At 42.3% G+C, this 576,716-nt stretch overlaps 9 protein-coding genes across 21 annotated transcripts; 6 read left to right on the top strand and 3 right to left on the bottom strand.

Annotated features, from left to right (window-relative positions):
• Positions 1-34,265: 34,265 nt before the first annotated feature.
• On the top strand, positions 34,266-70,860 carry SLAIN2 (SLAIN motif family member 2). 3 transcript variants are annotated; one of them, XM_081960151.1, is made up of 9 exons: positions 34,266-34,967; positions 39,100-39,248; positions 39,984-40,148; positions 40,740-40,898; positions 43,343-43,702; positions 49,044-49,181; positions 59,499-59,576; positions 63,750-64,038; positions 67,247-70,860. In XM_081960151.1, exons 1-9 carry the CDS (start codon positions 34,516-34,518, stop codon positions 67,311-67,313), a joined length of 1,857 nt encoding a protein of 618 aa, XP_081816277.1. In that variant the 5' UTR covers positions 34,266-34,515; the 3' UTR covers positions 67,314-70,860. The 3 variants fall into 3 exon arrangements, with proteins under 3 accessions (XP_081816277.1, XP_081816279.1, XP_081816278.1); XM_081960152.1 differs by lacking the exon at positions 59,499-59,576 and having other exon boundaries at positions 34,270-34,967; XM_081960153.1 differs by lacking the exons at positions 49,044-49,181; positions 59,499-59,576 and having other exon boundaries at positions 34,268-34,967.
• A 54,289-nt stretch (positions 70,861-125,149) lies between these two features.
• Positions 125,150-141,788, top strand: SLC10A4 (solute carrier family 10 member 4). The gene is made up of 3 exons (XM_081959841.1): positions 125,150-125,968; positions 129,032-129,242; positions 140,819-141,788. Exons 1-3 carry the CDS (start codon positions 125,508-125,510, stop codon positions 141,338-141,340), a joined length of 1,194 nt encoding a protein of 397 aa, XP_081815967.1. The 5' UTR covers positions 125,150-125,507; the 3' UTR covers positions 141,341-141,788.
• Positions 141,789-144,221: 2,433 nt separating this feature from the next.
• On the top strand, positions 144,222-151,539 carry ZAR1 (zygote arrest 1). The gene is made up of 4 exons (XM_081959168.1): positions 144,222-145,024; positions 146,981-147,073; positions 148,692-148,766; positions 150,646-151,539. The coding sequence occupies exons 1-4, from the start codon at positions 144,266-144,268 to the stop codon at positions 150,787-150,789; spliced, it is 1,071 nt and encodes a 356-aa protein (XP_081815294.1). The 5' UTR covers positions 144,222-144,265; the 3' UTR covers positions 150,790-151,539.
• A 5,710-nt stretch (positions 151,540-157,249) lies between these two features.
• On the bottom strand, positions 157,250-363,183 carry FRYL (FRY like transcription coactivator). Of its 4 annotated transcripts, none has more exons than XM_081959286.1 (63): positions 363,042-363,183; positions 277,736-277,935; positions 269,515-269,568; positions 265,850-265,989; positions 264,961-265,057; positions 264,530-264,609; positions 262,254-262,334; positions 261,645-261,813; positions 257,332-257,424; positions 256,802-256,900; positions 256,048-256,149; positions 251,210-251,254; positions 250,476-250,579; positions 250,250-250,358; positions 248,414-248,500; positions 246,914-247,085; positions 245,349-245,481; positions 238,624-238,731; positions 237,375-237,612; positions 236,331-236,516; positions 236,164-236,250; positions 232,062-232,330; positions 231,208-231,403; positions 226,545-226,669; positions 224,401-224,458; positions 222,519-222,610; positions 220,878-221,050; positions 219,428-219,588; positions 218,900-219,010; positions 217,242-217,396; positions 215,095-215,194; positions 213,626-213,794; positions 212,010-212,269; positions 210,890-211,030; positions 208,980-209,148; positions 206,567-206,648; positions 203,950-204,062; positions 203,395-203,545; positions 202,161-202,264; positions 201,585-201,770; positions 199,777-199,978; positions 199,170-199,291; positions 198,372-198,562; positions 197,189-197,283; positions 194,555-195,162; positions 192,531-192,628; positions 189,099-189,269; positions 188,423-188,563; positions 183,336-183,533; positions 182,302-182,463; positions 182,126-182,200; positions 181,687-181,863; positions 179,578-179,778; positions 178,495-178,665; positions 175,391-175,641; positions 173,186-173,390; positions 171,457-171,606; positions 168,580-168,678; positions 166,050-166,118; positions 163,322-163,339; positions 160,747-160,857; positions 160,067-160,266; positions 157,250-159,287 (listed from the first exon to the last, which is right to left on the bottom strand). In XM_081959286.1, exons 2-63 carry the CDS (start codon positions 277,853-277,855, stop codon positions 159,032-159,034), a joined length of 9,090 nt encoding a protein of 3,029 aa, XP_081815412.1. In that variant the 5' UTR covers positions 277,856-277,935; positions 363,042-363,183; the 3' UTR covers positions 157,250-159,031. The 4 variants fall into 4 exon arrangements, with proteins under 4 accessions (XP_081815412.1, XP_081815409.1, XP_081815410.1 ...); XM_081959283.1 differs by lacking the exon at positions 363,042-363,183 and adding an exon at positions 329,732-329,940; XM_081959284.1 differs by lacking the exon at positions 363,042-363,183 and adding an exon at positions 329,732-329,940 and having other exon boundaries at positions 231,208-231,400.
• Positions 363,184-375,612: 12,429 nt separating this feature from the next.
• On the top strand, positions 375,613-394,458 carry LOC309395273 (OCIA domain-containing protein 1-like). Of its 2 annotated transcripts, none has more exons than XM_081959317.1 (8): positions 375,613-375,814; positions 383,995-384,079; positions 385,085-385,138; positions 386,540-386,587; positions 387,689-387,803; positions 388,316-388,482; positions 390,557-390,697; positions 394,292-394,458. In XM_081959317.1, exons 1-8 carry the CDS (start codon positions 375,758-375,760, stop codon positions 394,327-394,329), a joined length of 705 nt encoding a protein of 234 aa, XP_081815443.1. In that variant the 5' UTR covers positions 375,613-375,757; the 3' UTR covers positions 394,330-394,458. The 2 variants fall into 2 exon arrangements, with proteins under 2 accessions (XP_081815443.1, XP_081815442.1); XM_081959316.1 differs by having other exon boundaries at positions 375,614-375,823.
• Positions 394,459-395,639: 1,181 nt separating this feature from the next.
• Positions 395,640-411,355, bottom strand: OCIAD2 (OCIA domain containing 2). Of its 3 annotated transcripts, none has more exons than XM_081959829.1 (7): positions 411,248-411,355; positions 406,066-406,168; positions 405,380-405,467; positions 403,455-403,508; positions 402,352-402,387; positions 400,063-400,165; positions 395,644-395,911 (listed from the first exon to the last, which is right to left on the bottom strand). In XM_081959829.1, the coding sequence occupies exons 2-7, from the start codon at positions 406,117-406,119 to the stop codon at positions 395,842-395,844; spliced, it is 405 nt and encodes a 134-aa protein (XP_081815955.1). In that variant the 5' UTR covers positions 406,120-406,168; positions 411,248-411,355; the 3' UTR covers positions 395,644-395,841. The 3 variants fall into 3 exon arrangements, with proteins under 3 accessions (XP_081815956.1, XP_081815955.1, XP_081815954.1); XM_081959828.1 differs by having other exon boundaries at positions 395,645-395,911; positions 411,156-411,345; XM_081959830.1 differs by lacking the exon at positions 400,063-400,165 and having other exon boundaries at positions 395,640-395,911; positions 411,156-411,348.
• Positions 411,356-419,808: 8,453 nt separating this feature from the next.
• Positions 419,809-444,411, top strand: DCUN1D4 (defective in cullin neddylation 1 domain containing 4). The gene is made up of 11 exons (XM_081959315.1): positions 419,809-419,949; positions 430,442-430,512; positions 433,954-433,993; positions 434,636-434,750; positions 435,515-435,606; positions 436,161-436,231; positions 437,085-437,176; positions 438,174-438,282; positions 440,196-440,300; positions 440,876-440,978; positions 441,106-444,411. Exons 1-11 carry the CDS (start codon positions 419,925-419,927, stop codon positions 441,159-441,161), a joined length of 879 nt encoding a protein of 292 aa, XP_081815441.1. The 5' UTR covers positions 419,809-419,924; the 3' UTR covers positions 441,162-444,411.
• A 1,192-nt stretch (positions 444,412-445,603) lies between these two features.
• On the bottom strand, positions 445,604-466,978 carry SGCB (sarcoglycan beta). 2 transcript variants are annotated; one of them, XM_081959312.1, is made up of 7 exons: positions 466,847-466,978; positions 460,017-460,226; positions 457,231-457,416; positions 456,075-456,266; positions 453,822-453,953; positions 449,867-451,058; positions 445,604-449,755 (listed from the first exon to the last, which is right to left on the bottom strand). In XM_081959312.1, exons 1-6 carry the CDS (start codon positions 466,895-466,897, stop codon positions 450,858-450,860), a joined length of 972 nt encoding a protein of 323 aa, XP_081815438.1. In that variant the 5' UTR covers positions 466,898-466,978; the 3' UTR covers positions 445,604-449,755; positions 449,867-450,857. The 2 variants fall into 2 exon arrangements, with proteins under 2 accessions (XP_081815438.1, XP_081815439.1); XM_081959313.1 differs by having other exon boundaries at positions 445,604-449,747; positions 449,877-451,058.
• Positions 466,979-473,945: 6,967 nt separating this feature from the next.
• Positions 473,946-510,468, top strand: SPATA18 (spermatogenesis associated 18; the record flags this gene model as incomplete). Of its 4 annotated transcripts, none has more annotated exons than XR_014175983.1 (13): positions 473,946-474,176; positions 479,418-479,523; positions 480,872-480,987; positions 483,514-483,632; positions 485,562-485,657; positions 489,077-489,211; positions 492,756-492,993; positions 494,335-494,493; positions 498,242-498,414; positions 500,983-501,098; positions 504,332-504,418; positions 506,850-506,895; positions 507,775-510,468. XR_014175983.1 is itself a non-coding variant. In XM_081960273.1 (13 exons), the coding sequence occupies exons 1-13, from the start codon at positions 474,090-474,092 to the stop codon at positions 507,780-507,782; spliced, it is 1,494 nt and encodes a 497-aa protein (XP_081816399.1). In that variant the 5' UTR covers positions 473,946-474,089. The 4 variants fall into 4 exon arrangements, 3 of the variants coding, with proteins under 3 accessions (XP_081816399.1, XP_081816400.1, XP_081816398.1); XM_081960273.1 differs by having other exon boundaries at positions 500,983-501,106; XM_081960274.1 differs by lacking the exon at positions 489,077-489,211 and having other exon boundaries at positions 500,983-501,106.
• Between the last annotated feature and the right edge of the window lie 66,248 nt (positions 510,469-576,716).

Genomic DNA, 576,716 nt, shown 5'->3' with positions numbered 1-576,716 from the left:
TATTTTAATTAGATTTCTAGACCGCCCCCTCTCCCCGAAGGGATGATACTATTTATTTTTTCAACACTGAAGAGTTGCCAAGTTTCATTCACCATTGCACAGTTGAAGCTTGTGTAATGGGTTCCTTGATGATCTTTATTTGATATTAAGAAAAACTCACTCTGAAAATGCAGGAGGTGGACATGCTTTTCAGTGTCATAGGCAAAAATAGTAAGAGGTGTGCATAAAACCTGAATTAAGTACTGTGTCTTTTCATAAAGACAGAGTACTTTTCATTATTGTAATATTAACTCAAATGAAATATGGATAATATGATTAGACTTTGTGGGAGTTATTTCTCCTACAGATCAAAGGTGCAGAAATTTTGATAACAAGGAACAGAAGCAGAGCCTTCGCAAGAGACTTGACACCTCGCTTCTGCAAGAAAAGAGAATATGGAAATTGGCAAGAGTATGGCTGACCTACATTGTCTCATTATAGGTCTGTGAGATGCATAAGTGTCTCATCTGAAAGTAACATTCATTCATAATAAATACTCAATACCGAATCTCTTTGATTCTTATTCCTTGGATTAACAGTTTACAATTCTGATTTTGAGGAAGGAAATATGACACTTTCCAGCTATCTGTTTCCTAATTTCTCCATTGTATTGCAATTTGCAAAACCCTTTTTGAGGTTGCCTGGAGTTGCACTGAAGTTGTTGTGGCAGCTCCCTTCAAGGGCCTGAGATGGTGCACTTCTGCTTCCATGGTTTGAATGAAGTCTGTGTTTAAAATAACAGCAACAGAGCAGCTTCCGATATGTGCAATGTGTAAAATATATTTTCTTGTATCAAACATAGGGGATACCGTAGTGATTTTCATTCATCTATTTTAGGAAGGCTTGGGGAGTTTTGTCTCTTTTCCACTGTCGTCTTCTCCTTTGACATTGATCCTTTCTCTCCCCACCCCACCCCCGCCCCATTGTTCTGATGCTATAATAATCAAAGGACTAGGAAATCCTCTGTGAGTCCAGGAAATGTCTATAGCAGGGGAAATTAATAGCTCAGCTTTTATAAAGTAGCCATGTCTCTACCTTGCAATTGATGATGATAGATAGATAGATAGATAGATAGATAGATAGATAGATAGATAGATAGATAGATAGAGTAGGTAGCAGTGGTGGGTTTCAAAATTTTTCAGAACCTCTTCTGTAGGTGTAGCCTGTTTTGTGGGAGTGGCTTGCCGGCCATGTGACCGGGTGGGAGTGGCTTGGCAGTCATGTGACTGGGTGGGCGTAGCCAACTTGTAAAATGTGGTGAAACTCACTTAACAACGCTCTTGCTTAGCAACCAAAATGTTGGCTCAGAAACTCTGGCATTTGAAACATGCAAGTCTTAAAGCTGTCAAGTTACAAGACCCTTGCACCCCTAACCCTTTAGAAAAAAAAACCCAGGGGTGTTCAAACTTGACAGCTTTAAGACTTGTGGACTTCAACTACCAGAATTCCTCCTCTCGCTCTTCATCTTTTGATGGGCGGATGGGCGGGGGGAGAGAGATGGAACGGCACTGTAGATTTGTGGAACCTCTTCTACAGAAGAGGTTAGAACTGGCAGGAACCCACCCCTGGTAGGTAGGTAGGTAGAGATAGATAGATAGATAGATAGATAGATGGATGGATGGATGGATGGATGGATGGATGGATGGATGGATGGATGGATGGATAGATGATAGATAGATAGATAGATAGATAGATAGATAGATAGATAGATAGATAGAGGAGAGAGAGAGAGAAGGAGAGGAGAAAGATAGTTCATAGCTGCAACAGATTTACAGTACACTGTTCCTCCTCTAGAAATTGTCACTCAAGCTAAAATAATGGGAAAGGAAGGAGGATTTGTACATGCAGGTTTTTATATAACAATGAAGACTTTCTCCGGATATACTTATATAGATATAGAAATAGATATAGAGAGGATGGATAAGGTAGGATAAGATAGGATAGTACAGGACGAGCAAGATGAGACAAGGTAAGATGAGATGAGACAAGGGGAAGAAATCTTTACAGGACTCTGATTAGTCAAGAAAGCAACAGGGAGCATGCTTTACCCATCTTGGACAGAAACGGAAAGGGATCCATCATCAGAAAGGGTCATTGATTTAACAGGCCATAAAGGGATCAACTGCAAAATTCCTGTAACAAAAAATAGCAAATGGAGATCCACAACTTCTGGAGACAAGTCATTCCACTGATTAGGGAACAGAGGATTGCTATCAGTGTTCAAGATGGAAATATGTAAGAATTCAGGAGAAATGTATAGCATCCTTATGGTATTCCAGGCCTGCTGTAAAGGACCTAAATTTTCCTCAAAATTCCAAATTATCTAGGGCTACAATTTCCCCTCTTCTGAAAGGACAAAACCAAAACCAAATAAAACCACCACAACCATCCAAACTAGGTTTATTACAGCAAATTTTTTGAGAGTAGTGAATGAGAGTTTATTAAGACATTTTGAGTCCTACCATTACAGAATAGAAATATTCAAAATTCTTTGAATATTGCTTGGTGGCAAGAGACTTCAGATTTCAGCATCAGTCTTACATTTGGAAACTCAAGCTCTTTGATTATTATTTGGGGTCATAAAGTTTTTAGTTTTTCTTATGATTTCAAGAAGACAAGAGTAAACAACTCAGGGTCTGTTGCACTGCATTTCAAACTGTAATTCATATTTCCATATTTAGGAGTGATTTGAGGGGAAAGGTTAAATTTCTCCTTAACACATGAAATAAAGGGCTTTAAACACGGGGCACTGCAAGTTCCACATGAACTGGACATGATATTACCTAAAATAAAATGGACACAAATAGATAGAAGTCTTCCAGCTGCATTCCTTAATTCACTGACTTTGAGTTTATTGGCCTGAGATTTGTTTTCTTGAATTCAATTTGTGTTATGCAGACCCTCTTCATGGTGCACGAGATCTTCATCTTAACTTTTTTGTCTATAAATGTTCCTAAATTTTCCCCTTCCCTTCAGTTACTAGCAAAGCGCTCTTTTTTCCTAAGTGCTTTTTGCTTCCATAAATCAAACACTTCAAGTGTACTGGAGCAAAACTTGTCAATGCAAGAATGTAAAGAAATTGGCGTTGAATTAGAACTGAGGCTCTTTCTCTCAAATGAAATTTTATTGATCAAACAGACGTTAACTATCAACAAACTGAAACATCTTTCTGATCAAAGAGCCATAAAATGTTGGCACCAGGAGATGCTATTCCTCATGATTCTCCTTAATGGCTAATATCTCCCATACAAATAGGAAATAGATGCTTCATATCTGTTCAAGCATCATCCTACAAATTCTGCCAGATTTTCTCCAAACTGAACTTTCGTAATACTCATGGGAAATGCTGCACCTACTGTGGGAAATTCTTGCCCTCCTTTCATGCTTCCACTAATAATCTAGCAATTAGATGTTGAAAGCAGCCAAGACATGCACATCGAGGTCACAGTTGGAGACGCCCATTTTTTCCTGGCATTACAGCCATCGATGTCATGTGTCTTTCAGAGTGTTAGCCAACCACACTCTCTTCCTTCTCCTCCCCAGATCCTGTTTCTCACTTTGGAGAAAGTAGGTGGAATGCAACCTAACCAGATAGACAAACCGCACCTTTCTTTTCCCCAAAGGCTGGTTTGTTTTCTCCTTGTTTTACACAAACTCATCTCTAATAGTGGGAGATCACAGGGATCTATTGATGCCACTTGGGAATCGGACCAGAAGATGATGAAATGGGGAAAAGTAATAATGGCAGTAATATGATGGAAATGAGATGGGAGGGTAGTGCATTCATTCTCACGCTACTTGATTTCTCAATGACTTTTGATACTATTGATTATGACATCCTCTGGAATGGCTGCAGGGATTGGAAGTGGAGGGCACTTTGTTGTGCTGGTTCATTTCTTCCTCTCAGATTATTTTCAGTCAATATTGATCAGGGGGGAGCGGTATGATCCTTGTTTTTTGCTTCTTTCTCTGCAATTGTTTAACACCTACATGAAAGTGTGGAGGGAGGTCATCTGTCACCTTGGCATCAGATATTATCAGTATGGTGATGATACTCAGCTGTACATCTCTGCCCATGATGAGTTAAGCAATGCTTTGTCTTGCCTTTTCCCTGTACCTGTAGGCTGTTCGGGTATGGAGGGGGAGCATTAGTCTAAAACTGAACCCTGGCAATATGGAGTGGCTCTGAGTTAGGGGCTCTTTGGCTCTTGGAGAATTATAATATTTGATCATGGAGGGGGTACACTGCCCAAGACTGACAGCCTGGAGGCTGATTAACCTTCCTCTCACTTTGTACTGCAGCATCTGTGGTTGGTTCTCTTATTAAACTGAGTTAGCTTCCTAAGGATCCATTTGTAATATCTGAAGTAGCTAAATAATGCTCATTATACAATTTTTAAGCACCCTTTCCCATTGTGAAAGTCTGGATCCTCTGCAAAATCTTCCATTCCCTGAAGAAAATGAGTTGTTCTTCTTAAACAATGAACCAGATGGTAGTGGAGAAAACTGATTCTCATAACAGTATGAAATAACACAGATGTGTCCAACCTTGAAAACCTTTAAGACTTGTCAGCCTGATTAGCTGAGGAATTCTGGGAGTTGAAATCCACAATCTTAAAGTTGCTGAGTTTGGACACTCCTGGAATAACATGTTACCGTACTGTAACTATACTGTAATTCTGTCCCCAGCCAGGAAATTGATCCTGACAAGCTCAAGGTTGTCTCAAGATGAGACAAGGGGAAGAAATCTTTACAAGACTCTGGTTAAGCAAGGAAGCAATAGGGAGCATGCTTTACCCATCTTGGACAGAAATGGAAAGGGATCCATCATCAGAAAGGGTCATTGGTTTAACAGGCCATAAAGGGATCAACTGCAAAATTGCTGTAACAAAAAATAGCAGCTGCCACCCAGCAGAGACCTTAGCAGCCTGGCAGCACAGGATGAAATGGCTGCATAGGACAGGAACCCTCCAATACAGAGAGAGAGAGTGTGGACCCTGCTATCAATCAGAGATTGTGGCTGCTGCCAGACAAGAGCAAAAGCCTGGAGACCATCTGCCCATAAAGACCAAGGCAGTTCAGGCCCGAAAGCATCCGTTTTGAATTTGAGCTGAGAAACACTGGCATGGGAGGTATTTGCAACAGACTGGGCATGGGTGGAAAAAGATGCCATCCATTCTTGCACTCAGGAAACAATCTGAAGTACTTGAAAGAAGGAAAACTAAAGAACAAAAAGCTAAAAAATAGTTCACACAAAAAATACAACCTGGAGGAAAAAACAATAACAAAAATTATGGAAGAACTAAAACAACATGCAATAGCAACAGCAAGGCAAATTGAAAGATACGAAGGACGAATAAAACAATATCGTGAAAATGCCCAGTTCAGAATAAACCAACACCTCTTCTATTGGTCCCTTGATGAAAATAGAATCCAAAATAATATTCATCCATGTAAGGAAAAAACTTGGAACTTTTAGAAAGAACTGTGGGAAAACCTAGTGGAACACAACAGCACTGCCCCTGGATCAAAGATATTCAACGACAAACAATACTAAACAAGATGGAAAATATTGTAATAAAAACTGACATGGTGGCAAAACAAGCAAAGAAGGTCAAGAACTGGAGTGCACCTGGCCTGGATGAACTGCATGGATACTGGCTAAAACACCTGATGAGCCTCCATCATGCATGGCCACTCAATTTGATCAAATGCTTCAAAATGCAACAAACGAAGAATGGGTAACAGCTGGTCGAACATACTTGATAATGAAAGATCCAGAAAAAGGCACAAAACCAAGCAACTATTGCCCAATTACTTATCTGCCAACAACGTTCAAACTTTTTATAAGGATACTGGCAAATTCAGTATTCAGTCATCTGATGGAAAACAAGTTTGTATCCAGTAGAACAAAAAGGAAATTATAAAAAATCAAGAGGAACAAAAGATCAGCTGCTCATAGACAAAATGGTACTAAAAAATGCAAAATGAAGAAAAATAAATTTAAATATGGCGTGGATTGATTACAAGAAGATATTTGACTCATTACCCCACAACTGGATTAACACCTGTCTGGAAAACTTTGGAATTAGCAAAAATATCTGTACATTTTTGAAAGGAAATATGCAAAAATGGAAAACAGTTCTAACAACAAATGGGGAGAACATTGGTGAAGTCAACATCAGACGAGGAATCTTCCAAGGGGATTCACTTTCACCACTACTGTTCAACATTGCATTAATTCAACTGACAATAATCCTACAAAACACAAAACTGGGATAGCAAATCTCAAGCCAACATGGCAAGATAAACCATCTACTATGCATGGATGACTTAGAAATATATGCGAAAAGCCCCACTGAACTGAAATCAATACTTAACAGAGTTCAACTGTTCAGCAATGACATTAAAATGAACTTTTGACTTGAAAAATGTGCTATATTATCCATTCGGCGAGGAAAAATGGGAAAAACAGAAGGAATAGAACTGGGAAATGGAAATATAGTGAAAGTATTAGCAAAGGATGATGGTTACAAGTACCTAGGCATATTGGAAGCAGATAACATCTTGAATGGAAAAGTCAAAGAGTACAGAAAAATTCCTGCAGGCTGTGAAAATGGAGCACAGCATAAAAACAACAGAAACAAAGGTAGAATATAAGGAAAAATAGCTGGATAACAGATTAAATAGATGGAAAACCAAAGCTTTGCATGGACAGCACTTGAAAAACATTGAAGGAAAATGTGATGACAACTTGACATGGACATGGCTTAAGATGGGAACTATCAAGAAAGAGACGGAAAGTTTAATACTGGCTGCTCAAGAACAAGCACTACAAACTAATGCTATGAAAGCGAAGATACAAAAATCCACTGACAACCCAAACTGCCAACTTTGCAATAACAAAGTCGAAACTGTTTCACATTTAATATGTGAATGCAGCAAAATCGCACAAACTGATTACAAAGCTAGACATGATTGAGTTGCTAAATTAATCCACTGGTCACTATGTAAAAAATATGATTTACCTGTATCCAGAAAGTTATGGGAACATAAAGTGGAAAAAGTTATCAAAAATGAGAAGGTGAAGATCTTGTGGGACTTTCGAATACAAACGGATTGTTATTTGGAGCACAACATGCCAGATATCACGGTTGTAGAGGGCCAAAGTGTACAGTTTAGTGATATCGCTGTTCCTGGAGTTTCCAGAGTTGAAGAAAAAGAACTAGAAAAAATCATGAAATATCGCAACCTGCCCATCGAAACTACACAGCTATGGATGAAGCATATAACAGTGATACCCATTGTCATCGGGACACTTGGCACCATGTCCAAGAATTTTACAAGATACATCAACAAATTGCAGCTTCCTGCAATAACACCAGCAGAACTGCAAAAAACTGCGCTACTCGGAACATCTTATATTTTAAGAAGGTACTTGATTGATACCTAGGACGCTGGCAGCAAACCGTATCAACCATTAGCACCAGTCAATTGTATTTGTAATGCATTTTTAAATGTTCAGTTGGCTGAGTTTCATGTTTAATGAATAAAAGAAACAACAATAACAATAATAATAATGGGAAGCCAGGTTTATTTAACAACCATGTTAATAATTTAACAACGGTGGCAAGAAAAGACGTACAATAGGGCAGGATCCACTTAACAGATGTCCCAACTAAAACATTTTGAGCTCCGTTATGGTTGAGGACCAGCTGTATTCAATTTGATTTAAATTCACTTTCAAAGATTAATACACTCGGGGGGCACCTGCCTCCCTTCCCTCTCCCCACTTACAATGATGTTTATGACCAGTCCCGGTTTAAATGGGGTAAATTGACATTGTGTCAGAGTTTGTTGCAGCACACACAATCAGAGAATTCAAAACGCCTTTATATACATAGCGACACATAAGGCCTACAATCCCCTTGTAGGTTTTTCCATGTTGTAGAGCAGAGAAATTGGAAGTGCAAACACAGCACACAAAATGGAAGTCCAAATGGAGAAGGCAAAATGGAGGACGGAGAAGCCTATAAGCCTCAAGCTTATAGGCAGAATGGTTAAGCCAGGCCCAGGTGGAAAGCCGCCTACCTTGTTCATGGCAGAATAAAGGAAGCAAATCTCAGACACAATGTGTTCAATTAAAGGCATCATGTCTTCTGGTTGGGCTCCCATCACTGCTTGTCCATAGCACAGAATCAAGGCTGTGCGAATCTGTCTCTCAGAGAGATTCTCCGAGTCCTGTCAGAACAAAGACGGTGTGTGTGTGTGTGTCAAACTATTTTCCAAAGCACCGGAAGACAAGACAAGAAGCAATGGATGGAAACTGGCAGAGATTCTTAGTTATCCAGGTCATGGTTTTTCCCTTGGATGACTGAGCCAGCCATGGAATTCTGGGAGTTGAAGTCTACAAGTCTGCAGTAAATGGAGCAGCTGACCTTGCAGGGTGGTTTTTCTTCCAGAGTTGGAAGAAATGCTTTCTCTCCTGAACACGAGGAACACAATGACTTCCGTCCTGTTATCATTCAGAAAAGAACGACTAAATGTCTTCCTTACAGTTCTGCAATGTTCAAATACAGGCAATCCTCAACTTATGACCACAAGTGAGCTCGCAATTTCAATTGCTAAGCAAGACATTGATGAATTTCCCCCCTTTTTACCACCTTCCTTGCTACAGTGGATAAACGAATCACTGTGGTTGTTAAGTTCCCCATGGACTGGTCAGAAGGTCAGTAAATCTGAATCAGTTACTAAGCGTCTGATTTCTGAATATTGAGAGTTAGCTGAGACTACCTAGAAATCATAGCTAGTGCATGCAGAACATGGTTGATCTCCACCACCATGGCCCTTCTGTTGCAGAAAATGACAGGCTTAGACTTCTCAGGATACAGGAAAGGTTTATTTGGCAGCCAGGTTCAGAAAGTTAGCACATGGCTAACATTGCAAATTCTGAACAACCTTCATTATCAAAGCACGCATTCTTATACATTCTCAAAAAGCAGCGCAACACGGAAATACTTAACTCATTTCTTATTGGTTATTTTGGGGGGAAAGCCTTATAAGTAGATGGGGGTCTTACTTCTCCTTTTGTTCTTGGGACACAGGTATGGACTACGTATCATTAACAAACTTTATTTGAACCTTGTGGTTCGGACTTTTGACATAGGGACGTTGGCTAGAACATATTGTGGTTAGAGGCTGGTGACATTTCCTTGTCCCTTTAAGCAAGTTTCTAACTGTCCCTTTTATGCCACATCTTCATTCCTATATTTTAATTCGTATTTTATTCTACTTTACTTCTTTGGTTTGGGGGCAAAAGGGGAAGACAGGAAGTTGAGTCTTGAGAAGATACTTCAACTAGAACACCAAAAGGAAGTGGAGGAAGAGAGAAAAGATGGTGAGGAAAACCATGGAAATGTTTAGGATTTTAAAAAAAGGTAGTCCTCTCCAGAAATGTATCATGAGAAGTGGTAGCATACTTTCAAGACCAAAGGTGAAGGGGCACACCAAAGTGCCATTTGGCTGGGCGGATGGATCCAGAGCTTTCGAGGAAATCTTGACTCATGTTTACCTCATCCTCCTTTCCAGGTGGATCTCCTATTGCTTTGCTCCATCAGGACTGCTCACCTGAGTTTGGGTCAATTGGGTTGGGTTGTCCGCTTTCTCAGCTGGCCGGGAAAATACCCTCTGGATGGTTTTGGTCAATAGCTTGGTCCTCAACTCTAAATCCAAAGGGAGCTTCGAACGGCTGCTGAAAGACAAGGAAAGATAGCCTGGAGCATAAATCCTTCTAAAGATGTTGGACTTTCCTTCCTAGAATCGCCCAGCTTTCTTCTGTAAGACCTTGCAACCCCATCCCTGGTCTCACTGTAAAGGGGGCTTTTAGTAGAGAAGGTCTCTTTGCATGCATGAAGTGTCCAAAATCTCTCAGGATTTCAGGGAGGTGGCAAAACGCAACCATGTCAATGGTTCCAGAGATTCCCTAGGGAAAGCGATGCTTGGAAGGAAACAACCAAGCTCAGAGAGCACCAAGGACCCCAGAAAGATGGAGGGCTCCCATTCACCCCTCTGTCAGTTTCTTCTTCAAATGAAAAACCTAGCAGCCTTTTCAGTTGTTCTTTCACTAGGTCCTACTGTCTCAGTTTCACCCCATAGTATTTGGAAAGGGAAATCTGAAGATTGGAAAAAGAATCTGTGAGTCCTGGGGAGCTTCACCAATGGGCCAGGGAAAGGAAGTATACAATGCATCTGCAAAAAATATTGGGGGAAAATAAAAGACTGGCTGGAGGAGATCACTACACACCAAATTGAATTTAAATCGGAATTATTTCTGTTAGGAATTATAAAGGGAAATTATGAGAAAAAATATTAGATATTTAATTCTACACATAATCACGGCAGCGAGAATCTCATTCACACAAAATTGGAAAAATAATTACATACCAACAGAAGAAAATGTAATAAAACAAATATTAGAAGGTGCAGAGATGGATAAGCTCACAAAAGAATCAAAAGAGAAAGAAGAATCTGAATATTACTCTATGGGATTTATGGTATAATTGGCTAGAGAAGGGTGGGGAGTAGGAAAGCAAAAAAGAAAAGAAGAAAGATCAAGAAATTAAGCTACAAAACCGGAAAACAAATAAAAGGTAGAATTACAAAAGAGACAGTAGCAAATAAATAATGGGAAATGGATATAAAATGAGTCAAATGTATATAAAGGTTGTTATATATAGATTGGAGAAAAAAGACATATGAAATAATGTGTGTGTGTGTGTGTGTGTGTGTGTGTGTGTGTGTGTGTGTGTGTGTGTGTGTTGTTATATAAGATTTACCTGGACAGATAAAAGAATCACAACAGATATGTAAAAGAAGTGTAATGTGTTGCAAACATGTTATGTTTTGCATAAACAAAATAAAAACATTTTTTAAAAAGGAAAAGGAAATATAGGACAAATTATTATCAAAAATTGACTATGTTTTCCCACGGAGCTCCTGTGTCCAAAAAAGTCAAGATGGCAGCCATACCTGCATGATCAAAATCTCAAGTCTTTTCAGGGGTGGGGGGGTTTCCCTTCTATGATCATAATTTGGTTTCAAAGGTTTACAGGAAGTCCTCGACTTACAACAGTTCGCTTAGAGACCATTCAAAGTTACAATGGCACTGAAGAAAGGGACTAATGACCATTTTTCAGACTTACGGCCATTGTAACATCTCCGGGGTCACCTTGATCAAAATTCGGAGGCATGAGCTTGTGACAGTTGTCGTGTCCCGGGTCTTTGTGATTTCGTTTTGCGACCTTCTGACCAGCAAAGTCAATGCAGAAGCCAGGTTCACTTAACGGCCCCGTGACTGTTCTCTTTGACATTGTGTCTAAGACAGGGGTGTCCAAACTTGGGAACTTTAAGACTTGTGGACTTCAACTTCCAGAATTCCCCAGCCAGCTGGCTGGGGAATTCTGGGAGTTGAAGTCCACAAGTCTTAAAGTTCCCAAGTTTGGACACCCCGGTCTAAGACAACTGCAGCCCTAGTTGGGCATTTGTTGGAGAGTTCTGAGAAGAAGAGACAGATTGAGATGGTTGGGCAATTCGATGGGACAAGCCTTCTCAAAGCGAAGAGAAAAAAAGGGCGTGTAGGGGCTGACCAGGTGGAGCCCGAGGGAGGGAGTCAAACATGTCATAAGTCAAGAGTCCCTTTGTGCCCGCAAGAGATCTAAGTCCAGCCCACCTTCAATGTGTTTCTTATCTCCCGTGTATTTCCCTTACCCAATGGGAGAACTCTCCACAGGACAATTCAACCATTTAATTTAATTATTTAAAATAAATTTTTAAAAATCATTTTAATGTTTGTCATTTATGCTTCATTCAATCCATCCTTTTGCATCCTTTCTTTCATGATTCTAGTCCGCCACTTCTTTGATATAAGTGTAACTCTCGTCCTGTATTGAGTTGGCCACGGAAAGTTGGCTGTGGCAAATTGGCCAGGGTGAGTTGGCCACAGCCGATTGTCTGAAACTCTTTCCCTTAATGGCGAGTTGGTCAGATTCTTGTAGCATTGAACAATAGGATTTAGACTTATATACCACTTCACAATGCTTTACAGCCCTCTGTAATTGCTTCTTCTCCCTCTCTTTCTCTCTCTCTTCCTCTCTCTCTCTCTCCCTCCTTCCCTCTCTTTCATTCTCTTTTTCTCTCCCTCCCACTCTCTCCCTCTCTTTCTCTTGCTCTCTCCCTCTCCCTTTCTCTCTTTCTCTCCCTCCCCCTCTCTCCCTCTTTCTCTATCCTCTCTCTCCCCATCCCTCCCTCTCTCTCACTCCCCCTCCACCTCTCCCTCTTTCTCTCTCTCCCTCTTTCTCTCCCTCTCCCTCCCAATCTCCCTCTCTTTCTTTCTCTCCCTCCCTCTCTCTCTCCCACTTTCTCTCTTTCTCTCTCTCCCTCCCTCTCTCTCTCCCGCTTTCTCTCTTTCTCTTTCTCCCTCCCTCTCTCCATTTCTCCCTCTCTTTCTTTCCCTCTCTCCCTCCCCTCTCTCTTTCCCTCTCTTTATCTTGCTCTCCCTCCCTCCCTCCTCCCTCTCTCTCCCACTCCTTCTTTCCCTCTCTCTCTCCCTCTCCCTCTCTTTCTCTCTCTCCCTCTCTTTCTGTCGCTCTCCCTCCCTCCCTCCCTCTCTCTTTCTCTCTTTCTTTCCCTCCCCTCTCCCTCTCTTTCTCTCTTTCCCTCCCCTCTCCCTCTCTTTCTCTCCCTCTCTCTCTCTCTCCATCCCTCCCTTTCCCTCTTTCTTTCCCTCTCTCTGTCCCTCCCTCTCTCTCCCTCTTTATCTCTTTCTCTCACTCCCCCATCTCCCTCTTTCTCTCTCCTCCTCTCTTTCTCTCACTCTCTCTCACTCTCTCCCTCTTTCTCTCTCTCCCTCTCTTTCTGTCGCTCTTCCTCCCTCCCTCCCTCTCCCTCTTTCTCTCTTTCTCTTTCCCTCCCCTCTCCCTCTCTTTCTCTCTTTCCCTCCCCTCTCCCTCTCTTTCTCCCTCTCTCTCTCCATCCCTCCCTCTCTCTTTCTTTCTCTCTTTCTCTCCCCCTCTCTCTCTTTCTCTCTCCCCCTTTCTGTCCCTCCCTCTCTCTCCCTCTTTCTCTTTCTCTCACTCCCCCATCTCCCTCTTTCTCTCTCCCCCTCTCTTTCTCTCACTCTCTCTCCCTCTCTCTGCCCCTCTCCCTCTCTTTCTCTTTCTCTCACTCCCTCCCTCCCCCTCCCCCTCCCTCTCTCCCGCTCCTTCTTTCCCTCTCTCGCTCCCCCTCTCTTGCTCTTTCTCTCGCTCTCCCTTCCTCCCTCTTTCCCTCTTTCTCTCTCCTTCTTTCTCTCTTTCCCTCCCCCTCTCCCTCTCTTTCTCTCTCCCTTTCTCTCTGCCCCTCTTTCCCTCTCTTTCTCTCACTCCCCCCTCCCTCTCTTTCTCTCTCTCCCTCTCCCTCCCCCTCTCTCTCTCCCCCTCTCCTTCTTTCTTTCTCTCGCTCCCCCTCTCTCCCTCTTTCTCTCTCCCTCTCTTTCTCTCGCTCTCCCTCCCTCCCTCTCTCTCCCACTTTCTCTCCTTCTTTCTCTTTCCCTCCCCCTCTCCCTCTCTTTCTCTCCCTCTCTCTCTCCGTCCCTTCCTCTCTCTCCTTCTCTTTCTTTCTCTCTCTCTCGCTCCCCCCTCTCTCCTTCTCTTTCTGTAGGGTTAATTGATTAATCAATAGTTGGCAAACAACATTGATTAAATCAGTCAAAATCCACATTCCTTCCTTCTTACTCCTTTGGCACTTAATCTCTTTTGCTTACAAAAAGAGACATTTATACTAGACATCACATTCCATACAGCAAAATATTAACTAGTAGAGAGTCGCGTATCTATATCATGAAGGGATCATGAAGTGTCCATGAGGTGTCCAACCAATCAGTAGTTGCCAAGTGTATCTTCTGTCCAATGAGCTTTTTCTATTCTAAGAAGTTTGATAATAAAAGGGAGCCCCGAACAATGTTCTGGGTGGGTGCCCTTTGGGGTGCCTTCCATCGGGTGGACTTCGCAGCACAACCTTACTCCTGTCTGCGTCTGCTTTTCTATGTCACCAATACTTTCTCTTTCCCTCCCCTCTTGCTCTCTTTCTCTCTCCCTCTCTCTCTCCGTCCCTCCCTCTCTCCCTCTTTCTTTCCCTCTCTCGCTCCCCCCTCTCTTTCTCTCTCCCTCTCTTTCTCTCTCTCTCTCTCTCCTTCTTTCTTTCTTTCTCTTTCCCTCCCCCTCCCCCTCTCTTTCTCTCTCCCTCTCTCTCTCTCTGCACCTCTCTCACTCTTTCTTTCCCTCTCTCGCTCCCCCCTCTCTCTTTCTCTCTCCCTCTCTTTCTCTCTCTCTCTCCTTCTTTCTCTCTTTCTTTCTCTTTCCCTCCCCCTCCCCCTTTCTCTCTCCCTCTCTCTCTCTCTCTCCTTCTTTCTCTCTCTTTCTTTCTCTTTCCCTCCCCCTCCCCCTCTCTTTCTCTTTCCCTCTCTCTCTCTCTGCACCTCTCTCTCACTCTTTCTTTCCCTCTCTCGCTCCCCCCTCTCTCTTTCTCTCTCCCTCTTTCTCCCTCTCTCTCTCTCCCTCTCTCCTTCTTTCTCTCTCTTTCTTTCTCTCTTTCCCTCCCTCTCTCCCTCTCTTTCTCTCTCCCTCTCTCTCTCTGCACCTCTCTCTCTCTCCTTCTCTTTCTCTCACTCCCCCCTCTCCCTCTCTTTCTCTCTCTCTCCCCCTCTCTCTCCCCATGTATATTCTGCAATATAGGGGCTCTCTCTGAGTCATGGTATATTGATTAGAACAGATGAACAATGACAGTGACTTGAAGCCCATCTAATCGGATATTCCGTTAATCTAGAGCTTCGGGTATTCATGGTCACAGCCTGCTTCTGTTAACGTGCTGAGGCTTGTATTTTCAATCAATGCTAATGAACATATTGAAATTGGTTGGGTTTCTACAAGCTAATGCTGAGCATCCACATTAAAACCAAATTTCAAAATCGAGCTGGTTACTTTGTAATCATATTTCACTTCACGTACAGGTAGTCCTCGACTTACAACAGTTCGTTTAGTGACCGTTTGAACTTACAACAGCACTGAAAAAAGTGACGGATTACCATTTTTCACACTCATGACAGTTGCATTCTTACATTCAGGTGCTTTACAATTGGTTCATATTTATGACGGTTGCGGTGCCAATGGATTTACTTAACAACCGTGTTACTCATGTAATAAACTGCTATGATTCACTTTAAAAATGTGGCAAGAAAAGTTGAAAAGTGGGAGAAAACTTACTTAGCAAATTTCTCGCTTAGCAACATAAATTCTGGGCTCAACTGGAGTCGTAAATTGAGGACAATTTACTGGGGGTATTGGAACTGTATAGTTTGGGAAATATAATATACAGCGTGCATCTTTACTGATGTATTAGATGTAACTAGTATTGTGTGAACTTTCCTGCTGAAAATACAAGACATTGCAATCAAAATTAAACCCGTAGAAGACTTCTTACGTGGATATGCTCTGCTATTGCATAAGGCCAGATTTCTATATCTTCTATAAAGAGTCTGAATCTCAATTACATACATGGAGCAAACTTCAAGCTTACATTTCCTTTACAGAACAAGAGAATGTATATGTCCCCGTTTCTCAAATTTGGCAGCCTAAAAGATGTGTCGACTTCATCTCCCGGTATTCTCCAAAGAGCAAGTTTAATCTATTAAATGAACTGGTCATAGTCTGCCCTCTAGTGACATTCCTGAGACAATTTAACTGCAGTTTTGGGTGTGTCCACACACTACAAGGTTTTAATTGTGTTTTGTTCAATTAGATACAGTTCTTGGCGTTCACCCATCATTATTAAGAGATCAACTGTGATATACTAACCACAACTATGAAGTTTGCACAGCAGAGGCAACAATCAAAAGATTGGCCAAATATAGCACAACTTTGTTTTTGTTTAAAATGAAGTTAGAAAAAGGTTAGAACAAGTGATTCTTGTTTATGTGTACTGTTAACATAAGGGAAACATAGGGAAATCATGAACAGTATCGCTTCTGGCATCATTTCCAAAGGCCGGAGGGATTGCTCAATTAGTTGGCATCTCCCTGGTTTTGGTGCCTCCAACGTAGGCAGTTCTTAGGAGAAGGCAGAGGTGAAATTCAGCAGGTTCTAACAGGTTCTGGAGAACCGGTAGCAGAAATTTTGAGTAGTTTGCTGAACTGGCAAATACCATCTCTGGCTGGCCCCAGAGTGGAGAGGGAATGGGGATTTGCAGTATCCTTCCACTGCCACACCCACCAAGCCATGCCCTTAGAACCAGTAGTAAAAAAAAATGAATTTCACCACTGGGACAAGGGGGTTGGGGGTATCGCAGGATCTGGAATACAGATATTCCTCAACTTAAAACAGTTCAGTTAATGACCATTCAAAGTTACAATGGCAGGGAAACAAGCAGGGTGGATAAAAATCAATGCTTTTTTAAAAAAAAATCTGATTAAAAAAACATTAAATTGGATTTTTTAAATTTAAATTGGATTTTTTTTATTTTTATCAAATTTAATAAAATGCATTTGGGGTAAAAAAAAATCTATCTAAAGATAGTTTTCTGTTGAAGATACATTAATAATTTAGTTTGTTCCGCATGAAATGGAGCTTAGTTATATAGCGTGAGGCTGCATATTTTGCAATATTGGGACTGTCGGTGAGTCAACAGCGGGTCACAGAAGGAGCTGCTGTGGGACAAAGATGACAGCTGCTCTTTTAAAATGATGGTTTAAATTGAGTTGATTTAAATCAAGCCTTTTTACTAGTGATTTAAATCGTTGATTTAAATCAACTCCACCCTAGAAACAAGCGAAGCAAGCAAAGTCAATGGCCCACTGTTTATATTTTGTCATTTTCCGAAGTCCCTCCTATCCAGATCTTATAATAACCAATGTTATCATGAGTTCCTGAGATTCCACTTAGCAGCAAGGCTGCTGTTCTTATCTTTAACCATGAGAGCTCAGCCTGACATAAATATGGATTTGATGAGTCATATGCAAGAACGTATTTCTGGAGAGTTGGGCGAAAACTGAATTCAGAAGAGGGCAGGAGTGTAAAGAGGAAGGAATTTAATGGTCAAGGTTCATAGCAAAGGCCCAGCCTTAAATATATTCAGTGTTCGAATTATAAAAATCATCAGTAGCATGTTGGTGTTCATTTACTGTATATGCATGCAACCTAATAATTTCTACATCCATCCAGTGGGGGTATTCTACCGCTTCGGAGAGGTTCGCCCGAACCGGTAGTGGAAATCATGGGGGGTCCTGCCCACCCGCCCCAGCTCTATGGCCTCCCATTTATGCTCTTTTTTCATCAAAAGCGCATGCGCGGAAGGCTGAGCTCATGCGCAAAGTGCTCACATTTGCGAACCAGTAGGAGAGGTAAGTGAATACTGCACCTGCTTCCATCATATAAACTACTTTAATCAAATTATTGAATCATAGTATAAAAATAAACAAAAGGGACTAATGGTTCCTCAACAGCATGCATATAGCTAAGGCTCCACATACTATATCATTGATGGCTAACCTTTTTCTGCTCCTGTGCCAAAAGCAGGGGGAGCGCAGGGGGGTCATGCGCGGGCTTGCCACACCCATAATGCTATGCGTGTAACCCAAAGTGCATGTGGGTGCGCATGTGCCCCCCCACTGCGTGCACGTATGCGCTTGTGACCAACAACCCCTACCCCACTTTTGGCACCTTTTTTTGTCCTCCTCAGGCTCCAGAGGCTTTCTAGGAGCCTGGGGAGGGTGAAAATAGCCTCCCCGCGGTACCGGCAGCCCTCCAGAGGCATCAGGAGTTTCCCTGAAGCCTCCGGAGGGCAAAAAACAGACCTAAGGGACCAGAAGTTCGGGAATGGTGACTTCCAGTTTGTCCATAGGGCCAATTTTCAACCTCCGGAGCCTTCAGGGAAGTCCATCCCCAAATTTCCGGTTTGCCCGTAGGGTCAGTTTTTTGTGCTTCAAGGAAGCCTCCGGAGGGCAAAAAACAGCCTCAAAAGAAGGCTGAAGTCAGCTGGCCAGTGCGCGCATGTGTGCTGGAGCTGACAGGGCAATGCCTCACGTGCCCTAACAAATGGCTCCGCGTTCCACCTGTGGCAAGTGTGCCATAGGTTTGCCATCACGGTACTATATTATACTATATACCAGGGATGGCGAACCTATGGCATGCATGCCACAGGTGGCACACGGAGCCATTTGTCAGGGCACACAAGGCGTTGCCCTGTCATCTGGCCAGCACGCAAGCGAGCGCTGGTCAACTGAGTTCAGTCTTTTTAAAGCCATTTTTCACCCTCCCCAGGCTCCAGAGGCTTTATAGGACCTTCTAGTGATGCCTCCGCAACGCTCCAGCTGCTCGCTGGGGCGTCGCGCAGGCGCTGTACGTGCCATGCATGTGCGCGGAAGCAACGAAGGCTTTAAAGGACAGGCCCTCCGGAGCACCTTACCAGAACGGTACCCAGTGCTCCGGGCAGGCTCCGGTACACCTGTACCAGGGTGTACTGCCTGCAACCCACCACTGGTCTGTATACTTAATAAGGACCTGAAAACGTAAAAAGGGATGTTTAAGAGACAACAGAAAATTAAGCACAAATATTGGTCACTAGCCCCTTAAAGTGAACAGTGGAGTACCCCAAGTTTCTGTCTTAGGCCCAGTACTCTTCAATATCTTCATAAATGATTTAGATGAGGGAACAAAAGAGGGACTTGTCAAATTTGCAGATAACACCAAGCTAGCAGCAATAGCCAACATGTCAGAAGATCGGCTCAAGATCCAGAAGGATCTCAACAGACCGGAACAGTAGCGCCTATCTAATAAAATGGAATTTGATGGTGAGAAAAGTAAGGTTTTACACTTAGGCAAGAAAAATCCAAATGTATGGAATTGGTGAAACCTGGTTCAATAACAACAACTGTGACCGATATCTTGAGTACTGGTGGACAGTGGGATAGTATCAAGATCACATAAAGTGTTAGTGCACTTTACGAAGCCTTGGTAAGACCACACTTGGGATATTGCGTTCAGTTTTGGTATAGGGTCTTTTGGGGGGGTAGAGCAGGGCTGTCAAACTCAAGGCCCAGGGTCCAGATCTGGCCCGCAGGGAGCTTAGATCTGACCCCCGGGGCCACTCTAGAAAGCGCAAAGGACCAGCCCACAGTGCTTATGCCAGTGAAAACGGAGCTCAGGAGGATCACAAGCGACCTTCCCAGGCTCCGTTTTCAGCTGCGACAGCCTCCTGCTGCCCTCTGCCAGTGAGAATGGAACTCAGGGAAGCGTGTGCTCCCCTCCCCCCCAAGATTCATTTTCACTGGCAGTGGGTGGCATGAGGCTGTCGCAGATGGAAATGGAGTTCTGGAGCCCATTTTCACTGGCAGAGCACTTGGGCTGCCAGATGCCCCTGACACGAGTGACGTCAAGCTAGCCATGCCCACCCTGTCCCCCGAGGTCAAACACAACCCTGATGCAACCATCAATGAAATTGAGTTTGACACCCCTGGTGAACAGGGTTGGACTAGAAGACGTCCCAGATCCCTTCCAACTCTGCTACTGAGTTGAGTGGAACTATTCAGCTGTAATCTTTCCCCCACCTTCTACAAAATAGATGTAAGTAATCAGATTGGAGAACTGTCATGGCTTGGGTTCACTATTGATAAGAAGTGTTGAGAAAGACCTAGCTACCTTCAATCAGTACTGAACTTCATAACCAGATAAACTGCATTCTAAGATACTAATGGAGTTGTGAGACACAGCCAGTTTTTTCTACTTTGCAGGATAGTGGTCTGCTCCTGACTACAATATCAGTACAGAGTAAAATAGCATTTAACAAAGATGGGTGGAATGAAGTCTTTATCATTAAATCCCATTACAAATGTAAAAGATTTAGAAGCCAGAAACAAAGGGGAAGAAAAGAATGTGAATAATACTGAATATTTACTAAAAGACAACATACTACTTGCTGATAAATCCAGAACATATCAGTGATATTTACTCAACTCTTTAAAGCATAATAATTTATTGCACCACATTTAACAAGAACTTGCTTGCCAGCTATTAAGCATGGTTGTATTCAATTCTAGTGAGAACTGATTTCCTCTCCTAGTAGTATCCAATGTTGTCTGGATAAATATAACATAAGGATGTAAAAAAAAAGTAAATGGAAACAATACCATTTTTTTAAAAGCCAGAATTATTATTTGATTCCAAAGCAAAGGCTCCCATGACACTAATTTTATAACTCATATAAGATTTCATCTAAAGGTTTAGCTTAACAACTGTATACCTAACAAGGCATGTATGAGCATGTTAAATCTCTAGAGCAGAGAGGCAACTGTCAATTGGGAAAAGAAATGTAAAGAGGATTGTATAAAGTTTCCAAGCATACTTTTTCCATAATTGTGTTTTTCAAAGATGTGTAGATACTTTTTTTTTCAAACAAAATTTTTATTGGTTTTACAAAAAATTTCAGGAAAAGGGATAGTGGATAGGGTTACAAATTTTGACAGCTACATTAGGCAGGAAATGGCACTCCCACCAATTCTCATAACTTTCACTTATTAATACATTAAGTTGTTACTACTTAGCAAAAGATGTGTAGATACTTTTAACAGCTTTTTACCTCAGAATCATCTACCTAAGAGTCAGCCTTTTTCTAGTTTTTACCGAGAAAGTTTTTGTGTGAAGTCTACATAGAGTGGGTGGGCCAATAAATTCAAATAATAATAAAAAATAGAATTAGATAGCTGTGGCAATGGAACCATAATTCTTGAATTGTAGTTTCTCAACCTCAGCCACATTAAGTTGTATGGACTTCAGCTTACAGAATTCTCCAGAGAACCCTTGATGACTGGAGAATTCTGGGAACTGAATTCCATACATCTTAAAATTGCCAAGGCTCAGAAGCTGCCTGTACATGAACTGTAGCCTAATCCTTTCCTTACATTTAACCAGGGGTGGGATTCAGCTTGTTAGATATTAACATATATCGCAGCAAGTCTCCTCTCAGGTCCGCCGCTAAGGCGGGAAACAGGTATCACTCTGATTGGTCGAGAGGCGTACCCGATCCCTATAAAAGGGGAACCCTCAGACCACAGAGCAAGCTGGATCACTACTACTACTAATAAAGAGCTGTTAAGTCACTACGTGTCCAGAGTCTGTTCTCTCGTTGCCCGAATCTAACATTGGCGACGAAGGGGGGATCGAGAGACAGATAGGACGAAGAAAGCTACCTTCAGAATCCCAGGATTCGATCCAGCCCAGGAATTCGGCAGTAATTCCGGCAGCCATCTCAGGCCATCGCAGCGCGGCAAATTCAACGCAGAGAAGATGGCGATGCACACTCCCCCCGCACCGTTCGACCCGATGAACGACCAATGGGAGGCCTACATGATTCATTTCGAGTGTTTTCTCGAAGCGAACGAATACACAGGGATAACCGACTCCCGAAAAAAGAACATCTTCCTCAGCTACTGTGGGCGTGAAGTTTTCAACACGGCCCGAGACCTCTCCGAACCTACACCAATACAAGCGGTATCATGGACGGCGCTACAACAGACTCTGCAAACTCATTACGCGCCAAAACCTTCCCGCCACGTTTGCCACCAGGAATTCAACACGCGGAACCAGAAGGCGGGAGAATCAATCAACCAATATGTTGCAACCCTACGTAAAGCAGCGACTCACTGCGAGTTCAGGGATCTGGATGAGCAAATCCTGGCAAGACTTGTTTGTGGGTTAAAGGACATTTCGCTACAAAAAAGGCTGTTGGCCAATCCAAATTTAACCCTACAAATAGCGCTAAACGAAGCAAAGGCGTCCGAGTCAGCGGAAAGATCGTCGGAAACCATACAATGCAGGTTCAACGCGAGCCAGCCAGCACCCAGACACGCCAGAGTCCACTACAAGGACACCAATCCAGACTTCGAGGATCCCGAGTTCGAGGACAGTCACCTGATGTGGAGCAGTCACATGAGGCCTGGGGGTAGATCCGGATTCCGTTTGCCACCCTGCGCAAGCTGCGGAGGGAATCACCCCCGGTCTACCTGTCGGTTCAGGAACGTTGTTTGTTCGCACTGCGACAAACTTGGGCACATCGCATGAGTGTGCTGGAGCGAAGTCCCTGCCTCCCCACGGCAGCCTCCAATGTACCGCCAACAGAAGTCCAACCCAGGGGCTTGGCGAAATCAAAAAGGGCGCCCAGAGAGAAACCCACGAGAGTTTACCCAGAGAGACAATTCCCAAAGAGCTGAAAGGGCGTATCCCCAGAGAGATTACACACACAGAGCTGAGAGAGCGTACTACCAGGACGCCCAACGAGAGTATTGCCAGGATACCGATGCTGAGATAGAGTTGACCCAGAGAGAGGAATTGCGAACCTATCTCACCACAATAAGTCAGGTCCGCACTAAGCGGCCTAAAAAGCTGAAAGTCACGGTCCTCTTGGAGGGCTCTCCTTGCGAGCTGGAAGTTGACACAGGATCGTCACTGACGATCATTTCATGGGCCTCCATGAAAAAGGCTATCCCTAGCCTCAAAAAGAGCCAACTACGCGCACCAGACATCCTGCTACGAGACTACCAGGGGAACCGAGTCCCCATTGTGGGCAAAGGCACGTTCCAAATTCGTTTCAAGGACATCGTAGCCCAGCTGCCCGTGACCATCGCCAGCGCACCGTTACAGAACCTTCTAGGACTAGATTGGTTTGAAGCCCTGGGGTTAGAAGTCACCGGGATCAACGCCGTGGAGAACAGCAGCGCTGAACAGATTTTTAAGGAGTTTGAGGATGTGTTCAGCCCCGGTCTTGGTAAGTATGTGGGTAAACCTATCTCATTCAATTTAGACCCAAAAGTGGCGCCAATCCGACTTAAGCCGAGACGAGTGCCTTTTGCATTCCGCCCAAAAATTGATAAAGAGATCGATAAACTAGTAGAGCAAGGAATCCTTGAGCCGGTGGATCACGCGCGCTGGGAGACTCCCATTGTAACCCCAGTCAAACCAGACGGGTCAGTCCGCATCTGCGCGGACTATAAATGCACAATTAATGTCGCGCTACAACAAAGCGCATATCCTGTGCCAGTAGTCCAACACTTATTGCACTCGTTGGGGCCAGGAAAGATATTTGCTAAACTAGACATGGCACAAGCTTACCAGCAATTGCCTGTGGATAGCACCACGGCGGAGGCCCAAATGATAGTGACGCACAGAGGCGCATTCAAATGCAACCGGCTACAATTCGGTGTGAGTATTGCCCCAGGACTGTTCCAGAGCGTCATGGAACGGCTGTTGCAAGGGATACCGGGAGTCGTCCCCTATTTCGACGACATCTTGGTGTCCGCTGCAAACGAGGAGCAACTATTAAAAAGAGTCAGAACTGTTTTGGCCAGAATCAGAGAGAAGGGTCTCCGCCTCAAAAAAGAGAAATGTCAAATTAACGTGCCTAGTGTAATAATAATAATAATAATAATAATAATAATAATAATAATAATAATAATAATAATAATAATAATAATAATAATAATAATAATAAAAAATTTATTTCTTAGCCGCACCCTCTCCCGAAGGACTCGGGGCGGCGTACAATAAAACACATAAAAAACAATATGGACAATACACACACAGAATAAACGAACACGCGTACATGGAGGAGGTATGAAGATAAGAAAAGACAGTTAAAACATAGTTTAAAATCCCCTAATAAAAGTCTAAAAGTCACAAAAATTAAAAAACCCGTCAGGAGCAGTGTGAACGAACTATGGTTGAGCCAGGCCAGCTACTTGAAATAGGTGCATCTTGAGCTTTATCCGGAAGGCGCGGAGGTCAGAGGTAGTCCTAATATCCAGGGGAAGGTCATTCCACAGGGCTGGGCCCGCAACAGAGAAGGCTCTACTCCTAGACGCCGCCCCCCGACATTGTCTGGTGGACGGCACCTGGAGGAGTCCCTCTCTGTGCGAGCGAATTGGTCGCAGGGATGTATGGGGCAGGATACGATCCCGCAAGTAGCTAGGTCCTGAGCCATGGAGCGCTTTAAAGATCGTTATCAAGACCTTGAAACGCACCCGGTAGACCACAGGGAGCCAGTGCAGCTCGCGCAGGAAAGGTGTCACATGGGAGTACCTTGTACTCCCCATAATTACCCGCGCGACCGCGTTCTGGACCAACTGTAGTCTACGAGTGCATTTCAAGGGAAGCCCCATGTAGAGAGCGTTACAGTAGTCCAGGCGAGACGTCACCAGCGCATGAGTGACTGTGCAAGGCATCCCGGTCCAATAGGGGGCGCAATTGGCGCACCAGGCGAAGCTGGTGGAACGCCCCCCTTGCCACGACTGTGACATGGTCATCCATGGACAGCCGAGCATCAAGGAGGACGCCCAAATTGCGCGCCCGCTCCACCGGGGCAAGTTGAATGCCCCCGATGGCCAGAGATGGAATTAACTGGTTGAACCGGGGGGCCAGAACCCACAGCCACTCCGTCTTGGAGGGGTTGAGCTTGAGTCGGTTGTCATCCATCCAGACCCGTACGGCTTCCACACACCGGGACATCATTTCGACGGCCTCGTTGGGGTGGTTTGGGGTGGAAATGTACAGCTGAGTATCATCAGCGTACAGATGGTATCCCACCCCGAAACCACGGATGATCTCACCCAGCGGCTTCATATATGTGTTGAACAGGAGCGGCGAGAGGACCGACCCCTGTGGCACCCCACAGGTAAGGGGGCACAGAGTCGACCTCTGCTCCCCTGTCAACACACGTTGCGTCCGGCCGGAAAGGTAGGAGCCGAACCACCGTAAAACGGTGCCCCCGACCCCCAACCCCTCCAGTCGGCGCAACAAGATACCATGGTCGATGGTATCAAAAGCCGCCGAGAGGTCTAATAGGACCAGGATAGAGGAACAACCCCTACCTCTGGCCCTCCAGAGATCATCCACCAACGCGACCAAGGCCGTCTCCGTGCTGTGCCCAGGGCGGAAGCCGGACTGGCGCGGGTCTAGATAATCATTTTCCTCCAGATGTCGTGGAAACTGATAAGCCACCACACTCTCTACAACCTTCGCCAGAAAGGGAAGGTTGGAGACAGGACGATAATTGGCCAGGGATAGGGTCCAGGGAAGGCTTCTTGAGCAAGGGTCTCACCACCGCCTCTTTCAAGGCAGCTGGAAGGGACCCCTCACCCAACGAAGCGTTCACTAGGCCCAGGAGCCAGTCGCGTGTAACTTCCCAGGATGCCAGTACAAGCCAGGAGGGACACGGGTCCAGTAAACATGTGGTGGGTCGCAGTCGTCCACGCACTCTGTCCAAATCCTCGATGGCAACCAAGTCAAACTCCTCCCAGATAGGTCTCTCAAGACTCGCCACGGACGCCTCTACAGGACCACTGGAAGAGACCCAATCCTTCCGGATTTGAGCGATTTTATCCTGCAGATATTTCCCAAATTCCTCTGCTCTACCCTGTAAAGGGGCCTCCCGCGGCCTCTGAAATAAGAGGGAGCGGGACACCCGAAACAGGGCGGCAGGGCGGTTCTCTGCGGATGCAATGAGAGTGGCACAATATTGACGTTTGGCCACTCTCAATGCCACAAGGTACGTCCTTAAATGGGCTCGTACCTGTGTCCGGTCAAATTCGGAACGAGAGGATCTCCAACGACTCTCTAGGCATCTCTTGCGGCGCTTCATCACCCTTAGCTCCTCGGTAAACCAAGGGGCCAGGGTGGAGCGTTGCCGCCGGAGAGGCCGCAAAGGCGCCACCCGGTTCAAGGCCCCGGTAGTCGCATTGTTCCACGCGACCACCAGGTCCTCTACCCGAGGGCGGGTCAGGGCCGCAGAAGGTGGCCCAAGCTCCATCTGGAACCTCTCTGGTTCCATCAGGCGTCTGGGGCGGAACCATCTAGTATTTTCCGGTTCCGCCTCCCCGCAGCGGGGGGTAGCACCAGGGAAGTCAAGTCGGAGGAGTGAGTGGTCTGACCATGACAGGGGAGTGATGGTTATGTCCCCTCCTCCCAGATCACTCAACCACTGGCCAGAGACAAAAACAAGGTCCAAAGTGTGACCTCCCTCGTGTGTCGGGCCCTGAATCAATTGAGTCAGGTCCATGGCTGTCATGGAGGCCATGAACTCCCGAACCCCCTCGGATGCTTCTCCCACCGATGGCAGGTTAAAGTCCCCCATCACTAAAAGTTTGGGGGTCTCAACCGCCACCGATGCGATCAGCTCGAGGAGTTCGGGCAGGGCTGCTGATGTATAGCGAGGAGCCAGGTATACTATCAGCAGGCCCAACTGTCTCCCAGGGCCCCATTTCACAACAAGGGATTCACATCCGGATGTCTGTGGCACAGTGGACTCCCTCGGCTCTAAGTCCTCCCGGATAATCACTGCTACCCCACCGCCCCTTCCCTGGGCCCGGGGCTGGTGAAATGCTCGATAACCTGGCGGGCACATTTCCACGAGGGGTAAACCTCCCTCGTGGCCCAACCACGAGGAATTCCTGGGATATAGAATCGATGGTCAGGGAAGACACCCCACTTCAAAGAAAATTAAGGCGATCCAGGACGCCCCCACACCACGAAATCAGACCGAGTTGCAGGCTTTCCTCGGACTACTTAATTTCTACGGGGTTTTCTGAGACAGAAGGCGACAGAAGGCAACCGTTGCTGAGCCATTACATCGACTACTCCAAAAGACAGCAACATGGAGATGGGGACGATCCGAGGCAGCAGCTTTTGCCGCAGTCAAGCGCCTGCTCACTTCCGACTCGCTGCTAGTGCAATACAGCCAGACGCTACCACTGGTATTGACTGGTATTGACCTGCGATGCATCCCCATTCGGCGTCGGCGCAGTCCTCAGCCACAGAATGCCAAACGGGAACGAAGCACCCATCGCCTTCTACTCCAGGACTCTTTCGTTGGCCGAGAGGAATTACAGCCAGATGGACAGGGAAGCGTTAGCTGCTGTGGCTGGAGTCAAACGTTTCCACGAATACCTCTACGGTCGCGATTTCGAACTAATTACAGATCATAAACCGCTGTTGGGACTTTTGGCGGGAAACCGCCCCACACCAGTCTCCCTTTCTCCATGCATGACCAGGTGGACTGTTTTCCTGGCCGCGTACTCATACAAGCTGATACATCGACCGGGCTCCACTCTAGGGCATGCAGACGCATTCAGCCGTTGCCCACTCCCGGATCTTTTGCCAGACCCCACTCCCGAGGTACCGGTTCTGTTAATTGACTGTTTGGACTCAGGACCGGTTTCTTCCTGCGACGTTGCCAGATTTTCTTCTAGGGACAATGTAATAAAGCAAGTTCAAACTTGGGTATGGAGGGGGTGGCCAAAAGGAAACGTGGGGCCGGAATTCAAACTGTTTTGGGCAAAACGGGATGAACTCTCAGTGTTACAAGGTTGTTTATTGTGGGGGGATTGAGTTGTTATTCCTTATGCGTTACATAGAAATGTGTTAGAAGCGTTACATGTTGGGCATCCGGGGATCGTTAGAATGAAGGCGTTAGCAAGGAGTTACGTTTGGTGGCCAAACATGGACAAAGAGATAGAGGAATGGGTAGCCATTTGTGATCCGTGCCAAGAATCTAGACCAGCACCCCCTGAGGCACCCACCACAGAATGGGAGAAGCCTAAAGCACCCTGGTCGCGAATACACATCGATTTCGCAGGGCCAGTCCAAGGTCAGACTTTTCTTATAGTTGTGGATGCATACTCCAAATGGCTAGAAGTAGTCCTAATGACTTCAACCACGGCAGAGGCAGTCATTAAGGTACTACGGCGACTTTTCGCCACTCATGGCCTGCCCAACCTCCTGGTCTCCGATAACGGGCCCCAGTTCACGGCCATGCAATTTGAGACGTATTTAGCAGGTCAGGGAATTCGGCATGCCCTCGTCGCGCCATTCCATCCAGCATCGAACGGACAGGCGGAGAGAATGGTGCGATCCGCAAAAGAGGCCCTCGCTAGGATGGGTCCAGGTGATTGGCAAACACGCATTGATCATTACCTCTTAATTCAGCATATTACCCCCAGCGCAACGACAGATAGGAGCCCCGCTGAACTACTCATGGGCCGCCATCTACGGTCTCACCTGGACCGTCTTCACCCAAATTACTCTGCCACATCGCCCCCAGACTCTACAAGCAAAATTCGGAATTTTAGCATAGGGGATTCAGTATGCAGGGGGGAACATTGTGGATGCCGGCAAAGGTAATCGGCATCACGGGTCCACGTTCATATTTGTTAGAGCTGGAAGACGGACGGAATTGGAAAAGGCCATAGATCAACTACGGGGTCGTCTGGCACACTCAGACCTACGAGCCGAGAACGAAGACTATCTGCCAGCACAAGGTCAGCCATCCGAGAGCCCAAACACAGAGGAACACGACACCTTTGAGCGCAGGATAGAACCAGCGGTCGATCGCGAACCAGAACTGCGCCAAAGCGATGAAAGCCTGCAGACCCCCGAACGCAAAGCTGAAAGAACAGGCGAAACCGATCCAGCAGCCACTCCCGTTCAACCCGAACTACGGCGTTCCACCCGGGTGAGACAAACACCCACTTATTTAAAAGATTATGTCACTAACAGGAATGCTCCATCTAAGAGGGGAGGGGTGTTAGATATTAACATATATCGCAGCAAGTCTCCTCTCAGGTCCGCCGCTAAGGCGGGAAACAGGTATCACTCTGATTGGTCGAGAGGCGTACCCGATCCCTATAAAAGGGGAACCCTCAGACCACAGAGCAAGCTGGATCACTACTACTACTAATAAAGAGTAGTTTGACCGGTTCGGGCAAACCAATAGTTCCAGTGAGTATTTGGCCCTGTCCACCTGCCCCTACGGTTTCCTGTCCTATATTTCCCTGTTTTTTTAGCTCAGTTGATTTGCATGGCACAGCAGATTGCTGCGTGTCAGCTGTTTTACTCACAGGCGCTGACATAGAAGGTAAGTTTTGAAGCTTTAAAATGTCATTTTTTTTTATTGCTGTACAGGCACAAAGCTAAAGTTAACTCACCAAACTGGTTGTTAAACTGGTTGCATCCCACCACTGCATTTAACTATATATATATACATCTTTGGTACATATTGATATAACCTTATTTATTTATGTACTAGCTGATAACCAGACGTTGCCCAAGTATTTATTTATCATAATCCTGTATTAGACAGGAAAAGCCCTGATTTCAGCAACAATTAGATTAGTTACAAATGTTTTCCCTGTGCCCCAGAAGCGTCAAGGAAAGTGATACCACCTTGTCTTGCTTGCCGATCCATGATCATGTGGTATGCTTTTTTTAAATTTTGATTTAGAAGCGGCTTCTTGTCCGTGACATTTGCACTAAGTTGCTCGACGTTGTAGTTCTTTTCTGGTATTTCTAATGTTGGATTCTCCACCCCCCCGCCCCATTACCAGAAGGAGCCTCCTTGTGGAGTACTGTGAAGCCGTTACCATGGCAACTCCACTGCACTGTACAGTAGAAACCATTTTACGGCAGTACGGTAGAAACCATTTGAAGGCACAACAGGCTGTATCTTAACAGAACACACACCCCGATAGGTGTTAGGGGTGTCTTACCCACACAATATTTGTTTCCAGAGAGTAAGTCATCTTACTCAATTTCAAGTTTGGTTGAAATAGTTTGAGGCATTCCAGAGTTATGCTGGATCACACACACACACAGTCACATACACACACACAGTCATTTGTGTGTGTGTGTGTGTGTGTGTGTGTGTGTGTATGATAGATTTAGTTATTTAATAACTCTATACATGTAAAGTGGTCCAATGAAGTCAGATCATGATGTCACATGAGATACAATCTATATTTTTAAACAACTGGTAGTTGGTTCCACATCAAGGAATTTTTTTGTAAAAAGAGAAAGAATGGTATGACAAAACTATTTGCACACCTTGGAAATTAGATGCAGAGCAGAGGCACAGTCTATTTACCTTTAGCAAATAATTTGATATGCTCAGTCAACTGTGACTATGTAGGCTATTCACTCCTACTATGCTATTAAAACGTAATTCAAGACATGGATTATTTATACTTAAGGTGTCTGAGTAGTTCACAAATGTTTTACATCATGCATACATTTTCGCTCTTGAGCTGTCGGTTTTGCGTTCTGCGAATAAGATATGCAGACAATTAAAATGGGTGATTCTATTGCAGTCTTAGCTGTTAAGAGGAATGTTCTTGGTTGAAAATTCTAGAAAACGTCATTGTGTACAGCTTTCAAGAGTATATATATATATTAAAATACAGTAGGTAGGTAAGGAGAGAGAGAGAGAGTAGGTAGGTAGGTAGAGGGATAGAGAGAGAGAGAAAGATAGAGAGAGAAATACAGGAGAGTGTGAGAGAGAGAGAAATACAGTAAATAGGTAGGGAGAGAGAGAAAGTAGGTAGGTAGGTAGATAGAGGGATAGATAGAGGGATGGATGGATGGATGGATGGATGGATGGATGGATAGATAGATAGATAGATAGATAGATAGATAGATAGATAGATAGATAGAAATACAATAGTGGGTAGGGAGAGAGAGTAGGTACTGTAGGTAGGTAGATGTTTCCAGGTGTATTTATCCATGTGCTGGAGAAGGAAATTGCTGACAATCTGAAGCAACTAAGACTTCGTTTCTGCTGCCACAGCACTTGATCAATCTAATTCTCATCAATCACTCTAACTAAAGAGCTTTCCAAAAGGAAAAAAAAGTTTTTGCACTCTGCAAACCTCCCCAAAATGGCCTGTTTTTTTTTCAAAATAAAAGGCATGAATAGCCATGGGGGGCTTGCAGTGTTCCTGGGGGGGGGGAGACGAGCAAAAAACTCCTGTTTTTCATGAAAACGGGCCCTTTTTACATGCATAGCCTTTAGGAAGCTTATAGAGTGTTGCTAGGGGACTGGGGGGGCAGAAAATAGGCCGTTTTTCACTCATTTCTGCCCTCTGCAGACCCCAGGAGCTCTCTGAAAGCCTCCATAAGGGTATGCACGGCCATTTTGGTGAAGGGGGCCAGGCTTTATTCGGTGTATAAGACGCACCTAGATTTTCAGCCTCTCTTTTGAGGCAAAAAGGTGCGTCTTATACTCCAAAAATACGGGAAATTCCCTCAATACTGTCAAACTATTCACTAAATCTACATTAGTATTAATCTTCTCATCATTCCTATCATCCTTCTCCTCCCACTTATGACTGTATGACTGTAATTTTGTTGCTTGTATCCTTACAATTTATATTGTTTCCTAATATGATTTGATTGCCTATTTGTACCCTATGAATATCATTAAGTGTTGTACCTTATGATTCTTGATGAATGTATTTATTATGTACCCTGAGAGCATATGCACCAAAGGCAAATTCCTTGTGTGTCCAATCACACTTGGCCAATAAAGAATTCTATTCTATTCTATTCTACTTGTAGTTATGATAGGGAAGAGCTCTCTTCCCCCCCCCCTCCTTTGAATCTTAGTGTTGACTCCTGGTGATTATCTAGATTAGTCCTCACAATTTTATGACAAGGTTTTTTAAAGTGGTTTGTTTCTTGTTTCGCTCTTGGAACTCCACAAAAGCTGCGGCTTTTTAAATATAAACTTTGACTCTCTACATCTACCCTTTTTCATCTGGCTCTTATTCTTGTCAAACTTGTTCTGGTCTTGGTCTCAATTCATATTTCTTCAAGTCAGCTACTGCAAATGGGACTGGGAGACCAGCCAAGAGAGCTGCTCCCCAGCCTATGGTCTCTTTCATTAGGTTAGCTATGGTTTGTACCAAAGACATGGCTCAGCATGTCAGAGAAACATGCTTATTACCTAAGCTCCTTCTAGAAGCCTTCAGACGAAACTTAAAAAAAAAGAAATTAGCTGAACCCTATTAGCTAATTTGCCCCTGAATTCATCAGAGAATGCCCAGTCGTTTGACTCAAATAGGGATTTCAATTCTTAAGATCTAGGATTTTTTATTTATTTATTTTTACATGGCTTTAACCTGATGGGAGGCCTTTCTTCCCCAGCCCAACAACAGGTAGCAGTAATCACAGGATTCTACCTCTGGGCATGAAAGATATTACTTACCTATGGAGTTTGGATTGTACCCACATTAAACGTAGCTATGATTGCTCTCCTTGCTTTGATAATAAAGAGCAATTATTTATGCTCACATTGCTGTCAGATGTTGATCATAAATGAAGATAACATAATAAGCAGTGCAACCAAATTGGTTAGAATAATGAATAATTTGGATTGGGCAACGTCTCTCAGAAATATAGAACTTTAGGCCTGGGGAGGCCTATTGCGTGCCATTTTTAAATAAATTCTATTGGTTTCAGGTAGTTCTCAACTTACGACCACAATTGAGCCCAACATTTCTGTTGTTAAGTGAGACCATTTACAACCTTTCTCATCACAGTTGTTAAGTGAATCATTGCAGTTGTTAAGTTAGTAACACGTTGTTAAGGGAATCTGGCTTCCCCATTGACTTTGCTTGTTAGAAGGTCGCAAAAGGGGACACTGCAATCGTCATATATATGAACCATTGGCCAAGCATCTGAATTTTGATCATGTAACCATGGGGATGCTGCAATGGCCGTAAGTGTGAAAAACAGTCATAAATCACTTTTTTTCAATGCCATTATAACTTCAAATAGTCACTTAATGAACTGTTTTAAGTCAAGGACCACCTGTACTTTATAAATGGGTAGTCCTTACGGTTATATTAAATAGAATATAATCTCGTGACTTCTTTAATATGTACAAAAAAAAATGGGATGAATTTCTTCTGTATAGCCTTGAAGGATTTCCAATGTATCAAACCATGATTGTTTTATAACAGAAAGTTCTTGCCTAAAATAAGCTTTGCACTGGGATGAAACACTACATTTTCAGGAATGGGGGTTCCCCTACCCACGAAACACCACGCAGGTAACCCAGCTTGTTCCCAGAGCAAGTCCTCCCAACCTGCCTTCAATCTCAAGTCGAGCTACAGGTAGTCGCCGACTTATGATCACAATTGAGCCCACCATTTTTGTTGTTAAGTGAGACGTTTATTAAGCGAACTTTGCCCCACTTTACGACCTTTCTGGCCCCAGTTGTTAAGTGAATCACTGCGGTTGATAAGTTGTCACCTGGATGTTAATAGAATTCTTTGTTGGCTAAGTGTGATTGGACACACAAAGGAATTTGCCTTTGGTGCAGATGCTCTCAGTGTACATAAAAGAAAAGATACATTAGTCAAGAATCATAAGGTACAACACTTAATGATAGTCAAAGGGTGCAAATAAGCAATCAAATCATACTAGGAAACTATCAATATAAATCGTAAGGATACAAGCAACAAAGTTACAGTCATACAGTCATAAGTGAGAGGAGATGGGTGATAGGAACGATGAAAAGATTAATAGTAACAGTAATGCAGACTTAGTAAATAGTTTGACAGTGGAATTATTTGTTTAGCAGAGTGATGGCATGGGGGGGACGGGACTATCCTTGTGTCTAGTTGTTCTGGTGTGCAGTTATAGCGTTGCTGTGAGGGTAAGAGTTGAAACAATTTCCATCCAGGATGTGAGGAGTTTGTAGATATTTTCTCAGCCCTCTTTTTGACTCGTGCGTGCAAAAGTGAATCTGGCTTCCCCATTGGGGTGTCAGACCGACCTTCCGACCATCTTGGCTTGTCAGGACGTCGCAAAAAGGGGACCCTACAACCGTCGTAAAGATGAACCAGCTGCCAAGCATCTGAATTCCGATGTAGGATCGGAATTCAGATGGTTGGCAAGCGATTCATCTTTATGACGGGAAAATAGGGATCACGCTGCAAAGGTGAACCGCGGCCTTCAGTCACTTTGATTCAGCACCCTTGCAACTTCGACCGGCCACTAAACGAACCGTCGTAAGTCGAGGATCACCTGGTCACAACGCCGGCAATAAACCAACCAACGGTTCCCACCGGCTCTTGGGGGAAAGAAAAGGGGCCTTTCGTGCCTTATCCTGAGGGCTGCTGCTGCTGCCGGTTCTTTCAGAGGGGCAAGACTTTCTCCTCACCGCCCCCAAAAAAGAAGCCGGACCAAACCGCCCCTCGTCTCACCATCAACCCGAGGACGGCGGCGCGCCTGCCCAGCCACGGACGGCACCCATCGCGGGGGTTTCCAGGGAGAAAACGCCCCACCTCCCGATTGTCCGGCCGACGACCGGCCTCCCTCCTTCCCCCGGGGGGCTCAGCCAGGCCCGCCGCCGGATCTACGTGTCGGTTCCCTTCCGCGGCGCGCGGGGCCGCAGCTGAGGCGGGCCCGGCGCCGCCAACCGACGAGGCGGAGGCGGAGGCAGGAGCGGCGAGGCTGCGCTTCCCCGCCCGGCCGTGTAGGGGGGGCCCGTCGGCCTCGGCAAGCGGGCGGCCTCGGCCTCTGAGGAGCGGCAGGCGCCGCCTGACAACAGGCCAGCGGCGGCGCCGCCATGGAGGACATCAACTCCAACGTGAACGCCGACGCCGAAGTGCGGAAGCTGCAGGAGCTGGTGAAGAAGCTGGAGAAGCAGAACGAGCAGCTCCGTATCCGCAGCGCGGCCGGGGCGCCCGGCGGCAGCCCCAAGCGGCTCCTCAGCGGCAGCGGAGGAGGAGGAGGAGGAGGGTCGGGCGCCTGCACGCCGCCTCCGCAGCTCTTGACGCCCCCCGCCGCCCAGCTCTCGCCGTCCTCCTCAGCGTCGCCCCCGGGGCCCGACAGCCGCGGCCTCAACTCCAAGGCCGGGCCGCGACGGCCTCCCGCGGACGGGGAGCGGGGCGCGGCGGCGCCGGCGGCGGCGGCGGCGCGGGGCCCCGCCGAGAAGAGCGGCCTGCTAGACGAGGTGGAGCCGCTGAGGCCCGACGAGCTGGAACGGCTGGCCGGCTGCGAAGAGGACGAGACGGGCTGGTGAGGAGGAGGAGGAGGAGGGCGGCTGGGGCCGATATGGCTGGGGGGTAGCGCTGTGGGGAGGGAGGCCGCCACACCTGAACCGGGAAGGAGATGGAAGGAAGGAGAGGGAGGGAAGGAAGGACGGACATGGGTAGAAGGAAGGAGATAAATAGATGAAGAAAGAAAAGAAGGAAGGAAGAACATGGATAGAAGGAAAGAGGTGAATAGATGAAGGTAGGAAGGACAGGTATAAAAGGAAGGAGATAAATAGAGGAAGGAAGGACGGGTAGAAAGGAGATGAATAGAAGAAGGAAGGAAGGAAAGATCCCCCTACCTCAAATACTGTGAGACCCTCGAAGACTGGCTAACTCTAGGTATCCCTGTGGGGAGCAAGGTTCCCCAAAGCTGGGAATCTCCCTACAAGAGTCTTCCATAAGGAATCTCCCCACAGCCTTTCCCTTCTTTGCAAATGTGCTTATGGGGAGCAGGAAAGATGGTTTGGGGAATATCCCTTGCTGGGCCTTGACACACTTGTTAACTGGGAAAAGACACAACTGTGTTGGGTGATGCCTTGAATCGGCCTATTTCTACACTGGGGTCTGGAGGGGATGGGTTGCACCTTTTCTCATTCCAATATCTCATACATATGAGTAATGGCAAATTCAGACCAGATGTTTAGAACTGGGGAGGTTTGTATGGTCTAACTCTGGTTGGACAATTGGATGGGTTGGGTTGAATTAGATAAGTGTTTTTCAGTTCTGGGAGTTGAACTCTTAATGGTCTTAAAATTGCCAATTTTGAAAAAAGATTGAATTAGATCATAGTGTCCTTCAGTGCCTTTTTCTCTCGGCCTTAAAGTTGCTAGTTTAGGGACTTGCTGTGGGATTAGAATCCTATCTCTTGAAAAGACACCAAAGTTGGGGGGGGGGGGAGATGATGTTGCATTATAGAACAATACTTGAAAGAAATATAGAATGTGCCATAAAGTTCTGGAAAACACATCAGCAAGAAAAGCCAATAGTCAATAAGGTTTCTTGAATTCTCTCCCAATTCTCTTTCACCTTATATTTGCTTGTATATTGCCTTCTATACATAGTCTCTCTCTCACACACACAAATAGGGTACATTTCAATTATTTTACGGTTATAGTGAGTCAGGGTGGATGTGTTCAATAGCGCCAAAATTAGATAATAGAATAAGAGATGATATATTAAGGATGAATGATGTCATTTAATTGTGGTAGTTTAAATGAACAAATCAAGACTTCTTCACTTAAAATTGAGGTGTGGAGCGATTTCATCCTTTTATAAGTATTGTTTGTATGATTGAGTACTGTAAATGCTTCTCCTCCCATTACATTTACTTCATTCTTGACAGGCAGAGCCCAAGTACATTTAAGTAATTAAAATATATATATTCAAGCATATATTTAAAAGCATGGGAACTTCTATCTCATTCATCTGCAGTGTGATTCATTAGGCTAATTTAACAATTGTGAACTCAACACAGATAAACTCGTTTTAAATTTATTTCTCTTTGATGGTACAATCATGTATGTACTTAACTCAGTATTAATTCTCAAATAAGCAGAATAAAATTTCCGAGTATAAATATTATCTTGAGGTCATTAGCTGCTGAATTGGTTAGCTTAACTCTTTTCCACATGTTTGATTCATTTCACTATTCATTCTCTTTGAAGCACAGCAAAACTTTATAAAAAGTGTCATTTTCTCTCCACAGCCTGATATTTTGCTATTGAGCTATTTACACTCTCCTGTAGATAATTTCCAGTGTTTTGATAATGGAAAAAAAGTTGATGAAGTATTTTCTAAAATGCATTATTTCCTTAATCAACTTTTCATTAATTCATTCTTAAATCAGTGAAGTTATTTTGGCAATAATATGGCTGTGGCATGCTCTTTTATTGTTTTCATAGTCCAGCCCATAGTCCAGCATTCCCTACCGCAGGGATGTCAAAGCTCAATTTCATTGAGGGCTGCATCATGGTTGTGTTTGACCTTAGGGGGCCAGGATGGGTGTGGCCAGCTCGATGTCACTCGTGTCAGGGGTTCCTGTGGGGACTAGAGAGTTTTGCCAGTGAAAATGGACTCCCAAGCTCCGTTTCAGCTGCAACGGCCTCCTGCCGCCCTCTGCCAGTGAAAATGGAGTTGGGAGTGCTGCCTGCGGCCTTTGCGAGCTCCATTTTTGACTGTGATGGCCCCATTTTTGCTGGCAGACTTGCTGGGCCGGTTCTTCACTATTTCCAGGGCGGCCCTAGAGGCCACATCTTAGCACCTCACAGGCTGTATCTGGCCTGCGGCCTTATGTTCGACACCCCTGTGTCAATCCAACCTAGATAAATTAATAAATAAGAAGCAAGGTTATTTATCCCATTGAAAACTTTAAATATTGATATATACTGTGTTCATTTAAAGTATGCATAAAGGTTTCCCCTGTTCAGTCATGTCCGACTCTAAGAGGTGATGCTCATGTCTGTTTCACAGCTGAGGCAGCAAGTGTTGTCCTAAGATGTTTCCATAGTCATATGGCCATCACGACATCATGCTGCAATGCAGAGCATGCAGTGAAACATAGAACACTGTTACCTTCCCACCTAAGTGGTGCCTGTTTATCTACTTACATTTACATGCTTTTGAACTGCTAGATGGGCAGGAGCTGAGGCAAGAATGGGTGCTCGCCCCATCACGTGGCGCTCAGGTCTCGAACCCATATTCTTAACCGCTGAGCCATCACGTCCCCATAAAGTGTGCATATGAGGATCCAGCTTGTTGAGGGGCAATAGGCTGACTCTGTAAAGCGCTTAGTGTATAAAGCACTGTAAAGCAGTATATAAGTGTAAGTGCTATTGTTATATAGGTGTTAAATATGGGGAATTTATATTTCATTCATAACTAGTTACAATTGTAGAATGAATGACAAAAAGTTACAAATATAATGCAGAATACAGAATAGCAATTCTGTATTAATTGTTTATGCCCACACTTTCAGTGAACAATGCATACAGTTCTTGTAATTCTTTTTCCTATGTTAGTTTTTTCCCATTCATTATTGAAATGTATAAGTGTTGCCTTGGAACAGACTCTTTGGAATAGGATGACTGATTTTGTGCTTTTTATTTTTCTAACATAATTATTTATTATTATTATTTATTCACATTTCTAAACCGCCCCCTCTCCCAAAAAGGGACTCGGGGCGGTGTTCCAACTGAAGACATTTTTATTAACTGAGACTTTAAACATATTTTAAAAACTGTTCGTTAAGTACCTGCCCATTCTGTAGATGTTGAATGTGTTTCATAAACTATCTGAAAACACTATTGAAGCTTTAGTGTCAAACCTTGAAATGTTTAAAGTATTAAAATACTTCAATATAATATTTTATCTTGCTGTTTATTTTACAAACAGTTTTCAATGCAGGTCAAATTATTTGGGCTTTCGGTATATTGTGTAAGCTTGATTTTAGACTTCCACTGTTTGACTTTAACTTCCCCTTTTCGTAATGTTCATCTTTCAGCTCTTCTTCACAAAGCAAATCTTCCCTGCATGTTGGAAGATTCACACACACACACATGCAAAAATCCCACCTCAATTTCCTAAACCATATCATTTCTGAATGTTTACTTATGCGCAGAAAAGGCTGGTGGATATTTAAGAGGCTGTTTTGTTGTATGAACTCTTTTGACAGTTCCAACTAAGTTCCAACTAAGCAATATAAAATAAAATAAAATAAAAACTTTGCAGTACGATAATGAAGCTAAAAGCTATGTGATGGTTCCGGAATCAATTCCCCAAGAGCTGGATCTTTACAACGCTCCAGAAGACTGGAGTATAAGTAGAGGGACTCTTATTGCTTCTGAAGATCATGTGCCCCAGAGGGGAGCCCTACGAAGAGCACCTGCCTACAGGTTTCCTTCCCTTGGTGTCTGGAGATCCCATGAAGGCATTGTCTGGGTTAGGTGGGCACCTTCAATCAGGGAAAGGCAGTTTCTCAATTTCCAGCATGCTGAGAAAAAATGCACTTAATAGAAAACTGTGTTGTCCTGTGCTTTTTATTAAAAAGAGCAATATACTGAAGTTCTAATTTGACTGTATATCCCTATGTAATGTTCGTGTGTTTTAATTTCCACCAGGTTGTATATGTCACCAAAGAAGAAAGTGACTCCAGTGCAAAAATCAATGAGTCCGCTCGTTTGGTGCAGACAAATACTGGATTATCCAACTCCAGACATTGAATGTGCTAAAAAGTCACTGATCCATAGGCTTGAACAGACCATGTCAGGTGAGCTTCTGAATTTTTTTTAAGTTAACTTGTTTTAAACAGGTAGTATTTTAATATTATATGTTATATGTTTTTTACTCCATTGTACGCCGCCCCGAGTCCTTTTCGGAAAGGGAGCGGCTAATAAATTTAAATTATTATTATTATTATTATTATTAATAGACTATTTTTTAAAAATAGTTATGTTCCAGTGAAAGTTAGCTTGGTTCAAATCCAATTTACATTAATAGGAAGATTATTATATGCTTTCTTCTATTAAAAAATTCAAGGGAGACAAGTGTCCAGCTATGTTGTAGTTATTGTCTAATAAGTATACCAGCATGGCAGCTGTTTTGCACAGTATCATTTTATTTTATTTTAAATGAATTGGTATCTGAGAAATGGCATGTAAAATAATAATCTACGATTATTTTTTGCAAAAAAAAATGTTTCAGAGGCATTAAATAACTGAAATAAGTGATGAGATTATCATTTTCTGGACAGTTATATTATCAAAATTTAATATTAGTGTTTGCCAAATTTAATTTAAAAATAAAAAAATTAATGGGATTGTACTGTAGAGAGTTTATGTTATTAACAGGGTGAAGAGATATGTATTTTTTTTAAAAAAAACCTTATTCTACTTTGTACCCACATTCTGTACCTCATAACATACTATATGATATTAAAATCAGAAATGCAATTTTAAGTGTTGTGAAATAGTATATGAATTTTCTTTTCTGTTTTTTCATACAGCTCTCAAGAGACACAGCCTGTATAATAATCCATTCAACACTGTCAATTACACAAACTCCTATAGCCACAGTGCTGGCAGTCCCTACAGCACTAACTTCAGTTCTCCTTCCCCGACACCAGCGAAAGCTCCTTTAGCAAAACAGCTCATCTATCCTAACAACTCAGGTAAGAGCCTCAGATCGAAGAGGCACATGATAGACATGAGGTCTGAATAATTTTGAGTTGTAATCCTTATATTGCTTTGTACTTTTCCTTCCTTCTTTCCTTCCTTCTTTCCTTCCTTCCTTCCTTTATCTAGTCAACTTCCTACTGAGCAGAGTATGCCCAAATCCTGGTCAAGGTATGCTAAAATGCATTAAAATTATTGTTACATTTATTCTATTTGGCATTTATAAATTCATCTTTTGCAGTGGAGGTATAATTTTGAGAGCCAGAATTATTTTTCCTTAATAGCAAAACATTGAAATTAAGATACAATTGTTATGAAAGTGGTGAATGGAGAGTTGCAGAAGTCTAAACAATAAAGAGTTGTTTCAGCTTTCCTTTAAAGCACTTTAAGAGTTTCAATATTTAGAAGTTCACTTAAATGCAACACCTTGTAGATTGATCGGTACCTAACTCGAAGAGAAATGACTTTTATTTCTCAACGTATTTGAATTCTGCCTTCTTTCTGCCTTCAGTGTTCTATAAATCATGCTGATTTATAGGGATGATAGGGATGTCTTTATGTATTAATGTGTTTTTCTTTTCTTATAGGTCATTTCAAAACTTCTGATCGAAATCCTCCACTCAGTCCACAATCCTCTATAGACAGTGAATTAAGTGCTTCAGAAATGGACGAAGACTCAATAGGATCTAATTACAAACTAAATGACTTAACTGATGTGCAGATTTTAGCCCGAATGCAAGAAGAGAGTAAGTAGTTTTCACATCATAACAAATAAAAATCGGAGGTTTTTTTACTGTTATTTTTAACATGTTTGCTTTTGTTGGTAAACTTCAGGGATTCCACATGAATGCCACATGTTAAGAAACAAAAAGGTTTGAGAAATATATTGGCCAAAAGAATTGGAAAATAATAGGAAAGATTAAGATGTGAACATAAAAATAGGGAAATATTCAACACTAAAATGTGACCATTTTTGTTTCCGCATAGCAACTCTTTCTAGATGCAATTTTAAATAATTGCTATAGTGCTGTGGTTATAAACTGGTAGTGATTTGGGAAAGTGCCACCTCCATCTCCCAGTACATTTACCAAGAAGGATGGAAAACTATATATATATAAGCCACCATTATATTGTTACCTTTCTGTGACAGACTGGGAATTAAATCAGAGTTAATACTATAATCTTTATGTTTCTTGGTTACAGTCCTCTTAGAGAGCTGCATTGGGGACAGCATTACCAGGCACGAGTTCAATTCAGATTTACAGAACAATTTTCCTTCAATGATTGCCATCAAGGCCACATAACTGAAACTAGTTTTATAAAAGGTTGTGACTTTGTGTTTGATGTATTTAGTAAGTTACCCAGAATAAAACAAGGGACTTGTGGGAATATTTCAACTAAAATTTTGTTTCTTAATGCAGACTTCACTTAAAACCTAAGTCTTCATTATGTCTGCTAGATAAAATGTAAAGCCGCATATTCATTGGAGAAAAATGTATCAATTATAATATCAATTACTTTGGCATTGTAATTATAGCGTGGTCCAACCTAATCTAAAGCCAAAGGGAAGAGGGACAAGAATTGGACAATTCCTGCAAAATATCTCTCCCCCCCCCTCCCAATAGAAGAAAGTACATTATGACATGTTAAAGTTAGGATCTTTATATTGCACGAGTCACAAAGAGGGCTGAGAAAATATCTACAGACCCCTCACATCCTGAGATAATCTATTTCAATGTCTCCCCTCAGGACGCCACTATAAGGCATTGTATGCCAAAACAACTACCATGTTTCCCCGAAAACAAGACATGGTCTTATTTTCTTTTGACCCCTGAAATAAGCGCTTAGCCATATTTTGGGGGAGGTCTTATTATTTTTGATGTGCAGGAGGCGGTGAGCGTGGGCACCTCATGGCTACTACTGTGTTGCAATATTTTGGGGATGGAGGGCATATTTTAATGCATGCGCTCAAAAGCTGATTGGGCTTATTATCCGGGAAGGTCTTATTTTCAGGGAAACAGAGTAGGCATAAAGATAGTTTTTCCCCTGTGCCACAACTCTGCTGAATACTCGGTACTGTCTCATTCTCATCTTTCCTACTATCTTCTATTGGTTTCTTATGATTTATCAGTGGTTGTTTGTAACTTATGATTAATGATTATAATTATGATTTATGACCTATTACTTGTTGTTTATATGTACACTGTGAGTGTATGCACCGGAAACAAATTCCTTGCATGTCCGATCACATTTGGCCAATAAAGAATTCTATTCTCTTCTATTTACATTTTGCCAGTAGATATTCTCCAGCTTTTGTTTGTGTCTATTTATTACATTTCTGTTTAGCTCAGTGGTCCTGTAATACAATTTCTCTACAGAATTAATCTTTCAGTATATAGTAGCATACAGTTAATACTGCCAACAGATTCTGGTTTGAGATGTTGTAGGCATAACAATCAAACTAGTGTGATGTTTTCTGGCTGGATAATGTGAAGGCATATTGTAGCCATTTGGCGTTGCGTGTCATTAAGATGTGAATAATGCCTAGCTTTGTCTTTCCATCTGCTGCTGTGGAAGCTGTGAAACATATGATTTCTGAGTTTATGAAGAGCTGGCCTAGTAAAGTGTGGTTAAATATTGACAAGAAAAAACGTAGTATTGGTTAAAATAAATTTGGAAGTGAGGTCAAATCCACATTGCTAGTCCATGCTTATCATTTGCTTTCAAATCTTGTCTGAATCCTGGATGCTAAGGTCTAGATCTAGAATATCTGGGGCGTAACTTAACTTTGGTTAATTGTAGATATCCCATGCTCCATTGGGCCATTGCTTCAGACCAAGGGTGTCAAACTGGCAGCCCGCGGGCCAGATGCATCATGTACAGGCCACGCCCACCCCGGCTTCACAAAGCCAAAAAACATCACGTGACGTGATCGAGTTGTCACCCGTGCTTCAGACATATTTCCTTACCAGATTCTTCAACACCTTCAGCAATGACAGCTAATAATGTACTGCCTTTACTGGAAAAGTTGAGATACATTCAGTCACGTTTCTGCCATGAAATCAGTCCCTGTTGAATTGTGTAGCACGGTCAAACATCAGCATGGGAATTGTTGTTTTATGACATGTTCCTTGTCTGTAATAATCAAAAAGGGGATTGTACTTTAAGCAATATTCTTTCTTCTCCTTAGGTCTTCGGCAAGAATATGCAGCAACTACTTCTCGGCGTAGCTCTGGTTCTTCATGTAGTTCTATGCGGCGTGGAACGTTTAGCGACCAGGAACTTGATGCCCAGAGCTTAGAAGACGAAGAAGACAGCTGCCACCATGCAGTGCACCCAGCTATGAATAGGTTCTCTCCATCACCCCGCAATTCACCCCGACCTTCACCAAAACAGTCCCCGAGGAATTCTCCCAGGTCTCGATCCCCTGCTAGAGGAATAGAGTACAGCAGAGTGTCACCCCAGCCCATGCTTAGCCGCCTGCAGCAACCCCGCCTTTCACTTCAAGGACATCCCCCTGATTTGCAAACCACCACTGTCAAAAATGAAGGTAAAAGACTTTGAATTCAGTTGTACGTACGAAATATTCAACTGGTGGCCGTGGGTGTGCCCCCAGTTGTTTGGGAGCATTTAAAACTCAGGTTGTGAAATCAGCAGCCCTGTAAATTATTCAAATATCATAAAATTAAAAACGTGCCATGCATTTGGCCTTACAGCCAAAGATACAAGGAAAGGTAAAATAAGTTTTGTAATAGGGTTGGGTTTTTTTTTTTCATTAGGATGATTTGAAATCCATAAGCTATGAAAATAATTTTGTTTTGTGGTCATGTAATTTTTCAAATTCTCATATTGAGAATTCCATCAAGAATGTCCATTAGGGGAAAAAATAAGGTTAACCAGGTCAAAATAGTGACAAACGACTATTGTAAAATTTTCCCTAAAGGCCATAGAATTGATAGTAAAATGAAAATTGTTGCTTCAAAGATGTAAAAGCTTTAAAGATATGTCATATAAAAAAACTCTTTGAGATGCTGAGCTATTGCAAATAGGATTAACTATTCTTAGCAAATATACATGAGAAAGGAAAAGTAAATTTCCTTTTCTGTAAGTATGCATGTATTCAATTTTCAGTTTTCAATTATTCCTTGCATGGTAGGTTATCTGCCATTATTTAAAAAAAATAAAGTGCTCATTCTTAACTTCAAACTTAACTTCCTTGATGGATGAAGCCAGAACTGTTTACTTGAGAAAAAAAAATCTAAATATTACATACCACAAAGTAAAATTGTTTGTGAATCAGTCAACATTAATTTGAAATAAACGGAACAAAGCCACTGGACTCATGAGAATATATGGAAGGGGGAAGAAAATACACATTTTAAAAGAACAACTGAGATTTTGATGTTTCTTCTATTAACATTTTCCTTTAAAAGTTAGCCTCTTTTTTTATGGAATTCAATGTGATATGTAAACTAAACTGTTGCTAAGAGACCACAAGCAGACTCAACACGGTTATTTTTCTGTTGTTGTTGGATGTTCCTGCCGCTTCCCAGTTCTTCTTAAATCTCTTAAGGCATGTTGCATTGCTAATTCTGCTTTGTGAAAGAGAACCTATCCAGACTGCACATTGTATAGCACTGTTTAAAAACTATTGCATTTCATCTTCCTGTTTGCTCCCTTTCATTGCTTGCTTTAAAGCTTTCTTTCGTTCTGTGTATCCTCTGCAGCAAGTGAAATTCCAGCTAACTGTTTTGTTGGCAAGCTGAATGTTAATTACCAGGTAGACGTAAGATCTGAGAAAGTTAAATGAAAGAATTCTATCATCCTTATCAACCAAACAGTTATTGGCATTTTGAAAATGTATTTTTTTGTCTTGGAGATTATGAATCTTGAGCTCTATGAGCAATTTGAACTCAGTCATTCTAGCACAGGGGTCAGCAACCCGCGGCTCTGGAGCCGCATGTGGCTCTTTCATCCCTCTGCTGCAGCTCCCTGTCACCAGTCGCCAGCAAAATTTTGAGAGGACCTTCCGGTCTTTTTTGGGGGGGGGAAGCACGGCGCACCAGGAGGAGACTCTATGACAAGGGATGGGTTTTCTGGTCAGCTCCACAATTGATAGGGCTTTCAGTTAGGACAGGTAGAGGAAAAAGGACGCCACGCTAGGAGGAGACTCTATGGTGGGGGGAACCGGACTTCGGTCAGCTCCAGAATTGAACAGGGGGCTTCCGGTTAGGACCTTTGTGGCTCCCGGTGTTTTCTGTGGGAAACAGGTTCAAATGGCTCTTTTGAGAGTTTAAAGTTGCCGACCCCTGTTCTAGCACTATAATTCCTGTTACCTCAATTCACAGAAGACTGATCAAAAATAGCAATACAGAATGTCTGGAGCATATATTTTTCTAAGCAGGTCTTAGTGTTTCAAATGTTTGAATAGACAGTAAATATAAATCAAGTGAAACAATGCATGACTTGTACCTTAAATGGGACAATTTCAAAAAAAAAAGTAGTGAACGTTTCTTCTAAAGTCCAACAGAAAATAATTTATAGTTCCCAGAGGAAGTGGATATGCCTGTTTGTCTGAAATATTCAGTGACATCTTGCCAATTTACTCTTTTGTGACTTGCACCTCCCCTTTTCTTTTCACATCCCTACAAGTAGTGTGGAAAATGCCAGACTGGAAAATACTCTATTCTGTGTTTTGTTGATGCTTGTTCATCCCCTGGTGCTGAACTCTGCTGTTCTCCTCACCTGTGGCTGTGTGCCACTAACTCTTAATTAGGATTTAATCTCAGTGGAAAAACTGTATGGGTGGGTGGAAACGGGAGCCATAAGCTAGATAGGCACTTGGAAAGGTGAGTAACAGCAATGATGGCACTCGGCTGGAATGGCATGTGGCGGCACACCTGTTCCACAAAGCATGTGACCAGGACCACTTTTGTATACAGTATTTGATTGGTTCTTGATAATCTCGCTGTAGCAAAAGTAAGCTGTGGCTGAAAACCTAAACTGTCCTTCCTTTTAAATTACGTTGGCATACCTCATGTTTCCCTGCATGCATGCACACCCTTGCGCCATGAGTGAGCAGTTGGTTGAAAGCAAAGGAGACTTCCTATTAGAAGTAGGTGGAAAAATTCCTAAAGGGGTCAGGAAAATTTGTCTGAGTAACTTGTCTATTAACAAATTAAATATATACATTGTTACTGCATCTCTTAGCTAGATTGAGGAATTATCTCATAAACCATCTATTTTCCTCTGTACCGATTAGGGAGCTGGTAGCTACTATAAGATTGATTTGCACAATAGACAAAGTCAAAATGGCAATAAATTATAGCTGCTCGTAGTGGTTCTATATTTTTGTAATTAAATTCCAGTCTCTTTATTATCTCACTGCTAATCACAGACTAACCATAATTGTGGGGGGAGTAATCCGATTATTCCCTATAGTAATTACTACTGTATGGGATTGAGGGATAGATACACAGCAGTATGAAAGTATGTACAGTATTTGTATATCAGACTAAAATAATGATTCTCAGCATAGTTCATGAGCAGGCGGCGCTAAACTTTATTTGAATAGCACTGTTCATCTTTATCCCCTATTTGCATTATTTTTCATCCTTTGATCTTTTGCTTTTGCTTCTCTTGCATTGATCTTAAAATGGGATACACCAACAAACAACAAGAAATATTCTCTAACTCAAAATAACAATAATAAAGTATATTATATGTTGTGTTCAGTGAAATACATTTTAAACCTATTTTTACTTAAAACCATGCATTCTGTGGGTCAAGGAAACTCAGCATAGTTAATTCCATTTAAGAAATTTTTTGCGTTGTTTCTTAGTCTGAATGCTGATTTGGTGACAGTTGAGAAAGTTAAGTTCACATGATTTATAGTATTACTCAGTCGAAGAGCTCAGGTTTCTATATTTTACAAATAAATGTAGGATTGCATTAGCCTATTACTTCTAGTTGCGCACTATTTCCAGTGCATATCCAAATTGTTATATATCTCAGTTTACAGTTCAATCTGGTTTCCAACAGTTTTTCAGACAAAATGCCAATTGTCATTTCATGCAGGCAACTGGCTCATAAATCTTTTTAGAAAGTCCCAAATCTGCTTTAAATCACAATGTCTTGCAATTATTACACTTGAGAGTGTTTCCTTTTCAAAGAAATAACAGGCAAAAATAATATACAGAGAACACCATTTGATTTTTATCACTAAAGAATGAAAAATTAAGATGATGCAGATTTGTTGGTTATATATTACATCAGCCTTCCCCAACCTTTGCGACTTGGCAGCCTGGCAGGGGTCTAGTGGCAGCCATGCAAGTAGTGGGCCGGCACACACAGCCATGCGCACAGAACTCGAGTTGCACAAATTGAGCTATATATATACACACACTGGCCTGCCGCTCACACAAGTTAAACTGTATGTGCACTGGCCCACCGCTTATGTGGCCCAGTTGCAAGTAGGCTACGGCCCAGTAGTGGGCCGAGGTTGGGGATCCCCCTGTATTACATCATAGCAGAATAAACAAAGTCCACAACACAATGCATTTCATATATTTTTTTAAATTTTAAAATTATATTTAATCTATTGGACTATTATACAGTTACAATGGATATCTCTATTAATTTTTTTTCTATTAAGGCTCAATATTGCCAAGCAAGCATATATTTTAGTTAATAAAGCTGATTTCCCCCCAAATCTGTAGTGATGATCATTCTATATGTAAACTACTGCTAGGATGATGGAGAAGAAATTTTGACTACAGGCCCATATTTGTTTAAAGCTCTGGAATCTGTTAATCTCCATCACTGTAGGATTTCTGAAAAATGCTAGTCTAAATTATTTCCCATTCTTTCTTCTTAAAATTATAGCATTGGTTTTCAAAATAAATAGTGATTGTACAATGGTGTCAGCTACTAAAAGCTGTTCCATCAGAAAACACGTTGTGAATTTCTGAATCCTCCTCTGTATTCTGTAAATACAGTATTAAATAAAATCAAGTTTGATCATCCACAACAGATTTGGGGCAATTATGGGAGTGTGAGGAAATTATTGTGAAGCCCCCCAAACTCACTAAATCTTTCTTTTCATCCAGTTTTCTATTGCTGGATTGTTTCTTATTTATTTTGGTATCACAATTCTGACTCAGAACTAGTTCTACATACCGTATTTTCTGGAGTATAAGACACATCTTTTTCCCTCAAAATAGGGGGTAAAAATCTGGGTGCGTCTTATACACTGAATACAGCATTTTGGGCCTCTTGAAACCCCGCCCCCTTTGCAAAAATGGCCGTGCAGAGCCTTCAGGAGGCTTTCAGAGAACTCCTGGGGAGGGCGAAAATGAGCGGAAAATGGGCCGTTTTTTGCTCGCTTTTGCCCCTCAGCCTCCAGGAGCACTCTATAAGCCTCCTAATGGGCTCATTTTTGGAAGGTCTGCAGAGTACAAAAACATTTTTTTTACATTTGCCTCTTCAAAATCTTGAAGAACGTCTTACACTCTGGTGCGTCTTATACTACGAAAAATGTGGTAACTTTATGCAGACACTGGAATTTTAAATTGATAAATAGGCTGCCATCTGTTGGATAGGCATTCACATTTTGACAGAATGGATCAATACACTAGACTGTTCTTTCTAAAGTAACGAATATCAATTAATTTTTGCTCTCTACGTTTTTTAAAACGTATTTTAGATAAAATATGTACTTTTTAATGCTTTAATTGATAATGTATTGCTTGTCAGCCAAAATATATGCTCTGAAGATTTGTACCTGGTTTTTCCCCCTGCCTCAGGGCCTCTGTACTCCAGGGTTGCTCTGGGTGGTAGAAGAGTGCAGTCCCCTGCATTAGATGGTATGTTGTTATCTTTCTTTAATACAGAAAAACTAAGGCGTAGTCTTCCAAACCTGTCCAGGACATCTAACATCCATGTTGAGTCTGTGAAAAACAGTAGAAGTGACTCAAACTTTCAAGTGCCAAACGGAGGAATACCTCGTATTCAGCCTCAGTCCTCAGCCAGTAAGTATCTTTACAGTGATGCTGTAAACGCAGCTTCTAAAAGAAGACTGAATATTGTAGCTGTGTGTTTACAGTTTCATGGTAAAGGGATTAGATGCTTCATGCGACTAATGCTCACCTAGCCAGATCTAATGTATGTTGAATGAATGAATTTTTTTTTTCTATCCCACCATTGAAAACATATATATGCCCTGTTTCCCGGATAATAAGCCCAATTGGGCTTTTGAGCGCATGCGCTAAAATAAGCCCTCCCCCCGAAAATAAGCCCTCCCCAAAAATATTGCAGCCCCATGAGGTGGCCATGCTCGCCGCCTCCTGTACCCCAAAAATAATAAGGCCTCCCCAAAAATAAGGCCATTTCGTGGGTCAAAAGAAAATAAGACCCTGTCTTATTTTCGGGGGAAACACGGTGTATATATATTGTCCCAAGTTGCTTTTTTTAATATTGATATTTATTCCTTTGTAGGTTTACACACAGAACTTTAGCAATTCTTTAAGCATCCAATATCATCAGCAAATAATGTCTATATTTAATTTATTATCACGCACGCATCCTAAAGCTACAGGCTTCTTGCAATTTGCAAGCTGTGATATCTTCCGTATAATACCAAACATATTGAAAAGCAATTTTCTTTTTGCAGTTATGCCTCAATACTATGTTTTGGGGAACAATAAGATAAAGATAGCACATTGTTCTATGTGTGGATTCTCCTAAACAGATTAAAAGTACAGTCATTTTCATTTCATACTTTAGTCTGGGTTCCTAAAATGTTTACCCAAATGAAGGCAAAGTTTAATGTTGCTGAGTTCACAAACATCTTTGTGATCTCTGCAGATCTTTATGTGCTGAGCTCTAAGAAATGAATTTTTCTGCAGTTAGAAACTGTCTTACAGGTGTCCCTGATCAACAAACTCAAACTGAACATATGCATGATTTCCATGCTCAGTGCATAGATGTCTGCAGAGGTGTGCAGATGTTTGGGGCAGGGCTGACTTGCTTTTTCTTGCCTTCAGTGCTTTTATGCTTGCATCTATCATCTACATGCCTGCAAAGAGATTAAAAGTAGCACAAAATGCTGAACACGATAATGTGATTAATTATGTAACCATTTGTTTGAGCATGCTAATTTGCTTTGCATCCATTTTGCTACGGCGTGTCCCCTGGGCTACAGGAGGATGTATTATAAAAATAAGGCTTTTGACTTCTCATAGAATGTTATTAATTGCCTTGTATATTAGGCTACATGTCTAGAAGGGGCAGGCGAACACAGACAGAGCTCTAATATATGGATATAAAATGCATACAGTATTGTAGAACTGTTTTTTTCATATTTGGAAGGAAGATGGAAACCTAACAGGCATGACCTTTTGAAGCTAAGGGTTAAATTACACTTGGTAGAAAATATGGAAGCTTAACATAGCACCGTGATGGCGAACCTATGGCACGCGTGCCACAAGTGGCACGCGGAGCCATTTGTCAGGGCACGCGAGGCGCTGCCCTGGCTTCAGGGACCGTCCCTGATGCCTTTGGAGCGCTTAAAACGACCCTCCGGGCAACCCGGAAGTCACTTCCGGTTTGCTCGGAGGGTGGTTTTAAGCGCTCCAAAGGCTTCAGGGACGGTCCCTGAAGCCTCCGGGGGGGCGGGGGAGGCTCTTTTTGCCCTCCCCAGGCTCCTATAAAGCCCCTGGAGCCTGGGGAGGGCAAAAAAACCATGTAAAAATGGGGGGGGTCGCACGTTGTGCACGCATGCACACTGGGGGGGTCGCGCGTTGCATTATGGGTGTGGCACGCCCGCACTCGACCCCCCTGTGCTCCCCCCACTTGTGGCACGTGAGCCAAAAAAGGTTCGCCATCACTGACATAGCATATATTGTTGCTTAACTGTTAAGTAATAGCTGTTCATTCAGAATCAGATCCATAGCACTTGTAGGGAGAAAGGATATTAATATCTTGCCTAGTCACTGATAATACATTTTCTTGGGGTTCATATGATCTTTAATTTGAAAGAACACATTTCCATCTGTCATCCCAATTGCCAAAGCAATTTGCAGCTAAACAAAGATGCACTTAATGATATTGTACAGTATGTGCCTACCATTGTATGTGGTTTGCCCCTACTGTATTCTTAAGTTTGATACTAAGTTTGATATTTAGAAATCTCGCTATTATATACTTTTTGGTGTTTGTAATTTACATTTCCATGTTTTCCTTGGATTTTCTTTTACAAAGCACCATCACATTATAGTGGCCTTTCCACTTCAAACTGCTGTTCTGGGCTTAACTTGACAAGGTTACTTTGATTTAAAACTATTACCTTTCTCATTCCACAAGTAAGCTTTCAGAAACTGCATGCCTACTATGTTAGTATTGAAAAACACATTGGAAATATATACATTGTATCCAAACTGGTATAAATGTCAGTATATACAAGTAATGGCAAACCTTTTTTTTACTGCGTGCCAGAATTGCGCGCGTGTGCGCTATTGCACGCACTCGCGTGCCAACTCAATTTCCCACCCAACTGCGCATGTGTACGTGACCCCCATGCAGGCGCATGCAACCACTCCCCAGGCTCCGGAGGCTTTCCTGAAGCCTGGGGAAGGCGCAAACTGCCTCCCCTGCCCCCCTAGAGGCCCTCTGGAAGTCAGAAACGAATTGGTTCCGAACTTCCAGTTGGCCAGTTGGGGCTGTTTTTTGCCCTCTCCAGCCTTTGGAGGCTTTCCTGAAGCCATTTCTGAGTTCTGGTGGGCTGGGGGAGGCTGTTTTTGCTTCAGGAGACGGTGGTTGTGAGCCTCGGGGCTCCTGGGCGGCCCATGTGTGCAGGGCACTATGCTGGCTCCGGTTGCAAAATGTCCTAAAATTCCCCATTTTGCAAGGCGGCTCTCAAAGAGAATGAAGAGGGTGTGGGTGCTTCTTCCATTCTTACAATGAGTAGTAAGGGAAGTGAGCGCCGGCCAATATCCCTGCCTCCTTCCTCCGAGAGCTCGCGTGGCAGCATTCGTGAATTAGCATAGACCCAATATTACTTACAGTGGTACCTTGGTACTTGACTGCTTTGAAACTCATCAAATGTAGTACTCAGTGAATTTTGATGTGAACATTTTGTCCCGGTACTCGTTTGTTTGGTACTCAATGCATAAGTTGAACTTTTCATTGTTGGCTGCCTTGTGGCTCATTTTATTATTCCTTTATGGGAGAAATGTGTTTGGTACTCATCATTTTTGATACTCATCGCGCTTTCCGGAACCGGTTGACAATGAGTACTACGGTACCATTGTACTTAACATTGTTCAGCTGCAGAATGAAACGGGATTCTAATCATTTTTGGCCATTTAGTGGTACACGGTAAAACAGACATCTTCTTTTCTTAAACATGAACATGTTAATCCTCACCTAGTCCTTTCCTGACAGGAACATAATTCAAACTCTTCCTCAGTGGACTGCTATGAATTTATTTGCATAATCAAAAGCAAAGAGTTAATACTCAACTCACACTGGCTTTGGTAGAAATTTACCTAACATCATTTTCATCTTCAGCAAAATAGAAAAAAATCTGTTTCCAGTTGTTCCCTAGAATTCTCTTCCCAAAAAGATCAGTGTTTACTCATTTTGGTTTCTTAGACAATTTTAATATCCAGTACATTTTTACACGAACCTTGTCCACAAAAGCTATACTTTGTTATGGGCTCCCAGCTTCCGAATATTTTTTTTCTCCATAACCAACAATTGTTCATCAATACTTTTTTGGGGGGGGATTCGTGAGAAACTTTGATTCATTAGCAAACAAAAGCAGTATTTTGTTACAGCAGAAAATAAATGGTGGAGGAAAAAGTAGTGCATAATGAGAAATTTCTTGGAAATATATTTTTGGGGATAAATACAAATTGGGAGAAATGATTCCAAGTGAACTTTCCTCCATGTTTTTAGTATAATATAATATATTTGATATCAGCTGACATTTCCAGGCTATATATTTGAATATGTGAGTAAGAGAGTGGTATGGTGGCCCAAAGGTGGAGCTCTTGCCTCACAATCAGGAGGCTCTGAGTTTGATCCTAGGTAGAGGGCGCAAAGAGAAAATATCTGCTGTGAGCTGGGCATAGGTGTCAGGGAGGGCATCTGGCCAGTAAAATCTCAGCTCCAATTAGTTGCCCTGACTCCACCCCCCAATGCAAGGGATTACAGAGTCATTAAAAGAAAGAAAAATTGAACAAGTAAGGTCTTCATCTTCAAGTGGCACAAGAAAGAACTTCAATCTCAATTTTTAACCACCTAAATATAATCTTTTATTATTATTAAGCTTTCTTCCCAGAATTGCTAAATTCCCCTAGACTGCTAAATTGGGCAACAGAGGTGAATTATTTGAGAAAAGGCAGACAAATAAATCAGGTGGCCACCGAAAGAATATGGATCTGAAAAGGCAAAAAACAAAACAAAAACAAAACAAAATTATCAGTGTTAAGAGAGGGTTATGGGTTTAAATCTAATGATATTTCAAAGTTAATGCAAACTAGGATTTTTTTAAAAAAAATTAGATGAGGGTTGATCTACTGAAAATAAAACATAAATTATATTTAGATTAGAATCAGAATCCAACTTCATCTAGACCAGGGGTGTCCAAACTTGGGAACTTTAAGACTTGTGGACTTCAACTCCCAGAATTCCCCAACCAGTTTCCATCATTTTTTGTCCTGCCCTCTGATGCTTTGGGAAATAAGTTGAACACACACACCCTCCTTGTTTGTGGCAGCCCCTCAAATACTGGAATACTGCTACCATGTCACCCCTAGTCCTTTAATCTAGTCCAGGGGTGTCCAAACTTGGCAACTTTAAGACTTGTGGACTTCAACTCCCAGAATTCCCCAGCCAGCTGGCTGGGGAATTCTGGGAATTGAAGTCCACAAGTCTTAAAGTTCCCAAGTTTGGACACCCCTGGTCTAGACAAATCATGAGTTTAAATTTTACTAGCATTAGGATCTTTTAAATCTAATTGAAATACTTTATAGGCTTTCCCTCTTAACTGAATATTGTGTATGTCAAAATGGCTATTTTGTGCTATTTTATATTTTCTGGAATGGGAGGCCAGAAGGGGAAAAAATCTCTCTTGTTTAGGGGCGAGCAGAGGACATAACTTTGTTTCAGTGAATAATTTTAAAGATATATAGGTGAAACTCAAAAAATTAGAATATCGTGCAAAAGTTCATTTATTTCAGTAATGCAACTTAAAAGGTGAAACTAATATATGAGATAGACTCATTACAAGCAAAGCAAGATAGTTCAAGCCGTGATTTGTCATAATTGTGATGATTACGATTTACAGCTCATGAAAACCCCAAATCCACCATCTCAGAAAATTAGAATATTACATGCAATCAATAAAACAAGGATTGTACATAGAACAATATCGGACATCTGCAAAGTATAAGCATGCATATGTACCCAGAACTTGGTTTGGGCCCCTTTTGCACCAATTACTGCCTCAATGCGGTGTGGCATGGAAGCTATCAGCCTGTGGCACTGCTGAGGTGTTATGGAAGACCAGGATGCTTCAATAGCGGCCTTCAGCTCTTCTGCATTGTTCAGTCTCATGTCTCTCATCTTTCTCTTGGTAATACCCTATAGATTCTCTATGGGGTTCAGGCCAGGCGAGTTTGCTGGCCAATCAAGCACAGTAATCCCACGGTCATTGAACCAGGTTTTGGTGCTTTTGACAGTGTGGGCAGGTGCCAAATCCTGCTGGAAAATGAAGTCAGCATCCCCATAAAGCTCGTCTGCGGAAGCATGAAGTGTTCCAAAATCTCCTGGTAGATGGCTGCGTTGACCCTGCACTTAATGAAGCACAGTGGACCAACACCAGCAGATGACATGGCTCCCCAAATCAACAGAGACTGTGGAAACTTCACACTGGACTTCAAGCATCTTGCAGTGTGTGCCTCTCCATTCTTCCTCCATATTCTGGGTCCTTGGTTTCCAAATGAGATGCAAAAGTTGCTCTCAGCAGAAAAGAGGACTTTGGACCACTGAGCAACAGACCAGGTCTGTTTTTCTTTAGCCCAGGTAAGACGCTTCTGACATTGTTGATCAGGAACGGCTTGACAAGAGGAATATGACATTTGAAGCCCATGTCCAGGATCCGTCTGTGTGTGGTGGCACTTGATGCATTGACTCCAGCCTCAAAGTCCCCAACACTTTTGAATGGCCTTTTCCTGACAATCCTCTCCAGGCTGCGGTCATCCCTGCTGCTTGTGCACCTTTTTCTTCCACACTTTTCCCTTCCACCTAACTTTCTATTAATGTGCTTTGATTCAGCACTTTGGGAACGTCCAACTTCTTTTGCAATTACCTTTTGAGGCTTTCCCTCCTTACGGAGGGTGTCAATGATGGTTTTCTGCACAACTGTCAGGTCAGCAGTCTTTCCCAGGATTGTGATTCCTACTGAACCAGACCGAGAGACCATTGAAAGGCTCAGGAACCCTTTGCGGGTGTTATGGCTTAATTAGCTGATTAGAGTGGGACACTTTGAGCCTAGAATATTGCCCCTTTTCACAATACTCTACTTTTCTGAGATTGTGGATTTGGGGTTTTCATGAGCTGTAAGCCACAATTATGACAAATCACAGCTTGAACTATCTTGCTTTGCATGTACTGAGTCTATCTCATATATTAGCTTCACTTTTTAACTTGTATTACTGAAATAAATGAACTTTTACACGATATTCTACTTTTTTGAGTTTCATCTGCATTTGCAACATAGTACGATTTATTGGGATGATTAAAAATTAAAACACCTATTATTGAGGTCAGGGAATAACTGAGCCATTTGCCAAATCTCATTAAACTAGTTTAAAATTAGATAAGTGCCAATTAAACCAAATGTAGATAATTATAGAGCATATTACCTAAGAGGAAGACTCATTGTAATTATTTGTGAATTTGGGGAAAGGAGTTGTGCTCAGAGGAATGGAAGAAAACAAGTGAATAGCAGAGATGCAGATAAATGTGAATTTTATGGCTATTTTAAAGCCTTCGAAGAGTTTGAAGTTTAGCTATTGCTTGGCAGATAGTTGTTTTGCCTGCTTAATTTGACCCTTTGTGTAATATCATTTTTTAATGTGTGCCAGTGTGCCAACAGTATAAAAAATGACAATAGAACAGAAGAGAATAGAATAGAATAATACAAACAGTGGTATTATGTGTGAGTGGCAAAAAGTGAAAAAAAGTGATCCATAACTGCAAATAGGATCGCTGCTCTGTCCTTTGGGAGAAAGTGTCCTCCCCTAAAATATTTAAACACATGCACATCCATTTCCTGGAGGCAGAAGGGGGAGGGGAACATACCCTATGTGGCGCACATGCACCTGCCCTCTGTGCGGAACGGCCTCGTGCAAACCCTAGCTACTGTGCCCCTTCTCTTAGTGGCGGCCGCAAAAAGAGCAGCAGGCCCAGTAACACTAGGACTGGCAAGAGTGTGCCAGAGACAGAACTTCTGGATCAGCTGATCCGCAGGCTGAGGTTAAGGCACCTCAAAAATAATAAGACCCCCCCAAAAATAAGGCCTAGCGCTTATTTCGGGGGCAGTCAAAAGAAAATAAGACCCTGTCTTATTTTCGGGGAAACATAGTAAATAATAAATAATCTATTCTCCTAAATGCTTGTCAGGCAGTTGATTTTTAAAATCATTCTCAAAATCAGTTTAATTATGTCCATCTGATCTGAGGTACAGTATGTTAAGAGTGGTCATCTGTTTAGAAAACAGCTGTTACGATGCAGAATTCTGCTTCTGGGGATGACTGTTGTACTGGGCAGACTGTAGTGGTTTATATGGGTCCTCGTGTATCAGCTTTAAAATGTGCATCCTATATTTTCTTTCCCTCTCTTCCATGTTCATTTCAGAGCTTCTTTACCACAGAGATTACTGTTGGTGTTTGCCTTTTCTGTATAATAGGCATGGATTGTTAAATAACTATCAGTGTAATGGTTGAGTAGCCCGATTTGGAATGAAGAAATGCCAGTTTGAAATAGGAAAGAGAACAGTTAGCAATTTTGTTTCAGAAATAAATATTTTTTTAAATGCACATACCAAAAAAGTCTGTGGAGAGCCTTAGTCATCCAGGTGATAGTTGTCCCAAAAGTGTTTTTTCAGGAGACAAATGGACTTTTCTTTTGAAGACGTTTTGCTTCTCATTCAAGAAGCTTCTTCAGCTCTGACTGGATGGTGGGGAGTGGAAGGATTCTGCAAGGAATTCCATTCCCCACTACCCAGCCAGAGCTGAAGAAGCTTCTTGGATGAGAAGCGAAACGTCTTCGAAAGAAAAAACAAGAAAGTCCAGTTGCCTCTGGAAAAAGCACCTTTTTCCAGAGATACTGCTCTTAAGAGCTGTCTGATGTGAAACTTTATAAACCTTTGGAGTTAAATGAGACAGTTGCCTTCTTTAAATTTAACCTTGCACTGATATGGCTTTGCATGATTGGCTGGTGGTTTGTTTTCACTTCTAGGTGTGCAGGTATTTATTATTAATATTATTTTGGCCTGCAAAAAATTCTTTGTCTGCTAAAACACATAATGCATTTTATTCTACACGTTTTCTGACAGTTCTTACTGCGGTGAGCATCACTTCTTTAAAATAAAACACTTCACTGCTACTGCTGCTACTATTACTGGAGCCATAACAGTTTTGGAAAGCTATTTTGCCATTTCTTTTGTTGATTTGTTTTCTAACTTTTTGATTAGATGAAAATTACAGTCTTAGAATCTTAAGTGAAACTTTGGAATGTAGTTCAAAGTTCTTGCCACCTTTGTTTAGACCAGCGGTTCTCAAATAGTGGGGCGCGCCCCCCTGGGGGGGCGCGAGGCTCCGTAAAGGGGGGCGCGAAGGCTCCCTTTCCATCTGGGTGCAACGGCGGCGGCGTGGGCGAGGCATAATATATCCCGCCTGGAAGTGGCAGCACTTCGGACTGTGGATTTTCATTGGAGCCGCAGGCTGGAGCTGTGCAAGAAGCCTGCTCGGGCGGGGGTGGGAGGGAGGGAAGCATGGCTGTCCCAGGCTTCCCTCCCTTCCCCCCCCCCAGCCCAAGCAGACTTTTTGCACAGCTCCAGCCCGCGGCTCTGATGAGTCTCTGAGCAGTCCCCAGCGCTGCCACTTCAAGCCGGGATATATTCTGCCATGCCCTCGGCGGCGTCTTTATGCAGGTAGCTCGCCTCCCCGCCAGCAGCTCCACCGCCAGGATTCCGTCTGGAAGCGGAAGCGCAACAGCCGCTGTTGGGGAAGGGACAAAGGGGTGGCGGTCGCCCGATCTTGCCACCGCCACCCCTTCGCCCCTGGGATGCTGGAGGAGCTGCTGGCAGGGAGGGAGGGAAGAAAGGGAGGAGGGAGTAAGGATAGACAAGCAAGAGGGAAAGAGGAAAGAAGGCAAGCAGGCAGGAAGGAGGCAGAAGGAAGGAGGGAAGAATGGAACTGGAAGGGAGGCAGGGAAGGAGGGAGGGAGAAAGGAAGGATAGGAGGATAGGGAAAGAGGAAAGAAGGCAGGCAGGCAGGGGGAAAGAGGAAGGAGGGAACTGGAAGGGAGGCAGGAAGGAAGGGAAGGAGGAAGGGAGGGTGGAAGGAAGGAAGGATAGACAAGCAAGAGGGAAAGAGGAAAGAAGGCAAGCAGACAGGAAGGAGGCAGAAGGAAGGAGGGAAGAATGGAACTGGAAGGGAGGCAGGGAAGGAGGGAGGGAGAAAGGAAGGATAGGAGGATAGGGAAAGAGGAAAGAAGGCAGGCAGGCAGGGGGAAAGAGGAAGGAGGGAACTGGAAGGGAGGCAGGAAGGAAGGGAAGGAGGAAGGGAGGGTGGAAGGAAAGAAGGATAGACAAGCAAGAGGGAAAGAGGAAAGAAGGCAAGCAGGCAGGAAGGAGGCAGAAGGAAGGAGGGAAGAATGGAACTGGAAGGGAGGCAGGGAAGGAGGGAGGGAGAAAGGAAGGATAGGAGGATAGGGAAAGAGGAAAGAAGGCAGGCAGGCAGGGGGAAAGAGGAAGGAGGGAACTGGAAGGGAGGGAGGCAGGAAGGAAGGGAAGGAGGAAGGGAGGGTGGAAGGAAGGATAGACAAGTAAGAGGGAAAGAGGAAAGAAAGCATGTGACTACGGTGGGAGACGAGGAAAGACCGGTGTGCTATGTTATGCAGAGGTGTACTTATAACAATTTTATAGACAAATTATACTATTTACAGTCGCGCGGGGGGGGGCGCGCGAAATGTTTTCTTCTTCCTAGGGGGGGCATGACAGAAAATAATTGAGAAGCACTGGTTTAGACAGAGATAACACGTCTTTGTTTCAACAGCTCTGCAAAAGCAGAAAAATTTGCACCGAGTTGCCTTCAAAACCAAACAACTACTTCATACTCCAGCTGCCAAAGGAGGTAATTAGCTTACAGGCGCTTAACTGAGCTCCAGCAAGTCAGAAAGTTGTTTCTTTTTGTGTTCAACTTTGCAGTTGATGTATTCACCAGGAGATATTAATCTTCAGTGCTCACACTTGCTCCTCTGTAAGAAACTCACTGGATTTTGAACTGTACATTTAGGACACAAGCTGCTAGCAGATACTGAATATTTGAAGCTTGGTACAAGATTCAGCCCAGCCAGAGCTGTCAGAAAAGGATTGACACTTGTTGAGGAGATTGTACAAATCAACTTCCTTCTTGCTTACTAAGAAGAAACTCCCATTAGTTATACTAATTGAATTTGGTTGTCTTTGCCTTAAGTCAACTCAGCATCCTTGGGTGGCGTTCTAAGGCTGTTTGATTGTCATCCTTTCGAGACAGAATCTACCATTGCTTCTTTGTTTGGCACTTAGGGCCATTCAGTCATCTTTGTAGGCTGCTTTAAGACAGCGGGATAAAAATTCTTATCGCCTGGGTATCTTCTTGGAAATCAACAGCTTTTTGTTTTTGAGTTTTTGTTTTGTTTTGTTCAAGTTTGAGACACCTTCACTGTGTTGTATTTAAGCAACACTGTACCAATTAATATTATTCAAGTTTGATATCTCTGAAATTCATGGTAGGGTGAAGGAAAGATACTTTTAAAAACGCATTATTCTCAACAAGACTAATTACTTTTGGTTTTCTTACACTGCTTTTAAAGAAGTCATGGGACAGCTATTTTAAGTAGTTTTGTATTTTTCTGCTAAAAAAAAGAATAGCTATGGAACTTATTATCAGGATAATATATGGAGTCTTTGAGAAAGATAAACTTAATCACAGTATTTTAGAAAAAGCCTTGGCATTTTTTTAAAAAAAAGCTTGTCCACATTATTGGAAAGCTCAGGATACCAAACATTGACTGACTTCAGAAATTTTAAGGAGTGAAGATTGTTCCAGTGTTTATGCAGATCTCACATACAAAAAACACCCAAATAATATTTACTAAAAGCTTTAAAGGTAAAGGTTCCCCTCGCACATATGTGCCAGTTGTTCCCGACTCTAGGGGGCGGTGCTCATCTCTGTTTCAAAGCCGAAGAGCCAGTGCTGTCTGAAGACGTCTCTATGGTTATGTGGCCGGCATGACTAAACACTGAAGGCGCACAGAATGCTGTTACCTTCCCACCAAAGGTGGTTCCTATTTTTCTACTTGCATTTTTTACGTGCTTTCGAACTGCTAGGTTGGCAGAAGCTGGGACAAGTAACCGGAGCTCAATCCGTTACGCGGCGCTAGGGATTTGAACCACTGAACTGCCAACCTTCTGATCAACATGCTCAGCATCTTAGCCACTGTGTCCCTACTAAAAGCTTTAGAAACCTGGTAGATAACTTTTGGTGAACAGCAGAAATCACGCAGTATAACAATCATCTATATGGAATAACTTTATTGTGGATTTCTGCTTCACACATACAAAACCAATGGCACGATTATTGCAACAATCCCAGCTACCTAAAACCTCAAAATCATATCACATTAAATATAGTTATTTTAGAATAACTTTTGCTTAGATTGAGCTTCAGTTTCTTTCTATAGTTTATAAATGACCTCAGGCGTCAAATTTAAAATGTAAACAGTTATCTGGAGTTTTGATTGGGGGAAAAAAGATACACATCCTTAATCATTGGCTTAATCATTGGCTTCTGCCACAGACTCTTAGGTAAAGTACATATCTATACTTTTCTAGGCATGCATCTAGTAATCTATTAGATCAAGAATTTGCAGTAGTTCATAATTAATATCTTTGATTTTGCACCCTATAGTAGAAGACCAGTTTCATTTCCTCAGTATACTGTATAGTTCCATCTGTATTTTCATGCAAGAAGTTAGAATTTGGCACTCATAAAATTAGCCTATTGCGTACTGAAGACTGGATATGTGTTGCATGCCCGTAAGGGTAAAGGTTCTCCTCACACATATGTTCTAGTCATTCCCGACTCTAGGGGGCGATACTCATCTCTGTTTCAAAGCCAAAGGGCCAGCACTGTCCAAAGACATCTCTGTGGTCATATGGCCGGCATGACTAAATGCCGAAGGGGCACGGAACGCTGTTACCTTCCCACCAAAGGTGGTCCCTATTTTTCTACTTGCATTTTTACATGCTTTTGAACTGCTAAGTTGGCAGAAGCTGGGACAAGTAACGGGAGTTCACTCTGTTATACAGCACTAGGGATTCGAAGCGCCGAACTGTCAACCCTTCTGATTGACAAGCTCAGCGTCTTAGCCACTGAGCCACCGCATCCCTCTCTGCATGCCCATATTTACATGTATGTACAACATTTTGCCTATTGGGTTAGTGTCGCTCAAGATTTCTACGTTTGTTATTTCTTTACTAGAGAGATTCATTTTTGAGGCACTGTTTGCCTTGAGAGATTCTAATTAGTGTGGCACCATTAAAGGGATAACATCTAATTTGTGTGCTGAATTATTGCTATTGGTGTTGAAAGTGGGTAGTGTGGTTACAAATAAACATCTCTGAACTAAAGATTTATTTGAGAATGGAACAAAGACCGACAGTCCATTAATACTTACATCAGACTGCAAATGATTTAGACCTAAGACAAAGCCAGGAGCCATGTGCTTTCTCTTGTAAAGGCCTTTTTTTGTTACTGCAAAATCACCATCTGTGGGCAGTTGTGTTTTGCAGGGAAATTAATTTTTTTTATAAAGTTTGGAATGCCTTGTTCATAGGATATCTTAGAGCAGGGCTCTCAAATTTCCGGCCCGCAGGGCGGATGCGTCATGCACTGGCCACACCTCTACCCGGTTTAGCGAAGGGGGGGAAGTCCCAATACAACAGATGACGCCACCGTGATCGACGTGAGTTTAATACCCCTGTCTTAGAGCATTTAAAGAGAAACTGATATGTTTTCTAAATGGCTCTTGGAATATTAAAACAAAAAGGGACTTTCATCCTTGTATTTACTATTGTGTTTTTCAGAAAGATTTCCCTACACTATGCTGGAATTGTGTTTATTTATTTATGAGCTTTCAGGATCTGTAGTTATATTTAATGCTTCTCAAATATCCCTCTATCGTTATTTAGATTTTGTAATTCGTTGTTGATCTTTTCAAACTGAGTTTGTGTGTCCCATTTTCCTCCCCCCCCCCCTCAACCCATTGTCTGCTCCTCAAAATGTCTTCACAATGCCACCTTGGTAATTCTCCTAAAAATATTCTTGACCGAAAAATCCTTTTGTATTTTAATAGAATCATTGCACAACATAAATGCATGAAGGATCAGAGGAAAAAGATTATAACAATCTGTAACATGTAACTCAACTATTAAGTATCAAATCTATCCATTTTCTTGAAATGTAATTCTTCCTGAATCTCTTAAACTTAAAGTGGCCTACATTGTTTGCATGATTACAGACTATAACATTTCTATTGGGGTACTTTATCATCATCTACGTTCATACTTTGAGTTATAGTATATTTAGTCCTTGAGGCAAGCCCATACTTACAGATTACACACTCTTTGAATGTACTTTACCTTGCAAATTCATAATTTGAATACGAGCCTCGTTTAATTGAAGTTAATACTTGTTAAATTTCAATCCAGTGCCTGCATACACAATTTAAAGTATTGTAACATAATAATTAATGTTGTTTTCGCTGTATATTGTACACCTGACTGGAAGAACTACATTCTTAGTTTGCTGAATATATTACCTTCATTTTCTGATCTCATAGAAAGGTAGTAATTAAAATAAATTTAAATTTGAGGACTCCTAAACTTCCTTTTTCAGTAAGGAATGACCAAAACTTAGACATACTTAATGCACGTCATCCATGAAAAGTACTGTAGTCAGCTGCTGAAACAATTAAAATGAATTAGCTACACGGTTACTTGTCATTGCAGCTGTTTTTATTTCAACTGCTTCTCATTGAGTTGCTCACCTTTTCTGGTGGAATATTGAAAGTACATTGTCGTTTAAACTTGACCTCTTTGCTTCTCTCAAAAACATTCCGAAATATTGGCTAGTGTGAAATAATAGGTGTATTGGCTGCTGTTCTACTACATTGCTGAGGCTCTTAGGCCTGGTTTTAAGCAGCGGCCATTTTACTGCCCTGAACCTTGAACATGACTGTCTTTTCTTTTGGTGCCATTCCAGTTCCATCTCCCAGTAAATTCCGGTCTCCAGCAGCGCCCTCACCTCTGGCTCTGAGACAGCCAGTAAAAGCATTTAATACCCATGGACCTAATTCTGTTCCCGAAGCCACGCAGCTGCCTTTAGCGGCTCCCGGTTCCGCCTCTGGAAGTCCAGCCAGCAGCATCAACAGTGCTACGCTTACCAGACCTGCAGGAACCACAGGGTTAAGGAGTGGCTTGCCAAGACCTAGTGCCCCCTCCAGCGGGGGCATCCCAGTGCCTCGCAGCAAACTCACACAGCCCGTTCGCAGGTGAGTCTGCCGCTTTCACTTCCTACATGGCAAAAGCCATCATTCGGGAGAAACGCTCATGTCTTGGGTAGGGTTATTTTGCATAGCCAGAATGGTTTGTCTCTTATGTGTTTATTCTGAAAACGAGACACTTTTTTATCAGAAATAATGTCTTCTCAGTGGTGTATTTCTGGTACCTCTGAGAAGCGGGTTGTCAGGCCTCCAGTCATATTCCTTTTAGGATAGTTGGCCTGCCACACACTCTCTTATTTTACTATGCTCTTTCATTAGTGGGGAATTGGGAGGGGAAATTGTAAGGAGTAGAATGTGTTGTTGTCAAAATAAAACATTCCTTTCTAGAAGCCCAAGGTCACTCTTTGTCTCTGCACCTCTGCACCTGACCAGAAGTGGATGGGTGGAGATGCCAGCGTGGCAATGGAAGATTGGACCATGTGATGGACTTGTGGGTGTGGGGCAAGTTCGTGAACTTTCAACTGGGTGGAAAACCCAGGAAGGTTTGAGATTCGGGTTTTCCACAGATGTGCCAACATGTCTCTCTTAATAAATTGGAAGTTTGAGGAAAGTTCTGCCTTGGACTCTGATTTAATTTTGGATGATATTTGGAACGCTGACATTAATTAACCCGAATTAACCCGAATCCACTTCCGGTCAGGTGACACAGGTAATAGAGAGGAATGTTATTTTGTGCGTCTACTTTTCTGCCTTTGGATAAGTATTTTGGGATAAGATGGGGGCGGGTATGGGTAGACTTGAAAGAGCTGAATGCTTTATGGACACTTCAGTTTTTATAGCAACAAAGGCGGAAAGTAATTTTGAATGCTTTGTTAGGTAGTTTGTGATTTTATGGCTGAAACATCCATTTTAACTTTTAAGTTTGTTACCTTTGTCTTATACGTACTTTTATGATTCAGATTTTGGGAGAAATTAAAACATTTTTACATTACTGCTTTTGAATGAAATAACTACAATTTTAAATAATCATCACCATGTGCACATTTTGACTTAAATCTATACTTGCAGTTTTCCTTTCTTACTCTATTGTATCATTGTCTTTCTAATTTTGAGGTTCTTTCTGGAATTCCTACATAGATTCTTGACTGCAAAGACATTTTCTGGCTCATGACAATCTTAGACTGCAAAACTACAAGTAGTCCTTGCTTAATGACCAGTCCTTAATGGCTTTTTAAAGTTACAGCGGACCTCCCAAAAGCCAATTCAGCACCCTCTCAGATGTCTGGCCTTACAACCGGTTGCAGAGACACTGCAATCCCCCCGTACACACCACCGGGTCCCTACAGGCCTTTTTACACACACACACACACACACACACACACACCCAAAACCAGGTCCCACACCTTCCTCCACATTTGCCTTTTGAAGAGTTCCAGAGGCTTCTGGAACAGATCACTTCATCACAAGGCCGCGCAGCATGATTCCAGAAGCAGCTGCCATGTTTCCAACCACCACATTGAATTGTCTCTGGGAACAATGTCTGCTTCCGGAATTGTGCCACGTGGCTGCACAACAAACTGCTGTGTTGTGCTTCCCTAACAGTCTGCGCAGCACTCCGAAAAGCTTTGGGGCCTCTGTGCTTTTTTTTTTTTTTTTGCAGTAGGGGAGGAAAACAGATCGCTTTGACATGCAACCATGTGGCGCTATTCAGGAAGTAGCCGCCATTTTCCCAGAAACCTCTTCTCTTTATCTTCTCCCACTCATTCTGCGCAAGAAATGTTATGAACACACCTGTAGGCACCCTTGGCTGAGTCACCTGTCACTGGATGACTTTTATCAATGAGTGAGCTAAAAATGTAAAATTTAAAATCAGTCTCAAATCAATATTGAGATTCCCACGGTGTTTCTTTAACCAAGAAATGTGCCAGATACACCTGCATGCTGTGATTTTATGCAAGAATCGGTAAAATTATTTCCCCGTCACAGAGCTCTTCAACAACATTCAACCTGCAGCTGCACTTTGGCTGCACAAATCCGGACAACCACTAGATGTCAGCCAAGAGATGCGACAGTTCTACCTCTTTACTGCCACTTCTATGTTCAATAGATAAATCAATCAATGTCTGTTCAGAAGAAAACGGACGTGGTCACCCTCGCAACCAAACACTTCTCACTTACATCTAAAGCAGGGGTGGGATTCAGTCGGTTTGGACCAGTTTGGGCGAACTGGATGCTAATTTTACATCTGGTTCGTTCGCTGAACCGGTAGTTAAAAGGACTGGCTGGCCCCTCCCGCCCCTCCCAGGAATCTCCATGCGGCCTGTTTTGGATGCCAGGTAAGCGCAGGTCCCACACGGAGGCTCTTGGAGGGCGAAAAACGGGCCTTCCAGAAATCTGGAAACAGCCCCTTTTCCAGCCTCTGGAGCCCGGGAAAAGGCCATTTTCACCCTCTGGGAGGCTTGAAAAAAACCTCCAGAGCCTGGGGAGGGCGAAAACGCTCTCCGCCTGCCATGGTGCACAGAACCAGTTGCTAAAATTTTTGAATCCCACCCCTGATCTAAACTCCTCTGTAGAAAAGCACTTGGCAGCAGCTGCATTGGGTTTGCACAGCTTTTGCTCTTTTGCTGCCATCTAGTGATTCCTTTAGGGAAAAGTAGTGGATGGACTGGAATTCCTGACCCTAACAGGCACAATTCCAGCCACATTCTCTATTGTGATAGGTAGTGGCTTTTCCACAGTTCAGGACCCTTAGATTTTAGCCAGAAAAATACCCCACCAATTGCTGGCCTTATTGTGTTGCCTGCAGGAATTACAAAGAGTAGCACAACTTGGCTATGTTCAAGATACACCTTAAGGGCAGACTGTGGGGGTAGCGTGGCAAAGCAGCTGTGCATTTGAAGGCTCCAAATGTGCACAGAAGTCAACCCTGAAAGGAAGCACAGAGCTAATCTCAAATTGGCAAAACTTAAATACCTGCTAAATTTAAAGAGTAATACAAAAATTATTATACAATAAAAGGCATAAGGCAGATGTACAAAAACATATTTATTATTCCAGACTACTGGAATAATGAGGGGACCGAAAGGAGGAATAAGAAAAGGCACTGTGGAATATTATTAAACTTTGTTGTCACGAGGAGTTAAACAGTACAGAATCTTTGATGGTTTTCATTTTTGTTCTTTACATCAAAAGAAAGAAAGAAAATAGGCAAATATCTGGAGAAACTTCCTGATGAATCTCATTTTCTCTGTTTCAGATCCCTGCCAGCTCCCAAATCCTATAGCAGCGCAAAAGACGAGAGCTGGAAGGACGGCTGCTACTGAACAGCAGAGCTTTTTAACTCAGCACGCCCGCCGCCTTCAGCAGGCTAAGCTACAGATCCACATGCAGACTGATGGAAAACACTTTGGGAGGGAGGGATTGAAACTCTCCAGATCTCTCTGTCTTTAATTAGCACAAGCTGGCAGAGATTATAAAACAGCACTTTAATGACATTAACATCAGATACTTGGTGATCACTCAAATCATTTTTACGTGAATCACGTATCATATCTGAAGCTTCCCTGCTTCCTAAAATTGTTACCAACGCTCACATGGCTACAAACAGCCCACACGGATACAATCAGGGCAGATATCTTAATATGCCAAAGATACATCCATTTTTGAAAAAGCAGCACGTAAAATGTTAAGCAAAAAAATAATAATCTTGAAAAGATCGCAACATTACTTGATTCTTAAAGAGCAAGGCTTTCTTTAACACGTAGAAGAGAAACATTATATGTCGATCAAAGCAAAAATTGGATTGTAAAAATGCTACTGGGCTTAGGTGAGATTGTGTTAGACAATTGTGGAAGAGATGTGTGAAGAAACTGAGTCACAGCACAACCTTGTCTCTGGAGTCTCGCTGTGGGAGCGGTAGGAGAGTCCGTACCATTTGTCTTTTTAAAAAAAAAAAAAAACCTGGGCCTCTGAGCCTTGATATGCATAGGTTGTATTTTTTTTTTATGTTGACTTTGTCATATCAGGTTTTGTATAATACTGCGATTGCCAAAAGGGCTCGTTTTCAGTTGTACAATCCCCCAATTAGCTGTTCCTGGCTCAGGAAAATAGCCTTTTTTCTTTTCTACCCCCCAGCGATATTTTTCAAACATACGAGCCCTTTTTTAGAGCAAACTTCCTGGAAAGAGAAAGGAAGAGAACGGATGAAGAACTATTGCCACGTGCTTAACCCCTGGAGTGCAACTGAACAGGCCTGTAGTTAACATGAAGGGAAAAACAACTATGCAGCTCTTGCCCAGAGGTTCCTAAGGAAATTGGTTGTTTGGCTGATACCAAATGCTTTATTCATGTGGGTAACCTTTCACGGTATGAGGGAGTCTTCTTTCTTTCTTTTTTAAAAAAACGATCAGCTTCCTAGAGGTGTGTTTAATTGTAAATACTTCCACTGAGGTTATTGCCCCTATTAATATTTTAACTATGTATTTTGCCTTATATTTGTATTTTGCATTGTTGGTAACAGTTTGAAAAAAAAAGAAAAGAAAACTCTGCCACGTATGTTTACAAAGTGGTTTTGTTCCTCTAACAGTTGTTGGCTTTTTCCCTCTTTTGCCAGTCCTTGTTGTCAGGGTATCCCCTCACGCGGTAGAAAACTATTAATACCCAAAGCCCCATCTCTTGCAGCTTTTCCCTTTTCACTTGTTTTTATGTTGGGAGTGGAAGACGGAAGGTAAGCTACTTGCCAGAAAGAAATTCAGAGTAAGTCAGTTGCAAGAATTATTTTTCTTTGTAAGGAAAGAAAAGGCAGTCACTTAGAATGACATTTCCTTTTGCTGTCTAAAATACGGAGCTTTAAAAAAAAAAGCTTTTAGCTAGGATGCCATTTTGGTAAGGACTGAACATCATCCAAACCCATCCTGTTTGCAGCTTGAAAACCTCATTCATGCCTGCCTCTTAAAGTAAGTGCTTTTGAATTTTACAAAAAAAAGAGTAAGTGGTGTTGGAGATTCCAGGCTTTGATTACTTAGGTAGCCTTCCTAGATTAGTGGATTAAAAGCCATGCAATTTTTACTTGAATTGGAAATGTGACCAAGGCAGGATAGGACTAGACATCTGTTCCAGCACTCAGGCAATTTTCCTTTTCCCCCCTTTTTAATTGAAAGGAAGGCCCTTCTGTGGTCCTGTGTAAAGGATGGGATTCTGGGATCTTTAAATGCTGGGTTCTGAAGGCACCATATAGACCAGCAATGACGACCCTTTTTTTGCTTGCGTGCCATAAGGGGGGGGGAGTGCAGGGGGGTCATGTGCGGGCGTGCTGCATCCATAATGCAATGCACGACGCCCCAGTGTGCATGCGTGCACTACAGGCACTTCCCCCCCCCCATTTTTTGCATGTTTTTGTCGCCCTCCCCAGGCTCCAGAGGCTTTATAGGAGCCTGGGGAGGGTGAAAACAGCCTCCCCCGCCCCTCCAGAGGCTTCAGGGACCTTCAGGAGGCTTCCCTGAAGCCTTCAGAGCGCTCAAAACGACCCTCCGAGCAAACAGGAAGTCCGTTCCCGAACTTCCAGTTTGCCCATAGGCCCGTTTTTTTGCGCTCCCGAGGCTTCAGGGAAGTTCATGAAGCCTCCCGAGGGCCTCCAGGGGAGGAGGGGGAGACTCTTTTCACCCTCCCCAGGCTCCTATAAAGGCTCTAGAGCCTGGGGAGGGCGAAAAATAGCTTTAAAAAAGGGTGAACTCGGCTGGCCAGCGAACACATGCGCGCCGGCCAGCTGACAGGGCAGCGCCTTGCGCATCCTGATCAATGGCTCCATTTGTGCCATAGGTTCGCCATCACAGATATAGACCTTTCAGACATACATTGTCATCTGCAGATAAGACATGGGCATCATGGAGACTTTGCAGAGTCCATTCTCTTCTCTTGCCGCTTTACATAGTGTAATTACTTGCACTTCTGTGAGTCACAAACACAGTGTGGGAAATGATTTTCCTTTAACTGGGAATGTTACTATGAACACATCCTAATTTACAGTCAAGTCAGAACAAAAAGAAATAAACTGGGGTGGTCTTCTTAAATCAGGGTAGCCGATAATTGTAGGAAGAGAAGCTAACAGAGCTGTTAGTTGCACTGTTAGCCCAGCCTATTTAAAGCGCCGAACAGAAAAAACGAGATATCTAAATATTTTTAGGTAACTTTTACCTATCCTAATTTTTAAAATGGGGCTCTAGCAAAGCGGATATTGCAGTCTTTATAAGTGGGAACATTCTCATTTCTACTTTTACTAGGGGGGAAAAATATTTAACTGAATATTTTCTTCAAGCATCCAGATGTTGCCTTTTTAACCAAGCTGCATCACCTTGATTTATAAGTTTGTTTTTATGACGCTCATCCTTGCATTACTTCGATAATGCATCAGGTTTTAAGGGCGTATCATCCCCCCCTGCTGCCACATTGCAATAAACATCCAGCAAATTTAGATTCCTGAAAAAGGTGTAGTTAGAAGAGACTTTGTCACGTTGCCAGTTTATTTGATTGCCATGACATCCTATGACTTTCTGTGTTTTAGAGGTTTGGGTATATTGAAGTGTGGAAACATGACTATGATAAACTAGTGCCTATGATTTACTTAATTTATGTTTGACAATAGTTGTTAAGGGTTTTATGAATGGGGGGGGGATTGTGTCAACAGCTCAGAATTGTTGTATGTATGTAGGCAGAAAACAAAGGAGTTCAGCTTCTAAAATTATTTAATTTTTTCCTCAGTGTTTGAATGTTTTTTGTAAATGTTAATAATAAAAAGTGTAAAAAGGAAGAATATAGGTATTCTTAAAACATTTCTTTGACTCCTTTTTGAAATAAAATATATATAAAACGAAATATTTGTTATTTCTTTAAGTATATTAAATACTTTGTTCATTTGGATGTGTTCAGAAACAAAAACTTGAATGGGAGATCCTGCCTTATGTTCAAATTACACATAATAGCAACAATCCTACTTTTAAACATAGCATATTATGAATCAAACAGGAAAAGGGAGAGTTTATTTTAAAAGCAAAAGAAAACTAGCCATAAACAAAACATTTAGCAACAGCATAATTTATATACCGTATTTTCCGGCGTATAAGATGACTTTTTAGCCTATAAAAATCATTCCAAAAATTGGGGGGTCGTCTTATACGCCGGGCATACGCCGAGCTGAAACTTACCAGTTCCAAGCTGGTCTGAATGCCATTAAGTACCGCTGCCGTATTGCTGTACTGAGCTGCTTTTTCCAGTTTCCACATAGTGTATACCACTATGAGCCAGCCTGCTCGGACTGTTTTGGAGTCAGGAAGTTGGGCTGATGATGTCACACACTCTGCCAATCCAAGCAGGCCTTGTATTCATTAATAGAAAATACATCGCTCGCCATGATTGGCTAGGCGCTGTATACTGGAATGGTGATACCTGACCTGAAGTATTACTGCAACGCACCGCCTGAAAGGCCAACAGTGTAGTATACAAATGGCAAGACCCCATTATGGCTCCACCAGCAAGAATAAAGTAATATGAAGCCAGTTTTAATTACCATATTGAAATCAAATCTGATGTTTTTTTAATTTTTATTTGGTGTGCCTCAGAAGAGAGGTAGTCTTATACGGCGAATATAGCCAAAACCCTATATTTTAACAGGAAAAGTAGGGGGTCGTCTTATACACTCAGTCGCTTTATACACCAGAAAATATGGTAACTTTTTGAATCTTGTCTACATAAATAATTTTGTTCTAATATAACCTGGCTAATTTTAGTCTTAATTTTATTCATATGAAATGCTCAAAATTTACCATGAGTGCATACTAGTTTCTTAGTTTTTCTTTCTTTTCAGATGTTCTGTTTTGTGTTTGGATTTTTATCAACATAAGCAATTTTTATCAACTTGAAAAATTTTCAGTGGATGAATTAGACCCCTAATTATAGTTCTTATAAAGGAAAAATACAAGTTTTGGTTAGAGAACTTCATTTGATCTCCAGTTTGAAAAAAAGTACCAGTTTTGCTCTTTTTACATAACTTTTTAAAGAAAGGATGGTCCTTTTAAGAAAGCATAAATAGCTCACGTAGCATCTTTGGCTGACATATATCTTTTTAATAATCACATTTCAAATTATGTGCTAATATAAAATGCTGTTATTCCCTCCACTGTTTATCTGTTTATCAGGCTGTTTACAGAAATAAGTTTTTATATAGATTTTATATAGATTATGTAGATGTTCCAGTTTAAGTACTATATTTTTTAGAGTATAAGACACAACGGAATATAAGACGCACCAAGGTTTTGAAGAGGCAAACTTTTTTAAAAAGTAGGTAGGTAGATAGAGGGATAGAGAGGAGAGAAAGAGAGAAATACAGTAGGTAGGTAGGTAGAGAGTGAAAGTAGTTAGATAAGTAGGTAGGTAAGTAGATAGATAAAGGGATAGAGAAAGAGAGAGAAATATAGTAGGTAGGTAGGGAAAGGGGGTAGGTAGGTAGAGGGATAGAGAGGGAAATAGAGATAGAGATAGAGAATACAGTAAATAGGGAGAGAGTAGGTAAGTATGTAGGTAGATAGAGGGGGGGAGAGAGAGAAATACAATAGATAGGTAGGGAGAGAGAAGAGTAGGCAGGTAGGTATGTAGGTAGATAGAGGGATAGAGAGAAATACAGTAGGTAGGTAGGTAGATGTTTCCAGGTGTATTTATCCATGTGCTGGAGAAGGAAATCGCTGACAATCTGCAGCACCTAAGACTTGTTTCTGCTGACACAGCACTTGATCAATGTAATTCTCATCAATCAGTTAAAGAGCTTCCCAAAGGGGGGGGGGGTTTCCTCTGCAAACCTCCCAAAAATGTCTCGTTTTTCATGAAAAGGCATGAATAGTTTTGGGGGGCTTGCAGAGTGCTCCTGGGGGCTTGGGGGGGCAAAAAACAAGCAAAGAACAGCCCGGTTTTCACAAAAACAGGCCTGTTTTTTGTCAAAAATATTGCATGCATAGCCTTATGGAGGCTTATAAAGTGCTCCTGGAGGCTTGGGGGGGGAGGAACAGTCCATTTTTGCTCATTTCTGCCCTCCCCAGCCCCCAGGAGCTCTCTGAAAGCCTCCATAAGGGTATGCACAGCCATTTTGGTGAAGGGGTAGGGCTTTGGGAGGCAAAAAATGCTTTATTTGATGTATAAGACACACCCAGATTTTCAGCCTCCTTTTTGAGGAAAAAAGGTGCATCTTATACTCCGAAAAATACAGTATTCCTTTCAGTTTTATTATGATGACATTCCTGCCATTTCCACTTACATTTCTATGTGAAAAGGGTCCTACAGGAAAAGGATATGGTGTTTCGGTTTGATTGTGACATCTTACAATTTGTGATATATGAAAGTTTTTCCCAGAACACTATTTTAATTAGTGCTGCTAATTTTCACAATAGGCTGAAATGTGCAAGAGAATGTCTTCACAATTTCTTGAAGAGCCAGAGTTCAGCCTTCTAGGAAACAACAACTTTCCTTTATTAAGTGATTAATTTTGGTTTTTGACCCCTGGTTCCCTTTCTACTTTTGAGATAAGACAAGAAGAACAGCAAAATTATCCACGCAGATTTTGGTGCTCACAGACAACTGGAATGTTGAAAGGATGTAAGAGATGAAGTGTACATTGCTAGCATTTTAGGCAGGGGTGAAATGCTCTGAAGTTTGCTATTCGTTCGCTTTGCTACCGGTTCACTTCACGCATGCAGCACTGATAGAGGAGGATTAAGAAGCCTTTTCTGAGACTGCAAAGGTAAGTAGAGCAGTGAGTGGGGGGAACAGCTGTGCCATACAATTTAGATTCACTAGACAGCAGGATTCTCCAAACCGGTAGTAAAAAATGCTACCGATTCGGACGAACTGGTAGTTCCAACGTTCAGCTGTGCCGCGTGATTTCTAAATCGCACACCACAGCTGACTGTTGCACAGCTGATCGTCGGAACCAAATCGGTAGCATTTTTTACTAGCGGTTTGGGCAAACCGGTCCAAACCGGTAGCATTTCACCCCTGATTTTAGGCTACTTCTATCCTTTTTTCCAAATTCAGCTTGTTTTATTCTTGAATAATGATGCTGTGGATGATCCACTTGTGTTTTGAATCATATTCTGCCCTCCAAATCTGATGATTTTTGGGTCTCTGCCATGCAAGCAGGAGACGCGTGCACATGCAAAGTGGGGTGGGGGGATCATGACCCTCCATGCCCTGTTTTTGGTTTCATGAGGCTTCGGTGAAATCTGCTAGGCCTAAAACAGAGTGCAGGGGGGGTTGACCCGTTTTTGGTCCTAGGAGGCTGGAGGGAGGCCTGCTAGGCCCAAAACGGCACGGAGGGGTCATGCATGCATGCGGGAGGGGGCGCATTGCCTTATGGATGTGGCCATGTGCCAGTGGGGGGTTCCGGATCCCGTTCCAACCAGTACGGTTGGAACGGGCCCAGCGGTGTCCACATGGAAGCGTGCAGTGAGCGTGCACACATGTGCAGCACGTGCATGCATCTTAGCGCCTCCGTGAGCCTCTGTGATGCTCCAGCTGCTCAGCAGAGCATCGCGCAGGCACAGTACACGCCGTGCGTGGAAGCGCCAAAAACTTAAAAGGCCTGTAAGGAGCTCGGGCGAGTGGGTGGGCCCTCCAGAGCACCGTATCAGAACAGTATCCAGTGCTCTGGGCAGGCTCCGGTACGGCTGTACTAGGGCATACCGCCTGCAACCCACCACTGCCATGCACACACTTTTGTTACATAAGGACAAAAAGATTAGCCATCACTGTTATAGGGTGTTCTAACAAACACATAAAGCTTAGCAACCCTCTATTTGATGGTGAGTCTTCCCAGACATACATTCAGGTTCGTTAGTGATCCATCTGCAGACTCTACTATAATCATGGCAAAACACAGTTTAATATATTTCAGAGCCAGGATAGTCTACAGTGGAGGTGTCAAATTCAAGATCCGGGTGTCGGTCCCATAACTGAGATTGAAAAAGTAGAAGGAGCCGTAGGCAGAATTGATAAAGAAGAAGGTCCGGTGGGCGGTGCAAATCTCAGAGAACGAGAACCCAGATCAACTAGAGCTATAAATCCTGTATATAAAGTGTTAGGAACTGGTGCGATTAAGCACTAGCAATGAACCCCAGGTCGAGGTTATAACAGAGCAACCCTGTAAAGTATACGCAGCGTGCGATAGATAAAGCAACCACACTGAATAATGGATAGTAAAGTAACAAAATAAATCTTTACTTTTTGAAGAATATAGCAAAATCCATAAACACAGCCAAAAAGTCATACACAGAAAAAGCAGTCCAATACTACCAAGATAACTTGGATACAAGTAGCAAATAACTTACACACAGTAAGTAGTAGCAACAGTAGAAACAGTTAGGCAGCAGTTATCATACAGCAATCAAGAGAGAGAGAGAGAGCAACAACATCAGCTGCAATTTAACGGCTGTAATCTACTAATTAGCAGAGCTCCTCTCTTAAAGATACATAACATGCCTTGTGCAATATATTGTCTACCCAACTTGTTGGTTACACCCTAACATAAAGTATAAATATGGAGGGGAAAAAATGATTTCAATCAATACAAATGGACTTAACTCAGAAATTAAAAGAAGGAAAATATTTCACAAATTACAAAAACCAAAATTTGATTTAATCTTCCTATAAGAAGTGCAAATTCAAAAGAGACATGAACTAATACAACCAAAGCTTGAGAAAATATTTACTACACTGGCGAATTGCAAGAAAAGAGGAGTGATCTTCTATATTAAAAATAACATTCCAGCGAAATTAATCTATGCAGATGAAGAGGGAAGAATTTTGATGGTGGAAATTATGGATAATATTAATGTTAGGGTGTGAATTCCACCCTGAATTAAGGAGGTGTGAATTTTGGCATCCCTTGTAGCATACTTTTGAAATAAGCGAAAAATAAATCCGAAGCAGGATCTAATAAAAACATTTTTAATATAAAAGAAAATAAAAATACAAACTTGCTAACTTAATTAATTACATCTTGGCAAAGCTATGTGCCTGCCTCCTTCAGCAGGTGAACAGAAGATCAGAAGAGAAAGTTAAGAAGGAATGTGAAAGAGCAGGTGCACTAAATCACTTGCAGATAAGAACTGTGACCTGCGCAGTAAATCTTCAGCGCAGCTAGCAAACCAATTAACGCAGAGACAATTAAAAAAATACTCTTAATTGGAATATATGCTCCTAACGAAAAGCAAGATGAATTTTATAAAAAATTGCACAGAAAAATCTCGGACTTGGACTATGTTGATATTTGTATGATGGGAGACTTTAATGGCATTGTAAATCAGAACATGGACTATAAAACACACAAAACAACAAAGTTAAATAGAAAACTGCTTCCAAAATCCTTCTTTAGGATGATAGATGAAATAAACTTAAAAGACATATGGAGAGAAAGAAATACTACAAAAGAACAATATACTTTTTATTCAAATAGACATTCATCATTTTCCAGAATTGATTTGCAGTGTACAAGAAATTGCATTTTCCAGAATTGATTTGCAGTGTACAAGAAATTGAGATTGAAACAAGCACATGGGTGGATCACAATCCAATTACAATTAAATGGAAAGGCCAAAGGATAAGATCTAGATGGACATTAAATAACATCATATTGAAAGAAAAAGATTTTATACAGAAAATGGAAAAAGAATTAGTTTTTTTCTTTAAAGAAAATAGAAAAGAAGATACATCAATGCAGAACCTTTGGGACACAATGAAGGCTGTTATTAGAGGTCTGATAATAGACTATACAAGGAGGAGAAACTTAAAGAAAAGACAAACGCATAAAGCCCTAGACAATGACTATGAAAAACTTGAAAAAGAGTTACAGAGATCGTCACAAAAAAAAGATGTTAAAATAAAAATGGATACAATCAAACATAAAATGGATCTACTGGATAAGGAAGAACTGGCACAAAAAATCAGAGGCACTAAACATAATTATTTTGAAAATGCAAATAAACCAGGCAGATGGCTGGCATATAAATTGAAAAAAGAGAGAGAAGTAAAGAAAATACTCCAATTAAGAGATGAGCAAGGACAAATCCATTATGGAAATGCTGAAAAAAAGAAAATCATACAAGACTACTATGCTAAGCTGTATCAACAAGAGAAAATGGAAAAGGGGGGAGTTAAAAAATATTTACAGGATGCTAATCTTCCCCAGATATCAGATGAAACTAGAATAATGTTGGAAAGTAAAATAACAATGATGGAGCTAATGGAAGCACTTAAAAAACAAAATAATGGAAAAGCCCCAGGTCCAGATGGATTGCCAGTGCAATTTTACAAAACATTTGAAGAAACCTTGTCCCTCCCACTTTTAGAAGTTATGAATGAAGTGATATCAGAGAGCAGAATACCTAAATCATGGTCAGAAGCATATATTGCATTGCTACCTAAAGAGGAGACTGATCTAACACAAACCAAGAACTATGGACCAATATCTTTATTAAATTCAGATTACAAATTATTTGCATCTATATTAGCAGAGAGACTCAAAAAGTATCTAAATAGCTTTATCCACTCCAATCAAAATGGTTTTTTTAGACAAATTAAAGATAATATGAGAATGATTTTGAATACTTTGGAATACTATGAGGCCCATCCTGAAAAATAAATGGCTTTGATGTTTCTTGACGCACAGAAGGCTTTTGACAACGTGAATTGGCAATTCATGTTTTTACAATTGGAACAGATGAATTGTGGTAAGAAATTTATCCAAACCATACAAATGGTATACCACAAACGAACCGCAAAGATAATGGTAAATGGAGAAATGACAGATTCTATTGAAATAAAGAAAGGTACAAGACAAGGTTGCCCATTATCACCGTTGGTGTTGTGTACTGGCGAGCCTGGCCAGCAGAGGGCGTTCATTCAGAGAAGCCCTCTGATTGGTCCAGGCGTGCCTGCCGGCCGGCGGGAGGAATACCCTGTTTCTATTGGTTCGCCGTCTGACAGGTGCATGTATAAATAGCTGTCAGACGGCTTTCATTCTTTGGTTCCTGTCAGTTCTGTTTAACTCAATAAACGTGTTAAAGTAACAGCTGACTCCGTCTCCTCAGTTCCAAGATCTAACAGTTACTTTTTGTCTTAACATTAGAAGTCTTAAATGGAAAGTTCAGAGAAAAAGAAGAAATAAAAGGAATAAAAATTAAAAAAGAAGAATACAAGCTACAAGCATTTGCAGATGATTTGGTATTTATTCTTGAAGACCCATTTGAGATAGCACCCAAATTGTTAGAAAGAATAAAGGAGTATGGAAAAGTAGTAGGCTTCAAAATAAATAAAGACAAAACAAAGATTTTGACAAAGAACATACCATCAAGACGAAAAACCTGCAACTATCAATGACAGGAAGAATGTCTACAATTAAAATGAACATTTTACCCAGAATTTTATACCTGTTCCAGACAATTCCAATTAGATTGGGCAAGGACGTTTTTGAAGGTCTACATAAAATAGTCTTGAAGTTTATTTGGCGAGGGAAAAAAGCAAGAATAAAACTTAAATTATTAGAAGATGCTAGAACAAGAGGATGATGGGGCTTACCTGATTGGGAGTTATATTATCAAGCAACAAACCTGATGTGGATTAAGGAGTGGGTAACACTAAAAAATTCCAGATTATTGAATATAGAGGGTCATGATTTACTGTTTACATGCTTTTTAATGGTACAAGGGAACTAAAGCACATGGTTATTTTAGAAGACATTATATAAGGGAGGCCTTGTTATTAAATTGGGAAAAGGTTAAAAGACTACTCTACTTAAAAACTCCAGCCTGGATTTCTACTATTGAAGCATTTTCATATCCAATAATATATAAAAGGGAACAAACAGTTAGATATGTTGAAATATTGAATACAGAGGGTGAACTCAAATCTATTCAAGAGTTGAAACAAGAAGGAATAGAAATGAATTGGTATTCATATTTACAGATACAATCTAGATATAATGAAGATAGAAAATCAAAAGGTATTTACAATGAAATGACTGAGTTAGATAAAATCTTAACAGGTACTGATGAAAAAGTAATTAAAAAACTATATGGATATCTATTAGAGACTAAATTACAAGAGGAACAAGTTAAAGAAACTATGATAGCTTGGGTGGAAAACTTTGGGCATGGGATAGATTTAGAGAAATGGCAGAAATTGTGGTCTCAAAATTATAAAATGACAATGTCAACTGCATATAGAGAAAATGTGTATAAGATGTTTTACAGGTGGCATCTACCCCCAACTGTTGGTGATGTAGAAATGAGGATCCAGACAGGAATCAGGTTGATGGGAAAAGGCACTCTGAGGGGAAGGCACACTCAGTATTTCCCCAGTGCTCTCTTTTATTGTCAAGCTTCTCAGAATAACAAAAGTTCATTGGAAAGAAAATCCACTTGTCAAATATTGATTGGTTTACAGATACATGCTCTCCTCGTGAACAATTCAAGATATAGATACGTGACTCTCTACGAGTTAATCTTCTGCTGTATGCAATGTGTCTACATGCAAATTCCATCGTACCTTCTTGTAAGCAAAGGATTAAGAGGAAGAAATGTGGATTTTGATTGATCCTGCAGTGTGGTTTGCCAGCTACTGAGTAACCAATTAACTCCACTTCTCCTCCTTTCTTTTATTTTAATTTATTTTGTTTTAGCAATTTGTACGCATACATTACGTCGCGTCTGTGAGGTTGAATTCTGGGCTGAAACATTGTTATTAATGCAGGTACACATTGAATGCAGCAACAGCAACAAATTAAACCAATTATTACCATGATTACAATGCATACAAATTCAACAGTCAGTTCTGTTAATCATTTTTGAAACATTTTGAACATCCCACAGAAAGCAATTTTGGTCCCAAAGTCCTTGTTCTGGAATGCCTTCATGTGGGGATAGCGTTGCCAAAGTTGGAGGGAAAAGACAGGTAAAAAGTATGCACAACACAATAGTGAGAGAATTCTCATTTAAGCAAGAAAAAGCAGCCACTAAAAAGTTCTCTGGTGTTGGCTCCATATTTTGATCTTGCAAGAGCTGACTGGCTTGAGCAGACAAAGCCTTAATTTGTCCCCAAGTTGGATTATGTTTCTTCCGAGATGCCCAATCTCGATCCGTTTGAGGATTCTGCAGGCTGAGGGAGAAGTTGGGTATCGGATTTTTCAATCCTTTGTGCCATGACATCTTTCCAAGGTTTTACACACTGCGCTGGAATCCACACGGGTCCTGTTGGAGCAAGCACAGCAGCATATCCTCGTCCCCATGTTAACAAAGGAACCGGACCATGCCATTCAGGATTAGGTAACAATCTATACATTACTTGTGGCTGAGGATGACTTGTTCTATGGCCCAAGTGATTCTCCACTGGAGTAGATAAATTTTTTATATTTTTTATATTAAGATAATTTAATGTAAATAGAACTTTGTTCAGCCATTCCTGTTTCCCAGGAAGGCCTACGGGGTTTCCCCCTGTTTGTTTATGTTTTTCCAAAGCTGATTTTAGGGTATGATTAGCTCGTTCTACGACAGCCTGCCCTGTGGAATTATAGGGAATGCCAAAAATGTGTTTAACTTGCCATTTCTCACAAAATTCAGCAAAGAGTTTACTACAATATGCTGGACCATTATCTGTTTTTAAAGTAGAGGGTAGGCCCATAACAGCAAATGTACAAATACAATGATTTATAACATGTTTTGTGGCCTCTCCTTTTTGAGGAGTAGCCCAAATGAAATTAGAAGAAGTATCAATTGTAACATGAAGATATTTCCAGGGGGCAAAAGGAGGATATCGGGTAACATCCATTTGCCAAAGTTCATTGGCTTTGTGTCCTCTTGGGTTAACCCCAATAGAAGGCGATAGGGTTACCTGTGAACATTGAGGACATTGTTGTATAATGGCTCGAGCGTGATCCAAAGGTATATCGAATTGTTTTGCAAGAGCCTTAGCATTTTGATGGGACATAGAATGGCTATCCCATGGAGTGACAGTCAAGACCTGCCGCTTGGTGGCAGCATCAGCAATAGCATTTCCTTCTGATAACATGCCAGGAAAAGATTGATGACTTCTAATATGTGCAATATAAAGTTGTGATGTTCGACCTTGCATTATTTGCTGCAGGGTCAAAAAGAGGGATAGTAAATTTTCATCTAACGAAGGAGTTACATATGCCCCTGGGAGAGAACAAACAACCTGACAAACATACAAACTATCAGAGATAATATTTAAAGCTATTTTTGGAAAAGTCTGTAAGGCCAAAATCACAGCTGCCTACTCAGCTCGCTGAGCAGATTCTTGTGGTGGTGTTATTTTAGTCACCCATTTCCCTTGTTCCATCCAGGCAGTGGCGCCCCATTGAGGGCTGCCATCTGTAAAGATGGTGAGTGCTTCAACTATCGGAGTAGATGAAATCCCTGATTGAACCTTAATGTCAACCTGATTAAAAGCTAGCAGGCGTGGATCAGAAGGTACATGATAAGAAACCCTTCCTACAAAATCTGTAAATGCTGCTTGCAATGCAGGAGATAAACTAACCATTCGTTCCCAATCTTTCAAAGGAAGAGGCACTACAACATTAACCGGATCTTGCCCTATGAGTATTTTACATCGCTCTTTTCCCTTGAATAGTAGTTCTGCATACATGTGAGCTGGTGTACTAATTGTATGTCCTGGACTATGTGAAAGATATAACCACTCTATAATTAATAAAGAACTTTTAGTCTTGCCCTGTAGCATGATTTCTTGAGCTATGACAGCTGTAGGTTGTTTCTGAGTGGGAATGAAGATGATAGTTAAAGGCGTATCTTCCTGACATCTATCCACCCAAACTAATTTTAATGCATTGTTTATTTGGTCAAATACTTCCTTCTGCGCTGTTGTCAATTGTATTAAATCAGAAGGATGATCTCTTAGTTTTAATGCACCAAATAAAGGGCTAAGTATACTGGTAGGAAGACCCACATATGGGTGTAACCAGTTAATTGAACCTAAAAGCTGTTGTAATTTAACATATGACAATGTATCCTCTACTTTTAATTGAGGAATTTGTGGGTGTGAATAAGTCTGTAATAGCTTATGACCTAAATAAAGAAAAGGTTCTTTAACTTGTACCTTTCCTGGTGCTATTTGCAATGCATAAACTGCAAGATCTTGAGTCAATTCAGGTAACCAATTTAAAGGAATCTGTGGTGCCGATACTAAAATATCATCCATGTAATGATAAACTACAGCCTGAGGATATCTTTTCCTAAAAGGTTCTAAAGCTCTAGATACAAAGTGCTGACATAATGTTGGACTATTCAGCATACCTTGAGGTAAAACTGTCCATTGCTATCTTTCCGTTGGCTTTTCTGAATTTATAACTAGGGCAGTAGAGGCAAAAAGAGGTTTGTTCTTTTTTGCATTTGGGACAAACTGTTTGTGGTCTGGCACCAGTGGTGGGTTCCTCCCGGATCGCACCGGATCGCGCGCACTCCCTTTCAGCGCTCCACCTGGCTTGCGCGCTCCCTTTCAGCGCTCCACCTGGCTTGCGCGCTCCCTTTCAGCGCTCCACCTGGCTTGTGCGCTCCCTTTCAGCGCTCCACCTGGCTCTCGCGCTCCCTTCCGGCGCTGAAACCGGAAGTACAGTTTTGCCCGGCCCTGGCGAAGCAACGACGCCTGTCTGCGCTCCACCAGCTCGGCTGGGAACGGAGATGTTTCCTCAGCGGAGCGGAGCGCCTGAAAAGTCTTTTCAGGCGCTCCGCTCCGCTGAGGAAACATCTCCGTTCCCAGCCGAGCTGGTGGAGCGCAGGCAGGCGTCGTTGCTTCGCCAGGGGCGGGGCAAGACTGTACTTCCGGTTTCAGCGCCGGAAGGGAGCGCGAGAGCCAGGTGGAGCGCTGAAAGGGAGCGCGCAAGCCAGGTGGAGCGCTGAAAGGGAGCGCGCAAGCCAGGTGGAGCGCTGAAAGGGAGCGCGCGCGATCCGGTGCGATCCAGCAGGAACCCACCACTGTCTGGCACCTTGCCCCCCCACCGGCCCATTACCTTTATAAGCGCCTCCACCTGGAGCTTGGCATTGCTGTTTAAAATGTCCAGTTTTTTTGCAATTAAAACAATTTCCTTTGGGCTTGCCAAAGTGCCCTTTTTGTAATGCAGCTGCTAATGCATCCATTCGAAATGCATTTGTGCCTATGTCTGAACATGCCTTCAGCATGTCCGCTAAAGTATATTCTCCTTTATTTATAATAGACATCAAAGCTTTACGACAGTCTGCATTAGCGTGTTCATAAGCTAGTCGTTTCATCAATTCCCCGCTAGCTTCTTCATTATCTATTTGCCATTGGATGGCTTCTTGTAATTTAGCAATAAAATCAGAATAAGCCTCTCTTGGTATTCTGAATCCCAAACTACATATTGTGTGGGTGTAAGAAGCATTCTAAACAAATCTTTCCAGTCTTGTGGGATCAACTGATAACCATTAGAAACTGTTTGTACCACTGGGAAGGCTTGAAGCCCTTCTGCAAGTTCTTGTCCTGTGAGGTTTCCTTTCCTTTGTTCTTGAAATCCTGCTCGGACCGCACCCATTGATCCTTATGAAGAACCACTTAGTATGGGAGCGGTCGGGGAACTAACTTCCCCCGGCTTCAACGTAGTTGGTGCCGGCAGAGCTAGTTGCATATATGGAGGGGGAGCAAATCCCTCCTCTGGGATTAAAGAGACCAGTGGGGATGGTGCCTTGAGTTTATGAGTCCTCACCTTCTCTATTATATCCCTGCATTTTTGCCATAACAATAAATGTTGAATAGGAGCTCGTGGCTCGGCATGTAATTGTATTCCAATTTTTATCCAGTCCCCTAATTCCCAAGTTCCTGCCTTGGGGTACCAGGGACATTGACAACCTATTTTACCTACTAAGTTTTATAACTCATGTAGACTAACTCCTGTCACCTCATTATATTTAAGTAATTTCTGCAGCTCTTTTGCATGAACCTTCTGCGGAGCTGACAGCCCCCCCCCCTACTCATGAAATATTGGGAGCGAAGTTTGCTGTGGTGCACCTGGGCTTGTGCGGCCAAATGAGTATGAGGGAATCACATCGGAGTCACCAGATTTGGTCACGTAGAAATGAGGATCCAGACAGGAATCAGGTTGATGGGAAAAGGCACTCTGAGGGGAAGGCACACTCAGTATTTCCCCAGTGCTCTCTTTTATTGTCAAGCTTCTCAGAATAACAAAAGTTCATTGGAAAGAAAATACACTTGTCAAATACTGATTGGTTTACAGATACATGCTCTCCTCGTGAACAATTCATGATATAGATACATGACTCTACGAGTTAATCTTCTGCTGTATGCAATGTGTCTACGTGCAAATTCCATCGTACCTTCTTGTAAGCAAAGGATTAAGAGGAAGAAATGTGGACTTTGATTGATCCTGCAGTGTGGTATGCCAGCTACTGAGTAACCAATTAACTCCACACCCAACGAGAATTGCAAGAATGTCCAAGAATAAATCCGAAAAGTGCTGGAAATGTCACCAGATATCGGGTTCATACTACCACATGTGGTGGACTTGTATTGAAGCTAAAAGATACCGGACTAAAATCCACATGTGGTTGGAGAACATGATACACAAACAAATAGACTTTAAACCAGAGATCTTTCTATTGGGAATCATATCAGAAATTTATAACAAAGACTTAAAATATTTGATTGTAAACGTTTTAACAGCAGCTAGAACTGTATTTGCAAAAAACTGGAAAAGTGAAATGATACCAAAACAGGAAGAAGTTATCTGAAAGATAATGGAGTGTGCTGAAATGAGTAAATTGACATTTGAAATTAGAGAATAAGAAGATGAGCAATTTTATAAGATATGGGATTTGTTTTTTCAGTGGCTGGAAAAAAGAACCTGGGAATGAAAAATGTTTTACTTATGTTTTAATTGAAAGAGAAAAGTAAGAATACAATAATTTTGTTAAATAGACTAATAACGACACAATGTTTTAATTGAAAGATAAAGGTGAGAATACAATAATGTTGTTAAACAGACTAATAATGATACAATGAAACACTGACATATATATATATGAATAATTTAGAATCTTTTGTTATAAAATGAAGGACAAAGATAATAACAAATTTATGTACATTTGATAGAGGATTGGTAATATAATGTATAACTCTAAGTGCATACTATAAAGATATCCTGTTGAAAATAGTGATAGATATATAAACACTTGGTAAACTCTTTTATACTGTAAAAATATCTAAAATGAGACAATGATTATATAAAGGTATGTTGTTATTAAGCAGACAATCAAGAATATAAGAGAATTAAGTTTACTGGGGGGGAAAAGAAATATTAATCGTAATTGAATATATGCTGTACAATGAAAGTGAGGTTTTTAGTTATATTAGATGGAAAATCTGTGATTGTATATGTAATTGAAAATACGGATGCAAAAACACTTGTAACCAAACAACATGCTGTATGTAATGGATGAAAATTTTTTAATGTTGTCTTTTATGTTGAAAAATAAAACAAATGAGAAAAAAAAAAAGATCCGGGCGTCGGATCCGGCCTGCGGGGTGCTTAGATCCGTGGGGCGGTCCTGGAAACAGTGATGGATCGGTTCGCAGTGCCTCTGCCAGTGAAAATGGAGCTCAGGAGCCCATTTTCACTAGCAGAGTGCTTGGACCACCACAGGCGTCCTCGACATGTGTGATATCAAGCTGGCCATGCCCACCCTAGCCACACCCACCCCAGTCCCCTGAGGTCAAACTCTGATGCAGCCCTCAATGAAATTGAGTTTGACACCCCTGGTCTACAGAATAGTCTGGCTGCCAGAAGTTGCTAGTTAGTTTAATTCACGCTGTTATGCTATCCAGGATGCACCACAAGAAGGCGAACTAGCTTCACACCCCTGAATGCCCAGACATTAGAATAGAATAACAGAATTGGAGGGGACCTTGGAGGTCTTCTAGTCCAACCTCCTGCTCAGGCAGGAAACTCTATACCATTTCAGATGGTATCCAACATCTTCTTGAAAACTTCCAGTGTAGGAGAATTCACAACTTCTGGAGGCAAGTTATTCCACTGATTAATTGTTCTCACTGTCAGGAAATTTCTCCTTAGTTCTAAGTTACTTCTCTCCTTGATTAGTTTCCATCCATTGTATCCTGCCCTGCCCTCAGGTGCCTTGAAGAATAGCTTGACTTCCTCTTCTTTGTGGCAGCCCCTGAGATATTGGAACAGCATTATCATGTCACCCCTAGTCCTTCTTTTCATAAGACTAGACATACCCAGTTCCTGCAACCGTTCTTCGTATGTTTTAGTCTCCAGTCCCCTAATCATCTTTGTTGCTCTTCTCTGCACTCTTTCCAGAGTCTCCATGTCTTTTTTACATCATGGCGACTAAAACTGGATGCAGTATTCCAAGTGTGGCCTTACCAAGGCATTATAAAGTGGTATTAACACTTCATGTGATCTTGATTCAGGGGTGGGTTCCTGCTAGTTCTAACCTCTTCTATAGAAGAGGTTCCACAAATCTACCGTGCCGTTTAGAACCGGTTCCAGCTCCCTTCCCCTGCCCGTCCACACATCATCAAGATGAAGAACAAGAGGAGGAATTCTGGGAGTTGAAGTCCAAAGTCTTAAAACTGTCAAGTTTGAACACCCCTGGGTTTTTTTCTAAAGGGTTAGGGGTGCAAGGGCCTTGTAACTTGACAGCTTTAAGACTTGCATGCTTCAAATGCCAGTTTCTGAGCCAACATTTTGGTTGCTAAGCAAGAGCGTTGTTAAGTGAGTTTCACCACATTTTGCAAGTTGGCCACACCCACCCAGTCACATGACTGCCAAGTCACTCCCACTGGTCACATGGCCGGCAAGCCACTCCCACAAAGCAGGCCACACCTACAGAAGAGGTTCTAAAAAAAATTGAAACCCACCACTGTCTTGATTCTATCTCTCTGTTGATGCAGCCTATAACTTTGTTGACATTGGACAACTTGTAAATGATCCCACAAAAAAGGCGCCAGGCTTTGAACTACCACATCAGCAATGTACAATCCTGAAGAGGATTTGCACTTCACATGGCCTCTGCTAGGACTCTGTATAAATGGGTCATAGTATCCTCCCCAGAGTGCCTGCAGGGTTCCACATCAAATTGTAGATCATATCGTGATCAGCTGTTAGGGCATATACCACTCTATTATCTGATTTTTATTTTAATATAAAGGATGCAGCACTTCAATGGTTAGATAGCCTCGACATTGATATTTGATCACAGTTCTTTTTAACGTTGATATGTCATTGCATTTTACTAATCTAGGTAAAATGTTCCTATATGTTGCTATTCCATGTATGAATAAATATCAGTTCAATATAAAAGCTTATGTTCATTCATCAGGTTCGAAAAGGAACTTGACATCTAACAGGTTGTGGGCTGTCCACGATGTGCCCACGGGTGGCTGGTAAGGCCTACATGGGCCCAAAATGTTCTGCCACTTGTCAGACAGACCTGTATGGGCACCCCAGTTGCACCATTTGCAGCTCCGGCTTTGCGGAGTTCTTGCTTCTCTTGTGCTATAGTTGTTCTTCTGTCCTCAGATGTCCAGCAGCCTTGGTGGATTAGCGTTTGCCATGTCGATCGGCCAGGAGGTGGTGTCGATATCCGGGGATTTGAAGGAGGCTTTCAACCAGTGGTGAAATTCAATTTTTTTTTACTACTGGTTCTGTGGGCGTGGCTTGGTGGTGTGGTGTGGCATGGTTTTGTGGGCATGGCAGGGGAAGGATACTGCAAAATCTCCATTTTCTCCATATCAGCTGGGAGTCAGGAGGCAGAGAATAGATGGGGCGGGGCCAGCCAGAGGTATTTGCCATTTCTCCAAACTACTCAAAATTTTCGCTACCGGTTCTTCAGAACCTGTCAGAACCTGCTGGATTTCACCCCTGCTTTCAACATGTCTTATAAAAGTTAAAATTCTGTTGATGATGTATAACTCCAGACAGGGTTAACGGTTAATTTTTTTTAGTGTAAGTAGGTCAACATTGCATAGTTTCCATCAATAAAAAAAAAAAACCCAACCCTATATTCTGTTAGTTTTTTTGATTTACCAATTTCCACATTTATTCCTCTGCAGATCCATAATGACAACAACAGAGGGAGCCATTGCTTTTCACCCAGAGTAGGATTCTGGCAACAGTCTACCCTGAGAAAGATTTTGTTAAGTCTGCTTCTTTATTTTCTTTTAAGTTGCAGGTGTGTGCATGTCTGTCTGTCTGTCTGTCTGTCTGTCTGTCTGTCTGTCTCTTTCTCCCTCTCTCTCTCTCTGTTTTAAATTATCAAAATAAAGTGACTGCTGTAAATGTTGCACCTGTGTTGGACTCCAGTTTTGCAGGCATTATTTTAAGGGACAAATTAATAAGGAAGGCGAGTAGTGCAGGTGGCATTGCTAAGGCCTTCTTCCTCTGAAGCTAAAGGAAGCTAAAGGAGTCATCAGGGCCCTCAATTCAACAAACATTTCACTGGAATGCAAGCAAAACCTTACAAGACCGTGCAATGTTTCCCCCTCGTATTGAATAAAATCCTATTTTATTTCTAAAGTCCTAGAGGAGATCAACCCTGACTGCTCTTTAAAAGCCCAGATCTTGAAGAGGAAACTCAAAGACTTTGACCACCGAATGAGAAGGAAGGACTCACTGGAGAAGAGCCTAATGCTGGGAAAGACTGAGGGCAAGAGAAGAAGGGGACAGCAGAGAATGAGGTGGCTGGATGGAGTCACCGAAGCAGCAGGCATGAGCTTAAATGGACTCCAGAGAATGGTAGAGGACAGGAAGGCCTGGAGGAACATTGTCCATGGGGTAGCGATGGGTCGGATACCACTTCGCAACTAAAAGCAAATTGAATAAAATAATAAAAGAAATACTTATCTGGGCTTGTCATGGTTCTCAGAACAAAGAGGTGTTGTATTTGCATGCAAACTGAAGTAAGTTAGCACCAGCGGTGGGTTCCTGCTGGTTCTAACTGGTTTGGTATATGAGGTTTCAGAAATCTACTGTACTGATTAGAACCGGTTCCTCACGGAGCGCCTGCTCCGCCCCCCTCACTTACTTTCCCCGCCTGTTTTGTCACTGCTCGCGGTGCAGCCAGCCTCCGCTGGACTTTGCGCTCTTCTCCACGCAAGAGTGTGAAGTCCAGCGGAGGCAGGAAGGTTCTCAGCACTCCGGGAAGCTGCAAAAGCGTCTGGGAGAGGTGCACGGCTTGGTTTGGAGCTCCAGGAAGGAGGAGAAGAACGTTTCTTTCGCTCCTCTTGCAAGGGAGTAGTAGGTGTCCAAACCAAGCCTTGCAGCTTCCCGGAGCGCTGAAAACCTTCCTGCTTCTGCTGGACTTTGCGCTCTTGCATGGAGAAGAGTGCGAAGTCCAGTGGAGGCAGGAAGCTTCTCGGCACTCCGGGAAGCCGCAAAAGCAGCTGGGAGAGGTGTGCGGCTTGGTTTGGAGCTCCAGGAAGGAGGAGAACGTTTCCTTCGCTCCTCTTGCAAGGGAGTAGTAGGTGTCGTTTTTGCATTCCGGCCTCTGCCGGACTTTGACCTGGAGTTTACCAGCCATCTTAAAGAGAAATGGACAGTCAGACCTGCGCGGCCCCGAGCGACGTGGCTCTCTCCAGGTAAGCACCCACTCTCCTTCCTGCTGCTTTTTTTTTGTCACCGAGGGGCAAAAGGCAGAGTGGGGCACCCCGTTTAGCAAAGTTCAATGGGGGGGGTAAGTGGCTCTCCTGTTCCTCCACCTCGTAGTGCCCCCTTCCTTTAAAAAAAAACAAACATACCTGGCTAAGAGGTGAGTGCTTCACTTAGGGGAGCTCTGGGGATGATGGGTCTTATGGAGGCGGTGACCAGCTGCCCTCAGGAGGGTGAGAAGAACCACTCTTTGCCTTTGTGGTGATTTGACTGGGAATGGCAAGCCTGGCTGAACTTTTAAGGGAGACGAGTCGCTGAATAGTTACGCTGGAAAAACATGCATAGAGTTGTGTGGTTGTACCTTACTTGAAAAGTACAAGATACAAAGACCCGAAATCAGCTGGGTTTATTCCTAAATAAGGTTCGGTTTTCTGTGAGTTGTGGAAAGTGGGAAGATTTATTCTGAATGCCCCCAAATCTTGAGGCTTGAGTGAGGAAGTAATTATTATTTCTTTAAAGGTTGGGGGGAAGAGGAAAATCTTCACTTGATTGAAAGCAAAGATAAGCTAGCAACCCTTGGCAGAGAGGAATGTGAGTATAGTATGCTATGTTGGTGGAATAATAATTCACCTTACAAAGCATTCCTGTTTGCCTTGGGTAAAACAATACACCTTAGCTCTGGAACAGGCAAGTCAGCTCAACTTGATTTAAGAAAAAAAAGCTTATAGTTGGACTTCTAAGTGTTGAAAGATAGTGCCTGCTCCTTCTTTGCGCATACTGAAAACAAATTTGAGTAGTTATGTGGATTTAATGTGATATTTTGCAAGGACAGGGAAATCTCTCATGAAGTCTCTGAACAAGAAAAATGTATTTGCATGTTAATGGAGGAAACAGTTGGGCTAATTATAATCTTAAACTATTTCTGACTTACTATACAGATAATTTAGTGGAAAGCTGTGCACAACAGTATTAGATTTCTGTGGTTTTATCTTCCTTGGTTAGTTTTGGGGAGAGCTATGGAAAGCTAAAACAAATGCTGTGTAACAAGGAAGAGTGAAACATTCCTTTTGATTCATTGGAGAATTAAAACCAAACTATTTCAAAGGAGAGAAGTTTCATATCATGCAACTTTCATCACAACTATTTCACATGCCCTTAAATCTTGGGGGGGGAGAGAAGTGAGCATCTAGGAAGTAGGGTAGTAGTGGCAAATAGAATAATATTGTGATGCAACTATTATAAATTGTTCAGCAATAATTTAACTAAAAGAATTGTGCATACTATATATAAATTGTTACTTCTTAGCAGGAAGCCCAATTTTTTTTTCTTTGCATTTTCACATTTGGCTGAGTTTTTCAGTACTCTGACATACCATTCTTTTTATTGGGGATATATTTATTGGGTTTCAGTCTCCCATCAGTTAAGAAGACAAGAACTGCAAAGCAGGTGGTTGCGCAAATATCATAAGTATTTTTGGAATGTATGTGTGATGCTACCATTGTGAATTTCTTGTTAAGAAAACTTATCAAGTTTTAATATTATGACTGTCTAACATATTTAGAGGGCGAGTGCTTGCTTGTTGCAGTAAAGTACAAATGCCATAAGCAAAATACCTGCTTACTCAGTTATATTCCAGCTTAAATTGCTTGATAGCAGTGCACAGAATTCAGCCGGTTCTATCCGGTTCGGGTGAACCGGTAGCGGTGGCGGCGGGAGGTTCTGCCCACCTGCCTGGATGACATCCCATCCCGTTTTTGATGCTCTTTGCATGCGTGCATGCTCACTTTTGCGAACCGGTAGCGAAAGTAAGTTGATTTCACCCCTGGCTCAGACACTGCGCTAAGATATTATGTGGTTTCATTGGCTTTGTGTTGTTTGAACCCAGCTATTAACACACTGCAGCCAGATTTACAAATGTAGTAAATGAAACCACAAAGCGCCTTATAAGACAGTGGTGGGAAGCTTTCATCTTTAATTTGCAGCTACAGCCAAAGAAATAAAGCTGTTGGTTGTTGTTGTTTTTCTTCCCTGTGCTTTATGTGCTTTTTAAAATAACATTTCTTGAGGATTACTGTAGCCTGCTTAATTTACGAACTTGATCATTCATACGGGGTGATTTTATTTTCCCCAGTGGAATTGTTAAAAAATAGCTGGACAGATTGAAAGAGCCTATACTGTAACTGCATGATCTTTGAAACAGTTGGTTCAAATGGTACTAGGAAGTGTATTTGGGAGCATCAATTTTTAGATGATTTAGATCATTCATACCTAATTATCCTGTCTCTCCACTGTTCCAAGGCAGCTTGCTTTCAGCGTCCATATTGTCCCGCTTATAGGAAGATGGATCACTTTGGTCATGGCTCTGGATTTCAGAGAAAGGATACAGAAAGGTTTTGATTTTATAGAAGTGAAATGGGGGAAAAGCTTTATTGGAAGCACAACCATAATCATTACATAAAAATCTTCTCTGTTTTTTTCTTTTTTCTTTTGAAGACTAGATCACAGGGGGTCTGAAACATAAAGGTTTAAGAAAGACTGTTGGTCTTAATGATAATTATGAATTATGATGATTTAGGATCCATGCAGGCATTAGGGTGTGGGCAGAGGTTCTGGAATAAATACTCAATGGGGGTGTGGGCAGGTTCTGGAATAAATACTCAATTTGTAACCAAGGTTAATTAAAAGAATTTTGCAGAAGAGTAAAAATTGAAGACCAGATACAAACAGTGGAAATTGTGAAGGTTGAAGGATTAGAAAGAGGGTGAGTGCAAGCTCATGGATATACATACATACATACATACATACATACATACATACATTAAAGTGAAGGGCAAAAAAAGCTTTCTGGTGTAGCACAATCTAATGTATGTAGAGTAGATCATCTAGATTTAGTTGAGTTTTGAAGATCTGCTGAGTTTAATACCACTTTTAAGGCCACACTTGGAATACTGCATTCAGTTTTGGTCACCACGATGTAGAAATGATGTGGAGACTCTAGAAAGAGTGCAGAGAAGAGCAACAAAGATGATTAGGGGATTGGAGACTAAAACATATGAAGAACGGTTGCAGGAACTGGGGATGTCAAGTTTAATGAAAAAAAGGACTAGGGGAGACATGATAGCAGTCTTCCAATATCTCAGGGGTTGCCACAAAGAAGAGGGAGTCAAACTATTCTCCAGGGCACCTGAGGGTAGAACAAGAAGCAATGGGTGGAAACTAATCAAGGAGAGAAGCAACCTAGAACTGAGGAGAAACTTCCTGACAGTTAGAACAATTAATCAGTGGAACAACTTGCCTCCAGAAGTTGTGAATGCCTCAACACTGGAAGTCTTTAAGAAGATGTTGGATAACTATTTGTCTGGTTTTTTTTAAGATACTATCTTAAATGATTGATTAGGGACATGTGGTATTTTGGATGAAATTTTCCCATTAAAAAAAATATCCTTGTTCTTTGGTTTTCCCGTCCATGCTTGGAACTGCATCATCATCATCATCATTATTCATCAAACGATGCCTCCATCCATACCTTCAAATGTCTCCTTGTAGCCTTCTGTTCCTTCAAGGGCTTTCGTGAATCATGGTTTTGTTTTTGTTCCCCTTTGCTTTTTGGATCTGAGCTTTGGGATGGCTCTGTACCAATTCTATTCAGAAGAGATTAAAGGGCCCATTCAGAGCATTTCCCACTCATAATCAACTGTAAGCATTTTCAGGCAGCATGTTTGATTAAATAGTTTTTAGAAAGGGACATTAATATGTTCTACCAAGATTATGCATATATTATTATCCATTTTAAATTGTATTTTATTCCAATTCCATTTTAAATTGTATTCATTTTATATTGCTTTTATCAAATTTTAGTACTAATTTGTTTCTGGAACTTTGCACTTTGATATGACCCAAGGGCTAATCAGTAAAAACTCAATGTCCTTGCATATATTTTTTAAAAAGTGTTAGATTGGGTAATGAAAGGCACAAAAGGCTAAGATAACAACAGCTCTTTATTTGGTCAAGTACAGGGATCCACTGAGTGAGAGGTCTGGCAGCTCCCTTTTTAAAGGGGAGCTGGCCAGCGCTTCAGCCAATCAGGTCTCTCTCTGTTCCCGCCTGAAAAGAGAGGACCTGACTGGAAACTACTATTGTCCTTGCAACAACTAGAGGGGGGTGTATCTAACAAAAAGGTAGTAAAATACAATTCTAAAATACACGTAGAAAGTTTACAGCATTTAAATGCATCCTGTGACATACTGTACGTAAAAAATCTGGGAAGTTGGCAGGCTGGCATATCCTTTTTATATATAGCTATGAACCTAATACCACAATTCATATAATTAGTAATCATTGAGGACCCACATTTTGAACATTTGCCCACAAAATCTATAGTACACCAAATGTATTATGTTCGCACACCATCTGATAAACCTCTTTCAAGCTAGGCAAAAGGTTAACATGAAAAACAGGGCCTGTTATTAAAACATACACAGAGCGAACAGAACAGCTCTTTAAAATAACATTATTAAAAAATCTTTGGGAGCACTTTCCCATACATCCAACCTAGTCATCATGTGATTCACTTGGTTTTGGTTTAAGGCAGGGGTGTCCAAACTTGAGAACTTTAAGACTTGTGGACTTCAACTCCCAGAATTCCCCAGCCAGCCATGCTGGCTGGGGAATTCTGGGAGTTGAAGTCCACAAGTCTTAAAGTTCCCAAGTTTGGACACCCCTGGTTTAAGGTAATGAGCGACTATGTGAATCTAGCCATTGCAGTTATTTGTGAATCAGGCCACTATGGCTAGTCTGCCAAGTCGGCCCTACCAATTTCTGGGCTTGGGGTGTAGCTGGTTAAGCTGGTTTCAGCTCAATAAACCATTGTAGCTTCTGTGCAATATGGCCACGTAAGCTACGGTGGTCTTAATTATGGCTGAATCTGCTCTGCTGCTGTTACATTTTATTTAAAATGCTGCTCAAAAATGTTTTGGTGCTATATAATCCTGAAATTGGTATGGATAGGAATATGCACACAGAAACTGCCAGCAGAGGCAAACAGGATTGTCTCTTGTATTAGTATCAGGAAATGATAACTCTCATGATAGTTAGGACTTAGGACAAAGCAGCTGTGGGTGCTAGAAAGATAATTAACGAGCTAATGGGGGGGGATCTAACTTCCCCTTTAAAAGAGTGTCCCAAAGCTGCTTTTTTCAAGAGGCAACTGAACTTTCTTTATTTTTCCTTGAAGACATTTAGCTTCTCATCCAACAAGCTTCTTCAGTTCGAGAACTGCTGTTCTTCAGTTCAGCCAAGAACTGCAGAAGCTTTTTGGATGAGAACTTTTGGGATAACCATGACTTGGATGACAGAGAATCTCTCCACAGACACTTTAAGAAAGGGAGAATTTCTACCAGGGCTAGTGCCTATGGTAGTTACACCTGCTGCATTTCCCTTTTCTATGTCATTATTTAAATAGGTAGAATCCTAACTACTACTTCATCATCATAACTTCCAATCCAACAAACTGACCAGCAGTGGGATTCACTTAACTTCCCTACCGGCTTGCAAAAGTGAACCTGCGTTCGCGCTTCACTCCTATGCGCAGTATCTGCACATGCGCACCACCTTCTGTGCATGTGCAGAAGGTCGTGCATTACGTTGGGGTGGGTGGGTGGAGCCTCTCGCAGCCACCGCTACTGGTTCGCCCGAACTGGAGAGAACAATCTGAATCCCACCTCTGAAACTGACAAAGCACACCTGTCTTGTTACTTCACTGCAGGGGTGGTTCCTGCTGGCATTACTATTGGTTCGGTGCCCAGTGCCCGTGTGCATTTGCAGGCGTGCAACATTATAAAAGGGGAAAAATACATTTTTTCAATGAAGATTGTTTTGCTCATGTGCAGAACAGAAAATCAAGATGAGGACCCCGAGGATAGAACCGATTCAGCCACGTGTCCACCGAGTTACTACCTATTTGGCTGAATGGTCCGAACCAGTAGGAGCCCACCTCTCTTCACTGTTTATGTTCTATATAGTCCTAAATCAGCCTAACCCATTCATTCCCACCCAATGAAAGCAGACTGGCCGCAACAATAAAAGAATTTAGGTTGGGCTCAACATCTAATTTAGCTTCAAACAAGCCAATCATAATATGGCCTATAATGCTATGGATTAAAACAATGGGTTGTGTAAGCCACGGTTCTGTTGATTTTGAGTGTTTTGTGCAAATACACTCATTCTTCAGAGAATAATCCTGAAGTACACTATGTTAGTTTATAGTTACAGATTATCTATTAGTAGCAACAGTTCAGCGGATCCCGTTGCAACTGGTACAGTGCAACGGGGCCGGGCGTCCACCACATGCACGCACACATGTGCTGTGCGTGCATGTGTACTTACCGCCCGCGATGCTCCAGCTGCTCAGCAGAGCATTCCCACAGGCGCCGTACACTCTGTGCACCTGCGCGGAAGCCTCGATCGGCTCAAATACTGGTAAGGAGGACAGGCAGGCAGGTGGGCCCCCAGAGGACTGTAGCGGAATGGTACCTGATGCTCCCAGCAGGCACCGGTACGCCTGTACTGGGGCATACCAGTCGTATCCCACCACTGCAACAGTTAAAACAGAGTTTCTACCCGTTTGCACTGGCTCAGGCAAACTGGTAGTGGTAATTTGGCCTGGATCACAGAATTGGTAGCGACCCTGGCTGGCCACGCCCCTGAACTGATTCCCCGGTCACCACTGCTGTTGCTGGCATGTTTTTCACTAGTTTTACATGTTCTTCACGCCTGCACAGAACAATTTACAGTGAACTGTGTACTGGCGCGTGAGGGAAGCGAACCGGTAGCAACGCCGATAGGAACCCATCCCTGAGTTAAAATATATGACTGTTAGAATGGCAGATCCAGGTCGCACGAATGTATATGAGAAACCTCCTCCACAGAAGCTCCCTATACGTTTGGTCACTGTGCTCTCATTTGTTGATTAATGGCACTATTAAAGAGGGGAAAATTCAGGAATATTTAGTACTGTTGCTGATGGAATTGAGAGTTATTGGAATTCTTAAATGTAGTGTCACCATAAATATTGCTCAGGAACCTTTACTCATTCAATTTCAGCTACCAACCTGAAGGAGCGAGGACTCCATTATATGAATACGTTATTGGCCAAGTGCAATTAGACAACCAGGAATGTATTTCTGGTGCAGCACTGTGGGAATTGGATGTTCAGTGGACTTATGGCCCGAGGGGGGAAAAACTCTACCTGTGTCTAATTGTTTTGGCATGCAATGGCCTGCAGCTGTGTCCCCAGGGGAGTAGTTGAAACAGTTAACAGTTTCTTATATTACAAATGATTTTTTAAAAGCCTGTCTCAATTATTGTTTCCTCTTGACGTTTGTGGGAAAGAAAGTAGACTAATCTTCTTCCACATTTATGCAACATCTCTCTGATGGCGAACTTATAGCATGCGGGCCAAAGGTGGCAAGCAGAGCCTCAGGTCAGATGTCTGTGGCGTTTCTTTTGTGAGCTTCTGTTTCCCTGCAAATGACAAAACAGAAGCTTACCTCTTGCCGTGCTACCAGTGTTGGGATGCCCTGTCTCCCACCGGGCAACTGGTCTTCGCGTCTCTGCTGCGCATGCGTGCATATCAATGCACATGTCTGTGCATGTGGTGAGATTCAAATTTTTTTTACTACCAGTTCTGTGGACGTGGCTTGGTGGGCATAGCAGGGGAAGGATACTGCAAAATCCCCATTCTCTCCTGATCAGCTGGGACTCAGAGGGCAGAGAATAGATGGGGGCGGGGCCAGCCAGAGGTGGAATTTACCGGTTCTCCAAACTACTTAAAATTTCTGCTACCGGTCCTCCAGAACTGGTCAGAACCTGCTGAACACCACCTCTGGTATGCATGCGTATGCACATGCACACGTGTGCACATATGCACGCATGCACACCTTTTATTTGGGGCATGCCGGCGCCCACAATTTGGGCACTCGGTATCTAAAAGGTTCGTCATCACTAAAATACCTAAATCTCCCCAGATTAACCAGTGTGGTCAATTACCTTAGAGAAAATTGCAAAAACAGCGTTAGAGAACAAAAAGAGAAAAAAGAGAGTCCGAGAAGAATGGTATCTTGCTGCCACAGAAGTGCTGTTCTTTGGTTACCTGCTGAGTCAGCAAACACATCGTTCCTAAATTCAAATTAATGAATGAATCTCTGACTGCATTGACCTGCTGGGTTATTTTTCCCCAGATCGGAGCATTTAAATGCTGCTTTTAAGATGGGGGCGGAGGGGACTGCAGAAATTAAAGCAGCTTGGGCTAAGAGAAAAGGGCATTGAAAAGGCTACATAAGATTATTCTTTTCACTGTCACTTGTCTGCTTTTTATGTTCTCTGTCTGGATTGCAGACTTAGCATGACAAGTCTTCGTCACTTCACCCTTCATATTCTCATATACAAAAGCATGGAAATGGCTGTAAAGTATTATTTATACCAAACATGTTTTTCAGACACAGAGAAGTAATAATAATTCTGCAATACAGTATTGTTGGAAGCTTGCATTATGGTGTAGGAAGTTAAAACCCATCCCTCTACTAGAAAATGAGATATTTTAGGAAATATTAAAAGGAAAGAATATTTCCTTTAAAAGGGGTGCAGAAACTCAGCTCCCCCCACTTATCAATGGACCATTAAGGCTTGAGCCAGTCTATTCTACATAACAAAGATCTATCCCCTTCAGGCAGACCCATCTAACAAAGAGAAATTCACCACAAGGCACCTGGGAAGATTACATCAGCCAGCAAGGCAAACAAGCTTGGGTCTCAGGACAGCCTGCAAAGTTAGCTAAGACCCCCGTCCCCTGGGAGTCTGACAACCAATCAGAATGCATTTCTTACACAGGAACAGGAAGATCTGTGGTGGGGCCCAACAGAGGGCATAAAACAAGGGCACGCTCAGCATCTCCTCCCTTTTCTGTTCAGGAGCTCAAGCCATGTGATCCTGTCCACCATTAAACCATCTTTCCAAGCAGCCTCCATGTTTCCAGCGTCTTTTCCCCCACTTGGAGCTGAACCCAGAAGGACATTTCTTCCAACAATGGATTAAACATTAGAGAAACAGAAACCTGAGTTTCTTCCAAAATAAAATGATCAGAATGTGAAAAGGTATTTGGTTTGAGTCTATGCAACATGTTGTTAAGCCATAGCTAATTTGAACCAGAATTGATTGAGTGTGATAGCTGGCTTCTTATATAATGCAAAACAATCAATCATAGTTTAGAAATCATGATTGCAAGTTTCACACAGCAACCTAGTTAAAAGTCAAAGAAAACCATGTTGTAGTTGTAGGAAGTTAAAATCCATCCTTCTCCTAGAAAAATGAAGTATCCTGGGAAATATTGAAAAGGCAGAATATTTCCCTGGATGTGAAAAGAAAGAAACATATTTTATATTGAGAATAGCTCCCTGCAGCTTCCTGCCCCCACCCACTTTGTCAATGGGCCTGCATGGCCCCATGGAAGTCTGACGACCAATCAGAAAACATTTCTTACACCGGAACAGGAAACAGAGAGGTGGGGCTGAACAGATCATAAAAAGCCCAGCAAGCCCCTTCCTTGGCGCTTCTCTTCTTCTCCACCCAACGTTGAAGCATATGATCACCTTTTCTGTTCAGGAGCTCAAGCCATGTGATCCTGTCCACCATTAAACCATCTTTCCAAGCAGCCTCCATGTCTCCAGTGTCTTTCTTCTTAGCCGAACCCAGAAGGACATTTCTTCCAACATAGTTTAAGAATATCAGAGGATCCTTGCTTAATTAACAGAGTGCTAGCCCAGCCCTCTCTATCCTGTAACAGCCAAACAGATGTATTCTGACATTCAGACAGCATTGGCACAACTTGTTGGTTCATCAGATCCCCCTGTCTGTGTCTAAGATCTCTTTTCTTCTTGCTGATATGTGACCTGTTCTCACTGGGTCTAGTTTTTTTGTGACAGAAGCAATATATCTTGCCTGTCACTTCTTAAATCTTCTACTCTTTAGCTTAAATATACTTTGTTGTTCTTGAGAATAAAATGAAACTATTCCTTTTTTCTTTTTTCTTTTTAAATGAACATTCCGTCTTTCCTTTTATATATATACAAAAAAAATTATTTTATTTAAACAAATCATACAGTCATCCTACTTAACATTTACTATCATTTTTAATATAATTTTATCTTTCCGCTGACCTTTACATTTCATTTACATTTCAATTCAGCTTCTCCCCTGTAAATCTGCTTCCCTCCCCAATTTAGTTTCGTATCTCTTTTTGTCTAGATTTATTTTCTATCCAGTGATTAAAAACTCCCCCAAGTATTGTAATACTCTGATTCTTCTTTGCCTTTAATTGCCAATATTAATCTATTCATTTCTATCTCTCCCTCTGAAGGGACCATGTTTCCTTAAACAGTGTGTCGTCTGGATACAAACATCGAAATTTACAACATCATTCACATTGATATTAATTCTCTAATCTTACAATTATAGCATATTAAACAGTTAAACATAATAAACCTGTTCCTTTTCCGTCTTAAGGTATCTTCTAATAAAAATGTAATAGTAACATAATAATCCTCACCTCCCTAATACTAACAATTATCATATTGCTTACATCTATATTTTAACATATTTTCTACTCTTCTTTAATCTTTTATTTCCAGCTTCCATTTTTATTCTCTAGCCATTGATAAAATAATTCCCATGTCATATAATATTCAGTCTGTTCTTCTTAATTGCCAATGTTAATCTGTTCGTTTCGGCACATTCTAATATTTTCCTAATCACCTTCTGATCAGTAGGGATCTCTTCGCTTTTCCAATGTTGTGCAAATACAATTCCAGCTGCGGTTAATAGGTGAATAATTAAATTTGTGTTCTCTTTACTGTAAGTTTCAGGTAACATCCCCAACAGAAATATTTCTTGTTTTAAATCAATGTGCAGTTGTATCATCTTTTCCAGCCATGTATGTCTTTTTGTCCAATATGTTTTTGCTTCTAAACATGACCACAACATATGACCCAGGTATCTGGTGGCACTTCCAACATTTAGCTGACTTATCTTTAAAAACCTTTGCCATAAACTATGGGAAATGAACTATCCCTTCCTTATCTGTAAATGTAACTTACAAATTGCAGTCTGGTATTAAGAGATATCTAACACACCCAACTTTTGCAGAATTAGCTATAGGAGAACTCAGGGGAAAATTTTTACAGATACTTAGAGTATACTCCTTCTGCCTCCAGAATCAACATGTTTGTTCTGACTTTTGGTTTTCTAAAGAAAATGTTGGAAAAATATTTATTTTTTTAATCAGTGGAAGGAAAGATCAACTCACCTTGAGGTCGAGTCCTAACTCCTCAACCCAAGCCAACTAGCTGGAAAATGACTAAAAGAGCTATGGCAAAAAATTGGTCAATGAATACAATTGAACACAAGCAAAAAGACATTATTGAATCTAGTTTTTGAGAGGGCCAATGGCAAAGCATTAATAGATCTCATCACTGAGAGCCATCCCAGAGATAGGCTTAATGTATGAGTTAATAAAGTCTGTTCTCTCAAGATAGTAATAAAATGGTTGAGTCTCATGTGCAAGGAACTTCAACCACACATATTTGCCTTGAAGTTGATTCCATTCTTGATATGGTTCCATTAAATATGTAATTGATTGGTAGGATCAGTTTCAGTGATGCTTCAATGAAAAGTTTGAGGAAGTACATGAAAGAATGGATTTCAATTATTTTTAGGTTTTATTCTCATCCTTTTTGATTACTAACATCAAATTGGATTTGGATTTGACTGGATAGTCATATTTTTTTCAGAAACAGCATGGTAACAGATAATGTCAGCCTCTATACTGCTTGCTTGCTATCGGCTGCCATAGTGACAGAGAGGGAGGGGGTTAGGGTATTTGGGAGGGGAATCGTGCTGGTAGAGACATCTCAAAAGAGGGAGCTTTGTTCTCACCATCTTCTACGCATGCTGAAGGTTCGTGTTGGGTTTGGTCAAGGTCAACCGTCCCTGCATACCAGTCCGATGAGACCACCTGAAGATGCACCCCACATGACACCCTTGGGGGTTGGAGATTGGCTATTTAGGCCGGGGTATCTGGGGGGAGGGATTTGGGTAAACATTTGATATGTAGAAGTTCACACTTTTTTGCCTCAGATCTTGCTTCACTTTCACTGTTTCCATTTCATATCCAGTAAAAGTACCTTTTCTCTAAATAAATGGAGTTGGGGGTTGAATGTTGAACGAGGCATGCCTGACAGATACTTTGAAAAATATTATTGTGTGGGTTCTTGTGATGGGTGGACCAGGAGAGTTTGAGAACAATCATCTACTTCCTAAGAGCAAAGTCTTGGAAGACAAACATTGGGACCTCAACTCCAGACAATTTGGGAAGACATTAATTATCTGAATCCTTTTCAATCTGGATACAAGCCCAGATTTCATATCTCAGTGGAATTGGTTGCCCTGATGGATGCCTCACTTTTACTGTTCTGGCACAAAACTTCCAGAACATTTTCTCCACATACTGTGATTAAAATTGATGTCACAGTGACTTAGTCATGCTTTTTCTCTTAGTTCGGAATTTAAAGTTGCTTTGTTTTGTTGAATTTTTATTGCCTTTATTTATTTATCACATTGAGAAACCACCCAGCTCCCTCAGAGAGGAACTCCTGGCAGTGTAAAACATACAATGTTAAAAACATTAAAACTGAATATAAAAATTTAAAACAGGGGCAAGGATGGTTAACATTTCATATTAAAAGGTAATTAAAAGATAGAGGAGGTCATCAATCAGCCACATAACTGCATGCTCCTCCTTAAGCCCAAATTGAGATGGCAGATCCAGGTATGTATGTATGTATGTATGTATGTATGTATGTATGTATGTATGTATGTATGTATGTATGTGTATGTATATATAAAGCACAAATCTAAAACAGTAAAGAAACACTTTCTTTAATGTTTTAGGATTGCATTAGAATAGAATAACAGAGTTGGAAGGAACCTTACAGGTCTTCGAGTCCAACCCCCTGCTTAGGCAGGAAACCCTACACCACTTCAGACAAATGGTTATCCAACATCTTCTTAACAACATCCAGTGTTGGAGCATTCACAACTTCTGGAAGCAAGTTGTTCCACTGATTAATTGTTCTAACTGTCAGGAAATTTCTCCTCAGTTCTAAGTTGCTTCTCTCCTTGATTAGTTTCCACCCATTGCTTCTTTTTCTACCCTCAGGTGCCTTGGAGAATAGCTTGACTCCCTTTTCTTTGTGGCAACCCCTGAGATATTGGAACACTGCTATCATGTCTCCCCTAGTCCTTCTTTTTCATTAAACTAGACATCCCCAGTTCCTGCAACCATTCTTCATATGTTTTAGTCTCCAGTCCCCTAATCATCTTTGTTGCTCTTCTCTGCCCTCTTTCTAGAGTCTCCACATCTCATTTCAACTTGCAATAACTCTTAACTTATTGCATTTAATGATTATTTATATTATTTTTACCATATTTTTACCATAATAGTATTTGTTGATGAAAGGAACTTCATATATAAATAAACAAATATGTAAAATAGGTTGCACAAAGGAGTGCTTATTTAAGATATTAATGATAAATGAAACAGAGAGGAGAAAGAAAAGAGAAATTGAAAAAAACAAAACCCAATTCAGATACATATAGGAAAGCAAGGCTAGAAAGACTTAAAGGCTAAAGGAATGTTATATAGAGGAAGACACTAAAAAGTATAACATAATTACATAAAGCACAATCAGAACGAAATGAAAACACTAGAAAAGTTAAGGGTAATGTATAATTTTGAGTTGAATCATCAAAAATGCTAGAGAAAAATATACAAGGCTTAATGGGAATAGATATGGAAATTGAGCAAAGAGAATGTATGTTTTTAAGATAGTAGAAGAGGAAGATGAGAACTATCAAAGAAAAAATAGAACAGGAATCTGTAAGATAAGACGTGATATTAGTATAAAATAAAGGATGTGAAAACTAATTAGGGTATAATCAAGAATACTGAAAATTCTGAAATAAGAGCTCAATAATCTAAGAAGCCAAGAGATAAAGTATTACTATTAATTGATATTAATAATGGAGGAGGAAAATTATTAGCCTGGTAGGTAATAAACCCATAAAAATAGAGAAATAAACACAGAAACTGCCAAATCAGAAAAAAGGATGAGAGCAAAATAAATAACTTGAAATCTAACCACTCACAAGAGGATGTGTGAATCAATCATTAAGACAGAGTGGAAATTTTACTAAGTGTTGAATCAAAACCAGATGAAACAAAAAAATAATCTATCTATATATAAATGGCTGTGTATGTGTGTGTGTATTCCAGCATAACTCTGGAACAATTTCAACCAAACTTGGTACACAGATGACTCACTCTCTGGAAAAAAATATTGTGGGGGTAAGACACCCCTAACCCCCCTCGATGTGTGTGTTCTGTTAAGATAGCCTGTTGTGACTTAAAATGGCTTCTACTAAGTGGTGGGTTTCAAAAAAATTTAGAACCTCTTCTGTAGGTGTGGCCTGCTTTGTGGGAGTGGCTTGCCAGCCATGTGACCGGGTAGGAATGGCTTGCCGGCCATGTGACTGGGTGGGCATGGCCAACTTGTAAAATATGGTGAAACTCACTTAACAACGCTCTTGCTTAGCAATCAAAATGTTGGCTCAGAAACTCTGGCATTTGAAGCACGCAAGTCTTAAAGCTGTCAAGTTACAAGACCCTTGCATCCCTAACCCTTTAGAAAAAAAGCAGCAGGGGTGTTCAAACCTGACAGCTTTAAGACTTGTGGACTTCAACTCCCAGAATTCCTCCTCTCGCTCTTCATCTTGTTGATGTGCGGACAGGCGGGGGAGGGAGCTGGAACCGGTTCTAAACGGCACGGTAGATTTGTGGAGCCTCTTCTATAGAACAGGTTAGAACTGGCAGGAACCCTTGCTTCTACTGTACTACTGTAAATTGGATTCTACTGTACAGCACAGTGTAGTTGCCATGGTAATAGCTTCACAGAACTCCACAAGAGGGCTCCCTCTGGTAAGGGGGAAAATCCAACATTAGAAATTACAATTGCTCCACACATTTCCCCCCTATAAATTAATACCTGGGCAATGCCGGGTTATCAACTAGTAATAAAATAAAATAGGATGATGAAGGATAATGCACATACCAGCTGAAACAAAAGGCCACAGTACAGGCCAGGAACAAATAGCAGAGTAAAAGAAACAGAACAACTTTTAATTTGCAAGCAACCATCTGATTTATGTTCATGCTCACATCATCCCTGCTAAGCAGGGATACTTTTGTTATAGTCAGTGACACTGACAGTGAAAAATAAAGCCTTCCCTCCCCACTTCCCAAAAAAAATAACTCCAGGCTAAAGACAAGAACTCAACACAGATTTTTGAAATTCCAGGCCAATTTTCTTATATGTTGTAATACACTTTTTAAATTAGATTTCTCTTTATACTAGCTTATTTGTAATTCTGTTAATTATATTAGCATGTTTATAATTATAAACCATCTTTATATTTAATTCATGCAAAGCAATAATCTTTCTTCATCTAATTTCTACCTCTTATCTCTAACCACTCGTAAAGTCTATTCCATGTTAAGTAATATTCTGGGTCTTCTTTGTCCTTTATTTTTAATGTCAATCTGTCCATCTCTGCAGAGTCTAATATTTTCCGAATTACATCCTCATCTGATGGAGTGTTCTCATTTTTCCAATATTGTGAAAATAGAATCCTTTACACTTCTTTTGTGTCCTTACACAAGAAAGTAAAATTAAGTGCATAAATACTGTGGAAAATAGATTGGATATTCTTTTACAAGGCTTTGACAAGTGTTACTTGCCCTCATAAATCAAACTGATCTATATCTGTCACAAACGAATGAAAAATGGTTGAAAATCTTGAGCTAGAAATCCAGTATTAACCAAAAAAAAAAATCCCAGAAATAATTGGTGACTTCTCTGTTAATAAATCAACAGCTTGTGTCAATTCATCATTCAACTTTCTGATCTGGAGAAAGTTTAGCAAAAATATAGATAGTCCTCGACTTACAACCACAATTGAGCCCAAAATTTATGTTGTTAAGTGAGACATTTGTTAAGTGAATTTTGCCGCATTTTAGGACCTTCCTTGCCCTAGTTGTTAAGTGAATCACTGCAGTTGGTAAATTAGTAACCTTGTTGTTAAGTGAATCTGGCTTCCCCAATGACTTTGCTTGTCAGAAGGTCGCAAAAGACGATCACGTGACCTTGGGACACAGCAACGGTCATAAGTGCGAACCAGCTGTCAAGCATGTGAATTTTGATCACATGATCATGGGGATGCTTCAAAGGTTGTAACTGAGAAAAATGTTCATAGGTCACTTTTTTCAGTGCTGTTGTAACTTTGAATGGCCACTAAATGAACTGTTGTAAGATGAGGATTATCTGTAACAGTGACTGAAGTGAGTGACCTGGTCAATCAAAATCCTATGCTTGCATACCCAAGGAAGTGCTTTGGTACTTCTTCCAACCTATTCTGTTTCCCCGAAAATAAGACCTCCCCGGATAATCAATTGGGCTTTGTGCTAAAATAAGCCCTCCCCTCAAAATAAGCCCGCCTCAAAAATATTGCAGCCATGGGGACCATGCTCACCGCCTCCTGCACCTCAAAAATAATAAGACCTCCCCAAAAATGAGGCCAAATGCTTATTTCGGGGGATCAAAAGAAAATAGGACCTGTCTTATTTTCAGGGAATCAGGTTACTGAAGTTATAGTAAATCAGATGGGATATTGGGGATGAATCAGTAAGGCTTATAACCACAAGAATTCTGCATGCAGAGAAAAGCATTATTCATTCTCCCATGTAAACGCATCTAATGTGGTTTTGAAGTCTGCTTGAGTTAGAATAGCTGCAGATCAGTTTCAGCCTCTTTTGTGAGGAATAAATGTGAAATCAAGCATCGCTATTTCATATTGCAAAAAGAAATAATTGCTCCCTGTGATTCCCACTACTACGAGAGAATTCGTGTTCGTTTGGCAGGAATGTCCAGCGCTTCTAGATTGCTGAAATGTGGACCATACTTAAGTTTTCACACTGGCACAGAAATTGAAAAGGAAGAGCATGTGCGTTGAGCTTGCATTGCTCAGCTGTCTCGCTCATCTCATAAAGGAGAAGCCTTACTCCAACCAAAGGCAATGCTACGATATGGGACAGTGAGGGCTCAATACTATTCAGGTTAACAGGCGAGAAGAAAGAGTAAGGATTTAACAGTAAGATCTTAATCCTAACTAATAAGAATGAAATGATTGAGTGGCTCAAAGTTGTAGGAAGTTTGGGGTAGAATGATCATGTCATACTAGAATTCGCCAGAATGCAGGCACCTGGCAACAGAACTAAGTCAAACCAGCATGATTCCAAAACACTTTTAAAGTAAACTAGCTGATAATCCAGCATTGCCCCGGTATTTATTTATTTATAGGGGGAAAATGTCCGGACCAAACGTAATTTCTAATGTTGGATTTTCCCCCTTACCAGAGGGAGCCCCCTTTGTGGATTACTGTGAAGCCATTACCATGGAAACTTCACTGTGCTGTACGGTAGAAGCCATTTTACAGCAGTACAGTAAAAGCCATTTTAAGGCACAACAGGCTGAATCTTAACAGAACACCCCTCCAGAGGTCACACACACACACACACACACACACACACACACACACACACTACACTTAGGACTTAAAAATTACCTTTATTCTAAGACAGGACCTGTCTAGACCAAAAAGAAGGACCTTTCTCAAACGTCAGGTGCTAATTCTCAAGAATTTATCCTCAGATGTGTGGAATTAAACTGCAATAAAGTGAAGACTTAAGTGTGCAGTTGCAATCCTGACATGTGAAGCTTAAGCAATGCTCCTGAGCGTTTCCACTAGAGATAGTCCGTCACTTACAACAGTTCGTTTGGTGACCCTTCAAAGTTACAACATCACGGAAAAAAGTGACTTGTGACTAGTTTTCAAACCTATGGCCATTGCACCATCCCCATGGTCACGTGATCGAAATTTGGATGCCTGGCAACTGACTCGTGTTTATGACGGTGTCAGTGTCCTGGATCATGTGATCCCCTTTTGTGACCTTCTGACAAGCAACCTCAGTGGGGGAATCCAGATTCACTTAACAATCGCTGTACTAATTTAACAAATACAGTGATTCACTTAAACAACTGTGGCAAGAAAGATCTTAAAACGGGGCAATAACCAGTCAAGGACTATCTGTAGTTCTGGAGGGAATAAACAGAGAAGGTTATCTTATTTATGCAAGTTATCCATTTAGACCTGCATAATCAGAGGTCTACATAAACTGGATAAAAGTTTAGGCTGCATAAACAGAGGAATAGAATCAAGATCATGTGAAGTGTTGATACCATTTTATAATGCCTTGGTAAGGCCACACTTGGAATACTGCATTCAGTTTTGGTCGCCAAGATGTAAAAAAGATGTGGAGACTCTAGAAAGAGTGCAGAGAAGAGCAACAAAGATGATGAGGGGACTGGAGGCTAAAACATATGAAGAACAGTTGCAGGAACTGGGGATGTCTAGTTTAATGAAAAGAAGGGCTAGGGGAGACACGATAGCAGTCTTCCAATATCTCAGGGGTTGCCACAAAGAAGAGGGAGTCAGACTATTTTCCAAAGCACCTGAGGGTAGAACAAGAAGCAATGGGTGGAAACTAATCAAGGAGAGAAGCAACCTAGAACTAAGGAGGAATTTCTTGACAGTTAGAACAATTAATCAACGGAACAACTTGCTTCCAGAAGTTGTGAATGCTCCAATACTGGAAGTTTTTAAGAAGAGATTGGACAACCATTTGTCTGAAGTGGTGTAGGGCTTCCTGCCTAAGCAGGGGGTTGGACTAAGAAGACCTTCAAGATCCCTTTCAACTCTGTTATTCTAAATTCTAAATTCTAGACCTGTGTTTGCCCCATCTTTTGCCTCAGCAATTCTCCAGCATCTCAGACAGGAAGCCTTCCCCGTGACCTGCTAATATGGAACATGCAGACTGTGACTCCAAAACTGACAAAGATGTGACCTTCCACCCCTAAGCTTCTCCCTGGCCCATATTTTTTTCAATCTCAGCATAGGTCCAAAGCTCATCTGAGCTTTTAATGTGTTTTATGCTTAAGGCTGTAGGCCACAGATGTTTGTAATGGGACAATTGTGTTGGATGTATAGTGGGGGAGGGGGGAGGGCTGGTGGGCTTGCTCCAGAAAACTCATGGCTGAACTTTTTCCCTCTCAGTGGAATTGCTTAAAAAGGAAGATTGTACAAACCACGGATAATAACTTTTAATCTGAATCACAGAATTGGAAGAACTATCTTGGCCACCAACTCCAACCATCCTTGTTTCCAAATAATTCGGGTTCTTTCCAGGGTGGGATTAACAGCCAGCATTACTGGTGTTGAAAATGTTTCTTGTAAAAAAAAAAAAGCTTCATAACTTATTGGGTTTGTAACTTCTCATTGTTAAAAACATAAATATGCAGTCAATTCTCATTATTCATGGTAATTACAGTTTTATAAAGTCACCATGGACACTAACACATAGTGGATCTTAAATTGATTAAATAATACTTGATCATTGGGTCCCATCCTACCATTTAAGTCCCCCCCTATAATTATTGCTGCTGTGGGGTATTCTGAGCAGCCAAGAATAAAATCTATGCTGTCCCAAATCTTGTTGATAAAATTATTCTTATTAAGTGGAGGAATATAGATATTAAAAAGCAAAATCTCCACCTGTTTAAATAAGAGTAAGGTAGTCACAAGCCATGGCTGGAAAGGTGGCAGTGATACACATTTAAATTGCAAGGATGTATTAACTAATGTCACAATACCCCCTTTAGCTCTCCCACCTACCTTGCTTGGGACAGCCGGGATTGAATTAGCCCAATAACCATTTAACTGTATCTCTGCGGAGGCCCAGGTTTCCTGTAAGAAGAGGGTTATAAGGGAGGGTGGGTCATCTTTTGCAGCTCATCAGGATACTTGATTTATACAAAGGGAAGTTGTTGGGTTGTTGCAATGGATTGAGGTGTCGTCAGGCATAGAATTGGCCTTCTCTAGAAGTAGGGGGAACCAACGTATGAAAAAGTCAAATTGATGAGAGTCGGTTTGTGTCATCACAATGGCAACAATGACACAATGACCACATCCTATCAAACTTTGCTGATCTCAAAAAACTAAGTAGGGTGGAACCTGATTTACTACTTGATGTACACCAGAAACTCCCAAATGTCCCAGAAGAAGACAGGGTGAAAACATCTGCAAATGACAAAAGAAGTATTTTGCTGTTGCAATGAAAATCCACCCGTTTTGCATGTGCATATACATGTATAAAATACAGGTAGTCCAAGACTTACAACCACAGTTGAGCCCAAAATTTACGTTGCTAAATGAAACACTTGTTAAGTGAGTTTTGCCCCATTTTACGACTTTTCTCACCACTGTTGTTAAGTGAATCGCTGCAATTGTTAAGTTAGTCACACGGTTGTTAAGCAAATCTGGCTTCCCCATTGGCTTTGCTTGACAGGTTGCAAAAAAGAATCGGGTGACCCCGGGACACTACAACCGTCATAAATATGAAACAGTCGCCAAGCGTCTGAGTTTTGATCACATGACCAAAAGGGATGCTGCAATGGTTGTACATGTGAAAAGCGGTCATAAGTCACTTTTTTCAGTGCTGAACTATAGTCACTATAAACCAGTAGTGATTTTTTTTTACTACTGGGTCTGTGGGCATGGCTTGGTGAGCGTGGTGTGGCTTGGTGGGTGTGGCTTGCTGGGCACGACAGGGGAAGGATACTGCAAAATCTCCATTTCCTCCCCACTCCTAGGGGAAGGATACTGCAAAATCTACATTCCCATCCCACTCCAGGGGAAGGATACTGCAAAATCTCCATTTCCTCCCCACTCCAGGAGAAGGATACTGCAAAATCTACATTCCCTCTCTACTCCAGGGGAAGGATACTACAAAATCTCCATTCCCATCCCACTCCAGGGGAAGGATACTGCAAAATCTACATTCCCTCTCTACTCCAGGGGAAGGATACTACAAAATCTACATTCCCATCCCACTCCAGGAGAAGGATACTGCAAAATCTACATTCCCTCTCTACTCCAGGGGATGGATACTACAAAATCTCCATTCCCATCCCACTCCAGGAGAAGGATACTGCAAAATCTACATTTCCACACCACTCCTAGGGGAAGGATACTGCAAAATCTACATTCCCTCTCTACTCCAGGGGAAGGATACTACAAAATCTCCATTCCCATCCCACTCCAGGAGAAGGATACTGCAAAATCTACATTTCCTCACCACTCCTAGGGGAAGGATACTGCAAAATCTCCATTTCCTCACCACTCCTAGGGGAAGGATACTGCAAAATCTCCATTTCCTCCCCACTCCTAGGGGAAGGATACTGCAAAATCTACATTCCCTCTCTACTCCAGCGGAAGGATACTACAAAATCTCCATTCCCATCCCACTCCAGGAGAAGGATACTGCAAAATCTACATTTCCTCACCACTCCTAGGGGAAGGATACTGCAAAATCTCCATTTCCTCCCCACTCTTAGGGGAAGGATACTGCAAAATCTACATTCCCTCTCTACTCCAGGGGAAGGATACTGCAAAATCTCCATTTCCTCCCCACTCCAGGAGAAGGATACTGCAAAATCTACATTCCCTCTCTACTCCAGGGGAAGGATACTACAAAATCTCCATTCCCATCCCACTCCAGGAGAAGGATACTGCAAAATCTCCATTTCCTCCCCACTCCTAGGGGAAGGATACTGCAAAATCTACATTCCCTCTCTACTCCAGGGGAAGGATACTACAAAATCTCCATTCCCATCCCACTCCAGGAGAAGGATACTGCAAAATCTCCATTTCCTCCCCACTCCTAGGGGAAGGATACTGCAAAATCTACATTCCCTCTCTACTCCAGGGGAAGGATACTACAAAATCTCCATTCCCATCCCACTCCAGGAGAAGGATACTGCAAAATCTACATTCCCTCTCTACTCCAGAGGAAGGATACTACAAAATCTCCATTCCCATCCCACTCCAGGAGAAGGATACTGCAAAATCTACATTTCCTCACCACTCCTAGGGGAAGGATACTGCAAAATCTACATTCCCTCTCTACTCCAGGGGAAGGATACTACAAAATCTCCATTCCCATCCCACTCCAGGAGAAGGATACTGCAAAATCTCCATTTCCTCCCCACTCCTAGGGGAAGGATACTGCAAAATCTACATTCCCTCTCTACTCCAGGGGAAGGATACTACAAAATCTCCATTCCCATCCCACTCCAGGAGAAGGATACTGCAAAATCTACATTCCCTCTCTACTCCAGGGGAAGGATACTACAAAATCTCCATTCCCATCCCACTCCAGGAGAAGGATACTGCAAAATCTACATTTCCTCACCACTCCTAGGGGAAGGATACTGCAAAATCTACATTCCCTCTCTACTCCAGGGGAAGGATACTACAAAATGTCCATTCCCATCCCACTCCAGGAGAAGGATACTGCAAAATCTACATTTCCTCACCACTCTTAGGGGAAGGATACTGCAAAATCTCCATTTCCTCCCCACTCCTAGTGGAAGGATACTGCAAAATCTACATTCCCTCTCTACTCCAGGGGAAGGATACTACAAAATCTCCATTCCCATCCCACTCCAGGAGAAGGATACTGCAAAATCTACATTTCCTCACCACTCCTAGGGGAAGGATACTGCAAAATCTACATTCCCTCTCTACTCCAGGGGAAGGATACTACAAAATCTCCATTCCCATCCCACTCCAGGAGAAGGATACTGCAAAATCTACATTCCCTCTCTACTCCAGGGGAAGGATACTACAAAATCTCCATTCCCATCCCACTCCAGGAGAAGGATACTGCAAAATCTACATTTCCTCACCACTCCTAGGGGAAGGATACTGCAAAATCTACATTCCCTCTCTACTCCAGGGGAAGGATACTACAAAATCTCCATTCCCATCCCACTCCAGGAGAAGGATACTGCAAAATCTACATTTCCTCACCACTCCTAGGGGAAGGATACTGCAAAATCTCCATTTCCTCCCCACTCCTAGGGGAAGGATACTGCAAAATCTACATTCCCATCCCACTCCAGGAGAAGGATACTGCAAAATCTACATTCCCTCTCTACTCCAGGGGAAGGATACTACAAAATCTCCATTCCCATCCCACTCCAGGAGAAGGATACTGCAAAATCTACATTTCCTCACCACTCCTAGGGGAAGGATACTGCAAAATCTACATTCCCTCTCTACTCCAGGGGAAGGATACTACAAAATGTCCATTCCCATCCCACTCCAGGAGAAGGATACTGCAAAATCTACATTTCCTCACCACTCTTAGGGGAAGGATACTGCAAAATCTCCATTTCCTCCCCACTCCTAGTGGAAGGATACTGCAAAATCTACATTCCCTCTCTACTCCAGGGGAAGGATACTACAAAATCTCCATTCCCATCCCACTCCAGGAGAAGGATACTGCAAAATCTACATTTCCTCACCACTCCTAGGGGAAGGATACTGCAAAATCTACATTTCCTCCCCACTCCAGGAGAAGGATACTGCAAAATCTACATTCCCTCTCTACTCCAGGGGAAGGATACTACAAAATCTCCATTCCCATCCCACTCCAGGAGAAGGATACTGCAAAATCTCCATTTCCTCCCCACTCCTAGGGGAAGGATACTGCAAAATCTACATTCCCTCTCTACTCCAGGGGAAGGATACTACAAAATCTCCATTCCCATCCCACTCCAGGAGAAGGATACTGCAAAATCTCCATTTCCTCCCCACTCCTAGGGGAAGGATACTGCAAAATCTACATTCCCTCTCTACTCCAGGGGAAGGATACTACAAAATCTCCATTCCCATCCCACTCCAGGAGAAGGATACTGCAAAATCTACATTCCCTCTCTACTCCAGAGGAAGGATACTACAAAATCTCCATTCCCATCCCACTCCAGGAGAAGGATACTGCAAAATCTACATTTCCTCACCACTCCTAGGGGAAGGATACTGCAAAATCTACATTCCCTCTCTACTCCAGGGGAAGGATACTACAAAATCTCCATTCCCATCCCACTCCAGGAGAAGGATACTGCAAAATCTACATTTCCTCACCACTCCTAGGGGAAGGATACTGCAAAATCTACATTCCCTCTCTACTCCAGGGGAAGGATACTACAAAATCTCCATTCCCATCCCACTCCAGGAGAAGGATACTGCAAAATCTACATTCCCTCTCTACTCCAGGGGAAGGATACTACAAAATCTCCATTCCCATCCCACTCCAGGAGAAGGATACTGCAAAATCTACATTTCCTCACCACTCCTAGGGGAAGGATACTGCAAAATCTACATTCCCTCTCTACTCCAGGGGAAGGATACTACAAAATGTCCATTCCCATCCCACTCCAGGAGAAGGATACTGCAAAATCTACATTTCCTCACCACTCTTAGGGGAAGGATACTGCAAAATCTCCATTTCCTCCCCACTCCTAGTGGAAGGATACTGCAAAATCTACATTCCCTCTCTACTCCAGGGGAAGGATACTACAAAATCTCCATTCCCATCCCACTCCAGGAGAAGGATACTGCAAAATCTACATTTCCTCACCACTCCTAGGGGAAGGATACTGCAAAATCTACATTCCCTCTCTACTCCAGGGGAAGGATACTACAAAATCTCCATTCCCATCCCACTCCAGGAGAAGGATACTGCAAAATCTACATTCCCTCTCTACTCCAGGGGAAGGATACTACAAAATCTCCATTCCCATCCCACTCCAGGAGAAGGATACTGCAAAATCTACATTTCCTCACCACTCCTAGGGGAAGGATACTGCAAAATCTACATTCCCTCTCTACTCCAGGGGAAGGATACTACAAAATCTCCATTCCCATCCCACTCCAGGAGAAGGATACTGCAAAATCTACATTTCCTCACCACTCCTAGGGGAAGGATACTGCAAAATCTCCATTTCCTCCCCACTCCTAGGGGAAGGATACTGCAAAATCTACATTCCCTCTCTACTCCAGGGGAAGGATACTGCAAAATCTCCATTCCCTCTCTACTCCAGGGGAAGGATACTACAAAATCTCCATTCCCATCCCACTCCAGGAGAAGGATACTGCAAAATCTCCATTTCCTCCCCACTCCTAGGGGAAGGATACTGCAAAATCTACATTCCCTCTCTACTCCAGGGGAAGGATACTACAAAATCTCCATTCCCATCCCACTCCAGGAGAAGGATACTGCAAAATCTCCATTTCCTCCCCACTCCTAGGGGAAGGATACTGCAAAATCTACATTCCCTCTCTACTCCAGGGGAAGGATACTACAAAATCTCCATTCCCATCCCACTCCAGGAGAAGGATACTGCAAAATCTACATTCCCTCTCTACTCCAGGGGAAGGATACTACAAAATCTCCATTCCCATCCCACTCCAGGAGAAGGATACTGCAAAATCTACATTTCCTCACCACTCCTAGGGGAAGGATACTGCAAAATCTACATTCCCTCTCTATTCCAGGGGAAGGATACTACAAAATCTCCATTCCCATCCCACTCCAGGAGAAGGATACTGCAAAATCTACATTTCCTCACCACTCCTAGGGGAAGGATACTGCAAAATCTACATTTCCTCACCACTCCTAGGGGAAGGATACTGCAAAATCTCCATTTCCTCCCCACTCCTAGGGGAAGGATACTGCAAAATCTACATTCCCTCTCTACTCCAGGGGAAGGATACTACAAAATCTCCATTCCCATCCCACTCCAGGAGAAGGATACTGCAAAATCTACATTTCCTCACCACTCCTAGGGGAAGGATACTGCAAAATCTACATTTCCTCACCACTCCTAGGGGAAGGATACTGCAAAATCTACATTCCCTCTCTACTCCAGCGGAAGGATACTACAAAATCTCCATTCCCATCCCACTCCAGGAGAAGGATACTGCAAAATCTACATTTCCTCACCACTCCTAGGGGAAGGATACTGCAAAATCTCCATTTCCTCCCCACTCTTAGGGGAAGGATACTGCAAAATCTACATTCCCTCTCTACTCCAGGGGAAGGATACTGCAAAATCTCCATTTCCTCCCCACTCCAGGAGAAGGATACTGCAAAATCTACATTCCCTCTCTACTCCAGGGGAAGGATACTACAAAATCTCCATTCCCATCCCACTCCAGGAGAAGGATACTGCAAAATCTCCATTTCCTCCCCACTCCTAGGGGAAGGATACTGCAAAATCTACATTCCCTCTCTACTCCAGGGGAAGGATACTACAAAATCTCCATTCCCATCCCACTCCAGGAGAAGGATACTGCAAAATCTCCATTTCCTCCCCACTCCTAGGGGAAGGATACTGCAAAATCTACATTCCCTCTCTACTCCAGGGGAAGGATACTACAAAATCTCCATTCCCATCCCACTCCAGGAGAAGGATACTGCAAAATCTACATTCCCTCTCTACTCCAGAGGAAGGATACTACAAAATCTCCATTCCCATCCCACTCCAGGAGAAGGATACTGCAAAATCTACATTTCCTCACCACTCCTAGGGGAAGGATACTGCAAAATCTACATTCCCTCTCTACTCCAGGGGAAGGATACTACAAAATCTCCATTCCCATCCCACTCCAGGAGAAGGATACTGCAAAATCTCCATTTCCTCCCCACTCCTAGGGGAAGGATACTGCAAAATCTACATTCCCTCTCTACTCCAGGGGAAGGATACTACAAAATCTCCATTCCCATCCCACTCCAGGAGAAGGATACTGCAAAATCTACATTCCCTCTCTACTCCAGGGGAAGGATACTACAAAATCTCCATTCCCATCCCACTCCAGGAGAAGGATACTGCAAAATCTACATTTCCTCACCACTCCTAGGGGAAGGATACTGCAAAATCTACATTCCCTCTCTACTCCAGGGGAAGGATACTACAAAATGTCCATTCCCATCCCACTCCAGGAGAAGGATACTGCAAAATCTACATTTCCTCACCACTCTTAGGGGAAGGATACTGCAAAATCTCCATTTCCTCCCCACTCCTAGGGGAAGGATACTGCAAAATCTACATTCCCTCTCTACTCCAGGGGAAGGATACTGCAAAATCTCCATTCCCTCTCTACTCCAGGGGAAGGATACTACAAAATCTCCATTCCCATCCCACTCCAGGAGAAGGATACTGCAAAATCTCCATTTCCTCCCCACTCCTAGGGGAAGGATACTGCAAAATCTACATTCCCTCTCTACTCCAGGGGAAGGATACTACAAAATCTCCATTCCCATCCCACTCCAGGAGAAGGATACTGCAAAATCTCCATTTCCTCCCCACTCCTAGGGGAAGGATACTGCAAAATCTACATTCCCTCTCTACTCCAGGGGAAGGATACTACAAAATCTCCATTCCCATCCCACTCCAGGAGAAGGATACTGCAAAATCTACATTCCCTCTCTACTCCAGGGGAAGGATACTACAAAATCTCCATTCCCATCCCACTCCAGGAGAAGGATACTGCAAAATCTACATTTCCTCACCACTCCTAGGGGAAGGATACTGCAAAATCTACATTCCCTCTCTATTCCAGGGGAAGGATACTACAAAATCTCCATTCCCATCCCACTCCAGGAGAAGGATACTGCAAAATCTACATTTCCTCACCACTCCTAGGGGAAGGATACTGCAAAATCTACATTTCCTCACCACTCCTAGGGGAAGGATACTGCAAAATCTCCATTTCCTCCCCACTCCTAGGGGAAGGATACTGCAAAATCTACATTCCCTCTCTACTCCAGGGGAAGGATACTACAAAATCTCCATTCCCATCCCACTCCAGGAGAAGGATACTGCAAAATCTACATTTCCTCACCACTCCTAGGGGAAGGATACTGCAAAATCTACATTTCCTCACCACTCCTAGGGGAAGGATACTGCAAAATCTACATTCCCTCTCTACTCCAGCGGAAGGATACTACAAAATCTCCATTCCCATCCCACTCCAGGAGAAGGATACTGCAAAATCTACATTTCCTCACCACTCCTAGGGGAAGGATACTGCAAAATCTCCATTTCCTCCCCACTCTTAGGGGAAGGATACTGCAAAATCTACATTCCCTCTCTACTCCAGGGGAAGGATACTGCAAAATCTCCATTTCCTCCCCACTCCAGGAGAAGGATACTGCAAAATCTACATTCCCTCTCTACTCCAGGGGAAGGATACTACAAAATCTCCATTCCCATCCCACTCCAGGAGAAGGATACTGCAAAATCTACATTTCCTCCCCACTCCTAGGGGAAGGATACTGCAAAATCTACATTCCCTCTCTACTCCAGGGGAAGGATACTACAAAATCTCCATTCCCATCCCACTCCAGGAGAAGGATACTGCAAAATCTCCATTTCCTCCCCACTCCTAGGGGAAGGATACTGCAAAATCTACATTCCCTCTCTACTCCAGGGGAAGGATACTACAAAATCTCCATTCCCATCCCACTCCAGGAGAAGGATACTGCAAAATCTACATTCCCTCTCTACTCCAGAGGAAGGATACTACAAAATCTCCATTCCCATCCCACTCCAGGAGAAGGATACTGCAAAATCTACATTTCCTCACCACTCCTAGGGGAAGGATACTGCAAAATCTACATTCCCTCTCTACTCCAGGGGAAGGATACTACAAAATCTCCATTCCCATCCCACTCCAGGAGAAGGATACTGCAAAATCTCCATTTCCTCCCCACTCCTAGGGGAAGGATACTGCAAAATCTACATTCCCTCTCTACTCCAGGGGAAGGATACTACAAAATCTCCATTCCCATCCCACTCCAGGAGAAGGATACTGCAAAATCTACATTCCCTCTCTACTCCAGGGGAAGGATACTACAAAATCTCCATTCCCATCCCACTCCAGGAGAAGGATACTGCAAAATCTACATTTCCTCACCACTCCTAGGGGAAGGATACTGCAAAATCTACATTCCCTCTCTACTCCAGGGGAAGGATACTACAAAATGTCCATTCCCATCCCACTCCAGGAGAAGGATACTGCAAAATCTACATTTCCTCACCACTCTTAGGGGAAGGATACTGCAAAATCTCCATTTCCTCCCCACTCCTAGGGGAAGGATACTGCAAAATCTACATTCCCTCTCTACTCCAGGGGAAGGATACTGCAAAATCTCCATTCCCTCTCTACTCCAGGGGAAGGATACTACAAAATCTCCATTCCCATCCCACTCCAGGAGAAGGATACTGCAAAATCTCCATTTCCTCCCCACTCCTAGGGGAAGGATACTGCAAAATCTACATTCCCTCTCTACTCCAGGGGAAGGATACTACAAAATCTCCATTCCCATCCCACTCCAGGAGAAGGATACTGCAAAATCTCCATTTCCTCCCCACTCCTAGGGGAAGGATACTGCAAAATCTACATTCCCTCTCTACTCCAGGGGAAGGATACTACAAAATCTCCATTCCCATCCCACTCCAGGAGAAGGATACTGCAAAATCTACATTCCCTCTCTACTCCAGGGGAAGGATACTACAAAATCTCCATTCCCATCCCACTCCAGGAGAAGGATACTGCAAAATCTACATTTCCTCACCACTCCTAGGGGAAGGATACTGCAAAATCTACATTCCCTCTCTATTCCAGGGGAAGGATACTACAAAATCTCCATTCCCATCCCACTCCAGGAGAAGGATACTGCAAAATCTACATTTCCTCACCACTCCTAGGGGAAGGATACTGCAAAATCTACATTTCCTCACCACTCCTAGGGGAAGGATACTGCAAAATCTCCATTTCCTCCCCACTCCTAGGGGAAGGATACTGCAAAATCTACATTCCCTCTCTACTCCAGGGGAAGGATACTACAAAATCTCCATTCCCATCCCACTCCAGGAGAAGGATACTGCAAAATCTACATTTCCTCACCACTCCTAGGGGAAGGATACTGCAAAATCTACATTCCCTCTCTACTCCAGGGGAAGGATACTACAAAATCTCCATTCCCATCCCACTCCAGGAGAAGGATACTGCAAAATCTACATTCCCTCTCTACTCCAGGGGAAGGATACTACAAAATCTCCATTCCCATCCCACTCCAGGAGAAGGATACTGCAAAATCTACATTTCCTCACCACTCCTAGGGGAAGGATACTGCAAAATCTACATTCCCTCTCTACTCCAGGGGAAGGATACTACAAAATCTCCATTCCCATCCCACTCCAGGAGAAGGATACTGCAAAATCTACATTTCCTCACCACTCCTAGGGGAAGGATACTGCAAAATCTCCATTTCCTCCCCACTCCTAGGGGAAGGATACTGCAAAATCTACATTCCCTCTCTACTCCAGGGGAAGGATACTGCAAAATCTCCATTCCCTCTCTACTCCAGGGGAAGGATACTACAAAATCTCCATTCCCATCCCACTCCAGGAGAAGGATACTGCAAAATCTCCATTTCCTCCCCACTCCTAGGGGAAGGATACTGCAAAATCTACATTCCCTCTCTACTCCAGGGGAAGGATACTACAAAATCTCCATTCCCATCCCACTCCAGGAGAAGGATACTGCAAAATCTCCATTTCCTCCCCACTCCTAGGGGAAGGATACTGCAAAATCTACATTCCCTCTCTACTCCAGGGGAAGGATACTACAAAATCTCCATTCCCATCCCACTCCAGGAGAAGGATACTGCAAAATCTACATTCCCTCTCTACTCCAGGGGAAGGATACTACAAAATCTCCATTCCCATCCCACTCCAGGAGAAGGATACTGCAAAATCTACATTTCCTCACCACTCCTAGGGGAAGGATACTGCAAAATCTACATTCCCTCTCTATTCCAGGGGAAGGATACTACAAAATCTCCATTCCCATCCCACTCCAGGAGAAGGATACTGCAAAATCTACATTTCCTCACCACTCCTAGGGGAAGGATACTGCAAAATCTACATTTCCTCACCACTCCTAGGGGAAGGATACTGCAAAATCTCCATTTCCTCCCCACTCCTAGGGGAAGGATACTGCAAAATCTACATTCCCTCTCTACTCCAGGGGAAGGATACTACAAAATCTCCATTCCCATCCCACTCCAGGAGAAGGATACTGCAAAATCTACATTTCCTCACCACTCCTAGGGGAAGGATACTGCAAAATCTACATTTCCTCACCACTCCTAGGGGAAGGATACTGCAAAATCTACATTCCCTCTCTACTCCAGCGGAAGGATACTACAAAATCTCCATTCCCATCCCACTCCAGGAGAAGGATACTGCAAAATCTACATTTCCTCACCACTCCTAGGGGAAGGATACTGCAAAATCTCCATTTCCTCCCCACTCTTAGGGGAAGGATACTGCAAAATCTACATTCCCTCTCTACTCCAGGGGAAGGATACTGCAAAATCTCCATTTCCTCCCCACTCCAGGAGAAGGATACTGCAAAATCTACATTCCCTCTCTACTCCAGGGGAAGGATACTACAAAATCTCCATTCCCATCCCACTCCAGGAGAAGGATACTGCAAAATCTCCATTTCCTCCCCACTCCTAGGGGAAGGATACTGCAAAATCTACATTCCCTCTCTACTCCAGGGGAAGGATACTACAAAATCTCCATTCCCATCCCACTCCAGGAGAAGGATACTGCAAAATCTCCATTTCCTCCCCACTCCTAGGGGAAGGATACTGCAAAATCTACATTCCCTCTCTACTCCAGGAGAAGGATACTGCAAAATCTACATTTCCTCACCACTCCTAGGGGAAGGATACTGCAAAATCTCCATTTCCTCACCACTCCTAGGGGAAGGATACTGCAAAATCTCCATTTCCTCCCCACTCCTAGGGGAAGGATACTGCAAAATCTACATTCCCTCTCTACTCCAGCGGAAGGATACTACAAAATCTCCATTCCCATCCCACTCCAGGGGAAGGATACTACAAAATCTCCATTCCCATCCCACTCCAGGAGTAGGATACTGCAAAATCTCCATTTCCTCCCCACTCCTAGGGGAAGGATACTGCAAAATCTACATTCCCTCTCTACTCCAGGGGAAGGATACTACAAAATCTCCATTCCCATCCCACTCCAGGAGAAGGATACTGCAAAATCTACATTCCCTCTCTACTCCAGGGGAAGGATACTACAAAATCTCCATTCCCATCCCACTCCAGGAGAAGGATACTGCAAAATCTACATTTCCTCACCACTCCTAGGGGAAGGATACTGCAAAATCTACATTCCCTCTCTACTCCAGGGGAAGGATACTACAAAATGTCCATTCCCATCCCACTCCAGGAGAAGGATACTGCAAAATCTACATTTCCTCACCACTCTTAGGGGAAGGATACTGCAAAATCTACATTCCCATCTCACTCCAGGGGAAGGATTCTGCAAAATCTCCATTCCCACCCCTTTCTGAGGCCAGCCAGAGGTGGCATTCGCAGGTTCTCCAAAGTACTCAAAATATCCGCTACCAGTTCTACAGACCTGTCAGAAGCTGCTGGATTTCACCCCTGCTATAAATGAACTGTTGTAGTAGATGACTTCTTGTAGGCACAGACCCTCACCCCTCTCCCCAAGATGCTCTCCGAGGCTACATCATAGCATTTTCCAAGAAAACAGCATGGATATATTAATCCAATTATTGCTCAGGCTTTATTTGTGTGCAGAATCTTTGGAACAGTTCATCGGTGTAGAAATATACTCTCCATTTCAATAGCACTCCACCCTGCACCCAGTGAAACACTAACTTAATGCCTTTGGCTCTTTTTTCTGAAACATTTCTTTCTTTAATTTGAAAGATAAATGCCATGTTGTTGTAGAAAAAAAATCACCATTATTTTTCATTGAGTAAATCAATAATTTCTCTATGCTATTTTTTAATAAAATGAGTTCTGATTGCTAAAGATGCCTGCATTTGTAAAAATTTCCAAATTACGGTACATATTTAGTTGAGTATTTCTTGAGTACAATTTTGGAGACACTTTTGTAACAATTGCCATGACATGCAATCACAATTAGTTTCCATGCCATGCCATGCTTTATCAAATGCTTTGCTGAACGTAAGATATATTATAGTTTATAGCATACCCAGAATTCATTGATGAAGCTCTCTGATTTTAAAAAAAGAGATTAAGTAAGATTTCTCCTTTACAATGCTATGCAAACATCTGGTAATTACTTCATTGACTTCAGTGTGCTTACAGATAAATCTCCTTATGAATTTACCTAGGATCTTCTCTTACTGATATCCAATTGAATACTTTGTGTTTTTTGGATCTTCCTTTTCCCTCTTTCTGAAAATAAAACCAACATTTGTTCTATCTTCCACTTCACAGGAATCTTTCAGGATTTGCAGAAAATCATTTGCAGGGTTTGGCCAAATCATCACTTCTAGAAGATACCATTAATCTGGTCCTGGAGAGTGGATCCCGTTTAAAATAGAGACTAACATTTTCTGATCTGGTTTCTATCAGGCTGAAGTTGCAGTCCTGCTCTTTCACAATTTCTTGGTGGAAGACAATACTTTTCTTTGTCACAGAAGATGGATCCAAAAGATAGAATTGCATTTTAGTATTGCCTCCCCCAACCCCCTTGAGCTGTTGGTATTAAAGGTAAAGGTTCCCTCAAACATATGTACTACTCGTTCCTGACTCTAGGGTGCGATGCTCATCTCTGTTTCAAAGCCGAAGAGCCAGCGCTATCCGAAGACATCTCCGTGGTCATGTGGCCGCCATGACTAAATGCTGAAGGTGCATGGAACGCTGTTACCTTCTCACCAAGGCTGGTTCCTATTTTTCTACTTGCATTTTTATGTGGTTTCGAACTGCTAGGTTAGCAGAAGCTGAGACAAGTAATGGGAGCTCGCTCCATTACGCAGCACTAGGGATTCGAACCACCGAACTGCCGACCTTTCTGATCAACAAGCTCAGCCTTTTAGCCAATGAGCCACTGGGTCCCATTACAATTGACATTACAATTGTTTTTTTCCCTCCTCTCTTTTAACTTTTTTTTGTATAAAGTTTTTTTTCCCTTTCAAATACATTCACAAATATACCTTCTTGTAAATACTATTAACATTTACCTATTAACTATTAATATTTATCACTATCTTCTTACAAATATAGAAAACACAGTTGGGGGCACTTTCTTGCCACACTACCTCCATCTTGTTTTGCAACACCCCTATTCCTTCCTTCTTCTCAACCTCCCTTCTCTCCCTTCTTCTTTCCTCCTCTTTCACCCACTCCTCCTCTCTCCTCCTTCTTCTTACCCTCTCTCCTACTCTTATTTCCCCTCCCTTGCTTCCTCTGCTTTGCTCTTTCTTCCTTTCCCTCTTCATTCTCCCTCCTTTCCGTTGTTGCCCTTGCTTGTTTTCTTTCTCTGATGGATTCTCGGGGTGGCATTCCAGTGATCCCGACTTTATATTTACATAAAAGTATAAATTTAATCTGATCATATTTGAAGAAGTTCTTTTTATTCCTTCACCAACCTCCGTTCATTCTCAGCAGTTCACAGTTCTGGGTTTCTTCTTGGCAACCTGACTCTTTCCGATAGCCATACTTTTTGTTTCAGAATAACAGAGTTGGAAGGGATCTTGTAGGTCATCTAGTCCAACCCCCTGCTCAAGCAGGAGACTCTACACCATTTTTGCCAGACGGTAGTCCAGTCTCTTCTTGAGAGCCTCCAGGGATGAAGCTCCCACAACTTCTGAAGGCGATTTGGGTGGATTGTTCTGTCAGAAATTGTTTCTCCCGGTTTGTCTCCTGCGTGAGCAGGGGGTTGGACTAGATGACCTCCAAGGCCCCTTCCAACTCTGTTACTGTTTCCCAGTGCTTCCCTAAGCCTTTTGGCTTAGCCTTTTCCTCAGAGCAATTCGGCTTTCAACAACTGCCCCCCCCTTCCTTTCCCCATTTTCTCTTGCTGTGAGACACTTTTTAATAAATAAATAAAAATGTAAACTCCTTTTTGAAGTCCAAGTTTGGCATCAGACACAGTCATGCTTCCTTGTGGCTGCCCTTAAAATAAATTTATTTATATTTATATTTTATTTAGCTTGTCACTCATGTACAAGATAACAGGAATAAGAATAAACATGAATGAGAACACAGGGAATGGGTGCAAATAAACGGGGACAGTAGGAAGGGGACGTTAAGGCTAAAGTTGTTTTTTTATTATCATTGTCATTGTCATTATCATTATTATTATCATTATTATTAGTAGTAGTAGTAGTTGTTTATGCTTCAATAAAGACGGTTCCTTTGCGCGCGGCTCTGGCTTTCCCTCAGAAGGCGCGGGGGCCTGGCTGGCTCCTTATCGGAGGCGCGCCCAGGGAAGCCAGAAATCCACCCTCAGACGGCGGAGTCGGGGGCTGGGCGGGTGGCGTCCGACGGCCTTCTCGGGGGCGCGCCCGTTGGAGAAGAACGGCGGCGGCCGCTGAGGCGACGGACGGAGCGGGTTTGGCAGGACGCGGCGTCTCCCCGCAGCCTCACATCGGAGGGGTTCGCCAGCCGCTCCTTCCCCGGCCGCTTCGCCTCTTTCCGGCTGCGGCAGGCTGGCAAAAGGTGCCTTCCCTCCCGCCCGTCTCTTCACTCGAAAGTGCCGCCGCTCAACGAGGCGGACGCGCCGACGGAAAACGCGCCATGGACAGCTCCGCCGCTGCCCCAGAGAACCGCACGGATGCTTGGCGCCTGCTGCTGCCTTTCGCCGGGAACGCCACGCCCGAGCCCCGTCCCGGTGCCGCCTCGGTTCCGTCGGCGCTGGGCTTGGCCCCTGCGGCCAGCGGCGTCGAGGCTCCTTTCTGGGACGGGCGGCTGAGCCACGGGCTGAGCGTCTTCGTGGGGCTGGCGCTGTGCGTGGCCATGCTGGGCCTGGGCTGCACGGTGGAGCTGAGCCAGCTGGGCGCGCAGCTGAGGCGGCCGCTGGGCTTGTTGCTGGCGCTGCTCTGCCAGTTCGGGCTGATGCCCCTGCTGGCTTTCCTGCTGGCGCTCCTCTTCGCCCTCGACGAGGGGGCCGCCGTGGCCGTCCTGCTCTGCGGCTGCTGCCCCGGGGGGAACCTCTCCAACCTCATGACCCTCCTGGTCGACGGAGACATGAACCTCAGGTAGGGCGGGCGAGCGGAACCGGGAAGGAGACGGCTTGGGTATGTGTGCGCGTGTGTGTGACGGGGACTGTTGCGCAGGGCGGACGGGCACTTCTTGCATTCGGCATCCAGTTTTGGTCACCACGATGTAGAAAAGATGCGGAGACTCTAGAAAGAGCGCAGAGAAGAGCAACGAAGATGATTAGGGGACTGGAGGCTAAAACATATGAAGAACGGTTGCAGGAACTGGGTATGTTTAGTTTAAGAGAAAGAAGGACTAGGGGAGACATGATAGCAGTGTTCCAATATCTCAGGGGTTGCCACAAAGAAGAGGGAGCCAAACTATTCTCCAAGGCACTTGAGGGTAGAACAAGAAGCAATGGGTGGAAACTAATCAAGGAGAGAAGCAACTTAGAACTGAGGAGAAACTTCCTGACATTTAGAACAATTAATCAGTGGAACAGCTTGCCTCCAGAAGTTGTGAATGCCCCAACACTGGAAGTCTTTAAAAAGATGCTGGATAGCCATTTGTCTGAAACGGTATAGAGTTTCCTGCCTAAGCAGGGGGTTGGGCTAGAAGACCTCCAAGGTCCCTTCCAACTCTGCTATTGCTCTCGGGCACCAGACATGCCACAGGTGTGGTGCTCTGGCTCTAGTCCAGCCCAAGGGTTTCCCGGCTGCTACCATGAGGATGCGGATCTTGCTAAGGGATTGGGAGGATAGCGGTGGCATTGGGTACAGGTAGTCCTCAACTTACAATGGTTCGTTTAGTGACCATTCAAAAAGTTACAACGGCACTGGGAAAAAAGGACCTTTCCAGCATCCTCAGGATCACAATGATCAAAATTCAGATGCTTGGCAACTGACTCATATTTATGACCGTTGCTGTGTCCCGGGGTCATGTGATCCCCTTTGGCGACCTTCTCACAAGCACTCAAGGGGATTAACAATCAGGTGACTAATTTATCAACCGCAGTGATTCACTTAACACAGGGGTGTCCAAACTTGGGAACTTTAAGACTTGTGGACTTCAACTTCCAGAATTCCCCAGCCAGCATGGCTGGCTGGGGAATTCTGGGAGTTGAAGTCCACAAGTCTTAAAGTTCCCAAGTTTGGACACCCCTGACTTAACAACTGTGACCAGGGGACTAACGTATCAACCGTAGTGATTCATTTAACTGTGGCAAGGAAAGTCATCAAATGGGGAAAAACTCACTTAACAAATGTTTCACTTAGCAGAAATGTCGGGCTCAATTGTGGTCTTAAGTCGGGGGCTACCTGTACAGCTATGTTTCAACATTATGACGGGACTGAGAAAGGTGACATATGGCCATTTTTCACAGGGCTGTCATCCCTGTGGTCGTGTGATTTATATTCGGATGCCTGGCAACCGGTTCGTACTTCTGACGGTTGCAGTGTCCTGACAGGGTCACATGATCACCTTTTGCGATCTTCTGATGAGCAAAGTCAATGGGGAAGCCAGATTCACTCAACAGTCGTGTTATTTAGCAACTTTGGTGATTCACTTAACGCAGGCGTGTCCAAACTTGGGAACTTTAAGACTTGTAGAAATCAACTCCCAGAATTCCCCAGCCAGCCATGCTGGCTGGGGAATTTTGGGAGTTGAAGTCCACAAGTCTTAAAGTTCCCAAGTTTGGACACCCCTGACTTAACGAATGTGTGGACAAGTCGTAAAATGGGGCAAAACTCACTTAAATAAATTTCTCACATGACAACATAATTTTGGGGCTCAGTTGTGGTCGTAAGTTGAGGACTACCTGTAAATGCTTTTCCCACATTTTTCAGAGGGGAAGTTTGGGAACAGGATGCCCGGGTGCTGGGAGTTTGGGATGAGTCTGTCCTAACAAGGGAAACTTCTTCCACAAGCACTTTCCAAATGTATCACCCATTGAATACCGGGAGCGTCCTGTCAAATATTGCCCAGAATTTCATGGATTTGGGTTTTTCAGACTTTATTTCTGGCCCTGAATAAATGAAGTACTAGTGAAAGTAAGGTGTCAATGCCCCAAATATATCCCTATATAGATAAGAAATCTCTCTTTTATTATCTATTTTTTGTGGATTGCTAAGATCATGCTTCTCTCTCTTTTCTTTCTCGCTATTGAAATGTTTTCCCTGAGTTCTTTCTGATGGGCCTCATTTTGCTAATGTGCTGTTATTGCTCCCATCTTATTTTATCCTTTTTGGAGGGGAAAACTAGGATTGAAATATCTTGAATCTTAAATGATTTTTTAAAAAAAAAGATTGGGAGACTTCCAATGTGATTGGAATGGTCAACCACGGACCAGATGAAAAATAATGTTTCCAGGGCTGGCCTCCTGGAGGTGATGAAGCAAAATTATTTTCTAAAGAAGAGGAGGAAGGAAAAAGTGAGAACTGGAAGCAGAGACAAATGTCCTTCTGCAACGGGTTGGCAACCTGCACCTCTGGAGCCACATGTGGCTCTTTTATCCCTCTGCTGTGGCTCCCTGTCGCCAGTTGGCTCCACAATTGGTAGGGCTTTCGGTTAGGACAGGTAGAGGAAAAAGGATGCCACACTAGGAGGAGACTCTATGGTGGGGGAACCGGACTTCCAGTAGGCAGAGGAAAAAAGGATACCGTGCTAGGAAGAGACTCTATGGTGAAGGAACCGGACTTCCGGTCGGTTCCAGAATTGAACGGGGGGCTTCCGTTTAGGACCTTTGTGGCTCTTGAGTGTTTAAGGTTGCCAAACCCTCTTCTGTAAGAACCTTCACCAGAGAGATACAATAGGGCAACAGACAATTCTGTTAGGAGGGCAAATATTAAGAATTGGTTTTGAGCAAAATAACACACACACCCCTCCAAAAGGCTGCCTCCTCTCCTTCGCAGAGCAGACTTGGGGTGGGCATTAGGTGGCATAGACTAGAGGGTGCACAGAAAAGAGAGCCCGAGTTCTGCACTACTAGTTAAATGCAGCTCCCTCTTGCCAGCGAGAGTAACTGGACCACTCAGGAAAAGTGGAGGAAGAGAAGAGAGGTTCTTGGATGCCACTTATCTTGTGCGCTCCACCCAGAGGTGTCTTCATTCTTTCCTTCCTGACAGCATCATCATGACTGCATCCTCCACCTTGCTTGCTTTGATCCTGATGCCTCTTTGTCTGTGGATCTACAGTCGCGCTTGGATCAACACCCCATTAGTGCGCCTGTTGCCCCTGGGGGCTGTCAGCCTGACCTTGTGCAGCACTCTACTCCCCATTGGTCTTGGGGTTTTCATCCGCTACAGATACACAAGACTGGCGGACATTATTGTGAAGGTAAGCTGAGTACACATATGTCTTCTCATAGAATGTATGTATGTATGTATGTATGTATGTATGTAGCCAGGGATGGGATTCAGCCGGTTCTGACCAGTTTGGGCAAACTGGATGCTAATTTTGCATCTGGTTCGCGGAACCGGTAGTTGGAAGGATTGGTTGGTCCCACCCACCCCTCACCTCCCAAGAGCCCATTCATCCTGTCAGGTAAGTGCAGGGCCTGTGTGGAGGCTCTGGGAGGGTGAAAAATGAGCCTTCTGGAAGTCTGGAAAGGGCCTGTTTCGGCCTCCGGAGTCTGGGGGAGGCTGTTTTCGCCCTCCCAGAGACTCAAGGAAAACCTCCGGAGTCTGAGGAGGGAGAAAACTGCCCCCTCCACCAAGGTGCAGGAGGCCCATGGCCTTGCCAAGTAGGCCACACACCCTATGGCCACGCCCATCCAGCAACCCTGCAGAGAACCGATTGCTAAAAAACCCTGTATGTAGCTCAGGGTTGAATTGTGTAGTCCTGACTAGGTAACGTTGTGTAGCATTGATGCTATCTAGGGTAATGAAAAGTCTGCAAGCAAACAACCAAGCTGCTGGAGCACCAAGGACACCAGAGGCCAGTCCTTACTGGTGCAAGAAAATGTCTCTGACCCTCTACTTGAGTAACTAAAGAAGCCTCCTCATCTTATACATCCCACCTGTCAGCATCTCTGTCAGCCACTCCACAGATGAAGGTAGAATCTCAGAATCTCATTTGTTAAATTTATTGAAGAGAAGAAACACTTTAATTACAGAATCCAAAAACCAGATCTTTTAGCCACTATTTATCAGTGAGTTTATTAAGGTAGTGCCTCTTCGATTCCCTTTCTAAATTGCTCTTCATAGAAGAGGATACCCCTCACTTGCCAATTAATTTAGCTTGGTAAGTTGAGTTTCTGATCTCATCACACCAACTTTCAGGAATTTCTGTTATTTTCAAGCTTCTTGGAATTTTGCTTCAAAAATATCCACTCTTCTTAGATATCAGTGTCAGACTGATTGATCTGTTGTCCCTGAATCCTCTTATATTTTTGAAGTTAGGTACAACAGGCAGTCTGCCCCAATCACCTGGTATTTCCCCCAAGATTTTGTAAAGATAATATATAAAGTTCAGAAATCATCAATGCACTTGGAATACTGTGTCCAGTTTTGGTCATCACGATACAAAAATGATGTGGAGACTCTGGAAAGAGTGCAGAGAAGAGCAACAAAGATGACTAGGGGACTGGAGGGTAAAACATATGAAGAACGGTTGCAGGAACTGGGTATGTCTAGGGCTAATGAAAAGAAGAACTAGGGGTTATTATTATAACCCAAAATAATAACCCAGAAATTTCCTGACAGTGAGAACTAATGAACCACAGTGGTGCAGTGGTTAGAATGCAGTACTGCAGGCTACTTCTGCTGAATGCCGGCTATTTGGCAGATCGAATCTCACCAGGCTCAAGGTTGACTCAGCCTTCCATCCTTCCGAGGTGGGTAAAACAAGGACCCAGATTGTTGAGGGCAACATGCTGATTCTATAAACCGCTTAGAGAGGGCTGTGAAGCGGTATATAAGTCTAACATTGGTGGGATTCTCCAGAACTGGTCAGAACCTGCTGAATACCATCTCTGAAGTCTAAGTGCTATTGCTAATCAGTGGTTAGCAATATTGAAAATATATCTGTTTTCCCTGACCATGTTTCTGTTAACTTGGGATTTTAAATGTGTCCTTTCATCTTGTTCCTTATAACTGCATGGTGGAACACATAAAATCTTTCAGGAGAAAACAGCCAAAATAAGAGTTAAATATTTTCATTGTTAAATGTCAGGGGGTTGCAGTCAACACTGAACACTGTGTTCTTTCATTTATTCAGAATACATATAAGTACTTTTTGCTTCTCTGACAACTTACTTATTTGTAGTTATAATACCCTGTTCTTCCTTTTATGTCCTACCTGTGTCCTTTTAATTTTCAGTTTGCCATCAAGTTTTTTGTAGTCATAATGGTGGTGGCTTATTTTTTCCAGATTTGAATTGCTCCTTTAAATTGCTTTAGTCTAACATTTTTAAAGGAATGCGCACCCCTATTTCCCATTAGGTTCTCATGCCATGGAATCCTTCATTTTGAAATTATTAAAAGCTGATTGCTTTAAGTCCAGGATGTGTATTTAGTTTAGTTCAGTCAGGTTTAGTTTTCTTTAAATTCTAGAATTCCAGAATTACATAGTCGTTTCTCTGTGACATTTCCAGAACTTCCAATTTACTCTTCCCTACTGATTAATATCAAATCAAGGACGTGTGTTTCTCTTGTGCCTTTCCTTTCTGAAGCATACCGTTGTTAGCAAGCCATATTCAGAATCACCTGCAGAGCTCATGCTTAGCTGAGTGCATCTCCCAGCAGATGTCAAGGTAATTAAAGACCTTGTTGTTCCATGTCTTCTTGAGTTACAAATTGATTTTGGAAAGCATTTATCTTCTGCCTGATGGAGTGATTGACAATAAACATCAGCCCTTATTAGTCTTGTTTGTCTACTTATTTTAAGCCAGGAATTCTCAAAGTATAATCCAACTATTTCCTTAGAAATTATGATGGCCTTTTGTTGCTAAATTCAAGTCATTAAAATAATGTTTTTAGTCATTCTTTCCTTAATCAAGATCTAAAGTTATCTATCTGTTCAGTGGTGGATTGCACATGTTGTTACTACCGGTTCGCTGCCCCCCCCTACTTCATGCGCACCTTCGGTGCATGCGCCCAGCCTCCCACCCATGTGCTTTGCTCACTCGCGCGCCTTCTGCACATGCGCCTGTCCTCAAAAACATGCCTAAATAGGATGGCATAGAACTGGGGTGGGTGGGTGGGTCCACCCACGATTTCCACTACTGGTTCAGCCAAACTAGTCCGAACCGGCTGAATACCATCCATCCATCCATCCATCTATCATCTATCTATCTATCTATCTATCTATCTATCTATCTATCTATCTATCTATCTATCTATCTTTATCTAGCTATCCATCTATCCATCTATCCTATCTAGCTATCTATCATCTATCTATCTATCTATCTATCTATCTATCTATCTATCTATCTATCTATCTATCTATCATCTATCTATCATCTATCTATCATCTATCTATCTATCTATCTATCTATCTATCTATCTATCTATCTATCTATCATCTATCTATCTATCACCATCTATCTATCTAACAATCTATCTATCACCTGAGGCCAGGACAAGAATGAATGGGTGGAAACTCATTTTATAAAGAGATCCAACATGGAACTAAGGAGAAATTTCCTGACAGTGAGAACAGTTAATTAGTGGAACAATTTTCCTCCAAACGTTGTGGGTGCTCCAACACTGGACGTTTTCAAGAAGAGACTGGACAGCCACTTGTCTGTGTGGTATAAGGGCTCCTGCGTTGGGCAGTGGGTTGGATTAGATGGCCCCCAAGCTTCCTTCCAGCCCTAAAGTTCTATGAGTCGTTTTCAAGGAACCATGTGAAAAGAAAACAAAGGCAATAAACTTTAGGAGCAGATTTTCAAAGTTTTCATTCAAAGGTAACAAGTCCCAGTATAGTCGCTCTTCTCTTAAACAATGGATATTTGAAATCTTCAGGGTTTTCACCCCCAACCTGTGACAGGATTTCATTTAATGATTTTGAAATCATGTTTGCCATGCTTTGACAAAACGTAACTCTTCCCAGTCCTTATAACTCCTCTTGATCCTGGAGTCATTCATTCAGAAAGTGTAGATCATGCTTCCTGAAACCAATTTTCTCTTGTTAATACAATGTCTTTAGCTATAAGGACATCACTTGCTGCATCTTTGGGTTCCTTCCCAAGTCTTTTAATGTGAATCCAAAGGGTAGATGAAAATTATATTCTCAACTGCCAGTTCTTGAGGTTCCTTCTTAAAACCATAAAAGTCTACCATAACATAGTTGCAGGTGCTCTGAGCAATCTATTTTGAGGATGATTTAGAGCAGGAGTGTCAAACCCAAGGCCTGAGGGCTGGATCCATCCTGTGGGATGCTTACATCTGGCCTGCGGGGCCGCCCTGGAAACAGTGAAGGGCTGGCCCACGGTGCCTCTGCCAGTGAAAACGGAGCTTGGGAGGACTATGTGCGGCCTTCCCGAGCTCCGTTTTCACTGGCAGAAGGTTGCAGGAGGCTGTTGCAGCTGAAAGCGGAGTTCGTGAGGGCCGCAACCGGCATTCCCAAACTCCTTTTTTGCTGGCAGAGGCTTGCAGGAGGCCGTCACAGCTGAAAACAGAGCTTGCACCGCAGGCAGCACTCCAAAACTCAATTTTTGCTGGCAGATGGCTGCAGGAGGCTATTGCAGCCGAAAACAGAGCTCAGGGGCCCCTTTTCACTGGCAGAGTACTCAGGCCACCACAGGCGCTGACCCAAGTGACTTTGAGCTGGCCGTGCCCACCCCGGCCACACCCAAACACAACCCTGATGCGGCACCCCTGATTTAGAGGAATAGGAAGGGATAATACTGAATTTGGAATTTATTCTTAGCAAACAGCCTATTTTAAAATCAGTTGATGGTTTCTGTTTATTTTTGTTTCTTATCTCATTATTTCATCCCCCCCTCCCCCAAATAGGCTATTCGCGAGTTAACAATTATTTTATCTTTAAAATACTCTCAAACTCAGAGAGAAAATTAAGCAAAAAACCTCAGTAAAAACCATTTTCCCTCGCTTCCTGCTAACTGGATTCAAAGCTGTTCCTCTAGACCTGATTCATGCTCATCTCATGTACACTTATGGGGAATTGGAGTAGAATTTGGATGGTTCTTCTGCATTTAATGCATTTAAGCTGACATTTCCTGCTGCTCTTTGTTCAAGAGGAATGTAACGTTAATTATGGAGCATTAATCAGGGACAAAAAATTAAATTGTGCCAGCAGGCATCCAGATTCATTGAGGGCATGGAAGGTTGTGTCATTAACTTTATCTCATTAATTAGTAGTTGCTGAGAAGCATGAGGACTACAACGTACCATAGATTGAGGTTTGAACAGATATTTCTTTGGACTAATGTACTAAGTAGAGCAAAATGTAATGTAGATCCAGATCCAATATTACAAGGAAGAATGGAATCCTTTGGGAGGGGAATTGTTCTTCTTACCTTTCTTACCTAAGAAAGTCAAAACAGAGGTAAATGAAGAATGTTGCACGTGTAAGAATTCTGTCCCAGCTTAAAATAAGATTCCTTATGACATTTTAAACCAACTGGTACCATTGAGATCAAGAAAGAATACAAGAACCAAATAAGTTTCGATAATACCGTGTTTCTCCTAAAACACGGCCCACCCCAAAAAGAAGGCCCAGCACTGTTTTGTGTGCATGCATTAGAATGAAGCCCGCCCAGCACTGTTTTGTGTGCATGCATTAGAATGAAGCCCTGTCCCCCAAATTTGGCCCTATTTAAACGCATGTGTGTCGGTCCAGGAAAGCAGCAGCTCGGCCACCAGGTGAGATGCGTGGGGCGAGTAGATTGCATCACTCACTCTTTTCGGGCACAAAAGGAGCAGGCCAGCAAGCTGCGTCGGTCACTCTTTTGGCCCGTGAAAGAAGCGGGCCGGCGAGGTGTATGGGGGGAAAATTGGAACACACCCCTCAAAAAGGCCTAGACATATTTGGGGGGTGGGTGGGTCAAAAGAAAATAAAACCCTGTCGTATTTTCGAATAAACATGGTACATGGTCTATTTATTGGCCAAAGTATACTTGTCTACTGCTACTTATGCTAGTGATTGTAATCATTATATTGCCATCAATAAATGTGCTGCTTTATAGAGTTTTGCATCTCTGGATAGTTATTGTATGACATGATCCAACTGGTAATAAAGTATATTTGGAATGAAGAATTCTTCCATTGAGCATTTGCTTCTTTCCTTTTCCTTTTTAAAAGAAAGGGTTACACCTAGATAACCATTCATTCCCCATAGACTCTGTAGTACCAATAATACCTATGTTCTCTTGTAGCACCAATACCTATCCAATGAATATTTGCATAGAAACTCTGCCTGTGACGAAGTGAAGCTTTCAACTGAAATAACCCATTACAGTACTTGGGAGACCCTGTTTGTTTGTGTGTGTATATGTGGTGTGTGTCTGTGTGTTTAAAGGAAAGAGGCAAATGCTCATGGGAAGAATTGTTCATTCCAAATATATTTTATTACAACTTGGATCATGTCATACAATAACCAACCAGAGGTGCAAAACTCCACTGATGGTCAGAAAATAACAACGTTGCTTTTTTTTTTTTTTTGAGTGATTTCTGGGCAAGACTATCAGGTGTGAAATATAGTGTCAGCCCTTTCTTTTCTCCTCCGCCATCATGGAGAAGGAAGCTTCCAGAAAACAGATGCATAACTTAAAATAGGAGAGACCTAAAGTTTGAATGATGATAAAATACTTTCTCGCGCTAGGGAACAGGGTCTCCTAAGTCAGTGGTCCCCAATGGGTGGGCCGTGAGAAGATTTTGGCAGAAAAAATATTTGCATTTTTTATATTGCACTAAATTAGGGGTCCTCAAACTACGGCCCCTGGGACGGATACGTGCAATGAATGTCTGTGTTGCTGCACAGAGTCTCCCCCTTCGGGGTCTTTTTGGGTGAGTCAGAGGGAGGTAGAAATTCCGACTAGAGGTCTGCTTTGGCCTGGTGTGGGGCTTTGGGCGAAGGCTGGAGGGAAGCGCCGCTGGTGGCAAAGAGCCGGAGGGCCTCGTTCCAGTGGGACAGCATCATGGCCTGGAACTGGCTGACCATCTCACCCTGCTGAGCCTCCAGGCGCCGGCACCTGGCCTTGCACTCCCACAGGTCTTCCCTCTGCTTGGAAAGCCTATGCTCGTAGTCCTCAGTGAGGTGCTTCTGCTGAGCCTCCTTCTTGGGTCAGATCCAATTTGAACTGAGCCAGCTGTTTTGCCAACTCTTTCTCCTGGGGGCTGCTTAGCTCCAGCAACTGCTTCCTGTTGGGGCTCTAAGGAGCCTGGGCAGGGAAAGAGTGGCTGGGAGGGGAGGGGCGAGTAGAGGCTGGCGAGGCATCCCTCAACGTGAGTGACATCAAGTTGGCCATGCCCACCCAGTCACATGACCATCTAGCCACGCCCACCCAGCCGGTCATTAGGCAGCTCATATTAGTGGTCCACAGGATTTAAAATGATGAATTTATTGGTCCCTGAGGTCTGAAAGGTTGGTGACCCGTCTTAAATAGTAGGTTATTCAGCTGAAGGCTTATCTTAGTTACAGGCAGAGTTTCTATGCCAGAGGTGTCAAACTTGCGTCATCATGGCAGAGTCATGTGTTGTATTGCAACTTTCCACCCTTCGCTAAACAGGGTATGGGTGTGGCTACAGTAAGTGACGCATCTGGCCCAGGGGCCACAAATTTGACACTCCTGTTCTATGCAAATATTCATTGGATAGGTATTGGTGCTACAAGAGAACATAGGTATTATTAGTACTACAGAGACTTAGGAGAATGAAAACAGCCAATGGTTATCTAGGTGTAACCCTTTCTTTTAAAAAGGAGAAGGAAAGAGGCATCTAAGTGCACACTTCAAATGGAAAATTGGAGACATTAAATTAAAAAAAAAAGTCTTAATGGAGTGGAACTTCAAAGTTACAGATTGAGAAACTATGGCCTGGCACAAAACCAAATTAAAATAAATGTAGGCAATCCATTTCTTTGGGGAGCACTTGGATTTCTTCACTAGATGACTCATGTCTCTAAATAACTTTGGCCAGAAAATGGCCAGTAAGATACTGATCTAAATTTTAAAAAAAAAGAGGCCTAGGGCTCAGAGGGCAGACTGAGGGTCCCAACTGATAGAGGACCTGGGAAGTTGGCTGTTCCAGGATATTATCATGATGACCTTGATTCAGAATATGTTGCAAGCATTTCTCAGAACTGACCCCATGCACCTAATGAGAAACAGAGGGTGCCAATCATTGCAACCTGATCAGATAGATAGATCTGCCCATGACAAAGGAAGCATTTCTGCCTCCCTTCATTATCCAGGAGAAACTCAAAAAATTAGAATATCGTGCAAAAGTTCATTTATTTCAGTAATGCAACATAAAAGGTGAAACTAATATATGAGATAGACTCACTACAGGCAAAGCAAGATAGTTCAAGCTGTGATTTGTCATAATTGTGATGATTATGATTTACAGCTCATGAAAACACCAAATCCACCATCTCAGAAAATTAGAATATTACATGTAATCAATAAAACAAGGATTGTACATAGAACAATATCAGATCTCTGAAAAGTATAAGCATGCATATGTACTTAGTACTTGGTTTGGGCCCTTTTTGCAGCAATTACTGCCTCAATGCGGCGTGGCATGGAAGCTATCAGCCTGTGGCACTGCTGAGGTGTTATGGAAGACCAGGATGCTTCAATAGCAGCCTTCCGCTCTTCTGCATTGTTCGGTCTCATGTCTCTCATCTTTCTCTTGGCAATGCCCCATAGATTCTCTATGGGGTTCAGGCCAGGCGAGTTTGCTGGCCAATCAAGCACAGTAATCCCACGGTCATTGAACCAGGTGTTGGTGCTTTTGGCAGTGTGGGCAGGTGCCAAGTCCTGCTGGAAAATGAAGTCAGCATCCCCATAAAGCTCGCCTGTGGAAGGAAGCATGAAGTGCTCCAAAATCTCCTGGTTGGCGGCTGCGTTGACCCTGCACTTAATGAAGCACAGTGGACCAACACCAGCAGATGACATGGCTCCCCAAATCAGCAAAGACTGTGGAAACTTCACACTGGACTTCAAGCATCTTGCAGTGTGTGCCTCTCCATTCTTCCTCCATATTCTGGGTCCTTGGTTTCCAAATGAGATGCAAAAGTTGCTCTCATCAGAAAAGAGGACTTTGGACCACTGAGCAACAGACCAGGTCTCTTTTTCTTTAGCCCAGGTAAGACGCTTCTGACATTGTTTGTTGATCAGGAGCGGCTTGACAAGAGGAATACGACATTTGAAGCCCATGTCCAGGATCCGTCTGTGTGTGGTGGCACTTGATACACTGACTCCAGCCTCAAAGTCCCCAACACTTTTGAATGGCCTTTTCCTGACAATCCTCTCCAGGCTGCGGTCATCCCTGCTGCTTGTGCACCTTTTTCTTCCACTTTTCCCTTCCACATAACTTTCTATTAATGTGGTTTGATTCAGCACTTTGGGAACATCCAACTTCTTTTGTAATTACCTTTTGAGGCTTTCCCTCCTTACGGAGGGTGTCAATGATGGTTTTCTGCACAACTGTCAGGTCAGCAGTCTTTCCCAGGATTGTGATTCCTACTGAACCAGACCGAGAGACCATTGAAAGGCTCAGGAACCCTTTGCGGGTGTTATGGCTTAATTAGCTGATTAGAGTGGGACACTTTGAGCCTAGAATATTGCCCCTTTTCACAATACTCTACTTTTCTGAGATTGTGGATTTGGGGTTTTCATGAGCTGTAAGCCATAATCATCACAATTATGACAAATCACGGCTTGAACTATCTTGCTTTGCATGTAATGAGTCTTATCTCATATATTAGCTTCACCTTTTAAGTTGCATTACTGAAATAAATGAACTTTTGCACGATATTCTAATTTTTTGAATTTCACCTGTAGATCACCTTTCTCAGTTCAGAGAACTAGATCCAGGGTGTTTCCTGCTTAGGGAATGGGAGCAGATATTACTTGATTGTTCCTGAATGGAAGTACTGAATAGAACCACTACTGAAAATAAAAGAATAGGCTGGCAAGCGAAATTCTCCAGCAACCAAAGAACCACAAAGGCTGAAATATAGAACAAATTGGTCCTTAATTGGGCCAATTGGAGCCCCACAGCACAGACTGTCCACAAAGGAGGAGACGACATATTCCTTTATCCCTTGGAAAACACCAGTTTCGTACCAGAACGTTTTAACCCAGCTTCAATCTTCTTCTTCTGCAGAACTCCTGTGCTCAGACAGATGCTCCACTGTGAGGACATGTCCTCAATGTATTTGGGGCACTAAAGGATAAGTTAACCAGCGGCCTCGGATTATGCAGGTGGCAAAATTAAAAACAAGATGCAGTGGCTCAGTGGCTAAGGCGCTGAGCTTGTCGATCAGAAAGGTCAGCAGTTTGGCAGTTCAAATCCCTAGCGCCGCGTAATGGAGTGAGCTCCCCTTACTGGTCCCAGCTTCAAAAGCATGTAATAATGCAAGCAGAACAAATAGGGACCACCTTTGGTGGGAAGATAAAAGCGTTCAGTGCGCCTTCGGCATTTAGTCATGCCGGCTACATGACCACAGAGATGTCTTCAGGCAGCGCTGGGTCTTCGGGCTTTGAAACGGAGATGAGCACCGCCCCCTAGAGTCAGGAATGACTACCACATATGTGAGAGGGGAACCTTTACCTTAAAATTAAAAAGGGCTATGAACTCTTGATTTCTCTGATTACCAGAAGACCAGTATCTGGGTGACCTTAGACTCATCACTTCACCACTCTGGCTCTCATACACACCTACCATGCAGTCAGTGGGGTCCGAGTTGGAAAAAAATGTGAAAATGTGAAGTGAAAATGTGAAATGTAGAGCATGGCAAGCAAATTCCATGTTCGGAATCATTAGGAAAAGGACTGTAAATAAATCTGACATTCTAAAATGACTTTTTAGGTTTTTCTAGTGCAGCTATGTATTTGTGACATTTTAAAAGGGTAGAGCTGGAAAAAGGACAGGAAGGGGCAAATAAATTATTACAAGGCTAAAACATCTTCCTTACAGCAAGAAATGCCCCTGGGATCTTTTAAAGCTAGAAATGAGGATAAAGAATTAGAACCTGTGGGGATTTAATGAAATTAAAAGATTTCTGGAACCAAACACAATCAAACACAACTGCTAAGATCATTTCTCTTGTCTGCGATTATAAATTATTTGGGGGGGGGGTATGTCTTTCCTTCTCTTTTTCTGAAAGTTTCCAAGGCATTTTAAGCAGTCTTGTCTGATTCCGATTGATGCAACTAAAACACAGCTGTAAGCAGTAGTTGGGGGTGGGCTGCTAGGGGCTCGGAAGAACCTCTAGCTAAGATTGTGTGCTTTTCGGAGAACCCCCAAATCCCACTCCTGGCTGGCCCCGCCCACCCCTCCCCTCCCTGAAGTTCCCATGTGGCCCATTTTGGATGCAGGGAAGTGCAGGATGCGCGCGGAGGCTCAGGGAGGGTGAAAAACAGGCCCACCGGAAACTCGGGAAGAGGGAGCCTAGGGAGGCTGTTTTCCCCCTCTCAGAGGCTCAAGGAAAGCTTCCGGAGCCTGGGGAGAGCAAACCCCCCTCCCGGCTATGGTGCAGGAGGCCGACTAGGCCATGCCCACCATGACCATGCCCACCCAGCAACCAGGCAGAGAACCCCTTGCTAAAAATTTTGAAGCCCACCCCTGTAGGTAGTCCTTGACTTACCACCTTAATTGAGCCAGTGATTATGGTCATAAGTTAAGACTGTGACCAATTTTACAAACTTTTTTTACAACCAGTCAATAAATGCCCCAAATGCAACCACAGATTTAATTTTCATCTCATTCTTTCTTCCCTAGATCTCTTTGTGGTCTCTGCTGGTGACGCTGGTGATACTTTTCATTCTCACTGGTACCATGCTGGGTCCTGAACTTCTGGCTACTATCCCTGCCACTGTATACATAGTAGCTGTGCTGATGCCCTTGGCAGGTTACGGCTGTGGCTACGGGATAGCGACCTTATTTCGCTTGCCCCCGCACAGCAAGCGGACGGTGTCCTTGGAAACTGGCTGCCAGAACGTCCAGCTCTGTACCGCTATCCTCAAGCTGAGCTTCCCCCCCCAGTTCATTGGGAGCATGTATATGTTTCCTTTACTCTACGCCCTCTTTCAATCGGCTGAAGCCGGACTGTTCGTACTGGCTTACAAGATATACGGAAAGGATCTGTACAAGCAAGAGCCTCTCGGAGGAGACAACGAGGAAGAGACAGATGTTTCTTACAGGAAACTGAAGGAAGAAGTAGTCCCAGAAATTTCTTATGGCACAGTAATTGCTGGGGATTGTAGTCCAGTGGTTATGGAGCCGACACAGACAGTCCTCTAGAGGAAAGGAAGATCTTTTAAAAAAAGAACATCCTGTGTTGAAATAAACTGGTCAGCCAAGTAGGAGAAACAACAGGGATCCTGAATATTTGTTGTTATGTTGGTTTTCTCACTGTGCTAGAAAGTGTTTTCACAAACTGCACAACTGTATAAATCTCTTCAACCTGTTGTCAGAATATGATGCACACCAGGGAAGGGAAGGGAAGGAGAGAGAGAGAGAGAGGGAGGGAGGGAGAGAGAGAACATATTGATGAATGTATTGATAACTGTAAATCTTTGGCATCAACTGCATTTGCTGTTTAAAAAACCAAGTTGTGTACCTTGTATATTATTCAGCTTCTACATTGGAAAGATTGAAGTAAAGTTGTGTGTACTTATGACTGATTAAATTACTTGCAAATATGACAAGCCATTAGGAAATTTATCTGAGACTGTCTGCCTCATCTACAGTACAGAGCTGCTTCTTCCATAGAAAGTAGAAGAGCCTAGACAATAAAAATTGTATGTTTTCTTCGGGGAGTAATTCTTTATGACAGATATTTGGGAGAGGAAAACTGATCCAAGGCAATCTTGTTTAAAGGGAAAAAAACACTGGTTTTTACTTTAACTGCAACCGCCGTCCAAGACCTCAATCTGAGTTTTCCTACTGGGGATATATTTTGAATCGCTTGGCTTGCTTCCACTCTGCAAAGCTAGAGCTGCAAATGCTGCAACAGTGGTGCCCGCACTTTCTGCCCGACATGTGGCAGAACATTTCGTGCCCATATAGGCCTTACCAGCCACCTGCAGACACACAATAGACACCCCACAACCTGTTAGATGTCAAGGTCCTTTTCGAACACAATGGACGAACTCCACCATCATATTTTGAATGCATTCTAGAGGAAACAGAGCTAGGATGGGGGGAAGAGAGGCCATCCAGACTATCAAAGAGGTAACCCCCAAGTACATGCCTCAGGCAAAATTGGTCTACTGAACTCAAGGGGATTATTTTTAAATGACAAACATGCCTGCCAGTTCAGGAATAAATTCCGTTGTTTCAAATCACTACAGTTTAAAAGGATTTAGGGTACAACCAAACAGCTGCTTAATATCTCTCAAACCTTCCTATTACTGTTATTTACAATTTAAATTAGAAGCAAAAGGACAATAAAATGTAAGGGATCTGTGCAAAAATCAATACTACAGCCCCCCCCCCCAAATCATTGATTGAACGAATCCTAAGTAACACCTAAGACTATGATGGCAAACCTGTGGGCCTCTGTGCCATCGCCCCAGTGCGCCTGCCAGCTGATTGTCCAGTTTCCAAGGTGCACATGCCTGCCAGCCAGCTGGTCATCGGGTTTCTGGTGCCCTGATGTGCCCGTACGCTCTTTCCAGTTTGGGCACTCTGTGCCTAAAAGGTTCACCATCACTGACCTAAGGTAAAGGTTCCTCTCGCACATGCATGCTAGTCATTCCTGACTCTAGGGGGCAGTGCTCATCTCCGTTTCAAAGCCCGAAGAGCCAGCGCTGCCCAAAGATGCCTCCATGGTCATGTGGCCGGCATTACTCAATGCTGAAGGCGCATGGAGCGCTGTTATCTTCCCACCAAATGGGGTTCCTATTTTTCTACTTGCATTTTTTACATTCCGTTGAACTGCTAGGTTGGCAGAAGCTGGGACAAGCAACAGGAGCTCACTCCATTACGCAGCACTAGGGATTCGAACCACCGACCTTCTGATCTACAATCTCAGCATCTTAGCCACTGAGCCACCACGTCCCTGATGCTAGGATACTTAATATTCTTGCACATAGTTGTCTATCTAGTTGTCATTGATTCAGTTTCCATTTGTAGCCACACCTGATCAATACGGACTTGAAACTCAATTCCTTTCTTCTGCATAAACGCATCAGGACATCGCACCCTTTCCCCTTTTTCATCCATGCTTGCCTAATGGGAATGCAAGATAATTAACTGAGATTCATAATGAACCGCCTTTTCTATTAATTAACTAACGGTATCCAAAAAAAGATTTTGATAACTGGATCCTGGGCGTGTTTGCCCAAAAGCAACATTTCACTTGTGTTTCCCAAAGCAAGAGTGCCCAGCAACGTGGCAATGTCAGCAGGAAACCCTGTTTAAACTTAGTTAAAGGTAAAGGTTCCCCTCGTACATGTGTGCTAGTCATTCCCGACTCTAGGGGGTGGTGCTCATCTCCGTTTCAAAGCCGAAGAGCCCGAAGACGTCTCCGTGGTCATGTGGCCAGCATGACTAAACTCCAAAGGCACACAAAATGCTGTTGCATTCACACCAAAGGTGGTTCTTATTTTTTCTACTTGCATTTTTATGTGCTTTCCAACTGCTAGGTTGGCAGAAGCCGGGACAAGTAATGGGAGCTCACTCTGTTACGCGGCACTAGGGATTCGAACTGCCAACCTTTCTGATCGACAAGCTCAGCGTCTTAGCCACCTTATTAAACTAGGTTAGGTTTGGGTTTTTTGAAACGCAGCACAATGGGATGGGCCCAAGCCTCTCTACAGGGACTAAATTAAACCAGGATATTGTGGCTTTCCTAGCGTAGGGTTTCCTGCCTAAGCAGGGGGTTGGACTAGAAGACCTTCAAGGTCCCTTCCAACTCTGTTATTCTATTCCATTCTATCCTATTCCTATTCTATTATTCTATTCCTATTCTTTTCTATTCCTATTCTTTTCTATTCCTATTCTATCCGCCAAGCGCAGGGAGAGTCGCCAGCTTCTTTTCCTCCCAGGATATCGTGGCTTCCCTCCCCAAAGCAGCGCCCAGCTGAGCCGAGTGCCTCGTCTGGGAGGGGGAGGAGCGGCGCGCCGAGCGCAGCCTCCCAGGCCGGGCCCGCCCCGCGGGAGATTTAAAAGCGGCTCGGGGCAGAAGGGCCACTCCCGGGGCCGCGCGCGCGACAGAGAGAGATGGCGACTTTGATGGACGAGGCCATGGAGAGCTACGCGTATCCCTCGTACAACCCTTATTCCTACCGTTACCAGCCGCCCAAGAGCAAAGGCGGGCCGGGCGCCTGGCGGCACCAACACCAGCACCGCAACAGCTACTTCTCCGGCTACAGCGAAGCGGTGGCGGCGGCGGCGGCGGCCGAGTACTTCGACAACTACCAGCGGGCGCAGCTGAAGGCCATCCTCTCGCAGGTCAACCCCAACCTGACGCCGCGGTTGCGCAAGGCCAACACCAAGGAGGTGGGAGTGCAGGTCAACCCGCGCCAGGACGTCTCGGTGCAGTGCTCGCTCGGGCCGCGGCCGCTGCTCTTCCGCGCCCGGGCCCGCGGAGGCGGCGTCGAGCAGGAGCAAGGCTGCCCGGTGAGCGGCGCCGCGCGGCACGTCCGCTTCCCCCGGACCATCGCCGTCTACTCGCCGGTGGCCTCCCGACGCCTCACCACCTTCTTGGAAGAAGCCGAGCCCCGGGAAGCGACGCCGCCCGACGCCGCTCCGACCCCGGGCCCCGAGGGGGACGCTGCCGCCGCCGGGAAAGCCGAGGAAAGTGGCGCCGAGTCCCAGGAGCGGAAGAAGTCGGCCGGCGGGGCGGCAGGGTTGCCGTCGAAGCCCCAAGCCGGCAGCGCGGCCTCGGAGGAAGAGGAAAAGGGCGAAGGCGGGAAAGGCGCCCCGCCGCAAGTGGCTCCTGAGGAAGCCGGGCCGGAGAAGGCTCGCGTGCGCTTCCAGGTGCGAATCCTCCACAGCCCCCCGGAGGCTGCCCCTCGACGACAAGGCCCCCAGGAGCCTCCCCGCAACCCAGCCGGCTTGTTTCAGCCAAGAGGCGTTTCACCCGGCAGGGCGTGGGCAGTAAGCCCAGAGGGCGGCCGAGCGACGGTGCGGACGCCCATCAAAAACGGTGGGGAAGTCGGCTCGTGCCGTCGCGGCCGCCCTACTAGGTCCCGTCCCCCCGAAACGGTCCGAAACCGCCTCTGTGTAGAGAGAAACTACACGGGGAGAACCGCTTCGCTCCCCCAAACACGGAACGGAGATTCCGACGACCAAGTTTAGGCGGTCCCGGGGTTGTTCTTTCTTTAAGACAATGTTTCTCAACCTTGGTGACTTTTAAATCCTGTGGACTTCGACTCCCAGAATTCATAGCTGGCTGGGGGATTCTGGGAGTCGAAGTCCACAGGATTTAAAAGTCACCAAGGTTGAGAAACACTGTTTTAAGAACTTGGCTTAAAATCCAAACCCGTTTACTTGTACAGGGGAGTTAGGAAAAGAAAGGGAGGTAGGCAGAGAGGGACTTTTTCCCTCTGGCTGAGGAAAGAATAAGCCAAGATTGCCTTTTTTAAACAAAAAAAAAAGCTTTTTATTTTAAAGAGAAGTTTTATTGCAATTTTTTCCCCCATCATACATACTTTATGGACAGTGTGGACCCCATCTTACACATTGTATTTATAATCATAGTTTCGATATATTCTAATCTTCCCACTTTTATCAATATTAATCTCAGGGGAAAGAAGCTTTTAAAGAGAAACCAGGATAAAGATTCAGCTGTTTCAGACAATACTGTTTCAGAGGTTAAAAATACTAGAAGCGATTATTCTCATCTTCTAGCTGTAGTAGAATCCCTGGTGCCTTCACACCTTATAAACTAAGTTTAGCAGACTTCCTGGTTTATTTCTAGGACTCTGTTTGCATACCAGAGTAAGCCATGATACGGGTTTACTCATTTGCTTCCTAGGTGTGATTTGTGAATCTAGCCAGTGTAGTTTGAACAGTTTCTCATGACATAGAATAACAGAATTGGAAGAGACCTTGGAGGTCTTCTAGTCCAACCCCCTGCTTAGGCAGGAAACCCTACACCACTTCAGACAAATGGTTGTCTAACATCTTAAAAGCCTCCAGTGTTGGAGCATTCACAACTTCTGGAGGCAAGTTGTTCCACTGATTAATTGTTCTGCCAGGAATTTATTTAGGGCGTTCAGTTAAAGCTGACAATCTGAAGCAAACGTAAAAGAATTATTAACTGAAATAGATGCTTAAGACGCTTGCAGCATCCCCACAATTATGTGTGTTTGATCTGGACACTTGCCTCACATTTACAAGAGTTACAGTTTCCTGGAATCATGTGATCACCATTTGCCAACCTCCCGACACACAAAATCTATGAAGAAGCTGGCAGGAAGGTTGCAAGTCATAGTCACTTAGCAACTGCTCTGCTTAACAAATTAATTTTCCTCTCCCAATTGCCCCATAAGGTGAAGGCCATCTCTTTAGTCCTCTTCAGAATGACTATCTTGTCCTGTCTTGACTACCTTGGCAACTTTGAGGTTTGGATTTTAACTCCCACAATTCTGGTGGAGGAATTCTAGGACCTGGAGTTCAGGCCTCTTAAAATTGCCCAAGCTGAGAAAGATTGCTGTGTTAGGTGATTCCTTTGGTTTGTTGTGTTTGGGGTTTTTTTTAGTGTACACTGCACAGAACCCTATTATGAGTTGGGCAGCCCTAGAAATCCAGTAAATAAAAAATGAATACAATATAAACTTGCATAAGAACTGCAAATTTTTCTATCTGGGATTTGAAGGAGTTCCAGTCCAAGGATCCTACCAGGTCATTGGGTTCAGAAAAGATTCTGAATTTAGTGAATTTAGTGGCGCACTTGCAGTAGTATTCTTTTTTAACCTCTGTGTTTTCTAGTTCCTGGAGCAGAAGTATGGCTATTACCACTGCAAGGATTGCAATATTCGATGGGAGAGTGCCTATGTCTGGTGTGTGCAGGGCACAAACAAGGTAGGCATTCATAACTACAATCGGTTGGGTTAGTATTGGGCTTCAGTGTTTAGTGATGTGGTGTAGACCAGAGGTCCCCAACCTTTGGGTTGCTGCCTGCTATTGGACTGTGACCCATTGGGAGTCGGGCTGCTGAAGTAGCGGGGAAGCGTGTGTAAACTTCATTTGCACACACTTGGGATTTAGGTTGTGTGTGTGAAGCCATTCCCCACTCCCCCCACTGCCAAAGCTGCTGGCAGTCCATGGAACCAAAAAGGTTGGGGGACCCGTGGTGTAGTCCAGCAGTCACCTACTGGTATGAATGGTCTGCGAGAAAATTTTAGTGGTCCATAGAAAAAGTTATTTGTATTTTTTATTTTGCACTAAATCAGGGGCCCTCAAACTACGGCCCGTGGGCCAGATATGTGCAATGAACACTTGTATTGCTGCAGAGAGTCTCCCCCTTTGGGGTCTTTTTATGTGTGTCAGAGGAGGGCAGAAATTCCCACTTGGGGTCTGCTTCGGCCTCCTGGTGCGGGGTTTGGGCGAAGGCTGGAGGGAAGTGCTGCTGGTGGCAAAGAGCCGGAGGGTCTCGTTCCAGTGAGACTGCATCAGGGCCTGGAACTGGCTGACCATCTCAGCCCACTGAGCCTCCAAGCACCGGTACCTGGCCTTGCACTCCCTCTGCTTGGAAAGCCTATGCTTGTAGTCCTCACTGAGGTGCTTCTGCTGAGCCTCCTTCTTGGTCAGATCCAATTTGAACTGAGCTGTTTTGCCAACTCCTTCTCATGGTGGCTGCTTAGCTCCAGCAACTGCTTCTTGTTGGGGCCCTAAGGAGCCCAGGCAGGCAGGTGAGGAGTTGCCCACTGGGAGGGGAGGGGCGAGTAGAGGCCGGCAAGGCGCCCCTTGACATGAGTGACATCAAGTTGGCCACGCCCACCCAGTCACATGACCACCTAGCCACCCAGCCAGTCATTAGGCAGATCATATTAGTGGTCCAGGGGATTTAAAATGATGAATTTAGTGGTCCCTGAGGTCTGAAAGGTTGGGGGACCCCTGGTGTAGGCAACAAGCATCCTGATGTTCCAGCAGCAACTTTGGCTGGCATCTTTAGAGGCAAGCAAAGTGGTCTGCAGATAATGTTAGGAAATCTTCTAAATCAGTGATGGTGAACCCTTTTCGGCACCGAGTGCCCAAACTGCAACATGTGTACATGTGCGTGAACCGGAAACCCAAAGACCAACTGGCCGGCGCTTGCATGCCTGTTTTTTGGCTGGTTTGGGGCTGGTTTTGGGGTTGTTTTTTGGGGCGTTTTCAGGCCATTTTTTCTTTTTTTGCCTGAAAATGGCCAAAAGCGGCTTGGAAAATGGCGAAAAATGGCCTGTTTTGGAGGAGTTTTTGGCTGTTTCCAGGTCATTTTCTGGCATCATAAGCGCCGTAAACCAGAAGAACAGCTGGCAAAGGCAAACGTGTCTGTAAGGAGGGCTCTGCATGCTACCTCTGGCACCCGTGCCATAGGTTCGCCATTGTGGTCCTAAATCCTAGCATTGCCCAAGGTAGACTTTGTTTGCTGGAGGGTTGCTGGGGGATCCTCCTGCCCTGGAAAAAGATTACCTGAATTTTCTCTTTCTTACCACAGGTTTACTTTAGGCAGTTCTGCCGAACTTGCCAGAAGTCTTACAACCCATACCGGGTGGAGGACATTACCTGCCAAGTAAGCAGAGCCATTTAAGGTCGGAGGCCCATTGGGTTCCACTGCCTGGTTCCTCTCATTGTTTAAAAACAAAGGTATTAGAATCCCTTCCTTGCGACCAGGCTTCTGAAATGAAACCAAGTCGGAAGGACTCTAGTGAGGAACCAAGCAGTAAGTTTTTGCTCCCAAAAGCAGCTGTTCTGGTGTTTTAAAAATTATTCATCTCACCATGTGATGCTCTTTAATTCCATTGAATGTAAGTCTGCAGATAAAAAAAAAATTCAGCTGCCCTAAAATTAAGGTCCATGTTGATGGCTCCATTTAGTTTGCTTGACTGCAGATGGAAGTAGTTTGCTCCCACTTTGTGGGATTTTATTACTTCCCAGGCAAGCCCTGAGATTTCCTAGTAACTTCTCACCCAGGTACAGATCTGGTTTTATCCTACTTAATTTTGGGAAATGAGTCAAGACTGGCTGATTGCTACCAACCACTGCACTTATGGGTGGAGTCAGCTGACTGAATCCACCAATTAGTGGATTGGCATGTGACTTAATTGGTGGATTCAGAAATCTGTAAAACAAAATATCGGTAGATTCTGGGCGTGTTTGTGGAAGACAGCTTAGAAATATTTTCATTTTGAAGGTGTATGGATTTTTTGCTCTGTGAAGTACATTTCTGTCCTTAAAGTATGTGCTCACATTTGATAAACCTGTGTTAATATCTCATTTGGTGGGAATTCTGTTTTTAATGAATTGGGAATGGATAAATTAATATATTCCCAGTTAACCTAGTTTTTTAGACTGGTGGTATGAATGGGACAACGGAAAGTTGTGTATATCAACTTTAATATGGGGATTTTGAGCTTTAGTGTATCATTGGATACTTTATAACTTTCCTACATAATAAAATTGAGGTAAATAGAACACCTGAAGTCAGACTTCCTTCTTTGCAGGAATTCTTGAATATAGGAAGTACATAGTTTAATCCTCTTTTCCATATCAGTTGGTTCTTTCTACTGCCACATCCTTGACATATAAAGGCTCCTTCCCTCTTGTTAGGCCATCTGAGAGCAGGGAGAGATTTTGAGCTTTGTAATAACCATCTAGATGAGTGTTTCTCAGCCTCAGCAATTTCCACATGTGTGGATGTCAACTTCCAGGTTTCCCCAGACAGCATTCTAGTTGTTGACATCCATACATCTTAAAATAGCTGAGGTTGAAGAATTTAGATCACCAGAACATGTACCACTTCATTGAACCAGATGTTCAACAACAACTACTACTACTACTACTACTACTACTACTGTGTTTCCCTGAAAATAAGACAGGGTCTTATTTTCTTTTGACCCCGAAATAAATGCTTGGCCTTATTTTGGGGGGAGGTCTTATTTTTGACGTGCAGGAGACAGTGAGCATAGTCACCTCATGGCTGCTGCTGTGTTGCAATATTTTCAGGGTGGGCTTATTTTGGGGGAAGGGTTATTTTAACGTATGGCCTCAAAAGCCCGATTGGGCTTATTATCCGGGGGGGGAAACAGGGTGGTGGTACTACTACTACTGTTTCCCTTAAAATAAGACCTCCCTGTGTAATAAGCCCAAACGCCAAAATAAGCCCTCCCCTGCAAATAAGCCCTTCCTGAAAATAAGGCCAAGTGCTTATTTCGGGGGTCAAAAGAAAATAAGACCCTGTCTTATTTTTGGAGGAACATGGTACTACTACCACCACCACCACCAATAATATGCAATATTAGTCATCCAACCAAACAGTATGCCTACATGCAGAAAAACTGACCTCAATCGTATTGTCCCTAGTCAAAATTTTGTTCCTGCAGAATTCATATACAGATCCAAGTCGCTTGTATTTTCAGTTACCCTATTGCGTTTTTGTATGTCGATTTCAGAGCTGCAAGCAGACCAGATGTTCCTGCCCCGTGAAACTGCGCCATGTGGATCCCAAGAGACCTCATCGGCAAGATCTTTGTGGAAGATGCAAAGGGAAACGGCTTTCTTGCGACAGCACCTTTAGTTTCAAATATATTATTTAAGGAAAGGGCGTAGAGAAGAGTCCTCGCTGTCAAATTGTACCGAGGAGAAATTTTGTTTGTTTGCCCAGAGAGGGAAGCCTGCCAAGGAAGCGGAGATGTAAGTCATGATGGAACCAAACGTCTCTACCTCATTTGTTATAATTGCATTAAGAAGCAGGGGAATCTGCTCGGTGTATCCTGACAAACTAAATTTTATTTTGCTGTGGCAGAAGCAGTCAAAGCAAGCTCAGTCTTTGTTGTTATGCGGGAAGGAAATCGTCGTCTTAATTTTTTCATAGGAGAAGTTGCTCTAGACAGAGGAATGCACTGTGAGTCAACCTCAGGCAAAATACACAACTGTTATGGTAATGTTTCACAGTGACAATTGCCAATGCGGGCAAGCAAACCTTATGGAAAACGTTGTGATAGCACACTGTCGAAAGAACTCAAGTTAGGATGGAAAAAGCAAGCACAAATTGCCAGAATTCAGAAGTACTGAAGCACTGTGTTGTCTTCCAGCTGTCTCCAGCTGAGTAAAATGGCATAATTGTTTGGGTGCCAGGTTCATAGGCATTATTATGGATATGGGTAGAAGGGAGCATGATCTCAGCAACACACCTATGAAAGGAATTATTTTGTTGGTCGGTAATAATGCATTGCATAGATAATGCATTATCTGAAGTTTAGAAACAACTAAGATTTCCTTTGTCAATATGGTAATTTCATTATTTTCTTGAGCATAGATCTCTAATAAAGTGACCCTGATTATAATTGTGCGTTATTTCTACTTTGCTTTCCCCACCCTCTTTGCTTAATGCTTATTATGCATGCCAGTCCTAAATAAGTCATTTCAAGTTTAAATAAGTCATTTAAAAGTTCCATATAATATCACTGATTCCTTCGGTGCAAGCATTCTATAACTTGGAATGGACAACTATTCAGTTTTTAGTTTCTAGCAATGCTCAATTTAAGTGTGAGCAGAGGAGAGGAGATTATTAGAGTTAGTAATCAATAACTATAAGGGTTAGTGTAAGGTTAATGTAGTGTAAGTGTAAGGGACGTGGTGGCTCAGTAGCTAAGATGCTGAGCTTGTTGATCATAAAGGTCAGCAGTTTGGTAGTTCAACCAAGACAAATAATTTAATCAAGAATGTAATGCAATGTAACTGTTACGAAGGATTTGCTATTAGAATAGCAGTTATAAAGAAAAAAAGAAACACGTAGAAAAAAAAGAGAAATACACAAATTATCATCATAGAAAAAACAAGATATACAAAAATTACCACCTTGTCAGTTAATACTTAGTTGGGTAACCTTTAGCATGAATTACTGCCTTACGTGGTCTTCCCATGGAGTGAACCAAGTCTTTTAATTCTGCAGCTGTTATAATGTGAAACCAAGATTGAATGATTGCTTCTATTCACTGGATTTTGTTGCTGGCTATATTTGGCTATAACTTCATAGAATACAGATAATTGAACAAACTTTGTTGCATTACATTCTTGATTAAATTATCTTTCCATTGATATATAATTTTATGGTACCACTCAAAAAAAAGTTGTGTTATTAGCCATCAAGCCTCAAAAATACACTTTCCCCAACAGGTTTCCACAATTTTGGCCATTGCTGTAGTTTAAGGTATACATTAATTGACATGATATAATCCTGTTATTGCTAGCTGATAGTCTTTCCTGTTCACTCCTGTCTAGGAACTGATGGGAGTCTAATCATCCATGGCCTCAAGGCTTAAATAAAATGGTATCCTCTATCTTCCTTTTCAGGCAGAAAAAAAAAATTTAAAGAGTTTGATTGTAAGGGAGACAGTTGCTCCACTCATACATTATGATGAATCTCAGAATATTTCAGAGTGATGGAACAGCACGTCAGCTTTAGAGAAGTTGTTTGTGTGCACCATCATGAAATGAGCAAGAGATTTACTTCTGGAATTGTCCAGGTGGCACAAAGGAATTTGGCAGAATGGACTGCTCTTCTGTTTGGCAAAGAAAGAGGAAGTGGCATGCCAAGAATCCCAGATTGGCTGCTGATGTTGGGAGCAGTCTTCATCGTCTAAAGCAGTGCTTCTCAACCTTGGCTATTGTAAGCTATGATGATTTCAACTCTCAGAATTCTGGCTGGGGAATTCTAGGAGTTGAATTCCATATATTAAATCTGCCAAGGTTGAGAAACAGGTCTGGGGGCTGCATGAAGCATTAATCAATGTGTTTTGTCACACTACAAAAAAGTTGTTGAGACTTTGAAAAAGTGCAGAAAAAAACAAGATGATTAAAGGCCTTAAGACTCATATGAAGAACAATTGCAGGCTTTGGGTTTGACTAGATCAGGGGTGTCCAAACTTGGTAACTTTAAGACTTGTGGACTTCAACTCCCAGAATTCCCCAGCCAGCAGAGCTGGACTAGATTAAAGGACTAGGGGTGGCATGGTAGCAGTATTCCAGTATTTGAGGGGCTGCCACAAACAAGGAGGGTGTGTGTGTTCAACTTATTTCCCAAAGCATCAGAGGGCAGGACAAAAAATGATGGAAACTAATCAAGGAGGGAAGCAATCTGGAATTAAGGAGCAACTTTCTAACAACGATTAACCAGTGGAACCAGACATTGTTGGTGCTCCATCACTGGAGGTTTTAAAGAAGAGACTGGACAGCCATCTGTCTCAAATTGTATATGGTGTCCTGCTTCAGCAAGGGGTTGGATAGACCACCTCCACGGTCCCTTCCAGCTCTTCAAATGTGCTACCAGAATGCAAATGAAACCCATCCCTCCACCGATTTTTTCATTGCAGTTCATCTCTCTGGCTGACCTACATTTTGACTCTTGTCTAGAATTTTTGCTCTCCTACTGTTAGGTAATGGTGACCAATTTTCCCACTTTGTTTCTGTATAGGATAGGTTCTTCTAATTATTTTTTTAGGGCAGAATGAACTTGATTTATATCAAGAGTTTTGTGCCAAGGAGTCTTGACTGTTGGCAACTACCTGAGGACAAGTCCCTATAGTTTTCTTGGCAAAGTTTTCAAAGTGTTTGCCCGTGCCTTCTTCCTGAGATTATGTGACTCGGCCAAAGTCAGCCAGATGGCTTTGTGCCTAAAGCAGGAACAGAACTCTTTTCTGCAGCTGATGGCGCAGGAGGGTCCAGGAGTGGGTTGTTCTATCCTTATTTGCCCAAGAGACTTGAGTCAGAATTTAAGCCACGCCTCCAGCTTCCCCTGCTGATATCCAATTCCGACTCAGTCTTGCCCGAAAAGAGATGTAGAAACTTTTGCTGTTAAGTGATAATTGGTTTTCTTTCCTAGAATAGTTTTTTTTTCTTCATTTCTTTCCATTAGTTTGATGTCACTATTGGATGGAAGGTGTTTGAACTTGGCTCACAGGTTCGTTCTTTCCACCTGCTTGTGTTAGAGTAGCAAATTGTATGGGCTAGATCCTGCTGGAGGTCCCAGGTTCCTCGCAGGCAAGCTACTGGCTGGGCCGGCCACCACGGCTGCAATCGGAGACGTTTGTAGAGCTGCAACGTGCATTTCCCCCTCATCTTTCATTAAGCACTATAGATTGGATGCGTTCGCATCTGTGGAGGCATCATTTGGGCATAGGGTGCTGTAAGGAGTACATGCGCCCTCAGGTACCACGAACCAGTGAGTTCCCGCCCTAGGGACTGCCACTTTGGTATGTCCCACTCCTGGACCCTCCTGTGCCATCAGCTGGAGAAGGAACGTTGGTCCTACCTGAACGTTCTTCTCAGCGTGGCGCAGGATGGTCCAGGTCCCACCCTGGTTATTGTTTTTGGTTAGGTCCAGGTCCCTGTGGGCTACTAATGCTGCGGGCAGGGCCTGTTCTTCTTTCGTTTCTCTAGTTCAGTGGTTCTCAAATAGTGGGGCGCGCCCCCCTGGGGGGGCGCGAGGCTCCGTAAAGGGGGGCGCGAAGGCTCCCTTTCCATCTGGGTGCAACGGCGGCGAAGGCGAGGCATAATATATCCCGCCTGGAAGTGGCAGCACTTCGGACTGTGGATTTTCATTGGAGCCGCGGGCTGGAGCTGTGCAAGAAGCCTGCTCGGGCGGGGGTGGGAGGGAGGGAAGCATGGGACCGCCCATCTTCGCCACCGCGTAGCTCGCCTCCCCGCCAGCAGCTCCACCGCCAGCATTCCGTCTGGAAGCGGAAGCGCAACAGCCGCTGTTGGGGAAGGGACAAAGGGGCGGCGGTCGCCCGATCTTGCCACCGCCACCCCTTCGCCCCTGGTAATGGCGACTGTTGTGCTGCTGCTTCCAGCTGGGATGCTGGAGGAGCTGCTGGCAGGGAGGGAGGGAAGAAGGGGAGGAGGGAGTAAGGATAGACAAGCAAGAGGGAAAGAGGAAAGAAAGCAGGAGGGCAGAAGGGAGGTGGAAGGAAGGAAAGAAAAGCAGACACGCCGGAGGGAAAGAGGAAAGAAGGCAAGCAGGCAGGAAGGAGGCAGAAGGAAGGAGGGAAGAATGGAACTGGAAGGGAGGCAGGGAAGGAGGGAGGGAGAAAGGAAGGATAGGAGGATAGGGAAAGAAAAAAGAAGGCAGGCAGGCAGGAGGTGCAAGGAAGGAAGAAAGCATAGATAAGCAGGAGGGAAAGAAGGCAGGCAGGCAGGGGGAAAGAGGAAGGAGGGAACTGGAAGGGAGGCAGGAAGGAAGGGAAGGAGGAAGGGAGGGTGGAAGGAAGGATAGACAAGTAAGAGGGAAAGAGGAAAGAAAGCATGTGACTACGGTGGGAGACGAGGAAAGACCGGTGTGCTATGTTATGCAGAGGTGTACTTATAACAATTTTATAGACAAATGATACTATTTACAGTCGCGCGGGGGGGCGCGTGAAATGTTTTCTTCCTAGGGGGGGCATGACAGAAAATAATTGAGAAGCACTGCTCTAGTTGGAGCTGCGCCTCGTCGGAATTGGGGAAGCTGGAGGCATGGCTTAAATTCTGACTCAGTCTCTTGAGCAAATAAGGATTGAACAACCCACTCCTGGACCCTCCTGCGCCACGCTGAGAAGAACGTTCAGGTAGGACCAACGTTCCGTCTCCCAGTTTCTAGCCTGATGCCTACACCAAACCGACTTAAAATCACTATTTTTTCCTTGTCCTAGTAAAACCACTGGATGTTTGCTCAATTATATTATACTTACCAGGAATAGAGACTTGCTTCAATGTTAGAAAGTAATCACTCGAGATACAATGTGGATATTTGCTTTTTATGTTTTAAAAATTGTGTAATTTAGGTCAGTGGCCCCCAATCTTTTGGACACCAGGGACCGGTTCCATAGAGAAAGGTTTTTCCACAAACTGGAGGGGATGTGATTTTGCATGCTGCCTGCATCCCATGGATGGACCTTTGTTCCTTTGCACGGCCCGATTGCTGGCATGCTACGGACAGGTGCCGGTCCATGGGCAGGGTGGTTGGAGGACCCCTGATTTAGGTCATTTTTATGCAGCACTTGTGCAAATGTTTGTGAAAACTGGTATGCTATTAGGGCAACTCAAATTTTGCATACACTGAAAGTGAGAGCAGGATTTGGTTTTGAACCCTTTCATGGTAAAGGTCTTGTTAATATGTTTAAAAACTCTGTAAAAATTAGGAGCAATGAAATTAGCATTCATAAGTGGCCAATACTACTCTGCCAATTAAACCATACAAATTCTATTTCTCACTGTTTTGCAGAAGTCTCAGATAGGAAATGGGCATCATGAGTCAAAATTACTGATCCAGGCAGCTGACACACTTTTTAGTCAGGGGGGGGCCTGAACCAGAGGGGGTATTCTGCCGGTTTGCCCCAGTTCGGGCAAACCGGTAGTGGTGGCGGCAGGAAGCTCCACCCACCCATCCAGACGTCATCAGGGACGATCTGCGCATGCGCAGAAGGTTCTGCACATGCACAGAAGGACCGCATGCAAGGGGCCACTCCCAGTTCCAAACCAGTAGCAAAGATTAGAGCAGGGGTGTCCAAACGTGGGAACTTTAAGACTTGTGGACTTCAACTCCCAGAATTCCCCAGCCAGCCATGCTGGCTGGGGAATTCTGGGAGTTGAAGTCCACAAGTCTTAAAGTTCCCACGTTTGGACACCCCTGGCTTATGAAATGTAATCCAGGAACATTAGAAAAATAACAATTTTGTCATGACGAATGATCAAGCTAGGCTCTCAAATTAACTTTTTTCTTTTAAAAAGGTTAATTCCTAAAAAGCCAAATATGATGTGAGGCTCCGGAAGCACCAATCCCGTTAATTGTTTTGGAAATGCTTCCTTCTCCACTCAAGTCCTTCAGCACCGACCACTGTTTTGCCCTAGGCATGTACAAGTCTCTTAAATGCCACGCAGGGACAGTCTGTCTATATGCATACTCCACGGTTAAAAATAAAGGTTTTAAAAATAAAGTATTAAACGGCATTAAACACAATGTTATATCAAGTATTCACCACCAGATTGCAACCCTTAAATTCTTTGAGAAAGTACACAAAAGAGTAGATTGACATTTTTATTTGAACAAGCCCCCCCTAAAAAACAAACACACACACACAAAGAAAGGAGAATGATAAAATATGTAAAAATTATACAACTAAAAACTACATGTATACTTGTAATGGGTTGTTAAATAATTAAGAACGCAACCTAAAGTAACACAGAAACTTCAAAATAATTCAATTTTACCAGGATAAAAAAAATGACTATGAATGCGATATATATATATATATATATATATATATATATATATATATCTTGTTAACAAGAGTTTTGAAATAGAACAAGAATTGTGTTATCCGTCCAACAGTTCTGTAAATAGAGAGTGCCTTCAATTAATGCATTTCAGCATAACTACATATTTAACGGGATCGATTTCCCCAATGAAAAAAGCCCACGCTAACTCTTCCGTGTTTTACTCCCTGGAAACTTGTTTTATTTTTAATCACAGTGCATGGAGAGAGACATAAAATATTGGGGATTCAATTGGTTTGAATAGAGGAATTACATTCACCCTTTTTGCTTCATTAAAATGTTTTTTTTTTAAAATGGAATTCAGTTACTTTTATGCTGCATGCTTGGAGAAGGAATTACAAAGCTGACTTTTGGGATCCGTAGGCTGCGTCCTCCCCCTGTCAGTCCCCGATGCCTTTGCTTAAAAGAGAAATCATGGAAAACATGCCTGCTTAAACTTTCTCTTGAACTCTGCGGAACAACAGATATAAACACTGTCCTATCTTGCCCCCCACTCCCTCCCTCCCTCCCCCCCCAAGCCGTGAACACTATTCTCAAATAAAACGTCATTGAACATTTATACAAAAAATACTGGTTTTTACACTATACAATTTCTAGAATATGTACAGAATAAAATAAGTTATTTTTTTTTCTAGTGAGTTCTGAGGGACAATAGGCATCTTTAATATACATTTTTAAAGTCTCTGCAAGCAGCTACTTTTTGGTTAGTTATCAGTTATTTTGTTATAAACACTGATCAGAAAACTGAGCAGCATTCCAAACCAGTTAGAGATATATTATTCCTTTTTTTAAAAAAAAACCTGGATAATTCCAGTTTTAAATATTATTAAACTCCAGAACATTTACAGACTAGGAATTAACGCTAAAAATATATACTTTTTTCCAAAAATAATTTTGCAGTGCTTTTTTTTGGCATGCTCAAACTTTATCAAACATCCATATCCTCAAAATATGATTGGATAGCCATTCATTCCTACTCACACGCATAAATTTTATCATTACAGGCAAAAATAGAATAAATTGTAAATACAATATTGATAAATCAGTGGATTTTGCAGTCTTTTATATTCCGGTATAATACAGCACATTCCTCATGACACTGTCAAAATTATGAATTCAACATTATTTGACTATTTACTGTCTAAAAGCCAGAAAGTTTTCACAGGTCTTTAGCCAAAACATCCACTGTTCATTTTAGCCTCATTTCACCTGCTTTAATTATCTCCAAGTTAAGAGGCTATTATTGCAACTCCATGTACTTTCTGTTTATGATGGAAAAAATGCATTTTATAGGCATTGCTTTTAGCCCTTTTCTCTAATGCAATTTTTTAAAGAGTTCATATTACTGATACTAGGTTAAAAAAAAAGCATTAAAGATGATGTCAGCTGTTTTGAGAACTGTTACTATGCTATGCAACTTGTTTCTAGAAAAGCTCTTCCCTGGAGAATAGAACAGTTTCATTTGATATGAAAGGTGCTTGATAAAAGGGACTCCCTCCCCATTTTTTAGTGGTCTTCTGAGGTTCAAAATCCTGTACTGAGATTTCTCACAGCCGTGTGTTTTGCAAGAAGCTGGTATGACTGCACCACATGCAGGGATTCCCGGATCTCTAAATTCAGTTCCATTAATTTTGAGCTGGCTTCTGACATATCCTGTTTTGAGCCAACTATTGCAAAACTGCCAGTTTGGCCAAGGGTCTGGTGACGGAAAAATATGTGCAAGAGGGTTTGAATCGGATCTTCTTCGGAATCGCCAAATATGTCATTGGGCCAAATGCACCTGGGGACACAGAAATGAAGTTATTAGTCACCGTTCTTATCAAGATCCAAGTTGATCATCTCTATTCCAAATTAATGTGAGGTTGACTCAGCCTTCCATCTTTCGATGGTGGGTAAAATGAGGACCCAGCTTGTTGGGGGCAATAGGCTGACTCTGTAAACCACTTACAGAGGCTGGAAAGCACTTTGAAGCAGCATATAAGTCTAAACGCTATTGCTGTCTAAGGTTTCCTATGGAGCTATAATTCCAGGCATAATTAATATGAGGCCCCTGCTAAAACCCACCCATTTTCCAAAAGTAGACGAAATGACTGCATTGCATATTACTTGTGGAGTACCTGTTGCACTCATTGAGATCACTGAAAATGTTACCTAGTTGGGTCATGAAACATCTCAAGAAAACAACCAAGCTCACAGAGTGTCACAGTTCAACCCCATGTTCTCTTCTATTGGTATTAAATGTTATCCTTTAATGATTCGATTGCTTATTTGTACCTTAGGATTATCATTAAGTGTTGTACCTTATGATTCTTGATGAAGGTATCTTTTATGTACCCTGAGAGCATCTGCACCAAAGACAAATTCCTTGTTTGTCCAATCACACTTGGCCAATAAAGAATTCTATTCTATTCTATTCTATTTCTATTCCTATTCTATATCATTATTTTATAGCGCTCTTCTATTCCATGGACCCAGATTTACATAAGTCCTTGGTTGAGACTCACTCCCAGTTGCATCCTTTCCAGGTAAGACATGTTAGCAAAAGGCATTTGGCAGTACCTGAACGCTTTGACCTGCGCTATAGCAGAGAAAAATTCCTTATTTCGCAAGGTTTCAATGAGCGAATGGATGGCTGTCTCTGTGCTGGTCTGAGAACCTTCTGGGATATCAGTGTCTTCAATACGGCTATAAGAAACAGACTCAGCCGCTTCTTTCAGGCAGGCTTCCAACTGAGCAAGCTCTTCTGACATGTTTATCACCTAGGGAAAAAAAGGAGTGGTACATGCATTTTTGATAGCAGAGGCAATTTCCCCCCTATTCTGTGGCAGCTTTGGGCAGAAAGTATGTTTAAATAATCTGTTTAAGCCGACATGAGAAATTCAGCTACCACAATTAAATATTGGTTTACGTTCTCATAAACACCTTAAGCGTTTACAGTGGATGCTTAGGGGCTTAACTGAAATCTGATAAAGCTGGATGAGGATCGAGTCTCAAACTGATTAACGTTTAACAAATTTTAATATGAATTTGTATTTTCCAACTTTCGATAAACTATCAAATTCTGTATTTTTACTGGTTATCAACCGCTTTTGAGTGCACACTTGAGCACAAAAGCAGAATGGATACAATGCATAGGCATCCTTATTAGCCTATTTAGCCTTTTAATTCAGCGATGTAATTTTTAGCCTTCAGTCTTGTAGTAAAAGCAAATCTCCAAGTTTCAGTGGCATTTTCTTTACCTCTGCCTCTTTTTTCACTACATTCACTTGGCTGATAAGTTTACAATAGGCTTGAAATAAAAGGAGCAGCTGGAAATGCAGCTTATACAGCCTCCGACACAGCTCTAATTCCTGTAAATAAAAATAAAATTGTCATCGGAAAAACAATATATTAACCAAAGAAGCGACAAAGGCATACAATTTGTAAAGAGCAGAATTTGCAATATAAAAATAGTTATTTGCTTACTGCAGAGAAGAAAGGTTAAGATAATAGAGGAGGAAGCTAATCAAGTGCTTCTAGTCATTGGTGGATTTTGAATTAAAAAAGTAAATATTTTCTTGCTAGCTACGTAATAAACTTTGGCATTTAAGAAGGGCAGCTATTTCTAGCAAAGAGGAAGGGATGTTGATGACATTTCAGAAATGCCATATTCTAGCAGGGAAAAGTTGTTTGTATTATTTTGGGGGATCTGTCACTTCTAATTTTAGAACAGTGGTTCTCAACCTTTCATTGCACATCTCATCAAGCATTCTATCAAATAACGTCCATCCTACTGATATCTGATCCCAGTTATTCCCCCCACCTCCCTGAGACTGGCATTCATTTATTTACAGGCAGTTCTGGATGTGCCACTTGGGAAATGGCACGCAACATTTCATTTTCTCCCTCCATCAGATCAGAAATGAAAATTCTTGCAGCCCTGACAGAGGAAGAGAGGAGACAAGCGAGCAATCCATTCAAGCACAATCATGATTTCCTTTCAAGCTTTCTTCCCATCTGTCCCAACCCCTCATCTACTATCCTTCCCTAGATCCCTCTTCAAAGCGACTTCCCAGTGGAGAAGAGGGATAGGAGAGGGGGGGGAAGAGGAGAGAAAGGAGGAGTGGAAAGGGGAGAGAGGAGGAGAGGAAGGGGAAGTAGAGAAGAGAAGGACGACAGAAGAAACGAGGTAGGGAGGAGGAGAGAGGGAGAAGAAAGTGATGGATAAGGTACAAATATGGTGTATGGAGAGCAGAAGAGCCGATAATTGTTTTTGGGAGTTGATGGTAAGACGAATTGATGTAAACATTTAATAATACAATATGATGTTGGCTATGTAATAGTATACATGTGGTTATATGTTATGAAAATGAAAAAATAAACTATACAAAAAGCGACTTCCCAATGGCAAAAGGCAAGAGACGTCTTCTTGCATGGGTCTTCTTTCCTCTATGGCAGCCATGCAGAGGTGGGCTGCTGCCGTTCGGACGAACCACTAATTCCAATCAGCGGATGGGCCCGCCCACCTGCTATCCCGTCCTATATAATCACTGTGTGTTTGATTCTGCGCATGCTCACATTTTTGGTTCTGGGCTCTTCGGTTGTTACATTATGTGATGCCCACCTCTGCAGCCATGGCTCCCAACAGGTCGCCTCCAATCAGGTGATCATGCACCATGGTTTTGGCCTTATGGCCAAGGCCTGCAATTACAGCCTGCTTGGCCAGGTGAGGAACACTTTCTCAAAATGGCAAGAAGCCGCTGTCTCAGATACAACCAACACACCAGGGCACTATCTCATGGGGAATGAGGGGGAGGAAAAGTTTTCATCCTGCATCTTCAAGCATAATGGATCTCGCATCTCACACATCTGTCCAGGTTGCAAGGCTGCACAACGACTTAGCCCCACCACAGAAGGTCAAAGGCTCAAATGGGACTGAAACCCATTCGCCACTTCGTTTCACCCGACAAATGTATTGAAGCAGAGCTGATGCTGGATCCCAGATCACACAGAGAACTATATAATAATTTGAAGTGAATCCAAGTTAGTCCCCCAAATGCATGGGGGCTGAAGACAGGTTGGGTGAGGACCTTCTTTCTCCAGGCATTAGGCAAATGAATAAAAAGGCCCAGGGATGCCCTGTCCAGTGCCTTGAAAACCAGGTTTTCTGGGACAGTTGGCACGTACACTGGCATATGTGGGCTCTGCCTTGCTATGAAATGAATTGCATTGGTTGAGAACCACTGCCCTAATCACATTTCAATCTATTGTATTGCAAATAAATATATTTCTATACACACACATAGACATACACACATACAGGATGTAGCAAAAACCAGGCCCTGTATATAATTTACTATATGAATTAAATGTTCAAATTGGTTGCCATTTCCTTCTAAAGGCTTCTTCACCCTTTTGACACATGGCCTTTGAACATCCCTTGTGACTGGCCATGAAGATTTTTGATGCAGTCTGTATATTCTTCACGTTTTGATTATTTTAAATAATAATTCAACTTCAAGGGTAATGAATTCATGGACAGAAGCGTAGTATCAACCTGTATTTGCATATTTAACTGCATTAGTGGGTATGACTTAATATGGATTTAAAATAAATAAGCAAAATTAACACTGGAATAATTTGCTACAGCTACAATATTCTGCCATCTAAAAAGACTGCCGAAGAGTTAGAATTATAGATAAGCAAAGCAATTGTTATTTCCATAATATTCTATAATGGAACACTGTGATATCACAAATGGACATAAGACAAAATGAAAGCCAGTTTGGTTTCTGGCATAGTTAGTTATTTGATAAATCAAGAGCCATCACTTACTGCTAGAATTTCCAAATGCTAAGCAAGAAGGTGTGCGGGTCACAAAATACAAAAAGGAAAAAGATCAAGAATTAGTAGAGAACTTCATTTTCCATGGGTCTCAGAATGCCCCAGATATAATTAAAGGGGGAAAAAACTTCCAAAGAACGGTTTAATGCATGTATAAAAATAATACAGAGTATTTCTAGATGATAGAACTGCTGGTTGTACTACTTGCTTTGTTATCATGCAAAATGACCAAAACATAATAGTGACAAGAAGGCATAGATTAAGTTCTGATAATGAACGGAGAGAAAAGAAAAATGGGGATAAATAGGTTCAAGCGACAACTGTGAAGGCAGGCATCAAACCTCATGCATTTAAAAGAACCCCATGAAAAGTACTCATATAGGACATTCCTGGAAAGATGTTAATTGCAATATCAATGTGCTGAAGTAGAAGGAATGGAAAAACACAGGACAAAATTTCTGCAAGGAAAAAAGGATCAAATTCTTACAAGAAAAAAAGAGAGTATGCCTCCCGATTGTTCTGATCATGGCTTCCCAAAAGCATGGAGCAAACTCCTCGTCCCGAAAAAAAACCCTTTTATTAATTGACTGTGAATTCTTCTCATTCACATCCAGCAAAGTCTTTCAAGGGAGGATTTACAGTCACAGACCTTATCTGGCTTGGAGAGCTGCCAGGCCAATATCTGCAGAACTTGGCAAGGAGTCTTTGGAGAGTCACGAACCAATTAAGCGAACTAATTGTCTCCACTCCTCTTTCGCTCCTCTTTTATTTCCTCTGGGAGGGGCCATTCATCATCCACCTGTGGCCTTACTGCTAAGTCGACCCCTGTTCTTTAGCTTCTTCCCTTCTTCTTGAAACTCTGCGCATGCGCACACTGGGAACAAACTCCATTGTTCGTCTGCCTCACTGATGTCTGAAGCAGCAATAATGTGGGGCTGCTTCCTTGCCTACTGTGACCCAATCAAGCAGGCCACGGCCCAGATCTTCCTAACGGTGGTTCTATGCTCAAGCTGAACAGAAATACGAACTACTTTTAGATCTCATAGCCTGAAAACAGAAGCTGGAACAGGGCTAGTCAGTATCCTAGAGGATGTCTAGCCCAGCTTTAAATCTTTTTGTCAGAGGGCTTCTATTTTATATCTGAGGGAGAGGGAAAAGAAATATTCCAGATTCACAGAAGTGGAACATGCCATTTATGCCAAGTCTAACAACTTCAGACAGTGCAAGAATCTAAACAGAAGCATGTTGGACAGATTACTGTCTAACTTCGGCACGAACACATAAAGTGCAGGGGGTCCCATTGCTTCTTCTGGGTCACTAATTTGAATGATCAAGTGCTCTTATTGCCAGAGAGCCTCCCCCACTCTGCCCACTCAGTATTCAGCTAGACCAGGGGTGTCAAATCATGGCCTACTGGCCACGCCTGGTTTAGCAAAGGGGGAAAAAGTCACGATATATCACGTGATGATGCTGTGATGACATGGGTTTGACACCCTTGAGCTAGACTCTGGACTCCTTGAAACGTACATTCTTTATCTGGGAAAGAAAAAAGCTATGAACTTCTGCATAAGGTCCTTTTCAATGTTTGAAGAGCACTACTACACTCTCTATTTTAGTCTTCTCACTGCTAAAAATGCCCAGCTCTTTTATAATATCTTCACTTGACTTAGTTTTTAAGTCCTCTGATTATCTTCATCCTTCTCTGTGTTACAGTTTCTCAGTTCAAAGTAAACTCTTACAGTTACTTTAATGGGTAGCTGGGAAAGGCAAGTGTTTCAACTTTCTACAGATTGTTACTTACTAGCATCTACATTACCAAGAAAAAAATAAAAATAAAATCTGTTACTGTTTAAAATTTAACTCTCTTCTTAGAGCCACCTTCCAACTTCTTAATAAAGAAAGAAAGGAGAGTAAAGTACACCAAAATCTAAATCTTTTCTTTAAAAAAATGTTTGCTTCTTTTCCAAATCTGGACAAGACAAATCTTCTTAGACGTAGTATCTGAAAATCTGAGTCTATCCACCATTCAGAATCAGTTGATTTTCCAGATGCAAAAACAACTCTGGGCAAAAACTTAAAGCAAAAAGAATATAACAGCTCCCATGGCAATGCTATTATAGTTGGCAATCAGCTTTTATCAAATAGTTTAAATCAAACCACCAATACCCTAGGAATAGCATTCGTGTAATCATTGGTTCTAAGAAATCTGTGTTTTCTACTATGGATAAGCTCTTTACAAACACACCAGATCAGATTTTCATTGTCCAAGTAATTATTTTTAATATTACTTTCCAGATAGGTCATAGGCATACAACCCAGGACTAATTGGATTTGAGGCAGCCTAGCTTCTGTGCCAGAAAAGCTATTTTATCCGATGAGCTGATAAGCAGAATTACCAAGTTTCTTCCTTGCAATAGCAGCTTCATAACAGAGAGAGGAGTCTTTGTACACTGATTCCATCTTTCCTGGTTATCTGTTCAGTGTTATTAGACCCAGACCCACAAGCTGCCTTTTTTTTTCTTTAATAAGAAGAATCCATTATTTCCAGGCCAATATTTAATATGTTCTAAATTTCCCGAGAGATATTTCCGATAGCTAAAATGAAAAATGTTACTCTTTAACCTGATGTGAACATTAGGACGTGTGCATTCTGCAGCATGTATGGTTTTATATTTACGCATGACATAAATAGACGCAGTGACTGGAAGCAGATTCCTACCTGAGCATCTGTAGTAGCTCCATGAATCCCATCATCTGTACCAAATGTCCTTTTGCAGTCTTTTAGCCACTGCAAAATAAAATAGAAGCAAGTTGAAAGAGACCAAGCGAAATCACTGATGCCTATATCAGCCCGAACACGGAAAATAAATTTTGCTTGAATCATAGAATGTTCTAATATAACGTATACCTTTAAAACTATTGCTTTCTATAATATACCTTGATGTGTAATTTGAAGTGATAAAAGAAAGCAACATGATTGAAATAGCAATACATCATCAAAGAGATAAAATCTACTCTCTTTTCTAAATATAGATTCAGGTATAAAGTCCAGTCCACCAATCACTAACATTTTTTAACCCTAATTCAACGAACAAGCTGTGATTTGTCAATTCGTAACACTCAGCCATTATGGGTGTGTTCTGATATCTTGCTAAACCTAAAGCAAATCACACTTACATGTAGTGTTGGATGAGAACCAGACAACTATGGATACACATTTAGGGACAGACAAACTATATGCTTATAGCACCTACTCACAGCCAGTGACAGACAGTGAGGAATGTGCTGTAATTCACAAGCTGTAATGCAATAAAACTTAATTGTGTTTTAGACCAAGTTGAAGGCAGCTCTATGCCAGCAGAATAATGAACCTGACTCATGATTATGACTTTTTTTTTAACCTCTGTACACAAGAGAACAAAAATCTAATTTTTCATCAGTATATTTAATTAGGGCTTTTAGTAAGTGAATTAGGACTGTGCATTTTCTTCAGAACAAATTCAATTTTCTAAACACCAACATGTCAATTAATGGCATAGAGCCCAACTTCCTTTTGATATTTTTGTTTTTGTTTTATTTGAAAAATAAAACAAAATGGATCCTGGATCTTCTTCATTTCCTCCTTTACCACTTCAGGTGTCAAGTGGAATCACAATAAATAACCCTGAAACCTGAGGCCAGCCAGTTACCCCTGCCCAAAGTATTCCAAAAGGACTCCCTGGATCCCCCTTTTATTCTTCTATACTTCTAAGAAGCACATGGGGGCAGGAGGGGAGAAGAGAAGCACCAAAGCGCTCTCCCTTTCATCACCTGTATAGGATAAGGACCGACAGGAGGTCAAATAGGGTTGAGTCTATAAATCTTATTATAGATTCACATTCACCCCAACTGTGGTGCATTATCAATCTTGCTCCTAATATCTGCTTCTCATTGCCCAGAATAAAAAATATTTTTGTCTTTCACAAATATATATTAAACAGACTGCAATTTCCCCCACAAGATGAATTAATTCTTATCTGTTGCTGTATAGGCAGTCCTCAACTTACAACAGTTCATTTCATGTTACAACGGCACTGAAGTGACTTACGACTGTTTTTCACACTGGCGACCATTGCAGCATTCCTGTGGGTCACCTGATCAAAAGTCAGGCACTTGACAAATGACTCATATTTATGACGGTTGAAGTGTCCCAGGGTCATGTGATCCTCTTCTGCGACACTCCGACAAGCAAAGCCAATAGGGAAGCCAGGTTTACTTAACAACCATGTTACTACCTTAACAGCAGCAGCGATTTACTTAACATCTGGCAAGAAAGGTTGTAAAATGGGGCAAAATTCATTTAACAACTCTCTCGCTTAGCAACCTACATTTTGGGCTCAGTTGTGGTTGTATGTCGAGGACTACCTGCATTCGTTTATTATTAGTCTCCAGAGTTGACTATAAAGGTGAAAATTAAATGTTAAGGGAGGGGGGACCATGTAGCCCACATGCTCCTTCAGGCAAGGGGGAAAACAAGTTTTTACTAGACCAAAGTAGAATCAAAAGAATAATAAGTTCCTGAAACAATTTTTTTTCTGGGGTTTATTGTACGTTATTTTGCTTTTGCATAGCATCCATTATTCAGAATACCAGAATATTGCAGTGCCACTATTTTTTTAAAATGCTGTTTGATGGACAGGCACTTTAATGACCTCTGTCTGTCATTCTAATGCAACAGAAACTCTTAACATGAGTTTTCTATAACAAAGCTGTCAAATGCTGCTTATGGTGACAGTTCTGTATTCAGCTTGTCTTTCCCTGCAGTATCTGTGAATGATTAGGGCAGAGCAAAGGTGTAAGACAGTTCAGAGCATTTTTCTGAGACAAAGGAAGCATTCAGGAGACAGCCATCCAAAGTCAGTTTTCTTCCAGAAAATCAAATTCTGATGCTGAAAATGTAGTTGCTCCACGTTTGTTATATTTGAAAAACCCCATCATTGTACCAGATTAATTCTTTGAAGTTGCTTAAAGTTCTATTCCTCTTGAAATGCTACTTTTTAAAAGAATTTTATTGTTTTAATGTTCATTTCTGCAGAAGTCCTAGTGGATCCATTCCATTTCAAATGTGAATATATGCCATATGGTCTTTGACCTCCCTCAATTTACACACCACTGTAGGACAGTCCAGTATATTATTTGTCATTTAAAATCCCAATGATCATTAACTTGTTCAATACAGTGTAATAGTATCCCCCCAAAAAATTAACTACCTGTTCAGCTGCCTCTCTTTTAGCATTGTAAGTATCCAAATGTTCTTGAAGCTCCAGAACACTGAATTTCAATGTTTCTAGTAAACCACAGGACATCAACTGTAATACAAAAAGAATGTTTAAAAACCTTATTAATTAATCCCATGTGAAATATAATATGTACTTATTTACATTTTTAAACATTTGCTATAACCTGACAATATCTACTAAGATTAATGAAGTAACTCTAAAGATTAAGGAAGTCACCGGAATTGTTTATATAATACAAATTCTATCCTTTGTTAATATCAAATCTATAGCTCTGCCGGAAATAATTTTTCTACATGGCACATGAAAATACAGAAGTGTACTTCTAAAAAAAGAACTATCTAGATGAGATGCATCCCTTTGCTAAGTACTGTTACTAAAGAATTATCTGTTAAATGATGGATTAAATATTTGCATGCCAAATATAAAAGATTCAATTCCTGTAATAACAACAACGCAGGATACTGAACTTGTATAGAAGCAAATACATAAAATGTTGATGTAATTTTTTTTCTCTTGCAGATAATCACTCTGCACAAATGAAAGTTTGCAGATTCCATGTAAACAAGCTGATAGCACAGCATGGGCTTGTTTGGAGTGCTAATGAGTAGCTTGGCAATGCAATGCAGGAACTGGAAATATTGCTCTATCATTTATTTGCCAGTATTTCATTGCCCAAATGCAACTTCAGATGTGTATCTGCTTTACAAACCTATCATTACCCTGAAGGTTACTGGAAAGCAGACTGATCTAACGCCAACCATCCCATGAGAAGAATCAAGACCCAGAAGTAATGAATAAGTAAAAGCCAGCTACTACACCCCCACCCCCACCAGATTAAGGTGCGTGTGCAAAGAATACCAAGCAATTTTGAACCTTTATTTTCTAGATCCATTTACTTGGCATCAAGGGGCAATAATTTATGTCAAGAGAGATAGGGAGAAGACAAGTCTGTTGATTCTCTTGATTTCCAAAATCATGTGTTTCCAATAGAAGAGAATATATGTAGCTCAGGATTCAACTGTGGAGTTCTTGATGCTCTCTCCAAATTTGGTTGTTGGCCTGGAGACATTTCATCATCCAGCTAGATAACCTCACCAGTGCTAGTGAATTGCTCTCTGTTTATATATGAACCTGCCAAGGTTGGTAGGGTGTAGTTTTCTCCTTGGTAGTTTCTTGATTAGGGTATTGTTTTCAGCTTGTTTGTCTGGTATAAATCCTTCTCTTAAAAGCAAATTTTAATTCAAAAGAATCGAAATTAAATACAGTGGTACTTCAGTACTCATCATTAATTGGTTCCAGGCAATGTGACAAATACTAAAAATTAGTATCAAACAAACCATGTGACCCTGGGGAGGACTTTTCCTATGTCAATGACCTTCCTGGCATGGCCGATTTCTTGTCTGTTCTCTGTGGCCAGCCTCTTCTTCCTATCACACGTTGAATACCAAATACACGACGAGTACAGGGACAACATTTTGCATCAAAACACATTAAGTACCACATTTGATGCGCTTTGAAGCAGTTGAGTACCGAGGTACTACTAGATATTCAGATGATTGTGAAATGAAAAATCACAGCTGTCTTAATCTATCAAAGGAACACTAAATATAATAAGCAAACAGTAATAAATTCAATTCGCAGAAATTAATTGTAGTCCTCCACTTGCATCTATCCATTCAGCAACTGTTGAAAGCTACAGTGGTGCTGAAAAAAAAATGGAGGTATGACTGATCCTCAAAGTTCTAGCTGTTGCAGCATCTCCATAAAACATGATCACCATTTGCAACCATCTCTGCCAATTTCTCACAAGCAGTCATTGGGAAAGCTGGCAGGAAAGCTTGTAGGTCACTTTTGGTAAGTTGGTCCCATTGTTTTTTCTACCACCTGCAGAATTCCCCCACATGCACACGGTCTCTGTCGGCCCCCTCAAGGTCTTCGGTGGCCTCCCCCCACCCTCCATTGCCTGGGACTCCTGCCTCTTCCTGCTTAATGACCTGTGAGGTCTGGGGTTATGATGGCAACCTGGACTGCCATCGCTAAGTGACGCTGTCAGGTGATGTCACACTTTACGACTGCATCACTTAGCAACGGCAATCCCAGCTCCAATTGCTGTTGTAGCTTGAGGACTACCTATAATCGTATGGGTACAATATTAAGGCTGTTTTTTATTTTATAATTTCCTTCCTTTCCAAAGTTCATAGGAAACTTTGCAGCCCAAACTGCATCTTACTTATTAACAGCCTTGGGAGAGAGCTAAATCTTTCAAAAATCTCTACTAGGAGAGAGGGGAAATTCCTGAACCAGCCAAGAGATGGAATTGACCTACTGAGTAGAAGCCATAGAGGGATATTCTGCACAATAACATTTTGTTGCAATTCTACTTGTGAGAATGTTTATAGTTTTGGATAAAAAAATTGTGTAGCTTTTTGAGCTCTAAGCTACTTGTGATATTATGGCTGAGAAAAACAAAACATGAAAATCTCAGAAGCAAAAAAAAATGTAATATTTCATTTACATTACAAAAACATAAATTAATAATTTTTGAAATATATTTAATACTAATGGAGTTAACAACTCAAAAAATTATTTTAAAAAATTATTAGAACAGATAGAATTTTGAACACTAGAGAGGAAATTTGATCTGTGATCTGGAGAAAACAAATATTTTTAGGGGGCTTACATATCGTATCTCCATTTTAAACTCTTTGTGTTGCAACTAATGATGTTTTTATATATATACTGTATATGATAGGAAATTTTCTTGGAAATGCCAAAATAAAGAACCTTTGTAGCTTACTAATAAGAGTCACTAAACAGAAAAGTTAGCATGTAGATATTAGATATTACCGTTTCAGCATCCACAAAAACAGTTGGGCATTCTGAATACGTTGTCATAACTTCCAATGAACTTTTAAATTTTGTTCCAATTCGTTGCAGATTCTCACCCAGAAAACTGACTGATTCATGTGTTATGGCTCCAAATCTCCTCTGAATCACCTAAATACAATAAAAGAGTGTTTGCGTGTGGAAAAAATTTACAGGGTTTTACTTATTTTATTGTAGATTCTTTAATATTTATTTTCGGCTTAGCAGCCTAACCCTAACCCTAAATTTTATTTTATTTTGCTTTGGAAGAAACATTTAAAAGAAATGAAAATTAGAATTGCACAAACTCTCCTGTTTTGCTCCTCTCCCACAAATATTTTATTTGGGCAGGAGGCTGCCCTATTCTATCATAACTGATGCTTTATACCTGAGACAAAATTCTCCTCTTCCATGTAACTCTGTCACATGAAAGTGAGGGCAGGGTTGGATGCAACTTTACACTGAGATCCTTTCTAAGAAATCTTCTACAAAATCTTGCAACAAGAAAAATCGACGTCAGTCTGAGTGTCATTCTAGCCTGTGATTTTAGAAATGGATATTCTTCTAATGAACAGAAGAGTGGAGGAGAAAGGTTTCCTATGTAATGCCCCCAATATAGAAAGAGATGTGAAAATCCTCACCCTGAAATTGATCCTTGAGGGATGATAGATAGATAGATAGATAGATAGATAGATAGATAGAGAGAGAGAGATACAGTAGATAGATAGATACCGTATTTTTTGGAGTATAAGACACACCATTCTTCCTCAAAAAAGAGGCTGAAAATCTGGGTGCGTCTTATGCACTGAATACAGCATTATTTGCCTCCCGAAGCCCCACCCCTTCACCAAAATGGGTGCATGTACCCTTATGGAGGCTTTCAGAGAGCTCCTGAGGGCTGGGGAGGGCAGAAATGAGCAAAAAGCGGGCCGTTTTTTGCCCCCCCAGCCCCCAGCAGCACCCCATAAGCCTCCATGCTATGCATGCAATTCATTTTACAAAAAAGGATCGTTTTATGCTTATTTTTGCCCCCCCCCCCCAGGAACACTCTGCAAGCCCCCCCCCAGGTTATTCATGCCTTTTTTTTTTTTTTGAAAAAAAAACCAGGCCCATTTTCGCGAAAAACAGGCTGTTTTGGGGAGGTTTGCAGAGTGCAAAAACTTTTTTTTTCCTTTTGGAAAGCTCTTTAACTGATTGATGAGAATTAGATTGATCAAGTGCTGTGCCAGCAGAAACAAAGTCTTGGGTGCTGCAGATTGTCAGCGATTTCCTTCTCCAGCACATGGATAAATACACCTGGAAACATCTACCTACCTACCTACTCTCTCTCTCTCTCTCTCTCTCTCTCCCTACCTACCTATTGTACTTCTCTCTCTCTATTTCTCTCTCTCTCTCTATCCCTTTATCTACCTACCTACCTACCTACCTACCTACCTACCTACCCTCTCTCTCTTCCTCCCTCCCTCCCTACCTAACCTACTGTATTTCTCTCTCTTTCTCTCCCTCTCTATCCCTCTATCTATCTACCTACTTTTTTAAAAAAAATGCCTCTTCAAAACCTTGGTGCGTCTTATACTCTGGTACTTCTTATACTCCGAAAAATATGGTAGATATTTTGAACAGGACTTTTTTTTAGAGCACTACAATTTTAACCATGACCATGGGCCATGTTAGATAGTTAAGAACTAACAATGTGGATGAAAAAGCATACCTGAAACAACCTAGAGAACACATGAAATGTATAGACAGCGGAAGATCCATCTGTATCTGTCAGCAGCTGATTAACATGGCAGCGCCAAGCCTCCTCTTCATCGTCGTAGGCCTGTGGTTGAAAAGCTGCCAATATGGCAGAGAGAAAAGGGGAGGGTGGGGGGGAGGTCTGCACTTCTGGAAAACCATCTTGTTCTTCATCTTGGCTGCAAATAAATAGCAATAGCACTTAGACTTATATACTGCTTTATAGTGCTTTTTAAAGCCCTCTCTAAGCAGTTTACAGAGTCAGCATCTTTGCCCTCCCGACAGTCTGGGTCCTCATTTTACTGACCTCAGAAGGATGAAAGACTGAATCAACCTTGAACCTGGTGAGATTTGAACTGGTGAACAGCAGCTAGCAGTCAGCTGAAGTAGCCTGCAGTACTGCACTCTAACCACTGCGCCACCCTGACTCTTGTACAAAGAGGAGGATACAGGTAGCCCTTGACTCACAACAGTTCCTTTAGTGACTGTTCGAAGTGACAATGGCACTACAAAAAGTGACTTATGACCGTTTTTCACACTTACAACCACTGTAGCGTTCCCATGGTCACGTGATTTTACATTCGGTTGCTTGACAACTGGTTCTCCTTTATGACGGTCTCAGTGACCCGGCGTCACGTGATCCCCTTTTGCGGCCTTCTGACAAGCAACAAGTCAATGGGGAATCCAGATTCACTTAACAACTGTGTCACTAATATAACTGCGGTGATTCACTTAACAACTGTGGCAAGAAAAATTGTAAAATGGGGCAAAACTCACTTAACAAATTTCTCACTTAGCAACACAAATTGGGGTTGTAAGTCGAGGACTACCTGTATTATCTTTCTAAGTCAGTAGTAATAAGTAATACATCAGTGGTGGGTTGCAGGCGGTACGCCCTGGTACAGGCGTACCAGAGCCTGCCCGGAGCACCGGATACCGTTCCGATACAGTGCTCCGGAGGGCCCACCCGCCTGCCCAAGCTGCTCGGCTGTGCACGTCCATGTGGACGCCGCTGGCCCGTTCCAACCGTACTGGTTGGAATGGGATCTGGAATCCACCACTGTAATACATATACTTTATTGAGAGAACATGGCTGCATTAACATGTCACATTTCAGGACAATTTCGGGATTATTGCGGTAGATGGATACATCCATTATGATTTATTCAACAAGCCAGGACTAAAACTCTTGAGATTAGTTTAATATGTGATCCTTCTCTTGTATAATGGTTTGTAAACTGGAGGTAATTATTCCAATGGATAATTTGGGCATACAATGTGAGTAAAGGAGCAATTTGGGATTGCTTGCCTATGAATTGAGGATCCAGTTTGGGACTGCAACTGCTGAAAAATGTGTCTGCTTTTTTGGAGATAGGTGGGCACTGACAGTATTCAAAACTGGGAAAAGGGGGAATTGTATCAAACAATTTCATTATTCCTGCACTAGCATGTTGGTGGCTTCAAATGCTAAATAGCAGTGGTGGGATTCAATTTTTTTAAAACTACTGGTTCTGTGGACGTGGCTTGGTGGGCGTGGCATGGTTTGGTGGGCATGGCACGGGAAGGATAATGTAAAATCTCCATTCCCTCCCCATTCCAGGGGAAGGTTATTGCAAAATCCCCATTTCCTTCAGATAAGCTGGGACTCAGGAGGCAGAGAATAGATGGGGATGGGGCCAGTCAGAGGTGGCATTTACCGGTTCTCTGAACTACTCAAAATTTCCGCTACCGGTTCTCCAGAACTGGTCAGAACCTGCTGAATACCACCTCTGCTAAAAAGGCTAAAAGCAACATTCTGCTAGGTAAAGGTAAAGTTTCCCCTCGCATATATTTGCTAGTCGTTCCTGACTCTAGGGGGCGGTGCTCATCTCCGTTTCAAAGCCGAAGAGCCAGCGCTGTCCGAAGATGTCTCTGTGGTCATGTGGCCGGCATGACTAAATGCCAAAGGCGCACAGAACGCTGTTACCTTCCCACCAAAGGTGGTTCCTATTTTTCTACTTGCATTTCTACATGCTTTCAAACTGCTAGATGGGCAGAAGCTGGGACAAGTAATGGGAGCTCACTCCATTACGTGGTGCTAGGGATTCAAACCACCAAACTTTCTGATCGACAAACTCAGCATCTTAGCCACTGAGCCACCGCGTCTCTCTATAACATTCTGCTAGATAAAACTTTTCACCTGGATAAACCAGAGAAGTCAGCTTCTTCTTCTTCACATCTTTCATCCAGCTCCTTCAATGCAAGAGTAACATCCTCTTCAAAGATAGATTCAGTAAAACTCTCGGTAGTCGGATGCTCTTGAATTTCAGGAGCTTCTTCCAGTTCTAAGGGTTCTTGGCAGACTAAGGACTCGAACTGTTCTTGCAGTGCAATTGATCCAGTATCTTCACTAGCGGTACTCTGTTCATCTTTCACTGATGAACTGCCATCCTGGAGTAGAAGAAACATTTTTTTAATATTTCATTTTGAAAAACATGTATAAGTATTTGAAAAGATTTGTGCATATGTTGTTCTAAATTAAGAAATTCAAAAAAGTATAAACAATGTTATTTGGTTCTGAAAATGGTGTCACTTAATGTTTTACAGTCTCAGGTTAAAAAGTCCTTCCTCGTTCAATATTTTTTTAATAATGTTATTAAACATTACAATTAAGGAGATAAAACTAATATGAATTAATTTAAAAAATGTTATCCAAATTTATGTATCAAATTTAGAAATGATTACCAGAAATGATTGGTATTTTAACCTTGATCAAATACACCAACATTATATTCCTTCTTTTAACTTTTAACAATCTTGATATTTAATCCCGTCAAACTATGTCCTAGAACTTGATTTCCCCCCCCCCTTTTTTTTTCCTTCTCACAAAGTTCTTCAAAATTTTTGAAGTCTCTTTTGATCTCCAGTCTAGGAAAATTATCCAGACTACTCTTTTGGTATTGGTATACCCCTTTTAATTAACACATCGGCTGGTTCCATTTGTGTATCCAGTATAGCATTTTTGCATATTATTCTAGTAGCCTGTCATTTAAAAATCTACTTTGAGATCAAAATTTTAGTTTTTTGGGGGGGGAAATCCTTTGTCAAAATTATTCAGTTCAAACATTGAATTCCTACATCTATTCAGAATTAAGCTCAACTTAATTCAGTGAGATGAATTTTTGATGAAAGAATAAAAAGAGCTAGAGCTTAAGATGACTAACTGTATATATAATTACTACCTAATCAAATTGGAGTGCTGTAGGGTAGAAACACTAAGAACTCTAAACCAAAACAGAACACAACTTGCCAGTGATTCAACAACGGTATGGAAGGCGATAAGCGTAGCAGTTGCTAGTTTTTGATTTTGAGATGAGTGTTAGGGTTGGGGAGGCACATTGAAATATGTCTCCCCTCTTAACTAGCCTTCTGGAAAATGCTGAAGATTCCCCATTTGACCAGATATTGGGAGTCAGAAGTTAGTAAGACCCAGGTGATGTATTGCTATTTTGAGGCATTTTAAATTCTTGGCTACCATTTCTTTTTCTTTGTTTTTATGTTGTGTTTTTTAAAATAGTTACTGTATTTATATTATTTTAAGTTTAAATTCTGTGTGCTTTGGAGAGAGGAGTGGCCCACATAAATAAAATAAAATAAATCCTCCTATAGCTGTCAGTGGAAATGAATCTATTAACAGTAGATACTGCAGGTCTAAATTTTCCTTTAATAAATCTTCTGTAGGTTTCCAAAGCTTGAATTTCAATATCTTGTATAAAGCACCTGCAGAGGACTACAGGGAAGAAATTCCAATATTTTATTTCTCCTGCCAAAACAGCCTGTGGCATGCTCCAGGAAATTAAAGATTGCTAACTTAATCCCTCCCTCCCCTCCCCATCTTTCATATCTCTACCTACACACACACACACACACACAATCTCATGGTTATTCAGTAAATGGAGGAAAATGAAGTATCTAAAGCATTAACTTTTGTGTTGAAAACTGTCTGAGATTTAATGTTGTTTCTTTAAATGAATAGTAATCGGCTGAATGCAAAGGCAACATAATAATCCTAAAGTATTTGGCATCTTTTGGCATCATACAAGATTACCTTTCCCTGCTAGCTCTTAAGTCATCATAGGTAATAGTAAGGGATGCCAGCAATTGGAAGTCCAGTATCTGGAGGTCTGCAGATTCTCCACTTTGGTTCAATGAAATATGTTTAGTGATTACATAAAGATCACAAAAAAGAACCTGAAGAGAACTTCAGGTTATGTGCCTTAATGCACGTACATAAAATGTAACAAACGCAGGCCAAATTGTATGGAATGCATTTATATACATTTGAAATATGCTTTGAATGATTTATATAACACATGTTATAGCAGACATAAGTCAGGAAGGGCTCACATGTTGCTTTTGAATTTTTCAAAATTCCCATTTTGTGCAAAATTCTATCCTAAATCTTAATAAGCTGAGAGTTCTCTTGACTACAGACTACAGTCCCATGATCATAATTCTATTTCAGGAAATGCTGATAATAACCATATTTTTTAAAAAATGTCTTTGAATAACATACACACATTTAGACCATCTCAAAATAAGAGCCATGGTACTTGTTTTATACTTCAAAGGTACTAGAGAAAAGGCCTATGAATGCTTAAGAATTGAAAGACTTAATTACAAACACACACACACACACAAACTTGAAAAAATGTAAAATGGGGATCACTGCTCTGAGTGTCTGATGGAAATGGTAAATACATACGTAACATACTCACTGATTTTTTTTTAATCAGCTGGGAATCTTGCTCATTCCAAGTATGTATTTCCATTTTTTTTAAAACATGCCACTGGCACACAGAGGGCTTGATCAAGAGCACTGAATTGACCAGCTGCTAACAAAGCTGGCCTGAGGTTCAAATCCCAATCAAAGCACCAATCACAAAGAGGCAAAGCAAGCATGAGAGGCAGAGGGAAGATCATAGAAAAGGAAGCATCACAGGAAGAAAATGGACCCAGAAAAGCATCCTGCTTATCAAATTGTTCTTCTGCACCCCACCAGTTCATTAAAAGAACTTCAAAACTTTCTTAACCTGTGCCGTGAACATCTTAGTCTTTTAACCAAAACAAAAACCACAACCATCTCCAGTAAACAAATTTTCAGGCACAACAACAGGTTAGAAATACTGAAGTTGTAATTACGTAATCAGCCTGATAAAAATTCTTATAGACAGAACGCAAAGCTTTCACACAGTGCTAGAAAGAGGACAGATCAGCCATGCTCGAGCCCGTATTTCTCCCCACCTCAGGCAGCGTGTTGTTAGCATTATCTAGAGAGGCAACCTCCAAACTTGGGGTCTCAGATCTGATTTGAAGCACCTCTTCCATTCCAACACTGCTAGTGGAATCTTGAGATTGCAGCAACAAGTTGATGTGATCTAGTATGGCATCATCGGCAGCCGAATCACTGTTTAGCTAGAGACAAAAAGGCACCCATTCCTGTTTTACAAAATAAAGTCAACTTGTGTTCATACATAAATGTGAAGCAGAATGCAGACACGAGGCTACCATTCCTATTCATTAGACTGTATCCTGAGTCTATCTGCAATGCTTAAAAATATTAAGAACAGGACTTCTCATAAGGGCAAAGATAATATAATAAATAATATTGATGAAGAACATGCATTCATCAGAAATACTGTTTTAGCATAACTAGTTTTACTCAACATATATGAACAGATGTCTCTGCTGTCCCAAATACTTAATTAACTATTTTTTTCACTGCAGAATCTCAGATTCCAAAAATGCAAATAATGTATCATCAGTATATTATTTACACCCAGAATAATTTCTAAATACTTTACAGGTATTTGTTAATCAAATTGCCCATCAGAAACAGCCAACTAGTTCTCCTTTTTAAATTTAGTTTAGCTAATCCTAACCCTAATCAAACTTGTGATTTAAAATGTAATTACTAATCAAATTAAATATTATAGTATTACACTTAAAACCTTTAAACTCTATTTCTTAAAGTTCGGGTAGATGTAAATTTTCTGTCCAGTTACAAAGATGACAGAAGTTTACTTTGAAATACCAACATCTTTCAAAGACATATTGGCACATTAGCTTCACACTGACATATATATATATTCAAGAACCTCCTTAGTTATGCTTTATTGATAAATACCTATTCCAAATCCCATTCTGCTCTATTTTATTTTACTAGAAGCAAGCCATTTAGGACAAGTGTCATTCACAGTTGAAGCCAACATTTCATTGGACAACAAAGCTGCCCACCCTTCCTGCAAATGAGAACCTAAGAGGCAGCCTTGAAGGTTAAATCTCAGGGCTGCTGTTGTAATGCAAAAAACCATCTGTGTGTTTTACCATTTGGGAGTGTGACAGTATCTGACTTGCGCTCAGGCCTTCTTCTTCTGAGGACTCATCCGTATCTTCTTGGTTGGTCAGGTTCAAGCTGGGAGTGCTACCTGAATACTGATACTCTTGGAGAGACGGCGTGTCCCCTTTCTCAATACTGTCCAGTGAACGTCTACGGACGCCCCAGTTGAAGTTGTCCATGCTCTCTCCCTGTAATGAGAAGGAAGTTTATTCCAACATGTTTGAGCTACCCCGAGTGCTGAAATGAACACAGCAAAACAAAGCCACACATACTGAATTTACTGAAAGCAGAGTTTCAATCAGCCCTTCAAGTTCATTGCATATTTATGTTTTATTAACATGGCTTTCCCTTCAAAATGTTTAAATGCATGGCAACATAATTTTTCTCAATATTTTCGTTCACAGATTTGCCTTCAGAACTAAACGGGCTTAAATATGGTCAACAACCATATATCCTTTGCAGTTACCAAGATTATCTGACTTTCAAGCACAGACAGACAAATACACTACAGATGACAACAGATGAAACAAGCCACTGCACCAGGCTGCAACTTACCTGCAGCTCCTGGTTCGCAAAAAGAAAAACACACATAATTAGAACGAGGACAAACACTTAAAGATACTTTTTAATGGAGGCTATTTTATATTGTATAAGCTTGCCGGAAGTAGAAGACTGATTCAAGCTCTGGAAATACTTTGTTTTGGTCAAGCCCCCTTATTATTTAATTGGTTTTAGAAAAATTGGTGCAAAAACGTTATGAGACAAACACTTAAAACAGATGGCTATGGCACATTTTTCAGTGTTAACATATATTAAAACTAATTTTGAGAACGGCTTGAAAGTAACTGCGGTGAAAATTCAAAATGGACTTTATCTACATTTGTTTGATTAAACGTACAATATGTAAATTGTATTCAGTGCAAGAAAGCATAAACCTTTGTGCTAATTTCGGTCTTGATAAGCATGTTTGGCTGTTACAGTTTTCATTCCTCTTTGGGTAACCTTCCCAGGTGCTTAGAATTTAAATTAGCTATTGATTCATTACAGGTACTTTATGGTCACAGAAGCAATCCTAATTTGTACTAACCCAAAGTCACCCAGAATGAGATCACTGGCTAGGGAGGGGAGGGGGTCTTAAACATGGTTTCACCATTTCCAGAACACCTAAAACACCCCACTGCCTTTGCCCCGCTCTTTTTTGAGTCAATGAAGCATAAGGGAAATGCTTCAGAGAAATGCTAAGCAGTTGGAAGTGTTGTGATGATTCTGAGATTAAAATGCTGACTGGATCACAGTTCTGGAAGTTATTTGGATTACTGGAGATGGGCGAGAAGACAACCTATTTCTTGGTAGAAAGAAAAACTTGAGAATTGCTAAAATTCCTCATCTACAGGAGTTTTATTTCCAGAGGTATAAAATATTTATGTGACTACCCTTCCACCTCCATAGGGATGGTGTCATTTGTAGGACAGTTCAGCTTTCCCCAATATCCATCCTTGGTTATTTCCATGCACTGCAATGGTATATTATAAATTACAGTTATTACATTTTACTATTTAAAAACAGAGAAAAATGCAGATAAAGATGATAAATGCACCATGAACCCAGACACAATATGAATGGCTGAAAATCAAATCAATTTCAACACACTCATGTCATTATACGCTGTGCAGTATTCACCGAGGTTTTGATGATACACGTACGCTATTCTTCAAATTTGGTATAGTTTCATTTGGCTTTCTATTCTCAATTATACATTGATGCACTCTTTAATTCACCATTAAGCAGGAAATTTGCAAAATGTCAGTTACTATTCATATTTTTACGCATCAGATTAGATCAAAGTAAAAAGCAAAGAGAGCAGCTAGTATGAACGAAAGAGCTCCTGATATGCCAAACAGCACAATATAAAATTATTGATCCAATGCTGGGTTTTTTTTTCAAGCAGGAAGTTCAAGAAATGGCATACATGGATTTTTTCAGTGCTTTGATTAACTATAGTACAAGCTTACAGCAAAAGGAAAGGACAGGATCTTAAAGTTGTTACTTTTTCTTGAAGAATAGGCTTGAATGAAGCTACCGTTATACAGTCTTACCTCTGCATCTTCCAACTCAACATCTAAAAAGTCAAAATCTTTAAAAACTCCAAACTGCTGTTCACTTGTGTTATCTTCTACAACCACTTCTTCTTCTTGAATTATTTCCTCTGTGGCTGAAATAAGACTCGTTTGCTGATCCCCAGCTTCTAAGTCTTCATTAGAAGAAAAGATAACCTACAGTTTCATCAGTAACAGAGGTAATAAGCGTGAGTAAAATTGGAGTACCAATATGGATGTTTACAGATGTTGCATCTTAGAGGACAGGAGCTGATGGAATTATATTTAAATGGCATTGATCACTAGCAAGACATTCTCTTATGATGTAAAAGCTTGCTAGTTCTTAAACTATCATGACAGTGATATAATAACTCAACAATGTTAGTATAAAACTTAATTGATGGACACATGCTTCTTTCAAGAATTTAAAACTACTCACAGAAGGGTTCTTGGGAATTCCTGATTCTGGACCACAAAGAGATAATACATTCATTAATTTCTCCCTTGTTCGTCGCTGGAAAAGAAATCAAAATACTTATAAATATTTAAACAATTCTTTCTTTTGCTATGTGCAAAGAGATGTTTTCTGAATTTAAGATGTATGCAATGGATCACCTGAGATAACTGTGGCCTCTTCCAGCTCACAGGAACCAAAGCATTAGAATTCGATCCGGAGGAAGTGGAAGATGTACTTCTTGTAACAGCAATGACTTTAGCTTTGCCATTCCTACCCGTTGCACTGTGCTGATCACCGTATTTGTTCCCAATAATTGGGGTCTATAAAGTGAAGAAAAAGTAGTTTTTCAGGTCAACATATTGTCCCATTTCACAAAGGTCTGTAAGACAGAGTTTGTTTACCATGCTGCGTGTACGGTGTGCAACAACCAGCAAGGCCCATATAACATGCAAAGCCCCAAACTATGATCTATAAATCATCATATCCAGGCTTGTATGACATATTAATGTGATAACTATTTGCAGTTGTGAAGGAAGATTGGTTTTTTTTGTCTTTTCCAGGGTGAGAACATTCCTTTTCATTCCTTTCATCAAGCTTCTCATTTTATCGGGCAGAAATCGCTGCTTTTTTTTTCCACAGCCAACTAATGATAAGGTGCATAAAGGAATGCTGGGGTCGGGAGAAGTAAATCAGCTGCTGTCAGTCCTTCATAGTTGGCTAGAAACAGACACTAGAAATACTAGAATTTATTTTATTGGCAAAGGCAATGATAACAGAATTTTGAAAACCTGAGAGCATTTGTTCTTCTCTTCCTTTTATACCTAATTTCATTCTTGGGATCTTGGAATGAAATGAAGGGAACAAGAAGTTTTTCCTCTGCTCCCACTCTTTCTTTCGCCGAAACCATTGTTCAAGCAGTGTTTTGAAATACCAAATCATTATATTGTTGTACTTTCTTCCATCAAAATGCAAGCAATTTGAAAGCCTTCTGAATGGGATATTTCATTTTGGGTTCCAAACAACCCATTTTTCCTCACATGTGCACATTTCTAATTTCCAAGTTAAGAACTTGTGGGGCTGCATTACTAGCTGTCCAGAGTCACATGCAGTCTGTGAGCCACAGGTTAGACATGCCTGACTTAGAAGAAAATTAAGCATGCAAAATCTTAAACCTTACTTAAAAACTCTTTACCTCTGATATGTCAAAATGAAAATCTAAGGTCTTCCCAGGCAGTTCTTTGGACACATTGTTAAAAATTTTTGTAAATGAAATTTCAGGCGAGTTTATGTCACCACCATAAGATTTCGGAATATCATTTGGTACAACAAGACTGGCTGAACGCGATACCACCAATTTCAAAATATTAAGCGCTTCCTTCCAGTAGGGACTCTATTAATAAAAACAGGGGGGGAAAGACACGTATACTCCAATTAATCAGAATAATAACTTAAAAATACAAAAACCTACGATAGCTGAAGTATTAATGTAAAGCTCTTACATTTCTATGAACAAGTCAACAAATGTTATTTTTAAATTTTAACATAAATACAGTTTAAATCCATGAAGAAAAACTTGCTTCACAGAATATAAGATGATGAAGTGTCTCTTTTTGTTGTTAAATAGGTGCATCTCTTTTCAGCTCCACACAGTTGCTTAAGGTTTTCCTGGGTTTTTCTGCATATGTGTGCATACACAGCTGCACCACTTTCTTACAAAGGTGCTTCTTATATACCCTTACATATTCCAAAGTATGTTTTTCAAAGAATATCTATAGGCCTACCATTTACCACTTACAAGTATGTGAATGTTAATTATGCATGTTAAAGTATTTAGCACTGTAGCTGGTACCTAGACCTTATTTACTTTTCTCATAGTTATTTTACAGTCACTTGATTTAAATTAACAGCAATTTCACAACAAGTAATTGGAGTAAGTTAATCTTGGGTAGAAAGGGTGTCAAACTTCTCTATTAATAATCAGAGGAATAATCTAGTTCTCTATTAATAATCAGAGGAAGAGGGTCACACCACAGGAAGAGAGTTGGCTAAGTATGTTAGCTTTATTTTATGATGAAATTCAAAACAATATATCCAATTGAAAGGTCAGAAAATGGGATGAGAAGAAAAATTTACAAAAAAGCATCAGCACAGCAGGTCTTGCTTTTAAGTTGCTGGGAGATTGGTTCCACTTGGTAAAATTTGAAAAAAGAGTTATCATTAACTGCTCTCTTTTATCACCACATGATTTTTCATAACAACAAAAATATGCCGTATCATAACACCATATTCAGATTAAAGTTCAATAATGAGCATTTTGCTCACAAAAAGCTCCTTCATGCGAACCTTACTCAATCAAGAAGTCTCTAATGGTTTAGTCAAAATGGAAAATTATGGTTACAGTTTTTAATAAACTATGAGTTTATAATCCTCTGCTTTTTCTTAAAAGTAAATTCAGACGTGGATACTTTAAATATCCTTATTTCCCTACTCACTAAAACCTGAAGGCATCTAGTATTTCTGCTTATTTAGATTTCATTTTTGCATCCTAACTACGTAGACTGCCAATGAACTCTATAGCCAAAGTACTGATTAAGAAGCAAAAGCCCCAATATAAAAACTTATATATATATTTGTTTTCGTAGATTTTCACGGGTGTAGGTATGCTGATCTTGTTGTATTTGGGTCTTTTCCCGTGTAAGATTGAGATTGTCTTGGCAATGTTTTGGCGAGGTCTCACTTGCCATCTTCAGGCTGGTGTTTTCGGCTTCGTGTTTGTGTGTGTAAAGCGTGGTCGGAGTTGCCGTCGTTCTATAAATCTTGCTGGGGTGTGTGAAGTGCTGGCTCTGTTTCAGTAAGTGGGTTGATTGGTTGTGTGGTTGTATCATGATTGGTAGATTGGTGCTGATTGGTGCTGGCTGTATGTCCGTTGTTGTTTTGTGTTGTAACGGCCTGGGTGGTGGGTGGGGGTTTGTTGACTAGGGCTGGTTTCCAGATGTCTGGTAGGCAGGAGGTATCGTCACATTTATTCATGTTGTGGGGGTGTTTCTTTATTTTGATACCTTCCATAATTATTCTCGTGTTTAAGTTTTTTTCCATAATTATTCTCTTGTTGAAGTGTTTTCCATAATTATTCTCTTGTTGAACAAGAGAATAATTATGGAAGCTATTGAAATAGAGAAACACCCCCACAACATGAATAAACGTGACGATACCTCCCGCCTACCAGGCATCTGGAAACCAACCCTAGTCAACAAATGAGCCCCACCCATCACCCAGGCCGTTACAACACAAAACAACAACCGACACACAGCCAGCACCAATCAGTACCAAACTACCAATCATGATAACACCACACAGCCAATCAATCTAGTTACTGAAACAAAGCCAGCACTCCACACAGCCCCACCAAGATTTATAGAAAGACGGCAGCTCTGACCACTTGCACAAACACGAAGCCGAAAACACCAGCCTGAAGATTGCGAGTGAGACCTGGCCGAAACACTGCCAAGACAATCACAATCTTACACGGGAAAAGACCCGAATACAACAAATTACAGTTGATGATATATATTATGTGTGTGTGCATGTTCCAGTATAACTCTGGAACGCCTCGAGCAATTTCAACCAAACTTGGTACACAGATGACTTACTCTCTTGAAACAAATACTGTGGGGATAAGACACCCCTAACAACACTAGGGGGGTGTTCTGTTAAGATACAGCCTGTTGTGCCTTAAAATGGCCTCTACTGTACTGCTGTAAAATGAGCTTCTACTGTACAGTGTAGTGAAGTTGCCATGGTAACAGCTTCACAGTACTCCACAAGTAGGCTCACTCTGGTAAGGGGGAAAATCCAACATGAGAAATTACATTTGGTCCGGACATTTTCCCTCTATAAATAAATATCTGGGCAATGCTGAGTTATCTAGTAACATATAAAGACAGGACATTAAAAATTTTCTAGATAATTAAACCTCGGCCATTTTTTGTAGTATTGTTCAACAAATAGTACCAATAAAGGAGAATATTTACAACTCAGAGTTGAAATGAGGGGTCCTTGGTGCTCTCGGAACTTTCGGCAGTACTTTGCTCTCCGAGTTCGCCTTTAGCTCTCAAATGTTTCATTACCGTTATCATCAGCGGGACTTCAGTAGAAGCATCTTGTTATGTTCCTCTTGAACTTATACATGTCTTGTGTGCCGGTGTGATAAGTTGGTCACGTGATTGGTCATTCGTTTGCCGCTATATTTAAATTCTGAGAAGCCGGTGGTTCCGTTGTTGATTGGTTGTTCGAATGGTCTGGTTTCTTAAGTGTTCACATGCTGTGAATTTATTGAAGCAGGGTATTCTACAAAAAGGGGTAATTAAGAAGCATATTGATTTAGATCCAGCATAAGAGCCCTTGAGAAATCGGACCATTCGAATGACCAATCAACAACAGAACCAATCAGCTCCTCAGAACTTAAGTAGAGCACCAAACGAATGGCCAATCATGTGACCACGTGAACATCCTGACACACATACCGGCACACAAGACTAAGCTTAAGAAGAACAGAATAAGATGCTTCAACCAAAGTCCTGCTGACGAGGTTACGTGTCCTGCCCCGTCGGAGTCTGAATCCAAGGGAGAAGACAAACAGCTGACAGAGAGCTGGAGAGTGGCTCCATTGGCTGTGGAGGTAAACTGGGGAAGGGCAAAGTCAGATTGGGCAGAGCAGGAGAGAGTAGAACAAGGAGAGGGTATTTAGATGAAGAACAAGACCCACCCCCTCCTCACCCTAGGGCACGCAAAGAAGAACGGATAAGAGAGCAATGTGGGTTGTGGGGCTTATGAGGGTGGTAAGGGCCCCGATTCCCTTCACAAGGCACACCTGGGGATGGAGTTTAAAGGAGAGGCAAATGGGAGGGGTGGTTGTTGGGAATAACATTGAGTTCATCTGGTGTTAACTGCTTATCTGAGTTCCTGGCATCCTCCCAGCTAGTTTGATTTACTGCCATACTACTTCACTTCTGGAACTCCTTATCTTGCTTGCCCTGCCAGATTAATTACCTTATCTTGCCTTGTTGGATTTATAGTTGGAGGTTTTCTGCTTACGCTTGGACTAGAGTGTTTTCAGCCAAAGGCTGTTACAGGTTTGTGGAAGAGCTTTTCTCCAGGCTGGAGAGTTGAAAGGGATGTTGGGGGCACAATTGGTGTTAACAAAGGGACTCATATCGGTTCTCTGGCTGTATTGCCTTTGTGTCATGCCTCTGGTCATCACATTATGTAGCCTGGTAATGAAACGTTTGGGAGCTAATGGCAAGCTCAGAGAGCAAACCACTGCCATAAGCTCAGAATGTACTAAAGACCCCTCAATGTACAGTATTAAAAATGGTAATAAAGTCATCTACATATGCTCCTGATCTTCTGAAAAAGCATCAGTTAACAAGCATAAATATCTGCCAGGGATTAAATTAAATGAACTACTTAGAATCCTTATTTCTAATTGCCACAGGATAAGCAGATTACTAGGCCGCTATCCATGTCCACATTTTGCTGCTAAAGAATTCTAGTAGCTGTTATCTATTTGGGAGAGAAATAATTCAAACACACTATTTGGTGCAAAGTTCATCTAGAAAAAAAATACACCATGCAGAAACTGGATTTATGAGTCACTCTCTTTTTAGAACTTTGTATTAATTTTAACTGATCACAACTAAAATGTTCCCTCCAGGTATCTTTTAATATTATTTGGACAGCAATTTGGTGTAAAATAAATAGGTATTTATGTGGAACCATACAGACTGGATAAAATATATCCAATAGTTAAATAAAACTGAAGTTTAGACTATTTATAAAAATGCTACAAAAAGCTTCTATTGCTATTTGCTCAGGGATACAGAAGGGGAGAGGCCTTTGAACTACATGCATTTTTCCAACATTTCTCTTCGATGTTCCTAAGATTGTAAAGATAAAAATGTGGCCCTTGTTGGTAGGGCATTTTCAAGGAACAAAACGTGCCTTCTGCCTTTAAGGTGTCCATTTCACCTCTTAGAACTGCCATCCTGACCCAAATCAAGCTTGCTTTGACTCATTACCAACATTGGGCATACATGGCTGAGGAATTCTGGGAGTTGAAGTGCACATATCTTAAAGTTGCCAAGTTGAAAAACACTGGCATAGATTAATGTACGCTGGACAAAATGTGGCAGTTGTACACCCTGATCCAGAGAACACCAAATCCATTTCTCTAAATGGAAAGAGATGATATTTTCAAATGTGTCCCTTTAAACTACTCACCTGTACATATTTGCTAATGATCTTTATGATCTCCAAATTGAACTGCTTCACTGGTGCTGTGGACAGGTCAACGTGGCTCAAAAGGCTATAAATGATTTGCAGCAAAGATTGCTGCATGCTGGAGATCCCTTTTTCTAACAGCTAAAAAACAGACGTGTAAAATGGATTATCCAAAATATCAAACGACATTAAATGCAAAGTAGTAAGCCATTAGATAACCTATGTCTTTAATGGACCTGCCCTCACATTCAATAAACTAAGTATTATCTGATGTATAACATTAGAAGTGTGTATTTGGAAGTTTAAAAGCCAATGTAGTATCAGAGGTGGTCTTCTACCAGTTCGGACCTGTTCGCCCGAACTGGTAGTGGAAATCGTGACTGGCCCTGCCCACCTGCACCGGCTTTATAGCATCCCATTTAGGTCCTTTTTTAGCCAAAAGCGCATGCACGGAAGGCTGAGCACGTGTGTGGAGGTGGCACGTGTGCTCACATTTGCAAACTGGTAGGGAAGATAAGTGAATACCACCCCTGATTATAATGGTTAAAGTATCAAACGAGAACTGGGAAGATCCATTTGGTAACAGTAAAATGTGAGAAAGCAAAATGTGCAACTTCAAATGGAGAATAGTATCCAATACCTGAAAGAGATACCCAAATGTACAAAGAATTATTACCTCTGCAAGGTATGTTATCAGATTAAAAGTTGTTTCTGAGAATGAGTCATGCAAATATCTGCACACTACGTTAATCCAATTAGAGCAGTCTCTGGAATAACTGTGTGTACTGTATAAACACATCATATGAGCCAAATTAGCAAGAGTTGGGGATTTCTCTTCTGTACAAACCTAAGAACAAAAAGACAAAATATTAGTTACTGGACTATCTATTTAAACATTTAATTTTAAAAGAGCCCTTACTTTATTACAACTTGTAACAGCCATTATGACTATAGATTTTGTCTAAGTTCAAAATCCCATTATGGAATAATGTGCTTTGTTTGGTTCTGGCTTAAGGTTATCTATGAACCCAGCTAATCGGTGAGTTAGATTGATTGGGTAAGCAAACAATGTGTGAAACCAGTGTTAGATAAAGCAGATTGGTTGAAAAGAGTTATTCATTTATTATAGTAAAGATTGTCTTAAAACCTAGTAACTACAATACATTTATTCTAAGTAGATAAATCTATTCACTTCAGTGCCCAGTTTGTGTGGCATTGCAGCATTTAGAAATCTGGGTTGAAAACTGGTGTCTGGGATAAAAGCATAAGAATCTAGCAATACTGTTTTTCTTAGCTGTTGCTTAGAGCTATGTAGGGACACATTCTAGTTGTCCCATCACTCCTGCTGGAGCTCTGGGCTACTCAAAGCATCCTGTATGCAACACTTAGATGCCAGTGTTTGGGATTTTCTCTATGCAATATAGCAGTGATGGCGAACCGGTGGCATGCGTGTCACAGGTGGCACGCAGAGCCATTTGTCAGGGCACGCGAGGCGCTGCCCTGTCAGCTGGCCAGCGTGCATGCACGCGCTGCCCAGCTGGGTTCACCGTTTTTAAAAGCCATTTTTTCACCCTCCCCAGGCTCCAGAGGTTTTATAGGAGCCTGGGGAGGGCGAAAAGAGCCTCCCCCGCCCGCCCGGAGGCCCTCTGGAGGCTTCAGGGACCGTCCGGAGGCTTCCCTGAAGCCTTTGGAATGCTTAAAATGACCCTCCGAGCAAACCGGAAGTGACTTCTGGTTTGCTCGGAGGGTCGTTTTAAACGCTCCAAAGGCGTCAGGGAAGCCTCTGGACGGTCCCTGAAGCCTTCGGAACACTTAAAACGACCCTCCGAGCAAACCGGAAGTGACTTCCGGTTTGCTCGGAGGGTCGTTTTGAGCACTCCGAAGGCATCAGGGAAGCCTCTGGACGATCCCTTAAGCCTTCAGAACTCTTAAAACGACCCTCCGAGCAAACCAGAAGTCACTTCCGGTTTGCTCGGGGGGTCGTTTTAAGCATTCCGAAGGCTTCAGGGAAGCCTCCGGACGGTCCCTGAAGCCTCCAGAGGGCCTCTGGGGGGACGAGGGAGGCTCTTTTTGCCCTCCCCAGGCTCCTATAAAGCCTCTGGAGCCTGGGGAGGGTGAAAAAAGCATGTAAAAATGGGGGGGAGGTTTCGTGCCTGTTGTGCGCGCATGCGCATTGGGGGGTCGCGCCTTGCGTTATGGGTGTGGAACGCCCGCACACGACCCCCCTGCATTCCCCCCACTTGTGGCACGCGAGCCAAAAAAGGTTCGCCATCACTGCAATATAGCATAACCAGGTTTCTGCTTTGGTAAAGACCTCCTGGATGCCAGCACTCTGGGCTTTCCTTAGGGGGTTTGGGCAGAGGTTTTATCATCCTCAATTGATTGTCACTGCCCAACCTTAAACTGTTGCTATCGGTATCCTTTGTTCTTCTAGCTATTACATTCTTATCATTGTTGTTAAGGTAAAGGTTCCCCTCGCACATATGTGTTAGTCTTCCCGACTCTAGGGGGCGGTGCTCATCTCCGTTTCAAAGCCGAAGAGCCAGCGGTGTCTGAAGATGTCTCTGTGGTCATGTGGCCGGCATGACTAAATGCCAAAGGCGCATGGAACACTGTTACCTTCCCACCAAAGGTGGTTCCTATTCTTCTACTTGCATTTTTACCTGCTTTTGAACTGCTAGGTTGGCAGAAGCACAAGTAACGTGAGCTCAATCATGTATGTTGCGCTAGGGATTTGAACCGCCGACCTTTCTGATCAACAAGCTCAGCATCTTAGCCACTGAGCCACCCTTTTTATCATTGTTGTTAGTATGGCTCTTATTCAACTTTAAATGCCACGCTTTTTCCTTTGTCACTCTATATCAGTTCCTTTCTGATCTTCCCAGTAACTTTGGCTTCATCTCCCTCCTTTTCCTTAGTGCCACCCCACTCTACTAAAGCGGAGCTCCTTCTTAAAGGGTTGGTTTTTGGCAGAGTGGAGGGAGGTTGTCAGTTCAGGCACTTTGCTACTCTAATGCATATCCATCCTTCCACAGTGAATCTAAATCTCTTGCTTGCAAGAACACTCAGATGTAATCTGTTGAATATAAGAACAGATTTTTCCAGCAGTTTCGTTTGAAGTACCACAATTAAGCTGAGATGAATAGTTCTGACCCTAAATACAAAAAATCAGAGATGAGCAAGATTGGACCATAGCCTGAACCTGGATTTCTGACTGACTGAAGGAATCTTTGTATTATGATCTGATCTACTTATTGCTAACCTAAAGTGGTAGTAGACATATAGTGGACGTTGCAAGTGAAACAACCCATATCACTGTGTCTAAGGTGTAAAGGATGATAGTGGGGATATTATGAACTCAGAGCCTCTCATAAAGGCAGAGGAGGCTTTATTTTTATGAAAGTTGACTTTCTCAATTACAACATCCACAAAAGGACAGCTATGAGAGCTCTGTTGATGAAATACTGCGGAACTTTAAAACACAAAAGAGAAGAATGATAGGAGAAAAATAGGAGTAAAAAAGGAAGAATGCTTATACCAGTGATGGCGAACCTTTTTGTAAAGGCGTGCCAAAATTGTGTGCGTGCGCTATCGTGCACATGCCCACACCCACAATTCAATGCGCCCCACTCACCTGCGCATGTGCGTGAGACCCCCGTGCATGTGTGCATGACCCCCCGTGGGGACAGGGGGAGTTTTCATCCTCCCCAGGCTTTCCTGAATCATGGGGTGGGTGAAAATAGGCTCCCCTGCCCCTCCTGAAGGCTGAAAATCAGCTGGTGGGCGGGCAGATGAGTGCCAGAGCTGACGGCTCATGTGCCAGCAAATACGGCTCCATGTGCCACCTGTGGCAGGCGTGCCATAGGTTCGCCATCACGGGCTTATACCAAAGGTAATCTGGATATTGTAATTCTAAGGCAGGCAGCCAAAAGAGATTTGAGGGAAGAAGAAGGAGGGAAAGATATTCAGGGAAAATATTAGTGACAGAACCTTTCATAGTCTATACAGGTTCAAACCTGTGTGTGGGAATGTACAGACAGCACATTTGATCAAATTGCCTTCACCATGAAAACTAAAAAAAGTTGAATTATTTCTGCTTATTACCTACCTTCGCTATTCTGTCAGCTGTTTCTTTGCAGAACTGACTTGGATTATCAAAATGTTGAATTAAATGAGGCAATAAACATAATATGTTAAGAGGAAATCCTGCATAGAAAAAGATAAAGTTGAATTTATCTGCAGAATTTAGAAAACTAATTTCCATCCTTTCTATAGGCAACTATTTCAAGGTGTACTACCTATACTTTTAATATCAGCAAAAATAAAAATGTCTAAGAAACCTGTCGTATGGAGGGTAGGCAATCTGGCTGTCCCAGTTGCACAAGACCTAAACAACGTGACCAGGAGTACAAATTATCAGGACACCAGGTTATCTACTTTGCCAGACACTATCAGTTTTACAAAGTCTGGCCTTTATTCTATGCCTCTACCAAAATCTCTTCTCTTTTTCAATCCAGACAAAAGAAGATTGTTTTGACAGATGCTTGTATCCAAATGTTTATCATCTCTTAAAACTTGCCGTGGTGTCCCCCCTGCTGATAAACACCCAGAAAATGGATTTGAAGGGCTACTGTTCTGATACCTAGGATATTTAATGAGACGTGGTGGTGAAGTTGTTAGAATGTGGTATTGCAGACTAACTCTGCTGACTGTTGGCAGTTCGAGTCTCTCTGGCTCAAGGTTGACTCAGCCTTCCCTCCTTCTGAGGTGGGTAAAATGAAGACCCAGATTGTTGGGGACAAGAGGCTGACTCTGCCAACCGCTTAGAGGGCTATAAAGCAATGTGAAGCGGGATATAAGTCTAAGTCCTATTGCTAAGTGCTATTTATCTTTAGTGCCTCACGGGGTTCTTATCTGGTCTCCTATTTGTTTAATGTGGAACTGCTGAGACAGAACATGGAATGCTGATAATACGAATTCTATTGCCTCTTAACATCTAATTCTGAAGAAGCAATAATTGCCTGTGAACGTTTCCTAAACTTAATAATGGATGAGGGAAAAACAACCCCGGAATTAAATCCAAACAAAACCGAGGTGCTATTGGTATGGAGAATGTTGCATGAAGGGATTGAAGCTAAGTCCATTTTGGATAAGGATGCATATCCCGAGAAAGAACAGGATGCCAATTTGGGAGTGCCTTTTGGCCTCCGGTTATGATGAGGTTTCCAAATAACAACTACAGCAGGGACACCCCATACAGACACCCCTCTGATGAGCCGCTGAGGCCAGGGAGCGGCTCCTGGCTGTCATCCTGCCCCTGAAGCTCCGAACTAATGAAATTCAGTAAGATTGGAATTTGGAATAGCCAATAAGTTGAATTAGAAGTAATTTAGAGTAAAATATTATGAAATTAGTAGAAAACCCTAGTGGAGAGATCAACAGACACAGCCAGTCCAAGGATAGGACTGAGTCTAAGCTGGGAGGAGCTAGCACGGAAGGCGTGACTTATCATTTGGTAGACTCAGTCCTATTGGATACTGACCAAGATAACCCATGTCTGGATGATGTCTCCACCTACTGGGAGAATTACAAGTATACAAATTGTAACTCTTCATGAGCTGGACAGCCTTAGCAATACAGCCCATCCGCAGCCTTTCTTAACTACTGCTTGGTGCATTTCAGGCTGCTCCTGAAGTGTCCAGAAAATGCAGCTAACACAAAATGCAACAGCAAGATTGAAAGTCAGAAGCTGGTAAATTCCTAGTGTGGCTTTACTGAAAGTTTTGCCCAGCACTGCTAGATACAGTTTAAGATGCTGACATTGGCCTTAAAAGCCCTAAATGGCTTAAGCACTATCTGAAGGGGAGGCCATTTTTAGGGTCCCCCTTTCAGAACCTCATATATCTAATAACATTCCTGTCAGGCCCTTGGGGAAACAAAATGCTTTTTAATTTTATCTCCTTTTAAACGGTAGCAATTTATGCTTTATAATTTCTAATTTTGGAAGCAGTCTTGAATAGGAAGGATACACTTTAAATCCAATAACAAATCTAATAACAAAACACATAAAACCATCCCTACATCAATTCACAATTCTGGACAGTCTAATTCCCAAAACATTTTAAAAAATACCTGCTACTTGGGATGGATCCACCAACATATGCTTGGAAACTGTAATGAGTTTGCTAAGTAAATGAACTGTCATTTCTTGGGTCGACACAGAGGTGAAGCCCTTCAGGAATAACTGCTGAAGGCCTGGAAAGTTATTCCATTTTAATTTACTCTGCATCTGTTCAATCCTCTCCCTGCTCTCAGGTTTATCCAGAGGCAAATGAACAAGAAGTTTATTGAGGAGCCTGAGAGCCAAGAGGTATTCATATTCATAATCTGATTCCAGCAAAGAGGCTGCAATCCAGAATATGGTGGCCATCAGATTGACAGGATCAGTAGTAGGTTGCACATCGTGCAATCCTCCCTCTTTCAGGGAGGAAAGGCTTCTAGTCCTTGCTAAGCTGTTGGAGTGATTTATTCTTCCATCCATTATATCCAGCGTGTTGCTCCTCCGTCGGTCATTCTTCCTTTCACCTATCAAACTCAGCCGCAAAGAATTGCTTTTCATGTGACTGTAATAGCCTACAAAGTTGCCAGAGTTACCACGACTTGTGCTTAGGTTTATCTGACCGGTGCTTTTTCTGTTTACTGCATATTTGTTCCCTAGTAATGGGTCATAATAGGAAGCACTAAAACGAAAAGAGAATATGGCACGTAAAAATCACATTCCTCACCCCAAAACCATTAAGATTAATAATTAAGAAAAAAGTTGATAACATCCCTCAGTTTCAAATACAGAGAAGTAACATTAAGGTAAAGGTTCCCCTCGCACATATGTGTTAGTCGTTCCTGACTCTAGGGGGCGGTGCTCATCTCTGTTTCAAAGCTGAAGAGCCAGTGCTGTCCGAAGACATCTCCGTGGTCATGTAGCCGGCATGGCTAAACACTGAAGGTGCACGGAACACTGTTACCTTCCCACCAAAGATGGTCTCTATTTTTCTACTTGCATTTTTACATGCTTTCAAACTGCTAGGTTGGCAGAAGCTGGGACAAGTAACGGGAGCTCACTCCGTTACACGGTGCTAGGGATTCGAACCGCCAAACTGCCGACCTTTCTGATCGACAAGCTCAGTGTCTTAGCCTCCGCGTCCCTAGAAGTTACATTACTTCTCTTTTAATCAAGAATGCTACACATTAATAATAAAAAAGATACACCTTTTTCACTTGTTTCAAAAAAGGGAAGGGGACTGACCTTCTGGGAGTGTTTTTCAGAGCTTATGAAAAGGTGTATTTTCAATACTTATATCCTCCATTTTATAACTATGACCACCTAAGGCCATTTACAAATAAGACTAGAAAATTGATAAAGCAGCATTGGTTAGCTGCCACTCTCAAGGACAGGAGTTCTGTTAAGAATTCTGAACAATGTAACAGGACTAAAACTCCAAAGTTTCTCCAAATATCTTTTTACTGACCAGTACGCATTTCTTGTATCTGTTGTACAAATGAGCTGCAAGGTTTTCTTAAACATGCTTTCTCTTCATCTTGAAAAAGAGACTCCCACAAAATGTAACATGGTAGGAGAGCTATGTTAACCCATGGTAGTTTAAAATCAAAAGAATTTGATGGCATTTTAAAAAACTTAGTAAAACACATTTATTCATGAACAGCAGCTCACATCATCATCCATATGGGGTGGCTTAACTGATGTAGAATATAAATGAGTTTAATGACCATTGTGATGTATTTAACAGCCATTGAAAAAATAAAGTTGGGTTATGGTCATGTGACGACTTGATTTATGACCACCCCCACTTACAATGAAAGTTCCAGTCCTGATTGTGGTTGTAAGTCAAGGAGTGCCTGTATTACCGACTAGGTACATATAAGATTGCAAATAATTTTTAGTATTCAGAAATTACTAGTTTTATTAAGTGGGTCTGAGTAGATTTTATTTAGTTCAGAATATATTGGTCAGAAAGAGGAAGTAAATATACTAGGAGAGTGGTCCCCAACTTTTCTGGCACAAGGGATCGGTTTTGTGGAAGAGAGTTTTTCTATGGACTGGAGTGGTGCTGGTCTCACATGCAATCTAGATCCTGTGCATGTGCAGATGAAGCTTTGCTTGTTCACCCACTATCTGCATGGACTGGTTCCTAACATGCCACGGACCGGTACCATCCAGGGATTGGGAATACTTGTACTGAGCCACTGTACAAAGCAAATAAATTTGCTTCCTAAAATTCATTAACTGCTTAAGTCATTTTTTTTTTACATTTTTGAACTTTCAAGTAGAATAACACAATGAAAAAAAAAGGAAATGGAAAAACTTAAAAATGGAATGTTCATGATTGGCAACTAAACTATTCAAATTACATATTGCATTTTTATTTAAATCATAGACATCTTATTTTTAGTAATGTCTGCATGACCTTGCTGCTTTCATTGTAACAAAAGTAGCATGTCAAAACGAGCTCCATTCCAGCATGTACAAAAGGAACATGACTTAAGTTATTGCGGCCACTGCTGTTGTCAACCTGCCACTCCTTGACCCTTACTGCAGACACTGGCATTTAAACACCCCACTTTAAATAGAGGCATGCCAATGAGTGAAAGGCGCATATATTCCCAATGATTTGAAAGAAAGTCTAGCCCAAATATTGTAAAAAGAATTTCAGATGCATACTACAGAAAGCTATCACAAAAAAGTCTTACTGGGAAAGTGCAGTGAGAAGATCGTAATGCTTCATGGTGTCTGCCAATGTATCCACAGCTGACTCCAATGTAAGAAGCAGTTCGATGACAAAACCCTATAAACAGCAAATCAGCACACAGGCAATTTATAAACCAGATACATTGAAAAGCATTAAAACTCAAGTAACCGTATTAATGTTTCATTGATAAAATACAATATTCAATATATATATTTCAACAGAACAGGCTGGCGAATACTCCTTGCCCTTGTGGCAATCCTGCCTAGCACCCATCTGTTTTCCTTATTTTTCTACAACTGTATGTACTCACAAAAGCATTCTTACAGATCTTATTCTATCCATCTAATAAGGTAGACACGGTCCACAAATGTTTATGTGAAAATAGATCGATCATTTCCAGGTTGATCTAGAGCAGGGGTTTCAAACTCAAGGCCCAGGGGCCAAATCTGGCCCGCGGGGTGCTTAGATCTGGCCCATTGGTAGGCCTCGAAATAACAAAGGATTGGCCTGCGGTGCCTCTGTTAGGGCATGAGGGTCCATGCACCACTGGAGGAGAGACAGGATGGATGCTTCCTGCTGGACAAAATGGGATGTATGTGGGGAACACACAGCCCCCCCCCCCCGTTCCCCATTTTGTCTGGCAGGTTGCTGCAGGAGGCGCCCATCCCGTCTCCCCGCCTCCCTGGCCAGCCTGCGGAGGACAACTACAATGCTGATCTGACCCTTGAAGAAATCCAGTTTGGTACCCCTGATCTAGAGCTTCTTTAACATTTTGAATGAATAAATCACAGTCTGAGAGTGGATTAAGTAACATGTACCTATAGGTAAGCTACCGAGAACTTGCTTTTTGTAATATGCATAAAGTTACAGTACAATTTTCATCCATTCGTGCCTCAAAAATGGGAGAAAGTCATGCTATTGATTTTTACCAGGCATCAGAGGCTCTAAGAAGCAGGAAGTAGGGAGTTTGTGTCTGTAAATCATTTTAGGATCACAAATTATCTGACACTAGTGCAATTATTTTTTTGACTGCAAAAAAACTAACAATCTATAACTTTTAAAAGTTCAAAGTGATTTGTTATGATGCCATGCTCTATAAATATGTAATATTCCCCAGGCATAAATCTTCATTTAGTGTTCAACTCAAAATTATTGGTTTGTAATTTTTTTGAAAAGCGAAATACCTGAGCTTCTTCTCCCGCATCTCCAACAGTTTCTACAAGCCTGGAGAGAATATCAGAAAGCGTATTTGCTGAAAGAGGCTGTTTCAGTGCTCTGAAAATCTGAAAAGACCTTCCAGCATAGTGTCGAGAAGAGCAAGAAAGTGCAGTCTGCAGAGCAACATCACTAAGATGCTGCTCCAGCTGGAATCCAACTGCAAGAAAAAATAAACATTAATAGTGCCTAAAATTAATTATCAATCAATCAAAATAGAGCTGGAAGGGACCTTGGAGGTCTTCTAGTCCAACCCCCTGCTCAAGCAGGAGACCCTAAACCATTTCAGACAAGGGGCTGTCCAGTTTCTTCCTAAAGACCTCCAGTGATGAAGTACCCACAAGGTCTGAGGGCAAGCTGTTCTATTGCTGAATTGTCCTCCCTGTTAGGAAGTTTCTCCTCAATTCCAGGCTGCTTCTTTCCTTGATTAGTTTCCATCCATTGTTTCTTGTCCTGCCTACAGGTGCTTTGGTAAATAAGTTGACCTCCTCTTTGTGGCAACCTCTCAAATACTGGAATGCTGCTATTATGTCCCCTTTAGTCCTTCTTTTCTCTAGACTAGTCAAACACAAATCCTGCATTATATGAAGTATGCATTATGTGTATTAGTGTATTATGACATTTATTTTAGCAAAATGTACAGAAACATATTGAACAGTTATTTTTATTTTGGAAGAGGAAAATCTAAATGAAACATGTTCCTTCTTTAAACTGCTAAATTTACAACATGTACGGATCATAGCAAATTGAAAGTTTTCAAAACATACCTGAACTTGACTGTTTGAATACAGAAACAACATGCTTTAGAAATATAGTTAACAGATCAGCACTCTTTATGCTTGGATTCTTTGCTGAAACATCTTCATGATTCCAAAGTGGCCCACGTTTTCTACAAATAGAAAAAAATAATCAAACCAGAAACTCATTTGTTAAAAATAATTCATTATCTGCATTGAAGCCTTATGTTTTAATTCCGATTATTTATCAAGCACCTCTTTTAGAAGAGTAATAGCTTTTCAAATATAAAAAACATGCTTGCTTTTACAAATAATCATAGATATTCGTTGTTACAAGTTAAATTGCTACATTATTTTCTAAAACAAACTCTGCCATTAAATTTAAGCACAGGATTCAAGAAGCCCTAACCATAATTTCGTCCTACAAGAAAGGTAAAAGTTTTACTTCTAAAATTTACGAAGTGAGGCAATCCATTCTTAACAAAATTCACTAAGATACCATTTCCATGGAACCAAAAGCTCAGTAATGCTGAATATTTCACAGTATTATGAAATTATATTGAGCAAGAGCTCAGCACATTTTTGAAAATATTCGCATTTCTATACAGTTGAGTAAATGCCATCATTTAAATGTTACCTTGAAGTAATAAACTCCATAAGTGACTTCATTTTTTCATCTTGTTCTCCTGAAAGATCAACTTCATTGAGAATGGTGCTTTGCATCTGAGAAATGGCAGCGCTTGTATTTCCTAAACTGATGCTAGAAGAGGTAGAACTTGAACTGAGTCCTGAGTCTGTCATTGGAGAGGGCTGGTGATCTGGTATAAAATCATTAACACCTAAATACAGAAAGACATAATTACCATTCTTAAAATCTTCACACTGACATTCCAAAAATTCCAGAACATATTCTGATTTCTTTATACTTCATTATTTTAGCCCAATATTAGCCCAGCTTAAGAAAACTGCTATTTCAAACTTTGAATATTTTAAATTTGGAGTGTTTCATGCATCCCTACAACATCCCATTGTAGGGAAGAAGCCCAATCTGGTACATTTTGTGTACAGCTACCCCAAATAAGCTTTTTGGGAAAACAGAAAGATGTAAGATCAGTCTTATTTAATACATATGAATAACATTAAAAAATGGACATACATGATTAACAATTCTACATAATTATATTTAATAGTGAGGTGCTGCCACCTGCTGAAAAATATTAGTGTCATGTACCAAAAAAGGATTGCAAAATGAAATAAATTTCTAGCTGAACAACCTATGAGCCCACTGCATCCCTTTCTATATTCACTATACAGGGAAAACTGTTTGCAATACTATTTATTAAAAACTGACTCTGAATTCATTACTATAAATAAAATATTTAAAAAATTGTTTGGAAAAAATATCCTATACTGGAACTGGGAATTAAGAATTCTTCAAACAATTCTATTAACAGACTATTAAATTTTTGAAACAGTGACGCTTTACTCTATTGCATTAGTCTGCTCTTCAAAAATAAAATGAACTATTAATTATTATGTGCAAACCTTCTAGTTGTATCCCTTGTGATGCCAATTCTAGTCTAGTTTTTATCTCCCCCTGTCTGTTCAATAACTCTTTGTATGTAACAATTTTTCCCGTGTTAATTAAATTTGGGTGTATGTATGCTTCCATCGTAGATAGCCAAATGGGTATTTCAGTATAGTGGGAGTATTTAATTTTGTTCCATAATAATAACAGGGACTGTCTGATGTAGTGCCTATAAAAATATTTATGTGCAGATCCCTTTTCATACCATAGGAAGGCATGCCATCCTGCTTGGAGGTCATGACCTTCCAAATTGAGTAATCTTTTATTTCTCAACATTATCCATTCTTTTAACCATGTTAGAATGGCTGCAGTATAATAAAGTTCCCAATCCGGTACGCCAAATCCTCCTTTTTCTTTAGTATTTTGCATAGCTTTGAGTTTTATTCTTGGTTTTTTTCCCCAGCCATATAAATTTAGAAACCAATTGATTCAAAATCTTTAAAAAACCTTTTTCTAATTTAATGGGAATGTTCTGAAACAGTTATAAGTGCGAATCCAGGTTAGCCAATGGCATCTTTTGTTGGAAACCAATAAAATTGCTGGAAACATCACAAATTGTGTTCATTTGACCAGAGGATGCTAAAATTGACTGTTGGCAGTTGCCAAGTGCCCAAATCGCAATCACATGAGTGCTGGGGTAGGGTAACAGTGGTAAGTATGAATTTTGGTTGCAACTGACTTTTTTAAAAGGTCGCTGTTAATCCAAACCGTTGTTAAGTGAACAGTGGTAAGTTGAGGACTACTAGTTTTATTTTCATTGTTATGCACACAGGGCGCTTTAAGTCTTGTTGAACTGCCCCCCCCCACCCCAATGGTCTCCCGATTACCATGTGCCCTATTTAGAAGACTGACAGTACCTGTGAAGACGCAATCCAAATGTGCTATTTGTTTGATGGTGAGCACCCGAGGTTCATTAAACTCCTTGTTCCTGAGAAGGATCGAAGCCACATCCTGGACACTGCTGTTAGAGCCCATCACTACCAACAAATGCAACAGGAGGCGTTTACAGTGTTCATATACTTCTGGATGGTGATGATCTAGACCTACATCCAAGGGGCAAAATGCATATAATCAAATTATGTATGTGTATGTTACTGTTGCTAATGAATTAAATGTTCATTTAAAAGGAACATGCCTAGTCCCATTCGCTATTTACTGTTGTCATACACTCAAGAGATAAGAATTCTTACAAAATTATTTTTCCTTACTTGTTACGGTATACTTATTTTTATTAAATATAAAAGCAATTGTTCTTCCTGAGACGTCAGTCTTTTAGGCCATTGCTATGCTGACTGAAAATTTGGGCAACCCTTGCTCTTCAAATTGGGTTTATTTTAAATAAAATTATCCCTGGGGTATTAAACATTTTACCTGCAAGACCATAAAATGTGGTAATTAACAATGCTTCCCAATTTTAATAGAAGCTTACTTACCTATAAAAATGGCATGAAGCAAGAGATGCAAGTAATTTCCCCAATCTACCTTTACACTATGGTCAATTATTAGGTCAGTCAACAGAATCACTGCTATGTTACACCTATAAACCAAAGAAGAGATATTAATTAAGTTAATGGGATGTGTGTGTCAGCGGAACGTATTGAAATGATAAAATACAATTTAAAAATCAGCATCATAGTTACGTAACTATTTACATTAGAATTGCTACTATTCAAACAAATTTGGTCCTCTTAGGACAGATTGACAATAATATTAAAAGATTTAAGGTATTTTAAGATATATATTATGGTAACTACGACAATGATCTGTTTCTCACTTATTAAATAAATAGATAGATGATAATAAAAGAAGTATTAGTTGTCTCAATAAAGAAGTAAAGATGCTTAATGCCAGCACAACTCAGAGCATAAAGAAATATAAAGCAAAACTGCCCTGCATAGTATGGCTGAGATGAAGAGGCTACTGTATGAAGGCATTAAGCAGGGGAAATAAATTATTCATATCTAGAGATACAGGAGGCACAACATTCAATGTTTATATAGTTTAAAGGTAAAGGTTCCCCTTGCACATATGTGCTAGTCGTTCCCGACTAGGGGGCAGTGCTCATCTCCATTTCAAAGCCAAAAAACCAGCGCTGTCTGAAGACGTCTCCGTGGTCGTGTGGCCGGCATGACTAAACGCCGAAGGTGCACGGAACGCTGTTACCTTCCCACCAAAGGTGGTTCCTATTTTTCTACTTGCATTTTTTACATACTTTCGAACTGCTAGGTTGACAGAAGCTGGGACAAGTAACAGGAGCTCACTCTCTTACGGGGCACTAGGGATTCGAATTGCTGAATTTTCAATCAACAAGCTCAGCATCTTAGCCACTACATCCCTATCTTATACAGCTTAGATCAGCTAATAAAAGGCCAGAAAAATAATAAGAGTCTTGTGGAAAGATTCCTTCTATACAAGTTACCAAAACAATTAAAAATAAAAAAGGCTTCTGTCTTGAAATACAAACTGTGAAGATTCCATTCTCAAAAAACACGGATAATTGGAAGCAGGATGAGTCATTTCCCCACAAATCTTATACATTTCTTAGAAGAAAGACACAACCTCTTAATTTCTTCCTTTCTTTTCCTGAAAGGAAAGTACTGTGCTACAATCTCTTTTAGGTACTTCATATTCAGAGGGATTTGGGAGTGTCTTATTTATATTGCTTACCTATGAAGAGACATGCCTGGAGATGATGTTTCGGGCAAATAATCCACCAACGGTGACCAACAACCCCCTGAAGGTGGAAAAGGTAATGGCTCTCCTTCATTGTGTTCCATCACTTTAAGTCGCCAGCTTGAATACAATGGCATCGAATCACCTGTCAAAAGTATTATTATCTTGAATTAGATATTTCAACTGTATATAGTTATATTAATTGAAATATATTATTTTCAAATATGCATGCTGTATTTTCTGTATTTCCCATACTTAGTTAACATTGTCTTGTATTCCAAAATTTTGGGTGTATTCAGGATTCACTACATAAAAATAGTATTTACATACAGGTATTCTTTGCCAAGTAACATAATAGTGTCCCCCAAAGTACAGTACAAAGAAAAATTAAACAATTCAGCAGATGGGCTTTAGCTGAATGAACATAACTTTCGTTGCCACAACACATAAATGATAATAGATTTTTCTACAAAGTTTATCAGTTAACAAAATTCGTGCATGTAACAGTTAAACCTTGGATTGTTTAAAGAAAATGAAAGATTGAACTACTTTTTTCTTCTTCATATGAGCCTCCTGAACTGCTGCTGTATCGAGATTCTAGCCGGTGATGCTGGCGGTTCAGATTACTGTTCAATCCACTATAGATATCCAGATGGATGTAGCTAAAGGAATAAACACAGTAATAGTGTTATCAAAGACCACATTTCTATTCTTCCATGTACCTAGAATGTTTATCCAATCAAACGTGTTATTAAAAATAATTTATGTGCCCTTTATTTCATAAAAACTATTCAGCCTAAACCGCAGATAAATGTACTACAGTATGAGAACCTAACCAGCTAGTAGTCAGAATGGAGGAACCCTAAGAAGTGAGCCTGCCGTGTCTTCCCTGTTCATAACAGTCCTGAAAATAACAAGAACCCAGAGTCTAAAAGAGAGTGGAAAACTAGTAATGTAATATCAAATCACAGATAAAGCCCCGAGATACAGTAGGAAACACAGAATCTCCAATTGCTGACTTGGTGGAAAATTTAGCTGAAGTACATTCAATATTTATAAAATCAAGGAAAACCCACAAAAAAAAATATGAGCAAGAAAACTCAGATAAATAAATCCAGCCGTTCTAAATTTATTGGTTTTATATAATGACTTGATTTTCAAAACATTGATTTTATTTACTACTTATATGAAGAGTTAGTAGCAAAAATAGAAGGCACAGTCGAAAAAGACTATCGTAGGCCAACAAGATATGGAAGGCTTGAGATCTCAGACTCAGAGACTGTCTGGGTCTTTAAACCCTGGCCTTTTTCCCCACTTTGGGGTAGCAGCTTGACAATTCCTACTGCCACTATCTATCTTCCAGAAGGTTCCTTCTATAGCTGTGATGGCGAACCTAAGGCACGCATGCCACAGTTGGCACGCGTAGCCATTTCTGACGGCATGCAAAGCGTTGTCCTGTCAGGTCCAGCGCGTATGCGCACACTGGCCATCTGAATTTCGGCCTTGATTTTCTGCCGTTTTTCACCCCTGGAGGGTGAAAAATGGCCCAACATGCAAACCGGAACTTTGGGAATGGACATCCGGTTTGCGTGTTGGGCATTTTTCGCCCTCCCCGGGCCCCTAGAAAGCCTCTGGAGCAGTGGTGGGTTCCGGATCCCATCGTAACTGGTACGCTGCAATGGAGCCGGGAGTCCACTACATGCGTACCCACCGCCCTGCGACGCTCCAGATGCTCAGTAGTGCGTCGCGCAGATGCCATACGCTGTACGCAAATGGCCCGTTAGTTTAAAAAGAGGTAAGAAACGAGGGTGGGCCCAATATAAACACCGTTCTGGTGTGGTGGCTGCTGCTCCCAGCAGCCACCGGTATGCCCGTACCGGGGCGTACCACCCAGAATCCACCACTGCTCTGGAGCCTGGAAAGGGCAAAAAACGGACCTACTGGTCCCACCAGAAGTCAGAAAATGGGCCGTTTCTGGCCTCCGGGGGGGGGGAGGCCATTTTCGCCCTCCCCAGGCTCTAAGAAAGCCATGCACAGGGTAGTAGGGGGGTCACGCGCTCATGCGCAAGAGGCGCGGCACAGGGGGGCATTAAATTATGGGGGTGGGCAAGCGAACATGCGCACATGTCCTAAAATTGTTGTGTAAGAGTTATAAGGTTCTCACATTTTGTTCTGCCTTTCTCATGATTAAAAGCTAAAAATGGAAAAAAGAAATAATTTATATAATATACCCTCATGTGTAGAAAGAAGCATGTGGTTAGCCATGCCTTTCCTTGCCGGGCAGACCAATTTCACATTAGATAAGCCAAATATTTTAAAAATATAATGACAAGAAATTATTATTATGTTTTATATATTTAAAAAGTAAATGTTCAAACTTGAAGGAGATAAGTACAAAGCTAGCAGTTCACAGTTTACAATTAAAATAATACAAAAGGCAAACAATATCCTTCTCTGCTAAAATAAAGCTTGCTGTCAAGAGAGTGTGTGCTTCAATTTCTTAGAGTGTGATAAAATTATAAATACATTTTATAGGTTTTATTGAACACATAAGATTCAACATTCCATGTTGTATGGAGAAACAAAAACATTAGATGTACACAGCCGTTAACCAGAATCCCTTTGAAAAAAATGTTCACACTATCTCAGTTACCTGGATGCCGGGCACACCCAAAATATAATCACAGGCAATATGGAAAAGCTTAGTTCCATGCTTTCTCCCAACTCAATTCCCACTCCTTCAGTTTTCTTAAACACCTCCCACCCACCCCAACCTTTTGGGCACCAGGAACTGATTCTATGGAGAGAGCTTTTTCCGCAGACCGAATGGGGCTTTGTCTGTTTATGCGGCCCAGTTTCTGGCATGCTGTGGCCCAGTGCCTGTCCACGGACCGTGGGCTGGAACCGCTGTCTTAAAAAGACAAGTCTCAAATTCTCTATTCCCACAATAGAGGGTAGGATCAGGTATCTCTTTTATCTACACGACAAAAAGCCAATTTGATAGGCTGGCATTCACAATACAAATACATACAGAGTCATTATCAGCGACTATATTATGCTGTCACCAACATCTAATGAAGTATCAGTTTAGGCACTATTAGTTAGACCTATGAAGGTTTTACTTAAAAAAAATATCAGCATTTCAAATATTATAAATCCTTCTTACCTTTCATCAATACTATCTTTTGTAAGCTTATTGTGATTACCATCTGTGGGTGCCACCATTGTATTGCTACTGGAAGTAGTTCCTGGAAATTAAGAGTGGTACATTTGCAATGAATGCAGTAATAACTGCAAGACAGAATTCCTGAAAGCTATTTGAAACTCTGATAAATCATCATAATTGCCACTACCACAGAACAATAATCCTCCCCAAATAATTTAGAGGTATTATACATAATTCTAAATAAAAGTACAATAATTTAAAAAGTTCTAAAATAATTTCACAAGGCAGGGTGTAATGGCTCTACTTAGCAGACTCCTGAAGTGATGTCTTCCACATGTTTTCAAAGACCAGTCCAGTGGTGGGATTCAATTTTTTTTACTACTGGTTCTGTGGGCGTGGCTTGGTGTGCGTGGCATGGCTTGGTGGGTGTGGCAGGGGAAGGGTACTGTAAACTCTCAATTCCCTCCCCATTTCAGGGGAAGGTTACTGCAAAATCCCCATTCCCTCCCGATCACCTGGGACTTAGGAGGCAGAGAATAGGGCCACTCAGTGGTGGTATTTAGCGGTTCTCCAAACTACTCAAAATATCTGCTACCGGTTCTCCAGAACTGGTCAGAACCTGCTGCATATCACCTCTGGACCAATCCACTGAGCAGTTAATGGTTCAGTGAAGGAATAAACCCTACTATTCAGCTAAGATGATTTCTGTGGTGTTGTGACCTGCTTTCTTTCATCTGTCTCCATTCTATGATTTCCATATGAACTCTGCTGAACAAGCTTCCTGCCAAATACACGTTATAGAATGAATTTTTGTCACAGAGTGATGGGGTTCATTTTGAATTAAAGGTATTTTTGGTTTGAAAGGTTGGCAATTGACCCAGCTAATCAGAAGGCTTTCACACTTTTCGCTCTTTCTTTTTTAAAATATATACAGTGAAGCTATTTATAACACAATTCAGGTGTCAGAATTATTTTTCTCTCTTAAGAGTCTATACCCCTCCAGCTGTCCTATTAACTGCTTTATTTCCTCTCCCTTCACACTACTCCATCCAGTTTCTGGGACTATCAAGAGAATAAAAATAAAAGAATATGCTGGATTACTGTTTATGTGTTTTGCCTGGATTTGCTCAATCAACCACCTTCTCCTGTGTTAAGGGAAGACCTTTTCTTTGGAAAGACCCTTTCTGCCAAGTCCTTCTTAGAGTCCAAGATGAAGATGTTGTCTTTTGGGGACTTCAGTTCCCTTCCTCCAGAGAAGGTGGCCACAGACTTTTCTTCCTCTGTCACCAGGAACCTACACCTGCTCTGCACATTCTTGTAACTTTACTCTCCAGCCACTCTTTTTCAGTCTCTCTGTGTCCACCACCACCCCTCTCATATATTTGTGGTCAGATTGGCAGGTAGAATTGAGAAGGTGGGTGCTCCCCTCAAGGCCTCCAGCACCTATACATCAGGTTGGACCAATGACTTCTGTGTCTACATCTCCCTATAAGAGCTCTGGCTAGCAGCCAGGTCAGCTCATTAGCCCCCACAACTGCCCTTCAGAGCCAGAACTGAAATGCTTCTCTTCTCTCTCCATTCGATGTCTCACACTGACAAAATAGGACTCATGCCAGGCTACTAAAAACCAAGTGCCAAAAGTTTATGTAAGACATAGAAGAAAAATTATAGTCTCCAGAGTCAAACAACTCTGCAATTTGCGCTAACTATTCCAACAAACTTTCTTTTTCTTAAATCGTCTCTTGTATGTCATTGGCTGTTTTACATAAAGTAAAGGTAAAGATTCCCCTTGCACATGTGTGCTAGTCATTCCCGACTCTAGGGGGCAATGCTCATCTCCATTTCAAAGCCGAAGAGCCAGCACTGTCCGAAGATGTCTCCATGGTCATGTGGCATGACTAGATGCCGAAGGCACACGGAACGCTGTTACCTTCCCACCAAAGGTGGCCCCAATTTTTCTACTTGCATTTTTTACATGCTTTCAAACTGCTAGGTTGGCAGAAGCTGGGACAAGTAACAGGAGCTCACTCCGTTATGCGGCGCTAGGGATTCGAACCGCCAAACTGCAGAACTTCTGATCAACAAGCTCAGTGTCTTAGCCACTGAGCCACCGCTTCCCCATCTGTTTTACATAAAGCATGCTAAAGAAAAAAAGCCTTGCAATGGCCAGCAGGAGATCGCTTCAAAGTTTAGACGTATAAACCAGTAGAATCATATACTGCTTCCTTTTTTTTCAACCATATATGGTAGGTTGCTAAAGCTACCTGCAACCAAGGGGATGGGACAGCCAAGCCCACTTTGAAATATTCATCCTGCTTTGGATCCAAACAGCTGGGCATCCCTGGATGTTACCCAAAAGCGAAGTGAAACTCTGTCCTGATAGGTTGAAAACAGTTTGATGTAATTGTCTCACCTGAGGTGACAGAAGGGATTTTGTAACTAGAAGTGATACGGTAATAGGGTGGATTATCCATATGTGTCACTCCAGAACTAACGGGATCAGTGAGCTGTAATTCGCTCACCAACTCTTCCAAAAGCTGCATGGTTTTATCTCTACCCAAGTAAACAATTACCTTCTTCACCTGCCATTCAAAGAGAAAATAAAAATCATTTAAGAATACTGTTAAATATACTAGAAAAATGGATTTTATATAACAATAACTTAATTTTACAAAACTGTAAATTTAGAAAATAATTGATTTTTTTATTGGCAGACAAATTATCCAAGCCGGTTCTTAAAGATAGTTAATAATTGACTTATAACTGTCTTTTAACTTATAACTAAAGAAACTGGACATTTGTCTAAAATGATACAAGGTTTCCTGCTCGAGCAGAGGGTTGGACTAGAAGACCTCCGAGGTCCCTTCCAAATCTATTATTCTATGTTCTATATTCTAATCATGTTTCATTATTTTTGAACCTGTGTTTGCTGGAAAAGCAAAACCATTATATCCCAACTTAATTCCGGTTGCATAGTTAAAGATTTAATATTTCACCACCTGAAATGTTTGATCATATGTTAATAGATTTCTTTTACACAAAGTTAATGAACGGTACAATTTTTAGAAATGTTTAATACTTAAACTTCTGCTGAAAATAACATTTTTAATAACCCAGTCTAATCTATATTTAACAGAGTAAATGAAGTAGAAGTCTGCATTTCAGTTTAAAAGTACCTTTACAGTTCCTAAATATTTCCTGACATGGAATTACTTTTGCTTAGAAATACTTAAAATGTTTGTATCCATTTTTAGACATGCTTATTTTTCAAACAAACATTCCAATGCTATGTAAAGACCAACATAAGGCCAAACATAGAAGGAATTGGCCCAGGATGATAGTGAGGTGGAGCTGGAATTTTACACCGTATATTCTCTATCTGCCCCCAATTCTTTCTTCCTTTTTGTCTCCCCCAAAGGTGCTTTTTTCAAGAAGCAACTGGACTTTGTTCTTCTTTGAAGACGTTTCACTTCTCATCCAAGAAACTTCTTCAGCTCTGACTGGATGGTGGGGAATGGAAGGATTTATATTTATATTTTCTCTCTCTCCTTTTTATACACAACTCAGGTGGTGAAGATATCTGATATTCCTTTTTCTTCCTATTTTCTCCACGACAGCCCTGTGAGGCAAGTTGGGCTGAGAGACAGGGACTGGCCTGGTTGCTCAGTCAATAGTCCTGTAGCCGGTTTTCCATCAGAAGTCCAGGAACTCAAACACCTAGTATGGTCCTTGTTGACCCAGGCAATGACTGCAGTTGGTTTTCTATATTTATGTCTTGTCATGGGACATTTTTATGGGAGAGACACTCTTTGTCTGACTCCTCTGATGTGACCTGTCCAGTACGGTTGAACTTCTGTCATAACTCTCATCTTCCTCAGAGCACACAAATCCCATAACCATGTTAAAGTAGTGCCTCACTGAGGGATAATTATTATAATAATTATAATAAATGGATGGTTCTATTTTCACTCTGCTTCAGCACAGACAACTACAACTAGTAACATGGTTAGACTAAAAGTGATTCTTAATTAAAACATTTATGCCTACTTACAGGTAGCCCTCGAGTTACAACCAGTCACTTAGCAACTGTTTGAAGTTATGAAAAAGGGGACTTATGACCCAGATCAAAGTTCTGAAGATCAGGCCCTAACGGCCACAGAAAAAATATAAAATTGGGTGGGCCCATTTTACAACCATTACGAATTATGACCATAATGCTGATAGGCTCCATGATAGTCATAAGTCGAAGACTACCTACATTTAATATATATGATTGCCCATTTCACTAGAGTGAGGAATAGGAAAATGTTCCACATAACTTACATAAGGCAAAAGGCTGGGTTCACTATTTACTCCACAAATGCTGATTAAAAAATGCAGAATTATTTTCAGATTCTTTGGCCAACTGTCTGCTAGAGTAATCCAAACGTTTTCAATCTCTGACCAAGCCACTTCATCACCATACTAGAAAACAAAGTTAAGATATGAATTATTTCTCTGTTTAATTATTAAATGCTCAAAGAGATATATAATGAAAACACTGGGCATAATTTAATGTATTTTATGCAGAAGGTAGTTCCACAATCTCAATGCTTTTTTCTCCCTAGTTTGCTTAAAAATTTGGTCTACTCTGGCTGCAATATTGCTTTTTCATGTTTAGTGCAACTTGCTGTGGCCCGCCAGCTGCCAGCAGAGCTGGCAACAGACTTGGACATTGAGGAGGTTGGGGAGGAAGTTGGGCCAGTTCTGGGGTCTGGGGAAGGCTCTGATGGATGCTCTGCGTTGGACGCAGAGATAGAGCCAGGGCCATCTGACATTTCCCAGCTACCAGAGAGGCAGCTGCCTTTGGAGGCTGAGGTAAGTGAGGAGGAAGAACAGCTGGGGCCTGTTCCAGATGCACATATGTGCAGAGCAGTTAGGAGAGGTGAACAACTGAGGACAAGGAGTCGACTTGGGAAGCAAAGCACACGTGGATGCTGAATGGCTCCTCCCTGGCTGGGGAATAAATAGAAGGAAAGGGGAGCGGTTGTCGTAGGAGACAACAGTTCATATTTCTGAAGATTTTGGTCATTATGTTTCATGAATCAAAACTTAATTTGCAGCTTTTCAGCTGGGAGTTCACTGCCTTGCAATTATTGCAAAGAAGTAATAAGGTCTGTTGCTGCATTTAACTCCTTGCAGGACTCTTGCTTTGACTTTTTGGTGGGTGAATGCCATTAATTCACAAGAGGTAAATAAAGAGGGTTTTTTCGTGACAAGGAGTCTGTTTCTTGCTTCTGCTAAGACTGGGTCAGAACAGAACTTAAATATACTTGTTTTTTCTTTTCTTTCTGTTCTCAAAAAATACAGTTTACACACATTAGCATTCCGCTAGTGACAAACTGAGGAAACAACAGCACTCTCAAAATAATCCATCAATTACCCAATGCTTGGTTCAATTTACCTTTGCTGTCATATACATTAGGTTGTTTAAAACTAAAGCAGTTGCCTGGGGTGATCCCCAACCTTCGCCTCTCAACCAGCGCCTGCTGTTCACCATCAGTTCTCTGTCTTTTAGAAGATCCTCTTCCTCTTCCTCTTGCCGTCGAATTGTGGGTAAAGGTTTCACATCCATTAATTCAATATTATTCATCCACGGCAGCAAATAGTGAAGCATCACCTGTCTTCCAGAAGGATGTGCTGTTTGAATTCTCTGGCTTACCTCTGTGTTTAATAATTTAAAGGTAAGAAAATATATATGTGTATGTTATCACAAAACTAATTTACTGGCAGCTATTTCAGCTTTTGGCCTTCCTGAAGTAACTATTGCTTTCATGTGAAAAGAAGAAAGAAAAGAAGGCCCTTTGTCAGATTGTGAGAAGAGAGTACGACCTTCCATTACAGGGTAAAGAGGCTAGAAGGAGATAAAAGGAAGGAAAGTCACATGGATTCTGATACCCGTATCTTTTGGATTGGAAAGTTGGTCTACAGCTTGATCCCTCCACCACCACTAATGCTACTGAAAATGGTCCCAGAGAAAAGAGAACTAGTCCAACACTGTGCCTCTCATTTCCCAATCCCCTGAACAGAGCTAGGAGGGTACCATGACTGATGGAAGTCAAAAGCTGCTAATACATGGGTGTCAAACACGATTTCATTAAGGGCCGCATAAGGGTTGTGCTTGACCATGGGGGCCTGGGGTGGGTGTGGCCAGGGTGGGCATGGGCAGCTTGACATCAATCATGTTGGAAGCGCCTGTGGTAGCTGGAGCGCTCTGCCAGTGAAAACGGGCTCTTGAGCTGTTTTCGGCTGGGACAGGCTCCTGCAACCCTCTGCCAGCAAAAACCGAGCTCAGGAAGGCTGCATGTTTTTGCTGGCAGAGGCACCACAGGCTGGTCCTTTGCTGTTTCCAGGGCGGCCCCACAGGTCAGATCTAAGTACTCTGCAGGCTGGATCTGGCACGCAGGCCTTGAGTTTGACACCCCTGCACTAAAAGATCAAGAAGAAACAGAATGCCAAAATTTGTAACCTTTCCCATACCTTTTCCCTTTGTAAAATATTAAAAAACCAATAAAACTTTGTTTAAAAAAAAAAAAAGAAGAAGAAGCAGAATGGATGCACAAGCATGATCAGGTTTGCCTCAATGCTACAAGCATGTTTGAATCCATACTGAAAGGACTCCAGATAATCATGCACAGAGAGCAATAACTACATATTAATTGCTTTAGAACAAGGCAGTATTATTAAATTGAGGATTATGTAGGATGATGCTTTGGTTTTAGCTTGACAAGTGTAACTTCACATTATATAAAAAGGCAAAGTATAGTTAACTGCTGACTGGTGGGCGAAGAAAGGAACAAAAGGGCAATGCATATCTGTACAGTGGTTACTTATAAGATGGGTTATGATTATTAGAGAATATAATAATTAGAGATTATGGATCATCACCATGGTACCAGTAATAGATATCATTTAGACCAGTGTTAAGAGAAAAAACTTGAAAATCACTATAATTTGGTTTTGATAGTACAATAATTCCAAATAAATATTAAGAAATATGCTTTTTAAGGAAATACATACCTGAAAATATTGCAAGAGTTAATTCTGGGTATGTTCTTGCTAATTCTTCTGAGAGCTGATAATAGGACACAGAATATAAATGTGGCAAAGGTGAAGGCTGACTCAATAGTCCATCAGTTCTCTGAACCTCCAGTTTATGAGCGTAGCGAAACATCTTAGGCTCTAAGATCTAAAAAAAATAAATGTATTCAATAAATCCAGATTACTAAACAGTATGAAATTACGGACTCACAGGGAGAGAGACAGAAAATGTTAACTATGTTAACTTTCTCACTTTTTTCTCACTGTGACTTAAAACATGAAATCAGCTTCTAAGTCTAACGCAGTCTAGGATAGGGCAATGTTTCTCAACCGTAACCACTTTAAAATGAGTGGACTTCAACTCCTAGAATCTTATCACCAGCTGGGGTTGAAAACCACTAGGATAGACACTTCCTCTATTTGACCATCCTGGAGGTTGCAAGGTACGTGGTGGAGAACGAGAAGGAACCATTGAGACTTTTTTCCCTTTTGATTTAGGATGAGCTCTGGGGAAGAATTTTATTTGAAAAGCTACATTTTTTTTCTTGCAGGAACATCTGATTTTGCCTCTGGATTATCTCCTTCCCCACAAAAAGGAAAATTTATATTTCTTTTTTTAAAAAAGAATTTTATTGGGTTTTTAAAATTTTGGGGGGAAAGGGGTAGGTGGATATACAAAAAAATTTTTTTGGGCAGCTCCATCATGCTAGAGGTAGGAATCTCTCCAATTCTCACAACTTTTTACAGAAAAAAAACAAAAGATAAAAGATAAGCAGAAACAGCATCTTATTATACATTGTATCAACCATGTGTTCAATCATCTCTTTTGCCACTTTCTAATATATCAACAATTAGAATGATATTCCAGATATATTTATTTTTGTGACCTGAGTCTTTCCCTTGCTGTTCCCTCCCCCCTGTCCCCAGGCGGAGCTGCAGCCCCTCCCTCCTTCATGTCTTGTGTGTTGTCGCCTTTTTCACTACTTCTTATATTTCCGTCCTCTAGGAGGGCACTATGTTTTTTAATGAAGGCCTCTGCCTCCACAACTGTGTTAATTCTAATTCTGTTTCCCTCCCAGAAGATCAGCATTCCTTCTGGCAATAAACATCTAAACCAAATTCCCTTATTATATAATTTCTTTGATAAGGAGGAATATTTCCTCTCTTATCTCTTATTTTTTATATAAAATGTATATTTCTGTGGGTTTTTAATTTTTAAGTCTCTGAAAGGCTGTTCATTACATTTTACCTCTTACGCACAGCCCAAATACAAATACAAAATACTCTAAAGGCTATGGAGAAGAAGAAAAAAACTATTCCCACTGAGCTAATCTGTGGAAACTTTCCTGAAATTAATTGCAGTGATACATGGTAGTATAAAACAGTTTTAAAATTTAAAAGCCTCAAACAAAAATACGTATGTACTGATAAAAACATTTCATACTAACTTGCAAAAGCTGCATAGCAACTTCATAGATAGCTCTAGAAGAATCAGCTGCTTTAAATAATATAAGATTGAGAAGAGTAACAGTATCACACTGGTAATCCCTATGAAGAAAAGAAAGTATTAATAGCCAAGTGGCTTAAAAACAGAATAAATGAAATACTTAAAAAATTTACAGTGTGAACCCATATATAAGGCTACTCAGAAAGCTGCTCTATTTCCAATAGCCTGATTAGCTCTGTTCAAAAGATGCATTTCATTTAGTTAATTATTAAACCAATCTAGGGCTACAAAATTCTAGCTCACAGTTCAATGGTAGCAAAAAGATTCAGGAAACTCTCTTTGCTTTAACGCAGGGGTTACTTGGACTTTTGCATCATAGATATAATAGTTATACTCCAAGCACTGCTTCCTTATCAGTGATTTTTGGTACTACGCAACCATATTAATTAGGTTCAAGCTAGAATATGGGGGAATACACAAGCATCCCCATATCTCCAGGAAATCTCATGAATCCTTGTTTCAAGAGAATCACAGGACCACTCTTCCCCATTGATTAGACCAGAGGTGGGGAACTGTGGTGTCATTATGACTTGTAGATTTCCAACTCCCAGAATTCCTGACCCTGCATGTTGAAGCCCACAAGTCATAAAAGGGCCATAGTTCTCCATCTGCTGTGGCCCGCCAGTGGCCAACAGAGCTGGCAGCAGATTCGGACAGTGAGGAGGTTGGGGAGGAAGATGGGCCAGTCCTGGAGTCTGGGGAAGGCTCTCTGATGAGGGCTCTGTGTCAGAGGCAGAGAGGGGACCAGAGCCGTATGCCACTTATCAGCTGCCTTCAGAGTCAGACATCAGTGAGGCAGACAAACAGCTGGAGCCTGTTCCCAGTGTGCGCATGAACAGAGTTGCTAGACGAAGGGAACAGCTAAAGAACAGGGGTCGACTTGGGAGTAAGGCCACAGGTGGATGATGAATGGCCCCTCCCAGAGGAAATAAAAGAGGAGTGAAAGAGGAGTGGACTTTGCAGAAGACAATAAGTTTGCTTCATTGGTTCGTGACTCTCCGAGACTCCTGGCCAAGTTCTGCAGATATCGGCCTGGCAGCTCTCCAAGCCAGAGAAGGTCTGTGACTGTAAATCCTCCCTTGAAAGACTTTGCTGGATGTGAATGAGCAGAATTCACAGTAAATTAATAAATGGTTTTTTTGTCAGGATAAGGTGTTTGCTTCCTGCTCTTGGGAAGCCTCGGTCAGAACACCATCCCTGGATTAGACAGTGAGCAGTGGTCGCAATAGCATGCGACACAAGAATACAGCACAAAGGAGGCATATTCTGTGGCTGTCAAGATCCTGCCAATGAATTGGCCAACTGGCGGCAGAATTCAGAACTGTTTCTCAGAGGACTGATTAGTCAGAGCATTAGAATTACCCTTCTTTTGTATTCTTACAATATCCACACAAACCAGCTGAGTGAGATAATCCTCACGTCTCCCACAGCAAATCAGATGGTGGTGGTTTATGTCACGTTTATCCTGATAGTAACCCAATTATGCATATAGATTCGTGGGGAGAATCCGAAGTTACCCACATGTTGAACTGCTACTGTCCTCACCATTAACTGTGCTTTTTAAGATGGATTATCTGTAAAATTTAGGGAGCCGTTGCTTCCCCACCATGGCACATACAATAGCAACTTCAATTGATTCCATTATAGCTAGTCCTTGACTTATGACCACAATTGGGGCTGGAATTCTGATTGTTGTTGCAGTCTTAAATCAAGATGCTCACATGACCAGACCCATTTTTCTGACATTTTTTTGTGGCAATTGTGAAGTAAGCCCCTCAAGTTGTTAAGTGAACCACGTGGCTGTTAAGTGAATGGCACTGTCATTAAGCAAACCCATTCTTCTGAATATTGCGCCTGTGGGATGCTTCAACTGGTTGTAAATGCAAGCCGGGTTGCCAAGTGCCTGAGGTTTCACTCATGTGATCATTGGAGGAGGGGGGGGGGGAGAATGTGTGCTATGACATTTTATAACAACCAAAAGTTACAAAGCATCTTTTCCAAGGCAGTCATAAGTCAGAACGGTAGTAAAATGACCAGTTGTTCGTCCCAGACTACCTACACCCATATTCTAAATTCTTCCTTTAATACCTGTTTTGGAATACGCTGGCTATGGCTTTAAAACATCCGGCTGCTACACGCTTCGAGCCTGTATAACAACGGTCTACAGCCCAATACATGAGGTTACTCTGGTCAGGGTTGAGCTCCAACAGCAACATAACTGCTTCACAACCAAGCTGATGCACCTAAACAAATGCAATATAAAATTCAAGTTCTGCCCTGTTGCTGTGAGGTACATTCTTTGTTTCTAGTAACAAATATGTGAATATGCATAAAGAGAAAAGACTTAATCTATAGAATTCCCTGAATTAAGCTATTATTAAATAGGGGAAGAAGCCTATGGGCCCATATGAATTTGCAGCCTCTAAAAATGGTGAAGGTAAAGGTTCCCCTTGCACATATGTGCTAGTCATTCCTGACTCTAGGGGGCGGTGCTCATCTCTGTTTCAAAGCTGAAGAGACAGCGCTGTCCGAAGACGTCTCCGTGGTCATGTGGCCGGCATGACTAAGCGCCAAAGGTGCACGGAATGCTGTTACCTTCCCACCAAAGGTGGTACTTATTTTTCTACTTGCATTTTAACATGCTTTCGAACTGCTAGGTTGGCAGAAGCTGGGACAAGTAACGGGAGCTCACTCTGTTAGGCGGCGCTAGGGATTTGAACTGCTGACCTTTCTGATCGACAAGCTCAGCTTCTTAGCCACTGAGCCACTGTGTCCCATTTTGCAGACTCTAGAGCAGTGATGGCAAGCCTTTTTCTTACGGCGTGCCAAAATTGCGCACACATGTGCCCACACCAACTCAATCCTCCCTGCCTACCTTCGCGCATGCAACCCCCTCGTGCCTACGCGCGTGACCCCTCCCCAGGCTTTCTTGAAGACTGGGGAGGGCAAAAATGGCCTCCCCCGGTCCCCAGAGGCCCTCCGCTGGCAACAGATCGTTCCCAAACTTCCGGTTGGCCCATTGGGGCAGTTTTTCACCCTCCCCAGCCTCCGGAGGCTTTCCTGAATCCTGGGGAGGGCGAAAAGCTGATGGCTGGCATGCCAGCAAATATGGCTCCACATGCCACCTGTGCCACGTGTGCCATAGGTTCACCATCACGGCTGTAGAGTTTCCCAAAAAGCCAGAACGTTTGAACTTTTTTAATGGGAGAGGAGATTGAACATTTTAAGAGACCTAAATATTCCAAAATTGGCTAATTTATTCCTGTTCTGGAAATTAAGAAACAAAATGGATTATAATCTAAAATCCCTTCAATTTTCAAAATTGAGAAAAGAGGGTTGTTAAAAGGAATATATGACAGCAATATTATTTGTATTATATTATTTGTATAGTTATTGCTTTTAATCTTGTAAACCACCCAGAGTTGCTTTGTGGCAAGATAGTTGGCAAACAAATTTAATTAATAAATACATTTCAAAATGTGGGTCTTATCCTCTCTAAACACATCAGGTCACCCTGTCTACTTCCTATCTCCTGGCACAGAAGTGCAGCTTCCTAAACTCAGTAATTGCATTTTAAAAAATCCAAACCAAAAAAAACAGATCTCTCATTCTGTTAGGATTAGATGTCCTGATTTTAATTATTTTTAGTGTATAGAGAGCTACCTTTTTCTCAGTTCCTCTACTTTTAACCCTTGATTATCTGACTTCAAGCAGAGATTTTAAGTTATCAATATTGCACACAATACCTTTTTATCCTGAGAATCCAAAATATTATCTAGCCATTTGTATAAATAGCCATCCGGTGAAAGTCCTACATTATCTGCAACTGGACCACAACACAGCACTGCAGACATTGCCTTAAAAAATGGATGAAAATATCAGACAAAATGGACTGTGTTTCTATTTAAATTAAACAAATATGTTTCCCCTCCTCTCTACCATATATCAATAAATACTATATATCATATTTATATCATAAAAGTTATATGATTATACTGACAGTATATCAGATTTATACAAAAATATATTTGTAAGTATTTATTATTTCATTCCCCAAGGACTAAGAAACTGAACATTCTTAACCCACCATTTATATTATTTATCAAAGATCATAATTATTTGGGGCAGTAAAGGATTCCATTTTGTGCAATTACTGTCCAATTATTTGGCAACCACTATAGAAGAGTTATGCTCATTCCAGACAATTTGTATAATCATATGTAATGACGTAACAACATTCTACAATAAAGGCTAAGCATGTGAGAGCTTATTACCTTTAATGCACAGTACTGATGCCTATTTATCTGCATATTTCTATCACTGTATCTGTCCAAAGGAGTGAACATGATGCTGAAAGGTCCAGCCCAGTGACTAAACAACATAAACAGACTGTGACGGAGGCTTTGCTGTGGAAAGACGCTCCTTCTCTGATGCACTGCACAACAGTGGGAAAATAACAGAGGAAACATTTTGTAACAAATGAAATTAAATTAAAACATCAGATACAATTGCTTATCGTTAAAAAAAAAATGAACTAGCCAAATATTGAGATTTTTGTCAGCAAAGTCCATGCGAGTGCAATAAAAGTCCTCTCCCCTTGTAATATGACCTTGATCTGTAATCAGATCAAACTTTCAGATCCTCACAGGTGAAAGGGCATCTCTGATGCAGGATCTCAGAACTGAGCACCCAAGTCAAGTATGCAAAATCTACTAGCATATTGCCCAACTGGAAAGAGGACTCCATCCCCTAAAAAAAAAAAACTGGTGGCGAGAGGGATCCGTCCACCAAGTATGGGATCTGTCTTACTTCAGACTGGAGACCCTGTTTGTGGAATATCTCACTGATACACTGATTTGTCGATGTAAATTACAGAAGACATGAAAAGACAACTTATTATTAGCTGCTCAATCTATTAAAAAGTTAAACTGTGTGCATGCGTGGCAGTGGTGGGTTCCGGATCCCATTCCAACCGGTACGGTTGGAACGGGCCCAGCAGCGTCCACATGGACGGGTGCAGTGCGCCTTAGTGCCTCCGCGAGCCTCTGCAACACTTCAGCTGCTCAGCAGAGCGTTGTGCAGGCACTGTATGCGCTGTGCGCATAAGCACCGAAGTCTTAAAAGACCGGTAAGGAGCTCGGGCGGGCAGGCCCTCCGGAGCACCGTACCGGAACGGTATGTGGTGCTCTGGGCAGGCTCCGGTACAGTTGGAACGGGCCTGGCGGCATCCATATTGATGCACACAGTGTACCTTTACGCCTCCGCAAGCCTCCGCAACGCTCCAGCTGCTCAGCAGACCATTGCGCAGGTGCTGTATGTGCGGTGCGCGTAAGCGTCGAAGTCTTAAAAGACCGGTAAGGAGCTCAGGCGGGCAGGCCCTCCGGAGTACCGTACAGGAACGGTATCCTGTGGTCCGGACAGCTCTGGTACGCACGTACCGGGGCATACCACCTACAACCCACCACTGATGCGTGGATATGCACATGTGTGTGGAGAAGTTCCTGCAGTTTTCTTAGAAATTTTTCAGAATTGGTTTGCTGCTGCCTATTTCTTATGGAAGAGCGAGATGACTGGAATTAAGAGGATTTCATTATGACCCGTAATTCAGCAGTTTTCAAGTTACATGAAGTAACACATTTCCACATGAAATACTTTGAGCTTGAAATATAAACAAAAAAAATGAAAGAAGGGGGGGGGAGGATAGGAGAGAAATATTGTGAATACCTGGAACGTTCTGAATAATATTTGCCACTAAGGCACTAAAATGGCAACGGATATCTTTAAGGGTGTCAGAATCCTTTTCATTTTCTGCTTCCAGCAGTTGTCTGGTAAGATCCACGTACTCCAATAAAGTATTGTTTAGGGAATGTGTTTCATTATCAAGGCCGCCACTTGCACTATAAAGAAAAGCACAAGCATTTGAATATAGACTTGTAAAAAACCCACCAAATTATCGCAAACTATAGGCAGATTTGAGAAGAGAAATGTTAATATTGTTAAATATATGAATACCATATGAATATATGAATACTTATCCTGAATACAATATAGTAGCAGTGATTTTATAATAATACTGTGCAATTTTTTTTTCAGTTTCATTCAAGATTCAATGGCTTATTTTAAACTGAAAATAGCTGTTCTGATATTTGTAGAAGTATTTGCTATTGTTCCAGCTATATATATCAGAAGTATTTCTGGCTAAGAACAGATGTTTTTAGAAGAACAAGCAGGCCCGTTTCAAGTCTAAGCCACTTCTAGAAACTGTTGGTCTGAATTTGAACATTTTGAACATTCTTATCCTATAGTTAAAACTGGGTATTGTATCCTGTCCTTAGTACTATGACAAGACGTCCAAACATGCTTTAGTATATGGTTCAAAATATGAATATCTTGTTTTGGTGAAGATAATTATTTTATAATTATTTTCGTTTGTGGGCAAAGAAATGTCCAAAATGCAGAGTTGCATTCTGCCTTTGTTAAGACTGAACCAAAACAGCACACAAAATAATTATTAACCAATTAATTATTATTGGGATTATTATTGGGATTTATATATAGTGGTTGCTTCTTAGGATTTATTTATAGTGGGAAGTCTCATCTTCACTTCTTATAAAATAAAGATTTGGGGCATTGTACTTTGGGTTACTGAAAGAGGCAATGGACCACATCACCAGTAAGAGCTGATGAATATCTCAGCTCTTATCACAAGCAATTCCTGAAACATAAATGCCTATGGGAGGTGGGCAATTGCTGTAGGAACAAACAGCAGCAATAGGTAGGGAGGAATTTTGAGGATACATATGTTAGTATAAACTCTTAGGCCATGTGTCACTGTAATTTTTCTGAAATGATACAATGCTAGATGAATTAATCCGTTTTTCTCAACCCTGAGAACTTTTAAGTTGAGTGGATTTCAATTCACAGAATTATCCACGCTTCTTCAAGTGGCCACAGTGGAGATACACTGAATCAGAGGAACTACTCCATAATTTTTTATCTATAATGCTGATATAATTCTACTATAGAGAATGTGCAAGTGAATGAAAGCCATTGTGGTTAAATTGACTAACATCAGGGAAATCACCCTTAGCTTGTTGGGTGACACTGGGCCCATCAGTGTGACTTAGTCCAACCTAAATCATTGGGGAGATTTGTAGGGAGAAAATTAGGGAGAAGGAGTATTGTACACACTGCCTTAAGTACCTGAAAGAAAGGTGAGATATAAATCAAATAAATAATAATGTCCTATGATCCTCTTCAGCACATCAGCACAGTATTTAAGGTAGTTTTCTGCAGACTATTCTTAGATAATATACTTACCTACGTTTTTGCTGGTGTGTGGCTAAATGAAAATTGATTGCTTACCTGTGACTAATGACACCAGCATCTGCCAACAGTTCAAATATTCGTACAAGTTGCACACGTAATATATCTCGCCGCCTACGTCGTTTCATATTCTGTTTTAGAAGTTAAAGGAAGCATCATGATAAAGCTACATTGATATTTGATATCAGCACAGTAACATGCGAGTTTGGACATTTAAATTCCATCTGTTTGCACAGATAAACAATATGACGCTTTGTTTTGGAACACTGATAATTATTGCACAAATTTGGCATTTTTGCAAAAAATGGGAATTTCAAAAGCTAAATCATAAACGTGTTATTTCCTGCCAGAACAATATTAGGGGTCTTTGGTGCTCTCTGAGATTGGTTGTTTTCTTGCAGACCTTTCATTACCCAAAGTAGGTAACGTCCTTGGTACCAATGATGTTACCTACTTTGGGTAATGAAATACCTACAAGAAAACAATTACACTTGGCAAGCACCAAGGACCGCTTTTCATCCCTGAAGTACAAATATTCTCCTTTATCAGCAAAACAATTTTAGACATGTAGACATATATATTTATATGTGATGCTAGACTAATCTATGCAAACTTTACCAAGATAAAGGCCTTATTTAAAACACAATGAACAGTAAAAGGAAATCCTATGCAATTCACCTGGATGCGGAAAAAAATTCTTTTAGGACAATACATTTAATTTTACCATAGAAACAAGTATTGTGCAATTCTTTTATTGGACGGACATGTGAAAATTTAACCATTTATATGTCAACATTAATTCTCACATGTTGGGTTTACGTGTGGCTCATAAAAAGTAAAAAAGAAAAAGCTCTAATGGAAACTTTCGAATCACAAAATGTGCAAACTCCCCATCCTATAATTCTGACCATGGTTAATGATTAAGATGGAAACAAAAATGTGCAAATCAACATTGGGCAACTCCACCAGCATTCTGTGATAAAGTAAAATCTACCAAATCACAGCTAGGTCAATAAAATTGAGGCCTTTATCATTTACTTGGGCAAGCCAGTCCTGTATGCTGTTACTGACTCTGACATAAGCTGCTCTCCTGCTGTATGCCTTCGTGGGCATCTTTATGCTATTTCCTTGGAATTAATACTGCCATTGATTTGCTAAGGCCATCTCCCTGGAGGCTTTTTCGGCTTCCAAACCTAGGCTGGGTATTCCCCTGCAGGTCTTCCACCATAGTCCTTGATTTATGACAACAATGGAGAGCAAAATTTCTGTTGTTAAGTGATTTGTTAAGTGAGTTTTGCCCTATTTTATGACCTTCATTGCCACAGTTGTGAAGCAAATCATCACTGCAGTTGATAAAGTTAGTGACCTGGCTGTTATCTGGCTTTCCCATTGACTTTGCTTGAAAGCACCTGAATTTTCATCACATGATCAATGGAAAGGCTTCAAAGGTCATAAGTCACCTTTTTCAGTGCTGTTGTAACATTGAATGGTCATTAAGTGAACTGTTGAAAGTCGAGGACTACCTGTACTGATTAGGCACAATCCTGCTGAATTTTCAATCCCCAGCTCCTGATGCCTGCTAGATGTCCTCTTTCCCCAACTAGGGGCTTTTCAAATATACTACTATTTCAAGGCCACTATGTAAAATCTGATTTGCCACAAATTTTAAGGCTTCTATTTAAGATTTAGAACTTAGAGTAACTTGTCACTCTGAGTGTACACTAATCGGCATACATTAAAATGAAATGTCGTGTATACAGCTCTCAAAGGATCACCACCTCCAATAACATAAACGTGACAAAATAATTCCAAAATTATGCATATATTATATGACACAGAGAAACAACACAGTCGACTTAAATTTAAATTAGAAATGCAGAAATTACTGGATACTCAACATAGTTCGCAAAGTATTTATTACCTCTGGCCTTCTTTCAAGTGCTTCTTTAATTATAGGATGCAACTCTTCTATTAATTCCCTGTGTAATAATTACACATCAGTTTGGTAATACGTTAAATTCAACAGTTGTATTTCTAAATATTACATCCATAAATATTTACATATCAACCTCATGGTCTCCCCTCCGCCCTCACACACACTTATGATAACCATAGAAAAGTATAATTTTAAGTATAGTTGTGTAATTTACTAATAGTATATAACAGGCATTATAATCCCTGCCAGCAAACAACTGAACATATTCAATTTCCCCCCAAAGTATATGTTTTTCATAAGAAATACTGTTTCCCAAAAAATAAGACAGAGTGCTATTTTCTTTTGACCCCTGAAATAAGCACTTGGCCTTATTTTCGGGGAGTTCTTATTATTTTTGAGGTGCAGGAGGCGGCGAGCGTGGTCACCTCATGGCTGCTGCTGTGTTGCAATATTTTCGAAGAGGGCTTATTTTAGCACATGTGCTCAAAAACCCGATTGGGCTTATTATCCGGGGAGGTCTTATTTTCAGGGAAACAGGGGATATAGGAGAAGAATATTTAAATAATAATTTTAAAAACTAAGATTCCAGCATTATGTTAGCAGCCATCAGAATGGGTGAGGTCATCCATTGGTAAAGTGGTGGGATTTTGTGACGCACATTACTTGCCTTTAGTTTTCCAGATCCTTAAGCCTCACTTACTCAAATACCCCTCATGATACACTATCTTGCCAAAAGTATTCGCTCACCTGCCTTTACTCGCATATGAACTGACTGTAAGTGACATCCCACTCCTAATCCACAGGGTTCAATATGACGTCGGTCCACCCTTTGCAGCTATAACAGCTTCAACTCTTCTGGGAAGGCTGTCCACAAGGTTTAGGAGTGTGTTTATGGGAATTTTTGACCATTCTTCCAGAAGCGCATTTGTGAGGTCACACGCTGATGTTGGACGAGAAGGCCTGCCTCTCAGTCTCCGCTCTAATTCATTCCAAAGGTGTTCTAGCGGGTTGAGGTCAGGACTCTGTGTAGGTCAGTCAAGTTCATCCACACCAGACTCTATCATCCATGTCTTTATGGACCTTGCTTTGTGCACTGGTGCACAATCATGTTGGAAGAGGAAGGGGCCAGCTCCAAACTGTGCCCACAAAGTTGGGAGCATGGAATCATCCAAAATGTCTTGGTATGCTGAAGCATTCAGAGTTCCTTTCACTGGAACTAAGGGGCCAAGCCCAGCTCTTGAAAAACAACCCCACGCCATAATCCCCCCTCCACCAAACTTTACACTTGGCACAATGCAGTCAGGCAAGTACCGTTCTCCTGGCAACCACCAAGCCCAGACTCGTCCATCAGATTGCCAGATGGAGAAGTGCGATTCATCACTCCAGAGAACGTGTTTCCACTGCTATACAGTCCAGTGGCGGCATGCTTTACGCCACTGCATCCGACGCTTTGCATTGCACTTGGTGATGTATGGCTTAGATGCAGCTGCTCGGCCATGGAAACCCATTCCATGAAGCTCTCTGCGCAGTGTTCTTGAGCTAATCTGAAGGTCTGCATGCCTAGCTACTTGATTTTATACACCTGTGGCCATGGAAGTGATTGGAACACCTGATTCTGATTATTTGGATGGGTGAGCGAAGACTTTTGGCAATATAGTGTATATCCTTACTCCATCCAGTTTGATATGCAGTCCTTGATATATCACACAAAGCCTGGAACAACCCATTGGGGGTAGAAATTGGACAAACTTCCTTTATGAAGGAAACTAGATGAAAGGGATTGAAAATGTATCTCTTTTATAAAACTGGATACTAAAAATATACTGGCTGTTTTTAGAATTGCCAATATTTCTTATCAATGTAGGAAGAAACTCCCACAATGTATAATTCTTGAACAAGAAATATGATGGGATCAAAAGGCGATAGGCTCTGTTGCTAAGCGATATGAATCGGCCACCAGAAAGTTCTGTGAACTGTAGGGTTTTCCCACTCACTTTACTGTTTGTATTTATTTGCATACTATTTAGCATTAGGAAAAACAACAAGATTCGTTTTACAAAAGGATGGGATTGTTGTGCTTTATTTTCTTCCAAGCCAGCAGCAAAAATAGATACTTTAAAAACATTTACCTAAAAGCCCCTGGGCTCGTTCTGCCAAGACCCAGCACAAGGGATTCTGTAATTTCCATGCTCTCAGAGCGCATCATTGGAACAATGTGCTTAAATAAAGATGAAGGGGATGGTACACCAATTATCTGGAAACAAAAAAGGCAATCCTTTTTACTTAGTGTCATAATCAGATTGGTGTTAGGTTAAACTGTAATAATGCTCAAGAAATTAAAGACAGGTAGGAAGAATTATAAAGCATCCCTACACGTACAAAGGTTCTGTGGTATACAAGGTTTCACAAGTTATTTGAATGTTACAAACATATCTGATATTTTCAATGTTTGCTTTAAACCTTGCTGTATGTTTTTCCTGGTACCATATGAATCAATTAAGCCCAGAAAAGAAATGATTTTCTCCCCAAAGCTAAACAATTATTACACTGTATATTTATAGATATAAGCCAAAAATTACATGCTGAGTTTGTTAGTTAATCCATATTTTATGAATAAGTGCATGGAATCTTGGTGCCATAAAACATTTCAATAAACACTTCCAAAGTCTTCAGCTTCAACTATTTTTCTTAAACAGCTTTTAAGAGGATTCTGAAACCCAATAACTTATCTATTTTTGCATTCAGCTATATGTCTTTTTGTAACGTATCTATTTCATCGATTCTAATTGCCTCATGTTTTTACCAAATTTTATTGTAGAAAATGACATCATATGAATTCTGTTTTCATTTTCAATCAGTTAAAAAATAGTTTAAAAAACTGCTTTTAGTTTACATCTTAGAAAAAAAGTTAGATTTCCTCGACACATACTCAATCCCATCCATCAAGCGAAGAGAATCTTCATAGATGCTCCTCCCACTTTAAGCTGACACATAACTGCAACAGGCATATGCAGAGTGACTGGACATTAGGAAGAATGTCAATCCTCCCTCTCTATTGGTGCAGGGTTTTCATGCATTTAAGATCTAGCCTCAAGCAAAGGGAAGGAACTGGGAGAGGTTTGGAAGATAATTTCAAGATAATGTACTTCAAGATCTGTTTGCATTGCCTATTGGTATTCAATGGTACACACACAAAAAGTCAAGGTGAAAGAAGAGACTAACTAGCCTTATTAGGAGCCTCCTTGTGTAACTGTTGCACTTCAAATGAATTGCAATGATTGTAACAATAGAAAATTCACTAATTACGATACCCTTAGACTTCTCATTCTCTTTAGAGATGTTTCTTTTTCAGTTGGTAATGAGGGCTCTGAGTAGTCTTCATGCAACTTGCAGACATTTTACTTCCTATCACTTCCTTTCCTGTCCTCCTCTTGTTTATTTCAACAGTCACTCATTTCTCCACATCTAAATTATGGACTGCAAATTCTTGGGGATTATCTGCTTAACTGTTTTTTGTGAAGCATGAGGCACACCTGTTAGTACTGTATAAATTTTAAAAAAATACTATTTCCCCCTATATTCTTTTCCTTGTTATTTTATGAGTAGGTACAGTTCTTTGGGTTATGTTAAAAATAAATCTGGGTTTTTGTGGCTCACTCGTAGCTGACTTCACAGTTTCATCTACGAAACAAATACAACTTCATCTCTGTGCAGGTAGATGTGGACTTAAAACTGGTTGTTTAACAACCATTTGAAGTTACCAAGGTCTCAAAAAGAATGCTTTATCTATATATAAAAAAGCCAAATACCAGTCGCTCATATGAAATCTCTAGAACCGTAAAGCCTACAAACTTGAAATTTGGCATGTACGTTCCTCTTGGCTTCTAAGTGCTCGCTAAGAAAGGATTTTTCAAAACGACCATCAGATCATTTGTATTTCTTATACAGTAATTAACAGTAATTGACCCTGCGACCAATCCACTCTCACAGAGAGGGACTTCTCCGGGTACCTTCCGCTAAGCAATGCAGGCGGGCGGTGCCCAGGAGTAGGGCCTTCTCTGTGATGGGCCCAACCCTCTGGAACGACCTCCCCCCCGATATTAGAACTACCGTTGATCTCCGCTCCTTCCGTAAGAAACTCAAGACCCACCTGTTCTGACTAGCCGGCCTGGCCCAATTTTAATCACAAGTAACATTTATTACTGACCTTCCTGGATGGCTTTTTAAATTTTAAATTTTGGGATTTTAAATTGGTTTTAGATTGTTTTTACTATTAATTAGTTTGGGCTAATATACAGACTGTATGTTTACGTTGTTTGTCTGGGGTTTCGTGTGGTGCTTTGTTGTTTTTATATATGTACTGTCTGTACACCGCCCCGAGTCCCTGCGGGGAGAGGGGGCGGTTTATAAATTTAATACACTCAAACTCAAACTCAAACATGCTCTGGTGCTAGGGAGTTCTACTTCCCCTCCGCACCTGATAAGAACTCTGTTCCAACTGCCACTTGCCTTATATTAACATGCTCTGAAGCTAACGAGTTAGGCATTCTACTCCTCTTCCCCACCTGAAAATAACTCTGTTCAGACTGCCACTTGCCTCACATTCCATTACCTCAGTTCAAGATGGCAGACTTCCACTCCTTCACTCAGGAGCGGTAGGGGACTCCTTACAGTACTAAAAGTCGGTACCTCACCAAAATGTCTACGCCTTCTACCTATGGAACTGCTTTCAGACTGAAGGTGTTGGGGGATATATTCCCTTATGTGTTTCAATCACCGACCACTACTGAGCCAACGGGTTGTGAACCGAATGTCTCCTGCATAGCCTGATCACATAGTTTCATCGCGAAGCCCGGGTATCCAGCTAGTAGATCATAAAGCACTTCTGGCCATTATAAAACGCTATGCATCCTCCCTCCCCTACATAATCAAATGACCATGATCTGGATGCTTGGCAACCTGTTTGCATTTACAACCATTTGCCAAGCCCCCTGTGATCATGCGATTGCCATTTGTAATTTTTCTCTGTCAGGTTCTCGAAAATGCCAACTGGCAGGAAATATGGCAAGTGGCTGCTGCCTGTTGTGAGGACTCCCTCTTGTATCTGGAGGTTGGCTGAAAGAGCTGCCTGCCGAGAGGAGCTGAACTCTTTTGGAGGAACGAAGAAACGGGAGCTCAAAACCTAGTCATTTCAGCTCGGCTTCTACATTGTAAGTAAGGAATTTTCTTCTGCAGTGGGAGGAAAGATGGCATCCTCTCCAAAACGGTCCAGAAACAGAGCTCAGATCCTGATGGTTGGTGACAGGGTGCCTCAGGTTGGTGAGGGAGGTGCTAGGAGGCATGGTGCACACTATACACAAGAATCTCTCCCTCCCTCCCTCGATTTGTTGCATGTTGTTTATATCTTATGATTGGAACAATGATTTATGATCTATGACTTATCACTTTGTTGTTTGTACGTGAGCTTGTGCACCAGAGACAAATTCCTTGTGTCTCCAATCATACTTGGCCAATAAAGAATATTCTATTTTATTTTATATGCTTTTAGCTGTAAAGTGCCCAGAGTCACTCTGTAAGTGAGATGGACAGTATACCTAAGTTTGATAAATAAAATAAATAAAATTATGGGATTCAGCTTTGACTATTTCCTCTGCAAAGACCAGCTTATCTGAGAGCTTGTGTATCCAAACAGTAACTCATTCATTTCTAATACAATTTGGAGCTTCACTAACAAAACTGACAGCTTAACTGACAGTCAAATGGAATGAGCTTAAAATCAAGGCCCTAGGGATTCTTTTATTTGATAAGGTAAAATAAATACGACAAAATGAAATTTCAAATAAGAAAAAAAATACAAGCATTCTTTTGCAGGGAAAACACATATAATAAATCATTTCTACGAAGAAAAGTAACAAGAGGTTTTTAAAAAAATTGTAGCTCTCCCTATGCTAAGCTTTCCCTATGCTGACAAATAACGTATTTTTGGAGTATAAGACGCAGCAAGGTTTGGAAGAGGAAAATTAAAAAAAAAGTTTCTGCAAACCTCCCCAAAACGGCCTGTTTTTCACGAACATAGACCCATTTTTTCCAAAAAAATGACATGAATAGCCCTTAGGAGGCTTATAAAGTGCTCCTGGGGGTTGGGGGGCCAAAAACTAGCAAAAAACAGCCAGTTTTTCGCAAAAACAGCCCTGTTTTTTTTTTAATCAAAAAAAGGCATGGATAGCCTTTAGAAGCTTATAGAGTGCTGCTGGGGGGCAAAAAACAGGTCGTTTTTTCGCTCATTTCTGCCTTTCCCAGCCCCCAGGAGCTCTCTGAAAGCCTTCTAAAAGCTATGCACGGCCATTTTGGTGAAGTGGGCAGGGTTTCGGGAGGCAAAAAATGCTGTATTCAGTGTATAAGATGCACTCAGATTTTCAGCCCCCTTTTTGAGGGAAAAGGGTGCGTCTTATTCTCCGAAAAATATGGTAGATCTTTTTTTTTAAAAAAAGAATGACATTGGGTTTCTGAATTTTATTTCCAATAATTGAACAAGAAAATGAAACACAATAGCCCAGGGGTGTCCAAACTTGGGAACTTTAAGACTTGTGGACTTCAACTCCCAGAATTCCCCAGCCAGCCATGCTGGCTGGGGAATTCTGGGAGTTGAAGTCCACAAGTCTTAAAGTTCCCAAGTTTGGACACCCCTGCAATAGCCGTACACTCTTGTAATACTTCAATAAGGAGAAAATAAATCCAAACTGCATAAAAGGAACAGAAATATAAATTGCTTAATGCACTTGATGGACATACTTTTGAATCAATGCCGTAGCCACTATCTGGAGTGGACGCCAGCGTCTCAGGAGGGGAGCACCTGACGGAACCTGTGGATGCAGAAGATGGCGTAGACATTGTGGCACTACAACAAAGAATCAGGTAGTTTCTCCAGAGTCCAATGTAGGAATCGCTGCTGATGGCAGTATTTACTTTCTTGGCATTCACAGGGCTGCTGTTAAGGGGGGGGGGGGAGAATGAAAGGTTTGAAGGAGAAAATGTTGCAATGCATTGAATATTTAAGGTTAAATGAGAATCAATGTTTAAGCAAAATATCACAACCGAGGTTTATATGTATATACTACTACAATAATTACTCTGGCCTGGGAGGAGATTTTAAAAGAATCTTTGTATTCCTAAAATATTGTTTCTATTGCAAGAGAACAACAGGGGTGGCTTGTTACAATTTCTCTGACTCCTGTGAAAATTCTAACACAGGTAGTTGTTTAGTGCACTTATAGTAGTGGTAGAAATTATTTTTACAGCCGATCGTTGCGTTTATGATTTTCGCAGGTCTGCAAAGCAAAGCTAAAACACACTTGCCGCTTCACTTACTGACTGCTTTGCAGTTGCTGGTTCCAATTTTGGTCGCTAAATGAGGATTATCTGTATTACAGTCAGTTATAAAGTTAGCAATTTAAGTTCAGCTATGTATTTAAAAACAATATTAAAATATGAATTGATAGCACTGCAAAAATAAGTTTACTTTAGGATTCCACATTCTTCTGAAAAATCCTACATTTTTCACTGAATTAAAATATAAGCTATTTTTTTTTTCAGCCTGTTTTCTCCATATACATGAAAGTACTTCGTTGTATTAAAGGGTGACTTACTTTATATCAACCTGGGGAGACAACAGTTGGAGCCTGGTATAAGCAAACATCCAAGCATAGCTCACGGCGGTGGGACAGTGCTTTGGAAGATTTTCCTGTTTCATCAAACTGGAAAGGCTAATAATCCAGGGGTCCTGACCCTGAGACACATGTGCAAATATCCATATATGTGATGGACTGATGACATCAAATTGGTGGCTGATAGGAGAAGAGCTCCAGTCAATTAATGTTTGTAAATCTATTGAACTGGGACAGTACAATAACATAGTCTGTGTATGGAAACAAAAATAGATTAATTTAGCTCACCGAAAATGCTTTAAAAATGGTATCTGAAGCTACGGGCACACATAAACTAAGGCTATTCCCATTGCAAAATGAAAATGACTTATGTGGAAAAACAAAAACCAAGTACCATATTTGGAAAAAGATGAAAATATTCTTTTTAGGTAAATTCAGTCAGATCACAGTTTACAGAGCAATAGACACATTTTTCTTATACTGGTCGCCTCTCCAACACAAATGCTCCCTCTTATTAGAAATTACTAATTGTAATTAGTAATCGTATTAACATTAGCAGAGGTGACAAAGGAACTCGGGGATTTTCAAAGAAAATAAGAAAAGGCTGGAAAACATAATTTTACACAATTAAGATATTGGGGTCATTACATCTCTGATGGTGAGAACACAAACAAGTGTCCAAAATAAGATTATCATTCCCTTAGAAGTGGGGGGAAAGACAGTAATCTCTAGCTGTTTTAAAACAATTTTTCTTAATGTACGGGGACTATAGAATGTTATCAATGCAGGTATTTCAGTACATGAACGAATTAGCCCTTCAGAAATAGCCCCATGCTGAAATAGCATATGGGTGGGTGTGGGTGTGTCTGTGTCTGTGTGTGTGTGTGTATTCCTTGCTAGAATGGTTGAACGGATAAGATTTCATCCCTGTGCTGTCAGTCCCTTTAGTCTTAGCTCTTATGTAAACTCTTTTCAATTGTAATTGTCTTTATGTTTATCATTGCATCATTTGTAGGCTTCCCAAATCATAGTGAGACAGGTTGCATATACATTTAATGAATAAAATGAAGACCTACATAGTTATTCTGAGATCAGGCTGGTTCAGAAAGATAGGTAATGACTTGCTAAATACAATTTTATTAAAATGTTACTTGTTGTCTATGCCAACAAAAATATCAGGGAACACTCATAAATTGTGAACCTGATGTTTCAAAATTAGTTAAATCCCAATTTCAGAGCCTGGCTTTCTACTGTAATTCTCTGTTTAGCTTTGATTTAACTTGTTCATTCCCAGGAGTCATTCACAAGCTTTAATTTAAAGTATGATTGAAACTTAAAATTGCAATTTTCAAAGTATCTTCAGATTTCAGTTTAGATCAGGGGTGTCAAACTCGATTTCATTGAGGGCCGCATCAGGGCTGTGTTTGACTTTGGGGGCAGGGTTGGGTGTGCCCAGCTCAACATCACTTGGGTTGGGGGTGCCTGTAAGCCCAAGCGCTCTGCCAGCGAAAATGGGCTCCCAAGCTCCGTGTTTGGCTGGGACGGCCTCCGGCAACCCTCTGCTGCAGTGGTGGGTTCCTGCCGGATCGCACCGGATCGCGCGCTCCCTTTCAGCGCTAAACCCGGAAGTACGGTCTTGCCCCGCCCCTGGTGACGCGACGACGCTTCCCTGCGCTCCACCAGCTCGGCTGGGAACGGAGACGTTTCCTCAGCGGAGCGGAGCGCCTGAAAGGGTTAGGGTTAGGGTTAGGGTGCCAGGCTGCCACCACTCCACTGAAGACATTGCTGAGCAGAGAAACGTCTCCGTTCCCAGCCGAGCTGGTGGAGCGCAGGCAAGCGTCGTCGCGTCGCCAGGGGCGGGGCAAGACCGTACTTCCGGGTTTAGCGCCGAAAGGGAGCGAGCGATCTGGGTTTAGCGCCGAAAGGGAGCGCGCGCGATCCGGTGCGATCTGGCAGGAACCCACCACTGCTCTGCTGGCAAAAACAGAAGCTGGCAGAAGCATCGCAGGCCAGATTTAAGCCCTCTGCAGGCTGGATCCGGCCTTGGCACCCCTGGTTTAGATGACAACAGCATTCTTGAGGCATCTCATTCCAGAGCTTGGATGATCTCTCAGTCTATTACAGCATAAAAGTTCAACCCTCTCTAGAGTCTACAGCAGGGGTCTCCAACCTGTGATCCATGAGGGGATTGTAAACAAGCCACGGAAATGGCCGGTGAATGCGCACACGCATCCTCACTTGTGTAAGCAGTGAGCAAGTGCATGCTCGCGGGCTGCATTTATGTTGAAAATGAGCAGCAACAGCTACTACATAGACAAGAGACACCCAAATTTTCAGTTTTAAGTGAGGACTAGGGATAGCATTGAAGAAAAGTAAATATTCCAATTTCATTTGCCAAAGTAAGCTGTCTATTATTCAGACTGATTATTTTATCAACCAGAAAGACAATCCTAAATGTAATACTTCATCAGCATCATCCTTCAAACAATACAGAAAGGAAGAAATATATAACACGGATAAACATTTGCCCACCTTCTCAGCCTACCAATTGCCAACTTCTACAGTACCCCCTCCCCCATATGTGAGCGTTGTACTTGTATTCAAGTATGTGCTTGAAGCTACACTTTAATAGCTATGCATTAAAACTATTACCTGTATAATAAACCACCCTGTATAACATTATTTCCCTACGTGCATATAGTGATCATTCTCTCTTACTCACAGAAGCAAAGAGACTCTTCCCTCCTTCCAGAAGAAAACCAGTAAAATATAAGGAAAAAACAGCATGTTGAGATGGGGAAAGGGAAGGGATAGTTGCACTAGAAGGGAAATGAAGAGAAAGTGATGAACCAAACTGATGAGGTGAGAGAAAGAGGCAACTAAACAGGGGAAAAAATACAGGACAGAAAAGGAATGAGGCCGGGCCCGGCCATTTCCATTTTTGAAGCCATGTCTGCAACTATTTGCATCTCCCACCCATTCAATCATTGCCAGCAGCATCTACTATTCTCAATGTCTATGGAGATTCTCAGTCATCCAGGTCATGACAGTTCCAAAGGTACTTTTTCAAAAGGCAACAGGACTTTGTTTTTCCTTGAAGAAGTCTTGCTTCTCATCCAAGAAGCTTCTTCAATTCAGAAAAAGTACCTTTGGGATTACAATTCTCAATGAACACCATCTCTCCATTCATGTAATCATGGGAAAGGGTCAATATTGCAATTAGGCTTAAAACACTGAGCTTAGGCTTATAGGCTTTTTGGGATTTAAGAAGTAGTGTTCAAAATTTATTTCAGTAGGTACAGGTAGCCCTCGACTTACAGTTCATTTGGTGACCATTCAAAGTTACAATGGCACTGAAAAAATGGACATATGACCGTTTTTCACAATTACGACCTTTGAAGCATTCCCATGTGATCCCGTTTTGTGACCTTCTGACAAGCAAAGTCAATGAGGAAGCCAGATTCATTTAAGAACTGGGTTACTAACTTAGCAGCTGCACTGATTCACTTAACAACTGAATCAAGAAAGGTGGTAGAGTGGAGCAAAACTCACTTAACAAATGTTTTGCTTAACAACATAACTTTTAGGCTTAATTGCGATCGTAAGTCGAGGACTCCCTGTACAAGGCTTGCTGTATTGGTAGTTCTCAACTTACAACCACAATTGAGCCCAACATTTCTGTTGCTAAACAAGACAGTTGTTTAGAAAGATGACCTTTGTTGTCACAGTTAAGTCCATCAGTGCAGTTTTTATCTAATTCATTAAGAGAATCTGGCTTCCCCATTGACTTTGCTTATCAGAAGCCATCTGGTCACAAATGATGATCACATGACTCCAGGAGAGTGCAACTGTCATAAATACATGCCAGTTGCCAGATGGTTGAATGATCCTGGGGATGTGGCAATGGTTGCAAGTGTGAAACCAGGTCATAAGCCTCTTTTTTCAGATAGTCCCTAAATGAATGGTTATAAGTCGAGGACTACCTATACATTATAATGTGCATTATATGTATTAAGTAAAGCAGAAAATTAATCCATCATTAAGCATTTGTTATTCTTCATGATTTCTAAAGAGTGAATCTTACCTGGTCAGCCCCAGTGAGATGTATGAAACTCTCCAGAATTGATGAACTCAATCTGTCCATTACATCTATGGCCAACTCATCATCACCCTAAGAACACAAATATCTGATACATGACAAAGTCAAGACCGCATTAAGATAAACACAGACACACATAACAATTTGCTTACCTTAGTCATGTCTAAAACGGTGAAGAGAGCTCTTATTTCCTTAAGACAACTGACAGCTAGTCTTCTAGTGGCAGATCTTGTGCTACAGAGGATAACCAACGCAAAGCCTTCAACCACATGGAACACATTAGAATAAGGGGTCCTTTCCAGGGAAAGGGTAGGAGTAGTTCCATTGGCTACGCCACGCTAAAAGGTGAGAAACAGAAATTACTAAAATCAATGGGATCTATTCATTTGTATTTATGCTTTCCAAATACATAGGGCCACATAATGGGCACTTTTACTGCCATGCAAACAAATGGGACAACATTTTCATCCAATGTAATAAGGGTCAGGCACCTTACAAGAACAAGACCAATAGTTGCACAGCTCAATCATCCATGTATTCACATATCTAACATAATGCCCACATTCATGGGAATTCATTACTCAATTAAAAGACATACCGCATTTTTCGCACTATAGGACGCACTCCCCCACCCCAAAAAAAGTGGATGGAAATATCTGTGCGTCTTATAGAGCGAATGTTGTTGAAGCCCCGCCCAACCACTGCCCCCCACCCTTTGGCCGTTTTCATCCTCCCGTGCCTCATTTTTTGCCTCCGCATGCCCCATTTTTTGCCTCCGCACATCCTGTTTTTGGCCTGTTCCAGGTGGTGGGGATTGCTGCCACCTATCACCACCACCGGCAGCAATCCCCATCACCTGGAACAGGCCAAAAACAGGGCATGTGTAGGCTGAAAATAGGACATACTGAAGCGGCGATGGGTGGCGACGATTCCCGCAGCCTGGAAAAGCTGATTGGCGGTATTCCTGGAGGCCATTCCAACTGCCAATCAGCTGCTCGTGCTAAACCAGGCTGCGATAACATGCTGGAGCTGAACAGGCTGTTTGCTGTAAGGATGCTAGCCAGATGAAAACTGATGGATGCTGGGAGGCAGGCAGATTTTTTTCTTGTTTTCCTCCCCAAAAGCTAAGTGCGTCTTATGGTCCAGAGTGTCTTAGAGTGCAAAAGATACGGTAAATTTATACAGTATAATTGTACCTGAGTTTCTTGGTTCTTGTTTTGTATTTGGGCTGCTTGTTTCCACTGACTGATCAGCTGCACTAACATCTTAACTGCATTGTCCAGGAGAGTAGGGTGCAAATCAGTGACTTCACGGACAATAAAATAAACAAATCCTGACAAAACATCTTCCCGCCAATCTGGAAAATCCAACATTAATGCTTGCAAAGTATTGAAAGCCAGTGCACGCAGTTCTTCGTCCATGTGAATGGTCAGCCTGTTGACAATGTTTTATTTTTTAGAAACCCATGAAGAATTAGCCTATTATAAAAACAAGTTAAGTCTGAAGAAGATGAAAGGCAATATACAGGGTTGGAATGGTAATTTGGCAATCCTTGCATTATGCATATTTAGCAATGATGCCTGGTACAGATACAGAACTTCAATTGGTTTAATTGTAATTAAATTATTTCTGAAACCAGAAGTAAATTGTAAGTTCACTCTTTTCTCAAGTTCTTCTACTCTCTGAAATTAACTCCTATCCTTTCACTATTTGTATTCTTCCTTATTACTTCAGAATTAAATACACTTTGTGTATCACTAGCATAGGTACTATTGATTTGCCTATAGCCATCCCAGATCAGCAGTCTACCAGATCTGAACCACATATCTGCCAGACAATAGATGAAGCTGTGATTTGTTTAAATCCAATTCAAATTCTAAGGTACAATTTGAAACTATAAAACTCTACCTAGAGCAGACCCATATAAATGAAGAGTTAAGTTCTCCTGTATGAACCTGCTCATTCATTGAAATCTACCTGAACCCAACATTTATATTAACTTTAATGAGTCGCCAATATTTGTAGATAAGCCTTGATCGTGGAATACCTTCTGCTAACTTTTTACATTTTAAGCAGCAAATGAGAATATTTTGTTTTCATCTTAGAATGTATATTTTAGATTGTATTTTAGAAGGTATTTTTCAGAATAGTTCCATAATTTCAAAAAATGATCTTTTGTAAATATCTGAGGAATCTCCAACTATTCATAATTTTGATTTTCTAAGACTATTTTATTTTCTAATGACAATCTGGGGGATAAAAGGAACTCTTGGAGCTAATGATGATAATGAAATATTCCAGACTCTCATTTTTTAAAAAATATAATAATTTCATCTTAAAAGTTTGACAAAGAGATAAAACAGAGATGTCTGAGGATACAATGGCCTCTCTAGGGAACTTGCTGAAGACCATTGTTCACTCCAGTAAAAACCAGGCTAGTCTTACCTTGCAAGCAGTTCAATAAGGTCATTTCTGCTCATTCCATCTGGTATCAGTCTTGGGATAGCAGCAATACAAGTTCTAAACAAATCAATTTTTGGTTTTCTCTCACCACTGTGAATGAGAATATCACATGGGTTTATTTCACAGTGACTACATGGATTGTATATCCACACCAACTGAAGTATTATATATTTTAACTGATCTACAGAAACAGATAAACAATTATATATATTTGGCGTATTCGGGTCTTTTCCCGTGTAAGATTGAGAGTATCTTGGCGACGTTTAAATGAGGTCCCACTCGCCATATTCAGGCTGGTGCCTTCGGCTTCGTGCTCGGCTTTGCTCATATATAAATAAAATACATATATAAATAAAATGATTAAGCCCTGATTGAAACAATGGCTTATTACACTAAACCAGTGGTGGGTTCTGGATCCCGTTCCAACCATACTGGTTGGAACGGGCCCGGCGGCATCCACTTGGACGCGTGCAATGCACGCGCACACGTGCACAATGCACGCATGTGTCTTAGCACTTCCGCAGCGCTCCAGCAGCTCTGTGGAGCATTGCGCAGGCGCTGTACGTGCCATGCGCTTGAGCGGAAGCCTTAAAAGACAGGTAAGGAGCTCGGGCGGGTGGATGGGCCCTCTGGAGCACCGTACCAGAATGGTATCTGGTTCTGAGTTGCCCAAGCCGCTGAGGTGGCAGCGCTTCTGGTCGAGTGAGCTGTCATCCTAGAAGGTACCTCCTTGCCCTGTTGTTAGATCGGGTAATGAAAGGCACAAAAGGCTAGCGATAACAACAGCTCTTTATTGATATAAGGACAGGCATCCACTGAATACATGGTCGGGCAGCTCCCTTTTTAAAGGGGAGCTGTCCAGCGCTCCAGCCAATCAGGGGCCTTTCTGTTCCTATACAAGAGAGGACCTGAGTGGAAACTACTATTGTCTTGCTGCAACACCAGGGGGGGAGGGAGTATCTAACACCTGTTGCATGTAGGCCAGTTTAATGCAAGCCTTCAACCATCAAGATATAGTGGAAGGAGAGACCTTCCGTCCCATCGAACCTGATGAAAAGAAATGAAGAGTGCTTCTCAACGACGAAAGGTCTCAGTCCACTTGATGTACCTGCGGAGAGTGCGCCTCACATCTAGCTTGTGCCAGGTGTGCTCTCTAGGATGCTGCGGGTGAGGACAGAAGTTAGGGAGCATCACCTCCTGAGACCTGTGAAACAGTGAGTTCACTTTTGGCAGAAAGGTCGGATCAAGTCTGAGGGTAACACGGTCCGTATGAATAATGCACAAGTCCTCACGAACCGAGAGTGCTGCCAGCTCCGACACCCTCCTAGCTGATGTGATGGCAATGAGGAAGACAACCTTCAAGGTCAGATGACGGAGACTGATGGACCTGATAAGCTCAAATGGGGTCTTGGTCAGTGCTCTGAGGACGAATGGAAGATCCCACGTGGGGAATCTGTGAATAACAGGTGGATCCAAGTTGGAAACTCCCTTTAGGAAGCTTTTCACCTGAGGATGCTGCGACAAGGAGACTGTGGAATGACTAGTCAAGACGGTGGACAAGGCAGCTACTTAGCGACGAAGAGTGTTGGGCGCCAAGCCTTTGTCCAGACTGTGTTGCAGAAAGTCAAGGATTTGTGGAATGGTAGCAGAAGCTGCAATCACACCTTGAGAGCAGCACCAGGAGTCAAAGGCGACCCAAGTGGCGTCATAGATGCGTGTAGTAGAGGGGCGTCATGATACCTGGATGGTAGAGATGACCTTGTCAGAGAATTTGTCCTTTCTCAAGTGGTTCCCCTCAAGGACCAGATGGCTAACTGGAGCCAGCCGGGATCTGGGTGAACTATGGCCCCCTGGCTTAGGGATAGAAGGTCCAGTGTTATCTTCCAGGGTCTGCGGACAGAGAGGCTGACTAGGTCCGCATACCAGGATCTCCTGGGCCAATGCGGAGCTATGAGAAGTACTTCTGCTCCTTCGTCCAGGATCTTCTGGACCACCTGAGGTATGAGGGGGAGCGGAGGGAACGCGTACAAGAGTCCTCTCGGCCAATGGCAGCGAAGGGCATTGATTCCTTCCACTTGTGGTGTGCTGTACCTTGAAAAGAATCTCGGGAGCTGGGCGTTCCCTGGGCTGGCGAAGAGATCGATCAGCGGAATACCGAACCGGAGGGTGATTTGATGGAATGAGTCCGGGTGGAGACTCCACTCCATGTTGTCGATGGTCGTCCGGCTCAGCCAGTCCGCTCACACATTGTCCATTCCAGAGATGTGGTCTGACTTGATTAAGGCCAGATGATGCTCCGCCCAACTCCCTAGAGATTCTGCTTCCCCCCTGAGGGTTCTGGATTTGGTGCCCCCTTGGCAGTTGATGTGGGCCTTTGTTGCTATATTGTCTGTGAGGAGCAACACATGCTGGCCCACAATGTCCTTCTGGAAGTGGCATAGTGCCAGCCACAGCTCCAATAGGTTGATGCTCTGTGTCGTCTCTCTTTGTGACCACCTCCCTTGCGTCACTTGCTCTTGAAAGTGCGCACCCCATCCCTGGAGACTCACGTCGGGGGTGATCACCAGTCATTCTGGTTCCCTGAAGAGGCAACCCTTCATCACTGCTTGGGACTCCCACCAACGAAGAGACCGCTTTACCTTCAGGGGAAGTTTGATCTGCCTGGGGGAGTTGTTGTCCTTCGCCCTTTGGATGGGGAGAAGAAGCCACTGAAGTTCGCGAGCATGTAGGTGAGCCCAGGGCACTATGTTGATGCAGGAGATCATGAGACCCAGCAGCTGGGTCAGGGAGACGATGGAACTCCACTGTCTGACTCTTGCCTCCTGGGCGCAGGTTGTGAGGTGGCGCAGGCGATCTGGCGAGAGGAAGACTCTGCAACGCTCCGAGTCGATGAGGGCACCGAGATGCAGGATGCGGGTGGACGGATGCAGTTGGCTCTTTTCTCGTTTACCGAAAACCCGTGCTGTTGTAGCGTGGAGATTGTGAGCTGGACATCTCTGATGGCCTGTTCAGACAACGTTGATTGAATCAAAATGTCATCCAGGTAGCAGAGAAGTCGTATTGGACGAGAGCGTAGATGTGCCGGCACCACCACCAAGATCTTCGTGAAGGTCCTTGGCGCCGACGACAGGTCAAAAGGAAGGGCTCTGTATTGGTAATGCCTGCCATCGTAGAAAAACCTGAGGAACCTTCTGTGAGACCTGCGTATGGGGATGTGCAGGTATGCCTCCTCCAGGTCTATCGAGGTCAGCCTGTCCCCTCGTCTGATGCAACTCATGATGGTCTGCAGCGACTGCATCTTGAAATGCTTGTAGGCCAGATGTCGGTTTAGAGCTTGAGGTCCAGAATGGCCCTCCACCCCCTGGAGCTTTTGGAGATCAGGAATAGAATAGAACGCCTCTCTTTCCTGCTCTACGGGGACTGCCTCTATCGCATTTATCTGTACGAGATGATGGATCTTGGCCTGCATGCGTTCCTTTTTGAGGGGAGAGGAGGGGACAGGACACCTGACAAACATTCTGGGAGGGAAGGAAAGGAACTCCAGTGTAAGGCCCTGCCTGATGGTGTTGAGGACCCAGGCGTCCATGGAGATCTGTTCCCAATGGGAGGCGTAGAGTTGGAGACGCCCGCCTATGGGAGCCTCCTGTTGGTGGTCACTTGGACCTGCGGTAGGAGCGGTTGTTGGAACCGCCACGAAAGGGGCGATGGAAGGGCTGTTGTTGTTGGCGTCCCCTGTCCCTGAAGGTGGATCTGTCCTGACCCCTGTCATTACCCTGGGGGTATGGTCTCTGATAGGAAGTGCCCGGGTTTGAAAAACCCGACCCCCAAAAGGGCTGCCTACGAAAAACGGAATTTCCCTTCTTCTCAGGCTTCTTAGAGGTGGTGGGAAGCACCTTCCTCTTATCTTTGGCTTCAATTAGAAACTTCTCCAAGGGCTCCCCAAATAGTTGGCTTCCTTTAAAGGGGGCAGATGCCAATTTCCATTTTGCCTTCATGTCTGCCTGCCAATGCCAAAGCCACAGCAGGCGGCGGGAGGTGATGTTAGAAGCCAGGGCACGGGAGGCAAATTTGGCAGCATTGAGGGAAGCATCAGCCGAATACTCCACAGCTGCAATTATTTTGTTAAGGTCATGCCTCCACCTAGATCCCAATGATGGGGGGTGTGCTCTCAGCTGTCTCAGCCACAGAAGTGAGGCTCTGGTGAAGAAGGAGGCCGAGGATGAGGCCCTAATAGACCAAGCGGCTGCTTGGTGAGTTTTATGACATGCCTTCTCTGCCTTTTTATCTTCAGCTTTGAGCCCCTTAAGGAGGTCGGCTGGCAGAACTGAATTAGATGTGAGAGAAATGATGGGGGTGTCCACTAGTGGCAACTGTAATAATTCATCCAATTTACTCTCAAACGAATAGAGAGTCTTATCAACTCTGCTAGGGTTAGTCAGGGAGCCTGGCTGTGCCCACTGCCGTTGGATTACGTTAAGGAACATGGTGGGAGCTGGAACCAGGTCCTGCGGGGGGGGGGGGTCTCATCAAAGAGACCCTCCTTCAGGTCCTGAGAGTCCGAAGTGGAAGCGGACCCTTGGTTGGTTACGCCCAATTGGGTCGAAGCCTTTGCCTTGTGTAGTATGGACTTGAAAATGGACAGGTGGAAAAGGCCCGTAAAAGCAGGTTTTTCAGGAGGAGGAGTCTCATCCTCAGAAAATTCCCGCTCATCAACATTATCATCCTCCAGGACTGAGGCCTCGGTGACTATAGAGGTGCCTGGAGATGGAGGATCAACAGACTGACCCTTTGGGACAGACCCCTTGCTAGGTTTGGCTTGAGAGTTTTTTGAGGCCTGGAGCTTCTTACGGATGCCAGCCTCTATGCCCCTTTCAATAGCCTGCTCGATTGCCCTCTGAATATGGGTTGGGAGATTGGCATCCACTGGGTTGCCTGGTGACTCCAATTCTCCCCTGATGGGATGTCCAAGGGGGAAAGGCTCCTCTTCAGGCTCATCACAGCCAAAAGGACAAATTTCCTCCTGGATAGAGGACGACTCTGGGTAACCCAGGGAAGCTGCAGGAGAAGAGGCCTGAAAGTATTCCCTCGGGCCCTGTGGGGAATTACACTACCCTGGGGATCCCTGAGGAAAAACCTCTTGGGGCTGGGGTCCCTGGATGGCTGCCCAGAGGAGATGGACAATTTCCTGACCCTCTCGAAGGTTTTTTCAAGGGCCTTGTGTCTACGGGCCTTGGCCTTAGACAAAGCCTTGCCACCTCTGGGTTTGGTATTCCCTTCCCCTTGGAACCCTTCATCTTCTCCACCACCAGTGAATCTGGCCTATTGCATTTCACCGTCTCCATAGTCCTCAGTCGCTGTTTTGGACTTCTCAGCCATCTGCTAGCCTTTACTCAGGAATCAGTAGACCAGGACCTGTAGGACCGTAATAGGCACGAGAGCTGCCTTCAATCAGTAGACCTGGACCTGTAGGCGAATGCTGTCTTCAATCAGGAAGTAGCAGACCGGGACCTGTAGGCCAGTAATAGGTGCGAGAGCTGCCCTCAATCAGGGATCAGTAGACCAGGACCTGCAGGTGAATGCTGTCTTCAATCAGGAAGCAGTAGACCGGGGACTGTAGGCCAGTAATAGGCGTGAGTGCTGGATAATGACTGTGCGCTTCTCAGATGCGTTCAATAGATGGGAGAATGCCCCAAGGGGTCAAACCTCTCCCAGGCCGCTGGTGTGATCTTCGTTGGAGTGGACGGACCTTGCCAGCGTCCCAACTAAGGCCAATCCACTCCTGCGGCATCTACGCGCTGAGGGAGAAGGCGCAAAACTAGAAACAGCCGCCAGAAAAAAAGTGCCAAAAACACGTTTAAAATGGTCACCGCGCCTCTCCGGAGTCAGCGGGAGCTGTCAAACAGCGCTCCGGGCCTCCACCGAGGTCTCCAAGCGGTCTTTCAAGTTAAACACAGCTGGGGGGTAAGGAAGCGTCCTGCTGTCCCCCCCCCCCGCGTTCGCCAGCAGCCGCCGGACAAACGCCCACGCACCACACTGTTCTACCAGTGATTCCTCCGGACTCCCTCAGCTGTCAAATTGCGATCTTCGTTAAACACTGTAATTTTGCCCTATCTAACAGACAAAAATAACAAAAATTCTAACTAATTTTGGAGAGTTCCGTTTATTTGTCCAAAGACTGAGGAACTCCCCCAAAACGCGTCGGAACTGGGCTGGACTGAGTTTTTGAACTGGCCCTCAATGAGGAGAGGAGGTGTGGCTAAAAGAATCAGTCCTTGGGCAAATAGACTGAATTTAACCCATGCTTGGACTCTCCAAGCAGCGCACAGGAGAATAAAGAGATCTAAAAGCTCTATGGAAGTCTGGTTTCATTGATATATCATTCTGTAGTCAGTTTTAAACTAAGTTGGCAGGTGACGTCCACATAGTTTCTAGAATATGCCTGGGTAATTCTCCACTATTTTTGCTAGCAAAATGTTATAACTGCTATAGTAATTATTAATAGTTATTTACTAAATTTATTATGGCTACCCACTTGAAAAGACTGGGCAGCTTACAACATTCGAACGTTAAATAGTTAAAACATAGCAGCAAAACATGGCAATCTAGACCAAAAATTAACTTTTTTATTAATAAAGATATCATTCCAATGTTAAGTAAAGTTTAAAATGACTCTGCACTGAATTGGTTGTACTTAATTTGCTACTTACGTGATCATATCTTCCGGTTCTTTATTGGTCATCTGCACACTTGTCATGCACATTGGCCTTCCAACTTCTTTGTCTAGATGCCTAAGTATGCTATCTAATGCTTTTCTTACTTGAGGATAGTATATTGACATTCCTGGAAGAATAAGTTCAAATCATTTGTTTCTTAAATGATTCTTGAATCTTATTAGATACAAGTGAAATCCTGTAAACATTACTTAAAACAAAATACCAGTTTTATTTGAGTTTTATTTTAAAATATTTTTAAAGTCATAAATTTAAATTGGGCATGTGCCTACTCAAATATTGATTAAACATTTAAAAATATTTATTCAATTTATTCTGACATTATTAATATCCCTGAATCCAGTTTGAAGGAACAGAACTGTATTACTTCTCAGTTTAAAAGTTGACGTTGAGAACAGAATGAGAAATAGGTCCTGCAGTTGGACTTCTGAAGCATTCCAGATTCAGGCAGAAGATCCAGGGTTCTACTTGTTACTACTAGTGCAATAAAATTGGGTGCAGGGTAGTCGGCTACAAAGTCAGAAGAAAAAAGGAGTAAACCACCTAATTCTTTCAAAAATCCTAATGAATTACTATAATGTAATTATTACAATTATCAGATTCACCACCTTCGGCTTGGCACCTAGCTGGCATCTTGCCTTCAATGAACCAGAGAAGGGAGGTGGAACAAATGGGCAATAAAAATGTATACCTCAATGGTGGGAAATTGGGAGGGGGGGAATGACAGCTGAGGAAGAACAGAGGGTTTGCGAATCTGCCGGTATCTTCAAGACCATTTACCCTGAAAGTGGAATTTCACCAGCCTAAACATCTCAGCGTTTCCCAAAATATGCCCGATTGGCTACACACAGATGGGCCATGTGGGGAGGGCCAGGGAAACTAAGGGGTTAGTTTTGTATTGATGCGCAGGAATTTCAGATTCCGCCCAACTCTACTGCACTGGGCATCTCTTAGTAAAAGTACCTTTCGCTTCAATCAAATGGAGTTGAGTGTTTTACTTCCCTAGAGGATCAGACTGGGGCAGGTCTGACAACAATTGTGAACTTAACAAATCCAAAGCTTGCCTTTCCTTTGTAATTTCCACTTATAATAGATGGGCTTGAAGGTTGGATGGGTTCTCTCTCAAATATTAACCACTCCAAGTGTCAGAAAATAATACAATATTTCATTGATATTTTGAGTTTCTGTATGAATGTGTGTAATGTTAGGAGAGCCTCCAGTCTTCCTCAAGGTAAAAAGAAGGCTTTCTCACAAAGTTAAAAAATACTTATGCAAATGTTTTTGGTGCTTAGAATATTTATAGATTAGTATTTCAAAACTTTACTTTTCATCTAATTTCAACTGAAGTGAAATAAAAATAAGCATATGAAGAACAAGGTCTTTGTTCAGTACCATTTAGTGCTGCTACCAAACATTGTAGTACTCAAAAGCATAAGCAATTAATGTGGTTAATTTGATTGTGCTTGAAAAGTTACTTTTCTATCATTTGCTATTTTTAATAATAAACACATTATTCCTTTCCCAAACCATAAATTACTCACCTATAACTTTTGCTTCTTCATCAGTCAGAGTTTTATTAAGAAAAATTTTCTTTACACGGAGAGTATTTCCTGATGGAAGGACAACCCCTGTAGTTGGCATAGGTGGCTCTCCATCCTTCTGCTGCAAACTGTCTGCTATCACAAGGAAGACTCTGAGACCTATATTCATTCTCTGCAGAAAAACAGAGGAACATCTATCAGGGACCAGCAAGGATTGCAACATACCACAGATTGATGTTGTAAAATGAATAAAGGTAGCCTCTCTCCATCCCATCTTCATCTGCCATATCCATGTTTAGTAGAATAGAGCTTTTCTTTTATAAAATATAATTCTCCCAAGACATGCAAATGGCATCTCACTTAAATTAAGCACTAAATGACTTTTTAAAATCTGCTTTAAACTGGACCAGTTCTTGTGTTTCTATTGGCTAAATGAATAATAAAATACTTTAAATGTCAGGTTTTGTTCTCTCAGCCAGCCTTACAAGGAGTCATTTATGTATGATTAGAATAACCTAGCCACCAATATCCAAGAAGAGGGAACATCACATGTCATGAAGTAATTTGTGCAACGATGCCAGGCCACACTATATTATTATGGCTATATTACAGAAACTGTTAAGATGGATTTTGGCTTTGTACAACATTAAACATCTGTTATGATTTGTAAACCGCAATTTATGACTTAGTGTGACATCTGAAGCCAGACAATTTTAGCTCATTCAGCAAGTATGGGAAGAATATATGGCTTTGGAAATGACACTCAAATCTATCGAGTCAAGATTTTTTCAGACACATATGCTTTCTTCCTCCTTTTTGCAGAAAGAAGAAATAGGGATTCTGTTTCACTTCAGCCAATTCCAAATGTGTTATTGTATTAAAATTCAGGATTTAAAATAAACCTTATTCAATTGCTAACACAAACATTACAAGTGTTACATTGTTAAGATGGTGTGTTGAATTGGTTCGTTATAACTGGAATAGTTAGTTTGCCTAGCACAAGAAAGGATTGGCCAAAGAGAACAAAATCTTGACTTATTTCTTCTCATAACTGCAAAGGCAGATTGGAGGAGAAAGGAGCTTATCCTTAAACACAAGAGTTTCCCACAGCTTTCCTTTTGCTCATCTTTGTGTGACCACAATCTCTAGCAAAGAATCCAAAAATGATTAAGATACCAGCATAGATAGTAAATAATTGGACTAACTAGGCAAAGTTTTAGAATTGAGAATTTGTTTTCCATTTCTTTTAATCTTTTTTCAGAAGTTGTTTACCAGTGCCTACTTCCTTAGGCAGAAAGAGACTAACTGGTCCAAAGTCACCCAGCTAGTTTTCTGTCTGAAATGGGATTAGAACTCAAGAGTTTTCCAGTTTCTAGCCCAATGCCTTAGCCACTATGTCAAATTATCTGTAGTATTTCTAGGAGATCCTCATTACAGTGTCTGTGTTTATAATCTTATTAAACACAAATTGCATACAATATTTTAATTTCTCTTTTTTACCTCTGGATTAATAGTGAAGGTTTTCGGGGATTTTCCCACACTGAGAAGATCAAAAATAATTTCTTTCATTGCAAAATCCAAACGTTCCTAGAAAAAAAAATCACAACTATATAAAACTTTTTATAAACATATGTTAAACCATTTTAGCAAAAATGCTAAACTTGACTTGCATGGTAACTGGTATAAATCTAATTAATTTTATTTATTTTTATTTATTTAAGAAAAAATGTATCTTCCCAAATTACTCTCATTTTCCCCATTTATTATGGTAATTTAAATTTTAATGTAAATTAAGGGGAAAACAGAAAATAAAATATTAAATATATAAGTATATTCAAGAGCGAGGTATAAAGGGGACGACGACATGATAGAATAGCGAAGGTAAGGGAATAAGAAATGATATTAAATTATATTAGGGTTGGCAGAAATACCATCCCAAGGAAACATAAACTGAGTTTTGAAATATACACTAACAATAATAGAAAAAGAGAGAGAGAGAGAGGAAGAGAGAATGAAAGGAAGATGGGGGAAAGAAGAAAGAGGTAAGGAGAGGAGGATGGAAAGGAGAGAAAGAGAAGGAGAGAGGGTAAGAAGGAGAAGAGTATGAGTAGGGGAGATGTAAGGGAAGAAGGAAGGGGAAGGAGAGGAGGAAGGAAGGAAGTAGAGAAGGGAGGGAGAAAAGAAAGGGAAAACAAAGTGGTGTTACAAAAGAAGGAAGGGATGGTAAATAAAGCAACCCAAACTGTATATTATAACCTATTAAATGAAATAATAAATGTATAAGAATGATAAATGTAAAGAAGAATAATAATGATGTGATGTATACTTAAAATGGTATGTAAGAGAATAAAAAAATAAAAAATTCTTTGGGACAAAAAAAGTTGTAATGTAAATTATTTAAAGATATTTGTACTATCATATGTTGATCAATGTCCCACAAAAATATGTGCCTAAATTTAAGATTATCTGAAGCTCAAATATTTTCTCCTGCCTAGGCAGCTACAAGCCAGTATTACATATTTTATATCACTGGGTTTCAAATTGTTGAAACTTTTTTTTATAAGAGGCTTATTAGAAATTTACCAGTGTAGAAATCAAAGTGGCATACAAACATTTCTAAAAGGAAACTGTATTTCTTCGCTGATTTCTATCCTTTGTACTCAATGGTGAGATCCTGCTGGTTTAACAACTGGTTTGGTGATCGCGCGATTTGTGCGCGCATGCGCAGTTTGAAAAAATCTTCACTTCTGGGGTTCATCGGAGGAGTAACATAGCTGATTCATGCGGCAATCTGCTCTGCCACACAAATCAGCTGAGAAGAAAAAGGTAGAAAAATATCACAGGCAGGTAGGTGGGCCCATCTGATCGTCGGGGCGAACCGGTTCGCTCCCAGCTGATTGTCAGAGCTACCGGTTCACCCAAACCTGTCCGAACCGGTAGAATCCCACCCCTGTTTGTACTGTATGTGCTACTGTGTTCAAAAATGACTGAACATCAAAAGTGGCTGACAGATTGATGTAAATAATAATCCAAAATCCTATAAGCAAGTCCTGCTACACGGGGGAATGTAACAATTTCAAAAATCAGAGTTATAGTATTTTTTAAGTATGGAAACCTAAATTTTAAGTCTTCTGTTTATTAACAGTACCTCTGAGTAGTTTGAGCAGATTCTCGTGTGTCAATTTAATATACATCACAGTTTTCTTAAGAAGGTTAAAAATATGTAACTTAAAACTTCTTGTAGAACATTAAGGTTTAGACAGGGGAATGAGCAAATTCTGAAATATTTCAGGCAATTATCACATTTGGGCTAAAGCTTTTATAAAGAGGATTTACCTGAGCAATGAACTGAATAATTTTTACAAATATGTTCAGAGGTGTGTCTCGAGGGACCACACTGCGAGAGCCTTTTGGAAAAAGTGCAGATACTATGCCCATCAGACGGCTGTACAGGGAAACATGTAGAAGAGAATATTGAAAAATCCCATTTTTCTACCAAAAGGCAGCCACAGCATTTTTTTAACATTATCAACATTTTAGCCCATTGAAAAAAATGGCTTACCTCTGTGTTACAGTGTTGCTTTCACATTTTATTCTAATAACATAAACCCATAATAATCTATATAGCGATTCCAGTGCAACTCGAGACATTTTCGGATCTTTATTCTGTTAAAAACATTTTTAAAAAAACTGTTACTATTGCACATAAGCCTCACTGCAGATAATTATTTAGTAGTAGCTCTAAGAACCAAGACATTCCTAAAATTATACTTCAAGTTCCTGCAATGGCAAAACACTGGGCACTCAAATTAATGTAAAGATATTAAAGTTAGTTAGAAATTAATTCTCTGTATTTTTTTTCATAAATGTAAGAACCATATCAATATTTGTAGTTTAAGTGAAGTGTTGTTTCAGACTGTGCTTTGTAAAACCTGTCCCAGAAAGAATCCAATATAATTCCCATCTCATTGCCCTGCCTATTGCAGAAAATGTCTTCCTCCACAGAATCTACATACGTCAGAAAATCAAAGCTATTTCAGTCTTTACTTAAAATGAAAACATGCTTTCTGTGATTCTCGGAGGAAATATTTAAAGAAAACAGTATCAAATAGTAGTAAGAAAAGTACGGTTAACAAGTATCTTTTCCCCACAAATAACTAATGTATAATACTCTTTTTGAGATACGTTAAAACAGAACTGCTTCTTCTAGAGAGTGAAATAAAATATACAATGAAACAACAGAAAAACATGAAGCAAAGCAATTTCTTACTTTACTATGACAGCATATTGACTCACCTGAAGTGTTTCTATTTGTTTTCTGATACTGTTGTTAGATGGGATCTAAATAAAGCAATGCAAGACAGCAAAACATAACAAACATGAGAATGGGAAGCACATGCATGTTAGATGAAAAAATAAAAAGGACAAACAGAAAGCTGTTTACTGGGGCTCCATTCAACAGAAATATTTTGACAGAGAAAAACTCTATTTGTATAAGCAATAGCAATAGAACTTATATATTGCTCAACAGTGCTTTATGACACTCTCTGAGCACTTTACAACATCAGCCTATTTGCCCCAATAATCTGAGTCCTCATTTAACTCGGAAGGATGGAAGGCCGAGTCAACCTTGAGCCTGTCAGGGTTGAACTCCAGGCAATGGGCAGTTAGTCTGTAATACTGCATTCTAACTACTGCACCACCATGGTTATACACATGATTTGGATATTACAGTACTGTAATTCAGTGTCCTTAATATTCTGTATGTTATTTACAATATCTCACAATCACTGTTTAGAAACTATGTGCAAAGATAGTCTACATCTAAACTTGGATTATATCAATGAAGACGTGAACAATTTTGTACATTTAAAAAATAGCTGCTAATATTCCATAGAAAATTGATCACTTTTAAGATTATCTATAAAGATTTTATTATTATTTTCTTTTATAATTCTAAAAAATGCAAAAATAATATTTTCCTACCGTATTTCCCTGAAAATAAGACAGGGTTTCATTTTCTTTTGACCCCTGAAATAAGCGCTTGGCTTTATTTTCAGGTGGTCTTATTTTTTTGAAATGCAGGAGGCAGCGAGCGTGGTCACCTCATGGCTGCTGTTGTGTTGCAATATTTTCGGGGAGGGCTTATTTTCTGGGGAGGGCTTATTTTAGTGCATGCACTCAAAAGCGCAATTGGACTTATTATCCGGGGAGGTCTTATTTTGGGGAAAACAGGCTATTCTCCTTAAAAGTCTATTTTCTTTCTTTCGTGGTTTACAAATATTTAAAACTACTCATATTTCCTTTATGACCTAAACATCTATTAAGCAGACTACAATCCTATGCAGTAAGGAACAAACTTTACTGAATTTAGTGGGATTAACTTCCAGTAGACATGCATAGGATTACACAACCTTTAATCTAAAGGTTGATCCATACACCCAACCTAGTTATTATCAATTCACTTAAACTCCACGATAAGAAATTGAATCATACATCGGTGCAATCAAATCAAAGTATTATGAAATTAATTGCATTAGGATAAAATCCCAAATATTCAATAACTGGAAGTTTTGAGTTGCTCATCCACATTTTCCTGTATTGAGGTAAGCAGGCTGATAATTAAAAGTTTTGTCAACCAGCATTCTGAGAAATATCTTAAAAGATACCTTATTAGTTCTGACACTTTATTTCTATAGGCTCTGTATTAGTTTTATTCTGAGTTGTGCTAACTTACTACTTAATGTTTTAAAACAATTAAAACATGTTAAGAGAAAATAGTAGAGAACTAGATTTACTTGACAGATTTGTTAGTTATAAAATTTGAGCATAATTATGATTCTATTGTAAAATCTCAGTATGTTGGATATAATGCATGAACTATTTTTTCAAATCTGTTTTTTAAAAATACTGTAATATTGCAGATTTTTAATAAACAAATTAATTTTTAAAAATTAAATAAAAATACTGTAATAGCTTTAGTACTTTCTATTGAACAGAGCCACATCATAAAATGTTATGTTGTTAGGGGAACAAAACTATATTAAAATATGTGATACATGCTATATGAGAACTAAAATCCCTGACAATGGAAGTCTTTATTTGCTCATTGTCAGCAATGTGATATTTCTAAATAAGAAAATTAAAAATCCCTTTATACCCCTTTATATTTAACACATAGCAACAACAGGTAGACAGAGACAATAAAAAGGGAGGTGTTTCAAAAGAGTTGCCATTGTGTAAAGAAATACACACAACTTTGACAAAGTAAATAGTAAGAAAAGGAATACTATCCTAACACATCCAACTGTTGAATTGTTGTTGTTACACAATTTAAAGCTAGGCAGTTGTGAATGCAAGCATTAACAGCAATATTATTAACAAAATCAATGAAGCATGTATATTATTCAAATGTTACAGCGACATTAATTAAAACGTGCTTTTAGATTTTCCATTAAAATTGTCTCCACACCTTATACAATGGATGGCATCATAAACAAGGCTATGAGGCACACTATACAGTACATTATTGGAATGGTGAATGTTCCACTACCCTACGACTTCAAACGGATATTTCCACAATAACAAAAACAGAACTCAAAAGAGTAAGCAAAGTTACATACAACATATAATACTTCTGTTCCGTCCTGTGATTCTAATAAATATGCAGACATAGGCATGGCTGTCTGCCACGACTAATTACAGAAATAAAACCACCCTTTGGCTAGGAGGCTAGAACGCTATCTTCAAGAAACCAAGATTAGACTTACAGAATGCTTTCTCAATGGCTAGTAAAATAGACTGTTGTTTCCTGCAAAGATTCCCCTCCCGTCGCTCTACCTATAAACTCTTTGGGAGGGGCCACAACCTTAGCCAGCTGTCCCTACTTCCTTCTATGATGTCTTTTCCACAGCTGTTCCTTTCTCCTCTCAGCTCTACGCACATGAACATCAGGGATAACCTCCCTGTTCCTCTTCACTGCTCCCTAACTCAGATGCCACCTGGTGGCCAACAGGCTTCTCTAGTTCCTGCTCTGACTCCAAACACCCTCCAGAGTCTTCTTCATCCTCCAGAGCACTCCCACAATGGTCTGAGCTGTCAGAGTCCATCGTGCTCAGCTGGCCGCTGCTGGGCACAACAACTTTGTTCTGATCTCTGATGCTATTATTGCTTTTCTATCTGCTCTTTCCCCCATCCTTCAGCTTCTGTGCACTTACAGGAGAAAGGGTGGGTTTTGGTAATAGATCATCTACATCAGTGATGAGCAACCCACATTAACATAAGGCTTCTCAGCCCTGTTACTGTATTTTAGAGTGTTTTTTCAGGTTATGCCACTGAAGCTCAGTGTTAACACTATTTGTTTTGGAATATATGATCCTCCCACCCACTTTTGTATAAGATTAAGAAGATAAGTATTTGATTTAAGATTCTGCAATCTTCAAACATCACTCCCCATACCCCCCTTTTGTTCAATCATGTCCGATTCTTGAAGACCCAGACAATCCCTGCAAGGTTTTTGGGGGCATTTTTTGTCAGAAGTAGTTTGCCATTGCCTCCTTCCTAGGGCTGAGACATACTGTATTTTTTGGAGTATAAGACGCATCAGAGTATAGGGTTTTGAAGAGGCAAATTTTAAAAAAAAGTTTTTGCACTTCGCAAACCTCCCCAAAACAACTAGTTTTTCAAAAAAATGGGCCCGTTTTTTTTTAAAAGGGCATGAATAGCCTTTAGGAGGCTTGTAGAGTGCTCATGGGGGTGGGGGTAAAGAGCAAAAAAGCCCTGTGTTTCATGAAAACAGGCCCGTTTTTTGGTCAAAAAAAGGGCATGGATAGCCCGAGGTACCAAGTTGACTTTGTGTCCAAGACAAGACTCAAACTCACAATCTCCTGATGTCTAGCCTGATGCCTTAATTGCTACACCAAACTGGCTCTCTTAGTGTCACTTGTTTGCCTTTAACCTCCCATTAAAATGCAAACGGCTTTGTTGTGGCCCGCCGGCAGCCAGCAGAGGTGGCAGCAGAGTTAAACAGTGAGAAGGTTGGGGAGGAACAGGGGAAAGTCCTGGGGGCTGAGGGAAGCTCAGAGGAGGACTCTGCATCGGAAGCAGAGGGGGAGCTAGACAGCAGTGAGGCAGAGGAACAGCTGGAGCCTGTCCCCAGTGTGCGCATTCGCAGAGCTGCCAGAAGACAAGAACAACTAAGAAAGCAGGGTCGACTTGGGAGTAAAGCCACGCCTTGGAGGTGATTGGTCCCTCCCACAGGAAACAAAAGAGTAGCGAAGAGGGAGGGGGTGTTTGCAGGAAACAATTCATTCTTTTGGTCATTTCAAGAGTGGAAAGTGCTGTTTGTGTCTATAACAGACTCTATGTCAAGTGTTGCCTTGCTCTAAGTTTGGAAACTAATTATCTGGCAGCTCTCTGAGCGAGATAAGGAATTCACAGTCGTGTAAATAAAAGAGGTTTTGCCAGGACCCAGACTCTGTTTCATGCTTGCTAAGGAACCCTAGGTCAGAACAGGCTTGATATTTTAGCATCCAACTTGGGGCAATAAAAAATGTAGAAACAACACAAAAAAAGTAAGGAAGTGCAGCTCCTGGCTGCAAAAATATTGCTGATCTTTGGTCAACATCAGAACTGTACTCAAGAAGGCTCTTGGTCTTAGGTACAGTTATCCCAAGCAGCTTCCATTGGAAAGCAATATTTGAAAAGGACTCATGAGCAAGTCCAACTTCCCCAAGGTAAATTTCTAAATAACTGGAATTCACAATGGATAAAATGAGCACAGGCAATGTGAAAAATCAATTTTGAGAAATATGCAGGAATAGGTTATTCTGACTTGAAATAGTTTCACATTACAAGCCTTATGAATAGGCATCAAATAGGTTCACAAGTTATTGTGAGCTACAAGCATTATATTCTTGCCCTGATAACGTTCCCTAATTGCAATCAAACCATTTGTTACCATCTGTAAACCACAAGCTCAGAGAACACCAAGGACTCTACCCTGTTCAATCCTGAGTTACAAACTCTTCTATTGGAGTCTTACATTTATTTTATACGGACATTATTTTGTGGTTAATCTAAATTGAGAATATTACTTACTAAATATGACAGGAGCATGATGAAACAGTCCTTACCTTCAAATGAGACAGACAATTCTGTAGGAAGATATGCCAGTTATTTAGAAAAAACTGCTTCTGACTGACACACAACAAACAGGTGATCAATGGATATAAAGCCTGTGACAAAGGAACAATTTGTTACAACTTTCAGGAAAAAAAAATAGCATGGCTGGTTTATTAAGCATGCAAACTCAGCCACTGTAAACTTGTGAAAAATGATTAATGGACCAATGAGCTGTATATATGTAACAAACTATGGTGCATTCAATAAAGTGTGGTTAAACGAACCACAGTTTGGCAAATATTTGACGGTATATGCGTTCTTACATTAGCCAGAATCCTGATACATAAATGAATCTAAACTGTAATAGCAATAGCACTTAGACTTATATACTGCTTCACAGTACTTTACAGCCCCTGGTTTACAGACGCTCAGCAAACAGCCCCACCCACATCCATTTTAAACCAATATGGGAAAACAGCTTTTCTCTTCAAACAAAACTTAACATAGGTTTGGCACTTGAGAAAAGTTTTCTAAACATCAGTTTACAGTACTGAAAATGCTTCCTTCAATTGCTAAATATATAAATAGAGAACCAGTCCATAATATTAAATAATTTGATTACAATTGGATTAAAATAACTTCAGTTTAAAATATCCTATCAAGAAAAAAGCTTGTCAAATTCTGATCCCAGATATTTGCTTTGTGACATACTATCAAATTGCATGTACTGTATCTTAGACAAAAATTAAACCATTTAAAAAATACCAATGAATGCTTCTTTCTTGAGCTCAGCTCAAAAGTTGTCTGATAGAGCATCTCCACAAAATTTTTCAGGCATGGCACATTCACTTCATTTTTAACAGCCTATAATAAAAAGAAACAGATCTACACTATATCTTCAAGGAAAAAGGCAGTAAAAGAGAAAATGATACAAATCATGAGAGTCATGTAATACTTTCTCACAGATTTAAATCCTGCTGTTAAAAATAATTCAGTTATACAACAAAACACTTAGTCCAATTCCAAACACTTTATAGATTTTTCGTTGAATTGTGAGAAGGTGAATTTTGCCCTTAATTTTACAAGTAAATCCCATAATGGATTTAAAAAAAAATAATCAAATATTTGGTTGTAAAAAAGAATTAAACTACATTTGTCATTATCTGTATGGCAAAATACACTCAAATACAAAAAAATGGGTTTTTCAGACCTGCAAACTCCATTTGAGGAGAAAAGGTCTCTACTTATGCATAAATACAATACACTGTATTTGTGAAATAATAAATTATACTTACAGCAGCAACAGGGATGAGAATTTCTACAAACAAACCAGCAAGCGAATGCTTTATGTCTTTATCTTTTACCTCCAAAAAATACTGTGCACATTCCTGCAAGAAAATAGTTATCAAATTTCTGTTGTATACCATCTTCTTCAGTAAGAATAAATGAAAATAACAGGAAAACAAAACCTATTGCAGATAAAAGACTTGATACAGGTAACAAAATAGTCCAGTTTAAACTGGAATGAATTTGGAAACCTTAAATTAGCAGCTCTTCAACGTTTTTATTCTATAAATAAGCTGAAGCTGATTTTGATATAAATATATTTTCTCTATGCAAAATTCCAAGTTTTGGAAAACATTACACCACTTCTGCTAATATTTCTGATAAACCAAATGATGACAGAGTGTTCAACTATTTGTATTATGCAGTTACACATATTAAGGTATTTTTTTCAAGTCTTGAAGACCACTGCAAAATTGATATTTTGAAGTCATTGGAAACAATCTTCAAAATAATGATTTGGTTAAGAAAAAACTGTCCAGAATTGGTACTGATTATGCTCCTGCACTGCCATATTCAAAAACATTTTCTCAGGATAAAAAATCCTATATAGTTTCAGCATGCAAAATGTCATACATAGCCAAATGTTGGCTTCCAAAATTTTACCAAGAGATGTAATGCCTCAACACTACTATCAAAGTGGTCAATTATGTGATAACCAAGTCATTATACTTCAGCTTGTTTGCTTTCCTTTCTTAAGATTAAGTAGACTTGACCACAATCAATCTACACTGATTTCAATTGTTGACAAAGAGAAAGATGTTGGGACAAATACCGTATTTTTCGGACTATAAGATGCACCAGTGTATAAGATGCACCAAGATTTCGAAGAGATAAGTAAGAAAAACGCCCCCGTTTCTACCTTGCCCCAGTCCTGCTGAAGCCTGAAGAGAGCTACTGGGGGCTGAAGGAAGGCAAAAAAGCCTCCGTTTTTGTGAGAAGTGTGGGCATTTTTGCCTTACCCCAGCCCTGCTGAAACCTGCAGAGGGCTGAGGGAAGGCAAAAAAGCCTCCGGAGGTGGCGCTCTGTATTCGGTGTATAAGACGCACCAACATTTCCATGCTCTTTTTGGGGGGGGGGGGAGTGCTCTTATACTCTGAAAAATATAATAGCTGAAGAAAGAAACTGTCCCTTTTTTGAAATATCATTAAAACACCAAATTGTTGAAACTTTCCAAATGATGGCTTTCTATCACTATTTTTGCTCCTTATGATGTAATTCAAGAATTAATAGCCAATCTATAGCTATGGATACATGCATTCAGGAAGTACTTCTAGAACTCAAGAGTAAAATGCTATTTGGAACTTATGAGAAATCAAGAATAATTTTTTAAAGTCAACTTCATCCACACATTCCCAGAGGACTACATATGGTTAACTTTCTTTGAATTTAGATTTCTCCATAGAGTGTCTTTCTGTTTTCCTCCTAATAATATGCCTATCATTCCTTTTTTTGGTGGATATTCATTAGTTACCATGCATAAATCATTAGATTATTAGTTGTGGTGGGTTATACGTTAACATTCTTTACAGGAAATAAATAATATATAAAACACCACGCAATTTGAATTTTATTTCAGATATGCTGGGATTAGAATTCAAGAATTCCTAGCCAACAGCTTTGTGCTGATAATCAGGTAGGGGAAAATTACTTTTCCAATTTAGGTTTAATCTGCTGGTTTTCTTTTAACCTTTTAAATGCTGAAGAAATTTCGACTGTCTAGCACGTCACACCTCTACCCTATGAGTTGCACTGGTTACCAGAATGTTTCTATGTTCAATTCAAAATGACAGTATAACTTATAACATCGTAGTTCCTTCTTAGAATGGAACTGGGTTATTTGAGGGACCACCTTTCCTGGGTCCCATTAGATGTTCTGATCCAAAGTGGTGAAAAGTACCATCTAATGAGGCCTAGGAAGAGAGATTTTTCTGTATCATCCCCCTGGAGATCAGACTGGAAAAACCAACTTAAACATTTCCATGTTCTTTTGTCTCTGTCTCTACTTTACTATCCTTTATTGTTAAGGTAATGATGATTTAATAGCTGGCCAGCTGCTGTAAGGCTGTAAACCGAGATGATGAAATGAGAATGAGTCAGCAGGGAACCTATATGTCCTGTATTTTGTCCCGGGTTGTCTCAAAATAGTAGTCACACTGTGCACACTCTGACATTTACCATATTTTTCTGAGTATAAGACGCACCTTCCCCTCCCCAAAAAGAGGGTGAAAATCTGGGTGCGTCTTATACCCTGAATACAGCATTTTTGGCCTCCTGAAACCCCGCCCCTTCACAAAAATGGATGTGCAGAGGGTTTGGGAGGCGTGTAAAGTGCTCCTGGGGGATGGGGAGGGCAAAAATAAGTGAAAAACTGGCCTTTTTTGCCCTCCCCAGCACTGTTCCCTCTAAGCTGCGCGCCTGCGCACATAACAAGAAAACACCGCGCAGAAGTTTCAAACTGCGTGCAGTGTTTTTTAACGTCTTAAAATATTACTGAAAATATCCCCCCTCCCCTCTCTCTGCACCGAACTCTCTCCTCCATCTGGTGATTGGTCAAATTAAGGAAACTCTGCCCGGATACTGATGACGCTGCAGAAGGGAGAATTCTCATTGGCCCTCTGGGGCTTCGTTGGTTCCTGGGAAAACGCGATTCGCTGGTTGTAGCCTGCGTTTCCCTGCACATCCGAGGTTTCTCAGGCATTGCGTCTGAAGCCCCGTTCTGAGCTAGGCAGCCTTTCTGAGATCCCTTCGCTTTGCAGAGAGAGGGAAGCAGCAGGGAATTGGACTGCCTGAGCCAAAGGGATGCACAGGATCTTGAGACTTGGTTTTTGAGCAGTACCATTCCACTCTTTCCTTTTCCCTTTCTGTCCTTCTTCTATCTTCCTTTGCTTTTCCTTTTCCTTTTCCTTTCCTTTCTCTTTTGCTTTCCTTTCTCCTTTCCTTTCCTTTTTCCTTTCTTTCTTTTCCACTTCCCTTCCTTTCTCCATACCCAAGTATTATGTATGTTCACTTTCTTGAGTTACCTATGAAGTAATAAAGGTGGGATAAAAATCTAATAAATAAACTCAAGTCCCATACCTTTCATCCTGTGATTTCTACTTCTCATGAATATGGGGCAAAAGTTTGAGGATGGATTGGTGCAGAGGCCAAATAAATGGTATTTGGGTTTTGATAATTGTAAATTGACAGCTCTCTTTAATGATGGAAGCAGAATCCTCATCTCTTTGGATTTTTTTTCAGAGCCCTTTTGATGTTGCTAGCCTAAGTCAGCTAATGTTAGGGCTTTCTGCTAGCTTTTTTTTTAATGCAGGATAACTGAGGAAGTGCTAATGAATCAGTACTGAGTGACTTGCACAGCAGATTGCTGCCAAAAATCCAGAACTTTTTTGTGTTTTTCTATAATGTCATGTTTTTTGTGTAGTTTTTGGAAGTGAACTAATCGGGTTCGTCTGCTCACTACATAGTGATTATTCTTTCTTCTGATTTCCTGAAGTAAAGCTCAAGAACACATCTTCATATTGCTCAGATAAGACACTCACTTCTGAAAGCCGTTCTGCAATCTATCACCCTGCTTGATTTTTTTTTGTTTCTTAAATATAAATACAACTAGACAGAGATGCTACAGTTGGTGTTAATTTCACTATGTAATTAATTAATTCACTAATTTCACTTTTTCCTTTCCTTTCTTTTTTCCTTTCCTTTCTCTTTTCCTTTCTTCTTTCCCATTTCCTTTCCTTTTTCCTTCCCTTTTTCCTTTCTTCTCTTTTCCCTTCTTTTTCTTCTTTCCCATTTCCTTTCCTTTCCCTCCCCCTCCCTTCCCTTCCTTCCTTCCTTCCTGGGGGTCTGAGGGAGAGGGAGGGGACCCTTTACCTCCTTGCCCCCCTCCCCAACATCTGCTCTGATGGCAATTATGGCTAAAAAAAGTCAGGTGCTCAGGCATGAAAATATGCCACTCAAACACTATACTTTTCCGCACACACTGAAAAAAAATTAGAGGGAACATTGCTCCCCAGCCCCCAGGAGCACATTGCAGGCCTCTCAAACTCTCTGCATGCCCCATTTTTCACAGAAAATGCAGAATGCAAACACATTTTTTTTTAAATTAACCTCTTCAAACTCTTGGTGTGTCTTATACTCTGAAAAATACGGTATTTCTTTTTTCTATTTAATTTTAGGAAATATATAGCAACAACCTGCATTTGTGTATTCTATAAAGTATAAACTAAGGAAGGATCGTAACTATTAATATAATGAAATGGCTCACCTGCATGAATTGAAATGATGCTTCAAAATCTTCCACAGGATACATTTTCACTCTGAAAAACTTCATCCCCATAATTAAGCTGATGATACTTTGTACCACATGAGGGCTCTGCTCCTTTTGCCTCAGTTCCTTTAATTCTGTAACAAATTTTTTTCTAACAGCTTGAAACCTAAGCCAAAAAATAGCAAGGTTTTCAAAAAGAATGGATAAAATTATTTCCCGTGAAAAGTAAAACAATTGCCCTTGTTTTAAAAGTATAGTTAGAACCATAGAAACAATACTGGGCCATATTAGATCACATTAGGGTATACGACATTAGGATATATAAAAGTCAATTTGACTTTTAGCAGTGACATCATCAAAAACATCAGAAACCATTCTTGTATGTTTGAGATAGGAAAGAAAAAACATTTTAAAAGAAAATATTCAAAAGTGAATGCAGTCATTAAAAGAGATACTTGCAAAACAATTTATCACTGTGACAATTGATCAGTAGATATTAATAGTTACTATTTGCTTTGCTAAATAATAGATTATCTGTGATCATTAAGCATTTGTAAACTTGTGGCAAAGAAAAAAAATTTAAATCTTGAAAAAGAAGTTGCTTACTTTGATTGGGCAAGAACGCCTATCACTTCTGCATATAAATCTGCAATGATATGGACATTTCCAGTGTTGGTACCTGAATACCTACAATGAAAAAAAAACCCACAAATTTGATATTAAGACACCATATTTCCCCGAAAATAAGACAGGGTCTTATTTTCTTTTGACCCCTGAAATAAGCGATTGGCCTTATTTTCGGGGAGGTCTTATTATTTTTGAGGTGCAGGAAGGGGTGAGCGTGGTCACCTCATGACTGCTGCTGTGTTGCAATATTTTTTGGTGGGGGATTATTTTATCGCATGCACTCAAAAGCCCAAATGGTCTTATTACCCGGGGAGGTCTTATTTTCAGGGTAACAGGGTACAATTTAACACAATGCTGTACATACAGGTAGTCCTCAACTTACAACCACAATTGGGACCTGAATTACCATTGTAACTTGCTGTGGTTGTGTATTATGAATCAGACTCAATTTTACAAAATTTTGCACTATTTCTAAAGCAACAAAAGAATCATGTACCGTATATACTTGAGTATAAGCCGAATTTTTCAGCCCACTTTTTGGGCTGAAAAATCCACTTCGGCTTATACTCCAGTGAACAAAAAAAAAAAAAAAAAAAAAGAACACCGAGGCTTCGGTGCTTCCGGGATCGCACCCACCCCCTCCGCCACCTTCCTGGCGCCCTGACTCGCCCTGCGCCGCCCTTTGCCGGACTGTGGCTCGCCTCGCGCAGCAGCAAAGTGTGTGCGTGTGTGGCCGGCGCTCATTTCCCTTCCTGCTCATCGCGGCTTGCTCCCTCGCCACTTTCAGCTAAGCAGGGCAGGCGGGGCCTGGGCTGCAACCAGCAGGGAGGGGGTGGTAATGCTCCTTCTTGCCGGGGCAGCGGCGGCGAAAAGCGGCGCTTGGAGGAAGAAGGCAGAGATGCTGGCTGGCATTCGCTTCCCTTACTTTTCGCCGCCACTGCCCCGGCAAGAAGGAGCATTACCACCCCCTCCCTGCTGGTTGCAGCCCAGGCCCCGCCTGCCCTGCTTAGCTGAAAGTGGCGAGGGAGCAAGCCGCCACTATCCCTGCCTTTTGCATGGCAACAAGTTGTGTGTGTGTGTGTGTGTGTGTGTGGCCGGCACTCATTTCCCTTCCTGCTCATCGCGGCTTGCTCCCTCGCCACTTTCAGCTAAGCAGGGCAGGCGGGGCCTGGGCTGCAACCAGGAGGGAGGGGTGGTAATGCTCCTTCTTGCCGGGGCAGCGGCGGCAAAAAGCGGCGGCGAAAAGCGGCGCTAAGCAGGGCAGGCAGGGCCTGGGCTGCAACCAGCAGGGAGGGGGTGGTAATGCTCCGTCCTGCCAGGGCGGCGGCGGCAAAAAGTAAGGGAAGCGAATGCCAGCCAGCATCTCTGCCTTCTTCCTCCGAGCGCCGCTTCTTTGCCAGCCTCTCAGCTGATCGGCCCCAGCCAGACCCCCATTACACACACGCACACGCACTCTTTGCTGCCACGTGAGGCGAGCGCTGCCAGGGAAAGCTCCCCGGCCCCGGCACCGCCTACCTCCCAGCGGACCCTTCGAGCTCCTCCTCGGGAGGAAGGCAGGACAACCCACGCTACGCCACTGGGCATAGTGGAGGAGATGTTATCCCTTGTGCCAAACAAGTAAGATAGAATGGCTTTTTCTTCCTCTCCTGTCGTTCTGAATAACTTCATTGGATGGAAAAGCTAGTCTCTGGATTTAAATTTACCGTGAGCTGCTGCATTTCCCAGCCTCGGCTTATAGTCGAGTCAATAACTTTTTCCAGTTTTTGGGGGTAAAATTAGGGGTCTCGGCTTATACTCGAGTCGGCTTATACTCAAGTATGTACGGTAATCATTATGCAGGAAATTTCCCACATTTGAAATCATCTAAGCAGAATATTAACCGTTGCTAATGTTGACGGTATCCATTCAGGGTTATTTACTAACTATTGTAACATTTTAGATATTCTTAAATCAGCATTTTAATATTTATTATCTGATTACTTTGCGATATAGGATTGGAAGTGGTGCTTGTATGTTCTTTCTTGTAGGATCCAGGCCTTTGCAGGCCTCAATTTTATACAAATTTATTTAGAAATAAATTTGAACAAAGTCAATGATATCCGTTAACTCATGATATTGTTTAGCAAAAAGTGCAAATAACAAGTTGAACTCAAATACATCTGCATTAGTGCAACTTCTCTGAGATGCTGGAATAGTCAGTACTCACTCATAAGTCAAAAATATTTAAAGGTATTTTGTATCCTAAATATACTTACCCTTCCTTGTGTTTAAAGTGCTTGAAAGCCAAATTTAGAACTTCATGAACTAAAGGGTCAGGCACTGGATGAACAGGTATCTGTAACAGAGAGAGCAGGTACTGTTTATCTTTATGGGTTAGATATTTTATTGGAATGTGAATTGTCACTGTTATTGGATAAACATATGTGCAAATATATACGGAAGGGCATATTTTTATTTGGGATCTGAATAAATTAAATAACATGTTATAATTCTGAACTCTTTTCACCCCACAGAAATATTTCATTTTAGTAGAACTATATTTTACAATGTACAATGTATGAAAAAAACCTAGATTTCTACTCCAGTATTATACTCCAATTCTAAGCAGAATACAAAGACATTAAGGCGTTTTTGTAAAAAAAAAAAAAAAAAAAAGCTTATATGTAGCAGAAAAAAAAGAAATTACCTGTTTCAGAACTTCTACTAAAACTAAGCAAAAAATAAAATCTACAGCTAAATCCCTTCGTTCAAGTAGATAATCTCTCTCTCGTTGCTGCTCATCTCTGAAACAAAAAAAATCAGATATATTTCACATAAGACAAGCTATTTTCTCCAAACAGAAATACATGCAACTTTTTGTGTATATGCACACAACCAAGAAAGTTACACAAAATCTTTCTACACCAATGCCCATCTTCCTCCTGGAATTCCATACTGCCCTTACAATCTGACAGGAGCAAAAAGGAAAAGAAAAAAGAGGAAAAAACCTATTAGGAAATTAAGTTCGCAGAAATATCCAATTGATTACTATTCAAAGCAAAAGTCAGGAACTGCTACTATATTTAACTGAGCAAGGAATTACAGTATATAATTTGCTAATTGTTCCTGAGTATCTGAGTTTAAAAGTTGCTAACATTTTCCTTCTGTAGCTATATCAATAATTGATCAGCTCTGACTGGCTATTAGCACGTACTTCTTTGTTGTTTTTAGAAAGCTTACAATCTTCCCTAAATTAATTTTTCCAAACAAATTATTTTTGGTCTTTTGAAATTTTAAGTTGCAGACTAGAATGGTCTGGTCTTGCATAGTTTACTTTATTCATCATAATATCATTTTTATTTCCATGCAACTATGACTACCTATGTGAATTATCTGTCATTTAAGTTTATCTAATTGTGAAGCTGAAGACTATATGAGAGTATGCACTGGGGTTGAATTTAGAGTTGACAGATGACAAACCTAATATGTTTAGACCATGTTATTAAAGCGACATTTATAAAATGTTGAATTATTCAAGGAATATGTAATTAGAGGATGTAATTACCCACAGGTGTTTATCACTGTAGCACACTCACCCCTTAGACTTTGTGCTGGACCGAGGCCTATATTCATAAGATTCATCTTCAGTTCCATTTTGGCGTTTGTACCAGTCAAACAAGGTGCGTAGTAAGGAGGGGAGACAGTGCTCTGCTACTGAGCTCATAGAGCTTATCAACTGTCAAGAGAAAATATTAAGGGTTTCCATAAAGTAATTAGTTTACATGCCGTATTTTTCGGAGTATAAGACGCACCTTTTTCTCCCAAAAAAGAGGGTGAAAATCTGGGTGCGTCTTATACTCCAAATGTAGCTCCACCCACCTGCTCCACATGTTGCATTTTTGGGGGTTCCATGCAGCGGGGATCCTCACTTTCATATGGAGCCTGATTCCCGAAGCAGCCCGGGGAATTGCGTTCAAAACCTTTTCAAAGAAAGCATTTTTGGGCGGCAGCACCACAATCCCCTCCCCGATTCAAAAAAGGGTGCGTGCAGAGGCCAAAAAAGTTAATCATGCTTCAGGTGGCAGGCGGTTCCACCATATGCTGCCACCTCAAAATGCTTTTCTTCCCAGTTGCCCAGTGCACATTGTAGAGTCGTGCACCCTGCTCCACCTCCTCTGCAGACTCGCCTTCTCTTACTCCTGGCCAGCACTATCGGCCAGGGGAGGCAGGGAGAAAAGTGAGAGGGCAGCACAGTCGGGTGAGGGCGCAGGAGGCGGGCGTGGACACAGGGCAGGTAGATTAGAGGCAGACGGCTGATTGCCGGCTTGCCAGCTCAGCTGCAGGCCACCTGGAGTGCGCAGGCAGCAAAGGAAACCCACGTTGTGGCCGCTGCCTCCTGCCTCCATGCTTCGAGAAGGCCGAGCAGCAGCAGCAAGGAGAGCGAAGAGGTCCTGAGTTGCGGGAAGCAGCTGCCAGCAATGCCCTCAGGGTGAAGACATTGAAAGCGGGGAGGGCTCAGCCCTATCAGGAGCCGTGTGAAATTTTTCCTGCCGGGTCCCAGGTCTGGAAGTTGCCTTCACCACCCCCGCCCCAGAAGATGTGCTTTGCGTGAAGGAGCACACAGTCAAGCTGCGGCCGAGGGGAGGATGCATCTCCTGGCCAGGGCTGATCGCAGGAATTGGGGTGTGGGGGTGCGAGGAAAAGGGGATCCCACCTGTTCCCCAGCCCACCCTCTGGAGCCGCCTCTGCTTCCTGCCCGCCCGCCACACTTGCCGGCATTCCCGCTTTTTCTTGTCTGACCACTCGTGCTCTTTACTCTCTCCTGGTGGCTTTCCAGAGCCCGCCCCAGCTGGATGGAGGGGAGGGGAGAGTCTGGCAGCTCCATTGCACATCCTTGCACGGTAAAGAAAAACTTCTTTACTCATGAGAAACTTTTCCTTACTGTGCAAGATGTTTCTCCGTGCACAGAGCACCAAAGAGAGAGAAGCGGTGAAGCTGCCAGACTTGGGTAAGATGCATGCCCCATCCCGTGCCACACCTGCCACCCCAAAATTGTGCCCATCTTACTCGAGTCCAGCTGTTCTGTGCAGGGAAATATCTCGCTGCTGCTGCTCGGCCTCCTCGAGGCACGTAGGCAGGAGGCTGCAGCCACAACGTGGGTTTGCTGCCTGCACACTCCGGGTGGCCAACAGCTGAGCCAGCAAGCTGGCAATCAGCTGGCTGCCTCTAATCTACCTGCCCTGTGTCTGCGCCCGGCTCCTGCACCCTCACCCGACTGTGCTGCCCTCTCACTTTTCTTCCTGGCTCCCCCGGCCAACAGTGCTGGCCAGGAGTAAGAGAAGGCGAGCCTGCAGAGGAGGAGGAGGAAGGTGCGTGGCTGGAACCACCTGCCACCTGAAGCATGATGAACTTTTTTGGCCTCTGCATGTACCTTTTTTGGAATTGGGGAGGGGATCGTGGCGCTACAGCCCAAAAATTATCACAGTTCTGAGGGCCACTACGGGAATCAGACTCTGACCAAGGTAGCAAAGACATTAATCAGATGAATACTGATGGATGCTCCTGGGAAAGAGGCAGAAAGGTTTTTTTCCTGATTTCCTCCCCAAAAATTAGGGTGCGTCTTATACTCCAGTGCATCTTATACACCGAAAAATACGGTAATATCTTTTCCAAAACCTTCTCTCTTAGATATTTTGTGGTTGGATGCAAAAAACTGTAGTGCGGCTATAACACCATGGCATCATCTGTCATTTTTATGCTGTATTTATTCAAACTTAAACACCAAATTTTCCACTAAATTATATTAGATCTCTATTCTCAAAGTCTGCACTGTGATTCTTAATAAATGAATTAGTATGACATATTCCATGATTTTTTAAAAAAATCAACCTTTCTTTTTTTGACAGAAACTCATGCTTCATTCCACATTTCTTTTTGATTGGTGTAGCAGCAACTGTAGAAAAACGTGTTTCACCCACTATGGTGCTTCCTCCAACAGAAACATTTCCATTCTGAAAGTCTCGACATTTAAAATAGTGAACCATGCTGATTTTACAATCCTGTAACCTTCTACAAATATTCTCCTTACTGATATATTACTAGAGCAACTTGTGCAGGTGCTAGAGACATAAAAATATTTCTCAGAAAAGCAATAATTTATACATCTTATAAATTAAAGAATATAAGATTCTTTATTGATAATTTATAATGTAGAAGTCTTTATATCTGATTTAAAGAATAGGTAAAGGTAAATGTTCCCCTTGCAAATATGTGCTAGTCGTTCCCAACTCTAGGGGGCAGTGCTCATCTCAATTTCGAAGCCGAAGAGCCAGCACTGTCTGAAGACATCTCCGTGGCGATGTGGCTGGCATGACTAAACCCCGAAGGTGCACAGAATACTACTACCTTCCCACCAAGACGGTTCCTATTTTTCTACTTTTTACATGCTTTCGAACTGCTAGGTTGGCAGAAACTGTAACGGGAGCTCACTCTGTTACACAGTGCTAGGGATTCGAACTGCCGACCTTTCTGATCGATAAGCTCAGCGTCTTAGCCACTGAGCTACCATGTCCCTGGTTTAAAGAATACTTGTATTTTAACAAAGAAAAGAAAGCATGTGGAAAAATACCAGTAACATAGGAAGACACAAAGTCTGAGTTTCATTACTCTTACCTGAAGCATTTTTTTTAAAAAAACTGTGGCTTCTTTCAAGAATTCTAAGTATCTCCCAGCAGAATCACAATCTACAGTTTGACAACTTCCAAATTATAGATTTAACATGTTATTCTATTGGTAGTTAACAATTAGGCAGTGATAGAATCCCAGGTTGGTATAAAAAATATAAGAAGATATAAGAAGGCATATGCACTCTTCATCATTTTCTCCAATAAATAAATGAATCAGCAAAATGTTTTTGACTCATTGGATTCTCTTTACCTAGTTACAGAATTTGTGCGGAGAACAGATTACATTTTAAGTAATACTTGTGCAGAGATACTTAAAATTCAAAAAGGTCTACAAACATTTCAGCACTACTGTATCTTTTTTGGTGCAACTAAAGACTTCTAAACTAAGTAAAAATTCTGAAATATTTCAAATATAAAATATCACAAAAACCTGCTTTTAACCAACTTGTGCAACAAATTCTGCCAACCAACTTACAGTCCCTAGGAAATGAACATAGTGGATTTCTACAACCTCTGCTATTTAAACACACTGTCAAACACAGGATTGTAAGTTTTGAAAAGAAATTTTTACCAACCTGATCAAACTGAAGATCTTCACCTCTCTGAAGAGATCTAGACAGGGGTTTTTCCTAAAATAGGAATAAGGCATTGAATTACATATAGTACAAGTATTATACATGTACCCAATATAAAATAATTCAAACTAGATTTAATTTTTGAAATATAGTTCTATGCTATATGGATATACATTTACCACATACAACATAAATCTTTAATGGTGTTGGAAAGAATGTTTATACATAGACCCATCTTATTTTGCAAGTCAAAAATAAAATGATAAATATAAAAATACCAAATTTCAACAAAAAAGTCAAGTTCATAGCATGAGAATATTTAATAACAATGTGTGATTAAATTGATTTAGTTAGTCCCAAGAGTACAAATAAATTTCAGAACAAATGAATATTTTAATGCAACAGTGATAATCAGATAAAAAAAATTATATTATGATTCACTAAAAAACCAGGACTGGAAACAGAGTGGGAAAGATGAAAATTAGTACATTATATGTAAGAAAAATTGTACACTGCCACTATAAAACACCAAATAGCTCTTTTAGACTTCTTGCCTTTTTTCACAGTGAGAAAATTCTTGCTGAAGCAAAAAATTTTAACCTTAACTAACTTTTAGAACTGATCCAACAAGATATACTGTATTAATGTTATATTCAATATCATATTCAATGTTACTAAAAGCTGCTCATAGCCTGAAAGAAACAATTGTTAACAGTGTATGTCTATTAAACCATAGCCTTGACTGCCAACATTTAATTTAATTTAATTAATTTAATTTAATTTATTAAACTTCTAGACCGCCCCCTCTCCCCGAAGGGACTCGGGGCGGTGTACAGATACAAATTTAAAAACCATATACTCGATAATATACATACGCCTCGCCCATTAAATCTAGTTAATTCATGTCAGCTAAAAATATCTGGATTTAAGGTGTTGTCCCTTCTCTAATACTTTACTAAATGAGATAAGAATATCTAGCTGGCAGTTATTAAGTCTCCTTGTTTCAAGAATTGTTTCATGATGGCAAAGATCATTTCTCTTAAAAAGTCCTATAATTGTCAGTTACCAAGGTAGGCAAAAATGAGAAAAACTGTAGTTTTGGTCTAAAATACTCTAGTTTACATTCTATGATTAAAGTTAGATTTCATTTGTAAGGCTTCTTCTAGATGTTACAAAGCCATTTTATTTAAACTAACCACAAAAAAAATCCTAAAGGCCCTCTCTAATATCCTTTTTTTAAAATGTACTTATGTTGCCCATAACCAAGCCTTCAAATATAGGCAGGGATCTGAGAAGACAAATTATTTCTTATCAAGAAATAAGAAATTTCCATTTGAACTGGAAATATTTAGATAGATTAGTGGTTTGTTAAACTGCAATTCAGGACTACAATTTGAATCTGTCCAAATCAACTGGTCAGATTGATTAATGAAAGCTATGTGATTTGAATGATTTTGATTGGATGATTCAATGGCTCATTTGCATGTGTATGTGCAAAAGTCCTCCTTTTTAAATTAAATTGACACTGATCTTTTTTTGGGCCCTCTTTAGACACACTGCCCTTTGGAAGAGCCATACTCTCACTACCAAGTACTTTTTAAATCATTAGTTTAGAATTAACTTTTAAAACAGGCAGCTTAGTGTGATCAAACTCAAATCCTATGTTTCTTTTATAGTCCTCCCAACTATTCAAGCATTACTCTTCCAATGGACAAAATCCTTATTGGTGTGTGTGTGTGTGTGTGTGTGTGTGTGTGTGTGTGTGTGTGTATGTATGTATGTATGTATGTGTATATATATATATATATATATATTTGTTTTTACATTTAAAACAATGCAATACCGCGGAGTCAGAGTGATCATACATTCACATTATGTACAGCTAGTTTCAATCACTAACAATTAATCTACTTAGTACATTGTCTGTCCTTCTGTTCAATCACAATATATACATTGGTTCCAGTCTTGTCATCTTGTCTTATACCAATCATAAAATCTATTCCATACCTCAAAATATTCTGATTCCCCTTTATTTTTAAGTTCAAGAGTGAGCCTGCTTCTGCACAGGCCAACAATTTTCTAATTATATCTAGCTCTGATGGTGTATTTTCTTTTTTCCAATACTGTGCATAGGTTATGCACGCTGCAGTTAGTATATGTATAATTAGATAAAGTGTATCTTTCTTAAACCCCTCCGGTATTATGCCTAGGAGAAAAGTTTCTGGTTTAAACATAATTTGTTCTCCCACCATTTGTTCTAACCACGACTGAATCATTTTCCAATATTTTTTGCCTCATTGCACGTCCACCACATATGGTAGAAAGTGCCTGGTGTTTTTTTACACTTCCAACAATTTGGGGCCAGATTTTTGAACATTTTGGAAAGCCGTGCTGGGGGGAGATGCCATCTGTAGAACATCTTATAAAGATTTTCTTTATACGCCGTAGCCAATGTTAGTTTCTGATTAAGTATCCAAAGTTTTTCCCACTTAGCCAATTCCACATTGTAACCAAAACTTTTCGCCCAGGCGACCATGGTTTCTTTGACTTGTTCTTCCTCTAGTTTATATTCCAACAAGAATCTATACAGCACTTTGATCAGTCTGTTTTCTGTCTGTATCAACAGTTTATCTAATATTGTGTAGTCTTTGGCAATACCTTCGTTCTTCCTATCCTGTGCATATCTTGATTGTATCTGTAAATAAGACCACCATTCTACTTGTACTCCTTGTGATGTCAATTCTGATCTGGTTTTGATCTCCCCCTGGCTGTTCAATAACTCTTTATATGTAACTATATTTTCCATGACCTTGGAGGTCATGGCCTTCCAATTTGAGTAATCTTTTATTTCTCAGCATTATCCATTCCCTTAGCCATGTTAGTATGGCCACAGTATAATAGAGTTCCCAATCTGGTACGCCAAATCCTCCCTTTTCCTTAGTGTCTTGCATGGCCTTAAATTTTATTCTTGGTTTTCTTCCCTGCCAGATAAATTTCAAAACCAATTGATTCAAATCCTTGAAGACACCTTTTTCTAATTTAATGGGAATATTCTGAAATAGGAAAAGAAATTTTGGTAATATATTCATTTTTATAACTGTGATCCTGCCCATCAGGGACAGTTGTAGGTTTTTCCATCTTTCTAGATCCTTCTTAGTTTTATTAATCAGATTAGTATAATTATCTTCTTTGATGGTCGCACACCTCGCAGATAAATGTATACCAAGATATTTAACTTTTTTGACAATTTGGATACCCAATTTCTTCGTTAACTCCTCTTTTGCTTTTGATGTTATATTTTTAGTCAGCATTTTGGTCTTTGTCATATTTATCTTTAGACCCGCTATTTTCCCATACTCTGTCAGTTCCTCAATGAGTTTCGTACCAGACTTCATAGGATCTTCTAGCACAAACACTAGATCGTCCACAAAGGCCTGTAACTGAAATTGCTCCTTTTTGAGTTCTAGTCCCTTTATCTGTACCTCTTTACGTATATTCCTGGCTAGTACTTCTAGGGTTAGTATAAACAACAGGGGGGATAGGGGGCAACCTTGTCTTGTACATTTCTGGATTGCAATACTTTGTGTTAATTCACCATTGATTATTACTTTGGCTTTTTGGTTTGTATAAATTGCTCTGATCGTGTTTATAAATTTATCCCCACAATCCATGTATTCTATTTGTTGGTGCAAAAATTCCCAATTGACATTATCAAATGCCTTTTGGGCATCGAAAAAGATTAGTGCAACCTGTTTTTCATTGTGCACTTCATAATATTCAAGAATGTCCAACATAATTCTCATATTGTTTTTAATTTGTCTTCTGGGAAGGAATCCATTTTGATCTGTATGGATGAATGATGTAAGAAAGTTTTTCAACCTTTCTGCTATTATTGAGGCAAAGATTTTGTAATCTGCATTTAGCAGTGAGATTGGTCTGTAGTTTTGTATAAACACCTGGTCTGTGTCCGCCTTAGGTAATAGTACAATGTTAGCCTCCGTCCATGATAACGGTGTCTTCGCCTCTTTCAACACAGCGTTATAGACTTCCAACAATGTTGGGACAAGTATATCCTGGAATTCTTTATATATTTCCGCTGGCAACCCATCCGGCCCTGCAGTTTTATTATTCTTTGGTCTTTGTATGGCCTCGGTTATCTCTGATGTTTTAATGTCTTCATTGAGCATGTCCTTAACCTCCTCTGGTACCTTTGGCAGATCTGACTTTTCCAAATACTGTAATATTCCTTCCTTTGTATGGTCTCGGTTTTCTCTATATAATTGTTCATAAAACTCTTGGGTAATCTTTTTCTTTTCCTCTAGTTGGTAGCAGATCTCGCCTTTTTCATCTTGTAGTTTATTGATCCAATTCTCTTGCTTTTGCTTCCTCAACCTACAGCATAGCTATCGCCCCGGTTTATTTGTATTCTCAAAGAAGTTTTGTTTTGCTTTTTTTATAGATTGTGCCAATTTTGCTTTTTCAAATATAGCCAATTCATGTTTAATCAGTTCCATATTTCCTTTTATACTTCTGTTCTGCGGTTTCTTTGGCAGTTCACTCTCTAAATTTCTATACCTTTCTTTCAGCTCTCTTATTTTTAGATTCTCTGTTTTTTTCTTCCTGGCTGTGGCTGATATTGTGACCCCTCTTATAAATGCCTTAGTTGTATCCCATAAGTTTTGTATGGATGTATCTCCTGATCCGTTTTCTTTGAAGAAGAATCTTAATTCTTGGTTGACTCTTTTAATATATTCCTGGTCTTTTAGAATTTATCTATTGAGTAACCAGCGATAACTGCCCTTTTGTTTTTTCCAAATAATCCTCATGGGATTGTGATCAGCCCATAGATTGGGTTCTATATCTATCTCCTTCACTTCTGAAATTAACTCCATCGGCAGCCAGACCATGTCTATCCTTGACCAGGATTCATGTCTATTCGAGTAGAAGTTATATTGCTTTCCCTCTGGACATCTTTCTCGCCATACATCAAACAGATTAAGTTCTTCAGCCATTTGGAAGAATGACCTTGGCAAAGTTCTCCTAGCTCCTTTTCTCTTCTTTCCACTTTTATAGTCCCGTTTCGGGTCAAATATAGCATTGAGGTCACCCAGTAGACAAACATTTTCGTTTCCCATCTCTCGAATAATGCTATGTAGTCTATGATAGAAATTTTCCTGGCCTTCATTAGGTGCATATATTACAACCAGTGACACCTTTTTTTGGTTTAACATTATTTCTACGATTAGTATTCTCCCTTCCTCATCATGATAAATTAGTTTAGTCTGGATTGTGTCTTTGACATATAATGCTATTCCTCTTTTCTTTTGGTCAGCCAGTGCTGCGTAGAGTTTACCCACGCTAGGACATTCTAAGATCTGGATCTGTCTTTTAGCCATATGGACCTCTTGCATTGCAATTATATTGTAGTTCAAATGTTTTAATTTATTAAATATTGTTTTCCTCTTCTGGGGTGAGTTTAGACCATTAATATTCAATAATAGAATCTTGATTTCTCCCGACATACTTCTAAGTGTATTTGGGTCGTGTGCTTCTTGTTGCCCTTATTTCTCTCACTTCCTTTGGTTCTTCCCCTTTTTCGTCTAGAACGACTTCTTTCTCCTTTCGTGTCTCCACTGGTTCCTTTTCTCTTCTTATCTGTGTGCTGGGTCCTTGCCTCCTTGCTCCCGCCTGTTCTCCTTCGTCTTTCTCATCCTCCTGCCCAACAAGGGTATTGTAAAAATATTCCGCTTGTTCTATCATGTCTATTCTAAATCTTCTATCTCTCCAAGTTACCAGTGCGCCCTCCGGCATCAAAATCCTTATTGTTGTTGTAGTTCCAAAGTTGTGTCCAATCCATTGCAACCCCATGGACAATGTTCCTCCAGTCCAATACCATTCCCCCATTTAAACTCACACCTGCTGCTTCAGTGACTCCATCCAGCCACCTCTGTCGCCCTCTTCTTCTTTTGCCCTCAGTCTTTCCCAGCATTAGGCTCTTTTCCAGTGAGTCCTTCCTTCTCATGAGGTGGCCAAAGTATTTGAGTTTCCTCTTCAGGATCTGGCCTTCTAAAGAGCAGTCAGGGTTAATCTCCTCTAGGACTGAGCGGTTCGATCGCTCTGCAGTCCAAGGGACTCGTAGGAGTCTTCTCCAGCATCAGAGTTCAAAGGCCTCAATTCTTTAGCGCTCAGCCTTTCTTAAGGTCCAATCTTCACAGCCATCCATTGCAACTGGGAAAACCATAGACTTGACTATAAGCACTTTTGTTGGCAGGGTGATGTCTCTGCTTTTTAGTATACTATCTAGATTTGCCATAGCTTTCCTCCCCAGGAGCAAGCATCTTTTAATTTCTTGGCTGCAGTCCCCATCTGGGGTGATCTTGGAGCCCAGGAAAATAAAACTTGTCACTACCTCCATTTCTTCCCCATCTATTTGCCAGGAATTGAGAGGGCAGATGCCATGATCTTAGTTTTCTTAATGTTGAGTTTCAAGCCAACTTTTGCACTCTTCTTCTTCACCTGCATCAAGAGGCTCTTTAGTCCCTCTTCACTTTCTGCCATTAGAGTGGTATCATCTGCATATCTGAGGTTGTTGATATTTCTCCCGGCAATCTTAATTCCAAGTTAATTCCAACAAAATCCTTGCCTTGACCTTAATACATTTCATAATTCAAGTTTTTTCTAGACCTAGCATGGCAAACAGGCAGTGTTGATTACTTTCAATAAGAATCTTCTTTTAGGTGTCTCCTTTAGTATTCTTGTTCTTTGGTATCCATCCTGCCAATTCTTAATTAAGTATCAAAGCACAAATTAGGGGCAAGAACACTTAAAAACAAAAATCATTCATATGTATCTTGTGCAACTTTATAAATTATTTAATTAAATTACTTAAATTAATTAATAAGGGACAAATTCAAAATTTATCGTAGCCATTAATATCTTAGCATTATATTCTTACTGGTTCATACCATTAAGCTTAGGTTTGTGCCTTGATTATCTTAGTTGATGTGATTCAATTATCCAAATACCTTTTGTTGCTATTCCCTCCTATTTTCATCTTAAATTTGAAAAATTACTTCTACGAAGATAAGAATTGTAAGCTACATAATACCTGGTAATGTCAGGTTCCACTGCCTGAAAAAAAGTTTGAAAACCCCTGATCTAGACAATAGTGTTGTGTGAATCAATAGAAAGGTAATCAAACAAACAAACAAACAAAAAAAAAATTTGCAGGTATAAAATTGAATGGAGAGCTTCAAAAACAAAGCAGAGCTAGAAGATATATAAGCAAGCATCTCTAGTGTCTTCGTATAGTAGTTGTCTTTTCTTATCCTGCAATTCCCTCCCTCCTTAATCAATTAAGTAGGATTCCTCTAAGGATTTCCTCTCTTTTTTGCTGATAAACACTGGCTGCTATCTCTGCTTCTTTCTCCTTCCCAGTGCATTTCCTTTTCTGACTGCTCTCTTTTTTAAAACAAAAAACAAAAGTTAAAAAAAGAGACAAGTGGAGGCAGTACTCAAAGGTTATACAAAATAAAGAATCCTTTGAGTTGAACTTGACTCCTAGTAATCATATGAGCATGTTCATGTAATTTCCTTGGCAACCATGGTTTACTATTGCCTTTTTCCAAAGTCTACAGTTACAGCCCTAATGCTGATCTTTTTATCAAATCAAAACTATTACATAAATTTCACTTTCTGCTAAAATATTTATTTGGCCTGTATAGAAGGAGGCTTTTAACAGCATGGATCAGCAGAAACAGGGAAACAGTCAATTACCAATGAAATGAATTAAAAAGAAGGGAACCTCAAGGAAATGCAGCAGTCAACCAATTATGGTTATTTTATAAAGTTTATTGGCAGCATGTTTTTTATTTGGGATGTGTGTTTTACACACAGACACACACATCTCAAATTTTACTAAAATAAATGGGATTTTAATCAGATACAAAATAAATCTGCACTTGGCTAATACACTTCTATTTTAAAGTTTATACCTTGTAAAAGAACTTATAGTAAGCTGTAGTAAGTAGTTTTATATTAATACCCCTGGCAATTCTGATCTTTCAAACAATTAGCTACATGGAATGAGAAAGGAGAGGAAATTTAACATTTCCTAGTGCTTCATTGTTTATTGCAGCTTTTCACTGTTCTTTTTCAAAATTAAGATTAAATAATTTAAGAAAAACATAAAACTGAAAGAAGGCTGCATAAAAGAACTCACCAAAGGTTCAGCCATTACAACTTCAATTTTCTTTTCAGCTTGAATAGCAAACTCAGTAAAGAGGCTCTTGATGACATATTCACCAGGTTTGACATCTGGATCAATGGTAATATTAGACATGATGACGCTTCTCTTTTCGCAAGTAGAATTGATGGTGGGAGAAATTCTGTGCTTAGTAATGCTTCTGGCTTGTGCTGATGCTAGAGGAAGAGAAAGATGGATCATTAATAATGAAGTAAATCAAAAGTATCAGCATTTCTTACAAACAAAATATTTTAGGTGGTTAGAATTTAAGGAACACTTCTAGGAGAGGAGAAAGTTCTCAGTTGATTTCCAATTGAAGCATTTTATAAACATAAAATGTTTTCAATGAAGGAGTATAACTGACAGATATTGGGGCCATATGCAACTAAACCAAAGATATCAGGGATAAACATAGGCAGTTGATGCTCTTTTTCCAGTACTTATTGTGTTATCAATACATAAGATAAAAGCAGAAAAGCATTTAAAAACTATCAAGGATATGTTCAGGATTATCTAACTATACTTCTTCCTCTACCTCTGGGAAAATCCATCATTGGAGGATTTTAAGAAGAGATTGGACAGTCAGGTGTCTGGTCATGAAGCTTTTACAGGTGAACCTTATATTGGAAGCTGTTAAGATTGGGTAATGGATAGGCACACACAGGCTTAACGGTAACAACAGCTCTTTATTAAGTACAAGTGAGAACAATCCAGAGAAGGTTGAGTCTGACAGCAGCCCTTTTATAGGGAGCTGTCAGACCCTTCAACCAATAGGATTAAACCTCTGTTCCCGCCGGAACAGAGGACCTTGGTGGAAACCACTGTAGTTAGAGCAAGTATCTAACAGAAGCCAATTGCAGACCCTGCAAAATTAATGTTATATGTTGCCAGCTCCAACAGCCAAGATACCAGCAAAATGGCCACCTGGTTCCCAGAATTGAGTGATTCAACATTGACAAATTCTCTAGTACAACAAATCAAAGGGATCAGTAAATTTATTTCTGTTTATTAAATGTTGAGACCACCCATCTCTCTCTCAGCAACAGTTGATGATGACAGGTTGAAAAACTGAAAGGAGTTAGTCTTTTGTTGATGTGCATAATTTTCTCTCTGAGTGAGCCAATCCTCATTTTCCAGAAGCAGACTCCACAAGCCCAAAATATCTGTCCTCACGAACAGTATACCAAACCAAAACACTGCTGCCTAGTCAACATCCAGTACCTTTTGTTCAAAAAGGACAAAACAAAGAAACAAAAACAAACTTAACAATGGATGAGAAGCCTGAGATACTGTTCCACCCATGAAAGCCATTAACAGATAAGAGACAGTAAAGGAAATCTAAATCTTGAGAAAGAGATAAGTAGAAGAGATTCAAAATATCGTGCACGCACATACCCACGCACCCTTGATCCCGCATCATACCCTGTTTCCCCGAAAATAAGACCTCCCTGGATAATGAGCCCAATTGGGCTTTTTAACACATGCAATAAAATAAGCCCTCCCCAAAAATATTTAAACGCATGCACAGCCAGTCCCCGCCACTTCCTCTGGTTGCTTGCCATGCAAACAATACGAAGTGAGGAGGCGAGGCTGGAGGGGGGTAAGGGAGGGAGAACATGCCCCATGAACCCCACATGTCCTTACCTAACAGCCACTCCTACAACCCTAGCCACCGTACCCCTTCTGTCACACTAATAGCTGCCGCAAAAAGAGTGGCAGGCCCAGCAACATGCAACACAGCAGCAGCCTGAGGTGACCACTGCCTCCTGCACCTCAAAAATAATAAGACCTCCCCAAAAATAACACCAAGCGCTTATTTCGGGGATCAAAAGAAAATAAGACCCTGGCTTATTTTCAAGGAAACACGGTATAAGAGAACACAGAGGGAAACGCTGGCAGGTACTTAAGATTCTGTTATTACAGCCCTATCAAGATTCTATTACATCTTATTCTATCTTTTTACAAAACAAAGTCCCAAGAACTATCCTGTGAGTCAGCAGTTTGCATTAGATTTTGCAGATGAAATCCTGCATGCTCTGAATATCACAAAAAAAGGGGCCAGGTAAGCCTTTTCATACGCAATAATATACAAAAAGGAACAAACAGTTAGATATGATGAACTATTGAATGCAGAGGGTGAGCTTAAATCTATGCAAGAACTGGAAAAGAAAGATATAAAAATTAACTGGTTTTCCTATGTGCAAATAAAATCTAGATATGACAAGGATCGTAAAAAGGAAGGTTTTTATGGTAAAATGACTGTTACATAAAATTTTGATGGGTACTGATGAAAAAGTAATTAAAAAACTTTATGGACACTTACTAAAGGTTAAGTTAGAAGAAGAACAAGTTAAAGGAACTATGATAGCTTGGGGAAAAATTTTGGGCATGGGTATTGAATTAGAGATGTGGCAAAAATTGTGGTCTCAAAATTATAAAATGACAATGTCAACAGCATATAAAGAAAATTTCTGTAAGATGTTTTACCCCCGACAAGAATAGCAAGAATGTTCAAGAATAAATCAGAAAAGTGTTGGAAATGTCATCAGACATCGAGTTCATATTACCATATGTGGTGGACTTGCGTAGAAGCTAAAAAATATTGGACTAAGATTCACACGTGGTTGGAGAAAATGACACAAAAACATATAGACTTAAAACCAGAGATTTTTTTATTGGGAATTATACCAGAAATATACAATAGAGATTTGAAATGTTTGATTGTAAATGTTTTAACAGTAGCTAGAATTGTATTAGCAAAAAATTGGAAAAATGAGAAAATACCAACGCAGGAGGAAATTCTAAATTTTTTGGAATATGCGGAAATGAGTAAATTGACATTTGAAATTAGAGAACGAGAAGATGAACAATTTTACAAGGTTTGGGATTTGTTTTCTCAATGGTTAGATAAAAAATCATGGTAATGGGAAAAGTGGGATAACTTTTTATATTTTAAGAATAATAGAATGATACATGCAATACTATAAGGGTTTAGCATTGTCAAACAGATTAGAACGATGTAATGGATGTATGATTTTAATATATAGAATATTCTGTTTAAAATGTAGGAATAATAATTGGAGTTGAATTATTGATGCAAAATGATGTATGTATGGATTCAATATTTAAAATATCTTGTTTAAAATTAAGGAATAATAATTATAGTTGAAAAATTGACACATAACAATAATGTATCTATGTTTACCAAATGAACAATTTGTGATATATAATTGCAAGTGGTGACCATGGAAAGGACGCACAAAATCTTGTAACCAAACGACACGCTTTATGAAATGGAAGAAGGATGTATGTGTTTTATGTTTTTGTTTGTTCTTGTTTGTTTAAAAATAAAAAAATTATTTAAAAAAAGGGGGGGGAGCAGGGACAGCATTCAACCCATTCTTTACTCCTATCCATGGTGGTGGTGAATGCTTCTCCTTTGCAGCATTATGTGATTCTTCTGTCTTGATTCCAATAATCTAAAGAAAATTCAGAGTACATTGGGGCAAAATCTGGAAGTGTAATTTTTCTATCTCTGATAGAACAGATAAGTGACAACTTATAAGTGAAGTAACGGAAACTATGGATCCACTCATTTCAAACTGAAAAGCCTTTCCTACGGGGGGGGGGGACGTACCCCTTTTCAAATAGAACAAGCTAAATATTTTCAACTCCTTTTGCACAAAACTTTCAAGATGCTGTTCCATAGGCCAACATATGCATTATTCGATATATATTTGATGAGAGCCAGGAAGAAGAGATGAATAAGGGGACTCTGTCAACCCGGATAAAAATGGTGACTGCTGCAATAACCGATGACTGCAATTCAGCATTGTAACAAATTGCTGAATTAGACATGACTTCTCAATATAAATTATGCCTGAAATTGTTTTGCTGTCAAAAATATTAACAAGGTGCTGCTCTACCAATATTGCTTTGCAAGTAATTGTGGCAGGTCTGTATTGATTTTTTTTAAGAACAGAAAAGACTTAATAACTGCAAACCAAAGATAGTTCAAACTAACAGGCTCATACAAATAATTTCTGCATCAATAAAACCTAAAAAAAGTTTGTGATGCTAGGTAGAAATTCATCTCCTATCTAATTACTTAATGAAGATGTTTTCATATATGCCCATGCTTCAAATCTTTTAAGATGAAATGCAATCATAAAAACAGTAACTTTCAAAAAACACATAATTAGAGAGCTGTTTTCGCTAGAGGCAACAAATCTGGACACATAATTCATAACAAGACCCTCAGTCCAAGGAGCAACTCAGATACAAAGCAACTGAAAAATCTGATTCAAGAAGAAAGCATGGAGAATCACAACAATGGTGAAGATATGGCCACCATTTTAGAAGTAGAGTCAATCCAGGGTCATTAGACAAAGAAGCAAAGCAAGGAGAATGAATTAGATCTAAGACTTGTGAATAGCAATGATATCTGACTTTTTGCACCCTTATTTCCTTTTACCAATAAGATGGGCCATTAATGTGATTTTCCACACATCTGATTTAGGAGTTCTGAATGACAATGTGCTCAGGGAAATGAACTACTGCAAATGAATCAAGAACAAGGTTCACTGTCAGCTAACTAATTTTTCTCACTGGAGAAAAAAAATGGGAAAATGGGACGAGAGAGAGCTATGAGATCCTAGAATAAAAGAATAATCAAACAAGCAAATATACAGAAGGCTACACTTGCTTAGATTTCATTCACCAGTGTAGGACACGGAATCTTATAAAAATGGATTAAGATGCATAGAGAGACTATCTTTTTAAATAAGCCTAAGACATAAGCAGCAATCACCACCACTTGTTCAGTCCCTGGATATACAAATTTAGATACATTCTGTATATCTAAAAAACTTAGTAGCATAAGCTTCAAAATTAATTGGAAAATAAAACATGAGGATTTTAACATTGGAAAGGATTAAACTGTCCTTTTCCACATTCAGTGCTGTGCAAATTTCAACTTTAGCGAGGGAAGATTTTTTGAGAGACCAGAGAATCTGCTCAGTGGAGAGATGCCAGGTCAGGAATCTTTTGAGAAGCATAGATAATCTTGGTAAGTCAACAATAATTCACAACTAGTGAGGCTGTCAAAGCATCAAACGGTGATGAAGAGGCAATTGGCCAAATCCCAGTAGATGTTGCGTTTCCTTGTAGTCAATGGATTACACCTCTCCTGACACATAAAAGATGGCCTAAGATATAACACGATTCATAGAATCACAGGGCCTTGGAGATCTTCCAGTCCAGTGATGGTTAATCTTTTTGGTGCCGAGTGCCCATAGCGCGCATGTGCACAACCCCAAAATGCAATGCGAGTGCCCTGCCCGTATGTGCCCCCCCGTGCATTCACACGTGCCCTTCTCATGCAGCCCGCCCCCCCTTGCCCATTTTTGGCTTCCAGGTTGGTGCAGGAGCTTTCCAGGCCCAAAATGGGGCACCGGGGGGGGCCTTGCACAATGCCCCTTTGCCTCATTTGTACAGGAAGGCCTCCTGTACCAACCTGGAAGCCAAAACGGGGTAAGGGGGAGCTGCGTAAGGCCCCAAAATGTAATGCGAGCACCCCACACACATGCGCCCCGCCCCCCACGCATGGCAGAGACCAGAAGACTAGCTGGCCGACTGGAGGTGCATGCACAGTGGAGCTGGGCTGGGGCGATGGCTGGTGTGCCTGCAGAGAGGGCTTCATGTGCCACTTCGGGCACCCGTACCGGTTTGCCATCACAGTTCTAGTCGAACCATCTGCTCAAACAGGTGTCTTATACCATCACAGTTAAATGATTGTCTAGTCCAGAGGTGTCAAACTCACGTCATCACGCAAGATGTAATAAGATCATATGATGTATTGGGATTTCTCCCCCTTCACTAAACTGGGCAGGGGCGTGGCCAGCGTGTGATGCATCTGGCCCATGGGCCGGGAGTTTGACTGCCCTGGTCTAATCTATCCTCCAGTGATGGAACACCCACAACCCGAGAATATCTATTCCATGAATTAACTGCTCTCACAGTCAGACAATTTCTCCTAGATTGGATCTCTCTTAGGTACTTGAGACAGCCTCTCAAGTACTGGAATCCAGCTACTATGTTCCCCCTAATCCGTCTCTTCGACAAGCGACTCTAGGCAGCAAACAAAATAAAAATACTTACAACAATACAAAAGGAATACATAGCAGCTGAGAATAATCACCCATCGTAATTACTATATTAACCAAGAAGTGAGACTCTGCATAGACTGCAAGATGTTTCTTACCAGCATCAGACCATAAAATAGAATTCAAAAAGATTATGAATTTCAATGTATCTTGAATAGAAATTGACATTGTGGTTCCCAATCTAATTGGCTCTTTTAGCAAAAGGAGATTTAGTACAATTCTAATAGTGCTCTGGAACTCAGCAGAAGGTTATTTCAAAATTCCATGTGATGTTTTTGGGCACTCTGTTAGTACAGTAGTGACCTCATACCTTAGAATCAAACTAGTCACCAAATAATGGATGTGGAAATACACTATGGTGAAAAACATCAACAGGAGCTGTAGACTAAATATGCAGGGTTGAAATCCTCCCGGTTCGGCCGAACCAGTAGGGACAATTGTCCTTGGGTCTTCGAATGAAAAACCGAATTAAAAAAATAATAATTCAAATTTTAAAAAAGCTTCTGACAATCGCGCGGCTCACAGCTGATCATGCGATCGTCGGAAGCTCTTTTTTCCCCCACTTTTTAAAACATTTTTTCCTGCCTATTCACCCGAACCGGCAGGAAAAAATGCTTTAAAAGGTGGGGAAAAGTTGACCATGCCCACCCAGTCACATGACCCCCACCAAGCCACGCCCACAGAACCAGGGGGGATTAAATCTCACCACTGTAAATATGCCTGTTGCTCAGAATAAGAGCACAATACCAAGCCCCTGAATAAAAGTGTGCTAACAGATCCAAAAGGAACTACTGAGGATCTCTGCGCAAAACAGTTCATCCTTATCAAAAGGCAAGCCCTCTGTCCTAGATTCTGCTTCCAAAGTAAGCCTAGTATAACGCATAATGGCAAAGCACAATTGAGATTGCCATCCATCTTGGTTAACTAAGATGTACTATGAACAAAATTTAACTCTTCTAAGCAAAACTTTGCCACCTCCATCTGGAAAACTTGGACAATCTTGATATTGTTCATTTCCCATTAAATGTTATGGAGTTTCTTGTACAAACATAATAAATAGCTATGCTGATTTAAGTTTTTGCAGTCAAACCATCCAATTTTCTGCTCTCGCTGTTGACCATACCTTGAACAGCAATAGCACTTAGACTTATATACCGCTTCCCAGTGCTTTGCAGCCCTCTCCAAATGGTTTATAGAGTCAGCATATTGCCCCCAACAATCTGGGTCCTTGTTTTACCAACCTCGGAAGGATGGAAGGCTGAGTCAACTTTGAGCCTGGTGAAATTTGAACTGCCAAATTGCAGGGAGCTGGCAGACAGCGGTAGCAGCCTGCAGAATGGCATTCTAATCACTGCACAATGAAACAAAGCTTCCTCAACAATGCCTACCCAACAACAGGCAATCTATCCAATCCCTCCAGTGACCAGTTGAGAGGCAACAGCAACAGTGCTATCCCAACCCAGCAACAGCCAAAAGCAGGAGACATGGCAGCAGTTCCAACCAAGCAACTGCGACAGTTATGACATGCTCCCAATGAAACTACAGGGCCCAAAATGAAGTAGTTTCATCTCAGTATCATGCAGTACAGAACAGCAGCACAGGCCAGCTCAGTAGCAAAGGCAATCAAAGAAAAGTTGCTTGGAAGTTGCTGGGGCAGGGAGTGAAAAGATTATAACTTTTTCTCCTTGTCAGAAAAGAATCATGAAAAGATGATGCCCAAAGGAAAAAAAAGTGAGGGAAAGTAACTCTGAAATAACCCAAAAGTATCATTCATTATTTGCAAGCATAAATACTTCAGAGGTAGTGTAATTAATAGTTTATTATTTAAATTTAATGTATTTTTAAAAATTATAAATAGAGGAGCCCTAATGGCACAGTGGTTAGAATGGTGCACAACTATGGTGTTTACAGCATTCCACAGTCACAGTATCATTGGACCATAGAACTGGAAGGGACTTTAAAGGTCTTTTAACTTTCTCTGAACTTCACAATGCCTGCGAAAAAGGCTCCTATTCCTAAACCAGCATCGGCTCCATCTTCTTCTGTTTCAAGTCCTGTTCCACAACAAACACAGCTATCTTCCTTTTTACAACCAAGGGCCCCCAAGGGGGAACAGCAATCTCAAGAAATGTTTCAACAAATGTTCCAGTCAATTTTAAAGGGACAGGACGAAATAAAAAAACAGCTGGCTGACTTAAGGGAAGAACTCAGAGAGAATAAACAACAGACTTTACAAAATAGCCAGAAGATAGATGCTCTGGAGGAGGGGGCTGTGGGGGTGGGAGAAGAGATGAAGGCTTTACAAAAAAAAATGTTGGAATTGAGAATTATATGGAAAAAATGGAATTTGAAAGGATGTCTCTTTTTCTTAGATTTCAAAACATACCTGAAATGGAGGGTGAAGACTTAAGGGAGATTATGATAACAATGCTAGCCAATTATATTAAAAGAGATAAGCAACAGCTAGGGTGGGATATGGATTTGATATACAGAATCAATTCAGCATATGCTAGAACACACAATGTTCCAAGGGAAGTTTATGTTAATTTTTTTAGAAAGACTACAAGAGATGAGATTCTAGGAGTTCAAAGGGGGGAACCTTTAAGATATAAGGACAAAGAAATAACCATTCTGAAACAGATACCAAAAAGAATAAGAGATAAGAGGAAGAAATTCTTCTTTTTAACTAAAAAAATATATGAAAAAAATATCTGGTTTAGGTGGCTAATTCCAGAAGGCTTGTTGATTTTCTGGGAGGGGGGTAGAGTGAGAATTAATACAGTAATGGAGGCAGAAGCCTTCATGGAAAAACACAAGAACCTCCTAGATGAAACAAGAGACACTGCACAAGACAGGAAGGGGGAAGGAGCCATGGCTCAGCCAACAGACAGGGGAGAAGAGACAGCAATGAGACTTAGGTCACAGAAATGATTTAAAAACACATTGCAATTGTTAATACAATGAAATGGTTAGAAGTGATATAAAGTATGGTTGAAGATGTCAAAGAATTTGAAGTTAAACTGCTAATATGTATGTAATAATGATATTTTCATATATATAAAATAAGAGAGAGATGTAAGACTCCGGGGAAGTACCAGCTTCCGCATGATGTAGCTGTCAAAATTTTTCTCCACATTTATGTACCCTTTTCCCCAAAATACTTGAAAAAAACAAATAAAACTTTTTTATTAAAAAAAAAAAGTCTTTTAATCCAACTCGCTGCCCAAGGCATCCCAGACAAATGGCCAACCAATCTTGAACACCTCCAGCTCCATGAGGCAAGCTATTCCATTGATTAATTCTTACTTTCAGAAAATTTATACTTAATTCTAGATCTGTCTTTAACAAGACAGTCACCTTTTGCAACCTTCACTGCTGGCTTCTGACAACCAAAATCAATAGGAGGCTGGCAGGAATGTGCAAGTTGTGTTACATTTGCTTAACAATGAATTCCCAGTCCCGCTAATTAAGGACTACCTGTATTTAGTGAGCATATTTTACTATTGTAATTCGACAGTCTAGTTCTCTACATTTATAACCATTTACAATATTTAGCAATAGCACTTAGACTTATACCATTTCTTATTTCTTATTTCTTATTATTTCTTAGATTTTTAGACCGCCCCTCTCCCAAAAAGGGACTCGGGGCGGTGTACAGTCAATACAATAAAACCAATCATAATAATTAAGCTACATTTAAAATACATTTGGAGGGGGAGATAGGCTGTACTAAGAAATAAATACCTAAAAACATCACAATTAAAACCCCAAACCCTAAAATAAAATAAATCCCTGGGAGGTAAAACTAAGAAAGTGCCAGGCCAGCTGATTGAAATAGGTGAGTCTTTAACTTTTGCCGGAAGGAACGGAGGTCGGTGGTAGTTCGAATGTCTGGGGGGAGGTCATTCCAGAGGGTTGGGCCCATCACAGAGAAGGATCTACTCCTAGGTGTCGCCCGCTGGCATTGCCTAGCAGACGGCACCAGGAGGAGCCCCTCCCTGTGTGAGCGGATAAGTCGCAGGGACGTATGTGGTAGGATGCGATCCTGCAGATAACTAGGTCCTCTGCCATGGAGCGCTTTAAAGATGGTGATCAATACCTTGAAACGCACCCGAAAGGCCACAGGTAGCCAGTGCAGCTCGCGCAGGAGAGGTGTTACGTGGGAGTAACGTGTACGTCCCATAATAACCCGCGCGGCTGCGTTCTGAACTAGCTGCAGTCTCCGGATGCGTCCCAAGGGAAGCCCCATGTAGAGGGCATTGCAGTAGTCCAGGCGAGACGTCACCAGCGCATGAGTGACCGTGCGCAGGGCACTCCGGTCCAGTAGGGGGCGCAATTGGCACACCAGGCGAACCTGGTGGAACGCCCCCCTTGCCACGGCTGCCACATGGTCCTCCATTGACAGCCGGGCATCGAGGAGGACGCCCAAATTGCGCGCCCGCTCCACAGGGGACAGTTGTTCGCCCCCTATGGCCAGCGATGGAGTCAGCTGGCTGAACCGAGGTGCCGGTAACCACAGCCACTCGGTCTTGGAGGGGTTGAGTTTGAGTCTGTTGTCCCCCATCCAGACCCCGACGGCTTCCAAACACCGGGACATCACTTCGACAGCCTCGTTGGGGTGGTTTGGGGTTGAAATATACAGCTGAGTATCATCAGCGTAAAGATGGTACTCAACCCCAAAACCACGGATGATCTCACCCAGCGGCTTCACATATGCGTTGAACAGAAGAGGCGAGAGGACCGACCCCTGTGGCACCCCACAAGTGAGTGGCCTCAGGGACGACCTCTGCCCCCCTGTCAACACACATTGCTTCCGGTCGGAGAGGTAGGAGCCGAACCACCGCAAAACGGTGCCTCCGACTCCCATCCCCTCCAACCGGCGCAATAGGATACCATGGTCGATGGTATCAAAAGCCGCCGAGAGGTCTAATAGGACCAGGATAGAGGAACAACCCCTATCTCTGGCCCTCCAGAGATCATCAACCAACGCGACCAAGGCGGTCTCAGTGCTGTGCCCGGGTCGGAAGCCGGACTGGCGTGGGTCTAGATAATCGGATTCGTCTAGGTGTCGTGGAAATTGCTGCGCCACCACATTCTCAACAACCTTCGCCAAGAAGGGGAGGTTGGAGACTGGACGATAATTAGCTAGCTCCATTGGGTCGAGCGAAGGCCTCTGGAGCAAGGGTCTCAACACCGCCTCTTTCAAGGCGGTTGGTAAGTATCCCTCACCCAGTGAGGCGCTCACCAGGCCCAGGAGCCAGCCTCGTGTCACCTCCCAGGCTGCCAGTACCAGCCAGGAGGGGCACGGGTCCGTTAAACAAGTGGTGGGTCGCAGCCGTCCACGCAACCTGTCCAAATCCTCGGGGGCAACAGAGTCAAACTCCTCCCAGAATGGTCTCTCAAGACTCGCAGTTGGCGGCTCGTCTGGTCCACTGACGGAGGTCCACCCGCTCCGGATCTGATCGATTTTGTCCTGAAGATATTCCCCAAACTCCTCTGCTCTACCCTGTAAGGGTGTCTCCCGCGCCCCCTGCGATAAAAGGGAGCGAGTCACCCTAAACAGGGTGGCAGGGCGGTTATCCGCGGACGCAATAAGAGCAGCACAGTGTCTACGTTTGGCCGCTCTTATTGCCACAAGGTAAGTCCGCAAATAGGCTCTTACCTGTGTTCGGTCAGATTCGGAGCGTGAGGACCTCCACCTGCTCTCTAGACGTCTCCTGTGGCGCTTCATCACCCTAAGCTCCTCAGTAAACCAAGGAGCCCGGGTGGGTCGATGCCGCAGGAGAGGTCGCAAAGGCGCAACCCGGTCCAAGGCCCCAGTCGTCGCCCTATTCCAGGCAGTCACTAGGTCCTCGGAGCGGGAGCGGGACAAGGCTACAGGAATTGGCCCAAGCTCCGTCTGGAATCTGTCAGATTCCATCAGGTGCCTGGGGCGGTACCAGTTTATAGAGTCTGGTTCCGCCTCCTCGCGGTGGGGGATAGCGCCAGGGAAGTCCAGCCGGAGGGATGAGTGGTCTGACCATGACAGGGGCGTGATGACTAGATCCCCTATTCCCAGATCACTCGTCCACTGTTCAGATACAAAAATGAGGTCCAGTATGTGGCCCCCTTCGTGAGTGGGGCCCTGCACTAATTGGGTCAGGTCCATGGCCGTCATGGAAGCCATGAACTCCCGAGCCACCTCGGAAGCCGCTCCCGTTGACGGCAAGTTGAAGTCCCCCATGACCAAAAGTCTGGGAGTCTCAACTGCCGTCGCTGAGATTAGCTCGAGGAGCTCGGGCAGGGCTGCTGATGCATAGCGAGGAGCCAAGTATACAATCAGCAAGCCCCACTGCCTCCCTGGGCCCCATTTCACACCAAGGGACTCACACCCGGGTATCTGAGGGACAGTGAACTCCCTCGGCTCTAAACATTCCCGCATAACCACCGCCACCCCTCCACCCTTACCCAGGGCCCGAGGCTGATGGAATGCACGGAAACCCGGTGGGCACATTTCCACGAGGGGTAAACCACCCTCGTGGCCCAACCAGGTCTCTGTTATCCCTGCAAGGTCTAGCTCCCCCTCTGAGATCAACTCATTAATGAGGGGGGCCTTGTTGGTGACAGACCTTGCGTTGCAAAGCATCAGCCGCAGGCCCTGGCTCTGTAGGACCTGTCCACCTAGACTGCAGGGGTTGGTACAAGCGACCGGGCGTAACCAACAGCCGCGGTCTCCCAACCGACCTTGGGATCTTATCCTGTCCTCGCATCCCCTCCTCCCCGTGACCGTTGTAATAGGACAACCCTCTGCTTTAGTGACCTTTATATTCCCCCCCTCCACCGCATCCCCGTCCTTCCTGGACTCACCTGTCTGTCCGGCTCTGGCACTCCTCCCGATCTGATTAACCCTCCCCCCCACCCTGGGACCCCCTAAAAAAGATAAAAAACATTTTACTAAAAATCCCCTTAGCTTCCGGTTCCTGCACCTCTCGGGGTCCACGAACCCGTCATCAAGGCGGGCCCTTGAGAGAGCCAAGGGCCATACCTGCGAGAGAGGGGCTTCTCGCAGGTGGAGCAGGTCTAACCTCGAGTAAATTGTTGAATGTTAAAAGTCCCCATAGGGTAAGGGTGCAGATAAAACATAGATAACAGTTAATAGCCGGTAGGGCTAGAGTCTCAATGGAGGACCAAGAGTTTTAATGTCCAGATGTTAATTTGGTGATGTCCCGATGGTAATGTCCAGATGGTAATTTGGAAGAAGAAGGGGGGGGAGGGGGGAAGGTATTTAAGTATCCCCAAAAGATGGAGAGAGACAAAGATGGTAAAAGAGAGGGAGATGGTTCAGATGGTCCCAGATGGATATATGTTCCTTAATGGGTGGTGGGGGGGGCATTCTTGGTCTGGTTATTTTAGCCTAGGCAGCTAATCAGTCCTGTCCATAGCCCCCAGCCGTTGTTTCAGGTCACTAGTGGCCTCGAAGGCTCCCAGCCGCCCCCAGCCATTGTTTCAGGTCTTCATTCACTTCCCAGCCAAAACGGGAAGGAACAGCAAGATAACATGAGGAAGTCCCTGGCTGCGGCTCCTTCTACTCCTCCATCGCCGCAGTCGTCTCCCATTGCTTCTTCCCTGCTCACCTCTCTGGTGCCTCTCCAATGTCTTTAATGCCTCTCCGGCGCTCCGATGTTCCATTGTTCCTCCCTGTGCCCACGGTGCCATAGATGACCCTCCGGCGCCTCCGATGGCGCTCCGGTGGCTCTCCGGTGGTTCTCGCCCCTTCCTCTTTGTTTTTTCGGCATTTTCCGGCATTTTTCGGCTGTCTCCAGTCTGTCGGCGCCAGCGCCGTCAGCACAGCCGCATCGTCGCCATAATTACGCGAGCCTCTCCCAGCCGCTTGCCGCTTACAGCCCTCCATTCCTTCTTGCCCGATCTTCACCGACCACCCTAGCAGGCCAAAACAAGCCCAAAACAAGCCAGGGTGGTCGGGCTATCAGCTCTCAGAGCCTCCGGTGCCATTGGGCCGGCTGCAATCCCTACCCAGTCGGGAGCTCCATAGTTCTCTTAGGAGCTCAGGAGGCGACCGCCATTGTTGGAAGCTCCTCCTCCTTCAAACAATTTCATAGTGCTTTACAGCCCTTTCTAAGCAGTTTACAGAGTCAGCATATATCCTCCATCAGTCAGGGTCCTCATTTTACCGACCTTGAAAGGATGGTAAGTTGAGTCAACCTTGAGCCAGCCAATCACCGAAATCCTGGCAGTGGGTAGAATCAGCCTGTAATGCTTCATTCAAACTTAATCAAGAAAAAATCTATTAGGAACTAGCTACCAGAAACAACATATTGAAAATTTTAACCTTTAATCCCTACAAATGATGTTCCAATTTCTTCTCTTTATCTCCTCTTAATTTTAATAGCTTACAATTTTCTCTAAAATGCAATAAATATCTATAAGCAAATCTTTAAAGTCTCATCATTCAGTACTAGTCGAGAAAAAAATATTGAAATCCGCTAGAAAAAAATCATATACAGGTAGTCCTCAACTCCCAATTGGTCGTTTAGTGACTGTTCAAACTTTTAATGGACCTACTGGGGGCTACTTATGACATGGATTTAAGGTTCCAACATTGTACTCCCCCCCCTCTCAAGTCACATTGCTGTACTTTGGGCACTCAGCAACTGGGCCATATTTACGGCCATTTTCAGTGACCCACAATCACATAGCCGCATTTTAAGATGGTTTTGTTATTAAAAAGGTTGTGAAACTGGATTGGTCATATGACTGATCCACTTTACAACTGTCATGACTTGCTACTATAATAGGCAGATTCCATTAAATTCATAACTCAAGAACTACCTGTACATTATCTTTATCAAATAGAGGAAACTGCTACAGAGGTCATTTGGTGAAATTAATTAATTAATTAATTTTTTATTTCATCTTTACTATTACAAATAACTCAAGTTGGCAAATATATCAAAAACACTTTCTTACTCCTATTTTTTCCACAACAACCTTGCCTGAGTTCTGAGTTATCTGATTCTGAATTGTCAGAATCATTATTCTTCAGGAGATATTCATTTCTACCTCTTTTCCCAGAGAAGAACAATACTCTTGAGTGGCAGCTTGAAAGTTGCAATGGGATGAGGTTTAGATAGAAGAATTATTGATTAAGAAACTATTTGCACTGAATATGATTTTGGAATTAATCTTAAATTGAATCACACTATTCTTGAAAGTTATATGGTATAAGAATTCTCTCAGCCTACATTATTCAGAGATGCTTAGCCAACTGAAAGGCCCAGAAGTCTTGTTTATCAGTTTAGGCTGTTTACAAGCAAAATAAATAAATAAGAATTTTATGTTAAAAGAACCCGTGTTACTTCAATAATCATATACTGGTTGTCCAGAATAAATAACATGCACAGAATGACTGCAATGGCAGCTGATGATATGTTTAATGCAAATTGTGTGTGTGTGTGTGTGTGTGTGTGTGTGGTTTATGTCATTTATTTTTAAATTTGTATCCTTCCTTTTTGGTCAGACAATACTCAAACTGGCTTATAACAAATAAAAATATAAATTATAAAACAAACACAGAAAAATACAATTGAAATATTGTTATATTCAATCATATCGGTATTAATCTGTATATGTATTAATAGAATGTAGACATTTACCGCTTATAGTGAATGTATACTATATATCATTGGTCTATATCACTTATATCTAGATATTTACATCTACACAAATGCATGCACATAAAATATATATTATACATTGTATATATGGGTATATTAATGCATAAAGAACTAGGAAAAGAAAACACTTGATCATCCAGCTTATTTTATTTTTGTTTTGGCATTGTAACAATGACTAAGGAACAAGCAGTATTCCTAAGGGCATGATTCTGCCTTTTCATTGTGTAAAAAAAGAAAAAAAAACTCAAGGAGACCAAGAATGAAACAAAGTCAAGAGTCAAGTGGTGAGTAGATATGCTTAGTTTTGTTGAAAGAAATGCTTACACTTTTTAAAGGGCATATAATATATAGGGCAGGAAATGGAAAAGCATAGACGTAAAATTTTCTATGAACATTTATACAGTACAAGTATCTTTGAGATGTAGTTATAGATAGGCAAATAGACACACATACATTGCTGAGTTAAAATAGAAATAGATTATGTATGCATTTTAGACAGCATACAAACCTGGCCTTTGGGGTTCATTATCTTTTGCCAAAATTACACTACCAGTAGAAAACAACAAACAACAACATCACAAAATCCAGCATTTTGTAAAGGTCAGAATGGCAAAAGCAGTAACAGTAACCAGTAATTCTGAAAAACATTATTTTTAAAAAATAAAAAAGCCATTATGAGACATTATCTCATAGGCCCAATCATTTTTCTTCTATCTTTTCTCTGTCTATAGCTTTTATAGACTTTAAAGTTCTCCCCCTTGATTTACTGTAAGGCTAGCATATTTTACTATAATCACATTTCTTTCTCTATTCAGAATTTGATAATAAGACACTCTTAAATAACCTGAGCACAAGAGGAAGATGTTTTGATATAAACATCTTTTTTTCTATACCTAACTTCTTTTATGCTTTTTACATTTGCAATTCTGATTTACAGCCTACCTGTGTAACCACAGGGCAGTCAGGCAGTTAAGTTATATGTAGACACAATTATTTAATATATCTGCAATTCGGTGTACATTGTTTTGAACTCTAAACCATGTTATATAATGTTTAATATGCAATACAGCTCAATAAAAATTTAGTGTACTCCACAGATTATTTTCCAGCTATTAATCAAAGAATGGTTTTGAGAATAGCTTTATACAGTGGGGCAAAAAAGTATTTAGTCAGCCACCAATTGTGCAATTTCTCCCACTTAAAAAGATAAGAGAGGCCTGTAATTGGCATCATAGGTAGACCTCAACTATGAGAGACAAAATGTAAAAAAAAAAAACACCAAACAATCACATTGGCTGATTTGGAAAGAATTTATTTGCAAATTATGGTGGAAAATAAGTATTTGGTCACCTACAAACAAGCAAGATTTCTGGCTCTCACAGACCTGTATCTTCTTCTTTAAGAGGCTCCTCTGTCCTGCACTCATGACCTGTATCAATGGCACCTGTTTGAACTTGTTGTCAGTATAAAAGACACCTGTCCACAACCTCAAACAGTCACACTCCAAACTCCACTATGGTGAAGACTAAAGAGCTGTCAAAGGACACCAGAAACAAAATTGTAGACCTGCACCAGGCTGGGAAGACGGAATCTGCAATAGGCAAGCAGCTTGGTGTGAACAAATCAACTGTGGGAGCAATAATTAGAAAATGGAAGACATACAAGACCACTGAGAATCTCCCTCGATCTGGGGCTCCACGCAAGATCTCACCCCGTGGGGTCAAAATGGTCACAAGAACAGTGAGCAAAAATCCCAGGACCACACGGGAGGACCTAGTGAATGACCTGCAGAGAGCTGGGACCAATGTAACAAAGGCCACGATTAGTAACAAACTACGCCGCCAAGGACTCAGATCCTGCAGTGCCAGACATGTCCCCCTGCTTAAGCCAGTACATGTCTGGGCCTGTCTGAAGTTTGCTAGAGAGCATTTGGATGATCTAGAAGAGGATTGGGAGAATGTCATATGGTCAGATGAAACCAAAAGAGAAAGAACGTTGGTCTTACCTGAACATGTCTTTTCAGGGGAAGAGAGGGAGGGGTCACATGTGGGTATTCTCAAAGCATGATTGGTCCAAACACTGAGAGAAAACTTTTTAAATACTCCTTCCTTCTCCTTATCTCCCAGTTTCCTTAATGGCAAACATTGGACCTGCAAGCAAGTATAGGCCCATCCACCCCTTGGCCCCATCTTTCACAACCTAGGGCGGGTCGTGACCCCTCCCTCTCTTCCCCTGAAAAGACACATTCAGGTAAGACCAACGTTCTTTTTCCAGTGGAAGAGAGTGAGGAGTCACATGTGGGACATACCCAAGCTTAGTCCCAGGGAGGAAGAACTATGACCCAAGGAGAGTGTCAGCCACCACCCTTTGCAGGACCCTACGCCTGAAGGAAGCGTCCGCAGAGGCGAACAAGTCCAGCCGATAGTGCCGGATGAATGAAGTCGAGGTCGCCGCTCGACATATGTCTTTGAAAGGTGCCCTGGTGGCCCATGCCGCCATGGTCGCGGCACTTCTAGTTGAGTGGGCTGTAATCCCGGCCGGGACAGACTGACTCACCACCTCATAGGCCGCTACTATTGGCCTGTCTTAGCCACCGGCTAATGGTGGCCGAGGATACCCTGGCCCCCAATGACCCCGACTGAAAGGAGACAAAAAGGGCCTTCGACCTGCGTACCCCCGGCGTCCGCCTGAGATAGACGCGCAAGGCGCGGCAGACATCCAAGCGATGCCAAAGCTGCTCCCTATCTCTAGAAGGGGCCGGACAGAAATTGGGCAGAACGATTTCCTGTGCCCTGTGAAAGGGGGTGTTCACCTTTGGGAGAAAGGTGGGATCAAGACGAAGAACCACCCTATCCTGGTGAAAATGACAGAGGTCGTCTTTGGAAGATAGGGCGCCCAGCTCCAAGATACGACGGGGGGAAGTGATTGCCATTAGGAAGGCTACCTTAAGGGAAAGAAATTTCAATGGAACCGTCCTGATTGGTTCAAAGGGGGCCCTGTCAGGGCCCTGAGGACCAGGGGAAGATCCCAAGTCGGGAACCGGTGGACAGTCGGGGGCCTGAGGTTAGCCGTCCCCTTCCGGAAACGTTTGACCAGAGGAACGTGGAAGAGAGAAGTGGAACCCATTCCCCCCAGGACGGTAGACAGTGCCACAATCTGTCGACGCAGAGTGTTGGGTGATAGGCCATCGTCCAGTCCTTTCTGCAGAAAGTCCAGGACGTTGGGAATGGTGGCCCTGGATGAGTCTATGCCTAAGAGAGAGCACCATCTGATGAAGGCGGCCCAGGTGGAGTTATAGATTCGGGTAGTCGACGGGCACCTAGAGGCCTCGATGGTTCGTATGACCTTAGAGGACAGGTTAGCCAGGCCGTCAGGTGGAGCCACTGGGGCTCTGGGTGGATCAGGACCCCCTGGCGCAAGACGATCTCCTCCCAAGGAATCCTCCATGGATGGGATACTGACATCTGTACGAGGTCCGCAAACCAGAGTCTCCTGGGCCAATAAGGGGCTATCATGATGACCAAGGCCCCTTCCGACACTACCTTCCTGAGGGTCCCCAGGATGGGAGGGAAGGCATAGAGCAGGCCCTGAGGCCAATGGCTCCTGAGGGTGTCCATACCCTCCGCGGTCTGGTTCTGGAAACGGGAGAAGAAACTCGGCAGTTGAGAATTTGCCGGCGTGGCAAAGAGGTCCACCAATGGGGTGCCGAACCTCAGACAGACTGCCTGAAAGAGATCTGGATGGAGCTGCCATTCACCGTTGTCCAGAGTCGCCCAGCTCAGCCAGTCCGCCTGGTGGTTGGACTCACCCGAGATGTGTTCCGACACGAGGGACATTATAATAATAAATAATAAATATTTATTTCTTAGCCGCACCCTCTCCCGAAGGACTCGGGGCGGCGTACAATAATAAGTTTAATAATAATAAGTTTGAATTTATTAGCCGCTCCCTTTCCAAGTAGGACTCGGGGCGGCGTACAATGGGGCATATAAAACACAGAAAATATATAAAAACACATAGGCGTACATACAGAACATACATACAGATACACAAACACGGACTCGAACTCGAATGAAACATATGAAATAAATATGGACAAAACAAACATATAACAGAGACATATACCGAGACATACACAAGGAGGAGGTCGGCTGATAAATAAAACAATTAAAATACAGTCTTTAAAAACCCCTAGATAATTAAATATAATTAAAATACCCAGTAAAAGCCCGTCAGGAGTGATATGGTTAGATCAAAGTTGAGCCAGGCCAGCTGCTTGGAATAGGTGGGTCTTAAGCTTAATACGAAAGGAGCGGAGGTCAGAGGTATTCCTAATATCCAGAGGGAGGTCATTCCACAGGGCTGGGCCCGCCACAGAGAAGGCTCTACTCCTAGGCGCCGCCCCCCGACACTGTCTTGTGGACGGCACCTGGAGGAGGCCCTCTCTGTGCGAGCGGATTGGTCGCAGGGATGTATGGGGCAGAATACGATCCCGCAAGTAACTAGGTCCTGAGCCATGGAGCGCTTTAAAGATTATTATCAAAACCTTGAAACGCACCCGATAGACCACAGGAAGCCAGTGCAGCTCGCGCAGGAACGGTGTCACATGGGAGTACCTAGTACTCCCCATAATTACCCGCGCGGCTGTGTTCTGGACCAACTGTAGCCTCCGGGTGCATTTCAAGGGAAGCCCCATGTAGAGAGCGTTACAGTAGTCCAAGCGAGACGTCACCAGCGCATGAGTGACTGTGCGTAAGGCGTCCCGGTCCAGTAGGGGGCACAATTGACGCACCAGGCGAACCTGGTGGAACGCCCCCCTTGCCACGGCTGTCACATGGTCATCCATGGACAGCCGGGCATCCAGGAGGATGCCCAAATTGCGCGCCCGCTCCACGGGGGCAAGTTGAATGCCCCCAATGGCCAATGATGGAATTAATTGGCTGAACCGGGGAGCTGGTACCCATAGCCACTCCGTCTTGGAGGGGTTGAGCTTGAGTCGGTTGTCATCCATCCAGATCCGTACGGCTTCCACACACCGGGACATCACTTCGATGGCCTCGTTGGGGTGGTTCGGGGTGGAAAAGTACAGCTGAGTATCATCAGCGTACAGATGATATCCCACCCCGAAACCACGGATGATCTCACCCAGCGGCTTCATATATGTGTTGAAGAGGAGTGGCGAGAGGACCGACCCCTGTGGCACCCCACAAGTAAGGGGGCGTAGGGTCGACCTCTCTTCTCCTGCCAACACACGCTGCGTCCGGTCAGAAAGGTAGGAGCCGAACCACCGCAAAACGGTGCCCCGGACCCCCAGCCCCTCCAGCCGGCGCAGCAGGATACCATGGTCGATGGTATCAAAAGCCGCCGAGAGGTCTAATAGGACCAGGATAGAGGAACAACCTCTGTCTCTGGCCCTCCAGAGATCATCCACCAACGCGACCAAGGCCGTCTCCGTGCTGTGACCGGGGCGGAAGCCGGACTGGCGCGGGTCTAGATAATCATTTTCCTCCAGATGTCGTGGAAACTGGTAGGCCACCACACTCTCTACAACCTTCGCCAAAAAGGGAAGGTTGGAGACAGGATGATAATTGGCCAGCTCCAAAGGGTCCAGGGAAGGCTTCTTGAGCAAGGGTCTCACCACTGCCTCTTTCAAGGCGGCCGGGAGAGACCCCTCGCTCAGCGAAGCATTCACTAGGCCCAGGAGCCAGTCTCATGTAACCTCCCAGGATGCCAGTACAAGCCAGGAGGGGCACGGGTCCAATAAACATGTGGTGGGTCGCAGTCGTCCACGCAATCTGTCCAAATCCTCGATGGCAACCAAGTCAAACTCCTCCCAGATCGATACCTCAAGACTCGCCATGGACGTCTCCATTGGATCACTGACAGGAACCCAATCTCTCCGGATTTGAGCGATTTTATCCTGCAGATATTTACCAAATTCCTCTGCCCTGCCCTGTAGGGGGGCCTCCCGCGGCCTCTGAAACAAGAGGGAGCGGGACACCCGAAACAGGGCGGCAGGGCGATTCTCCGCGGATGCAATGAGAGTGGCACAATATTGGCGTTTGGCCACTCTCAATGCCACAAGGTACGTCCTTAAATCGGCTCGTGCCTGTGTTCGATCAAATTCGGAGCGAGAGGATCTCCAACGACTCTCTAGACGTCTCTTGCGGCACTTCATCACCCTTAGCTCCTCGGTAAACCAAGGGGCTAGGGTGGATCGTTGCCGCCGGAGAGGCCGCAAAGGCGCCACCCGGTTCAAGGCCCCGGTAGTTGCATTATTCCACGCAACTACCAGGTCCTCTACCCGGGGGCGGGTCAAGGTTACAGGAGGTGGCCCAAGCTCCGTCTGGAACCTATCAGGTTCCATCAGGCGCCTGGGGCGGAACCATCTGGAACTTTCCGGTTCCGCCTCCCCGCAGCGGGAGGTAGCACCAGGGAAGTCAAGACGGAGGAGTGAGTGATCTGACCATGACAGGGGAGTGATGGTTAAGTCCCCTCCTCCCAGATCACTCAGCTACTGGCCAGAGACAAAAACAAGGTCCAGAGTGTGTCTTCCCTCGTGTGTCGGGCCCTGAATCATTTGAGTCAGGTCCATGGCTGTCATGGAAGCCATGAACTCCCGAACCCCCTCTGATGCTTCTCCCATCGATGGCAGGTTAAAATCCCCCATCACTAAAAGTTTGGGGGTCTCAACCGCCACCGATGCGATCAGCTCGAGGAGTTCGGGCAGAGCCGCTGATGTATAGCGAGGAGCCAGGTATACTATCAGCAGGCCCAACTGTCTCCCAGGCCCCCATTTCACAACAAGGGATTCACATCCGGATGTCTGTGGCACAGTAGACTCCCTCGGCTCTAAGTCCTCCCGAATAATTGCTGCCACCCCACCGCCCCTTCCCTGGGCCCGGGGCTGGTGAAATGCTCGGTAGCCTGGTGGGCACATTTCGACGAGGGGAAGACCTCCCTCGTGGCCCAACCAGGTCTCCGTTATTCCCGCGAGGTCCGGCTCCCCCTCTAAAATTAGATCGTGAATGAGGGGGGGCCTTGTTAACAACGGACCTCGCGTTGCATAACAGCAGCCTCAGGCCTTGGGTCTGTAACTCTTGACCACCTAGAACGCGGGGGTTGGTACAAGCGACCGGGTGTAACCAGCAACCACGGTCTCCCAACCGACTGTAGGTTCTTAAGCTGTCCTCGTATCTGCCCCTCCCTGCGACCGTTGGAATTAAAGAGCCCTGTATAGGACATTAGATGTCTCTCTGCCCAGGACCTGATCCTCAAGGCCTCTAGCCAGAGAGCTCAAGAGTGGGTCCCACCCTGACAGTTTATGTGGGCCTTTGTGGCGACATTGTCCATCAGGAGAGCTTGTGACGGCCCTTCACCAGGTCCTTGAAGTGCAGGAGGGCCAAACGAGCTGCCTTCAGCTCCAACCAATTGATATTGTGTCGGAGGTCTGAGACAGTCCAGCGGCCCTGTGTGAGTCTGGAGTCTATCAAGGCCCCCCAACCAAACAGATTCGCGTCCGTGGTGACCCTCACTCTGTCTGGTTCCCAAATTGAGCAGCCCTTCTGTAGGGCAGGGGAGAGCCACTACTTGAGAGACGCCCGGACTGTCGCCGGGAGGCAAATGTTCCTGGGGGAGTTGCTCATCCTCCTTCTCTGGAAGGGAATGAGCGCCCACTGGAGAGGGCGAAGTTGCAGCCTGGCCCATGGGACTATCCCAATGCAAGAGACCATCCTGCCAAGTAGCTGAGACAAGGTCAGGGTGGAAACTGACTGACTTCTGTGGACCCTGTTTGCTAGTTGGCACAGGCTGGGCTGACGGTCCGGGGACAGGTGGACTATCCCTGCCGCCAAATCTATGACCGTCCCCAAGTAGAGTATGCGAGTGGAGGGGGAAAGGTGGCTTTTGGGGAAGTTGACTGAAAACCCCAGGGACTGAAGACACTGGATGGAGATCTGTCACTGCCTGAGGAAGGGACCCTGCCTGAACTAGGACATCGTCCAGGTAGCATTGGAGTCTCACCAGACAGTTCGGACATGAGCTGCCAATGCCGCCAGAACCTTTATGAAGGTGCAGGGCATGGACACCAGACCAAAGGGTAGAGCCCTGTATTGGTAATGCTGGTCCCCTTGTGAAAACCTCAGGTACCTGCAATGGGCCGGCAGGATGGGGATGTGGAGGTAGGCCTCTGTGAGGTCTACTGATGCCAAGAGGTCCCCCCTCCGAATGCCCTGCAGAATTGGCTTGAGGGAGGACATCTTGAAGCGCCTGTAGACCAGGTAGCAGTTCGGGCATTTCAGATCCAGAATCACCCTCCAGCCCCCCGAGCTCTTCGGGACCACGAACAGATGGGAGTAGTAGCCCTGACCTTGTTCCATAGGCGCCTCCACCACCTGGATTTCGAGAAGATGCTTTACGGCCAGATCCATCAGGCAGCGGTGCTCCGAACACCTTGACAGTGGGAACGACCTGAAGAGATTCGGGGGGGTGGCGGGTGGAGAGGAAGTCCATGATGGACTGTGGATGTTACCCAGGCGTCCAAGGTTATCGCGTCCCAAAGATCCGCATAGTGGGACAGACAGCTGCCTATGGGAAGACTTGGATTTGAGTCACTTCCCCCTGCGGAAAGGGCAACCGCCTCCCCCGAAAGGGGCGCCTAGATTGGTGTTGAAACCTATTACGGTCCTGATACGCCTGTCACGGGTACTGTCTGTCTGACCTAAACAACTGATACCGTTGCTGGTGGTCATAATCAGGGGCCCTGTACGAAGGTCTGCGGTACGGTGCATGCGGGCCTCGGTCTTTTTGGCGTTAGACGGGAGAACCTTCTTTTTGTCTTTATCCTCGACCAAGATTGGGTCGAGGGCCTCCCAAAAAAGTTCAGCACCGGTGAAAGGGGCAGCAGCCATATTCCATTTCGGCTTATTGTCCATCTGCCAGTTATGTAACCACAGCAGACGACGGGATGTAACCGTGGTGGCCAAAGCGCTGGAGGCAAATTTAACCGTATCCAGGGTTGCATTGGCGGAAAATTGGGCCGCAGACATTATTTTAATGATATCCTGATGGAGGTGCTCATCCTGGATCAGGATGCGATCGTGGAGCTGGCGGAGCCACATCACTGTGGTATGGTTGAAGTATGAGGCCGCCTCTGTGGACTTTACAGCCCAGGCGGAAGCGTTGAAATTCTTCTGCAGAATAAGTTCCGCCCGCTTGTCCTCCGGTTTCATCTTATCTGGGGCGTCCCCAGAGACCACTGGAGATGAAGAAACCAAGGCTGCAATGGAGTGTCAATAGTTGGCAATTGGAGGACCTGAGCGAAGGCCTGCTCTACATTGTAAAAACGCCGGTCATTGCTCCCCGGGTTAGAGAAATTTGAGGGGCGATCCCACTGGTTCTTAACCACCTCCATAAACAGAGGGGGAGCCGGAATCTCTTCCTTGTTGGTGGCTGTGTTGGAAAACATAGCCATATCTGGATCCCTAGGTGGGGGAACCGTAGGATCTCCGGTCCCAATTTTGATGGTCTTTCTGGCCTTGTGTAATAGGGTCTTGAACATTGCTGGGGGGGAAAGACCTATGGAAGAAGGAGGGTCTGGAGGAATGGAGTCTTCGTCCTCCGAGAACCCTATGTCCTGGAGATTGTCTTACTCCAGGATGGATCCCTCACTGACCATAGATGGTGAAGGTGCCCTATGCTGCAGGATATTGCTGCCCTGGGCTCTATAGGAATGGGAGTTCCTTTCCCTCTGGGCAATGCCCTGTGTGATGGCTGCAGAAATAAGCCTCTTAATATTCTCAGGAAGGTGTTCCAGAACCTCCACCTCCTCACGAGAGGAACCAAGGTTCTGAGGGGCTAATCTGCGGGAGGACTGGTGTGTTCCAGAGGGATCCTCCAAAGGTCTCCAGCCCCCTCTCTATCAGAATTCAGTGAGACAGGAGGGGAAGGTGACACCCCTTGTCTGGAATAGAACTGAGACCTGGGTGGGGAGACCGAAGGAGAGGATGGACTGAAGCCCCTGGGGGAGACTGATTGAATAGAGGCTGGGCTGACTGGGGACCTGGACCTGCTGAGAGACCTGGGCCTAGTAGTTTGGGCCTGCTTTTCGGCCCTGGCAAAGGTCTTCTCTAGTGCCTTTTGCCTCCTTGCCTCCTCCCTGGTTATGGCCCTAGAGGGGCACTGGAATGCCATGGGCTTGTCTGCCACCACCCTTGCCTTGGAACCCAGGCCTTGATCCTCCCCAGTTGCCCTAGAGGCCTCTGCAGGGCCTTGGGGAACCCCTGGTCTCGCTTCCATCACCCCACTCACAAATCTGTTTGTAGGCCCCGCCGGAGCCTGGACCCTCGGGAGCTTGCGGGCTGTTAATCACTGGTCTCCCTGGCTGAGGCCTTGAAGCGCCCACGCGGCCTTTAGTGGCCCTCCGCATGTGGCGTTCAAGATGGGCGACGGCGCTTTGGGTGGCTGGCGCATTCCCCAGGGGCCTGCGACTGGTCCCAAACACGCGGGCGGCCTCCCCACTGGTGAGAACAGGCTCTCGCGACTCAGAAACCTGGTGCCAAAGCCTGCCGGCCTTGCGCGGCTCCGCAGAGTGGGAAAACGCCCCGGCGGCAGGCTCTTCATGCGCTCCTGCGAGCGGTGGCAATTAGCGCTGTTTAAAAGAAAGCTCCCGAAGCTGCACTTCAGAGCCCGTCACCCCTGCTGGCCCGGGGATAGGGAGAAGAGCTCCAGGCCCACGGAGATGGAGTGGCAATGCCCCACGGGGCTCTCCCTGACTGCACGGGGCAGAATTAATGTCCCTTGGGCCACAGCAGAAATTTGGAAATTTATAATATTTCTAGAGTGTCCAATAGGATCGAATTTACAATTCTCCAATTAATAAAAAGTCGATAAGTTAAAATCTACCTACTATCTCAACAATGCTTGGACCAAAAGACTGAGAGGTAACTGGGAGATAAGGAGAAGGAAGGAGTATTTAAGAAGTTTTCTCTCAGTCTTTGGACCAATCAGGCTTTGAGAATGCCCACACGTGACCCCTCCCTCTCTTCCACTGGAAAACTGTTTGGTAGAAACACAACTCGTCATGTTTGGAGGAGAGAGAATGCTGAGTTGCATCCAAAGAACACCATACCTACTGTGAAACATGGGGGTGGCAACATCATGCTTTGGGGTTGTTTCTCTGCAAAGGAACCAGGATGACTCATCCGTGTACAGGACAGAATGAATGGGACCATGTATCGTGAGATTTTGAGTGCAAACCTCCTTCCATCAGCAAGGGCATTGAAGATGAAACGTGGCTGGGTCTTTCAACATGACAATGATCCCAAACATACCACCCGGGCAACGAAGGAGTGGCTTCGTAAGAAGCATTTCAAGGTCCTGGAGTGGCCTAGCCAGTCTTCAGATCTCAACCCCATAGAAAATCTTTGGAAGGAGTTGAAAGTTTGTGTTGCCCAGCGACAGCCCCAAAACATCACTGCTCTAGAGGAGATCTGCATGGAGGAATGGGCCAACATACCAGCAACAGTGTGTGCCAAACTTGTGAAGACTTACAGGAAACATTTGACCTCTGTCATTGCCAACAAAGGATATATTACAAAGTATTGCGATGAACTTTTGATATTGACCAAATACTTATTTTCCACCATAATTTGCAAATAAATTCTTTCCAAATCAGCCAATGTGATTGTTTGGTGGTTTTTTTTTACATTTTGTCTCTCATAGTTGAGGTCTACCTATGATGCCAATTACAGGCCTCTCTCATCTTTTTAAGTGGGAGAACTTGCACAATTGGTGGCTGACTAACTCCTTTTTTGCCCCACTGTACATTATACTAAGCCATAGTGCATTTCGTTCAATTTTGACTTTGTTGTGACTTTGTTTGACTATTTATGTTATGAATAGTGTTTTCTTCAAAAACTTAGGAAACAGTTAATTCAAATAGCAAGTCTAAAAGAGATCTGATAATGATGTTTATTAGAAAGAACAATAAGGCTACAACTCAATAAATTCCTGCAATTGTTTTACTTTCAAACAAGATATTTGTAGATATTATGACAGCAATGGCAGTGGTGGCGATGGTGGCTGGCAATGGGTTAGGATGTTTGCTGCTATTTTAAGGGCTGGGCAGGCTGCATTTCCTAATTGTTTTGTGAGAACTGACTAGCAGTATAATATATAAAATTTTAATTTGTTCAACAATTCTATTAAAATTGGGATCCAAGTCCTGTGATGAAATTAAACATTATCAGAATTTTTTAAATTTATAGTGAACTATTTCTGCTGTCTAAATAGAGCAATGTTATCTTCTAATAAATTGTGAAATGGCATAAAAACGGAACTAGAGAAACTGGAAACCACTGATTCTTAAGTCAAGTAGAAACAATATATAAACACTGAACAAGTATCTCTTATTCTCAAGACTGGGAAGAAGGCGGCCTAGAATTTTAATCCCAAGAACGACACATATTTACTGGTTTTGATTTCTATATTCAACAACGGGCAATACATATAGGCAATCGGGTTACAATAGCAATGGGGACTAAATTTCTGTCACTAAATCATGGGGTTATAAAACACAATGCCATTGCTATTGTTAACTGAAGCCCACCAATCATTAGCTTAGGACCCAACTCAATCCAAGCCATTCCCTCCCAAGCTTCAGTTCTTCCAAGGTAAGGAACTGCCTCTCTCCCATTCTCCCAGTTCTCCTCCAGCCCTACCCTTCTGGCCATCCTGCCCCCTTACTGACATTCAGAGGAAGGGACCAACAATGAGTAGTCACTTCCAGAATTACTGGATGAACTACTGTATGAGCAGGTGCTGGCAGAGGCAGTAGGGCTGTCCAGTAATCATCTAAAGATGAAGAAATTGATCTGCCATCCTTTCCCAGCACAAGGACTTGCCACATGGAGGGGCTAAGTAACAAAGGAGCTCTCTGAGCCTCACCCTTCCAAATGATAAGTACATTGGAGCTTGCTTCTGTTAAAGAGCCTCTGCTTTGTCAATAACTGTCCCTAAACTCCTACTCCATGAACCTTCATTGCACCTGCAATCCTCCTGACCTTGATTATCGATCTGGACTGGCTGATAAACCTTCTACAAAGTTTTGACTCTTGGATGTAGCTGGACCATTTTTCTGTCCAGCGTTTTGGATTGGAACTTTTTAAAAGGAAACGGGCTAACTTTGGGAGACTTGTTTCTCTACCAGTGGGCCTGTGTGTTTGCACTGACGTATTTCTTGCTGCTCATTTATTTTACCATTCAGTAAAGTTTTGTTAACTACCTCTGTGTGTGCTTCTCCTAGGACAGGACACTTATACAGCTATGTGCTGCACCCTCCCAAAGTTAGCACCTGTTGTTGTTTTTTGGCATGCTACCCAAGGAACCGCAGCCTGGCTTAGTGGCTCCACTCCCAACTGTCCTGAAGACCCTCCGCTCCACCTCAGAAGCCTTCCAAAACCTTATGGGAAGGCCAATTTGCTTAAAGGCAGGGTGACCTCAGCAAGAAAACCTGGCTCAGTCAGGAGCTGCTTCGCGGAAGGGTCGGGCCAGGTGTGCTGGGTCAGCAGTGGGAGCATGAAGACAAAAGATCAGCTGAGATGAGAGAGAGGGGAGTTGCCCAATCTCTAAGTCCTCTGAGATCCTAAGTGCAGGTGGGCTACCAAGCACCTGACTTTTGATCATATGACCACGTAGGTGCTGCTGTCGCTGTAATTTTTGGTGCAGGGGTAAGTACAATTTGTTCAGCACTGCTATAATGTCAAACAGTCACTGAGGAAATGGTTATAAAATGAGAAGTCCCCGTATATGGCTGGCCTGCTATAAAAAGGCTTATCAGTTGGTGTCATGTGGTGAAATTTCTGTTGCGAACCAATTCCTAAAGAGAAATCTAAGTTTTCTTTCTGTGTTGTGCCGAATGTGAAAGTGCAGGTGGAAAATGCACCAACACTTCTGAGAAGTTGCTTCCAGTAAAGCAAAAAAGCAATTTTAGAAATAAAAGAATCAACTTGGAAACAATACAAGATTACTTCACAGTTGGGAACAGGAGCCAACAGAGTGGTCATTTGCTGTAGCAGCACCCTTAGCATTGAGGGAGTTGTTACAGTAACACTTTAAACAAGCAGAAAATAAACTGTGTCTGCATGAACAGCAAGCATAAATTTGGAACCATGAAGCCTGTTAATGATTCATTTATATGTTGATTGCAATGTAGAGTAAAGGCAATGCATGCAAAGGAACTAAAACTTTACTGCTCATAAAAGGATATTCAGGTGTCAACGTTTCTATATGGTTTTAGGGATTCATAAAATATTAGGTAAGAAAATATCTCTTTAATTTTCAAAAATAGCTTATAACAAACTAAATTTCAAGATAAAATGAGACCAACTGCAGTGTAGTACTATATACCAAATCTATTCAAATGGCATTTGAAAGCATCATTAAATTGTGCAGTCAAAATTTTTTTTAGAAGTTTCAGGCAAGATATCACTTGATATATTTGAAGAAGATGCAAGATTCAGATAACCGGGAATAAGGGAATAAGGGTGCATTCTACACATGGAAACTGCCACAAAGGATGTGTGTGTGTGTGTGTGTGTGTGTGTGTGTGTGTGTGTGTGTGTGAACTTATTTTCCAAAGCACCAGAAGACAAGACAAGAAACAATGGATGGAAACTAATCAAGGAGAAAAGCAACCTGGAATTAAGGCAAAACTTCCAAACAGTGAGGACTATTAACCAGTTTGCCGCCAGAATCTGTGGGTCCATCATCACTGGAGGTTTTTAAGAAGAGACAGGATAGTCTCTTGTCTGAAATGGATCTCCTGCTTGAGCAGAGGGTTGAACTAGAAGACCTCCAAGGTCTCTTCCAACTCTATTCTGATTGACTGAAAGCCCAATCTTAAAATATTCTTTTACTGCCTAAATTATGGCAATTAGCAAAGGCACTTAGTGAAGAAGCCTCACCAAGGGGGAGGTAGGAAGACAATTCTGAGTTTAAAAAAAAAGACACAGGAGAGAAAGAACTACTCTGTGCCATGCCCAATTTTCACCTCATTAACTTTGAGTGAAACTGGAAGTATATTTGGATGTGAACCTGAAATGAAGATAATTGTGCTTTGGGAGCTCTGCTGAACCATCCCAAGGAAAAGCTGCAGTTCAGCAGAACCAAACATAGAACATTTTGATTCTACCTTATGGAGAGCATAGGGAAGGACTGGCATTCTCCTTCGTATGGCATGTGAATTGATAAACCCATCTTTCCAGTGTCTCCCTTTCTCTAGCTCCCCTTAGCTGATGGCCCCCGTGATGTCTTTGGCTTTTCTTGCTGTCTGTCACTTTCAGGTACAACTGGAACAACATTAATATCTGATCTAGACCTGGACCAGCTACAACTAGTTGAACCATGTTCAAAATCCTTTGTGCACAGAATGTTTTTTCCTTATCACTGTAATCAACCCACAATGCAAGTAAAACCATTCTTGGGATTCTCCCCTCCTATCCAATACAGCAACCTAATGATAAATATAGGTGTGTGTGTGTGTGTGTGTGTAAATAGCAAAAGGCCCCCCAAAAGTACCGTATTTTTCAGAGTATGAGGCGCACCTTCCCCTCTGAAAGTGGGTGAAAATTTAGGTGCGTCTTATAGACCGAATACAGGCGTTTTTGGCCTCTCAAACACTCAGTGTGTCATGCTTTTGCCCTCTCTGGCCACCAGAAGCACTCTGCAGTGTTTCACACAGCTCGTTTTCACCAAAAATGGCCCCATTTTTGCTAAAAACCCTAGTTTTTGGCCTGCAGAGTGCTTCTGGGGGCGGGGGAGGGGAAAGTGACACACGGAGGACAAAAACTATATATTTTTTGTTTTCCTCCTGTAAATTTGAATGCGTCTTATAGTCCGAAAAATACAGTATTCATAGAGTTAACAGATATGTTAAAATAAATTAACTGAAAAATAAGGCATCCTGCTTCCTAATTAATTGACCCAATCTCTTTCTATAAATAATTTCCTTATATAAATACATACACAAGCACAAATTAAAACAAAACTGACAGAAAGGGAGTATGTAAAAAGAAAGGGAAGGGGGATAAAAGAGGAAAAAGCCTTATTTGTTTCAATAAGGGTCAAATTCAACAAATGAACAGCCCCTTGGAAGCAACAATCAATTTTAAATTAATCTTCAAGGTATTCTTGCTATACTGCAATTTGTATCTCTTGTCTATTTATTTTGTAAGATTTATCACTTCATACGTTATTATTTTAAGATGAAATTAGTGGTAATAACTTTCATGGAATACTAGCAGAAGAATTTGAATTTGGTATCATTTGCCTTCACACAGTTAAAATTTACAATCAGTCTTGTATCTTCAGCCTATGCAATATATATTCACCAGACACCATTATTATATTCTACAGGGATATTTACTTATGAAAATAAATTTCTGTACGTTACACAATTCTGGAAGAACACACTTCATTATTTCATGTATTGTTCTGGTTCATGCGCATTCATCACATAGGTTTATATTTAACTTAATTTTTCAAGGGCATGATGTAACATTGCTGTGGCTAATCTGGTATGTGCCTAGAAACATGATCACCTGAGAACCCTGGATATAAAGTTTTGAATTTTTTCTGTAGCTGGTCTAAGAATGAAGAAAGAATTAAATTTAAAAATAGGAATAAAAGCATTAGTAATTTTTTTTTAAAAAAAGATCAATATCATTTGTTTTGTTCTAAATGAATAAAAGAATCACAAGAAAATGATATGTCACTATTCTTCATGGACTCTCGGTATTATATATATGGGATAATAGCAGATGGTTTTGCACTGATGATCTTTAATACAACGGAGAACAATTGTTTCACCAAAGATTATGCTTCCCTGAGCATGGATGCATGAATCAGCCACAGACGCTCAATGGAGGATTTTGGGCCTGTCACACCCTCTCAGCCCAACCTACCTCACTGGATTGTTGTTGTAGGCAAAAAAAATGGGAACCACTTTCAACCCCTGAATGAAAAAGTGGAATATAAATCCCTTCCCCTTCTATAGCCCTAAATTCAACTTCCAGATTGATTGATTAATTCATTCTTCAAATGGTTTTAGAGTTTCTCATAGGTAGAGATACTGCTATGCAGCAAATATAAAGGCTGTATTAATTCACATGATCCTTACAGGATATTTTAAAACATTCAGTATCTGAAAAAAAAGCAGAAGGCAGCCTCTTAAGGGTCTCATAGTTTTATAACTGGTTGCCTGGAAAAGCTGGCAGATGTCATGTCCTGAAATTTGGTTGGGAAATCTAGGGAGCTGCCAAATGGACGCTGTTAGGAGGACTATACAAATTTTCCTAGATTGGCCTACTGTTCACAACAAAAAGCATGCTCTGCCTTAGTGTTTTTCTATCCATCTCCTGGCTTGTTAATGTTGCTTGGACCATCCATTTGCTTTCTCTCTCCCATTCCATTATCTGATAATTATTATTCTGACTATCCGTTGCAAATCTCAGGTTTTCTTGGGCTTAACAGATGCTGACTTTTCAGCTTGGCCGCATCCTGTTTTGCACAAGTGCAGGATCACATTACTCCCAGGAGTCAGCAATGAATCAAGCCCAGGATGCACCAATTTAATGCTGATACACGATCAACATCAACATCAAGCAAAGGCTGGTACAAAAATTCTCACCAACATTTCATTTTTGATAAAGTTACAATAAAAATTAGTAAGATGCCACCCTCTTTCAATTTTATGAATGAAATAAAGGGCTAGCTTAACTGCCCAAATAGCCTCAATACTCAGCTTGTTTAACAGAATGTTCCCGACTCGATGCAAAAAGAATTGTTGGCAGAGACACAGCATCCTGAATCTAGGCCTTATGAATACCACCCCATTGTTATAAGTGAAAGAAAAAAGTGCAACTACAATCAAACCCTAGCCTAGCCTGGCCACAAAGTTCTGCCAGCTAAGCAAACTTTTTTTTTTTAAGTGATGGAACAATGCTACTGAGTTTATACCTTCAGTCATTTCAGCATATATAATTATAGAATCTGTACAAATTTATATAGTGCCTTTACATTTACAATATAACAGAAATTACTGAGAAATTCTGGAAAGACTAAGATGATAAAGTCATAAAGGTATACAAGTTAAAATTAAAACAATGTCTCATTTCGTACAACACTGATCAGTGCTGTTTCTTAGCAAATAAAGCTTCAATAAATAGTATAGCTGCTTATAGTTATACTTCTCCAGTAACAAGACAAAACTAATATTTTGTTTATGGTAGATAGATACAGGGAAAACACTTTTGTTTAATGTATACACTTTTAAGTTAAATGCATAACCAATGGTCAACTGTTGATGTTTTTTTTTAAATTTAAAATTAGTAGCTTAGAATACAATAATGCAAGGTGTTCATTAATCTATCTCTGGCAGGAAAACTGTACAAACGTCTTTCTTTTTGAGAAAACAGCAATTATTCTTTTTAACTGCAGACACAACAGAGTAGACACTATTAGCTATTCAAACCTCCTTGAGACCAATTTTATATTAAGGATTGGTAAATATTCTTATCCTAAATACTAAATGTTAAATTGCTAGTGCTCCTATTAATCACAACTCTTTGCAAAAAAGGATAGCACATGGTTGTAACTCTGATTTTGGATTATATCAAAAACCTAGTCACCTTGGCCTTTGTTTCATCCCAACTGTAAGTCATACATGGTAAAGAATTTTGGGTTTTCATAAAGTTTGTATTACTTTTTAAAAATTACTTTTAAGAAAAGGCCATTATAAATAGCTCTCCCACCAGCTGGCATGGCAATCTAAAATATATCTAAAAGTTATATCATCAATATTAAACGTTAGATTCAAAAATTGAATGAACTGAATTTGTGATATGAAGAGCATTTAGCGTAAAATTAGAACAGGGTTTATCTAGTCATGAGCAACTTAAGAGACAAATCAGAAAATCAAAACCTCGAGTTCTGACAACGCTACTTTTTTGTCTATGACTATTTTGGTTTAGTGAATGTAAATCTATTTAGATGCTGACTAGAAAGGATGGTACATTCCACTTTCTCTTCTAGAGTTCCAATTTTTATCTAGGGTATCTATGCTCCTCAAAGCCAAGAGATCAAGAGGGGTTTTTAAGATCAAGAGGGGTTTTTCTCCCCTTCCATTACTTGATTTAGACAAATGCATCACAAGAATTGGGATAGAACTGTTCTTTGGAAAACATAAACATCAATTATATAATTATACATACATTTTAACATTTAAAAACAGTGCAGTTGATTTTGCTACAAAGCATATTTTGTCCTGAACTGAACTATGGAATAGCATTAGACAAGAAACAGAACCCTGCAGAGCCTGGGATTTAAACTGTCACTTTCCTTTTAAAGAAACTGCTGCATTTTTTTAAACACATAAATATATACAGAAATTGCAGGGTTATTTTTTTAAAAGAAGAATATGCTGCAATTGACTGTATCTCTCATTTGCCTCTCACTACAGTCAGCCTTTCCACAACACAACATTCAAAAATTAGCATGCAGGGAACTCTCATGATGTGGATGCCTCATCCAAAGCAATATACTTACAGCTGCTGTTCCACAACTTTAGTAGGGATTTAATGTTAATTTCAAAAAGCACAGAGTCTTGTAGGCTCAACATCATGTTTCAGAGCTGCTGCAGCTGTAATTTTGTTGGTGTATCTTGTCTACCAGTCATCCCTTTTTTGCTCACAGACCAACAGAGTTTTGGCCCATAGCATCAGTATTTCATTACCATGCAGCCTCCGAGTGACGCACCACTATAGTAGAAATGCTGCTGAATGCAGATGACCTTCAGTAAGAAAAATTAAGTTCCCATGCTTGTCACAAAAGGACATCTTTCAGGATACTCATATTTCTTGATGACATACATTGGTCCCCAGATAAGACAAAATAAATAAAAATAAAAAAATGAAATGCAGCTGAAGCCAAAGCTTTTAGTCACGTTGCTGTTGAGAACTTCAAATGGCAACCTACTGTAATAGCTCTTATTGCTACTCTGTTTGCAAATTGCAAACAAAACATTTTCACATTATGTGATCCCAACTTTAGAATCACTATTCTTCCATTTATCAAGTCCAAAATTCTATGCCACCAGTCAATAAGTAGGAATTTCTGCCTCTTCTTCAATTATCCCCACCCACCTATCTCCCCATCTCTGTCCTTTTTAGTGCCCTACACAGCACCATTCTCTCAAGTGTTTCAGATGCAATTTGGAGGATGGCATAAGCGGCCTTGGAAAGAAGGCCTGGCATGGCTAGCAGCTGCCTCAGATAGGATCAGGTCAGGAATGCCTCCTCAGCAGTGGGAAGAAGATAGGTAAAAGCCATCTGGGCCTAGGAGGCGCTGCAGAGTATAGGGATGTGGGGATTACTGCAGCCTTACTTTATGGAAGCTGACTGCAGTGTGGGGCTTGAGGCAGCGCTCCTCAGGAATAGTGCTGGAGCTGAAGTTAGAGGCACAGGCCCTTCAACAGTCTCAGCCAGCCACCCCTGCCCCTCTACTAAAAATGGAAGGGGAGGTGACTAATTTTTAAGACCAAATCCCAAGCATAAACTCCAAGGCAACAAATCAGACAATGAGGAAGGGAGCAGTGAGAAGGAAGATCTTGGGTATAAAACAGGAGACGTAGGAAGCTATTGCAGGATAAGAGCTCAGATGCCTACTAACCAATGCTGAGAGTTTGGAGGATAAGCAAGGAGAACTTGAAAGTCCTACGTAGGACATAGGGGCAGGTACGATATTGTTGCCATTACAGAAACTTGTTGGGTGGGATGGAACCCATGACTGGAATGTACTGCTAGAAGGATATATAAATTGTTCATTAAAAAACCCCAGACTGTTGTGGCCCACCAGCAGAGCTGGCAGTAGATTTGGACAGTGAGGAGGTTGGGGAGGAACATGGGCCAGTCCTGGAGTCTGGGGAAGGCTCTGATGAGGGCTCTGTGTCGGAGGCAGAGAGGGGGCTAGAGCCGTATGTCAGTTATCAGCTGCCTTCAGAGTCAGACATCAGTGAGGCAGACGAACAGCTGGAGCCTGTTCCCAGTGTGAGCATGTGCAGAGTTGCCAGACGAAGGGAACAGCTAAAGAACAGGGGTCGACTTGGGAGTAAGGCCACAGAGGGACAACAAATATCCCCTCCCATAGGGAATAAAAGAGGAGCGAAAGGGGAGTGGAGTTTGCAGGAGACAATTAGTTACCTTAATTGGTTCATGACTCTGAGACTCCTTGCCAAGTTTTGCAGATATCAGTCCGTCAGCTCTCCAAGCCAGATAAGGTCTGGGACTAGACTAAGTTAGAAATCTTAGAGGAAAAAAACAGTTCAGGATGTTTGGTAAACGAGATAATAAAGGGAAAAAAACAATTCCACAGAGAAAGAAAATCAAAGACTCCAGATGAATCCAGCATGTTTGCACAAAGAGCTCTCTGCAAATTGAGAGTTAAAAAGGGTTTTAAAATGTATGAAGGTATAAAAAAATTGGAAAGGAGGACATATAACTAGAACAAAATACAAGCAAATAACCCAAATCTGCAAGGACCGAGTCAGGAAGGCTAAGACTCAGAATGAACTAAGAGTTGCAACAAATGCCAAATATAATAACAAAATTCCTTCAATATGTAAACAAACAAGAAAAAAGCGAAAGAAATGGTCAGTTCACTAATGGAAGAAGATGGCAGGAAAATGACAGGCAGCAGGGAGAAAAGTTGACATGCTTAATTCCATCTTTGCCTCTTTTAGAGCTCTAGGGGCACAAGGGAACTGCCAAAGGACTGGAAAAGAGCTGATGGGGTTCCAGTCTTCAAAAAGGGGGGAAACGGGGGGCGGGGGTGTTGTCCACAAAACAACAGACCAATCAACTTGACATCAATACCTGGAGAAATATAATCAAGCACTTGGAATGAACGAGATGATTACTAGAAACCAGCATGGGTTTGTTAAAGACAGATCTTGCTAGGTAAAACTTACTGCCTTCTTTGATAAAGTGACTAAATTAGTGCATCAGTGAAATAGGGCGTTGGTACTTACCTGATATGCCTCTTCTCATAATGGGGGAGGAGTATCCAGGATGGGTTGACCCTGTCCTCTCTTGATTGGACTGAGTCAGATAAGCTCTTTGGGCCACGCCCTGGCCACCAGGTTCTACCCTGTTATCGGCGAAGAACTCTATCCGACTCGCTATGTCATCTACTCTAGACTTCATTTTTAGTTTCAAACCTTTATTATTCCTTCAACAGAACAGTTCAACAACCAGCATAACGAATTGCTACATAACCATATCAGGGAGGGGTTGGATACTCCTCCCCCACTATGAGAAGAGGCGTATCAGGTAAGTACCAACGCCTTTTCTCCATAGTGAGGGGGAGGAGTATCCAGACTTGATAGGCATCAGCAATACAGGTTCATAACCACCTGCCTATAGTGGTGGATGTTACCTTGTTCCCCAGGGACCCCGGCTGGAAGGAGACAAATAGGGTTTCCGATCTCCTGTGCGGCCTGGTTCTTCTGAGGTAAATCCGTAGAGCCCTCCTCACGTCCAAGGTGTGCCACTTCCTCTCCAACAGGTGAGAAGGGTCCGGACAGAAATTGGGCAATATCAGCTCCTGCGAGCGATGGAAGCAAGAGCACACCTTGGGTACAAAGGAGGGGTCCAACCTTAGCACCACCCTGTCCTGGTGGAACACACAGAGATCTTCCCTGGTAGACAGAGCCTGCAGCTCAGATATCCTCCTGGCAGATGTGATCGCCAACAAAAAGGCCACCTTAAGTGTCCAAAACCTAAGAGAAACAGTTCGTAAAAGTTTGAACGGTGGTTCTGTCAGAGCGTCCAACACCTTGTGTAAATCCCAGAAAGGCTACCTGTGTACCGTGGGCGGTTTAAGGTTGGAGGCCCCCTTGAGGAACCGCCTGACCATGGGGTGGTGAGTCAGTGTTAGAGATCTACCGCTCAGCAGTACCAATGAGATGGCTGAGACCTGTCTCCTAATCATGTTGGGAGCCAACCCTGTGTCCAAACCCACCTGAAGGAAGTCCAGAACTTGTGCAACAGTAGCTCGAACCAGATCGTGGCCCTTGGATATGCACCATGTTGAAAAGGCCCACCATGTAGTGCCGTAAATGCGCTCCGTGGAAGGTTTGCGAGCTGCCTGGATCATCTGAATAACCCTGGGGGAGAAATGGCCTTCCCGCAGGATGCTCCGCTCAAGTGTCAAGCAGTCAACTGGAGCCACTGAAGGTCCAGGTGTTCCAGCGACTCCTGACTGAGGGAGATCCTCTCCAGGGGAATCCTCAAGGGTCTGTTCACTGAGAAGGATTGTAGATCTGCAAACCAAGGTCTCCGGGGCCAGTGTGGAGCAATCAGAACCCTCTGCCCCCTCCCGTAGGATTTGTTGTATGACCCTGGGGATCAGGGGCAAGGGTGGATAGGCATAGAGGAGCCCCCGAGGCCATGGGAAGTGGAGAGCATCTACCCCCTCCACCCCCTGTGTCTGGCATCTGGAGTAAAACCTCGGGAGCTGAGCATTGAGGGGAGTAGCGAACAGGTCGAACTCTGGGTGTCCGAAGCGCTTTGCCATCTCTTTGAAGATTGCTGGCTGCAGTTTCCACTCCGAATTGTCCACCTCAGTCTGGCTGAGCCAGTCGGATCTGGTGTTGTCCATCCCTGCTATATGTTCTGCAGTCAGAGAAAGAAGATGTCTTTCGGCCCAACGCCCCAGTCTTTTGGCCTCCAGCATGAGGGCCTTTGATTTGGTCCCCCTCTGCCTGTTTATGTGCGCCTTGGTGGTGATGTTGTGAGGACTAGAATATGGTTGCCTCTGACAGAGTGATGAAACTGCAGCAAGGCTCGGCGGACCGCCCTGAGCTCCAACCAGTTTATGTTGTGAGTCAGTTCCGCCCGGCTCCATTGTCCCTGTGGCATCTGAGCTCGCAGATGGGTGACCCATCTGAACAGTTACTGTCACCCTGTCTGGTGTTCTGAAGACTTCGCCCCTGGTTATTGCCGGGGACATCCACCAAATCAGTGAGCGGGATACTTCTGCTGGTAGAAGGACTTTTATCTGGGAGCAGCTCATGCACCTTCGCTGGAAAGGCAAAAGGAACCATTGGAGGTCTCTGGTGTGGAACCGAGCGCAGGGAATGATGCCAATGGTGGACACCATGGTGCCTAGCAACTTGGACAGTTTGGCTAAGGACACCCTGCGCTCCCTGGCTACCTGGGCAGCTAGCTGCCTAAGAGAGAGCTGCCTTTCTGATGACAGAGAGACCGTCCCTGCCTCTGTATCTATCAGGGTTCCTAGATGGATCAGACTAGTGGAGGGATAAAGGTGGCTTTTGGCAAGGTTCACCGAAACCCATCATCTCTCAGGACTGACATAGTGATGTCGAGATCCTGTAGGGCACCCTTAAAGGAGGATGACTGTAACAGCAAGTCATCTAAATAACATTGAATTCGCACCGGTACCTGCCTCTGATGCGCTGCCAGTGCTGCCATTACCTTAGTGAAAACTCGAGGGGCCGAAGACGGCCTAAAAGCTAAGGCTCTATACTGAAAGTGGTGCCCTGGGTAGCAGAACCTGAGATATTGACGGTGTTCTAGGCTGATAGGTATATGTAGGTAGGCCTCCGTGAGGTCTATGAAGGTGAGGAAATCTCCCTGCCTAACCCCCTCCAAGATGGAATGCAGTGAATGGATCTTAAAACTCCGATAGCGTATGAATCGGTTCAGGCGTTTCAGGTCAAGAATCGCTCTCCAGTCGCCCGAGGCCTTGGGGATTACAAACAGAATGGAATAATATCGCCGGCCTAATTGTTCTAGAGGTACTGGTTGGATAGCCCTGATGTCCAAGAGGTGTTGGATGGCCTCTTGCATTAACAACCTGAGGGTCGGGTTGTTTGAGACAGGGCAGATCCGAAAGGAGCTCGGGGGGCTGGAGAGAAACTTGAGTGAGAGGCCATAGTGAATGATGTTCTGAACCCACTTATTGGAGGATGATAGGTCCCAATGGTCAGCAAAGTATGCCAAGCAACCCCCCAATGGGGGGGTGAGCTAGGTCTAGGTCTAGTTTTTGCAGAAGGAGTGCCCACCGCTGCCTCCTCCGCCCCTCAAAAGGGCTGCTTCTGCTTGTCTGCCCTTCTGCTGTCTAACTGGGAATCTCTGCCTGGAATGGAAGCCTCCCTGGTACTGCTTGGGAACTGAGTACCCAAAATCTGACCCCTGGAAGGAATCCTGACCCCAGAAGGAGGACCTGAAGCCTTGTCCCCGAGGGTAGGAGCGTCTGGGGTATGGAGCCGTCATGTCCTTGTCCATGTTGAAAAAGATCTTGTCCATAGAGGAGGGCATGGGGCCTGCCATGGGGGATGTCCATTGCCGCTTGACCAATTCCAGAAAGGACTTGGGTGTGGGCACCGTGTCGGCCTCGATGGGCTGCTCTTCAAAGATGTTCTCAGCTGAGAAGCCCTGGGGGTGCATCGGTGTTTCTGCTGATCTGTTGCCAAGTTCGGCAGCTGCCTTGGCCTTGAACAGCAGAGATTTATACAGGGAGGGCTGGAACAATCCAGAAAAGATTGTTTAGGAGGAGGCATACCTTCATCTTCCGAGAGTTTGTCCTCTCTGATTTTGCCCTCTTCGTATTCTGAGTTGTCTTCCTGGGAAGAGGCCTGGGGAGTTAGAGGGTCCTCCACCTGGGGCTCCAGCCCCACAGGGACCTCTGGCCAGGGCGTCACCTGAGGCTGCACCTGTCTCTCCTCAGGTTCCCAGCCAGGGGGTGCCTTTTTATTGCTGGCTTTGTGGCAGATGCGCTCCAATGCTTGGTACCTCTGCTTTCCGTACTTGGGGCTAGACTTGGGAGGTTTGGATCCACAGCCTGCTTCCTTGGTCCCCCTGGTGGAGATGTGTTTCTTTTGGGGCTTTGCCTTGCCTCACCTGCCCCTGGCTGAAGCCTCCAAGAGGATTTCTGACCTGCTTAAGGGCTCCTTAGCACCTCCGATGGGGTTGATGGTGTCAGGGCTGGGTGCTTGAGTCCTGCCGGCATCCTCAGAGCTGCTGGGGACCACCATCTTGGACCACATGATTTCAAAATGGTGCCCGGCTCCAAATTCAAAAAGCTCCTCTTCCTGGGAGCACGTGGAAGCGGCTTGTGTCTTTGCAGGCTGCCGCGCGGCTTCCGTTGCCGCTGGGGACTCTCTCTCACCTCCCCCTGCCTCCTGCAGTTCAATCCGAGCCTCTCCGGCTCTGCCTCTTGATCCCGACAATCTCTGCTGGCGCGGACACTCTGCAGTGCTTTAAAATGCCACAGTTTGTCCCTCAGCCCCTGAGGGGAGTGACGGAGCGTTCCGGCGCCCTTAGAGCCTCCTTGGGTGTTCTTTGCTGCAGAGGCTTCTGCGGAGCTCGCTTGCCTGCTTTCCGGTGAGGGTCCTCACTTAGTGCCCTGGGTCTCACTCTATGACCTGGGCTGCGCGCCGCCTTAGCGGTTGCTGCACGAGCTTTCTACCCCCACCAGGGATTTCCTCAGCCTCTAGTGGTTGCTCAGGCAACGTTGAGGCAATTGCGATCGAGTAAGTAGATATTTCTTGTTGATGGACTGAGTCGATAACTGGGTAGTACCTGGTGGTCAGGGCATGGTCCAAAGAGCTTATCTGACTTAGTCCAATCAAGAGAGGACAAGGTCAACCCATCCTGGATCCTTCTCCCCCTCACTATGGAGAAGCTGTAGATGTAATTTATTTGGATTTCAGTATCGATTTTTTATTGTAATTGTGAAGTTTCTGTACAAAACACTCAATTTTTCTTACTTGTTCCCATGAAAAGAAAGCTATAAATGAAACTGTTATGGCTGTAGTATATAACAAAACTGGTGCAATTATACATTTTAGTTGACTCACCAACTGGCAATGGCATCTGTTCTGACCTCCCTCTCCACACCTGTGAAGAAACCCAGAACACAGGCTTGGCTGTTTGCCACTAATTAATTTGCCGAGATAACAAATCCTTTGGCTGAGGGCCCAGACAACTCACGTTCAAGAAAAACAACCCAGATAGTCCCAAGAGCAGACACGGCTAGAATACATGGATTTTCTTCACTGCTAATTCGAACGGTTGTTTCCTGCAAATATCCCCTCCCAACGCCTCACTTATAAGCTCTCTTGGAAGTGGCCAATCCACAACCACCTATGCTGAATCATTTTCGGTGAGTCTGCCTACGTAGTTGCTGCTTCCGTTTCTCAGCCCTTCTTAATCTAGCATCAGGGACAAACTGCCTTTGATCCTCCCTAGTGCTCCATGCCTCAAGGGCCTCCTGGTGGCCAACCAGGCCCTCTGGTCCCTGCTCTGAATCTGAACCCTGCACAGGGTCCTCCACATCGTCCGGGCAGACTCAAATGATCCCTCGGTATTAGAGTCCATCAGCAGCTCTACCAGATCCTGCTGGGCCACAACAGGCATCTATATTTTCTTTCTTTATTCTGCTACTACGCAGGATATAGCTAAGCATCAGTTTTGAAATGTAGAAAATCAGATTTCTCTTGTTTCTACTTATCTAAGGCAGCACAAATGCAAGGGAATAGGGGAAAAAGGAAAGAAAAATGCCAGCTGAATTTTCACCCTTCCGGAGGTCTGGTTTAGCCATTGTGGCTGTTTTGTTGCCCTCCCCAGGATTCAGGAAGGCTGGGGAGGGTGAAAACCGGCTCCAACGGGCCAACCATAAGTACATTTCCGAACTTCCGGTTGGCTGTTGGGGCTGTTTTTCGCCCTCCCCAGGCTTCAGAAAAGCCTCTGGAGGTTTTCCTGAAGCCAGGGGAGGGCGAAAACGGCCTCCCCCCCCCGGAGGCCCTCTGGAAGCCAGAAATGGATCATTTACGAACTTTCGGTTGGCCCGTTGGGCCCATTTTTTGCCCTCACCAGCCTCCGGAAGCTTTCCTAATGCCTGGGTTGGGTGAAAAATGGCTCCAACAGCCTAACTGGAAGTTCAAAAATGATACGTTTCCAGTTTCTGGTGGGTGGGAGAGACTGTTTTGGCCCTCCCCTGGCTTTAGGAAAGCCTCCGAAGCCTAGGGAGCAGTCGTGCATGCATGCATGGGGGGGTCGCGTGCATGCACAGGTGGGCAGGGAGTATTCATTGGGCACACGCGCGCAATTTTGGCATGCCATAAGAAAAAGGTTCACCATCACTGACGTATGTTGCCAGATTTATCACTGGTTATGAGGATCTCAGTGACCGAAACAGATTTCAATCTCATTAATCAAGTCTCTCTCCTAGAGAAGCAACCTAGGCCAGTAACAATTATTTGTATGGCTTGCATTGGAATTCATTTGCAATGTGGGCACGTTTCAACTATATACCCTTTACCAAAACGGACAATGAGTAACTATTAGTAGGTAGAATTTCTCCACTGCATTTCAAATGTATCCCACCAAAACAAACTCTTCATACCACTGCAAGGTTTCAACACAATTCTGTGCAGGCGCATCATCCAGATTGGCCAGGCCGGGCCCAGGTCATCAGAAATTCTTTCCTGTTCTAGACAATTCTAGACACGCTGAGAATAGCTGGAGGGAAAATGATTTCATCCCCAGAAAAGGCCATTTTATAAAAACGAAATCAGATACCTAAAAATGGCTGTTTACTTTCTTTATCTAGGGGCTTTTTTTCTTGAGCAGTTATTATGGTTCATTTAAAGGTTTACTTTCTTGAATAACCCATTGTTAAAACAAAGCTTTCCTTAATGCTGTATGCAAAATATTTGCAATATACTTTATAATTAATGATTTATCTACCAAATAGATTATCACCATGGAAAAATCCCCAAGGCACTTCTTTATTTACTATCTTTAAATATATACATACATACATACATACATACATACATACATACATACATACATACATATATATATATATGCATACTGCTTTGAACTTTTTGCACATTGCTGCCTCAATTTTGAAGACAATTCTCATTCGTAATTATTCTTTTAGACATCTATGTGAAAGAAAAACACATAGAGAACACAAAGACATTTATCTATAACATAGATAAATATTATATACGTATACTATTAATTTATAAGCAATATTAATTTATAGGGTTTGCAAAACTTTATTATATCCATATCCAATATTTCATTCTTATAAAGAAACCAAAACATACAATTGCAATTACAATTTGCAATTAGATACAACTGTTTTTTCTATTTTAGAGAAGTCAAAACTATCATTTATAATTTCATGTGTTAAAAATATTTTGTTTCTCTAAATATAAAAAAAAAATAGTTAAAAGCTAGCTAGATACTGTAAAACTGAAGTTGGTGAGGCAAAAGTTACAATACCTAGTCCAAGCAGGGCGATTATGTACACATGGCCAGATGTCTACAGTATTCAAGGATGGAAAAGAACAGCCATCCCATCTGCTGCCATGAAAAGGAACATGTTACGCCGATGATTTGCATTCTGCATTGGTTCCCTATCAGCTTCCAAGGGCAATCTAAAATGCTGGTTTTGACTTACAAAAAGCCCTTTGTGGCTTGATGCTCAAATACCTGCAGAATTATCCTCTTCGGCACATTTGATCTGCTAACTGGCTCTTCTTAATAGAAAGTGCCTTGAATTCTCCATTACTACAAAGGGGGGCTGAGAGCTGCAGGGACTGTTTTTTCAGGAGAGATGCCTGTGCTATGGAACCACCTTGTTCTGGAAATTAGATTGTTCTCTACGTTATTGGCCTTCTGCAATTTTAAAAAATGAATTATTTTGGAAAGTGAATGAATTGTTTATTGTTGCCTAAATTTATTCTTCACATAAAAATATTGAATGTTTTATTGTATTATTATATTTTTATTTGACTATTAAAATATGAACATAGAGCTTGATTCATAGGTAGATTTCTGCAGAATAACTTCCTCCTGCAATAAAACAACTAGTCTATTTGAGTTAAGACCTTACTGAGTTACAAAATCTGTGGTAACTTCCAATGAGCTGAAATTATTGTTATGTCCCAAAGAGAAATTTGACAAAAATGTTACTTTTTTCATTGTTGCTATTCTACATTCAAAACCGTGCTTGATTTTTTTCTCTCCACTATTTCAATAAATGTAAACGGCATATTCAAAAGTAAAGATAGTATTTTTCATTGCTTATCAGTACTCCATTCACACATAAAAGCAATAATTACATTCTCACATTTAAAACATTATTACAAAAGATTCTGTGTTCAATTTTATTCGTTACCTGTCTCAAGTCCCCATCTTCTAGCAACATTTCACTAGTAATTCAGCAGTTTATGACTGTATGCCTCAGGAACATTTCATTGCATTATCAGAATACGAAAATAGAAATAAGCAGATAATTTAAAGAGGATTCAGCTTCTGTCTACTATTCTAAAAAGCAGGATTGTAGACTACAATAAATCTATGTTTCATAAGTTCACATAACTTCTGGCTAGCAATAATGCAAACTGAATTGGACAAATTCTAATGACACAAGAGTTTGGCAGCTTTTAGACAGTTCAAATACAGGATTAATCTTCAACCAAGCAATTAGAATACTTTATGTTTTTTATCTCAATTGCTCAACCAGGAAGATTACATCCTATATAAACGTTAAAAACCTTTGGTTTCCTTTATTGCTTAAGATTGCCACCTGCAGTTTTGCTATCCTACCATACATATAATATTTCAGCCTGAAAATCAGAAATACCAACTATAAGATTCAAAAAGTGGAAAAAAATTCCACTTTCCCCCCAGTTTTCTTGATTCTAAATTCGCTACGGCTCAAAAATATTATGAAAAAGCTCTGCACAAATCACTATTCTCTTCACAAATGTGCAATAGGCACTTAGAACCAAACTAAAAGATTTTTCAGATTAACACTAACAATACATGCACATTAAACACAGCCATTTGCGTCATGGTTAATCTACAGCAATGCAACACTGAAATGGTGGGGAGGGAATTAAGACTTTATGTCCATGGTATTTTCCCAGACGAAAATATTACCCTTCCTCTTCCTAAATATCATGTCCTACAGAAGATTGCTACTGGCTCCACCAGTAATAGGTGGCTTCCTTTCTGAGCAACAATTCAGAAGCTATTCTTTTGGGAAATCATAGAGATAAAATATAAAAAATGGAAATTGGAATCACCTAGTCAAGCCCACTGTAGGAATCCTCTACTAAAGCATCCCCAACAGATGGCCATCCAGATTTTGCTTGGATGCCTCAAGCAAAAGAGAATCAACATAGCCTGTTCTGCTGTTGAACTCTACATATTTTGAAATATTTTGATATAAAATCTGCTTCATTGCAATCCACTGTTCCCTGTTCTGCTTTCTGGAATAGCTCTGAACAATTCTATTCTGCCTAAAAAAAATTTAAAAAGAAAAGATAGTTTATTGCATGCTCAAATGCCTGGATTTCAATACTCCTGGCCCCTGGGGTCTGGCTAGTTCTTTTAGCTAAATCCCTGCATTCCATTCAAATGTTTTGTCCCAACAAGTTATGAAAAGCTCAAATGAAGACATCAAAATGCATTCTGGATGGGGCAAAACGGACTGTGACTCAACCCTAGCAAGATGAAGTGTCTGTGGGTATTTGGACCTCCCTGGAGATCAAGATTTTCCGTCTCTGGTTCTGGATGGGGTGGCACTACCCCAAACAGACTCGGTGTGCAATCTGGAGGTCCTCCTACACTTGTGGCTTCGAAGAGCTGGCGGCAGCTGTGGCCAGGAGGGCCATTGCACACCTTCAGGCGGTACATCTGTTGTGCCCTGCTCACAGTAACTCAAGCCTTGTAACCTGCAAATTAGACTACTGCAATATGCTCTACATAGGACTGCCCTTGAAGACCATTTGGAAATTTCAACAGGTGCGGAATGCTGCCATGTGTCTAGTAACTGATGACAGATATATGGCAAATGTAACACCATTCCTGTGTGAGTTACACTGATTACCAGTGTGTTTGCAGGTACAATTCAAGGTGTTATCACCCATCTCCTCCCACCTATGACTGCAGGACTGTAACTTTGTTGCTTGCATCCTTACTATTTATATTGATATTGTTTCCTGATTGCTTATTTGTATCCTATGACTATCATTAAATATTGTACCTGATGATTCTTGACGAATGTATCTTGTCTTTTTATGTACACTGAGAGCATCTGCACCAAAGACAAATTCCTTGTGCATCCAATCACACTTGGCCAATAAAGAATTCAATTCTATTCTATTCTGAAATAGAATAGAATAGGCATGCTGCAGATCCCATCAGTCAAAGAATGTCATTTGGTGGGAACTAGAAGGTGAGCTTTTTCTGCAGCGGCCCCCTGCTCAATGGAACATCCTTCCTTCACAGATTAGAATGGCCTCTACAAAGCTCATTAGGCTCCAAGTCTCAGGTGTCACATGTGCCAAGGGCTCCACTTCCTGGCTATAATATTAATGGGCCAAATATCTTGCTCTCGTGTGTACTTTGAATTAAATGTTTTAATGTTTTCTACTGTTTTACTATAATTATTGTTTTAAATGTTTTTTTTTAAATTTAATAGTAATATATGTTTTGACTTGTAAGCCACCCAGAATCATTTACTAAGGGGAATGGTTATAGAAATCAATCAATCAAACAAACAAAATCTCCATAAAGGAGAATATTTGCAACTCATTAAAACGACGGGTCCTTGGTGCTCTCTGACCTTGGTTGTTTTCTTGAGACATTCCATTATCCAAACTATGTAACATTATCAGTGCTAGTGCTGATGATGTTACCTAGTTTGGGTAATGTAATGAAATATCTGCAAGGAAATAACAAAGCTCGGAGAGCACAAAGGACTCCTCATTACATCTCTTCATATGTAGCATCAATCACCTATCACTTTTTAACAAGACAGAAGAAAGGCCTGGGGAAAAGAGTGAAGTATTTAATTAGGGTATGCTGTACCCATATAATGTGTATTTCATGGAGTAAAAAAAATGCACCTGAAGGAATTATATTTAAAATTCCAATCCAATTTCAGATTTCTGTGAATGGGTGAGTGAGTGAGTAAGTAGGTAATAAGTATGTTAGTTAGTTAGTTAGTTAGTTAGTTAGTTAGTTAGTTAGTTAGTTAGTTGAAGTGCAGGAAAAGTTAAAGTAATTGTCAAAAAGTTCCTGAAGTTCTACTTTTTGATTGTGGGGACAGTGCTCAGAACATAATAGCTATATTTCTGTTAAAATGCCTACTACTATTTCTTTTATAATTAAAAAGAAATTATACAACCACCTCAACAATCTAACTCAAGAGTGGCTATTTGGAGAATGCATTACACTAGAATTAAGTATACATTAATGTTATCAACAGACAGTTCAAACCACAATGTTTCTTTCTAGCTAGTCATTTAAATCAAGAACTGTACTGAACCTATTTTAATGCTCAATAATTCATCATTTCCAACATTTATAATATGTATGACTGGAACATTTAATTTTAAATCCAAGCATGTTCGTTTCACCAAGTTACAAAATTAAAACTAGCCTGGGAACTTTAAGTCCTCAATTCAAATATTACTTTGGATCAGTTTCTATATTTTAGTGCTATTAGAATTACCATAGGAGAATGTCAAGTGACTGTATGTAAGGAAAATTTGCCAAAATAGTATAGTTTGGATGATTCATGGCTTAGTCAGTTTTGTTGGACAGCTCTTCCTTAGGAAAGAGCTCAAATATAATAATTAGATTAACAGAATGGAAATTACATTAACAATATTACTTGGCATAATCTCGTTTAAGAAGGAAAAACATAATCCACACACTTTCAGAGCTAGACTCTATTTGCAATTCCAGAATCAGATAAAACACCAGGAAATAGCTATTCAATGTGTATTATTTACAAAATGAAAAAGAAATTGAAGATATACTAATTGAAATAAATCAATTAGAATAGAGCTGAAAGTGATCTTGGAGGTCTTCTAGTCCAACCTCCTTCTGAAACAGGAGACCTTATACCATTTCAGACAAGTGACTGTCCAGTCTCTTAAAAACCTCCAGTGATGAAGCACGCACAACTTCTGAAGGAAAGCTGTTCCACTGGTTAATTGTTCTCACTGTTAGGAAGTTTCTCCTTAATTCCAAGTTGCTTTGCTCTCTTCTTGATTAGTTTCCATCCATTGTTTGTCTTGGTTTTGGTGCTTTGGAAAATAAGTTGTACCCCTCTTCTTTGTGGCAGCCACTCAAATACTGGAATACGGCTAGTATACTGCTAACATGTTATCCCTTCTTTTCTCTAGACTGGCCATAGCCAATTCCTGCAACCATTCTTCATGTGTTGTTGTCTCCAGGCCCTTAATCATCTTACTTGCTCTTCTTTGCACGTTTTCCAAAGTGTCAACATCTTTTTCGTAATGTGGTAACCAAAGCTGGATGCAACGTTCCAGATGTGGTCTTACTTAGGATTTATAAATTGATACTAACATTTCTCTACTGCCTATCACTTCCTTGCCATTTTTATCCATGATTTTTTCTTAGGCTCTTTGTGAATTTGTTAAAATCAGCTCTTTTACAGTTTAAAACACAGGTTGGATTATATTCTATTGCTTGTGTTAGCATTATACTGAGTTTCAATATGCCATGGTTACTCTTGCCCAAGGTTCCAGCAACTTCAACTCCTATCATTTCTTCTCTATTAGTAAGAATTAGGTCCAATATAGCTTTTCCTCTAGTTCCCTCATCTACCTTTGAATGACAAAATTGACAGCTAAGTCAAATCTCCTACTTCCTGTGGAGTTTGTCTCTCATTTGTATCAGAGTAGTTAAAGTCTCCCATTACTACATACATTTGTTAATTGATTAGCAAAGAGTTCATCTATTTCTTCTGCTTGGTTGGGTGGCCTAGCAATGTCTTTTTTCCCCTCTTTTATATTGACTCATATGGATTCTAGGAGATTTTCATCCTTGGTTTTGTGTACTTCTGTAGAGATGTGGTGATCTTTTATATATAATGCAACTCCACCTCCTCTTTTGTTAGGTGTGTTTCTTCTGAATAGTTTGTTTCCTTCCATAAATACATTCCAGTCATAAGTTTCATCCCACCAAGTTTCAGTAATAGCAACTATATCATACCTGCTTTCATGTAGTAATACTTCATGTTCACCTTGTTTGTTCCCTAATCTTATGAGAAACATGTTTCAGGTTAAATCGTGCAAGCATCCTTACCCTGTTTCCCCCAAAATAAGACCTCCGCAGATAATAAGCCCAATCGGGCTTTTGAGTGCATGCACTAAAATAAGCCCTTCCCTGAAAATAAGCCCTCCCCAAAAATATTGCAACACAGCAGTAGCCATGAGGTGACCATGCTCACCACCTCCTGCACCTCAAAAATAATAAGACCTCCCCGAAAATAAGACCAAGCGCTTATTTCGGGGGTCAAAAGAAAATAAGACCCTGTCTTATTTTCGGGGAAACACGGTAGAATAAGAAAAGGGGGATTATATTTACCAACCTCTTCCTTCTACTATAGCTCTCACTGCTTTAGTAAATTGTTCTCTCTTCCCCAAAATATTGACAAATAATACAAATGTAAATTTTTTCTTGTATTTACTTCAGTAATCCTTTCAGTTGACTTTCATTTTCTTGTACAAAAGACGTTTTGAAAGTTATGAAACATTTATTCTTAAAAACTATATGGACATCTTAATCAAATAACTCTGGGCAGCTAACGAAGCATAAAATAAAAAATACACAGAAATAGATTAAAAATATATTCCAAATAAAAATAATTAACTCTTTGATTGGCACAGAACAAATGCATAAACTGGGCTTTAATATTATCTTAGACCCTAAAGCCCATGGAAACAAAACAAAAACAGAAAAAGAATACTATATTCAGTATCAATACTGAATACACTTTCCACATTACATCTTGTAATTTGCAAACTGCAGCCCAATACCCTTCACAGAAGGATGTATGATTTGAGTACCATTTAAATAAATGAGTTCTTCAGCAAATGGTACACAAATTCATGTTCAAGGCAAGAAAACTGCCATAGCTCAAATAATAGCACTATCTTTTAAAAATTACACTAGCTCTCAAATTTCCCATAATCAAGGCACATCAATACATACTGTAATTGGAATGCAGAAAATGAATGCCATCTTCATCTAAAGTCTGTCCTAACGAAAACAAACTGATGCGCCTCATTTTCAATAGTTTCGGAGAATTTTCAGAGACGGTATTTCCAACATCTGACATGACAGAAGGCACAATTTTTTTAAAGAAGTCCATGTTTGAGTTTTACCATTCCTAGCACATTGATTAAAGTCTTCTGTTTAATGGCCACAAGTAGAAGTCCAGATAATTGTGCAAACTTCCTTGAAGAACTTTTACAAGCCGGTCTGTGCTACTTTACATAATGATGTCATACTAAACATGGGTGGTGCGCAGTTCAAACACCAGCAAGCTAACAACTAACTGAGAAAAGTTTTAAAGATGTACATTTTAACAAACTAAAGCAACCCAGTCATTAGAAATACTCTGAGACTGTGAACTGTGAACATAAACCAATAAAAATAACGGAATGATAATTTAAAGAACATAAAACATACAAATGCATACATATAAAGTATATTTCTATCTAATTAGCTGGAAGTTTTAGTTTTATCTTGTAAGGGAGGAGTATACTTCTGCACTCGAAAGATAAGAGTTATCACTGTGAAATGTTTGTGGCCCTTGTGAATATAGTTACCAATGTTTCCAATACCCTGTGCTAAGTATCCATTCAGTTTATAACACAAATAAAGTTGTAATTACTTTTTTAAAAAAGACCATTTTCCCTTAAAAGGGCTGTCAATAAATGGCAATTTAAGTCACAGCATTTTATACAAGGTATTTCCTGTAATACTGCATCCTTTATATTTTATTCATAGAGAAAATTAGAAAGCATGTCTGTAACTTTTCAAAAGAATGTGCAAAGCAATGTTTACTACTGTATATAACCTATTTTTCAAATTAATAAGACAGGTGTCTTTGAAGAATTTTAGCCTATATGTATTTAAGGAGTGGTTCAGACCAGTTTTAGGTAGGTAGGTAGGTAGAATTTTCAAGCTATTATATTTACCATAGTTCAGCCAAAAACCATTTATTTTCAGTTTATTTATAAAAATTTGAATGAGCTGAATTCTGACATACGTACCATCACAGGAGGGTCAAATCTTAGCTGAGAACACTAATAACCACTAGTCAGACATAGTTGTATGAATATGTCACTTATTTTCTTTCCAGATAAATCTTTAAGCTTACATTTAACTCTTTTCATGAGTAAAAGTAACATGGGACATAGCAAGATAGAAGTGGGTAGTTCATATTTTTGTTCTTCATGAGTCTTTAGGATGTGAGAAAAACAGTTTATTGTATGACTGCTTGTACTGAAAAAGCATATGACAAAAGTTAATTAGTTTTCATTGTGGAATGTTTTGTACAAATATGTTGAAGATATGTTGCTGAATGAAACAAAAATAGTACGTGATGAAAATAAACTTCATAGAAAATAAAAAGAAAGTTCAGGAAATGGTTCAACATTAAGCAGAGAACTGTGATGTTACCTTGTGATTAATGTATTTATGGATAAATTTATAGGGGCAGCTTGTGCTGAAATCAGAGATATGATGGTGAGGTCATGCGCTTTTGTGTGCAGTTAATTTGTGCTGCAAAGGATTCAAATGATTTGCAATGACTATGAAGTTGCACAATGGAACAAGGAGTTTGGCTTAAAATTAAAGTGTCAAGATTAAGGTAGTTGTTGTGTTTGTGAAGTCACAAAGTGAATTGTTCCAAGTTATTCCTAAATGGAAAAACCTAGACCAAGCACATGAATGGAAACATTTAAAGGTGTGCAAATGCTGGTAGAAATATGAAGGGATAATACATAACCTTCTTCAAGGAATCAATATTTGTGAAAACATATGAAAATGGGAGAGAACATGCTTCTGCTCATTTTGTGAAGAAAGTGATAGTTAGGTATGGCAAGAAAAAAAAGAAGCTGACTGCAATGGGAATGAATTGCTTAAGAAGTATAACAAGAAGAAATAGATCAAGAACAGGAAATGAATGTGGACTGGATGCTAGAGTGACCACCACAAATGTCACATACACAAAATGAATAACACAATCTTTGGGCAAACTAGATTTAACTACATGTCTCTCATATCTTTAATTTCTGTGACTTATTATTTCTTATATATTTGCTTTTATTTGTTTACAGGTCTTATAGGCCTTGTTTTCTGAATTTACTCCAGTGCAGTGTAGTGGTTATGAATGCACTGTATTTTTCGGAGTATAAGACGCACCCTTTTCCCTCAAAAAGAGGGTAAAAAATCTGGGTGTGTCTTATACACTGAGTACAGCATTTTTGGCCTGCCGAAACCCCGCCCCCTTTGCAAAAAATGGACATGTAGAGGGTTTGGGAGGCTTGCAAAATGCTTCTGGGGACTGGGGAGGGCAAAAACAAGCAAAAAATGGGCCATTTTTTCTCCCTCCCAGCCCCCAGGAGCACTCTACAAGCCTTTCAAAGCTCTGCATCCCCCCACCCCTTTTGTGCAAAAAACCCTACGCCTGCAGAGGGCTCGGGAGGCCTGCAGATTGCAAAAACTTTTTTTTTATTTGCCTCTTCAAAATCATGGTGCGTCTTATACTCCGAAAAATACGGTAAGTATGCCAACTTCAAAATTTAAGTAAAACATTTTCAGAACAAGAATTTGTTGAAAATAAACCTGATTATTATGCTTAAAGGTACATGTCTTTCTGCACTTTATCAGGACAGAAATTCACAACGATATTCAAAATCTCTAATGAAGTCAGGAATTGTACATATACTGGTATTTAGGAGGAGGAAAAAGACATCTGACTTTGGGTTTATATACTTGAATCTAGTTACTCCAACTAAAAGATGCAGGTGGAAAACTGTTTTAGGATTGAGTTTATTCACAGATCATCAACCGTTTGTCTATGAAAAATTCAGCAATACAAGTAAGCTATATGCTATATAATGGATTCAGTAAAATGTGACAAGAGATTGTTTCTTAGGTAAGGACTGAGGGAGAGGTGGGAACTAGCATAGCTAGAGCCAGAGAGAATGACTGTGGGAACACGGAGCATGTACATTTGAACCTCAAGGTTAGGGAGGGGAAAGCCAAAAAGCTTTTGATTTGAAAAGACAAGGAACAGACTCAAACATTAAAACCTGGAGATGACATATATAGACAGTTTCTGTGTTATGCAGTAGGAGGGTCATCTGTACAGTACCTGTACAGCTGTATGGCTTCTTATGTGCAATAAAGGAGCTTATCTAGCAATGTCAGGTATGCCAGCTCCTCGCTCAGGGCAGGTTTCTGGAAAAACAGAGATTTATAGTTGCTCCCAACCTGAGGTCTTGCCCGCTGGTACTTATAAAAAGCACAGTCCTGTTTAGGCAATAATAGGCAAAGATAAAGGTTTCCCTGCACATACGTGCTAGTCGTTTCCGGCTCTAGGGACGGTGCTTATCTCCATTTCTAAGCCAAAGAGGCAGTGCTGTCTGTGGCCATGTGGGTGGCATGACTAAATGCCGAAGGTGCATGGAACGCTGTTACCTTCCCACCAAAGGTGGTTCTTATTTTTCTACTTGCATTTTTACATGCTTTCAAACTGCTAGGTTGGAAGAAGCTGGGACAAATAACGGGAGCTCACTCTGTTATGTAGCGCTAGGGATTCGAACCTCTGAACCTCTGATCGACAAGCTCAGCGTCTTAGCCACTGAACCACCACATCCCTAGGCAACACTGAGGCTTCATAGTATACCGGAACTATGGCTTTCTCAAAACAAGTAGACAGAATGGAAGTCCTACTATAAATGCTAGCAACAATTTCCTGGTTCTTGCCAACCACAGTTCTGACAATAGCTGAATATATGCATCTATACATTCAGCAGCACCGTTCACATCCTATCAATATATAATGATAAGATGAAGTCCCAAAACTTAGCATGTAATATTTTTATTGAATAAGATTACTCATTTACTGTAATCTCCTCTGGAAATCTTTCTCTATGGCAGTGATGGCGAACCTATGGCACGCGTGCCACAAGTGGCACGCAGAGCCATTTGTCAGGGCACGCAAGGTGCTGCCCTGTCAGCTGGCCAGCGCACATGCACGTGCTGGCCAGCTGAGTTCACCTTTTTAAAAGCTATTTTTCGCCTTCCCCAGGCTCCAGAGGCTTTATAGGAGCCTGGGGAGGGTGAAAAGAGCCTCCCCCCCCCCGAGGCTTCAGGGACCGTCCGGAGGCTTCCCTGAAGTCTTCGGAACACTTAAAACCACCCTCCGAGCAAACCGGAAGTGACTTCCAGGTGCTCGGAGGGTCGTTTTAAACATTCCGAAGGCTTCAGGGAGCGTCCGGAGGCTTCGCTGATGCCTTTGGAACGCTTAAAACCACCCTCCGAGCAAACCGGAGTGACTTCCGGGTTGCTCGGAGGGTCGTTTTAAACGTTCCGAAGGCTTCAGAGACCATCCGGAGGATTCCTTGACGCCTTCGGAGCGCTTAAAACGACCCTCCGAGCAACCCGGAAGTCACTCCGGTTTGCTCGGAGGGTGGTTTTAAGCGTTCCGAAGGCTTCAGGGACCGTCCGGAGGCTTCCCTGACACCTTCGGAGCGCTTAAAACGACCCTCCAAGCAACCTAGAAGTCACTTCCGGTTTGCTCGGAGGGTGGTTTTAAGCGTTCCGAAGGCTTCAGGGACCGTCCGGAGGCTTCCCTGACACCTTCGGAGCGCTTAAAACGACCCTCCAAGCAACCTAGAAGTCACTTCCGGTTTGCTCGGAGGGTGGATTTAAGTGTTTCGAAGGCTTCAGGGAAGGCTCCGGACGGTCCCTGAAGCCTCCGGAGGGCCTCCGGGGGGCCGGGGGAGGCTCTTTTCGCCCTCCCCAGGCTCCTATAAAGCCTCTGGAGCCTGGGGAGGGCGAAAAAAGCATGTAAAAATGGGGGAGGTCGCGCGTTGTGCACGCATGCGCACTGGGAGAGGGGTCGCGCGTTGCATTATGGGTGCGGCACGCCCGCACACGACCCCCCTGCGCTCCCCCCACTTGTGGCACGCGAGCCAAAAAAGGTTCGCCATTGCTGCTCTATGGCTAATTTGCACATTATTGCAGGCTATTCTCTTGAATTTGTAATAAATACAAAAATGGCAGATTATTGATCATTGTAGAACTTTGCAAAGTTACTTAAAGATTGGGTTTATAAAAATGGATCAGAATAGCAAATAATGCAGTTTCAAAACACTGCAAAATTTTTGAATCAAGAAAAAAAGCTATCATACATAGTAATATCTTCATTTTAAAACTTATATTGTTGGAAAGAAGAGGGAGGGTCCTGTAACACACAGCTGACTACTGAAGTTATCTGTGCTCTTTTACATTGCCCTTCCAGAATAAACTATTTTTGGTAAATCTCAAATTGACAAATAAGAACTGGATGATAACAGAATAACAGAATTGGAAGGGAGATCGTCCAGTCCAACACTCTGCACAATTAGGAGACCCTGTTACAACATAAAAGGATACCTGAGAAAAGGTATCTACCTACATTGCAACATATTGAGAATGCTAAGGCCATATTTTACAATAAATTCCAAGACAGTAATTCCATGTTACAGCATCTTTGAAATTCTATTAAATTTTTTACCAATTGCTAAAAAAGGCTATATATACTACTGAAATGTAACGTCACCTGAGTTTAACCTGATAAAAATTTGTATTTTTGTGCTGATAAAGCAATGTCCTTACTTAGCACTACATCTAATGGCATTGTGCTGAGTGCACACTTTAAAAAAGAAACACAAGCTGTTTCAGCGAACCTAAGATACCGCAAAGTTTCCATTCAAGAATTAAGAAAATGCCGTATTATGAAGCTTAGTAAACAAGTCAATAGCAAAACAAATACAACATAGATATGATATTTTGTTACAGAAACTTAAGTCACAAATCCAAACAGACTCTACCTAAATTTAGGAATATATGCAAATTAATAGCTACTTTTTCAAACTTAAAAGAGAAACCCTTCATACATGCCGGTAATGCTAGTTTCTATTTCTTAGTATTTTATTATACATATTACCAAATCATTCCTCAGTTTTGTAATACTGTTCACTAAAATAATATCCTGCAATAATAATAATAGGTCCAAATATTTCCCTTGCCTGATGGTAAATCCCTTGATAAGAAAACTGATGCAAACAATACTGGAACTGTAAAACTGGTAAGTTCTTTTTTCCTTCCTCAGAACATAATCTTTTGGTTTTAATGGTCCTGATTCCCTCCAAATACTAATACACTACTTCACAAATGATCTATTCCTTAAAATTAGCCACTCTTTACTGCTACAAACTTTGTCCAACAATCTGTCTTTTTCATCAAGGCTGGAGACACATCTGGTCTATGAAAATGGTGTTTACTCCTTGAAATTACAGTCTAAAATGAGACGATTTTCATTTTTGTGTTAATCGTGTCCCGCCACCTTTGCTTTGGTTTTCTGTGTGGGCATTTGCCATAAGTGTTAGTTACGTTGCTGGAAACATCTAGCCTGGTAGGGAGAAGGGATCAAGTGCATGGCTAGTCTAGAGTCCCTGTACAACCACAAAAGGCTGAAACCCACCCAACCCCTGACTTTCTTGGAAGCATATTGAATTGTTCCCAGAAGTAGGCTGCCAGACTGGAGAGATTCCTGCATTATAGGCAGAAGATAATACAGTTCTTTCAAACTCTGCACATCTGGATTTGATTTATTAATACTTGACATTCGCAGTACAGGTAAAGATGGTCATAGAAAATAGCCATACCATTGTATGCATTTTTCTCACATTTTCTATTACTGGTGCAATGTCCATCTGTGTGTCACTGTTATCACTGTTGACATGGTCAAGAAAGTTTAAAAAAACTAATGACTAAACAAGCATCCACATCTCCATGGCATGTAAAGAAGATGTAACGTAGCCTCCCACCGTCCAGTACGATCCCACAGAGTTGGCCTCCTCAGGGTGCCGTCGGCCAGTGTCGGCTGGTGACCCCCAGGGGGAGAGCCTTCTCTGTGGGAGTGCCTTCCCTCTGGAATGAGCTGCCCCCGGAGCTTCGCACAATCCCTGACCTCCGGTCCTTCTGACGCGCCCTAAAAAGTTGGCTTTTCGAGCAAGCCGGCCTGGCCTGTTAATTTTATCTTATTTTTTAAATGTATTGTCCTATAAATTGGGTTTGTTTTTTTGGATATGTATTTAATTTATTTTTAACTTTCGGGATGTGTGTTTTTTAATGTTGTATGCCCTGAGTCCTTTGGGAGAAGGGCGGCACATAAATCCAATAAAAATAATAATAAAGGGTACTCAGCACTTTTGGTGGGTGGCCTGCATTCAGCTCCATACAGTGCTACTGGTTGGATTATTAATTTAGGTGAATTGGCATGCACCTCCAAATACCCATGCGCCATTTCACCGCTCCGCGGCTCACCCACAGCCTCAATTAACTCTTCGCGCTCTTGCAAGTGCTCCGTTGTTGCCGTGGCTCGATTCCAGCCGCCGAAGCCCTTTGCAAGCCAGTCGGAGCGACGGAGGGCTATGGTGCTGGAAATCCCGAGGCTGCAATCCCCCCCCCCCCCCGATCGCCCAGGAGCCGGGGGCTGCCTCCATGTGGCTGGCGGAGCTCAAAATGGCTGCCGCAATGGCGACTGAGCCTTTCCAGCCCCCAGCAACTAAATCACTCTCCCTGGTGGTCAGAATGGAAACCACAGTAGGTGACTTACTGGCAGAAGACGGGAGCTGCTTTCAAGGAGGCTGCAGATGGCAAGGAGGATCCAGTAAAAGTATTATCAGGAGAAAAAAAAAGTTTAAGTCTCAATTCTGGCTGGACTGAGATAGAACTGGAAATCAAGGGTGGAGCACAGAGGCGTGGCTTCAGCTTCATCCCAGTCTCGTGGCCAATTGGGCGTGATAGTACCACTACTGGAGCCTCCTGCCCCTCACTCCGGAAAATAACAGAAGCAGTTTGTCTTCATTAGAACTTCACAGCTGACCTGGATGCTGTAGGTACTGGGACTCTTAGAAACTCAAATCTTCTTGATATTGTCATGCAGATTAGATTGGCTAATGTGGTCATTCCGTGTCTGGGTGTAGTGCTGCAGTTCTTCTCTGGTACTAGCCATAAGCAGGATATCACCAGTGTAGAGCAGGATGCACTGTGATGCAGACATTTGCATGACGGTATCCATGAAGAGAATGAAGAGCAAGAGTGATAACACAAAGCCAACCTTTGCAGGAAAGCTGTCAGAAAGATGGTGGTGGGTTTCTACTGGTTCGGACTGGTTCTCCCGAACTGGTACTGCTGCCTTCAAACAGAGAGCGAACTGGTTCTCTTATTTTTTTTAAAGTGGGCCCGCCCACCCCTGGGTTTTACTTACCTTTATTCTAGCTTCCGAAGCCCAGCCGATCCGGGGCGGCAGATTTAATTGCCGCTCTTGTTTTCCTTTTTTTCGAAGTAATTTTTGTTCAATTGTGCATGCGTACGTGCTCAGCGAACCAGTAGTAAACCAGTTAGGAACCCTCTACTGGGCTGGTGGCACATAATACTCAGCAGATATTAAAATCCAGATTCATGTTTCGATTAGCTTGGGAATACCATGGTCACATAGCATACCTTATCAGGTTATATGAAACACAGTCAAAATCATTTTCTAGGTTGAGGAAAGCCAGGTTTGATTACTTCTTTTCTCTATGCTTCCCCATGAGTAGGCAAGCTGCAAAAATGCGTTGGAAGTATTCAAACCTTTGACAAAACTGCACTGGTTAATACTGATTTCAATGATTAAACATTTTAATTGTGTGTGACAAGAGGATTGTTTGGAGTTGTCTCTGGATCACTTCTGTTCTTAAAGAAGATAACTGTCATACAAGCAGCAGGGGTCTGGCCTGAGTCCACAATGCCAAATAAGTGAAATGTAAACCACACAACCAAAATATTTTGTTCATTTTTGACTTTGCTTCCATGCTTGAATTAAATCCACATAATTTAAGAGATCTTGACAACTCAAAACATTGTCTTGTTGCTAATAAAGATTTTTACCTGTTTGGGGGTAGGGGATGGGAATGCATATGGAGATAATCAAACAAGAAAACTAATGTCTCCATTGTTGAACACATCATCCATCTCCCTTAAATACTTTCCATGCTATATATTAGAGGAGAGACTACCTGGAATTCCATTTTCCATCTCCATTCTGCTACTGCTATTTTACACAAGAGGTTAAAGATATAACTTTATGCTAGGAACATAAAAGGATTAAAGCCGTTCCCTTTTGGGATGGTGACGGCTCATGTTTCTCTTTTTCTGCTTTGGCCTGGCTTTTATTCCAGTTTAACTCTGTTGTGAACTTTGCTAATGTTTAATAAATAAACAACTAGCTGTAATTTTTTTAGCTGCATTGAGTGGCATGTGTGTTTGCTCTGATCTGGATATAAAGATTGACTGGAAATGTTATGTACTAGGCACAAACTAAACTAGAAATTTCCTATTATGGTTTTCCAACAAGGAGTTTGTGTGCCCATCAGGAAGCCACGGTCAAGCTCTGAGCACCTATAACATTGCAGTCAAAAACGGAACTGCTGTTAAAACTGTTCAGAAAACTATAAATATATTGTAGAGAGAATCAAACTTCATGATGGAAGTTTATCTTGAGAATATAATTGTCACACCAGCCTGATCCGAAAAATAAAGGGAATTTTCTAAACAAATTTAAAAGGGAGAAATATAATCTGTCATTACTTCAACAGAAAGGGGCATATAATTAAAGTATAATGTAGTTTACAGACGTAAGGCCCATACAATAAACAGAGATTAGATCAATGTATTAAAAAAATACGTCTGCACAGGAATTGCCAAACCAACAAAATACAGGCAAAGAAAACAGTGTTTTTGTTAGCAAATAAATTCTTACTTAATATTGGACATGATTTTGAATTTGAAAAGAAACAATTTCTTGCTGGATAGCGATGCATCAACATATCAGTAAAAAAAAGATGTGTTTATAAATCTTAATGAACATTACCAGGAAAAAGTTAATTTAGTTATTGGATATTGAATGACATGCAAGGAAAAGGCAGCAGTGAAGTAAAATACCTGATAAATCATAATGAAAACAGAAATATATTTCAAAAAGTGACTCATCTATCCAAATTGGAGGCAAATTACCTAAGTTTATGTTACCTTAAGCATTGTGTTGTATGCTATTACTATTGAAAAATGAACTTTGGACTGTTGGAAAGGAACATGTAATAAAATTAATGGAAAAACACAATGAATCTAATTTGCTGGAGCTTATGCAATCTAAAGCAAACAAGGTAGCAGGATGCATGCATAATAATCCTATAAATGGCAAGATTTTATCACAGATGTCATGTCATGAAAATAAAAAATGAGGCCTTAGCAATTGGTCTGAAAGTCTGTCCTTGCAAGACATGAAGGGAATTAAAATATGATTGTTATTGTTGTCCCCAAGATGTTCCAGCCAGGCAGTTCAGTAAATTGTTGCATCTTTTCAATTTTGCAGCTGCTTTTCCCAGGTGTTGTCAGAAGGTTAGTGGTCTGTTCAATGTTACCCTCAGATACTTCAGAGAGTTATTGCACAGTAAAACATGACTCCAGAACCTCGGCGAGGGCTAGTAATTTGCATATCTATGGCTGACTTAGAATAATAGCTACCTCTGTTTTTGTTAAGCTTAGTTGAAGGCACTTTTTGAACTAATCATCCAGCACCTAAAGATTTTGAAAAAGGATGTCATCTGCACCACTGAAGTTGAATCTTTGGGCTGTGAGATTGACATCATTGGCATAAATAAATTTCTGATATTTGTGGTAGTCCATTATTCAACTTATCAACGTATCTGCTTTTGTCAAGTTCTGTGAAAACTTGAAATAGCCTGTAATTCAGCATGTTGTCAATCAAGAGAATGATGATGTGACAAAGTATAACCTTGATTAGTTTCAGGAGAAGTCCTTCTCTCCAGAGAAAGCCGCTGAGAGGTCATGAAAGAGACATTTTTTCATTTTCTTTTGGGATCCATTCTCCAGGCAGGAAGTTAATGCAAGAACTTCATCACTACAATCAGAGTCCAGCTTGTTCTACTTAAATTGCAGATTTCTAGGGCTATTCTGTTGGGTGAAACACACGGTTTTTAAGCAAATCAGGTTTCCCCCATTGACTTTGCTTGTCAGAAGTTCACAAATGGTAATCACATGATGCCAAGATGCAGCAGCAACACACATACATGTTGATTGCCAAGTGCCCAAATCAAGATCACATGACTTAACAGGGTGCTATAATGGTCATATGTGTGAGGAACAGTCTTAAGTCACTTTTTTCAACACCACGGTAACTTGGAATGGTTACTAAAGGAATGGTCATAAATTGAGGACCATCTGTATTAGGATGCACGGAATATACATTTTTTGACAAAAATTGTTGCTGTATGTTAAGATGCTAGACTGACATCTTCTGGTAATAGGTTGTAACACCTCAGAGTGAAAGAGAAATTTTAAAGAAGATAATTTACAAGTGCCAATTCTAATGTGGTAATTAGGCCTGTATAAGGGCTGCCTCTCACATTTTGCTATCAATTGCCCATCTTGTCTATGGCCTGGCAATAATTTGTTCCATCAGATGCCCAATTCTAGAAATTCAAAGCTTCATTTTTGCATTATCTAGCTTAGAAATATTTTAATAGATATAATATTTTAATTGGTTTAAAATCAGACTGGGGGAAAATCCATCAAAATGATATTATATTCATTTATATTACTGAACTATGCCTTTAATTTTCTTTTAAGAGCACAAGAATTTTATTTTTCATCAGAACAATGATAACACTGGAAGGCTTTGAAAAAGATACTGAATGTTAGCCAACTTTTTGTCCTGCTTTTAAGTTCAAAAGCATCCTGAACAGCCTCATTCCAATCAGGACTCATGCTGAGATCAAAGCAAAGATCTACTAGGTAGCCATTGGAATTGTGCAGGGCTTCATATAATAATGGATGTGTGCGCAGATAGGGCTTATTGACATCTTAAATCAAATGCATCTTTCCCAGGGAATATGCTGTTGCACAGGGAATTCAAATAGTTCTTTACAGCATGAAGCTGCTTTAAGGAGCTGCTGACAGGTGCTATCCAAACATTTCAGCCACACCTTTGCCCCACCAAGTACCTTTTTGCTTTCACTCTGATGTGGTGAACAGTATGTACAGAGATACAACATGAAAAGTAAGCATATTGCATGGCAAAGTAATCAAGTAAGGCCATTTCGCAGATCTTGTGGTATACAATAAAAGAAACACAGATAAAGTCTTGGTACATGAATAAAGAGGTCTACAGTGTAAATTAAGCATACAATAATTACATCTAAGTATTCATTACTTCCAGTTATGTGCAAATTTTTAAAGATATGTCATATTTGCTTTCCTTTCAATTAATCTGTTTTGTTTAGTGGTGGGATGCAACCCAAATGAGGGTTGTCACAATCCTGTGGGTAAATTTTGTCCAAGCAAGATGCAGGACATGATGAATTGAAGCAAATTGATTTGACATCAAGGAGCGAATAGGGCGTTGGTACTTACCTGATACGCCTCTTCTCATAGTGAGGGAAGAAACAATAAAAACATAACATCTAAAACACAATTAGTGGCACAGTAAAGTAAAACTCTTCAATAATTAAACAATCCCTTAGCCTCACTTTAGTTCAATGCCTGGAGGAAAGCCAGTTTCTAAACCTGCTACATGAGGTGGGGTGAGGGTTTTCCACAGGGCATAAAGGCATGCTCCCCAGGTCCTGCAACATTTAACAGAAAGGGGCCTGAACCATGTCCGTCCTATCCAACTTAGTAGGGAGGACTGAACCCTCAGGGAGAGATGGTTGCCTGGACGACCTGGCCTCATGCCAGGATTTAAAAGTGATAACCAGCATTTTGAATTGTACCTGGAAAGAAATGGGAAGCCAGGGTAGTTTGCACAGCAGTGGTGTAATATGGACAGCACTTTTTTCACTCAATACTAATGCATTAATTGTAATACAAAGATCCAACCCTGGATTTCCTGTTTTTGTTTTTAAAGAACTAAAGGGAAAGGAATGTAATCAGATAACAGTGTTCAATGAAGAAAATGACTTCATCTCTCAAATGATGTCACTGCTAAACAAATATTGAATTGTTGAGAAACATTGAAGGACAAAAAAAAGCCATGTTTCCGAATCAAAGTGTTTTAACAGCAGATGAAAGGGAGCAAGTTCAAATAAGAAAAAGTGAATAACTCTACTACCTTGACAAAGCTGCATCAATTTCTCATTTCTTTTTAAGGCACAAATAGCTTGGCACTGAGAATGCAACAAAAACAAGTATTCTTGTATCTTACATATTCCTACATCCTACATCACCCTGGATTCATTAGGAAAATTCTAAATAAGTACTTACAATTACTAAAATCTGTTACTCATTAACTTTCTAAAGCCTCATACTTGCTGATGACATTAACTACTGCTGAAAATAAACTGTACCCGGAGGAGGCCAGTTCTCATGTTACGATCCTGTCTTATTGCAGCTCCATTCTGGCAAGAAATAGAGCAGCAATTAAAGCTACGATCCTTCACACATTTGTGCTTCATTGAAACTAGACACATTCTTTAATAGACTAGCATCCGTTTACATCATAGTTTTCCTCTTGATTGAAAGCATTTCCAATCTATTGTTGGGATTAGAGATACATACAAGGTATATTAGATTTTTAAAAGCAAAATAAGTTTAGATGAATTGAGCCCGTAGTGCCGGGATGGCGAACCTATGGCACGTGGAGCCATTTGGCAGGGCACGCAAGACGTTGTCCTGTTAAGTGGCCAGTCAGCATGCATGCGCTGGCCAGCTGAGTTCATCATTTTTAAAGGCATTTTTCGCGAAAAATGGGCAAAAAGAGCCTCCACCCCCCGAGGCTCTCCGGAGGCTTTAGGAGCTTCCCTGAAGCCTCCAGAGTGCAAAAAAATGGCCCTATTGGCAAACTGGAAGTTCGGGAATGTACTTCCGGTTTGCTCGTAGGGTCGTTTTAAGCCCTCCGAAGGCTTCAGGGACCTTTAGGCGGCTTCCTTGAAGTCTCCAGAGGACTAAAAAGGACCCTACGAGCAAACCGGAAGTCACTTCCTGTTTGCTCATAGGGTCGGTTTAAGCCCTAGGTCCCTGAAGCCTCCGGAGGGCTTAAACCGACTCTATGAGCAAACTGGAAGTGACTGGGGGAGCACCTCTCATGCGCGCATGCGCCCTGGGGTGTCGCAAGTTGCATTATGGGTGCAGCACGCCCATGCCTGCCCCCCCTGCACTTCCTCCCATTATGGCATATGAGCCAAAAAAGGTTCGCCATCGCTGCTATAGTGCAAGTATAAAAACTGGGGAAGGACATTCTAGGTTCTACATTTTTATTATGGTTTTGAGCTTTAGAGACTGTGAGGGCCATAGTTAGTGACATCATGATAAAAAAATTTCAGGATCCTTTTCCCCTTTCTGATGGCATGTTTATAGAAAATAGATTCATTAAACAATACTGAGACTTCTACATCTGTTTAACAAGAGCAAGCAACTGAATTTCACCGCCATAATCTGGAGCTATTCTGATAGTTGCAAAATAGGGTCTGAGACTGCATGCAAATTTAGGTTCACAATCCTGCTATCACATTTTAAAAATCTGTATTTAACATATGTAACACTAGTACCATATTCAATTTCATTTAGATTCTTAATACTCTTTTAGACAGGCAATTCCAAATCTCTCTCTTAAAAGATATTCTCCCTACCCATTCCTGATAGTTTGCATTATAAAAGGGATTATAGCCAAAGAAAACTTACAATGCTTAAGAGTTTGCTTTTCTAATATTAAATATTACATTTCAGAAATAATTTACTTCGATATTCCTTACTATGGGTTTGCTATAGTTTTAAAAAAATCTTACAGCTTCCTTTCTCTTCAGAACAATAAACAATTAACTAGCAAACTATGTTGACAGCCTTTTACAAAGCTCAACATGTAGGACAGATTCATCTATAGTATTAATTCATCTCTGTTCCACGGAACTTTCAGAAAGAACTCCTCATACACAGTTCATTTTCTTGCATAAGACTGCAACAAATCAGGGTGAACAGAAATAATTTTCATCCATTACCAATGTGCCTCGAAGCAACGGCAACTGGATTCAAGACAAACAGGATTAGAGAGAGATAGGTATTTAAGATTTCTGGGTAATGTTTCTAAGATAAAAGCTTGCCTTTTACAGACATTTGTTTTTAAGTTCTTTCATTTCTCCAAAGTAAACAGTGCTGGGATCAAGACCTCATAAGGAGACTTCCAATTTTTCTTTCTCATCCATCCTTCCTATTAAGGACAGTTTTCTACCCTGTTATGCATTCTAATGTTTTTGCCAGGAAACACAGAAGCTGAATGTTCTCTCTTTTCAAAATCAAAGAAAGAATTACAAAAAGCAAAACACTCTGAAATCAATTCATAGAAGCAGACTCGGAATGCAAAACTTTTCATTTTTCTTCAAGTTCAACTACAATCCAATGTAGTCTTAAATGGTTTTCTCAATAGTGCATATATTTAAGTCCGCAGCTAATACTATAAGCAGTATCACAAATTAAAACTTGGCTTGCCTTGTTCTTCAGGTGAATAATTCTAGTTAGATTTTGAGCAAACAACAACTCTGGCTGTTTTTCACAGCTGAAGCAAAACCTAATTCTCAACGAAGAGGACTATTATCTATCTCAAAAAAGACTTGAAAGAAATCTATCCACAAAATTGCTGGCCACAACATATACTAAGGCTGTCCATGCTTCTGGTTCAGTTTCAGAAAATGTTCTTTGGAATATAACACCTATCTGTAATTCTTTAAAGCAGTCATATCTTTTCCAGGAATTGCATGACAGATGGAGAAAAGGTATATTTTCAAGCATATTAAAAAGATACCCTGAACTCTTCCTAAAGTTGGCCTTAAACATCAGTCTTTACAAAGGCTACTTTCCTGAGTCTCAAAAAATAACCCTCTACCCCTGTAAGTATTGCCTCTGTTTTCCTCCATGGATGACACAGTATTTGATAAATGCTTTCTCAATATTAATTTAAAACTCAGAAGCTTTTTCTGAAGGCAAACTTTTAACAAACTAATGCAGAAACCTTTAGGTAAACACTGAGGTAACAACATATGATAGTCTTAAAATCCACCAACAAATCTGCATTTTGTGGCTCTATGTTCCATAGCGATGATGTTAGGGGATGTGAAATGAGGCCTATAGAATTTGTAATTAAGAAGACGGTAACTTTTGTCTTCACCAAGGTTTTGAATTTTTGGATTCCAGGTTTACAGCCATGGCCAGCAATTCTTTATTCTATATACTTCTTGAGGATGGTTGAGAAAGAACGTTGGTCTTACCTGAACGTTTCTTTTAAGGAGAGTAGAGGGAGGGGTCACACGAGGGTTTAACACAGCCTGATTGGTCCATTAGACTGAGAGAAAGCTTCTTAAGCTCTGCTTCTCCTATTGGTGCCCAGTTTCCTTGAAGTCGGACGTCTGCATCTGAAATTCACAAACAAAGGACAAGCCCCGGGGCCACCCGGCCCTCCCCCACCCAGTCCCTGTCTACCTAACCAAAAAAACAGGGTGGGAACGTGACCCCTCCCTCTACTCTCCTTAAAAGAAACGTTCAGGTAAGACCAACGTTCTTTTTCCAGTAGAGTAGAGGGAGGGGTCAGGCGAGGGACATACCTAAGCTACGTCCCAGGGAGGGAAGACTGGGCCCCAGGGAGAGGATCGTTCGCTACCCTCTGCAGGACCCTCCGGCCAAAGGACGCCTCAGCCGAGGCGTAAGTATCTAACCTATAATGACAAATTAAAGGGGTAGGCGAGGCCCAAGTGGCCGCCCTACAGATCTCCTCAAACGGAGCACTGGTCGCCCAAGCTGCCATGACCGCGGCACTACGAGTGGAGTGAGCAGTAATGCCCGCAGGAGGGACCCGATCCGCGGCCTCGTAAGCTGCCACTATTGCCTGTCGTAGCCACCTGCCAATGGTGGACGAGGACACCTTTTTCCCCAGGGACCCTGGTTGGAAAGACACAAAAAGTGCCTCCGTCTTACGCATCCCTGCCGTCCTTTTGAGGTAGACACGGAGGGCGTGCCTGACATCTAACCTGTGCCAAAGTCTCTCCCGCTCGTGAGACGGGCTCGGGCAAAAATTTGGCAACACAATCTCCTGGGCCCTGTGAAAAATGGTATTCACCTTTGGAAGAAAGGCGGGGTCGAGAAGGAGGATCACCCTATCCTGTCGAATGAGGCACAAATCTTCCCGGGATGAGAGTGCGCCCAACTCCGAAATACGTCTGGCCGAGGTTACGGCCACCAAAAATGCCACCTTAAAGGTAAAGAGACGAAGGCTGACAGTACGGAGTGGTTCAAATGGAGACCCCGTGAGAGCCCTGAGAACCAGTGGGAGGTCCCAAGTCAGGAATCTATGTACCGGAGGGGGCCTGAGATTTGCTGCCCGTTTAAGGAATCGCTTTATAAGGGGTGAATGGGATAAGGTGTGGGACCCCTCCCCCCTAACACCGTGGCTAGAGCCGCCACCTGTCACCGAAGCGTGTTATGAGACAGCCCGTCCACCAGCCCTTTCTGGAGGAATTCCAACACATCAGGGACCGTGGCCTAGAGGGATTCAGACCCAGTGAAGAACACCACCTGACAAAAACCGACCAGGTAGCATTGTATATCCTGGTTGTCGAGGGCCTCCTGGACGCCTCATTGGTCGCAATAACCCCCGAGGAGAGCCTAGCTCCCTTCAAAAGCTCCCTTTCAATAGCCAGGCTGTCAAGTGGAGCCACTGCGGCTCCGGATGCACTAGGACCCCCTGTCGCAAGGACACCTCCCCTTGGGGAATCCGCCATGGTTCTGCCACCGACAGCTGCACCAGGTCCGCGAACCAAGGTCTCCTGGGCCAATGGGGGGGCGATCAAGATGACGAGGGCCCCTTCTGCCACTACCTTTCTGACTGTCCCCGGGATGAGAGGGATGGGAGGGAAAGCGTAAAGGAGGCCCGGGGGCCATCTGCTCCTCAGGGCATCTGTGCCCTCCGCTGCGTACATCTGGAAACGGGAAAAGAAGCGAGGCAGCTGCGAATTGCTGGGTGTGGCAAACAAGTCCACCAGAGGGTTGCCGAACTTCCGACAGATCTTCTGGAGCAGTTCGGGCGCCAGCTGCCACTCGCCATTGTCCAGAGTCGCTCGGCTCAACCAGTCCGCCTGATGGTTGGACACTCCTGAGATGTGATCCGCCGCCAAGGACGCTAAGTGTTTCTCCGCCCACAAGCCGAGAATCTGGGCTTCCCGCCAGAGGGCCCGGGAGTGAGTTCCGCCCTGACGGTTCACGTGTGCTTTCGTGGCCACATTGTCTGTCAGGAGAAGGACGTGCCGGCCCCGCAAGAGGTGCTTGAAGTGACGTAAGGGCAACCTCGCCGCCTTGAGTTCCAGCCAATTTATATTGTGACTGAGGTCCAAGGCCGACCATCGCCCTTGCGCCATGTTGGTGGTCAATACGGCTCCCCAGCCGAAGTGGCTCGCATCTGTCGTCACCGTCATTCTGTCCGGTTCCCAAAAGGAGCCTCCCCGCTGTACCGCTGGGGACAGCCACCATCCGAAGGACACTCGTACATCCGCTGGAAGGCGAATGGGCCACGGGGAGTTGCTCATTCTCGTCTTCTGGTACGGTATCAGCGCCCACTGGAGCGGTCGCAGATGGAGCTGGGCCCAAGGAACTATCCCTATACAGGACACCATCTTGCCTAGAAGCTGTGATAAGGTCAGGATGGAAACTGACCGTCTTGCCCTGACCTTGGTGACAAGCTGACGAAGACTGGATAGGCGGTCCGGGGAAAGCTTCACTACCCCTGTCACTGAGTCTATGACCGTCCCTAGGTGAAGGATCTGAGTGGAAGGGGACAAGTGACTCTTGGGGAAATTGACTGAGAACCCCACGGACTGGAGACAACTGATGGTAAGGTGAAGGTCCGAGACTGCCCTGGATGGGGAATCTGCCTGAACTAGGATGTCATCCAGGTAGCATTGGAGTCTCACCGGCACCGAGAGCAGGTGAGCTGCCAATGCCGCCAGGACCTTGGTAAAGGTGCGGGGAGCTGAGGCCAGGCTGAAGGGAAGGGCCCAGTACTGGTAATGATTCTCCCCGTGAGAGAACCAAAGGAATCTGCGGTGGGACTGGAGAATAGGGATGTGGAGATACGCTTCCGTGAGGTCCACGGAGGCAAGGAAGTTTCCCCGCCGGATGCCCTGAAGGATGGACTTCAGGGAGGACATTTTGAAGCACCGGTAAACGAGGAACCGGTTCAGGCATTTGAGATCCAGGATTGCCCTCCAGCCCCCGAGCTCTTTGGCACTACGAAGAGGTTCAAGTAATGACCCTCCCCGCGCTCCGAGGCCGGAACCTCCTCGGATCTCAAGAAGGTGTTTTACGGCAAGATCCATGAGGCAGCGGTGCTCCGGGTTCCTGGATGGGGGGAAGGTCCTGAAGAAGTTCGGGGGAGAGGACAGAAACTCTAGCCTCAGGCCGAGCCTGACTGTGGCCCTGACCCAGGCGTCTGTGGTTATCTCGGCCCACTGATCCGCAAACAGAGCGAGACGGCCGCCGATGGGAGGGCTCGGGTTTGAGTCATTTCCCCCTGCGGAAGGGGCGGCTGGCCCCCCGCGAAAGAGTTGTTTGGACTGGGACTGGAACCTATTTCGGTCCTGATAGGGAGGTCGGGAGAAGTTCCTGTCTTGCCTGTACGGTTGATAACGCTGGTGTTGATTGTCATAATCCGGAGCTATGTAAGAGGACCTACGGTAAGGATGGGGCTGGAAATCCTGTTTCATAATGGTGGAAGGCATGACTTTCTTTTTATCTTTGTTTTCCACCAATATTGGATCCAGGGCCGCACCAAAGAGATTTGTCCATCTGCCAACTGCGTAGCCACAGGAGGTGACGGGAAGAAACGGAAGTGGCTAGGGCGCTGGAGCCGAACTTAATCGCGTCCAGAGTAGCGTCAGCGGAAAACTGAAAAGCCGCTAAAATCTTAGTAATATCCTGATGAATACGGTCGTCCTGGATCGGAATCCGATCCTGGAGCTGGCGGAGCCACATTACCGTGGTACGGTTAAAATACGATGCTGCGGCTGCCGCTCTGACCGCCCATGCAGTAGCGTTAAAATTCTTGCGGAGGATAAGCTCCGCACGCTTATCCTCCGGCTTCATCTTGTCCGCCGCGTCTCCAGAGACCACGGAAGAGGAAGTGACGAGAGCTGCTATAGGCTTGTAAATGCTAGGGAGCTGGAGTTCCTGGGCAAAGGCCTTCTCCACATTATAGGCGCGACGGTCGTTGCTGCCTGGGGTGGAGAAGTTAGAGGGACGGGCCCACTGATTCTTCAACACCTCCAGGAACAACGGGGGAGCAGGAATCTCCTCCTTGTTTATGGCCGTGTTGGAGAACATTGCCATGTCTGGGTCCCAAGGAGGCGGGACCGAGGGATCCCCAGTGCCAATCTTGGTGGTCTTTCTGGCCTTGCGCAAAAGGGCTTGAACATAGCCGGGGGCATTAACACTGAAGAGGAAGGGGAGTCCGGGGGAGCATCCTCATCCTCCGAAAATCCCAGGTTGTTACGACTGTCCTCTCCCCGGGTGGAAACCTCACTCACCAGGGAAGGGGAGGAGGCCCTAGATCTAGATCTGTGATATGAAGAGGTCCTGCTGTGGTAGGGGGCTCTATCCCTCTGTGCAATGCCACGGGAGATGGCTGCTGAGATGAGTCTCTTAATATTCTTGGGGAGATGTTCCAAATCCCCTTGATACTGATCAGGCTCCCGGGGGCCCCGACCCCTGGAAGACTGGAAATGCCGGGAAGATCCCTCCATAGGATCCATTGACTCTGCCTCAGGAGGCTCCGGAGACCCCAGAGGGGAAGGGGAATTTTCCCCCCCTGGACTCTGGCTCGATCTGTGGGAAGCCCCCGAGGAAGACGAAGGACTAAAGCCCCTTTGAGGAGAAGGGGAGGTATCCCGGGTAGGCCTCACCAGAGACCTGGACCTGGACTTGGGCCTAGCTGCCATGGCCTGCTTTTCTGCCCTGGCAATGGTTTTCTCTAACGCCCTCTGGCGCCCCTGTTCGTCTCTCACTGTTGCTCTGGATGGTCTCTGGGCTGCCAGAGGCCTAGCTGAGGAAGGTCTAGCCCTAGCTGGGTCAGGTTGGGCCTCCCTTTCCTCCTGGGGCTGGGTAGGAACGGCTTGCGCCAGATCTGTTCTTGCCGCCGTCGCCCCACTCACGTGCCTCAGTAGATCTTGTCTGGCTTGTAAAGCTGGGCCCACTGCTGCTCGAGGCCACGTGCACCGGCCTTTACCGTCTGCCTCCGAAACTCCGTCCACGTCGCGGCTCCCAAAATGGCCACCGGAGCCCGCTCGCCCGATCTCCACTCTTCGGGCGGCCGCGTTCAATCAGTTCAGCCTCCGCGGACCGCCTCTCGCCTCCTCTTCGAACGTTCGGCTTTGACGAGCGCGCGCAGCTCCGAAAAGGAGGCTGGCGCGAAGATTGCTCGCTGGAGGGAGCGCTTGAAGCCGCACGGCTTTTAGGTGTGTCCCAATGGCGCCGCGGCTTTAAATCAGCCCGATTTTTGAGGAGGACGTTGCGGGCGGTGGATTCGGGCTCCTGAGGCTGCAGGGGACGCCCCGGCACGTCCGCAGTACTCGGGAATATGTCCGGAGCCCCAGGCCCGCAGAGGGAGAGAGAGAGATCGCCCCACAGGGCTCTCCCCGTCCGCAAAGTACAGGCACTAAGCCTCCCTTTTGGGCGCAGCCGACAATTTACAATTTAAAATAGCCAATTGATGAATTAATCTCAAGATTTACCTTGTCTAGAAGAATTTGTAAAAAAATAGCCAAATATTCCTGTCTAGAGAATCAAAAAATACTGTTGCTTGGACCAAAAGACTGAGAGGAAACTGGGCACGAATAGGAGAAGCAGAGCTTAAGAAGCTTTCTCTCAGTCTAATGGACCAATCAGGCTGTGTTAAACCCTCACGTGACCCCTCCCTCTACTCTACTGGAAAATAGTCCCCAAAACAGACCAAAAACATCAGATCTCTTACTGAATTCCTATCTTCTTATCAAGATTATAATATACAAATATGGAATATTTTAATACGTTTACATCATACCAATTAAAAAGAAATTAAAAGTAATAATTGGAAAACAAATTAACTATTAAATCCTGACAGAAGAAATTTTTACTATCTTCCAAAACTCAGGAAAACAATGTGTCAAATGTGACTCCCTAAAAGTACATGCCATAGCCTGAGAGTCAAATGATAGAAGGCCTGTTCCGATGTACTCTAGAATTACACTGTAATGTTCATGTAATATTGAAATTGGGGTCACTGTAAGTAGATATCCAACTGTACTTTTTTGGAACAGTGCCCTATACCCAGGACAATCTTGATTGCTACTATAAGTCTATTTTCTGTCAAGCTCAGAAGCTTTGGTTCTCATTTGGTTTATTTCAAAAAAAGATAATTAACATAAGCTCAGAGTAAGCCATACTCTTTATTTCAGTTGGCTAGAAGAGCTAAAATTAGGTTCCTTATTTCCTTCTTTTCATGGGCACAAATTGGGAAATTACATTCTAAATTTATTACCTCCAGGGATCTTCAGTAATGCATTTGTAACATACCAAGTGATAGGGAAGCAACTTCAAAGTAAAATAACTGCTTGCTCCCTTAGAAAGTGGAATTCAGAGACATTTAAAGCAGGCAGGAAAACAAAGTTCTATACTGAACAATTTTGGGCAAGCTGAGGACCACAAAAGGGGTGAGGTCATATCATGTAATCAGGCCTAAGTGTGAGGGAGGTGTTCTGAAATTCTACAGGTGTAGAATTTCTGGACCACCCAAGATGAATCTATAATTGAATTATGACCTCAGAAGTCAGGTTTATATAAGAATGCAATAAAACTGACAAATGAAGTTTTCATAGTAATCTGGGCAAAGATTAAATTGAATTTATTTAGAGAAGTGTAAAAAAAGTATTAATTAAAACCTATTTTTATTATCTTAAAGGTAGTTTTAATTTAATTAATCAGAATAGTCATTTTATTTTATTGATAGATCAAATTTATATAGCCATGACACAGGAAGTCATTCTGAGGGGCTGACATTTTCTTAAAAAACAAGTAATCTGTCCTCAAATCCTACTTAATGCAATGTAGCAATTCTATTTAGCAAAGGGCTCATCTGCTTTCTTTCTATTTAGGCAGTACAGAAAGAACACAAAACTGCAACAGGCCTCCTTAGATTTTCAGACTTTCTTGTGGGATTACTCTAGGGATCATTTAATTCATCATTTCACATACTACAGAATATTATTTATTTTGCATTCAAACAGTGCAAGATGTATGTATGTATGTATGTATGTATGTATGTATGTATGTATGTATGTATGTATGTAAGTAATACAGCCCAGGTTCAAATCCCAGTAAGGGTATGGCTAGCTGATGAGAACTAAATAGCTTGAAATAGATCTATAGTAGTCTCCCTTTATTTATTTATCAGCACAAATACACACACACACACACACACACACACACACACACACACATATAAAATTTTTATTTTCAAAATGTGCTAACAGTGATCAATGAGAAAGATACACTGCATCACAGTTCAAATTCCATGGCATACATGTTTATTTGAACTGTGTCTATACACACACACACAGTATTTGTAGTACTTGTTTTAATTACTTAAACTGCAAAGAACCTCCTTCTCTTTTCTATTAGGAGATAAAATCACATTCATATTTAAAGCATAGCAATTTCACCCTGGAGGCCCCTCAAGCATTTTGACTGTTTGTAACAATTCAGGTTCCAACATGCAACAACAGGATTTACATCTTATTTAGTTTTAAGGAAACAAAACCAGAATACTGTTATTATAAAAAGGCGAAGATATAAACAAAACTATACTCAAAACACTTTTACAAGCATTATGATATAAGAAATAACTGATTTCCTTTTGGCAGTAAACAATGGGAAAACGCTAAACATGGGAAACTGACTCCCTCTTAATCATCCTCCACATTTTATGCACAATTGATTTTACTTCCTGATTGGGAATATTCAGAAACAAGATAAAAATCTGTTTCAGAACATAGAATGGGCAAAAACTGAGGGAGCCCAAAGATTTATTGTATGTGATCCTGTAGTATTAACAGCTTTAAACTATTACTGTTGAATATAAAAATGCCAGAAAACATCCAAAATAAAGCATGAGAATGCCTTCAGTTACAGGTGGTACCGAACAGAAAATCAGATTTGACCAATATTCTTCAGATTAACTTTGATATAAAGTCACAGACTTTATACTAATTCCATCCACCAAACCATTCTAGAAATATTAAAGGATCCAATAGTATCACCAACCTCATTACTGGAAATAAATCTCATTCTTGGGCTTACAGGAAGAAATGGTGAGGACTGTGACAGAATAACGTGGACTGGCTCTTTGCGATTCCTCTCCAAACAAGGAAAGGACTTGGATTACCCACAAATGTTCCAGAGTTGCTCTTAGGAGGAGACGGCAAGACAACAGTCTCCAGTGGGTTTAGATTTCTGGGAGATAAGGGAACAACATTTTAGCCCAGACAGAGCTTTCAAAGACCATTGGGTTCACACACTTTCTTTTCTAATCAACTTTGGAAATGGCTTATTACCGCTTTACAGCTATTTTAGGAACCCTGGCTAGATAGGTTTTACAATAGAGATAAGCCTATTTTAATCTATAGCAAAAGACTTTCTAACTGTAAATTTTAGGACTTAGATTTTTTTTTATAAACAGGATTAGAATGTTTATTTTAGAAAGTTATAAAGGAAGGAAGGATCCAGGTGGATTTTTGAAATTTTAAGAATCCTTTTCGTGGGAAAATGGTTTTATTTTGAATTCTTAAAAGAAATACTATAAGATGGGACTTTGAAGATTGGGCTGTGGGGAAATTAGAAGGAACTAAGATTGCAATTAAAGAAAAAGAATGCTTGGATAATGGAGCAAAACACTTTTAACACTGGATGGTAGTTTAAAAGTGTCTGCCCTTGTAAGATAGCCTGTTTAAACATTAAAATGTTAATGTTTAAACGTTAAACGATATTATGGAAGAGGAGCAAGATGTACTGGTCAAGACTGAGACTGCTCTGAAAGTAGATTTAAAAATGACAGTTTACAAGAATAATATGAAAATGCTACACTGGACATGCAAATGAAACTGATAGATGTCTTAATAATTAAAAGGGAAATGCAAATAATAAAGAGTGATTTGAATAACTTTCTTATATTGGATTTACAAAACAGACTTGTTATATCTTTAAAGAATTCTGTGAAAAAGTATGAAGAAAAACTCCCTGGGACATTATTTGATGAGACTTTAAGGAATTGTTTATAAAAAGATGAAATATAATAAGAAGTGATCATTTGTTACATTGTAAGACAAGGCAATTTATTACTAAAACTCTTGGTGTTTGTTTATACCTTAAACTGGGCAAAATGGTATATCATAGGGCAACAAAGTAGCTCAAATGGGCTGACTTACAGAATGTGTCCAAAAGGAGCCATGATTCCCATGGTATTGAAATTTTGCAAAGTTGTAGCCACTTCATTACTACCGTGCTCACATGATTGTTATTATCAATGGTCCCTTATCAGAAAAATAAATGGGGAAGCCGGAAGTCACTCTGCTCCCACTGTTCCTTACTACCTGTGATAAGGAATTATCTCTAAAATAAATTACCCAATGGTCATGGATTGTCTAGCAAGTTACTAAAATCGTTTATATGTGTTGTGATGAACAGGAAGCCATTTCTTCTTCTTTTTAACTATATTCTTAATGTTTCTTTAGTATTTTAGTTTGTATTAGTTTTATAACTTTTTAATTGTAAAGTCTAATAAAGTACTATTAAAGAAAGAAATGAATCTCATCCTTCGGTGTGTTTATCTATGCTACACTTTACCAGCAACCAATCTCTATGCAAAATAATAAATGATTGCAAACTCAATGGGAAAACATTTCAATTTCTAAAGATTTTTACAAAAACTTATCAGGAAGTAGTTATACTAGAATTCAGTACTGTAAGAAATGTATTAAAATTTCTCATGAATTAAACATAGATCAAATTTAATGTACTCAATGAAAGAATGCCAGTATCATAACTATTGCTTTAATTATAGTAAATTTCATTAGTTATATATAGTTCATAGCTATAAAGGTTGCCAAGTGATCAAAATGTGCTCATGTGACCATGGGTATACTGCTGCTATTGGAGCTGCAGAACAACATCATATGTAGCTTTTGGAGGGGTCTGTTGTACCTTTGAATGGTCACTAAATGGCCAATTGCTGAGTGAGGAGTACTTGTATGTTCCATAAATGAATTCCTTGTTTTATATAATTATCTTATCTTATCGTGCCACAAAGGCAGATGTGACTTGCATAGCTACAGTATTGCATTATATGTAGTATAAACTGTTTTATAGGCTTCCAATTGATATTCCCATCTGTGCAATTCCAGCAAAACTAGCATTATGATGTTTAATGGGATTTAAGTATTCTTCAAGTGTTGGTTCTTTGATCATTTAACTTTCTCTGATACAAGTTGTATACATTCTTACAAGAATCTGTGCATGTTTGAAAACAACGAAGAGTGTTGTAAGATGAACTTTATTAATGTTTTTATGGATCATGGACATAGCCATTTCTGGAGGGAGGGTAATAGAATAATGGATTCACTGAACCACCACTGCTTTCATTTTAACAATCTCATTTGCTTAAAAAAAAGATATAAAATTGGAATTTGGTGGAAATTCCTGGCTCTATTACAGTTGTAAGTTGAGGACTACCTACCTATCTATACAGTGATCCTAAGCAGTTCACAACCTCCAGACCATACAGCTTCCTAGCTCAACCTCACCCCTCAACTCTTATTCAACCACAGTATTAATTCTCTCTGTCTAGACTAGAGACAACTTCGGGCTTTTTACTCAGGACCTCTGTTTCTATTTGGCAAGACAATTTCCGATTGCCAGACAGAAACAGGAAGTAATACTACTTTTCCTTCGGACTGTATGGCAAAATTGTTCAGAGTTTGCATATACAGGTGAAACTCGAAAAATTAAAATATCGTGCAAAAGTTCATTTATTTCAGTAATGCAACTTAAAAGGTGAAACTAATATATGAGATAAGACTCATTACATGCAAAGCAAGATAGTTCAAGCCGTGATTTGTCATAATTGTGATGATTATGGCGTACAGCTCATGAAAACCCCAAATCCACCATCTCAGAAAATTAGAATATTATATGCAATCAATAAAACAAGGATTGTACATAGAACAATATCAGACCTCTGGAAAGTATAAGCATGCATATGTACTCAGTACTTGGTTTGGGCCCCTTTTGTAGCAATTACTGCCTTAATGTGGCGTGGCATGGATGCTATCAGCCTGTGGCACTGCTGAGGTGTTATGGAAGACCAGAATGCTTCAATAGCGGCCTTCAACTCTTCTGCATTGTTCAGTCTCATGTCTCTCATCTTTATCTTGGTAATACCCTATAGATTCTCTATGGGGTTCAGGTCAGGCGAGTTTGCTGGCCAATCAAGCACAGTAATCCCACAGTCATTGAACCAGGTTTTGGTGCTTTTGGCAGTGTGGGCAGATGGAAAATGAAGTCAGCATCCCAATAAAGCTCCTCTGAGGAAGGAAGCATGAAGTGGTCCTAAATCTCCTGGTAGACAGCTGCGTTGACCCTGGTCTTAATGAAGCACAGTGGTCCAAAGTCCTCTTTTCTGATGAGAGCAACTTTTGCATCCAATTGGAAACCAAGGATCCAGAGTATGAAGGAAGAATGGAGAGGACAATCAAGCACAGTAATCCCACGGTCACTGAACCAGGTTTTAGTGCTTTTGGCAAAAAATGGAAAAGTTGTGCTCTAAAAGTGGGAGACAATATGACCTCCCCCCAATACAAAATTTAAACTACAGTACTAATCATTTTCTTTAGACAGTTAGAATAAAAATCCAAAGTAACTATGGTAGGTTACTTACTTAAAGTAACCAGATCCTCGTACTATACTTGCACCTGGATAATATTAAATGGGATAAAGATTATGATTGTGATGTCTATACAGTCAGACATTTTTAAGCACAATTCATGCATTTTTCTATATATCAGATTAATAGCATTAGCAATAGCATGAAGACTTATGTGTTGCTCCACAGTGCTTTACAGCACTCTTTGGGCAGTTTACTAATGTCAGCAGATTGCCCCCAAGAATCTGGGTTCTCATTTTACTGATCTTGGAAGGATGGAAGGCTGAGTTAACCTTGAGCCTCTCAGGATCAAACCCCTGGCTACAGGCAGAGTTAGTCTGGCCTGCAATATTGCATTCTAAGTACTGTGACACCATGGCTCCTAATCATATAATTAAATGAAAAATCTGAAAATAAACAGCTCCACAAACTACAAGCAAACCATGTAAGAATTTTGTATACAAACCAAGTTCATTTTGATAAATATGATGTAAGCGAACTCAAACTATTTTCCAGTGAAAACAATGTTCAAAGGAGATACTCATTTCCAATGGAAAATGATAAACAAATTAGGTATTTTGCTTATATTTGCCTAGGAACTATAATTCCGTGGGAACCATTGAATTAACATAGTTAATTTTTGCATTAATTTTGCATTGCAAATTATTATTGAACAGCATTTCCTGAAATAGAGCATTCTTCCATGCACGCTAATGCCTTATCAAATGCCTTATTTCTCTAAATTTGTCCATTGAATACCATTGAATACCATAGAGTATTATGATGGAATTAGCTTGGCATTTCTTAATTTTGTGAATATGGTAGGAATATACGAAGCATTATACAATCAAATACTCTGTTGATCTCACATTGTTGCCTTCAATCACTTTTAAACAGAGAAAAAGGAACCCTGCTATAAGTAGACATAGTGATTTATCATTTGTAATGATTTTATAAATAATTGCACCAACATGAATACAGGAAAATATGTAAGCAAAAGTTAATGCTAATATCTAGAGCAGACTCAAAATTTAGAACTGTTAAAGGATATGAGACAAATATTAGGAAAGTAAATAGCAGGAAAATAGGAAACAAGTAAGTTCTTCATTTATATTCATTCATTTTGTGATTGTTTGAAGTTACAATGGCAATGAAAAAAGTGACTTATGACTGGTTTTCACACTCAACTGTTGTAGCATCCCATGATCAAAATTCAGGTGCTTGGCAACTGGCTCATATTTATGATGGTTATGGAGTTGGGTCCTGGGGTGATTTGATGTTCCAATAAGAAATATAAAATAGAGTTAATTTGAAAATAACTGTCAAGTTATATGTATGGCAACATGCTTGAAAGTAGTATATATCACTTTATGATGGCATACTAAATTAATAAGTTATTATGACAATAGCTGAAAGACTATTTAAATGCAATAAATAGGTAGCACTCAAGTTGATGATGGTGATTAGAACTTGATTTTTTATTGCTAAGTAACACAGCCGTAAAACGTGACATCACGTCACCACATTGTTTAGCAACAGCACTCCCATTTGTCATCCTTAAGCAAAGATGTTAAGTGTGATGACATGTGGTCACCATTTGTGACCTCCTGCCAGCTTTCCCATTGTCTTTGTTAGAAACCAACAATGAGGGTCACAAATGGCAATCACATGACTGTGGGACACTGCATTGTAATTGTGAGCCAGTCACTGAGAACCTAGATCATAATCACGTGATTGCAAGGCCGCTGCAATTGTTGTAACTACCAGACTGTCTGAAGTAACACACATTTAGAGCCATTGCTAAGTTTAAATGTCATTGAACAAGTGGTTGTTAAGTGACGAACAGCTGTACAAACAATACAAAAAGGTTTATTCGCCCTACTTCCATTTTCCTTTTTGAAACTATATTGTTCACATTGTTTTTTGTCAACTAAAAATAACTCCTCATATATTGGTAAGTATCACCCTAAAAACCAGAATGTCTTACTATAAATGTAATGTCTGTATCATTTCATAGCTATAAAAACACTGTATCAATTAGTGTTAACAATATCCAACCAATGCATCTCTGGATTTGATCCTTGCTATTGTTTTTAGTACTTCTGTTACTTTTTGAGATTCTGGAAGGCTATTTTATAGCTTACTGTAGTTACAACTGCAGTAAGAGCGCTGTAATATAGTAACATAATGTGGAAAGGAAAATTTGCTCAGTCCAAATAAATTGTCTATAACACCACCTCTGTGTGTGTGTGTGTGTGTATTATATACCAATCCACTTTAAAACAATTATCTAATGTGCAGTCTCCAGATCTTACTGTACTAGAATTCCAATCTTTCTTCCCATAAGAAATAAAAGCAAAACATCAGGGCATCATTAAACTGAAGGCAAGGTAGGGTGGGGGACAGAAGACATCATATTTCTTCTCATAAGAAATACACCATACAAGAGCTGTCAGAGAAAATATGCCAGCAACTCCTATCCTAAGCAAATCTATGAAGAAATATAAAGCACCAACAATTTCAAACATTTTCTTCTCTAGGTGAAAGAAGCAAAGACTTCAAGAAAATAAACCCGAATTTAATAATAGAACTAATATGCTGATTATAATCAATTATATACTAATGCATTATATATAAATGTATGCTATGGGTATGGAGGGAGGGGTGCCTCTCACATTTTGCAACTGCCAAAATTTGTATACCTGTCCATTTACCCTTTTCCCTATAAATTTTGAAAAACCAATAAAAATTTTATTACAAAAAAAAATAAAAAAAAATAAACCCCACCTCTTATTACAATTTGTTCATATATTACTACCCATACATCATTTCAATATCAAAACAAGAACTGTAATGCCAGTAATAGACATCTTAAAGTTTCTAACTGTGAATAAGTTCTACAGAGAGAACAGCATTTCCACTAAATGGTAGCATCACAGATGAGAAACAAACAATCTGGAACCAAGCTTTGAGTCCATATTTGGAAATCTTCAAGTCTCTCCTACAGGTGAGTTGCAGACAGCTGCCAGTTTATTAGAACATATATTTCCTATAAAATTTGCTCTGAGTGTCTATTTATGCAATAACTGCAATAAATGTCTATTTACTGAGGAAGGAATAAACTCAGTTGAGGGGGAGGAATAGAGGAGTGTTTGCTAAAACATTTCATTTCCACTTGTCACAATTAGCATCTTCTGTATCCTTGTACTACACACCAAGACCCAAAACAAATCGCACCCAAACCCTAAAGATTGCCGGGTCTTTTTTTAGAATGAGTCATGCCTTGTCCCTGCAGCTTTAACAAAAAATTTTTTTAAAAAGAATCAATAGACACATAGACATTAACAACATCTATAGACAATGCAAAAGAGACAATCAATCAGCCCAAAAGAGAACAAAGAATACCCCAGCACCTCTCCACCAGTCATCAGAACCCAGATCATCATAGATTAACTCCAAGGTTAACTTGGACCAACAATCAAGTAAGCGATACCCCAGTCAAGAAACTGCCAAAGATCCATCAGTAAACAGCCCAAGCAAAGAATCCCTAAAACCGCCCCCACCCAGGCATGACACTAAAATATAAATTGATAGCAAACAGCCCTCCTTACTAGCCCTGATGACTGCTACCTAGTTAGGGTAATAAAATATCCTATTGACAAGGACCCCTGATGTCAATCCTGAGTTACAAATATTCTCCTTTATTGGAACTTCCAAGACCATCCCCACTGACAGGGGAAGCCACCAGAATATGAATTGACAGAAAACCCCATTCCTTACTATAACTCATGACTGTTGCCTAGTTAGGGTAATGAAATGTCTGCAAAAAGACAAGCAAGCTCAGAGCGCACCAAGGACCCTTCACTATAAACATTCTCCTTTATTGGAATCTCTAAGACCAATACTGGCAGGGGAAGCCACCAGGCTATGAACTACAGCAAATCCCATTCCTTGCTAGCCCTGATGATCTTACCTACTCAGGGTAATGAAACCTCTGCAAGAACCAGAAGTTGTGGATGCTTCATCACTGGAGGTTTTTAAGAAGAGATTAGGCAGCCATTTGTCCAGAATGGTATAATGTCTCCTGCTTCAGCAGGTGGTTGGCCTAGAAGACCTCCAAGGTCCCTTCCAACTCTGTTATCCTGTTACCTGTTAAGACAAGCAAGCTGGGAGAGAGAGAACCAAGGACCTCTCCAAAAGAAAAAGACTCTTCGCTAGACAGGCCTGTGGAAGAAGAGCCGGCTGACGTTAAGAAAGACCCATTGTCTCCGCCGTTCCCGTTCGCCCTCCACAGAGAGCCCTTGTTCTCCCCGCCACACGTGTCGCGCAGTACCCACGCTCCCAACGCCAGGCGGTCAAACCTGCCCTTCTCTTCTCGGACGCTCCTTTCCACCCACCCACCGCAGTCCCACGGGAAAGGGGGAGGGGGGGCTGCCGCCGTTCCGCTCCGGAAAGAAGAAGAAAAAAGACACCGTTTTGGGAGTGGCCGGCAATCGAGGCGATTTGCGACCGCAGCCGGATCGACGGGCCAGCGAGGAAAGGTCACGCCCACATCCTCACACGCGTGTCTTCGGGCGCGCGGGGGTTGGGTTGAGCGGAGGGTATTGGGAAGGAACCCAGCTGGGAGGAGAGAGAAAGTCGTCTCGTGGATCCAAACCACCACCACCCTGCCCTTCACCCCTCCGGGAGGAGAAAGTTCGCGGGCGGCATCTGCCTCCCGGTCTAAGAAGCAGCGAAAGGGATCGGCCCGGGGGCGTCCTCACACGCTCGCGCCGACCCGTCACAGAGGGACCTGCACGCGCCCTGCAGAGCGAAGTCGCCGTGAGGCGGGAGGGGGGGGTCAGCTGGCCTGACTGAAGGGGAGAGCTTCTCCCTATCCCCCTCCCGTTTCTAGGGGCAACGGAGGGGCGGGGCAAAATAACGGCCTCAAGGCAACCTTTCGTTCCCCCCCCCACCCCTCCCCGCAATCCCTCTCCGCCGGCCCTGTGAACAAAAGCCGCGCAGCAGGAGGAGGAGGAAGAGGCGGACTGCAGCTGAGGGAGACGATGTTTTCCCGGCTCCTACGGGGTGATTCTCTCTCTCTTTCTCTCTCTCCTCAGCAGGTGTGGGCCGACTTTCCCCATCGCGGCGCCGTTTCCCCTCAAACACCACGGCCGCCCCCTTTGGAAGGTGCTCTCCGCTGAGGTGGCGCCTTACCTGGCGGCGGTGGCGGCGGTCCTCCTGCGAGCTAAAGAAGGCGCTTTCTTCTCCTCCTCCTCCTCCTCCAGGGGTGGTTGGATGCTTCGGTGATTTAGCCCAGAGACTCCCCCTCCATGCCGGCGACCAGCAAGGCCGCCACCCCCCTCGCGCCGCCTGTTGCTGCGGTGGGTCCTTTGCGGGTCCGAGAGCGACGGGAAGGCTCGCGGGGGCTTTTTTTTTTATCCTCCTCGCTCCTTTCCTCTCTCTTTCTCTCGGCAGCCCAGCACCGTTTCCCCGCCCCGGCGCCTCCCCGATTGGCGGGCTTCTCTCAAACAGGAATAAACATCGCGCTCGCTCATTCGCCGGAAGACGCGCTACTCCTCCGTCGCCGCGTTCCGATTGGCTGGTGGTGGGGACCGAGCGAGTCTCGACAGCCCAGAGCCGCAGACAAAAGGCGGGGACGCCCGGACGCCCAATCGTATCGGAAGGGATTGGCAATGTTCGTCGCCATTGGTGATTTCGGCGCGTTTCGTTTCCCTGCCATTGGTCAATAGGGAAGCCACTCCTAAGCTTCACCAGCCTGTCCACGGGCTCGTGAAACAGTGAAGGGACCCCCGAGCTCCTGTTGTAAAGGGAGTCTTTTTTCAACCTTGCCGAGTTTAAGGCGGGCGCACCTGAAAGTTCCAGAATTCCCTGGTGAGCAGGCCGGCTAGAGGATTCTGGGAGTTGTAGTCCAATACGTCATAAATTTGCCAAGATTGAGAAACTGATGTTAAAAAAAAATAGAGATGTCTTAACTGATTTGCAGCTAAACAATAGTTCTTGCTGATAGGCAAAGTGTAAATTATCTTGGTTTTCATTCTTTTTTTACAGATATTTATCTCCTCTTTGGCCGAATTCTGCAGGGCAGTTGCAGTATTACACTTTTGCAGCAAAACAAAAAACAAAAAACCCCACTACAATATACATACTTTCTTACCTACCTATTTATCCAACAGAGCAATTTTATGCAAAACTCTGAAAGAAATCAAAGGCAAGAAAGGAAATATAAACAAGTTTCATTAAACTCTTCATATTTTCTTGCAAATTATCATGACTTCTATTAGGTTTACGCACAGAACCTTATTTGTTCTGTTCAATTACACCTTGCCCGGCTTCCCCCTCTCTCAGGATCTCTTGTTCTTCAGATACCTGTTTTGCTCATTAATTCATCCTTGACTAAGCCACTTCAGCATACTTTTGTATTCAGTCCATATTTAATGAGCACCTATTATTCTCCTAGCACACAAAATTCTTAACCAAATTTCCATTGTATTGAACTTTTAAATAGCTTTCTTGATGAGTCATATCCCACTTTGATAGTTGTTTTTGTTTTGCATTGCATCAAAGAATTTGAGTATTGGACTGTCTATCTATCATCTATCTATCTATCTATCTATCTATCTATCTATCTATCTATCTATCTATCTATCATCTATCTATCTCTATTCATCCATCCATCTATAAATGGATGTGTGTGTGTGTGTGTGTGTGTGTGTGTGTGTGTGTTCCAGCATAACTCTGGAACGCCTTGGGCAATTTCAAGCAAATGTTTTACACAGATGACTTACCCTCTGGAAAAAAAAATACTGTGGGTGTAAGACACCCCTAACACCCCTGGGGGGTGTTTTGTTAAGATACAGCCTGTTGTACCTTAAAATGGATTCTACTGTACAGCGCAGTGGAGTTGTCATGGTAATGGCTTCACATAATCGCAAGGGGGCTTCCTCTAGTAAGGGGGAAAATCCAACTTTACAAATTATGTTTGGTCCGGACATTTTCCGCCTATAAGTAAATACCCGGACCACATCGGGTTATCAGCTAGTAACCAAAATAAAAATGGAACTGTGTATATTTTATGAAGAATAGTCTACTGTCACAATTAGAATAAGTAGTATTCCATTCTGAGTTTCTAGTTCTACTTTCTAATGGAAGGTTCACATGTCACTCTCAGTAAACTAAAACCAAAGCAAGTAATTAATGTGAAAGGTGAACCAAGGTGCCCTATCTTGTAAATCATGATTTATGTATTAGGGTTTTGAGCTGGCCAGCCAACTGTGGCATCTTTATTAAATAATTGTTCATCAGCAGCTTAATGTCATGTGCAAACTAAGTTGGACTTTGTACATAAGTTTTATAGCTGCCTCCCAAAATGATAATAACCTTTAAATATATACAAGAGTCAGAGAGGAGTAAAGAGCTAGGCAATCAAGGCAGTGAGACAAGCAGGGCAGATTAGACTAGCTAGCACCTAATAATTTATTTCACTGAGCACCCAAGGAAATTACTATCAATTTATTGGATACATTAGGGTAAATGAAATAAATGCTACATGATTCTAGGACGTGGGTCAGCAACCTTAAGCATTCAAAGAGCCATTCATTGGTGGTTGTGACACATATTTTGAGCGACAGGAAGCCACGGCAGAGGGGTGAAAAAGCCACATGTGGCTCCAGAGACGCAGGTTGCCGACCCCTGTTCTAGGACATAGGAAAGTTTTGTCACAAAACTTTTGTCAGTTCATTCGTAAGTATAGACAATTTGCCCACTTGCACTTAAGTATAGTCCCAACATGACCTGGCAATATTTTTTTCTCTGTGTCCCCATAATGTTGCGTTTATTTCATACTTGGTCTACGAATGAGACTGGTATAAATTAGCTATACTGTATGGAAGTAGTCATCCCTGGATAGCTGCAAGACTGTTAGCCTCTGCCTTGCATTATCTTTAGGGAGGGAACAGATGAACAGAAACAATTGGTGGAAGAACTGGGATCAACAATGGGTACAGCTTGCCTCGGTGTCTTGGAACAGTGAAAGAGAATTAACTCTTCACTTTCGGATTTGCCTGCCTCCTTGGACTGGCACAGCTGCGCAATCCGCCAATGCCATTTTCTTTGTAAAGGACTTATATACATCTCTGAACTTAGACAAATGGGGCCTAAGAAACCACCAACGGGCAAGTCATTTTCGGCTCCTCCGTCTGCCACCTCCAGTCCAAGCATGCAGCAAACGAAAATTACCTCATTGTTACAACAAGAAGGGTCTGGAGAGAGCCCGAAAGAGCTATCTGTTACCCAAATGTTTCAAGAAATTATGAGGGGTCAAAATGAGTTGAAAAAAGAGGTGACAGATCTTAAAGATGAACTCAGAGGTGTTCAACATCATATTTCAGAAAACAAACAGAGAATTATGGTGTTGGAGGAGGGGCCAGCTGGGCTAGGGGAGGAGGTTAAAGCAGTCCAGAAGGGAAATGTAGAATTAGAAAACTTCATGGCAAAAATAGAATTTGAACGAATGTCCTTTTTTCTCAGATTCCAGAACCTACCAGAGACAGAAAATGAAGATCTTAAGGATATTATGAGTACAATTTTAGCAGAATATATTAAGAGAGACAAAGAACAGTTGTGGTGGGATATGGACCTGGTTTATAGGATTAATTCAGCATATGCTAGAAGTCCTAATGTTCCAAGGGAGGTACATGTTAAATTTCTCAGGAGGACCACAAGGGATGAGGAGCTTGGGGCCCAAAGGTAGAGACCACTAAAATATAAAGATGAAGAAATCACCATTCTTAAGCAGATTCCGAAAAAGGTAAGAGAAAGAAGGAGGAAGTATTCCTCCTTATCAAAGAAATTATACAATAAAGGAGTTTGGTTTAGATGGTTATTGCCAGAGGGAATGTTGATCTTTTGGGAGGGAAATAGGATTAGAATTAATACAGTGCAGGAGGCTGAAGCCTTCATTAAAAAACATTTCTCTCTCCTAGAGGACGAACACAGGGAAGGTAGTGAAAAGGGTAGCAAGGTATAAGATATGAAGGAGAGGGGGGGTGTGGCTCCACCTGGGGACAGGGAGGAAGGAGCAATATCGAAAAGGCTCAGGTCACAAAAATAAAAGTATTTGAAATATTTGTAATTGTTGATATACTAGAAAGTGACAAAGGAAAAATGATTGAACACATGGTGATACAATGTAGAATAAGATTCTGTTTTTTGCTTATCTTTTATATCTTGTTTTTAATATTGTAAAAATTGTGAGATTTGGAGGGATTTCTACCACTAGCGTGGGAGCTGCCAAAATTTTCTATGCACCCCTTTGCATTTTCCAATAAATGTTTAAAAACCAATAAAATTCTTTAAACAAACAAACAAACAAACAATGGGTACAGCTATTTATCTGTCACTAGAATTTTCTGTCAATGAATGAAATGGTTTGTTTGTTTGTTTGGATTTATATGCCACCCTTCTCCAAAAGGACTCAGGGCGGCGTACAACATTAAAAAAAAATACATCCCAAAAGTTAAAAAAAAAATTAAATACATATCCAAAAAAACAAACCGAATTTAAAAGACAATACATTTAAAATAAGTTAAAATTAACAGGCCAGGCCGGCTTTCTGGAAAAGCCAACTTTTTAGGGCGCGTCGGAAAGACCGGAGGTCAGGGATTATGCGAAGCTCCAGGGGCAGCTCATTCCAGAGGGAAGGCGCTCCCACAGAGAAGGCTCTCCCCCTGGGGGCCACCAGCCGACACTGTCTGGCCGACGGCACCCTAAGGAGGCCAACTCTGTGGGATCATACTGGACGGTGGGAGGCTACTGGTGGCAGTAGGTGGTCTCGCAGGTACCCTGGGTCTAAGCCATGGAGCGCTTTAAATGTCATAATTAATACCTTGAATCGCACCGGAAAACAACCGGCAACCAGTGCAGGCCGCCTAAAAGGGGTGTAACATGGGAGCACCTAGGTACCCCCATGACAACCCGCGCGGCCGCATTCTGGACCAGCTGAAGCCTCCGGGTGCTCTTCAAGGGCAGCCCCATCTAGAGAGCATTGCAGTAGTCCAGGCGAGAAAGGACAAGGGCATGAGTGACTGTGCACAGAGCATCCCGATCCAGGAAGGGGCGCAACTGACGTACCAGGCGAACCTGGTAAAAGGCCCCCCTGGTCACAGCCATCAGGTGTTCTTCTAAACTAAGCCGCGTATCCAGGAGGACTCCCAGATTGCGAGCCTTCTCTGAGGGGGCTAAAATTTCTCCCCCTATCGTCAAAGATGGGACAAGATGTACAAATTGGAATGACGGAAACCACAGCCACTCAGTCTTGGAGGGTTTGAGCTTGAGCCTGTTCCTCCCCATCCAGATCCGCAAAGCCTCCAGGCATTGAGACATCACGTCGAGGGCATCGTTTGGGTGGTTTGGGGTAGAGATGAAAAGTTGGGTATCATCAGCATATTGATGATACCGTACCCCAAAACCACTGTGACTGTTTCATTAGCAGTGCAGAAATTCCTGTCATGGTAACTCCCATATTTCACTTATAAGTTATAGAAGCAGAATAAATAAATAAATTGAAGAATTAAAATAAAAAGAAATAATCAGAATAAGAATATTAAAATATGGAAATAGTTTTTTGAAAATAAAAGTGAAAATAGAAGAAACCAACAAATACTATTTTTAAAAAAGAAAGTATTTTCTCTATGCAAAGAAACACAGATAGTAATAATGCTACAGCTCACAAACGTGTATGCATTTTAATAAAATGTGTTAGTGGCCAAAGGTTGCTACCAGATTCCTTCTGATTTTTTTACCTTTTTGACGTGAGATAGGCCTTCTAAAACAGCTATTGGAAGAACTTGCCAACAATTTTATATTGCTTCCTTCATCTTACTATGCTCTCATACCTAAAGCATGTAGTTTGTCTCATTTATTCATTAGATTATTTATATAGCTACCTTAGCTATAGCTCTATAGCAATTCAGATTTAAACAGCAAATTTGGTTGGGTAAAGGGTAAAGGGTTGGACTGGATTACCTACAAGGTCCCTTCCAACTCTGTTAATCTTTATCCAAAAAATCAAAGTGCATTTACCTATTACATAATAAAACATATTGCTCTAGAGGCCACTTCAAAACCTAAAAAATCAAAAACAGTCCATAGAGTCATAAAACCTTCCAACCCAATGCCCTGGGGGGAACAATCAGTTCTTCAGGGTATTTTGATAATAGTATGGCTTAAAATGCCTTACTGTATGCAACTTCAAGGGAACAAATGTACCAAAGCAAATGAAATAAACAAATCAGGTGATTTGGTAAATTAAATTTAGGGGAAATTGCTGGTAGTAATATTTTGAGGCGAGCAGCAAAAAATTTCAACTGAAAAATCTCGGGATACGAATCTCATAATTAGCATGGTGAATCCACTATTGGAAAAGGACATTCCTTACTCATATCAGCCACATCTGCCTGCAGCTTTGTTTTTTCATACTATTTATAGATATTCTGGAAAGTACGTCACTAACTGGTTCCTTATTAGATTTGTATTTATATTTGGAATTTCATGTAATTCCAGTAGTTTAAATGGCTTGAATTATGCTTCTTTTGCAATAGTTCATAAATAGTGAGCAGCTTTACTCATCACCTAAGTACATCTGGGTGTACCTGTCAAAGTGTATCCTTTTGATTTATTTGAAAAGTGAGGTGACTATATTACATTTATGTTTACACTATAATAATAGCATTGTGTAGGTTTGACACAGCTATAAGGATCTCTATTGGACCAACATAAAGAGGGATATTATACTCTCGGGAATTAACAAGAAGCTTTGATGGATTCTGGCTGTATAATTTGGTTCTTATTCTCTCATTTTTAAAAAAATACATTGGAGCAAAGAACTGTCAATCACTTCTGTTAGGGATGTAACCCTAATCTTGGTTTGGCAATGTATATAAGCCATGATTGTAACAAATGTATCTGTTACTTTAAATGCTAGAGAGATGTAATTGGTTGCTGTGAATTAATTAACAATTGTTAATACAACAACTGGTGAATTAATATAACAACTGGTGCATATTCCCTCACAAGTAAGACTGAAGGGATAACATAGAGCTAGGCAGTTATTTTTCATAGGTTACGAAGCCAATCATAGATCGTTTAGATTCTGGGAAAAAGGCACTATGAAAGTATACTGTAGCGCTAGTGCTCGATTTATTGAATCCGTTGGTTGGGATAAATTGGAATATAACAACGACGTAGTTATAGACACCCAGGTATTTCCTAGTGATGAAATAGAAAGACCAGCTATAAAAATTAAAGAGGAAGTGCAAAGTCAGGAGGAGTTAGAAGAACCTGAGCAGACGCAACAGGAGAGTCCACTGGTGAGCCCTGAGTTGCCTAGGTGTTCTACCCTTGTAACACGAATACCTGACAGATATCAAGCTAGTATAGCGTGTCAAGTAGATAAAGTTCCTGCTACGTATCATGAACTATCAACGTATCCTAAAGAGGAGCAAATAGTTTGGAAAGCAGCAATGAACAGGGAACTGAAATCTTTACAAGATCTGGAGGTATATGAGAATGTAAGGTTACCACCAGGTAAAAATGTAATAGGATGTAAATGGATTTACAAGATTAAAACTAGTGTAGATGGGACTGTTACCCATAAAGATAGATTAGTAGCTCAAGGTTTCAACCAGTCAGCAAATGACTATGATGAAGTATTTGCACCTAGTTCAAAAGCTACAACATTAAGTGCATCATTAGTTTGGGCAGCTAAGCATGGATATGTAGTCCAATCAATCATTTAGATGTTGAGACAGCATATCTCCATGCACCATTGCAACATACTATATATTTAAAGAAACCTGAAGGGTTAAACACTGATAGCAACACTAATTGTTGGAAGCTAAAAAAGAGTCTGTATAGTTTAAAACAGTCAGGCTACGAATGGAATCAATGCATAGTGAAGGATTTAGCAAGGATAGGTTTTAAAGCTGGAATGGCTGATCCTTGTTTATTTAAGCAAAAAAGCGATGGTATGATTTCATTATTGCTATTGTTTACAGATGATATAGCATTGATTACTAAAACAGAGCAAAAGGCTATTGAGATTATTACACTATTAAAAAAGCGGTTTAAAATAAAATACCTTGGTGAAATAAAGAAATATCTTGGTTTAAAGATAGGTAAGACTAGGGGAGGATATAAAATATCACAAACTGAAAAGATCAACCAGTTACTCAGGACTTTCAAAATGGAACTGTGTAAACCGGCTAAAACTCCGATGAGTCAAGAATTTAGACATGATGATATCAAAAGCCCAGTTTTTGATAAGGGTATTTATCAATCCCTAATTGGCAGTTTATCTTATCTTTGCAATTGGTCTAGGCCAGATATTGCATATAGTGTTAATCAATTGGCCAGGTTTAATGTCGAACCCACTGAACAGCACTGGAAAGCTGCTAAACGTGTATTGAGATATCTGAAACGGACAATACACTATGCCTTATATTTAGAGCCTAAGGACGAACTGATATTAACTGCATACGCTGAAGCAAGTTTTGCAACTGACGTGTCTACACGTAAATCTACATCAGGTATTGCGATATTCTTAGGAAAGGCGTTAATTGGATGGCGGTCTATTCGTCAAAAACATTTAAGTTTATCAACAATGGAGGCTGAATTTTCATGTTTATCTTTGTTATGTACCGATTTAATTTGTTACAAGCAACTTCTGATAGATATGGGAATTAATGTACGGGAGCCTATTGTTGTATACGAAGACAACCAAGCAGCGATCCAGATGGCATCAAATATTGCTGTAAAGACAAGGACAAAGCCTACTGACTTAAGATATATGAATGTACGGCAAAGTGTTAGTAGTAAAATGATTACACTAGAGTATTGTATGTCTGAAGAAAACATTGCTGATCATTTTACCAAAGCTCAAGGTACGGTAAAACATAAACATTGTTGTGATGATTATGGATTGAGAATGTGAAGTTGTGTGTAAATACACTAACAACCCAAGAGGGGAGAATGTTAGGGATGTAATCCTAATCTTGGCTTGGCAATGCATATAAGCCATGATTGTAACAAATGTATCTGTTACTTTAAGTGCTAGAGAGATATAATTGGTTGCTGTTATCTCAAGCAGCCATAAGAGGGAGCCAGAATGACTGTTAGCTCTCTGTTTGTTAGACGCTGATCGGTGTATTGTGAGGTACTGTGTTTTGCTACTGTTAGCTACTTTGTGTGTTAAACTGAGAATATTGATAACTGACTGACTGAACCGTGTATGACTTGGACTGCAAATTGAACTCTGAATACTTCTATATTTCCACATAGTAAACTACTATATTTTATACTATTCAGTGTCCCTGTATGCTGGTTTATGTGTGTTCTTGCATACCACTCTCATTACGCTTCTCTGCACACTCGCTCTCCTAACGGGGAGCTTGCTTACTTAACAACTTCTTTCCATACAAATTGGCTAATTATACACTATGTGTGATTTTTCCTAAGATCCGAATGACCAATGCTTGAAAAGAACTTTTCTGCAATAAACCCTGATTAGTAGAAAAGGTTATTCTGTTCCCTGTTTGTTTATTTAAAACATTTATATTTTATACCCAACTCTGGGAAGCTCCCTATTACAATAGTATTAATAATAAACCAACATAATGCATAAATATATTAAAATAATCAATATTAAAAGGTATCTGGCATCAAAGTTAATAATACCACTCTAATGGCAGAAAGTGAAGAGGAAGTAAAGAGCCTCTTGATTCAGGTGAAGAAGGAGATGCAAAAGTTGGCTTGAAACTCAACATTAAGAAAACTAAGATCATGGCATCCGGCCCTCTCAATTCCTGGCAAATAGATGGTGAAGAAATGGTGGTAGTGACAGGTTTTATTTTTCTGGAATCCAAAATCACCGCAGATGGGGACTGCAGCCAAGAAATTAATTTCCTGCTCTTGGGCAGGAAAGCTATGGCAAATCTAGACAGCAGACTAAAAAGCAGAGACACCACCCTGCCAACAAAAGTGTGCCTGGTCAAGGCTGTGGTTTTCCCAGTTGCAATGTATGACTGTGAAAGTTGGACCATAAGGAAGGCTGAGCACCAAAGAATGGAGGCCTTTGAACTCTGGTGCTGGAGAAGACTCCTGCGAGTCCCTTGGACTGCAAGGCGATCAAACCAGTCAATGCTAGAGGAGATCAACCCTGACTGCTCTTTAGAAGGCCAGATCCTGAAGAGGAAACTCAAATACTTCGGCCACCTCATGAGAAGGAAGGACTCACTGGAGAAGAGCCTCATGCTGGGAACGATGGAGGCCAAAAGAAGGGGACGACAAGAGAATGAGGTGGCTGGATGGAGTCACCGGTGTGAGCTCAAATGGACTCCAGAGGATGGTAGAGGACAGGAAGGCCTGGAGGAGTGTTGTCCATGAGGTCGCGATGGATCGGACACCACTTCGCAATTAAGAACAACAAACAAGACCTGGTTCGGATAGAGAGCTTGTGGCCCTTGGTGTGTAGTAGAGTCTACATCAGTGTTTCTCAAACTTGGCGACTTTAAGTCCTGTGGACTTCAACTCCCAGAATCCCCCAGCCAGCACAGCTGGCTGGGGAATTCTGGGAGTTGAAGTCCACAGGACTTAAAGTCGCCAAGTTTGAGAAACACTGGTCTACATCATGGTTGTATCATAGTGTTGGTTGGGTTTCTTTAAGTCTCACTTATATACATGTACTTTCTTAGCCTGTTCATATTTTAATCTTGATTTCAATCAATCTTAGCTGACCAGAGTCATGTACTTGAGATGAGTGGCTGAATAAGTTTAATAGCTAAATGGGTTAGCAAGCTGTCTGAAAGTCTACGTACATTGAAGATCGAATTCAGAAGTGTCCCACTTTAACAAAGTAGATGGCAGCTGTGCTGGGACCCTGTGTGTTCAATCTTACTATTAGTTAACAGAAAGCAACATAAATATTTAGAAAAATAGAATATTATTTTAATGAAATAATTTTTTATTAAATAATTTTAATCAATTTACAATTGCAGACTACAGAAGTTTGAAGAATGTTTAGGTTTCATTTGTTCATTTGTCATTTTTCCCCTGACAGTGCTTAAAATTGATGGTACAATAAAGCGAATAAAAAAACCTGTCTGCCCTCCCTCCCATCCTTACACCTTGTCAAAATCATCAAGCTGTTCATTCTGGCAATCAAGGATCAATGAGTGGCATTCCAAAGTGGTAATCAAGAATCAAAAGAATCAGAAGTAGTGCAGTTCACTCTGCAATTATATTCAATGGTACCCTATCTTGCTAATTTTGGCACCAATTATCTCATTAACTGTTTCTAAAGGAATAATAGTGCCCTCAGGATGTGGCCTTCTGTCCTCATGATGTGGCCTTTGATTCATTTACAGGCACAGAGGCATCCTCAAGTTGTATTAGATGTCCAAGTATTAATGGGTTTTTTTTCCTGTGAAAGGGGCTAGGATCTGTTCAATTTTTGTTCGCTGGTTTAGAAGTTATAGGATGCCCCATCAAGTCCCGCCACCTTGTGACAATTTTAGCTTTAAGACCAGACATTTAACTTCCATACACTTATTTTTAAATCATATTCACCCATCTATTTTTCAAGCCAGCAGAAACTAATTTTAATTTTAACTAATTTTAAACACAGATATTGCCTGTTTTGAAAAAAAACCACCAGATTCACTGGGGTTGGCTTTAAAAAAAAAGATATTCCCCCCTCCCCCATCTGTTGTCCTTTTTAAAGTCATTTTGAGTTGAGAGGTAGGAAGCAGGGAAAGGTATTTTCCAATGCTGATATTGGTTTTGCAAAGACTGCACAATCTGTATTTAAGTGTTAGAAACTCTGGGGTGGCTTTATTGGGCAAAATTGGTCACACAGATAAGATTACAACAGCAATTAATCTGCAGTTCGATGGTCTGCCTAGTTTAATCTGCTTGGTTTACATGTTAATTTTGGACCAGATTTAGACAGGGGTGTTAGTGACTTGTCAAAACCTGCCTCCTACTTTTATAGCAATTTTATTAAAATATTACAGCGATTACCACGCCTCCACCACAAATCCGTATTTCTCTTTCGGTAACCATTAAGGGATTAAATGTCTATGGAGATTCTGTCATCCAGGTCAAGGCTGTCCCAAACAAAGGTACTTTTTCAAGAGGCAACTCGACTTTCTTCTGCAAATGACCAGCTGTCTGCAGGGAGTATCAATCCTTCCATTCCCCACCTTCCAGTCAGCGCTGAAGAAGCTTCTTGGATGAGAAGCGAAACGTCTTCAAAGAAAATCCAGAAAGTTCAGCTGCCTCTTGAAAGAAAAACAAAAAGCACCTTTGGAACCACTATGACCTGGATTGACTGAGAATCTCCATAGGCATTTAGCAATGCACTGCAGCGCTGAAGAAGCTTCTTGGATGAGAAGCGAAACGTCTTCAAAGAAAAGCCAGATAGTACAGTTGGCTCTTGCGGATGGGGAGGGAAACAAATTTGGGACATTAAGGGATTAAATCGTGCACCGCCCCACCGCCCCCAAAGCAACCATTTGGAGTGGACCGTGCGCTGGATTGAAAGCCCTTCGGCCTCAGCAGTTATCATATAATAGTAACCTAAACTCGGCTCCATAAGCTTTACGGTGAGATTCCGCAGCGCCTCTCTCGCCCCACCTCTCTCTTCCCTAGGTCCTTCTAGCCACCTTGTGTCTATGGAAAGCACACTTTTGCCCGGAATGCGTACTTTCTAGAGTCCTTCCGGTTTCGGAGCTGAACTTCCGGCTTGTGGGTGTTCTGCCCTCTGGCTTCAGAGTCCCCTGAGTGGGACTGGTTGGGGGAAGGTGCATTTTGTTTTTCTCCCGTCCCCGGTGCTTCTGCGCCACAGAGAACGACCCATGGAGCCGCCTGGTCAGCCGCGAGGTCCCGGATCATACGGTCCCATGGACGGGATGGTTAACGAGGTAGCTTTGGTCTTTCTCAATGCCGGAGGAGGCGGTGGGGGAAGCGAAGGATCGAACGTGTGTGTTGTTCTCCCGCCTGGTTCTTCCATATCGGACGAGCAATTGGAAGATAAGGTCCGCTGACCTTGAGGTTCTCCCCCCCCCCTCCTATTATAATGCGGATCCAGAAGATTAGATTAGGAATCAGGGCAATCCCAGCCTTCCTAGGTTTGGAGCAGAGTCTTCAAACTTGGCAACTTTAAGACTTGTGGACTTCAACTCCCAGAATTCTCCAGCTGGCTGGAGAATTCTGGGAGTTGAAGTCCACAAGTCTTAAAGTTGCCAAGTTTGGGGACCTCTGGTTTAGAGCAAGTAGTCCCAAAGGGTTTTTTGGGAGCATAGCTGGCTGGAGAATTCTGGGAGTTGAAGTCCACAAGTCTTAAAGTTGCCATGTTTGGGGACCTCTAGTTTAGAGCAAGTAGTCCCAAAGGTGGTTTTTCCAAGGAGCAACTGGACTTTCTGGTTTTCCTTTGAAGATGTTTCGCTTGTCATCCAAGTGACTTCTTCAACTCTGTAGTTTATAGCTAACTGTCTATGGAGATTCTCAATCATCCAGGTCATGGTTGTCCCAAAGGTGCTTTTTTCTTTTTTCAAGAGGCAACTGGACTTTCTGGTTTTTTCCTTGAAGACGTTTCGCTTCTCATCCAAGAAGCTTCTTCAGCTCTGACTGCGATGGTGGGGAATGGAAGGATTTATACTCCTTCCAGACAGCTAGTCATTTGCATCCTTTTAGAGAGTCATTGCGGCTACTTGGAGGTTTGTCTGTTTGTCTTGGGGTTTGCAAATGGTACTCTGCACTTTTTCTGAAAATCCATTTCTACTCCCACACCATTGGAAAGGTGTTCATCCCAATATTTATAGCTAAATGTCACGCGAGCCATTGCCCAGCTCAGCTCCACCGTGCAGGTGCATGTGCCTCCTGCCAGCCAGCTGATTTTTAGTCTGCTGTGCATGTGGGAGATGCGCGTGCGCGGGGGGTCGTGCACGCATGGGAGGGGGGACTGCGGGGTGATACGGTTCACCCACCACGCTCCGTTTTTGGTTCAGGAGTCTGCAGGGAGGCCTGCTAGGCCCAAAACGGGGTGCAGAGAGGAGTGCGCACATGGGACGGGGAAGCTTGGGGGTGGTTGCACACATGTGCAGGGAGAGCGCGAAGGGATCATGCATGCATGCACAAGTGGGCGGGCCGCATTGCATTATGGGTGTGGACATACACGTGATTTTGACACGCGAAGAGAAAAGGGTTAGCCATCCCTGTTAAAATGTTTATAACCACAGCAATTGCATTTACGGTTGATATATTGAAGAGTGAGATCGGGCCGCACAGAATAAACCCAATGAAACAGAATGGCTTGAAATAAATAACCATCAGATCAAACAACCGTTTACGTGAGAATCACTTTACCGGAGCAGGTAAAGTGCTATTTTATACATTTTAATGGAGCAATAAAATCAATAAAATGAAATACTTTAAAGAGAGCCAGTTTGGTTTAGTGGTTAAGGCAGGGGTGTCCAAACTTGGGAACTTTAAGACTTATGGACTTCAACTCCCAGAATTCCCAGCTGGGAAGTCCACAAGTCTTAAAGTTCCCAAGTTTGAACACCCCTGGGTTAAGGCACCAGACTAGAAAGCAAAGAGACAGCGAGTCTCTTGCCTTAGCCATGAAAGCCAACTAGGTGACCTTGGGCTAGTCTCTCTCAGGCCAACTCACCTCACAGGTTTTTGTGAGTAAACCAGGGGTGGGTTCCTGCCAGTTCTAACCTCTGCCAATATTTTGGTTGCTAAGCAAGAGCGTTGTTAAGTGAGCTTCACCACATTTTACAAGTTGGCCACGCCCACCCGGTCACATGGCTGGCAAGCCACTCCCATCCGGTCACATGGCCACTCGCACAAAGCAGGCCACACCTACAGAAGAGGTTCTAAACAATTTTGAAACCCACCACTGGAGTAAACTAATTTCTGGAGATGACCACATGATTGCTAAACTATGTAAAATGTTACTTAAGATGAAACTGGAAGAATATATCCAGGATTGTATGATAAAATGGCAAAAAACTTTAAGTATAACGTAACGCTAGATAAATGAGAGAATGTATGGGCCAATGTTTTAAAATGTACTTTGAGTTACAGATTTCAAAATTTTCTTCGTTAGTTTGTAAGGATAATGGTGGCAGGATGTAAATTTATTTATTTTATTTATTTAATTAGCGCTTATAGACCGCCCCCTCTCCCAAAAGGGACTCGGGGCGGTGTACAGTCCATATCAAAAACATCATAAATAACTCTAAAATTTAAACAATTAAAATTATTAAATGGATAAATACATAAATAAGAGGAGGTTAAAAATAGACAGAACTGTAATTGCTAAGTAAATAATTTAAAATGTACAGAATTTAAAATCCCAGTGTCCTATAAAATTAAGTCCCCTAGAAAACCAGTAGGAAATATATATGCCAGGAGGTAGACGTTAAAAATTATGCCAGGTCAGCCAGCCGGAACAGGTGAGTCTTCAGTTTCTGCCAGAAGGAGCGGAAGTCAGTGGTGGTTCTAATGTCGGGGGGGAGGTCATTCCAGAGGGTTGGGCCCATCACAGAGAAGGCCCTACTCCTTGGTGTCGCCCGTTGGCACTGCCTAGTGGACGGCACCAGGAGAAGCCCCTCCCTGTGAGAGCGAATTGGCCGCAGGGATGTTTGTGGGAGGATGCGATCCCGCAGGTAACTAGGCCCTATGCCATGGAGCGCTTTAAAGATGGTAGTCAAAACCTTGAAACGCACCCGAAAGACCACAGGTAGCCAGTGCAGCTCGCGCAGGAGCGGTGTTACGTGGGAGTACCTAGTACTCCCCATGACTGCCCGCGCGGCTGCGTTCTGGACTAGCTGCAGTCTTCGTGCGCGTCCCAAGGGAAGCCCCATGTAGAGAGCATTACAGTAGTCCAGGCGAGACGTCACCAGTGCATGAGTGACCGGGCGTAGGGCATCCCGGTCCAGAAGGGGGCGCAATTGGCGCACCAGGCGAACCTGGTGGAACGCCCCCCTTGCCACGGCTGCCACATGGTCGTCCATTGACAGCCGGGCATCTAGGAGGACGCCCAAATTGTGCGCCCGTTCCACAGGGGGCAGTTGTTCGCCCTCTATGGCCAGCGTTGGAGTCAGCTGACTGAACCGAGGTGCCGGTAGCCACAGCCACTCAGCCTTGGAGGGGTTGAGTTTGAGTCTGTTGTCTCCCATCCAGACCCCAACGGCTTCCAAACACCGGGACATCACTTCGACAGCCTCGCTGGGGTGATTTGGGGTTGAAACGTACAGCTGAGTATCATCAGCGTACAGATGGTATTCAACCCCAAAACCACGGATGATCTCCCCCAGTGGCTTCACATATGCGTTGAACAGAAGGGGCGAGAGGACCGACCCCTGCGGCACCTCACAAGTGAGTGACATCAGGGTCGACCTCTGCCCCCCTGTCAACACACATTGCGACCGGTCAGAGAGGTAGGAGCCGAACCACCGTAAAACGGTGCCTCCGACTCCCATCCCCTCCAGCCGGCGCAATAGGATACCATGGTCGATGGTATCAAAAGCCGCTGAGAGGTCAATAGGACCAGGATAGAGGAACAACCTCTATCTCTGGCCCTCCAGAGATCATCAACCAGCGCGACCAAGGCTGTCTCTGTGCTGTCCCCGGGTCGGAAGCCGGACTGGCGTGGGTCTAGATATTCGGATTCGTCAAGGTGTCGTGGAAATTGCTGTGCCACCACATTCTCAACAACCTTCGCTAAAAAGGGAAGGTTGGAGACTGGACGATAATTAGCCAGCTCCATTGGGTCCAGTGAAGGCCTCTTGAGTAAGGGCCTCACCACCGCCTCTTTCAAGGCAGTTGGCAAGGATCCCTCACCCAATGAGGCGTTCACCAGGCCCAGAAGCCAGCCTCGTGTCACCTCCCAGGATGCCAGTACCAGCCAGGAGGGACACAGGTCCATTAAACATGTGGTGGGTCGCAGCCGTCCACGCAACCTGTCCAAATCCTCGGGGGCAATAGAGTCAAACTCCTCCCAGAATGGTCTCACAAGACTCACTGTTGACGGCTCGTCCGGGCCACTGGAGGGGGCCCATCCGCTCCGGATCTGAGCAACTTTGTCCTGCAGATATTCCCCAAACTCCTCTGCTCTACCCTGCAAGGGTGCCCCCCGCGTCCCCTGTGACAGGAGAGAACGGGTCACCCTAAACAGGGCGGCAGGGCGGTTATCCGCGGACGCAATAAGAGCGGCACAATGTCTACGTTTGGCCGCTCTCAATGCCACAAGGTAGGTCTGTAAATAGGCTCTTACCTGTGTTCGATCAGACTCGGAGCGTGAGGATCTCCACCTGCTCTCTAGACGTCTCCTATGGCGCTTCATCACCCTCAGCTCCTCGGTGTACCAAGGAGCTCAGGTGGATCGCTGCCGCAGGAGAGGTCGCAAAGGCGCAACCCGGTCCAAGGCCCCAGCCGCCGCCGTATTCCAGGCGGCCACTAGGTCCTCCGACCGAGCGCGGGTCAGGGCTACAGGTAGTGGCCCAAGCTCCGTCTGGAACCTATCCGGTTCCATCAGGTGCTTGGGGCGGTACCAGCTTGGACAGGCTGGCTCCGCCTCCTCGCGGTGGGGGGTAGCGGCAGGGAAGTCGAGCCGGAGACATGAGTGATCTGACCATGACAGGGGAGTAATGACTAAATCCCCTATTCCCAGATCACTTGTCCACTGTTCAGATACAAAAATAAGGTCCAGTGTGTGACCGCCCTCGTGTGTGGGGCCCTGAATTAATTGGGTCAGGCCCATGGCTGTCATGGAAGCCATGAACTCCCGAGCCACCTCAGATGCTGCTCCCGTCGACGGTAGGTTGAAGTCCCCCATGACCAAGAGCCTGGGGATCTCAACCGCCGTCTCTGAGATCAGCTCGAGGAGCTCGGGCAGGGCCGCTGATGTATAGCGAGGAGCCAAGTATACAATCAGCAAGCCCAACTGCCTCCCTGGGCCCCATTTCACACCTAGGGATTCACAACCGGGTATCTGAGGAACAGTGAACTCTCTCGGTTCTAGACCATCCCGTATAACTACCGCCACCCCACCACCCTTACCCAGGGCCCGAGGCTGATGGAATGCACGGAAACCCGGTGGGCACATTTCCACGAGGGGTAAACCACCCTCGTGGCCCAACCAGGTCTCCGTTATCCCTGCAAGGTCCAGCTCCCCCTCGGAGATCAACTCGCTAATGAGGGGGGCCTTGTTGGTTACGGACCTTACATTGCAAAGCATCAGCCGCAGGCCCTGGCTCTGTAGTTCCTGACCACCTAGGCTGCGGGGGTTGGTACAAACGACCGGGCGTAGCCAACAGCCACGGTCTCCCAACCGACCTTGTGATCTTCTCTTGTCCTCGCATCCCCCCCTCCCCGTGACTGATGTAATAAAACAACCCTCTACTGGAATAATTTGTTCCCTCTCCCCCCCCACCCCGCTCACTTCCCTCCTGGACTCACCTGTTCGTCTGGCGCTGGCTTCCCTCCCGGCCTGGTTAACCCACCCCCCCTCCCTGGAACCCCCTAAAAACAATGTAAAACATTTGGCTAAAAATCCCCTCAGCTTCCGTTTCTTCCACCTCTCGGGGTTCGCAAACCCGTCATCAAGGCAGGCCCTTGTAAGAGCCAAGGACCATACCTGCGAGAGAGGGGCCTCCCGCAGGCGGAGCAGGTCTAACCTTGAATAAATTGATACAATATTAAAGCCCAATTGGGTAAGGGTGCTGGTGATAAAAGTCAATAGCCGGAGGGCTAAGGTCTTAATGGGGAGCTGGAGGCTTTAGTATCCAGATAGTACTTGGAAAGAAGGCGGGGGGGAAATGTTCAAATATTCCCAAATAGTGAAGCAAGGCAGAGATGTCATAAAAAATGGGAGACAGTCCAAGGTGGTTGAAGATGGATATAGTTACAGATGTGGGTTCCTTAGTGGGTGGGTGAGGGCATTCTAGGCCCAGCTGTTCTTAATCCAGAATAATAATCAGAGAAATATAAATAAATGTGTATAACTATTGCAAGCAATTAAAAGTGCTATCTGATCAGCTGCAGGGGTGTTTTGATTATCCAAAGAATACTGAACTATTACAAAGTGAGAAATGCCTTTCCATGGGCTTTATGAATTTCTTTGTGATCGACAATTGCAATGTCATAGAATATTTATTTATTTATTTGGAAATTTATATTGCTGCCTATTTTCACATGGCAACTCAAGGCGGCTTACAAGAATGAATACACACACACACAGACACAAAATAAAACTATTAAAACAGAATCAATAATAAATTAATAAAATAACATAATAAAATACCCCCCCACACACACACACAGACGGCGGCAACATATCACACAAACCATTTAATGGGCTCCAACCCACTCTGGGTTCCCCAGGCCCGCTGACAGAACCAGGTCTCCAGCGCCTTCTGGAAGAGTGTTAGAATGGATGCACATCATTGGGGAATGATGTTCCAGAGAGAGGGAGCCACCACGGTGGAGGTCCTTCTTCTGGGTCCCACCAGGTATATCTCCCTAGGGGATGGGACCCACAGCATTCCCTGCCTCCCCACTCTGGAGGGTCGGGTAGATGTGACCGGCAAGAGACGGTCCCTCAGATAACCTGGTCCCAAGCCATGAAAGGCTGTAAAGGTGACAACTGGCACCTTGAATTATAATGTCCCCGGTATGTAGATTGTGTTAAAGTGCTACTCTTGGATATTCCCTATTATTTTTCATTATAGTAGTGAAAAGTCTGGCTAAAACAGTGTTATAGCAAGGATGGTTGCAGCTTCTGTGGCTTGCTGTAAGTGAAGAGCAGGCTGAGGTAGAAGGTGGAGTTAAATGAGTCATCAGTTTGGAGTAATTGTTTTACCACAGGAGACCCAGGTCCTGCCTCCCATGAATTCCGTTGATCCTTATCTAGTGCCAATTTAGCTCTGACCATTAATTGACTAGAGTCTTGTACAGAGGTAGCAATAATAAACTCTTCTGTGCTTTGAACTCAGTGAATACTTCTGATTATTTGCACCTAACACTTACTAACACATTGATCACAGCATGTATCTGAAAGTATACGTGTGCCATAGGGTGTTTTACGTACAAAGCAAACGGTGAGAAAAAGAAATTGTGTCATAATTCCACACTCCTGTTTTCTCTAGGACCGTGATGGTAAACCTCTGGCATGCATGCCACAGGTGGCAGGTGGAGCCAAATCTTCCAACACACGCACTGGCCAGCTGATTTTCAGCATTCCGGAGGGCTGGGGGAGGCTGTTTTCGCCCTCCCCAGGCTTCAGGAAAGCCTCCGGAGCCTGGGGAGGGCGAAAAATGGGCCCAATGGGCCTATCGGAAGTTTTGAAAGGTCGTTGGGCACTTTTTTCTCCTTCCCCAGGCTCCCGAGACTTTCCTGAAGTCTGGGGAAGGTGAAAAAGGCCTCCCCAGGCCCCCGGAAGAAATACCAAGCTTAGCTTAGTGCAGCGCGCGTGGGGGGAGCATGGGTGGTGGGGCATGCTTTGCATTATGGGTGCCGGCACGCTATTGCACACACGCTTGCATTTTTGGAGCCGCATGTGGCTCTTTCCTCCTCCTCCTGCTGCTCCGTCACCGGTCGGCACCACAATTTTGAGAGGAGCTTCCGGTGGGGGAGGGGGGAGAAGTACAGTGCGCCAGGAGAAGACTCTATGGCAAGGGGAGGGTTTCCAGTTGGGTTTCCACAATTGATAGGGCTTTCTGTTATGACAGGCAGAGGAAAAAGTATGCCGCGCTAGAAGGAGACTCTATGGTGGGGGAACTGAACTTCCGGTCAGCTCCAGGATTGAACAGGGGGCTTCCGGTTAGGACCTTTGTGTCTCCCGGTGTTTTCTTTTCTGTGGGAAAAGGGTCCAAATGGCTCTTTTGAGTGTTTAAGTTTGCCGACCCCTGTATAGGGGATACAGAGATATCTACCATGAACGTGGTTTTAAATTTTTTAAAATTTTATATACACTGTTAAAATCATAGGAAAAACATACTTCTTGGTGCTGATATATATTACAGTTGAGATACTTAGAACGCTAATGCTTAGTGTTTTCTTTTTGTTTTCTTTTTAATAAAAGCACAAGCTGGATCATACATATGAACTGACACCAGAAGAATACAGAGTAAGCCGAGAATGCATTAAAGAGAGCTTCCTCTACAGATGTAAGTAAAATGTTCCTTGCTTGTGCTTTTTGTGGTTGAGCTATGTCCTCTTTTGCCAAATGCTCAACAATTAAATTTATAAGCAACTAGCTGATAAGTAGGCGTTGCCTGGGTATTTAATTCATACATTTGTCCTCACAAATAATCCCGGACCAAACGTAATTTCTAATATTGGATTTTCCCCCTTACCAGAGAGAGTCCCCTTGTAGAGTATCATTACCACGGCAACTCCACTGTGCTGTACAGTAGAAGCCATTTTACGGCAGTATGATAGAAGCCATTTTAAGGCACAACAAGTTGTATCTCATTAGGTGGCCAAAGTATTTGAGTTTCATCTTCAGGATCTGGCCTTCTAAAGAGCAGTCAGGGTTGAACTCCTCTAGGTTTGATCGCCTTGCAGTCCAAAGGACTCACAGGAGTCTTCTCCAGCATCATACTTCAAAGGCCTCAATTTTTTGGTGCTCAGCCTTCCTTATGCTCCAAATTTCTCAGCCATCCACTGCAACTGGGAAAACCATAGCCTTGACTATACGCACTTTTGTTGGCAGGGTGATGTCTCTGCTTTTTAGTATGTTGTCTAGATTCTAGTCTATATCTCCTATTCCATACTTTGTGCCAATATGTACATTGTGCTGAGCATAGACTCTCATTGTTAGATTACAGCGACTGGATTCCCACAACATGATAACCTGAATTAAGTCACATTATGGCTTAGCAAGTATATCAACCCAGTTTGTGTGTTGTGTTTTTCTTTTGTCTTTTCTTCTGGAAACTAAGAAGAAGGTAGACGTTTCCAGAAGCTTAGATTTAACAACTAGGATTCTTACTGTAACTCTGTGAAATAATGTGATTGAGTGAGAAGTCATCTAACGGTCAGAGAAATTATTGGTACTTGGGTTCCCATTTGTACTGTCTTAAACATATTTACAGATTTAGTGGTTGTTGCTCGGGATGTACTGAAATTTCACTTGCCTACAAATGTTCATTTCCCTCCCCTTTTCTTAGGTTTGCCCTTCTCAAGTTTTGCCATAATGGTCACCCATATATTAGTCCGTAGAGGTATGTTCCGAATACCTTTAAATTTGAAAGTCTGCCGTTTTTCATTTTTCCTTTGCATTCTTTTGCCTTCATGTACTGCTCTTGATTGTAGCATTGTTTAAGATAATATTCTTTTCAACAAGCTGGTGAATGAAAGACTCTACTGTTATTGAACGGTACCTCAGAAGTTATGGTGATGATGAGCTGTTAAAGTAGTGTCTGAATATATATATAGGCAGTTCCGAGGAAGGTGTATTTTTGCCAAGTCAGGATACTCAGGTCTAATATGATGATCCATGATCTAGGCAGCCCTTTGGGTATTGCTCCAAAGGTTCCTGTTACTATTGGTGCAACCATAGATTTCTTCCTCCACAATAGCTCCACTTCAATTTGCAGATAGTGATATTGTGTTATTTTTTTCCAGCTGTTTTTATTGTTGGTGTTGTCTATTGTTATTGTCACAAATACACTGACTGGTGCTAATGGTTGATATGGGTTGCTGCCAGCGTCCAAGGTATCCTTAAGATGTACGATGTTCCGAATAGGGCAGTTTCTTCCAGTTCCGCTGGTGTTATTACAGGAAGCTGCAATTTCTTGATGTGTTTATAAAATTCTTGGACATGGTACCAAATGCCCCGGTGACAATGGGTATCACTGGTTTTTTTTTAAAAAAATTATTATTATTATACTTTATTCTTTAAACATGAAACTCAAGTCAATTGAATATTCAAAAATGCTTCACGAATGCCATCATCACCACCTTGCAATCTGTATACTGTATCTTAACTCAGTGGTTCTCCACCTGTTGTCTGCAGACCCCTGGGCTGATTTCATCACGGGGTCCACGAAGGATTGAAGAAACGCTAGAATAGATTTGTGACAGGCCTATAAATACATTAAATATATTAAATATATTGCAATATTGTTGGGATGTACAGCTTCCTATATGGATCTACTACACCAGACATTGGGCAGCATGTTTGGGGTTTACTTGTTTTTGGAGACACAAAAAGGATACTGACATCGAAATATATTTTTTTTAAATGACAAGTCTGCATTATAAAACTTCTTAGGCCACTTTGAGTTAAGCCTTGGGCTTTAAACTTTGAGTTAAGCCTTGAGCATCTGTGGGCGCAAAAGGTATTTAAAGGCAGTCTGTGGTGAAAAAAGGTTGAGAACCGCTGTCTTAACTGATATATGGTGTTTAGAAATTCGGGGTGGGTGGGGAATCCATTCTTAGGTTGACATATTTTGCAAATCTTTATTGATGACTTTTTTTATTATTATATGTCTAATTTGGGGTGGGGTGGGGAAAATGAACCTAAGTGATATCGACATGCTGAAAATGAAATAATGGGTACTTTTTACTTAATAGCTTCATATAATAACTTTTCTTTTCCCCCTCTTAATGTCGATTATCAGGAGTCCTTACATCTCATCCAAAGTTCGGCGCGATACCCAAAATGGCATGTGAGTTTTCATTCCTATCAGACTTCCGTTGTACTTAATGGCTCAGAGTTGAGGGTGAGGATTCTCATTAGCACTTAATAGGAGAAAATATTTTGCACCTCTTAGCAAATGCTGTAAGAATCAGGTCAATGTAATAGGACAATAATATCAAAGTTCAAAATTTGGATGCCGGTGGCCTGTGGAGGGACAGATAGATTTATTTCTCATCTTCTTTTAACTTCCGGAAAAAATAGAAATACAAATAGGATAAATAGGAAGCCATAATATAACCCTGTCCACATAGACCAGGGGCGTCCAAACTTGGCAACTTTAAGACTTGTGGACTTCAACTCCCAGAATTCCCCAGCCAGCAGAGCTGGCTGGGGAATTCTGGGAGTTGAAGTCCACAAGTCTTAAAGTTGCCAAGTTTGGACACCCCTGGCGTAGACTTATCTATACACCTAAACCTGTGATGGCAAACCTATGGCATGGGTGCCAGAGGTGGCATGCAGAACCCTCTGCTGGCATGCGTGCCGTCGCCCCAGGTCAGATCTTCGTGGCGTTTATTTTGCGAGCTTCTGTTTCCCTGCAAACAACAAAACAGAAGCTCGCAAAAGAAACAGATCTTGCCGTGCTGCCGGTTTTGGGATGCCTGCCTCCCGCCAGCCACCCGGTCTTTGGCTCTCTGCTGCGCATGCGTGCACGGACCTTTCCGTTTGGGAATGCACGTGGGCGCCATTTGGGCACTCGACGTCTAAAAGGTTTGCCATCTAAACTCTAGCAAGGTTTTTGGCTCTAGACTTGTAAGAGGGATCTCGTCAGGAATTTATCATCACAAAAGAGAGAGAATACTGTAGAAGTGTTTGCTTAAAAGTCGTTTGTATTGAAATAGATGTGAATGTTTTGTTGCTGATCTCTTTACTTAGCAGTTTTATAAGTGCTCTGTGCGTTGTCATGAAGAAATGGAGGGGAAATGCTTAGAAGATTAAAAGCATGTTTTAAGGAAGAGATTGTTTTTGTGTGTGTGACTTTTCATGGATTCCATTTTAACTGTATTATTTTGTTTAAAATATCATTTTGTCAAAGACCTAAAAAGAATATTTGCCTTCCTTTGTAAATAAGTTGCAGGAATCTGTGGATGGTTTGCTGGCAAGATATCTTATATAAATGTATGCAAAGAGAAGTTCATGAACCTAAAGGATTCACCTTTGGGAGAAATGTTGAAGAATGAATCACAGTAAGAATTGTTATTTCCTTCCTTCCTTCCTTCTCTCCTTCCTTCCTTCCTCCCTCCCTCCCTTCCTTCCTCCCTTTCCCTTCCTTTCATCCCTCCCTCCCTCCCTCCCTCCCTCCCTTTTTCTTCCTTCCTTCTGTCCCTCTGTCCCTCCCTTCCTTTTCCTTTCCTCCCTCCCTTCTTTTCCTTGCTCCCTCCCTCACTTTCTTCCTTTCCTTCCTTCTTTTCTCTTCCCTCCCTCCCTCCCTCCCTCACTTTCTTCCCTTCCTTCCTTCCTTTCCTCCCTCACAGTGAGGGTCATAAATATGAATCGGTTGCCATACCTCTGAATTTTGATCATGGGCAAGCTGCAAAGACCATCACTGAAAAGCAGTTGTCACATTTTTCAGGGCCGTTTTAACTTTGAACGGTCACTAAATGAACTGTTGTAAGTCAAGGACTACCCGTACATATCAACGCTGTGATTTTTTAAAAAAAAAAACCGCAAAGCACTCACCATCCCTCTTTCTCCACAGATCCAAAAGCCCGCGCTTTGCAACTTCGAAAGCGGCAAACTTTAAGGAGAAGGCTCCAGCCACGGACACAGCGTCCGCTCCCAGCAAACTGGTCTACAAACCAGTTCCATTTAGCTCTGCCATGAATGAATCTACTCCAACCGGAATTACAGACAGCATCCCTCAAGGTTAGACCCCTGCAGTTATTTCAATGCCCGAGCCCTCTTTAGGTTATCCAGATATGAAACCTCAGTGCATGTTATGTAGCAACACTAAAGCGTTGTACAAGTATGGAGACGGAGTGGAGCAAGCGGCCAGTTTTAAGTTTCTAGGTGTTATCATAAAAGAGGACCTGACCTGGACCACTCACATTGCAGCGCTGGTCAAAAGGGCCCGGCAGAAATTATACTAACTGAGACTTCTCAGGAAGCAACAACTGAATGAAACACTGTTGGTCGCCTTCTACTGCTGCACCATAGAGAATATTTTAACTGCACCTGTGTCTGATTTGCCAATTGCACAGTGGCAGACAGGACAGCGCTCCAGAGGGTCAACGTCATTGCCCAGAGGATCATTGGTTGCCCTCTCCCCTCTTTGGAAGAGCTTTATAGCTCCCGCTGCCTTAAGAAAGTTCAAAACATTCTCAAAGATCCATCTGGGCTCCCTTTTTTTTAACTATTACCATATGGCATTTAACTATTACCATATGACGGTACAGGTTTCAGCGTTCCAAATATCATGCAGAATTAAATCAGAATCAAAGGCAAAACTTTCCTTAAAGTTCCAATTTAATAAGACAGACATGTTGGCATTGTGCTATGGAATTCCAACTCTGAGTTTCTTCCTGGAATTCCACCCAGTTGAAAGTTCATGATCTTATCCCCACACCCATAAACCATCACATGGTCCAATCCTTTTCTTCCACGCTGGCATCTACACCCCTCTGCTTCCAGTCAGGTGTCGAGGTGCGGAGACAAAAGATGACCTTGAGCTTCTAGAAAAGAATGAGAACAATACATTCCACAATCCTGCTCCTTTCTATTCCCCTCTCCCAACTACTACACTAATGAAACAGCATAGGAAAATAATAGAAAGTGTGGCAGGCCAAAGATCCTAAAAGGAACATAACTACAGGCCTGACAACAGGACAATAAAAACAAGGACAAATAGGCTGAAAAACAGCTTCTATCCCAGGGCAATAACCATATTGAATTCTACGGTATAGGGCAATATTAATGCAATATCAGGGGTTTTCAATTTCAATTATATAGCATGTGAAGGGTGTGTGTGTTTTTATTTTTATGATTATAATGTACACCGAAGACGACATTTAATTTCGTTGTTCCATGTGCAGTGACAATAAAAGTAAACTAACTAACTAGGTCAGGGGTGTCCAAACTTGGCAACTTTAAGACTTGTGGACTTCAACTCCCAGAATTCATGAGGAAATCATAAAGGCTGCTAAATATTTTTTTTTTCAACCTACACCTGCTATCCATGTGCAACAATGTCTGGGGTGAGTTCCTGCCAGTTCTAACGTCTTCTATAGAAGAGGTTCCATAAATCTACTGTGCCGTTTAGAACCGGTTCCAGCTCCCTCCCCCTGCCTGTCCGCACCACACTTGCCCCGCCCACCGCTCACTGATTGGCTGGCTCACCAATCACCCCGCCCACCTCTAAGAGTCCAACTAAACCTTAAAGTCTTAAAGCTGTCAAGTTTGAACACCCCTGGGGGTTTTTTTCTAAAGGGTTGGGAGTGCGAGGGTCTTGTAACTTGACAGCTTTAAGACTTGCACACTTCAATGCCAGAGTTCCTGAGCCAACATGACTGGAGGAGGAATTCTGGGAGTTGAAGTCCACAAGTCTTAAAGATGTCAAGTTTGAACACCCATGGGTTTTTTTTTTTTCTAAAGGGTTAGGGGTGCAAGGGTCTTGTAACTTGACAGCTTTAAGACTTGCGTGCTTCAAATGCCAGAGTTCCTGAGCCAACATTTTGGTTGCTAAGCAAGAGCATTGTTAAGTGGGTTTCACCACATTTTACAAGTTTGCCACGCCCACCCAGTAACATGACTGCAAGCCACTCCCACTCAGTCACATGGCTGGCAAGCCGCTCCCACTTGGTCACATGGCTGGCAAGCCACTCCCACAAAGCAGGCCACACCTACAGAAGAGGTTCTAAAAATTTTTGAAACCCACCAGTGAACCACACCCTATTAATTATTTGGTGGGGTGGGGGATGGGGTGGTGTTTCTTCCCTTTAAGAACCTGAGGCTCTGGAACAAGTTCCTAAACAGAGAAGAGTCACGTATGAAGAACTCAGAAACAGAAACAGAGAAGGACACGAGGCGGGAACAATGCAGAAATCTGAAGTTCGAACAAACCCATTTCCAATAAAGGAGAGAGGTAAATATTCAGTGGGGAACGTATTGGGGAATTGGAAACCTTTAAAGGATTGGAGGGAAAAAAAAGGTAAAATGAGCAAAGGAGGAATAACTAGATCAGGGGTGTCCAAACTTGGGAACTTTAAGACTTGTGGACTTCAACTCCCAGAATTCCCCAGCCAGCCACTGGGGAATTCTGGGAGTTGAAGTCCACAAGTCTTAAAGTTCCCAAGTTTGGACACCCCTGAACTAGATGTTCCAACCTACAAGAAAATTAAAAAAAAAAAAGAAGGCTTTAGCACTAATAAATCAAGTGTTTGGGTTGGGAGAGATGAATGCCCCTCACTTGGGCTAGGAAAGGAGGAAAAAGATTAAAGATTAAAAAGATGGGTCAACCAGTAAAAGAAAATAAGCCCTCTGTTTTAAGGGGGGGGGGGAGTCATTTTGCAATCTGCCGGTGATCTTTTTCTTTCAATCCTATATTTGAAACCAACTTTTAAAGAAAAATGCACGAATGCAGAGACTGGTTTTGTTCTGTTCTGTTTATTGTTATGCTGGAAGGAAATTGAACTGGGTGCCAGTCTTGAGGCGGATTTTCTCATTAGATACGATACTTTATAAAGAAACTAGCTGATAACTCGGCATTGCCTGGGTATTTACTTGTCCCAGTCCTGTATTAGACAGGAATGGCAATATCAAGAGGCAACGTACGTTGTCTTTCCATTAACGTTGCCGCAATTCCCAAAGAGGCGATGGCTAAAGTAACTTCTCCCTGAGCCCTAATTGTGGTGACAATTACATTAGTTAAAAATATTTTCCCCGTGTTCCAAGAATCGTAATTTCTAATGTTGGATTTTCTCCCTTGACCCTTTGTGGAGTACTGTGAAGCCGTTACCATGACAACTCCACTGCGCTGTACACTAGAAGCAATCTTGAGGCAGTACAGTAGAAGCCATTTTAAGGCACAACAAGCTGTATCTTAACAGAACACCCCTCCAAGGGGTGTTAGGGGTGTCTTACCCCCGCAGTATTTGTTTCCAAAGAGTAGGTCATCTGTGTACCAAGTTTAGTTGAAATTGCTCCAGGCGTTCCAGAGTTATGCTGAAACACACACACAGGGAGAGGGAGGGGGAGGGAGAGAGAGATAATTTTACTAGTTTGTCTGTTTCGTGTCTGTGTGTGTGTGTGTGTGTGTGTGTGTATGTATGTGTGTATTGTGTCACAACCCCTGGTATGCCCAAATATGGGAGGGAGCATACTGCTTCCCTTTTCTGTCTATCGGCTCACCCTAAGGAGCCATCCAGGCAGAAAGCCATTTTTTTATGTTGCCTTGTTACATTTGTGTTCAGCACAAATGTAAAACACACACACACACACACACACACACACACAATGAAACAGACAAGCTAGTAAAATTATCCCTGCTTCAAAGAAAATGTGATTGATGGAGGGGAAATGTAGAAATTGAGAATCGTCTGCCTTTTTATACATACTTTAAGGCAGGGGTATCAAAGTGGCAGCCCACAGGGCAGATGCGTCACGCGCATGTCACGCCCACCCCACCTCTGCAGAGGAGAAAAACGTGATGGCAACGTGACACCGCAAGCTTGGCATCCATGCTTTAAGGCATTATTCTTTCATTCAGGAAAGAGCTACTATGAAACAAGATGGAGGGAGGAATGTATTAGTGAACTGATGGAGCAGTACCTTTTGTAGAATATTCCTTTAAGTTAATGGCAATCATCATAATCATCTTCATTTAACCACCCCATAATCCCTTGCGGGGTTAAGTCTGAAAAATTGAATGAAGCTAGCGTTTTAATGGCCAGATGCCCTTCCTGTCGCCAATACTGAGTTTTGTTCAGCAGGTATATTCTCAGCGTGCCCAGAGAGAGAAATTTCTGCCTCTATCTAAGACAGGGGTGTCCAAACTTGGCAACTTTAAGACTTGTGGACTTCAACTCCTAGAATTCCCCAGCCATTCTGGGGAATTCTGGGAGTTGAAGTCCACAAGTCTTAAAGTTGCCAAGTTTGGACACCCCTGATCTAAGATCTAACTCACAGCCTCATGATTGTGAGGCGAGAGCTCCACTTCTAGGCCACCTCATCACTCTCTTTAACTTAATGGCTATGTTTTACCAAATTCAACCGCACAGATACATAGGGAACATCTAGAGAAGCAAGCAGAACAGTTTTATAGCATCAGATTCTGATACTCGCCCCCAGGATGAGAACCAGCAATTCACACCTCTCAAATATGACACAACAGAGTTAGTCCTCACTTTACCAATGGCAACTCAGACCTGGAGCACCATTGCTAAGTGAGGCAGTCATAAAGTGAAAAATTGTCTGATTCTGCCCAGCTTAAGACAGCGATGTGTTAGTTCCAGCTCTGGTTATTAAGCAAATCTCCCAGGGTTGTTAAGCACAATGTCACGTGGCCATAACCTGTAACTTCCTGCAGGTTTCCCGTTTACTACGTTGGAAGCTGGTGGTGAAGGCCGCAAATGGTGGTTACACGACTGCGGGATACTGCAACAGTCGTAAATGCATCCTGGTTGCCAACTGTCCAAAGCACAATGATGTGATCTGAGGGATACAATGACAGCTACAACTTCAAGAGCTATTTAATAAACTCTCATTATTTAGCCTTGTTGTAGCTTCAAACTAAATAATTAGCTATCGGTAGTAAGTGAGGGTACTTGCAGTGATGCTTTAAACCAGGGGTGTCAAACTCGATTTCACTGAGGGCCACATCGGGGTTGTGTTTGACCTCAGGGGGCCGGGGTGGGCATGGCCAGCTCGATGTCACTTGTGTCAGGGGCACTTGTGGCCTGAGTGCTCTGCTAGCGAGAAGAGGCTGCTGAGCTCCGTTTTCAGCTGCAACAGCCTCCTGCAGCCCTCTTCCAGTGAAAATGGAGCTCAGGAGTGCTGCACGCGGCCCTTGCAGGCTCTGTTTTTGGCTGCGACAGCCTCCTACAACCTTCTGCCAGCAAAAACAGAAGTCCGTTTTCACTGGCAGAGGCACCGCAGGCCAGTCCATTGCTGTTTCCAGGGTGGCCCTGTGGGCCAGATCTAAGCAGCCAGATTCGGCCCCCGAGTTTGACACCCCTGCTTTAAACCTAGTGAAAACAATGACTATACCAGGGGTCGGAAACCTTAAACATTCAAAAGAGCCACAAAGGTCCTAACCGGAAGCCTCCCATTCATTTCTGGAGCCAAATAGAGTTCCTGTTCCCCCATCATAGAGTCTCCTCTTAGCACGGTGTCCTTTTTCCTCTGCCAACTAGAAGCCCAGTTCCACCACCAGAGTCTCCTCCTAGCGCGGTGTCCTTTTTCCCGCACATGTCCTAAGCAAAAGCCCTATCGATTGTGGAGCCAACCGGGACAGGGAGCTGCAGTAGAGGGATGAAATGCGGCTCCAGAGCCACAGGTTCCTGACCCCTTGGCTATACAGTAGAACCATACAATAGCATTGGTATGTTGGCCAATAGAGTGTTAGATCCTGCTCCTTCAGCAAGCAGTCCCCCAGGTTCTTACATTTGTTGGTAAAGTGGGAGACAAGCTTAGATCTTATGTACATGACTCTCTTCTTTCTTTTCCCACCTCTTTTTAGCCAAGTTGAATAAGTATGGAGATGTTTGGGAAGAGTGAAAACCTTGAACTTCCTGAAGACCTGTCTTTGCTTCATTATTTCAGCTCAATCACTGTTGGTCAAATAGCTGAATGTTCTACCGTGAAATGAATATGTAATACATCTGCAATAAAGATACATTTGTTTTCCATTTTCACTCATTTTTACCCCCAGAAAGAGTTTGTTCCACGAAGGAGGTGTGTGTAAAATGGAAAGTGTCTTTTGCTTTGGACCCAGAACAGAAGTTCTGATGAACTTATCTGGAATGTCAGCAGTTAAGCCATAATAACATCTGGAATCTTTTTGTTGCTCCAGTTTTCAGTTAAAGGAAAACATACAGAAAGCCAGGAATACTTTTACCGGTGCACATCCCCGCTGCCTTTCCCCCGTCTTTCCAATATGGCCTATATCTCCAGTCCAGTGTTTCCTCAATATTGGCAACTTTTAAGATGTGTGAAATTCAACTCCCAGATTCCCCCAGCCAGCATGCTCTCCCAGTTGAGAAATACTGCTTTACAACAGGAGTTGGGCAGTCCCAACACTTGTTCGACTTCTGGCCGGTGCGCCCCGGTATAGGTGTACCCGTGGTAGCTGGGAGCAGCGGTCACCATACTGGAACAGTGCTTTGGAGGGCTCACCTGCCTGCCCTCGTTCCTTACCTGTATTTAAGCCAACCGGGCCATTTGCGCGCATGCGCGCAGCATACAACACCTGCGTGACCTCCAAGCAGCTGGCGCGTCATAGGGCAGTGGGTTCCCATGCATGCGCAATGCGCATGCCCGTGGTGGACACCCGGCCCCGTCACAGCGTACCAGTTGTGATAGGATCCGGAACTCACCACTGGTTACTACCCTATTTTTCAGAGTATAAGACACACCTTTTCCCCTCCTAAAAGAGCGTGGAAATGTTGGTGCGTCTTATACACTGAATACAGCCATTTTTGGCCTCCCGGAGCCCCGCCTCCGCATCCCATTTTTGTGAAAAACAAGCGAAAACTGTTTTTGCAAAAATGGGGTTTTTTTTTGCCTTGTCCCAGCCCTGCTGAAGCTTGCAGAGTGCTCCTGGGGGACAGGGAGGACAACAACTTTTTTTTCTTACTTACCTCTTCGAAATCTTGGTGTGTCTTTATACACTGGTGCGTCTTATAGTCCCAAAAATACGGGAAGTGAACCATTGTAAATTGAGGCCTATGTGTAAGCAAATTTCATACTCGCCAAAATTAGTTACCACAAATTCAACACTCACAATGCTTATACACTTCTTTACAGACGTGCAGAGCAGCAAATCATTTGAATCACCTGATACACAGCTGTTCCCAGCTGAGGTTTCAGCATTTTTTAATTCAGTATTCACGGCAATTTTACAGAACATGAACAAGTAATGTGAATTCTCTGTATTTAGAGAAAATAACCAGATTTACTAATACACAAAAATAATCATTTTATTCCAGTATTCATAATTCTGTACAGTGTCTTCACGTGAAGTGGGGATACATTAATGTGAGTAAAATATTAATTTTGGCAATGGGTGCTTTAAGAAACAGGAGTATCTGTTTTTTCCATTTGAGGATTTGCTTTGCCTTCATCTGTAGGAGAATGTTTCCTAAAAGCATTAGGAGCAGATAAAAAGATTGAATCAAAGTGTTAATAAAATTACAAAATCATAATTTTATTTCTAGAATTACAAAAAGTGTGCCTTAAACAGAAAATTTATGGAGCAGTAATAGGTAAGCGGCTGTCACTCACTCATTACATAAGTTTCTATTACATTGAATCTGTTCATTCTGAATAGTTTTATCAAATCAGTACTATGATTAGAGTTGAAAACATACAATCCAGCACGGAAATAACCCTGAGCTCATCTCCACTCTGGCATGATGGGATTTTGCCAGGATAATAGTCACTAGTCAATTTTCCATTCCTTCTCCACCAACCCTCCTAAAGAGCCACTGTATCTACGCTTATCAATTTTCTGAATACAATGCAGTACTATATGACACAAAATGTCACACTAGGGAAGTCACTGCAGGCTCAAGTAAGTCAAAAGTGTAATAGTTATTCTCAAAAATATAAAATAAGATGTAAGATAGACTTGAGATTCAGAAGGGATCTTGACAGACTTGAACAAGAGGTGCTGTGGCCTGTCAGCGGCCAGCTGAACTGCCGGCAGAGTCGGATAAGTGAGGAGGTTGGGGAGGAACATGGATCAGTCCTGGAGGCTGGGGAAGGCTCTGATGAGGGCTCTGCATCGGAGGCAGAGATGGGGCCAAGGCCGTCTGGCAGTTTCAGCTGCCTTCGGAGCTAGACAGCAGTGAGGCAGAGGAACAGCTGGAGCCTGTTCCCAGTGTGCGCATGTGCAGAGCTGCCAGAAGAAAAGAACAACTGAGAAATCAGGGTCGACTTGGGAGTAAAGCCACAGGTGAATGGTGAATGGCCCCTCCCATAGGAAATAAAAGAGGATAATAAATGAAAGGGAAGTGGGCTTTTGCAGGAAACCATTTTGTTCGTTTGTTTCAGGAGTGTGAAGATCTGTCCGTGAATCTCAGAAACTGTGCCAAATCTTTCCTTGCACAGCACTGAGTTTGGAAAATATTTACATGGCAGCTTTCCCAGCTAGATGAGGTCTGTGGTCACAACGTCACCTTTGAAAAACTGTTTACCAGACCTTTGCTGAATGTGAATGAGAGGAATTCACATTCGTTTAATAAAAGGGTTTTTGTCGGGACCAGGAATCTGTTTCATGCTTTTGGGGGAAGCCTAGGTCAGAACAAAAGGCCCTAGCCTACAAGATGCATTCCAGTGAGTAAGGTCCTGCAGTTAGGCAGGAAAAACTAAATGCCCAGGTATAGAATAGGAGGTACCTGGCTGAACAGCAGTAACTGAGGGATCTAGGTGTCCTGGTAGATCATTGCTTAAGCACAAGGCAGCTGTGTGTTGTGTCTACCAAAAAAGCCAATGCAGTCCTACGCTGCATCAAGAGAAGGATAGCATCAAGTGAGAGTACCACTCTATACTGCACTATTAAGGCCACATTTGAAATACTGGATCCAATTCTCTGGTCACGACGATACAAAAAAGATGCCGAGACCCAAAAAAGAGTGCAGAGAAGAGCATCGAAGATAAGAGGTCTGGAGGCTAAGCCTACAATATATGAAGAATGGTTAAGGGAACTAGATAGGTTTAGTCTAATGAAGAGAAAGCTTGTGGGGGGCCCACGATAGCCATCCACCAATACTTAAAGGGTGGCACAGAGAAGAGGAAGCAGGAGGCAGCCGCTGGCCCATTTCTTCTGCGGCCACTTGCTACCGCTCATGCGTAGCACCCCCGGCCTCTGTTTCGCCATCAGTGGCCTTTTTTCTGATGGAGACCAGGGGGTACCACGTGCATCAATTCGGAGCTCATTTCTCAGCTGCAGAGGCATTTCCTGAAGGCCTCTGACAGCAAAACAGAGGCCGGGGGCAACTCCCGTAAGGGGCGGCAAGCGACCGCAGAGGAAGTGCGCTGGCAAGACGAGGCAGGCCTGGCTGCAACTGTCTGAAGGCAAGTAGGGAAGCTCAACCGCACGATCCCCACCCCAGTTTGATTTTTACCTGTGCGCCTCGCCCTACCCCGTATATCCTGGAGTGGGCGAGGTCGTAACTAGGGCTTATTTTTTGGGTAGGGCTTATATTGGGCGCATGTCTAAAAAGCAATCTAGGGCTTATTTCCAGGATAAGTCTTATTTTCAGGGAAACATGGTAGGTACAGAGTTCCCCAAACTTTCTGGGTTGGCGGCATGAAGGGGGGGGAAGCGAACGGGGCCAGAAGAGCGAACACGGCCGTGAGCAATTCAAATGGGGCTGCGAATGCCTATGTGACGCAGTGAAACTAGCGCCTATGATGCTCACAGCGACACTAGTGCAAGGAGGGTGCATGTATGCATATGGGCACACACTGGCCAGCCACTCATGCGGGGCAATGGCCCAGAGGTTGGGGATGCATGGATTAGGAGACCTCTAAGGTGCCTGCCAGTTTTATGATTCTGACTGCTCTCTTCTCAATCCTGAAAAAAGTATTCAAACTAGGAACATAACCTGAGAGGAACTGAGTCGGATTCATCTTAATTCTCCCTCAATAGTTCCACTTTTTTATCTACATAAAGCAGGGGTGTCCAAACTTGGCAACTTTTAAGACTTGTGGACTTCAACTCCCAGAATTCCCCAGCCAGCCATGCTGGCTGGGGAATTCTGGGAGTTGAAGTCCACAAGTCTTAAAGTTGCCAAGTTTGGACACCCCTGACTTAAGTATTATAGCAATTTTCTGTTGTAAATATTTATTTATATTTCATATTTATAAACTGTCCATCTCCCTCAAAGATGGATTGTACGTAATATGCATGCTGGGGAATTCTGGGAGTTGAAGTCCACAAGTCTTAAAGTTGCCAAGTTTGGACACCCCTGACTTAAGTATTATAGCAATTTTCTGTTGTAAATATTTATTTATATTTCATATTTATAAACTGTCCATCTCCCTCAAAGATGGATTGTACGTAATATGCATGCTGGGGAATTCTGGGAGTTGAAGTCCACAAGTCTTAAAGTTGCCAAGTTTGGACACCCCTGACTTAAGTATTATAGCAATTTTCTGTTGTAAATATTTATTTATATTTCATATTTATAAACTGTCCATCTCCCTCAAAGATGGATTGTACGTAATATGCATGCTGGGGAATTCTGGGAGTTGAAGTCCACAAGTCTTAAAGTTCCCATGTTTGGACACCCCTGACATAAAGTAACATTTGAAAAATCCTTTGAAAACTATGGTATATTCCGATGCAATGCCAAACCACATTTTCACAATACAAGTGCTAGCCCGAAGCTTGGATTCATTCACCGTTTCCTCCTTTCACGCACAATGGCACAAATCATAAAATATGAGTTCAAAATCCCCTACGACTTGTTCATAAAATAGGAAAAGGAAGAAGAGAGAGCAAGGGAGATGATGAAGACTCTTGGACACAGGAGATTGGTGGCACAATGGTTAGAATGCAGGATTGCAGGCTAGCACTGCGGACTGCCAGCAGTTCGATTCTGACTGGCTCAAGGTTGACTCAGCCTTCCATCTTTGGGTGGGTAAAATGAGGACCCAGCTTGTTGGGGGCAATAGGCGGATTCTGCATACCGCTTAAAGAGGGCTGTAAAGTCTGCATCACTAAGACTGCATTACTCTTAGGCTTCTCATCATTCCTATCACCCATCTCCTCCCACTTATGACTGTATGACTGCAACTTTCTTGCTGGTATCCTTACAATTTATATTGTTTCCTAGTATGATTTGATTGCTTATTTGTACCTAGACTTTGGGCTTATTTGTACCTATGACTATCACTAAGTGTTGTACCTTACTACACTTGGCCAATAAAGAATTCAATTCAATTCTACTTCTATTTCTCCTTTTCCTATTCCATTCCATTCTATTCTATTCTATTGCACTTTGAAGCGGTATACAAGTCTAAGTGCTATTGCTATGCTCTTCCAATTTTACCGAAAGACCAAAAGGCAACACGTAATCCACATAAATATCTGAACTATCTCATTGCTGTAAGGCAGAGTTTCCCAGCCTCAGCAACTTTAAAACGTGGGACTTCAACAGAGCATGCTGGCTGTGAGGAATTCTGGAAATTGAACCATGCATCTTAAAGCTGCTAAGATTGAGAAACACTTCTCTTAAAAAAAAACCCTCAAATTATCATTGTAAGTATGGATTCCAAACAAACCTGCTCTGTTCCGGTCCAAACGGCACAAGAAAATTTCCAAAACTCTGCGTACATTTTTCAATATATAACATTTTTCCAGCAAAAAATGCCACAGCACCAACCACTATAAAGGAAAAGCAACGGCATCAGTAACCTCTGATGAATTTTCCACAGATTGGTCTTTTTTTTTTTTGTCCTGCATTGACCTATAATGTGAGAAATCTGCTTTAACAGTGTTTCATTGATGGGCGTTTTGAGAGTGGGCGTTAGAAATGCCTTGGCCCATTTGTCTTTTAATGTTAAAGTTGAATTCTGCTCACAATTAAAACCTCATTGCACGAAGCAACAGGCCTCACAGTGCAGCGGCTATACATATTTTAAATGAAATAGGCAAGAAGCATGGGCTACGGAGTCTTAATTTATAAAAATAGCAATTATTTTAAAATTTGCAGGTGGTTCTTGGCTTCCAACAGCTTGTTTAGTGACCGTTCAGTTACACAACGGCACTGAAAAAGGTGACTGAAAAAGTGTTTTTCACACTCAGCATCCCCAGAGTAAATGTGTTAACAGCGGCTAGAATTGTGTTTGCTAAAAACTGGAAAAATGAGAAAATACCAACGCAGGAGGAAGTTATTCATAAAATAATGGAATGTGCTGAAATGAGTAAATTGACATTTGAAATTAGAGATCAAGAAGATAAACAATTTTATAAGATATGGGATTTATTTTACCAATGGTTAAGACAAAAAAATATGGAAATGAAAGATGACTGAAAAATTTACAATGCAAGGACAATGGAATGACACAGAATATAATATAAAGATATACTATTATTGGAGGGTTTTAGGAGGATGTAATGAATTGTTATAATATAAATTAAATCAAAATTTAGACTCGTATAAAGTGAAGGAATAATAGTTATAATCAAATAAAAGATTAATAATGATAATAATGTGTACATATATATTAGATTCACAGTATGAGACTTTATATAAACTGTAAGTGAGGACTATGGAGAGGATGCACAAAAGTTTAGTAACCAACCGACACGCTGGATGTAACTGGAAGATGTTTTTATGTTTTATGTTTTGTATGTGCAAGTTTATCTTTAAAAAAATAAAAATTCTTTTAATTAAAAAAAAACAAAAACAAAATTCAGATACTTGGCAACTGACTCATATTTATGACATTGAAGTGTCCCAGGCTCATGTGATCTCCATTTGCAACCTTCCGATCAACGAAGTCAATGGGAAAGCCAGATTCACTTAACAACTGTGTTGCTAACTGAACAACTGCAATGTTCAGATTCAACAACTGTGGCAGGAAAAGCCATAAAGTGGGACAAAGCTTTTTTAACAACTGTCTTACTTAGCAACAGAAACTTGTGGCTCAATTGTGGTTGTAAGTTGAGGACTGCCTGTATACCAGGGGTGTCCAAACTTGGCAACTTTAAGACTTGTGGACTTCAATTCCCAGAATTCTGGGAGTTGAAGTCCACAAGTCTTAAAGTTGCCAAGTTTGGACACCCTGCTGTATACAATCTGCTAAAATTGAAATGTTTTTAAGTTGTCTTGGGATCATAAAGGAATATAAAACTTGAAGAAAGCATGCAGGAATGGTTGGGCAAAGAAAAGACAATTCAGTGGGTGGGAAGGAAAAGGTATGAGAAAGTAATTCGAAATAATCCTGTCTTGATTCGGTTTGCTGTAAGACAGAGAGAGGGAAAACTTGCTCAGGACCTGGTCAGTTTTCAAGCTTCTGTTACCATATCCTACAACAACGATGGCATTTCTGGAATCTTTGATCTGTTTCCTGTCTAGGCCTTTCCTGAAGGGCTGATATGTGCATTCTCCACATGCCCAATGTTCAAGTGCAAATATAGGAACAGTGTTTCTCAAGCTCAGCAACTTTTAAGACTTCAACTCCCAGAATTCGCCAGCCAGCCATAGTCATCTTAAAGTTGCCAAGGTTGGATAACACTGTATAAGACAGATACCACATTTCCCCGAAAATAAGACAGGGTCTTATTTTCTTTTGCCTCCTGAAATAAGCACTTGGCCTTATTTTCGGGGAGGTCTTATTATTTTTGAGGTGCAAGAGGCAGCGAGAGTGGTCACCTCATGGCTGCTGCTGTGTTGCAATATTTTCAGGGAGGGCTTATTTTAGTGCATGTGCTCAAAAGCCATATTGGGCTTATTACCTGGGGAGGTCTTATTTTCAGAGAAACAGGGTAGATGTTCATTTTGCTAATTATAGATTAAACCCTTTTCCTTTTTTCCTTCTGTAACTTCACAGTCTTTCAAAACTTACCCACTACTGTATTCAAAGAAGCAGTCTTGAGAATCCCTAGAAAAAGAAATCCTTTTTAAGAAATGGTTTTTAGGCCAAGAGGAAATATATAATAGACCAGGTTTGCGCATTTTATTAGAGAGAAATCTTGATCTGGTTCACGGATCAACTATGTTTGTATCATCAGGTTTTGTTGGTTTCTGGCAAAAAACATCCATTGGATAAGAATGGGTTTGCTTAATGATCGTCAGGAAAGGTCATAAAATCAGATGCAGTCACACGGTGACTTCCTGAATGACAGCAACAACTTACAACCATAATTTCTCTCAATTAGGTCATAAGTCAAGGAGTATCTGTTGGTCACTTTAAAAATCAAAACTGCTCTAAACTAAAACTGAAAAAATCAAAATTGCTCTAAGTCTAAACCAAAACCAACCTTGCTTGACTAATGCATTAAAAAAAGGATATTTTGCCTCTTCTAGTTGCAATAGCTGTCACAATTGATCAAAAGTCAAGGCATGAGAAATATTGCCACTTAAACACATTTATTAAGCTGGAAGTCCAACTGTAATGTGCATTTGCAAGAAAGAAAACAAAAGTTTAGATTGTTAATGACTAACATAATGAAACATTTTTCACGGAAAAGATAAAAGGAAATATTTCAAACTAACATTACAATGATTCCTGTAGACAAACATTGAAGGGATGGTACTTAAATTGTTACTTTACAACACACTTTTTTTCCCCAGATTAAACATGGACATGAAATAAAAAATAAAAAATGGCATATATTTTATTCCTGAAAAACCTCTTCTGCTTCCTTTACATGTTGAAGGCAATATTACAGGCAATTGGAAATCTTAAGTGATAGATTCACTGCAGAAGTCATTATTTCACGACTGATATTAAGAAGTGCTTCCGAAAGACATGAAGTTCTCAATCACGAGACAAATATGCACAGATTTCACATATTCTGTACATAAAATTTGTATGTGTCTAGTTCTTTAGTTCCATTGTTATATAGATTAGGCATTTTCTCCTAATACTTATTCTAAGGAAATGGTCAGCAGCTGAGCATTTTTCAAAATTCACCGCATATTTTTAATTTTAAAAAATCTACTTACCCTTACTAATTAGTCCTTGAGCAATCAGCATACTTCCAAGAGAAAGAGGAAGAGCTGTAAACAAACATTGCAACAAACAGTTTCAATCTGGGTCTTCATTCCCATGAGCCTCCACTCCCAGGGAAGCAGATGAAAGTTCATAATATTGTGGCTTTTTCTGAATCTGCTAATGATAGGTGCCCAGTTTATAAAAGTAATTTAGTAAACTAATATTAGAAGTTTTCATCTGGTTGTTTGCATCCAGTGGTGGCACAGTGGTTAGAAAGCAGTATTGCAGGCTAATTCTGCCAACTGCCAGGAGTTCGATCCTGACCGGCTCAAGATTAACTCAGCTTTCCCTCCCTCTGAGGTGGGTAAAATGAGGCCCCAGACTGTTGGGAGCAGTATGCTGGACTCTGTAAACCACTTAGAGAGGGCTGTAAAGCATCGTGAAGTGGTATATAAGTCTAAGTGCTATTGCTATTATGAAGGGAGGATTTGGTAAGCATCCGGAAGCAATATCTCCCTCTGATTCAATGTTCCTGAAAGTTAGGAACTTCTAGATGTGGGAACTTCATGCAAGCTGGGGAATTGTGGGACTTGAAGCCCATATGTCTTAAATTTGCCAAAGCTGAGAAATACTGCTCTTCTTAGAAAAATGACCAAAAAACCCCATCCAAATTCATCACTGATTTCATTGGGGATAGCATTTACAACTTCTTTTTATGGAAATGAGTTAGATAAGACCCCGAGTCATCTTTTTCTTCTACAAATATGACCGCAAAGAGATTCAAGACATTTCCTTCCCGTTTGGTTTTTTGTAATGTTTATATCTGAACCGAGACTAGTCTTAGCCTGCTGAAACAAATCAACTGCAATCTTTAGATCAGGGGTGTCCAAACTTGGGAACTTTAAGACTTGTGGACTTCAACTCCCAGAATTCCAGGGGTGTCCAAACTTGGGAACTTTAAGACTTGTGGACTTCAACTCCCAGAATTCCCCAGCCAGCCATGCTGGCTGGGGAATTCTGGGAGTTGAAGTCCACAAGTCTTAAAGTTCCCAAGTTTGGACACCCCTGCTTTAGATAATGAAAAATAGTTTAAATAAATTACCTTTTAAAGTAAGAATAAACTATGGTTAATTAAAAATTGAAACAAATGTTTCTAATCTTGTGGTCCCACTGGTGTTGTGAAAAAGTAGGGGGAGGTGGGAGCACATTTTCTGATTAACAAATTTAATTAAAAAGCCTATATTTGTGTGGGTTGCAACTCATTTCATCAGATGTACAGAGAAGCTAGACTGATGTAGGATTTAAACTGGGTGAGGTGGTGGGAAGTGGGGTAGAATAGATTGCTTAAATCTAACATAATTTCTTATAATGATAATGATAATATGTCTCCAAATGCAGTCACTGAAAATATCATTACTGGAATGTAATCTTGGTTTGGGATTTAAATCCTGTGAAATATGGAAGGACACTCATATTACTGGGAGTCAGAGATTCGAAAGGGACAATGCTGGAAGACAGATGTTTATCCAGGAATACGGATGTGGAGAGGAAGAATAACTGCATGCATACCTGTATGTAATTATTATGGTTGAGTATAGTAAACTAAAGTTATTATTCATCCCATTTTGGGTTTTCAAATTGTTTTCAGGGAGTAATTTTGGTTGTTTCCATTTTTTAAAAAGTGCAAAGGATATTTTTATTGCTTGCAAATTACTGAGAGTCTTACAGACTGTAGCAGTTATCTATGAAATAAATAAATAAATAAAAGGCATGAAAATTTACAGCCCCTCTCAAGTAAGAATATGGTCTTTGAAGGGAACATGTTCTTAATTCCAAATATTAGCAATCCTTAGGTGGACTTGACAATAGTAGAACAAAGGAATGCAGGCAAAAATACAATTATATTTCTTTTTGTATCCAGAACAAAAGAATATACCTCTGTACCAGAAGCTTTCTTCTTTACACCGTTGACTGATATTTTCAATCTGTTCCCCAGTGAGTCTTCTGGGATAACTGGGTAGATTCTGGAAATAAAAACCTAAATAAATAATAGTATGAGAACAGCATGTTGAACTACAAAAAATAAAATATTGAGTGTTTTTTTTTTCCTATGCCAAAACAGGAAATTCTTGAATGTGCAGAACATTATGATCTATGATTTAGTTGATCATTTCTTCAGTTGAATATTATTAAAATCTCATAAAACAAGTAAATTTTAAAAAGTTAAAGTTTGGGGAAAAAATAGTTCGATTTAGAGCAGGGGTCTTCCTCTGGAGCTGCATGTGGCTCTTTCATCCCTCTGCTGCAGCTCCCTGTTGCCAGTCGGCTCTACAATTGATGGGTCATTCAGTTAGGATAGGTAGAGGAAAAAGGACGCCGTGCTAGGAGGAGACTCTGTGGTGGGGGAACAGGACCTCCGGTTGGCTCCAGAATTGAACGGGGGGAGCTCTTTAAGTGTTTAAGGTTGCCGACCCCTGATTTAGAGTTAAGATAATAATCATGTATTATTATTATATTGCTGATAAAATACAATTACAATTGTGTGACACAACATAGCAAGAAAGATTGATTAACCTTTGACCCACAGCAGAAACGAATCTTTGCAGAGAAGAAAGGACCAACCTGAGTCTTATTTTCTGTTGAAGAGGCCAAAGTATCTACTGGAGTAGAATCCATGTTTCGTCCGTGGTTCTAGCAAACCTCAAAACTCACAAGTGCGAGTATCCTACCAAAAAAATAAATCAATCAATCACAAAATAACCGAATGTGCATTTTAACAAAACTTCAATTTCCATTTTTTTACTATACGTTTAGTATAATCCTGACTTTGAAGACCATCCAGAGGCTTCTATTGGTCACCCAACGACGGGCATAACTCAGGGAGCTCTGCTTTGTGAGCTGCAGTCTGTTTCCAGGTGCCATTCAAGATGCATGTTGCTACCTGACATGTAACCTGGTTACCTGTGGGACCACCTGTATCCCCCTATTAGCTGCCTGGCCAATTCCACCTTGTAGGGCTCCTCTAATTAAATAATGCCACCTATCAAGGCCTGTCCTCTGGAATGGGGTTGCCCTCAAGGTAGAAGGGTAGAAACCATCCGGGTCTTATGGCTGGTGTAGCCATGGTGGAATCAGGAGAACCTCTGGAGGAAGGGCGGGGGGGATGTGTCTGCTTTTTTTAAAGAATTTTTATTTATTTTTTTATTCTCTTACATAGCATTTTAAGTATACATTCACATCATTGTTATTCTTCTTTACATTTATCATTCTTGTACATTTATTATTTCATTTAATAGGTTATAATATACAGTTTGGGTTTTGTTTACCATCCCTTCCTCCTATTGTAACACCACCTTATTTTCCCTTTCTTTTCCCCCCCTCTCCCTTCTCTACTTTCTTCCTTCCTCCTCTCCTTTCCCTTCTTCCCTTACCTTTCTCCTACTCTTACTCTTCCTCTTCCTACCCTCTCCCCTTCTCTTCCTCTCACTTCCATCCTCTTCTCCTTACGTCTTACTTCTTTCCCCCTTCTTCCTTTCATTCTCTCTTCCTCTCTCTCTTTTTCTATTATTGTAGGTGTATATTTCAAAACTCAGTTTGTGTTTCCTTGGGATGGTATTTCCACAAACCCAAATATAATTTGATATCATTTATTCCCTTACCTTCACTAATCTATCCTAACTATATTTCTGGGGTCCGTGGGTCCTGCCTAGAAAGCCCCAGGGGCTGTTTAAATAAATCATGCTGTTCAGGCCACGAGATGTCATGGCTTTGGTTATTTTTGCTGTGACACATTCACATGGCCAAAGCTCTTGTAGTAGAACAGAGGACAGTAGAGTAGAAAATAGAAAAGAAAAGAATAGAATAGAACAGAATAGAATTCTTTATTGGTCAAGTGTGATTGGACACACAAGGAATTTGTCTTTGGTGCAGATGCTCTCAGTGTACATAAAAGACAAGATGCACAAAAGTAAAAAATAACAACAACAAAAAAGCTTCTCCCAGCATGTTAAAAACGAAAAAGGTTAAGGAAACAATTGGTCCATTGCTGGGAGAAAGTGGCAAGAAGGTGACAAGCAACAGGGAGAAAGCAGAACTATTTAACTCATGTTTTGCATCTGTCTTTACACAAAGGGATAAAACAGTCCAACCTATCAAAAACAGCACCACAAAAATCAGATTAGGAACACAAATTGAAATAGGGAAGAAAATGGTAAGTGAGCACCTGTCTAGCCTAGATGAGTTCAAATCACCAGGACCGGACAGATTACACCCCAGGGTTCTGAAGGAACTGGCAGATGAGATCTCAGAACCACTGAACTATGTCTTTCAGAGATCCTGGAGAACCGGGGAACTGCCAGAAGACTGGAAAAGAGCTGATGTGGTTCCCATCTTCAAAAAAGGGGAAAAAAATAGATCCAGGAAACTATAGACCTATCAGTCTGATCTCAATACCAGGAAAGATTCTGGAAAAGATAATCAAGCAACGAATTAGCGAACACTTAGAACAGCAATGGCGAAACTTTTTTGGCTTGCGTGCCATAAGTGGGGGGAGCGCAGGGGGGGTCGTGTGCGGGCGTGCCGCACCCACAATGCAATGCGCGACCCCAGTGCACAAGCGCGCACTACAGGCGCTCCCCCTCCCATTTTTACGTGCTTTTTTCACCCTCCCCAGGCTCCAGAGGCTTTATAGGAGCCTGGGGAGGGCGAAAACAGCCTACCCCGCCCCTCCGGAAGCCCTCCGGAGGTGTCAGGGAAGCCACTTCCGGTTTGCTCGGAGGGTCGTTTTAAGCGTTCCGAAGGCTTCAGGGACCGTCTGGAGGCTTCCCTGACGCCTCCGGAGCGCTCAAAACGACCCTCCGAGCAAACCGGAAGCCACGCGTGCCATAGGTTCGCCATCACTGACCTAGAAGCAAACAAAGTAATAGCCAAAAGCTAACATGGGTTTGTCAAAAACAGATCATGCCAGACTAATCTTATTACATTCTTTGACAAAGTGACAAAATTAGTGGACCAGAGGAATGCCGTCAATATAGTTTACTTCGACTTTAGTAAGGCATTTGATAAGGTAGACCATAACCTACTACTAGATAAAGTAGAAGAATGTGGGTTGGACAGCATCACCACCAGATGGATTCGTAACTGGCTGACCAACCGCACTCAACGTGTAGTCCTCAATGGAACTGCACCTACATGGAGGGAAGTATGCAGTGGAGGACCCCAAGGCTCTGTTTTAAGCCCAGTACTCTTCAACATCTTCATCAATGATTTGGATGAGGGAATAAACGGGGAACTCATCAAATTTGCAGATGACACCAAGCTGGCAGGAATAGCCAACACTCCAGAAGATAGGCTAAAGATACAGAAGGATCTTGACAAACTTGAACATTGGGCACTAATAAAATGAAATTCAATGGTGAAAAGAGTAAGGTTCTACATTTAGGCAAGAAAAATGAAATGCACAGGTACAGTATAGGTGGTACCTTGCTCAATAGTAGTAACTGTGAGAGGGATCTTGGATTTAACCATTTAAACATGAGCCAGCAGTGTGCAGCAGCTGCCAAAAAAGCCAACACAGTTCTAGGCTGCATAAACAGAGGGATAGAATCAAGATCACGTGAAGTGTTAATACCACTTTATAATGCCTTGGTAAGGCCACACTTGGAATACTGCATTCAGTTCTGGTCGCCACGATGTAGAAAAGATGTGGAGACTCTGGAAAGAGTGCAGAGAAGAGCAACAAGGATGATTAGGGGACTGGAGGCTAAAACATATGAAGAACGGTTGCTGGAATTGTGTATGTCTAATGCAGCGGTTCTCAAATAGTGGGGCGCGCCCCCCTGGGGGGGCGCGAGGCTCCGTAAAGGGGGGCGCGAAGGCTCCCTTTCCATCTGGGTGCAACGGCGGCGGCGTGGGCGAGGCATAATATATCCCGGCTTGAAGTGGCAGCGCTGGGGACTGCTCAGAGACTCATCAGAGCCGCGGGCTGGATCTGTGCAAGAAGCCTGCTCGGGCGGGGGTGGGAGGGAGGGAAGCATGGCTGTCCCAGGCTTCCCTCCCTCCCCCCCCCAGCCCAAGCAGACTTTTTGCACAGCTCCAGCCCGCGGCTCTGATGAGTCTCTGAGCAGTCCCCAGCGCTGCCACTTCAAGCCGGGATATATTCTGCCATGCCCTCGGCGGCGTCTTTATGCAGGTAGCTCGCCTCCCCGCCAGCAGCTCCACCGCCAACATTCCGTCTGGAAGCGGAAGCGCAACAGCCGCTGTTGGGGAAGGGACAAAGGGGCGGCGGTCGCCCGATCTTGCCACCCCCACCCCTTCGCCCCTGGTAACGGCGACTGTTGTGCTGCTGCTTCCAGCTGGGATGCTGGAGGAGCTGCTGGCAGGGAGGGAGGGAAGAAAGGGAGGAGGGAGTAAGGATAGACAAGCAAGAGGGAAAGAGGAAAGAAGGCAAGCAGGCAGGAAGGAGGCAGAAGGAAGGAGGGAAGAATGGAACTGGAAGGGAGGGAGGGAAGGAGGGAGGGAGAAAGGAAGGATAGGAGGATAGGGAAAGAGGAAAGAAGGCAGGCAGGCAGGCAGGGGGAAAGAGGAAGGAGGGAACTGGAAGGGAGGCAGGAAGGAAGGGAAGGAGGAAGGGAGGGTGGAAGGAAGGATAGACAAGTAAGAGGGAAAGAGGAAAGAAAGCATGTGACTACGGTGGGAGTCGAGGAAAGACCGGTGTGCTATGTTATGCAGAGGTGTACTTATAACAATTTTATAGACAAATTAGACTATTTACAGTCGCGTGGGGGGGGGGGGCGTGAAATGTTTTCTTCTTCCTAGGGGGGGCATGACAGAAAATAATTGAGAAGCACTGGTCTAATGTAATGAAAAGAAGGACTAGGGGAGACATGATAGCATTGTTCCAATATCTCAGGGGTTGCCACAAAGAAGAGGGAATCAACCTGTTCTCCAAGGCACCTGAGGGTAGAACAAGAAGCAATGGGTGGAAACTAATCAAGGAGAGAAGCAACTTAGAACTGAAGAGAAACTTCCTGACAGTTAGAACAATTAATCAGTGGAACAGCTTGCCTCCAGAAGTTCTGAATGCCCCAACACTGGAAGTCTTTAAGAAGATGTTGTGTAGCCATTTGTCTGGAATGGCATAGGGTTTCCTGCCTAGGCAGGGGGTTGGACTAGAAGACCTCCAAGGTCCCTTCCAACTCTGCTATTGTATTGTATTATTGTATTGTTTTGTAATAGTAATAGTAATGCAGTCTTAGTGAATAGTTTGAAAGTGTTGAGGGAATTATTTATTTAGCAGAGTAATAGTTCCTGGGCCCAATTTTAACTCAACAGCAGCGTCCCACAACTTTGCTCTACACAGCAGAGGTGGGGAAGGCTACCCCCCCCATATTTTTTTTATTTCTGGACTTCAACTCCCAGAATTCCCGAGCCCGCGGGAATAGCTGGGGCTCAGTAAGAATGGCCGGGTGAGGAATTCTGGGAGTTGCAGTCCGCAGGTCGTTCCCCGCAATCCCTGCTCTACAGGAATATATGATATGCGTCCTACATATTGGCACGCTGGGAAGAAGCAGGTGCCACTTTCGAGGAGGCTCGCTCCACTCAGCCCACTCCTCGCCTCAAAGGAGGCGGCAGGAAGGGCGCTCTTGCGGGTTAAGGGCAAGGCTTATCAGGGCAACCCCTCGCTGTCTCTGTCTCTCTCTCGGCTCCCCTACCTTTCTCCCGGGTGCCCGCTAGCTTTTCCCCGCCTCTTCCGTCGTCGCTTTCCTCCACCCCCGGGGTCGCCTCGACCAGCAGCGGGACCTGCCTGTGGAGAAGAGGCGCCTTTACCGCTAGGCCAGGCCCCTCAGGGGGTTTTGCTCCGCTCGGAGGGCGCCCAAGGAGACGGGGCTGAAAAGCTGCGCCTCTCTGATTGGCTAAAGAGGAGGGTCGTTTGCAGCGTCTTAGTGAAGGGGCGGGGCCCTGCTCGGAGGGTGCCCCAGGGGCGGGGCGGATAAGCTGCGCCTCTCGGATTGGTTGAGAGGAGCGTCGTTTGCAGCATCTCTTCGTGAAGGGGCGGGCAGAGGTTGGCACAGGGAGGGGAGAACGGACTGAGGGGGTGGGGTGCACCCGCTTTGCGTCGGGGCGGTTATGAAAATATGCAGCTACCCACCTAGGTCTGGTAGCTGGTCTTGAGCATGGGGTTGGGCTAGAAGACCTCCAGGTTCCCTTTCCATCTCTGATGGTGTTGTGTGCTCTATGAGGTCTAATCCAGGGGTGGGGAACGACTTTTATGACTAGTGGACTTCAACTCCCAGAATTCCTGTGCCAGCCATGCTGCCTCTGGAATTCTGGGAGTTGAAGCCCACAAGTTATAAAAGGCTCATCATTCCCCACATCTGATCTAATCTCTCCCATTTGGTTTAAGTTGACAGGACAGATAGCCAAATGTCTATGGAGCTCCTCAGTCATCCAGGTCATGGTTGTCTCAAAGGTGCTTTTTTTTCAAGAGGCAACTGGACTTCGCTTTTTCTTTGAGGATGTTTCGCTTCTCATCGAAGAAGCTTCTGCTGGTTGCCTCCTGAACAAAAAGCCCATTTGGGGTATTACAGTACAGATAATCCTTGACTTACAACCACAACTGGGCCCAGAATTTCTGATACTTAAGTGACACATTGGTTAAGTGAATTTTGCCCCATTTTACCACCTTTGTTGCCACAGTTGTTAAGAGAAACACTGCAGCTGTTAGTAACACAGTTGTGAAGTGAATCTGGCTTCCTCATTACTTTGCTTGTCTCAAGGTTAGAAAAGGTAATCACATGACCCTGGGACACTGCGACCGTCAGAAGTATGGATCAGTTGTCAACAGCCTGAATTTTGATCCCATGACCATTGGGATGTTGCAATGGTCTTAAGTGTGAAAAACGGTCATATGTCACTTTCCCCCCTGTTTGAATGGTCAATAAATGAAATACCAATTGAGGATTACGTTTAATTGACTCATCCTGATTTCCTCATCCACACTTTAATCTAAAATCATTAAGTCTCACATGAAGTCCCAAGCAGGGGGGGGGGGGCGCAAAATTATCAGAATGGTGACTGTGCAAGTGTGCCATTCATGCTTTGATCATCTCTCATAGTCCCCATCCTGACTATTCTTGACTTCTCCCCTCTGTGGATGCCTCCAGAGATACTTCAAAGTGTGTTGCATTTTTCTGCACAGTTAGGTAACCTCTAATCCTGGTTCATTGCTGGTGGAGGATTACAGGAGTTGAAGCCCAACAACATCTCTGGAGCACTTCTGCATTTGGGAATGCTCTCAAGAGCCTCCCAAAGGTGCTTTTTCAGAAGTCAACATTTCGCTTCTCATCAGAAGAAGCTTCAACTCTGACAGGACAGCGAGGAATGGAAGGATTGGAAGTTTAGATTGAGAGCCTGTCACTCAATCTAATGGATTTTATGTACAACAAACTTGAAATCAAGTTTGACAGCCCTGTCCTAGACCCCGTGGGACTATAGGATGCAGAATACAATGTATTTCTGTACTTAGAAATTGGTTGCATACTTCAGAAGCCAGATCATAAGCTTTGGCTGCAATGACTAGGAGTGGGGCCAGCTCTCTTCACAAGTCCTTTGCTGTAAGAAGAACATTTTGTTTGCTGTTTTCTGTTTTACTTCGTTTATGCTGGTAAAAGCAAGACATTGGTGCTATGAGTGTGCAGCTGAATCTCCAAAGATCTTCTGAAGACATTCCAGCTGGCAGTGGTCTTAGGGAATTGTGTGCCAGCTCAACTATTCACTAACTGTTTAGATCATGTCCTAAAATGCCCTCTTCGGTCCCAGCACAACCACAGCAACAACAGTTAAAGGCACGAAATCTTTTTCTTCTGGCTGCACAGAAGATTCTAAACATTTGCCCTCTGCTCTAATCATACATGGTATGCAATACAACTACATCTAAGCTCAGAAATTCTTTTTTTCTAAGCATTTATCTTTACTGTCATTGCTATTACATAAAGGTAAAGGTTCCCCTTGCGCATATAGTCCCGTGATGGCGAACCTATGGCACAGGTGGCATGCGGAGCCATTTGTTAGGGCACGCGAGGCATCGCCCTCTCAACTCCAGCGCGCATGCACATGCTGGCCAGCTGACTTTGGCCTTCTTTTAAGGTTGTTTTTCGCGCTCCAGAGGTTTCAACTGGCCCTACGGGCAAACCGGAAGTTTGGTAACAGACTTTTGGTTTGCTCGTAGAACCGTTTTTTGCCCCCTGAAGCCTGCAGCAGCCTTCAGGAGGCTTCCCTGGAGGCTCCAGAGGGCAGAAAATGGCCCAACGAGCAAACCAGAAGTGACTTGAGTTCCCCAGGCCTGCTGGCAGAACCAGGACTTCAGCGCCTTCCGGAAGAGTATTAGAGTAGGGGCCGTTCTAATCTCTGGGGGAATGATGTTCCAGAGACAGGGAGCCACCATGGAGAAGGCCCTTCTTCTGGGTCCCACCAAGTATAACTCCCATGGGGATGGGACCCACAACATTCCCTACCTCCCCGCTCTGATGGGTCGGGTAGATGTGACTGGCAAGAGACGGTCCATGAAGGTCTTTAAAGGTGACAACCAGCACTTTTAATTGCACCCAGAAGCAAATCTGCAACCAATGCAGCTCCCACAGGAGAGGTGATACATGTGCACACTGGGGTCTGCACATTATACAAGAAGTAAACAAAGAAAGTGGCTCAATGTCGTCATATTATAATTCAGTACTGTCTGCTGCTGAAGGTCAAAATCTGCAAAATGCTTGGTGAGATGCTGCAATCCCAGATTGTCCCTTTTATATAAGCATATGCTTTTAATAACATCTGTCAGAAAATGTGCTATCTTGTATGGGTTTTAATTATAAGTCTCTTTGCAAGCGTAGTGAACTTTTGATTGATTAACCATGTACCATCAAGTCAACATTGACTCTCTCTAGATACATTTTCTCCATGAGAATCTGTCCCTCACTCGGAGCTTCAGTGCCACATTCCTCACCCCTGTGAGTCCATCCACTTTACAGCTGGTCATCTTCTTGCTCTCTTTTCTTATACAATGATTTATTGTACTTTTAAAAAAGATCTGACAACTGCCATGTTACATTTTTTAAAACTAAAGGATTAGATATGAGGCTTGGTTTGTCAATAGTTAATGTTAATACTTGGAATAAATTATAAACCATTTATCAAAAGACCGCACCTTCAATTACCTTATTTCTCTCCCATCCTAACAATAAACTGAAGTGCAGTTTATTTGGTTGGTAAAGAATGTACAATAGATTTGAATCAGCAAAGAGACTGGCTAATTTATGAATCCATGTCAACAGAATACACCCTGCTTGGAAGATTTTCTTGGAGATAAATGAAATACACTGTTTTATTCCCTCCACAATATAGCTCATACATGAATAAATTGACCTCACTACATGTAATGCACAGTATTTCTATTCCAAATGATATTTTACATTAGAATTCTTTATTGGCCAAGTGTGATTAGACACACAAGCAATTTGGCTCTGATGTATAAAGCTCTCAGTGTAGCGGTACATACAACAATAGTGATAGATCATTATCATAGTATTACATAGAAAGGATTTGAGCATCTTCAATTTATGGAGTGAGAAGATATGACCTCACTCAGTCAAAGACCTAGGAGTAGTCATCTCCTAAGTGCCAGAGCTCACTTTAACAGCATTGCCAAAAAGGCATTAAGAGTTGTTAACCTAATCTTGTGAAGCTGCATACAAAACCAGACCAATTCTTTTTTTTATTAAAGAATTTTATTGGTTTTTAAACATTTATAGGAAAAGGTAAGAGGATATATTAAAAAATATTGGCAGCTCCCACACTAGTGATAGAAATCCATCCAAATCTCACAATTTTTACAATCTTAAAAACAAAAGATAAAAGATAAGCAGAAAACAGAGTCTTATTCCATGTTGTCAATTATGTGTTCTATCATTTTCCTTTGTCACTTTCTAGAATATCAACAATTACTGTTATTTCAACTACTTTTATTTTTGTGACCTGAGCCTGTTTGGTTATTGCTCCTTCCTCCCTGTCCCCAGAGAGAGCCACAGCCCCCCCTCCTTCTTGTCTTGTACCTTGCTGTCCTTTTCACTACCTTCCCTGTGTTCGTCCTCTAGGAGAGAGAAATGTTTTTTAATGAAGGCTTCAGCCTCCTGCACTGTATTAATTCTAATCCTATTTCCCTCCCAGAAGATCAACATTCCCTCTGGCAATAACCATCTAAACCAAATTCCTTTATTGTATAATTTCTTTGATAAGGAGGAATACTTCCTCCTTCTCTCTCTTACCTTTTTCGGAATCTGTTTAAGAATGGTAATTTCTTGGAGACGACTTCCGGCAGCCAAAGGTGATGGTCGCGTGTGTCCGCCTTCTTGCTGTTTTGGTGGGCTACCCTGAATCCTAGGGGGAGCACAGGGTGCCTTGGAGGGGTGCCCTGCTGTAAGGGCGGCTTGCTGGAACCACCTGGAGTGGCAGCGGCCGCGGGTGTGTGTGTGTCTCCAGCTTTGCCCCAGGAGCCGGAAAGCGTAGGGAGCGTGCGGAATGCCACCGCGCGCTTCGCCAAACGCAGCCTGGAAGGAAATGATCAATCTGAATGAAACAGCTGAAGTGCGGTGAGGTGGGGGGTCTCCCCAGGTCTTTTACTGTCTTTACTCTATTGATTGATCTGCAGTTTTTTTGGGGGGGGGGGACTTTGTTTCAACCCTTGGAGGAGTTAAGATTGGAGGGGGGGGGAATTTCCACCCCCTTGGAAAAGCGACACTTGGAAAATCTCTCCCTTGTATGGGAGAGAGAGAAAGTTTTAAATCTACTTTCACTTCCCTTAAATAATGGGGAAATTATTTTTCTTTTTTCTCTTTTGATCACAACTGCAAGAGAAAGGATGGTTGAACTGATTCTTCTCTAAACTATGCATGGGAACTTTGACTTTGTTGTTTCCTGACCACCTGTACTGGCTGAGCCAATATGGCCAACTTCCTCCTTCTTCTTTGTCTTTATGAATGAGACTCCTCCCTTGGAAAACTTTATGGCTTTGAACTAATTTCCACCCCAGAGACCTCCAGGGGCCTCTTCAAATATGTTCTTCCCCTGGATTTGGAATATTTTGATCCACCTATCTGCTCTAGTTTTGCATTAGACGATTTATTCTCCTTTGGACTTGCTTGTCTGGTGATCCCTACCAGCTGTGCTTTCCCACAGACACCATTTCTTTGTACAGAACAATAACTATCTCCAAGCTTCATGATGAGCCCAAAGAAGTTACCGCCTGGAAAGGCCTCATCGGCCCCAACATCTTCTACATCCAGCCCCATTGCTCACCAGTCACAACTGGGATCTTTTTTACAACCTAAAGCCCCTGAAGAGAGTTCAAAGGATTTGTCCATTCATCAGATGCTTCAATCCATCTTAAAGGGACAGGATGAGATGAAAAAACAACTGCAGGACTTAAATGATCAGCTCAGAGAAACGAAACAACAAACCACACGGAATGAACAGAGGATAGGTGTACTGGAGGAGGGTGCGGTTGGGATGAGAGACGACCTGAAGACAATCCAAAGGGGGAATGTAGAATTTGAGAATCATGTGATAAAAATGGAATTTGAAAGGATGTCTTTTTTCCTTAGGTTCCAAAACTTGCCAGAAGTTGAGAACAAAGATCTTAAGGAGATTATGACCACAATGTTAGCAGAATATATTAACAGAGATAAACAACAGCTTTGGTGAGATATTGACCAGATCTATAGGATTAATTCAGCCTATGCAAGAACACACAATGTTCTAAGGGAAGTTCATGTTAAACTTCTTAGAAAAACCACAAGAGATGAGGTTCTAGGAGCTCAAAGGGGAGGACCATTAAAATATAAGGATAAGGAAATAACCATTCTTAAACAGATCCCAAAGAAAGTAAGAGATAAGAGAAGGAAATATTCCTTCTTAGCAAAAAAATTATACAATAATGGGGTTTGGTTTAGGTGGTTGTTACCAGAAGGCATGTTGATTTTTTGGGAGGGCAGTAGAATTAGAATTAACACAGTTGTGGAAGCAGAGGCTTTCACTAAAAAACACAGTGCTCTCTTAGGTGACATGGGGGATGTTACACAAGAAACAAAGGAGGGAGGGGCTGAAGCTCTGCCAGTGGACGGGGGGGGGGGAAGGATGCAACAACTAGAAGACTCAGATCACAAAAGTGATTTGAAACATTATTGCAAATGTTGTTACAATGTACCTTTATGGAAGTGATACAAAACAAAATGATTGAAACATACTGATGATGTGGTGTTAAACTTAAAACTGCTAATACCTATGTAAATGTTGATAATTTTCTATTTTTTTGTAAAAGTTGCAAGACCTGGGGGGGCTTCTCCCCCCCGCATGATGTAGCTGTCAAAATGTTCTATAACCTTTCAACCCTTTTTCCCTGTAAAACTTTTAAAATCAATAAAATTTGGACAAAAAAAAAGAATGGTAATTTCTTCATTTTTATATTTTAATGGTCTCTCCCTTTGGGTCCCAAGCACCTCGTCCCTTGTGGACCTCCTGAGGAATTTAACATGCACCTCCCTTGGAACATTATGACTTCTAGCATATGCTGAATTTATCCTATAAACTAGATTCATATCCCACCACAGCTGTTTTTTATCTCTCTTGATATAATCTGCTATAAGAGAGAGATAGTTCAAATGCCGCTTAATCTGAGGGGGGTAGAAAGAATAAACACCCCCCTCTAATCTCCATTCAAGTAAGTTGAACACGAACTTACAGGAATCTGCTGCTTTTCCTTTAATGACGATTGAAGAGATCAGGATGAATCCCCCACCACCAGGATCCAGCCGCGCTTCTCCAGATAAACTCCTTCCTCCGGAGCCATTCGGCAAAAGGGTGGACAGCCCAAAGCTGTCCTGTGCCCCCCCCCCCGCTCCCCGGCTCCTAGGCGAAGCTGAAAAGCACCCCCGCCGGCTGCCGCCTATTCCGGGGGGCTTCAGCAAGCCGCCCTTCGACAGAGGACCCCTCCAAGGCCCCCTGTGCTCCTTATGGAGCCAACCGGGGAGACGAGCGGCGAACAACACGTCCGTCGCCAGCAGGAACCGGAAGTGATCAAAACCAGACCAATTCTTGAATACAGCTCATCTGCCTGGAATCCACACTGTGGCTTTAGGCATTCACACAATTGAGCAAGTCCAGGGGTATTTAATGAGAAGAGTCCTCCATTCCTCTATGCCACCAGGCTCGAAATATTGGGCTTGGACAACCTAGAACAGTGATGGCTAACCTTTTTCACCTTGGGTGCCAAAAGCATATGTGCGCACTTTTGAGCATGCTCGTATGCCCACCCCATAATTTAAACCCCCTTACCCCCTGCGCATATGCATGTAACCCCCTCCCCTGCTGCCCTGCGCATGCACGCACAGCTTTCTTGGAGCCTGGGGAGGGCGAAATCTCCCCAGAGGCTCTCCCGAGGCTGGAAACGGTTTATTTTTTGACTTATGTCATGACTGCAGAAGACCTTTTCTCATTTTGAGCTTTCTCTATCCTTGTCTTTATTTCACTGATCATGTCCCAGCTGTCGTGTAAATTAAATGTGATCCTTTCAACTTTTTCTAGTATGGCATTTACTTGCTTACTTAAATACTTAAGTAATACTTAACCATTCAATACCGTACTATACTATCACATTGGTTTTTCCATATCTTTCATGGTCTGGACTGGAAAAAAACCCAGACAACTATGACCTGATGACTGAGAATCTCCATGGGCATTATCTTTCAATTTTTTTTCTAAAAGAAAAATATTCTAAATTACCTTAAAACGCAGCAAAATCTTCCCAACTAAAAAGCGATCCCTGTCAATTGAGCCCCATACGCCTCTTAATTCCATCCATGGTCCGCGCTCCCTTCGTTTTCGCCAACCAATCCGCGGATGGGGGCGTGACCTCCATGTCCTTTCCCCCTGTCCAATCAAAAGCCAGACCTCCCTTTTTTCTCCCGTGTTACGGTTCCACTCCCCCTCTCCCCCCTCCGCACTCGCTTGCTCCGCTGATTGGCGGGGACGCGGTTGCCCGCCCGCCCCTAACAACGGGTGAGGCGGGACCGTAAGAGACCAAAGGCACGTGGAGCGTCCGACCAATCGGGAGACGCGAAGACCACACGGTGGGCGGGGCCGCGTGGCTAAGAGGAGGGGCAGTCGAGAGAAATCCCGTCGGGGACGGCGGGGGGGGGAGGAAGAGGCGGAGCGAAGGGGAGCATGCATCCAATAACAGCTGGCGAGGGGCGGGGCGCACGGGGCTGGCCTCTCTGCCTTAGGGGGGGCTGCGGGGGGGGAACGAGTGAGAGAGAGAGAGAGAGAGAGAGAGAGAGGGAGAAGAGCCGAGCTGAGGCGAGAGCGAGAGGCGGTTGGAGCGCCCGCGCGGGGCAAGCTGTGTGGGTGCGCACACGCGCTACGGCCGCTGCCCAAAAATGCACTCGGATGCCGCGGCTGTCAGTAAGTGGGTCGCGGCCTGGTCAAGCGGCGGAAGGAGAACGGCGGCCGCGACGAAGGGAGGAAGCGCCCGGTGCCGCCGGAGAGTTCGGAGAGATATGCATTGAACCGGGGGGGGAAGGAGAGGGGGGGTCTTCCTTGTGACGCACTTTGACCGAGGAGGCTTTCGGCGGCGGCCGGCCCCTTTAGTGCTCCGTTCCCCTTCTCAACGGCGAACGGGTTGAGGCGAGCGAGGGGTGGGTGAGGGAGGAATCCAGGGCCGCCGGTGAGGGGGAAGAAAGGAACACCCCCTCCCCAACTCGCCTTCTCCTCACTCTCGTTGCATGGTGGGAGTTGGAGTTCTCGCCCGCCGTGGCTTCGCGGCCCGGCTTGTCCTCGCGGACTACAGCTCCCAGAATGCATCCCGCGGACAGCTGTCTGCCTCTTTCTCTCACCCCTCCTTTCTCCACCATTCGCCCCTCTTTGGGTCAGGGGGGGTGCAACCGGAGCGCCAACCCGGGCACCTGCCCCCCTCTGCAGGTAGGAGTGGGGTGAGGTGGGGGTGTCTGCATTCACTCCCCTTGAAGATTTGTGGGGCAGTTGCATGGGCTTAGGGAGGGGAGGTTTCCCCCTTTTTTGAGAGGGGAAAGGAAGCTGGGGAGGAGACCCCTCCTAAACGTGTTTTTTCCTCTGTGCTTTTGCCTCTTTGTCTCGTTTATTAAGCCTGGACGTTTCTTAGGGTTTGGTTTTGCCCTGGACAAACTTCCCCATGGTTTTTTTATTTAACATTTTTTAAAAATTGAGTTGTTGTAAGATAAAATAAGTCTAGTGAAGAGAAGGACCAGGGGAGACATGATAGCAATGTTCCAATATTTGAGGGGCTGCCAGAGAGAGGAGGGGGTCAAGCTATTTTCCAAAGCATCCGAAGGCCAGACAAGGAATAGTGGATGGAAACGGAACAAGGAGAGATCCAACCTGGAAATGAGGAATTTTCTGACAGTGAGAACAATCAATCCATGGAACAGAAGTTGTGGGAGCATCATCACTGGAAGCTTTCAAGAAGTGATTGGACTGCCATTTGTCAGAAATGGTGTAGGGTTTCCTGCTAGAGGTGGGGGGGTGGACTAGATGCCCTGTAAGGTCCCTTTCAACTCTGTTAATCTGTATGGTACAAAATACAAAAATAAATTGGAAAGCAATGGGGGAGGAAGAGGGAAAAGGAAGGAAAAAGAAAAAAGTGTTGATTTCGGATACTCTCTGCTGCAGTAAAAATAAGGCATTAACATCAAACCACAACTTTTTGGTTTTTTTTCATAATAATATAAAGTACCCATTTCTATGAGGATCGATCGAATCTGTAAAACCCAAAATCAAAGAGTCATTCTTTTCCACTTCAATCGCAAAATTCAGAAGTGGTCTCCAATGTCGAAACAAAAATACTTATATTCTTTTCTTTAATCAAAATAGTCCATTTTGCCATTTCAACCAACTCCCATCAGCTTCTGCAGCCATTTGTCCATGGTAGGAATCGAAGTGTCCTTCCATTTTTGTGTGTATAATAATCTTGCTGCTGTCAACATATGTAGTGTCCAAACATTGACATTGATTAAAGAAAAAAAAAGGGGGAGGGTGGAAACTGGAGAACGCATTATTTCCCCTGTCCCTTAATGCCTTTCTTTGTCAACAGAAGCCAGTGATTTATTTCAGGATAAAACTTACTTGAAAGTTGCTGTTGCAATTTAATTTGTTGCTGGACATCCCTTCCAAAAGAGAAATCCTATTGGATTGTTCATTGATCAGGGCCGTTCTAATAGTTGGATAGATTTTTCTAGGTCATTGTAGAGGTTTTTTAAAAAAAAAATCCTGATTTTGCTTGGCTTTGTAAATGGAAAACTTACATTCTTGATTTTATAAAGAGGCTTATCTGAATATGCATAGTAACCATAGAGCAAAGGGGTTTCTCTGTAGCTGGAACAGAATAACAACTGGTTGTTGAAGGTTAGTAAAAAGAAGAGCCTTCCATTTAACAGTGATGGAGAAGAGGCTAGAGTGGCAGAGAAGAGCCAAATCACTCTACTCCTCTCTGGCCTCTTGTCACCTGCATGTATTTCTTGTCTATGGTGACCAGTGAGTTTTTAAACACAAGGCTATTACTTGCATCAAGCTTGTCCATGCACAGTACAGGACATCAATATTCTTCTTTAGCATTATGGCAAGTAATGGATAGTCCATGCTGTAGCCCATAATGTATTTTTCATTGTATGTAAAATTAACAATTCTCTTTCGTTTTTTCTGGGCTGAAAACTCTGTATTTAACTTACTTTAAAGCTAAGAATATAATTAGGCTAGTCAATTTGGTGTTGATAAAAATAGGATCGCCAACGTCCAATGACAGATATGGCTCAAGAAAAAGTAGCCAGTTGGTGGCTCCTATAGATAAATGTTAAATTCTACAAAATCTCCCTAATGCTTATTCAGAAATAATATATTTCTCCATGATATTGGTCAGGTTATTTTTATAAATATTCTGTAGTCATCTTTTTTAAAAGTATCGAATGACCCCCCAAAAAAACCTTGGAAGAATGTCCTGTAAGAACTAGCTGTTTCTGAAAAATGTGTGATTTAGTTACACTTTAGAAAATAGAGAACTTTGACCTACTCAAAAAAATAACTTCTTAAATTTTGTGTGTGTGATGTAATTATGTACTACTAGTAAGCAAAATTATCCACCCCTTATTCCACGTTATTAATACATTGTAGATTTATATCAAGTTTCTTTAGTTTTTTTAACCTAGGCCCAATACTTTCAACAATAAGTTGCAGTGAACTAATTTAGCTGGCATCCATTGAACGGTTGAAGAATAAACGTCGAGTGCAGGAGGGACATCTGAGGTTCTTCTGACCTGGTCTCTTGAGCAGGTTATTGCTGAATGCCTTGAATGCTTGGAAATTGAAAGGAAAGTGGGTCTGTTGTAAGATTAGAACACAGAATGCTTATCCGGAATTAAGACTCACTAAAAAAACAGATTACATCCAAATAAATTCTCTTAAGAATTCAAGGTGCAGCATTACAGTTTTTATAACCCCTTCTGAACTTCAAGGGCAGACTGGAAGTAATTGTATTGCTTGATGGTATTTTCTTCTGAGTGGGCCTATGCTGTATAGAAATGCATTCTCATAGTAACATGTAAAATCACACTTCAGCGTGCTTATTAAGAAATATTGGACTTAAGTATGGCTAGAAATAAAGTACTCTGTTTCGCCTTGCTGATCTTTAATTTGAGGTGCCATTTTAACACACCACATTTAAATATTTTAAGCTAATGTGTTCATTTTGTTTTCTATTAAAAGAAATAAGTTGAAAACCACTTCTGCAAAATATCTCAAGGGGAAACTTGTTTCAGAGGGCAGGCACTGCTCTAGAGAAGGCTCACTTCCAATTCCATTAAGCAATGGCATCCCAACTGATGTCATTGCTTAATGAAAGGGAAAAAATAGGTGGCTTAAACTTATTGTAGGCCTATCATGTAAGTGTGAAAATATCCTGCAAAGAACCAATTTCTTCCCAAAAAGTTCCCTGGTTATCTGGAGACTTAGCATATCTAGTACGTGAATAGTTCAGTTTCTATAACAAGCTTCATGTAAAATAACGCAATGGCAACAACTTCATCATAATTTACATTAATCATTTTAGCCTCAAGGTTGACTCAGCCTTCCATCCTTCCGAAGTCGGCAAAATGAGGAGCCAAATTGTTGGAGGCAATACTGTATATTGATCTTTCTGTCTGTCTGTCTGTCTGTCTGTCTGTCTGTCTGTCTGTCTGTCTGTCTGTCTGTCTGTCTGTCTGTCTGTCTGTCTGTCTGTCTGTCTGTCTGTCTGTCTGTCTGTCTGTCTATCTATCTATCTTTCTATCTATCTTTCTTTCTATCTTTCTATCTATCTATCTATCATCTATCTATCTCTATCTATCTATCTATCTATCTATCTATCTATCTATCTATCTATCTATCTATCATCTATCTATCTATCTATCTATCTATCTATCTATCTATCTATCTATCTATCCCTGTGTGTGTGTGTGTGTGTGTGTGTGTGTGTTCACAGTAAAAAGTGATAATAAAGGTTATCTTATATGTGACCTGTAAAAGTTGGGAACTGGTTATTTTAAAGTCTACCCCTCGTAGTGGCTACTCTCGGTTTCATTTCAAGAATTTTCAGAAGCCGCATTTCTTAAACATATAGGTTTAAGTTTGAAGCTTCTGAGAGCTTTGGCTACTCCTAGGTTCTCAAATTGCTTGGCACAGGATGCCAGATTATTTCCTCATTTGGCATCTTTTAGCCCTTCAATTTTGCTGCAAATGGGTTTGAAATGAATACTTTTTCTTACTGGTACTTTTTGAGCCTATCTGCTATTTCATCATGTTCTTGTATTTTAACGCTATTTTACTGTAATATGGTGTTTTAATGGTAACATCTTGAGCACTGCTTGTACTGGAGCACCCGGCCATAAATACATTAAAAGTAAAATTAATAAGTGGAGATAAAGCTTTTTGAGCAGATAGCAGGGGTTGGTTGGTATCGTTGGCTCTGAAACTAATTATGGTTTAACCGTGTTGTTATTTGGATAGGAGTTCTCCAGGTAATACCAATGCTGATGTTCGAAGTTGACAAAAATACCCTAGAAGAGTGGTTCTCAACCTGTGGGTCGGGACCCCTTTGGGGGTCGAACGACCCTTTCACAGGGGTCGCCTAAGACCATCGGAAAACACATATTTTTGAACAAGTACGGAAAACAAAAAATAATTTTATGGTTAGGGGTCACCACAACATGAGGAACTATATTAAAGGGTCGCGGCATTAAGAAGGTTGAGACTCACTGCCCTAGAAGAAGGCAGTGGAACACCATTTTAATAATATCAGGAAATTACACAGATCTATCGAGATAGTCACCAGCTCAACTGAAAGTTTTCTTTTTGTGCCTTCCTGATGCACGGGCTTGACTTTGAGCTTGGGAACTAAGCAGCACCTTTTCTGATTCATATTTAGATTCCAGGGCTTGTGAGGTGAAGGAATGCCAATAGCAAACCAATTTGGCTGACACAAAAATATCATGAACAAATCCATGAATCATCAGGGCCATGCTCCATTTGAAGGAGATACGTGGAAGGCTGGTTGAAATAAAAACACATTCCAAGCAGACAGGGTTAGGCAAGTACAGATGGATATAGGCAGCATTTTCAGAGCATGTTTCAGAACTTCGATGCAAGTTAAAAAAAAATCTTTTCATGAACCTTTGTTGCATGTCAGTGAATGAAAGCACCCTTAAGCTTAAGTTAAGCAGGCTGGAACCAGATGGTAATATCAAGCAATGGCCTTCGCAGAAACACTATCCCCACCCCCACCCCCAAAAAGGAAATACCAACTTGCTTTTGGCTTCTTTAGGGAACTCCTGAGTCACAGGTGGGGTGCCGGGAGGCCAGGTGTAATTGATGCAGGGGTCTCCAACCTTGGCTACTGTAAGACTTGTGGACTTCCACGAGTCTTAAAGTTGCCAAGGTTGGAGATCCCTGGTATAATGCATCTGTTGCCTAAGGAAAATTAGGAAAATTTGAGTTTTAGGCTGCAGCCGTCTGATCACAGAATGAAAGCAGGGAAAATAGCCCAGTTTTGGAGGGACTAATATAACACTGAATTATTTTTTCTATGCCCCATGGAAATAACTGCAGCTCTCCCTCATTCTAAAGCTTTGGTTTTCAGGAGAGGAAGAAAGGGAAGTCATTGAATGTGAAGTATTCAAAGGCTTCTCTCATGTGAGCCCATCCTTTCACAAAATGTAAATCTGTTCCTGAGGTGCTGAAGTATTTCTGTCCCGTTGCTTGCAATTGTCTTTCCATCCTCATTTCTGCCCAGGTGGCCTCATGGAGAAACCATTAAAATGCTGAAGCACTTCGATGGGATGGGATATAGAATATTCTTTATTGGCCTAGCGTGATTGGACATACAAGGAATTTGTCTCTGGTGCATAAGCTCTTGGTATACATACAAGCAACAGAGTGACAAATAGTTAATCGTAAGATTTAATCACAAATCATAAGATACAACCAACAAAGTGATGTCATAAAATACCAACAATAATAGGAAAGATAAAAAAGATAATAAGAATGTAGTCCTTCTACATAGTTAGATATCCTTTGACGTAAGGCAGTGCTGTGGGAATTATGTGTTTAGCAGAGTGATGGCATGGGGGGAAATTGTCTCTAGTTGTTTTGGCATGCAATGTTCTATAGTGGCGTTCTGAGGGGAGAAGTTGAAATATATTATGTCCAGGATGTGAGGGTCTGTAGATATTTCCTCAACCCCCTTTCTAGCTGGTACAGTATTCAGATCCTCAACGGAAGGAAGGCTGTTTGCAGTTGCTTCTTCTGCAGTCCTAACTATCTGTTGACGTCTGTACCTGTCCTGTTTTAGTGGCTGCACAGACACAAACCAGTCTTAGTTACCCAAATCTAATTCCTGTTATAGTTGACAATTTAACCACACAAGGAATCCTGTGTATAAACATTGACAACTTCTGCTCCTGTTTTGGGGAAACGTTTGTTTTCAGATGCCCACAGCAACCATTTTAAAACATGCAGCATATTCAGGATACTTCCGGTACCTAGAACAGTGGTGGGGAAAAATGTCCTTGGCTCTGGCACTACCTGCATTTAAAATGGAGCCATGTGTTAGTCTAATTGAAATAGATTGTGCTAAGCCAACAGTTTGTTTGTTTGATTCACACATCTTGTTAATCAAAATAGTCTGTTTCAAATTAGAATTACAATGAACTAAGAACATTTTGCTTTATTCAGTAAATTGTAGTAAAAATCCTGAATTAAACTGTATGAACATAGACGTATTAAAGAAATGTTTAGTTGTGGCATCAAATCTCTAGTCTGTCATATCCTTATAGTGTAATCTGTTTTGGCATAATCAAAATGTCCTTACTGGCAGAATAAATTAACCCAAGTCTTGTTTTGATTTAGTCTTCCATTTTTGCATTGAACTTGATGAAAAGATCTAAAGTGCGAAGCCCTTGATGTATGTATGTGTGTGTGTGAGTGTGCGCGCATGCGCGCGCGCACACACACACACACACACACACATATATATAGGTAGTGCTTGAGTTACAACCACAATTAAGCCCAACATTTATATTGCTAAGTGAATATTGTTAAGTGAGTTTGTCCCATTTTACGACTTTTCTTGCCTCATTTGTTAAGTGAATCACATCAGTAGTTAAATTAGTAACACGGCTGTTATAAGTGAATCTGGCTTCCCTATTGACTTTGCTTGTCAGAAGGTTGCAAAAGGGGATCCCATGACTCCATGACACTGCAACTGTTGTAAATGGGAGTCAGTTGTCAAGCATCTGAATGTAAAACACACGTGACCCGTGGGGAATGCTACAAGGGTCATAAATGTGCAAAAATTGTCATGCCATTTTTTCCCAGTACCGTTGTAACTTTGAACGGTCACTAAATGAATTATTGTAAGTTGAGGACTACTTGTATAGCTTAGGTTGAATTGTGAGCCCTTGGTGATCTCTGACCTTGATTGTTTGCTTGCTGACATTACTCAAGTAGACAACATCATTTATGTACAGTAATTTGTCCTGCCAACGTTGGTGGGTTGACCTGAAGTTCTGCATAGCGAAATATATCAAGGAATATAAAAACGTTCAGTCATTCAAAAAGCTCCTTAGATTTACTTTTTGGAAACATTGTCCTTGTTTGAATAAAGATTGCATTTGCATAGTACTAGAATTCATTTTTTTAATGTTTCATTTTTTACAAATGTTTTTATTGCACTCTATGCATTTATTATAGTTTTTACTTACAAATATTTTTCTAGGGTAGTAAAATCGTAGGCTGTCTGCATATGCAACCTCTAAGAACATATATTTGGGGATATGCATATGGGCCACTATATAAACACATCATGTGTATTTCCTAATAATGGTTTTAACAGGTAACAGTCTCTGCTTCTTGGTGCCAAGGTATCTTGAGGGACCACTTTTTCCAATCTGAATTGACCCATCCAATCAATACCTTCTTCACAGGAGATGGTCATGGTCACCACACATTTCTAGGAGATAACAGGTAGCCCTCAACTTACAACAGTTTGTTTAGTGACCATTCAAAGTTGCAACAGCGTTGAAAGAAGTGATTTGTGATTTTCAGACTTATCACCATGGCAACATCCCCCTGGTCATGTGATCAAAATTCAGAAGCTTGGCAACTGACTCATATTTATGATGGTCGCAGTGTCCCGGGGTCACATGATCCCCTTTTGCAACCTTCTGACAAGCAAAGTCAATGGAGAAGTCAGATTTGTTAGTAACTTACAAATGCAGTGATTAATGTAACAACTGTGGCAACAAAGGTCATAAAATGGGGCAAAACTCAACAAATGTCTCACTTAACAACAGAAATGTTGGATTCAATTGTGACTGTAAGTCAAGGACTATCTGTGTAGGGGCTGAAACCAAGAAACATTGGTCCTTAACCTAATGGAACTGCTTCTCTTTGGACATTAGATGGACCTCCATCGTAATGAACTTCTGGAAAAAGAGAATTATTTGGAGGGATTCTAATGGTTTAATGTTTTCTTATAATTTTGGATGGTAAACACTGGAAGTGTTAATATGTTGTTTTTAAAAGAACATTTACAGGTAACGATTATATAACCTGTTGAAATATTGTTTTGCTTTGTCTCTTACTTTTCTTGCCACTTACTTTATTTTATGTTCTTACTGTGGACATTTAATTATTTATTTTGTGTCATGAGCGCTATGGTTTTTATTGCCTTGTAATTTGCCATGAGTCTAAATTGACGATATCATCATCATCATCATCATCCCTTTATAGATAGGCACACATACATTTTTGTTTTTATTCATTTTTTAAAATCTAATTTGTGTTGCCCAAATTGCTTTGGATAAGAAGGGTGTTTATATAAATGCGATTAATAAATAAATGACTCTAAACTCTGGCTAGTGTAAACCGTGAATGAGAGTTCAACCCAAAGTTGTCATAACATATAACATAGGCATCATGGCAGTATGCAAATAGAACAAAAAAAAGTGCTTTTTTGATTTAACCAGTTTCAGATAACAAGCTACATCCTGGTTAAGGTAAACTAATAATGCTTCTGCCTTAACCATGATTTAATATTACATATTAGAGTGTGAACTCAATGCATAGCATATTTTGTCTTCCAAATCTGTATTTGACATAAAAATTGTTTCTAAGTAGCACAATAGAGCTCTTTCTCAACATTGCTGATAATTAGGAAGTTTAATCTCTCTTGTGAATGCTTGTCATATTTTTACCCAGCTGTGTCTTAGGGTTGATTGCTGGGAGATATTTTAATATTTTATACTGTTTTGTACTATAAGACTATTTATTGTGCTTAGTTTTAATTTATCTTAAAAGAATGTGAAACAGACTGTTGCTGAGTTAAATTAAAAGTCTTCTCTCTGTGGTTTTTAAGAGTGCTTATTTTTATAATACTGTATTACTTTGAAAATGCTTGTTTGTACTACCTGAAGTTCCTCCATATCTACAATTAATAAATTGAGTGGTGTAGCCTTAATTTATTTTGACACAGTATGTTAAATTTTGCCTGCCTTTAATAAACAGTTCAACTTTGGATAAACTTAATGTGTTATGTGAAATGTTAATTTGTTGGTCTTGTTTTGAGAACAGACTATGAGAATTTTTTCTCTTCAAGATGATATTTTCTTGTTCAGGAAACCTCTTTGGGACTGAAAAGTATTCAGGCTAGCAAAACACTTATAAAAAGTCAAGCATGGCTGTTGTTCAGTCTACATAATGCAAGCTTCAGAATGCTGGAGGAAAAGAATGTATGTTGCAAAAAAAAAAACCACCTTGCTTTGGCGATTTTTTTCCTACTGTTTACTTGCAATTAAATTGTTTATTCAGATTAACATTTTTTTTGGTACCCGACAACTTCGATTTTCTTATTTTGTATAATGAGGCCATGTTTTGCTTTGCTAGGGGAATCTATTCAAGGCATAACTAGCTATTTAGAGGAGACCATGTTGGGATTAGGAGTCTTTTTGGAAATGATTCAATTGAATTTAGGAATATTTCTTGGAGCTACAGTGGCGGGGGGTTTGCGGGGGGAGATGATTTGGGGAATTACTCCAAATGTATTAATGGTTGCTTTTAATGTTGAGGATGTATCAAAAATCGGTTTTGCTCCCAAGTTCATACTTGGCTCTAGAGCTTCCTGGCTAAAGACACCAATGCTTCTGCAGGTCAAATCAGGTCAGAATCTTATGACACTTTTTGTTTATGACATCAACAGTAATTTGACCATTCTCTTCAATTCTAGCTAGCCTATACATTTAAAATAGCTGTGCAGAGATAAAAAAATATTCCTTTTTTTTTTTTTTTTTTTGCAGAACTAACATAATATACATTTTATGTTTTTTTCCCCCATTCCTAGATTTCCAGCTGAACTCTCATCTATCAACACTGGCAAATATTCACAAGATTTACCATACTCTTAATAGGCTGGTAATTGCTTACATTTTTGAAAAATCGTAGTTATTTAATGTTAAATGGATGTTTAAATATTCTTCCGTTATTATTTTGCAATTGGCAACAAAGACCCATGTAAATTCAACTGTGCGTACTTTCATTTGAGCTAATCCTTTCTTCAATATTCATCTTTAGATTAATATTCAAACTTTAGATGCGCACCTGGTATGTTCATTCATTCTTCCATTAAACAAATACCCCTCCGAGTCTAGATATCTTAGGATTCTTATCCTGCTATTCCTATTACCCTACGTAGTCTTGCCCACTTGTAGGTTGCATATTAGAATAATAAGCATGCTGTAGGATTATCAGAAAAGAATGAAGCCAGAGCCAAAGTTTTCCTTAGTAAGTTTTAATACTTTGCGGTTTTAGTTATATTTAGTTATATTATTTAGATATATACTTGTTTGTGTATTTTAATATAACAATTGAATTTCTGATCATAAGGATTCTTAGGTTATTCAGAGCGGCTTATTTCTTTCAAAATACATGTATAATGTATCGAATATAAATAAGACATTAAAACACATATCAAGCTATTACTCTGCCCCTTTCTTTCTGGACGCATTAGGAAGCTTGCCTATCACAATGAAGCATTTACAGCAGGAACTGAGAATTAGCAAAGTGTTGATTTTTGTGGTGGTTTCACAGATGGAGAAATGAAGCTAATTCACTAATTACTAATGGGAGAAGATGGCAAGGAAGTGAGGATCCACAGGCAGAAAGCAGAGCTACTTAATTTATTCTTTGCATCTGTCTTCAAGCCAGAGGGAAAAAATAGCACAAACTGCAAAAACCAGAACCATAAAAGAACTAGGAATACAATTTAAAATAGGCAAGAAAATGGTAAGCGAATACCTGTCACTTTAGATGAATTTAAATCACCAGGGCCGGATGTATTTCCCAGAGGTCTGAAGGGGTGATCTTGGAACTTTTGAACCAGTTCTTTCAACGATCCTGGAGCATTGAAGAACTACCAGAAAATTGGAAAAGAGCTGATGTGGTTCCCAACTTGAAAATGGGGGGGGGGGGGGGGGAATTGATCTAGGAAACTACAGACCAATCAACCTGAAATCAATACTTGGGAAGATCCTGGAAAAGATAATAAACAATTGATCTGTGAACACTTAGAAGTAAGTGAAATTTATAATCAGAAGCCAGTATGGGTTTGTCAAAAACGGATCATGCCAAGCAAATTTTATTTCGTTCTTTGACAAAGTGACTAAATTAGTGGACCATTGAAATGATGTGGACGTAGTATACTTAGATTTCAGTTAGGCATTTGGCAAAGTATACCACCACCTACTTCTTAGTAAGTTAGAAAAGAGAGCATCGCCATCAGATGGATTTGTAACTGGCTTACAGATCTCACTCAAAGTGTACTCCTTAATGGAACTACATCTATATGGAAAGAAATGAGTGGGGTACCCCAAGTTCTGTCTTAGGCCCAGTACTCTTCAATATCTTCAGAATGATTTAGATGAGTGAATAAAAGGGAATTCATTGTGCTGTACCCATAAAGGTCAATGCAATCCTAGGCTGCATTAATGAGGATAGAATCAACATCATGTGAGATGTTAGTATCACTTTATAAAACCTTAGTATGATCATACCTGGAATATCGGGTCCAGTTTTGGACTCCACAATATTTTAAAAAATGTAGAGACTTTGGAAAAAGTGCAGAGAAGAGGAACAAAGATGATTGGGGGTGGGTGGGGGTGCTAAAACATGAAGAACAGTTGCAGGAATTGGCTATGTCTAGTCTAGTGAAAAGTAGGCCTATGGGTGACATAGCAGTGTTCTAATATATGAGAGGCTGCCACAAAGAAGAGAGGACCAGCCTATTCTCTAAAGCACGTGAAGGCAAGATAAGAAAAAATGGATGGAAATTAATCAAGGAGAGAACCAACCTAGACCTAAGCAGAAATTTCCTCGCAGTGAGAATAATTAACCAGTGGAATGGGTTGCCTTCAGAGGTTGTGGGCACTCTATCACTGAAGGTTTTTAAGAAAAGATTCGGCAGCCAGAATGATCTAGGGTGCAAGGGCTTGTATTAGAAAATCTCCGAAGCCCTTCCAACTCTATTATTCTGTTAAAATGCTTTTCTCACTCTCTGTTCTTTGGCTAAACCAGCACCAGCAATCTTTTTCCCACATGCTTCCTGCTAATAGTAATAACCTCCTTGGACATACTCCATCTGGCTTCCAATGGGTGAACCAAGAAAAGGAGATAGGTTTAAAATCATGCACACAGGTCTTTGAGGGAAGTAAAACTCCAACATTGCCTTTGTTCATTTGGTGGATCTCATATCTTACAATCGAGAGATTTTCATTCCATCTTTTCAAACAGTCTAAAATAGACTTGTAGCACATGCTTGAGCTTGTTCTGGACCTTCCTTTACTTTATATAATTCAAAACATCTGGAGGGCACTTGGTTGCTCCAAGTCTAGACCTTTTATATCCAATTCCTCTTATTTTAATCCAAAGGAACATTTAATCCCACTGTTAATATCAATTACAATCAGACTGCATTTATCTTGCTGACTTTGGGGGGAAAATCAGGCTATAATGTATTATTCATTACCGTATTGTTTGGAGAATAAGACACACCTTCCTCCCCCTCCCCCCTCCCCCCAAAGAGGGAGAAAATATGGGTGCGTCTTATACACTGAATGCAGCATTTTTGGCCTCCCAAAACTCTGCCCCCTTCACAAAAATGGACGTGCATAGGCTTTGGGAGGCCTACAAAGTGCTCCTGGGGGCTGGGGAGGGAAAAAATGAGCGAAAAATGGGCAATTTTTTGCTCGTTTTTGCCCCCCAACCCCCAGGAGCACTCTACAAGCCTCCCTAAACCTATGCATGCCCTGTTTTCTTTGCAAAAAGCAGGCTGTTTTTTGCTCGCTTTTGCCCCTGTTCCCAGTCCCCAGGAGCACTTTACAGGCCTCTCAAACACTCTGCATGCCCCATTTTTCACAAAAAATGAGGCATGCAAAGGGTTTGGGAGGCCTGCAAAAACTTTTTAAAAAACTTTACTTCTTCAAAATCTTGGTGTGTGTTATACTTTGAAAAATACGGTATTTGTTTATATGGGTAAGTTGTTTGAAATTCTTAGAAGTGAGATGAAAACTAGAACTTTGTTGAACCCATGCATTTTGCAGTAATTAAAGGAAAATAACAAAACAAGAATATAAATGACAATTTTTATGATAAAACACTTAAGAAATTTGATCCAGAATAATTTATAGCAGAAAGTTCAGATGTTTCCCCTCAGATAAGAGAGTCAGTCGTAACTGATTGTAATCTTTGATGTTTAAATCTGATGAGAGAAAGACTGAGAAAGGCCAGAATAAGACTGCTGTCAATATTTGAACCTACAATTCAATATCCAAACTCCCAGTTAATTAATTTTTTTTCCAGAATTTGACAGAAGATACTAGTCAAGACGCTCACCAAACAGGTAAAGTTCTTATGTTTATATGCATCACAGAATTTTTAAGAATGTTGAGTGAAAAGGAAACCTTATTAAGTTTTTATTTGTTAGGCAAATATATATCTAATTTCTATCAACATGGAGGAGAGATTCTTCCCAGGATTTATAAAATGATGTGATCAATTGTTTTAAAGATGTGATAATGTCTATTCAGTTATTTAATATTGTTATATCAGTTACTTTTTATATCTAGTAAATGTACTATTAACACAGTAGATTGCTGTAGGCTATGCTAAAAACATTTGATTAATCATGGTTTGTTTAATTATCTTCAGTGAATAGATCAGAGTGGCTGAGTTCGCACAACGTAACATGTAAATCATAACCACCAGTACACCAATTGTTGTAACTGAGTTTGCAAAACATGCTACAAAATCCCCGAACAATTCCCATTACAGATGCTAATATATTATACATTTGTATATTATATTAGGCCTTTAGGAGCATTGCACATCTGAATTTTCTCTGCTGATGTTTCAGTGTGGTCTAAAAAGTCTGATTGATAAGCTGCCTCAAAATTTTGTGAGAAAGTATAACTTGATGAAATAAGATAATTAAATAACATCTACCTATGTCATATTTGTCTCTTTTTTCTACATTCCCTTGCAGGAAACCTGAGATCTTGCAGTTCATCAGACAGCTTTAGCAAAGTGATGCCTCCAAGAAAAAAAAGGCGACCTACAACGGGAGATGATCTGACAGCTAAAAAAAGTAGACACGATGGGTACCTAACCTTTCCTATTCGGTCATTACTCAATTAAGAAACATGACATTTGGAAGGGCAGCAAAGCAGGAGAAGATGGTTGAACTCCATCAGTAACTTATTTAAATGAGATTTCTAGGCTTTCTTACGCTCTGCAGACCTGGCACAATATACTCTCATTATTTTAAGAGTTATCGTCAATGCTACCTATTCTTCCATAAGAAATTATTTCGGAGGACAGATTTCTCCATAGATTTTATAATTTGACCTATGTCTACACACGTTGATTATTGTGAGCGAGTGGCAAAATGATTAAAGAACCCTACAAAACAGAAATCTCATAACAGTGAGCTTAATTTGTAGTAAGTAAGTGAAGTAAGATTTGGTAAGCAAGATTTGTTTCCTGCTTCTGGTTGTACAGGAAAATAGTTGGGAAGAAATGGTTTGGATCTCAATTCAGCACACAGCATTTCTATTCATTGAAGCAGCCTAATTTTTTTCCCTTGGCTTCAGAGCAAATAAGAAAAAAAATCCTTGTGCTGTAAGAGTTGCAGCTGATTTTATAAAGCAGCCGCTTCTTTTTCCAGGATCAGGCCATCTGTTGCATCTGTTTTAAGGCCTGTCTTGAAAGTGCTTTACATTTCAGTATAGAATTTGGAAGTTTGTGCAAATGACCTTATAAAATTTATTCACAGTGTCAGAACTCTGAAAGTGAGTGGGTTGACCAGGGATAAGAAGTTACTTCAAAGGCTTGCAATCGTAAGCTTTTTCTCTTTTTATTTCAGCGTGTACAGAAAATATGATTCTACCAGAATAAGGTCAGAAGATGATATGTTTTCAAGTAAAAGGTGTTTAGAATGGTTCTATGAATATGCAGGCAAGTATTCACATCTGCACATTTCTTAAATATTTCTAAGCAAGAATTTGAGAGGAAAAATCAAATTGAAGTATTAAAATATCAACTTATTAATTAAATTAAATGAGAATGACTTCACATAATTCTACCTTTCTCCAAAAGTGCAGCTTTAGTTTTGACTTGAAATTATAGTCAGTTTTGCAGATACTTAATAGATCCATTTTTGAAAATTCAAAGGCGGTGTATTTTAAACACTTAAGAGTATCTCTTTTTGGTTAATTGGAGCGGTGGATGTGAATCTGCAATAAAGTAAATAATAACATTTGATTCTGTTTTGAGGAACCTTTGGGCTCTTTGAATATTTGCATGTTGTGACAGCTGTATCTTGTGGGATTGAGATAGAGAAAGGAGTTTTTGATCTTTGGACCTGCACTTCCTGCTGTGTGCCTAAGCAGTGTTCAAGAAATCTCATCCTTGTAAGAGCTGCTCTTTTTGTATGGTCCAGTCATTTGGACTTTAATAATCAAGTGATTGTAACTTTTGAGTAGAAAATAATCTTTGTCATTTACTTGTAGGAACAGATGATGTTGTGGGTCCTGAAGGAATGGAGAAGTTCTGTGAGGACATAGGTGTTGAGCCAGAAAACGTATGTTCAAATTCATTTATTGGTAGTAGGGAACCAGTTTGTGCTTCACCCATTTCCATTTTTTAACAAAAGAACCTTGTGATTTATTCGTTCTGTCGCTCTATCCTAAACCTGATGAGGAACCTAGCTCATTGATAGTGCTGGCGCAGTGTGTTTATCCATTGTGTAATTAAATGGCAAATATGGTTCTGTCTATAAATCCTGAAAATAAAATAATAAATAATACCCTCTAGCATGTGGGCAGCTCTAGCGCACAACATCCATTTGTGACTAGATAATTGTAGCAAATGGTTCCATATGTCCATGCATGCAAGGTGTATGTAATAGTGTATGAATGTATATTTTCCAGTTTCCTTAGGAATACATACATCCAGAAACATTGCTGACTTGCATTTGGATGGCATACTTAAAAATTTGCTCTGTTAACAAGCTATCACAAGAAAGTCACTTCTTTACCTACCAATGAGACGGAACATTGGGCATATATGGGGCAGAAATTAGATGCATTTACTATTTGACTGCTTTACGCTGATCATGATATGAAAGTGGCCCATTGAAATGATTCGATATTATATTTATTATGTTTTGCTGAACGGAAGAAATACACTTCTGGCAGTCATCTTTCTTTTTTATGGTTCAGATATTTTTGTCTTTCCACTCATCCCTTGAATGCCAGCACTGGAATATTCCCTGCACTTTTTGAAGTCTAAATAGTTGGAAAAAATGGAGCTGTGTATCCCTTCTGCCCTATCACTGGTTGCAAGGCTTTGAAAACGAGATGCATTAAGAAAAGCATTGAAGAAATCAAAATTCTTATGTAAACTTTGGGATCTTTTGTTTATTTTTAAACCAGGTAGCCATGCTTGTGTTGGCTTGGAAATTGGATGCTCAGAACATGGGCTATTTTACATTGCAAGAATGGCTAAAAGGAATGACATCCTTGCAGTAAGTATTATTTCTATTAACAAATGTGAAATAGCGATCATTGTCTGCTTGTAAAGTTGATCTTGCATGTCTGTATAAAGTAAAAAAACAAACTGTACTGTCTTATCCAATAATTTTGTGAAGATGCATGTAACATCTAGGAGCTGTGGTGCAGTGGTTAGAATGCAGTTAGAACTGCAGGTCAACTCTGCCCACTGCCAGGAGTTCGATCCTGACCTGCTCAAGGTTGACTCAATCTTCCATCCTTCCCAGGTCGGGTAAAATGAGGACCCAGATTGTTGGGGGAAAGATGCAGACATTTGTAAACATCTCAGAGAATGCTATGAAGCAATGTGAAGCAGTATATAAGTCTTAAGTGCTATTGCTAACTTTTTCTGAATATTTATGTGATTTTACTTACTGTTCATTCCACAAGACTTGAGGCAGATGACAAAGAAGAATAGAAATATAGTTAATAAAATTGGGAGCATTCAGTATTTAAAAGCTTATCTTAACAGGAATACTTTGGGGCCTAAAACATTGTGGAACAACTGGTTTTTAAGGACTTACTGTTGTAGTCAGAGTCTCAAGAATAGCCATCGCCATGCCCCCCCCCCCTCTTGTCCACTTGCCATTTGTCTCTATTGCACTCACTTATACACTGTCTGCTTCCAGAACCTATACCAGCTAATGATCACTCTGTTCCCTGAAATCCTTCTCCCACTAGGTCCCAAGTAATGGGTGTTGAAGCCCATCTCCTCCTTCTGGGTGGAGCAATTTACTATGCCCCACATGTCTTAGGAGACTGCCCTAGCCCTTCCCCTCATGTGCAGTAGATGGGTTTCTCTCACACGCTAAGTGAAGAAAGGCTGCTGTGGAATGTAATTTTGTGGGAGTTGTTTTGGAAAGAGATGTTTCACATTTTAAAAACAAGGGATTTACAACTGGTGGGCTGATTGCAGCAATCTATCTCTCATAACATTTTAATCGCTATTCATGACCATTATTAATTTTACAGGTGTGACACAACAGAGAAGCTAAGAAATTCTTTGGATTACCTGAGATCTTTATTAAACGAGCCTATGAATTTTAAGCTTATTTATAGATATGCATTTGACTTCGCACGTGTGAGTAGCCTGAAATTCTGTTAAGTCTTCCAGTAAATCCTGGCCAGAATGAGGAAACCATAAGGGTGCTTTATTTTCTCTCCTAGATTGTTTGCTTTAAAAGAAATACTCTTGATTGGCAACGGAGGGAAGAAATTAACCTTGCTTACCTGAAGGGCAAAATACATTACATTCTAGTTTGAAGCATAGAGTGAGGAGGAACCCAAGTATTGGCTCCGCCTCTGTTTCTGACCCTTTGCAAACTATTAGGACTTGGAAAATACAACCCATCCAAACCATGCATGTTGCCCCAGAAACTTCCCTTACCCAAATTGTATTTTTTGCTCTGTTTCCCCGAAAATAAGACCTCCCCGGATAATAAGCTCAATTGGGCTTTTGAGCGCATGCACTAAAATACCATATTTTTTAGAGTATAAGAGGCACCTTTTCCCCTCAAAAAAGAGGCTGAAAATCTGGGTGGATCTTATTTGAACTGAATACAGCATTTTTTGCCTCCCGAAACCCCACCCCTTCACCAAAATGGCTGTGCATAGCTTTTAGGAGGCTTTCAGAGAGCTCTTGGGGGCTGGGAGGGCAGAAATGAGTGAAAAACGGGTCATTTTTTGCTCAGCCCCCCCCCCCCCCCCAGCCTCCAGGAGTACTCTATAAGCCTCCTAAAGGCTATGCATTCCATTTTGTTTGACAAAAAACGGGCCTCTTTTCGCAAAATATGGGCCATGTTTTGCTTGCTTTGGAGGGCCCACCCTCAGGAGCACTCTGCAAAAGGCTATTCATGCCTTTTGGGGGGGGGGGGAATGGGCCCGTTTTTGCAAAAAACGGGCCATTTTTGGGAAGTTTGCAGAGTGCAAAACCTTTGTTTTTAATTTGCCTCTTAAAACCTTGGTGCGTTTTATACTCCGGTGCGTCTTATACTCCAAAAAATATGGTAATCCCTCCCTCGAAAATAAGCCCACCTCAAAAATATTGCAACACAGCAGCAGCCATGAGGTGACCACGCTCGCCGCCTCCTTCACCTCAAAAATAATAAGACTCCCCGAAAATAAGACCAAGGGTCAAAATTAAATAAGACCCTGCCTTATTTTTGGGGAAACATAGTAAAAATCATGTTAATAATGTTATAGAATGTTCTACCCGTGGTTTTTGCCCTCAAATCAATCTTGTATGTCATGAAGGGATGCTATTTTGAAATATTTTCATATATCCAATATTTAATGGGACAGGAAGGGAAGTATCAAATAGATGGGAAGTTGCCATAAGATGTGTTAAATGAAAATTAAAATACATGTTAATTTTTTAAATGCTTTCTCTTGACTCTTCTTGCTTCTGAGATTGTGGAGTCCAGAAGAGGCATTCAGTCTAAGACATTATATATCCCTGGTCTTTGAAGTTGATTATTGTAACAATAAAAAGTCAATATTCCTTTGTATTATCTTAATCATAGAATGGAATGGTATAATTCATGCACATAGAAATGTGTCTCTTAGTATGTGAACAGGTCACTTTCTGGGTTTGGAAGTATGTCTTCATACTGAAGGGAACATTAAATAGTTTAACAAAACCAGTATCATTAGGTATGCTTAATCAAATAAAGAGAAGGATTAGGTAGCTATCTTCTGGTACTTGAGGGCCTATCACAGGAAGGAGAGGATCTACTTATTCTCCAAAATACAGATTGCAGGACAAGAAGCAATGGATGGAAGAGATCTGGGACAAAGGAGGAATTTCCTGAAGTAAGAACAATTAAAATCTTTAGGAAGTCTAGCTTGACTGCACATCCATTGATAAAAACAAAAAGCAAAGGAATGCTAGATAAAGATAAGAGCTGGATTATACTTTTTTGAGGAATAAATTGATGTGGGTCTTAGCACAACTAATCAATATTACAAGTATATATTTTTTGTTCCTTCTGACAGGAAAAAGATCAGCGAAGCCTAGATATGAATACTGCCAAGTGTATGCTAGGACTCCTCTTAGGAAAAACATGGCCTCTCTTCCCAGTATTTCATCAGTTCTTAGAGGTACAAGTAGAAAATAACTTTTTATTGTGTTTTTTAAATGCAGTACTAAAATTGAGAATTCACAGTGAATTAATTGAAAATATTGCTATCTAATAATTATATTTACAATTACAGTTAGCACAAATACTTATATATAAAAATATAATTTATTTATTTTGCTTGGCATTTTTGCCCCGAGTAATGTCCATTAACTCAATGTTTCCTTCTTAAATTGTGTTTTTATTGTAATGATGTCTTTTACATCAGTTAGGTAATTATGCAAATGCAGTAGATGTAAACGATGGACATCTGGATGTAATAGACACTCCATTCTCTAAAGCAGGGGTGTCAAACTTGTGGCGTCATGGCAGTGTCATGACGTATTGTGACTTTTTTCCCCTTAAAAAAACTGGGCGTGGGCGTGACCAGTGCATGATGCATCAGTGCGTGATGCCTTAAATGTTATGGCTACAATATTTATATTATAGACTATCACACCTTCTATTACATTTGCAAAGTTAGCTTTTGCATTTTTTAGTTCCCAGCGACTTTGTTCCAAAGGTGTTTTGAATAACTGCTATTTTTGTTTTAAGTAGCAATCGAAGTACAAAGTTATCAACAAGGACCAATGGTGCAATGTTCTGGAATTCAGCCGATCCATTAATCTTGACCTCAGCAATTATGACGAAGACGGAGCATGTACGTATATATGTTCAGGAAAGACAAAGAATCATTTCACATCATATCTGTGATCTCTCTCTGCCTTTTTGTGTTCTTGTAATACATATATATTTCTTTACAAAAATGTTTCCTTCTTTCTTTAAAGGGCCAGTGTTGCTGGATGAATTTGTGGAGTGGTATAAAGAGAAACAAATGACATAGGAATTTTAACTATGCACAGCTGCTCAAGAGCCTTTGTACTACAGTTAATGTCAACCATTAGCCATAAACTTCTCTTTGTATATAAAGCGCATGAGGCTTTTCCTGCACTGTATCCCATTTTCAGGGATTTTTTTGGGGGGTGTTTGCTGTTTAACAGGCCAGCTCTGCTTGCTGTGTACCATTGTTCTCTCTGGAAGGCTGCTTTGCATTTTGTCTCTACACTACAGATGGTGAAACTGCCAGCATCCTCACTGTGACTAATGTGAATATTGCTGTCTAAACTTTGTATATGTGTATAAAAAAAAAGCTTCATCTAGGAATGATTTCAGCAGGAAAGGTGTTATAAAAATTTTGTTGCATTCAAGTAACCATGTAACTTAATTTTTAATTGGTCTCAGGCATAGCCCGAGTATGGGGAGGGGTTTGCCTAGATGGAACTATTGCTTGTTTAGTAATAGTTGTTTTAGGATGCCAGTTTTTGAAGGAAAATCTTGCAGAATGGTTTCCTTGCCAGTTGCCCAACTTCATTTTTATTTAATAAGCAATTATTGGCTACCATTTTAATTGAAGCTCTTAAAGAAATTGTTACAGCTTCAACAGAGTTGTACATGCCATAGTAACTTCCCTTTGGTGATAATGCTGATTTCCTAATAGTCAGATGCTGTAGTTTGGGAAGAGGTACAGGTGATCGAATTAAACATCTGATTAAAAAGGGTTTTAGACTTGCAACATGGCATATTCTTTTATTTTACTGTTATTCTTGTTCCCAGAGTGTTTTGATGATCTGGATAAAGACAGAATGAAGTCTTGTTTCAAAACACAGCCTAAATGTATGAATGTATTTCAGAGACTGGAATCAAAGCTTAGCCTGAAAATTTCGCATGGCTGCATTTATGTTCCAGGGATTGAATTTCCTGGCAAAATGCCAATTACAAGCAACATCTACTCTTAATCAAGCAGCATCACTATTTATTTTATCATTTTATCTGTTTGGACTGGAAAGTTCAAAGAAGTAGATGAATGAAGTAACTTCCTGTGTCACCTTTTCATCAATCTTCATAATACAGTTCAATGTACATTTCTTTTTTTTTTAAACTAAGGTAGTTTATAGACTTATTGAAAATGCATTCAAAAATCCATTAGTCTTTGTTCAATCATCCAAGAGTTCATTGTGAAATTTGCAATAAAACATGAGCTTGTCTTTTCTTTTACAGAAAGTTAAAGCTACATGAACATTCAGAATTTAGGAATATAAATTAGCAATAGCACTTTGACTTATATACTGCTTTACAGCCCTCTCTAAGCGGTTTACAGAGTCAGCATATTGCCCCAACAGTCTGGGTCCTTATTTTACCCACTTTGGAAGGATAGAAGGCTGAGGAGTCAACCTTGAGCATGGTGAGATTTGAATTGCCAAATTGCAGGCCGCCGGCAGATAGCAGAAGTAGCCTGCAGTACTTCACTCTAACACGCCACCACGGCTCATCCAAATTAAGCTTCAATAACAAATTAGTACAAACCACTTATTTTTATTTTCAAAATACTGAAGGTTTTTGTAAAGAAAAAAAAAACATGTATATCATAAACACACATAGCTTCTTTGGATTGGATGCTTCTAAAGAAGTAAAATCAGAAAAATAAAGGACTGGGATCCAAAGAGATCCACATGAAAATGTGAATTCTGCCTAGAACAGGAGCTGTAGGAATGGAGCTTTTTTTTTATGCCTTCCTGAGCTTCAGGCGGCTTGGGAGCAGGGATTGAATGGGGCAGAGCTACACAAGATGCTGACCAGGTAGTAAGACTGGCAATGGACGCAGTTACAGTACTTAGATGGACTTTTCACAGGCTATCACTTCTGTTGTCCATTTCCCCCCCCCTCCCAAGGTAAGAGCTAGAAGTTGGCTGTGCAGTCCCCTTTAGTCAATCTCTGTTGAGAACAGGCAAGCCATGAGCCAGTTCGTGCTCCCTCCAATACCTCCTGACCTACGTATTATTTAGTATAGCCATAGTCAAAACCTGATAACTGTCCAACTGGGAAGATACAAATACTAGATTACAGGTGAATTTTGTTGAGACATAAAGGTAGCAGCCAAAGAACTTTATGCGATCTGATTTTGATAAAAGTATAACGTTAACAAATTTGTGTCTAGTTCATTCTTGGGACTGAGTCTCACTTTTTCTATTTGCATGTGAATATTAATATACAAAGCAAAAACACCTGATCAAGTGGTAGAGAGCAAGAGAGGACACATTTCAAAATTGTACTGTCTTCCATTTAAAAATGAAGTATCAATTGAATTCAGTTAAATAATGGCCAAAGGGTAGAAACTGCAATCTGTTTTCCTTTGTCCATGACAGGCCTCTTCTGTTTATCTGTTTATGGCTTCTATTACAAAGTTGATCAAGAGACTTGTGTGTCTTATGTTTTGCTCTCAACAATTTCACAAACACACGCAGAGAATTGGCCTTAAATGTAAAAGCAGGTTAATCTAAAATGTAATTATTAGGGACACTGTGCTCACAACTTTTGTGATATACAAAGGAAAATGAGAGAAAGGTCCACATGGTATGTGGGTCAGAATTGTATTTTCTTTGTGTGTTTTTGAAATTCTGACCACCTTATTTAACCAATCATGCTCAGAATGATCCTGATTCCTTGGGGGGGGGGCATTTTCTGGAAAACTCTTATGTAATGCTGTCCAAATAAAGTTAATCAAAGTTGTTCATTTTTCATACATTTTGAATTTTTAGCATTTTTAAAATAGTATGATTGATTTTGTTGTTGTTAAAGAAAAAAAGGCTGTACACTGAATTGGTTAAAGCTGAAAATATCTTTTCTACAGAAATGCTAGCAAGATGTGTGTGCATTATTCTAATGTGAAATCCTTAAACAATAAGCTTTTTAAATGACCAAGTGAATAAAAATACATGAATGGTCAAATGGCCCATAAGACTGTCTGTATTGTCCAGTACCAAAGACTGATGAATCTTTTATGCTTTTTACCTTTCAGGATCAGAAATGGTATTATCAATTCTAATACCTACTATTATTTTTACCATTTTCGTTTTGGGGTCGGGTCAGATAAATTCAAATTGAATACTGAAAATGTAACCTTCATCTGAAAAATTTTTGGTTTGTATAAAACCAAATGATCTGTGCTTTTTGTAAATGTGAGGAACCAAATTGTGAAAGCGTTCCATAAATTTACTATAGTATAAATTTACATAAAGCATTTAATTAAATGTGAATAGTTTCCTGCTTTCCTTTTTAAACAATTCGTATCAGTCTTGTGCGGAGACTTCGCAGGTACAATTTACTACATAAAACACATTGTTTTAATTCTGTGCTTGTAGTTAATATTTTCTCCTCCTGTCTAAATATTGGCAACTCCCCCTCCCTTACTGCTTTTAGAGAAACCAGCATATAATAATGTTGTTGAATTCAAAATGGCAGAACTGCTAACAATACTTAAAATTTGGTAATATTTAATTACTGATTAAGTGCTTCATAATAATAAAGATTTGGTTTGTGTCTTGAGTAAATGGCAAGTATTAAATACCTACTGATAGCCTTACACTTTGTCCTTCTCATATGGTTGTGTAAATGTGTAGTTACTTCACCAATTTACACTGACTTTCTGGGAAACTAAAAAAAAAAGTGTTCTGTAACACACTGTTGTGACAGAAACAGTTTACCAGCTTTTTTTGTCTTTAAAGTTTCCATATGGCACTTTGGCTTACTGCAGTTGGGTCACCTCCTTGGAATTTTGATAGTGTAGTTGCATATTAAATTATACTATCTCACTAATAAAAATCTGATTCAGTCTTGACAACCTGCATTAAAAAAATAAAAATTCTAGAGCAGTGTTTTTGAAACTTTTGGCAACTGTAAAGTCCTGATGTGGACTTCAGTTTTCCCAGAGTTCCCATTTCCAGGAGTTGAAGCCCACACATCTTAAACCAGGGGTGTCCAAACTTGGCAACTTTAAGACTTGTGGACTTCAACTCCCAGAATTCCCCAGCCAGCTGCTGGCTGGGGAATTCTGGGAGTTGAAGTCCACAAGTCTTAAAGTTGCCAAGTTTGGACACCCCTGTCTTAAACCTTCCAAGTTTGAAAAACAGATATTGTTTTAGTCTAGAGATATGTGTGTTGTGCCTACAACTGTCTATGCCAGCCCATTTTTCCCAAGGATAGAGCAGGAATTGGGTCAATCCCAAAGTACCTATATAGGATGTTATTTGTTCTAATTTGAAGATCACAAGTGAAGCCTACTTCATGTTCCCAATGCTTCTGATTCGTGCTGAGTAATGTTTCAGCAGCTATTTAACAGAACAGTTATTACACAGAACATGGGCAGTTGGAAGAGAGAATCATTTTAGATACGTACATCCCCATGTACCACAACTTTGGGGACAATTCAGAGATAAGAAACGAAACAGATTGATTTATATTGTTTATTTAAATGGACATTTTACAAATATACATGATGACTTCCTTTGGCACTTGGAAATCCAAACTCCATAGTGGCGTAATGAAATCTAAGGCATTAAATGCAGTCTTTAAAAACCCTGCTTTAAAACATACACAACATAGCACAGTTTAACAATTAAATACTCCATTTTATATAAATTATTAGTAGCAAACCTCAAATAAGAGCAGCACCACAGTAGAAAAATAAATTGGTAAGTGATCATTCAGTTTAATTTTTAGCTGAATATTATTAAATACTATTAATCAGATCTAAAAAGATTCTGAATTTTGTTCTGTTAGCTATTGTGTGCCTATAGATGATTTGAGTAAGTCCAGAAGTTTTAAGTTAATTGGAATATCATTCTAAGCTGTCAGTATAACGCTGCAAAACAGCAAAATATTACTCTACAATACACTCCAATATTTAAAATGAATAGGTTGTAGCAATAAGTACAATAATATTTTAATTTCAGTATTTCATTAAAAAAGCTGATCCCATTAATGCCTGGTCAATGTCCTCCCGCAAAAGGATGAGGAAGAATTTGTCCTATAAGGCTAGTGCTTCAGATTAAATTTAGAAGTGTTACCTCAGAATTTAATAGAATTCATAGGAGTGTGAAAGCAGCTATATCTGATTCCTGGTTTACTCACCTGCAGTGGGGGAGGCTTCTGCAATTGCCTAAAATCTGGGAACAGACACAGTTGCTTAATGAGACTCAGACAAATGCAGTTGTTACACTCTTCATTCTGAAACACTGCACATTCCTATTCATCCAATCTTCACAACAGTACCAATACCCTGCTGAGAACATGTTCAATATATGTATGGGCTTTTTATTAGTACTGCACACTGGTTTATTAAGGAGATTATATGTCTTATGAATCCAGTATTAAATATTGGAACCAGGCACAGCAAACCAGTCACTTAATTTTTCCTTTGTAAATATCTGGGAGCCAAAAGTTTCCTTGCAAGTCTTACTGCAATTCTTTTTTCTTTCATATGGCCTGTTGAAGCCATAAGACAATAATAATAATAATACAAATAAAAATTACCCTAACCCTAACCTTGGCATGTTTATTATGTATATCCTGTGAATTTTGATGAGAAGTATATCCCACTGCTGAGCTAAATATTCCAAACCCTTCATATACAGGTAGTCTTCAACTTAACTATTCGTTTAGTGACTGTTCAATGTCACAACAGCATTGAAAAAAGGGGCTTATGACTATTTTTCACATTTAACAACCACTGCAGAGTCCCAATGGTCATGTGATCAAAATTTGGATGCTTGACAACTCATGACAGTTGCCGAGTCCCGGGATCACATGATCCCCTTTTGTGACCTTCTGACAAGCAACATCAATGTGGAGGTCAGATTCACTTAACAGCTGTGTTACTAATTTACCAACCAGTGATTCATTTAACAACCGTGGCAAGAAAGATCGTAAAATGGAGCAAAGCTCATTTAACAACTGTCTCTAAGCAATAGAAATTTTGGGCTCAAGTGTGGGCATAATTCAAGGACTATCTACTCATATTTGAAAGCACCCTTGGAAGGAAAATCATTATCTACAAGTATAATTGTAATTATGAACAATTAAATATAAAACAATTAAGATAACCAACATCAAATATTAGAATTTGTCAAAGTAGTCGTCAAAGCCTAGTGGCAGATACCATTTTTGTTGTTAACATTTTTGTTGTTAAATTTAAATTTTCATTGTGACATTAAAGCAATGTTTCTTAACCTTGGCAACTTTAAGATGTCTGGACTTCAACTCCCAGAATCCCCCAGTCAGCTGAGAAACCCTGCATTAAAGCATGTACATAACAAAATACTCCTCCAAATACATTTTTTTTCATATGTTAAGAAATGGAACAATAAACTTGCATTTAAAATGTTTTGCAACTACTATCTAAACGCTGTATTTTGAATAAGTCTTAAACATCATGAGGCTTTCAACTTTTCTTCTTTTAATATTGTCTACTTTTAGCCTCCGAGATGCCTTTAAATTCTTCCACAGATAAAAAATGATTGCAAATCATAGAACAGAAGCACCTCTAGTGTTACGTGGGTTTGAGGATTTTTTTATTTTTTTTATTTTAGCAGTTCTCATACCAATTTCTGCAATTTTATGAAACATTTAAACAGGATATAGCTTTAAGGCATGGATGAGGACTGTGGATCGAGAAGAAATGAACATTAATTCAAGAGTTTGTGTAACATTGGAATACTAATTTTTGTCTCTTCCCTGGGCTGTATTATATATTAGGCAGGAGTCTTAGCCACTAAGCCACAGGGTCTCCTCCTTATCAGTTGAGCCAGGGAAATAGGTATGTATTTGTGTTACAACCCCTGGTATGCCTAAATATGGGAGGAAGCTCACTACTAGAGCTTCAACAAATATAAAAAGGCAACATTAAAAATAAAAATATGGTTTTCTGCCTGCATGGTCTTCTGTGATGAGCCGAAGGACAGAAAGAGGGAATAGTGACCTTCCTCCCACATTTAGGCATACCAGGGGTTGTAACACAAATACATACACACACACATACATAGATATACAGATATATATATACATACATATACATACATATACATATATATATACATACATATACATATATACATACTGTATATGCTGGTATTGTTGTATTCGGGTCTTTTCCAGCATACCTACACCCGTGAAAATCTACGAAAACATATATATTACAATTTCTATTCTGTACTGCCCTTCTGGAGGAGCCCAGCAGGGTGGCTTACAATTAAATTAGGGTTAAATCAAACTGCAACAGTAGAACATAGCAGATGTGGTGCTCAATAAATTTATTTGCCCGGGTTAATGCCTATTCACTCTCAATGACTCTGTGTGTATTAAGACTGCTGCATAACAATAGGACCACAGAGCTAAGAATAGGACAGAGAATTGCTCACAAGATTTAATTCCACACCACAAAATATGTGAGGCTATGAATTAAACATTTTCTGTGAATTCCCATTAAAACTGCAAATTGTCTAGCATCATTTTATTGCACCACATTTCCATTTATCGCTTCTCCCCTGCTTCAAGCTAACCATAATTCCCTGCATACTATTACCCTCACCAACTTCTCACTTCAAGTAGCATTCAGGCATTGGACAGTCTAGCAGCAATCCGATTTCCATGATAATTGGTTCCAAATGACCATTTCTTCAGTACCAAAGTCTGGATCTCTAGTATTCATTACTTTACCAACAACTTTCAACGTATTCTCTGCATAGAAATTGATTGGGGAAAAGGAATCTTTTAAGATTTAACAAAATGTACTAAAAGAACCAAGGTTTTTTCTCTACCATCTGTGAAACATGATAAACAAATATAGTAGTAGTAGAACCTCTGGTCACGAACGCTTCTAACCATGACCAAATCGGGTTCCAACCAAACTTTGGTTTGCGACCAAAGTTACGGAATAAATTATGGTCGTGACCAGAGTTTCTACTGTAGAGGTCTGACCCCTTCAGAAATGCATATATAGATAACAGTACGAATACTTGAATTCTACTGCTTGCTAAGATATCCTGCTATATTTAGCTTTGGTCTAGCAGTTTAAAATATCCCACATTCCTTAGAAGGATCAGGGCCTTGATGCACCCCTTTTGCTTGTGCATTCAGCTACATCTCCTCTCTCTGTTCCTGCAGCAGCGGCACTCAGTGCTTCTAAAGCAAAATTGCAGCCACTGGTTCCATCAGCCCATATCTGATAGTGTCAGGTAGGTTGCCTATTAAGCATACTGTCAAAGTTGCAGGTGATGCTTTGTAGCTAGCTTCTCATTCATGATCTTCCATTGACAATATCCCATTTCAAAACTGAAGCTGGGGATGGAAAGTCCGAGTGAAGGAGGACACAACATAAGCAGAGAAGATACCTTCAAACTGCTTGATCTCAATGAGCAAAAAAGCAGAATTTTATTTGCCGTAAACCAGTGTGTTTTCATGCACTCTCACAAGGCAGGCTTAAATGTTTTTAATTGGTTTGGTTTTCATGGGACCTTGCCAGAAGCATTTTCAAATGCCATGCCTAACAAACTGACAAACCAAAGACTTAAAACATTCTAAACCAGTGTTTCTCAAACTTGGCGACTTTAAGTCCTGTGGACTTCAACTCCCAGAATTCCCCAGCCAGCTATGCTGGCTGGGGGATTCTGGGAGTTGAAGTCCACAGGACTTAAAGTCGCCAAGTTTGAGAAACACTGTTCTAAACTGTGGAATATTTTCCAAAATGAACAAACAGCTGTTTGGGCAGAAGCAGAGGTTAATAATCCTATTATGAGTTTTGCCAAAGTCAAATTATTCAAAGTACTACTTGGGAAAAAAACATTTTTTTAACTTGGTAGAAGAAGAGCAATAGCAATAGAACTTAAACGTATATACTGCTTCACTTTTACAGCCCTCTCTAAGATGTTTATAGAGTCAGCATATTGCTCCCAACCAATCTGGGTCCTCATTTTACCCACCTCAGAAGGATGGAAGGCTGAGTCAACCTTGAGCCAGTGGGAATCGAACCGCCAAACTGCTGGCAGTTATCAGAATTAGCCTGCAGTAATGCATTCTAACCACTGCATCACCAGAATTCTGGTAGTCCAACAACCTGCAGCTGCTGAACCACAGACATAGTCTATTTCCATAATCAGTTTCCATAATGACTTGAATTCCCCAGACAATATTAGAACATGGAATTCAGTGCGTCTAAATTCCAGATGCTTCAACACAGTAGCACCAAATAAAGGTCTAAGTATAATGTCTGAGAAATACACATTTGCAAAGGCAAAAATACCAGAAACAAAAATGAATTAATGTATTAATGTCACAGGGGATCTTTGCCAACAGCTCTGGGGGCCATATGAACAAATCAATGGAAGGATGCTTCCCTCGGCAAACTCCCAAACAATTCTTCCAAATTATTTTTGAAACATACATAGGCCTATTTGGTAATTTTTATTCAACAATACCCTGAAGTACATTCTGTGTTTCTGTTTAACTGCCTTACTAAAATGCCTTTCTACGCAGCAAGGACCGTACCTTAAAACATGATTGGCCTAATCAACAGTGCTACATGTGGAGATCAGTGTGCGAGAAGTGCTTCATTTAATATTTCTACAAATAACTAAAAACATCCTTCCAAACATGCAGTGGCTTGAACTTAAATATAGTGATTTTCTTTGCATAGTAACCACATTTGCTTTCAATACGTATTACATGGGTTGGTAGAGGTTTGACAACCCATATTACGGCTCTTCACTGGAATACGGAATAATGTCCCATCCGAACACATGCAAAGCTTGTAACGTTCCCAGTCACCATTGTTAAATTGTTCCTTGTGAGAAGAATTTGGCAGTCGGGATACATTGATCATCACACTTCCATTTAGGATAATGGAGTTGTCCTAGGAAAAGAATATGTCTAAATCAATGAACATGTAACAGTCTTCATAGTCTTCTTTTAATATTATCTACTTTTAGCCTCCGAGTTGCCTTTAAATGCTTGCACAGACGAAAATGTATGCAAACCATAGAACCGAAGCAACTACAGTGTTATGTGGATTTGAGGATTTTTTTAAATTTTATTTTAGCAGCTTTCATACCAATTTCTGTCACTTTTATGAAACATTTAAAGAGAATGTAGCTTTTAATGCATGGATGAGGACTGTGGATCGAGAAGAACTGAACATTAATTCAAGTGCTTGCACAACATTGTCGAAACTTTTAGATCATATCATCCTTTTTCGATTTGCATCAATGGAAGATTTCATCTACTTCTAGTCTTAAGAGTAGAAACACTTTCCTAACTTACTACACAATATCCAAATATTAGTGGTGGGATCCTACTGGTTTAACAACCAGTTCAGTGATCACGCACTTCCTTTTGAGAAAAAGTACCTTCCACAGTACCTGCTGGGGAGAAAAACAGCTGAGGTGCAGCAATCCAATCTGCTGCGCAACTCAGCTGAGAGGATACAGGTGAGTTAAGCGCAGGGGCGGGCAGGTGGGCTCACTTCATCTTTGGAGTGAAGAGGTTCGCTCCCAGCTGATGGTCAGAGCTACCGGTTCGCCTGAACCGGTCCAAACTGGTAGAATCCCACCTCTGTTTAATATTAAACAGCAATGAAGGGAGAGAGCATAAGATCTAATCATTGGATTGTAATCTTTCTGCTTGTTTATACAGTTGGGATGCTTGAAGAATACGTCCATAATATAGTCTGGCACAATTTGGCCTGCTCTGGATTTCCTGGATTAATGTGTGCAAGAGAATTATCAGTCTTCGTGCTTTCTGAATACTATAAGGGTGTTCACAGTTTAAAATACAGGTAGTCCTTGCTTAAAGACTACCCTTGAGCCCAGAATTGCTTTCATAATTCATTGCAGTCATTAAGTAGGTTACTATGTGACCTTACTGTGTAACAACCAGTTTTACTATGGATGTATAACTGGTCACCAGGTAATTAAGTAACACAGTTGTTAAATTGTGGGAAGCTGATAAAATCCCACCAGAAACTAACTAAAAAATGATGGAAATTGCAGTCATAAATTATATCCATTGCCAGGCACCAAAAATATCTGGAAAGGAGACACCAATCATAACTTTGAGGATGGATCCTAAGTTTCTTTTTGGGGTGTGTTGAATTTTTGAACAATTATCAAGCAACCAGCAAGGTAGTAGTATCAAAATTATGCATTGTAGTATCAAAATTATGCATTGTAAGAGACAATATTTAAAATATTTTATAGAAATAATATGAACCACTTTTAATTTTTTAAGTAAGAAGCAATACTATAAAACGTAATTTTCCATTATTTGTATGCAGTTGTTGTGCAATTATTAAGCGACCATGAATGTAAAAATAAGAATGGTTTACCAGTAAACACAAGGAAAATAAAGACATTCATCCTTATTCAAAATGGATTTTTAAAGCAGCTTACTGTCTAGTAGTTGTCTATTTTTTACTCATCAGGAGAGAAATATGAGTTACCACTAAATATAGAAACAAACATGTCTCCAATCTTTCTTTTCTTTTTTTGAAAGTGTTCAAGTGGAAACGACCATCTGGGGCGACTAATTTGGACTCCTGAAAATTAAAGAGGCTTGGACTTCATGGTCTAAATGAGCCAATCCGATGTTATGTTTTTGTTGCAGCCCGCCAGTGGCCAGCAAAGCTTTCAGCAGATTCGGACAGTGAGGAGGTTGGGGAGGAAGATAGGCCAGTCCTGGAGTCTGAGGAAGGCTCTGATGAGGGCTCTGTGTTGGAGGCAGAGAGGGGGCCAGAGCCGTATGCCAGTTACCAGCTGCCTTCAGACTCAGACATCAGTGAGGCAGATGAACAGCTGGAGCCTGTTCCCAGTGTGCGCATGCACAGAGTTGGCCAGACGAAGGGAACAGCTAAAGAACAGGGGTCAACTTGGGAGTGAGGCCACAGGTGGATGATGAATGGCCCCTCCCAGAGGACATAAAAGAGGAACAAAAGGGGAGTGGAGACAAATAGTTCACTTAATTGGCTCGTGACTCTCTGAGACTCCTTGCCAAGTTCTGCAGATATCGGCCTGTCAGCTCTCCAAGCCTGTTAAGGTCTGTGACTGTAAATTCTTCCTTGAAAGACTTTGCTGGATGTAATTGAGCAGAATTCATAGTAAATTAATAAAGGCGTTTTTGTCTGGACCAGGAGTTTGTTTCATGCTCTTGGAAAGCCTCAATCAGAACAGTTTGCCTGAAATTGCAATACCTTATTTTATATGATATTCCTTCCCTTGCTGCAATCTTCTAGTTACCTGCATTATACTCCAAATATTGAGCTTACTTACAGTTACAATACAGATAGTATTTGACTTACAAGCATTCATTTGGGATACTGTCTTCTTAGTCTCCTGCAAAGATGCTATTTAGTTTTAGTTTTAATATTCAAATATCCTGCATTTGCTTCAAAACATAGCTACAAGTGTTTGGGTGCATAAAATTTATTCAGGAATTCAACAGAGCACTGTGTGTATGAAGTAGAAAGCATTTATGCACAGAACAGATTTAAAGGCCAACTGAAACATTAAAAATATTGTGTGTGCGTGCGCGCACAAGTTTAAGGTCACAGATGACAAAACTGAGCCAATGTCTGACCAAATGACCACATTATAAAATAGCTGCAAATCCTGGAATTACTTACGGCTTTCAGTTCCAAGTTGCGTCCTATGGAAAACTTTATAGTTTTACCCATAATAAACACGCCTTCATTTCCACGGACAATAGCACGCCCATCAACTTTTATATTGAGATCACTGGTGGCATTGCTTGTAATCTGAGGGGGAAGGAAAAGAACAAGGCTACTGTATATGTTTAGTCAACTAGTATCAAATTTATATTAAAAGAAAAATCAAAACATCTTGTGTAAAAGATGCCTTGTTCTTAAACAGTGCTATTCACTATTTGTACTTTGATTATACCACATAAATTATTGTTTAGGGTTACCTAGAAATGCTCCGAGATCTGAATTTTAAAGTTCTAGATTTCTACTTATTCGTCTGCTGTCTTTATTGGTTGTTTGCATTCTTGCTACAGAAACTTAGTAGCTTTATCTAGAATCAAAATTTGTTGAATAGACTAGTATTAGAAATAGAATAGAATAAAATAGAATAGAAAGGGACCTTGGAGGTCTTCTAGTCCAGCCCCCTGCTCAAGCAGGAGAACCAATACAATCTCAGACAAGTGACTGTCCAGTCTCTTCTTAAAAACCTCCAGTGACGGAGCGCCTAAGGTTTCTGAAGGCAACTTCTGTTCCGCTGGTTAGGAAGTTTCTCCTTAATTCCAGGTTGCTTCTCTCTATTCTCTATTAGTTTATTTAAAATTTGTTTATTAGTTTGCAGAAACTTAGCTTTATTTAAACATTACAGAGTAGCACTAACTGAACTCTGTATGGCTTCGATTTTAGTGATAGGCTTAGAACTGGGTTCCTCCATGTTAGTACCATCATGATACCTACCAGCCCCAAGATCTGAATTGTCCTTACCCTTAAAAGGTCTATGAAAACTTGGCTTTTTCTGAGTCTTGCGTTAGGGTGCATGGCAAGTCTGTTGCAAGGGTGTTTGGGGGTGGCTTAGTTTAAGTCCATGATGGCGAACCTATGGCATGTGTGCCACAGTGGGCACGGAGAGCCGCCTCTGCGGGCACGTCAGTCGTTGGCCCAGCACAGCTCTACCACGCATGCGTGCGCATCTCCCACTGGCCAGCTGGTCTTTGGGTCTCTGCCGCACATGTGTGGGAGGCAGGGTGGATGTGGGAGACGCATGCATGGATACACAGGGAGGGACGCACCCGGGGGGGGGGGCTGGCATTGCATTTTGGGGCCTTACGTGGCTCCTTTGTGTCCCGTTTTGGCTTCCAGGTTGATGCAGAAAGCTTCTAGGCCAAAATGGGGCACGCGGGCACTGCATGAGCCCCCCCCCCCCCCGGGCGGCCTGTTTTAGGCCTGGAAAGCTGCCTCCACCAACCTGGAAGCAAAAAATAAAGCAGGAACGCATGCGCAGGGGAGCACATGCAGGGCGGGTGGGTCACATGCACATTGCATTATGTGTGCGGGTACATGTGCATACTGTTGCACATGCGTGCTTTCGGCATGCAACGACAAAAAGGTTAGCCATCACTGGTTTAAATGTTTCCTCTTATGGAAGTAAATCTTTTTTATTGCTCTATTTTTTTTATCTTACAGATAGACCAGAACGTTTGTCACTAAGCAATGCAATTGTTAAATGGGTTGCACCTGATTTTATGACATTTTTTGCTGCAGTTGTTAAGTGAATCACATTGTCATCAAGCAATTCTGGTTTCCTCATTGACTCTACCAGTCAGAAGGAAGGTGGGAAGTGCATAAATGATGATCTTCCATTGTAGAAACATGCCAATTGCCAAGGGCCCAAATTGGGGTCATGAGACCGTGGAGATGCTGAGATGGTCATAACTGTGAGAACCATTCTTAAGACATTTTTTCCAGCACTGTTTGTAACTTTGAAAGTTGCTAAATAAATAGTTGTAAGTTGAGGATTATCTGCACTGTTTTTATTGGTCATAGACTGCCCAGTCTTTAGAAAGTTGGGCGGTTGTGTATATTTGACAAATAAATAAATTGCAATTGATAAAGTAAATAGCATGTAAAAGTACTTGTAGAATATAGTTGTAGTAACCTGTTTGAATACAGAGGTCTAATCGGTGGTTTAAATGTACAATTATTCCAAGTCTTTCTGTTAACTTGTTAACTAGATACATCTTACTTATTGTTTGCTTTCTTATTCTATGTGCAGAACATTGCAAATGTATATAAATCTCAATAAAAATATAAATAACATTATGAATTTTAGATGTCATTTATTTAAAAAACCAAACATATTATAGGTTACATTGAAAGTAAGCAAAATATAACCCATACCCTTTCTGTAGATGCTTTTTGGACATTTAAAATTTTTACTCCACTTGGCAAATTAAACTCATGGGTATTGTAGTCAGTGCTAAACAACGTGTTTTGAGTTCGTGGGTCAACAAATTCCATTCCGATATCGCTGGTAATTGAAGTTTTATTTTTCTCCACACTAAGCTTTGTTTCCCCCTGCTGAAATACAATCTTTAAAAAGAAAGAGGGTGCTGAATTTAATAACAGAGAATTTATTATGCTTCAATTATTAATTGGTAGTGCTTTTTCATCTTAATTTATCAATTAATTTTAAAAGGTGTAAATGCAAGACAGCATCCAACAAATTGCAGTGAACAAAACCATTAAAACTGAAGTAAAGAAAACTGCAATATCTAGCGTCATAGAAATAAAAGTCCACAAGCGAAAGAATTTCACTAGCCAGCAAAGCAAACCAGTGACCAACAACTAAAGCACAGATTTTTGACTATCAGAGATATATCATATCAGCAAGGGAGGCTTCAGCCACTTTGCACCGGTTCAGGCGAACCAAATGTTAATTTTGTATCCGATTCGCCGAACCAGTTGTAGCAAGGACTGGCTGGCCCTGCCCCACCCACCCCTCCCCTCCCAGGAGTCTCCACACAGCTCGTTCATCATGCCAGGTAAGTGCAGGGCCATGCGACGGCACTGGGAGGATGAAAAATGGGCCTCCCGGAAGACTAGAAACCGGCCCATTTCTGGCTGCCGGAGCCCAGAGGAGGCTGTTTTTGCCCTCCTGGCAGCTTGTGGAAAGTCTCCAGAGCCTGGGGAGGGCAAAAAACAGGCCTACCGTATATCCGAAAACAGGCCTGTTTCTGGCTTCCGGAGGGTTTTTGCCCTCCCGGAGGCTCGAGAAAAGCCTCCGGAGCCTGGGGAGGGTGAAAACGCCCCTCCCCCTGCTATGCAGGAGACTGAGTAGGCCACGCCCACCATGGCCACGCCTGCCCACACCTGGGCAGAGAACCAGTTGCTAACATTTTTCAATCCCACCCCTGCCAGTACAAGGGTATGCCACAAGTACCATTATTAAGAAGATTCTCCTCTTGGTTAGATTCCAGCCAAACATAATTCAGCAAGACAATATGGCACCAAACCTGAGACACTGAATGTAATATGCCAGGAGGCACACACTTACTGGTTGATTTTCTCCAACAATCACCAAATCTTCGTTCCGTCGGCCTCCCACTGTGCTCTTATACAACGGATGTATAATTCCCATATCAGAATCTTGTTTAAATCTTAGTAATCCACTGTCATGAAATTCCATGCTATCGCAGCCGTTGGGTCCAATACGAATTACAACCCAAATTATGACGGTGATCTAAGAAAGTAAACATCGTTTGTACAGTTCTGAAAGATTTATGTCACTTGGGAAACAAATCAACTGTCAGGCCTGTAGTTATGTTCTTTTTAGGCCTGCCACACTTTTTATTAATTTCCTATGCTGTTTCATTAGTGTAGTAGTTAGGAGTGGGGAATAGAAAGGAGTAGGATTGTGGAATGTATTGTTATCATTCTTTTATAGAAGCCAAGGTCATCTTTTGTCTCCGCACCTTGACACCTGACTGGAAGCAGAGGGGTGTAGATGCCAGCGTGGAAGATGATGATTGGAACATGTGATGGATTTTGTGGGTGTGGGGATAGATCATGAACTTTCAACTGGGTGGAATTCCAGGATGTACATCAGAGTTGGAATTCCATAGACGTGCTAACTTGCCTGCATGAATAAATTGGACCTTTAAGGATAACTTTGCCTTGGACAATGATTTAAGTCTGCATGGTATTTAGAACGCCTGACATCAACATTTGAACCATCTGTGAATGTTTTGACCTTCTCCAAAACTTTTGAGAAATATCTGTGGTACAGCAAGCTTGAATGATGTCCATGGAAGGCAGCTTCCCATAAGCAGTATAAGAAACAATTTATAGGTAGTTCTCAACTTACAACCATTCATTTAGTGGCCAATGTTACAAGGGCACTGAAATGACACGATTATTTTCACTTAACAACTGTCTCACTTAGCAGCAGAAATTTGGGGCTCAATGGTGGTCATAAGTCGAGGACTATCTGTATGAGGAATGGCTAAGATTCTTTCTTTTATAAAATGAAAAATGAAAGGTATATTTAAAACATGTTTTTCTTCTTCTTGCATTCAATACTTTAGCTATCAATCTTAAGGAGGTGTAAATGTTCTAGAACAGTGTTTCTCAAACTTGGCGACTTTAAGTCCTGTGGACTTCAACTCCCAGAATTCCCCAGCCAGCTGGATTCTGGGAGTTGAAGTCCACAGGACTTAAAGTCGCCAAGTTTGAGAAACACTGTTCTAGAATCTAGATGAAATTCTGGAAGACCTGATAACAGTGAGTGACTTGTACCTTTGTTAACTCCTATATACTGTATTTTTCGGAGTATAAGATCTTCCCCCCTCCAAAAGAGGGTTAAAATCTGGGTGGGTCTTATACACTGAATACAGCATTTTTTGGCCTACCAAAATGCTGCCCCCTTTGCAAAAATGGACATGCAGAGGGTTTGGGAGGCTCATTTTTGCCCCCCCCCCCAGTCCCTAGGAGCACTCTACAAGCCTCCCAAAGCTCTGCATGCCTCCCCCTCTTTTTTTGCAAAAAAAAAACGAGGCATGCAAAGGCTTTGGGAGGCCTGCAGAGTGCAAAAACTCTTTTTAAAAACTTACCTCTTCAAAATCATGGTGCGTCTTATAGTTTGAAAAATACGGCAATTACTTTAATTACCGTATTTCTACAAGGTATCCTACAGGGGGGCTGCCTTTGAAGACCACTCAAATTTTGCAGCTGGTTCAAAATGTAGCAGCCCATCTCTTTTTAAGTAGGAACCAGCCAACTAGATTTGTGGGCATTGCAATTTACAAATTTCTCCTGAAATACGAAATGGAAGAGGAAATTGTGAAAGAACAAATGATAAAATGGGCACAGAACTTTGGACACAACATTGAATTAGACAAATGGGAAAAATTTGGGGGAACAAACTTAAAAATGACACTCTCGGTCGCATATAAGGAAAACCAGTATAAAATGTTTTACAGATGGCACCTAGCACCAACAAGGTTAGCCAAAATATCGGCAAATACATCCCCAAAATGTTGGAAATGCGAATCAATACATGGAACATACTATCATCTATGGTGGACCTGTGAGGAGGCTAAAAAGTTTTGGAAAAAGATCCAAAAGTGGCTGGAGGCAATAACGGGATTTAAAATAGATTGGAAACCGGAAATTTTCTTATTAGGATTACTGCCTACAAAATACAAAAAAGAAATCCAGTACTTAATATTGCATATAATAACGGCGGCAAGGATTGCCTATGCCCAGAAATGGAAAAACAAGCTAACCCCAAGCGAAGAGGAAATAATAAGAAAGGTGATGGACTGTGCCGAAATGGACAAATTAACTAAAGAAATCCAGGGAAAAGAAGAATCAGAATTCTATCAGATATGGGATAAATGGTATAGGTGGATGGAGGAAAGAAATAGGAATCCTAGGCGATAAATAAACAGAATGTGGTAGCTCTCATAGATGGTTGTCGGTGTTAAAATGGTTATCTATCGAATAATATAAATACGAATGTCTCTTGATAAAAGTACTCTTAAAACAAATGTAGCTAATGGAGAATGTGGGTATCGTTTTTGATTTAAAATGTACAATTTAATGTGAATAAAGTATAAAGAATGATTGTAGTAATGCACGGAACTCAAATGTAACCAATTGACATGCTAGCTGGCAGTTGTATTGAAGAGTGTTTTGGGTGTGTGTTATTTGTCTAATTAAAACAATAAAAAAAAATAAAAAAAAAGATTTGTGGGCATTGCACTTACTACTACGGTGCTGCTCGGGAGTTCTAACTTAATATCGTCAACTAGAATGCATTTTATAGATTGTTGTACTTACGATTAAATTAACAACAGCCAAAATGAAAAGGAGGACCAGAACACAGATTGCCAAATTGCCTTTTCTGCCTCGCAAACCAGTTTTGTGTAGACGATCTTCATCAATCGGGATGTATCCAGCCTTGAAGTTACTGTTATGCTCTTTGTTAATATTTCTGCGTTCCACGGCCTTTTCTCGCATCGATTTCTTCATGGGGCCATTTGAGCTTTGCTAAAATTTCAGCCAAAGACACAACATGGGAACCAGAATAGATAATATTTCATTTCTGCCGTGATATGATGATCACAGAAAGAATTGCTCATTAATATTTAAACATTTTAAAATGATCAGAAAGCATCTACATCAGGGGTGTCCAAACTTGGCAACTTTAAGACTTGTGGACTTCAACTCCCAGAATTCCCCAGAATTCTGGGAGTTGAAGTCCACAAGTCTTAAAGTTGCCAAGTTTGGACACCCCTGATCTACATGGAGCATACCATTGATTACATCCTGGCAAAAGGGAGCAGAAGTTGAAAAATATGTCAACGATCCTTACAGAGCAGGGAGTCCTTGAATTATGACCATAACTGAGCCCAGGAATTTCGGTTGTTAAGTCATGATGGACATAATGTAGGTCACCACATCACCAGACCTCATTTTATAGCCTTTTGTTGCAGTGGTCATAAAGCCAGAATCCACTCTTTTCAGTGATTCACTTAGCGGTACAGTTGGAACGGGCCCGGTGTGCACGCTTATGCATTGTAGCTGCAAACGACGCTTCCGCAAGCCTCTGCGATGCTCCAGCTGCTCGGTGGAGCATCGCGCAAGCGCTGTATGCACCATGCGTGTGCATGGAAGCGCCGAAAGCTTTAAAACACAGTGAGGAACTCGGGCGGACGGGTGGGCCCTCCAGAGCACCGTACCGGGGCATACCGCCTGCAACCCACTACTGCAACTGTAGCAAGAAAGTTGTAACATGAGGCAAAACTCACTTAACAGATGTCTCACTTAACAACATAAATTTTGGGCTGAATTGTGGTCGTATGTTGAGGACTATCCATACTCTTGATATATTTTTTTTAATCTTGTGAAAAGGAAATCTTTTCACACACACACACACACACCGACAATGTCTTTGACAGGGAGTCTTTGACCTTATTCTAAGTCTGTGATGACGAACCTATGGCACACGTGCCAGAGGTGGCATGCAGAGCCCTCTCGGCTGGCACATGTGTCGCCACCCCAGGTCAGATCTCCATGACGTTTCTTTCGTGAGCTTCTGTTTCCCTGCAAATGATGAAACAGAAGCTCACAAAGAAAAATATCTTACCTCTTGCCCCACTGCTGGTGTTGGGATGTCCCGCCTCCCGCTGGCCACCTGGTCTCTGCTGCCCATGCACACATGTCCGGACATATCCACGCACGCATGCAAATGTCCACGCATACACACATTTGCGCGCACACCCCTTTCAGTTTGGGCATGCCCACGGGTGTAGTTTGGGCAAAAAGGTTTGCCATCACTGTTCTTAGGTTGACCTTTCTCGGTTGGGTCACCCGGCTTTCCACATCTCCTCCACCATCCTTGTTAGACTTTATACTTAGAATAACTTTATTGTCACTTTGAATGGACGCTAATTGGCATACATTAAAATAAAACTGCAAGCAGCTCCTAGAGAGGGACACTGCCTCCTTTATGCTCTACATCAGCGATGGCAAACCTTTTTTGGCTCGCGTGCCATAAGTGGGGGGAGCGCAGGGGGGTCGTGTGCGGGCGTGCCACACCCATAATGCAATGCGTGACCCCCAGTGCGCATGCGCGCACTACAGGTGTGACCCCCCCCATTTTTACATGCTTTTTTCACCCTCCCCAGGCTCCAGAGGCTTTATAGGAGCCTGGGAAGGGTGAAAACAGCCTCCCCCGCCCACCCGGACGCCCTCCGGAGGCGTCAGGGAAGCCTCCGGACAGTCCCTGAAGCCTTCGGAGTGCTCAAAACAACCCTCCGAACAAACCGGAAGTCACAAAAATGGCTTTTAAAAAGGGTGAACTCAGCTGACAGGGCAGAGCCTCGCGTGCCCTGACAAATGGCTCCGTGTGCCACCTGTGGCACGCGTGCCATAGGTTCGCCATCACAGCTCTCCATAAACAGGACTAAATAAATAAATACACACATGCATACAAAATTACGCATATACCCACGTATATTATACGACATGGAGAAACAACACAGTCTAGATCAGTGATGCCCAACATGGGGCCCATGCCCCACAGGGGGGCAATTTGAACCTTGTTGAAACCAAGTTAATAGCCTTTTAGGCTTCCTCCATGTGAGTAGAGTTCACTTTTTGAGTAAAATAAGTATTATATGTCACAGGGGGGGAACGTCAGGATTTCAGAGGTGCTTAGGTGGGGCGTGGCCAAAAAAAGGTTGGGAACCACCTGTCTAGATAGACCAACCAAAACTTTAATATAAAGTTCAATATAAATTGAAATGTAAATAAAGGCCTTTCATGCAAATTAAAACTCTAATAAACTCAGCAAAATACTATACTCTAAAGCGTTATTTCGTGGTTTGTATCAGGCAGTAACACAAAAATAATAAAATAAAATATAAACAAAAGTATGCATATACCCACATGTATTACATGACAAGGAGAAACAATACAGTATAACTCAGTAATGGCGAACCTTTTGGGCACCAAGGTCTAAAAAGTTTGCACAGAAACATCACACGCGTGTTCGTCAGCGCTGTGGTCCGGAAAAGCCAAACTTCCGGGTTCTAGCGTGCATGCGCGCCCAGCAATCAGCTGGTCAGCGCACACGCACAGGCTGCTTTTCAGCACTCCCGTGCATACAAAGGGATCACGCTCCGGAAAAGCCAAACTTCCGGGTTCTGGCACGCATGCGCACCCGAGAATCAGCTGGCCGGCACGCATGCTCACACCGGTTTTCGGCAGTGGCCAACGCACGAAGGAGAGGTGATCATCACGCATGCATGCACGCCAGAAACCAGGAAGACAAACAGGCAAGGCTGTGCGTGCTAGGAGACATGGCTTTGCGTGCCACTTAATAAAAATCATTAATATAAATTAAAACTCTAATGAACTCAAGATAGCAAAATGCTATATGTGGGAACAAGGTCACCATGGTATGTGTGCAGATCAGTTTTCCTGATTGGAACACATATATGGAATTTGGGACTGGAATAAATTGAGTAGTAAATGCGGGTTGAGATGGATGCCCACTGGGAGGACCCAAATTAGAAAGCTGTGTTTGCAATGACAATAGCAATGCTTAGATCTTAACAGGAACTTTCAAACTGAGGAAGTTACTAGCAGCATAGGAAACACGTGGTGAAAGCCCTTAAGCAGGTATAGCTAAAAATAACCATATTAGGAGAAATGCTTCATGTAACCAATAATATATTATTTCCTTATACGCTCTTAATAAAAGGGGGTTACAGCTAACGCTCTGTGCCACTCATGCATCTAGGAACCTTGTGTGTTGTCTTCATTATGGGTGGTCCACTCTTTGCGGGGGGGGAGGGAGGGGGGCAAACCTGCAGCTATAGCCTAAATAATTATTTCATGGTTTGTCTCAGGCAGTAAGAGGATAGAATAGAATGGAATGGAATAGAATACAGAAGAATGGAATGGAATAGAATAGAATAGAATGGAATAAAATAGAATACAGAAGAATGGAATGGAATGGAATACAGAAGAATGGAATGGAATAGAATAGAATAGAATGGAATAAAATAGAATACAGAAGAATGGAATGGAATGGAATACAGAAGAATGGAATGGAATGGAATAGAATAGAATGGAATAAAATAGAATACAGAAGAATGGAATGGAATGGAATACAGAAGAATGGAATGGAATGGAATAAAATAGAATACAGAAGAATGGAATGGAATACAGAAGAATGGAATGGAACGGAATAAAATAGATACAGAAGAATGGAATGGAAAACAGAAGAATGGAATGGAATGGAATAAAATAGAATACAGAAGAATGGAATGGAATGGAATACAGAAGAATGGAATGGAATACAGAAGAATGGAATGGAACGGAATACAGAAGAATGGAATGGAACGGAATAAAATAGATACAGAAGAATGGAATGGAATACAGAAGAATGGAATGGAATGGAATAAAATAGAATACAGAAGAATGGAATGGAATGGAATACAGAAGAATGGAATGGAATGGAATAAAATAGAATACAGAAGAATGGAATGGAATACAGAAGAATGGAATGGAATGGAATACAGAAGAATGGAATGGAATACAGAAGAATGGAATGGAATACAGAAGAATGGAATGGAACGGAATAAAATAGATACAGAAGAATGGAATGGAATGGAATACAGAAGAATGGAATACAGAAGAATGGAATGGAACGGAATAGAATGGAATACAGAAGAATGGAATGGAATAGAATGGAATGGAATAGAATACAGAAGAGTAGAATGGAATGGAATAAAATAGAATACAGAAGAATGGAATGGAACGGAATAAAATAGAATACAGAAGAATGGAACGGAATACAGAAGAATGGAATGGAATGGAATAAAACAGAATACAGAAGAATGGAATGGAACGGAATAAAATAGAATACAGAAGAATGGAATAGAACGGAATACAGAAGAATGGAATGGAATGGAATAGAATAGAATACAGAAGAATGGAATGAAACGGAATACAGAAGAATGGAATGGAATGGAATAAAATAGAATACAGAAGAATGGAATGGAACGGAATACAGAAGAATGGAATGGAATGGAATAGAATAGAATACAGAAGAATGGAATGGAATACAGAAGAATGGAATGGAATGGAATAGAATGGAATGGAATAGAATACAGAAGAGTAGAATGGAATGGAATAAAATAGAATACAGAAGAATGGAACGGAATACAGAAGAATGGAATGGAATGGAATAAAATAGAATACAGAAGAATGGAATGGAACGGAATAAAATAGAATACAGAAGAATGGAACGGAATACAGAAGAATGGAATGGAATGGAATAAAATAGAATACAGAAGAATGGAATGGAATGGAATAAAATAGAATACAGAAGAATGGAATAGAACGGAATACAGAAGAATGGAATGGAATGGAATAGAATAGAATACAGAAGAATGGAATGGAACGGAATAAAATAGAATACAGAAGAATGGAATGGAACGGAATACAGAAGAATGGAATGGAATGGAATAGAATAGAATACAGAAGAATGGAATGGAATACAGAAGAATGGAATGGAATGGAATAGAATGGAATACAGAAGAATGGAATGGAATGGAATAGAATGGAATGGAATAGAATACAGAAGAGTAGAATGGAATGGAATAAAATAGAATACAGAAGAATGGAATGGAATACAGAAGAATGGAATGGAACGGAATAAAATAGAATACAGAAGAATGGAATGGAACGGAATAAAATAGAATACAGAAGAATGGAATGGAACAGAATACAGAAGAATGGAATGGAATGGAATAAAATAGAATACAGAAGAATGGAATGGAATGGAATACAGAAGAATGGAATGGAATACAGAAGAATGGAATGGAATGGAATAGAATAGAAGGGAATAGAATAGAATACAGAAGAATGGAATGGAATAGAATAGAATGGATTGGAACAGAATAGAATAGAATACAGAAGAATGGAATGGAATGGAATAGAATACAGAAGAATGGAATGGAATAGAATAGAATACAGAAGAATGGAATGGAATGGAATAGAATGGAATGGAATGGAATAGAATACAGAAGAGTAGAATGGAATGGAATAAAATAGAATACAGAAGAATGGAATGGAATACAGAAGAATGGAATGGAACGGAATAAAATAGAATACAGAAGAATGGAATGGAACGGAATAAAATAGAATACAGAAGAATGGAATGGAACAGAATACAGAAGAATGGAATGGAATGGAATAAAATAGAATACAGAAGAATGGAATGGAATGGAATGGAATACAGAAGAATGGAATGGAATGGAATGGAATAGAATACAGAATAATGGAATGGAATAGAATAGAATGGAATAAAATAGAATATAGAAGAATGGAATGGAATGGAATGGAATAGAATAGAAAATTATGTATATACCCACTTATATTATAAGAAACAGAGAAACAACAGAGTCCAGGTCCGGATGTCATACATGAACAGGGCGAGAAAAAACCAATCTTGCCGAGTTCGTTCCACCAGGGAGTCCAGGAGCAACAAGAGCCGGGGCTGCTCTGGCGAGAGGCCGCCACTCCTCGTAGCGGGTCTATTTTTTGCTTGCACGGAGGAGGGCCGGGCGCGCTTACTTGGGCAGGAATCTCCTCTGGGGCGCCGCTCCGGGCGTCGCCCTCCGCCCGGGGGCAACAACCCAAGCGCGCCATTTCTTTATTTATTATTACTGTTACATCCCCGAGGACTAATACTTATAATAATTATTTGGGGGGCGGGGAAGGAAGGCATTTTAAATATTCCTTCAGAAAGCGCAAATCTAACGGGCGGGGAGGCGAGACGCGCCCTCAGAAGAAGCGCTGGGCGAGGGTTCCTCCTCCCTCTGGCCGCCGACTGGCGCTCCTTAAGGCGGACTCCCGCCGCCCTTGGGGCTGCTGCGAGCCCCCGGAGGCCACCTCAGACCCGCCGCTTGAACACCAAAGTAGGGTTGGGGGGCGGCAGAGAGAGCCGCCCCGCCAACGTCCCCCTGCCCTCCGCCGCGGCTCTGCTTGGGCCAGACGCGCCCCGCGTAAATCTCTGCCGATGGGTCCGCCCGACGTTCAGCCTCGGCGGCTTCCGAATTTCCCTGCCTCCCGCCCTCCGCCTGGCTACCGACCTGCTGCTCGGAAGCCGCCGCGGCCGCTGCAGCGGCTGGAAGAACCGCCATCTTCGGCTCTTGTGCTTTCTTGGCCGGCAGGGGGAGCGAGGCTGGGCGGCGAGGCGCCGCTCATCGAAAAGCTGACGCGGATTCCTCCGCCTCCGGTCGGCGCAGCCGGGTGGTGGGAAGGGAGAGGGTCCCGAAAGGCCGGGGTTGGGTCTCCCAGAGAGCCCCGTGGAGGGAAGCAGCGCAGGCTGAAAAGGACGTAAAATACAGGTAGTCCTCGACGTACGGTCACAAACGCAGCCCAGCATTTCTGTTGTTAAGCGAGAGATCTGTTTGGTGTGTTCGGCCCCTTTCAGCGACCTTTCTTGCCCCCGTTGTTAAGTGAAACACTCCAGTGGATAAATCAGTACTCTGGTTGTGAAGTGAATCTGGCTTCCAATAGAATGGAATAGGAATAGAATAGTAGAATTAGAACAGAACAGAATAGAGAATATAATAGAGAATAGAACAGAACAGAACAGAGAATAGAATAGAATATAGAATAGAAAATAGAATATAATAGAACAGAGAATAGACGAGAAGAGAAGAGAGAAGGGAAGGGAAGAGAAGGGAAGATAATAGGAATAGGAATGGAATATAATAGAACAGAGAATAGAATAGTATATAGAATGGAAAATAACTAGACTAGAATAATAGAGAAGAGAAGAGAATAGGAATGGGAAGGGAAGAGAATAGGAATGGAATGGAATAGAAGAGAGAATAGACTAGAATAGAATAGAGAATGGAATAGAATAAGAATTAGAATAGTATAGAAGAGAAGAGAATAGGAATTGAATAGGAATGGAAGAGAATAGGAATAGGAATGGAATGGAACAGAGAATAGAATAGAGAATAGAATAGAATAGAACAGAGAATAGAATAGAATAGGAATAGAATACTTTTATTGTCACTTTGAATGTACACTAATCGGCATACATTAAAATGAAATTACATTACATACAACTTTCAAAGGGTCTCCACCTCTAATATAGACCTAAACATGACAAGATAAATAAATAAATACAAAATTGCGCACGTATCCACATATATGACACAGAGAAACAACACGGTCTAGTTCAGATGCATACATTCTACACTGACTTTGCTTGTTAGAAGGTAGCAAAAGAAGATGACATGACCCTGGGATACAGTAAAATTGTCCACTCTTTTTCATAGTCCCTATAGGTAGTCCTCGACCTATGACCACAGTGGAGCCCAGCATTTCTGTTGTTCAGTGAGACATTTGTTCAGTGAGTTATGCCTCATTCTACGACCTTTCTTGGCCCAGTTGTTAAATGAAACACCGCAGTGGATAAGTTAGTAATCCGGTGGTTAAGTAAATCTGGCTTCCACATTGACTTTGCGCCAAAGTTTGGCCAAACTTATTTTTTAGATTTATGGCAAAAAGTCCAACCTTGGCTTCATCAGATCATTACATGCTTTTGTCAGTCTTACATTTTGACACCCTACTCCACAGATGTACACAAATGCTACACATGTGTTGCAATATCTTATTCTCTCTCATTCTTGGGCATAAATGAATACACAGCTGCAAATTTATTTGCAGGTGCAAATAAATGAATACAATAGCTGAAAAATAGGATAGTTATGAAAGGATAGCTTCGTTTAATGAAAATACCCTACTCTGGCACAAGAGATCCCCTCACGTCTTTTAGAATTTGGCCTCCCTTTTACCTTTGAGACTAGAAAAAGTGCAAAGAAGAGCATCCAAGATGATTAGGGGACTGGACCCTTCTAGAACTTTGATTTTCTTCTGATGATTCTTTTGTTGATTTGGAGGTATGATTTGGGTCATTGTCATGTTGAAAGGTGAAATTCCTTTTAATTTTTAGCAGAGGCTTGAAGGTTTTGTTCCAAAATGGGCTGATATTTGGAACTATTCATAATTCCCTCCATCTTGAAACCCGTTTCTGCTGAAAAAAAGTAGCCTCAAAACAAAACGTCTCACCATCATGTTTCACTCAAAGTATGGTGTACTTTGAGTGATGGGGGATTTTAATCTGCCGTCGATGGGAGAAGCGTCTGAGGGGGTTCGGGAGTTCATGGCTTCCATGACAGCCATGGACCTGACCCAGTTAATTCAGGGCCCTACTCACGAGGGAGGCCACACGCTGGACCTTGTCTTTGTCTCTGGCCAGTGGACGAGTGATCTGGGAATAGGGGATCCAGCTATTATTCCCCTGTCATGGTCGGATCACTCACTTCTCCGGCTTGACTTCCCTGGTGCTACCCCCCGCTGCGAGGAGGCGGAACCGGAAGGTATTAGATGGTTCCGCCCCAAGCGCCTGATGGAACCAGATAGGTTCCAGACGGAGCTTGGGCCACCTTCTGTGGACCTGACCCGCCCCCGAGTGGAGGACCTGGTAGACGCATGGAATAGTGCGACTACCGGGGCCCTAGACCGGGTGGCGCCTTTGCGGCCTCTCCTGCGGCGACAAACCACCCTGGCCCCTTGGTTCACCGAGGAGCTAAGGGTGATGAAACGCCACAAGAGACGCCTAGAGAGTCGTTGGAGATCCTCCCGTTCCGAATTTGACCGAGCACAGGCACGAGCCTACCTGAGGACGTACCTTGTGGCATTAAGAGCGGCCAAACGTCAACATTGCGCCGCTCTTATTGCGTCCGCAGATAACCGCCCTGCCGCCCTGTTTCGGGTGACTCGCTCCCTCTTGTTTGAGAGACCGCGGGAAGCCCCTTTACAGGGCAGAGCAGAGGAGTTTGGGAAATATCTACAGGACAAAGTCGCTCAAATCCGGATGGGATGGGCCCCTTTCAGTGGTCCAGTAGAGACGCCCGTGGCGAGTCTTGAGGGACCGCTTTGGGAGGAGTTTGACTCGGTTGCCATCGAGGATTTGGACAGGTTGCGTGGACGTCTGCGACCTACCACATGTTTATTGGACCCGTGTCCCTCCTGGCTTGTACTGGCATCCTGGGAGGTTACGCGCGACTGGCTCCTGGGCCTAGTGAACGCTTCGTTGGGTGAGGGGTTTCTACCGGCCGCCTTGAAAGAGGCGGTGGTGAGGCCCCTGCTCAAGAAGCCTTCCCTGGACCCAACGGACCTAGTCAATTATCGTCCAGTCTCCAACCTTCCTTTTTTAGCGAAGGTTGTAGAGAGTGTGGTGGCACAACAGTTCCCACGTCACCTGGAGGAAAATGATTATCTAGACCCGCGCCAGTCCGGCTTCCGACCCGGGCACAGCACGGAGACGGCCTTGGTCGCATTGGTTGATGATCTCTGGAGGGCCAGAGATAGGGGTTGTTCCTCTATCCTGGTCCTATTAGATCTCTCGGCGGCGTTCGATACCATCGACCATGGTATCCTGTTGCACCGCCTAGAGGGGCTGGGAGTCAGGGGCACCGTTTTACGGTGGTTTGGCTCCTACCTCTCTGACCGGACGCAACGTATGTTGGCAGGGGAGCAGAGATCGACCCGGAGGCCACTCACATGTGGAGTGCCACAGGGATCGGTGCTCTCGCCTCTCCTGTTCAACACATACATGAAACCGCTGGGCGAGATCATCCGTGGTTTTGGGGTGGGATATCATCTGTATGCTGATGATACTCAGCTATACATTTCCACCCCGAACCACCCCAATGAGGCCGTCGAAATGATGTCCCGGTGTTTGGAGGCCGTACGGGTCTGGATGGATGGCAACCGACTAAAACTCAACCCTTCCAAGACGGAGTGGCTGTGGCTTCCGGCCTCCCGGTTCAACCAGTTGCTTCCATCTCTGGCCATCGGGGGCGTGCAACTAGCCCCCATGGAACAGGTGCGCAATTTGGGCGTCCTCCTAGATGCCCGGCTGTCCATGGATGACCATGTAACAGCCGTGGCAAGGGGGGCGTTCCATCAGGTTCGCCTGATGCGCCAATTGCGCCCCTTATTGGACTGGGATGCCCTACGCACAGTCACCCATGCGCTAGTGACGTCTCGCCTGGACTACTGCAATGCTCTCTACATGGGGCTTCCCTTGAGATGCACTCGGAGACTACAGTTGGTCCAGAACGCGGCCGCGCGGGTGATTATGGGGAGGACTAGATACTCCCCTGTAACACCTCTCCTGCGCGAGCTGCACTGGCTTCCTTTGGTCTACCGAGTGCGTTTCAAGGTTTTGATTATGATCTTTAAAGCGCTTCATGGCACAGGACCTAGTTACATGCAGGATCGCATCCTGCCCCACACATCCCTACAACCAATTCGCTCACACAGAGAGGGACTTCTCCAGGTGCCGTCCGCCAAACAGTGTCGGGGGGCGACACCCAGGAGCAGAGCCTTCTCTGTGATGGGCCCAGCCCTGTGGAATGACCTCCCCCGTGACATCAGGATTACTTCCGATCTCCGCTCCTTCCGTGTACAGCTGAAGACCCACCTCTTTCAATTATCTGGCCTGGCTCAACCGTAATTTTTCTTACTCCTCCTGACTGTCTTTTTAAATTTTAAATTTTAATTTTACATTGGGCTTCTTACAATTGGGGGTATTTTAATGGTGATTTTTAACTGTCTAAATGTGATGTAATTTGTTACCTCCTCCGTGCATGTGTGTCTTTGTATATATGTATGTTTATGTGTTTGTACACATGTTTTATGTTCTATATGCTCCATTGTACGCCGCCCCGAGTCCTGTCTGGAAAGGGAGCGGCTAATAAATTCAAATTTATTATTATTATTATTATTACTTTTGGTGATGCACAGTGTTGTTTTTGTGCCAAACTTATTTTTTAGATTTATGGCAAAAAGTCCAACCTTGGCTTCATCAGATCATTACATGATTTTGTCAGACTTACATTTTGACACCCTACCCCACAGCTCAGACATAGATGATAGTTCACAACCAGTACTTGCCAGAACTTTCTGCAGCTCTTTTAATGTTGTGGGTCCCTTGGCAACTTCTTGGGCCAGTTTTCTTGTTTTTCCAACAATTTTGGAGGAACATCTAGTTCTTGGTAATGTCATTGTTGTGTCATATCTTCTCCACTCATGGATTACTGTCTTCATTGTGTTCCATGGTATATCTAATGCCTTGGAAATTGTTTTATATAGTATAGTATAGCCTTTATTGTCATTTTATATTATGTATACAATGAAATAGGTTTTAGCCTCACTAGTACAATCCATGACAACAAATACAAAGAACATAAATAGTATAAAGAATAATCCCTATGCAAGTAATTAGGAAAAGAAAAGAAAAAAGAGAAAAATTAGTCATATGTTTCCGTGTGTGTGTGTGTGTGTGGAGTGATTGTGGTTGTGTTTTAAGAGTCTGACAGCCCAAGGATAGAAACTATTTTTAAACCTATTTGTTCGGCTGGCTATGCTTCGATGTCTTCTGCCCAATGGTAGAAGTGCAAAGAGACACTAACCAGGGTGTGAATCATCTCTGCGTATCTTCCTTATTCTGCTAAAGCAGTGAGACCTGGTGATGTCATGGTGTTAAAGGGCAACCAATGGTTTCTTGTGCCAAATTGATCATTCTCTGTAGTGCCTTCATGTCCATAGCAGTTAAACCAGCGTAAGTGTGAGATCATGCACCGATAGAAAGAGATCATCAGCCATTGCTCCACCAGATATCCCTCATCTGATTAATACCTTCCAACAAAGTTTTAAGTTCTTTGCAGATCAGGCAGCTGAGTGAATATCAGAAAAATAGCTGAACTTTATATGGGCACTTTAATTGATGACAGGTGTGTACTGACTACTATTTAAAATCAGTTTGGATATTCAGTTAATTCTGACCACAGTCACATTCCTACTTATAAGAGAGTGTGCACACTTTGAATTGTATGTCTCTTATATGTTATATTAAAGATGTAAAAAATCTGAAGTGATTTATCTTGGTCTGATTTTTCAACATCTCAAAAAAAGTTTAATTTTAACAGGGGTGTGTAGACTTTTTATATGGTAGATGGATGGATGGATGGGGGTGGGTGGATGGGTGAATGGATGGATGGGGGTGGTAGGTGAACGGATTGATGGATGGGGGGTTGGATGAATGGATAGATGGATGGGGCAGGGGGGTGAATGGATGGATTGATGGAGGGGTTGGATGAATGAATGGGGGCGAATTGATGGATGAATGGGGGTGGGTAGGTGAATGGATAGATGGATGAAGGTGGGTGGGGAGATGGATGGATGGGTGAATTGGGTAGGTGGCTGAATGGAGGGGTTGGATGAATGGATGGGGGTGGGCCGGTGGGTAAATGGATGGATACTTTTAAGATATAGAGGAGAATAATCAGAACAAGAAGTGGGCTCCTTTTCCACTCCCCTGTAATATATAGATTCCATCGTGATCTGAAAATTAATGCATTATTTTGAAAAAGGAACTTGAGTCCTTAGAATGATGCGAGAGGAGAGTCACCAGGCGCCACACGCGCGTCCCTATCATTCGCGGGCAGGCTAGCCAAGGCGAAGTCCTGCCTGGAAAGCGGGAAGAAACGCCTCGGTCTCTTGCCAGCCGTGAGCCGCCAGAGACCCGAGGGAGAGCGGCTCTTCTTTGCAATATTTCGCTCGTGACCTGAACTTCCAATGGGGTCCCCTCTCTTCTCCCGCCGCCCCCTCCCCACGTCAGTTTCTGTCCGCAGCATCACGTAATAAAAGTCGTTTTGTCGTTCTGTGCGCTTCCCAGACTCCCCCTTGGAAACCAAGGCCAGGCACCAGTTGGTCGGCTGCGATGGGAAAGATCCCGCGGGGGGATCGAGGGATTCGGGGAGCGATCTCCCGTCATGTTTTCCTCCCAAAGCTCCCTCTCTTTCCTCCCGGGCTGCTCTTGCCTGCTCAAGCCAGCCGCGCTTCTCCCGCATCCCCCGGGGTTGGAAAAAAAGGAGCCCGGCAAGCAGAAAGCGACGAAGGGAAGGTGGGGTTTTCGGCGTTGCTACAACCGAAAGAAGTGGGCTCTTTCCGCGCAGCCGTGGCGTCCCTGACAGCAGAGCAAAGCAAACGTCAGTTTGTTTAACAATCACCGAGTATAAAAATGCTCCAATCATAGAGGAGGCTTGCAAGGACAAATCCCAGGCTGAGCCCATTTGGGAGGCCGCCCTCCGTTTAAGGACAACTCCTCGTTGGGACCTCCGGGGTGGAGATCAGCAAAAGCCCCAAGAGGAAGAAATAGCCCTTGCTTCGTTGGGAAAAGAAGCCTTTTCTTTAGCCCCAAGTGCAGCTTTGGCTCGCCCTTTCTTGTCGCCATCTCTGGCAAGCATGGCTGACACCTTGAGAAGACTAATCAACAATGAGACCTGCAGGATTTTGCAGGAGAAGCTGGAAAGTTGGTATAAAGACTATTACGTGAGTGTGTAAAACTCCTGATTTACATAAGCAGGGTTGCCTTTCCAGAAGGCATCTAGGGGCGAGGAGGTGGCTGGTGTGTGTGTGTGTGTCCGTGTATTTTTGTGTTGAGTGTCTAGCATCCTCTCTTATTATTTGAACACAATGCAATATTATTTTCCCTTCCGGCGAAATCAAGAGCAGGAAAGGGGAAATCTCCCCTGTCTGTCTGTCTCTCTCTCTCCATCTATCTATCATCTATCTATCTATCTATCTATCTATCTATCTATCTATCTATCTATCTATCTATCTATCTATCTATCTATCTATCTATCTAACTAACTAACTAACTAACTAACTAACTAATTAACTATCTATCTCGGGGTAATAAGCTTTCAAGGCGGCTGCCCAAGAACGAGATGTTTTAGGAGAAGGATGTTGCTACCAACTCCCCTTCTTAAGGGAAAGAAAAGTGCAGAAGCGCACCGTCGTGCTTACCGTCCCTGTCCTCCTGTCCCCATTTATTCGCCCCCATTTTATTCATACTCATGTTTATTCCTACACCTATTACCTTGTAAACGATTGAGAGATCAAAATAAATACAAATAAATAAATATAAAAGCCCCGCCACCATCTGATTCGCGAATGGAGCTTTGAGGAGCAAGTTTATGGCGGGAGATGGATCCGGACTTGAATGGATCCTTGGAGACCTCTAGTGATTTCCCGGGAAAACAGTAACCAAGGACGCTGGATTTCAGCGCCAAGATGAAGGAGGGAGTTAACGTGGTTGGTTGCCACGGTTACGGAATGTAATGGGATACTGTACCGACAACATCTCGGACCAGCGATTATTTGCAACTATTGATTACTCAAGTTTCTTTTCTTCCTCCCACGCCCCAGTTTGGCACGGATCGCCCTCGGTCGACCTTGGCTGATCTAAAAAGGCGACCTGGGTGGGTGAGGAAAAACAATAGGATGAAATTCCAGGGCTAATATGGGCTGGACTGGAAAATGGGGTGTGTGTGTGTGATCTCCCAGTGCTACCAGTGGAAAAATCACTTTGGTACCCTTAGTAGCTTTGTCTACATGGAGTTGTCCCTGAAATGCACAGGTACAGTATAGGTGGTACCTTGCTCAATAGTAGTAACTGTGAGAGGGATTCTAGTGGACAACCATTTAAATATGTGCCAGCAGTATGCAGCAGCTGCCAAAAAGGCCAACACAGTCCTAGGCTGCATAAACAGAGGGATAGAATCAAGATCATGTGACGTATTAATACCTCTTTATAAAGCCACACTTGGAATACTGCATTCAGTTTTGGTCACCACGATGTAGAAAAGATGTGGAGACTCTAGAAAGAGTGCAGAGAAGAGCAACAAAGATGATTAGGGGACTGGAGGTGAAAACATATGAAGAACGGTTGTAGGAACTGGGCATGTCTAGTTTAATGAAAAGAAGGACTAGGGGAGACATGATAGCAGTGCTCCAATATCTCAGGGGTTGCCACAAAGAAGAGGGAGTCAAACTATTCTCCAAGGCACCTGAGGGCAGAACAAGAAGCAATGGGTGGAAACTAATCGAGAGAAGCAACTTAGAACTGAGGAGAAATTTCCTGACAGAACAATTAATCAGTGGAACAGTTTGTCTCCAGAAGCTGTGAATGCCCAAACACTGGAAGGCTTTAAGAAGTTGTTGGATAACCATTTGTCTGAAACGGTAATAGGGTTTCCTGCCTAGGCAGGGGGTTGGACTAGAAGACCCCCAAGGTCCCTTCCAACTCTGCTATTGTATTGTATTATTGTATTGTATTTCCTTAGGGTCTTAGGTAAAAACAAGGTGGAACAACAACTGATGACCTCCTTTTACCGGTCCACAATAGAAAGTGTCCTCACTTATTGCATTACGGTGTGGCATGCTGGTTTGACAGCCGCGGATAGAAAAGCATTACAGAGGGTGATGAGCACTGCACAAAACATTGTGGGCTGGCCCCTGATACTATTAGATGAGATCACTAGGGCTCACTGCCTTAGGAGAGTGAGGAAAATCCTCAGGGACGACTCACACCCTGGTCCGTCCTTCTTTACCCTCCTACCATCTGGAAGGAGATATAGAAGCAGAGGCAGCCACACGCACTGGCTGAAGAACGGTTTTTATCTGTGGGCTGTCAAACTCCTGAATGCGAAGTAGTATCATAATTCAGTACCACAATGGACTTGCAGTGTAACATGTTCACACTGGTGTAATGGGACTGGGTGTTTGTTAATATGATTTATTGGGTTAGGGATATATATATATATTGTCCTCACTGTGAGTTGTGGTGTGTTGGGGGTGTGTGCACTGAGGGAGCTCAACCAATCTCATTGTACATATGTTGTGCACTGACAATAAAGAATTATTATTATTATTAAGTCACCAGGTGGCAAATACTGAGCTCAGTTTGGATCAGATTTACACCCTTCGTTTACAATTCCACAGGCGTGTCATTCCCCTCCTTCCCCCCTTTAGCCTTTGCATTTCACATGGTTAGAATGATATCCTGTAAAAGCTTTTTAGGTGTTAGATTTTTATTCTGCTGATCCTCCAGGATGCTCAGACCAAAGTAACTTGGAAACTAGCCGTTTTCAACCCCAGCCACTTCTCCTTTTGTTCCTGCAACAGTCTTCTGAGGCAGACTGAGATAGAGCAGCTATTCATGGTTAAGAATGGAATCTATTTATCATTTTAAATTGTTTTTATTAATGTCCCATCTTTATTATTTACACCAGGGGTGTCCAAACTTGGGAACTTTAAGACTTGTGGACTTCAACTCCCAGAATTCCCCAGCCAGCTGGCTGGGGAATTCTGAGAGTTGAAGTCCACAAGTCTTAAAGTTCCCAAGTTTGGACACCCCTGATTTACACAAACAATTCAAGATGGCAGATATATCTAATATTCCATCCTTTCCTTATTTTCCCCACAACGACAACCCTGTGAGGTGGGTTGGGCTGAGCAAGTTTGACTGGCCCAAAGTTACTCAGCCTGCTTTCATGCCCAAGGGGACTAGAACTCACAGTCTCCTGATTTCTAGCACCTGGTATCTTAACCACAGGTCCATACTACCCCTGGAAGGAAATTGAAAACGGCTTGGCAATATCTGCAATTTCTATTACAATTTATTATGATCCATGTCTTAATGATTACAATGTGATGTATATATTTGCCTTCAGGTAAACCTCAGAGAATGTCATAGTAAGGATTCGTTCAACCCTACCCAATGGCATCTGTAATCTGAAAGTTCAGTGTATGGGCTGGTTGAATTGAAAACAATTACACTGTGAAGATAGAATAGGATAGGATAGGATTCCTTATTGGCCAAGTAGGATTGGACACACAAGGAATTTGTCTTCAGTATATAAACTCTCATTGCATATAAAAGCTATAAGTGATAAATCCTGATCATAGTCATCATAAAATACATTCATCATAAATCATAAGATACAACACTTAGTGATAGTCATAGGAGACTAAGTAAACAATCAACCTAAATCATACTAGGAAACTAAATAAAATAAAATAATATAAATCGTAAAGGTACAAGCAACAGTGTTATAGTCATAAATAGAAAAGGAGATAGATAATAGCAAAGATGAGAAGAAGAATATCAATACAATGGGACAGGAAACCTGGTGGGAATCAAATGAAGTGTGACATATGTAGATTCTTAGATAAAACATTAAATCAGGAATGTTTTGCATCCACAGAAACTGGGAAAATATATATAATCTATTCAGTCTATGCAACATGGATTCATGAGGTGGAATGTTAGGCTTCATTTAGACCCAACTGCATTGTCTTACTAAACAGTTTGACAGTGTAGTGGAAATTAGTTGTTTAGCAGAGTGATGGCATAGGAGGAGAAACTGTCCTTGTGTCTAGTTGATATCACAGAGTTCAGAGTTTGTAAAGTTTTATCTACCTTGGCTCATTCACACATGTCATCATTTGAGGCTGCAGTTGGGTCTAAATGAAGCCTAACATTCCACCTCATGAATCCATGTTCCATAGACTATATAGATTATATATATTTTCCCAGTTTCTGTGGATGCAAAACATTCCTGATTTAATGTTTTATCTAAGAATCTACATATGTCACACTTCATTTGATTCCCACCAGATTTCCTGTCCCATTGTATTGTTTAAAAATTACCGGAAAATGGGAAGAAAAGCACAAACTTTGCATCAATATGTTTCAAAAGCCTTTGAAATCCACAAAGCTAGTCATGTTATGAATGAAGGAGTCTCATAAAGCGCCCATTTGTGATCATGTCTATCACAGTTCCAAATATGCTGTGGGCAAAAAAAAAAATTCTTACTTTTTTATGTATTACGTAGCACCACATGGAGTAACAGAGATAACATACATAGCATAAGATAAATGGAAAATAGTTTTATTTGTTAATGAAATGAATTAGTGCTGATTTTTTTCTCTTTATTGTACTGTGTTATGATGGTGCGGTTCACATCCCAGTCCTTTATGATAATAAACACTGCATACAAGATGCAAGGTGGTATTTTAGTAAACAAGGAAAACTTTCTTATGATCGTTATGGCCAAAAGTAAGGAAAAAATTAGCTCACCCTTACCCACATTTATTACAATATACCTTCTGTCATTCCTACTCAGCAGAAGTGATGGTATATGGCAGGATTCTAGCTGGAGTTACTGCTGTTTTTCTCGTGGGCATGCTGGATGCGTATTGTGCGTGCAGTGGTGAAATTCAATTTTTTTTACTACCGGTTCTGTGGGCGTGGCTTGGTGGGCGTGGTGTGCTTTGGTGGGCGTGGCAGTGGAAGGATATTGCAAAATCCCCATTCCACCCCACCCTGGGGCCAGCCAGAGGTGGCATTTGCCGGTTCTCCGAACTACTCAAAATTTCCACTACCGGTTCTCCAGAACCAGTCAGAACTTGCTGGATTTCACCCCTGTGTGCGTGCATGCGCAGTTCAATAGAAATTATTCTGCGCATGCGCAGAACTAAAAAACAAGACGGCAGTGGTGACTGGGGCGACCAGGGAACCAGTTTTGAGGCATGGACACCCTGCGACCCAGGCCAGCATGCCACTACCGTTTTGGCCGAACCAGACCAAACCAGTAGGAACCCACCATTGGTGTATGTTGTAAAATTGTATTTCTGACTCAGATTTGTTCTATTGCTAAGAATGACTGGTGAAGGAATAACATGGATAAAACTGGATTAATCAAGAACATTTATCTGATTTTCAGATTAATTCATGTAATAAAAATTTGACTCGGTGCTGTGAAATCATGGAGCTGAACTCTGTGATCCAGGGACAGCTGTTTTCGATTCTCAATCAAGCTTGTCGGGAAGGTGAGCTTACCTAAAGGAGTCCCAGAACATCTGGAAATATTGAATTTGTCAGACCTGAACTCCCCCCCCTCTCTCTCTCTCTCTCTCTCTCTCTCTCTCTCTCTCTCTCCCTCCCTCCCTCCCTCCCTCCCTCCCTCCCTCTCTCCCTCTCTCCCTCTCTCTCTCTCTCTCTCTCCCACTCCTTCCCTCCCTCCCTCCCTCCCTCCCTCCCTCCCTCCCTCCCAGTCTGGAACTGCCTATGTCCTTAGGCATTACCTTAATAATTCTTAGCTTCTTGATTAAGACTTGAATTTTCCACCAGTCTTAGAGTATGAATCTTACTGTAGATTGCCCACCCATAATAATTAGGACTTTATAAAAATAGGCAATATTTAAAATATGAAGAAGGTAAGATTCGACATAATCTTTTTTACTGAAACTGTTGTGGTCATTGCAGGTAGTCCTCGACTTATGACACAACGGAGCCCAAAATGTATATTGCTAAGCGAGACATTTGTTCAGTGAATTTTTGCCCCATTACACAATCTTTCTTGCCGCAGTTGTTAAGTGAATCACTGCAGTTGTTAAGTGAATCTGGCTGCCCCTTTGACTTTGCTTGTCAGAAGGTTGCAAAAGGGGGAGGGTGTCACATGACCCTGTGAGGACACTGAACTGTCGTAAATATGAGTCAATTGTCAAGCAGCTGAATTTTCATCAGGTGACCATTGGGTATGCTGCTACGGTCGTAGGTGTGAGAAAGTGCCTTTTTTCAGTGCTGCTGTAACGTCGAACTGTCATTAAACGAGGACTACCTGTAATGGGAAGAATACATCTAATGCATTTGTAATGTCAACAAAGGCACTGATATTATTGGAATATTGGTAAATTTTAGTAGTAAGTCAACCTGCTGTTCCAGATTTAGTCTCTTCCTATTGGCCCCATAGTCATTTACTGGGCTCCCCCTTTTGACTCCCAACTCTTTGGATAATGCCATCAACCCTTGAGGTCAGGGGTGGGTTCTGGCTTCTGCTACTGCTGGTTTGCTCAGGGATGTGCTTTGGGCGTGTGCACACTTGATGCGCGTTAAGCACGCATGCACAGTAGTAAAAAACTTGTTTATGCGCCTGTGCAGAAGCAAAAAACAAGATGCCTATGGTGGCACCGATAGAACCAGTTTGGGGGCATGGCAGGCCAAGTCACTACCTACTTGGCCGAACCAGTCCGAATCAGTAGGAACCCACCTCTGCTTGAGGTCAATATTAAGCCTACTCTGTCTGTATTGTACATATATGGCACGTGTTTCTGAAATGGATTCCTACCCAATCATTGAAAGCATTTTGTCATATATATTTTTAATTTATCAACTCAGGTGGCAATTATGAAAGTATGGAAATAATAAAATCTCGTCTCCTCCCATGGTTGGGTACTTGCTTTTCTAGCCCCTCTTCTGGAAGCACCCTGGACACATGTTCTTCTGTATTACAGGTAACTTTTTTAAAAAAAATTTTTTTTCCTAATATAAAAATTAAACCAAAAGCTTGCCTGGTTTTGATTCAGAAATGGTACGTTTCATCGCCAGTTTTTGAAAATGTGCTTGGGTGTTCAGACTTAAAATGTAGAATTTGAAATTGATTGCAAAAAACACACCCGTTTACCTCTGAAGGAATCCTTGTTGAAAACACAATTTTATAATGGATCTTTTTTCTATCAAAGATTTTGTATTGCAAAAGTCAATTTTTAAAGTCATTTTGCTTGTCCAATGAACACGTTACACAAAGTTCTAGAAGTACATGTTATTCTAATCTTGTTGTTGGCCGCCAACAGCCAGCAGAGTTGGCAGCAGATTCAGATAATGAGGAGGTTGGGGAGGAAGATGGGCCAGTCCTGGAATCTTGGGAAGGCTCTGATGAGGGCTCTGTGTCGGAGGCAGAGAGGGGGTCAGGACCGTCCCACAGTTATCAGCTATCTTCGGAGTCGGAGATAAGTGGGGCAGAAGAGCAGCTGGAGCTTGTTCCTGATGTGCGCATGCACAGAGCTGTCAGGGGAAGAGAACAATTAAGGAATAGGGGTTGACTTGGGAGTAAAGGCACAAGTGGACTCTGAATGGATCCTCCCGTAGGGAATAAATAGGAGCAAAAGGGGAGTGGTGTTTGCAGGAGACAACTTAGTTCGTTTATTAGTGTGGAGATTTGCTTATCTGAGTCCGTGCCTCACAGAGACTCCCTGCCAAGTATTTCATTGTGCAGCGTTGCAGCTGGCAACTATCCAAGGACTGATAAGGTTGCAATTCACTCTTGAAAGACTGTTTGCCAGGACTTTGCTGGATGTGAATGCTAAGAATTCACATTAGCCAAATAAAAAGGGTTTTTCCGGGACAAGGAGTCTCTTTCGTGATTTGGTGAAGCCTAGGTCAGAACAAATCTATACATGGCTGTTTTGTGGAAGAGTGCCCTAGGTTTGCATTTGTGGTTTCATATTTATATATTCCTGTTGAATATCTTAATGGGAAAGGCAATTTTATAGTTAGGAAAATGAATTTGAAAAAGCTAAGTAAAGTGTATGAAGGAGGAGAATAATTTCAAATGACAGAGGATCTTACTTAGTTCAGGGCTGAGGAACGATGGCCCTTTTATGACTTGTGGACTTCAACTCCCAGAATTCCTGAGGCAGCCAACTCTAAGAGTTGAATTCCACAAGTCATAAAAGCGCCAAGTTTCCTTACCCCTAACTTAGATTAATGTGGCATGGCGGACAGAGGTGGGATTAACTTACCTTCCATACTGGTTTGCAAATGTGAGTGCGCTCGCACACTTGCTTCGCTTACACGCCCCTCGTCTGTGCATGCACACTGCCTTCTGCATATGTACAGTGCTCGTGCATTATGTTGGGGCAAGAGCCTCCCGCAGCCGCCACTACCAGTTCGCCCGAAACAGAGAGAACAGGCTGAATACCACCTCTGATGGCGGAGTATCTAAAAAAGGTTAAACTATGGCAACTGGAGTAAAGTTTATTAAAACTGAGATGTTTTGTTACTCATCCATATAAATTTACTCAAACAGCTCAGTTTTAATAAACTTTGCTCCACTTGCCATGATTTAATCCTTATAGATACTTTTGGCCTGGATGATTGAGTCTTCCTTCACATATGACTGAGTATGTAGTGTGAAAGGTCTCACACCTTCTCTTCCAGAAGAAGAGAGAACATCCTAGTTCTACCTTCTTCAACTCTCTTGAGTTTTCGTCAGTGGCCATATTGGTTGTGGAAATCTGGGATTTGAAGTCCACCTTCCTGGAAGTTGCCAGACCTGCGAAACCCTGATGGAAACACTTGGAAGTTACTGGTGACACTAGCATTATTCCAAGGGTTTTCTTCCACTCCAGAGGTGGTATTCAGCAGGTTCTGACCAGTTCTAGAGAATCAGTAGCGGAAATTTTGAATAGTTCGGAGAACTGGCAAATACCACCTCTGAATGGCCTCGCCCCCATCTATTTTCTGCCTCCCGAATCCCAGCTGATTGGGAGGAAATGAAGATTTTGCAGTAACCTTCTCTTGGAGTGGGGAGGGAATGGAGATTTTACAGTATCCTTCCCCTGCCACTCCCACCAAGCCATGCCACGTCCACCAAACCTGCCACGCCCACCAAGCCTCGCCCACAGAACTGGTAGTAAATTTGAATCCCACCACTGCTCCCCTCCAAGTGTGTAAGACAGATCATAACTCTGTTGTTTTTTAAACATTTAAAAAAATGTTTGCAACCAAGCTGTGAGAGGGTGAAGATGATGAAATGCACGCTACGATGTTGGTGTGTCAGGAGTTGCAATGCCTGGATGAAAAACCAATGCTGGTGGTTGTGTTGCAACCTCACAACATATGAATTTTTGCTTGGCCATCTTTGCACACCCCACATTAAAATTAATTCAAGATATCTGTATAATTTCTCACAACACTTCTAGGATATATTCAAATGCCCTTTCATTTATAATTTTTAGACTATGTATATCTGCTTGTAGGAATCCCTCGAGAAAGACAGACTGCTGAGGGAGTTAAGCAGCGTTCGGAGTTTTGAAGTTGAACAGCTGGAAAAAGAACTGAGTGCCACGCGGTTACGGCTGAATTTGGTGCAACAAGAGTAGGGGGGAAAAACCCTTTATTTTTGTCCTTCTATATGTTGAAAATATTGAATCCTGTTGTATACAAATAACTTTGCCGTTTTTTACAAGCAGGTATGATGGGACACAACAGGCAGAATTTTCTGCCAGCATGGCTAGGACCTGGGAGTTCTGGTGCTTTTTAGTTGTTTTTATCCTGACTGTATATTATATTACATTACATATTTTATTCAGAGCTTATTATATTGTATTCAGAAACATCTTGAATTATACATGTATTGTGAGCAAAATTGACCTAAACATAAATCAAATTATATGGACTTAAATTCCATATAGCGCAGGTGCCAGCAACCTGCAGCCCAAGAGCCACATGTGGCTCTTTGACCCCTCTCCTGCGGCTCCCTGCTGACCCAGTTGCATGATCTGCTGTCCGCCCCAAGAAGGCATGAGCCTCTCGGCTGCTTTTTGCAATTCCGTGTCCTTCGCAGTCAACTCACTGCTGGGAAGAGCTCCAGCCCTTTTCTCGTTCTCATCTCTTTCTTGTGCGCGCACGCACGCAAGCAAAATACCCGGGATCATGGTGCCGGGAACAGCGACTCCTCCTCCTGCTGCCGTCACTGCACAGTGAGGTGAGTAGCTGGCTGCGTAGCGCAGGAGAGCCACGCTGCGGAGGAGACTCCTCAGCACCAGACTCAGCTTAGTAGAGGCACTTCACTGAGGATTACGAGCATCGGCTTTCCAAGCAGAGGGAAGACCTGTGGGAGTGCAAGGCCAGGTGCCGGCGCCTGGAGGCTCAGTGGGCTGAGATGGTCAGCCAGTTCTAGGCCATGATGCAATCCCACTGGAACAAGGCCCTCTGGCTCTTTGCCACCAGTGGCACTTCCCTCCAGCTTTCGCCCAAAGTCCAAGGCCAGGAGGCTGAAGCAGACCCCAAATTGGAATTTCTTCCCCCCCCCTCTGACCCTCACAAAAAGACCCCGAAGGGGAGACTCTCTGCAGCAACACAAGTGCCCGTCGCACATATTTATTTTATTATTTCTTAGATTTTTAGACTGCCCCTCTCCCAAAAAGGGACTCGGGGCGGTGTACAGTCAATACAATAAAACCAGTCATAATAATTAAATACATTTAAGCTACATTTAAAATTTGGAGGGGGAGATAGGCTGTACTAAGAAATAAATACCTAAAAACATCACAATTAAAACCCCAAACCCTAAAATAAAATAAATCCCTGGGAGGTAAAACTAAGAAAGTGCCAGGCCAGCTGATTGAAATAGGTGAGTCTTTAACTTTTGCCGGAAGGAACGGAGGTCGGTGGTAGTTCGAATGTCTGGGGGGAGGTCATTCCAGAGGGTTGGGCCCATCACAGAGAAGGATCTACTCCTAGGTGTCGCCCGCTGGCATTGCCTAGCAGACGGCACCAGGAGGAGCCCCTCCCTGTGTGAGCGGATAGGTCGCAGGGTTATCCAGCCCTGGGACCATAGTTTGAGGGCCCCTGATTTAGTGCAATATAAAAAATGCAAATAATTTTTCTGCAGACCACCAAAATTTTCTCATGGACTAACAGTGGTCCCCAGACTACCAGTTGGTTACCACTGATTTAAGTTACACATGCCTGGGCAATTCATATATTTTGCTCGCATGTGCTTAACAATCACTAAAGGTAAATTTGATTGTTATATTAAGGATGTTTCCCCAGAAAGTAGATTTGGTTTGGTTGATGGCTACTTCTGTGTACTAATTGTTTTGATTTTGATAAAGCACTTTGCCTATTAATATTATTAAGACAGCCTGTTCAAATCTCTCACAAGGGGTTTGTTGGAGTTGCAGTATTCAAGACTCTGCTCCCTATTTCATTGGTGGTGGTGGGATCATATTTTTTTCAAATTAGAAAAAAACAGTGTCTTTACATTTAAAGATATATCTCTGGGTATTAAATTCTCTTGCAGTCTGACAGAAGCCAAGTTGTCTCTTGAAGACACAAAGACCAAATCAGCTACTACTCTTTTGGCAGCAGAAGATGAAATTGTTCAGCTAAAAACAGAGTAAGGAAGAAAAAAAAACCCTTAGTGTGCAGGGCTATTTATAAGTATTACCTATTTGTCAAAAGTTTAGATTTTTCTAAAGCTTTTAGATTTTTCATTTTATAATGGTCATAATTTATTGATCTGAGTTGCTTTTGGACAAATAGAGATGACTTTTCTTACAAGTACCTGTTCTTGAATATTTAGTATGTAAAAAAGAAATATATATGCTGCCTTACTTCTCAAATGAAACAAAGGGAGCAACTTGTTACTATACAATTTTATACTAATTAAGGCGCACACTCAATCTCAACTTTGAATCCTCAGTACAGTCTGCAAATCTTAGATTAGGGGTGACAAACTCATGTCGTCATGGCGACATCATGTGATGTATCGGGATTTCCCCCCTTCGCTAAACCGGGTGTGGGCGTGACCAGCGCATGACTCATCCGACCCACGGGGCAGGAGTTTGACAGCCCTATTTTAGATTGATTAAAAGAAACCAGGTCAAACAAACAAGCAGGTTTTGTGTGCTCTATGGCCTTTAAGTAGAGCAAGCATAGTTTCATTAGGTTTCTGTCCTAGGGAATCATATGTACTTGATTGGCCAAAATATTTGGCCATATTCCGTACATTCCTTACACTCTTCTGACCAAACAGGTAGAGAAAACTGGTACTGCAAGGTTCTTCATAGGATCACAGGGCTGGAAGTGTCCTTGGAGTTCTTCTAATCCAACCTCCTGTTCAGAGCAGGTGTCCTTATTCCATCATGGACAAATGGTTGCTCAGTCTTTTCTTAAAAACCTCCCAATGATGGAGCACCCACAATGAAGATGAAGCGCGATCCCCTTTTGCAACCTCCTAACAAGCAAAGTGAACGGGGAAGCCAATGTCAGGGTTCCAAAGAGCATCCAACATTAAATCAGAGTCCAAGGCAAAAGATTCCTCAAAGTTCCAATTTATGAAGAGAGCCATGTTGGCACATCTGGGAAAACCCGAGTCTGAAAGCTTCCCGGTTTTCCCCACCCAGTTGAAAATTCAAGATCTTGCCCCTCCATACCCACAAGCCCATCCCATGGTCCAATCTCCCACTGCCATGCTGGCAGTTCCACCCATCCAGTTCCGGTCAGGTGCAGAGGTGCAAAGACAAAGGATGACCTTGGCTTTCTAAAAAGAAGTTTGTTATGGCTACATAGCATCTAACTCCATACAATCCCCCTCTCATTTTCCCACAATAGAACATGCATAGTAGAATAATAGAAAGTGTGGCAGGCCAAAAGACAAGATGGCTGCAGACCTGGCAGCCAGATTTACTTTACAACTGTGTTACTAATTGAACAAGTGCAGTGATTCATTTAACAAATGTTAAGAAAAGATATAAACTGAGGCAAAATTCACTTAACAAATTTCTCACTTAGCAAAATACATTTCGGACTCAATTGTGGTCATACGTGGAGGAGTGCCTGTAATTTCATACTACATAATTTTCATGAATTTAAGCAAAAAAAAAAAAAAAAAAACAGGTGAGACTTAATCTTCTAATATTAGGCTGGCCTTACTTATAATGACACTCCATTCCAAAGATGGTGGTGGTGTATTTTTTACATTAAAAAAAAAGCCTGTATATAGCTGGAATGGAATTGGAAAGGTTATTGTCAGAGAGCTCTGAAAGTTTTTCTATTATTTATCTTTAGATATTTATGACTTTCACATTTTTAAAGATTAGGGTTAGAGTTTATTGGTGTATGATACTGAGTTGCTAAGAGGCTGATTGCACGCTGAAAGTTTTCACACCATTCTGTTCATGATATTCCACACTGTGATTTTAGAAGCTGTTGTACTGAATCTTCTGAACAATTTTGCCTGCGTGATGTGTGTAGTATTGTATATACTTGTGTTATATTTATATTTATTTTTTATTGTCAGTGGTTACTTTGAATTCAAGTGGGTAGAGAAAAATCAGCAAAAATGTGTGGGGAAAGTCAAACGAGTTTGCAGGATAGTGCATTTAAACAACGGCATGACATTTTTTTAAATGCCTCATGTTGATTTTTAACAATGTAATCAAACTTATCCAGAATCTTGTGCTTATTCCCACTGTGCTCATTCAGGTTTATTCTCTAGTTAAGCTTATTTAATATTGTAACCTAAATGTGTTGTGTGTGTGTGTGTGTGTTGATACTGCGGAATGATAGTGAGCACAAGCATAGCTTAATAATAGCCAATTGTAAAATAATAAGCTCGAAGGCTACTATTGTCATGTACTTGAAAGGAGTTCTAAAATGTATAGTTCCACCAGGTGAACTGTGGGGTCTTTAGCCATTCTCTGGCTACGACCTATACATATGTTCCCATCCTATGTCATGTAAAGCAGCATCTCTGACAATTTGCCACAGCCAACTTGCCACGACCAACATGCTGTGGCCAATTCACTGCGGGACAACTCAGCCAACTTGCTACAGGACAAGAGTTTACACTCATATCAAAGAAATAGTGGGAAGAAAGGATGCAAAAAGAGGGGCAGAATTGTTGTGGCCCCACCAGCAGCCACTGGACCTGGCATCAGATTCAGACAGTGAGGAGGTTGGGGAGGAACATGGGCCAGTCCTGGAGTCAGCATTTTTTACCTCCTGAAACCCCACCCCCTTCACCAAAATGGCCATGCATAGCTTGTAGGAGGCTTCCAGAGTGGTCCTGGGGGCTGGGGAGGGCAGAAATGAGCACAAAATGGGCCATATGTGCCCAATTTTGCCCCCCCCAGCCCACAGGAGCACTCTATAAGCCTCCTAAAGGCTATTCATGGCCTTTTTTGAGAAAAAAATGGGCCCATTTTCACGAAAAACGAGCCGTTTTTGGGAGGTTTGCAGAGTGCAAAACCTTTTTTAAAAAAAGTTTGCCTCTTCAAAACCTTGGTGCACCTTATACTCCAAAAAATACGGTAGTTTAAAAAGTAAAAAAACAAAGTTGGCCATGCCCACCAAGTCACATGACACCCACCACCACCAAAAAGCCGTGCCCACAGAATCAGTAAGGGAAAAAATTGAATTTCATCACTGGTAGGAAGGCTCTAGCATTGACACGGGCAGTAACTTTTGAGTTGACAAGACTAGCTGCTTTCCCCTACCACTTTTGGAATTGAACTAGATTTTTAACCCCCGGTGCTTTTTTTCATACCTCTAAACAACATGATATGCCTCAATGTTTATAATCTTATAGCTAATAATGCAGCATGTTCCACATGACGTTTGAGTGGCTAAGAGATTTTTTTTTAAAGGCCAAGTCTTACTTTAAATTGTGAGGATAATTGTCGTCTGTGCAGCAAAAACTCTTGAATTCCTCCTGCTTAGCATTTTTTTAACCTCCCATGCAGATGTTTCACAGAAGGCAGAACATAATTTCAATATTTCATTTTTATTTGATTTATTTTTTTTGTGGTTAAGCCTAAAGGCTTCTCGAGCAAAATCCGATAGCACTTTGGAGACTCTAGAACAGCTGGAGGAGTACGAGAATCACCTTCAGAGGATGAAGGATGAAGTTGCTATCCTTCGGGCTGAGAAGTCTCTTCTTCAAAGCAGGTAAGGACCAGTGAAAGGTTTTTTTTTTTTTTGCAGTTTAGGACAGCCAAAAACAACCTTCTTTTCTCAAGGGGTCTTCTGTAAGTAGACTGATTTCTACGTTCATTAGAGATTCTGGGTCTTCTTCTATTCTATTTGTGATGGACTGGAGAAATGGTTAGATGTTTTCTGGATGAAGAAAGAATGTGCAGATAACAGAATAACAGAGTTGGAAGGGACCTTGTAAGTCATCTAGTCCAACCCCTCACCCAAGCAGGAGACCCCACACTGTTGCTGACAAATGGCAGTCCAGTCTCTTCTTGAAAGCTTCCAGTGATGAAGCTCCCACAACTTCCGAAAGCAACTTCTGTTCCATTGGTTTGTTGTTCTCATTGTCAGGAAATGTCTCCTTATTTCTAGATTGAATCTTATTTTGCCTTCAGATGCTTTGGAAAAATAGGTTGACCCCCTCCTTTTTGTGAAAGCCCCTCAAGTATTGAAATACTGCTATCATTTCTCCCCTAGTCCTTCTCTTCACTAGATTACCATGCCCGGTTCCTGCATCCATCGTATGTTTTATCCTTCAGTCCCCTATTCATCCTGGTTTCTCTGCACTCTTTCTAGAGTCTCAACATCTTTCTATAGTGTGGTGACCAAAATTGTATGCAATATTCTAGATAAGGTCTTACTAAAGCTTCATAGACTGGTATTAGTACCTCACTTGATGTTGATTGTATCCCTCTGTAAGGATTGCATTGGCTTTTTCGGCTGCTGCTGAACACTGTTGGCTCATGTTTAATTGGTTGTCCATTAAGACTCCAAGGTCCCTCTCACAGTTACTGCTAGTAAGTCTGGTTTCTCCCAATCTATATATGTACTTCTGATTTTCCTGGCCTAAGTGTATGCCTTTACTTTTCTTTACATTGTGTTTCATTTTGTTAGTTAGGGCCCAGTGTTCAGCCTGTCAAAAGAATAATTGTACCTACTGAAATGTTTTTTTTTTTAAAAAATATCATTAAACATTTCTTGAATTTGGGAATATTCAAGCAACTAATTTGATGTATCAAAGTGTATTAGAATCAAAATCTCACTATCATTAACATAGATATCTATCTATCTATCTATCTATCTATCTATCATCTATCTATCTATCTATCTATCTATCTATCTATCTATCTATCTATCTATCTATCTATCTATCTTTCTATCTATCTATCACGCTGTGTGTGTGTGTGTGTGTGTGTGTGTGTGTGTGTGTGTGTGTTCCAGCATAACTCTGGAACGCAGTTTCAACCAAACTTGGTACACAGATGACTTATTCTCTGGAAACAAATACTGTGGGGGGTAAGATACCCCTAACACCCCTTGGGAGGTGTTCTATTAAGATACAGCCTGTTGTGCCTTACAATGGCTTCTTCTGTACTGCCATAAAATAGCTTCTACTGTATAGCGGAGTGCAGTTGCCATGGTAAAGGCTTCAATGTACTCCACAAGGGGGCTCCCTCTGGTAAACGGGAAAATCCAACATTAGAAATTACTTTTGGTCCGGACATTTTCCCCCTATAAATAAATACCCGGACAATGCCGGGTTATCATCTAGTAAGCAATAATTGTTTTGGTCGCCATGATGTAGAAAAGATGTGGAGACTCTGGAAAGAGCGCAGAGAAGAGCAACAAAGATGATTAGGGGACTGGAGGCCAAAACATGTGAAGAACGGTTGCAGGAACTGGGTATGTTTAGTTTAATAGAAAGAAGGACTAGGGGAGACGTGATAGCAGTGTTCCAATATCTCAAGGGTTGCCACAAAGAAGAGGGAGTCAAACTATTCTCCAAGGCACCTGAGGGTAGAACAAGAAGCAATGGGTGGAAACTAATCAAGGAGAGAAGCAACTTAGAACTAAGGAGAAATTTCCTGACAGTTCGAACAATTAATCAGTGGAACAGCTTGCCTGCAGAAGTTGTGAATGCTCCAACACTGAAAGTTTTTAGGCAGATGTTGGATAGCCATTTGTCTAAAATGCTATAGGGTTTCCTGCCTAGGCAGGGGGTTGGACTAGAAGATCTTCAAGGTCCCTCTGCATGAAGAATTGGTATAGTCCAATTGTAATAATAAAAATGGCTGGTGTTTTAGTAAGACCAATAGAAACAATAACATTATATTCTCAAATTTATATTTTTTGACTACAGGTAGTAGTCCACAATTGAGCCCAACACTTATATTGTTTTTTTTTTTTAACAAAATTTTTTATTGGTTTTTCAACATTTATAGGGAAAAGGGTAAATGGACAGGTATACAAATTATGGCAGTTGCAGAGTGTGACAGGCGCCCCTCTCTCCATACTCATAGTATACATTTATATATAATGCATTGGTATATAATTGATTACAATCAGCATATTAGTTCTGTTACTAAATTCAATCAGATTAGACATTACAATATAAAATCCAGATATAATTCCATTATCACTTTCGGTCAGTTTATAATAATATGATTTTCTTGTTTATTTTTGTGATCTGAGTCTTCTTGCTATTGCCCCATCTCCCTCCACTGGCAGAGCTCTGGCCCCTCCCGTGTCCTGCGTGTCCGCTGTAGTGTCTCGTGTTTTTTCTAGGAGTGTTCTGTTTTTTTCCATAAAGGCCTGCGCCTCTATGGGTGAATTGATTCTAATTCTTGTCTCCTCCCAGAATATCAGCATACCTTCAGGCATCAACCATCTAAACCACACCCCTTTCTGGTATAATTTATTCGCTAATTGCGAATAATTCTTCCTTTTTTCTCTAATCTTCTTAGGGATCTGCTTCAGAATGGTTATCTCCATATCATGGTATGTCAATGCTTGCCCCCTTTGTACACCCAGAATTTCATCTCTTGTGCTTTTTCTAAGAAATTTAATGTGAACCTCCCTGGGTACATTGTGAGTTCTAGCATAAGCTGAGTTCACTCTATAAACCAGGTCTATATCCCACCCCATCTGTTGTTTTTCTTTATGTGTGTAGTCAGCCAGGATGTTTATCATGATGTCCCTTATGTTTTCCCCATCTTCTTCTATAACATTTTGAAATCTAAGGTAATAGGACATTCTCTCAAATTCTATTTTCATCTGTTGGATGTCAAGATCTTTGTTCCCTTTCTGCACAGCTTATAACACTTATATTGTTTAGTGAGAAATTTGTTAAGTGGATTTTGCTCCATTTTACGATTTTTCTCGCCACGCTTGTGAAGTGAATCACTGCAGTTGATAAGTTAGTAATTTGGTTGTGAAGTGAATCTGATTTCCCCGTTGACTTTGCTCATCAGAAGGTCGTAAAAGGGGATCACACGACCCTGGGACACAGCAAAGGTCATAAACATGAACCAGTTGCCAAGCATCTGAATTCTGATCACGGGGATGATAGAAAGGTTGTAACTGTGAGAAATGTTCATAAGTCACATTTTTCAGTGCCGTTGTAACTTTGAACGGTCACTAAATGAACTGTTGTAAGTCGAGGACTATCTGTATTTGGAGCAAAGTGTTTGTAGCTGTAAAAATTTGTCCTTCCTGCCATTCGGCAAATCTGTTTCAGACTTGCACGAGGTCGATCTCCTTCTCCCAGACTTGCCCGAAGTAGATCGCCTAGTCCACTTCCAGTGCAAAATTTTTCGCCCAGCTGGGGAAGACTTACTCATGCTTTGCGCCACACTCGCCTTGTGGAACGATTCAATGACATTTATTCCCAGGAACGCCTAAACGCTCAAAGTCTCTTGAGGAGCTACACCGATGATCTGGAAATGGCGCAGAGAATAATCTACACCGCTGTTGTGGTATGAGACACACAGCTATTTTTTTAATGCCATTAATACTCATTAATTTGATAAGTGCAAACGGATCATAAACTGCTTAGAAGCTTCAGTGTTGGTCTCGTTACGGAAATTTGAAATGTTGATGTTGGCTCAGCAATACGCTTATCACAGATTGGAGATGTTTTATGAAGAATTGGTATAGTCCAATTGCACATGAAGTCTCCCACCAGATGACTTATAAGTGGCCACTGCTGGCTTGCTTAGGGTTTATTTTATGAACTTGTTTTTTTTTTTGTGCCCTTAAAAGAAGATCCATGGTTTGTTCCTCTGATTAATTAACCCCTGCTAATGACTTCATTAGCAGCTGCATGAAATCTCTCTGAAACAAGCCCTTAAAAACACAAAGAGCTGGCATTGTCTACTCCCGGTAAAAGAATAGCACCTAGCACTTAGACTTATATACCACTTCCACAGTGCTTTTACAGCCCTCTCTGAGAGGTTTACAAAGTCAGCCTATTGCCCTCAACAATCCGGATCCTCATTTTACCCACCTCGGAAGGATGGAAGGTTGAGTCAACCTTGAGCCAGTCTGGATTGAACTCCTGGCTATAGTCAAAGTCAGCCTGCAATACTGCATTCTAACTAGAGGTGGTACTCAGCAGTTCTGGAGAACCGGTAGCGGAAATTTTGAGTAGTTCGGAGAACTGGTAAATACCACCTGTGACTGGCCCCGCCCCCATCTTTTCTCTGCCTCCTAAGTCCCAGCTGATTGGGAGGGAATGGGGATTTTGCAGTATCCTTTCCCTGCCACGCCCACCAAGCCACATCCACAAAGCCAAGCCACGCTCACCAACCCTTGCCCACAGAACTGGTAGTAAAGAAATTTGAATCCTATCACTGATTCTAACCACTGTGCCACCAATAGCTAGTATGCATCCTTGGATATGTTCATTACAAATTATATGTTCATTACAAATTACACCACCTCAGTTGGAGGGGGTGTATAAAACATATAGCATTTGAGTTTATCTTTTATTAATTAGATTATTTTAATTTAGTTAACTTTAATTCATTAATCATTAATTGCAAAAAATAAAGACAATGCTTATTCTTTCTCCATAAACATACTATCTATATATGTGGTGTTTTGCAACTACTAATCCTATTTGCATCATTCTGTAGATATGAATACACTTTTGTATATATTTTTAATATTATTAATCAGAATTTTTAAAGCATTGCATCAGCTTAACAGAATTTAAAATAGCACAGATTAACAACTGGATAAGCTATTTTATTACAAGATACAGTTATCTCTATTGCTTGGGCATCTAAATTTAATTGCTCTCCTCTCATTTGCAGGAGTCCTTCTATGTAGCAAAAAAGGCCTTCAGACAGTTCAAAATGCGCGTTAGGAAGACACTGTCCCTCAGTTACTCAGGGCCTGAACCACTTGAAGATATGGTGATGGCGTATATAATTCGTCAGGAAGACCTCTATGATGTTCAGTCCAGCGTCAGTGTAAGTCTGGGGCAAAGTTATATTGCTCAATAAAACACTGCTGCTTTTATAAAGTGCATCTTCATAGTAAGCTACAAAGACAATTCCATACAGACCGTTTTACAGTATTCCAACCTTACTGTTGAGAGCATGAGTTATTGTTGTCAAGATATCTTATCTGAGAAGAACCACAATTGGTGTATCAGACAAGACTGACGTGATGATCTCCATCTGCTCTCTAGGCGTCTCTTGTGGCGCTTCATCACCCTCAGCTCCTCGGTGAACCAAGGGGCCTGGGTGGTTCGCTGCCGCAAGAGAGGCCGCAAAGGCGCCACCCGGTCCAAGGCCCCAGTGGCCGCACTGTTCCATGCAGCCACTAGGTCCTCCAACCGGGTGTGGGTCAGGGCTACAGGAAACCCATTCGTGGGTTTGGGGTAGATTACCATCTGTACGCGGATGACACCCAGCTGTACATCTCTACCCCAAACCACCCCAATGATGCTATTGAAGTGATGTCCCGATGTCTGGAAGCCGTACGGATCTGGATGGGAAGTAACAGACTCAAGCTCAACCCATCCAAGACTGAGTGGCTGTGGCTACCGGCGCCCCGGTTCAACCAGCTTATTCCATCACTGGCCATTGGGGGCGAACATCTGGCCCCCGTGGATCGGGTACGCAATTTGGGCGTCCTTCTGGATGCCCGGCTGTCCATGGACGACCATGTGACAGCCGTGGCCAGGGGGGCATTCCACCAGGTTCGCCTGGTGCGCCAATTGTGTCCCCTATTGGACCGGAGCGCCCTTCGCACAGTCACTCATGCGCTTGTGACGCCCCGGCTAGACTACTGCAACGCTCTCTACATGGGGTTCCCCTTGGGATGCACCCGAAGGCTGCAGCTGGTTCAGAATGTGGCCGCGCAGGCAATCTCGGGAGTCTTTAGCTACTCCCACGTAACACCTCTCCTGCGCGGGCTACACTGGCTGTCTGTGGCTTTTCGGGTGCGTTTCAAGGTGTTGACCATCATCTTCAAGGCGCTCCATGGCACAGGACCTAGTTATTTGCGGGATCGTATCCTGCCCCATACATCCCTTCGGCCGATTCGCTCACACAGAGAGGGACTCCTCCAGGTGCCGTCCACTAGGCTGTGCCAGCGGGCGATGTCTAGGGGAAGGGCCTTCTCTGTGATGGGCCCGACCCTCTGGAATGACCTTCCCCCTGACATTAGAATGACTACGGACCTCCGCTCCTTCCGTCAGAAACTCAAAACCCACCTGTTTCAGCTAGCTGGCCTGGCCTAATTCCAGCTTTCCCACCTCAGTTTTATGTTTAAATTTTATGATTGGTTTTATGGTCTAAGTTTTTAATTTTTATAAATTCGTACAGGGGCTATTTAATCTAATTTTAGCTATGTATACTATTGTTTGTATGGTTTTTTAAAATTTATACCTGTACACCGCCCCGAGTCCCTTCGGGGAGAGGGGGCGGTCTAGAAATCTAATAAATTAAATTAAATTAAATCTTCTTCCACTCAGATTCCCCCCAGTCTCATTCCACAGACCTCTCATGTAAAAGAAAGGAGAGTTCAATTATAGCAATACAGTGATGGAGTTGTGGAAGGAAGGAGGATAATAAATTGATTCCTTACATTGTCGATGGAGACTCTCAGTCATCCAGGTCATAGTTGTCCCAAAGGTGCTTTTTCTAGAGGCAACTGGACTTTTTTGTTTTCCTTTGAAGACATTTCTCAGCCAAGAAGCTTCTTTAACTCTGACTGGACGATGGGGAATGGAAGGTTTTATACTCCTTGCGGACAGCTGGTCATTTGCATCCTTTTAGCGAGTCGTTGAGGCCACCTGGAGGTTTATCTGTGTTCCATTCCTCATCAACCAGTCAGAGCTGAAGAAACTTCTTGGATGAGAACCAAAATATCTTCAAAGAAAAACTAGAAAGTCCAGTTGCCTCTTGAAAAAAAAGCATCTTTGGGTTCCTTACATTGGCCATCTGCTTGGTCTGTGAAGAAAAAGTATTAGCCAGGGATTATATCTCAAAGGTGTTATGAGAATTTGTTAAATCCACCAAGTCTAAATGTTAGAGCAATGACTGCTCTGGGATCCAAATTGGTATCTTAGGCAGGTGATAAAGTACTATTTAACAGAACCTCAATAATGTTAATTCTGTTATCAGTGTTGCCCGTGATACATTCCATAATGATATTCGTTATTATATGGCTAATTTGAGGCTGAGGATTAAATAACAATGATTATGCTTTTCCTCTAATAAATTAGGATTTGAGTCCTATGAAAATGTGATGAAAACATCTAGGAGTGTTTGGAAGAAGGGGGGGCGAGTGGGTCCAAAAAGCAAGATGGCAGCTATAACCAAGTGATTGAAACCTTACCTCTTTACTTAGGATGCATTGGAAAGGGGCCAGGGCCAGGGGTGGGCTTCAAAAATTTCAGCAATGGGTTCTCTGTCTGGTTGCTGGGCGGGCATGGTCATGCCTCCTGCACCATGGTGGGAGGCAGGGACGTGCGGTCAGGGGAGGCAGGGGAGGCAGAGCCTCACCTCTCTTCATGAAATAATAGTATATAATATTATATACTATAAATATATATATATAATATTATAATATTATATACATCCGTCCGGGCGCGCCTGGGAGCTGCGGAGGGTAGAGGCAGAAATGTTGTCAGCGCTCCCAGATGACGAAGGCACGAAAGCGACTGGGGAACGACGAGAACCTTCCTGCCTCTGCTGGATTTCGCGCGCTCCTCGTGACTACAATATGCAGTCGCGAGGAGCGCGCAAAGTCCAGCAGAGGCAGGAAGGTTCTCGTTCCCCAGTCGCTTTCAAGGACTGCGGAGCGCGAGCCGGCGGAGCACACTCAGGAAGGCGGGGAATGGGATCACGTGTGCTGGAGGCTGAGGCAGCCTGAGCCTCCAACACACATGGTCCCATTCCCCGCCTTCCTGATGACATCACCAGCCTCACCAGCCATAAACCTCACCGCACGTCACTGGTGGGAGGACTGTTTTCTCCTTCCCCAGGGTCCAGAGGCTTTCCTCAAACCTCTGGGAGGGCAAAACTTCCTCCCCCAGACTCTGGAAGCCTTCAGGGAGGCCCATTTTCTACCCTCCCTGAGCCTCCGCGCGGGCTCTGCACTTACCTCTCATCCAAAACAGGCCATGTGGAAACTCCTGGAAAGGGAGGGGTGGGGTGGGCAGGGCGGGGTGGGCAGAGCCAGCCAGAGGTGGGATTTGGAAGTTCTCCAAACCAGCCATAACATTAGCTACAGGTTCTCCCTAACCCAGGCGAACCTGTAACAACCCACTCCTGGGCAGGGCTTCAGTTCTGTACTCATGTCTGCCATCTTGACCCTTCAAGTACTTCTGAAAACAACTCTATTCCTAATTATGTCTGACTCAATTGCTTCTCCAACTGTGTAACTGCAGCAGAAAATCTTTAAGTCAACCCCTAAAATAAAATTTTAGTGAAATAGCACATAATTAAACCACTTCATTCATTTAGTTAAGTTAAATGGAAAGTATTACAAGATGGTTTTTGATGGATGCTGGTATGTTGATGTGAATTTGGGGGGGGGGGGAGTTTAGGAAGCCACTTGGTCTTAACGTAGTCATTCCATCATTTTGTGTTCCATTTCAAAACGGCCTTTCTGCATTTGTTACTTTTTTGGGGGGGTGGGGGTAGGGAGTAATTCCCAATTATTTTTCGCTAGGAAATAATCACACATATTTTTATATGTTTTCAGGAAGTCATCCGCGCTCTGAACATCAGTCCTAAGATTTCTCTCCCAGGCGTTGATTTCATCATGATCAGTAGCTTGATACGAGAGTTATGCCGGATAGCTTTTTCCATGCAGACTTTAGATCCTCCCCTTGACGTTTCTTTTGGTACAGATGGAGAGCTGTTCAGCGAGTACAAGTAAGGGAAAGAAAATAGGCATGTTTTGCATACCTAATCTTAAAAAGGCAGAAAGATGTGGAGACACATTCACCTCCCTGAACGGAGACGCAACAAATTAAAAACCACACTCAACCAGAGTTAGGCTGCTGGGGGTTTGCAGGGGTTTGGGAGAACCTCTAGCTAAGATTCTGTGCAATTCAGAAAACCCCCCAAATCCCACTCCTGGCTGGCCCTGCACACCCCTCCCCTCCTAGGAGTCCCCACGTGGCCCGTTTTGGATGCAGGTAAGTGCAGGGCGTGCACGGAGGCTTGGGGAGAGCAAAAATAGGGCCTAGCGGAAGTTTGGGAGGGTCTCCAGAGCCTGGGGAGGCCTTTTTCGCTCGGGAGCCCAGGAAGAGTAAAAACCTGCGGTGGTGCAGGAGGCCGACTAGCTCATATCCACCCTAGCCACGCCCACCCAGCAACCAGGCAGAGAACCCTTGCTAAAAATTTTGAAACCCACCCATAGCTCAACGTGTAGCCCTTAATGAAACTGCACCTACATGGAGGGAAGTAACCAATGGGGTACCTCAAGGCTCCCTTTCAGGCCTAGTATTCTTCAACATCCTCTTAAACCAGGGGTGTCCAAACTTGGCAACTTTAAGACTTGTGGACTTCAACTCCCAGAATTCCCCAGCCAGCAGCTGGCTGGGGAATTCTGGGAGTTGAAGTCCACAAGTCTTAAAGTTGCCAAGTTTGGACACCCCTGTCTTAAACGATTTAGATGAGGTATCAGAAGGGGAACTCACCCATTTTGCAGGCGTCATTAAACGGGCAGGAATAGCCGACCCCTCAGAAGATAGGCTCAAGATCCAGAAGGATCTTGACAGACTTGAACGCAGGGCCCTGTCTAACAAAATGAAATTCAATGGTGAGAAAAGTAAGGTTTTACACTTAGGCAAGAAAAATCCAAATGTACAGGTATAGAATAGGTGGAACCTGGCTCAATGCCAGTGATTGTGAGTGAGGTCTTGGAGTCCTAGTGGACAATCACTTAACGATGAGCTGGCAGTGTTGCCTCAAAAGCCAATGCAATCCTAGGCTGCCCCAACAGAGGGATAGAATCAAGATCACGAGAAGTGATACTACTATGTTATAATGTTTGGTAAGACCACACTCGGAACATTGCATCCAGTTTTGGTTGCCACAATTTAATAAAGAAGTTGAGACTCTGGAAAGAGTACAAAAAAGAACAACACAGAGGATTAGGGGACTGGAGGCTAAAACATACGAAGAATGGTTGCAGGAACTGGATATGTCTAGTCTTATGAAGAGAAGGACCAGGGGAGACATGCTAGCAGTGTTCCAATATTTGAGGGCCTGCCACAAAGAAGAGGGGGATCATTCTATTCACTAAAGCACTATATAAGGCAGGACAAGGAACAATGGGTGGAAACTAATCAAGGAGAGAAGCAACCTAGAACTAAGGATAAATTTCCTGACAGTGAGAACAATTAACCAGTGGAACAACTTGCCTCCAGAAGTTGTGGGTGTCCCATCCCTGGAGGTTTTAAAGGAGAGAGTGGATAGCCATTTGTCTGAAAGGATATAGGGTCCCCTGCTTGAGCAGGGGGTTGGACTAGAAGACCTCTAAGATCTCTTCCAACTCTGTTATTCTGTTACTTTGCATGTTATTTAGGGAATGTTATAATACCAAGAATATATAATTTTGGCATGCTATGTTCTACGCTTGTTACTTGTTGTCAGTCTACAAGATATACCCGATTAAGAAGCTAATAAAATATAGGCCAGGATTACTTTTATTGTAACAGCTCTAGGAACGAGAGTCTTCAGTGATCCTGCCTGAGGTGTTTCTCAAGTTATTGCTTTGGCTCAAGCTTAAGTTCCACTTATCTCCATGATGGTGCATCTACAGCAAGCATGCCACAGGTGGCATGTGGAATGCTCTCTGCGGGCAGGCCAGCCGTTGCCCAGCTCAGCTCCACCGGGCATGCGCATGCGCCTCCTGCCAGACAGCTGATTTTCAGGTCTCTGCCGCACATGTGGGAGATGACGTGTGCATGCATGGGGGTGAGGTGAGGGGGTGCGGTGCCCCCCCACCCCATTTTTGGTTTCAGGAGGCTTCAGGGAGGCCCAAAATGGGGGGGATCACGTGCATGCGGGGGGACCATGGGGGGTCACGCACATGCACAGGGCAGGGGGAGCTGGGGGGGTTGTGCCTGCATGCATAGGGGGAATGATACATTGTATAATGGGTGTGGGCACGCTCGGGCACGCTGTCACACATGCGCAATTTCGACACGCGAGAAGAAAAAGGTTAGGGTTCACTATCTTGTTAGCAGCTCTCCCTGCCCCCCCCCCCCGTCTGTCAAGCCATTATTGATGCCCTCCATGCTTGCATACAATGACAGACTTGACATTTTATTGTAAGCATCATCTGACACTTTCCCCTTAGTCCTCATGCCAGAGTAAATATGATAATTGTTCTGAGTGCCCTGGAGAAACACGAGATGGACAGGTGATAACCTAAGGGAAACTCCCACCTGCAACCTCAGTTGTAACTGGATTTCTTTTGTATCTGATTAGGTACCGTCGCAGCTATGATTCCGATTTCACAGCTCCACTGGTGGCTTATCATGTCTGGCCAGCGCTCCTGGAAGAGGATTCAGTGATTGTGAAGGGAGAGGCTGTAACTAAAAGAGGTGCTCTGGTAGGCTTTTGAAAGGTTTAAGCTTAGAGGCCAAGGCTTCCAAAGGTGCTTATTTCTTTTCTCAGGAGGCAACTGGAGTTTTTTCTTTGGAAGACGTTTCACTTCTCATCCAAGAAGCTTCTTCAACTCTGGCAGGATAGTGGGGGATGGAAGGATTGATTCACTATCCTGTCAGAGCTGAAGAAGCTTCTTGGATGAGAAGCGAAACCAGAGGTGGTATTCAGCCAGTTCTGACCGGTTCTGGAGAACCGGTAGCGGAAATTTTGAGTAGTTTGGAGAACCGGCAAATAGGCTGGCCCTGCCCACCCGCTGCCTCCCAGCCTCCCAACTGATCTTCTTTTGTTGCCCTGAACAGGAGAACGGACTCGGAAGCAGGTTACTGGGGTGGGGAGGGAATGGGGATTTTGCAGTATCCTTCCCCTGCCATGGCCACAAAGCCACACCTACAAAGCCACATCCACAAAGCGACATCCACAAAGCCATGCCCACAAAACCGGTAATAAATTTTTTTTTGAATCGCATCACAGAGCAAAACATCTTCCAAAGAAAAACAAGAAAGTCCAGTTGCCTCCTGAGGAAAAAAAATGGGAGAAACTCTGGGAGCCTCCCACCGCCGCTACTACTGGTTCACCCGATCCAGGCTGAACCAGGAGCAACCCATCTCTGCATAGGAGGTTCTGAAAGAGGTGATCCAAAAAGCTCACGATGGCTTACATTTATGATACCGAACTTAATTAATTGCTTAGCCATATTTGCTCCAAAGGAAAACAGTCTGGGATTTAAAACAATCACTGGCTACCTGTGGCTTTTCGGGTGCGTTTCAAGGTGTTGACTATCATCTTTAAAGCGCTCCATGGCACAGGACCTAGTTATCTGCGGGATCGCATCCTACCCCACACATCCCTGCGACCAATTCGCTCTCACAGAGAGGGACTCCTCCGGGTGCCGTCCACGAGGCAATGCCAACGGGCGACACCGAGGAGTAGGGCCTTCTCTGTGATGGCCCCAACCCTCTGGAATGACCTCCCCCCCGACATCAGAACAACTACCGATCTCCGCTCCTTCCGCAAGAAACTTAAGACCCACCTGTTCCAATTAGCTGGCCTGGCCTAACCGTAGTTTTAATCTTTAATCCTTCTGGCCAGTATTTTAAATTTTTGGGGGTAGACCTTTAAGCTGTTTTTAACTTTTATTATTATTGTACAGGCTTTATATTTAATCTGTTTTTAAGGGGTATCTAATATTTTCTACTGTGTATATGGTTTTTTAGTTGTTGTCTGTACACCGCCCCGAGTCCCTTCGGGGAGAGGGGGCGGTCTATAAATTCAATAAATAAATAATAAATAAAATACCCACAAAAGGCAACATTAAACCGAAAAAGATTACAACTCACACAGAAGTCCCAGTGATGCTCAACGTTCTTCCTTTCCAGTCTACTTTCACCTCCCCACTTAACATGTCTGCGTACAGCAGTGGTGGGATTCAGCCGGTTCGCATCTATTCGGGAGAACCGGTTGTTAACTTGCTAAGCAGTTCAGAGAACAAGTTGTTGGAAGAAATCTCATTTCGTTTTTACCACTTCACAGGGCTAATCCTGTAAGGAAGGCAGGAAGGAAACATTCTGGTGTTGCTTCTACCCTAATCTTTATTGCCCTGCTTACAGAAACTGCCTCTCCCGTTAACCCTTATTACATTGTAACAGCTAAGGAGAAGCGCCCATCAACGTGAATGACATTGAGTTGGCCACACCCACCCAGTCACATGACCACCGAGCCACACCTACCCAGCTGGTCATTAGAACAGAGAACCAGTTGTTAAATTATTTGAATCCCACCACTGGTGTACAGGTAGACCTCGAGTTACCACAGTTCGTTTTAGTGACCGTTCAAAATTACAACGGCACTGAAAAATGTGACTTGTGACCGTTTTTCACAGTTAGGACTTTTCCAGCATCCCCATGATCAGGTGATCAAAATTCAAATGCTTGGCAGCTGGCACATATTTATGACTGTTGCTGTGTCCCAAGGTCGTGTGATCCTCTTTTGCGACCTTTTGGCAAGCAAAGTCAATGAGGAAGCCAAATTCACTTAACAACTGGGTTACTAAGTAATCCACTGGAGTCAAAAACTGAGGCAAGAAAGGTCATAAAATGGGACAAAATTTACTTTAAAAATGTCCCATTTAACAACAGAAATTTTAGGGTCGATTTTGGTCATAGGTTGAGGACTACCTGTACTTGCACGTTTATATAACACTGATAGGTACCTTCAAAAAAGCATACACCAAGAAAAACTAGTCCAGAACCAAAAGACAAATGAATATTAACTGAATTGACAATGGCTGATTAAAATAAAATGGCCTATTCATGAAATTAAGTGATCCTTCAGCTGAAGTTATCAACCAATCTCTAATCCCACACAAACCACTCTCACAAAACACAAGACATAGAGAGACTTCAAGCTCCAGAATTCCACATGAGCTGAGAATTCTGGATATGGAGAAATTCAGCATATCTGGAGGGTGTCATCTTGGAAAAAATATAATATATGCTAGGTTCAGGCACTATGCTAAGCTGTAACACAGTTCCTTTGGTTTTGGCTCAATATGTTGATCCAAAATATCTAAAACTCAAATATTTGGGTTTATAAATTTGCTTTGGTATGATGTACAAATCCAGTAAATTGTGAGTTATTTAGCAAGCCTTGGTTAAGCACAACCTGTCAATTGGATTACAGAGGCGATAATATTTAGAATTTCAGCTATGTATCAAATGGAAGGCTGAAATTTCAAAGCATCTGACGAGAGAGAAATTCCAGATCATTTGCATGCTACGATTGGAATTGGAGTCTAGAATGTGGTAGAGCAGTATTTCCCAACTTTTACTGGTTCCAGATGTGGGTTCAATTCCCAGAAATGTTAGTAATGGCCAGCCTGAGTGGGAACATCTTCATGTTGGGGTGTCCAAAGAGTAGGCTCAAAAGAAGTCAAGATAGCACATAAAAATAGGTGGAGCTTTCATTTCACAGTCAAAGCCGCCATCTTGATTGTTTCGATCCCCACTTTGTGGACCCTTCTGAAATGGACAAGATTTGCCAAGTCCTGCAGTATGGTAAAACAAGAATAAGTCCTTTCTTCCATAATAGTCTCCTACCTTCTGCAAAGCCTACTCATTAAAAGGATTCCTCCTTAACTGAGATCTGTTTCATGGTTTGTATTTTATTTCAGTGGTCTTCCGGAAGCAGAAACAGGAGTCAAAGTCGCAGCCGTAGTGTTAGCCCTCTGTCTCGTAGTACAGGCTACTCTCGGAATTTGGTAAAGTAACATAAACTGATTAACATAGTAGTTCAAAATTAGATGCATTCCCAGGAGTTTGCACTGAAGGCAACATTATTATTATTATTATTATTATTATTATTATTATTATTATTATTATTATTATTATTATTATTATTATTATTATTACTATTATTATTATTATTATTATTATTATTACTATTATTATTATTATTATTGTTGTTGTTGTTGTTGTTATTATCATCATCATCATCAACAAGAACACAAGTACTCAAAATATGGGACTGAGAGATAAGGAAACGTTAGCATTCAAAACACGCTGATTATGTGTGCAGAATTATTGCACTTCCTCAGTCCCAGAGTTGTCTGCATGGGTGGAATTCTGCTTGTAAAAAAGAGAAACCCAACCCCCATTTTTGCGTGCATCAGCAGTTTCAGCAAAACCTATCTTTCACGTTACTTCTGGGGAGTAACACAGCTGAGGAGTGGCAATACGCTCTGCCGCATGAATCAGCTGAGAGGATATAGGTAAGTAAAGCGCAGGGATGGGCGGGCCAACCTGATCATCGGAGCGAACTGGTTCGCTCCCCAGCTGATCATCGGAGCTTCCCATTCGCCTGAACTGGTCCAAACCATCTGCATCCCACCGCTGTCCCTAAACCCTAAACCTGAGGTGCGCCAACACAATTCGATGGTAAGGAAAACAACTAAGAGAGGAAGGGGAATACCTGAAGACCATTTTAAGGTACCTCCACTGTGGTTTGGGATAAGGGAAAGGCGATGTCATGAGGACATTGCATAGAAAAATGGTTGACCTAAGGTTGAGTTGTTAGGGATTTATAGAAGTCCACTAATCTCCAATGCTCATTTATATCTCAACTCTCACAGATTTTGGCAACCTTATAACTCAACGCAGGCTCTCTGTGGGCCTTCAACAATCATTTTTACAATCTTTGGTGGCCTCGTAGAAATGCTTTTTCTATCCATCTATCAGGAAGCTGTAATCTTTGGAATGAGGCCATCAAAGATTGAAAATAGTAATCCAAGCTTTACTCTCAAATATCTCTTTCTAAGAGGTCCAAGAAACATCAATCCAACCTCACATACTTTGAAACCGTCACCCCTTCTTCAAAGGTTGTAGGTGACCCAAGGTTGACTCTTCTTGCTAAAAACAGGCAATGCAGACGGACTTTGGAAGATGAGGGATTGTTCAATTCTAACTGCAAAATTATTATTATTTTCTTATGGATTCAATGGTTTATGCAAGAGAGTTGCAGCTTCGTTGGTCCAGGAGCAGCTGGAAAAAGTATAGGATTTTTTGAAAATTGGGAGCGACAATAACTTGTCTCATCTAGCTGTGGGGCCACCTAAGGGATATGATGAAGATGTGGGGCCACTTAGGACCTGAGGTTCATGCCAGCACATTATTCTCCTGGCTCAAGCACTAATGGACTGCTCTTTTAACGCAGTTGTCTGGTAGGGCTATTGTATGTGGAATGTCAACATCTAAATCAGTGTTTCTTAACCTTGGCAGCTTGAAGATATGTGCACTTCAACTCCCAGAATTCTCCAGCCAGCATGGTTGGTGGAGAATTCTGGGAGTTCAACTCCACACATCTTCAAATTGCCAAGGTTAAGAAACACTGATGTATATAATTGTTAAATGGCAGTAGAGCAATACACAAACATTTTAACTGACCTAATTTACTTTGGAGAATGAATGCTTTCAGTGATCAAATATATAGGCCTCAAAAGTATTCTTAGTGCTTCATGTACTAAGATCAGGGGTGGGATTCAGCCGATTTGGACTGGTTTGGGTGAACCGGTAGTTCCGATGATCAGCTGAGAGTGAACTGGTTCACTCTGACGATCAAGTGGGCCCGCCCGCTTGCCCCTGCACTGTACTGACCTATATTTCTTTTGTTTGAAGCCCAGCTGATAGGTGCGGAGATTGCCTCGCCTCAGCTGTTTGCTTAGCCAGAGCACTGACTAAGATCAGTGGTGGGATCAACCGGTGTAACAACCGGTTCTTTGAGCGTGTGCTTTGTGCTTGCACGGTGGGTTTGAATACAGCTCAAAAACGTACCTTTCACTGGAGCACTGGTGAGTAAAACAGCTGAGGTGAGGCCATTCGCTCTGCCGCACCTATCAGATGGGCTTCAAACAAAGGAAATATAGGTCAGTATAGCACAGGGGTGGGCCGTCGGAGTGAACCGGTTTGGTTTCAGCTGATTGTTGGAGCTACCGATTCGCTCGAACCAGTCCAAACTGGCTGAATCCCACCCCTGACTATGATGTATTCCAATTGTGGCACTGAGACTACCATTATAAAACATTAAAATTTTTCATTCCACCTCAACTGATGGTGTGTGTTCAATTTAGATTTGTTTTTTCTAGCGTAAAAGGAATGGAGATGAATCAAAATATCTTTTTTGTTTTGGTCTTTTAGACAACTCGAAGCCGGAGTCCTTCCCCATTAAGGAACGGAAGCCCAAGTAAGTGGGCCTTTTCAGAATGTAGGCCGCCATGGATTTAAATTAAAATTTAATTTCATATAAAATGATAATCAAGTAAAGATTCAATATATAATTTTCCAGGCTGGTTTTTTCCCCCCCTTTAAAACCAATGTTCTTTGTTTGCACTGTTTTAACATAAATAGTTTCCTCTAATGATGTTAAGGCTTTTGGTTAGGGCAGGGGGTCGGCAACCTTAAACACTCAAAGAGCCACAAAGGTCCTAACCGGAAGCCCCCCCCCCCCGTTCCATTCTGGAGCTAGCCAGAAGTCCGGTTTCCCCCACCATAGAGTCTCCTCCTAGCACGGCGTCCTTTTTCCTCTACCTGTCCTAACCGAAAGCCCTATCAATTGTGGCGCCCACTAGCGACAGGGAGCCGCAGCAGAGAGATGAAAGAGCCACATGTGTCTCCAGGGTTGCCGATCTCTGGGTTAGGGTGAATAGAATTCCTTATGTCATTTTATATCCAAGCATTCCCATGTCTCTTAATATTTGCTGCAGTTATTAGCGTTCATGGTCCTTTTTCAAGAGTAACAGGATCTTTAGGGAAATAAAACAGCAAATGAGGGATCTATTCAGAACTAAGAAAAATTATTAATAAATGCAGATAATTCTATGCTGCATATAGGTACTCACTATACCATAAATTACATCAACATGCTGGAGAAAGCCAATTCCAGGTAGTTAACTTTGACTAACCCATTTTTCTTACTCAAAAGTAATAATCAATACACAAGGGAAAACAAGATTGTAAATATTTACCTTACTACCTCCTATTTGAACTAATTTACTGCAGAGTTACTTGGGGGGGGGCATTTATGCATAATGCTATATCTATATACATTTTTTTTCTCCAATAGGAAAGTAGATTCTCCAATAGAATATGGTTTTTTTTGATTCTGTTCATCTCGATCCATCTGCTTCTATGGTGCCTTCTCCAGTTCCAGTAGTACCTCAAACTACACTTAAAATAATGTGAACAACTGCTTTGAATGCCTCTGACAAAGCTTAGTATGTTTTTATAACTCTGCATTTTTTTCAACAAAATGAATGCAACCACGATTTTAAAATTGCATATGCATTTGAAGGTTTCTTGATCTTTAAAGATTGTTTACATAGCTTGTGACATCACTTCCTTTATGGAATTCGGAGGGCGAAATGGGATAGGATGTCGGCATTCAATATATTGTGATATCAGACTTTTAGGATTTATTTTGAGAACCGCAATATGTTGAGGCTGCATTCATATATTGTGTGTATTTGTTTGCAACTGAGTTTTGATTAAACTCTGTGGAACTTAACACAGAGTAGATGTGTTTTAAGATTGCATGGTATGGATGTCTTTTGAAGTATAATCACAAGATGGTGCTTATTTAGGACATTTGAATAAAATTTAGGGCATTTAGTTCAATTATAATTTTAATAAATGGAATGAAAGATGCCTATTGTTAAGATTAAGCCCAGTGAAAATATATAGCTATATTTTCATGGAAATATGATCCTAACATTGTGGTTTTTACATAATTATGTAACTGTTGATGCAAGAATTAGAACTTTTATTTCAGCAGTAGACATGTACTCAATTTTACATAACAGGGAGTAATCTTTTCTATTGCTCATGACTCTCTAAATAAAACACCATCTTTATTTTTAAACCTATAAGAAATATACACCACTTAGACTTTTGAAACATATTTTCATTAAGATAATGTTTCACAGGGTTACCTACTGGGACAAGTATTTTCTTCTCTTTAAGGAATTGACCCTTTGGCTTTGCTTAATGTGCCCTTAAATCTGTATAATCATAAGGAACCCAAATGTTCCACACATTTCCATTTTTGTACAAAAACAAAGGTTCCTGTAGCACCTACAGTCTAACAAATGTATTCATCCATTTGCTCGATATTTTACCATCCCATTCATCATATACATGGCATATACTTCAAGTCAATGTGGAATTACCTGGACAAGATACTGCATTCAGTCTTGGTCGCCACAATGTAAAAAAGACCCAGAGACTCTAGAAAGAGGGCAGAGAAGAGCAACAAAGATTATTAGGGTTCTGGAGGCTAAAACATATGAAGAACGACTGCAGGAACTGGGTATGTCAAAAAGATGGACTAGGGGAGACATGATAGCAGTCTTCCAATATCTCAGGGGTTGCCACAAAGAAGAGGGAGTCGAACTATTCTCCAAGGCACCTGAGGGTAGGCCAAGAAGCAATGGGTGGAAACTAATCAAGGAGAGAAGCAACTTAGAACTGAGGAGAAACTTCCTGACAGTTAGAACAATTAATTCATGGAACAACTTGCCTCCAGAAGTTGTGAATGCTCCAACACTGGATATTTTTAAGGAGAGATTGGACAACCATTTGTTTGAAGTGGTGTAGGGCTTCCTGCCTAAGCAGGGGGTTGGACTAGAAGTTCCCTTCCAAATCTGTTATTTTATTCTAACGTTCACGGAAGCCAAAACCATCTTTTTGAACTTTGAAAGAGCCTGCAGTTTCAAAGATTGATTATTAGAACAAGGTGAGCAAGACTGCAAATAATCTGAGTAATCAGATGAGAGTTATTAGAAAGAAAGAAAAAGAAAAAGTCTTGGGGGAATGGACAAAGGATTGACGAGAAACAAAATTATCTTAAGTAGCAGACGAACAAAATGTGGCAGATCTGAGTTTTCATTGAATGGCTGGTTTAGTGATTTGGTGCAGCAATCTTTACCAAGCAAACATATTTTAGCTAAAAACAGTGATAGCTGATATTGTTACTTCTAATGTTTTGATCTTTTTTTAAAAATCAATACTCTATTTTGTATAGGTATGTGTGTGCTTGCTGCTGGTTAACCGTTTTGATTGCTTTAAAAAAAAAACCAAATTTATAGTCTCACTATTACTTTGGACCAAAGATAATTGATTTAAAGGGTGTGTATTAATTTTTTTTGAAAAATATGATTACATTTTTTTTTAAAATCAAGACTGTGTCTTTAAGCTTAAAAGCAAAACATATAAACTGAACATTCTGTATCTGAACTGCAAAAAATGGCCAAGACTGTAGATGGCAGTAAAGACTTAATTTTTTGGTATATCATTGCTGCCATCTGGTGACAGTATCGTTGTATGCCCAAAATGGGAGCAGTAATGAAAAGGCAATGCTATGCTTACAGACTCAAGAGAAGAAGTTGATTTAGTATCCCTGGTCTTCATTATGCCTCATTTTCCTACTTAAGAGTCATGGGGTAAAGCTAGTGTAGAAAAATACGATGAGGGACATACTTTCAGGTCTATTGCGAAGTCTTTTACATACTCAAGTAAGTGAATCTATCAAGTATCTTTTTAGAGATCATGCTTACATTTTTGTCTCCCCCCCAAATAATTGGGCAATTTCTCCAGTTCTGAAACTGGCCTACCTCAAAAGGCTGGCTTTTCATTTAGAAAGATTGATCTTTGTGAGTAATCTAAAGGTATAAACAGGGTATCTTGTTATTAAAGTTCCTTCAAAAAAATATGGTATTCCAACACATCGTTTATAAGTCAGCCACATTTTAATTGCTTTTTTTTTTAAAATGTATTGCTCTGAATGTGTAATCAGAAACCTGTGCATATTAAGCCGCCAGTTCTTTAAAATATATTATTCAATTCCTGTTGCAAGAACTCAATTGTTTTATTTTTGTGTCTGTGTGTGTTTTAAATCTGTTACTTCTTAGGGAATAATGAAATCTGGCTGCTTGTCTGAAAATGTATTTACAACATACCACTTGAACAGACTGTTAATGTCATATGTCCACAATTACCTTTCACATGGTGCATAAAAATCCTGACTGTTTTTACATAGCAAAAAAAAAAAAAAAATGCAATGAGAAACATTTCTGTTCAGCCTCTGAGGCACTATTAAATAAGTTTATGGATAAATAGACATGTTTATAATCCCAAAACTGCATCATTTCCTTTTATGGCAACATAAAGATAACACCGGTGTCTGCAGAGAAATGGAAAAATAAAAGACAAGATGGCGGTCATAGCAACGTTGTTTGAAGAGGTGGTGCTTCAGTCGCTTGCCATGGCACCTCTTCAGGGGTGACATTCAATTTTTTCCCCTACAGTTTCTGTGGGCGTGGCTTGGTGGGGGGTCCTGTGGCTGAGTGGGCATGGCCAACTCGATGTCATTCATGGCCACGCCCACTCAGTCACAGGACCCCACCACCAAGCCACGCCCGCAGAACCCGGATGGAAAAAATATGTGTATGAGCACGAGAAGGGCTCATAGTGAATGCTGTGACAGAGAGAATCCGAACATTTCTCCCTCCATTCACAGCAGAGGTGCTGCTCCCTTTATGACTCTGCCCAGCCTCCTTCCTCCCAGGGACTACCTTAAAGGGACAGGCTGCAGGAGCTCTGCTGTGAATGGAGGGAGAAACGTTCGGATTGAATGGGCGGCTCAAATGGCCAAAAGAGGTGAGCGGCAACTGTGTGAGCAGGGCCAACCAGGAGTGAGTTCTACCGGTTTGGGGAACCGATTCAAATCGTCTCTACCAGTTCACCTCAGCCGGTCCAATCTGGCTGAATTTCACCCCTGCACCTCTTCCTTTTTGTGATACTCCCCCGACTGGCATCTGTATGTGTAGATATTAGGATATGTTAGCCAGGTTATATTAAAGAATGACTTGTGCAAATAAGAAATAGAATAATGTATTATGTCCTAGTCCAGCAATGGCGAACCTTTTTTGGCTCGCATGCCATAAGCGGGGGGAGCGCAGAGGGATCATGCGTGGGCGTGCCGTGCCCATTATGCAATGCGTGACCCCCAGCACGCATGCTTGCATGACAGGCGCTCCCCCCATTTTTGCATGCTGTTTTAGCCCTTCCCAGTCTCCAGAGGCTTTATAGGAGCCTGGGTAGGGCGAAAACAGCCTCCCCTGCCCACCAGACTCCCTTCGGAAGCTTCAGAAGCTTCCCTGAAGCCTCCGGAGCACAAAAAAATGGCCCTACGGGCAAACTGGAAATTCGGGAATGGACTTTCGGTTTGCTCATAGGGCCAGTTTAAGGTCCCCGGAGCCTTCAGGGGCCTTCCGGAGGCTGCTCACAGGATCATTTTTCATCCTCTGGAGCCTTCAGGGAAGCCTCTGGAAGGCCCCTGAAGGCTCCAGAGGGCTTAAACCGATCCTATAAGCAAACCGAAAGTCCATTCCCGAACTTCTGGTTTGCCCGTAGGACCATTTTTTTGCACTCTGGAGGCTTCAGGGAAGCTCCTGAAGCCTCCGGAGGGCCTCCAGGGTGGGGGAGGCTGTTTTCGCCCTCCCCAGGCTCCTATAAAGCGTCTGGAGCCTGAGGAGGGTCAAAAAATGGCCTCAAAAAAAGGCTAAAGTGAGCTGGCCAGTGTGTGCATGCGCGCTGACCAGCTGACAGGGCAATGCCTCGTGTGCCCTGACAAATGGCTCCGTGTGCCACCTGTGGCAAGCATGCCATAGGTTCGCCATCCCAGTCCATGTTGATTAAGGGATCTGGGCTGTGATACTGAACCTATCACCCAGGGGCTTGAAGAGAAACAAGACAGACTGCAGTTTCCCATTGTTGCTTCAGGTGCAACTTTGAAATCTCCTGAAGATCAAAGAGAGAAGAGGAGGGACTAAAAGGATTATTCCACATTCCTAAAATGTTCTGATAGCCGATTGGATTTTTTTTGCTACATCGCTTCATGAAAATCTTAGCAAAGTACAGCCAACCGTTTTGGTGTCAGTTCAGGAGCCAGAACAAAAATGAAATTATTGGGTTTTTTTTGGGTGTGTGTGTGTGGGTGTCAATCCTCTTGTGTCCTAGATTATTCCTGTCATAGATGCAACTGCACTGCTGCTGTCGGTTTGTGCCTGAAATACTTTGCACCAGTGGTGAAATTCAATTTTTTTCTGTGGGCGTGGCTTGGTGGACACGGTGTGGGTTGGTGGGCGTGGCTTGGTGGCCGTGGCAGGGGAAGGATACTGCAAAATCTCCATTCCAACCCCACTCTGGGGCCAGCCAGAAGTGGCATTTGCCAGTTCTCCGAACTACTCAAAAAATTCCACTACCGGTTCTCCAAACTACTCAAAATGTCTGCTACCGGTTCTTCAGAACCTGTCAGAACCTGCTGGATCTCATCCCTGCTTTGCACGCATCAATAAAGCATCCCGATTAAATGCTTACTGTATTATCCATAGGCTGTATGGCAGTGGCCTTAACAGCAATTCCCACCAGATGGCGCTCCTGTTCAATACATCCACCACGAATGAGAGGCCATTGGAGTGTGACATGTAGATTGTGTGCTTTTAAAATGCTTGGAAGAATGGTTTCCCCCTGAGCACAACTCCTCTCTGCCTGACATTAAGGCAGCTCCTCTTCCCCCTCCCAGCCTTCCCTACAACCTGAAAAGTGGCAACTGCTTTGATGAGACACCTCATTAGGAGGTGCCAGTGCCAAAGGAGATGCCTGCTTGGATGGAGAGGGCGGATGGATTGTATTTGAAAGGGACAAAGCATCTCCATTGCATATTATATCACCAGCATAAACCAAATAAACCAAACCAAATAAAAAGCACACAAATACCTGGTTTTTAGACAAAAGTTTATATGTCAAAAATGCAAATGACAGCCGTCCTTGGTCAGTCACTGAAGTTGATTTAGTTGCATTCAATTCATTCAATGTGGTAATCCAAAATCCTTTCTAGGTTGGCGGCCCTGAGGAGGGGAGGGGCAGCTGCCTTTATGCATGCATGTGTGCAACGCCAGGGGTGGGTTCTGGCTGCTGCTACTGCCGGTTTGCTCAGGGACGCGCCGTGCGCACTTGCACAGTACTAAAAAATCCTTCTGCACATGCGCAGAAGCAAAAAATAAGATGGCAGCGCCTATAGCGCCTACAGTGCCGTGGAGAGAACCGGTTTGGGGGCGTGGCAGCCAAGTTACTACCTACTCAGCCAAACTGGTTCGAACCAGTAGAAAACCGCCTCTGGCGCATGTAAATGGGGCTTCTAGTGCCCATGCAATACACACAGTGATGGTAGCACAAATGGGGAGGATGTACACACGCACGTCCACTCACACAGCCTGGTGGCCAACAAGCCACGGCCCGGTAGTGGGCTGCAGCCCATAGATTGGGGACTCCTGGATTAGAAAGTTGTATGGAGCATCATGGTGGTTGACAGTTATAGAATAGAGTAGGGTAGGGTAGGGTAGGTAGAGTAGGGTAGAGTAGATAGGATAGGATAGGATAGGATAGGGTAGAGTAGAATAGAATAGAATAGAATAGAATAGAATAGAATAGAATATTTGGCCAAGTGTGATTAGACACACAAGGAATTTGTCTCCAGGGCAGAAAGTCTCAGTGTACATGCAAAGCAATAGAGTAATAATAATCATAATAATGATACCAATAAGAGAAGGTAATAGAAAAGATGAGAAGGATAATAATAATAATAATAATAGAGCCATACCACATAAGTAAATATCCTTAGACATAAGACAGTACAGGTAGTTCTTGAGTTACAAACATTCACTTAGCAAATGTTCAAAGTTACGACATCCTTGCCAAAAGTACTTACGGGCCTCAAGGTTACCTATGTTCCAGCTTCATAGCGGTCATGAGCGCTTACGAACAACAGCAGAAACGCTGCAACTGTTCTGACCGAGGCTTCCTTAACTAGCATGGAGCAGAGTCTGGGTCCCGGCAAAACCTCTTTTATTTACAGGACTGTGAATTCCTTTCATTCCCAGTCAGCAAGGCTTGGCAAACAGTCTTTCAGAAGAATATTTATCAACACGAACCTTATCTCGCTTGGCGAGCTGCCAGATAACTAGTTTCCAAGCGCAGGGCAAGGCAACACTTAGCACAGAATCTCTTATAGTCACAAACAAAACTTTCCACTGTTGGAATGACCGAAGGAACGAATTGTTTCTTGCAAAAGTCCACTCCCCATTTGTTCCTCTTTTGTTTCCTCTGGGAGGAGTCAACCACCTCCAAGGTGTGGCTTTCCTCCCAAGTTGACCCTGCTTTCTTAGTTGTTCTTCTCTTCTGGCAGCTCTGCGCATGCGCACATTGGGAACAGGCTCCAGCTGTTCCTCTGTCTCACTGCTGTCTAGCTCCCTCTCTGCCTCTGACGCAGAGCCCTCATCTGAGCTTTCCTCAGTCCCCAGGACTGGCCGATGTTCCTCCGCAACCTCCTCACTTCCGACTCTGCTGCCATCTCTGCTGGCTGCTGGCAGGCCACAACAGAAACATGCTACTTTGGTGCTGTGCTTGAGAGCGTCGAATTGCCCACCTCCGCCTCCTGTGTATCCTTGAGTGCCAAGAGCCCTTGTCCATCCAGGAGGAGAAGTGCCGGCCTGGCCTCTCCCCTTCCCCACCAAGCCCCAGCCTCTCTCATGAGCAGGCATGGCCCTGCCCCACTACATGCTGGAGTGCCGAACCCTTTTGCCATGGTGGTTACGTGAATTATTGCAGTTGTTAAGCATTTTTCATTTCCCCATTGACTTTGCTTGTTGGAAGCTAATCAGGGAAAGTCCCAAAAGGAAATCCCGTGATCCCAGGATGCTACAACCATAGTAAATATAGACTGTAGAGATTCTCAGTCATCCAGGTCATGGTGGTCCCAAAGGTGCTTTTTTCAGCAGGCAACTGGACTTTCTTGTTTTTTCTTTTGAAGAAGTTTCGCTTCTCATCCAAGAAGCTTCTTCCGCTCTGACTGAATGTTGGGGAATGAAAGTATTTATATTCCTTTGGAATGAGAAGTGAAACATCTTTAAAAGGAAAAAAAAACATTTCAGAGTTTCCTCCTGAAAAAGCGCCTTTGGGACAACCATGACCTGGATGACTGAGAATCTCTACAGAATTTTAGCTATGCAACTTGGGATGCACCCCTTGGAATGGTGTGGGAGTAGGAATGGATTTCCATAGGAAAAATGGCAGACTACAGGAACCATTTGCACCACTCAAGTGACCCTGAGGGCACAGATAAACCTCCAAGTGTTTCGACGACTCTCTAAAACACCGATCATCAAACTGTGACCTGCGGGCTGGATACGGCCCGCCAATGCAAAGTATCTGGCCCGCAGAGTGATAGAATTCAGCCCCGCCCCTCACCATCGGCCTTATCTTCCAGCAAGCATCCACTCCAGCTGCATTTCTGGTTAGTTATTTCATCGGTTGAGCTGCACTTCTGGTCACACCGCTGCTGCCAAAGGTAAGGCCAAAGGGTGCAGGGAAGGGCCAGCGGACTGAGGGTTGATCTCGCCAGTGACCCAGGACTGGTGGGCGAGTAGGGGAGAAGTTGCTGCTGGCTTGAAAAGCAGCTGCCAGCTTATAAAGTAGTGCTTTAAAAGTCTTTAAAAACACTTTAAAAACAGCCTTTCAGGGTGCTAAATTGGCCATGCCCACCCAGTCACATGACCACCTAGCCACGCCCAGCCAGCCCGTCTGGCCCACCAACAGTCTGAGGGGCCGTGAATCGGCCCCCTGTTTCAAACATTTGAGGACCCCCTGCTCTAAAGGGAGGCAAATGGCCAGCTGTCTACAAGGAGTATAAATCCTTCCATTCCCCACTATCCTGTCAGAAGTTAAAGAAGCTTCTTGGATGAGAAGCGAAACGTCTTCAAAAGAAAAACCAGAAGAAAGTCCAGTTTCCTCCTGAAAAAAAAAACACCTTTGGGATATCGTAAATTTATGCCGGTTGCGCCAAGCGCCTGGATTCTGATCATGTGATTTTCAATAGGAGGACCAGTTATAGGTAATTTTGTTTTCAATGGTGGTGTCATTTTGAGCAGTTGCTAAATGAATGGTTGTAAATTGCGGATTCCCCCTACTGCAGGGGTGTCCAAACTTGGGAACTTTAAGACTTGTGGACTTCAACTCCCAGAATTCCCCAGCCAGCTATGCTGGCTGGGGAATTCTGGCAGTTGAAGTCCACAAGTCTTAAAGTTCTCAAGTTTGGACATCCCTGCCCTACTGAGAAGATGTCTTGTAAAAGAGATATTCTCAGTGACATATATCAGTGGTGGGATTCACAATTTTACTACCAGTTCTGTGGGCGTGGCATGGCTTGGTGGGCATGGCTTGGTGGGCATGGCAGGGGAAGGTTACCGCAAAATCCCCATTCCCTCCAGATCAGCTGGGACATGGGAGGCAGAGGATAGATGGGGACTGGACCAGTCAGAGGTGGCATTTACTGGTTCTCCGAACTACTCAAAATTTCCGCTACCGGTTCTCCAGAACTGGTCAGAACCTGCTGAATCCCACCTGTGACATATAGCCATTAGTTAGCTGCTGTAGTTTGGAGGGGTCTGTAAACACGACCGAGATTACAGGATAGCTCTATATTTTAGTCCTGAGATGGCCAATTATCACAGGTAGCTGTGAGAGAAATCTCTGGATGCATTCGTGTTGGTCATGGTTTCTGTATTCAGAAACAAAACAATGGCCCAAATCTCCCCAAAACTCTTTCTTTCTTTCGCCTTTTCTCAATGGCCTCAACCCTATCAAGCATATAAACATTGGCAGCTTTGAGAATCATATTTCTTACTAAGCTTAATTGAAGCAAGCGGCTAACAGTTATGAGCAATTCCAAGTTTAATCCACAAGAGCTGATTTGGCACATTCTGTTTTTCTGACAGCTTGATGCAAATACTAATAAAAATCAGACATATTCCAAATGGGCAGATTTATAAGCATTCAGTAAGTCAGAAAATGTCTTGGCTCCTTCCTTCCTTCCTTCCTTCCTTCCTTCCTTCCTTCCTTCCTTCCTTCCTTCCTTCCTTCCTTCCTTCCCTCCCTCCCTCCCTCCCTCCCTCCCTCCTCCCTTCCTTCCTTCCCTCTTTCCCTCCCTCCCACTTCCTCCATCCCTCCCTCTTCCTTCCTTTCTTCCTTCCCTCCCCCTTCCTTCTTCCCCTCCCTCCCTCCCTTTCTTTCTTCCCTCCCCCTCTCTTTCCCTCCCTCCCTCTTCCTCCCTCCCTCTTCCTTCCCTCCCTCCCCCTTCCTTCCTTCCTTCCCTCCCTCTCTTTCCTTCCCTCCCCCTTCCTTCCTTCCTTCCTTCCTTCCTTCCTTCCTTCCTTCCCTCCCTCCCTCCCTTCCCAAATGCAGATTTGCTTCTCTTATCCTTTTTGGAAAACAAGTCAAACTAGTATTGGCATTGGCTTCAGAGCTGGGATTGATTGCTCGGTTTTTAGCCAAAATTCTGAAGTTTATAGCTGAACAGTTGTCTGGGGAAGTCTAATTTTTGGAACCACAAAACCCGAGAGAGAGATGTCCACAAATGTGATAGGATCTGATATGATTAGTGATCTAGGCCAGCTTTCCTTAATCTGAGATCTAGATTTTTGGGACTTCCACAAGCTCCCACAATTTCCAGTTTATCTAGATCAGTGGTTCCCAAACTTTTTCAGTCCACCGCCCCCTTGGTGCTACAAACTGATCCTCAGTGCCCCTCACCCAGTGGTGGAATGCAAATTTTTTTACGACCGGTTCTGTGCGTGTGGCTTGGTGGGCGTGGCTGGGGGAGTCATGTGACTGGGCGGTTTGTATGACGGAAGGAAGATAGTAAGAGTAAAATTCAAAACCGTAACAATTAATTGCACATTTATTCAAAATCCATTTTAAAAACCTTTGTAGTTAATGTTAATTCAACAAAATTGTTGAACATGATCCAGTGATACCAGGTTTTCAAAGTCTGATAGTCATTTATCAAGAACCTTAGTAACTAGTAACATAGTAAACTTAGTAAAATTTAGTAACTACTTCACTGTTCAGTAAATTCTTAATGTGATGGATGGGCTTGATAAAGTGATACCACTTTCCCAATGTCTGGTTTTAAGTCACTTAGCAGGAGTCTTAAATCACCACATTCAGTAATCTGGAGTCAATTTCTTTGCTTGGAGAGAAGTTGGATGACCACACTGAAGCGACGTTCCACCAAATATGATGTTGGAAATGCAACAAGGAGCTTCTTAACCACTGTCCATAGTGCAGGATAGTGATCAGAATTTTTTTTCTGTAACCAAAACTCTTGGTACGATTTCTTGAACTTTGGCTTCAGCTCAATGTCACCAACAATTGCTTGGGTTATTTGATGAGATTATTGCGTGGTACCTAGGGATTCCCAATATGGAAAGTGAGAGTGGGAACATTTTAACAGATCTATATGTTCTTGGGTTATAATTTTCACTAAAGAACCATGGGGATGGAAAGGGAAATATAGACAATGGAGTCCAATCCCCTTCCTCAACAGTTTGGAAGCAAAGAATAACTCTAGCAAAATGTAGCCTTTTACCTCTTTGGGGAATCATCTTCTTCTTCTTCTTCTTCTTCTTCTTCTTCTTCTTCTTCTTCTTCTTCTTCTTCTTCTTCTTCTTCTTCTTCTTCTTCTTCTTCTTATTATTATTATTATTATTATTATTATTATTATTATTATTAATTATTATTATTTTATTTTATTTTTCCCAATACAACTCATGCAAAGGGTCATCCGCAACTACATTACATTTTCGACACTCATATTTGTGATTCCTTATAACTCCTTTAAGCTAAACATTTTTAGTACAAATCAACGCATTGACATATATATCACTAATGCAGTTTCCTATCTCTTCCATTGACATAATTAACACCTTATGTATTGAATACAAGTATATCAAGTATAGGTTAAACATGAATTGAAATGCATCTAATTCAAATGTATAAGCTGTGAATTTATTATATAATCACAGGCAAACATTGCACTTATGCCTAAATCCTCTACCCACGCACATTATAAGACAGATAAAACTATCTTAGCTGGCTGTTGCAAATATTACTCTGCTAATTCAACAAGAAATGCTACTGCATGAATTCTTAATGCAGAACACAACTAAAAGTGATTTTAGCAATTTTCTTCCCAAGTTAATTCAAAATGTATATCCAAATGTTCCTCTATTTTTTCCCTAAGCACTAGGGAGGATTATATTCAAAACCAGACACTTTTGCCATGTGTGTGTTTGCTTCTGGTCTCCAGAAAGAATTTCACCTGTTTTTCAAATTTTGGTCCCATTCGCATCTCCTTTAGGATTCAGCAGCCTTGCAAGGATCCCTGGCTTGCTTATAGCGCAGGGCTGCATGGCCACCTGCAAGCAGGGGCGCGGGGGTGGGGACGGGGGCGGGAGCTTACCTCCTAGGCCGCACCGCGCAAACTACCACCTGTCGCCCCGGGGAGGGGTGGTCTGGCCGCCAGCAAAGGGCTTCTGCCGAGGCACCCCATGCAGGCAAAATAGCGAGCGAGTGAGTGAAGGAGGATCAGGCAGGGCACCGAGGCCCCTTCGCCTCCCTTTGCTCCCACTTTGTCTTGATGAGGTTGCTGCAGCTGCCGGGCGCGGACAGACAGAGGTAGCCAGAGTGGCGGGCAAGCGATGGAGGATCAGGCAGCTTGCTCACTCACCCGTCCACCCAGGCTGCCCTGCCGTTCTGGCTACCTCCGTCCATCCGCGCCCGGAAGCTGCGGTGACCTCCTCAAGACAAAGTGGGAGCAAAGGGAGGTGAAGGGGCCTCCGTTTGATCGCTCACTACCCCCACCCGTCCGCACTATGCTAGCCCTGCCCACCACTCATGATTGGCTGGCTCACCAATTGCCCTGCCCACCTCTAAGAGCCCTATCTATAGAAAGCCAAGCAGAAAAAAAGGTAACTGGATTTAGATAGAGCTCTTAGAGGCAGGCAGGGCGATTGGTGAGCCAGCCAATCAGTGAGCGGTGGGCAGGGCTAGCATAGTGCGGACGGGTGGGGGGAGCGAGCGATCGAGCAGCTTCCGGATGGGGGGGGTGATTGAGCAAACTGGTTCTAAATGGCTCGCTAGAGGGGACCACCTCCAGCACTCCTCTGCCGCCCCCCCCCTTGTCTCTTAGCACCCCCCTAAGCCATCCCACCGTCCCTCAGAAGGCAGTACCGCCCACTTTGGGAACCACTGATCTAGATGGATTATTTTCTAAAGAAAAATGTGCAATAGTCATGGCAATTTTATGGCGTTTCCAGATGTCATTTTGTAGTTATCAGCCATTGATTTAACTGTTTCTGTCCTGTTTCTTCTCTGAACATAGATAATTAATTTAGGATAGAACATACTGAATCAGAAATGGAAAGCTCTAAAAGTATAGTGGACCCTTTCTTCTGTGCCCCATGGGTAGGTTTTGAGGAGTGAAACTTTGATGTCTATAGCAACACACATTATATCTCCCCAATTCTCTTGCCCAAATACCTGAGCTTTAAAATATGGGTGCAATTGCTTCACATAGTTTTATGCATTTGTTATATATGTGTGTCCATGTATGTGTATCAAGTCACCCTCTTCTCTGCTAGAAATGACAAACTTACTATGTCAACTGCATATAAAGAAAATCTGTATGAAATGTTTTATAGATGTCACTTTGCACCCACAAGATTGGCTAAAATGTATAAAAATGGATCGGCTAAATGTTGGAAATTTAATCAATCAATAGGTTCATATTATCATATGTGGTGGTCATGCCCAAAAGCCAAACAAAATTGGACAAAAATATATACTTGTTTGGAAAAAATGATAAAGCAGCATATTGATCTGAAACCTGAGATATTTTTGTTGGGCATTCTACCGGAAAAATATGACAAAAAACCCTATGTATCTGGTTTTACATATATTAACTGCAGCTAGAATTGAATTTGCGCAACAATGGAAAAATGATGAAATACCATCAGATGAGAGCGTAATTAAGAAAATATTAGAATGCAGACAGATTAACGCTCATTATTAAGGATAAAGAAGAAACTAAGCATTTCTTGATGTGGAATGTAGTTTACCCATGGTTAGACAGCAGAAACAGAAGTTGGAAAGGAGGAGATATAAAAAAGAGGACATGTTAATGTGGAGAGAATTTGATGATGAAGATGTTATGTACTACTGTAATTGTATGGATATATAGTTATATTAAGGGACTTGATGGCTCAGTGGCTAAGATGCTCAGCTTGTCGATCAGAAAGTTTGGCAGTTCGGCGGTTTGAATCCTTAATGCCGTGCAACGGAGTGAGTTCCCATTACTTGTCCCAGCTTCTGCCAACCTAGCAGTTCGAAAGCATGTAAAAAATGCAAGTAGAAAAATACAGACCACCTTTAGTGGGAAGGTAACAGTGTTCTGTGCGCCTTCAGCATTTAGTCATGCCAACCACATGACCATGGAGACGTCTTCGGACAGCGCTGGCTCTTCAACTTTGAAACGGAGATGAGCACCGCCCCCTAGAGTCTGGAACGACTAACACATACGTGCGAGAGGAACCTTTACCTTTACCTATAGTTATATTATTAATAGTATTGTGATGAATATTATAACAAATATGTGGATTTTGATTGTTTAAAACCCAGCTCTCACACTGTTAGGTGGAAATGGAAAGTAATATAAATAAAATAAGTAAAGGAAGACACTCTCTGCTCCAGAATGCCACCATTTTGAAATATCGTAACTCAGGGGTGGCCAAACTTGGCAACTTTAAGACTTGTGGACTTCAACTCCCAGAATTCCCCAGCCAGCTGGCTGGGGAATTCTGGGAGTTGAAGTCCACAAGTCTTAAAGTTGCCAAGTTTGGACACCCCTGTCGTAACTGAAATTTACAGTTACCAGAATTAAAATGTAGATAGTCCAAGGTCATGGGGAAAGATAAGTAAAGCAGCTAATATTAAGCTTTGGGGGGGTCCTTGTTATTTAATGAGCAAAGCTCTAGAGATCCGACTTCTGCCTTTGAATCACCTATCTTCACATGACTGCTGTATAGCATAGGTTGTAATACAAATATTGTAGCAACATGTCTGTAGAGATTCTCAGTCATCCAGGTCATGGTTGTCCCCAAAGGTGCTTTTTCAGGAGGCAACTGGACTTCCTTCTTTTTCTTTTTGAAGACGTTTCGTTTCTCATCCAAGAAGCTTCTTCAGCTCTAACAGGATAGTGGGGAACGGAAGGATTTATATTCTTCAGGAAAAACAACAACAAGAAAGTCCACGATTGGGATGGCTGAGAATCTCTACAGACTTTTAGCTATACAATTTGGGATGAACACCCTTTGAATGGTGTGGGAGTAGGAACGGATTTTTCCCAGAGGAAAAAACTGCAGACTCCAGGAACCATTTGCACCACTCAAATGACTCCGAGGACACAGATGAACCTCCAAGTGCTTCAACAACCCTCAAAAAGGATGCAAATGGCCAGCTGTCTGCAAGGAGTATAAATCCTTCCATTCCCCACCATCCTGCCAGAGCTGAAGAAGCTTCTTGGATGAGGTGAAACATTTTCAAAAGAAAAAGCAAGAAAGTCCAGTTGCCTCCTGAAAAAAAACAAAACGCCTTGTAGCCACATATTTGTTATTTGTTTTGGGGGGACCAGAATGTAAATAGATAAAAGGCCGTTCTGTTTGGGGTAACACAAAAAAAGCATTTCCCCTTTTATTTGTCAGCTGTCACAAACAGCAAGTCTGCATTGTTTTGTTCTAGGACTGTGCATCTCCAAGTCTTATTACCCCAAAGGCAAAATACATTTGTGGTTCTGCCCAATTTTACTAATTAAAAGTAAAATAAAGGGTTGGTTTTATTTTATATTAACCTGTGCGGTCAATTACCATTACCAAAGAGGGGGGTGCCAACACATCTGAATCCATGAATAAATAACTTTTATTTTGCCCGTTGACAATTATGTGAGATGGTCCTTTTTTTATCTTTCCTGTCAAGCCTGCAGAAGGAAAGAAGACGAAAGAAGAAAAGACATCGCTGAGCTGAGAAATCGATGTCTTTTCTTTCAGGCTATGGACTTTTTCAACCCAGCTGGCATGAAAACGGAATTCTTTTATTTTATTTTTAATAAACATGATGCATCATTAACATCTAAATGACCCAAGGTGCAAGGAGTCGCTTTGCATTTGAAAAGGGTTGTCTAATGAAGCTGAACTGACCAGACTCTGTTTCACAACCCAGATGCCTCCTTGCATTCCCAGTTCCGTGAATACCTAGGGAGATGCTTTATGTATTGTAAATTGATTGCAGAAACAATTCTCCAGCTGGGCCCCGAAGATGGCACCATATTGGCCCATTAACTGCGGAAGGCTTGCTTTTCAGGAGTCGGGTCCTAGGCCTGACTGAAGCAAAACACCCACTGGATTAAGCATCTGGTGGTCAAAAGGACAGGTGTCAGAGCTGTTTACAGCTGCCTACATTCATTTATGGACACAGGCCTGGTTGTGTTCTAACAGTGGTCCCAGTAAAAATGCACAGGGCTGAAATATGGGTGTTTGGACATCTCTGTTGTGGTCTGCTGGTGGCCTGCGGAGCTGGCAGCAGAGTCGGATAGTGAGGAGGTTGGGGAGGAACATGGGCCAGTTCTGGAGTCTGGGGAAGGCTCAGACGAGGGCTCTGCATCAGAGGCAGAAAGGGAACCAGGCCCATCTGGGAGTTATCTACTGCCTCTGGAGCCTCCGGAGCCTGACGTCAGTGGAGCAGAAGAACCGTGTGAGCCTGTTCCTTCTGTGCATATGCACAGAGCTTCCAGAAGGCAAGAACAGTTAAGATAAAAGGGATGACTCGGGAGTAAGGCTTGGAGATGATTGGCCCCTCCCATAAGACATAAAGGAAGAGCAAAGGCATGTGAGCCTTTGCAGGAAGCAACTTTGTTCGTGCTGGTTGGTTTAAATTCTGAAGCTCTGTTTTGATTCTGTGCTCCATGTGGCCTTGCAGAACTAATTGCCAATTAGGTGTTTAGCAGCATTTCAAGGGAGATAAAGTAGGTGCTTGTCAGCCTTATCCTGAAAGACTTTGGCAGACTTCTGTCAGACTCCTTACAAACTATTTGTGACTCAATACGGGCGGTGAATGAACATAATTCACAGCCATTGAAATAAAAAGAGGATTTTGGGGACTAAGCATGTGCTTTTTACTGTATTAGGAAGCCTAGGTCAGAACAATCACAACAAACATTGCTCACTTCTACAAGTTGATTTATGCACAAGAGCTTGCTGCTTGAAATTTGGCTCAAACAAAACCTGGAAATCGTAGGTGCTCCTCCTCGTGAGAACATTAGAAGACATTTGAGAAAGGCAATAGCATTTTACAAAGAAGAGTCTTTGGGTTGTCATGTGTGATGTTGTTCTGCTTGAGATTGCCAGGAGATATTGCATACCATAAGCATGACCTGATGTGGTTTTCTTAGAGAAACATTGTTGTGGAAGTTTTAAAAAGGCATAAGAATACTCAGTTCCCCTGAAAATAAGCCCTCCCCCAGAAATAAGCCCTCCCTGAAAATATTGTAACACAGCAACAGCCATGAGGTGACCAGGCTCACCATCTCCTGCACCTCAAAAATAATAAGACCTCCCTGAAAATAAGGCCAAACGCTTCTTTCAGGGGGTCAAAAGAAAATAAGACCCTGTTTTATTTTGAGGGAAACACGGGTAGAACTTGTCAATTATCTTTTCACAGCCCTGGTGGTTTACTTGGCATATATTAGCCAGAAAAAAAGTAGGGATTGAGCACAAATTAAAAGACTAAGAAAGGAAAAACTGGAAACACATCAGAAACAAATTTAATTTTCTCAGAACAAGCCCGAAGAAAACAGCTGGTGGGTAAACATATTTGTGTCATATCTAAGACTTGCCATCAAGACATGAAATCTTTTATATCCCTGAATGACTTAATGGTCCAGAATTCTCCTTATTTTCCAGTAGATCTACCATACGTCATCAACTGATTTTCAAAGAACAGTAACAATTCCCTTATTTATTCAGCTGTAGAATTTAACACCAGAGGTAGCAGGAAACACCACAATGTTAGAATCCATTAGAACACAAAAACGGCAATTATACTTTTTATAGGAACATTCAGAGTATATAAGCAAAGTACAAAAAATATTTTTTAATAAAAATGTTCAGGCATAAAAAAGTCAAGAAGGCAGCTACAACTGTGGCATTGAAATCTCACATCTTGTTTATACATGTTGACACATGTAGCGGAAATTTTGAGTAGTTTGGAGAACTAGCAAATAGGCTGGCCCCGCCCCTGCTGCCTTCCAGCCTCCCAGCTGATCTTCTTTTGTTGCCCTGAACAGGAGAACGGAGCTGGGAAGCAGGTTAGTGGAGTGGGGAGGGAATGGGGATTTTGCAATAACCTTTCCCCAGGAGTTGGGAGGAAATGGGGATTTTGCAGTATCCTTCCCCTGCCACGCCCACTAAGCCACACCCACAGAAGCAGTAGTAAATTTTTTTGAATCCCACCACTGCCATACAGTTGCCTCTGAGTGGCCTCACCTAAAATCCATCAAATAATTACTCCACTGATTTATCACTAACAAAGTCTTATTTTAACTTGGATTCAAAATTCTCCTTTCTGTCTGAGTGTCACCACATACTCAACCCAGTCAGTTCAAAAACCTACAACCGCTGTGATGTCATGGGCAGAATTAATTCAATTTTAATTAGGGATTGTATGTGAATTGTTCTTGGCCTGCAAACCCAACTCTTTTACTTCCCTTATAAGTCTATGTCTATTGTATGAATCTGGAAAATGAGTTAACTTAATAACCAGGTTACATGTGGGTTAATTTTGCAAGCTGGTTAAGTCACTATCTCTCTTCACTGCAATTAGGTCATCTTTCTTTCTTGGAATCCTCCAGTTACCGTTACTCAATTGTTGACTTTTCCAAATGTTTCTAAGTAGTGTAAACTCTATGGTACCTAACCTACATTAAGTGTTAACACAGTTCCTCCACTCACTCATCTCTACATTCTCAAGATAGTTGAGAAGGAGCTTGTGACAATATCCATCCAGCTTTCACAATCTTGGAGAAGAACCCTAGACACAAGAAACAAGCTAGGTGTATGTGTTTTCACAATATGTTCATCAGGATGTTAAAGGGGTAGTCTCTGTTTCTCAAGGTGGCATATGAAGTTATTCTTCTTGTTCTTCTCCTTCTCCCCTTCTTCCACTTCCTCCCCTTCCCCTCCTCCTCCTCTCTTACTTCCATACAGACAATTTTCTTCTCACTTTAAATAAACTTTCTTTGTAATGGAATTTTGATTTACATGGTCCATCAGTTAGAGGTAAGCAATGAAAAGATGGAGAGTCCATCTTTATGTTTCTTTTCGGGCAAAATATCACCTCTTTCGCCCCTTTTATGAAATAAGAATAAGGCATGATAATTTGATAGGAACAGCTAGCATTCCTGTTAGTTGCCAGAGCATAAATAGTAGGTGTAGACTTCATTTATGCCTCTTGTTAAAAAGAAAAGAATGCAGGGAGAGAAATAGACTTATTTGCCAAAAGAATTCAAGGCAAACTCAGAGAGGGAAATTGAAATGCTCTGTTTCCATTTATTTTTTTGCCAAGCCTTTTCAGCTGTAAGATCCAGTTAAGGCCAAATAGTTTGAAACTTATTAGAATTGTCACAGCAATCAAGGATTGCTGTGTTTAAAATGCAGATATGGATCTACAGTGGTCTTGCGCAATGATAATATACATTTGAGAGCCCTTCATCTGCCTTTCAGTGAAGTCTTTGAAGGCAACATCTGTTTGTAATGATGGGGCATCTCACAAGCAGGTACCGCTGAGAGTAATTTCAACATTCAATTGTACAGTAAATTGACATTTCAACACCTTTATGAGCTTCTAGAATATGACTCTCTCTGACTAGAATATTTAAGAAATTGCTTAAGACAGCATTTCATCCACATAGGAGAGCGAGGTCAGCCAAAGGTAACGCAGACTGAGGTTGTCTTACTAAATGGCCTTGAACCATAGCCAGGCTTAACTTTCCTCAAGCAGGTTTTTCATGCAGTGTGTTACCAAGACATGAGGTAACACATAGAATCTTTTGTTTCTTCAAGTTTGCCTTTTCTCTTGCTGCTGCTCCTGTTCATGTGTTTCTGGTTATAGAAAATGAATGTTCCTCTAGATCAAACTGTGTGGAGTGTATCTCCAGTATACACTGTTTTGTGGGGTTGTTTTGAAATGAAAACATGGAAAGAGGAATCCCGAAGGTGCTTTTTTCAGGAGGCAACTGGGCTTGTTTTTATTCTAAAGACATTTCGCTTCTCATCCAAGAAGCTTCTTCAGCTCTGACTGGAGGGCGGGGAATGGAAGAATTTATATGCCTTGCAGACAGCTGGTCATTTGTGTCCTTTTAGAGAGATCTTGAGGCCACTTGGAGGTTTATCTGTGTCCTCGGGGTCACCTGAGTGGTGCAAATGGTTCCTGTTGGTACTCTGCACTAATGGAGTGAGGAAGAATTGCTACCCAGAAAGAGGGAGGGGGAGCCTAGCCTCTACCTTCTTGATATTCTCCCCCTATTAAAAATAAAAACCTTTTGGAAAAATAATGATGAGGGCAGAAGGAAGAGCAACTAAGAAAGAAGAATTTAAGGGTTATTGATCAGTCACTGCCCAACAATGTAGGGCTTCAATAATTGCTACTAATACAGCTGCTATTGGTTTTCTTGTGCTTTGTCAGCCCTACATGGTAGACTAGACCACAAAATACTTCGCATAATCCTAAAGCTACCTTTTTTTTCTAGGGACGGGGTGGCTCAGGGGCTAAGGTACTGAGCTTGTCGATCAGAAAGGTTGGCAATTCAGCAGTTCGAATCCCTAGCGCTGTGTAATGGAGTGAGGTCCCATTACTTGTCCAGCTTCTGACAACCTAGCAGTTCAAAAGCATGTAAAAATGAAAGTAGAAAAATACGAACCACCTTTGGTGGGAAGGTAACAGCGTTCCGTGCGCCTTCGGCATTTAGTCATGCCGGCCACATGACCACGGAGACGTCTTCGGACAGCGCTGGCTCTCCGGCTTTGAAACGGAGATGAGCACCTCCCCCTAGAGTCGGGAACGACTAGCACATATGTGCGAGGGAAACGTTTGCCTATAGCGTTACCCTCTTCTTTCCTTTATATTAGTGTGAATTAGGGAAATGACAGTATGAGTGCTGGGTTGGCATTTGGATAATTATTATTTCAAAAATGTTGGTAGATCACCAGATTGGGATAAGGCTGCTTTAAAATATCAAACAACTGCATGTCAGAAAAGTTAATAGGAAATGTGGACCTTGGATCACACCATGATAAAACATTTATTGAGAGGAGTATAACACTTTTGGACAAAATTATACATGGGAATGTTTGTTAAATGGAAAGACATAACTCTCATATCTAAACGTTCTACATCATTAAGCGAGTTTCTGAATCTTTGAATCCAAAAATATACTAATGTAATTAACAGATATGCTTGGTGTTTAACTTAGAAAAAAACTAATGTATTTTGATTGAAAGAAGTGAGAGGACTGGCTAACTTGTCCATATTAATTTCCAATATTTAAATGCTTTTGCAGGATATAATTCAATGACCTTTCTCATCTAGTCCAGAGTTCTGAGTACTCATAGCACCTGAGGACTTATAGGTTACAATACAGTTACAACTCATACAGTGATCCTGTTTAGATGTTGTGAAAAATGCACTGACTTATTTGGAAATATTTTGGAAAATTGGAAAAACTTTATAATTTGGTTTTGGATTCTTTTGAAAGATTACTTCAATGTTTGTTTACTGGATTGTTGGATTTAAAAAAAAATGTCCAGTGAGCAAAATTAGATGGAAAAATGATCTAGGTAAAATTTGAAACTTAAGGGCAATTGTCTACTTTTTGGGGGGAGAGAAGCACCACACCCACTTATTTCTGCATTTCTTTGTTTTGTGACATTTTGACAGAAATACTTCAAGTTCTCCTCACAGCTCAACTATTTACATTCAGGGTGGGTGGACAACTTTGGGGATCTCAAGAGCCCTATGGGAGACATTGACCCCACTTTCTGGGCTCTCCATTCCAAAAAATGGTGTAAGGACAACAATGAAATTTTATTTATTAAATTTAAACTGCATTACAATTAGTTCAATTCAGTGTAATTAGTATGATCAACCTCCGGGTAACCAGTGAGGTCCTCCTTTAAAAAATGCCAAGTTGAACAGTCACTTCCAGTGTCCATCTAAAGCAGGGGTGTCAAACTCGATTTCATTGAGGGCCACATCAGGGTTGTGTTTGACCTTGTGTGTGTGTGTGTGTGTGTGTGTGTGTGTAGTGGGTGTGGCAGTGGTGGGTTACAAACAGTATGCCCTGGTACGGTGCTCTGGAGGGTTTGAGGTTTTCGGGGCTTCCGCGCACACGCATGGAGCGTACAGCGCCTGCACAATGCTCTGCCGAGAAGCTGTAGCGTCGCGGGCAGTAAGTACGCATGCGTGCGCTATGCGTGTTCATGTGGTGGACGCCTGGCCCCGTTGCACCATACCGGTTGCAAAAGGATCCGGAACTCACCACTGGGGTGTGGCCAGGGTGGGCGTGACTAGCTCGACATCATTTGTGTTGTGGGTGCCTGTGGTGGCCTCTGCCAGCATAAATGGGCTCCCGAGCTCCATTTTCAGCTGGGACGGCCTCCTGCAACCTTCTGCCAGCGAAAACGGAGCTTGGGAGGACCTGTGGGTGGCCCTCCTGAGCTCTGTTTTTGCTGGAAGAGGGCGGCCCTGCGGGCCAGATTTAAGCATTCCCAGGCCGGATCCAGGCCCCGGGCCTTGAGTTTGACACCCGTGATCTAAAGCCCTAAGCTTTTGTGGAAGAACATTTCTAAAATAGATTCTAACTTCTAAAACTTGCCAATTCAGATAGCAAATGCATGATATGGGTTGGACATAAAATGGCTTTTTGATGGCCCATTCCTACCAGCCTGCTTGTTCCTTCTTTCTCTTCTTTGGTTTCGATACAAACAGTGGTGGGATTCAACCAGTGTAACAACCGGTTTGCTGAGTGCGCACTTTGCATGCGCACAGTTTATTTCAAAACAGCTCTAAAACTTCTACCAGTGGTGGGTTGCAGGCGGTACACCCTGGTATGGGTGTACCAGTGCCTGCCGGGAGCACTGGGTACCGTTCTGGTATGGTGCTCCGGAAGGGCCACCCGCCCGCCCATCCTCCTTACCTGTATTTGAGGTCTTCGGCACTTTCGCGCATGTGCATGGCGCATACGGCGCCTGTGTGACGTTCTGCCGAGCAGCTGGAGTGTTGTAGAAGCTCGCAGAGGCATTGCAGTAGGTAAGGACACATGCACACACTGCGCATGTGTGCACACACACGCACTGCGCATGTGTGCACACACACGCACTGCGCATGTGTGCACACACACGGCGCACATTCATGTGGTGGACGCCGGGCCCCGTTGCACCGTACCGGAACCCACCACTGCTTTCTACTGTAGCCCCAGTGAGTAAAACAGCTGAGGCACGGCAATCGCCTATCAGCTGGGCTTCAAACAAAGGAAATATAGGACAGATTAGCACAGGGGTGGGTGGGCGGGGCCAACTGATCACCAGAACTACCAGTTTGCGTGAACTGGTCCGAACCGGCTGAATCCCACCCCTGAATTCAAATATCCTCTTCCATGTTTGTTTTGGTCAGAGCTGGAAACACTAAAAATCACCCTCAAGATGTCGTACATTTAACCTACTTAACACTTCATCCCAAAGGTGCTTTTTCAAAAGGCAACTGGATTTTGTTTCTCCTTGAAGACGTTTCGCTTCTTGTCTAAGAGGTTCCTTCAGTTCTCAGTTCCCTGATCTGGATGACTGAAAATCTCCATAGGTACTTACTCAACACTGTTGCTTCTCTGTTGCTGAACTTTCTACTTTGCAACATTATAGTGCAGTAATGGGTAACCTTTTCCGGACTGAATGCCCAAAGCATGCATGCAAATGCGCATGCACATTCATGTCCAACCCCCCAAAATGCAATGCACACACACACCTATGCATGCAACCCGCTGCTCATGCATATGTTCATGCCCCCATGCATTCTCCACACACATGCCCCACACGCATCTTATTTTAGGACAGCACGCTGTCTCAGTGGTTAAGACGCTGAGCTTGTTGGTTGGAAATCTGACAGTCCAGGTTCGGGACCTGAGCTCCATGCAACGGGGCGAGCACCCGTCCTTCCCTTGCCTCATGCCAACCTAGCCATTTGAAAGCAAGAAGAGACCCAAAGAGACCTAAAGAGATCCAAAGAGACCCGAAGACCAGCTGGCCGGCGGGAGGCACACATGCGTGGTTATAGTGTATTACAATAATAATACAATAGTAGAGTTGGAAGGGACCTTGGAGGTCTTCTAGTCCAACCCCCTGCCTAGGCAGGAAACCCTATACCATTTCAGGCAGATGGCTATCCAACATCTTCTTAAAGACTTCCAGTGTTGGGGCATTCACAACTTCTGGAGGCAAGCTGTTCCACTGATTAATTGTTCTAACTGTCAGTAAATTTCTCCTCAGTTCTAAGTTGCTTCTCTCCTTGATTAGTTTCCACCCATTGCTTCTTGTTCTGCCCTCAGGTGCCTTGGAGAATAGCTTGACTCTCTCTCCTTTGTGGCAACCCCTGAGATATTGGAACACTGCTATCATGTCTCCCCTAGTCCTTTTTTTCCATTAAACTAGATATATTCAGTTCCTGCAACCATTCATATGTTTTAGCCTCTAGTCCCCTAATCATCTTTGTTGCTCTTCTCTGCACTCTATTGTAAGGTGTGTGTGTGTGTGTGTGTGTGTGTGTGTGTGTGTGTGTATGATAGTTTATGCTGTGGATGTTCCTTTGACTTTTTGTCAGACTTTGACCGAAGGTCCTCTTCAGCAGAACTGCCTATCAGAGGAGAACTCCAATGATTTTCAGAACAAGGCACAACATTGCAAGTTATTTATTCCACTGGGCTGTCTCTCTCGTTACAAAAACTTCTTTATTTCTTGAGCAATGACGTTAGCTAGAATCTTTGCCAAGAACAGACATTTGGTTTTCATTAGCTGCCCTTATTCTCTCCTTCTGAGCTTATGAGGACTTGTATTACAGGGCTCAGCATGACCTGGGTATTTCTAAGGTGTCTTTTGACAAGTTTAGGGAGGCTCATGTTTAGAGGAAAAGAGCAATGCTTTCTGGGTCTCTTCTATCAGTGGGATATTGCTCTGTTATTTTGTATTGAAAACTCTCGTGACCCCCTGGCCAGCTGTGGCGGGACTGGGAGTATGTGCATGAGAGGAGAAGGAGGGTAGGAAGAGGAAGGGAGGGAAGCCTTCGTCACGGTTGTGCTCATTCCTCAACCAGCCTGGATTTCGAAAAGGAAGGAAGAAAAACGGGTAGAGCACGCAGGGACTTCTGAGAGAGTGAGAAGAGACAAAGAGACAGGGAGCAACAGAGAGAGAGACAGACAGACACACACACACACACAGAGACACAGAGAGGAGGGAGGAAAAAGAAAGAGAGAAAGAAAGAGAGAGAGAAAAGAGAGAGAGAGAGAGAGAGAGAGAGAGAGAGAGAGAGAGAGAGAGAGAGAAAGAGATGAGGGAGATAGAGGGAAAAAAAGATGAGAGGGAAGGAGGGAGAGGGAGACAGAGAAAAAAAGATATATATATGCCAAATACCCTCATTCATCACAAAATCTCCAGAACTGTAAAGTCTACAAACTTGAAATTTGGCACATATTGGCTCTTGGCTTCTAGGTTCCCACTAAGAAAGGATTTTTTGAAATGACCATCAGATCATTAATATTTCTAAAACAGTATTAGCACACTCTGATGCTAAGGAGTTAGACATTCTACTCCCCCTCCCCACCTGAAAAAACTCTGTTCCAATTGCCAGTTGTCTTATATTAACACGTTCTGATGCTAAGGAATTAGACTTTCTACTCCCCCTCCTCATCTGAAAAGAATTTATCAAGCTCGATCGTAACTGCTTATTAATTTTCAAGCTTTAAGTGTCAATTTATCAAGCATGATCACATAGTTTCATAGCGAAGCACGAGTATCCAGCTAGTGATTTATATAAGGCAATCCTCAAGACCTCCTCAATGTGGCTTGATTACAATACATGATGTTTGTCCAAGGAAGTTACAGCTCCTGGGAAGCCGCAGTTCAGATTTCATTATTTTGGCTGCTAGAGAATGGGGAGAAATTCTTAAGAAAGGTTTTTCAAGCACTGAAAGATGTGAGGACTTCGGTCATATTGAGCGAGGGAGGCATGTTTCCAATTAGGCACTGTGGTGGTCTGTGCTAGTCTGACCGGACAGACGGGCCTTTCTCAATCTCAGCAACTTTAAGATGCCTGGACTTCAATTCCCAGGAATTGGAGGCAGAGCTGATCAGCTAGCTTTCCATATCAGATAAATGTGCAAGTTGGCCCCAAAACAAAGTATGAGATGCTACTTCTTTCTGTTTGCCAACATATACAAGAAGGCACAGTTATAAGCTTTGATGAACAAGAACTCATTGTGAAAGATCTATATGGCTTCTGATACCATAGATGATCTCAGCCCAAAGGGGAAAATATCTCTTCTAAGTTTTTATTTTTAAAATAAAACATTATTTGTCAGCCGCTGTCACCTCCAGCAGCCAAATCAAAGGAGGAGGTTGGGAGTCAGGGTCAGCATCAAGGCAACCTGAGAGCTCTAACGGGGAAAAGGGAATGGAATTGTCAGAGATAAAGACAGAGGTGGAGCCTGGGCCGTCCCTCAGCCCTCAGATGGAGAGTCAACAGCACCCAGGTCTGGAGGTGGCTAATGAGGAAGAGGAGGAACAGCTGAGTCCAGTGCCTGATGTGCAGAAGGCAGAGGAAAGGAGAGCAGTGGAAATCTATGGGCCGGTCCTTGGGATGGAAGAGTCACCACTGCTTGTGAAGCCCCACCCTAGCTCTGGGGATAAAAGGCAGGGAGCAGAGATGAATAGATGTGGCAGGCAGCTATTCATCTCCCTGTTGGACAGACTTGTTAGCCTGAGGTGAGAGAGAGACCTTTTGCCGGGGCTGCTGGCGCTCCCAATAAAGGAATCTTTGAGTTCACTTGAGAGGGTTTGTCATGTTTCGGAAGCTGGGTCAGAACATTTATACTCAATATATCCTTTGGGCTTTTTCTCATGACTTGTACCCCAACTTCCTTTGACTATAAGAAAGATTTAATTTGATTTGACAGATATTCTGTTTCTCTTGGGCACTCATAAAAATTAGCTGTAAAATCCAGTGTCTATGGAGATTCTCAGTCATTCAGATTATTCAGAGTCCCTTCTTGGGAGAGGGGGCGGTCTAGAAATCCAAAAAATAAAAAAATAAATTATGTCTGTCCCAAAGGTGCTTTTTCAAGAGGCAACTGGACAATTGATAGCCAAGATGAAGGAGTTGTTGTTAGTTGCAAAGTCATGACCGACCCATCGCGACCCATGAACGACGTTCCTCCAGGCCTTCCTGTCTTCTACCATCCTCTGGAGTCCATTTAAGCTCATGCCTGCTGCTTCGGTGACTCCATCCAGCCACCTCTGTTGTCCCCTTCTTCTTTTGCCCTCCATCTTTCCCAGCATTAGGCTCTTCTCTAGTGAGTCCTTCCTTCTGATTAAGTGGCCAAAGTATTTGAGTTTCCTCTTCAGGATCTGGCCTTCTAAAGAGCCATCAGGGTTGATCTCCTCTAGGACTGACCTGTTTGGTCACCTTGCAGTGCAAGGGACTCACAGGAATCTTCTCCAATACCATTGTTCAAAAGTCTCAATTCTTTGGCGCTCAGCCTTCCTTATACTCCAACTTTCACAGCCACACATTGCAACTGGGAAAACCAGTTGCAATGAAGGAGAGTTCCTAGCTTTTAAAGCAAGAAAATGCAGTTATTTAACTTGTTAATGCGAAATAAGGACTCCATGAAAGAAAATAAACTCTACTTACTTCCTTTCTTCTCTTATTTCCTTTGAACTAATCCATCGCAAACTAAAATTGGGAAACATTTTTATTATCTCATATAGCTAGACAATAGATGGTCTCTTAATTATCCATATTTCATTGTTATTCCTTGAGATATATCCCATATTTACACTTACTACTTGGATATTTGACATATATGTATGTTTATGTTCACTTTTAAAAAATATATTGCTATTTTCTGGCCTTAGGGATGTAATAAAGTTATTTTATTTGATTCGGTTATCCAGGCTCTCCAGATTACAATGTCAATATTCTGCTCACAAAAGATCACAGAACTGATTTCCCCTTTAAGGCATCTTTTGTTTTCTACGAGGATAGAAAATTGCCCCAAATATCTTTGAAATGAATTGCCTTTTAACTGGGATTAATTTTGGCCTGACTTCAAACAGAACTTGAAGTAAAAGATAATCTAGTCAACATGAGTTACATTGCCAGCTCTAATCTAGTTTAATTGTGATTGATATTGCAGCTATATTCTTCCCACCAGTGGCTTACAGAATCTTCTAGAATCATCCATCCATCACTGTGCCAAAACAATGTAATGAAAATGAGCTTTATATCTCTTCAGTGATGGATAGATGGTGCTGTGAACACTTTGGAAGACATGGAAGACATGGAAGGCAAGGCCACAAGGAGTCAAAATGGAGCTTCAGAATATAAACTGATCAGCATGAACAACGTTGCTTCCTGCAAAAGCTCACGTGCCTTTGCTCCTCCTTTATGTCCTATGGGAGGAGCCAATCAACTCCAGGTTTACTCTCAAGTCATCCTTTTTTTTAAACTGTTCTTGCTTTCTGGAATCTCTGCGCATTCGTGCACTGGGAACAGGCTCCCACTGTTCCTCTGCCTCGCTAATGTCTGACTCTGGAGGCTCAGGAGGCAGCACATAACTCCCAGATGGTCGTGGCCCCCTCTCTGCCTCCGATGCAGAGCCCTCGTCTGAGCCTTCCCCAGCCTCCAGGACTGGCCCATGTTCCTCCCCAACCTCCTCACTATCCGACTCTGCTGCCATACGTATGTGCTGGTCTTGTTGTATTCGGGTCTTTTCTCATGTAAGATTGAGATTGTCTCGGCAACGTTTCGGCGAGGTCTCACGCGCCATCTTCATGCTGGTGTTTTTGGCCAAAACCATCTGAAAAACAAGATGGCAGCACCTATGGAGCCACCCGGAGAACCGGTTTGGGGGTGTGGCAGGCCTGCCGGTTCCAGTGACCCAGGCCGCCAAACCATTATTGGTTCAGCCGAACCAATCTAAACCGGTAGGAACCTACCACTGGTACGTGCTCACCAAACCGGTTGTTAAACTGGTTGCAGCCCACCACTGGCTACTTCACTTAAAGCAGGGGTGTCCAAACTTGGGAACTTTAAGACTTGTGGACTTCAACTCCCAGAATTCCCCAGCCAGCAGAGCTGGCTGGGGAATTCTGGGAGTTGAAGTCCACAAGTCTTAAAGTTCCCAAGTTTGGACACCCCTGACTTAAAGAATGAGTAATCCAGTTACAGAAAACAGACTTGGGACAAGAACATAAAGCTGCTTGGGTTCGGTTGAAGGCTACAAGACTTCACTACCAATAACTGAGATTATTTGTAGCCCAGGGTTGAAATGAGATGTCCTTGGAGCTGTATGAGCTTCCTTGTTTTCTTGCAGGCATTTCATCCTAGCTACTAGCACTGATGATGTTACCGAGTTAGGATAATGAAACGTCTGCACAAAAAAAGCAAACTCAGAGAGCATCAAGGACCCCTCAAGATTATACTATGCCAGTAAAAAGAAAGCAGATCCTGGGTGACTTACACTAATACCTCTTTTAAAATGCTCCCAGATACACAAATTCAGAGTAGGCTACACTTTATTGTTGTACTCTTCAAAGCTTTAAAATGGAAAGAATATTGAAAAAATAGGATACACGTATTTCACATACCTGTATTTTTCGGAGTATAGGACGCACCTTTTTTCCCTCAAAAAAGAAAATCTGAAAATCTGGGTGCGTCTTATACATCGAATACAAGATTTTTTTGCTTCCTGAAGCTTTGCGCCCTTCACCAAAATGGCTGTGCATAGCCTTATGAAGGCTCCCAGAGAGCTCCTGGGGGCTGGGGAGGGCAGAAATAAGCAAAAAAATGGGCCGTTTTTTGCCCCCCCCAGCAGCACTCTATAAGCCTCCATAAGGCTATGCATGCAGTTTTTTTTTGACAAAAATGGACCCGTTTTCGTGAAAAATGGGCCATTTTTTTATTGTTTTGGCCCACCCATCCACCCAGGGGCATTCTGCAAGCCCCCCCCCCGACTATTCATGCCTTTTATTTTTTAAAAATGGGCCCGTTTTTGCGAAAAACCGGCTGTTTTGGAGAGGTTTGCATAGTGGAAAACTATTTTTTTTCCTTTTGGAAAGCTCTTTAACTGATTGATGAGAATTAGATTGATCAAGTGCTGTGCCAGCAGAAACAAAGTCTTAGGTGCTGCAGATTGTCAGCGATTTCCTTCTCCAGCACATGATAAATACACCTGGAAACATCTACCTACCTATCTACTCTCTCTCTCCCTACCTACCTACTGTATTTCTCTCTCTCTCTCTCTCTCTCCCTCTATCTACCTACCTACCTACTCTCTCTCTCTCCCTACCTATCTACTGTATCTCTCTCTCTCCCTCTCCCTTTATCTACCTACCTACTCTCGCTCTCTCCCTACCTACCTACTGTATTTCTCTTCCCCCTCTCTCTATCCCTCTCTCTACATACCTACCTACACTCTCTCCCTACCTACGTACTATATTTCTTTCTCTCTCTCTCTTTCTATTTCTCTCTATCCCTCTACCTACCTACACTTTCTCTCTCTCTCTCCCTACCTACCTACTGTATTTCTCCCTCCCTCTCTGTTGTAGTTGGTCACTGAGGAGATGGAGTCAGAATGTGGTACAACGTATTTATTAACAATGAACTGACTGGAACCAAAACTAGCCGTCTGACAGCTATTTATACAACGAGCTGTCAGACGGCGAACCAATAGAAACGAAGGATTTCTCCTGCCGGCTGGCCGGCGCGCCTGAGCCAATCAGAGGGCCTCTCCACTCGACTGCCCTCTGCTGGCCAGGCTCGCCGGTACACAACACCCCTTTCCCCTGGATTGCGCAGGCGTAATCATCTAAGTACAATGGACATCTGCGCAGGCGTTGGGAGCGCCTCAGCAAAGATGGCGCCCCGCCAGAGGAGGAAGGAGTGTCGGTCCCGCTCTTGTGGCGAACAGGCCGCGAAGAGTCCTGGACGGGTCTCATTCCCGGCAATGCCCCGACGGGTGACGGTAAGCTTGCCAGCGCACCGGGAATGGCTGTTGCGAGATCGGAGCTAGCGGCGTCTGGACGGTCGAGCCGGCAGGTGGCGTCGTTAGGGCCTGGTTGATTTTTTGCTGTTGGTCTGAGTTCAGGCCCCTCTGGTCGCCGACGCATCTGACTTATGTGCCGCTGCCAATGTCTCCCATCATCGAGGAGGGCCCTGTAAGAACAGGGCCCCGTGATGTCAGTCACCCGTCCAGGTAGCCACTTGGGCTCGCCGGTGTAATTGCGAGCAAACACCCCCTCACCCACCAGAAAAGACCTGGGGGGGGGAGGAATAGCAGGGGAGGAAGGGTGGTAGAGGGGGTGAAATCGGTCGAGAAGGGAACGGAGGCGTCTGCCCATCAATAGCTCCGCGGGGCTTTTGCCCGTAGTGGGGCAAGGGGTGGAGTGTTGGGAACGGAGATAGGTGGAGATGCGGGAAGACCAGGGAAGGGCAGCCATGCGGGCAAGAGCTTCTTTAGCCGAACGAACGGGGCGTTCAGCAAGGCCGTTGCCTGCAGGGTGGTAGGGAGCAACGGGGGCATGGCGGATGCCCAAGGAGGCAAGGTAGGCCTGGAATTCTGCGGAGGAAAATTGCGGCCCGTTATCGGAAACGATAACGTCAGGGAGGCCATGTGTGTTAAATAAGGCATCTAAGACTCGGATGGTGGCCGAGGAGGTTGAGCTGGGCATGGGAAACAGCTCAACCCATTTCGACCAGGCATCCACCAGGAGGAAGAAGACCCGGCCGTCAATGGGGCCCATGAAATCGACGTGTAGCCGGCTCCATGGACCCATAGGGACTTCCCACTCCCGGGGAGGGGTAGTCGGGGGCGCAGCGCGCACCTGCTGGCACGGGGTGCAGCGTTGCACGAAGGCGGCAATGTCCGCGTCCATGGACGGCCACCAGACATAGCCGCGGCCGAGGCTCTTCATGCGGACAATGCCTGGGTGGCCGTCATGGAGGCGGGACAGAACAGCGGGCCGCAGGGAAGAAGGGACAACCACACGGTTGTCCCAAAGGAGACAATCCTGGAGGACGGAAAGTTCCAGGCGGTGGCGGAAGAAGGGGGACAGTTGGGGGTCAGAGGAGGCCGCGGACCAGCCCCAAGTGACAGCAGCCATGGCGCGGACAAGAAGAGGGTCAGCATGGGAGGCCTGCGCGATGTCTGAGACGGACATCGGCAGGCTGAGGTCGGCCAGGAGGCAGATAGAGTGGATTGGGGCTGGGTCTGTGACAGGCAGCGGCAGAGGGCAGCGGCTCAATGCGTTAGCGTGGGCGATGTGGCCGCCAGGCTTGTAGGAGAGGGTGTAATTGTACGAGGACAGGAATTCCGCCTAACGGGACATGCGGGGGGAGAGGATGGGAGGAGTGGGACGGTCCCCCGCAATAATGCCCAGAAGGGGCTTGTGGTCGGTGACAGAGGTAGTAATGGAAGCGTTTTACTCCCGCAACGGCAGCAAGGGCCTCCTTATCCAGCTGGCTGTAATTTTGCTCAGTTCTGGATAAGGTGCGGGAGTAAAAGGCTATGGGCGCTTCAGAGCCATCGGGGTAGGAATGGCTGAGAACAGCCCCGACGCCGAAGGGGGAAGCGTCGCAAGCCAAGGTCAGGGGAAAACGCTCGTCATACTGGGCGAGGACTGGAGGGGCAGTGAGCGAGCGTTTGACAGCTGCGAGCGCATGCGCCTTGCGGCTGGTCCACAACCAGGGAGAGGAAGAGTCCAGGAGGCGGTGAAGGGGTTCGGCCAGGGAAGCTTTGTGGGGGATAAAGGAAGAATAGAAATTCAGGAGGCCAAGGAAGGCTTGGAGCTCCACTTTGTTGGAAGGGGTGGGGGCTGAGAGGATGGCTTCGACCTTTGAAGGGTCGGGGTGGATGCCGTTGGCATCGATCAGGAAGCCAAGGAAGGTGACAGAGGGCACGCCGAGTTGGCACTTGGAAGGTTTAAGGTGAAGGCCGGCAGCACGGAACTGCAGAAGGACCTGGCGTAGTATTTTGATGAGTTCTAATCGATCGGCGGCAGCGATTAGAACATCATCAAAATAGGGGGTGACCCCGGGGATGCCATGGAGCAAACGCTCCATGAGCCCTTGGAAGATGCCCGGGGCCACGCTGACGCCAAACTGGAGGCGGCGGCATTTGAATGCGCCGCGGTGAGTGACTATCGTCTGCGCAAGCGCAGTGGCGTCATCGACAGGCAGTTGTTGGTACGCCTGCGCGAGGTCCAGCTTGGCGAAAATCCGACCCTGGCCCAGAGTGTGCAGGACGTGCTGCACCACGGGCACAGGGTACGGATGTGATTGGAGGGCCTTATTGAGAGTGGATTTGAAGTCCGCGCAGATCCTAATTGATCCGTCGGACTTCAAAGGTACCACTATTGGTGTCTCCCAGGGGGAGAAATCAACGAGTTCCAATACGCCTTGGCTAATGAGCTTGTCCAGCTCCGCGTCGACTTTAGCTTTTAAAGCAAATGGAAGCCGGCGGGCTTTAAGGCGGATGGGCGGAATAGAGGGGTCGAGGTTCAGGGAAATGGGTGAGCCCGTGTAGCAACCCAGGGAGGGAGCGAAAACATCGGAAAATTCAGAAAGGAGGGAGGAGAGAGAAGGAAGGGGGGAGGGAGGGGAGGGAGAGAGAGAGTGAACTCCTGCGATAGACAGACCCAGGGCGTTAAACCAGTCTAGGCCGAGGAGAGAGGCAAGGGGGTTTTTTACAATGAGGAGGGGCAGTTTCGCCTGCCGGGAGCCGAAAGTGATTTGAAAAAGTCTGCAGCCCATCAGGTCAATTACGTTGCCCTGGTAATCACGCAGCCGGCAGTCAGGGGGCTTCAGATGGTAGGGCCGGACCCAGGGCAGTAGGGAGCGAAGGGTGGCCCAGGACATTACAGATCGGGCCGACCCGGTGTCCACCTCCATAGGGCAGGGAACCCCCTCAATATAGATTTGGAGGTGCAGCTTACCCCGGCCCTCCAAAGTTGAGGAGGCCGAGTCAACAAGCCACTCCGGAAAGGCCTCAGCCGGGTCTCCCACAGAGAGCGAGTGCTGGCGGCGTGGAGGCATGGACGCCGGATGGCGGGGAGGAGGCGGCTGAGGGAGTGGGTTTCAGCGATCTTGTGGTGCGGAACGGCAGACAGCAGCTAGATGGCCCTTCCTGCCGCATTGGTGGCAGAGGGCTTGCCGGAATCTGCATTGAGAGCGCTGGTGGCGGCCGACACAGCTGAGGCACTGACGTCCATCTCTGGTGGAAAGTGCCTGGAGGCGGTCGGCGGTCTGGTCGACCTCAGTGCGAAAAGAGGCGGCAGTCGAAGGAGCGTAGGAAACGGTGGGTGCCGCGTAGGGAGAAGGCGGCACGTAGGCAGCGTGAGGGTGCTGGCTGAGATGGCTGAAATCCAGGGTGGATTGATCAGCCATCTCGTAGGCTCTGGCATCATCGACTGCGATTTTTAATGTCAGTTCGGGTCTAGCCAGGATGCGACGATGTAGCTTAACGTCGCGAAGCCCATAAATGAACTGCTCCAGCAGCGCCTCTTTCAGGTCGCTGAATTCACACAGGCTTGCCTCAGCGCGGAGAGCAGCAACATATTGGGCGATTGTTTGGCCCTCTTTTTGAATACACCGACGGAAATACTGCCGCCGGGCGAAGCGAGATGGCGCGGGCTCGTAGTGGTGCTTGAGGCAAGCCATGTGTTCGTCCCAGGGCAGTGAGTGGGCAGGTTCTGGAGCGGCAAGAGCTCTTGCGGTGGCGAACATCTCTGCCCCACAATAATTGAGGAAGATGCCGCGCTTCCGCTCTTGTGAGAGGCTGACGAGATCATGGGCTATGAGGAAGCACTCGAATCTTTCGAGAAACGCTTCCCAAACCTCAGCCTCTGGCCGGAATGGCGAAAAAGCGGCGTTAGAAGCCATCGGAGGCACGGTGTAGGGTTCCACGTCGCCCGTCCTCGTCGCCAGTGTTGTAGTTGGTCACTGAGGAGACGGAGTCAGAATGTGGTACAACGTATTTATTAACAATGAACTGACTGGAACCAAAACTAGCCGTCTGACAGCTATTTATACAACGAGCTGTCAGACGGCGAACCAATAGAAACAAAGGATTTCTCCCGCCGGCTGGCCGGCGTGCCTGAGCCAATCAGAGGGCCTCTCCACTCGACTGCCCTCTGCTGGCCAGGCTCGCTGGTACACAACCCTCTCCCTCTCCCTCCCTCCCTCCCTCCCTCCCTACCTACCTACCTACCTACCTACCTACCTACCTACCTACTCTCTCTCTCTTTCTTCCTACCTACCTACTGTATTTCTCTATCTCTATTTCTTTCTCTCTCTCCCCCTTTATCTACCTACCTACCTACCTACCTACCTACCTATTCTCTCTCTCTCCCTACCGATCTACTGTATTTCTCTCTATTTCTCTCCCTCTCTATCCCTCTATCTACCTACCTACTTTTTTTAAAAAAATTGCCTCTTCAAAACCTTGGTGCGCCTTATACTCTGAAAAATACGGTACATGGAAGCATATAGCCAATTGCTAAGAAATGACCTTGTGACACCAGTGTGTGTGTGTGTGTGTGTGTGTGTGTGTGTGTGTGTGTGTGTAAATATAAATAAATATAAATGGATGTGTGCGTATGTTCCAGCATAACTCTGGAACGCCTCGAACAACGGAATGCCGTTGATATAATTTACTTGGACTTCAGTAAGGCTTTTGATAAGGTAGACCATAACCTACTACTAGATAAAGTAGAAGAATGTGGGTTAGACAGCATCACCACCAGATGGATTGGTAACTGGCTGACCAACCGCACTCAACGTGTAGTTCTCAATGGAACTGCATCTACATGGAGGGAAGTATGCAGTGGAGTACCCCAAGGCTCTGTTTTAGGCCCAGTACTCTTCAACATCTTCATCAATGATTTGGATGAGGGAATAAATGGGGAACTCATCAAATTTGCAGATGATACCAAGCTGGCAGGAATAGCCAACACTCCAGAAGATAGGCTTAAGATACAGAAGGATCTTGACAAACTTGAACATTGGGCACTATCTAATAAAATGAAATTCAATGGTGAAAAGAGTAAGGTTCTACATTTAGGCAACAAAAACGGAATGCACAGGTACAGTATAGGTGATACCATACTCAGTAGTAGTAACTGTGAAAGGGATCTTGGAGTCCTAGTGGACAACCATTTAAATATGAGCCAGCAGTGTGCAGCAGCTGCCAAAAAAGCCAACACAGTTCTAGGCTGCATCAACAGAGGGATAGAATCAAGATCACGTGAAGTGTTAATACCACTTTATAATGCCTTGGTAAGGCCACACTTGGAATACTGCATTCAGTTCTGGTCGCCACGATGTAAAAAAGATGTGGAGACTCTAGAAAGAGTGCAGAGAAGAGCAACAAAGATGATTAGGGGCCTGGAGTCTAAAACATATGAAGAACGGTTGCAGGAACTGGGTATGTTTAGCTTAAGAGAAAGAAGGACTAGGGGAGACATGATAGCATTATTCCAATATCTCAGAGGTTGCCACAAAGAAGAGGGAGTCAAACTATTCTCCAAAGCACCTGAGGGTAGAACAAGAAGCAATGGGTGGAAACTAATCAAGGAGAGAAGCAATTTAGAACTGAGGAGGAATTTCCTGACAGTGAGAACAATTAATCAGTGGAACAGCTTGCCTCCAGAAGTTGTGAATGCCCCAACACTGGAAGTCTTTAAGAAGATGTTGGATAGCTATTTGTCTGAAACGGTATAGGGTTTCCTGCCTAGGCAGGGGGTTGGACTAGAAGACCTCCAAGGTCCCTTCCAACTCTACTATTGTATTATTATTGTAATTTCAACCAAAGTTGGTACACAGATGACTTACTCTCTGGAAACAAATACTGTGGGCGTAAGACACTCCTAACACCCCTCGGGGTGTTTCTGTTAAGATACAGCCTGTTGTGCCTTTAGATGGCTTCTACTTACTGCTGTAAAATGGCTTCTACTGTACAGCGCAATGGAGTTGCCATGGTAACAATTTCACAGTACTCCACAAGGTGGCTCCCTCTAATAAGGGGAAAAATTCAACATTAGAAATTGCAGAGTGTTGTTCCTTGATAAAGAAGGAACCTGGATATAGAATGCCAAGCCCTGGCTGATCTATTGGAGGTGGGAAACTGGGGGGAGTTTCAGTCAGTCTCCATCCCCCTCCCCATCATTTACCTAATGGGGCAGAAACTGAAGCAGAAATGACGGTGGCTGTAGAGAGGCTACATGCATCATCAAGCACCTTCTTGACTTTTGGATTCCTGAATTAAGCTCACCCCATTCAAAAGGGCAGACACGAAGCTAATCCCAACTGTCCTGAAGGGTGACATAAACGTGGCAAGCCGAAAGCTCCTCCCGACCAAGAAATGCAGTGCTGGAACAAGAAATGTCTTGTTTTAACAGAATTGGAAGGGATCTTGGAGGTCATCAGGTCCACCTCTCTGCCCAGGCAGGGAACCCTATATCATTTCATACAAATGGCTATCCAATCTCTTTTTCAAAAACCCAGTGGAGCAGCCACAACTTCTGGAGGCAAGTCATTCCACTGATTAATTCTTTTAACTGTCAGGAAATGTCTCCTCAGTTCTAGATTGCTTCTGTCCTTGATTAATTTCCATCCATTGCTTCTTATTCTGCCTTCTTGTGCTTTGGAGAATAGCTTGACTCCCTCTTCTTTGTGGCAGCCCCTGAGCTATTGTAAATCTGCTATCATGTCACCCCTAGTCCTTTTCACTAGACTAGCCATGCCCAATTCCTGCAATCCCTCTTCCTTCTTTAAACTGTTCTTTGATTGCTCTCAATGAAAAAACAGGCAAGGGGTTCATATTTCAGCAACAGCCACAAGCCATAACTTTGGGCGCAAGATTTCCCCCCCCACCTCATTTTCCTTTATGGCATACCTTGGGGCTACCTTGGACCCAGTTTCTAGAGACCACTCTTTTGTTTCAAAATAAATCTTGTAGATGGCGACAGATTTCTTCTTTTAGCAGAAAAGTTGGGCCAATTGTGGTTTGGGTTATTGTTTTGTAGGGCATACCCCCCCCCCTCCTAGAAGAATGAAATATTCTAGGAAATATTAAAAAGGCAGAATATTATATTTCCCTGGATGAGAAATGGAGAAACATGTTTTTAGGTAGGAAACAAGACTCACTCTTAATAGACTCCCCCCCACCATCCTCAGTAGCCCACAGCAGATGTCTGCACATAGCTAGGTCTATTCACAGGCAAATGCCCTACCCAAGATTAGCCCTCTACCCATCTCACCACATGGCACCTGGGAAGATTGCATCACCCAGAAAGAGTCAACCAAGCGTGGGACTCAGGACAGTCTACAGAGTTGTCCCTGTATGGCCCCATGGGAGTCTGACAACCAATCAGAATACAAGCTCAAATTCAAAAGCCCAGAGATGGCATGAAACCCAGGGCATTCTCAGCATCTCTCCCCTATTTCTGCTCAGGACCTCAAGCCATGTGAATCCTGTTCATAAATAAGCTTTCTTTCCAAGCAACTTCCATGAATCCAGTGTCTTTTTCCCCACTTGGAGCTGAACCCAGAAGGACATTTCTTCCAACAGTTTCATGCTCGTGTTCAGATCCAATGGCAGGAATGCCAGTGTGGCCTTTTCCTAATTAACAAATAATTTCAAATCGAGAAGTTAAAGGTACCGGGCTAGAAACTAGGAGGTCGGGAGTTTTAGTCCCACTTTAGGGATAAAGCCAGCTGGGTAACTCTTGGCCAGTCACTCTCTCAGTCCCAGGAAGCAGGCAAAGGGAAACTATTTCTGAAATCTTACTGAGAAAACTGCAGGGGTTACTCCAGAAGCCAAGACAAACTTGAAGGCACAATGTTTAATTTTTGAACAAAGGAAACTGCGGTACCATCTCTTCTGTGCCACATGATGGCAGTGTTTTACAGGAACACAAAATTTATCAGCTGATGACATGGCTCATGAAAGCTTGAAAAGGAGTTTTCCGAAACAATTACTGTGTTTCCCTGAAAATAGGTCAGGGTCTTATTTTCTTTTGACCCCCGAAATAAGTGCTTGGTCTTATTTTCGGGGAGTCTTGTTATTTTTGAGGTGCAGGAGGCAGCGAGCGTGGTCACTTTATGGCTGCTGCTGTGTTGCAATATTTTCAGGGCAGGGCTTATTTTCGGGGGAGGGTTTATTTTAGCCCATGAGCTCAAAAGCTCGATTGGGCTTATTATCTGGGGAGGTCTTATTTTCAGGGAAACAGGGTACAAGTAGAAAGATATGTCTACTGAGAGATCAGTCCTATTAAATTCAATGGGACTGTTGTTGTTAGTTGTGAAGTCGTGTCCTACCCATCGCGACCTAATGGACAACGTTCCTCCAGGCCTCTACCATCCTCTGGAGTCCATTTAAGTTCACGCTGACTCCTTTGGGAACTCCAGCCATCCACCTCATTCTCTGTCATCCCCTTCTTCTTTTGCCCTCCATCTTTCCCAGCATTAGGCCCTTCTCCAGGGAGTCCTTCCTTCTGATTAGGTGGCCAAAGTACTTGAGTTTCCTCTTCAGGATCTGGCTTTCTAAAGAGCAGTCAGGGTTGATCTCCTCTAGGACTCAATGGGACTAGATTTTACAACTTGTTAAGGGGATCTATTATAGCTGAACTCAATGGAGCTACTGGTAATTTCTGATTCTGAGTAGATCTATCTATCTATCTATCTATCTATCTATCTATCTATCTCTATCTATCTATCTATCTATCTATATCTATCTATCTATCTATCTATCTATCTATCTATCTCTATCTATCTATCTATATCTATCTATCTATCTATCTATCTATCTATCTATCTATCGATCGATCGATCGATCTATCGATCTATCGATCTATCATCTAAACATTCAATAAAATGAAAAATATTTTGTTAATATTATTTCATTCCTGCATAGGATAACTCAACTCCTTCTCAAAATACCGTTGTGTGGCCTCTTGATCTTTGCAGGGCAGACCCCTTTCCTCTAGTTTTTACATTCCACAAAAGTAAACTTTTTCTTTTAATTTAAAAAAATCAGGACTTTAATTGTTAATGGCCTTTCCTGCTTTTCAGGACCCCAATTTGTGGTTTTGTTGGTCTGCCGTCTCCCTGCCTAACCACATTTCCTCTTAGGATTAAGAGCAAATTTGTTAGCTTGAGCCTAGAATGGTGGAATAAATTTGAGGGCTATTAACAATTGTACACAACTGAACGGAAGGAAGAAGGGATAACCTGTCCATGGGATTTGAATACCCACCATGGGCTGTTTGTCTACCAATGCCATGTTGTTCCCAATTCTCATGGGCCTCTTCTCATAGAACAATTTTGCATCTTCCATGAATCAACAGCCCTGTTATGAAGTATTTCTACCACTTTTTTCCTTCTATTTTCTTTATCACTCTCATATTTTGAACCACAAGTTCACAATTTCACATTTTGGGTCAGCATAACTATTATCGGTGGTCCAAGATGCCACAACAGGCATCTTGGAATCTCATGAAAGAGAGACATGTTCCTCAAATGATATTTGGGCTGATAATTAGATTGGGAGAAAAATGCATTTGGTTGCAATGTGGATTCCAGCAACTAATATTTACAAAAGATCTTTGGGTTTGCACAGAACAAATAGTTGTAGTTCTTTTTTTTATATGAATAAGGAACTCTATTTAAACTGAAAATATCTATTCATTTGTTGGGAAATTATCTAGAGCTGTAGAACGAGAACCCAAGAGCTCATCTTTTGTGGTAAAAGGAATTTCATAGATAGGATAATTTTACTGGCATGTTTAAAGGCTACTACCATATATTTCCATGATGGTGAACCTATGGCATGCATGCCACAGGTGGCATGCTGAGCTCTCTCTGCAGGCATATGAGCCATCGGCCAGCTCAGCTTGCCTGCGCATGCGCACGTGCCTCCCATCGGCCAGCTGATTTTCAGATGTCTCTGCCGTGCATGCAGGAGACACACACGGATGCACCGGGGTCACGCGCACTTGCGTGGGGGACAGGGGGGGAGCATGGGGGGGGGGCGGCACCCCTCTTGCTCTGTTTTTGGTGCCAGGAGGCTTCAGGGAGGGCTTCAGGGAAGGCCGGGAGAGGCCATTTTCACCCTCCCGGAGCCTCCAGAGCCTGGGGTGGGCGAAAAACGAGCCTACCAGAAGTTTCGGAAATCCAGAAACGGGTCTGTTTCTGGCCTCCAGAGCCTCTCAGAGGCTCAAGGAAAGCCTCCAGAGCCTGAGGGGGGCAACAACGCCCCCCTCCAGTGGAGTAGGAGGCTGAGTAGGCCATGTGGAGGTGGTGCAATCATGCATGCACAGGGGGCAGGTGCATTGCATTGTGAGTGTCTGCGTGCATGATTTCAGCACGTAAGGAGAAAAAGGTTAGCCATCACTGATATATTTTATACCATTAGATGTCAGGAAAACTTCATGTTTCAATTGAAGAGTAAGATAAACCTATGTTAATAAAATGCAAATGTGTATATTTGATATTACTGAGGAGGGTTTTGGTTTGTCTTCAAAATTTCAAAGTGGATGCTCCTAGAAAATGCAGACTTTCCCACCAGCACATGTAAACATTAGGTGGTGCTTCCATCACCGGTTGTGGCCGTGTTAGTGTTTTTTTTTATCTCCCAGGATGCCTCTGACAGCATCAATTCAGGACTATATCACACAGACATGGTCCCCCACAGACCTCTATACAGAGGTCAGTCTTGGACACAGCTAACACAGCTTTTAATGTATTACATTTTCAGGGGTGGGCTTCAAAAATTTCAGCAACAAATTCTCTGCCTGGTTGCTAGGTGGGCGTGGCCATGGTGGGTGTGGTCCAGTGGTGGGTTTCAAAAAATTTTGGAACCTACTCTGTGGGTGTGGTCTCCTTTGTGGGAGTGGCTTGCTGGCCATGTGACCGGTGGGAGTGGCTTGCCGGCCATGTGACCGGGTGGGAGTGGCTTGCCGGCCAAGTTCAGAGAACACCAAAGAACCCCACAGTCCTCTCCCTCCTTATCTTTTTCCTTTTTGTCCTTCGACTTCTCCTCCTCCTCCTTTCCCTACAACCCCACTCCCTTCTAGCACTGATGATGTTGCCTAGTTTGGTAATGAAATGTCTGTAAGAAAACCACCAAGCTCAGAAAGCAGCAAGGATCCCACTATCCCCCACCTCCTCTTTCTCCCTTTCTTTCTCCTTTTTGTTCTTACATCCCTACGACCCATCCGCTCGCATAGAGAGGGACTTCTCCAGGTGCCGTCCACCAGACAGTGCCATGGGGCGGCGCCTAGGAACAGAGCCTTCTCTGTGGCGGGCCCAGCCCTGTGGAATGACCTCCCCCCGGATATTAGGACCACTACTGATCTCCGCTCCTTCCGTATAAAGCTCAAGACCCACCTATTCCAAATAGCCGGCCTGGCTCAATCATAACTTCATAACGCTCCTGATGGGTTTTTTAATTCAGTAATTTTATTTAATGGGATTTTAAATTGTGTTTTTTAATTGTCTTTCACTTATGAGTCTACCTCCTCCATGCACATGTATATGTCTTTGTTCTTTATGTATATATGTTTGTCTTTATCTGTATTTTATCTGTTTTGATTGTACGCCGCCCCGAGTCCTTCGGGAGAGGGTTGCGGCTAATCAAATAAAATTATTATTATTATTATTATTATTATTATTATTATTATTATTATTATTATTTCTCCTCCTTCCCCCCCCCACCCCACTCCCTTCTAGCATTGATGATGTTACCTAGTTTGGTAATGAAATGTCTGTAAGAAAACCACCAAGCTCAGAAAGCAGCAAGGATCCCACTATCCCCCACCTCCTCTTTCTCCCTTTCTTTCTCCTTTTTGTCCATTCTCCTCCTTCCCCCCACCCCACTCCCTTCTAGCACTTCACCAGCTCGGGCATGACCGGATAAGTTTCTCTTCTCAGAAATGTCTTCTCAGTGGAGCGGTGGCAGCCCGAGAAGACATTTCTGAGAAGAGAAACTTCTCCGGTCGGGCTGCGCACGTGTGATCCGAGCAACCACGCGGTTCACCTCACTGACTGTCTCCCTGGCGACGGGATGGTGCTTGCCGGCGCTCCACCAGCTCGGGCGTGACCAGAGAAGTTTCTCTTCTCAGAAATGTCTTCTCAGTGTCCCTTTGAGGTACTTCGACCCCCGGGAGGGAGGGTGTGGGGGGGCGTAACTCCAGCCCCACATGCACACACACACACATTGCTCAATAACCCTAACCTTCGCGCTCTTATCTGCGCTCTCCTCGGCTCCTCACGACTGCAATAGATGTCCAAAATTGGCTTTTGGTGCTAGGGTTTCCGGCCCCCACCGCTTCTGGATGTCTATTGCCGTTGCGAGGAGCCAAAGAGCACGGAGAAGAGCGCGAAGGTTCTTGGCGCTCCGCGAAGCTACGAAAGTGGCTGGGAGAGGCGTGTGGCTTGGTTTAGCCTCTCTGGACATCGCAGCAGCAGCCCCAAGTGCGCCGATCTCACCATTTTTTGCATCGGGGCATGCTGCAAGGGGGGGGGGGAGTGAAGACCTTTTCCAGCTGGTGCAAAGGGCCTCCCCAGACTTGCTTCAGTGAGCACGGGCCCACACCTCCACTACCAACAATCCAGAAAAGGTCTTTACTCCCTATCTCTTGCAGCAAGCCCCGATGCAAAAAACGCCAAGGCCTTGCGAGTGAGTGACAGGGGCAGGGCAGGAACTTACTTCCGGGTTCATTGACCAACCGGATCGCATGATCCGGTGCGAACCGGCAGAAACCCACCACTGGTGTGGTCTTCTTGGCCTCCTGCACCGCGGAGGTGGGGAGGAATTTTTGCCTCCCTTCTCCAGGGTCTGGAACCTTTCTTCGACACTCTGGGAGGGCGAAAACGGTCTTCCCCGGACTCCAGAGGACTTCCGGAGCCTGGAAATCAGTGTGTTTCTGCACTTCCGGAACTTCTGGGAGGGCCATTTTTCACCCTCCCAGAGCCTCTGCAGGGACCCTGCACTTGCCTGGCATCCAAAATGGGCCACTTGGAGACTCCTGGGAGTGGTGGGGTGGAGTGGGAGGGGCCAGCCAGTCCCTGCAAAGACCAGTTTGGCGAACCAGGTGTAAAATTAGCATCCAGTTCACCTGAACTGGTCCAAACCAGCTGAATCCCACCCCTGCATTGTGTATTCAATAATCAGTCATGGAAGGTACACAGGATCAGTGTTGGGTTGCAGGCGGTATGCCCCGGTACAGGAGTACTGGTGCCTGCCCGGAGCACCGGGTACCGTTCCGGTACGGTGCTCCGGAGGGCCCACCTGCCCGCCCTTCATCCTTACCTGTCTTTAAACTCTTTGGTGCTTCCGTGCATGGGCATGGTGCGTACAGTGCCTGCGTGATGCTCCGCTGAGCAGCTGGAGCATTACGGAGGCTCGCGGAGGGTTGCTGGAAGGTAGGACCCATGTGTGCACTGCGCACGTTCATGTGGAGGACGCTAGGCACTGTTGCAACCATACTGGTTGCAATGGGACCCAGAACCCACCACTGCACCGCATGTACATGCACAACTGAGTTTTGTGCATGCAATGTAAAAATAAATGCTTGTCTCAGAAAGGTGGGGCCATGCGATTTTATGATTTGTACATAGGCATACATAGGCGGGCTATCCGAGCCAAATAATTCTCTTTTAGAAGTGACAGCGCAAGAAAATAAGCTGTGTTTGGGAGTCAGGTTGTGCCTGCACAACAAATTAAAAAACCAGGATCCATGAACACCAACAGCTGGCATTCAAATAGCACAATCCCAAATCTCTCTATCCACCCTGATACCAAACAGCACCAGTTTGATTGGAGCAACACAAAAACCATCGGCCACGCTCGTGCATTCATCCAAGCCTGGCACTCCACAAGCAATTCCATCAACAGACACACTGACCTACAACCAGCCTGTGAACCATTCAGAATCCAAATGAACCATGCAGCCAACCAGAGACAGCACTGACCCTCAACCAACTCACACAACGGTCCCTCCATCAGCAGTTCGCCTCCCAATGACCCTGACTGGATATAACCTCTCTATCACAAGACTCACAGACGACTCAGATGACCCATCACAAGACTTGACACACCTACACTTGAAGCCCTTATAAACAGAACATGGACACTGACATCCCTTAAACTCTGATGAAGATGTTATCTAGCCTGGTAATGAAACATATAAACAGGGCTGGCTCCCAATGAGCAGATGACCAATTTAGACCAAAGCAAAATGTTCTTCATCCACTCTTGGTTTGCCCTTTTGACTAAATAAGAGCAAACGGAAGTGTTTGCTGTATCAACTAAACCCCCAAAGAGCTGCCTAGTTCCCTGGTTCAGGTTTAATCTCACCATTTCCAGCCAAGGATCCAGAGGTGGGATTCAGCTGGGTTGGACCAGTTCGGCGAACTGGTTGCTAATTTTGCATCTGGTACACCAAAGCAGTAGTTGGAAGGACTGGCTGGCCCTGCCCACCCCTCCCCTCCCCACCCAGGAGTCTACATGTGGCCCATTCATCATGTAAATGCAGAGCCTGCACGGAGGCTCTGGGAGGGAGAAAATGAGCCTTCCGGAAGTTCTGGAAGTCCGGAAGCGGACCTGTTTCCAGTCTCCAGAGGACCTCCAGAGCCCAGGGGAGGCTGTTTTTGCTCTCCCAGAAGCTCGAGGAAAGCCTCTGGAGCCTGGGGAGGATGAATATTCCTGCCCCCTGCTGTGGTGCAGAAGGCCAAGTAGGCCACACACAGCATGGCCACGCCCACCCAGTAACCTGGCAGAGAACTGGTTGCTAAACATTTCCAATCCCACCCCTGCAAGGATCCTAAGGTATTTCAACTCATTAAACCCTAGACAGCAAGAAAGTGGATTTTACCTGGGTTTAGTGGCCTTTTAGCACATTAACATGTGAGCAGGAATGTTAGGGTGTGAATTCCGCCCTGGATATTAATGAGTATGGATCTTGGCATATCCTTGAAGTATACTTTTGAAATAAGCAAAAATAAGCCCGAGGCATAATCTAAGAAAAAACATTTTATTGTAAAGAAAGTAAAAATACAAACTTACTAACTAAATAATTACATCTTGGCAGAGTTCCTGTCTTCCTTGCATACAGACAAAGGAAGAAAGGTAAAGTGAAGGTATGTGGAATGTATGACATGCGCAGTGAATCATTGCTGATAAGAGACAGTTCATTCTGCCGTATAACTCAGAATGTAGGCACAGCTGGCAAACCAAATAAGGGCAGTGACAAGGAAGTCCATAGACTACAAAGCAATAAAGACACAAATTAAGCAAATGCTGATAAGGCTTATTAAACAAAACATAACAGGTGGGGGGAGGGGAATAACTGCATAGGACCGGAAATATCTTTATATAAGACAGGGGTGTCCAAACTTGGGAACTTTAAGACTTGTGGACTTCAACTCCCAGAATTCCCCAGCCAGCCATGCTGGCTGGGGAATTCTGGAAGTTGAAGTCCACAAGTCTTAAAGTTCCCAAGTTTGGACACCCCTGATATAAGACAATAAAACAAAATGCAGCAGGACCGTCTCATGTTCAAAGGCATCTGGAGACCTACCCCAGATTATTTAACTAAAGTGCAGTTCTCTTTTCAGATAGGTCTTTTTGAGGCTTGTCTCTTAGCTCTGATTCAGAGAATATGTATCTTTTAGCACTCATCACTTCTGTTCTTTTGAAAATGGATCTTCTCAAGTCTGCCACCTGCAATCCATCATGCACCAACAGAGAAAAGAAACTTGATTGACCCTAGCAGTCTCGCTCCCTACACCAGGTTGTTAAGGTCGTGATCAAAGATCTGAGGTCGTTCTATGCTGGTATCATTGATTAAGCTTCTGAGATAAACACTTACCTCACTCTGGCCTGATACCAGGTCCCCAAAAGCAAAGGCCTAAAATATGCAATCTGTATTATCCCACTAGCATCTGGTTTGCAGCCTTCCTGCACTGAAAGAGGGAGGAAATGTACAGAGGGAAAAGTTTACCTCAGTGGTAAAATTCAAAAATGTTTACCACCGGTTCTATGGGCAGGGCAGGGGAAGGATATAGCAAAATCCCCATTCCCACCCCACTCTCCAGCCAGCCAGAGGTGGTATTTGCCAGTTCTCCGAACTACTCAAAATTTCTGCTACCGGTTCTCCAGAACCTGTCAGAACCTGCTGGATTTCATCCCTGGTTTGCCTTCTTGAAGCTGTTTGCCTTTGTTCCACAACTCCACTACAGAAGCCCAGAGCAAGTGATGAAGAGGAGCTGAAACAACAGAATAACAGAGTTGGAAGGGAACTTGCAGGTCTTCTAGTCCAACCACCTGCTCCGGCAGGAAACCCTATACCACAAGTGGTGATCCAATCTCTTCTTAAAAGCCTCCAGTGTTGGAGCACACCCAATGCCATGCCCCCATCGGCAGGGGTGACATTCAAAATTTTCCCCCACCAGTTCTGTGGGTGTGGCTTGGTGCTGGGGGTTCCTGTGACTGAGTGGGCATGGCCAACTCGATATAACTCATGCTCACTCAGTCACATGACTCCCCCACCAAGCCACGCCCACAGAACTCAGTAGGAAAAAAATGGGTGTATGAGCATGAAAAGGGATCATAGTGAATGCTGTGGCAGAAAAAAGTCGAACCTTTTTCCCTACATCAGGGGTGTCCAAACTTGGGAACTTTAAGACTTGTGGACTTCAACTCCCAGAATTCCCCAGCCAGCATGGCTGGCTGGGGAATTCTGGAAGTTGAAGTCCACAAGTCTTAAAGTTCCCAAGTTTGGACACCCCTGCCCTACATTCACAGTGCAGCTGCTGCTCCCTTTATGGTCCCCCTGGCCCCTCCCCTGGGGACTACCTTAGAGGGACAGGCTGCTGCAGCTCTGTTGTGAATGGAGGGAGAAACATTCTGATTGGGTGGGCGGGTCGAGCAGCCGGAAGAGGTGAGCGGCGAGCAGACAACCGAGCAGGTGTAGGCGTGGTCAACAGGGGTGATTTTTACCAGTTCGCCAAACTGATTCAAATCATCCCCACCGGTTCGCCCAGTCAAATTTCACCCCTGCCCGTTGGAGCTTGAATCTGCATTGGAAGACGAACTGGCACTGGAGCAGATGGAGATCGAGGGGGCAACTTCGTTGGCTTGGAAGAAAAATGGGGAGGAGCAGGGCCAGTCAGGCCAGGGCTTTTCAGGATTGGGACGATTTGTAGGAAGGAAGGGGGGCAGGATGACCGAGAGAGACTAAGCAGTGAAAATGAGAGACAGAGCTCAGGCAATGAGCAAGGACCATCCCTCCACGGAGAGTGGAGAGAAGGTGAGAACAGAGTAGACTGACCCAACTACTCAGGAGGAGAGTGCCCCGCCCTCTTCAGAAGGCATACCTGAGGACTGTGGCTTAAGGAGATGCTGTGGGGAAGGGCATTTGTGAGGAACAAACACTGAATTCCTGGAGTGATGAGTGCCGATTTTTGAACTTTCCTGGATTCCTTGCATTCTTTCTGGATTACTTAATTTTTAAGTAACTGTTACTTAAGGTCATCTAGTCCAACTCCCTGCTCAAGGAGGAGACCTGCATTAGGGATTCGAACTGCCTAACTGCCAGTGGCGTAGCGTGGGTTGTCAGCACCCGGGGCAAGGCAAGTAATTTGCGCCCCCTAACCCGTGGATTTTAGCACTAGATTAGTTAAAGAAACCCTTACCCCCTAAGCACATGTATTGTTTGTTATGAAAATACTGATGTAATTAAAGTAAAATGCATCTAAATACAAGTTTATTTTCAAACACTTTATTGAGTTTAGTGATCCTGCCTATGCCCTGCTAAGTGTCCAGCGTGCCCCCTTTCAATGTGGAATGACCAGCATGCCCCCTTTCAATGCAGAGAGACCAGCATGCCCCCTTTCAATGCAGAATGACCAGCGTGCCCCCTTTCAATGCGGCCGCCCCCCCTGCACCCCCCACGCTACGCCACTGCCACAGAAGCATCTTTGGACAATGATGGCTCGCTCGGCTAAGAAAGGGAGATGAGCACTGGCCCCTAGAATCAGACATAACCTTTGCCTTTTATAAGTATTACAGATAGTCCTTGACTTACAACCACAATTGAGCCCAAAATTTATGTTGCTAAGTGAGACATTTGTTAAGTGAGTTTTGTCCTATGTTAAGAAATTGCGGCCAGTTTCTTGCCACAATTGTTAAGTGAATCACTGTAGCAGCATGGTTGTTAAGTGAATCTGGATTCCACATTGACTTTGCTTGTCAGAAGGTCGTAAAAGGGGATCCCATGATCCCACAATACTGCAAGTCATAAACACGAGACAGTTGCCAAGCATCTGAATTTTGATCATGTGACCGTGAGGATATTGCAACTGTCATAAGTGTGAAAAATGGTCATAAGTCACTTTTTAAAGTGATGTTGTAACGTCAAACAGTCACTAAATGAACTGTTGTAAGTCAAGGACTTCAGTCTGTCTCACTAGGTATAGATATTTGTTAATATTTTCATAATGACCTTTGAGGGAGTTCTGTATACAGTCACAATTAACAGAGAGTGCTTAATTTGAATCTCTTTAGTCATTTCCTACATTCTACCTTGCACTTGGCTAGGAAGAATTTATTATTTAAGAGTATTGCATCTAATTAAGATGTCAGCCTCTGCTTTTTAGTCATCAAAGTTAGGTATTTTCTATTGCAATTATCTAGTATTTTGTATAATTACATAATTATATTCCTTGCTTGAATACTTTCTTCTTGAAGATAACGTAATGATATTTAACAGAATCAAATGCACATTTCTTCCCTTAGAAATCATAAATCAAATCTACAGGTATAGGATGGAGGACATGGTGATGTCTTGGTAATAGAACTTATGCAAGCATTTTGAAAAGATAAAATAATTGCATACAATATATGAGTGAATGTTGCAATGTGGCTGCAAAAAAGGCAAGCACAATTTGTATACTTTTCAAATCACAGGAAGGAAGTGTTCCCTTTCATTCTGTGTTGGCCAAATCGCATGCTGAATTATTGTGTACAATTTAGAGCATCACACTAAGAAGGATTTAGACAGATTCGGAAAATAACAGCAGAAATAAATGCAAGGGAATTTAATATGCTCCAGTTATTGTGTCTGCAACTTTAGGATTATATTACTCAATGGCAGCTGTGTTTTATGTACTCCCAAACACAGAGACTTTCACAAGACCATCCTAATGTCCAAACACTTTATTTTGCTTACTATTGATTTAAATTCCCAAGAACAGAAACTGGATTGCCAAGATTGGTCAAACACGCCTGCTTGCAGAAGAATCATATTATGAGGGGTCTTTGGTGCTCTTTGAGCTTGCTTGTTTTCTTGCAGAGGTTTCATTACCCAAACTAGGTAACATCATCAGTGCTAGTAAGGAATGTGGCGTCACTAGCACTGATGTTACCTAGCTTGGGTAATGAAACGCAAGCAACTTCAGGGAGCACCAAGGACCCCTCATATCAACCCTGAGGTACAAATATTTCTCTTTTATTAGAATCATACTACTTTACTCCTGAATCCACAGATTGCACACGTCTTATTCTTTAATTAGGCATGAATTTGTATGAATGCAATTTAGTCAACAAACCACAGCTAAGCCAACTATGGCTTTTCATGGAAACAGATTTCAACCCCCCCCCCCCAGGTAAATCCATAATTTGCTTACTCCTAATTATTTCGCTAAGCCCGACCTGTCTCTGCTCACACATAACGTGTGACTTAAATGCACATCTTGATTTACAAGCCACAAGTAAGCAAACCACCACCTGTTTTACACAGCTGCATAAATATGTTCGCCCGCTTTGGTTTCTTCCAGATTACTTGAGGGATGTAAGAGACTTTTGAAGTCCCACACAAACATTTAGCGGAACCCAAATTATGTTAGTATCAGAGAAAAAGGTTAGCCGGGACCGACATGTTTCACCCTGGCACGACTTCTATTCTTCGAAGAGCTGCGTGAACGGGAGGGCAAAGCTCTACCAAGCGGATTTCAGCCCAACCCCCCCCCCCAGCAGATCTAAGTTGGCCCCAAAAGTAGCAGCTCTGCAATCGCCTTAAAGGCGCAGGAGGTCCGTCGGGGGGGGGAGAGGGGGGAAGGCCAAGAGCGGCCACGAAGGACCGACAAGGGGCAAATGTCTGGCGTAGGGAGGCGCTGGCGGTGTCTTTAAGGCGCTGTCCCCGCCCCGTTTTCAGACTGCTGGACACCCCGCCTTCCTCCTGCCGAACCGGTGGCGGAGGAGCGGGCAGTACCGTGAGAGCTACGAGCCGCAGGTGTAGGCAGACGAGCGCTCCCGCGAGTGCGAGCGCGCCCCTCTCAGATGTTGCGCCGGCCCCCCCTGCACCCCCCACGCTACGCCACTGCTAACTGCCAACCTTTCTGATAGACAAGCTCAGTGTCTTAGCCACTGAGCCATCTTGCCTGGCTCCTTTGCTTCCCGGACTTCTTGACTTGCCCTCATGTGTGGCCCTCCCAGGCTCCGTTTTCAGCTGCGACAGCCTCCTGCCACCCCCTGCTTCTGAGAAAATGGAGCTCGTTTTCACTGCCAGAGGGTGATAAGAGACCGTCGCAGCTGAAAATGGAACTCTGAAAATGGAACTATGGAGCCCATTTTCGCTGGCAGAGCTCTTGGGCCACCAGAGATGCCCCCAACTTGAGTGATGTCAAGCTGACCACGCCCACCACGCCCCCAAGGTCAAATGCAACTCTGATGCAGCCTTCAATGAAATCAAGTTTGACACCACTGATCTGTTGCATCAACCATATAAGAGATTTTTATTAAAAATTCTCTATATACCACTCATTTGGTTACACTGTTCCATTAGTGTCCTTCCCATATGGTCCAATTTACTCAGGCCCAGTATGGAAAAGATCCTGGAATATTTATCAGGAAAAAACATGCAAGATATTAGTGAATTCTCAATATTAAAACTTTATAGGAGAAGAATACTTAAAATATATATGGAGAAGGTAGGTACTGTATTCTAGTCTAACAGTTGGGACAATAGAACAGGAAGTAGATATTCCATTTTTCTCCTCTAAATCTCTTTCCTCTTGGAAATGTCAGCAACTTCATTTTCTATTTTAAAATTGCCCTTCCAAAAAATAATCTTCTTAAGGGCACTGCAATTAGCATGTGTGGGTAATTATCAAACTTGGCAAAGGACAGCGTCATTATAACAATGTCTTAAATCACTACAGTGATTTTTCCAAACCCGCACACCGCTTGGAACAGATGGAGCCACCTTCTTCAAGGTGATGGAAAAGAGGCATTGGAGCAATCCAGGTGTCCTCAAATGCCACCTCGGTTCATTTTACTGAATAAAAAAAAGAAAATTAAAGAGGACCAAGTACTTGGGTTGGAAATGATGTCTTATTATCAATCAACAGAAGGAGCTGCTGAGATTTTTTTCCTGAAGTCTGACCTTGAAGAAACCAACTTTCAACTTGGTCTCTTAAAGACCCATAAAGAACTTTCAGTACCTTGCAGGAAGATATATCCCAAATATAACAACAAAAGAGATCTAAAACGCTCACACTTTTATCAATGTGCTTTAAAAAATTGGCTTTTCCATGTTTATTTTTCAAAGAGAAATTCAAATTGTATAGACACGATAGCAGTGTTCCAATATCTCAGGGGCTGCCACAAAGAAGAGGGAATCAACCTGTTCTCCAAGGCACCTGAGGGCAGAACAAGAAGCAATGGGTGGAAACTAATCAAGGAGAGAAGCAACTTAGAACTGAGGAGAAATTTCCTGACAGTTAAAACAATTAGTCAGTGGAACAGAAGTTGCCTCCAGAAGTTGTGAATGCCCCAACACTGGAAGTCTTTAAGAAGAGATTGGATTACCATTTGTCTTAAATGGTATAGGGTTTTCTGCCTAAACAGGGGGTTGGACTAGAAGACCTCCAAGGTCCAGGGGTGGGTTCTAGCCAGCATTACTGCCAGTTTGCTCATGTGCATACTTGGTGCGCGCATGCACAATTCAATTGAAATTGTTCTGCGCATGTGCAGAACTCCAAAACAAGATGGCAGCGGCAACTGCGGTGACCAGGGAACGGGTTCGGAGGCGTGGCCAGCTTGGGTCGCTTCCGGTTCTGCAACCCAGGCCAGCATACCACTACTGGTTCGGCCGAACCGGGCCAAACCAGTAGGAACCCACTCCTGCCAAGGTCCTTTCCAACTCTGTTATTCTATTCTATTCTATTCTATTCTATTCTATTCTATTCTATTCCATTCCATTCCATTCCTAGTCCTAGTCCTAGTCCTAGTCCTAGTCCTAGTCCTAGTCCTAGTCCTATTCCATTATTCCATTGCATTCTATTTTATTTTAGGATTGCAATATTTCAAAGTACATTTTTATTATTTGCTTTAAGTCTTTCAATACAGGGTTTGTATATTTTTCTGCACTATGACAGAAAACATTACATTATGTTATTTTAGCTTGTAAACCTTATTCTTTTTCAGTTATAAGAAAATATGCCACACAGGCTTCCTACTCAATTTACTTTTTCCTCGATTCCTTTTGTCTTTGTTATTTTCCAGCCGCTTCCTGATTCAAACTGATTTGCTATAATCCTATTTAAAGATATCAAAGTGCTACTTGTCCTAAGCAGACCTTCTCAACCTGATGCCTCAAGTAGAATTCCCAGTCAGTCAGTGGTGGGGTACGACCGGTACGCCTCGGTACGGCTGTACCGATGCCTGCTGGGAGCACCAGGTACCGTTCCAGTACAGTGCTCCGGTGGGCCCACCTGCCCACCCGCCTTCTTTACCTGTATTTGAGCCGATTGGGGCTTATGCGCATGGAGCGTATGGCGCCTGCGTGACTGGAGCAGCTGGACCGTCGTGGGCGGTAAGTACGCATGTATGCGCTGCTCGCGTGCTGCGCGCATGCATGTGGTGGGCACCCAGCCCCGTTGCACTGTATGGGTTGCAACGGGATCTGGAACCCACCACTGCCGTCAGTGGAATTATGTGGGTTGACAACTCCATAAATAGCAGCCCCAATACATATTGCAGCACCAGGTTGATGAAGATTTGGTTGAATCAAAATCATATGAAGTATTAGTACTGCTTTATAAAAGCCTTAGTAAGATCACACCTGGATACAGTTTTAGTCACCATATTGCAAAAAAGATGTTGAGATTTTGGAAAATTGCAAAGAAGAGCAACTAGGAGGAAAAAACATACAAAGAACTGTTGCAGGAATTGGATATGGCAACTCTAGAGAAAAGAAGGACTAAAGGGGGACATGATAGCAGTATTGCAATATTTCAGGGGCTGCCACAAAGAAGAGGGGATCCACTTATTTTCCAAAGCACCAAAAGGCAAGGCAAGTTACAATGGATAGAAAATTAATCAAGAGAGAGTAGCAAAAGGGAATTAAGGAGAAACTTCCTAACTGTGAGAACAATTAACCAGTAGAACAGTTTGCCTTCAGAAGTTGTAGGTGCTTCATCACTGGAGATTTTTAAGAAAAGACTTAAAAACCTGTCTGAAATGGTATAGGGTCTCCTGCTTGAGTAGGGGGTTGACTAGAAGGCTTCCAAGATCCCTTCCAGTTCTATTCTGATTGATTTATACAATTTATACAATAGCAGAGTTGGAAGGGACCTTGGAGGTCTTCTAGTCCAACCCCCTGCCTAGGCAGGAAACCCTATACTTTTTCAGACAGATGGCTATCCAACATCTTCTTAAAGACTTCCAATGTTGGGGCATTCACAACTTCTAGTGGCAAGTTATTCCACTGATTAACTGTTCTAATGTCAGGAAGTTTCTCCTCAGTTCTAAGTTGCTTCTCTCCTTGATTAGTTTCCACCCATTGCTTCTTGTTCTACCCTCAGGTGCCCTGGAGAATAGTTTGACTCCCTCTTCTTTGTGGCAACCCCTGAGATATTGGAACACTGCTATCATGTCTCCCCTAGTCCTTCTTTTCATTAAACTAGACATACTCAGTTCCTGCAACCGTTCTTCATATGTTTTACCCTCCAGTCCCCTAATCATCTTTGTTGCTCTTCTCTGCACTCTTTCTAGAGTCTCCACATCTTTTCTACATTGTGGTGACCAAAACTGAATGCAGTATTCCAAGTGTGGCCTTACCAAGGCATTATAATGTAGTATTAACACTTCACCTGATCTTGATTTTATCCCTCTGTTTATGTAGCCTAGAACTGTGTTGGATTTTTTGGCAGCTGCTGCACACTGCTGGCTCATATTTAAATGGTTGTCCACTAGGACTCGAAGATCCCTCTCACAGTTACTACTACTGAGCAAGGTATCATCTATTCTATACTGTACCTGTGCATTCCGTTTTTGTTGCCTAAATGTAGAACCTTACTCTTTTCACCATTGAATTTCATTTTATTAGATAGTGCCCAATGTTCAAGTTTGTCAAGATCCTTCTGTATCTTAAGCCTATCTTCTGGAGTGTTGGCTATTCCTGCCAGCTTGGTGTCATCTGCAAATTTGATGAGTTCTCCATTTATTCCCTCATCCAAATCATTGATGAAGATGTTGAAGAGTACTGGGCCCAAAACAGAGCCTTGGGGTACTCCACTGCATACTTCCCTCCATGTAGATGCAGTTCCATTGAGGACTACACGTTGAGTGTGGTTGGCCAGCCAGTTATGAATTCATCTGGTGATTGATGAAACTGTCTGTAAATAAGTTGCCTAAAGAGAAAACCATATCATGTTTGATGGTAAAAGATATTCCTGTGTTTAATAGCATAGGTTGTGTCTACAACTTCATTGGATGTGAGTGTAATGAATGTTGTAACACCAAGCAGTGGCAACAATATTCAATAATTACAATTTTAAAAATACAATTGAATAAGGTGTGAAAAAGCATAAAATCAAACCTGTGACAAAAGGTTTACCCCTCTTAAAAAAGTTTAGCGAATAGCTAATGGACTGCCACATTAAATAAATTATGGAAGACCATGTCCTATAAAAATGAATTATTGTTTTGGAGAGATAACCTAAATCTATTCTAGAGGTTTCCTAAAATCATTAAATTCATTCTGAAGGTAGCAATGTATAACAGATTTCAAAATTAAGCTGGAAAATATGTTGCATTCTGGATTTGCAAAATAACTTATTTATATTTGATAGTAAGAATGCCATTTCAACAGGTTTCCAAATTGGGAATGTAACTGCTTAATATTATTTTCTCTATTTATTCTTTGAGCTAAACGTTTACAAAAAATGAAAATATTTCTCTTAGAGAAATAAAGCAAATAAACCACTGGTTTATGGGAGAGTAGGTAACTTTTTTTTTGACCCAAAATAATGATTTTGAAATTATCATATTTTTAGGCTTTGCAAATTCTACAAATTCAGATTTTATTTGTAACAGAATGGTGACAGTTAATGTACCCGCAAGGATGAAAAAGAAGTAATACCTCAAAGGGGAAAAGATAGCAATACGAAACATAGATTTTCATGATATTTGCTAATTTATATTTTATACGTGGAAATTTAGGTATACTTTACCTAAACCTTTACCTTTACCTTACCATTCAACCATAAACCTGTCTAATGGGTGCTGGGGGAAAAATCTCCTATAGAAATGCAAAAGAAACTTGTGTCACTAAGTGATGAGGGCTTAAAATAACTATAAAGTGTAACTATTTTTATTTATTATGTATCACCCCTTTCTTCTTTCTTACAAATAACTCAAAACAGCAAACATATCCTACCCAGTTTCCTCCTCTTATTTTCCCAGAACCTTTGAGGTGACTTAAGGTGAGAGAGAGAGAGTGACTAGCCCACCTTTCATGGCTAAGGTGGGACTTGAACTCATGTTCTCCTGCTTTTTAGACTGGTAGATAGACCACTCCATCTTTAGTATAAAGTACCTGGACAACGCCAGGTTATCAGCTAGTATAATATATTGATGGATTGTTTAATTACTTCCAACTCTAAAAAGGATAGCTTTGATTTTTTTTAAAAAATGAAATTCAATATTTTTTATTATTTAACATTTAACCACTTGGCCATTCCTCTTTACATCTTTCACTGAAGTGTTTGTATCTATGGTGTCTAGGGGTTGTTGTCTTGGTTTAATGTGACTAGGAGGAAGTAAAATCAGGAAAACTATTCATTTTTAGTTCACAATGTGGGGGCTCCAATGAAATCAAGATCCAAGCAACAAAACAAATAGAAAACACTTACATCTGTTTAGCAGTATTGAAAATTGTTTAATACTCATGTTTGGGTTAGAAAAATTCCTTGTAGGCTCCATCTCAGGAGGTTGCTATGTTGGCCTCAGTTTTCCAAACTATGATCACAGGCTGTTTATATCTACAGGATAACAAGCTCATCTGGATAAGGAGCAGCTTGGGGTTTTTTGAATCCATGGTTTGCTCTGGTCTTCGTTTACAACCTTGAATGTGAGCCTTTCTTCTTCTTCTTTTTTCCAAAACAAACATTACGTTCAGGGCAACTTTTTTATCCTCTAACAAAAGGAAGGAAATAAAAGGAGCAAATGAAAAAGTAAATCTGTTTGCCTTTTTTTTTAAAATGCAAACATAAAGCAAGCAAACAATTCATGCAAGATCTCAGGATATGATGAAACTTGTCCCTAAAGGAGTTTATTAAAAAAAAACCTTTTAATGAAGATTTGGATTGCATTAGTGGGAGTTTAACACATGCTATTTTTTTTTTAAAAAAACACTCACTTAGGTTTTATTTTTAAAAAAATATTATTTTGATCACCCCAGATACATTGGGATGGAGGAAAGGACTCAATCAAAACCTTCTGATTCAACAGCCATTCGTTTTAGTGAACAATTGCATAGCCTTGAATCAGAGGTGGTATTCAGCAGATTCTGACCAGTTCTGGAGAACCAGAAGCGGAAATTTTGAGTAGTTCGGAGAACCGGTAAATACCGCCTCTGGCTGGCCCCGCCCCCTTCTATTCTCTGCCTCCCGAATCCCAGTTTCAGCCTCTGCTTCGCTTACTTGCTTTCGGCTGCCATGGAAACGGGGGGGAGGGGATGGTATTTGGGATGGGAATAATTGGTACATGAGTGATCGTTAACATTTTTGTTCTCACCATCTTCTGCGCATGCTGATGGCCGATGTTTGCACCTGGTCAACGCCAACCGTCCTGCATACCAACCTGATGATGCTTCTTGGAGATGCAACCCACATGACACCTAAGGGAGTTGCAGATTGGGCAATGGGAGGGGGGTTGTTGGAGGGAGGGGGCTGGGCAAATGTTTGATATGTATGATTTCACGCTTTTTCTGCCTCAGACCTTGCTTTACTTCGCTGCTATCTATTCATAACCAGTAAAAGTACTTTGAATTCCACAAATAATGGAGTTGAGAGGTTTCTTTCTTGGCTACTGAGGGAGGCATGCCTGACAATAAGCAAAGTCACTCTTCGCGCGCATCCCGGAGATAACACCTTCCAAGGGGAGTGCAATAAAACCATAACCTTCAAAGAAATGCCCAAGGCAGTGACCAGGAAGACAACTTGTGGGCTGCTGGATACTCAACCCCCTTGGAAACGGAGCGTATGGCGGAATTGGATTTGGAGGAAAGATCCATTTGCCCTAGGTGGTCGTTGGGAGTGGGGCAGAGATAGGAGTCTGGGGAAATTATAAGTATAATCTTTATTGACATTGTACTTAAATGCAACAAAATTCCTGCCGGAGTTACCATCAGCCGACGTCAGCGACCTGCAGCTGCCCGGCAGGAAGCCGAAGAATATCTTATGATGTCCCACGCTATGAAACTTTTCCAAGAGGCTTGGGAGAAACGTCATTTTTGTGGGAGTTGGGCTGAGAAGGAAGCTGATTTCCCTGATCAAGAAGAGAGATGTGAGGAGTACCTGTCTCATCCCGTGGGGGAGGGGACTGGGGGCAGACAGTAGAGCTGATCAGGATGGGAGAGCCCCAGCAGCAGCAGCAGCATGACCCCTCCAGGGGAGAAGGGCCCTCAGATGCCGAATGGCAAAAGTTCCTCCCCTTGGCATAAAATTCAGAGGTGACCCCAAAGAACTAGGATTTTTCCTGGTCCAGGTCTGGAATTTCATGGAACAGTTTGGAAATCTCCCCAATGAAGAAACCCAGGTGAGAGCAGTGACTATGCCATTGGAGAATAAGGCGGCGGCTTGGATGGTCGCCTTGCATAATGATGACTCTCCCCTGCTGAGGAATTACAATGCATTTATGGCTGCCCTGAGGAAATGCTTTGATGACCCGCTGACCAAGCGTAAAGCCAGAACTAAAATGAAAACTCTTACTCGGGGAAGAAGTCCAGTGGCTGAATACATTCAAGAGTTTCGTGAGCTGTCGGTGCATATGCGGGAATGGTCCGAGGAGGCTTTAATGGACAGTTTTATGGATGGCCTGAACCCAGATATATACCAGAACTGTGTCAACAGAGGGGCCCCACGTAACCTGCAACGCTGGTACGAGTTGGCAGCAGATGTGGAGACTGACCTAGCCAGGAATAAATACATTGAGAAAGGTAAAAATCCCCCTCCCACCCCCCAAGAGTTGCTCCAAAAGGAGGAAAGGGATGGTCTGCAAGCAAGCCCCAGTCTACTGCTTGTTTCCGCTGTGGGAAGGAGGAGCACTGAGCAGCAAACTGCCACTCAAAAATTGTCCTGAAATCCACTGCTGCAGGAGGGAAGAAGCCAAACAAACAACCGGAGAAGCGTAAGGACACTGCCTTGAAAGGGGTGAAACCTGCTGAAGATTTCCTGCCAAACCAAGAGGAGGAACAGCCCTCCTTTCTTTCGGAGGAAAGTGAAACTGACTCCAATGACGACCACTTGGTAAGTCCCCGATCGAGCCCCATGACCATTCCAGTAGAACTTAAAGTGCCCTCTACTGGAGCCCAAGGGAAAATGCTGGCCCTCTTGGACTCTGGATGCACGTGTTGCATAATTAGCCCAGAAGTGGTGGAGAAAATGGGATTAAGACTGAGGCCTTTGAAAATACCCATTGCTTTTTGCCAATTGGGTGGGTCAGTGGCTGGGGGGGGGGGCTGCCCATTTTGTAACTGAACCAATAGAAATGTGGATGGGGGATCACCAAGAGACTTTGAGTTTCATTGTTGCACCAGGGATGGATTGACCCCTCATACTGGGATTACCCTGGTTATGAAAATGGAACCCATATGTGAATTGGAGAAAAGGGTGGTTGCGTATCCGTTGTGCTAAACCCCTGGAGGGGAAAGGGGGGGTCTGCCACATAGCCAAGGCGGAACCTAACCTAGCGGCTGCAGCACAGGAAAAAATTGAAGGGGAGGTGAAAATCCCTAAGGAATATTGGGATCTCAAGGAAGTTTTCAGTGAAAAGGCTTCTGACAAATTGCCCCCCCCCCCCAACGCTCTACTGATTGCAGCATCGAGATCATCCCAGGGGAAAAGCTCCCTAAACCCCAGTTTTACTCGATGACCCCACGTGAAATGGAAGAATTGCAAAAGTTTATTGACAAAAACTTAAAAGGGGGGTTCATATAACCAGCTAGGCCATGAGTGGCCACACCTATATTGTTCAGAGAGAAGAAAGATAGCTCCTTTCATTTATGTGTGAATTACAAAAATCTTAATGGAATTTGCGTGGAAAATGTATACCCCTGCCACTCATGAAGGATATGTTAGCCCAGTTGGGGAAGGGGAAGATTTTTACTAAGTTGGACCTGAGGGAGGCCTACTACAGAGTCAGAATCAAAGAAGGGGATGAGTGGAAAACGAGTGGACTGCTTTCAACTGTCCTTTGGGATGCTTTTAGTTCAGAGTACTCCCATTTGGACTGTAGGGGGCGCCAGCAGTTTTCATGCAATTAATAAATGAAGTTTTGCATGAGCACCTGTACAATGGTGTGTTAGTCTACCTCGACGACATCCTTATCTACATGGAAACACGTGAGGAACACATGACGTTGGTGCACTCAGTCCTCAAGAAACTCCGGGCCGCTGAACTTTATGCCAAATTTTGTCTAAATGTGAATTTCATCAGGAGAAATTCCTAGGATTACCTAGGATAGCATCTCTTCCACAAAGGAATCAAGATGGACCTGGCAAAAGTCCAGGCAGTTACTGTTTGGGCACCTCCTCGCACCCGCAAGCAATTGCAAAGTTTTCTGGGATTTGCAAATTTTTATCGTCAATTTATTCCCTCATTTGCTAACATCGCTCTGCCCATTACAAATCTTCTAAAATCTAAATGAGAAACCAAACCTAGGCCAGGGAAGCCTTTGAACTGGACTATGGAGTGTCAAGTCGCTTTTGAGAAATTAAAGAGACTCTTTGCAGCAGAACTGGTTTTGAAACACCCTGATATGGATGCGCCATTCATGGTACAGGCTGATGCCAGTGACATGGCAGTGGGGGCAGTATTACTTCAAACAAATGCTGAGGATAAATTGCAACTGTGCGCTTACACCTCACGTAAGCTTATGGAGACAGAGAGGAGATGGGCTATATGGGAGAAGGAAGCTTTTGCTGTCAGGTGGGTTTTGATGACCGGGCGACACTTCCTAGAGGGGGTGAAACACCCTTTTGAAGTACGGACTGACCATAAAAATTTAGAAGCATTGAAAACCCTGCTTAAACTGTCACCTAAACAAGTACATTGGGCACAACACTTCGACGGGTTCAATTTTACCCTGAAATACATCCCTGGGGGGAAGAACTTTATGGCTGATGCCTTGTCCAGGCTTCCCCATTACAACAGCTCTAAACTGAGCGTGGATCATCCAGTCATCCCAGCTAAGAATCTGGCTGCCCCAATGGTTACTAGAAGCCAAAACTCAGTTGACGTGGATGTGACTAAGGACCTGATGAACAAACTCAAGTAGAGTCTTGAATCCGATGACTGGTTCAAGAAACATTCTGATGAATGCACCATGAAGGATGGACTGGCTTGGGTTGGGGCTAAACTATATGTTCCTGCTAACCTGAAACCTGTTGTTCTTCAATGGGCCCACGATTCAAGAATGGCAGGCCATTTTGGATTTGTAAAGACTTTGCATTTGATTAAGAGGCAATTTTGGTGGCCTTCATTGAAAAAAGACATTGAGTCCTACACAGCCAGTTGTCCTGTCTGTGCGGCCGCAAAAAGACCACCAGGGAAGCCCCAGGACCTCCTCTAAAGTGTTGCCCATCCTGGAGCCCCATGGAAGGAGATATCAATGGATTTTATTGTTGAATTACCAGAAAGTCTAGGATATATCATTATTTGGGTTATCACCGATTTGTTTTCCAAGCAGGTTCATTTTGTGCCTTGCTCCAAGATCCCGTCAGCAAAGTCTTTGGCTAAATTGTTTATTTCACATGTATATAGGTTACATGATGTACCTGAATGCATAATTTCAGACAGGGGGGTTCAATTCACCTCCCTCTTTTGGAAAGAGTTCCTGAAATTGATTGGCTCCGCCCAGGGGCTAAGCTCCACCCACCATCCTCAGACTAATGGGGCTTGTGAATGGACTAACTCAGTTTTGGAGCTGTACCTCCGATGTTTCATCAATTATCAACAGGATAATTGGGCGGAACTGTTACCACATGCAGAAGTGGCATACGTCTGTTCACAGCAGTACTGGCATGACCCCTTTTAAAGTTGTGTTTCGCCAGGACTTTATACCATTTTCCTGAATTGCCTCAAGAGAAACCGCAAATTTTATCCTTAACTGAGTGATCAACTTCGGTAGTTTTGGCCCATGACCCACAAAGCATTAGATGCGGCTCACGAAACTCCCAAAAAACAAGCGGATAAGAAAAAGATTAAGCCAAAAGAGTACAAAGTTGGGGATAGGGTGTTTTTGTCCACCAAGTTTCTACAAACCACCCAGAAATTGAAGAAACTGGGCCCAAAGTATGTAGGTCCGTTCCCCATTGTGAAAATCATAAATCCTCATGTCAGTAAAATTGGAGTTGCCGAAGAACCTTAGCAGAACTTATCCTGTATTTCATGTGAACCTATTGAAACCGGAGCACACCTCTTCGTTTCGTCCGCCTCTGGTCCCTCTTCTTATTGAGGGAGAGCAACATTTTGAGGTTAAAGAAATCTTGGACTCCAGAAAACATAGGGGTCGCATTCAGTTTTTGGTCTCCTGGAAACATTTTCCCCCTTCTCATGCTGAATGGGTTGACAAGTCTCATGTTAGGGCCCCCAGACTTTTGCGGAAATTCTACACCACTTATCCTGATAAACCTTGATTTTACTATCAATGTATTTAGTATGTTATTGTTTGGTATAGTTCTCCTTTTCTCTTTTTCTGCAGGGATGATGTCTTTTTCTGAAGGAGGGCTGGATGTCAGCCTCTGCTTCACTTACTTGCTTTTGGCTGCCATGGAAATGAGGGGAGGACATGGTATTTGGGGTGGGAATAATTGGTACATGAGTGATTGTTAAAAGTTTTGTTCTCACCATCTTCTGCGCATGCTGATGGCCGATGTTTGGACCTAGTCAAGGCCATAACAACCTGATGATGCTTCTTGGAGATGCAACCGACATGACACATAAGGGAGTTTCAGATTGGGCAATGGGATGGGCGTTGTTGGAGGGAGGGGGCTGGGCAAATGTTTGATATGTATGATTTTGCACTTTTCTGCTTCAAACCTTGCTTTACTTCACTTCTATCTATTTATAACCAGTAAAAGTACTTTTAGTTCTACAAATAATGGAGTTGAGAGGTTTCTTTCTTGGTTACTGAGGGAGGCACGCTTGACACCCAGCTAATTGGGAGGAAATGGGGATTTTGCAGTAACCTTTCCCTGGAGTGGGGAGGGAATGGCGATTTTACAATATCCTTCCCTTGCCATGCCCACCAAGCCATGCCCACCAAGCCATGCCCACCAAGCCATGCCCACCAAGCCATACCACGTCCACCAAGCCACGCCCACAGAAAGGGATAGATACAGTGGTGCAATTCAGCCAGCTCTATCCAGTTTGGGCAAACCAGTAGCTCTGGTGGTGGGAGGCTCCTCCTGGACGTCATCCCCTTTTTGACACCATGCATGCACGAAAGGTCCTGCGCATGTGCGGAGGTGGCATATGCACTGACATTTGTGAACCGGTAGCAAAGATAAGTTGATTTCACCCCTGGATAGATACCAAAAGAAACAAAGTTTATCTAGGATTACAGAGGAAGAGACAGAATATGAATGGACCAATAACAATAAAGGAAATTTCTGAACCTATAAAAAGATGTAATTAGTAAAAGAGCCTGGACTAGATGGATGATCAGGCTATTATTTTAAAAAAATGTTTTGAGGATGAACTTTTACAACCCTTACAAAACATAATGAACTCTATGCTGCAGAGAATAAAATTTTGACACAGTTGGAAAAAGACCAATACAGTCTAATATATAGTTCTAACATCTGAAGAGAGGCAGGATTTGACTTTTAAAAACCCTATAATGAGTACAAATTGTTCACAACAATTCTAGTGAAAAGACTGAAAATAATTTCCCAAGAATGTATTTATGTGGATCAATGTGGGCATTGGACAAAATATGTTTGACATTTTGGAATATTTGGAGCAACACAATGAAAAACAAACTGCATTGATTTTCTTAAATGCAGAGAGTGTTTGACTGCATTTTGTTTAAGGTTTTCAAAGACTATTGCCGGAGAGAACTTTATGAAACAGGTAAGATCAATTTCTACTTTACAGAAAGCACAAAAGTTATTAACCGAGATCTAATAAAACCCCCAGAGATGCAAAAAAGAACAAAGACAGGATGTCTGTTGCTGCCTCTATTGTTTATTTTGGTTCTTGAAATACTGGATAGTGATGTAAGACAAAACGAGAGGATTATGAGAACAAAAACTAAAAAAAGAAACTTATAAGTTAAGGGCTTTTGCCGTGGACTTGGGGATGTTTCTGGCAGTTTCTTTAAGGGAAATTGAAACATGAATGGTAAATTACAAAAACGTAATGCATTAGCATCACAATTAATAAACAGAAGATGAAGATGAGAACAAGCACTATGAAAATACAAGATCAAACAGAATGGATGCATAAAACAGATTTAAAAATTAACATATTGATGGAATTGATGAACATATAGTTGGAACAGAATCAGGAAATTTTGTTTTTGTGTATAACTGTAGTGTATTTTATGTACAAAGATGGAAAGATTTGGCATTATCTACAATGGAAGAATGATTGATGGAAATGATGAAGCTTGCTAAGATGGCTAGGTTGACTTATTTTGAACAGAAAAAAAACCCCTATGTTTGTTTTATTGTTGACTCGAAACCCTTTCATACTTTTTGTGAGAAAAAGAAAAAAAATGAACATGATTTATGATTTTGATTATTAGAGAGGCTACATTATAGGAAGAGAAGAATTATGTTGTAACCATACAGTAAGAAGCAAATTTATCATTGTACTTAGTGTATAACTGTTATAAAAAGAATTGGAACCTATTTCTTTGTGGCTTATTTATTTTCCTCTTTTTTTTTCTTGTGCTTTTAGCTTTCCTTTTGTCTTATTTCTTTTTTTCTTACTTTATAAAGTTTCTATTAGTTTTTATCTTTCTATTTTTTTTAAAAAAACTGGACAATTTAAATAGCAGCTAACGTATCTGTATTGCAAACAATTATATCTTTTTTTGTTTCATGTAGTCTGCACATATGATGTAAAAAAAAAGACTTTTTGACCCTTTGCATTAACTTTAGATCATTTGTCTATGCCCATCCAGGTTCATGGTGCCTCAGTGGCTAAGACGTTGAGCTTGTCGAACCGAAAGGTTGGCAGTTTGGCGATTCGAATCCCTAGCACCGCATAACGGAGTGAGCTCCCGCTGCTGGTTCCAGCTTCTGCCAATCTAGCAGTTCGAAAGCATGTAAAAAATGCAAGTAGAAAAATAGGAACCACCTTTGGTGGGAAGGTAACAGTGTTCCTTGCGCCTTCGGCGTTTAGTCATGCCAGCCACATGACCATGGAGACGTCTTTGGACACTGCTGGCTCTTCAGCTTTGAAAGGGAGATGAGCACCGCCCCCTAGAGTCAGGAACGGCTAGCACTTATGTGCGAGGGAAACCTTTACTTTTACCTATGCCCATCCATCCACACCACGGAGTAAATTCTTATAATTCGCCCCTTCCCCAGCTCACTTCTGAGCATTTAATCACAGCTTAAAATGATTCCTGGGAGTCCAGTTAGACATGACAAGGAGCTCATAACTGTTGTTGACCAATGTCCCTTTTGCTCTTTCTCAGTAGAAGCTTAGTAAAAATAATGTGGGAGATGAAATCACAATGTTTGAAATTTCTTTGAACTTACAAGTAGCAAAGAACTGATCTGGGAAGTTATCCAGGTGTGCCATTTATTAGATATTACCAGAGAAAAGGTGAGGGTTAGAAACATTAATAGACTCCTAATCTTTGGGCTTTAAATTGTTTCATGAAACTTTCCTTGAAGGCCAAAGTTCAGATTCAGTAATTGGATTCATGTCCCTTTTACCTACATGCCATATGGAAGTGGTTAGAAGCAGACTGGAGTCCACCTTCAAATGTGGGAATTCACTTAGGACAACTTGTCCTTTGGTAGAAAAAATAATAGGAAGGCAGAATTCTGCATATTCCATTTTCAGCTCCTGGAAAAAAGGCAGGATATAAATGTAATGAAAAAACAACATTCCAAAGCCAAAATCTTCAATTTCCTCCTCCTCCTTTTGAGATCTTTTCTAAAATCATTTGTTTGGGATGACTGCAAGAAATATAAATCCTCCCATCCTCCACTATTCACTCACAAGTGAAGGAGCTTCTTGGAGAAGAAATGAAACAAACATGGAGTAAGAAGGAGCAATGCACACTTAACCCTTGTAAGTGTGCACACTTGTATTTGTCAGCTTCAAGTCACCGAGACAGTTTTCCTGGATGGAAACTCCAAATAGAAACAGAGAATGAAGTACTTTTTTTCATTTCCTCCAAATCACCTTGTAAGGTGTAGGGTCTGCTTGGGCGGGGGATTGGACTAGATGACCTACAAAGGTCCCTTCCAACTCTCTTAAGCTGTATGTATCTTCAAGGAAAGATAGTCCAGTTGCCTTTTGAAAAAGCACCTGGCTCAGTGGCTAAGGCACTGAGCTTGTTGATGAGAAATGTTGGGAGTTTGTTGGTTCGAATCCCTAGTACAGATCTCCTGCGTGAACAGGGGGTTGGACTAGATCAGTAATGGCTAACTTTTTCCCCATCGCGTGCGAAAGGGGGGGGAACACAGGAGTGTCATGCGCGGGCATGCCCACACCCACAATGCTATGTACACGACCCCCCAAAGTGTGCGAATGCGCATGCGACCCCCCTGCCCTCCCCCCGCTTTTTGCGTGCGATGGACTGTTTTTGCCCTCCCCAGGCTCCAGAGGCTTTCTAGGAGCCTGGGGAGGGCAAAAACAGGCTCCCCCACTCCCCTGGTGGCTTCCCTGAAGGCTCAGGAAGGCAAAAAATGCCCAATGTGCAAACCGGAAGTTCATTTCCAAACTTCTGGTTTGCACATTGGTTTGTTTTTTGCCCTTTGGAGGCTTCAGGGAAGCCTCTGGAGGGGGAAAATCGACAGAAAAAGAAGGCCGAAGTCAGCTGGCCAGCTCGTGCATGTGCGCTGGAGCTGATAGGGCAATGCCTCACGTGTCGTAACAAATGGCTATGCGTGCCACCTGTGGCACTTGTACCATAGGTTCACCATCACGGGACTAAATGACCTCCAAGGTCTCTTCCAACTCTGTTACTGTTTATTTATCTGTTGATCAAGCACGTTTATATTTTAAATCCATTTTACATTTACATTTTAATTGCTCAGAGAAAATCTCAGTGGTTTATCCTTCCTTTCCTGCTGATCGCTAGATAATGCAATGAGGAATCCCAGAAGAGTTTATAGGTTTGCAACATTACACGAGAAAGGAAGAGCTGGGATCATCTGATAGCAAGCAGGAAGACCAAGTTACTCTGTGAATTCCTTGATGACTCCAACCAGAGTAGGCACAGAGGCCAACCACAAATAAGCCAGGCCAACTCCTTCAGTAGTTCCCCCCCCCCACAAGCCAGGAACGGAGTTGAGCGAAACAATAAGCAAAGAGCATCTTCACAGCAGCTGGTTGGGCATGGGTCTCTTTCCCCACCTCCATCTTTTCCAAAGATCTTTTCTACAATAAATGGAATTTAAATTAGTTTGAAAATACCAGGTTAAGAATGATGGAGGGCTTTTTAGCAAACACTGAGGCCTGAAAGAAAAACAAAGGCTCAGCATTTGACTTTCCTCCCACAGATGCACCAGGAATCTCAACTGGCAATCACGCCATGCCTGAGGAGCTGTAGGACAAGCGACGGGCTGAAAGACCCCGAGAGGCTTTTTGTGTGAGGGACAGGTGTGCCTGCCACGTGAATGGAGCTGCAAGTGCTGGCGCCCGCTACTCACACAATTCATTCAATTCATTAGGGTGAAGATCTTTTCCTGACTTCTTGCCAAATAATTGCTGCTACAGCTTGGAGCTTGGAAGATATCGGCCTGGCAACACTCCAAGCCTGATCAAGGTCTGTAGTTGTGAAATCTCATGAAAGACTGTTTGCCGGGACTTTGCTGGAGAGGAATTTCCTTTAAACTAAATAAAAGGGGTTTTATTGGGATGAGGAGTCTGCTTCATGATCTTGGGAAGCCTAGGACAGAACACCTAGAGCAGGGGTGTCCAAACTTTTTA

This window comes from Natrix helvetica (genome assembly GCF_964273705.1).
Source record: "Natrix helvetica genome assembly, chromosome: 7".
In the NCBI taxonomy this organism is placed as follows: Eukaryota; Metazoa; Chordata; class Lepidosauria; order Squamata; family Natricidae; genus Natrix; species Natrix helvetica.
Note: the sequence above shows the minus strand (reverse complement) of the source record. Positions and strands in the feature narration are given on the sequence as shown.

Bases quoted from the DNA above. Each gene is read 5' to 3' on its own strand.
- DCUN1D4 (XM_081959315.1), top strand. From the start codon at position 419,925: ATGCACTCGGATGCCGCGGCTGTCA. The intron at 440,301-440,875 runs GTACAAGTAGAA...TGTTTTAAGTAG, and splicing joins TATTTCATCAGTTCTTAGAG to CAATCGAAGTACAAAGTTAT. The intron at 440,979-441,105 runs GTACGTATATAT...CTTTCTTTAAAG, and splicing joins TTATGACGAAGACGGAGCAT to GGCCAGTGTTGCTGGATGAA.
- FRYL (XM_081959283.1), bottom strand. From the start codon at position 329,891: ATGGACTTCTTTAAAAAAATTGTGCCTTCTGTCATGTCAGATGTTGGA. The intron at 250,359-250,475 runs GTAAGCCATTTT...TTCCCTGTACAG, and splicing joins AGCAACACTGTAACACAGAG to CCGTCTGATGGGCATAGTAT. The intron at 189,270-192,530 runs GTAGGTAATAAG...TTTTGTTCTTAG, and splicing joins CAGCTGACAGAATAGCGAAG to GTTTGTACAGAAGAGAAATC.
- SGCB (XM_081959312.1), bottom strand. From the start codon at position 466,897: ATGGCGGTTCTTCCAGCCGCTGCAGCGGCCGCGGCGGCTTCCGAGCAG. The intron at 456,267-457,230 runs GTAAGTGTGTGC...TTCTTTTTAAAG, and splicing joins TTGTTGGAGAAAATCAACCA to ATTGTATTTCAGCAGGGGGA. The intron at 451,059-453,821 runs GTAAGTAATTCC...TTCTTTTCCTAG, and splicing joins GCAACTTGGAACTGAAAGCC to GACAACTCCATTATCCTAAA.
- LOC309395273 (XM_081959316.1), top strand. From the start codon at position 375,758: ATGGAGCCGCCTGGTCAGCCGCGAGGTCCCGGATCATACGGTCCCATG. The intron at 386,588-387,688 runs GTGAGTTTTCAT...TTTGTAAATAAG, and splicing joins CGCGATACCCAAAATGGCAT to TTGCAGGAATCTGTGGATGG. The intron at 388,483-390,556 runs GTTAGACCCCTG...CTTCCCTTTAAG, and splicing joins TACAGACAGCATCCCTCAAG to AACCTGAGGCTCTGGAACAA.
- SLAIN2 (XM_081960151.1), top strand. From the start codon at position 34,516: ATGGAGGACATCAACTCCAACGTGAACGCCGACGCCGAAGTGCGGAAG. The intron at 39,249-39,983 runs GTGAGCTTCTGA...TTTTTCATACAG, and splicing joins GCTTGAACAGACCATGTCAG to CTCTCAAGAGACACAGCCTG. The intron at 64,039-67,246 runs GTGAGTCTGCCG...TCTCTGTTTCAG, and splicing joins CTCACACAGCCCGTTCGCAG to ATCCCTGCCAGCTCCCAAAT.
- ZAR1 (XM_081959168.1), top strand. From the start codon at position 144,266: ATGGCGACTTTGATGGACGAGGCCATGGAGAGCTACGCGTATCCCTCG. The intron at 145,025-146,980 runs GTGCGAATCCTC...TGTGTTTTCTAG, and splicing joins AGGCTCGCGTGCGCTTCCAG to TTCCTGGAGCAGAAGTATGG. The intron at 147,074-148,691 runs GTAGGCATTCAT...TTCTTACCACAG, and splicing joins GTGTGCAGGGCACAAACAAG to GTTTACTTTAGGCAGTTCTG.
- SLC10A4 (XM_081959841.1), top strand. From the start codon at position 125,508: ATGGACAGCTCCGCCGCTGCCCCAGAGAACCGCACGGATGCTTGGCGC. The intron at 125,969-129,031 runs GTAGGGCGGGCG...CCTTCCTGACAG, and splicing joins GACGGAGACATGAACCTCAG to CATCATCATGACTGCATCCT. The intron at 129,243-140,818 runs GTAAGCTGAGTA...TTTCTTCCCTAG, and splicing joins TGGCGGACATTATTGTGAAG to ATCTCTTTGTGGTCTCTGCT.
- OCIAD2 (XM_081959829.1), bottom strand. From the start codon at position 406,119: ATGGATTCTACTCCAGTAGATACTTTGGCCTCTTCAACAGAAAATAAG. The intron at 405,468-406,065 runs GTTGGTCCTTTC...TTTTATTTCCAG, and splicing joins CAACAGAAAATAAGACTCAG to AATCTACCCAGTTATCCCAG. The intron at 403,509-405,379 runs GTATATTCTTTT...GTTTGTTTACAG, and splicing joins AGAAAGCTTCTGGTACAGAG to CTCTTCCTCTTTCTCTTGGA.